At 31.5% G+C, this 565567-nt stretch overlaps 1 protein-coding gene and 1 long non-coding RNA gene across 6 annotated transcripts; both read left to right on the top strand.

Moving 5' to 3' along the window:
- Positions 1–81769: 81769 nt before the first annotated feature.
- Positions 81770–322427, top strand: LOC124354204 (collagen alpha-1(XVIII) chain-like). Of its 5 annotated transcripts, XM_046804490.1 has the most exons (25): positions 247960–248280; positions 283026–283094; positions 289370–289439; positions 289794–289837; positions 290201–290275; positions 291314–291463; positions 295154–295262; positions 299837–299925; positions 302045–302074; positions 302926–303090; positions 304079–304196; positions 304717–304797; positions 305439–305560; positions 306315–306563; positions 307031–307039; positions 307575–307679; positions 307790–307918; positions 308796–308886; positions 310831–310889; positions 311831–311923; positions 312826–312966; positions 314045–314059; positions 316395–316589; positions 318993–319108; positions 320175–322427. In XM_046804490.1, the coding sequence occupies exons 1-25, from the start codon at positions 248209–248211 to the stop codon at positions 320464–320466; spliced, it is 2688 nt and encodes an 895-aa protein (XP_046660446.1). In that variant the 5' UTR covers positions 247960–248208; the 3' UTR covers positions 320467–322427. The 5 variants fall into 5 exon arrangements, with proteins under 5 accessions (XP_046660442.1, XP_046660443.1, XP_046660445.1 ...); XM_046804486.1 differs by lacking the exons at positions 247960–248280; positions 283026–283094 and adding an exon at positions 81770–82312; XM_046804487.1 differs by lacking the exons at positions 247960–248280; positions 283026–283094; positions 307031–307039 and adding an exon at positions 81770–82312.
- A 176033-nt stretch (positions 322428–498460) lies between these two features.
- LOC124356282 lies at positions 498461–515570 on the top strand. The gene is made up of 2 exons (XR_006921841.1): positions 498461–498646; positions 515346–515570. It is a non-coding gene; the product is annotated as an uncharacterized LOC124356282 (long non-coding RNA).
- The last annotated feature ends 49997 nt before the right edge of the window (positions 515571–565567 follow it).

Raw genomic sequence — 565567 nt, 5'->3', positions numbered from 1 at the left:
CTCTATGAATAATGCTTCGTAACTGAGTTTAACTTCAATGTTTTATAAACCAGCTAAAAGAAAACTGAGTTGGAGAATGCAACCTATGAGCATACATAAGTGTAGTTTTAGAATATGACAAATGTATGAATATTTATTAAATCTAATCCAAAACCTGATAAGAATAAACCGGTACAGCAGAGATTTTAGGTATCGACAGAACGTACCGAAGGATGTAACGTACAGATAGACGGACTGACTGCCCTTTGAACTTATCGCTACAAAATCGATAGGGTTTTTTCTAGGACCAATAGAAAAAACCTATGAAACCAATTTTCAAGGACCTTGCTAACAAGAACACACAGGCGGCCAAAGAGATAAAAAACAGACTGCCCCCAGAATTTTCTATTTTTTAAACTATTTTTAATACTTTTACTAAACTTAATACGTTAAGTATTTATATAAGTTTAGTAAATTATCAATCAAAGTTTGAAAGACGCACAAGCGCATGATAACGTTACATATAATAAATTACCTATATGGTCGGAATATGAAGTGTATGGTTTATAAAGTGTGACGGTGCCTATTAAGACATACTACGGTGTGTCCACCCATTCAAAAATGTCACATAGCCTTTCGTATACCTTGGCTAATTTATATTAATTCATATCAGACATCCATCTTAAAGAGGCTTACCAAGAGCTTCTCTATTACCAGTTTATTCTTTATTTGTTACGAGAGCAGTTTCAATATTCTATTGATTTGTAATACAATTCAAGAGGGACACTGGATACTCAATTAAAATCCCAATGAATGACGGCTAAACATCCTACATTAAAGCCAGAGTTAAAGCAGTGCTTCTTTTTAAAACATTTTATTTTTGGATATTAATAATTCAAGTTTGGAGAAACTCTTTCATTAAATATTGCTACTGAATTCAGTTACGAGTAAAATACTGCAAATGTTGTAATTATATAACTGAGTTTTTATGTGAAAAGTTCGGAGTAGGTCAATGAATTTAGCGCAGATACAGGAAATTAATCGCAGCTGATCCAGTTTCATCCCCACTCGTAGGTAATATAATTATGTGAATGTTTTGGTCAAGTTACGGTCATATAGAAGTAGCAAGCAATATTTGTTATGGGAGTGGTGAAATTTTACATCTAGGAAATATAATGACGTAAATTAATTATGAATTCTATTCAAATTGAGCTATCGCAATGTGGTTTCCAAACTGGATTGGAGCTTCGACTGTTTGTCGAACGATTTCGACATAACGTGTTGACAGATTGCCTCTGTCATTGGCAAAATTGCTTCTCGTTCATAAGCTAACCAAAGTTCATATTCTAAGTTGTCTGTATTTCTTCTGTATGCCTCATTTCAGCCCGATTATGGCTAATGGTTTGTGAATTGCATTATTAATTATTCACAAATATGTACTCTTCAGAGAAACGATAACTTTGTCTGGAGATGATAAAGTTGTAACAATATAAAATCAAATAGAACACAGGATCGACTAAATTAATTGTATATTTCTTTTTTTTATTAAAATATTTGTTTTTCCCATTTGATAAGGTGCATTGAAAATATGGCATTACATTGAGTTATAATGTTTATTATACAGGGCGTAAATAAGTTCTGCATAGGTATATTTTCTGAACGATAACAGATAAAACAACAAGATTTGGCACATCTACACCTAAAAATCTACTTTTTGAAGGAACTATAAGTTTTCTGTAATATCATGGGGACGTCCCGCAAGGAGTCAGAAGGAAGTCTTAAATAGGAGCATAGGTCAATATTCACATCATTTTACAGGGCTTATCTAGCAGAGTTTAATGCCGCAAACCGCACTCAAAAAGATTGATGCAGTACAAAATGTTTTATTTAAAAAAAGATGTTTACTTACCAAATGTTTTCAGAGTAAATGTTCGAATGGTTCATCTCCGGTTATTTGACAGTTGGAAACACGCACATAAAAACTATTAACAGAATGTTGCAGGGCAACTTGAGGAATCGTCTGATATTCTTAAAGTATTCTTTGTCTCAGTTCATTTAAATTTTGAGGCTTTGTTTTGTAGACGTTGTCCTTAAGGTAACCCCGAACAAAATAGTCTAATGGAGACAGATCTGATGAACGCAGACCAGAGACTAATTTGTCTCAAAAATAGTCTAGATTGGCATATTTTATCTACTTGTATATTGAAATTGAATAATTGTTCAGACGTATACGAATAAGGAGCATTCCAAAGTTATAGGGTATCTTTGGTCATATGCATTTTTCGTAACCGTGTAAATATTATCACTTGAGAAGCGGGGAAAAAAGATTATTGTTTGTATCATAGATGTAAGTTTGATGACTGCTCGTACGGTATCTCGAAAACGAACTGATCCAATGACGTGAAGCTTGCATGAAGCTTGTTTTTATATAAGGAACACTTATTTTGATGTTGGTGTTTGATACTCCATGAAACTTTTCTGAGCATCAGCAAATACTTTTATATTGGTCTTATGAATGTTTATAATGGCAACGAGGAAAGTGTAGAAATATATTTTTAAACAAACTGAGTGAAATCATATGAGGTTTAAACTTGTGACATTTGTATTCATGTAGGCAATGAACATGTGAATGTACAGTATCATGTGATAAGATATCTCAAGAAAGGGTTCATCTGCATACTTTTCATTTTGGATGACATTTCATTTCAATATAGATACGAATGAGTTATGTGATAGTGCATGTCTTGGAATTGACCATGAAATTTGTCTGAGCGTTATTGAAGCCCTTCACCTAGCAGGATACTAAAATTTCTCTTCTACTTGCCGGAAAAAAAAACATGCAAAAGTTTCTTTAATGTATGAATGTCTACAAGAATTCTTAAGAAGGTTTTATTGTTGAAACTAAAGAAATAAGGTGGAAAGGATTATTGAATTTGTTGTATTATGAATAGAGATAGGTCAAGACAAGAAAACAAAATCTGCAAAGTACTTCTTATTACTTATAGAATTTTATGTAATGGAATTGAAAGAAATCTCTATACGTCTATACTGTTAGTGACATGTCTAAAAATTACATTAACAGAGAATGTTGTAGAAGTCGGTATGACACGTACACTAAGCTATTTTTTAAGTATTAAAATCCTTGTATCTGAGTCCTCCACTCATATATAGACGTTAATAACTTAATTATCAGGCTGTATAAAATGTGTATGTTGGGTTGCTTTAAATTTTTCTTTCCGCTGGAAATTCATAAATTAGTCTGCCGTCTTTTCACTTTACATAAATGATTATAACATTTTTGTTATTACCGTTTATCACACCTAATTAAAAGATTTGTTTTTTTATTTCCTAATATTTTGGTCCATTAATTATGTTAGTGTCACTGTTACTTCATCCACTGGGTGTACTTCCTTCAAGTAATACGCTATTCCTCTGTATAACGTCTTCCTCAACATGTTGCAGGCCAATTTCGTTCTGCCATTTTTCCTCATATTTTCTTAACAAATATCCCTTCAAGCGTTTAGCCCTACACACATGCATCCTTCAAGACATCACCTAGTGATTATGTTTTCTGTTATATATGTTTAGTGCTTGCATTGTATATCGTGTTAGTCGGTTCCCCCTCCCCCCACAAGTATTTAGCTTGTTTCAGTGGCTACCTCCAATTCAGCATTATTTTCACCAACTTCTTTTCCATTGTTCATCTTATATCTCCAATATAATCCCGTCTCGTATTTTCTTAACCTTATCTTCAATCCCAACTTGATGGTTATAAGATCAATAATCTTATAACGTTTTTTGAAGCCATAAATCTCTTTTCCCTCCAATTTAATCCAAACCATTTAAATTTTATTTGTAAACCGGCTTTCTCATTGCAGTTACCTAGGTGCTTTTCTTCCTCTCTTGAATTTTTATTTAATCCCTTATCCATTCTTTTAAATTTGCAACACCTTCCCACTCTGGTTTCGGTTTTGGTTTTTACATAGCCGCCTGCTCTTTACAGCTCGATATTTTCGATATCATGCAAGATCTATTCTTCTTGCCTGTCTGAAACACCTTCTAATCTAACTGTTATTCCGAATTATACTTTTTATTTGTCTCCGCTTCTAATTCGAATCCTCAATTTAAGAGCGAGTGTCATTCACCAAAAGTCTACATTACTAATCAAAACTCGTTCATCCGTACTCACTCGCATCTACCTTCACGTTTCCTTCGTACTTCTGTATTAGCCCTTCAAGTTTTTGATTGTCTTGTAAACTTGCAAACAGTTAAATTATTACTAACTATACTTTTCTGTAACACTGGCTTCTGTTAAAATAAATTTCACTTTAGAAACTTAAATAAGCCTTGGAGTTGTTCGAAAATTCCCTTAGGAATACTACTTAGGAATAATGTGTTAAGAGGATGAAGGTTGGACTCATTACTTATAGACGACTCATATATTAACGAAATTTAAACTCACTTCCAGGATTTCAAACTTTTTATTATTGTGCATATTGTACTTTTTACACATTGATATTTAATGAGACCTGGTCATATTTAATAAGTAAGTGAGAAAAAAGAGAGAGGATAGAAACCTGAGCATTGAAGGAATATTTATGGTCAGATGTCAATCTAGAGCAGAGGAGGTAATCTCGGGCATGCAGAGAATGCGCCGGTATTATTGAATAGCTGATTAGGAGTAACAGTTTCATAAAGGAGCTTCTTTGTGACAAGGTGACGTATGTACTCTGTGACAGACAGATATATTATCATATAGCTATATACATATCATAATAGAGCATATGATATACGGAGAGATCATGTATTCATGCAAAGAGATGAAATATCATACACATTGTGAAAGATGCACATATTATATAAAGTGTGAAATACATAAACATGATTTTTTCTAAAAATAGTGGCAATCATTAGTAAAAAGGGTCAGGAAGTGAAGAAACGTCGGGACCTGTCACAACTAAACACAACCCTGATCGAACAATGTTACCTTGAGCCCGTTAAATTTAATTTTGCTCAATGTTGTTTGTCAATCACCAAAAGATAAGGTACAAAACATGGAATAAAATATACATTATTTCTGAAATGTACGTTTATTCTTGAACGCACATAATATTTCCTACTATTATTCTAAATGACTAAGTATTCTAATTGTAGAATACTTAGTTATATAGAATATCTAATAGTTATTGAACTGTTAGATTTCCTAGTAATTTTAGTAGTGAAATTGTAGTAAAATAGAATAAAACTGTAATTTAAATTGATATTTTAGTAAGAATTCTACTCTAGTGATATAAAAACCCAACAACAAGAAATAATGAGTTTCTCACAGGATACAATCTAGACCTTTATTACTTAAATGCCAACGTCAAGGTTCCTCCAGGCTTTGAAACACTAGAGATAGCATTTTTGTGAAATAAGGCCAAACACTTTTATTAAATAAGTGCTACTAATTTTACTCGTTAGCCGATAAAATTCATATTTAAAATTGTCTTTCAAGTTTAATATTATCCCTTGTAGGGAAGTACAAGAAGTGTTAATAGTCGTATTCACATGTTTATGGTGTCCCGAGAATATTATTAAAACACTTTTATGACGATGTACGTTTTGAAAGTAAACTGTATAATGTTTTGTTTTTAAAAGAAGAGTCTAATCTCCCTTATTCTGTCCGTCCTCGTGGGCCACTGGCCTATGCGAGGACCTTATCAAACGGAATAAGAGGAAGAGTCGAAGCAATACAAGGTTGATGGTACTGATAAAAAGTATTACGGTGACATAAAAGATGTGAACTTACGCTGCCCCTAACTCTGATCCAAAGTCCGACGTCTTAGACCGTTCGGCAATCGGCACTCCCAGTTTATAATACAAATAAGAAACATAATATTATTTTCATAAATCTTATTGAGTTTGTGTTCATATTTTTTATAACACCGCAAATGTGGATGGCCTTTATTAAACCGTGAATATCGCATATTGTGAAATAGAAAACTAACATCCATTTCTCGTACTAACCAATCGTAGCCAAGAAAGATTGTAATGAAAGAAAATTTCTCTATTGCCTCATTCCGAGACAGGCAAGTACCCATGTAACAAGCAAACTACAAAAAATAAAATACTTAATTCCTTTATCATGTGTTAACATAGTACTTAGATTAATACATACATAGACATATACTCATTACAACTTATAACTTTCATTTTGACTTTAGAATGGTACTAGGGCCGATGCAGATTATTATGATATTATTAAGTTGATATCAGCGTGTAGAGTTGGTTTTATGATGCTATACAACAGATAGACGATAATAACTTACGAAGAAGATTTATGACCAATGCAGATCATATCGTTGAACTTTATGCAAATATATCTGTTTTGTAGACTACTGATGGTTGTAACAAGTCATGTACAATAGTATTTTAGGATTGGCCTGGAAAACCTAGAAACATTGTAGTACCGTGTAGAATACTTAAGTACATAAGCGTTATTATTTGTCAATTCAGTGACTATTTACATAAATGATGAAACACAACGTTTTTTTCCTCTCAAACATTTCAAAACGAATTTGTTTTAATAATATTTTGAGGGAATTAAAAGAATTGATGATTCCAGGCAATGTATCATATAAAAGCCAAACCCCTCTTGCTATAATCTTGGGAGAAGCTACAGTAAGTATTTGTGGTCGCACCTTTTCTAGTATACGTATAAGATGAATAAATTGATAATGAAAGATCTCAGGAATGATATGATGTTCTTTTTGTTTGAAGTTTGTTTTTCACGATGGAATGATTGTGAAGGTAACAGGATTTTCCGGACATTTGCCATCGTTCGGTGATGCAATACAATCAGTAATACTACTTTTAGAGATCTGCAATCTGATTTCTTCTTCAGGTAAAAGAGGTAACCTGATTAGACTGCATATCTCGAAATGTAGTGTTACTGATTTTTTGTATCACTGAACGACACCTTAAGAACGGATCAGATTGCTTATTTCGAAACGTAGTGTTACTGATTTTTTGTATCACTGAACGACACCTTAAGAAGAGATCAGATTGCTTATTTCTAAACGTAGTGTTACTGATTTTTTGTATCACTGAATGACACCTTAAGAACGGATCAGATTGCTTATTTCGAAACGTAGTGTTACTGATTTTTGTATCACTGAACGACACCTCAAGAAGAGATCAGATTGCTTATTTCGAAACGTAGTGTTACTGATTTTTTGTAACACTGATCGACACCTTAAGAAGAGATCAGATTGCTTATTTCGAAACGTAGTGTTACTGATTTTTTGTATCACTGAACGACACCTTAAGAAGAGATCAGATTGCAGATTTCGAAACGTAGTGTTACTGATTGTATTGTATGACTGAACGATGGCAAATGTCCGGAAATCCTATTTCTTTCATGATGTTCATTATTTTAGTAGAGCAACACGGAGTGTGGAAAATCGATGTAGGATGTGCCTGATGTAGTGAGGAGGGTATATAGAACATCTATTTGTAATTTAAACTACTTTAAATGCTGTGTGTTTATATTCACATTTGTATAATCGAGAATAAGTAAGTTATTTGTTGTACTCTTTTTTGTTTTTATATTGACACATGTCAGTGATGTTAAAATTTTAATTATTTCCATATGATAAATTGATTTATGTCTGAAAAGTGTTTGAAAGTTTTTAGCAAAAACAGTTTTTTAAGCGCAACTAATAATTAACTTTACCACATTCGTTTGTTGGTCATGTTATTACGTACAACTCTGGCCGTTCAATCTTTGCTGTATCTGTTAAGGTTTTCAAGATTTCTTCATTATGCATGAAATTTGGAACACTTGGTGTATATACATACACAGTTCTTAGAAGCCTACTTCTGTCATAATACAATTATTAGGGGTTATATAGCAGTATTTAAATTCATAATAAAAGTTAGAAAGTAACGTTGGTTTTTATATCTGTATTATAATACTGAGCAAGCACCGCATACTTAATATTTGCTAAAATATACAGTTAAAAGTATATTATTGACTAAAACTGTCAATTTGATTATCTTGACACATTTTTACTGTGAGTTCAACAGGTTTTGCAAAAAAGGTTGAAATGAAAATGGTTGACTATCAAGCATACTGTGTGCTTTCAGGACTATAAATGTAAACAAAGAGAAAATAGTGGTTAATAACTTAAACATTTACAACATATATATACAATAAAAGTAGCTTGAAATTACTTGAAAATACGAATGGCCACCACCTTGAATCCTTTTATTAGTTGAGACTAGCTAACGAACGTATTCACGGAATCTGTAACTACTTAGGTTGTTTTGAATCGGCTAGATATTACGGTGATTACAATGTTCATAATTATTTCCAGAGTATTACTGTAGAAATGTAGCTAAAAGTGATATACTCGGTTTGATACCTAAATACTCGAACGTTATATTTTATTTTGTCATCTAACTGAATAATTTACATCCTACATTTGTACGGTGAAATAATGTAAACTGGCAGAATTTGATAACATCTGTTAACTTGTTCGGCAAACACAACCATAAAGTGAAAGAGATTTTAGTATGTACCGTTAAAACACGCGATGTCATCTCGTAGAGTGTAGTAAGAATTACAGAGCTCATTCCTCCACGTTATGTGCAAGATGATGAGAAGTGGTGAGGTGGCTCAGCTACCCTCCGTTCTCCTGCTGAGAGGATTCATTCTCATTTTCGGTTATATTTATGTAAATGAAAAAGCAACGATACACGATGTGTTCCTTTAATACATAAACACAAGTGAATACTAAAACACATAGAATGTCTCCTTAATATTACTGAAATAACAGCTATCAAGCAAAATGAGCATATAGTTATTAAAAATTAATGTAACAGATACTTAATAGCTGTACATGTTTTAACCCAATAAAAAGATAATTTTAGCCTTTTATTTTTAGCCGCAAAACCGAAGTTACAATAATAGAACTTAAATGTATATAAATAGTAATATTAATGTATATAATTTGTGTATATATGTATGTACTTTATTTTGGATCTGGGTAATATGAGAGCCAGCTCATAAGAATGGATGGTGCTTAATATATTAATTATTTAAAGCAACTTGAGTGAAATCTAGCTATACATCGAAGCTATTTTAATGTTTTTGGGAAGGGTATAATATTGATTTTATACAGCCACTACTGATTTTTCATTGTAATAGATTGAATATATACCAAATAAGAGTATGTTTACTTGAACCTCGTCGGTATTATTAAAAAAAAACTTAGAATATTTAGAAAATGTAGATACACCTTTGTTAACAGTACTTGACTGTTTAAACAGTTAATATTACGAAAATAATATTTTTGTATAATATTAGAACAAATAAGAAGTACCATTTAATACATAAATAGGATTAGTTATTATTTTTTAGTTATTAATTGAAATTTAAGATAAGTTAAGGTATTCATATAATTAACGATTCATAATTCTAAATGCGTTTATGTTTTAATATTACTTTATGAGCACAAAACATATGAACATATATTAATTTAAGTAGAATGCTAAATAAGGCTGATGTGAATCTGAATTTAATATAAATAGTGATAAAAAAAATACTTGCAGGACTTAATATTACCATATTAAAAAAACATTATATTAATTAAGATCTCGAACACGTTATTTATTTTCCTATCAATAACACGAAAATTAACCCATTGCTAGTGATGAGCACGTGGGAACACATACATTTGATCTACAACGATAGCGTTATTGTTGATAAAGATTGCAACTAAATAAAATGGGAGCATAGAATTAATATCCGTTATTCTTTTAAGTATGCAACAATTTTCCACAATTGTGAACAAGGCCCAATTGGACGCTTCTTGTACATGTTATTTGTGCCTAATTTTAAAAATCTGTGGGGGAGGTTGTGAATTAAAACGTGGAGTTGGGAATTTGGTGGAAATGGAGCAGAGTAAAAAATGAACATCTATCTGCTCACACTTCACCACACGCCATATTTGAACGAAATTGAATATGCAATCTCTATCAATGAAATGAGCGTATAGCGTACGATGTCTGTCTACCTGTTTTGTTATTTCCTGATACTTGGAAATACGAGTACATATTTACAGAATAGTCATAAAATATATATTGTCCACAAACACACTTAAATTAAGACCTAGTAATCTTTTTGTCACATGTATATTTATCTACCAGTTACCCTCGGCTCTGCACACAATAACCTAATGAGTAACAGGTACGTTACAGGAATCTCCGTTATAAATGTCGTAATGATACACTTCAGAATAATTGAAAAAGTTTTAAAAACAATGTTTTGGGGTTCTGGAATCTTAGAGTGAAACAGATTTTATGAGTACCAATAAATACACAATTTCTATACAACATTCCATATTATTTGAATGACTAGCTCAAACAATTTCATTAATACTTGAAATATTTTACTGGAATAGTACTAAGTACTGTATATTGTAGTAATATTAGTCACTTGTGTTGTAATACAACTGAGTCCAATGATAAGTTTGCATCGGAATTAAATATGTTTATGATACCTATTATTTCAGTGTTAACTGTTAATAGGTTCAAAATCCAAACAAAATTACTATTGCCTCTAATTTGAGTTTTAGCGTGTCTTTCACACGTCATAGTAGAGTGTGCCTTGTTGTCATGATGGAACAAATATATACATTCTCTGTCTGAAAAGTTTGCTTCGGCCAAAAAGAGTTTACTTTTAAGCCCTTGTAATCTTCTTACTTTTTAAAGTATTGCCAGTGCCCTAGTAGCGTTTCATTACTGACCCGACCAAGAAAATATACACATACATTGGTTTGAAAAGAAAATTAAAATGTCTATTTCCTTTGAAAGGGAATTTACTTTTGGTCTAGAATATTTCCGGTGCCGTAGTAGCGTTTGCATTATTTTCTATAGTCATGAAAATATACATAGGTCTGAAAAGTTTTATTCCGTCAAATGCATCCACTTCCGGAATCACCGCGTAGTAGATCTTACCTTGTTGACCCGATTACCAAAATATATACTTATGTTGGTCTGAAAAGCCTATTTTGGTCCAAAAATGACTACTTGATTCCATTGTAATCTATTTTTGATCTAAATATATTTGTGGTGCTTATTGTTTACAGAGGGTATAATACATTTTTGTAAAATTGCAGCCTTCTGGGGCAGCGGGAATTTGAAAAACAGCATATAGTTCTTTTTGGAACAAGCTTATTTCAGATCCAATGAGAATTTGATTTGATTAGTAATATTTATTTTTATTATTAGAGCACATACACTTCTGAGTTAAATTTCAGAAAACTAAAATATTGCTTATCAACTAGTTTTAGTTGATTTTATGAAATTTCTTTTGATATACTATGTAACTTACGAGACACAAATGAAGTTTGAAAAACAAAAATATAGTTCTTCTAAGAGTTTCAACTCATTTTAACTCCTATAGATAGTTAATCTTCATAAAGATTTTCATTTGTCTCTTTATAAAGAGAGTGTGTAAATTTTACTTACGTATAATATGCGTGTATGTAAAAGTTCATCTTTCAAGGACATTTAGATTCTGATAAACGAAATATAGGAGTCTATGGTTGCAGCCTTAAGGTTGGGACACACATAACGCACCGTGCCCGACACGTCAGTCGGCCGTGTGCTGGCCGTCATACGGTGAAAGAATTGCAGCGCAGTTTTCAACCAGCAAGTCCACACATGTCCGCACGACACCAGACCGTCGTGGCCGCACCGTGCCCGCACCGTCACCGATATGTGGGAGTTTGAATTTGACGGGCACGGTGCGGTCTACGAGCGGTATCATATGTTGTTTACTGTTGCGTTTTCTTCTTTTTAAAACTATTTAAGTAGTCTACACGTTCTATTTTATTGAATTATTTAGTATAGCCTACTAACTCTACATCTTGTGTTCGCGTACAAAATCATATTTATTGATAAAAGTATTACATTTTCTTACCTTAGAGTAAACTAGTCATATTTTTCTTATTGTGCATATTTCTTATTACAACCAATAATTTGAAAACCATGTTGTACATTAGGTGATTTTAAACAACTAAATTCGAATTATGAAAAATCTATATACATTTTTCATTAATTAAAAAATAACAAGCATGTAATTATTTGCAAAAAATCTATTTTTCTTTGATGTATTGAAGTTACTTGATAAATTTATTCCGGTATTTTGTAAGGGTCATATTTAGAATGTTTCTATGACATTTTTTATTTTTTTATTCTTTTCACTTCAGTAAAGTAAAAATAAAAATATTGTATTTACAATAAGATTTTCAAGCAAGAAAACCCCATGTTAAAAAATAAATAATAATAAATAATTTATTTCCCGGTAATAACAAACTGAATATTACAAATAAATACTGTATTGTTGCCAGTGCTTAATAATAAATAATAGTATGACATAACGTATTTTCAATATCAGAAAAATAACAAATACAAAACAAATGTAACAAGGTTGTACAATTTTCTACTTACTTTATTTCTAATTTTATGTACTTAGAGTAATAAAATATAAAAAGTAGGTTACATCCTTTTAGGTTTTTCTTTTTTTAACTAATAATTAGGCCAATAGATTTAGAAAATAAGGGAAATTTAGGTACCCCATAAGACTGTGTTTGTGTTGGGAATACTATATACAAAAGGGTTAAAAAAATAAAAATAGCGGAAAACTAGCAAGAATGAAATGATAAAAATGAGTTATTGTAGCTCATGTAGTAAATAATGTAACTATTACGTTTCAAAGTTTAAATTTAGTATATCTATTGTGCTGTATTAAATAAAAAGGATTTATGCACGATTTACAATTAAAATATTAGGATTTAAAAATGTAACATTATACAATTATATTATAAATAATTATTTTATAATGCTCTAACGAGTTTATTTAAATATTATTATAACTTAGCAGACAAGACTAACCATACACTAATTTATTATCTTAAACATATACTCAATATCATTTTGTCCGATCAATCGTACTCTAATTTTTTTAGAAAATATATTTATGTTTCTACTATTTTTGATTAATTCTGGAAATAAATTATATGTCCTCGGAGCTATAAAAGAAAAAAATTTTGTAAAATGTGTTTTGTATGTTCTCCAGTATATATTTTACAAAATATTTACTATGTTTTACAAATTATTATAATAACGGACTTGCAACATGGCAAACTCTCTGGCATCACACTATAGCTCTTGGGTTTAGCCTAATACAAAAAAACCCAAATATACTGTTTATAGTGTATTTAACCGAAATTCACTCCAATGAAACACAATGAACAAGAATTTTAGGGATAAAAAATATAACAAAGATAATGATATTTACAAATTTTACATACTAGCTAATTGTACAAAGCTTTTCTGTAGCATTGCAATGTTTCATTCACCACAGCGATTAATAAAAAATAACAACAATACAATGAAATTAACAATTATCACAATCAATACTTAATCTTCCGAATATTTTTTAAGTGCCTGTCACTTCGAATTCAAAAGAAACATGCTCTAGTACAAACAGTGAGATTGTTTGCGTTCGGGACTGCATACGGACAAGTGTGGCCTCACGGTAAAACCGAGCCGAGCCCGCACCGACACTCGGCCGACTCACGTGTCGGGCACGGTGCGGTTATGTGTGTCCCAACCTTTATGTAGATACCTGTAAATCTTTGATGTTCATGAAAATGCTTTAGTTTTTCTATTTAAGTCATGAGGCATACTTGTGGCAAATTTCAACTTTATGATATGTCGGGAATTGTCAGAGCTGGTATTCACAGTTTCAAAAGTTTTGCTCTACTTTCACCCTTTAATGTGGAAATTATTTTAAAGGTTATGATTATGCCATATTTCAACTACTGTGACTTTGACTTATATAAAAAAAATATTGTATGCATATAAAAATATTGCATTGGACTTATTTAAATTTAAGACGGAGTGATCACGTTATTTCTTATTTTCAACAGCTATACATAATGAAGTTTTATAATTTTTAAGAATATCATATTCTAATTATTCTGCATGCAATAGTCACTACTTTATAACCTTCTTATCTCCGAAAGATTTTTTCATTTCCAACAAAAGAGTGAACGATCTACTCTTAGGGGGATTGTCTTCTATCCGATCCTATCCTTCGTTCCACTTTTATAAATGAGTTATATCTACTATTTAACGACTACGGGATGCACTTCCTGATGGTGTCAGTCTTGGTATGCGTTCTCTTTCAGGGTGTATGTTAAGTAAATGGGGCGGCGGATGTGATGTGGTCTGGATCAACGTTGGTATACTTCAGGCTACATTTGTGAATGATTTGACTTAATGCCGTTTCACTTTGTAATAAATAAGTATTTTTAAGATTATTTTTATTTAATATTATCCTTTCTTTGTTTCATTACACTGATTTTACGTTCAATATTATTTTGAAGTTGTTTTATCAATAGGCTATTCATGTTTATGGTATTTTTCAGTTACGTTTTTTGACGTGACAACGTCTTAAATTAGGTTGCGGCTCGGAGTCACTCATGAAAAAGTGTAACGCCCGGTGACGTTACGATGCCCGTCCAGTGGGTCCGCCGCACGGGATCCGCACGGGATAAAGCAGATAACTGTGGGTCCGCCGCACGGGATAAAGCAGATAACTATGTTTATTCGTGAAAATGTGGAATGCTTAGATTCGTCATTTACAACAACTACAACAATAAAGGTAAATAATTGTACACTGATATTTCATTATCGTAAACTATGATTGATTGATTAATTGTTAGATTGACACAAAAGTTGAGAAACTGAGTTTATAGGTTATGTAATACTATTGACAAATGTTGATAGTGTTAAGTAAATTATTAGTTTAAATCACTCGCAATCAATCGTAATTCAGTCGATTGAGAAGAAACAGCGCGTATTGCTAGTCAAACATTTAAAATAACAAATTATAACCTCTAACCTGTCATAACAGTGCGACCAAACAAACGAACTAAACCGACCAATCACCACGCGCGGAGTTAAATTTAACTGTGTTTAGCAAGAATTTCAAATTCCAATTTTAGTAAATGTTTTATTCAACTTTACCATTTACAATAACAAATTTTAATTAATTTCAAATTATGTACAATTTTTTAGTAAACAAAATATATTTCTATAGTTAAAATTTGTGCAATTCTTATTTTCATTCAATTCCTTGTTCCTATTGTGCAATTTAATAATATTCATATCAATAAATATTCTACCGAGAAAAAGACGTTGTCACGTAAAATCTTCGCCCGTAAAACCGACTTTACAGGCAACCATAATTTTTTAAATATTGTTTTTTCATTTCTTTAATATTACATGTAATATCTAATAAGTAAGTGTGTATTCTTGTAGGAAAGTGATTGATAACATGTAACGACAAAACATTATCGACTCAGATGAACAAAGAAAGCCATCCGTTCAATGGAATACTATATCTATACCTCTTATACCATCCCTTCATCGTGAGATATTTTGTAAATGCTATTTCACACATTTCATATTAAGAGAATTCCGAGACCGAGAAATTTACCTCTTGCTTTACATAAAACAATACATCGCTTTAACTACTGTTTATGACTTTTCAAGATTTACAGTATGTCAAGCAATAACGACCTCAGTACTTCTGGGCTGTAATAAACATTATTGGACTTTCTTGTTTATAAAAAATATATATATACAATAATTGTGATTTTTCTCATGTAATAAAATTCTGAACAAAATATGAAAATAACTTTACTTATTTATTGTTAAAAGAAATAAACTTGTTAATATGTATAAGGTACACTGTTAGTAGTAATTGGCAACCAGTTACTCTGTATACCGATGCAACTGAGTATCGAAGAAGCCTAACGGAAATATTATTTAGTTAATAACCCAGAAAAGTAACTTCATTTGTTACTATGTCACGTGATGTAATAATTTTTTTTAAATTTGTTTATTCTGCGATTTTGTTCTTATTATTTTACTCTCGCTATGATAGTTAACCCAATTTAAATTCATTAATTTATAATTTTCGTTTGATTTTCACCTTTATACCCCAAGGTTATAGAGTTCTTCCTTAGACCAAAGTAAACATATATACCAAGTTTCAAGTCTGTAGAACCTTACTATCAAGAGTTATCGCATGGGCAGACATAAAGACAGACGGTCAGACGAAAGCTCAATTTTGAGAATGCCAGTCGAGTCCTTAATTAGAGTCATGATGTCATCTAATTGTCATAATGATTTTCATTGCAACAATTGTGAGTTAATTAGCTTGTATATCCCTAACAAATGAATAAGATACCTTCCATGTAGGCAATATTCAAAATTACTTTGTATATTAAGACTTTGAGTAATTTAATCTGTTTCGAAATAAAAGCATTGTATATGTTTAGTAACCTTTTTATTTAATGATGGTTTTAACATTTGTACAATTTTATGTAATAAACGCATAAAATAAATTAGATAGTAGGTATCACAATGATAAAATGAATCATTGTTTAAATTATTACCTAAAAAGCATAAGCTTGAATTAAATACTAGAATTGTGAAATTATGTTATAAAATAATTAAATCAGACCTGGAGTCTTTTATTTTATACATATCTTTGTTTAGATATAGATCTTTGTTAATTTGCTTTACATCTTAACAAATATCTTATACAAATCTTAACAAAGACGTACGTATTTTGTTTTAACAATACGTCTTAAAAAATAATATCAACCAATGATATTGGCTTACAAAACACAAATGGAAAGAAACGTTATTACCAGCTGATGTAATTTCGAGATTGGTGGCCTCTGGCATTGGCACAGTGCTACCATTTGGTGATTGCTTTTACTTCGTGGTATATTGTTAATTTTGGGAGTATTACATGGTACTCTAACTCGTATTCTATATTTATATAGACTATGTCTGCCTCTTACTAATTACTTGTTCCATATAAAAGTGTCCACTATTTAGTAAGTGTAGAAGAAATCTGCAATGCAGCCTTTTGCTTCTCTAATTGTCCTAAGCAAACAATTTGTAAATATTTTCCGGTAAAGCATAAGTTAATAAAAGGAAATGTTGGATAAATTAATCCTAATGACAATTACCTATATTTTTGCAATAAAGCTTAAAATTAAAATATATGATACACAATATTTCACGTATTGATTAGGTTAGGTTAGGTTAGGTTAGGTTAGGCCAGACTAGAGTGGTCTTTAATTAAAAATCTATTCTTTTCTTAAATAATGATTAGAAATAAAAGGTCGATTGATGTGTTATAATCGAACTTATAGAATTAGGCTATATTGTATTACCGCCTTCTCCGAAGAAAATAATAAATGCGATTTATAATAATAAAAACAGACTAATATTATGAGTATTCTCAGTAAACATTACTGGTTTTTTTGAAACAGCTCATGTACTCGTATATATCAACACCATCCCAGAAATTTTGACAGAACACATATTTAGCTACCATAAAGTGTTATATGTAAGATTTTCATTAAAAAATAATGTTATGTACTGTTTTAACATTGAATTAAACTTAAAATGAAAAAAAGATTACGTTGTAAGAAACTTAACTAGACAGTATTAAACAAATAAAATATGAATTTGAAGTTGAATTCAAAGTATTAATATATTTGACACATATTCTCTATTTAAATGTAATTTTAGGTCGAAACCCCTTTGATATGTCACGATCATAGTATAGTATTCGACTTACCTCTTTAGGTGGTCCAATCGGTCTTTTATGGAATAATTTATTTTAATTCTGAAAGGCAAATTTGATTAAAGCCTTTTGAAATACCATTTCTGAAGATAATAAAATGGAAATATGTGTTTGATAATCGTACAAGGAGTGGTATGAGTTTGAAACAGAAATAGGGGACATATATGGATATGAACTTTTTACAGTAGGTACATAAAAGATAAATCGAGGGAGTGATATGTTTAAAAAAATATACTATAAGACATGTAATTTTATTAAATTCTACTTAAATAAAAATTATAATTTCTTAAACCATAAAATATCAGTTTTTATTACGGTTACACAATTGCTTAACTTTCTACATTAAATTAATGTAATTTCACTTGGAGAAATATACAAATCATAACTATTCTGTCTTCAGGGTTATACGTTCAAAAAATATATGTTTTAGGCCATAATTCGATTGTATCAATTTAAATAGTTTTCGGAACAATTCATGTAAGACTTATCAAAACCTACACTAATCTAATATAAATTAATACGCTAAGGCTTTTTTGCAAGGAAGTACTCCCTGGTTCTTTAACTGAGTAATGTTTAATGTGCCATTAAAAAAGCTCATTGAGATGGGTTGCTTTTTGTTCTTATCAAATTATTTTAACATTAGACTTCCGCCTGGTTATTGGCTTTTGGATCTCTAGCATTATAAAAATGGGGAAAAAAGTTTTAGCGTTCTATATTGTTTAAATCTGGATATATGGTAAATACACAATAACACTTTCATAATCTAAGAACAACTAAAAATAAATTAAAACGTCTGTAAATGTAGCTGCAAAATGAGTAATAATGAGTTTATACTTACGGAAAATAGAAAGTTTATATGTATAAAAGTGTTTGTGTTATATGGGAGGGGAACATTTTGAACACTTACTTTGATCACAGTTACTTAAAAATTGGTGTTTACTTGTAATACTTAATAATTTACATTGTTCAATTGTTTTAAAATTCAAATAGCTATAACTACTGAATGAATCCACCTTTTGAAGTCCGGTTTGCGGCATTGTACTCTGCTAAGTAATACCTTTAATTTGATACCAAACTTGACCTATGCTGCTATTTAAGAATTTTGTCTGACTCCTTGTGGACCGTCCCCCAAAGAGATTATCCGGTCGATAATTGGGCAGATGTATGCGTTACTATCACCAGTAAGCACGTGTGAACTTTGGTATTTTTTTATATTGTGGTTTAAAAATTAAAAAAGAGGTTCCAGCCTTAATTGACACCCTGTATAGTACCCACTTTATTGCAAAATCTAGATATAATAAACAATAATTTACAAATAAACATTGTATAAAACAAGCTTTTTAATTTTAAAGTATTTATAAAATGTACAAATCAAGAAGAAATAAGTGCCATGAACAAAAAGTGACATAATGATGCCATAATAAATAAAACAGTTTTTTTCTTTTTGAACATACATTTTTTACTCAAGTTCCTTTGAATTATAATGAGCACAAAATTAAAAAAACTTAAAATATACAGCAATTAAATTTACCCATTTTTCTAAACAATATTATATTAAGTTTCAAAATTAGAGTATTTGATAATTAATTTAGTTAATTTTAAATAAATTTTACATAAATTATAAAAAGAATAATAATGTAAGTTCCAATACCCTCGAAATTGATATCATTAACCATTACCTACCATGCAATTATCTGGAGCACAGTATTATTGGAATATGACTATGACGTGGGCCAATGAATCCAATAGTAATTTCATTGGGCGAACCGATTAGCAAACGATAAATTGGTGAAATGAGTTATTACTTTGCAGATTTACGTTTTTGTTTCTTTGACTTTTTGTATGCAATCCGTAAAATACCTACACCGATCTTTAAGCTCTTTAAAGCCATAGATTTTAGTACATTTATTTATTTCCACGCACTCATTGTCTAAAATGTATGTCAACGAAATAAAAATATACTTAAATTATAGATCGAAGAGAACAGAATTGGTATCCAGAAGAAATTGTTACTAATTTTCAATCACTGGAAATTAGCGATTATAGTCTTACTTGATACTGAATGATTTATATTAAGCATTCGGCAGAAAGTTCTAGTTGTTAAGGTTGTACACAGTAAAGACAAGGGATAACAATATTTTAATTAAACTTTTAATTTGACTTTTCGTGACAACAGACGTCACATTGGTTAAGGCATTTCTGAAAAAAAGTCTAATGCCGATAACAGTTTTATCTTTATAAAAAGATAAGTTTCAGTAAGCGAATGCTGCATTTTTATTACGCAAAGTAGTTAAAATATAGAATGATCCCTGCATTTCATATCCAGAGCTAACTCAAATTTAGTATGCAGTATTTTCAAATATTGTCATTATATTCTACTGAAAATTCTTCTTTGCTACTTGTGTATATTCTTCACCTTAACCTCCAAGGTCAAATTTCGGATAATCGTAGTAGTAACTAGTTTATGTATTGTACAGATGAATAGCTTTATCATCCATTGGGTGAGAGTGATTATTAAAGAACATTCTTTCGTGTTTAGAAAGCAGTTATGCTTAATGCAGTACCTCAAATTAAATGTTCTGAGTACTTTTACAAAAGATGTATATTTGGTGTAATCTCTATATTTAACCTCATGACAACATCAAGTTAAGTGTGGATCTGACACTCGAATATATTCAGCAAGCGTGCCACGATTGTGTTTTAAAATATTTAATATTCACTCACAAATGTGTTTACTCGTATTTTGTAAATTTATGTGGTGTCATCGTAATTTTAGTTGATGAACCGAAATGTAGGCATATACATGAAACGAAATATAAATTTATAATTTAAAAAATAACTACATTCTAAATATGAAAATGAATTGTATTCATTAAAGTTAATAACTTTATTTTTCAAAATAAATAGAGAAATAGAGCATTATATTTCTGGGAGCTTTCATTTCCCATTTTCTAACCGTATATACAAACTAGAAAAGGTGCGAACACAAAAACCAACTGTCCCGTCTGCCGCGATGAAAGAGGACTTTAATTTGGCGAAGACTAACTCCAATGATTTGAAATTGTTTGAAACTTGATAGTGTCTTTTGTCTATTTGTTACATTTTGAAACTTTCTAAAAATGTTTTAGTATTTAAAACCTAGAAATACATCTTTCCTGTTCTCTGCGACAGTTAATAGCATTGTTTTGATCCAAGTAAAGCTAAAATGAAAAATATATTTAAATTTTATGAAATTGGAGGCAAAGCTTAGTTAATTCCAAATATTAAATTTATATTGAACGTACGAGTATGATTAAGTGAGCTTTTATGTCTTTAAATTAATATGTTAGCTTCCTGGCATAGAGCGGAGACCAACATCTTTGATTACTCTAGTTACACAACATGTATAATCAAACTTAATACTAACACTCTGAATAAAGTAACACTTTATAAGAACTCTACTTACTACTTACACAATAAGTAAAAATCTTTTCCAGACTGGAAAAGACTTTTACTGCGATACGTTTGGATGCGATAAAAAGATTTTTATCGCATCCGAACATAGTTATAGCTTACAGGTTCGAAAAATAACCGTTTCTGTGTCACATTCCGAGATGTATCAAATAAATTTCCAATACTCGCACTAACTAGATCATGCCGTGCACATTTGTTTTAATATCAGTTAATTACTGCTGTATTGATTCATCAATGATTTCAACATATAAGAGAAATGGCAAATGATTTACAGATGTAATCTTACTCCAAATGGAAAAGATTCTATTAAAAATCTTCTTAATTCTGTGATGGAAGGTAGTAAAGAAAACTCTGTGGTAAGAAAAAGAACAGACAATTGTAGGAACGGAAGAGAAGGAGAACAGAGCGTGTGTTTGACACTAGTTATATTTCTACGTTGGTTTCAGTCTTCGTTAACCTCCTGGATATAGTAACCTGGCAAACACGTGACTTGCTGTTACAGTCTCTTGTATTTGTCATAACTTCAAACTTGAATACTTCAACTTCACTTACTTGAAGTGGGTTTCAAACTTGAAATTCCTAGTTTTATTGAAGTTAGTTGAAAATGGAAAACATTGTAGGAAGACCAAAAAGAGAGTTAATACAAGTTTACCATAAATGCGATCATGCTCTGATCATCCCATATATTACAGTAATTGCAATAAATAAATTAATAATAATAAAAAAGAAAGGAATCTGTACCGTTTACTTGAGACATAAAGATAGCACGTCAATTTAAGTTTAAATATTCAATCCTTTTTAAGAAACCAACCCACAGTTACTTCTTCTCATGTATTCATAACTTACATAATGCGATTGAAGTACACTAAACTATCTGTTTACTAAATTATTTATTCCGCGTTATTTCCGTTGCTGTTATGGTTATCCATAAGACCCGTGTAAAAATGGCAGGATAAAAAAATATTTACTAGAGAGAATATATACAATATATATATATATATATATATATATATATATATATATATATATATATCCAGTTCTCAGTTATATTTTAACTTTTAACTGTCTCCACAACGTTGGTTAAAAACTGATATACAAATGTTGTGTAATGAAGAAAGCGAGGGAATTAAATAAAAGGTTTTAAAACAAACTGTGATCTGCGGACTCTTCACCACACATATCCATTTGTAAACGAACTGGGTATGTAATCTATATTAATGGAAATGAGAGGACGAAATGTTCTCGTGTCTACTGGATTGAATACGGCTGCTTGGAAAACGTATTTGAACCCGAAACAAAAATTTACTGGTACATTCTGTATTCACACACTCATTCAACAGTACTGGACACATTTTGTGCCGCATATATAGTGACTGTGATATGAAATGTCTCTCGAGGTTTTTGTGATCTATTTATGTAAATCCGAATTACCAATTTATCTCAGTATGGCTATTCTTTGTTTGAAGTTTATTTTGGCGATGGAAATATTGTGAAGGAAACAGTATTTTCCGGACATTTGCCATTATTCAGTGAAACAATAAATCAGTAACACTCTAAAAACATGCACTTATTATCAAACTAAATACAACACTAATTATTAAAAGTTGACACACAACATAGTGGTTGTGATTCCTCACTTAGGCGTGTCACAACGCCCTGGTATGATTTGTTTATTTTAGCCTAGTTTGTAATTATGAGTTAGTTTAGTTATTTAACTGAAGAAGATATTGCATATCTAGAAACGTAGTGCTACTGGTTCATTGTTTCACTGAACGATGGGAAATGTCCGGAAAAAAATCCTGTTTCCTTCACAGTACGGCTATAATTTAATATTGTGTTTATATGGTACATCGTTAATAATAATCTACATTATTTCATCTCCAGTCACATTAGATTATTAATTGTAATTTATCATTATATACAGTATACTAGTAAATTTTTATTTTTATTTCATTTTCGAATTAATTCATATTATTGCATTTTTGAACAATTATCAATAATTATAGCCCTATATGATACTAATATGCGATCGCCTGAGCTTTATTTTTGGGTCCGTTTTGTAAACAGTGTATTTATTTTCTTGTGTAATTTTCTTCGTTTTCTATTTACTTGTTATATTTTAACGTATTAATACGTATGGTTGCACTGATTAGTTTTTATTTTTTAAATATATTTTTTTAATAACTTCAATCATTAGAATTGTAATACATAAGCGAATTTTACACAACGAAAATATTAAATATATTGTAAAAGTGAGGATAGCAAGTCCCTGCTAAATCTTGATCAATAAGTAAAGTTGAACCAGTGCGTACCGGTGTTTAGAGATACAGACTAAATATATGGGAGCAATAGAGTAACGGTTATACAAACACGGAATTGAGCATGAAGTGAGAATGATGTTACTACATATCACCACGAGATTGGATGTTATTGCTGTCTCCCTCGACGTCAAACATCGCGCTTAGTAAAATAAACTGACACGTAAATCATAGCTTCTAGTATTAAACGTGGATGTATAACTTCAAGGATTAATTTATTTGTTTAATAAAGACATCCAAAATAGAACACAATTCATATTTTACCCCTAAATTCTTTTTAATCCAATGATGAACAGGACATATTGCGCATAAAATTGTGCTAACGGCGAAGCTGAAGAAACAAAAGTGTACGATATAGGAAAATATATACACATATATATATATATATATATATATATATATATATATATATATATATATATATATAAAACTAAATTTCTTTGACCAAACATTTTATACATATACTAATATTTATTTTATTTTACTTTTAACCATATAAATTTAGTATTAAGTTTTACTCAGCTGATATTTGTTTCAAATTGTTGATTCACATCTGACGATGGCATCTTTGATGTTGAAAGGCCTCGTGTTCAAATATAAAAAGTGTACGAGTTTCAGCATTTAGGAAGTAGTTTTGAATATTGTATCAAAATGTTATATTTAATATGTGCGGTTTTGGTACTTTATACGTGTAGATTTGTTTCCATATAAAGTTTTGTGTAGTTACCTTACAGAAGATTGGTATGTTCGTATGCGACATCCTTAAATAGTTGTTGAGGTTTTTAAGCTTTAACTTTTGGTTTTTGATTTTAATTAACTAATTATTAACTATAAAACAATCCAAAAATGTTGGTTTTGCTCTAACGAAATTTCGAATTTGAAATAAACATTTTTAAACCCACTTGGCTGAACAAAGTTATTGCTACTGCATAAGCTTTAGCGAAGCTTATCACTCAGTATGATGCCTCGAGGATATATAGAGCTATAAAATTGCACTTTGATATATTTTCCTATCATTAAGTGTTCTAGCAAAATTATTTTTGTATATGTCTGTCTGTGCTTGGGACATCTCGCGAATGAAACAACTTATAGACTTTAAATGTTGCATCCTGTTTCAGCTAATCCTGTTACGTAACATGTATTCTAGTGTACTCCTACCTTGTTACAAATATATGTAACGAAATAAACCTTCTGCACTTTTAAAAACTTTAAGGAGATAAAATGATACTGTCCAGATCTGTTGATAGTAAAATACTTCTATCTTCTATTTTGGAAATGTAAAAAAATTATTAAATTCCTATTGAATTAAACCAAAAACAATAACGGTCGATTTACAAATTACTAGGTTCATTATTTATTAAATGTCGTGGTTCTCCTAAATAACAGTAGTTTCATAACCAATTACATATAAACAATTTAATTACAAACATTTAAAAAAAAACGTTTTTTAGTGTCTAGTTTGTAACGTAACTAAACCGTTCATATCCCAAATTTTCTTCTGGTTGATACTCTATACATACTCGATGGTCTTTAACTCCCGTTTAAAATTTGTTGTTGTTTATACAATGAATTTCAAATCCAAGTTGTCACAATAATTTGATAACTTTATATTTCACCTTCTTTCATTTATTTATTATTTTCTAATAAAATTCGAGTTTTATATTAAAATTTAAAAATAAGATACCTACATTTTAAGATTAATATTTTTCAACTTTTTAACTAATTTCTGTAGTTATGTGATTGTAAGAAACGTATGCTATTGTTGGTCTTAAGATATTTTGTTCACTAATGAAAATATAGAAATGTATATTATTTTAAATTAATAATAACAAGTGTATTCAGTAATAAAAGAACATAAACAATAAAATATTTTTGTTTATTCCTAGAAATATTTTTTCCTGGTACAGAGCTGGCTTCCCCTTATTTCAAGGAGACATGACTAGGATTAAACCCCAGAATTCTTCCTCACCGATGTTGACAGGAGGCGGCTCCTACCCCTACCTTACTCATCTTCTAAGCTTCTTGTCCTAAGAGAAAAAAAATTTTAAATTTATTGTCAAGTTTGAAAAATATTGAAACATGTGACCGTTCTTGTTTATTTTAAAAATAGATTTGGAAAACCTAGAAAATCACCGCAATTTTCCAATATGGTGGCCTTCTTTACTTTAAAAATGGAACTCCATTGGTACGGCAAATTTAGATTTAACATACAAATTTAAGAATTATTGTGTATTTCTTATTGTAAAGTTAGTAGTTTTAAATTTTGGAATAAGCCCTTTAAAGCGCTGTAAGGAGGTCTATTTTCTGTATATGTGATGGTTAAATCAAAATACAAACTAAAATAGGCATAGTCTGAAATGGTTAATTTTAATTATTCAATTAAATTAAATTTTAATATTTAATATTTTACTTTATTTTTTGCATATTTCATCTATTTTTAATTATCATTCACTTCCTTAAAAATTTAAATGTAATTTAAAGTACATTTTAACATTCTTGTCAAGGAGGGAACTTAGTTTATTAGTTTACAGTAAATTCAATGAAGGAGTTTTTTAATGTATATATATATATATATATATATATATATATATATATATATATATATATATCATGTGCATTATTTTTGGCCTTACATTAACACAAATTATACACCGAAAGAAGGACATGTGTTCCAATCACTTCAAAGATTCTCACGGTATTGGAAGTGCAAACAATTATAGTGAGCATGTATGATTGGTGTAGGTCATGGGTCAATGAATCCAATTGCAATTTCATTGGCTGTACCGATATGGCGAACGATAGATTGCGAAACCGAATTATCCCTCTGTAGAATCCAGTTATTTCTTCAACGTTTTAGTTAGTTATATGTCATTCCTACACCATCCATTTAACTATTTAGAGCCCTAGGTTTCAGTGGTTTGTTTTATTTGTAAATTTATGCTCTCAATTTTGAAAATAACTTATAGAATAATATAATTACAATTTATATGAAATTATAAAATATTTTTTAAACATATTATTATAACAATTTTTATGATTTATTTTTAAGAATAGGAACATGAAAGTCATATGAGACGAATGATGCATAGAACGAGTTAAATTCCCTGTTCAGGCTTAAACTTTTAATGTGTCGGATAGACTGATTATTTGAAGGCTAATTAAGAGATCATGAATTGGATTACTAAGTAATGTCAGTAAGGGATACAAAGCGCTTACTAATTAGTCTAGTTGTACCAGTCAATTAGCATGTCTCCAATTACATGTAGGCCGTAACCCGATTAATGTTTCTAGGAACTGAGAAATAATTGGTTTTACATAGGAGGAACACTATATTGTTTATGTTAGCTCTTAAGGAAACGATCGACCTTCAGAATCATTAAATATTGTTTGTTTACAAATGTGAAATTCGCCAAAGATTAAAATACTTATTTCTTTTTTTAAATTTTGTCTTACACTCTTAAAAATATTCTTAGATAGGTATACTATCTTAAGCTACTAATATAATGGAACTGAAAGATTACAAAAATGGTAATAATTTATATTATTATTTGTACTGGTTTCGTATGATTGTCGAATGGTATTTTAATGATTTTAATGTGTCAAGATAAATGCTATCAGCAAGACATGTATTATTATGTTTTCTCAAAACCTTTTGCCACCTTTAATTTAAAATGGCACCCGAGACAATTGTTTCTTTTTCATAGAAAATTTTCACTAGAACAGAATAATAAGTTACCTCCAAACCTCCAGACTGCAGACGACTCCATAGTACCATTTTTCAAAAACAGGGTTCGTCTAAGCTCGGAATGACACGTAATTTGTAAACAATGTAATAATACCGTTATAAATCTTTTCCGTTTCAAATCTTCCCTAGTCCCTAGTTCCTGAGTAACTAAGTTATACATTGAAATATATTTATGCATTCCACCACATACCGTTCTAAATATTTTCAGAAACGTAGGTTTAAGTTAGGTTTTTACTAATTTTAGCTTGGTGCTGTATTGTAGTTAATTACGGTAATTTTATTTTGTTTTGGCAAAAAACTATGTTTAAAATAAATATTGCTTTCATTTTAATATAACAAAAAATTCTATCTTTTATCTCAACGTCCATTATATTTTTCAAGTATCTGCAATTAGTAAAATATAATGCATGATTTATTGTTAAGAGGTAACTCGCATATTGCAATTTTGAGGATTTAAAAAACGTTAAAAGCGGTGAAGATGTTAAGAATTCGGTTATTTAGGTATTAAAATAAGAATTAGGATAACTACTTATTATAGGAAAAATATTCATACATCATTCTATGATTTAATTAACTATGGACTATTTTGTAGTTAAAGTATCTTCAAGAGAATTTTATTTCCACTTGATGTACAGCTTTCTTTTGAGGCATCCGGTAATGAATTTGCATTATTTAGGGATTTATAACGTAAGAAAAATTGAAACATTTTATATATAAAACGATTGAATTAGTTTAGTATAGTTTTAATTTATTGATTCATACAAGACTGTTTAAATAATTGCCTATAACTGTTAATTATAAACTTACACCTAAAATATAAATACAAAAATTAAATAAAACAGTTAAAAGCACTTATGATGATTAAAATGCATTATAAATGTAATATATCCATATTTGTAATAGCCACGAAACTTTAACTATAAACAACTAAATGACACTCTACCTTGCTTCGTGAATTGTTTACCGTGTATATGTTTTATTGAGTTTTGAATTTTATTATGTGTTGTTTTTACGTGATTTTAACTTAATTGGATTTAGCGTTTTAATACATCTGGGCATAGGATATGTAGTGACAACTCTACAAAAGGGAATTTCGGAACTGTTGACAGGGTAAAGTACCATATATTTGTATATTAATGTAATTGTCTAATCGGATAAGTGTTCACTAAAACATATTTTGAAAATATTAGAATATTAGTATTGTGCATTGAAGAAACGAAATAATCCTGTCAGCATTTCTACTCATTAAAGTGTTGAAATATCATCATATTTTGTAATGTGTAGTAATACACGTGTTATCTAAAGCTGTTAAAACATATTAGTTGCATTTTAAGTAACAGCATCCATTTATATTGGCTTCATTAGTGTGACACAAATTAGGTGGACCGTCAGTAATTCATTACTAGTTGATGCCATTTCGTTATTGGTGGCCTCCAGCACTGAGACGGGGCAGCCATTTGATGATTACTACTACTTTGTGGTCTGTTTCACTTTGGCGGTATTACCCACTCACTACTCGGAACTCGGACCTGTGTCTGTACAGACTGATTGGCACGAAATAATTACTGTTTCTTATAAAAGTACCAATTATACAGTGGTATTATTACGGGAAATCCAAAATAAAACGTTTTGTTTTCTACTTTTCCTATGATTTTTAAACGTTTTTCATGTTCAGTACACGTCAAGAAATAACTAAGAAATTAAAAAAAAATCTTACTGGCATGACTATTTAAATTTGTTACTTTCTACCAACCTTTAATATTTCGAGTATCTGAGAACTTCTACTTCTTGGTTTGTATTTGAGCTGTTATTTGACAATGAGTTTTACTCGATAAATTAGAATATATAATTATTACTCATATATTCCCCAGAATTATTTAAAACTAGTAGCATTACCATGCTTTAATATACCCTCGTTTAATTTCATGTAAAATGGAAAATGTGTTAAATGTAATTAAACATGAAACAGTCACACATATGATACTCAAGAAGAACATTCGTTTAAAATACAAGCTATTAAAATAAGAGTTTTAAGTAACACTCAAACAAATGAATAATATTCTTTTCACACATAATTATATGTGTGATATATTAATACTGTATTAGTGATCCGTTCAGATTTTACAATAGTATTTTGTTTTGATACAATGGTATTTAATTGGAAAATTAAATTACGTGTACAATAAATAAAATAGTTATTGTCTTATAGTGACAGTTTCTCAATAAATGTAATCGGTTTGCGGAAAATTCATTTAAGATCTATGATACTTTATAGTAATTAACTATTAATACTTAAACTTTAAAATGCATTGTACTCATCATTTAGACCACAATGTATGCCGTCATAAAATCGCGTCAACGAATCCGTTTACTTAATTTTTGACGTGACAACGTCTTAAATTAGGTTGCGGCTTGGAGTCACTCATGAAAAAGTGTAACGCCCGGTAACGTTACGATGCCCGTCCAGTGGGTCCGCCGCACGGGATCCGCACGGGATAAAGCAGATAACTGTGGGTCCGCCGCACGGGATAAAGCAGATAACTATGTTTATTCGTGAAAATGTGGAGTGCTTAGATTCGTCATTTACAACAACTACAACAATAAAGGTAAATAATTGTACACTGATATTTCATTATCGTAAACTATGATTGATTGATTAATTGTTAGATTGACACAAAAGTTGAGAAACTGAGTTTATAGGTTATGTCATACTATTGACAAATGTTGATAGTGTTAAGTAAATTATTAGTTTAAATCACTCTGCAATCAATCGTAATTCAGTCGATTGAGAAGAAACAGCGCGTATTGCTAGTCAAACATTTAAAATAACAAATTATAACCTCTAACCTGTCATAACAGTGCGACCAAACAAACGAACTAAACCGACCAATCACCACGCGCGGAGTTAGAATTTAACTGTGTTTAGCAAGAATTTCAAATTCCAATTTTAGAAAAAGTTTTATTCAACTTTACCATTTACAATAACAAATTTTAATTAATTTCAAATTATGTACAATGTTTTAGTAAACAAAATATATTTCTATAGTTAAAATTTGTGCAATTCTTATTTTCATTCAATTCCTTGTTCCTATTGTGCAATTTAATAATATTCATATCAATAAATATTCTACCGAGAAAAAGACGTTGTCACGTAAAATCTTCGCCCGTAAAACCGAATTTACAAGCAACCATAATTTTTTAATCCATTAAAATCTTTGATGCCCTCGTTTGACAATTGTTTTCTAACTAACTATATTATTACAACAAATCTAACCGGACCCAAAATATACGAGTGCGAGTTTTACTCATTATGGAAGATAAATTTTGAATCCTTTCGGTTAATGACTTATGGGATTGCAATGATCTATTTGTATGAACTTGAGCAAAGATGCTCAGAATTTAACTATATTATTACCCTTTGCGCTAACCTTTTTATTGCCTAATTGCTATACTTTTATGAAGGATCTTATTAGTAATAGTCAGCATCACAAAATGCGTTTAGATTGTCTTATTTTACAAAGTTAAGAAGTGTAATAGTACTTAATCGGTGTTTATTCCATTCAAATAAACTATTATTTTATTGCGTAAAATACGTAAGAATATTGAAATCGTCTATTTTAGTAGCATATTAGTAAATACAGAATATATTATCCTTATAATAAGCCATCATATTATATCTAGTATCAAATAAAGACATAAACAGCGTAAAATGTTAAAAATCTACTGTTAAGGATGAATTCATTTAAATTATTAAACGTTTTTAGAATTGTTTCTCTAAATCTTTGTTAGTCTAATATATATATATATATATACATATTGAATACATTATTGTGCCGTAAATTATTAAGATATGGTGGATAGGGAGACTCCAATCACTATCAACTAAGTTTTTGGAGAGTCATCATTAGTCAACTTATGTTAAGCTGAAAACAAATTTTAGTTTATCATCTGTTAGCTGAAGACGGCTCGCAAAAAAAAAATAAAATTGTTCCCTTTAACGAATCTATTTTAATGAATGCCGCTCTAAAGTAAAGGAGTAAAATCGTTTAGTTGTAATAATATAGAACATAGTATGTAACCCCTGTGCACAATAAACATAGTCTTATTTACCGGTTATACGTTGTTCTACCATAATAAACAGTAAAAGAAACGAAGTAATTGAAACTATTTAAAATGCTAACGGCCCTCTTAATAGGACCAGTTTCTTGCATTGAATTGGATTACTACTGTTATTGAAATTTATAAAATTATATTACCTGTTTTGAATTATTGAGTATATGTATTGCATATATATATATATATATATATATATATATATATATATATATATATATATATATAATATTTCCACAAACGACTCGTGAGATATAGTGAAAGTTTATTATATAAGGCTGTCTGATGAATTGAAATAGATGATTAATACGCACCCCTATAAATAACTCTTCCACTAATTTCAGTCATAAATAATAAATTTCGGACATCCACTAGGAATTATTGCATGCGATAGATTATTAGCCTAGGTTGAGGCCTTAAATCTGTTTAGGTTGTCATTTGTTTAGAACACACAATGATTTTACACCATATTTCCAAAATAAGAAAAAGTGCTGAAACGTGCTACGAATAACAGTTCTATCCTTAAGTTTGAATCGTTATTGTGCTTCACAAGGATGCGCGTCATCCTATACATAGCACGCACATATAAATCATCCTGTACATCACGAATGACAAAACAAGAACACGTCGTACCTGACTGTATCTTGCTAGATTGGGTTTTTACAAATATAGACTAGGGAATTAAATGTTTGAAATGGAAAATTACAAACAAATATTAAATATTTATTACATAAAAATTTAATTTCTTACTTTCATGTTTCGTAGAAATATTGTAAAATTCATATCCTCATACCCAGCCATTGAACGTAGCTTTACATAATATGAATGAAACAACTGAAAGATGTACTGTAGGCATATTAATGCATACAGTAGGCCTATATCTTATCGAGTGATCAAACCCCCCACGTCCCGAGCGTATCAGTAGCATCGAAGGTAAGATTTTGTTAAAAAAATCGATATAGTTATGACCTTCTTAAATTAAACCCTTTAATACTTTATTCGGTTGTGACAGAAAATATGATCACCATCCATTTAAAACTACTTAGGATCATCTTCCTATTACAAAAACTATTAGATAGCAAAACTCCACTAGACTGAGCCATAAAATCCCTCCTTAGGGGAGCAATCCTAATACAGTTCAAAGGCCTCTGAAATATATACATTTCTAAAGACAAGGAGAATATAGTGAAAATGGTTTGATCATTCAATATAAGGTATATTATATTTATTGTTTAAATTAATACTGTTAACAATCTTTCACTTTCAGTTTGTAATTTGGTAACACGAAAATAAGTAGTAAGGGAGACGAAATCTGTCTCTAACAGTTAATTGGTCTGGCTAAAGGTTTATTAACTTTCTTCACTTCACTGAAAACAAATTATAAAGTCACGAGTTTATTTTTAATTCCTTTTCATTTAGCTCATGATAAGCCTACAGTTACTCTATATTTTATCTATGTTTTTTGGAGGATCATTAATAAAATATTTAGCTTTTGGGTTTAATATAGGATAATATCAAAACATAAACTACTGAAGTATTTCTTAAAAAGTTTGGCATGATGTACTAAAGAGAGATTTAAAACAATTAAGGCATATTTGATACATAATTTTAATGTCACTACATCACTTCATATAATCTTAAATCACCTATCAAAAAATTAAAGATTGGGTGGAAATAAAAACTTTGGTTGTATGCAAAAACAAGTTTCTAGAAACCCCAATTATGAGATATATTTGAGAGTATCGTTTACGGAAGAATTTCTTTGCATCCCTATCAATTGTATGGCAATCAGGTCCGAAAAGTTTAGCATGCACTTCCTAGATTAAAAAAATAGAAGTATGCTTACTTTTACATCAGTGCCCATATTTAGTTGAAGTTCAGTTGTTTACTCAGTTTTGCCTAAAAAATATGCCTGATCTGAAATGTCTATTTTGGTCATAAAGTACCTTCAGTCATTGTGCACTATATCTGGAACAAACTATCTTCTGTGCTATACTAGCGTTTGCAAATTTGCCCCGATCAAGAGAGTATAAACATACGTTGGTCTGAACAGTATGTTTCTGTCAGAAAGTGACAGAAACTTCTACCCATTAGAATCTGCTTACGTTCTAAGTTATTTCGGTGCTGGAAGTCTGCTGAGAGCGTAAGACACATGTGTGTCAAATTTCACCTTTCTATAATACAAAAAAAAAAAAAAAAAAAAAAAAAAAACAAGTAAAACGCAGATCTTCTATAGGTTGTATCCCTTTTCAGCCATTTAAGGATTTGATCCTAAACAAGATCTTTTTATTGATAACAAAAGACACGTGTGTGTAAAATGTCATTCAGAAAGGACATCAAGAAGTTGAATAATAAAAATATAGCTAATTGGCTGCAACTTTATTTCAATCATGGGAATATTTTATATTTATGAAAGTGCTTTTGTAATGCACAATTTTGTAATGAGGTATGTGTATTTTTTCGTGATATATCAGGGACTTTAGAAATTAGTGATTTGTAAGTGTATAAGTGAGTGCTCTGCCTTTTATATAGAGGAATAATATCAGTAATATAAACAAACGCTTTGAATTTATTATACATTGTTGAACCATGTTTTTCTAAACACGTTAATTAGTGTGCATTCCCTTATTTCTTAACGGATTAATAGAAAAATAACAGTAGAAGTACGATAAGTGAATTTCAAGTTTTTTGTTATTTGTTTGAGGCCAATTATACTGTAAGTAAAGATTTTATGACCTTACATCTAGACGTCTTGTAATTGAATGGATAAAAACTAAACTTGGTTAAATGTTTTGACGATTCACAGAATAAAAACCTCTTTTATATAGCAACTATTGATTTTATATACAACATCATATTTCATACAGAATTTCCATGAAGGAAAATGTTGCTAGAGATATAGTTTGGCATCTTCCAAGTTAAGAAGGCAGAACTCAAGACTCAGAAACAATTTTTAAATGCATTGAACCAAAATTAATATGAACGTTCTTTGGAACAAGAACGTCAACGAACCCATGTTATTGAAACCATAATTGATTCCTTTGATGGTTTTTAGGAAAAATGAAAAACATTTTGAACACAATTTTGAAAACAGTGGATCTTATTTTAGGTTTAGGATGTAAAGACGCATTTCTGTTTAGGAACAATCATATTTCACACGTTATATTAGAGTTTACCTTGTCGCCACAATAAAAAAGATATACCTAGGTCTATTATATATAATATGGATCCTTCATACTACAACTATGTTAGTACTTTCACTAGGAATTCTAAGAACTTACTATTCCTCCACTCTGGCCTAAAATAGTTCAAGTGTTACTGATATTGTAGGAAGTACTGGGAGTGCCAATGGCCGAGCGGTCAAAGTCGTTGGACTTTGGGTCTGAGCTAGAGATAGAGCAGGTTCAAATTCTGCCTGTGACCGTTGCACTTTTTATTAGTGCAATCACCCTCATACTGTATCGACCCTCCCCTTCATTCTGTTTGATAAGATCCTTGCACAGGCCAGTGGCCCATGAGGACGGACAGAATAAGGCTTAAAAGGGGATCGGCCTCTCCTTAAAAAAAAGTATTCACTGTATAGCACGCTGCAAAGAAATGTTTCAATTTCACTCTTTTACTCTTCGAAACTGTTTCACTTTCTTAATTCAAGGTCTCAAACATTGTTTTTTTTTTTAACTTTAATTCTAATTACTCTGTAGTGTATCAGGAGATTGTATTATCAGCACTGTTGCCATTTGTAAAAATGTGCTATTACGGCACCGTTATTCCATAGGAAATTGCCTGCAAAGCCGCGTGTAACTGCTAGTCTCTACATATTCTCTAAAATACTGACAACATAACCGGGAGTAAACAGGTATGGAGGACGAGATTGTGTGTCTAGAATCACAAAGAACTACGTTCTGATGCAACGAAATCTTGCAAAATACAATTGCGTGTGATGAATATATATGGCCTCCAGCGTTCAACGCGGGTTATTTTGATATTGGACTACCTTCACAATATACAAGCAAGTCGATGCCTGAGTGTCAACTTCGAAGAAATATTACAGATTGGTGTCTCTCTTTTACAGAACATGAATTGAATTTACTAGTTCCCTACTTAAGCAATATGTTCTTATATTTAGTTGAAGTACTATTGTAATGTTAATACTAGCCAAAAGTATGGCATATAATCAAACCCCCGTATGCCATACAGTGGCGTTGTTGAATGTCACCTTCGTTAGTGGCAACATCTGTGTCCAGTTTACATACATCAGACTGTTGGTAGCTAGCTCTCAACTGCTCGTTAAAATATTGATTCTTTTGCTCTACATGTTATTAATGAGGATAACTATGTTGAACGTGCACGAACTTAACAAATTCAGACCCTGCTTAGGTTCCAGTGAAAGTGTGACTCGCTCCGCTGTCTTTAGTTTAAGTAGTCTGCACCTACAAAAAGTCGGAGTATTCCGAGCCTAATTATTTGCATTTTTATCCACTCTCACTTCTGAATATAACTATTTTAAACTAAAGTCTTATCTGAAGCCCGATATAGGGTTTTCTACAAATTGTGAATATTTAACTTAAGTTGTTTTTGGTTTAGAATTTTGTTTCATATTACATATTGCATAATATTACTGTCAGTTAAGTGAAAATTTTCAAGAATATAATAATTGTTTGAGTTTGTCTTTGACGATGGAAGGACTGTGAACGAAACAGGATTATCCGAACATTTGCCACCGTCTAGTGATACACAGAATCAGTAGCACTATTGCTTCGAGATCTGCAATCTGATATATTCTTGAGGTAAATAGTCACCCTAACACACAACTACAGTCTGGATTATAATAAACAAATCATATCAGCGCGTTTTGAGACGCGTAAGTCAGGAACCACAACAACAGTTTTGTGTGTCATGACAGATATCGAAAATTAATGTTAATAAACTTTTGTATCACTCAGATGAAAATATCTGGAAAAGCCTTGTTTACTTTACAATATAACAATAAAAGAGTTTTATTTTAATATGCTCTATATTAGGCTAAACTGTCATGGCCAACTGGAATATAATTTAAGCTTACTAAGGGTGTTTAGTGAATACAAACAAAACCTACAAGATTTATCCACACACTAAAAAATATATAATGTATATTTTGGCAAAATTTTAAACGTGCTCTAACAGTTATATTAGATATATGTTTCTAAATTAAGACATGCTGCAAGTTACCAACCCTAAGTGGTAAATAAAAATATCCTTTCCATTATTAAAATAATTACAAACCACCATTTGTAGATGATCGGTTCTGAAACGTGTTTATTAGTTAAAAAGTGTAAAATGTTGTGGAATATAAATGTATTTTAATAATTATTAATACTTAAATATTGAAATTTTAAAGAGAGAATGAACTAAAATTCAATAGGAATGGTGAAAAGAAATGTTGTGGCGAAGAGAAATGTTATCAATTACGAACAGCTTTAATTTTGCAGTTATAATCCTATTTAATAGTAAATAGGAAGGAATACAGATGAAACAATACAACTGTTTTAACTGCACAGAGATAGCCATAGATAGCAGCGCTTTAATTAAAAGTGTAGTGAGAGCGAAGTGGTTGAATTGGAAGTCACATCTGAAAAGAACTCATATGATGTTGTTATGAAGATAAGTGTTCCTTGAATTCCAGGAATCTTTTGGAATTAAAACTTTCACTGCAGCAGCTTTACTTACTAATTACACAATAAGTATATATTATCTTTTGCGGGCTGGATCTACCCTCTTATACGTATTTAACAGTATTGTCTATTCCGGTGTCAAACGTTGACATTGACGTGTAAAAAATCAAGTTGTGTTTAACAGTTTTAATAGTTACATTAATTAATTGTTGATATATTGATTACATTTGGATAGGAACTGAGCTTAATTTGCAGATTGAATCTTTCTGCAACAAATAAAAATAAAAGTTTTGAAATAAAGGTTCTATTATAAAACTTTGGTGTTTCTGTGGTTCACGGTAGTAAAGACAAACTCTGAGGTGAAAAGAAACAACTGTGACAAGTACAGAAAGGGAGGAAAATGAGATCATACCGTGTGTTTGACACAAGTTATACTTCCATATTTGTCTCAGCCTTTGTTAACCCTCCAGGATAGAGTAAACTGGCGCACAACATGTGGTATGCTGTTCGTACACTTTCTTGTTGTGTTTGTTCCAATTAAAACTTGTGTTCATCGCAATACGGCACGTGTTGTAACCTGCTTTATTTTATGTCTTCGAAAAAAAAAAACAATATTTTAGTTATAAACTGTACAAAATTATTGACACAGTTATTTTAGATTAACACAGGTACAATAACAATTCAAACAACAAGTATTGAATTAATTTGAAGTATTAGTCAGTTTGTATTCCGTGGAATCACGTAATTAACCTTTTTTTATAAATTTAAAAACTCAATGAAACATAATATCGGCAAGTAAGGTAAAACGAATTTGATTGAACTATTTCAAGGTTTTTAACAAATTTATGCTATTCATTGCATCGTAGGCTAGTGGGTAAAAAGTTCCTATGAATATAGCGAAATTTTAAGTGAAAACGTGATTTCTGAATGATCATTTTTTCATTATTTTTTCACATAGAGAGAGCTCCCACAGTTTCTGTTACACCATCGGATGCATCCTGTATTTCATATAATATCACAAATCACCTATAGTTCCATTAAAGTGATGTGTAAAAATTAAAGTTACCTTACATTGTACTAACTAAAAATAAACTAGATCATAAATTTCCAAAGAGAATATTAGTTTTTTTACCTATTTTCGCGCAAAACTGATACAGTTCTGATAAAACTGTTATAATTTTTCTGATTACTTGAAGAAACCACCAGGCCTTATGAAAAAATAATAAGATCGTATTAACTCGTCGACCGCGAGTTAACATCTTGCGATGTAACAGTTTCACTGCCTTCATTGTTAACCAACGTGTGAATATGTCAAAGAAAACTTTAAGCTAAAAACTAATTAATAATTAACATAAAGTATTTAATCGAGACATAATTCCAGTTTGAACTTAGAAGAAAGCTGAAAAAAGCGCTACCATGAAAATAATTGGGGAGCTACGGTACAAAATCACTTCAGAAGTGGTCTGTGTGAGAATAAAATTATTATTTACTAATAACAAAATTAGTCAATTTAATTTTATGCCTTCCATGACTATAAAAAAATAATTGTTTTGGTCTTATCAAAGTATTAAAATTTGGAAATTACAATCATCATTTCCCACTACTCACTAATAAATACATATTAAAAACAGTAACAAAAATACTATAATATAGTTAAAAAACTATTAGATATATCCTAATTGCTGATTATACTCTTATAAGATCCCAATAAAAGATATGAGATCTGTAAGGGTTTTTTTTATCTGTATCTAATCGATACTCTATATAATTAAGAAATATTAACGTATATACCTCATATTAACTTATGACATATACATATGGCATATGCATTACTTTAGTCTCACGAACAGAAGAAGAATATCTTCAATGGAAGGTATTGGATAAAATATATTATTCTTATATTCTAGCAAAATAATTTGAACTTTACTGAAAAAAACCCATAGTTTTAAAATTCTTATATCTGCAGTTTCATAATACAATAATTTGACATTTATAATGCAACCAGAAGCTCATTTATTACAATGCAGGAGGAGGGGACATAATAGACCGCACCGTTGCGCCTAGTGGACTAATAGGTCTGTGGAGTAATCGACCCGTTTCATTTAAAACTCAGTGTAATGTTTTATATCGGACCGTTGGGTCAAAGAGACAGTGGGCTAATCGAACTTCAATAGTTTATAAAACGAGCATTGGGCTGAAGAACAGTGGTGTAGTCGAACCTAAATATTAGAAGTTTTTTCGATAGAAATGTATTTTTTGGCCTAACCAGCTAAAGTTGTTTTACTTTTTCAAATAAACGCGATAAGTCCACGGATCGTTCCCCCTCTTAATTAAAACTAAAATGTTTGGATCGTTGGGCCAAAGACGCTTGGGGTGGAATGGTTGAATAATATCCGTTTATACAATTACTAAATGTGCGAAAGTAAACATTAATATAACGTAACAAGGTAATTTAAGGTGTTTAAAAGTTTCCAATTTCTGTTATGTCCATCAGAAGTGTTAAAATAAATTTCATATAAATTATAAATAGTAGCATAAAGTAGCTCCAATCTCTTTGGGAATTCCCTAGGTAGCAGTTACATGCCGTACAATTATCGTGAGCGCTGTATGATTGGTATATGTCACGGGCCAATGAATCCAATTGCGATTTCATTTGTCGTGCCAATACGGCTAACGATAAATTGCGGAAATGATGTATACCTCAGCAGAGTCCAGTTTTTGTTTCTTCAGTATTTGTAAGATAACTAATACCTTCCAAAGCCACCCGATAGCTCTTTAAGACCCATAGGTTTCAATAACTAACTGTTTTATTTATAAATGTCCTCCTAATAATCCTCCAATAAGATATTGAAAGTACCATTCATAAAGAATTTGAAGAATATTAATTGTTATTTTATAAATGAAAATATTGAGAGTAATACACAATGTACTATGTAACCTGTGTAATGAGTTATTAGCTCAGTGGGTTAAAATACCAAGGTATTGGTCCAATTATATCGGCCACGTAACAAAAATCAGTTATATAAGGCGTGATTCAATCGACATTAAGATAATAGTCTGGTAGGCGAGAGCCAATTAAACTTGTATACAAAACATCCTAGTTTTTCATTAAATCGATTAAGAGGATTAAATTCCCAAATTAAGAAAGAAATAGATCCCCAGTAATTTATTTATTTCAAGTTTCAGTTTAGTGAAAGAGGGTAAGGCAAAGGTTAACGTTATGAAATAATTCCCTAAAATAAAAAAAAATTACCCTTAAAGTATACAAACCTTCAATAATATGAATATTGTATATACAACCTTAAACGAATGATGTAAGAATACTGAAATATTGCATAATTGGAACGTTCAGTTTTTTTACACAATTTGGTACCGAAACTGTAAATAGTCACAAAAATGACAATTATAAGCTGATTATACAGGTGGCATTTTTTATTTTAGCTCCATAACAATAATATTAAACCTCAAAACGTGTTTGTGCTTCTAATTTCCATCTTGTAATATTTATTATACATTACATTTAATTTTACATCTCGTACATCTCTTTTCTTATTTTAAGGATACTTTATACGTGTACAAATGCTTTTACAATATTTATTGAGTTTTCAGTAAAAATATCAACCATTTTTATATTAATATTGTCATTGAATATTACATTGACATTCCACCCTATAAATTTATATTTTTGTTCTATAAATAAGAATGAAACATGAAAATGTAATACAGTTGTAATCAGTATCTTTAAAAATTAATTTATTATACTCTTTTTTCGTTGCAATCATGGTTACCTGTAATACCAATGTAAAGAAATTTGATAACGCTCAGCGAAATCACATTTAGTCACAAAAACAATATCAGTATGATTTTTGCATATATGGATATGTAGCTTTGTGCAAAATTCCGTCTATAAGTCAGTTAGTTCAATACATTGTGTGGAGAGATACGTACAGAAAATTATATTTTCCAACCTCTCGAGTGATAATGCTCAGCCAATACACTTCACAGATTATCCTTAAATCTCTTATTTGTTCTTCAGTATTATACTAAGAAATGTTTTATTTGGTTGTCCTAACAAATATTAATTTACTTATTGAATAAAAGAAAGATGTGATCTTTTCGAAGCTAAAAAACGCTAACTTTATTTTCTCCCTTTAGTTATTCGATGTATTAGGATGCCTCTCCTCTTAATTTCCAAAACTAAGGAAATGAAAGTTCAAGGCAAAAAGTGACATCACCCCATTATGAAAAAAGCGATCAGGTGCAGATTAGTTGATTTCCAGCAATATCACTTAGATAATTTCTGATATAACCTGAATGGGATTAAAAGTGACCAGCTTTACTTATATGGTTTGAGCCACCGAAACCGCATTTCTTAACGTTATGTTTTAGGTTATGAAGTAAAAGGAACAAAATAATAAATTTAGAAACCTTAAACTATATTAAAGCAATTTAGTCTCAAGCTTTTTATATTCTAAAAGAATTAAGATGACAGTCGTTTACACTGTAAGGATCAGAATAACATCTTAATAATTGAAGAGTCGCCATAGCAACAACTTATGAACTGATTGACTTTTAAATCTTTCAAAATGAATAAAGCACCTTCGTTACAGCTTTTCTCTCTACTTAAGATACATCTCTCTTGTGACTTCCTTTACTCTGTAATCAGGACTATGCAGAAATATGCAGAGGATTAAAACATTGAAGACTTAAATCTAGTCACATTTAAAATTATTTACATCGTTTAACACTCCTATACTGATTTATTTCTAGATTTTTATTGCTATAACCTGTACTCATAATCAAGTGGGCTTTATCGTTCACTAATAAAATGAAATATAAAATAAATTAGTTGCCAGCTATTATAATGATAAAAATACATCAATAATGTCATTGACTAAACGAGTATGGGTTTTCCCGAAACATGTTACAGTTTATAATATTGTTAAATACAAAAATGTAACAATTAAAATATCACAATTTTAAAATACCACAAAGATTATGATGGATATGTTTAGAGTACAATCAGTCACTGATATTGGCTTAAAGTAACACAATTGGCAAGAGTCGTCACTAATTCATTATTAGCTGATGCTATTTCGTTGTTGAGTTTCCAGAACTGGTACAGCACTGCCATTCAGTGATTGCTGTTACTTAATAGCCCGTGTCCTACTTTTAGGTGGTAATTATTATTATAAACCATATGTTTATGTGCGATGTATCTATACGAAGTGATTGATATTATTAAATTATATTTACCACATAAAGGTGTCCAATATCTTATGATTATGAGATATGTGTAATAAAGTATTCTGTCTCTGTTTCGTTTTGACGTATGACTTTTTAGTTTTTTTCTGAATCTGCATATTGCAAGAAAAAAACGTATGGAATATTTTATTTATTCTATAAGCAAATACGATCCTAGGGAACCAATGAGTTATACATAAATACGACTGTTGTGTTGTGCTGTGTTATGTTGTGTTGTTGTGTATTGTGTGTAAAAGGGGTGTTGTAAAAATTATGAAATTGGGATTTGGATAGTCAAAATAAAGGGTATGTAAAATGATTTTAATGTAATTGTGTTTTTACCATCAAATGGTTCGACCTACGGAACTGCTTCAGGTTAGTCTTGAACATCTCCTAGAATAATTTCCACTACACCAGACAAACAGGGTAAACTTCACACAATACGAAGGTGGGGTCGAACGAAGATGCCCTCCTGACATCACTCAACTCGACAAAAGACTCATACTGAACGGAGTTTTGCGGCACGAAAGTTGTAAGAAAACAAGAACCGCGGCAGAAGCGAGTAGGGCCAGAAACACAAACCTTTGTGAAGATATCTGATAGACTATTTCACCATTATAAATTAAAGTCTTTACACGAGAGAAAACTTCCAGATACATGCGAAGATACCGGTTGGCAGCAGAGCAAGCTAACGCTACAGTACCATCGAGAGGGTCCGGAACATTCAGTTCAAACATACCGTGATCTTCGACCAAGAGACCAGCCAAGAGATGAGCTATCCTGTGAAAAATAAAACTAACATACTGTTATCGTGTGATTTCTTAACAAATGTTACTCTTTTTGGTACAAATCATTAAAGACTTATCAAAACTGTAATAACTACAAATTATAGTTATAAAAAATACAGTATCGGTACTACATAAATTTAGTATGCAACACTCGCACTCTATTTGTTTGCCAGATATAAATATGCAGGGTGTCCCGTAACTCCCTGGACAAAGGTTATTGCTCAGGTGAAGACAGACATATTTCACCATACGGACACGGGTCTCCGGTGCTTAATTTCGCATCTGTCTGTCGGTATGTGTTTTTTTAATAAAAAATTAATACATTAAAAACTAGTTAGTTACATTCTGGATTCACACACTCATTCAACAGTACTGGACACATTTTGTGCCGCATGTATAGTGACTGTGATATGAAATGTCTCTCGAGGTTTTTGTTATCTATTTATGTGAATCCGAATTACCAATTTATCTCAGTATGGCTATTCTTTGTTTGAAGTTTATTTTGGCGATGGAAATATTGTGAAGGAAACAGGATTTTCCGGACATTTGCCATTGTTCAGTGAAACAATAAATCAGTAACACTAACTTCACTAACTCTAAAAACATGCACTTATTATCAAACTAAACACAACACTAATTATTAAAAGTTGACACACAACATAGTGGTTGTGATTCCTCACTTAGGCGTGTCACAACGCCCTGGTATGATTTGTTTATTTTAGCCTAGTTTGTAATTATGAGTTAGTTTAGTTATTTTTAACTGAAGAAGAGATTGCAGATCTCGAAACGTAGTGCTACTGATTCATTGTTTCACTGAACGATGGGAAATGTCCGGAAAAAAATCGTGTTTCCTTCACAGTACGGCTATAATTTAATATTGTGTTTATATGGTACATCGTTAATAATAATCTACATTATTTCATCTCCAGTCACATTAGATTATTAATTGTAATTTATTATTATATATACTAGTAAATTTTAATTTTTATTTAATTTTTGAATTAATTCATATTATTGCATTTTTGAACAATTATCAATAATTATAGCCCTATATGATACTAATATGCGATCGCCTGAGCTTTATTTTTGGGTCCGTTTTGTAAACAGTGTATTTATTTTCTTGTGTAATTTTCTTCGTTTTCTATTTACTTGTTATATTTTAACGTATTAATACGTATGGTTGCACTGATTAGTTTTTATTTTTTAAATATCTCATTGATTCTAAACTATTCAAATCTCGATTAAAACACCTCCTGGTGTCAAAGGCGTTTTACTCCGTTGAAGAGTTCATGTTGAGTTGCTGGGATTAAAATTATTGAAAACTATTGAAAACACGAATAAAAATAAACCCCCAGTTCTGTTATACAATTAAATAGAAATAACTGCAATGGAACTGTATATTATTATGAATGTACTTGACGCATGCATGCAATGTAATAATTGTTTGACGCAATAAAGGTTATTATTATTATTATTTTTTAAATATATTTTTTTAATAACTTCAATCATTAGAATTGTAATTCATAAGCGAATTTTACACAACGAAAATATTAAATATATTGTAAAAGTGAGGATAGCAAGTCCCTGCTAAATCTTGATCAATAAGTAAAGTTGAACCAGTGCGTACCGGTGTTTAGAGATACAGACTAAATATATGGGAGCAATAGAGTAACGGTTATACAAACACGGAATTGAGCATGAAGTGAGAATGATGTTACTACATATCACCACGAGATTGGATGTTATTGCTGTCTCCCTCGACGTCAAACATCGCGCTTAGTAAAATAAACTGACACGTAAATCATAGCTTCTAGTATTAAACGTGGATGTATAACTTCAAGGATTAATTTATTTGTTTAATAAAGACATCCAAAATAGAAACACAATTCATATTTTACCCCTAAATTCTTTTTAATCCAATGATGAACAGGACATATTGCGCATAAAATTGTGCTAACGGCGAAGCTGAGGAAACAAAAGTGTACGATATAGGAAAATATATACATATACATATATAAATATACATATATATATATATATATATATATATATATATATATATAACTAAATTTCTTTGACCAAACATTTTATACATATACTAATATTTATTTTATTTTACTTTTAACCATATAAATTTAGTATTAAGTTTTACTCAGCTGATATTTGTTTCAAATTGTTGATTCACATCTGACGATGGCATCTTTGATGTTGAAAGGCCTCGTGTTTAAATATAAAAAGTGTACGAGTTTCAGCATTTAGGAAGTAGTTTTGAATATTGTATCAAAATGTTATATTTAATATGTGCGGTTTTGGTACTTTATACGTGTAGATTTGTTTCCATATAAAGTTTTGTGTAGTTACCTTACAGAAGATTGGTATGTTCGTATGCGACATCCTTAAATAGTTGTTGAGGTTTTTAAGCTTTAACTTTTGGTTTTTGATTTTAATTAACTAATTATTAACTATAAAACAATCCAAAAATGTTGGTTTTGCTCTAACGAAATTTCGAATTTGAAATAAACATTTTTAAACCCACTTGGCTGAACAAAGTTATTGCTACTGCATAAGCTTTAGCGAAGCTTATCACTCAGTATGATGCCTCGAGGATATATAGAGCTATAAAATTGCACTTTGATATATTTTCCTACCATTAAGTGTTCTAGCAAAATTATTTTTGTATATGTCTGTCTGTGCTTGGGACATCTCGCGAATGAAACAACTTATAGACTTTAAATTTTGCATCCTGTTTCAGCGAATCCTGTTACGTAACATGTATTCTAGTGTACTCCTACCTTGTTACAAATATATGGAACGAAATAAACCTTCTGCACTTTAAAAAACTTTAAGGAGATAAAATGATACTGTCCAGATCTGTTGATAGTATTTTAATCTTCTATTTTGGAAATGTAAAAAAATTATTAAATTCCTATTGAATTAAACCAAAAACAATAACGTTCGATTTACAAATTACTAGGTTCATTATTTATTAAATGTCGTGGTTCTCCTAAATAACAGTAGTTTCATAACCAATTACATATAAACAATTTAATTACAAACATTAAAAAAAACGTTTTATAGTGTCTAGTTTGTAACGTAACTAAACCGTTCATATCCCAAATTTTCTTCTGGTTGATACTCTATACATACTCGATGGTCTTTAACTCCCGTTTAAAATTTGTTGTTGTTTATACAATGAATTTCAAATCCAAGTTGTCACAATAATTTGATAACTTTATATTTCACCTTCTTTCATTTATTTATTATTTTCTAATAAAATTCGAGTTTTATATTAAAATTTAAAAATAAGATACCTACATTTTAAGATTAATATTTTTCAACTTTTTAACTAATTTCTGTAGTTATGTGATTGTAAGAAACGTATGCTATTGTTGGTCTTAAGATATTTTGTTCACTAATGAAAATATAGAAATGTATATTATTTTAAATTAATAATAACAAGTGTATTCAGTAATAAAAGAACATAAACAATACAATATTTTTGTTTATTCCTAGAAATATTTTTTCCTGGTACAGAGCTGGCTTCCCCTTATTTCAAGGAGACATGACTAGGATTAAACCCCAGAATTCTTCCTCACCGATGTTGACAGGAGGCGGCTCCTACCCCTACCTTACTCATCTTCTAAGCTTCTTGTCCTAAGAGAAAAAACAATTTTAAATTTATTGTCAAGTTTGAAAAATATTGAAACATGTGACCGTTCTTGTTTATTTTAAAAATAGATTTGGAAAACCTAGAAAATCACCGCAATTTTCCAATATGGTGGCCTTCTCTACTTTAAAAATGGAACTCCATTGGTACGGCAAATTTAGATTTAACATACAAATTTAAGAATTATTGTGTATTTCTTATTGTAAAGTTAGTAGTTTTAAATTTTGGAATAAGCCCTTTAAAGCGCTGTAAGGAGGTCTATTTTCTGTATATGTGATGGTTAAATCAAAATACAAACTAAAATAGGCATAGTCTGAAATGGTTAATTTTAATTATTCAATTAAATTAAATTTTAATATTTAATATTTTACTTTATTTTTTGCATATTTCATCTATTTTTAATTATCATTCACTTCCTTAAAAATTTAAATGCAATTTAAAGTACATTTTAACATTCTTGTCAAGGAGGGAACTTAGTTTATTAGTTTACAGTAAATTCAATCAAGGAGTTTTTTAATGTATATATATATATATATATATATATATATATATATATATATATCATGTGCATTATTTTTTGCCCTTACATTAACACAAATTCTACACCGAAAGAAGGACAGGTGTTCCAATCACTTCAAAGATTCTCACGGTATTGGAGGTGCAAACAATTAAAGTGAGCATGTATGACTGGTGTAGGTTATGGGTCAATGAATCCAATTGTGATTTCATTGGCTGTACCGATATGGCGAACGATAGATTGCGAAACCGAATTATCCCTCTGTAGAATCCAGTTATTTCTTCAACGTTTTAGTTAGTTATATGTCATTGGAGGTGCAAACAATTATAGTGAGCATGTATGATTGGTGTAGGTCATGGGTCAATGAATCCAATTGTGATTTCATTGGCTGTACCGATATGGCGAACGATAGATTGCGAAACCGAATTATCCCTCTGTAGAATCCAGTTATTTCTTCAACGTTTTAGTTAGTCATATGTCATTCCTAAACCATCAATTTAACTATTTAGAGCCCTAGGTTTCAGTGGTTTGTTTTATTTGTTAATTTATGCTCTCAATTTTGAAAATAACCTATAGAATAATATAATTACAATTTATATGAAATTATAAAATATTTTTTAAACATATTATTATAACAATTTTTATGATTTATTTTTAAGAATAGGAACATGAAAGTCATATGAGACGAATGGTGCATAGAACGAGTTAAATTCCCTGTGCAGGATTAAACTTTTAATGTGTCGGATAGACTGATTATTTGAAGGCTAATTAATTAAGAGATCATGAATTGGATTACTAAGTAATGTCAGTAAGGGATACAAAGCGCTTACTAATTAGTCTAGTTGTACCAGTCAATTAGCATGTCTCCAATTACATGTAGGCCGTAACCGGATTAATGTTTCTAGGAACTGAGAAATAATTGGTTTTACATAGGAGGAAGACTATATTATTTATGTTAGCTCTTAAGAAAACGATCGACCTTCAGACTCAATAAATATTGTTTGTTTACAAATATGAAATTCGCCAAAGATTAAAATACTTATTTGTTGTTTTAAAATTTTGTCTTACACTCTTAAAAATATTCTTAGATAGGTATACTATCTTAAGCTACTAATATAACAGAACTGAGAGATTACACAAATAGTAATAATTTGTATTATTATATGTACTTTTTTCGTATGATTTTCGAATGGTATTTTAATGAGTTTAATGAGACAAGATAAATGCTATCAGCAAGACATGTATTATTACGTTTTCTCAAAACCTTTAGCCACCTTTAATTTAATGACTTTAATTTAAAATGCTGCCCGAGACAATAGTTTCTTTTTCATAGAAAATTTTCCCTAGAACAGAATAATAAGTTGTGTTCATATTCAATGCAAATATAAGATCACAAATTATACCTCCAAACCTCCCGACTGCACACGACTCCATAGTACCATTTTTCAAAAACAGGGTTCGTCTAAGCTCGGAATGACACGTAATTTGTAAACAATGTAATAATACCGTTATAAATCTTTTCCGTTTCAAATCTTCCAAGTCCCTAGTTCCTAAGTAACTAAGTTATATATTGAAATATATTTATGTATTCCACCACATATCGTTCTAAATATTTTCAGAAACGTAGGTTTAAGTTAGGTTTTCACTAATTTTAGCTTGGTGCTGTATTGTAGTTAAATATGGTAATTTTATTTTGTTTTGGCAAAAAACTATGTTTAAAATAAATATTGCTTTCAAATTGTAATATAACAAAACATTCTATCTTTTATCTCAACGTCCATTATATTTTTCAAGTATCTGCAATTAGTAAAATATAATGCATAATTTGTTGTTAAGAGGTAACTCGCATATTGCAATTTTGAGGATTCAAAAAAAGGTTAAAAGCGGTGAAGATGTTAAGAGTTCGGTTATTTAGGCATTAAAATAAGAATTAGGATAACTAATTATTATAGGAAAAATATTCATACATCATTCTATGATTTAATTAACTATGGACTATTTTGTAGTTAAAGTATCTTCAAGGGAATTTTATTTCCACTTGATGTACAGCTTTCTTTTGAGGCATCCGGTAATGAATTTGCATTATTTAGGGATTTATAACGTAAGAAAAATTGAAACATTTTATATATAAAACGATTGAATTAGTTTAGTATAGTTTTAATTTATTGATTCATACAAGATTGTTTAAATAATTGTCTATAACTGTTAATTATAAACTTACACCTAAAATATAAATACAAAAATTAAATAAAACAGTTAAAAGCACTTATGATGATTAAAATGCATTATAAATGTAATATATCCATATTTGTAATAGCCACGAAACTTTAACTATAGACAACTAATTGATACTCTACCTTGCTTCGTGAATTGTTTACCGTGTATATGTTTTATTGAGTTTTGTATTTTATTATGTGTTGTTTTTAGGTGATTTTAACTTAATTGGATTTCGCGTTTTTATACATCTGGGCATAGGATATGTAGTGACAACTCTACAAAAGGGAATTTCGGAACTGTTGACAGGGTAAAGTACCATATATTTGTATATTAATGTAATTGTCTAATCGGATAAGTATTCACTAAAACAAATATTGAAAATATTAGAATATTAGTATTGTGCATTGAAGAAACGAAATAATCCTGTCAGAATTTCTACTCATTAAAGTGTTGAAATATCATCATATTTTGTAATGTGTAGTAATATACGTGTTATCTAAAGCTGTTAAAACATATTAGTTGCATTTTAAGTAACAGCATCCATTTATATTGGCTTCATTAGTGTGACACAAATTAGGTGGACCGTCAGTAATTCATTACTAGTTGATGCCATTTCGTTATTGATGGCCTCCAGCACTGAGACGGGGCTGCCATTTGATGATTACTACTACTTTGTGGTCTGTTTCACTTTGGCGGTATTACTCACTCACTACTCGGAACTCGGACCTGTGTCTGTACAGACTGATTGGCACGAAATAATTACTGTTTCTTATAAAAGTACCAATTATACAGTGGTATTATTACGGGAAATCCGAAATAAAACGTTTTGTTTTCTACTTTTCCTATGATTTTTAAACGTTTTTCATGTTCAGTACACCTCAAGAAATAACTAAGAAATGTTTAAAAAATCTTACTGGCATGACTATTTAAATTTGTTACTTTCTACCAACCTTTAATATTTCGAGTATCTGAGAACTTCTACTTCTTGGTTTGTATTTGAGCTGTTATTTGACAATGAGTTTTACTCGATAAATTAGAATATATAATTATTACTCATATATTCCCCAGAATTATTTAAAACTAGTAGCATTACCATGCTTTAATATACTTACGTTTAATTTCATGTAAAATGGAAAATGTATTAAATATAATTAAACTTGAAACAGTCACACATATGATACTTAAGGAGAACATACGTTTAAAGTAGAAGCTATTAAAATAAGAATTTTAAGTAACACTCAAACAATTGAATAACATTTTTTCATACATATCACATATTATTGTATAAGTGATCCGCTGAGAGTTTACAATAGTATTTTGTTTTGCTTCAATGAATTTTTATTGGAAAAATAAATTGCGTGTATAATAAATAAAACAGTTATTGTTTTATGTTGACAGTTTCTCAATAAATGAAATCGGTTTGCGGAAAAATTAATTTAAAATCTATGATACTGTGTAATAATTAACTATTAATACTTAAACTTTAAAATGCATTGTACTCATCATTTAGGCCACAATGTATGCCGTCATAAAATCTCGTCAACGAATCCGTTAGCATAATTTTTAATCCATTACAATATTTGAAGCACTCGTTTGACAATTATGTTTTCTAACTAACTATATTATTACAACATATCTAACCGACCCAAAATATAAAAGTGCGAGTTTTACTCATTATGGAAGAAAAATTCTGAATCCTTTTGGTTAATGACCTGAGGGATTTCACACAATGCTCTGTTTATATGAACTCGAGCAAACATGCTCAGAATTGAACTATATTATTATCCTTCGCGCTAACCACTCTTAACCTTTTTATAGCCGAATTGTTATACTTTTATGCAGGATCTTATTAGTAGTAGTCAGCATAACAAAATGCGTTTAGATTGTCTTTTTGTACAACATTAAGTGTAATAATACCTAATCGGTGTTTATCCCATTCAAATAAACTATTATGTTATTGCATAAAATAGGTAAGAATATTGAAATCGTCAATTTTAATAGCCTATTAGGAAATACAGAATATATTATCTTGTAATAAGCGGTCATATTATATCTAGTATCAAATTAAGACATAAACAGCGTAAAATGTTAAAAATATACTGTTAAGGAAGAATTCATTTAAATTATTAAACGCTTTTAGAATTGTTTCTCTAAATCTTTGTTAGTCTTAGTTTATTCATTATTAGGTTCTGTAATGCTTGTGTGCCGTAAATTATTAAGATATGGTGGATAGAGAGACTCCAATCACTATCAAATAAGTCTTTGGAGAGTCATCATTAGTCAACTTATGTTAAACTGAGAACAAATTTTAGTTTATCATCTGTTGGCTGAAGACGGCTCGCAAAACAATTACATGAATTTTTCTATTTAACGAATATACTTTAAAGGATGCCGCTCTAAAGTAAAGGAATAAAAGCGTTTAGTTGTAATAATAATATAGAACATAATATATAATCCATGTGCACAATAAACATAGTCTTATTTACCAGTTATAAGTTGTTCTACCATAAGAAACAGTTAAGGAATCGAAGTAATTTAAAATATTTAAAATCCTAACGGTCCTCTTAATGGGACCAGTTTCTTGTATTTAATAGGATTACTACTGTTATTGAAATTTATAAAATTATATTACCTGTTTTGAATTGTTGCAGTATATGTGTTGCATGTATATAGACTATTTCCACATACGACTCGTGGGAAATAGTGAAAGTTTATTACATGGCTGTCTGATGAATTGGAATATATGATAAATATGCAACCCTGTGAATAACTCTTTCACTAACTTCACTCATAAATCTTAAATTTGGGATATACACTAGGAACTATTGCATGTAATAGATTAATTAGCCTAGGTGGAGGCCTTAATTCTGTTTGGATTTTGTAAGGGGTAATTGCAAAAAATAAGAAGATACATGGTTATCAAATCCTTAGATGAAGATCACTGGGTACTATAATTTTGTGCACTGTGAGTTTTATTATAAAGTTCAACCCTATAGGTTTGTCATTGGTCACAGTGCTATTACATCATATAAGTAAGTAAGTTCAGTTATTAGTAACTTGGGTGAGATAACGAGTGGTGTTCCACAGGGTTCGGTATTGCGTGCACTATTGTTTATAATCTATATAAATGATCTGTGCGGAGCTACATTTAAGGGTAACTTGACATCTTTTGCTGACGATACGGCATTGTCTTACAAAGGACTTGAGTGGAATACAGTAGAAATAGCAATGGAGGAAGATCTTAAAGCATTAAAGTGGTGGTTTTCAACTAATTGTATGGTCTTGAGTTCAGAAAAAAACCAAATTTATTACTTTTACCTTAAAAACAAAACCCAACTGTCTTCAAAAAAGTTAGATACATGTGTGCGTTCTGCCTTGAAAATAATTGTGTTTAAGAGATGAGTGCACATTTGTCAAATCCACAAATGAGATAAAATACTTGGGTGTTATATTAGAAAGTGATGTTTCTTGGAAAGCACACGTAACTAAATTAAACAACATAACAAGATATTTTTATTTTTTTAAGGAACTTATGTGATATAAATGTTTTGCGTATGTTATATTTTTCATTGGTTCAAAGTCGTTTGGAATATGGAATCGTGATTTGGGGTAGTACTTATAAGACTTACTTAGACATAATATACATACAGCAAAAACATATATTAAGATTGATGTGTCTTAAAAATAAATTTGAACATACAAGCCCGCTTTTTAAAACACTTAAAATTCTCGAACTTTATCATTTGTTTGCTTATAAGGTAATTTTACTCTAGGAGTGGTATCAATCCTCAACCAGCAAATAAGTATAGAACAAAAACTTAGAAACTGTAGCAATTTCATTGTTCCCAAACCAAACAATGCATACTTTACTAGAACTTACAACTTTATCGCGCCTCGCATGTTTAATAAATTACCAGACAATATAAAAAAATTCATCCACTAAATTCACTTTAAAAAAAAAATTAAATGATTATCTTGTAGAAGTAAATAGTGTTGATTTTTCATTTTAATATACAGCAGTAAACCTAATATAGTGACAAATGAGTAGTTTTTATGGTACAACTGACTACAGCCTGTATTTTCCCAAAATATTACAGAATAATAAATTCACAAATGATGTCGGTGATTAATAATTGTTTGTTATTAATTCTTTTTTACCGATTTTGTTTGTTTGTTGAAGTTGTTGCAAAGTTTAGGTATGGCAACAATTCAAGTAAAGTAGACCGTTTGTTTTTAAAGTTAGTATAATTTTTTTTCCTCTCTGGTAGCTGAGATTGTTTTTGTTAATTTTAAATTGTAGGAACCTCAAAACAGGCATTGCCTAAGAGGCCCTAGATTTCCTTTTATCCATATTTGTAAATTTTTAAATATAGTACGAGTATAATGTGTAGTTAAGTTTATAGGTAAGAACTCATTGTTTATATTAATTTTGTAAATAATTTACTGTTTTGTATAATAATGTACCATTGTATAAAAAAAGGAAATAAATCTATTCTATTCTATTCTATATTTCCTAAATAACACAAAGTGCTGAAACGTGCTAAGAGTAACAGTTTTATCCGTAAGTTTGAATCGTTATTGTGCTTCACAAGGATGCGCGTCATCCTGTAAATAGCACGCACATATAAATTTATAATTTAATGGAACATTACGAATAAACATGAAATATTTTATATTTATTTAAATAACATAAAATAAATATGTAATTTCGTACTTTCATATTTCGTTGAAATATTTTAAAATTCAAATCCTAATACCAGCTACTGATCGTAGCTTGACACAATATGAATGAAACTACTATTTAATTCGCCTACAGTAAGTCTTATGCTAGATAACAAAACTTCACTAGACTGAGCCGGAAAATCCCTCCTTAGGGCAGCAATCCTAATTCAGTTAAAAGGCCTCTGAAATATACGTTTCTAAAGACAAGGAGATTATAGTGAAAATGTATGTAATGTGTTCGATCATTTGATAAGATGTATAATATATTTACTATTTAAATTAATACTGTTAACAACCTTTCACTTTCAGTTTAGAATTTTGTAACACGAAAATAAGTAATAAGAGAGACGAAATCTGTCTCTAACAGTTAATTGGTCCGGCTAAAGGTTTATTAACTTTCTTCATCTCACTGAAAACAAATTATAAAGTCACCAGTTTATTTTTAATTCATTTTTATACAGCTCATGATAAGCCTACAGTTACTCTATATTTTATCTAAGTGTTTTGGAGGACCATTAATACAATACTTAGCTTTTGGGTTTAATATAGAACAATATCAAAACATAAACTACTGAAGTATTTCTTATTTCACTTTAAACTTTTGGCACGATGCACTAAAGGCAGCTTTAAAACATTTAAGGTTCTGTATTTGAGACATACTTTTACTGTTACTACATCATTTATTATAATATTAAATCAGCTATCAAAAATTAAAGATTGATTAGAAAAAACGGTTATATTTAAAACTGCAAAAGCAAGTTTCTAGAAACCCCAATTATGAGATATATTTGAGAGTATCTTTTGTGGAAGAGTTTCTCTGTATCCCCATCAATTCTAGGAATAAAGTCAGAAAAGTTTAGCATGCACATTTCACATAAAAAATAGATCTATGCTTACTTTTACCTCAGTGTACTTATTTACTCACGTCGTTTTTCAGGTTTAAATTACGGTATTAAAATTACCGTATTCTGTTTTTAAAACTGCCGAAATGGTTTTGAGATTATTTTATATATATATATATATATATTGCCATTTATACAATTTAATGTATATATATATATATATATATATATATATATATATATATCCAAAACATATGGAGATATAAGTTTAAAGTCATTTCTTATATAATTAGTTAATTATATTTGTTTTATTCCGGGTTGGATTTAGGACTCGGTATTCTAAAAACTCTTGGTAAAATTCCTTGGTTGACTGTGTTGAAACAATACTCATACAAAATGTGTTGCAGCGCATGCATTCATAAGTTATCAGAGCTGCTTTTGCGTGGTGTAATGTTTCTAACTCTCGTAATCCACACCTCTTGAGATACTTGAGGACACAAATGATATTTTCTTGCTAAACGTTTTTCCTCAAAATTGTCATTGGAATCATATGTGATTTCATAATATGGGTTCATTGACATTCTTATTAACTTCGCCTGGTAAAATAAGCCATTCTTTACTTTACTTTACTTTTTACTTTTTATTACTAAGGATGACTGAGTTTGTCCAACTTGTTCCAAAGAACATTCATACTAATTTTTGTTCAAGGTGTTGCATTTAAAAACTGTTTCTGAGTCTTGAGCTCTACCTTCTTAACTTGGAAGATGCCAAACTATACCTCTCGTAACATTTTCCTTCATGTAAATTCTATATGAAATATGATGATGAATATAACATCAATAGTTGCTATATAAAAGAGGTTTTGATTCTAGAAATGGTCGGAAACTTTAGAGAAGTTTGGTTTTTATCCATTGAATTACAAATGCGTCTAGATGTAAGGTCAGAAACTCTTTCCTTACAGTATAAATGGTCTCAAACAACCAACGAAAAATTGATATTCACTTATCATACTTCTACTGTAATTTTTAAAAATTATTAAACCGTTGTATAAGAAAAATAAGGAAATATTGAAGCACACTAATACATTTATTTAGAAAAGACATATAAATATATTCAGAGCATTTCTTTACATTACCGATATTATTCCCCTGTAAAAAGGCAAGGTTCTCACTCACTCACTTACAAATCACTAATTCGTAAAGTTACCAATACATCAGAAAAATACATATACAAATAAATAAAAAAATAAGTGCCTCATAATAAATAGAAAAAGCACTTTCATAAATATAACATATCCCTATGACTGAAATAAAGTTGCAACCCCTGGATTAACTATATTTTGTTTTTCTTCTTGATGTTCTAGTATGATTAAGTTTTACACACACGTGTCTCAAGCTATCAATCTTCTTTAGGATCAATCACTTAAATGGCTGAAATAGATCAACCTCTAGAAGGTCTAAATTTTGTTTTCCTCTATTTTTGGATTTTTACATGATCAAGAAAGGTGAAATTTGGGACTCGTCAAACTTCCACCACCGAAATAACTTAAAACGTAAGTAGATTCTAATAGGGAGAAGTAGTAACTTTTAGACAGAAACAGATTATTCAGACCAACGTACGTTTATACTTTCATGATCAAATTTGCAAACTAAGAAAAAAAAAAATATATATATATATATTTATACACATATCTTTCTATATTTTTCTTTATATAATTTACCCTATGAACATCGAAATATATATATATATATATATATATATATATATATATATATATATATATATATATATATTTATGAATACTTTATAGGTTTAGAATTTAAAGAAGCGTTTCTGGTTAGGAACACATATTTTACCTAGGTCTATTATACAGAGTTAATAAAAAGTCTGGAGACCCCCGACTAATATTGTAACGGCCACACGAGAAAACTAAACTCGCCACACATTTATGTTATATTATGAGGTACTTTTTGGGCATAATTACTGCTTCATTCACAAACCCAAAATGGGGGATTTTGGAAGCAGCTCAAAAATTTTAAATGTAAAGCCCCATCAAGTGACCTGTTATTTTCAAGCCCCTTATCAAAGAAAACAAACAACGCAAACTAGAGGTCTCTATCTTAACCCAGTAAAAAATTACCCAGATAAACCCAATTGAAAATTTTATAAGCCAGAATAAACTACTTACAACATAGGAATAAGTAACTTTTGGGGCAGCTAAAAACTGTCACTTTTAAGCACCACTCAGTTGATCTCTCATTTGTTAGGTATTAAAAGGCAAAACAATCTCAAAACGAAGTATGGGTTTAAATATAAACCTAGCAGTTTAGTTAGAGTTTAGTTTTTCTCGTGTGAGCCGTTACAATATTAGTCGGGGGTCTCCAGACTTTTTATTAACCCTGTATATAATATGGCTTCATCATATTACAACTATATTCTTTCACTAGGATTTTTACGAACTTACTATTCCTCCACTCTTGCCTAAAATAGATCAAGTGTTACTGATATTGTTGGAAGTATCCACTGTATGTAGCGTTGTAGAGAAATTTTTAACTCTTAAAAACAGTTTCATTTTCTGAATGCAAGCCGTCAAAACATTGTTTTTTATTTACTTTAATTCTAATACTTCTGAAGTGTATCAGGAGATTGTACTATCCGGAATATTTATTATTCCATTTTTTAAGTATGTGTCTATTACGGCACCGTTATTTCATGGAAAATCGCCTGCAAAGCCGTGTGTAACTGCTAGTCTCTACATATTCTCTAACATGCTGACAACATAACCGGGAGTAAACAGGTATGGAGGACGAGTTGGTGTGTCTAGAATTACAAAGAACTACGTTCTGATGCAACGAAATCTCGCAAAATACAATTGCGTGTGATGAATATATATGGCCTCCAGCGTCAATACGGGTTATTTTGATATTGGACTACCTTCACAATACACAAGCAAGTCGATGCCTGAGTGTCAATTTCGAAGAAATATTACAGATTGGTGTCTCTCTTTTACAGAACATGAATTGAATTTACTAGTTCCCTACTTAAGCAATATGTTCTTATATTTAGTTGAAGTACTATTGTAATGTTAATACTAGCCAAAAGTATGGCATACAATCAAACCCCAGTATGCCATACAGTGGCGTTGTTGAATGTCACCTTCGTTAGTGGCAACATCTGTGTCCAGTTTACATACATCAGACTGTTGGTAGCTAGCTCTCAACTGCTCGTTAAAATATTGATTCTTTTGCTCTACATGTTATTAATGAGGATAAATATGTTGAACGTGCACGAACTTAACAAATTCAGACCCTGCTTAGGTTCCAGTGAAAGTGTGACTCGCTCCGCTGTCTTTAGTTTAAGTAGTCTGCACCTACAAAAAGTCGGAGTATTCCGAGCCTAATTATTTGCATTTTATCCACTCTCACTTCTGAATATAACTATTTTAAACTAAAGTCTTATCTGAAGCCCGATATAGGGTTTTCTACAAATTGTGAATATTTAACTTAAGTTGTTTTTGGTTTAGAATTTTGTTTCATATGACATATTGTATAATATTACTGTCGGTTAAGTGAAAATTTTCAAGAATATAATAATTTTTTGAGTTTGTCTTTGACGATGGAAGGACTGTGAACGAAACAGGATTATCCGAACATTTGCCACCTTCTAGTGATACACAGAATCAGTAGCACTATGCTTCGAGATCTGCAATCTGATATATTCTAGAGATAAATAGTCATCCTAACACACAACTACAGTCTGGATTATAATAAACAAATCATACCAGCGCGTTGTGAGACGCGTAAGTCAGGAACCACAACAACAGTTTTGTGTGTCATGACAGATATCGAAAATTAATGTTAATAAACTTTTGTATCACTCAGATGAAAATATCTGGAAAAGCCTTGTTTACTTTACAATATAACAATAAAAGAGTTTTATTGCTATTTTTATATGCTCTATATTAGGCTAAACTGTCATGGCCAACTGGAATATAATTTAAGCTTACTAAGGGTGTTTAGTGAATACAAACAAAACCTACAAGATTTATCCACACACTAAAAAATATATAATGTATATTTTGGCAAAATTTTAAACGTGCTCTAACAGTTATATTAGATATATGTTTCTAAATTAAGACATGCTGCAAGTTACCAACCCTAAGTGGTAAATAAAAATATCCTTTCCATTATTAAAATAATTACAAACCACCATTTGTAGATGATCGGTTCTGAAATGTGTTTATTAGTTAAAAAGCGTAAAATATCGTGGAATATAAATGTATTTTAATAATTATTAATACTTAAATATTGAAATTTTAAAGAGAGAATGAAATAAATTCAATAGGAATGGAGAAAAGAAATGTTGTGGCCTTCATTTCTCTTCAGAAATGTTATCAATTACAAACAACTTTAATTTTGCAGTTATAATCCTGTTTAATAGTAAATAGGAAGGAATACAGATGAAAAAATACAACTGTTTTAACTGCACAGAGATAGCCATAGATAGCAGCGCTTTAATTACAAGTGTAGTGAGAGCGAAGTGGTTGAATTGGAAGTCACATCTGAAAAGAACTCATATGATGTTGTTATGAAGATAAGTGTTCCCTGAATTCCAGGAATCTTTTGGAATTAAAACTTTCACTGCAGCAGCTTTACTTAATAATTACACAATAAGTATATATTATCTTTTGCGGACTGGATCTACCCTCTTATACGTATTTAACAGTATTGTCTATTCCGGTGTCAAACGTTGACATTGACGTGTAAAAAATCAACTTGTGTTTAACAGTTTTAATAGTTACATTCATTAATTGTTGATATATTGATTACATTTGGATAGGAACTGAGCTTAATTTGCAGATTGAATCTTTCTGCAACAAATAAAAATAAAAGTTTTGAAATAAAGGTTCTATTATAAAACTTTGGTGTTTCTGTGGTTCACGGTAGTAAAGACAAACTCTGAGGTGAAAAGAAACAACTGTGACAAGTACAGAAAGGGAGGAAAATGAGATCAGACCGTGTGTTTGACACAAGTTATACTTCCATATTTGTCTCAGCCTTTGTTAACCCTCCAGGATAGAGTAAACTGGCGCACAACATGTGGTATGCTGTTCGTACACTTTCTTGTTGTGTTTGTTCCAATTAAAACTTGTGTTCATCGCAATACGGCACGTGTTGTAACCTGCTTTATTTTATTTCTTCGAAAAAAAAAAAAAATATTTTATTTATAAACTGTAAACAATTATTGACACAGTTATTTTAGATTAACACAGGTACAATAACAATTCAAACAACAAGTATTGAATTAATTTGAAGTATTATTCAGTTTGTATTCCGTGGAATCACGTAATTAACCTTTTTTTATAAATTTGAAAATTCAATGAAACATAATATCGGCAAGTAAGGTAAAACGAATTTGATTGAACTGTTTCAATTTTGTTTAACACATTTATGCTATTCATTGCATCGTAGGCTAGTGGGTAAAAAGTTCCTATGAATATAGCGAAATTTTAAGTGAAAACGTGATTTCTGAATGATCATTTTTTTCATTATTTTTTCACATAGAGAGAGCTCCCACAGTTTCTGTTACACCTTCGGATGCATCCTGTATTTCATATAATATCACAAATCACCTATAGTTCCATTAAAGTGATGTGTAAAAATGAAAGTTACCTTACATTGTACTAACTAAAAATAAACTAGATAATTTCCAAATAATTTTCCAATAAATTTCCAAAGAGAATATTAGTTTTTTTACCTATTTTCGCGCAAAACTGATACAGTTCTGATAAAACTGTTATAATTTTTCTGATTACTTGAAGAAACCACCAGGCCTTATGAAAAAATAATAAGATCGTATTAACTCGTCGACCGCGACTAACATCTTGCGATGTAACAGTTTCACTGCCTTCATTGTTAACCAACGTGTGAATATGTCAAAGAAAACTTTAAGCTAAAAACTAATTAATAATTAACATAAAGTATTTAATCGAGACATAATTCCAGTTTGAACTTAGAAGAAAGCGCTACCATGAAAATAATTGGGGAGTTACGGTACAAAATCACTTCAGTAGTGGTCTATGTGAGAATAAAGTTATTATTCACTAATAACAAAATTAGTCAATTTAATTTTATGCCTTCCATGACTATAAAAAATAATTGTTTTGGTCTTATCAAAGTATTAAAATTTGGAAATTACAATCATCATTTCCCACTAATCACTAATAAATACGTATTAAAAACAGTAACAAAAATACTATAATATAGTTAAAAAACTATTAGATATATCCTAATTGCTGATTATACTCTTATAAGATCCCAATAAAAGATATGAGATCTGTAATGTTTTTTTTTATCTGTATCAAATGGATACTCTATATAATTAAGAAATATTAACGTATATACCTTATATTAACTTATGACATATATATATATGGCATATGTATTACCTTAGTCTCACGAACAGAAGAAGAATATCTTCAATGGAAGGTATTAGATAAAATATATTATTGTTATATTCTAGCAAAATAATTTGATCTTTACTGAAAAAACCATAGTTTTAAAATTCTTATATCTGCAGTTTTATAATACAATAATTTTAAATTTATAATGCAACCAGAAGCTCATTTATTACAATGCAGGAGGAGGGGACATAATAGACCGCACCGTTGCGCCTAGTGGACTAATAGGTCTGTGGAGTAATCGACCCGTTTCATTTAAAACTCAGTGTAATGTTTTATATCGGACCGTTGGGTCAAAGAGACAGTGGGCTAATCGAACTTCAATAGTTTATAAAACGAGCCATTGGGCTGAAGAACAGTGGTGTACCTAAATATTAGAAGTTTTTTTGATAGAAATGTATTTTTTGGCCTAACCAGCCAAAGTTGTTTTACTTTTTCAAATAAACGCGATAAGTCCACGGATCGTTCCTCCTCTTAATTAAAACTAAAATGTTTGGATCGTTGGGCCAACGATGCTTGGGGTGGAATGGTTAAATAAGATCCGTTTATACAATTACTAAATGTGCGAAAGTAAACATTAATATAACGTAACAAGGTAATTTATGGTGTTTAAAAGTTTCAAATTTCTGTTATGTCCATCAGAAGTGTTAAAATAAATTTCATATAAATTATAAATAGTAGAATAAAGTAGCTCCAATCTCTTTGGGAATTCCCTAGGTATCAGTTACATGCCGTACAATTATCGTGAGCGCTGTATGATTGGTATATGTCACGGGCCAATGAATCCAATTGCGATTTCATTTGTCGTGCCAATATGGCTAACGATAAATTGCGGAAATGATGTTACCCAGCAGAGTCCAGTTTTTGTTTCTTCAGTATTTGTAAGATAACTAATACCTTCTAAAGCCACCCGATAGCTCTTTAAGACCCATAGGTTTCAATAACTTTGTTTTATTTATAAATGTCCTCCTAATAATCCTCCAATAAGATATTGAAAGTACCATTCATAAAGAATTTGAAGAATATTAATTGTTATTTTATAAATGAAAATATTGACATGAATACACAATGTACTATGTAACCGGTGTAATGCGTTATTAGCTCAGTGGGTTAAAATACCAAGGTATTGGTCCAATTATATCGGCCAAGTAACAAAGATCAGTTATATAAGGCGTGATTCAATCGACATTAAGATAATAGTCTGGTAGGCGAGAGCCAATTAAACTTGTATACAAAAACATCCTACTTTTTCATTAAATCGATAAGAGGATTAACTTCCCCAACTAAGAAAGAAATAGATCCCCAGTAATTTATTTATTTCAAGTTTCAGTTTAGTGAAAGAGGGTAAGGCAAAGGTTAACGTTATGAAATAATTCCCTAAAATAAAAAAATTACCCTTAAAGTATACAAACCTTCAATAATATGAATATTGTATATACAACCTTAAACAAATGATGTAAGAATACTGAAATATTGCATAATTGGAGCGTTCAGTTTTTGACGTGACAACGTCTTAAATTAGGTTGCGGCTCGGAGTCACTCATGAAAAAGTGTAACGCCCGGTAACGTTACGATGCCCGTCCAGTGGGTCCGCCGCACGGGATAAAGCAGATAACTATGTTTATTCGTGAAAATGTGGAGTGCTTAGATTCGTCATTTACAACAACTACAACAATAAAGTTAAATAATTGTACACTGATATTTCATTATCGTAAACTATGATTGATTGATTAATTGTTAGATTGACACAAAAGTTGAGAAACTGAGTTTATAGGTTATGTCATACTATTGACAAATGTTGATAGTGTTAAGTAAATTATTAGTTTAAATCACTCTGCAATCAATCGTAATTCAGTCGATTGAGAAGAAACAGCGCGTATTGCTAGTCAAACATTTAAAATAACAAATTATAACTTCTAACCTGTCATAACAGTGCGACCAAACAAACGAACTAAACCGACCAATCACCACGCGCGGAGTTAGAATTTAACTGTGTTTAGCAAGAATTTCAAATTCCAATTTTAGTAAATGTTTTATTCAACTTTACCATTTACAATAACAAATTTTAATTAATTTCAAATTATGTACAATGTTTTAGTAAACAAAATATATTTCTATAGTTAAAATTTGTGCAATTCTTATTTTCATTCAATTCCTTGTTCCTATTGTGCAATTTAATAATATTCATATCAACAAATATTCTACCGAGAAAAAGACGTTGTCACGTAAAATCTTCGCCCGTAAAACCGACTTTACAGGCAACCATAATTTTTTTTTACACAATTTGGTGCCGAAACTGTAAATAGTCACAAAAATGACAATTATAAGCTGATTATACAGGTGGCATTTTTTATTTTAGCTCCATAACAATAATATTAAACCTCAAAACGTGTTTGTGCTTCTAATTTCCATCTTGTAATATTTATTATACATTACATTTAATTTTACATCTCGTACATCTCTTTTCTTATTTTAAGGATACTTTATACGTGTACAAAAGCTTTTACAATATTTATTGAGTTTTCAGTAAAAATATCAACCATTTTTATATTAATATTGTCATTGAATATTACATTGACATTCCACCCTATAAATTTATATTCTTGTTCTATAAATAAGAATGAAACATGAAAATGTGATACAGTTGTAATCAGTATCTTTAAAAATTAATTTATTATACTCTTTTTTCGTTGCAATCATGGTTACCTGTAATACCAATGTAAAGAAATTTGATAACGCTCAGCGAAATCACATTTAGTCACAAAAACAATATCAGTATGATTTTTGCATATATGGAAATGTAGCTTTGTGCAAAATTCCGTCTATAAGTCAGTTAGTTCAATACATTGTGTGGAGAGATACGTACAGAAAATTATATTTTCCAGCCTCTCGAGTGATAATGCTCAGCCAATACACTTCACAGATTATCCTTAAATCTCTTATTTGTTCTTCAGTATTATACTAAGAAATGTTTTATTTGGTTGTCCTAACAAATATTAATTTACTTATTGAATAAAAGAAAGATGTGATCTTTTCGAAGCTAAAAAGCGCTAACTTTATTTTCTTCCCTTTAGTTATTCGATGTATTAGGATGCCTCTCCTCTTAATTTCCAAAACTCTAAGGAAATGAAAGTTCAAGGCAAAAAGTGACATCACCCCATTATGAAAAAAGCGATCAGGTGCAGATTAGTTGATTTCCAGCAATATCACTTAGATAATTTCTGATATAACCTGAATGGGATTAAAAGTGACCAGCTTTACTTATATGGTTTGAGCCACCGAAACCGCATTTCTTAACGTTATGTTTTAGGTTATTAAGTAAAAGTAACAAAATAATAAATTTAGAAACCTTAAGCTATATTAAAGCAATTTAGTCTCAAGCTTTTTATATTCTAAAAGAATTAAGATGCCAGTGTGTTTACACTGTAAGGATCAGAATAACATCTTAATAATTGAAGAGTCGCCATAGCAACAACTTATGAACTGATTGACTTTTAAATCTTTCAAAATGAATAAAGCACCTTCGTTACAGCTTTTCTCTCTACTTAAGATACATCTCTCTTGTGACTTCCTTTACTCTGTAATCAGGACTATGCAGAAATATGCAGAGGATTAAAACATTGAAGACTTAAATCTAGTCACATTTAAAATTAATTACATCGTTTAACACTCCTGTACTGATTTATTTCCAGATTTTTATTGCTATAACCTGTACTCATAATCAAGTGGGCTTTATCGTTCACTAATAAAATGAAATATAAAATAAATTAGTTGCCAGCTATTATAATGATAAAAATACATCAATAATGTCATTGACTAAACGAGTATGGGTTTTCCCGAAACATGTTACAGTTTATAATATTGTTAAATACAAAAATGTAACAATTAAAATATCACAATTTTAAAATACCACAAAGATTATGATGGATATGTTTAGAGTAGCCTACAATCAGTCACTGATATTGGCTTAAAGTAACACAATTGGCAAGAGTCGTCACTAATTCATTATTAGCTGATGCTATTTCGTTGTTGAGTTTCCAGAACTGGTACAGCACTGCCATTCAGTGATTGCTGTTACTTAATAGCCCGTGTCCTACTTTTAGGTGGTAATTATTATTATAAACCATATGTTTATGTGCGATGTATCTATACGAAGTGATTGATATTATTAAATTATATTTACCACATAAAGGTGTCCAATATCTTATGATTATGAGATATGTGTAATAAAGTATTCTGTCTCTGTTTCGTTTTGACGTATGACTTTTTAGTTTTTTTCTGAATCTGCATATTGCAAGAAAAAAACGTATGGAATATTTTATTTATTCTATAAGCAAATACGATCCTAGGGAACCAATGAGTTATACATAAATACGACTGTTGTGTTGTGCTGTGTTATGTTGTGTTGTTGTGTATTGTGTGTAAAAGGGGTGTTGTAAAAATTATGAAATTGGGATTTGGATAGTCAAAATAAAGGGTATGTAAAATGATTTTAATGTAATTGTGTTTTTACCATCAAATGGTTCGACCTACGGAACTGCTTCAGGTTAGTCTTGAACATCTCCTAGAATAATTTCCACCACACCAGACAAACAGGGTAAACTGCACACAATACGAAGGTGGGGTCGAACGAAGATGCCCTCCTGACATCACTCAACTCGACAAAAGACTCATACTGAACGGAGTTTTGCGGCACGAAAGTTGTAAGAAAACAAGAACCGCGGCAGAAGCGAGTAGGGCCAGAAACACAAACCTTTGTGAAGATATCTGATAGACTATTTCACCATTATAAATTAAAGTCTTTACACGAGAGAAAACTTCCAGATACATGCGAAGATACCGGTTGGCAGCAGAGCAAGCTAACACTACAGTACCATCGAGAGGGTCCGGAACATTCAGTTCAAACATACCGTGATCTTCGACCAAGAGACCAGCCAAGAGATGAGCTACCCTGTGAAAAATAAAACTAACACACTGTTACCGTGTGATTTCTTAACAAATGTTACTCTTTTTGGTACAAATCATTAAAGACTTATCAAAACTGTAATAACTACAAATTATAGTTATAAAAAATACAGTACCGGTACTACATAAATTTAGTATGCAACACTCGCACTCTATTTGTTTGCCAGATGTAAATATACAGGGTGTCCCATAACTCCCTGGACAAAGGTTATTGCTCAGGTGAATACAGACATATTTCACCATACGGACACGGGTCTCCGGTGCTTAATTTCGCATCTGTCTGTCGGTATGTGTTTTTTTAATAAAAAATTAATATATTAAAAACTAGTTAGTTAAAGTATACAAAATTAGGTTCAAATATTTATGATATCAAAGCCAGTTACTGAAAAATATATAATGAACCTATCCTTAGCATGTTTAAGATGGCGAAAACTTTAAACCTTGAATATCTTAGTACCTGCAATTTTTCTCAACTACAAGAATTGCAGTTTTTAGAGGATTTTGTCACAAAGCTAATGACAACAACATTATGTATATCGAACAATACATAACTGATTTAGAGAAGATTATCTGTGACAAGACGTGACCCACATTGAGGTTCTCAGTAAGCCAACAATACACACGGCAGCTCTAAATATGGGATATGCCTTATTACAGTAAATCTGCTCTAAATAAACTATTTATTATTCGATTTAAAATAATTTTTATTTCATTAGATTTGTAATAAAATCCTCTAAAAACTGTTATTTATGTAGTTCTTTTATTACCTAATAACATGTTATAATAATTTAAAAGGTGTATAAGATGTTTAGCCTCCTTAAGCAAATACTAATACATCATTCTACAGGGCCTCGTATGCTTTTAAATTGTCTATGTATATTTTGCTCTATAGCTGCAAAAGCTGAATCTATCTTGCCAAAATTTGATCTGTAATCTGACTTTGTCAGTTGCCTATTCCTTGACAATTGAAACAGATCGGACACACATAATAGATAATAACAATATCTCTTAATTCTAAACAACACCTGCTTTGATGTTATAATAGGGCTAACAATAAAAGTATACGTTTAGTCAAATATTGAAAAATTAGCACATCATTGTTTAGTAATTGCATATGTTTTATATACACGGTAACTTGTACGCATAGGAAAATGTCACAAAAACGTAGTTTTACATACTCTTAGTAAGGTTTACAACATTGTTGTTCTATTTACTAGTATTCTTTAAAGTTAAAAGCTATAGTTTATTTACAAAATACAAAACGTTTAGGACATTGAGTTTTAATTAATAGAATTAATTAACCGTAAGCAGCCACAGGTTTTATATTTCTTTATTAAATTTTTAATTCGGATTTTTTGGATGATTTCAATTGTTCATGAAAGTATATAATATAAAAAAACGACAATGGGTTTGCTGTATTGACTTATTTAATAAATATAAATATAATAAATTTACAGTTATTATAATATAATTATTATAATAAATTATATAAATATAAATATATTTAATAAATGTTGTAAACCTTTCTAAAAGAAAACCCGTTGAAAGAAATGCATATAAATGTATTTCAAACATTCTAAATAGTACAATTTGTTCTTCGTGAAAAACTTAGCAACGGTTAATAGTTTTTAACAATTTGAACACATTCCGCACTAAATGAATGGAAAATGGGATTAAAAGATATCGTAAGTTCTCTTAACAGTAGAAATAGTTCTATTAATGAAATACGGTGCCTTAATATAACCAAGGGATTAAGACAGGGGGTTACCTACTCTTAAGCTGATTTATTTATGAAACTAAAATAACGATAATGGATTGAGAAATGTTTTATTGTTTCTTGTAGGTGACAGTGAAATCATTTAGATGTTATATAAGTCACCTAGAATCATTCCTAACAGACTTGTGCCATGAGGTGGAGTGTTATCAGTAAATATAGCGCCTGCAATCACGGGTGTAACAAGCGAGGAAAGCGTTTCTGGTTGACACGTTTAATCGTCACGCATATGTAACGAGTTCTGTAAACACGTTAATACACATGTTGTGGCATACATTAAACCGTTGCATTGCAGTATGTGGGGAATGAGTATTTCCGTGAACAACAATCAAATGTGTGGTAAAACATAAAGGAACACTGTGTATTTCAGTCGCATTTTACTGTGTTAAGTTCGCTTTATACATGGAAAATAAGAAAGACTTATTTTAAATGTATATCAGATATGGTTTGTATAAAATCAAGCAATATTTTATATTTAAAATTTCATATACGTGCAGTGAAAGACTTATTTTCTTACATTAAACCACTTTCCCATGACCTACTTACCAGATGGTTTAAATCCCTACTTCATATATTCGAAAACATTCCTACTGGAATGATTTATAAGGTTATTTAGTTGGCGATGTTCTCTAAGGAAAATTGAATGCATTATTGGAAACTGGCGATATTTAATTTAACGTTTGCAATTGCTATGTGATTATCGATCTATGTGACCTCTAGGGGATATAATTGATAAGTTATAGTGTAGGTAATAAGAATGGCATATTTTTAATAGGTGAATACGTGGGTTTTTTAAATCACACAATTTTATATTTAATATACACACCGTAAAATACTGATAGTTTAAATAACTACTTCATATATTCTTACAAATCCCTACGAAAATTGTTCATAAGATTTACTAGCACATACCCGCGGCTTCACCTGCAATTTCTATGCAATACTCGTGCATTTGTTTGAATAGCTCCCATGATTTCAGTAACACTTGAACTAGTTTATATCAATTTAGAGGAATTAAAAAGTAGAAATTCATAGTGTTGAAAGCATCTGTGATTCAATATTATTATTGGTGATATTTTAAAAAGGGAATCAATCATATATCATGCATCTGGTACTCTATTTTCAGTGTTCATGATTAAGAGGTTAAGCAAAATTGTGAGTAATGCTAATATCAGGTTTTGCACTTCTAGTTCAAATTAATTATATTGCCGACGCAAAATTGAAATTTGCTATTCATAATAAAACGATATATCTATACATAATTTTGTAATGAATTTGGATTGAAAACATTACAATTTAAAAAATTTTATGGATATAGATGTTTTTATAAAACACAAAAAAATAAAATCAACATCAATAATACTTACACATTTTAATACTTACATTACAAGAATAATTGTCAATTATATATAAAGATGACACATGATACAGTAAAGTACATGTTCTTGCTTGTCATTCCATGTTCCATGTTCGCTGTATCATGCAGTGTAGGAGTTATATCAGTATTTATTTATCTAATCAAGTATCGTATAACTCATCAGTGAGAAATCGATGCGATGTCACTACGACGGTTTTCTGTCAGAAAAATGAATTTAGTGTCTCGTGTATTGCTTTGTGATTCCACTTGCTATAATCACGGACACACTGCGCTCGCACGTGTAGTCACGAAGCGAATACTTTGTTGAATCGAACTATTACACAGTCCACTTGTTTTTGTTCCCTAAAGTGCAGTAAATGTGCCGTCCCAAAATGTCTAAGGAAACAAAATTCAATACTACACATTAAGATTTAGTTTGTTGAAGTAAAATACAAAATAAATTAATTGGTTATAACCTTGTTGCCACGATGTTGAAATAAGAAGGGTTGTTATTTTTTTATGTATTTACTCTGTAAATATGAGTAAATTTAAAATAGTAGGTAAACTAGTTAACACATCTTCGTGGTATGATAATACAATGTTTACACTGAACAGTTGATTACGTTTAACAAGTTCTTTTATCTCTTTTTGACCGGTGGGAGTTTTAGTTCGGAGGGATTTTGAAACAATAATAGGTCTATATTCACTTTAGGGGCCCTTAAGAATTTCAGCACAATCGGTTGATTAATTCGTGCAGGAAAGCAAATCAAACAAAGGTACCTATTTTCGCATTTATAAATACTTTTTCAGATCTGTAACAATTTGTTGTTAATTATATTTTAACCTGCAAAGTGCTAATTTTTGCCTAAAAAATACTCTAAAACTCGAGAAATTAAAATCATTCCCTCAACGTAGGCATCAAACTATTATTGAGCTAAAATTTAAATGTAGATTTTTAGTGAGTTATAGTAATAGTAATGATTTGCTGAGACATTTAGTTTTGCAGATAAGTAAGCTATATACTTGTTTCATTTAGGTTCAATTTTAAATTATTTATATTTATAAATAGAGATTGGTGTAATGTAATCAAGAATCTTAAAATTCAAGATTTAGCTAAACAAAACGAAAGTATAAGTAATAAGAGAGGGCAGCTGTCTCAGTTAGCTAATTGGTCCGGATAAATGTTTTGTAACTTTCTTGATTTCGCTGGAAATTAATTACAAAGTCAAGAGTAAATTTAATTTCATATTGTATGACTGGAGAAAAACTCGAACCTAAGCAATTACTTTGTATAAAGAAATGTTTACTTTAAATTAGATTATATATTTTAATAATTAAATGTATTTTTCAAATTTAGTTAAACGTATTTTATAACATTTAAATCAAAATATCCAAATAAAAATGTTAATGGTTATTTTTCAAATTACTCGTATTATATTGTATTCTGATTGAAACAATTCAAGTTTTGCTCTTTACTGAATTTGGAAGCTTATAAGTTCTATAACACCATTATATCATATAAATAAAATATAAACATCCCTTCCGGCTTAGTCGAAATAAAACTAGATTTTGCATGTAAATATCATCTCAAAATATCAAATAGAAAATATTAATGATGATGAAAGTTGCATAAAATTATTTGAATATGTTATACAAAGCATATAAAATTGTCTAAATTTAAAGATTTTCCTACATTTAAACATTTGAAAATCAACACAGTCACTCAACTAGAAATGTTACCTGAATGTAATTAACAATCAATGAGATAAACCGTATCGTTAAAGACTGCATCAGGTTTATATATTATTGATCAAGTAGTATTTCGTTAGTAGAACCAAGCGTGCATCGCGTAAATGCCACCAGATACACACCATCTGGTTCAATGTTCAATGAGTTTAGAGGCAGTTTTTGTTACCAGCTGTATCCCACTCTTGGTAACTGGTTCTGAACTGATCACTGCAAAGTTACCGTTCTATGCGTACATGTTGGGAGGTAGGTGTCTTGAACGAGCATGGCTATAATTCAAATCTTAGGATTCAATGGAGGTAGAAACTACATTTGTGTTGAAGTGGTTAAGTTCTAAACCTTATTAAGTTCAAAATATTTCAACTGTAAAGTTCTTTGATAACTATTTTTCGTCTTTTTAAGTTTTGAAAAGCTACTCGCACTAAAGATGAGTTAAGGCTTCCCGAGCTTGCTATTAAGAATTCGTTCAAAAGAGTTTTGAAACTTTTATGCACCGTGAAGAAAAAAGATGTTTTGATGATGCACATGCACACGTTTCGGGTGGAAGCATACTCTCCAATTAAATACCCTGAATTTTATCGAATAAAAAACAGGAACTTAAAAACTAATTTCTCCTTTTCCACAGCAAAGTGCGTCATTGTTTTGTACGTATTTCTTGTCGGAAAGAAGTTATTTACATGTGGTCAAAAATACTTTAGACTTTTAGAGCTTAGGTTTCAGTAAAAGTACAGAACCCCTCTGTATTGAAAAAATAACTTCTGACTACCATTATGCTCAAAACATTTGATGTGTGATGTTCTTTGGTTCACTATTCTCCCTCTTATAAATTAAAAATATGCTCGCACTGAAAATAGACAAGGCTTTTCGAGTCTCAATTACGCCTATTTCTGTGTAATATGATCTTAATGAACTTAAACTCTTATTTATAGTACAATATAGGTTCTCCAGTTTTTGAACATTATGTACAATGACCTTAAAAAGAAACTGTTTTTGACATTCATGAGATTTTATTTGGAACATACTAAATGTAAATGTATTTAACAGTAAGGCCAAACAAATATATTTGTCTGAAAATACAAATATGAAAGAGTAGCATGATAGTTCAAGTACACCTGTATAAAGTGTTACACGTTAAACTGGATTATTTTTACAGTTTATCGGATGTGATTATTGAGTGCATAACAGATCAGGAAATTATATACTGAAAGTATAAACTTTGTTGAGACGTGCACCGTCTTTTTTTAAACTCTCTGCTCATTTAGTCTTTAAGTTTAGTGCAGTGTTCGAATACCCTAGACCATATTTCACAAGCTTTGCTAAGGTTGCATGTAAAATCCCAAGTTTTTTGCTGTATTCCCGAGATATCACTTTGAGGATTGTAGGGTTTGCCTAACACTTGGACAAATCCCATTGAGAAATATGGACTATCATCAAACACAATGTTATATATGTACTGACAAACTTAAATAACGGTGTATTGAAGGAACCGACATAACGTAAGGAACCTTAAATCGAACTAAGCAATCTCATTTATTACATGTGTTTCTATGTCACATGTTAAGATTTAAAATGTTTGCCAACTCTACTTTTTGTTTTGTCACCAGAAGTTCAACTGATAGAAAAAGTGTTAGCTAATGTCCAGTTACATGGCATGGAGGGACATAAAAGAAAGACACAAATGAAATATTTCCAGTTCCTCAGGTGGTAGGCTTTGGTGACGCTCAGAAAAAGATATATAATATATATATATTTTTAAAATTTTTGAACATTATGTACAATGACCTTAAACTGATGACCTTAAAATTCTTGAAATATTATTAGGAATATGCTAAATATGTATATTTATCAGTAAGGCGAAACGAATACATTTTTCTAAAAACACAAATATGAAAGAGTATATGATATTTCAAGTACACTTTTATACCCACAGTGTTAAACATGTCATTATTACAGTATTACATGTGTTATCTGGATTATCATTACAGTTTATCAGATTTTATAATTAAGTGCATATATATATATATATATATATATATATATATATGTGAGCGGAGTCTTATATATGTATATATATATATATATATATATATATATATATATATATATATACATATAAGACTCCGCTCACATATCCCACTGAATCAGTAGCGTCGAAGGTAAAATATAAAACATATGACCCTTTAGTGTAGACACTCAGATTGTTCAATAAAGGAGTACACACATGACATTCTAGTTGATCTGAGTTTGGAAAGTAAGAAATGAATAATGTTAAATGTTGCTGTACCTTAAAAATGTGTGTTTTTATTAAACACAGCTACTAAGAAAAACCAATATAATACATTCTAAAAACCTTCGCAAATTAACTGAAAATTGAAAATAATATGGTTTTAGAAAAATCCTTACCGTTCACTTGAAGTTATAACAAATAAAATTATTTTTATTTGATACATGAGGTTAATGTTGCATTACGATTAGTAATCCAGAACAAAGCGTGCAAAAATATATTTTTAAACGACTAAAATGTACCTGTATAAACATTTTATTAGTAAAATTGCATATATTTTGAACAAATATAATGCAAAGTAGCAAAGTTTGAATACTAAAAGCGTGGAACTGGTAAAACAAATTGAATTTATAGGCGCACTTGAAGTCATACACGTATGATGTTATGGAAATATTAGTCTGACAGCGAATATTGGTTTTAAAACCCTGCAACTAAAGCTTGTTACTTTTCATTTGTTTTGTTTTCAAACCAATCTTATTTTTTAATAGCTACTAGCTATATTTAAGAGAAAGTTTCCTTTTGTGTTTAATTTATGTAACATCCGAATGCTATTTTTTGCTCTTCCTGATTCGTAATTTTCTTAAACTTGATTCCCAGGCCTTATTTTCTCTCTCTCACTCTTTTCTAACTGCTTCCTTCCTTAATTCACCTAATTCCTTCCCTCCATTTTTCTTTCTCTCTCTCCTTCCCTACCATCCCTCTCTCACTCTCTCTCTCCTTTGCTCTATCTTTCTCTCTTTCTGCTGGATGCTATCTACTTAAAAGTTTTTGTTACTCTAAGTGAAATTTGGGTTAAATACTTCAATATATATTATGTGACATGATACACTGGAAACTGTATATACTACTTATTTTGTCATGGTATCTCTTTAAGTTGTTTATAATTATAGTTAGTTAGGATTTTTATATGCCTTGACAATTTTAATGCAACATCACAAGGGAATAAAGACAAACTTTGTGGTGAGAAAAAGGGACGAGACAAGTGTAGAAGAGGGGGAAATGAGATCAGACCGTGTGTTTGACAGAAGTTATACTTCAACATTTGTCTCAGTCTTTGTTAACCCTCCAGTGTAGAGGAACTAGCGCACAACATGGAACGTTGAAAAGTTTCTTTTTGTGTTTGTAATAACTACAGATTGTGTTGCGTACAAATTACAGTTTAACTTACATTTTGCTGAATACAACAAGTAGAGACCATTTTATTTTATATAGTATATTAGTATTGCGTATGAAATGTACCACAGTTGTGAAGAAATTATAAGGATATTTTATTAAAGAGGACAGTCATTCCCATGATGGTACCAATAGCTATTTTAACTTCGCAGGAGATTCTGTACATAAAAAAAAAAAAAAAAAAAAAAAAAAAACTGTTTAGCCTATAAGCTATAAAGTGGTACACTTGACAGCAATTATCATTATGAAAATTATATGGAAAATGTATATAAGATTATCGATGCAGATGATAAACCAGTTTAAATGGTAAAAGTCACTATCAAGCATATTTCTCCTACCTGACGCTTGCACAAAGTGACTTAGTGACTGTCTGCTTTTAATCTCGTTTTAATTACAATTAGTAACAGAAGGAATCTTTTTGCCGATTTTAATAATTATAGCTGTTAAAAAATTATTTCTTTCTGCAAATATTATGGCGTTCTGGAGAAGTGACCGGGTAGCGACACCTTTTCTTTTAACGTTAAAGAATTGTAAGAAAATTTAGTTTTTTCTTGTCAATAAATTTCATATATACATAAACCTATGAATCTATATTTATTATATATATATATATATATATATATATATATATATATATATATATATAAATATATTTATCCGAAATCAAACTTATTTTTAGGAAAAATTATATATATATATATATATATATCATGTTGTGTTTTACTCTTTAATATGCCGATATTTGTATTAAATATATCCACTTTACGTCAAAAAACTAATTAAAATACTGATGAAAAAGATTATGGGTGAAAATACCTAAGTGGACACACACAGAAATATGAATACACATGTGTTTTTAAAATATTACCAATCCACCAATAATGTTTACGAGTACTTTAATTCCCTTAAGGGAAATGTATCTATATTTTGCGGGTCCATGTGTTCACTCACTGTTTTAACTCTCGATATTCGTTTATAAAATCCGTGAATGTGTAGTCTAATATAGTGTGGTATAATGCTCTTGCTTCCTAATCTTTTTTATTTTGATTCCTACTGGTTCAATATAGGAGTTATATCAATAATTATATCTATTCAGTATCGTATCGCTTGTAAGTGAAAAAAGGACGCATTGTCCCCTCGAGGATTTCCTGTCATAAAATTTGTATTTAGTGTCTGGTGTGTCCCTCTGTGATTCCATTTGCTATGGTCACGCACTCATCGTGCTCCCTTGTTTCCTGAAATTGTAACAATGTTTGTTGAATCATGTTAGTGCCCGTATCCTCCTCTTTTGTTCCTTCAGCTATTGTACGAGTAACTATGCCGTCACACAATGTCAAAGTAAACGAATTTAGGAGACACTCCATGGACGCACTCACATTTTTTCTTTAAGTAAATGTCCAGACAAGTAAAGAAAAAAGTAATTGGTTTGAATTCGTAATACGCTTCCTTGTAAGGCAAGAGTATGCCTTCCACTTATCGCATAACAGGCTTCATTGAGGTGCATGCAAAATATCTACTCTATAGCTCATTTATTTCTCAAGGTTTTCCGTAGTTAGATATACATAAAATCATACAGAACAGAAATCTTTACATTCCCCCGGCAGACAAAAAGTTACTGTATCAGCATACTTCAGTTGTGCTCAGACAAGTTTCATGGTTGAATAAGAGCCATCATAGAACTTCTAGTCTTAGTAAAATTACAAAATTTCATGTGAAATTTAAAGTTTACTGATGAAACCTTCCTTGAGATTTGTTAAGTTTAAATTTTAAGTTCGGGCTTTTGGTTTCATATCAGTGTTTAAATAATAAAGGTCTACATACGAAGTTACTAAAAGATGATGTATGTGTTGGGGTAGTTAAGCTATAGGTGTTTATATTTTGTATGTTATTCTGTCATATGCTGGTACTCAGTTTGTTTAGCAGTTTATTTATTCTATTTTTTCGAGCTGCCATCATGGATACACATAAAACTAATATAGACTTTTTACTAACGCTCAAATTTATTCCAATAATTGAATTCCCGGTTCCTTTTAGGCAAGTCTATAGAAAATATCGTTTAGACAAACAGACAGACTTGATGGACAGAAATAAAATTTGCCCACCCCCTTATGTTTACTAACGCTCAGCCAATGCAAATTATTTGTCATTATTGTTTGTCATCACAATACGACAGCTGATATTAATTACTCGAATGCAAATACAAAATACTGAGACACTGCGAGACATTATGCGTTCTGAAACTTAACCAGCTGACTTGGTGTTGATTTTTAAAGTAAATAAATGTTCTTCCAATATAGTCGTGTTTCAGAATAATATACAAGAATGTATAGTTGTACTTGAACGAGTATCAAACTTAATTTAACTGAACAAAAATAATTGTATAAAGTATTCTCATTTATAATATTAATAGGATAGATTAATACACATTCATTAACATATAATTAAAACAGTTATAATACTGAAACTGTAGTAGTACTTTTCATGAATAGGGAAATATATAAAAATTAAAATTTTCTGGATAAAAATTCTGTCTTGGTTCGTAGACCTGGTAAAATGAAATTAATCAGTAATCTCTGAAAATAACTATTCCCTCATAGTTATATGAATGATATAAGGCCCAAACATGTGAGTGTCAACAATGCTGGCCCACACATTGAGTTTCCCCGGTATGCTAAACACATAATGCTGTTAAACAACTCTTTAAACAGTTATTGTAGTCGAAAGTACTTTAAACGTATTGCCTATGATTGTTTTATCTTATAATAATTGTTATTCTTATTTTCCACTGTATAAGTAACGGATGTTCAGCACGACTGTTTATTGATCGTTGCTTTCTTCTACACGCAATCATTTCTGATTGGATCATTCTTTAGAGATGCCATTTGTGGAATTTAACTCTACTTAATGAGATGTTTAAAATATGATATAACTCGGCCACTGCTTAAATTTAAGATTTGTGTGACACTCTCCATCGATTGTACCCCCAATCTAAGCATGTGATGTTATTGCATAAACAGTGGGTACAAATAGTTTATAACACATTATAAAGTTTATCTGCAATGGTTTTAAAAAAATATGAAGGCCTCTCCAGACTTTTAAAACACACTGTACTGTATATTCACTGTGAAGGTGTTATAGTAAAGTTTTGCTTGTAATGCCTCCGTGCTAGTACTTGCAAAAGCACTGCAGTTATAAACTTTTAGATTAAAGTACATATAAATTCTAATATAGGAAAATCATTAAGGATACAACAGGTATCCCTCAATATGCTATCGTGGTTTGGCCGTCTGTTTGACTACCTGTATGTCCGACCCAATGCCGCAGTGTAACGGGTACGGTGGTTATCACAAGATAACCGAATCAAACAACGTCGACCGTGGCTGCTTCTTGGATGGGTGACCGCTAAGCAAGCCTGTCCTTGTAAGCGGTCCACCTGCCCGGCCATTAGTGGTGGTTCTGAAGTCACCTCTAAGCCGTTGGTCCCCAGTTGAGTATTAGAGTGTGTATCTTAGCCCTAAATTCATCTGGTAAAATAAGTCGTTCTTTTACTTTTATGTTTTTGAGCTGTAACTCTTGGTATAAAATATCTTACAGACTTACAACTTGATAACTAATTAACTTAGCCTATATTCCAAGGACGAAGTCCATTTTTGTATGAAAAAGTCAAAGAGAAACCCGTTGATCTGTCTGCCCGTATTAAAAAAACTATCCTAAAAAAATTCTTAGTCTTAAAACTTGGTACAGATATTCATCTTGTTCCAAGGAAGAACTCTGCTGATTTAAGGTCAGAAGGTCAAAGGTTACGTTCTCGGGTCCTTTGAAACATCTTAGTGACAGTTCACTAATAGTACAATCATAACAGCATCTAGTTTACCGTTATTGTGTATTAACAATAATATTTAACTGAGGCTACAAGTGTACCGGATAAATACCACAGTTAGCTAGACGTGACTCGCTACTGGGTACTAAGCGGCAGTGTACCGGGAGGTAGAGTAAGGTAGCTTAGTGCGCGTGTGCGGGGGTGAGCGCGAGTGTTCGTGCGGGTGTGAGCGACGCCGCCTAGGAGCCCCAGTAGCGTCATGACGCCGGCTCCCGTGGTTACGATGCGTCGCTGACCGCGACCTGTCGGTCACGTTACTATGTAGTGCTCTCTCATGGATTACTCCAAGATTTACTTTGTTTTTACGTAGAATACACGTAATATGTTTTAAATAATACAAATACTTTTCACATTTTTGCATGTCAATTTGTTATTATAGTCGTTCACTGACAGCATTACAATGGATATGAGCAAAATAACATTTTAATATAGCAAGCATAATAATGATTGTTAATAGAATGATTGTACGATAATCACATGAATAAAATTAGAATAGTAAATTGTTAATACATTATTTAAAAATTCGTGTGTTTAAATAACTTTGAAAACCATATAACGTCACTATATTATTTCATATTACTATTTGTAATTATGTTAGGTTAGTTATTATCAGATTGCAGATCACGAAACGTAATGATTTTTGGTTTCATTGGACGATGGCAAAATGTCCGGAAAAATCCTGTGGAGCAAGTACTTTTTGCGATTCAATGTTTATTGAAATTAAATAAGGCTATTGCCATTTATAGAATTTAATATATATATACTTAAGATGAATTACACTTTAATAGTAAAATTGGTACTAAAACGTTTTAAAAGTAACTGTTAGAACTCTTCCTCTTTTAAACAAGAAATGTAGCATTGGGTAGTTTATGTATTATGGTGTCATTCTACATATTATGATATACTGTGATATTTGCTGAGTTATGACAAAAATTTGTAATTCAAACTTTAACAGGAAAACAAATGCATGCATTACACAAGTAAAGTTACCGAATGTTTAGAAGTGAAGGAACCGTTGACCTGTTGAGGCGACGCCGCGCGGCAGTCTCGTAGTAACGTTGCTCCTGCCACGGGTCAATGTCAAGTATGATTTGTTTATCCGCCAACCTGAATTGGATTTACATTTGGTTTACCATTTTCATGTTCAATTTCAGGCTCTCCCGCCACTAATATTGAGTGCTGCGATTCGTCGCGTTCAACGATTTCGAATCGAGCACTAAATTAAAGCTTTTGATTTAACTTTTAATTTTTATGTTTTAAATTAAATTTTTCTTATCTTATGCATGTTAAATATTTAAATTTATTAATAAAAACTCGTGCTAAAATAATAAAATACTAAAGCATATTACAATAGAAATTTATTATTTGTTTTTTATGCAAATATAATCAAATTTACAAAAATGAAAGTGTGATATAAGATGAAAAACTGTTTTCATACAATTATTTTCGTATATCTGTTGGGGTTTATGGATTATTGATAAATTTAACATTCATAAGGAAAATACTTATTTTATACTGTCAGTTGTATTTTTTTATTGGATTGAAAATTAATACGTTAAATGATAATATATTACAAAACATTTTACTACACAAAGTAGGGTACTACGCGTTGGAGAAAAAGGAAACATACATTATTGTAATATACCGTTCTGTTATCGGTATTGGTAGGTTACGTATTAATAATGGCTTTTTCCGGGTTGTTTTTCTATAATGTCGGTGTTTGTGACCTGGGAAATAATTGATTTACACTCATTTGTTTACTTTGTAATTTTTTAAATATTAAAAAAAATATTACAAAAAATTGGGTTCAGTTAAAAAATTAAGTGCTTTCATGATCCATACAAATTTACAAATATGAAACAAAAGTTGAAAATTATGTAAATTTGCCTCATCAAGTTTGGGATGGAGCTACAATATGTTACATCTGTCATATGCAGATGAGGAAACCAACTGTGTTGCTGCAATGACAAAACCGCCAATATACTGTGACCGATGCGTTGCCTCAAATATGACAACTGATTGTAGCTGTCCGTCTGTCTGTCATTTCATTCCTCCCCCCTCTCTTGCTCTCATTCTCTCTCTCTCTCTCTCTCTCTGACGTATGTCGGGGGTGACTTCATTCAACTTTGATATTGCTTACCAATCTCACTGTGCATGGAATATGAAGAAATGTCATTCTCAATCTTCCTCTACATACTCTAAAAGGACGCTGTCTTAAAAAAAAAAAGTTTGTGTAGGGAGATTTCATTTTATTACATTTCCTATTCTATTTTTTAAATATTTTTATGGAATACCCAATTTACATACACTATGTGAGAGCGCTTAAAAATATACAATAAAATTTCACATCTAAACAAATCTAAACAACTCATTTTATTTACAATACAAAGAATTTTTAACTTTCGAATAACAATTGCTTACTTTTATATCTTATGAATAAAAATGCGAACAATAATAATTGCACGCTCCTTAAAATAGTTTTGATTTATGATTTGTTACTGTTGAATAACAAATAATGATAGGTAGGTGATTGGTATGTGTATTTGGAGAGTTATGATGTAACACTTCAAAGAATTTGTTAATAAATAATTCTATGGGTATTTACTCATGTATATATATATATATATATATATATACATATAGGTACATGTATTTATAATACATTTATAAGTAAGTAACATAGCGCCCAAAACACAGTTAGCTATTCAATATACACTTTGTGCAAATTATAATTATATCATTATTATAATATGAATTTGTGCATTTATAATTCATATGATCGTGAAAAACAATTTTGACAAAACTTATATTTATTTGTACTTATTCCATTGCGACACAATCAATGAGTAAAATCAAATGTAATTTACAATTGGTTATTATTAACAGCTGAAATCGTACATTCGCTCCATCATGAAATATTAAATGGTACAATGGTTTGTTTAAGTTACAATTTTTTTATTAACAGGGTGTAATACGAGTAGTGATGAAAATAATACCAACACCGATGTCTTGTAATAATATGGTTATAATTTATAGTTAAGTTGAATTACAGTCGCTTTCCATACACTTTCTTAATAAAATATATGGTATTAGCTTTTTATAGCATATTCTAAACTCATAGTTTAGAGAATAATTTCTTATCATCTTTTACTTGGTGAAAAGAAGATAAACTAACGATAAAATTATAAAACGGAGATTATTAACACAGTTAACATGCCAGGATAGCTTATATTTTTGTGATTGTGTGCTGTGAATGCTGTCTAACGATAATGAAATATTTTTGTGAAAAGAAACTGATTATCTCACTGTGCGTAGGTTGGTGTCCAGGCCAATCTATTATTTTGTTTTTCATACTAATTGTGAATTTTACTTCAGCAGTACCTAGTATAAATACAGTTATAACAAAATTGTTCCCACCATAAAGTAAAAAACTGTGAAAGAAGATGTGTCTGCCCAGAACGAATGAGTGAGTGCGCGGGTGTAGTGTGATCATGGCGATAGTAATCAGTTCACGCTCGAAGGCGATTCTGGGGGTTGTGTTCGTGGGGGTGGGACTGCTACTCACCTTGATTGTAGGAAGTGCCGTGGGCTGGTTTGACGAGGAGTCTGGAGGGTCCGTCGGAGAGCTACCCTACATGCCCTACAGGGATTCGGCCATCCGGAACCGCATCGTCCATACTAAACAGGTATCCCAGAATAGTGTATAGTGTGTTTTTGCATGTTCACACCTGAGCACAATAGTTTATAATTCCCATAGTAAATTACTCGTCAGGCAAGTTTAATGACACTATATACAACTTACAAAAACATATACACTGATTTTGTACAAAAAATTTGTTTGTTTACATACTCAGACTCAACATGATCCATAAATGTAATAGAACCTCTTCGGTATTTTACGTTTCTAATTCTATGTACTAACTAATTAACAGTTAATTAAACATGACCATAACGGAATATAGTCCGTACAAAACACTTTTATGGTAAAGCTTTTACGAAATGTTCTTTTTCAGCAAATAAAATTAGCAAGTAAGGTAATAATATATTTCAATTTAAGCAATTTTACCATTATTTCTCACTGACTGTAAAATAGTCATTGCGCACTTAAGTTATCAATATTTAAGAAACTTGCTAACCTTTTTTTATTTTTAATACACTGATATAATTAAGTATCCAATGATCTAATGGAAGGTAACAAAAATCCATCGTAAAACATAATTAGAGTTTTTACGGTGTCCATTGCTATCAAGGAAACATTGCAGGATAAAATAAAATGTTCCGTCTTTTCATGATATCAAGAAAACAAGATCATCACATCTTGATATGTAATGAACAATTTGATATGATTAACTTTCAAAGTGGAGTCAAGCTTTTTACAGATTTGTTTAGTCTGTTTTTCTTGTTGTTGTCATGGTTACGATAGCCTTTTGCCTTTCTAGTGAAAACTGATATATGGCTAGTTGATGTATGGCCTCATGTCCCCAAATGCATTAGAGTTGTTCCTTCGACGATGAGTTACAGAAATACTAATTTTCAAATTCGTAGTATAGATAGAGTTGGGTTGGTAAGAGTTATCACACAGATGGATAGCAAACGACACGAAAAAAAAACTTGTGGGGTACATTGTTACGTAAAGCGATATAGTTACGTAATGAGCGGTAACAATATATAAACAACAGTATTAAAGATAAATTTCTATGGAAATGGCAATTACAGAAGTATATCGTTTAACATTGTTAAGTAATGTTTGTTGTTATTATTTCAAGGATAATCTTCTGTAACAATCGACATAATGAAATTATATGTTGTATTGTTATATAACAGGTGGCATTGTTATGACTAAGGACAGGTTTAAGTAATTAATTACTCTATGGATAATATTTCAGTGCCAGCGGAATTTTTATATTTTTAATTATTACATGTCTAAAATTATATTTTGTTTAATAAAATCCTAACAATGAAATGAGGTTTAATCCATTACAAAATTCATGAACAAATATTGAAATGGAATAAAACTTAATTTATGGACGTTGTTGTATTCATGATAAAACTTTGCCTTCTTAAATTCTTGGTATTATTTTAGCGGCATAATCATTTTAAAAAATGTTATCTGTTCTTTTTTATTTACGAAAACTACAAGTTTAAACATAATCCCATCAGAAATGCCAAGCCATACCATGAAGCAGCTATAATTACTGTACCCACAAGTTTATAATTAGTTCAAGTTTATAAACTGGCTGTGAATAGTCTTTTGTAACTTGTAGTTTTTATTTGTATTTCAGAGGACTAAATATGTAAGTTGAACGCTAAATATTTGAAAAGGAATAAAGGAATTAATAAATAAAATAGATAATGCATAATTAATCTAGTAAGCAAAAATAAAATGTGTTTTAGTATTGTTGAATTTATTTTAGGACCATAGGTCCTCTGTGTGGGCAAGAACTGCCATGTTCCGTTTTCTTTTTTTCGTTAGAAAGGGAAATGTGTAACTGAATGTGTAGGCTACTAAAAATTACATTAAATGGTAGTGAAGAAGTCTAATGTAGAGCTACTTATGATGATAAGTTTCACAAGAAATAGCCAATATGTATGATATTACAACATACAATAATTAAGTTACAAATAAGGGGAAACTCAAATATTAAAATTTTAACATCTTGCACACTTAATACATGTTTGATATAAAACTCAGATAATTATGAAGTAAAAGGGTATTCGTTAGGCCCAGTAATAACCGGTCGAGAGCCTTGGCCTCCTCATTATGCATATCTTTCAGCCTATACTCAATCTTCCTTTTAATAACGACGAGAGAAGTTGGTTCGTAAAGGTTTAAGTATCAGCGTTTCTTACATTTATTTCTTCATGAAGAGTTCAAAATTCAGTAAGTATTAAAACATGATATGTCAATATTAATTCATTTTTCAATCATTATGAGACTATATGGCATATCGTTCGAGTGTTTAACAATTGTTGAATACATTTTGTGACATTGATGTTTTAAATAAATATTTGATGAATTAAATCAATAATAATTTCCGAATAAGTGTCAGATTTTACGCCTACGTTTTATATAATGAAAGGATTATGCAGTGGTGTTAAAGTAGTCTTGCTCCAAAATTCCTGTTTTCTTACCCATTTGCAAAGTTCTATCCTATATCCAGTTCAAGTTTGAGATAGACAATTGCTCTATACATTTTAATCTGCAAATAGTTCTAATTAATAATGTAAATAAAGAAATAATTCCTAAAGAATAATGAATAAAGTGTAAGCTGTCACTCTTGCGAGGATATCGTTTGAGATTCATTCATCTGCACGATAAGTATAAAAGGATATTTCAAGATATTGAGTTATAGTGTGAGGCGTGGGATGAGAAGAATTGAAGCACGCCTTTTTTAGTCTACAAAGTGAAATTACCGATTAAATGAGTTGTCAGGCATCTAAACCTGCACCAGGAACCCCTTTGTAAGTAGTAGCTCTGAAGAAGCCTCTTTGTCAACGCATCTACAGTATTGTAGAGCCAATCTCCCTTTGAGTTTTTATACTGAACATTTCATAAATTGTAAAATGTTGAATGCTAAAATGTTTCATGTAAGCTTTAACACTAATCAAAGAAAAATAAATTAACAGAGAAATGTTGTGATAATATGCAAAAGTTGTTTGCGTGTGAAGATGTTTGGGTGTTTTATATTTAATCACACAACACCTAATGTTCGAATTTGGACAAAATCTGTACATTATTTAAATTTAGGAATCAATCGTAGGTGTATTTTTATTTGTAAATAACAATTACAATTACTTTTAAAAGTAATTTTAAAAAAATTCATAAAAGCAATAGTTTTACACCCGGTATAACCATACAAAAATAGTGTCACATAACTTTGTATTTGCATGAATAAATATCAGCTATTGTGTGATGTATATAGTAAAGATAAATATTGCTATCTAATGTTTATTATGGATGGCAAAAGTGACATATGCAAACCAATTTGGGTATTCTAGATTTTACTTAATAGCAAAATTGAAGACGTATTCATTTTAACTGTGCCACAATTGGTATCTTAAACAACAAATTTAAGATTAAAATGCCAGGATTCTTCTAATTTTTGTCGAATATTATAATATTAATTTAGAATTGAAAATGGTCTCCATTTTTCTATTCCTACTTTGTAACACTCAATATTGTCTTGAAGCTTCAATAGAAAAGCGAACGACGATACCGTTAAGGTATTATTAGTATCTGTTCAGAACCAGTAATAAAATATTAGTGTATATTAAATTTCGTGCAGTAAAGGTATTATAGGCATATATATAACTAAAAATTAAAGTAAAATGTGTATATAGACTATATTTATTGTCATTATAGATAGTTACTTATTGATTAAATGGTTAAAAATATTTTTATAGACTAAGTAACTCCTTTGTGGATGTACGATGAAGTTACACAATGGTGAAGGGTTTTAATCAGAACTTTACCGAAGCCAATTATTTTAACTTTCAAGAGAAAAACGCGGTTATATTTCCATAACAAGGTAAACAGTGAAGGCAAACTTTGAGAGTTACAACTCTAACATAACTACTCCTTACCAATTCGAGTAATTTTAAAACTTCAGATATTTTGTTCTAAACTAATTACTATGCCACAACAGTAAAGTTCAACCTCCATCTGAATATTATTTTTTATAGGATAGTGATAATAGTATTTATTATATACACGAGTATATTTGAGGTGTCATTTTATGGCACTTAATTATTAAACTTAAAAGATTAAAAAGATAACATTACAGTCATACTGTCATTAACTAATTATAGAAGGAGGGAACTAGCTAAGTGCAAATAAAAATATACCGCATGAGTTAGAAAATGTACTTTTCTTCTTACTGTAATCATTAACGGGCAGTTAGGCAGTGATGTCAGGTAATTATTAAACATTTATCGCCAGCTAAGTGTGTAATGTGTATCCTTGGTGAGAAGGAAGTTGCTGTCAGGAAGCGATCCACTGGGGTGACTACTTGTACTGCAGTAGAAAGAAATTAATAGTATCGCCTCACCAGAACTCTGCGTTCTCTTATTAATGCGAACGCAATTACACCTGTTCCCTCCCCAGTTGCCTGCACTGTTATAAAGAGTGGCTCTCACGGCCTTAATTTGTTTATTGATATATACTTTTACATCAGGTTATTAATTTTCTTAGCCATAAAATGTTTTTGTCTCTTAGCTTCAAACCTATCCATCCTTTTCAAACGAGAAAGAAAATTAACAACGATTAGTAAGGTATTGCTGCCATTTGTGTGGTAAACCAATGAGCCACTGAACCGATCCAATCTCACTTCAAGTACTTTAGTTATATCCTTCAAAACATCGTGAGTTACATGTACACTAGAAATTAAAATGTTGATCTTCCTCGTATTTTGGGTTTCAATATTTTCACTAATATTTATTTATTTAGCATCCAGCATCTTCGTTTCTACCACATACTCGAATGTTTTATCGGATTAAAAATTTTCCATTTCAAACTGAGCTTTCATTTTCTTTACCTGTTCGGCTACAACTTTAGCCTTTTCTACATCACTTCCAAATCAGACATTGTTCCCTTCTAATTACTTACGCATTCTAGACGGAAGGAAACTTTGGCTTCCATGGCTGGGTCAGACTAAATTTTCTCATACATCTTGTTGAACATTTCCTCATACGCAAAATTCGCACTTCCTTTCTTCTATTTCTAACGTTTTGTAGTGATGTATACGAGGCTTAAAAGTGGCAATACAGTCTGCACAGTTATATAAATCAGTGAATTTTGACATTATAGTTTCACGGTGAACACATTTCCTCGAATTTAACCTTATATTGTGAGCATTCATCAGCAAATTTAATCAAGCAAAGCTGAACAATTCGAAAACCGAAGCTGGACGGCACGGGTCCGAAGCTGCGATAAGTGGTCTTGCCGTGTCGGAAGAGAGAGAGCGACTGCTAGTACTGTCAATTAAACCAGTGTATCTCCATTATTGCTTTGGACCTTGCTATATTGCATTGCAAACTAAAACACTGTAATTGAACACTGTCTTGAAGCTAACTAGATAGCGCTGAAGGTTAAGCCAGTGTATTTCTAATACCATATTGAAGCTAGTAAGGTATAATTGTCGGCTTAACTAATATATTTGTAATACCTTCTTTGGGATTGTAAAATAGCATCGCCGGTTGTCAGTATGTTTCCAATATTTAACCATGAGGTTAGCTAGATAGCTTTGACGTGTAAGCCAATTAATGTATTTCCAATAACACCGTAATGGTAGCGAAACAGCACTGCCGACAACCATCTCCAGTGCCACCTTGAGTTTGATGCAACATTAAAATACAACAGCTACGCCAATGTATCTCCAATGCCATCCTGGGGCTAGCTAGATAGCGCTATAGTTTAAGCCAGTATATTCCAGTACCATTTTGGTGCTAACAATGTAACATTGAAGGCTTCCAAAACGGCCTTGAGGTCTGTTGGCCTAAAACTGTCAAGTAAACCAGTATATATTTAATACCGTCTTGAATTTAGAGAGTTAAAAAGGTCTAAGCTTTTGTATCAGAATTAAGAGATTAAATTAACCTTATACATTGGCTGGCCTTAAGGATTTTCTAGCTTTGATGTTGTAGTGAACTGTCATAATATATTATGGTAAAGTATATGTAACGTAGTCTTTCTGTGCTGTTTAAATGAAGCATGCATAAAAGAGGAAATGAAAGAGATGAAATGTCAAGTGCGCTCTAAGACGGATTCATATCTGCGGGTGACATTTCATTTCCTCATTCTTTTCTATTTCAACACGTGTTCTATAAAGAGTGTATTCTTATGTTCCATATACTTGTACGATTCAACGACTATTAAACCAAATTTAGGAGCTTGTTATGTAGGTGATTTTGTATTATTGGCGTTCGTTCATTTAATTGTGTGTATTGAATAAAGCTTGATTATAAACCAACATGAAGAAATAAGATGATAAGTTGATTAGTAATTTATAACCAATAATCCGATATTAAGTTGACTAGTAAATCTAGAACAGTGTCTGAACAACACGCGTTTGTTTTAGTAATCCATGTTTTAAACTAAAACACAAATATTCTCCTGAGATTAATATTGGATATTTATAACTCAGTTATGCACAGTCCTATATTCGAATTTATTTTAGAGCCTTTAAAAGTACATCTAGAGTGCCACAGTGTTTTATTGACACAACATATGAATATACAACTATTTGTTAGTCGCGGTTTCAGACTCAATTTTCAAAATGAAGTCCGTAACCTACTAAGTGAAAGTACTTATGTCGTAATATGATAGAGCTCTAGGATATTTTTCAAACATAAGTAGGCATATATCAGGGATATTTGAGTGTTATGATGATCAGAGGTTAAAATATGCGACTGACTTATATCTGGTTTTGTGCGTGTAGGAGAATTTCTGGTTAGAATAAATTACATTTCCGACGCCACAGCTGAGTTTGTCTCGTTGCCTCGACCAAGAAAACATACACACAAGTCTCAGTAACCTTCTTCGATCAAAAAGTTGACTTCTAGATTTTGTACCTTATTTAGGTCTAAAATATTTCCAGTGTTGTATTAGGGTTTGTTTTGTTGTTCCGATGAAGAAAAAAAAATACTTACATACGTAAGAATGAGGAGCCTACTACGGTAAAAATATCTACTTCCGGTATAAGTAGAAAGTTTTTATTAAGTTGTAACATTCGAAAATAATCATTTATAATGGGATTTGTTTTATATTTTTTTTATTTTTTTTATTTTTTTTTATATTTAGTCTTATTTTACTCGGACCGTAATCTGGAAAAGGATGGCGCGTTGTTTTTCCTTAAGTCACTGTAAAATGCAAAATATAAAAAATATCAAGGAAGTTAACCTGTTTCAGTATGTTGTGTGCAAAAATTCGCAGATTTTTTCATTAAAGTATATTTTATAATGGTGTGCAAATAATATTTCAAATGCTACAGATGTTTTAAATTCGTCACTGGTACAATGTTGAGTAAAGTCTAGATAGCATATTTGTCTTTGCTATTTATATTACAGTAGTGATGAAGCAATGTAATTCATAAAATGTCTAAAATATAAATTTAAACAAATATTTTAGCCTCTTTTACAAACTACGAGTGTCGGCTATTTAATTTGGTAAGTGCATAATGAATTCTACCCTCAGATTACTCCCGTTTACTATGTGATTTTTACTATGGTAAATACAATTTAAATTATACAATTTTAAATGTAAACCACAGTTTTATTTTTATGTGTTTAACAGTATAAATAAATTTTTAACATAAATTAATGGTAACAGCAGTGTAAAAATTAATTATAAAATAAGTAATGTAATTAACTTGTTTAATTTAAAATTCGAGGTACACGAAGGACAAAAAATTCTTCTTGCCGGCCCGTGTTTGACGTGAGCAAGTTTTTACACAGAGAGGACTGACAAAGTTGTGTTTGCGTTGGACAAGGATGTTAAAGTGGGTGATGCAAACAATGTTGTCAACCAGGCGGAGCTCAATCCAAACTCACATCCGGGAAAGTTGTTCCTTTGGAGGAAAATTCCAATTTTAAAGCATTATATTACAAAGAAATTTGTAAGGGATAAATCGCGAGTGAGTTAACTTGTATAACCTCTAGATAGAGTAATAAAAATATAATCTATAAATGTTACTATAGCACATATTTACCTGTTGTCAATTTTTGGAAATGCTTACAAATTTGTACATAAGGTGAACAGACTAATATTTATAGAAACAAACTAATGTTTAAAAAAGAATCACTAAACTATAGTTTTAACATTTAAAATTTTTATTTTTTCGTTCTAAATAGTAAATATATAATTAATTATTATAACAATTACAAAGGTATAGGAGAAATACTTCCTAGATTTTTAGTAATTGGCATGTTAAAAAATAAATTTGCACTAATAGTGCAACGGTATGATAAATATAAATCTGTCTACCGCAGATTTAGTAATATTAAACCATTTAGTACTATTCAAAAAATATTAAATTATTTTGAAATGGAGTAGTTTAGAACATGCGTAGAGTAATGACATTTAAAATGAAGACTTTTACTTTTACCATCTTAATATTACACAAAAGATACATAGTTGTTTGTAAATATTGGTTTTCTTGTTTGACTCATATAAAAAAAGGAGAAAATACGTGCTAAATTTACATAAGTATCTAGATAATTTTTGGCGTAAGATTGGCACAGCTTCAGGAAATCGACAAAACACAAGGTGTGTGTTGCTTCGTTTAGGATCGAACTGTCCATATGCGTATGTTTTATTACTTTTTTCATCACATATTACAATTAGTAAATACAAGCAACTTAGAATTTTGCATTCATGTTAAGCCAATCAAAGGGACATTAAAACATTTGGAAAAATTCAAGGTGATATTTAATTCTGAATCGCTAATTTTAATTAATTAATTTCCTCAAAAAATATTCATTATCACTATTCTGAAAAAGGTTTTAGTAGGATTAACTTTTGTGATATATTAGTTCTGGAAATTTTTAAATGGAACATTTTGAAATATAAAGAAGAATTAGTTAACGAAAATTGTTATTCCTTTAACTAGCTTAAATAAATTGGCAAGTTTAAACCTATTCACAGTAACAATTTTTGAGACTTAGTTATAAATTACAAAGACTAATAGCTCTAAATGAAATGGGAGCTATATCATTTAAATACAGGCATACTAAAAAAACAGTCGAAGGAATAATATTTAAAGTAAAATACAAAATTCAAATCATCTGTTCCCAAAAAAATACAAGATGGAGAAGATACAATGACTTTCTCTGCCGTCTCGGTATCGTTCCGGGATTGAATGGGTGCATTGAGTCGTCCCATCAAATCACTTCATGTCTGGTCTCCAGATATTGGAGAAGAACATTTTATCTGCCTTTGACAATCCGTATCAAGGATTCAGCGTCAAAAAAGACAAGCAATCCAGATAATATTTTATTTTGATCCTGATCTTCTAATTTATAATACCAGTGAAGGTTTTACGGTGGTGTGTTAAAAGGAAATAATATTTCGGTTATTCCATGAGTGAACGGGGTTTTCAGCATGTGCTGTACAGATGTTTTACGTATTTTAAAATGTGACTGTGATTTATTGTATATAACAAGAGTGCCTAGTCTTAATATTTCATACAAAATAGTCGTGAATATCTGTTTGTTGGTCCTTATCGTCTCCGATTTGTTGCCCAAAATGTTATCAAAACTATTAATTACTTTTATACACATCTTTGTAAAATTAGTTAAATTTAGCAGTTAGCTATCGTGTTAAAAAAAGAAAACGTTACAGGTAAAGGTTCTAGTTGTAGGTTTACTATGTCTATACAAGATTTGAATTAAAATATAATAAGCACCACCCTTTGATTTACTGGGTTTGTTTTGTGTTATACTCGTATTCAAACAACCTTTGTTATGATACATAACAATAATATTAATCACTATCAGTTACACATGGTTTTGCACGCGTTTGCCTGTTGAATATCAGGTACGTATTATTCATGACCTATTCGAATAGTCTAAAAAAAAAAAACTGTGAAAATAAGCGATGATCATTGGAAGACATTCAAATCTCCTGATCCATTTCAGAAGAGTTGGACTTTGGGTTTGGAGAGCAGTATTTTGGGGCCCTGTAGTAGTGGTTTTTACTATCTTCTTCCGATGGTTTAACTTATACCCGGTGCTCCAATAAAGTTTGCATATTTGCTCTAATTAAAGAATATATGGCAACGTTGGTCTGAAAGGTCACATCAGTCAGAAGACGTATACTTGTGGGCATTTTAATCTACTTATGGTCTAAGTGATTTTCGACGCCGTAGTAGCCTTGTCCCGATCAAGAAATTACATACTTACGTTGGTCTGAAAATGTAGATCTCCTCGTGGTTGCCCTTATTGATCCGCACGAATAGAGTTTACTTTATCTGTTCAGTTTAAGCCAGGTATATTTAAATTTCATTGTTCTAGATCATCGTGAAGTTTAAAAATAATAATATAATTTTTCTGTGATTTTCAACCTTATTTCAACCGTTATGTGTGGTCGGTTTTCATAAAAATACATTTATTTATCCATTTGTCATGAGGTACTTGTTAGTATTTCTAGGACAGCGATAAGTTGAACTATTATTTATAGATCTCTGGAACATATTACGATAAAAAAGCGTCGACTACCGAAAGATATTTCCAGTGTCAGAGTAGGGTTTGCCTTGGTGCCTCGATGACAGAAAATACAGAATATACAAAAAATACATTCATGGTAGTGAGAAACTTACTTTTGACCGTTTTAATTAATTTACGGTTCCACAGATGAGTATCTTATTTCTCTGATGCAAAAAATATATATATACTTATGTAGCGCTCGACAACTTACACCAATAAAAACGTCTACTTCTGATATAATATATTTATAGACCTATTATATATATATATATATATATATATATATATATATATATATATATATATATATATATATAGAGTTTTCATTTTTGTCCCGACCAAGAAAAATATACATGCATACGTAGAAGTAAAAAACCTATTACAGTATAAGAGACAGATCCTTTTCCAATTTCATGTAACATTAAAAAATAATCGTCCAAAAGATTTTACGTCTTGTTGTTTATGTACTGTAGTCGGGAAAGAATTACATAGACATGTTGAGACATGTTAGTGTTTATTTCTTTGTTATTCTTTAAGCTAGAAATTCTTTTGCTGAGGATATAAACAGTTGAATAGGAGGATTCAAATATATCCCACTGTTTAAATATTATTAAAGTATTTAACATGTTGCGTTCATTTTTATTGTTTTTGACGATAGAAATATTATTGAGAAGTAAAAAGGGTTTTTTCGGACATTTACCATCGTTTAGTAAAAAAAAAACTGGTGATTTCGTGTTGTTACTGGTTTTTTGTATCACTGAACGATGGGAATTGTCCGGAAAATATCCTGTTTCCTTCATCATTAATATTTCCATCAATATTTCCAGCACGGACTTGGAATGTGTTATTGATTATGATTACAGTGAAAGTGCTACGAAGACCAATCTAAGAACAAATATGATCAGTGGAATTGAGATGACGCTTGTCTCATAATGAGATTTAACCTATTTTCTCTGGTGTGTGTAGGAGTAGATCGCTTCCACTGAGTCAATTCACAACACGTAGGAAGGTGATTCTGGGTTGTTAGCATCATAATTCCTGCACGATTCTAACGTTGTCATAATTATTATATACGCCGTTAAAAAAATAAAATTTCCTTTATTTAATAAAAATAACGTAAAATTGTGCACTTTTGTCATAATATATTACACTCGAAAAGAAACACGGAAAATAGGGTCAATCTAGTTGGTACGTGGTGTTTACACCTCTGACGATAAAGAAAGTTTGCAATAGCTTCTCTTGTCTCGCACTGCTAGTAGCGCTGCCAGGACAGTTCATTTACTTTATTTCTTTTCGTGGAAATTGAAGTGCTCTTATATACTGGCCCAAGTCAGTACATTTGTTTAACACTCCAACTCAGAGCTGAATCTCTCGTGGTTATTGAAAGGTTAACGGGCTAAAATCATAAGCTAAAGGTAATTTCATCACCGTTTATCATAATATTTTATGAGATCTATTTTTATATCATTACAAGGTAGGAGCACGCCACAACACGCAACAGGCTTCGCTCAAGTCTATTATTTTATTCTTGGTTTGTCCTGTGGATAGACAGACATACATGTAGGCAATCAGAGAGAAGATAAGTTTTACTACCCCGGCAGGTAGAAGTGAAAATCTGCCAGTCCATACTGAGTGATGACTTTAGTCGAACCCCGAAAGAATAGACATGCACCTTCACCGCACTAATTCTTATCTTTTTTTGAATGGACGTTGCATTAAAAAATGAAAGTATACAAATGAAATATTTACCGAGATATCCTACAAAAAATTCTGATATGTAAAGACTCAGCCACATGCACATCATTAAACATGATGTAACCTATGCATGTTGTTTACGTTGGATATAAACTTCAAGTCTATATAGCTCAATTCGTTATTGATATAGCCAGCGGAAAACGGAAGGATAGACAGAAGAGGGGTTTATGGAAAAAACTAAAGGATGTTTTTAAGACATGATTTCAGTTCTTATAATAGTATTGAATCCACAGTCTGAATTGATAAAAGAGGCACTCCAAAAAGACACTTTTAACTTACGTTTTTGATAATGTGTCACGGTATGATAATGTGATTGGGTAGCGTAAATATTCATAAAAAATGTCTTTTGATTGAAATTGGATAAAGGTCCTTCAGACTAAATGTTTAATATTGAAAATTGTAATGTTGCCTTTATTAGACTCCCTTTGTAACTCCCAAACCTTGATTTTAGCTTTATACATTATCTACATCAACATAACACTTGATACAATTCTTCCAAAGAATATGGCTAGTTTTATTGATCCAGTGATAAATGATTGGTCAGTACTGTAATTGGTTACTGTTTGACATTTGCTATAAATTTAGGGACTGTTATAAAAATATACATTTTCCTGATCCGGAAATCAAGGCAAAATGACAAACTTATAATTATGCCAGATTACATTACTATGGCTATAAATATACACTTTTGGCATATACTTTTGTTTGCGGAACCAAGACAACTTAGTCATGCGGGTCTAATCGTTATTAAAATATAATACTTATATAGGGCCCTGTTTTTTCCACAGTTAGTGCATTTTTAGAGTTTCTTTAATCGGAAACCAATAAACATCTCTTAAGTTTGCATCAAAGGGTCTGTTGGCTTATGAGATTTTGGTTTGGGTTATCATTTTGAATTAAAATTTTACACAGAATTATAATATAAACCAATTCTTATCGTACTTAACTCGGATTGCATCAATAAAAATATAAATTTCATTCAATAGACATTTTTAATTTAGTAGACATGGGTCCACTGCATAGAGAAATTATTCGCTTTGAATTTTAATCTCTCTAAAACTCCTTTTGGTATTGCGATATCGTAGCAATACCAACCTATTGCAAAACTAACCTATGGTACCAAATTGGGAGTTTTTTAACAGTTGGCTAATTCAAATTTTCTGAAATGTGGTCTCTGGAGTCCTCCATACTGTTGCATTCACATTGAAAATTTGTAAAGTGTGTTGGAACATTTCACTTGTGCTTATTTCGTAGTCACAACGGGATCGACATGTCAACTCATTTTAATGCTAATAATAACATTCCTGTAATTTAGACGGCTGTATATAAGTGAACAATTGATGACACATTTACAGCTAAAAGTAACACTGCCATCTTAGTGGTTAACATTTTCTTATGGAGTTGCTATATTTCAGGTTTGATAAACTCTTCAAATATACCAAAGGGATACAAACATTTAGATGGTGGACGATTATCGTTCGACTGTACACTTTCATAACAGTCTTACATCTGATGTTGATTCTGAGTTGTTCGATTCATAACAGTTGCTAGCAGTCTAATATCGTCTGTCCTAGAAATTATGATCTGTTGTTGATAGGAATACCCACATTAAATGGTCAGTACATCTGAAGAAGATCAAGTACCGATATAACCAGTTATAAGAACTGGCTCTTTGTAATGACAGCTGTGACGGTAATAACAAAGTCTTCTACATCGTCTAGGACTTCTTGAAGCGGAATATGATCTCACAAAGTGAAGTTCTTAGTTAGTTTTGGAATAGCTCATGACAATAGAGAACTCGTATGAACTATATTTATTGTTAGCGCTAAACGACATAAATTCCAGGTATTTCGCCGAATTAATTGAAAGTATCGTTAATTATTACGTTACCATATATCTAATATCTTGATTTTACTATAAAACAAAATAGCTCGTCTTTGATGGAATCCAGAAACATAGCGTATCTAAGTACTTCCTGTGAGAAACACCTAAGAAGTTGATTTAGTCTCAAATCATGCACTGCTATTGTAATGATATATCATAAAAGTAGTTAAGGAAGCAGTAATGTTGTTGAAATTCAGTTTAATCCTGGCTTTTGGTCTTAGGATATAATCCTCTTCAGTATTACTACTAGGTTAATAAATAAGATAGAGAAAATCTTCGCCGAATTTGGGCCAGTTACGTCCAGTAATAGAAAGCCAGACCAATTAACAATTCAAAGCTTCCATTCCAGACCTCGCCAGCTATAATAGTATTTGATTGAAATCTGACCATTATCTTGTTATAGACCGCTCAAATGCAACGTTCCACTAACATCCCTTTAGCCTTGTTAGGCTCGTGTATTTGCCGAAAGTAATTTTCGTCCTGGGAAAGTAATTTCCATCACCTTGCACATTGGATCAAAACGGGCTGAATAGCAAATCTAAGATTAGTTTGCACAATAACCAAGTGCAGATTTTAGAAACAGATTTTTAAATATGATGTCATTTATTTTTACATATACAATAGCGGATTTGTATCATAGTTGTTAGGACACATTAATGCGTACAAGCAGTATGAAGTAGTCACAACTTACTTTTATTTGTTTTAGGTTTAATTTAATATATTACCATGGTTCTATATACACTTTATAGAACCATTTATTGTAGTGAGACCATTCAAGATAAAATATTGTAATTCTGTTCTGAAAGAGGTGAACTAATACAAGTTTTTCGTAAATATCTAGTGCAATAACAAACTACTTTTCTGTAATTTATTTTTTAGTAAATTGTTGTAGAAAACTTTTTTATACTAGTTAGATTTATATAATGAACTATATGTGTTTATTCAGGTTGATCATTTAGAAAGCAAAGTTTGTTGTGGCCTATGTGAAGGTAATTGGTTAAAAATTATGGCCAGCAGGATATCAACATATAAAAAACTTCCAACATTCGCTAAATTTCTATCTTGAAAGCTGAGAACGATTCATGGTACAAATTGAAATATTGATGCTTTATTTACTTAACCAACTTGAAAAAGGGTGATGTTATAAAGTTCAACCTGTTTCTCCGTTACTTTCTTCTTTATGTCCACCAATTTTTGCCGAACTCTTAACCCGATTTTGATTAAATCTTCACACGACAGAGGGCTACCGTGATGTGTGAAGACTGTATGACGTTTCCTAGTCTCCACCAGGAATCCAGAAAACGTTCCTATAGGAGTAATTTGAGACATGACATGGAGCAACGAGACTGAATAATATGTCGAATATTATTTTCTTCTATTTGAGGTGACTTTATACAGTCCGTTCTGGAGTGACAAGCTAGTATTATTTGTGGATATTTGAATTGTCCAATCATTATAAGTTACATCAAAGTCGCTGTGAAAAGCTTCCTAGTCTATTAGGTTTCAAAATAATGTTCCTCTAGATATCCTTTAAATTCAACGGGAAATATAGTAACGGGACGGAATGATGCTATATTTTACGTTTAATGATCATATTTTACTTTACAGATAATAGAGAACGTATAATTTTTCATGGTAAAGATACAAAAGATTTCATAATTGGAGGCAATATAAAATCCGTCCTGGAGTAACGGGAAAGAATTGAATGTGGAGATTAGGATTTTCCAAAACATTATAAGTTACCACAGAGTTGATGTGGAAAGTTTCCTAGTCTAGAGTATCAGAGAAACTACTGTAAAAGTCCTTTGCAACATGACATTGCGCAACGAGAGTGGATATGATGCCGAGAATATTTCATATTTCTTTGAACTGCTCTTGCGTACCTCACAGATCCTAGTATAGGGAATGCCAAGAAATATTTCTCTTTATATTAATGTTTTGAGTGATGAAAATTGAGGTGGCAATTGTGGGTGGGTCGGTGAGCTACTTGAGATGTTGTCTTGTGTGAGTTTGAAGCATTTTGAGGTCCAGAGTAGAGCAGCGAGAAATGATACAGTACATAGACTGTGATCTGTTGGATTAAAACTACAACCTTCAAACGTAGCTTTCGTTATTCATATCTACGTTCGCGAATTTTTCGAATGTTCTGAGCTTTTAAGTGCCAATCCAATATATATATATATATATATATATATATATATATATATATATATATATATATATATATATGTGTGTGTGTGTGTGTGTGTGTGTGTGTGTGTGTGTGTGTGTGTGTGTGTGTGTGTGTGTGTGTGTGTGTGTGTGTGTGTGTGTGTGTGTGTGTGTGTGTGTGTGTGTGTGTGTGTTGGGGTTAAGATAACATGGCACAACTGCAAGGAATAAGTTTAAGGTTAATAGCCTTGATTAAATAATGCCCCACTAAGAATTGACGCGTTCTACTACAAAATTAAACATACACCAAATGTCAGCTCCCAGCCCACGAACATCTTTATCTGTATTCCTCATTAAAGGATAGAGTACACAAAATTAGTCACTAAAACTTGAAATAAATAGATCTATGGAATAAAAATAAACTGACTTTAAAAGGTGTACTAAAATCAAAGAGTTAAAAAGTAAGAACATAATTTTAATTTTACTCTACCAAAAGATACTTAAATCCAATAATACACAATTTTTGAAGGAGCACCAAAGTTAAAAAAATAATTATGTGTTACAAACAGTTAGAATTTTAAGAAAGAACACGGTGACTTATTATGAGTTGAAAAGTGTATAGTTTTTTTAAAACATGCTACAGTGAATTAATTAAATTACTTCGCTGACAAGGCAGGTGAAATACTGTACTTAAAATTTTTGTTTCATACAGGATACAACCTCTTTTATAAACATAAACACATATTACAATGATATGTATTGTACATCCAATGGAAATAACTGCTAATGGAGTGTACCTATCAAACTTCAATATAAAAATCGTTATTTTTGTGATATAAAAGTTCTAAATATGAAAGATTTCATCCATAGCTTATGATTACATTACACATTATATACTTTCATAAGGGCCACACTAAGTGGAAAACTTTATAATTTGTGACTTTGCAAACTACAGTTAATTGGATGTGTTCTTTGAAATTAGGAACCACGTTTTTTAATTCGTAAAATTTCTTCTAACTAAATTTATATTTTACTGTTTGGTTCCTCGATTTCTTGTTAATTAGAAACATTTTATTATTTACCAATTAGTTGAGTCATATTTTCTTCTTTAAAATTATCTTTATTAGAATATGTTTGTGCAATAAAGTAGCCTATTACGAAACTGGTTATATGAAGTTTTATCAAAGTTGAGCCTGTAACTGATTGAATAAGAATAATAACAAGAAAGTAATATTGTGATGTAGATACTAAAAATACTTTATGAAAAGGAAAATCTGTAAATGATTTAATGGTCCTTAATAACATAACTACGTTATATTAAAACATATTTAAATATGCTTTCTAAAACACCATTTAGTGCATGTTAGAAATTAATAGTTTCAATGAATTAAAGTTGAAAAAACGATTTCACGCTCTAATTAAAAGTTGGCAATTCTCCTGGTAACTTGGCTTAGAATGTATGATCAGAAAGTCGATACGTGGCAACGGTTCCAGTAAACTGCATTCAATGGATTTAATTGAGAGAAGCAGAACGTTGCAAAATAAAAACACATTGGCCGGACGAATGAGGTTAGTTTTTCAACTCAGTTCGTATTTTGTTGAGAACTGCTGGTTTCTTGTTTTGCAACTAAATGTGTATATCTTCACCCACGATTGTGTAATAAAGTTAATGTTATAAAGTTACATTTTTATTTTAAGAATAATCATTTTTAAACCAACATTGAATGGTTATGTACAATTACTTACACATTCTAGAATTGGCAATTTAAAAAGTACAATTGTGCTTATTTTGTATAAAAATTTGGCCTTTATCTGGTCACAAGTTTACGAGATATGAATTTCTTACCTGGAGTTTGGTTGAACAGTACAAATACCTGGAACATTTTTCGTTGCTATGGACAAAACAAATAGAAATGATTTGCTTTACGTGTTCAAACGAAAAGATAAGCAACCCAAATTTTAATTTCCATTATTGCAGCTGTACTAGTTAGTTTTATGGTTATCGGTAAAACTTGGGTATCTGTACTTATTGATCCTAAAGTAATGGATTAGTCGCAATGGAGGAGTGGTATTAGTCGCAAATGTCCAAATAATGAGCTATAACGGGATGGTTGATAGGTTTAGTTTACTGTGGAGGGTAACTTTTAGGGTGGGAGAGCCTCCCTTAGTATTAAAGAAAAGCCTAAAACTCAGGGGATGTGGTTTTCCATGCCAGCTTTTTTCTAGAAGAGGCTGCAAAATAGCTAGCCTCGATTATGACCAAGGTGATAGGAGTGAGATAGTGCCCGTTAATCGTCCTCATTGGACCTCCTAACCCAACCTACCTATCCTGAATATCCTGTCACTCCGAAGTTAGTACAACGGTCTTTTTAGGACTTAGCTCATTTAAGAATGTTGTCACAGTCTTGTTTTAAATGAACAAAAATGTCTAGTGTAACGTTATATTTATTAAGTATGTTACTCGTTATATCATTAGAAGTCGATTTAAATAATGTATATTTCATTACTCTATTAACCATTGTATATTTAACCATTATTCGTTACTGTCTAGCTCCATTTGTATATAAACTACAAACGACCTATATTGGGCCCCACCTTTATTGTGACCATTCACAGTATTTTCATTGTACTATTCGTAGTTGATAGCCTATTACTTCATCAGTCTTCAATTTTACGAGTTACAATGTATTTGAAAATTTGTATAAACGTTTTCGATACACGAGACATAATTCAACTATTGAAAACCAGTCTATGTATAAAATAAGCATCGTCATGAGAAGCAACTTCGAAAGATCTGACAGACTGTGCAATAAGTTCAGACAAGATTGCACTCTAACAAAGTGCAAGCTTGTCTTTTACTCGTCCAATAATTTAAGACATGTCTATGAATGCTTTCCAACACTATACTTTAATAAACTTTGGAGCGCTAACGTTATCACTTTTTTATTGTTTAGCAGGGATGAACTTGTAGTTATAAATATAGGAATTGTTTTGTGGATTTCAGATTAATTTTGGGGAATGAATCTACAGAAATACAATATACATATAATGCCATAATATATTCGAAATTTAAAATGCAGTTACTAATAAGAAAAAAAAAACATTATGGTTGCCTGTAAAGTCGGTTTTACGGGCGAAGATTTTACGTGACAACGTCTTTTTCTCGGTAGAATATTTATTGATATGAATATTATTAAATTGCACAATAGGAACAAGGAATTGAATGAAAATAAGAATTGCACAAATTTTAACTATAGAAATATATTTTGTTTACTAAAACATTGTACATAATTTGAAATTAATTAAAATTTGTTATTGTAAATGGTAAAGTTGAATAAGACATTTACTAAAATTGGAATTTGAAATTCTTGCTAAACACAGTTAAATTCTAACTCCGCGCGTGGTGATTGGTCGGTTTAGTTCGTTTGTTTGGTCGCACTGTTATGACAGGTTAGAGGTTATAATTTGTTATTTTAAATGTTTGACTAGCAATACGCGCTGTTTCTTCTCAATCGACTGAATTACGATTGATTGCAGAGTGATTTAAACTAATAATTTACTTAACACTATCAACATTTGTCAATAGTATGACATAACCTATAAACTCAGTTTCTCAACTTTTGTGTCAATCTAACAATTAATCAATCAATCATAGTTTACGATAATGAAATATCAGTGTACAATTATTTACCTTTATTGTTGTAGTTGTTGTAAATGACGAATCTAAGCACTCCACATTTTCACGAATAAACATAGTTATCTGCTTTATCCCGTGCGGCGGACCCAATGGACGGGCATCGTAACGTTACCGGGAGTTACACTTTTTCATGAGTGACTCAGAGCCGCAACCTAATTTAAGACGTTGTCACGTCAAAATATTAAACAGTAGCAATATCTTCTTATAGTGTTTGGTGGATTAGTTTTTATTATGAAACAGTTCAGAGGGTTCAGTATATACATTTCGTCTAATTGAAATTACAATATTGTGATAAATCTGAATGCGTAAAACTTTTAAAAAGTAGAAGTGGAAAGATAAGGATTTTAAAATATCTGAGAAAAATTCAACACAAAAGTATACAAAATAAAAATATGTGTTAGTATACATATTACATAATCAAGAGATCATTTTAATAAAAATGTCTTAAAACTGTTTCAATTACTTTAATATACGAAGAGTAAAACAATACAAAATTATATTGAAAAAAAAAAAACATTATGGTTGCCTGTAAAGTCGGTTTTACGGGCGAAGATTTTACGTGACAACGTCTTTTTCTCGGTAGAATATTTATTGATATGAATATTATTAAATTGCACAATATGAACAAGGAATTGAATGAAAATAAGAATTGCACAAATTTTAACTATAGAAATATATTTTGTTTACTAAAACATTGTACATAATTTGAAATTAATTAAAATTTGTTATTGTAAATGGTAAAGTTGAATAAGACATTTACTAAAATTGGAATTTGAAATTCTTGCTAAACACAGTTAAATTCTAACTCCGCGCGTGGTGATTGGTCGGTTTAGTTCGTTTGTTTGGTCGCACTGTTATGACAGGTTAGAGGTTATAATTTGTTATTTTAAATGTTTGACTAGCAATACGCGCTGTTTCTTCTCAATCGACTGAATTACGATTGATTGCAGAGTGATTTAAACTAATAATTTACTTAACACTATCAACATTTGTCAATAGTATGACATAACCTATAAACTCAGTTTCTCAACTTTTGTGTCAATCTAACAATTAATCAATCAATCATAGTTTACGATAATGAAATATCAGTGTACAATTATTTACCTTTATTGTTGTAGTTGTTGTAAATGACGAATCTAAGCACTCCACATTTTCACGAATAAACATAGTTATCTGCTTTATCCCGTGCGGATCCCGTGCGGCGGACCCACTGGACGGGCATCGTAACGTTACCGGGCGTTACACTTTTTCATGAGTGACTCCGAGCCGCAACCTAATTTAAGACGTTGTCACGTCAAAATTGAATAATATTGAAAAAGTCTTGTTTTAATAACTAATAGTTTAAAATTTGTCCAATTTCTCCAAGAGTCTTCAATCATATTTTATCTGGATTATAAATTTAATTACAAGGAAAAATCACGTAAATCGATGGTTTTCTTGAAGAATATCTACAATGCTTTACCTTTTTGAAATATTGTTGAATACTATTGTATAAAGTTCGGAAACAATGAGGGATAATGACAGAGGGAATTACAAAGACATACAGATAAGACAAGTTTAACACAATAGGTGAAAGTTCCAATTGATCCTTGCACGTTTAATATTAATTTCTCTTCATACAGATCTATAGGAGAATTCTCTAGTTTTCACTCTTCTAACCTGACGAGTAGTAGGGCACTACTTCGTTAAGAGCTCAGTATTTCGAGACAGAAAGATTCAGTTGAGAGTGGCCATTAAGATAATACTAGTCTTTTCATAACAAACAGTACGAAGCAGCATACATTTATGTTTAATATTTTAAGAGTTTTATCTTTATAACTGGAAAGATATGATGGAGATGTAAAATCGGAGAGACATGAGAGAGCACCTATTTGACAACATGAACTAATGCAATTAGATTAGTACGAATTGCCAATTTCTGTAGCTAGTCACTCTAAAAAAATTGAAGGTGTTAAAACTTATATGTGGTATCACATTAATGACGATAAACACATACATGGTGATAGCAAATTCAGTTAAACTACAGCCTAATATAAAATATATTATGTTGAAAAAAAAAAAAAAAAAAAACTGTATGTTAGCGTCAAATGTTTGGCTAAAATTAGCCCACGTGTACGTCTCTTTGGAGTTGGCCAGAATAGCGACCAACCCTACCGAATAAACCTGCTTGTTTGTTAAATCATGTTCATCAATGGATCCTGACCATTTCACCTACCCCTCCCTACCCCACCGCCATGCTCGCTTCCTGGCCAGAAACGTATGAACTGACTCAATGTACGATCGACCAGTGAAGTATTTGTAGTGAAGTATTGACGCTCTCATAAAAAGCGTCCGTCTCGTGGGGGCTGCAACTTCAGTTGGCATCAATTGATACTTTGGAGTAATTTTGAAATTTTTGACTCTTATACCTTTTTGATTTTTTTGAATTTTCGACTATAATTATTTTGATTTTTATAATTTGTATATATTTTGATATGTTTTGCAACTTATAAAACATTTAAAACAATTGATTGTAATTTTCGAGGAATTTCAATTTTAATACATAACCTTTTTAAAGAAAAGATAAATACTCGTAGTAATGATAGTTTCTGATAAATATTTGCAAAGAGATTTAGAAATAAATTAGATAAATTTTAGTTAAATTTTATTACAAGAAAACATTTAAAATTTTAGAAGATAGCCACACTCTTATTTACATTTTTGTGCGTAAATAAATTTCATTTTAACATGAAGAATTGTAAAAACTTTGAACTATACTTTGAATTCTAAAAAGTCTGAACATAGAACGAATCCAGAATAAATGCAGTATATCGTAATTAAGAATACGGTGCAGAACATTGAAACGAAAGCTCTTTTCATTCTCTTAACTGCTATTTAATATCTCGAAGAAAACTAATAACTTTTATTTGTATTCATATATAGTGATATTTCCCTAGAATGTGTATGAGGAGGATTGACTTTATACAATTTCTTCACTAAATTTCTTATTATTAAACACTTAGCTGCTTGGAAGCCAAAGTGTTAACGTCTAGCGGGGGGGAAACTTGATTGCAGACAGGAAATAAAAATAATAGATCTATTTGTTATGCTAACGCTTCAATGCGAAAATGATTAGCTCAAAAACCTAGTTTGCAATTTGTCAAAATCATTCATTAGTTTTTGAGTTAAGTCAAAATATTTTATGTTTAAAAGAACTGAGTGCCGAGGTGTTGTGTCGTGAGCTGTTAGCAGTTGCGTGCTGCGTAAGGGAAATTGTGCTTTCAGCGTTAACAGCTGATATTTTATCATAGCAACAAAACAGCACAATAACCCTCAATCACTCTTATCACTTCCGTGGTTCCTTCCACTTGCTGATTTCTACAGCCACTTTCATAAATGGGAGTTTTTAGAATTTGGAACCTTTGGACACATTCAAATATCACCCGTTACCGTTCTTTTGTTGACACAGTACCTGTAACTTGTGTTAATATATCCTCATTGCAATGCAGCTGAACTACGAAACTTTTATTGTGTGGACTACAAAATGAATTAAAATTGTTTACTACTGTAAGTATCGTGTACTACAAAACTACAATTATAACTGAAACACGACCATCATTGCTACAGATGAACATAAAATGATCAAAGCGATTTAATCGGCGGGTCGTAGTGGTTGCTATTACAGTCAGATATTGCTCTATTGCTATTGGATTCCATAAAAAACTCCTGGCTTCCTTGTATAAATGAATGTAATATTACACTTTTACTAACTAAACTAACGCCATCTAAACAGATGGCTAATGTTGTGTCCGATACTCTAGTACTTAATTATGTGTTTCTTGTTTGATGCAATTTCTAATACGTTTGTGTCATATTCAATCGCAATTACTATATAAATACTCATATAAACGTACAAGTGTTATTAAATTATACATAAAACAATAAAAAAGACAATCATTTCTTAACTAACAGGAAAACATGTAAAATGAAATGTTAAAATAAACAAAGTTATTGTATCAATGAAAATGTATATCTTATATTTCTGTACTCGTAGGTAATAAGCCTATAAATAAATTTAAAAAGTAATATAATTAACCATTTTTATTTCTTAAATACAATGTTACCTATTGCTTCTTAAGCGTTTTTAGTTTCTAAAAATTATAACTAACGGAACAAATTTTAGTAAAAATACGTTATATTCCAAAATTAATGTGATCAAATCGTATTTTATATTATGTGTTTCTATTTTTATCATTATATAAAAGAAGATAATATGAGGCAGTAGTGCCTTTAAATGAGCCTTTAACACATTTATTGCAATCAACAAAGCTTATTTTGCACTTAAAACTATTATATGATCGTATTATATAAAATAAATATGAACGTTGCAATTTGATTTATGTCCCTAATTCGATTCCGAGAAATCACAAAAATAAATCTTAAACCCTTTGTATCTGACATGTAGAGACAGGTAAGGAAGCGCCAACAACCAAAATTCATAGGGGAGAATGCATATTACCTTCTAAAAAATAATTATTAGACTAATATTAAGTACTGATTTCAAACCCCTACTTATCAGATTCATAAGAGATTTATTTATCGAAGACTTACATTTTGGTAAAAGAAATATATTAAGTCTGAAAGAATTAAAGCCAAGAGAGAGCTCCATGTAAAGAAGAGAGAGAGAGAGAGAGAGAGAGAGAGAGAGAGAGAGAGAGAGAGAGAGAGAGAGAGAGAGAGAGAGAGAGAGAGAGAGAGAGAGAGAGAGAGGAGAGAGAGAGAGAGAGAGAGAGAGAGAGAGAGAGAGAGAGGAGAGAGAGAGAGAGAGAGAGAGAGAGAGAGAGAGAGAGAGAGAGAGAGAGAAAGTTCCAACGTCAAGTTAAACATTTACCAAATGTGTGCTATTGGTACCGGAAACGTAAATCGAGTAAACAAATTATGTTGTACGAATAAACGTTCTAATTCCTTTCGCGTCCTCAAATGTGTATCAATGACACTCACTACTGCCATCTTAGCAAAATGTCTAGTTTCAGTAAATCATTTTAAAACTAATTTAATATTTTTTCAAGGTGCGAAAAACTCATACTTTTAACTATAAGTTTGTTTAGATTTACGGTCAAATTTGCTGGTTCACATGGATAGGGTAATGGTTAATGATCTTCTGAGTAATGATTTTTACCAGTCATAAATGTTTACGAGTAGTACGAGTTATGATATATTTGATATGATTGAGTGATGATATAGTATATAATTGATAATATATATCAACTATATATTGATATTTTGGGGAGACATTTTCTGGACGTCAACCACTATGGTTATTTCAAAATTGGAACTTTAAATATGTGAATATTTCTAGAAGAATTACGATATATTGCAGAAAGTGGTCAGAACATGTGGTCAGAACAGTTTAAAGTTTTGGGGTCATCAACATTTTTTATGTCGGTGTTTACAAAAAACACTCAAAATCAAATAATTTTCTTAATTTAATAAATTTTCAAAAAAACCAATAATTACGGTTAATGATATTTGAAATTATATAGACGAAGTTGGATAGTAATACAATTTATTTTACATATTCGTGTGGAAACAGTAGTGTAGTGCAGTATTTTATCTTTTTAATAACGTGTACACCAATGTTATTCCTCGAAGCGTTTTTGTTTTCTTCAAAGCAAAGGAGTACATTTGAATGACATTTGACTCATATAAATGTACTGGTAGAGAACAAAGAGCATCAAAGCTCCTCGTGCCACGTAAAGGTTTCGTCACATGAATACGGCATCTTCTGAATATCAAATATGAAGTTCAATATCCGTCACTAGGAGTGCTACTCAATTGCGGATATTGCGAGTCTGTTTCTTCAAATAACCTTTTAAAATGAGCTCGTCCTTAATAATAAGTTCTCTTTTTTCTCACTTTGTTCTTGTACTGGTTTTGGATTCATGGCGTAATTAAGTATGTGATATTACGCCATGCAATATGTCAAAAAGCGTAGCGTAAACCAGGAACGCCACATATCTTTATTTATGTAATGTGGTAATATTATTAAAAAAATATTGTAGAATGCTACTTTAAATCGCCTGACAAAGTAATTATAAAATGGGAGGCTTTATATTTATATCTTGTCCGCTAAAGATGGCGGTTTTATATTTGTAAATTTATTTGTACATTTTAAGAAAGCCAGGACAGTACGAATTATTGGGATATTAAAAATAGCCTTTTAAATATAGCAGTACATCATGTATTGCTTAACAGGCCTCGTTAAACTTCCAAAAGTTGCATATATCTAGCTCATTTTATTCTCGAGATATCTGAAAGACAGATAAACATACAAACTGAAGAAAATAATTTTTCCAGCCTCCAGACAGACAGGAGACTCCTTTTACCAGAATGATAGCCTTCACATCCAGCCAAATCCCATAGATGGACTGCTCCATCATAAAACCTAATCTCAACTACTGTATATAGAAATTAAGGATCATACAAAATGTAAAATACGTAAGTAAAATCGTTCTTAGGATTTTCTGCTGATAGTTACGTTACGCATACGCTCAGCCAAATCCCATAGAATAAAAAATACTGTTTCAAACTCGATATTGTGTACTATGAAAAACTCTATAGCTTAATCCGTTTTTGATATATTAAGACAGAGAGACAGACAGAACATTTGAGTAGTCCCTGAGTAATAAGTTTTGCTAACGTTTAGCCAAATATAAGCACAATATTTAGGGTTGACGAATATTATTGTATAGTATTAATTAGTATACATTGAGATATATGTAGTCTACATTGAATACGGTCAAAGGTTTTACTTGAGAATCTTATAATCATGAAGCCACATCTTCAGTAATCCATGAGGAATAGAACATCAAAGCTGCCTGGACATTTGCTTTGTCAATATGTTACTCAATAGAGCTTACACTGAGACTGGTGAACAAACACAGTTCGGTTGCAGTTCTATGTAATTGAATAAGACTGGTGTTTTTGATTGCTTTGTTTCAAAACCATATATTATTTTTTCATTCGCAACATGTTATTTTAATATTTAAGAACTCAATTAGTTATAAATATTTCAATTAATTTGTTTAATTATTTCAGGTGAGTTCTTTCTCTACTCTTATCGCGGACTAGAGGTATGTTTTGTTATACAAGTACAACATTTTGCAAGTGATAAAACTCTGTCATATAATAGGCTTAATTTTAAAACCTGAATAAATGTGTTATTGAATCTGGAATTGAACATGGGTTACAGCCATAGCATAGTTATTAATTCAAAATAATCCTTCTCTAGATACAGTGTATGATTTGATAATCAATATGCAAATCATATAATTGGTACATTAAAGATGGGAAATACGTATTAAATGTGTTCTTGATTTAGGAACAAAATAAATTGTTAATATTTTGCAAAATACATTTTTATGCTGTTGAATAGATTTAATAGTTTTGTAAGAATTGTAACTGTTACTTCTATTACAAACACTAGTTTTTGAAAAACATCAAGAAAAAAAGTTTTAATTGTCGTTAATGAATGTATTTGGGAAAGTTTAATTAAAATAATGTAGGCTATGTTACGTTTTAATAGTATTATTTTAATAATACGAATATGAAAGCCGGTTAGGATTGAGATAGAGTATATTGTGAAACAACAATGGGTTTAATTACACAATTATGAGATAAACATTTGCATCATGCTACGGGTAACTTACATTAACTGTGTTGATAGACAATGTTTGACCGAGTGAACTTTTTATTATATAATGTAATGTTAACAGTATTGGAATAGGGAAAGAAAATAAGGTACATTTTAAGAGATAAATCTTAGTCCCTCTATGGATAATGCACCTTTGTACTCGAGATGGGTGTAAGCCTGACCTCAGCGTAGGAGGGGTTTGGTTGACGGTATTTACTGTAACTATTATGATTCTGTTGCTGGGTGAGTTCTAGTAAGAACGTTAGCTTTTTTCCATGAAACCGGACAGAGTTATGTCAAGTTTCCCTAGAATAGCGTTCCCGCGTACAACTGAATAATTTGCTGAGCGCACTAAATAAAGTACGCCTTTTGTTGCTGCATTGGAAAATTTTCTCTCCCCAAATAGCTTAGAATCAATTTTGAAAGCTTTACCTATTAGAGATGCTGAAAATTACTCATCTAAAATAATAGTTCTATTTATTTTTATTTTTGGATTTTACATTATTTTTTAAATATACTGTGTGTCTTTGCTGGTACAGTGTGTATTGATAATTTATTAACCAAATTTACTATACCTTTTTACCATTGTCCGTATGATTGTGCTGACGATAATGTTTGAGCTGTTTCATATTTATAAACAGCTCAAACATTATCATTTAGCATTATCGTTAGCATTAAAAGTTTAAAAAATATCGCTTTTGCAAAAGGAAGACTTCCATCGAATTTTGTAACTTAAACATAATTGAAGCTAAAATTTGTAAAGGACAACAGGTCCATTATAATTGAATGTTTATGCTTAAATGCTGAGATTTCTTTAAACATTTATTAACATGCACAGTACTAAAACGAAAATTAAACTTATTTACGTTATTTTCAAAACAAAACTTCTACCTTGTTTTGAAAATAGAAATGTTTTACTTTGAACACTATTCAACTGCAAGTAGCATTTACTTGTGTTCGCAAGTCAACTGGTACAATCACTGTTTCATAAACAAAGTATTGGAAAGTTCTAATTACTGTTCCGGTACCAACCTGCTTCGGAAGCTTCGTTTGCGGTATTCTGTCAGAGTTCTGAAAATCAATTAACTGACAATCTGTAACCGATATCCGATTATAATTATATAATTTGTATGATCAATCATAGACCCTTGAGCAAAGTATACGCATAATATTGTTTTACTAATAAGTTGTGCTCCCCCACTTTGTCAAAAGGCGCAAGAGTGTCCACTTGTATGTTTCCATATTCATCCTTCATAAGATTATTTTGTTACGTGCTGCGTGCTTCCTGATGGAAGAATGGGAATTTTTATGCACAGGTGGAATCAATTGAGCCCCAAATTATCAGTATCCAGATAACTAACGAAGGATATTTAGTTTAGGTATAGCTTTTAGGGAATAAAAATTAAACTTCTTCCTGAGTATTTCCATTTTAACAGAGGAAATATATAGAAAAAATATCTATAGTAGACGTGTTTTAAACAGGTTCGATGGCTTCATTAGGCATGCATAGTTATCAAGATTCTACTTATAGGAAGAAGCAGGAAGCCAGGAGTAACTCCATATTTCTGTAGTTTGTTCCTAAATGGTAACGTACGATCATAAGAAGTTAAATCTGGATGCAGTATGGTGAGCTCCCAACAATCGAATGGAATCAAATATCGATCAGAACGATTAAATGCTGTCAGACATGTTTACCTTGTAAAGTAACTGTAAGTACTACGCCGTTTCGTCTTAGTATATATAAAGTTGTATTATTTTCTATAATTTAAAGTGCGTATATTTGTTATATAAAATATAGCTTGGCTACAATGCAATCTTAACAATTTATAACATAATTCCGTTTGACATTATTGTTCCAATCAATTCAAACAAAAATAAATCATGTTTATAGTATTTGAGTAATGGCCGCTCGAGAAAAGGGGAATAGTTTTATTTGTCAATACCTATTACAAAATAACGTATTGAATTATAACGATAATTTAAACTGTTACCGTGATAACATGTTACCAGCCGATCCAATCTCGGCGTTAGTATCATGCTGTTACTGAATTGACGTTACTAAGTGCGAGTAAACTAAAACTAAATCTACATGTATATTAGCACTCAATTAATCTGAGCTTGAATGTAGGTACTATCTCGAGGGATGTTTTTATTTTTTCGCCATAAGTGCAGAGTGGCGCCTAGGGTGCCACCGAAGCTTGCAATAATATCCAGGGGCATTTCCGATCGGTACTTTCTCAACTTTAGATCGCGTCCCGGAATGTCCTTTGCAAGTTGGAAATTTGATGTCGAAGTTGGTTGGTTTTTCGCTTGTTACAATTTTAACTACCCATAACTTAGATAGCTTTTATTTATCATACAATTATTTCTTTTTAAAATATAAAAACAGCCGAAGTGTGCTGTAATTTCAAGTACCTATAACAAAATTTGATATAAGAAGTTATATTGAGAATTCGAATGTTAGATGTTTATTACAATGCGGTCTACAATTTGTTCACTGAAACGAAAACACATTTTGAGTACAAAAAGGTTAAGTGAAACAAACATTAAATTAGAAACATTTCCAAATGCACGTAATTTGCAACATATACGATAGGCAAATGTTTTAATTTACAGCTTGATCCTCTTTCTGGACAGTAACGAAAGCTCTGGCTTTAACAAGAAAAGGGTTTTATGATATGAGTGATAGACAGAACTACTGTGTATAGTCATTTTATTGCATAAAGTTAACTGGTACATAGAAAGAGTCTTTAGTGACACCAGTCGATCTAACTTTGTCGGATCTTGAGTTAATCATGTAACTCTTAGAAACATATTTTAGCAATGTGTTAAGAATAATGATCTTTAGTAATATGTTTATTTATTCCCAACAATCGGTAGTATTCGGATCCCTCATTGGTCTTGAGCGGCACTAGAGACACTGCCTTTCTCTTACATGTTACAGAAAAATCTCCCCTAATTGCCTTGCTATTTTACTACAGTTCTAAACAACGATTAGTCATTACCCAGTTTAGTAAAATATTGATTGAACAAAATTATTACATACACACTTTTTAAATGATGTATTTGAACGTTTTAGTAAACGTGTATTTAGAAAATCACCTGAAGGATATGACTTTTAATGGATTTGTATTTGCTTTTAACAATATTAGGTAAAATATAAAAATATATTAAAAACCTTTTTGTTCTGTTTTGCAACACAATATTAGATAAAAACAATATTAATTAATCGACAGGTCTTTCTTATAATGGTGTCGGTGTCTGTTTGTCCATCCTTGCGATGCCTCCAACCGCAATAAAATGGTTGTAAAGACTTGGAACATTGTTAAATAATTTTCTTCTAAGAATAACTTTAAAGGATACATTAGATTGGTTTTACAGTAATCTTGACAGCAATAAAAATTTCGAAGAATAAAAAAAATTCCGAACAATCTTTTTTTATTTTTATGACATTTTAATAACATACATATGAGATGAAATTACTTTGTTGGATAGGTTGGTAAGATTTTTTACATTCTCTCACACTTTGATATTCAGTTGTATTGTATAAAATTTACACCTCTTTAATTATTTATTATGTTTATAAATGAAACACAAGTATAAAAAGTAACGAAGTGGGAATATGTGGTTTTTCCGGCTTTAGCAAGGGGCTCACTCAATGATGGAGCTGACTGACACTGTTTGCCGTCAACAGTCAAGTGTATTTACTTTACCAGGCGACAGCTGATTCCGGAAAACTCCTGTTTCAAAACTAGTGGATGAAGTGTTTGCCTGCAGTAAATACGACCTTCTCTATATCACAAGACATCTACTGCAGAGGTGGTCTGTGCTACGTACTTAAATAGATTACTGAAACAAAGCAAACCTTTGACAGAATTATTGCTCTCAGTATAACAAAGTGCTACTAAAGCAGCTTATTAACCTCAACATTACTGACTTTGCTATCTTTAATGAAAGTTAACTGAGTTAATATGTATATTTGTATAACTTGTGGAGTGGGATTAGTTTGTTCGGTTACGAATTATAATATCACATAATCACTCAAATTGATCTAACTTGCTTTTCACTGAATGTAAAATTGTATATATATATATATATATATAAAATTTATTGAAATAAAATTAGGCTATGCCACTTATACACATTTAATGAATATATATATATATATGGCTAAAAATTACAATTAGTTACAGTTACAATTTCAAAGGTATCAAATTGTACATGTATGTATATACTCTTATATATATATATATATATGTACAATTTGAAACCTTTATTGGATGATTTTTGCTACTAAGGGTTTGAAATTGTAACTGTAACTAATTGTAATTTTTAGCCATATTTGCATATATAATGAAAGTCAAAAATATAAGGGGACACCTTTGTCTGTTTTTAGGATAGTCCCGGTTTATATTACCTTTGGAAGGCACCCGACAGTCTGTTATAAAGCTACCGTGAATAAATTCTTTGTAAAATGTCCAGCATCTTAATTTTCAAGAGATTCCTCTCGTTCCTTCATTTGTAAATATACTAAAGGAATGTCAAATATTTTCGTCAACAAATTCTTTAAATAATTTTTAAGTATTCACCCTTACATCTTTATTGGTAACAGTTTTTTTTCTCTGAGAGTTTACTCAAAATGTTGAACATTTAGTTTAACGATTACTCGTCAATTATTTTGCTACTACTAAAGTTCCCGAAATGACGTGACATCAATACAAGTGTATTTAGTATCAAAACACAATCTAAAAAGGCATTATCAATGTCTGAACTGTATTTTTTCAGGTTAGTGGTACATATTTGTTTCTTATTACCTTCCTTAAGAATAAGCCGGGAAATAACTAATATAATGGCTTGTGATAAATCTGTATCCAGTATCTTGTAACGAATAGTTGATTAAGGAACACAAACACGACTACTAGAGTTATTATATTTATAAGGTGGTGTATATATTAGTCAGTAATCATTACAGAAAATCTATTTCTCTGGTGGCCGTTACACTCTGGAAGACATTAAAATTTTAGAGCAGATGGTAGCTTATACCTTGACCGTTAGAATCTCGTGGGACCCTTAAAGACTGGTTCAACCAAGATTTTTGGAATCCCATTCATTAGATTTTTATTGATTATACTAGGTAAAAATTAGATCAATGATATGTTCACACGATGGTAAATACGCTTAAGGGCGAACGCTAGGCAGCTGCCGGCCGAGCATCTCAGGGTACGCTTTTAACACGAGGCTAAAGTTGCAACTGCGTTATAATTAGGAATGTATTTGAAATCCACAAATGTTTTATTTCTAAACATATATTTTATTGGCTCCACGTTCGTGAATGAAATACGCAAAAATAATCTCACAAGATATAACATTCGAAACTTGGAAACCCTATATAGTCTGACATATTTTAAATCTAAATATTTTAATAATATACATACTTGTTTATTAAAATCTGTTCATTCTTTACATAGTTCGCTATAATAACTATTGGATATGGAGCTCGTTACTTAAATTTGGATAAAAAATACTCAAAAGCTTTACTGTGTTATAATACAAGTTTCCTACAATGTGCAAGTGATTTTTAGTTTAAATCCATGCATACTTTCAGACATATTTGCATTGTATTTTTGACAGCTTAGTTTGGCCTTGTACACTCCAACTATAGCTTGTGTCTAACTCAATAACTATATTGAAACGTATAACCGAAATCAGCTAACAAAGACTCACTCCCTTGGACGTGATAACACTTAAATATATGAATGGTGTGATCTCTGTACACGTAAATAGTACTAGAAATAATTGAAATAGCAAACGAACATAATTAGTTTCATTAATATGAATAAGAACATATTAATTTTCACCTGAATTAAGAAAGGGAGCTAGGAGTTGAATAGAGAAGTGAAGAACGTAGCTCTAGTTTCTTTAATTAAAGTTATAATGATATGAACTTATTCTGTCTATATTAATATATGATAACACGCTGGTTCCATAAATTATTTTTTAGTTAGAAAAACTAAGTTTTCTGGGAAATAAAAACAAAAAATAGAATTTTGCACCAATATTATTTGATTGTCTTTTAAGAAACATCATAGGTTCACTTTATATTTAAATATATTAATATTTGTGCTTTTTATATAGGAGTTCATTAATGGACATTCACATAGTATTACTAATTATATTCTAAAATTGAATACTGAATTAACCTTAAATTAATAAAGCTTTTGATACAAAACCAAAATTGAACTCTTTCTTCGGTTGGAAGGTATGATAATTTACATTATTGTCCTAAGTTACTAAAATAATTTTCTACTATAAGCTAATAATAATAATAAATATTTTTCAGAAACAGTTAAAATCTATAGCCAATAAACAAAAATCCAGTGTCATTCAATCTTTTCAAATGCATTTATTTAAACGTTATAATTGGGGAGTCTGGGAGACCGATATCATCGGTTCTGCACTACTTTTTGTTATTTATATAGAGTATATAGTTTAAAAAAAAATTATGTTTTAGCTACATAAAAAATGTTTTATGTAGCTAAAAGATAGTATCAAACAATAGTGTAAAATAATTTGGGATCATATTGATCGAAAAGCATAACAAAAAAATTCTAAGCTTTTGTTATTTAGCATAGAATTTAAAGTTAAAACAAAATTAGTTTATTAAAGTTAATACAAATTTTTATGTAGCTAAAGAAGTCGATAGTGTCAAACAATAGTGTAGAATAATTAGAGATTTAACTATAACCGACAGTTTATACGACTATGCGCTTTTTTGCGAGGAAGTCCGGGTGCTCACGTGAACTGGCATGTGAAGATATGATAACGTCAAAGTTTGCTGATGGAGTATGCTTCACTCACTTTGATTTAGAGTACTTTTAGTTATATCAACATCCTATTGTAGATGAGGGGTATTCTATTTTTATGCTTGTAAATTATGTTGAAAATACCATCTTTACAGTTATTTATTTGGTATTAGCCATTTAAGTTAGATTGTATAATTTTACATTGTTTCGTTCTAAAAGAATCTTAGTATATATTCAATTTAAATAAAAAAAAAAATACTTTCAAATTGTTGATCAACAGTGTTTCTCTTTATTTTGTAAACCTTCGTTTACAAAATAAAATTCTAAAATTTTTCGATCCGTCTGACTACCACAGTAATCGTGACCTTAATACGTGATCGGTTGTTAAACATTTATTTGCAAACATCTTAAACATCCGTTACATATACCGTTATTTATTAAGCTTATAGTTATTTATTATGGATGTTTAAGAACATTGGACATGCACGTTTATACAAATAAATCACAAATTCAATATGAGGCCAACCAAACAGAATGGTTAGTAGCTATTTTCTGTACGCCTTTTCTCATAGTGGCTGCATGGGTTTTTAACAAAAATTAGCATAGGCATTCTAGGAAACAAGAGTAGTTTAATAAGAACAGATCTTGAGTGTCTGATGTGCCAATAAAAAAATGAATTGAGAAATGGTAACCAAGAATATTTTAATTAACGTGTTAAAATTTAGCTAGTTGTCAATGTAATTGGGATTTAATAACGTATATATAAAATTATTTATAAAAAACATTTAATTTCAAGATGAGAATACATTTATTTGGCACAAAAACAAATTACTTCAAAAAATAATAAAACTTAATTACCTAAAATATAAAACCTAAATTGTTCAGGGTAATCATGAAAAATCCAAATAAAATTTACAAATGATCTTTCTTTTGAAAAAGGCTAAAATAAAAACTGTATAATTCTAACTCAATATGTGTATTTAAGACATTGCGGATTTTACAGAATTCCTGCATGGGTTTGACTCCGATATAAAAGATAGTCTAATCGCCAGGCTAAGCCAAACAAACGGTGCATGAAGAGTTTTGAGTTTGTCAAGCCCGAGCGATATGGATACTACGGAGCTGCTCGATAATGAGTCAAACCCGGTGTTAGTGTAGTGGAAAGTGTTATTGTATTATTTCCATTTATTCATTACCGGCACAATCAATCGTGTTTATGTAATCGAGTATAAATTGTATCGGTGTATTGGTGTAGCTGCACCAAACAAAATTAGTCGAGCCAATTCCCTCCATCCCAACGACGTGAATACCTGTCCAGCCAGGATTTAACTATATAAGTTAACTAAATATTTATTTTTTTAATTATGCCATCTTTAATTTTACAAATACTAATACTACACATCATTTTCGGCGTTGCAGAGTTCCCATACTGCACAAAGTTGAACAAGAATACGTTTAATGTCAAGTTCGATCTGCAAGACACAGCCAGATCTACTAACAACATGAAATACGTACTACTTTAACTAATACATCTACAGATTTTATTCTCATTTTATTAATTATTATATATAATGATAACAATTCTAACACTGCAATTTACATAAGTTTATACTCTTTTACAACAGATTGTTTTCAAAATATTTTTACTGTTTTAAATATTTTTGTGGCTAGTCACTTGAAAAATTGTGTTATATAACTTTTAGGTGTCTCGTTTGGCAGTCAGTGATAGTACTTATTCTACAAAAATATTTCCTAACTGATTTGGTTTCAGATCTATAGTACTTGTATGTAGGCCTACTTTCTCTATAACCGTGAAATCATCCATATGGTATACTGTACGTTTCACTTAACTTAGAAAATATAGGATTCGGTATAATAATGAATACCTAAAAAGCCGATTAAGAATTGGATTTATACAGTGAATTTACTCACTTTCCTACTGAAATAGTGGTTTTTTCCATACAAGACAAATTTTATTAGAGCGGTGCTTAGCATGTTTCTGAATATATTTACCACAGTTTTATTGAGCCGTGTGCTCTTTTTAGATTACTTACAGTCCTTTTAAAATATTCAACCTCAGTATTAGTTGGTATCATTTCACTTGAAATTTCATTCAGCTTCCAAAAAGTTGACGAGGAATTATTACAGAAGTGGTTAAACGACAAAGCAAAAGCTGTAAATCCTGCGCTTTCATTATACTTTATGTTTAGAGATATTTGCACGTAATATAGGCCTTTGTCCCAATCAGTACCCAATCAGACAAATTTTGTAAACACTTCGTAATGCGATGTTTAAATTACGATTGTAACGCTTAACATGATCACAACAAGTTTTGTAAGTTAGTTGTATTCGCCATGTATTCTATATGATGTCCAATAAAGTTCTGACATCACAGCTTTTTGCAAACTCACAAAAATGCAAACACTTCTACGAAACTGAATATACCTTAGACCGGAATAAGAGTACATTGGTCGGAAAGTGACGCTTTTTGACCGAAGTGTGCTATGTAATCTATCTATGAATATATTTCCTTCATCAATGCAACAATGTAAGGTACCTGAAAAATACCTTAGACTGGAAGTAAATCAAATTTCCCGGAAATAGCCACTTTTGACTAAAGTAAGGCTTCTCAGAGGTAGTGTATAATAATAATAGTGTGGTAATAAGGTAAACTCTATTTTACCGTATGAAACATAATTGGTTAGAACTATTATAAATGCTTCTTAACTCGGTAAACCTGAAATAAGAGCGAGTGGTAAATCTGTTTAATTTTTCGAACCTCTTAACAATGAACACCACATTAATATGTACCTCTTAACAGTGAAAACTAAATTAATGTGTACCCTACAATTTTCTACTTCCTATTCAAAATTGCCATAAGTCTCAATTAAATAATAAGTGCTTTCACTACTAATTACTATGGAATTAGCATTCCTTAATTCTGGCCTAAAATAGTTCATGTGTTACTCATTTGTTTGGAACTATTCATTAAAATACTATGGAACTTTGCATGGAAATTTGTGTATTTGAGTTGTGCTCATAAGCATGCCTGAAGTCAGGGCTCCAAACCATTAGTCTTTAAATTTAAAGTCCAATTATTATGAAACGGGTTCGGAGATTGGAATATATCCAGTTATCTTAATTATTTTTGATGGTGTGTATTATGCCATTTAAAAAAATATGTTAGCGTACACAAACACAAACACGTGTCATGTTTATACACGTGTGTATACACTTTTTTACCATGATTTAATATTTATGACTGATGGTAATAACTGGTGTAGGTGCCTTAGAAACCTACTTGTTTAGAAACCTACCAGCCCTATGATAAACAACAAGATAATATAAAAATGTCTCGTTTTGTCAGCGAGAAGAGACACGTTGCAATATCGGAGAAGAACGTCAGAGGCAGACACAATACTGCCTGTGACAAGGGGTTTGTATATGAGCATTCATTCTTTTGTGTTACACCCCACGCCCCAACCTTGGACACATTTCTTAATTTTGTATTATGTAGATTTGTTTATCTCACGGAATACGTAATACATATTTTTACAACATGAACATACGTTAACTGTCATTATGCTATATTTAATTTAGCTAACGGTTCAGCGGCAAATGAGTTTAATATTGATGCAATCATTTGGCAATAGAGCAATTAATATGAATAAGTCCTTAGCCTATCTATAATTTAAATAGAGTTTAATTAGGTGTTCAGTGTATTATATTCTTGAACTTAAAATAGTTGAAAATTAGGCCACTCGGTCCTAAAAAGGGTAAACAATTTATCGGATATTTGCTGCTAAGGGTTTTATATAATATGCATCACCCGGTTTAATACCATTCTTATTGTGAATGCAATTTCTTCATTGCATCAACAAAACAAACGAGTAGCTTGTTCATGAATCGCCCAGCTCTAAGTAAATGTGATTAGTTAGCTCACATATCATAACAATATATATAAGTTTATATATATATATATATATATAGTATTTAACTTATTGGAATGATAAAAACAGAAAATAGCTTCTATATTTCGTGAGATTTTATACCCACATCTCCAAGAAGCATAAAATAAGAATATAAAAAGAACAAAAAAAAATAACCACAAAATATAAATACGCAACTCAAAATATACAAAGACCCAGCTGTCATAATCATAAGTGGCACATAAAAAAATTTTAAAAGTTACTTTTATCTTAAATCTATACAATTGGCTATTTAGATTGTAAAGTTAACTGATTGGCTTGTTAAAAACTTTTTATTTTTACCTATTTAAATTTTCTTCAGGACAAGGCAAGATCTTACTAATCCCTTTTAGATAAAAACAGTCTTAAATTTAGTCTTTTTTGTGCTCAGCAGCCAATGGTTTCTCCTTGTCTTTTTGTTGAAAAATATCAAATCTGCGCGCTGTTATTCTGTCTCTAAGGTGATTATTGTACACATAATTTGGTAATTATATTATATATTATATTTATTTGCTTTATATATATATAATTGTGTTTATATGTACATAATAATTTATATATATATATATAATATATATATATATATATATATATATATATTTATATTTATAATTACACATACCATTATATGTAATGGTAGCACATTCATCCGGCAAGTGAAAGATCCGGGTTCGAGTCCCGGCGGAGCAAGTACTTTTTGAGATTCAATGTTTATTGATATTAAATTAGGCTATTGCCACTTATACAAATTTAATGAATATAAACAAGTCATTTGAGAGGTATTTGGTTTTCCGATCATATGTTAGTTTTGTTATTTAAACACATATGTGAAAGAAACGGCCAAATACAAAATAATTGAATCGTAAAAAGTGAGGGTTCTGTGGTGTAATGGTAACACATTCACCCGGCAAGTGAGAGATCCGGGTTCGAGTCCCGGCGGTGCAAGTACTTTTTGTGATTATATATAATATAATATTATATAATATAATGAATGTATTATATATACATTCATTAAATTTGTATAAGTGGCAATAGCCTAATTTAATTTCAATAAACATTGAATCACAAAAAGTAATTGCTCCGCCGGGACTCGAACCCGGATCTCTCACTTGCCGGGTAAATGTCCTACCATTACACCACAGAGCCCTCACTTTTTACGATTCAATTATTACAATAAATTCAATTATACATATATAGGCTATATGTCAATCAAAGTGTTTTATTTAATAAAACAATTGTAGATTTTCTATAGTTTAGTAGTTTGGATTTTAATACTTTTGAGAATAGAATGTTTCCAAATATCATACTAATAATATTGAGTAATTAACCTTGTTCAAAAACGATCATTGGTCCAGTTGCGTGATAATAAAGTAAATATTCCTTCTGGCTTAGTTGGAAGAAATGGAGATTTCACATGTGAACATCAACTCTAAATTTATTATTCAAAGGCAAACTGAAGATGTTTGCACAAAAGTGAAAGAACAGTAATTATTAATGTTGGAATTTTACTATAATCATAACACTTTTAACCATTTAGAAAGCAATAAATTTGTAAATATACAAAAAAAATTATTTATAAGCATGTTATTTTTTTGTAAAAACGTGGACATGATTTAGTTACACTCAATCGGAAATTAAGTTCGAAACATAATCATATACTCGTATATCGGTTTAATTATATCATTCTGTAAATTTAAACGGTTAATGTTAAAAGTTATAAAAAAGTAAGAATAAATGTTGCTTGATATTGCAAATTTTATAAAAGTGTCACTTTTGATTAATACTATGAAATATCTAGATAGAAATGTATTAACCCTTTCCGGGCCAGGCGTCAATGTATTGCCGCCATAGATCGCGTCAGAAAAGTGCCAGGCGGCAATATATTGCCGCCTTGATATTCGTCGTTTTCTTAAATAAATACGACGTCAAATGATTAAAGTTTTATGTTTTTGTATTCCCTGGTATATTTGTAGATAATTAATATGAATATCATTTTTATTTTGGAGGTCTATGCATTTTTATTTCGTAATTGTCACGTGACATTATCAGCTGACTCCTCGATCTATTGTTGTTAATTCTTTATGATTTAGTGTAATCATACTACTGTATGCTGGATTCTTCTTCATTATTTTATTTTGTGGTTGTAAATATTAGTAGTGTTAGTAGTTACCTGCTTAGCTATTGTGTGTAGTAGTTACAATGACTGACAATTTGCGATCTCACGGGAGTGAAAAAGTGTAAATAAATTTCAAATAAAATTGTGTAAATATTTCTTGGCAAATAGTGTTTTTATCTTTATTGAAAACTGTTTATGGATCCTACAATCATCTGTTTACCGGTACATCCATAATGTGAATATTTATTTTAAGTTTCTTGCAGTGTAAGAGTCAGTTGCTTTATCATTTATAAAATGTTGTGAAGTACAATTATGCGTATTTATACAAAATGTGTCATAAATAATTTATTTATGAGAGAAATAACACAAAATTTTGTATGGTTGTTCCTTTCTAAATGTACAATATAATAACATAGCTTCCCACGGTAAAATTATTTTTCCTTTTTTAGTTATTTACAAAAAATAAAAAAAATAAATTTTTTTATGTAATCCATTAAAACATTATTTCTTTTTAATTTTAAATGACTTAAAACTACATCTATATAATTTTTTGTTGATAGTATATATCTATACGAGTAATTTGGTGCAACTTTTAGGTCATTCTCTAATTTTTATGAAAAGTTATAAATTTTAATCTAAGAGACTGCAAAATCGCCAATTTTAGCCTGGCACTTTGACAAGGGGATATGATATGATATGTGAAAAAAATTTGCAACATCTCATATTTGGTCCTGGCCCTGAAAGGGTTAAATTCAACTAACCACCATCTTGAAACGTTTAGTGGTTAAGGTTTTCTAACTAACTAAACCAAGCTATATGTAAATACTGTATATGTGCTACCTTTAGTATAATGAATAATATATTATATTTAACCATTCATTTTCAAAACTTTGAATGACCACATCTTTAAACCTTAATAAATATTGAAAAAAGTGAAGTAATAAAAGTTATTTATAATAAGCTATTATATTAAATGTATGTATCGATTTGCACACGTTAGAAATCAGTCAAGTTAACATTTTTCTTCAACTTCGAATGGCCACCAAGTTAAGACTGGCTAACGAACTCTTCCAACGTATATGCACTTACTGCCGGTGTACCAAGTTTAGACCAAATCTATAAGAACTACGATAGTTACCGTGATCACAATATTATTCCCGTAATGTTTATACGTCCTAAAACTTTGTACGCCCGCTATTGGGCAATCTTACGAGATATATATATAACAAACAAGTGATAAGAAACATTGTTGTAAATTATTTGACAAATCTAAAAACACCTTTATGTTTTGAGATATAAGTCAGAATAACTTGTAACTTGTAAAAGTCAGAATGTTTAGTCAGAACTATTCCTTTTCAAAACTTTTAACGACCGCCATCCTTAAACATTAAGAGACATCTACAAATTTGAAATGGTGAAAGTAGTTTATAATTACCGATCCTGTTTAAACTGTATCGTTTTAGGTCTATGCTGGGAATTATTTAACAAATTAAATATTTTTTACTCGAACGTAAATGGCCGCTATCTTGAAAATTTGTAGTGGTTAAGACTGGCTATCGAACTCATCTAATATATCAATTACTGGTATTCTACGAGTTTAGTCTGGATATAAAATAAGAAATGTATCGTGTGCAAAAGCTTGCGTTTGCATTTGAAATTATTTATTTATCTCATTTACATATATACAAATATTGTGTCAACATATAACAGGAGAAGGTTTCTACATGGAAAAGCCCGTGTGTGAGTGCCGCGTCCCTGTTCACTTGGGTTTGGAATAAAAATTTATTAACATACATTAAACGATTTAGAACAAAATAAAAGTTGCATGATTGGAAATAAACTAAAAATAGTAATAATAACATACGTTTGGATGCTCGTGAACAAATTAAAGTAGAGTCAAAAACAACTTATTTAGCAAATATAATATAGTGTGGAAGAAAAGAAAAATGGACGGAAATAGGGGGAAAGAGAGGGGTGAGAGAGGGGAGAGAGAGAGAGGGGGAGTGAGAAAGAGAGAGAGAGAGAGAGAGAGAGAGAGAGAACGATTTTTTATTAGGAAATCATTATCATGGTTAGAGCAAATGCAGACATCGACAGAAAATTTAGTTATGAAAGCGATTCAAATTTAGATATTTGCATATATGAGTCAATTTCATTTTATCAAGCATTATTTATAATATTGAGAATAGAGGTTATAGATTATGAGGCTATGTTTTGTCATTACTTGTTAACGTTATAGTACGTTCTGTCAGTCTCAACTACAGAGGAAAGAGAATAGTTTAACATTGTTACTTTACGAGTAAGGTTTAGAACGTTGATTAAAGAGCATTTCTTGTTCCAAACACACAGAGTAGGTAGTTCCCAGGTAAGCAGGTAGTTTGCTTTGCAGTGTGACCCAGTTTACAGCACATTACCATTACAGTAATGGAAAGGCTTATCTAGCTGACTGAGATGCTGACTCGGCCAAAGGTTTGCCAACCCCTCACACTTGGACGGGAACGTAAAGCTCATATGGATTTTGGACCTGTGTTTCTGCTTCGGGCTTGCAGCCTAATATGTTGGCTCTGCCAAGTATTACAAACTTCTCAAAATTACTCTTACATAGATATCAAATCTGTGATTCTATACTGGCTACACCCATTGATATGGTGGCAGGATATGGATTTCCAACCATTATAAGTTTCACTTACATAGAAATTAAATCTGTGAAACTGGCTTCGCTTATTAACTTATATCTCTCAGATTGATATGATGACAGCATTAGAATTGGTAACTTCTCATACTTATTGTATATGGATTTAAATCACTGTTTCTGCTCTGGCCTATTACTAATTAACCTATATCTCACCGAATAATATGTTGGCTCAGTATAAGGATTTCCCACCTCACATACCCCACACCCGACATAGCATTTAGAAGCATATTGACCTGTGCTCATAGTCAGGCTGGTTGTTTCTAGTTTTGATTTTCCAACGGAATTTTTTATTTCGTATAACGCTTCTCAACTCCTTCCTTATAAACTCGGCGTCACAGTGATTGTAAACCTGGGTTTGGGTCTCGATTTATTCCCTGTAACCAAATAATTAACTTGTCCATGGAACTTGCTATTTTATGTTTTATGAGAACCTCATAAAAAAGCATAAATAAATTCTGGAGTGGATAAGGCTCTCTTAGTATTACACTTTTTTGTCAACCTAAACCTCAGTAAGTTAAGGACCTTCCTTCCTTTGTTCAATTTGACTGGTTGAGGCTTACACAATGATCGATTTCCTTTCTTTTCAAGATGGCATAATTGAGATGGTGCAAACTATCCCTACACACGGTAGATGTAACGTGGTATGTCGGAAGAAGGTAGCTCAAACCCCCACCATTGCCTTCCTGAATATACTGATTCACCTAATTGTAATATTAACTATTATTATCGTAAATAGAATAGATACAGCTGCTTAAAATGTATACGAATACTTTTTGCCAGAACATTATTAAAACATACATGTAGCGTTATATTAATTTTATGACATAACAGCGTTGTTACTAAGTTTGTTACAATCTTGAAATTTTGCAGTTACTACTCTTACAATGAGTTTCGATTACTTGAAAAACCTTCTAGTTCTGTAGATGAGTAATAGTTTGAGCTTTACAGAAATAAGAATAAGTATAAAAATTCTATAACTATCCTAAATTTTGTGATAATTAATCTAGGAACTACTTCAAAACTCAAATCTGCAAGTTGTGCAATGTTTCAAAAAAATATTGTAGGATTTTAGTATTAAACAAAAAAGCACTGTTAAATCGTGTATAAATAAACCGTATATGAAAGAAAGAAGAATGAACATACTTGTATTATTGATGAATTAATGGTTGGCTAAGTGCAATACATTAACATCCAAATGGGAACGTGCTGGAGTAACAACAGCTAGTTGTTCATGTTGGAGCGTTGCTGTTGTTTGATGATTAATGCCGAATCGGACTCTGTGGTTCAAGTGTAGCCGATGTCTGCGGGGATGTACCATACCAATTGTGCATTCAGTAGGCATCATTTGTTAACATGTCGCTGATATTTCCCGAACGAACTTTGCTTACTATATCAAAGAATCGATACTTCGTAACCAACATCGAGATTACCTCTGTTCATCCGTCCAAACCAACAATTCATAGTTATTAGTAACTGGTTTGGTCTTGTTATATGATAGAATGACTGGTTTTCAGTTTCTTACCTTAATATTGTTTTCATTTATGTCATTTTACGCCTGAGATTGGTTTAGATACATTTATCAAATACTAGCAGTTACCTAATGCTTTGCACGCGATTTAATACAGAATAACACGTACGTCATTGGTATGTCATTTTTAAATGGCTTGATGACAACTCAAATTAAATTATGGCTACTGAAAGATATTGCAGTCTCCTTATGCATTTCAGAATAATTAGACGTTAAATTTAAAGTGCAATATTTTGTTGTCCTGAAGTCGAAGTGTGTAACAGTTTTCTATGTGTGCGATGAAATTCACACATTTTTCTGCAACATTTCACAGTAATTAGATGAATAACTCCAACGTTTTCAGTAAAATATGAAATATTTTAGTGCATAGCGAAGTAAAACTACGTCCCCGTAATAATCTACGTGAAAGCACTTATTATGTAATATTAGAGCCATATAATAGTTTTGACATTGAAATAAACACGTTTATGATAAGTTCTATATCGAGGTTCATTGTTAAAAGTTAAACAAAATTCCCATTGGCTCTTACGAGTATTTGAGGTTTAGATGTTAGTGTGAATAAGCATTTATGGTTCGAATAATTGTATTTCACAAATAAAAGTAGATATTGCTTTTTTATCACGATAAAAAATGTATGTAAAGTGGGTTTTAAAACCCTACTTAAATCAAAAATATAAAAAATTTGGAAATATGAATATTTTGAAACATAAATAGCCACGATCAAAAAATACATGCTTGATCTGAGAACCCTGGTTTGTTAAAAAGAATATACTTCAGCTCTTGTTATATTCTTCCGGTCTAAATTATTCTTGGCTCGCTAGTAGCATTTAGAAAAACATATACACGGTGTAAGAAAAAGGGTTGGCTGGCTATGCATTTTCAGATTCTATTTGTGATCCTAAGCTAAAAATGAAAAAAAAAACCGTTATTCCAATGAATAATTTATTAAGCAGCTATACGCCAGCTATTTTTATTGTATTAAAACAATTTTATCCTTGTTGTTTTGCTTATGATTGTTACAAGACTTGGTAAACGGGTCTATGCTAGAAGGTATTATATCAGAAAAAATATTTTAAAATAAGTTTGAATATTTTCAAAATGGTGGTCATTTTTGTGTCATGAAATGTCTAATAAAACACTTTTATTAATCAAAACTTTATAAGACAAGAAACAGTTTTTAAAAGCGTTACCTTTTGATGGATACCTTATTTGTAAAATCGGTTAAGAAACAACTATTTTATGAAAGGTTCCGTATAACAAATGCAAACTAAATGGCATTTAATTAGACAGTATTTTAACAGTTTTTATTCTAACCAGCTGTTACTTTAGTTAAAACGCAAAACAGAAACTGACTATTGAATCTTTAACATACAATAAATGTAAAAATAACCAAATTAACAAGTTTATAAGATCAGTTTGCAGTTAGTAGTGTTATGGAAAATAACTAATAGTTAATACTTAAATTCCACATAATCTATTACCTATCTAAGTTATTTGAGGTGCCATAGTTAAACCTTACCAAGCGATGTCATAGTATAGAACTAACAACCCTATTAAACACATGTTGCACTTGAGGCCAGAGTAAACTTTTACGCTGGCTCCGTTTCCTCGCACCAGGAAGGGTAAAAAACTCATGAGAAACTCAATATCGGGACTTCCTTTGGTATCGTGGCTCGTTATCTGAAACAAAGAGAATACCAAGGCTATGGTGGGAGGGGGAAGGAGTAAAGAGTAGACGCCTTCGGCCTCACATGTTGGTCCTGGATCTCAAAGCTATTAGAAGAAGTATTTTAGCACTTGAGGAGGAGGGCAGATTTTAATCCTCGATACCTAGTATCTTATTTTTTTGTAAAATATACCAAAGACATGATCAGAACAGTCTATCGTTCTTTCGTATAATGTACCTTCAAAAACAAACTTAAAAGTTTACTTTGTACACAAATGAGACAGATGGCTCAATGATGGTTTATATTTAATAAGTAAATTTTCTAAAAGCGGTTTTGCAATCAACCATCACGTTTTGGGACTTTATTGTAAATTCTCATTGTAACTAAGTTCCCCACATAATATTGGAGACTGTATGAAAATAAAACTAAAAGTACATATAATTTAAGTTGAAGTACACTTATTCAATGATAAATAGTCAATATTCAAGTAACTTAAGAAAAGGCAATATGAAAAATTAAAATCCTATCAATTGTACATTTCATATCTTGGCTTGAGCTGCCAGTATCTGGCGTGTCTACCGTAGACTGACCACATATAAATTTAGGTTCACAGTTGCTCTCATCGGTTTGTCTGTGCTTTAAAATAGAAAGTAAAGAATGGAATTTAATGATACCTGTTAAGCAATAAGGTACATACTAAATACATTGTATCAAAATCTTTGTAAAGTCGTGTCGAAAACAAAAAACTATCAATAGTACAGTGTACAATACAATAGAAAATAAGAAGGCAATGCAAACTGAAGTTAGGTGAAACACAAAGACTGAATATTGCCACAGGATATAATACCACAATGAACCAGTATCAGGCAAATGATGCCGGTATCGAATACTCTCCCATTACCATAAAATGTCGTGTCGAACGATCCCTGGTTTAGTGCAGGTGTCTGTTTTACATTTCAGACGTCATTTTCCTCACGCCAACTTTTACTTTATTTCGTTCTCTCTATCTAGGTTCTCCTTTTCATTACCTAAAACAAAATATGTTTTATTCATTCATTGTCCGAAACATTTTATGATTCATAACTATAATATAGAAGACGTCAAACTTAGTACATTTTAAGTCCCAACTGGATATTTTTTATTTGTCAACAAAACTATAGAAATGTATTTAGTTCCTCCTTAAGTGCAATACATTAAAAAATATACTGTTAAATAAGGTAAATACGTCCATTAAAGTTGTATTGATTTATTATAATTAACTTCAAAATCAAACTAAATTAACTTCAAATTAATTTACATCTTATAACCAAAATAAGCCCAAATTTATTTTAATAAAGTAATCATTCTTTGGCTTTGATATAGTTGTCAAGTTGTACATTTTAAATACATAATCCATTTATGAATATGTTTTTCATTGTAAAATGTTACTTCTATCAAATGGTGAAACATTTTATGACGTATTATTAGTGAAATGATGTATCATGTATTATTATGGAGGCCAATGGAATTTTTCAAACAGAAGTATGCATATAAAGACTTCGTATTTCAGGGTCCATGGTTAAGAGATTCAAAAAGAAAGGTCAATAAAGTGTCGCGTGACGTGACATGTACTAATGATTCGAATCAATAAAATTTCTCACGCCACAGTTGGATTTGCCTGGCCTGATGCTCCAATTAAGAAAATATATAAACTATGAAGGTTCGGACTTACTTTGGTGCGGGCCTTTAATTCTTTTCTAATGTATGTAAGGTTTTTTCTAGTAATATAGTTGAGTTTGCATTGAGGGAGGGAGAGAGAGAGAGAGAGAGAGAGAGAGAGACAGAGAGAGAGAGAGAGAGAGAGAGAGAGAGAGAGAGAGAGAGAGAGAGAGAGAGAGAGAGAGAGAGAGAGAGAGAGAGAGAGAGAGAGAGAGAGAGAGAGAGAGAGAGAGAGAGAGAGAGAGAGAGAGAGAGAGAGAGAGAGAGAGAGAGAGAGAGAGAGAGAGAGAGAGAGAGAGAGAGAGAGAGAGAGAGAGAGAGAGAGAGAGAGAGAGGAGAGAGAGAGAGAGAGAGAGAGAGAGAGAGAGAGAGAGAGAGAGAGAGAGAGAGAGAGAGAGAGAGAGAGAGAGAGAGAGAGAGAGAGAGAGAGAGAGAGAGAGAGAGAGAGAGAGAGAGAGAGAGAGAGAGAGAGAGAGAGAGAGAGAGAGAGAATCATGGTCAGATTGACACATATATATATATATATATATATATATATATAAGTCAATTTTATTTTAACAACCATTATATTTAGTCATATTGAGGATAGAGGTTATATATTATGAGGCAAAGTTTTTTCATTACTTGTTTACGTTATAGTATTCTGTCACTGTCAACTCCAGAGAAAAGAGAATAGTTTAACATTGTTACTTTACGAGTTAGGTTTTTAATGTTGATTAAAAAGCATTTCTTGTTCCAAACACACAGAGTAGGTAGTTCCCAGGTAAGCAGGTAGTTTGCTTTGCAGTGTGACCTAGTTTACAGCACATTATCAATAAAGTAATGGAAAGGCTTATCTAGCTGACTGAGATGCTGACTCGCCCAAAGGTTTGCCAACCCCTCAAACTTGGACGGGAACGTAAAGCTCATATGGATTTTGGACCTGTGTTTCTGCTTCGGGCTTGCAGCCTAATATGTTGGCTCTGCCAAGTATTACCAACTTCTCAAAATTACTCTTTCATAGATATCAAATCTGTGATTCTATACTGGCTACACCGATTGATATGGTGGCAGGATATGGATTTCCAACCATTATAAGTTACACTTATATAGAAATTAAATCTTTTAAACTGGAAAACATATAAATACTTACATACGACTAAATAGTTACAATTGTGAAATGTGTCTATTCCGGTCGTTTAAATTCACGTTGCGCAGTTGTTTGTGTTATTGTTCCAACCAAGAAAATAAACACATATGTGAGTCTCATATTAGAAAGCCACTAATTCCGACCTTCCATGCTTCTGGAGATGTAATTGATTGTTTTACCCTGATCAACTAACCATACACGTACACGAACATAAAAAGACTACTTTGGTCAAAAAGCATCTACTTCCGCAGTTTATCTACTGCTTTCCCGGTATAAAGGGAATAATATAAAATATTTGAAATTATTTATTCAAGGTGTTGCGTGATAGTAGTCTTTTATAGGTCTGTGTATTGGAAGTATGTTTCTGTCCATCCTCCTGTTTTTCTTTAAGGCACAGTGAAATTTACACACAATGTCAAGGAAGCGAGCCAGTTTCGAGTACCTTATGGGCAAAACTTTACTGCCTTGTTCATTAAGGTATGTTTTATAGCAGCACAAGTTTCAATAGTTTTTTCAATTAGTATTTTAATTCGTCACCTGTAGTGAAATGTCTGATAGTAGCCTTCTAATATGCATTACAAAATTCATCAAGGAATGTATATTTGATATTTCTTTAAACTTAAATGCAAGTAAATTTTGAAACTTTTTTGACGAACTTTCTGTTGAAAGTGTCTATTAACTGTGTAATTCCATTTAAGTTTGGGTTGTGTCTCGTAAATATTATAATTAACTTTTCTTTCAGAATTATAATATATTCTTTGAAACTTTTCCGATTTTTCTCAATTTAAAAACCTCCCAAGGACTTGAATATTACAAAAACTAATTAGCCGGCTTGGTCGAGCCATTCCTGAGAATAGCGCTTAGCAACAGATTCAGAGATTCAATTTTATTTATAATACTAGCTGTTTCCCGCGACTTCGCACGCTTTTGTAAGCTTTGCCCATGTATGAGCATTTTTGGTTCAAGTGATTTATATTTCCAACGTCGATGTAGAGTTTATCTTGTTGCCACGATCAAGAAAATCTGTTAAAAGTGTATGTTTATAACCATTGTACACGTACATGTACTTTATTATAAAGTGGTCTAACACTCAAGTTTTAAGTTCATTCAGAAATTTATTTCAAAGACAAATATACATAAGAAATGAACGCTTTCAAATAGTGTTTGGCTATTTAATATACTTAACTGATTCGTAATTGCAGTTTATAATGTGCAGGCGCTTTGGTTACTTTCATATTTAGCAGCGCCGCCGGATGGTGACTTACATCAATGGGCATAGCATATAAACCTTCTACGTGGAAAAATACATGTACATCTAAAGTTTCATAATGATCGGTTAAATAGTTTTATTCATATATATATATATAACATTTGTAAATAATGAACAGTTTTGCATCTTATCAATAAGTTAACCGTATTTATCAGCATAAACACATTTATGTAGAAATTTACTGTCTCATTTCAGATTTCAGCTTGATTCTACTAATCATGTAGAGCAGGAGTACCCAAGATCGTTGCTAAACCTCACAAAGTGGACGGTGGTTGTTCCATTGCAGTTAACTGCCAAGTTTATTCAGTTATAATCATGTAGCTTTTAGGTTGAAATACGATATAATAAACATATAAACATGTTTATGATTACATTTTACCAGATTGGAAACTAAATGCTTAATATATAATCAAACACTCCATAAAAATCTTTCATTTATTGGAGTGTTATTATATATTACATGTTTATGATTACATAAGAGTATTTTATACCCCTAAATGGGATTACACTTTCTCGCCATTATTGATTGATAAAATCCCACATTCAACCTGCGGATTGAAACCTTTCTGAGACTTAAAACTCTCTTCACGATGTAGGAAGAATACAAAATAAATATAAGAAAAATGTGAATAATAAGCAGTGAAGGAAATATAACGCACACTTCAGTGTTACTAGAAGGACACGTGTTAAGATTCAACCTGCAGCTGTTGAATAAATATGAGGTCGTAATCTTTGGTCGATTTTCTTTATACTTGGAACCTTCATGCTAGTTAAATTAAGTCTCACAGTAACAATAAATTTGTTAACATAAGAGGTTAATGAAATTGTATAGCAAACATTCTATAAAACTACAATATAGCTATCATACCATGTGAACGGAGAATAACCTTTAGGAAGCCTTTTCAGTTTTTTATAAACAAAAGTTATTTGGGATCGTAACTAAATCTATTGTTTTTCTAGTTGTTAGAAATTATAAATTTGACATGACTCTAATAATTATAAGGAATATAAACGGCGAACTAATTTATTGGAAACTGGAAATTACATCACAATTTGTACAATTAACTTTAATATTACAGGTTTATAAGGACTAATTTGTAACTGGGTTTTTATAATTTTATTATATTTTTTGCTGAAGATTAACGTCCTTGTGATATTTAGGAAAATTATATTTTTGTTTTTCCAACTTGAATTTCCTAAATGCTATAAAAAAACAACATCAATAACAATAGATGAAGCAAATATATTATTATCTTGTATTAGATACATATTATGTTTCTCTATAACTTCCCTCAGTTATTCGCAGAACCATGTAATATGTTTTTATCACCGACACTAAATGCTCAATTACGTCTCTGTTAAGGAATATATACTTTTGGAATTTGAAAACTTCAAATGTAAATTTTGAAAGCATAGGATTTATATATCTATGATCTAAGGAAGAAATCGTTTAAAGATACGTTTCCTATTTTTGGAAGGATGGATACCGGTTTGTAATTCGGAAAACAACACCTTGTAAAATCACTTATTAAACAAATTTTTCGAGAGATTTTATAAAACAACGACTTAAAATCAAGAATGAAGTTCGATTTAAGTTGACGGCACATGTTCGAGATAAAAAAGCTTAAACTTTTATATAAGAGGTTATAATTATGAACCTTCCTAAAACTGAATAACTGGTGGTAAGCCAACCAAAATTAACCATTTATTAAAGGCATCAGGCATTTAACTTGATTTTGAAGGCATTTGAGGAGCTACGCAGATTATTCCATATATTAGGTGTACTTCCTTTATTTTGGTGTTTGCTTGAGAACGTTTCGCTACATCGGAGAAAATTACCTTAAATTCCCAGAAATTCAAGAGACATAAGACTATAGAGTTTTAATTCTTTCTTCCTTGGTTATTTCCTCAATATTAAAGACAAGCCAAATATCGGCATACTTTGAAAATCATGTTTGAACGCGCAGGAACCATGTTAGTTGTAACAACAGGTCTAGAGGACCGACTTGTGTGTTATAAAACTTTCCTTAAAACATTCCTATTCATGGTACGTGAATCATACTCAGTAAAGGTGGATATGATTGTCACATAACAATCAGATATGTATTTTGAGTAACATAAGCCCTACCCTCAGATAACACAGGCCTTGGCTAAAGATCGCACTGCCTAAAAAATGAAAAACAAATACGTAAACAAAAAGAATATTTTCTGATCCAGTACAAGTAATAATACATAGTGATGAAAGTCAACAATTACAATCTAAAACTCTATACTCTCACCTTTAATCAGGGAAAAGGAATAAGTATTTTGAGAGTTGAAATGTCCACTTAATTAATGAGACACATTAATCATTCTATTGTTCCCCAAAACTATGAGAAAATTAAGCTTATCTCAGTCTGTGACAAGAATAGGAAAAACCTCAAAAGTCAGAAAATAAAATTTAGAGTAGGAGGAAACAGAAGTACATACAACTACCGGGCAAAATACACAACATCGATAAATGAATAATTGGAAACACATAGGTTTGCTCCCACTTGGTGTAAGGTACGGTACAGTAAATAAGTACTTTGAATGGAATAAATAAACATTGTACACATTTGGAAATACACGACTAACCTCATTTGAGATACGGAAATATAAAAGGGTGTTTCCATTTCAAACTGCTTGGGGGCAGAGAGGCGTCGTTCTTTGTAGCTGTTTTATAGAGAGCCCTTTGAAAGAGAATCGAATTTCCTTCTTTGCGGGTGATATGCATTTCCGCCTGTGTACATTTAAACAACGGGCGTGTCAGTCTTGCTTTATATGTTATATTTACGTATTGACATTTTATTTGACATGTGACTGATATAAAGAATCCATTCACCTGACTGTGAATATGTTTCAGATGATTTGTAATCCATTGTTATCGTAGTATTGTATTTACGTTTTACATATACATCTAATAAATGTAATATTTGAATATATTCCAAATTTTTCGTTTTACTTCTGCCTAGATCTTTAAGAAAAAACTATGGATTACAAAGTTATTTTTCAACGTAACTTAATACAATTATGTATATATATATAAATATATATATATAATATATATATATAATAAAAATAAATATATATATATATATACTTCAATAAGAATTCTTCAAATATATTAAACAGTTTCTATATTTCGGCTTAAGCCGTCTTCAGGAAATTACAAAAATATAAATAGGGCTATAAGAACAGAATAAACATAAAAAATCAACACAGAAAATGAAAATGAAGAATGTAAAATTATATATATATATATATATATATATATATATATATTGTGTGTGTTTTTGTGTATGTGTGTCAAAAGGAATTTGCCTCAAACGTCCGCTGTAGTGTATTTTTAAACAAATAATTGGTTTTTATCAGACATATGCATGATTTTTATTTATTAAACTGGCTAAATTATATACTATGTAATGGAAAAGATATACCTCATATATTTATTATTAAAACGAGTAAAATATTTCCACGCGTTATATAAGTCATTACTTTAATGTCATAAATGAAATCGAATACGTCGTGAGGTCATTATTATTCATGACATTTAAATTTAGTTTCAGTTAGGAATTTATTTCGTGCACTGGAAATATTAAAACCGGTTCAATTTTATAAGTTTAACTTATTAATTATAATTTATACAAAATACTACTAGGTTTGAGAGAATACATTACAGCACAGGGTACATTAAAAATTGTATGTTTTTATTCATAGAGTTATATTTGTATTTTATTTGATACCATCACTTTGCAACCGTATTAACCAATTTGATGATAAATATTGTTTTCACGGCAGAGTCAAACTAAGCAGCGAAATAACTGGCAGTGTATTATTTGTTATAATTGAGTGGACATAGTGAAAGAATTTACCTTTTAGGTAGCGATACATCTTTTATGTGTTAATGGGCAGTCAAGAAGAATTAGTATGTAAAACTATAGCAAAAAGCTAAATATTTTACGAGAAACTTTTTTAGATCCTCTTATCACAGGACCCTTATATTGTATATATTGCAAAAAAATTAGCTAAGATGTAATAAATGAGTGTATGCCCACACAGTACTCTTATATAAATATTGTTAATATGTAAAAAGAACATTTACGATAAAATACTTTGGAAATGTTAAATAAACAAAATATCTTCTAAAAAATCACTCAATTGCATATTTGGTTAACTAAATATGATTTATCAAAAACTCAAAATTGTATTTGATTGTTTATGTTTATGTTCTTATTTACTTTTTCTTCGTGTTAGGTTTTCTTAATACCTCCGATTGGAGGCCAAGTGTATTCCATCCCGAAGTAACTAAATAATTTTGCATGCAGAGATGCTGAGTTCTCTAAGGGATCGTGACTTACCCTCTGATACTGAGGAGCATATAGAATTTTGCAGTTTGCTACGAGACCAGTTATAAAGTACAGAGATATCGTTTGTTACAATTTCATCACATATCTGAAGGCATGTCCAAGTTTATCCTATCTGAATCAGCGGGATGAGGTTGAGAGTAAAGATAGGGGTTTCTTACAGTAATCGTCAAATAACTTAGATAAACTAGAGAACATTTTCCGTTTAAGTTCTGGTTTCATATCTCTGTATGGAGGCAAATATAAATCTTGTTGAGACAGTGATGTAAAATGGAGTGCAGATTTGGATTTTCTATAGGATTTCTCAAATTACTTCAGAAGTATTAAGAAAAATATGCCTTGTTTATGTTTGTTTAGTTGAACTCTACCGTGAATTTCACTTATTGTACTTTCTGTGGCATCAAAATAATTGTAATTTAATTTCTGCCCACTATCTTATGTTTTATAAAAAAATCAAATGAACTCAACCTTGTGTCCGGAATGAGTCCTTATAAATGTACTAGTAAAATATGATGGCATTGTTTAAAGTATACCTTTTTGTTACTTTCTGAGCTTTGAGAGATTTTTAATACTAAAATTATGAATATTACTAAGTATTAATAAAATGACTAAAATGATGATTCTAAAATTGTTACCATGGAGATGCTAGGAGATGTTATAGTCGAAATGAAGAGTAGACCTATATGAAAACGCATTTTCTAACATTAATCTACGAGGTTTTTAGATATTTGGAGAGATATTTTAAACAATCTGCTTACCTCTATTAATTAGAAGCTTTTTAAACTGAAAAGAAGAGAAATAACACATTTATAAATACTATAGTATTTTACCGTGCATACATGTTGTTCTCTAGATTGATTGTGTTCACAGCGTTCCCAGAAGAATAAGCGTACTTTTAATGAATAATAAGCCAGCCATACCGATTAATAAAATGCTTCTGTATGGATATTATAATTGGTTTAATTAAAGTAATAAATACCCCCAATCATAGCTAACAAAGAGATAACAATTTACTATTAACATAACATACAATAACATCACCCCCAGACTGCAATTATAGTTGCAAGCTCCTGTAATAATGTGGCTTGCTGAGTCATATGACTGTCACCTACGAGCTACATCTGCAATATCAGGATACCGTATGTGTTTAATTATCGTGGCAGTCACCTGCAGCACTATATCTTCCTAAGTCATATGACTGTCACCTACGAGCTACATCTGCAATATCAGGATACCGTATGTGTTTAATTATCGTGGTAGTCACCTGCAGCACTATATCTTCCTGAGTCATATGACTGTCACCTACGAGCTACATCTGCAATATCAGGATACCGTATGTGTTTAATTATCGTGGCAGTCACCTGCAGCACTATATCTTCCTAAGTCATATGACTGTCACCTACGAGCTACACCTGCAATATCAGGATACCGTATGTGTTTAATTATCGTGGCAGTCACCTGCAGCACTATATCTTCCTAAGTCATATGACTGTCACCTACGAGCTACACCTGCAATATCAGGATACCGTATGTGTTTAATTATCGCGGTAGTCTCCTGCAGCACTATATCTTCCTAAGTCATATGACTGTCACCTACGAGCTACATCTGCAATATCAGGATACCGTATGTGTTTAATTATCGTGGCAGTCACCTGCAGCACTATATCTTCCTAAGTCATATGACTGTCACCTACGAGCTACACCTGCAATATCAGGATACCGTATGTGTTTAATTATCGCGGTAGTCTCCTGCAGCACTATATCTTCCTAAGTCATATGACTGTCACCTACGAGCTACACCTGCAATATCAGGATACCGTATGTGTTTAATTATCGTGGCAGTCACCTGCAGCACTATATCTTCCTAAGTCATATGACTGTCACCTACGAGCTACATCTGCAATATCAGGATACCGTATGTGTTTAATTATCGTGGTAGTCACCTGCAGCACTATATCTTCCTAAGTCATATGACTGTCACCTACGAGCTACATCTGCAATATCAGGATACCGTACGTGTTTAACTATCGCGGTAGTCACCTGCGGCACTAATCTTCCTGAATCACTTGACTGTCACCTACACGCAAAAGATAAAGATTTTTAATAAACTAAATAAAAACTATTTACACAAGAATTTTAAATTTATAAGTTAAATAGTACAGCAAAATAGTGCAGCTAGATAGTAGGCCTTAAAATATGTTTTATCACTGTGTTTATATTTGTATTTGTAAACTAAATAGGGATAAATTCTGAAGGAAAGTAACTCTTTACTGTTGAAAGATTATGGAAATAGACAAATACATCGTTCTTGTAAAAAATGTACGAATATTATGTTTTATTAATCTATGTAATTTACAGGAAGCTCAGACGTTAGTTTAGTAGTTAATAAAGTGATCAAAAATATTATCTTCAGGTTGACTAAATTCTAGTAACAGTTTAAATTTATAAGAGTACAAATTCAAAAATAGTTTATACTGATAATGTGTTGATGTTCATAAACTAATGAGGATACAGCAAACCTCAGTTACACAACACAAGATGCTCGGGAGTCCTCCTCAGACTGATTAGAGGTCAAGTAGGGCGGGCTGCTCTAAGATAAACTGAAGTGGAAGCATTCGTTTGATCGAAAATAAACCATCGCTCAACAAATCTTTGTATGTGATAAAATATTCATCATCATACAAAAAATATACATTTAAGAGAACATTCTAAAACAAAAGATTAATCTTGTTACAAAAGTTCACACTTTATTTTCTAGTTTATGCAAAAAAGGTGTCTAATGTTCGTCGCTAACATTCAACATCACCATTTTAGCCAATAATAGCAAGATTCTTCATATTTTAGCTATGAAGATTGCTTATTTTAAGTCCTTAATTCGATGCATGGCTACGTAGTTTTCTTGCTACAGGTTAAAGATTAAAGTACAGTCATTCTAGGAAGTGTAAAGTAACACCAGATGGTAAATATCTGAATTATTTTTGGTGGCAGGATTTCACTACAGATCTTCTCTCGGGCTTTGTATTGGCACTAATTTTAATCATATTTATGATTAAGTTACGATTAATAATAATTATGATTAATGTATGATCATGATTAATTTATAATATATTTATAATTAAGATGTTGTAATCATATGTATTTATCAGATGAAATGTATGTTAACTAACTATTGATTCATAAGTGTAAAGATAGATGGATTAAGAAACACCTCTGCAAGATGTGTGAAAGACATAAATAATTCTACTGATTAGATCTAAATCTAGAGAGAGACGGAAGTAAAAGTTTTTCTTGTTAGATGGGACATTAATTATTATTAAATAATTTGATACATCCGAACGTAGATTAATTTTTGGTTAATTTGTGTTCAGTTAAAAAGGTCCTTTCATGAAATAAGTGACTAACATAAACAATAAGTGATAATAACCCACCTAAAATACGAATCCCAAACCCTCAATTAAAATCCTAAGTACGCTGTAGTTCTGTAAAAATATATATATTTAATTCAACCTATTGAGAATAATGTTAATACTTGCTAATATAAATGGAAAAAAGACAGACTCCAACATCAGATACTATGAAATTATTACCAATAAGCTTATCCCATTTTTTCAAACGATTTAAGATTAGAAAATAAACTTGGAAGATCGTTAGTGTCATCTGTCAGAACAGCTCTGCGAACGAACAATGAAAGCGCCATTAGCTACCGCTTTAGTTGGTTAGTTACCCGTGCATTTGTCAAGGACTCGTTTCATCTCAACAAGGCCCTGAACAATTTTTATGTAATAAATGTATAAGAAATTGTCCAGAAAGAACAAGATTAGATGCTTGTGTTTGAAAAACATTAACGTAATTTCATTGTTAGCACTAAGTTTCACTAAGTAATTAAATGGAATATTCTTAACTATTAAATATTTACTACCGACTAGTTTGTTTTTCCAGAAATAATGTATTTGTCACCTTTTTCGTATACTTTATACTCGTCGTATGATTATTAATGCAATTCAGAATCATAGTTTTGTGAACGTTAAAATAACTGACTAAGGTCAAATTTAATAAACCTTACAAATTAATGTATTTTTGCTAAACAAAATCACTAACAAAATAAGTATTGAGTACATCTGTACTCAATGTCTACATATATTCTGATAGCCATATGAAACCGTTATTAATCCCTCTAATAAAGCTTTATTGACTAAACTACATGGTTTTCATTAAAGTTTCTAAGCCAATAAAAGCATTAAATTTATTTATTTAACTAGGGTGATACATATTGGAAGGCAATCTTTTATTACGTAGTTAAGTTAGTGTTATTTTGAGATATTACAACTTAGTTTAATGCACAATTTCAATATTAGAAACAGCGAATGGTACGATTTTATTCTGTAGAAAAATGCTAAAGAAGTACAAATAACAACGGCATTCTTAGACAAAACAAAATATAAGTAAGATTCCCTTCATATATAGTGCTAGAATTGAACATTACTCTTGGTAGTGGAACATTAAACATCGTATTTTTAAATAAAGAACCACTACGAACAAAGAATTAATTTGGATTATAGCATGTAGATCTTTATAATTTATCATTATTTTAGATGGATATTAGAATTTTTCTGGTTAAGGTTTCACAGTGCCAAGGTCACCCGAAAAATATCTATTTCAATTTTTAATTGACAAGTTACCCATTTATAATCTTATCACATTATTCCATTAGCCTCTCACAAAAGTTGGCGGATATGTACATTAAATTTTATTCAGAACAAAACGAATTTTAAGTTGAATTACAAACGTATTTTATTTTAAGCTTTTGTAAATATTATACAATAATCCTATACATTAAAATCTATTACTAAATCACCAAGCGGTAATCTCGAGAAGGTCTAGATAAACGATTTTTTAATTGTGATTTTTCAAATACTCGTTGAAGTCCGAGAAAGGTTTTAACTTTTAAGTTAAGAGACAAATTTGAAAATCTTATCTCAAATTTTTTCTGGCCTAAAGAAAAAAAAGGGGTTTGGACACATGCATGCATTAACAAGCTTTTCTTTTCCAGAGTCCAGTCCAAAAACAAAAAGACTTTGAATAACGCAAAATTTATGCGGTATCTAAGCGCGGTGGAGGAATTGAGTTTTTACACTAGTATAATAGTATTATTATTTTGTAAACCTATACTTATGATATTTAAAGATTTACTTCATCTTATTTTAAATTCTATATCTGTCTAAATTAAATATCCAGACAAAAATTGTCGTTTTCTGTTCAAATACGTAGGGTGGCTCTACGTTACTTTATTGTTCAATTAACCACAAGAAGTATGAATAAGTTGTTTTTTGTGAAATAATGAATGTTCACATTCCCTATGCTTTTTCTACTATACATATAATAATAATGTAATTCATAATTATATCCACATTAGCACCTAGATATTGCTAAAGGAAAAATGTTTTTGAAATCCCAAAATGTTTCTGTTCCGACCCACTTTAAAATGCACTATCGATTGGATTTTTCCTTGTTTTAAGGTAGAATTTTGCAAAATTAACGGTCAATTTTAAGGGAATTACCGGTGCCTTAGTCGTATCGAAATGAACAAAGAGATAAAGATAATCCCAGTGCCCATAATCCACCAGCCTACAGGAAGACCTCTTCCACGAAGCATAAAACAGAACCATAATACTATATGTTTTATTAAAATATCACACTCAATGTCTTAGTTATCAAGGAATATCAATAAAAAAACATCAACACTCCCCTAGTCAACCCAGTGTGACGCGCTGGACGGTCATTTGTCAGAACCGCTGTGAACAATGAAAGCGCCATTAGCCGCTTGACTCTCGCCCCATTAGTGGGTTATTTACTGGTACATTTGTAGCGGTGACGTCATGTCATCGTCATCCTGGTCTGTGTGGTGGACTCATGTGATTACCATTACTAATGAATGTTGACCCATAGCTTGCTTATGGTATAAGTGAAAAATATAAAAAAAAGCTTGTGCACTAATATTGTAGTTAATCAATTGTTAAATTTGCAACAGTTTGATTCTTATAATAACCTATAAACCGAAAACTATTCTTGCTGAAATAGTTGAATTTTATGTACTCAAAGACACAGTTTATATAGTGTAATAAACACATATCGTTAATAAGAACCGGTTGGATACTTAATAATAAATAAGCAAGTCATTAACATAAACAGGAGTTATGATATAATCAAATTTGAAATTAGACGTTTTTGATAAAGATTACTTAATACGTAACAGTTTTTCACTACGGATTTCCGACAAATACTTGTCCAAGTATTTACAGTATGGGTAAAGAAATACTTATTTCTAAAACAATTTCCATATCGTATACATTAAAACAAGTTTTCTCCTCTTATATAAATAAACCTTATTTACGATCAGCCTTTTTTTATTAAATTATGTTTTGTTGTTTAATCTGATCACAGGTCTCAACAATCTTAGGATTTTACCTATACTTTGTATTAAACTTACAAACAACGTAGTGGTCAACAACTTCTTTGTAATAATTGTAAATGAGTTTAATAACATAGCACTTACATTAACGTTTACTGTTATTTTTAGTATGATTCGGGTAGTAAATGAGAGTGCCTGATCTCATTTCCACTGTTTCCTGCAACAAGTGAAACAAGACAAAGACCAGCAAGTAATTCTCTGAATGGACGTTCACAGAATGATAAGTCGAGGTAATGTAACAACAGGAAATGAAGATTCCTCTCTCTCACACAACAATGCGGCCCCTCATCAGCGTCAATCTTGCTCAATATGTTCTACTGTGCCTTTTATTAAACCTAGCTCATATGATTTTTAAATTTAAGATGTTTGAAATTTGTTAAATTTATGAAAACTAAGATTAAATTCAGTCTTTAATTATTAATTTAATGAATTCAGTAATATATTCACTAATATGTATTCAAAATTTATTTATTTGAAATTAACCTCTATAAAACTCCGTGTCTTATACTCGCTTACGTATCGTTAGTTTGAAGAATCTATTTATTAAAATAATAACAGGACTGTCGTTATTATTTATAAACACCACTAAAATAAGTATTAGGAACTGGTGTCTGTTCGTTGTTAATATTTAATTAATGTGTATGCGTTAAAAACATGAAACACTGTATACCAAATATGGTATGCATAAAGATTAAAAAACGTACCACAATACGTTTATGTAAACTTGAAAGGTAGACTTCACAACAAAAAAGTGTTTTAAAATTATTTTTTGGGGTTTTTAAAAAAGTACTGTGATGTAGTGAATACAGTGGATAAAATCTACCGAAATCTAGTGTTAAAAGTTTTGCTATATATACTAGCATTAACTATAATTTATGAAAATAAAGCTTTCTTCTCAAATTTGTCCTCAGTAATAACTTTTACATCAGTGAATTAGTGGTTTGTACTTTCCCAGACAGTTTTATAATAAAGTTGTATTTACTGGCTTCGTATAAAAATTAGAACATTAACCAGTAAGCCAACCAGCGATTCAAGCTAGGCCTCTATAGCTTCCAATTAAAAACAAAATAATTGACTGGGAAAACTATACAAATAGTAAGTATAAAACAAGTATAAGAATAATATTTACTTATATATACTTAAGTATAAGTATAAAACAAATCTCAGCCAACCACGTTCGGCCTTACTATGACATTGATATCCAAAACCGAAGACAGAATGCCTGCCCTTTTCCACCCCCCTGCCAACCATCGCCTTGTTCTCTTTACTCTTTACTCAGATGGCGTTCCTCGATTAGTGCCGATATTGATATCTGTCCAGTCTCCCACTTTCCCTTGTGCGTGTTACATGGATTGTGTACGTGTTGTCATATAGATTTTATAATATGACATTCCCTGTGTTTATTCTCACCAGTTTAGAATGTATGATGTACCAGGTAGGTATATACTTAGGTTTTAACCCACAGTATATATATATATATGTTTATCGCTTCATATTTTAGATTTTCATTTTTAACATTATCAAAACAAGATACCATCTAAACTTATACTTACAGGGTTACCTTATTTCATTCCTTGATATGTATTGTATTGTATAATTGAATCATTAGTTATACTATGGCATAATATAGTCATTTTGTTGTATTAGTGCTAAATATCGTGCATACAAGATTTATCGATTTAATAAAGAACGTTTATTGAAATGACTTAAGGCAACTATGTAAGTAAGCTATTATGTAAAATTGGAGATGTCCGTTGGAATAAAATAAAATTAACAGTCCAAATTGTTGAAACTATCCTTTCTATAGCCCGTATTTCCACTGTTTTATGTAAAAGTAATTTAATAAACCTTGCTAAATATTAACCTCCAATGAGTTTAATTTAAAATTAATTATTATATAACGAATATATACATTGGAGATGGAACATGTGGAAATAAAAGGAAAATGTGTATATAATGTTTAATAACTCCGAATCACTTTAATTATTTTTGTTAATTAATTCAAAACTTTTAACACATATATTTTTATACGGTTATTATACAAATAAATAAAAGTGATTTTTAGTGATAAATATAATGTTCAGTTATTACTAGTTATAATCAACAAAATAATCACCTACATCTGGATCGCCATCCTTTAATTTAATGACCGAAGCTATAGACATCTAATTGTCTTACCGTGATTGAAAACATAGAAACAAATGAGTTTTTCTTTGCAGAGAAACATAAATCCAATGTAGAATTATAATTACGTAAAACTACATTAAGTACCTTTACTAAACTTAAAGAATCTTTAGAGAATTTGGAGATCATTAGAGAAAGTGTATTTTATAAGTGTTTGTTTTTTCAAACAATTCTAATAAATAATATATCAACCATTAGAAAGTTTTCATTAATTCTTCATAATCTTCCATTTATTTCAAATTATAATCTACTATCACAGAAGATTTTGCAAATTCCAAAATAAAAATTGTACTACTGCACCACTGTGAATCAAGTTAGGAGTACACCACGCCATGTTTCGAGTAACTGGCTTCACTGAGATAGCTTGCAAAAGATTTTAAATTTAGAACTTATTTGACACTAAAGAAACATTGGGCCAGCCTACATGCACTGGATAGCTGTGGATAGCTTTTTGGTAAGAGGTGTCTTTTTCTAGATGAAATTACAATGTAAGGGATTATTTTCCCATAAAAGTTTGCTACGACTATTTAGCTGAAGAAGAGATCAGATTGCAGATCTCGAAACGTAGTGTTACTGATATTTTAGTTTCACTGAACGATGGCAAATGTCCGGAAAAATCCTGTTTCTGTCGTAGAGATGTTTTGTTCATGCCATTGTGATTCCATTAAATAGACCTTATCATAAACTGTCAGAAGATAGGGGTTGTAGTTAGAAAATTTAAAGTGAACCCCGTTTTCCACCCTTTGAAAACGGGAGGGGAAACATTTACATATATTACCTTCTGAAAGTCCAAAAAAGTGATTTTAATATGTATGATAAAGATTTTACATCGGTAAGCAAATCCGTTTCGAATATATCCAGGCGTATCAGGTCTTTGGGAATTTGCACTCTTAGATGTAAGGGGTTGTTTGCCCATAACTGTTGCTAGGATCGTCGTAGAGATGTTTTACTCATGTTATTGTGATTCTTTTGAATTTACCTTTCAAATGACATGTTAAAAGATAAGGGGTGCAATTTAAAAATTTATCCCCATTTTCTCCCCCTTTTAAAAGGGAGGGGATTTATTTTTAACTTTCAAAAAGTATCTTTAATAGACATGGTAAAGATTTTACATCGGTAACTCAATCCGTTTGGAATATATCCAGGACTTAATTTCCACCCTGTATATATAAAACTATTTATTGTGCTATTTTCTCGTTGCCATCAAGGTTACCCATAAGACCAATGGAAAAACAATCACTAACACTAAGCCAAAACACATACAGTGTCATGTAACATCATTACAACATTGTTACCTACATAAAAATGAAAACTCAACAAACTTTTACGGTATATAAGTCAGTTGATTTCCGAGATATCATGCGGACAGACATCCAAACAGAGAAACTACATTTTCAATCCCTCAATGTGTGATAGGAAACGCTAACGCTCAGAAAATGCCTTTGTTTTAGATTAAATTGTGTGAAAAGGTGACAATTTATCTCAAACATATTTATAAGTAAACCATCCAAACCTCTGTACTTCCAAAATGAATGTACTTACTGTCTAATAACGCGTGTAAGATTCTGACATAGCGAGCCACCTGACGAAGTGGAGCTTCCGTGTAAATCAACCACATGATGTAAGTTTTTATTGGGGTGATAAACAATTAAACTACTGTACTTAGAAAATAAATTTACTTACCGTTTAATAGAGCATGTAAGAATGTGACACAGAGAGACGCCTGACGAAATGGAGTTTCAGTGTTAAATCAACCGCAGCAGCCAGCATGATGTGTGTCACATGTGGTGGTGGAACTATATTATTCTCTTCTCTTGACACTAGGGTACATGTTGGTGTAGTATGAGTATAACATTACACTCGAGTCTGAACTACTTCATGACACAATATTACCTGTGGAATTCATGCAATCTCAAGGAACTAATTGAATTAGTTTTGTAACAAGTTAAGCTAATTAGTTAATAAAATACATCGAATCTACTGCAGTTGTCCAGAACCTAAAAATTCTATGAATTTATATATTTTTAACAACGTATTATAAAACAGCATTTCATGTATTTGGCTTAACGTAAAAGAAGTTCTCCCAAAAAATAGTAACAAATATATGTTTATTTTTAAGTAAAGCTGCTTAACAATACGAATATATATGCAGTATGCTGAAAATTATGTGACATGTACAATTAGTTAAGTATAAATTATAAATAAATATAATTTTTCAATACATATTTAATTACAAGATTTTTTTGCTCCTCCGGAACTCGAACCCGGTTCTCTCACTGGCCGGGCGAGCATGTAACCTCTCCATCACAGAGCTCTCACTTTTTACGATTAGACTACTGTGTATTTGACCGTTTCTTTCATATATGTGTTTAAATATCAAAACTAGCGTATGATCGAAAGACCAGGTACCTGTTAAGCCACTTTAAAAATTTATTAAATTTGTATAAGCGGCAATAGCCTGATTTAATTTTCAATCAAGATTGAATAAATAAAAAACTTGCTTGTCCGGGACTCGAATCCAGGTTACACATATACATACGCGCGCGCGCATGTACCACACACACGTACACGGTTTAATGTTTTTAAAGAAACTGCAAAAGCAAAAGTAACTTGTTTGTATTTTTAACTTTGTTTCGAAATGTAAGAATTATCAGTTTTAAATATACTTATTATTTCCGTCTATCATCTGAAATCAAAAAGGACGTTTTTAAATTACCAAAGTTCTCCCAAATATACGAGAACTATCCAGAAAGTAGATTATGTTTCACTCTCTAGCCGCTAGGGATGGGACTATCGTAACCATTTTGAAATTAGGACGTTTCACCGTTCAGTGGCTATCCAACCGTGACAGGTTACTGCCTCTCCTTGTTGTGTTAAAATAAAGTTTTAAAATGTATGTCACGATTAAAGTTGGTAATACGGTTTTTTTTTGGTTACGCGCAATAAAACAATTGAGATTATCGCTAACTCTGTGAAGTTTAAGGTAACGATAGGATTACTGAAGGTTGAGTGCGTCTGTGGTGCATTAGGTTTAAAAATGACTAAACTAATTTGCATAATGACGAATGAAGTGGACAGTCAACGCATCGTTACCAAATTATCTCTGAATTCGATGAGAATATTAAAGAAGGCGGCCGATTGAAAACTAACAGAACTCTCACTTAATGTTCCTCAAATTTCAAGGAGTTTGTCACGTGAAATAAATTGTTCCACTGAAGTTAGGGTACCATAATTATTGCAAGCTGGTTATCGAAAATCTTATTAGAAACCCTTATAAATCAGCTTATAGCTGATTCGTTCACCTTTTTGGACACTTAAGAAAAAGATGGCGACTTGCTCCTTGATCTAATCATCACAGAAGACAAGGCTTGGGTAAAACACATTGGAAACTTTGCTTGCGACGCAACTTTAAAGACGACGCGACGCAGCGAAAAGGTGTGACTACCTGGTTGAAGTCTCAGGTGGCAGAATTTTATAACGCTGGAATTTCAAAATTAATTCACCTCTTTAATAAGTACCCAAATCTGTATGGTACTAGAGATTGAAATATAATATTTTAGTGTCACTTTGAAATGAAATACAGTTGTTTTCTTTTTATTTGTTTATATAAGAACGTAATGTAATTTCTGGATAGTTATCATATACTAAGATTTATGGTTACTTAAAACAAAATATTTTACTCAGAAAATTAACGGTACATCTTAAAGCTTATTAATATAAACCTCGAGAGATTGATAGATACAATTGTAAAAACTGTATCATATAAAGGATATAATGAAAATGTAGTGTTTACGACAACAGGTCATACTAACTAATTTAAAATTATAAACTAAATTTTGAGAAATAAAAATTATATCTTTCAGTAAAAAAATCAAATATATATGGCAGTACTGATAAATCAATTTGCAGGTTTCAATGAGTTTGTTTACCTTAAAATTTTCATTTGTGACACAATGTGCTGACAGTTTTCTAACATTTACTCTTGTAATAAGTTTATATTAAGCCTCAATGAATTGGGACCAGATCAATGCCAGAAGAAACTCATTATCAATATGCTCTATACTCTGGCCACATTCCATAATAATTCGATTAAACACTTACCATTATCAACATTTTACTCTTCTAATATTTTGTGAAATACTATAGATTGGACAAAGAAATACAATAAATATAAATGTGTAGGATGTAGAACTTGTGGGTTAGCCTCCTAATGTAATTGACTGTAATAATGTAAAACTGCAATTGACCAGATAAGGTCACAGGGGTTTTAATGCTCAAATTAATCAAACAGTTGAAATAAAAAAAGGAAATTTTGCTTTTCGAATTTAGGTTTTTTCGAATTAAAAAAATCATGTAGTATATGCAGATAGTTTTTTATTTTCCGCTCAGTAGATCGAATATTCTTGTAATTATGTCCTAGCAAACATAAATGTTCTAGGTTGTGTTCTTAGAGCTTCTACACAAATTATAGAAGTGTCTAAATGTAAAAGAAGTGAAGCTACTACAAATTTCTGGAGGTGTATAGCCTTTACAGGGTCTAAAAAACTTTTTCTATGCCTCAGATACGTTTTAATCAACCGAATGAAACATATTACATCATGTCGAGAGTATGTTCGTTACACTCACAATTAAAGTTTCATATACAGCATTAGCAGTTAGTCTGCTGAGTCAACTTTTGCTACATTCAGATCACCTTAGTTACCAATGGTTAAACAAACATGAACTGAAAAACCAAAACAAATTATAATGGTCAAAGAAACGTCAGCCAATTCAATTCAGGCACACATGATGACTTAGACATCCATAACAAATGGTAGAAAGAAACAGTGAGGCCGAAGGCTCTCCGAGCCCCCTCCACAGAACTCTTGCCATTGTGTCTTTTGTCTGTGTAGGAGCTACAGCTACAGCCACGCCGCCTGTCGTTAGTCTTAATAATGGCGGGGGGCGTAATGGAATTCCTGTTAATCTTCAATTACCTGCTACGGTGTGCTCGTCATGTCTTGTAACAGTGTCACTGAAGTGCGTAGTCGTAGATTGTATGTTTCATCTGACTGTTGTTCAGGTGTTCACGTTTTAGGAATCATCAGTCAGAAAGTAATAATCTAAAGAGTACTTTGTACATATACTTTGTATATATACTAAAAATCCTATATTTTTTATAATAACTCCTAAAATGTTTATCCAATACAAACCGTCCCCCTTTAAAAGTTCAAAACGGAAACTCTTTCTAAAGCCGCTATTTTGTAATGAATAAAGATTATGAAGTATGATTCTCAGCGTTATGTTTTATAACACGACACGATTTAGGATTTCCATGACATTTCCACATGGCCGTTTCCCTAATGTAAGTGTCTGATGGTTATTGGATAGAAAAGTAGTTAAGATAACCTTATAATGATGTACAAAGATTATAGGTTTTATCTGTTTAGTTTAAAAGACATTAAGGTGCTTCTAGATATTTTACAAACTGGTGTATATATTAGGGACTAGACATATCCTAAATCAAAAATATATTGAAACGGCCGGAATTTGAAGATTTTTTTACCGGCGTATGTTTCCGAGACCTACATACAGTTTAAATATTTTCTTGATTGAGTCAACAAGCCAAATTCGTTTTTGATAACTGAAATTAACAATTATTTGCAAACTTTTTTAAATTGTATTTTAAAAGAGTAGAGCAGATAATTAATAAATATGAAACTTTTTATTATTATTCTATCCATTAACCTAAATAGAATAATAATGAAAGGAGATTGACAATTTAGTAAAACGTAATGGAATGGATGGTAAGTGGTACTAATAGACGTAGATTGTACAGATATAATTCGAACACGTGCGTTAAAATACATTTGACATTCTGGTAATTGTGTATATGCCTATAATGGGCACGAGATTACCACAATTAAATTCAAAATGTGATAATAAAAAAATTAATTTTTAAATCTATATTAGTTTTTTACAACTTTTTAATGTAATTAGAAAGATACTTACTCGTATTTATTATTGTGAGGTGTGTCTTGATGAAATTTGTTTAACCTACGTATAACACTTCATCCCTAATTAGCAATACTTCTGTACCTGAATTTAGTTTTAATGTTAAAGATTTTGTGCAAAATGTTTTCATTTATAATTATATAAAACTATATGGTAATTTAAATTGCCAATTAAATTATTTATTAAATTTATTGCACAAACTGTTGGCTGAACATTAGTGATTCTCTCTGTATGTCTGAACAAAAAATATCCCGAAAACTAACCTACATGCTCATTGAGCACATTGGTTTGGTCTTCGTTCTTAAATCATTCATAAGTTTCGTATTCCTTCAATGTGGCCAATTAATGTTTTATTTTGAATTAATGTATCACTTCCAGACCATTTTAAATTGTATTCAATTAATGAATATTATAAATGCAGTGTTTAGCGAAGGCGGATATTTGCTTACTTTTCACTATGTCAAACTATGCTCATTGTTTCGCTCTCTAAAAGATCTACGAGTTTGACCTTACAGTACATAGGAACACTGAAAATCTAAACATTACATTTTATATACACTTCATTTATAAAATTTATCCATGGTGCGGCTTATGTTTGATAAAATTAGAAATTGCGTTGTCTGATATTTTACGTAAATTCAATTCCACGTTTCTACATTTAGTGAATCACTCTACTCAATACGTGTGTGATTCTTTTCTATGTGGTTCTTAATTTAAAATTCAATTTTACCAGATTTTAAATTTTTTTCAAATTGTTTATACAGAAACGCGTAAGTGGTTTAAAACGACAAGGTATGTTTTGACCTGTAATTGTTGTATATTTGCAATCAAGGGCATCCAAACACAATTTAAACACATTATAGTGTAAATAATATTTAACAATGAATCATTCAATGCGAAATAACATATAACGACTCTTTTATACGAGTCAGGCAACTGCACGGGATGTCATTATTCAACTGAGGTTTTCGTGTTGAGAACCCGAGTCGTAAATCAAACACTCTTAGAGAGTCAGGAGACGGCTTAACACAGATATTCTTGTTTCTTCAAGCACCTGCTTCTAGATTACATATTAATAATATGGAGATTTGCCTTACGTTTTTGTTTATTTCTGCTACACGGATTTACAGTTTTATTTTGACATTTTATTGGCTGAGCTTTAATGAAGCCTATCACTCGTGGGGCTGGAAGACTGTTATTTCTTTCTGTCTGTTTATCTGTATAAACCGTCCACGATAAATTGAAAACAAAGTGACCTATTCACTTAAAATTGTGCACGAAGCTTCATTGAATATGAGGAACAATGAGTTTGATGATGGTGCATGGCACTATATGGGATTTGGCCGAGCGTTCGCGAATATTGTTATATTGGTCTTATGCGTAACCATGATGGCAATGAGAAAATAGCAGAATAAACAAATTTATAAACAAACTTTATATACCCATCATAAATTGAAACCTGCGACATGTTAACACAAGTGGCCTAAATATCTCAGCACACCTATAATTTTATACTGCCTTGTTGTGTAGACTTTAATTAAAACAATTAAACTTTATTTTTAAACAATGATATTAAACCCGAACTTATAAACAAAAATATGAATATATTATGTTGCATATGTTGAGAAAAATGTAATTTTCAGACTTAACATTTTGTATGAAACTATATTTCTACAATAATGAGTTCTATGGTGATTCATGTTTGATTTAATACCTTTTTTATAATTTTCCGTACATATATCTGTTCTCAGGATAACTCAAGACTGAAATGAATTATACATATGAAATTTTGCATATGCTACCTCAGCGTAGCCTATCACGACATGTTGTACCTTGAATAAAAATGAAACCTTCAACCATTGTACAAACATTGTATACATTATTTTTGGCTGAAACAGTATATATGGCATCACAAATATTTAACTACGTAATTATTTAACAAAAAGGATAAAAGTGTTTAAAAATTAGATATGTTATTTGTTTTATAAAGTTAAAATGTATTCACAATGTATTTAACCTTTGCTAAATACAGCGTTTTATCTGGCCAAATAGAATTGAGATTTAAATAATCAAAGACTGTACAAGCACGTTGACTGGAGATGGATCATGAAGATAATTGCGTAAAGTACGTTTCGATGCAGTGTGAACTAGAAGACTTTCTTTTGGTGTTATTTGTGACACTGGCTGCGTGAGAACTAACATAACACCTTACATTATATCTTAAGAGCGTCAATCAATAATAACAACACTTTTTTGCTTAAAATCTGCTTCAGAACTATGCTTAAAAATGCTACCAGGAAAAAATGTAAAAATAATGAAATTAATAAATAAAAATGCCTTTATTCCTTAAGCGTTTCTTAGTTGATAACTGGTTTCACGAATTACATACGCTAAATAAATGGTGTGCCTAATAACTATTTAACAACTAAGTAACTATATCCTACATAACAAACACAAAATATAAACAACATTTTTTAAATCTGTTAAAACTCTGATGTAAAATGTTTTAAAGGCATATCAATTGCAGGAACATTAATATAGTCTATTTAAACAAAACAGTTCTAAAACCAACCAAATAATTAAAGAACCTTCTTAATAAACAGTCCCCTTAGTGAGATCTGAGTTACTGGTGTTAGCTGTTGTATAGTACTATATGTTTTATTATATTTTTAAAATTGCTTACAACATAAATCTGTCAGGTGTCAGGACGACCGATGTCTTCTTCAAAAACTGGCAATAGCTCATAAGTGTTGTTTTAAAGATTGAGGTGGCAGATATTTATAGAGGTTATTTTCACTCAGGTTGGTCTCGTGTGATAATAAAATAACCCGAAGAGTCCACCAAAACAACGCTCACACTCAGACATTAAAAATATGACACAAAAGGTACTAGTACCGAATGTAGACGAAATAGTACCTTCTGTTTCATATGTAATTTTTATTGGACAAATCGAATCCCTTTAATAAACAAAGTTTCTCTTGAAATTAACATTTTCTTACAAAAACATACAGGTCTTAAGACTAGAAATAGGAATGTAACTAATTTGGAGGCGAGGAACCTTAAACGATATTAAAATATTTAGTTTTTATTTGGGTGAGTAATGTTCTCCAAAATGTAATACAAAATCTTCCTCTCCAGTTAACATAAAATGCTTATAGACTTAAGTACGTTAAGTGCAAAATTGATAAATAAGTAAGTGCGACAACAATTCTTTAATCATTGCTATTTGTGCCGTATTTCCAGTTTTTACAAGAAACATTAATAAATATCATATTGTGCAAACACTTACATTTTTTTAAATGAAAATATAGGGTAAGTCAATCTAACCATATGATCATAATCCGTCTATTTGTGCCGGAAATATGAATGAATCTGGTAAATTCCATAAGAGGTGTTGAAATGTACCACTTTTACAAACTTCCCATTTATCTCTTTGATGTTGAAGATAGGTGATAAAAGGGATATTATCAGACATCTTAAGAAATTAACTTTAAACTAAAAGGTAATATAATAAATAAGAAATCAAAATTCATTAATCGCAGATTAAAATTCACATTTGATTTTCAAAGTTAAATTCATTCTTTATAATATGGTCTGATCCGAGCATCTATTTATGATCAGACTTGAAATTAGATGTGGTCTTTCATATTAGGAACGGAGACTCATTAGCCATCGTTAATTAGTTTGAAATACCAATTTCAATATACCATTGTGAGCTCAGTTCAGTTCTCAGGTGTATTATATGAACTGGAATTAGTTCCATAACTAAATCACAAGACCAGTCGCTTTATTGGATTGTATACAATGGAATCCATATTGGAATTATATTGGATTCAGATGACTTAGTCGAATCGTAATTTAGATCGATTAAAATTGATTAAGTAGCTCTTTATAAACATTGCTTCCCTTCAGTAACAATATTTTTGGACTAGTACACTGTGGTTGTAGCTGGTAGTATGATAATTATATCTTTATAGTCAAACCTTTGCTGACCTAAAAATTATCACCCCAGCATTTGTAAAATTATATTCAAAATTTAAGAATTATACGTACGGTTATAGTAAACTTTGTAAATATAAGAATGTACTGATACTAATCTTTGGTGAGGATTAAACCAGCACCTTCGTATAGTAACAAATGTGTGCTAGATTTTTTCTCAAATTACAATATCAGACATTTCAGAAGAATTAGGAAGATTATATTGAAAGATTTAACGTTACGTATTTGATGTTGTTTGATTTGAGTTTACCGCTACCTCCGAATCAGACGTGGTAAGACTCTTAGGAGTCTGGTTATAATATATCTTTTAATATAGTGGTTTTCTCAACTCTTAAGTTATGCAAATGTATATATATATATTTAGATTTTCAAGAAACATTGAATCACAAAAAGTGCTTGCTTCACCGGGACTAGTAGTTTACTTGTGATTGTTTTATATATATAATATATATATATATATATATATATATATATATATATATATATATATATAATTTATATTTTTGTTTGTATTTATTTATAATTTCCCAATGTTAATGTTATAGAAAAATAAATTTTATGTTATCGTCTTTTGATTTGCCGTGCACATAATTTGTGATGGCATTTAGCACATATGTGTGCAAAATTCTTCAGAAATATCTTTCTCTTTTATTATCTTGCAAAGTTAATTTGAATTACAACGATACAGTACAACACTATTATGACATTTATGGAAAGAAATAATATATTTTTCCTTTATATTCTTTGCCATGTTACTTTGAGCCTTCCGTTCTCGTAAAAAGTGTTGTTTAGAATTAAACGATTCATGCTCTCAATCCATGATTACAGGATGTTTAACTCTATTACTGGTGATATGTTATTCCTTTTCTGTACTTGAAGGAGTAAGCTGGAGGCAAGAAACAAGAGCTGGTAGAGCAACAGAGTTGTCCTTGTATGTCCCTTCCCCATGAATGTTAATTGGCTCTTCGTGTTTTGTTAGGCAAGGGTTAGGGTTAGGTTAATGTTCCTCTCAGCTCTTTGGGTTAAAATATTTTAAAATCAACAGTCAACTTCAACATCAACCTTTGGCACATTGTCTACGTATTTACCGGACTAGTACAAATACCATCGATAATCGATCAATAGTGGCACAAATATAGAAGAAATGCTTAAAACATAATTTAGAACAATATTGTGAAACATAAAGCACATAAATTCGCATTATTTTATATAATGTTTTACTATCCATATTTTGGTAGCATAAAGTTCTCTGCAGTATTATATATAGTACAACAACATATTTATAAACAAATTGCATTGCATCTGAAACGTATACATTTATCGAAGCACTCCCTTTTTGTAAATACACAATTAATTGGTAGTTTCATTGTTCAAATATGATAATAGCTTTGACACCAATTTAACCACTACTGATAAACCCCCTTACTTAGGGTTGTTACATTCGGGAGCTTTGCCAATAATACAAAATAATTAGTTGCATGCTTATACGTTGATAAGTTATCAAAGAAGTGTTTGAGTATATTTCCACATGAATCGCTTCTAAATGGTAATTTTTGTATTACAGTTAACATTCAATTGTAGCTTGCCAAATAATTTCACTAAAATTTCTATATTCTTGGCTATGGTAAAAAAATCAGTCAGTTAATAAAAATAACTTTAAGGTATCTTCAATTAATAACAATGCTATTTAAAAATTGTTCCAAAGTTAAAGTTTAATTTAAATCAAATAAAATACTTAACTTCTCATCATTAATTTATTAACAAACCCAAATTATACTAGAATTGATCAAGATGTTTTTGCTAGGGGGTTACTGGAATGGTATGAGTAACTAATCATATTTTTCAAAATAATTAAGCTAGGCAATACAATGATTTGCACTTAGTCACTTAATGATAAAACACATATTAGGCTCACGCAATGCATCCATTAGCCCCGTCATAACGCACAACATAAACAGCAATAATCTCGGTTCAGGAGGTGAAATTTTAGTCACCAATGGAAGATGGAGAAATTAATAAATTAGATTTTTTACAAATTGCTATAAAAAATCACTTAAATTAATGTTTATAATTTGAAAACCCCTTTTTCACTTAAATTTAAATAACATTTTATTGCATTGTAATTTTTGCAATGTTATATACCAAGTTTATACCCAATATTAAATTATTGTAGCATTAAATAATGAAATAGTATTTTCATTATGTTGAGGTTCTATCAATACGGGTAAAAAGATACAAGTATTTAAGAAGTATTACATGAAACCGGATCAAAACTATATAGATCCAATAGCAGTTTAGATATTACATCATTTTACAATGTTCCATAAGGAAAGGTATGTACTACGTGCATTGTTATATACAAAAGCGCTTTATGTAAAATACCATCGCTAGCTTTCGCATATTTGCTCGAGCAATATGAAAGTTCTTGTTGAAAGCACTTCAAATGCACGCTCCGTTTGTTATTTTGAATCTACACTCACACGAACTCCTGTATTTGACGAAGTTGCTTTGACATTTCACTGAAGATAGTTTTGAACAAACGAAATACGATACTAATTGTTTACTTTCTACTTATTTTCATGAGTAGGTATCATGTGAAATTGGTTTTAGTTTGCTTCTGATTAAAATGTATAAAACACGCATAACTAATCTTAAACAAATTGTTACATATATTTAGAGTTTTTACATCAATATTAAGTTTTTCTGAATATTAAATACATTTTTAAAATACATCCAGTACTATTATTAGCTATTAATACATTTCAGTTCACCGATTGACGAATAAATGGTTAGACTTAAAGACTTAGTTATCCCACAACTAAATATACATTAATCTCACAAGGTAGTCCGTTATTTTGATTCACAATGAAGTATTATTTAAAATTAAATTATTTCTTGCAATTACATTGAATATTACGAGAATATCAAATATACACTTTAAAGATTAAAATAACCTCTCAAAACGTGCTACATCACCAAAGCAGCAAAGAGAAATAAAAATAATCCATCCAGAAATAGAAATAAATAATAAAAAAAAACCATCCACGTTCAAAAGAAAGTCGTTTCAAATTTAGTATTATCGGTATCATTTCATCTAAGGATGTTATATCACTTCCATTTATTATTCAAAAATTGTATTATATTTAATTTAAAAGCAACTTATTTTCTTGGATTTTTGATGAAACTCTTGTTTTGTTACGATTTCCTGTATATTATGTATTGAGGGTTACTAAAAGATATGGATACATAGTTGAAAATGCACTAATTCTTTTTTTACGAAATTCTGTGTAGAGGAAACCGAAAAATAAACATTACTATATACAGAAGCACTAATATTCGTTTTTAAAAGATACTTTTTAAAAAAGTACTATAATATTTCAACAAATGCTAGTCTTAAAAATAGTTTTTAAATTTTGAAACTGAAAAGAAACTTTAATATATTATAATTTTAATATATGATAAGGATAAATTAAAATAATTAGGGATTACCGTTGTCAGTATAAAAAATACACCTTGATTTGGATTAAACTTTGATGGTAGAAGTTATTGTCACAGAGAAAGAAGAGAGACATTGTTCACATCTGTGTCTAATGTTGCAAACTCTGGAGTTTCTGCCAACTTTAAGCCTTAGCAAAGTGACTTTGCAAAAAGTCGTGTCACATTTTTTCCTTGGCGAAATACTCCATTATAATTGTAATTCCCACTAAAACACTCTCATATTATATTAAAAATATCAATACCACTAAACATTTTAAAGCTTTGTTATTTAATTAAGTTTATTAGACGACTATGCGATTGTAGTTTAGTACACATTTTACCTTAAACTTCTACAAAACAATGTAGAATTATTTACGTATAGCTCTTATACATATTTATGAACATTGTAGGAATTAACATATCTAATTCGATGTTTATTATGGTATTGATGGTTAAAAAATTAAAAATGTATGTTTTATTGATAGTACTTTAATGGAAAATAGTTTTATCTATCTGTAGTACTACGTTTTTCAATAAACCCAAGACTTATTGAGGTATTAATACCATTGAGCATGACATTGTGTTATACATGCATTTGTAATTCCTTGTTCTACTTCCTTAAAGGAAAAGAGCTAAATGTCTGTTGCAACAACCCTTAATTCAATATTTTTATTATTTAGGTGAACATATACTTGAACAATTGTTATACTTTATACTAAAAGCAAGCCAAAATCTTGTTTGTATTAGAGTAAAATAAATTACTTTGAAATTCAATTTCGGGAAATTACAAAAATATTTTCTTGATCTTCAAATATGTGGTACGAGTAAATGTAGGTATATTTGTAAGTTTTAGCTTAAAACTAAACAAAAGTCAATTATTTCTTACTTAAATGTTTTTAAAATATCATATTACTATAATCTCGAGTATACTTATCATTCTCTACTTTAAAAACTTGTATAAAGTACTGTTGGTTTCAATTAAGGTTGTTGTTGTAACAAACCATAGTGGTTATTGTAATAATTAAATGAAACTCTCATTGTTATTTTTATCTCATTTAAATGTTCTAATAAACATACTAATACATGTGTTTTGCAGGTATTTATACAAGAATTGGTCGTATCGGACTCTACTGACCTAGCCGAGACTCAGTGCATCCCTTTAGATGTCAACTTTGATAAGGTAACATATCTTAATAAAATATATTTAATAAACATTGGTATAGTGAGCGTTCAGTGAGTCATAGACTTTATTACTTTTGAATATGTAAAATTAATTTTCAGTTGCTGGTGGATAAACCAGATATATATATATATATATATATATATATATATATATATATATATAAAATACGTTTTATACGACACAGGATCTAAAAATCACAATATATCTAACTATAACACATAAACTTAGTCGTAATCCCAGTAAATATTTACACGAATCAAAAAGTATTTGTATTCGATACCGCAGTATACGCTATTCTCATTTTGCACGAAAAAGAGAAACTCGGGAAGGGAAATGACGTTATCGCTTACGGAAATATATGTCGAAAAGCCCTGATAAGAGGAAAGCGAAGGAAAAGTAGATGTGTTTGACAGGCACAGATATTGGTTGCGGAGAATTTACTGCGGCCTCAAATGAACTTCTTTCTTACTTCACGAAAAGGTACAGATTCTATTTCAACCTTATTACCTGTTTCTGTTTCAACTTTCTCTGTTAAAATTGATTCTGTACCTGATTTATAAATTTTGCATTACTAATTATTCCAAAAGTATGTAAAACACGACCATGCTGATTATCACAGGCCAACGATGAAAAAACTTTTTTACTAAAAATACCTTATTCTAATGTTTTTTTAGGTCGCTGAATCCAAATATGATGCTTAAAAAGCTGTATCACCCACAATTTCTTCACATTTTGAAGTAACATTTTTTTAACTAAGCGATTTCTACAGATTTTAAATATAATCAAAAAAGTAGAAGTAATGGACTTAAATTGTGTTGGTAGCACTGCTGAAACACACTAAAAGATCAAAAAAGGTAGATTCCATTTGTGAACGTTAACAGCTGATGTTTGTTTACTTTCAATCTAACCTCACTTTCAACGGTTTTTGTACACGTGCTCAACACAATGTCTAACCGCGGTTGTAAAAACTCTGTTGACAGTTTTTGTTATATTTTGTGGTGAGTTTGTGATTAAAAAACACCAAAGAAACATTACGGACTTTGTGAAAAAGGTTTATATCGATCATACTTTTGGAACTTTACTTGGAGATCAGGATAAATATTGGGCGCCGCATAAGGTATGTTATGTATGTGTTGAAGATCTAAGAAAATGGTCAAAAAAGGAGAAAAAATCCTTCAAATTTGCTGTTCCTATGATATGGAGAGAGCCAAGAAATCATTCTGATGATTGTTACTTTTGCAGTGTTGATGTAACTGGTCACAACTCAAAAAATAAAGAAGGTAATAAGCTACCCTAACCTTATGTCTGCCATCCGACCAGTGAAACACGGTCAAGATTTGCCGGTCCCTGAACCTCCAGATGATTTGGATTCCATTCAAACTGAACCATCTTTTGATGTAGAATCTGAGTTAGATGAACAAGATGATGAAGAATTTCGATGTATTACAGAAAATGTAGAGCCTAAATTGTTTACTCAGATTGAACTTAATGACTTGGTTAGGGATCTAGGCTTAACTAAAGAAAAAAGCTGAATTGCTTGGCTCTAGACTAAAAGAAAAGAACTTGTTGGGTGCTGGAACCAGCATTTATGTGTATAGAAAGAGAGAGCAACAATTTTCAAAGTTTTTTGAACAAGATGGTGATTTGGTGTAACTGTACAGACATTCCAGGTCTGATGAATGAATTTGGTGTTGAGTACAAAAAGGAAGACTGGAGGCTGTTCATTGACTCATCCAAAAGAAGTTTAAAGGCTGTTTTATTACACAATGGAAACCAGTACGCATCTATACCTGTTGGTCATTCTGTACACATGAAAGAAAGCTATGGAAACCTAGAAATAGTGCTGAATAAAATAGGCTATTGTGATCATGGTTGGATGGATATGTGGTGATTTTAAAAGTAACATGTATGCTACTTGGTCAACAAGGTGGTTTTACCAAGTTTCCATGTTTCTTGATGTGAATGGGACAGTAGGGCTAGAGATCAACATTGGTGCAAAAAGAACTGGCCTGCTAGGGAATCTTTATAAAACCAGGTGAAAAGAACATTCTTCGCAAAAAACCTCGTAGATCCAAAAAAAGTGATCCTACCACCTCTTCACATAAAGATAGGCCTCATGAAACAGTTTGTCAAGGCTTTGCCTAAAGATGGGCCATGTTTTATGTATCTCTGCCTAAAGTTTCCACACCTTTCAGAAGCTAAACTGAAAGAAGGCGTCTTTGTCGGACCAGACATTAAAAAAATGATGTTTAGACCTTAACTTTGAATCGACACTGACCTCAAATGAGAAAGAAGCACAAGTACAAGTACAAGTCGCTGTGACTGGTGGGGGCTGGATCCCCCACTTCTCTCAAGGCCTCTGCCCGGTTTGGCTTTTGCCTTGTGTCAACAAGGGTCAAAGCCCTAGTAAGCTTTCGCTACCTGTCAGTGTTGTAGTGTAATGTGTAATGTAGTGTGTTGTTGTCTAGTCGTCCATTGGAAGACGGAGTTGGGGGACCTCCTGGTCACCTAGATGACGGATGTGTTCCCACGGCGAGGATTCTGCTTGCTGCTTCTTGAAGAGTCGAAGTAAGTCCCTTCCACGAAGCTTTCTGATCGTAGGGACGTTGGCCGATGCTCTGATCACGGTGTTTCTTACAAACCAGGGCGACCCAGTGGCCCGCCGGAGGCACCTACTCTGGACTGCGAGTAGTTTTCTCCGGGCGGACTTGCAGGTGAGGTGATACCAAGCTGGAGCCGCGTAGGTTATCACTGGTCTGGTCAGAGCCGTGTAGAGCAGGACCTTCGTCCCTGGCTGGCAGCTTCGTGGAGCGGAGCAGTGGGGCCGATGCTAGCAAAGCCCATTCCTTGCCAGTCCACAGATCCTCGTGACGTGGGGAGTGAAGGTCAGTTTTTGCTGTCCAGGAGTACCCCCAGGTACTTGACTGTCGTCTTCCAAGGAATGTTGTCCCCGTTGAGAGTCAGTTGTCGGCCGTCCGCTTTGCCTCCTTGACCTTGTGAAGTTGATCGCTTCACACTTGTCTACGTTGACCTTGATCCGCCATTTTTCACACCAGGGCTCCATAGATCCAGCTGCCGCTGCATGTAGACTCTGGCCATCCTCAGGTTTGCAGATGTGGCCGTGAAGAGTGCATCATCGGCGTAACAGCGACAGCTGCACTCTTGGAGCTACGGGGATGTCGTTTGTGTACCACAGGTACAGGATCGGGCCGAGCACTGACCCCTGTGGTACAACCGGAGGAGACTGGTCGAGTCCGTGGAGGTGGATCGGGCAACGCAGACGGAGAAGGTCCGGTGGTGAAGGTAGTTGCGGATTAGCCGGAACATCCTGCCAGGCAGCGGGGACTCTGTGAGTTTGTACAGTAGGCCCGTCGTCGTGCCACACCTTGTCGAAGGCCTTGCTCACGTCTATCAGGACCGAAGTTGAATGGTGTTTCCTCTCCACCGCTCCTGAGATGTAGTTTAGAACTCTGCGGAGTTGGAGGGTGGTCGAGTGTCCACTTCGGAAACCGAACTGTTCAGTCCTAATAGACGTGAAAAACCCCTCAGGGAACCTAGCCAGCATGATCCCTCTCGAAGATCTTGGAGAGTACAGGCAGCAGGGAGATGGGCCTGTGGTTCTCCGGGAAAAAGGGGGTCCTTGCCGGGCTTGGGAATCATGACTACCTTGGCATCCTTCCCAGGTGGTCGGGAAGTGGGCCAGGCGTATGCAGGAATTCATGATGCATGTGATAGTGACGATCACCCAAGCCGGCAAGTTCTTCAAAGCTTGGCGTTCCCAGGGAGTCTGGGCCAGGAGCCTTCTTTGGGCGGAGGCGACGGATGTTGTCGTGTACTTCTTGTGTAGTCACCAAGGGCAGCGGGTCATCCTCTTCAGGTTCGTAGTCCTCCAGGAAGTCTTCGATTCTTTCGCAGGCGACCTCGTCGTAGATGTCAGCGTGTGGGGAGAATTGGTCCTCCATGGTGTCGGCGAAGGCCTCAGCTCTGTCTCTTGGGGGAGTAAAACGATACCACGTTGGCCGTTGGAGAGGGCGGTTTACCTTCTTGTCCCCCTCGGAGGGCTTTGGAGACCTTCCAGATGCCGCCGACACCACGTCAGCTTGGTGTTCCACGAAGTTGTCCCACGCAGCTGCTCTGTGTTCCGCCAAGAGACGTGAGCATCTCCTGGCTTGGCGGTTGAAGACTTGCTTAGCGTGGGACACCGTGTCGTGTCAGCTGGTACTCCCTTCGCAGTCTACGACCGTAGGCGTATCTCCTCTCTCAGGTTCTCGGGAAGAGGTGGAGTGAGATTCTTCTGTGAGAGAGGGGACGAGGAAATTTCTACAGCCTCCTGGAGGGTGTTGGTCAGGTCCAGAACCTGTTGGTCTAGCTGGTCTGGCGATTCGGCCGGGGTTGGTGGGGCCGAGGTCTGTCGGCGAGGTGGTTTTGCATATTTGTGCCAGTTGACCTTGGTGGGGGCGCATCGGGAGGGTAGGCTGGCGCTCCGTCGTCCGGTAGGTCAAAGACAACTGGCACGTGGTCTGACGAGAGGTCAGACACAGCAAACACCTCGATATTTCCATCCAGTGACCCAGCTAGACCAATGTCAAGGATGTCCGGCGGGTGTCCTTGGTGTGGTAGTGTGTAGGCTCCTCAGGGGCCAGTACATGGACGTGGTGGCGGGTTTCCAGGAGACGCTTGAGGTCCCTGCCGGTGGAGTTTGTCTTCCGGCATCCCCAGTCCAGGTGTTTCGCATTGAGGTCCCCGGCGATGAGTGCAGGAAAAGCCGGGTCGCAGCAGGCAGTCGAGGCAGTGCGGTTGGAGCAACCTATTTGGCGGGTTGTAGACGGAAGCATCTATCTCTAGCTCCGTCCCATTGTAGCTGACGGCAACCCGGGTGATTTTTCAGTCCCCGGGGTAATAACTGCAGCCAGTAGGCGATGAGTCACCCCTCCGGTGGACTAAGACCGCCGTGCCTCCGCTGGGTCGGATGTCCTGCAGCTGTCTATCAGTGCGATACACCTGGAAATTTGGGATGGTGAAGGAGTCCGTCTGCCTGAAGTGGGTCTCCTGGAGGAGAGCGATGTCCACGTCCATGTCCTGGAGGAGCTGGCTGAATTCCAGCCTCTTGTCAGCAAGCCCGTTTGGCATTCCAGCTGACAACTCTCAGCTTACCCATGCATGGTGGCGGACAACATATCCATGAGGCGAGACATCATCGCCACCATGCTGGTCAGCTGGGAGAGGAACTGCGATATTCCTGCCTTGAGTTCCTCAGGAATACGGGCAGCAGGCTGAGAGGTCGGCATGTTGCTTTGTGTGGGCGGCTGGGCCTGTGGTTCTGCACTAGCAGCCATCTTTGGCAGTTCCAAGCGAGGTCTCGGCGTAGGCCTGGGTAGGGCTGATCTCCTCTCAGGTCTCACAGGGGCTGGTACAGCTTCAATCCTCGGGCTCTCTTCTCGCGGCTTAGAGATGGAGGTTTTCGCGGCAGGCCGAGCTCTCCGATTTTCCGGCTTCCGAGCAGGTCGGTGTCGGCGACGTCGAACCACCTCGAAGTCCTCGTCTTCTCGGCTGTCAGTGGAGGGCTCTGTGGTGTCCGTCAACAGGGGCAGCTGGGGCAGGGTCAGGAGCTTCCCGAGGTTTTGGAGGCTCGGCCCTGGAAGGTTCTGGCCTCCGAGTCTTCTTTGCCACGGCAGCATAGGAGAGCTGTCTCTCACTCTTAAAGCTTGAGCAACCCCTGTAGTTTGCCGCATGAGCCTCTCCACAGTTGCAGCATCTCGCCGGGGTCGTGGATTCTTCAGGCAGAGGCTTGAAGGGTGGCCATCACCACAGCGGACACACACCGAAGTTCTCGATGGCAGTGACTCGAGCCGTGTCCAAATCCTTGGCAGCGGTGGCATTGGACGGGTCCACTAGGCCTCGTGTATTTCCGGACCTCCAGTCTACAGTAAAAGAGTGATCTGACACTGTATACGTCAGTTGGAGGCCGGAGTCCGTCCTCCTCCGCGGAGTGTAATGAGCCACAGGCTGGTTTTGGTTTTCCTCGGCTTGTTTTCAGGAGTTTGGCCTCCACGATTCCGAGGTTTTCTCTCCATGCAAGGCTACCGTTACTTCCTCAGGCGACAGGGTGGATGGTAGCCCCTTGATGACCACCTTGAGGAGTGCGCTCAGTGGTCATAGCAAAAGTATGAAATTTTAGGTTTTGCTCTTGCAGATACCTCTGGAGTTTGTCGGAAGTGGGCCACGGTGCTAGTCTTCAGCCGCAGAGTCCGTGCGGTGCAGACTGCTTCCAGGTCGCCCCCAACCAGCTGTTTGATGGTAACAGCGTGGCTGGCCCATCCTTTGGGGACGTTCCATGATGAATGGGAGGAATGCGGGGGCCCCCGCTCAAACCTCCATGTCTTCTCCGGCAGCGGTGTCCGTCCGTCGATTCTTCGGCGGAAGAGACGGAGCTGGTGGGGCCGCTTGCCGCTTCCGCAGACCCTCGGCAGGACGGCCTGATGAGCCGGAATTGGCCCCAGGGGTAGCTGACACACCATGGTCTGGGCCACTGGGGTTGAGATCCCCGGTGTTGTAGAGTGGCCTTTAGAAAGGCCTTTTTGGGCCTCAGACCGGCGCAGGTTCCCCTGGCACTTAGTCGCTGCACCCTGGCAGCTTTTCCGGGGTAGTCCGGACTTCACCCGGGCCCTGACAAGTCCCGGGTGGAATATGTGTGCTGGCCTGAGCAGCAGTGCGGTGCTGGGATCCCGCGGCCCCGGTCGGCTGACCGGGGCGGGCTCACCTGGCACATCGCAAGACAGGACTCCGGTAAATACCGGACTTTCACCCGGGCCCTGATCTCCCGTCCCGGGTGGATTGGTGTTGCTGGGACGTCCAGCGGTGTGTTGTGGCCTTGTAAAAGGCCTTTTGGGCAGACAGCGCCGGGGCCCGCTTGGCAAGCCGCGCGGGACCCCAGTAGTGTCGCCAGCGGTTCCGGTAAACACCGGCTCCGCCATCTGAGACCGCCGAGGCAGATCCCTCTTCATCCATCTTCATCCGTGGTCGCTCTCACCAGGACATTAAACTGATGGAAAAACGCTATCAGGGCCGCTGGAACACTAACATGATGGGGGACTACTGTTGGTCACTTCACAGAGAATTTCAGCAGGCGACTCATCGTAGAAAAAGCTACACAAGAAGTTTCAAAGAAAAGAGGGAAAGAAAAATACAAACCAATCCCAGATGACTAATGGAACCTGTATTATACCACATGTATAACTCTTTCAAGTAACCTATTGTATTAATATATTCATAATTATGATGTAACATAGAGTTTCAATAATTTCACCATATACCGTTATTTATACTACATAAGAAAATACATAAAAATGTATACTACATAAAAACCCAAATTGCAGAAAAACTATGGGTGATACAAAAAAAAACTAAGGCCAGATTTGGATTCAGCACATAAAAATCTATAAAAATCAGCTATTAAAGTAAAAAAAGTTTTCACAAAAAAAATTTTCGTTGGCCTGTGTTATGTATTAAATATTCAAACTCGGGACCCTCAATTTGAGTACTCTCTTTTCGTAGAGTATGGTGAAAAATGTTAAGTGGATCTTCTGTGTGTTGATTTACGTGGTTTCCTTGGTATTTCTTTTTTTTAGCTTTAATAGATGTCTTCAATACAATTACCTCATCTTATCTGATTCACACTGTATTCAAATATCTTCCTGTAATGTAAATAATTGAAGAAAATTAAATAATTATTCTAACTGTGTCTCACTATGGTTTGCTCATTTTATTTATGGTTTGGCTCCAGAAGTCGATGTATACAATATAAATTTATATTTGAATTAAGACAAGCTTAAAAAAACTTTGTATAATTGTATGAATATAAGCAGAAAAGTTTCATGTTATAGTTTAGAGGAGAAAAAGTATCTACGACTCAACTTCTTAATTATCCTACCAGCGGGAAATCTTTTGTGATAACTTGTTCAATTAAGACTGAAATTATAGTATCTAGATTGGGGTGAACGATTTCATATTCATATTTGAAACTAAAACGTCCATATAATGTTTTAAAACCTATGTAATTCTTAGGTCTATATAATCTATGTAGTTATTAGAGTGAAATGTTTGTTATTAACCGTGCCACTCGTAGTCGTGGAGTGTTCCTTCAATATGTTTATATGTTTATGTACTAAATAACCCAAGGTTTTTTATTTAAATTTGGAAATATATTGAACCACATTTACTAAATAATGAAAGAAAAGCGCCTGTTTGAATTAACTTACCAATTTATGATCAGTAGCAATTATTGCATTGCAATATTTTTACAGGAGTAGTATTGTATCTAAGTAATAAGATCTATATTTGTTTTCAATAGGTAATCATAAGACCCCCTTTGATCATTACAATTAGCCAGAGATTAAAATGTTTAAGCGAAAATCTAACACATTAAAAGCTTTTTTTATTCTGAAGTTTTAATAAAATAAACTCTCGTGGATTGTCTTCTAATGGAATAATAACACCAACATAATTTTCTGTTCATATGAATTACATGTTCGTTATAATACTAGTAGTGGCATATTTCTCAATTTATCGCTTTAATCGATTATATAATTTTATGAAATGTGAACACGTATTCTTTGATAGTAATAATTTTACTGAAAATATGCTAAGGTGTGTAAAGTATAATCATATCACAGTAAATAAAATAATTATGTCAGGAAACAATACTGTATTGGATAAGGTTTCTTATGTCTGTTAAACCCCATCAAAGATGTAAGTGCAAAACGTATGTACATTTCATAGTATTTTAATCACATTAATAAGTATTTGAACTTTGCAAGCTAAGGTAATGGTTTTAGTAATATGTGTTTTATTTATATTGTTTTTAAATTATGTTTTGATTAGATCAATTGTGAACTATAACCGATTTCGTGACGATAAGTACCGGCATTAACATTTTCTTAATATTTCACAAGTAAAATTGTTTTATTAATCTATAACTAGGAGAAAAATTAACTCTGTATGAAGTTAATTACTAATAGACTTATAACATGCTTATTTGGAAAAAGTATAACAAGCTTACTACAAAGTTGAAATTATATACTTTCTAAATATATCGTTTATGATTTATATATTAACCATTATGTTAGCAAGAGAAAATTTCAAAGTATTTTACAACTGTAATTAGTTTACTAATAGAAACAGTACATGTTGTAAATGATAGCCTCTTTTAACAGTAAGAAAGCGAGGACCACTGATCTCGGCTGTAAATTTTCCAAAGCCGATACTTTTGTGTTTATCAAACGGTTTATCTAAATGGCCTAACTTTATACCTTCCGTTTTATAGAGTGTTCTGAAACTAACATCCTATTAGAGGAAATGACCTGTAACTTTTCTGGGACATGTTAACTCGCCAATAAAATAAAACTACAATGCTTTATTGCACATTCAATTACTTTATTTTGTAATAGTGTCCATTCTACGTCATGTGAATTTTAAATAATAGTACAATTTTCTATGAAGGTCGGTTCTAAAAAATTTGAAAACCTCTATTCATCCCCCTCCAAGGGAATCGAACCCATGACTTTAATGTTATAGACCGTAACACTATCCCTACAATTCTGTAGCCGGAAATGGCATCCGCTCAATGATGGCTAACAAGTCCACAAATAAAAAGTATGTAACTTTGACATATGACAATACTTTACCACAAAGTTAACAACATATTTGCAAAACATGGATACGCTATGGCTTATAAAATCAGTGACTTCAAAATCTCCGTTAAAACCGGACGAGAATAATTTTTACAGCATCGGGGTTTATAAAATACAGTATAGTGATTGTCCTAACTACTATATAGGACAAACGGATAGATAATTTAAAACCCGTTTTCAAGGATTACCTTAGAAATAATACTGCTACACAACTGTTAAATACGCTAAACATCTCAATGTGGACTCAACAAACGTAGTGTAAATAAAAACTTAGTAATTCACAAATGCGAGAAAATAAGTTTAATTACCACACTTGAAAATTAATTATGAGATATGCTAAGCAGTAAAAGGTGGCCTTGGTAAAATCTCAAGCCAATTCATTTTTTGACACGGTAATGCACCTGGAAATAATGGGTTGGTGAACAATATCCATCTCGACAAGTTTCTTCCCCCAGTAGTCGCAAACCGTCCGTCCAGCATGCGCGAACATGTGGCCACCGCGTCGTACCAATTCATGTTTTCTGAATGTTTTTAATATTTATTTAAGTGTTAATTGTGTCTTGTACTTTTTACTTTAATTTTGATATACAAAGAAACGCTAATGCTTGGATGGATACCTGATAATGTCAAAGTGTTGATAAAACACTTCGTAATGTCGCAAAATTAAGAAACGTTAGAAGGTAAATTTATAATCCATCAGTTATCGATGGATATCATTATGAAATTGGATAAATAAAAACCGACTGAAGACCGATTAACTAAAAGATAATTTGTCTTTGATGAATTGTTTGCCACCCCTCATAAATGCTATTTATGTCCTAAACTATTTGAACCCCATGTGACTACATATTGTGAATAATAGCTTTGCTCTGGGATCAGCAGCATCGCATCTGATGATTATTTCATAATCCCTGACTGTGGCATTAATAGTTGGGGTTATACTGCATGTGTATGTTAAAGTATTCTATACAGTAGGCAGTGTTTTTTTAGATTTTTTTGTTAAACTGAAACAAAAATAAATTCTATTGAGTTTGATATTTGTGTTCAATTTGTCCCTTTGCCCGTTTAATGGTTTTAAGGGTCGACATTAAAAACAAAAAAGTAGGGTTTATGTATAATATTTGATATATATATATATATATATAAAAAAATATAAATATTATAATATATAATGTTATACATAAACCATTATTTTTTATAATTGTTTTAATATCTAATACATACATACATACTTACGTATCACACACACACACACACACACACACACACACACACACACACACACACACACACACACACACACACACACACACACACACACACACACACACACACACACACACACACACACACACACACACACACACACACACACACACACACACACACACACACACACACACACACACACACACACACACACACACACACACACACATACACACATACACACACACACACACACACACACACACATTATATTTCTAGTGGTATAATAATATGGTTAATGCAGTTCTTGGAATCGTACATCGTTCAAAAGGCGTCTAATCTGGCTCTTGTAATCAATTCTGGGATATTTTAAGTGCCACAGTTTAGTTTCCCTTGTTTCGATGGAGAAAATATACATTAAATAAATTGGTTCGAAGAAGCCTATTAATGTCAAAAAGCATATAGTTCCGTTATAAGGAGACAATCCCTACTAAGACGATGAAACAGTTTTAAATACTCGTTTATTGGATTTTATATCATAGAAAACTGTATTTCAGAATTTAGTATGGGAAAATATGACTCGTTAAGGCATGTTAGTGTTCATTCATCTGTTTTTCCTTAAGCAACTGTAGAATTCCATATCACAATGCCGTAGAAGCTAACCAGTTTCGGCTAAAATATATACAGCTTGTTCGCAATCTGATCATGTTAAATTCTGGAGATGGTCTGTTTTTGTATGGTGTAAATTTGTATTATATAGCTCACTGTGTTCACTGCAACTCACATGTGTTCACTGCAACTCACATGTGTTCACTGCAACTCACATGTGTTCATTGCATACTGTAAGATTAAATGTAAACAGATGTTTAAGTGTCTCTTAAGAAACTCAGCTGAAAGTGTCAACAGCTGTTGGATATCAGTAAAATTTGGATTATGAAACATAAATATACTTAGAATTTAAATGTACTTTTCCAGAATTTTAAAATAATAATAGTATATACATATTATTATAGTATATATTGGTAACGTTGCATATTCTTCCCTTCATATATACCTTCCTTGGATTTTAAGAAATGTTTTACAAAAAGAATTTGCGTTACTACTAGTTATTTTCTACAGCTGTTTATGAAATTGTAATTAATTAGTATATTCTTTTTAGAATTACTAGTGTGTCATGTTATCCACTACTCGCAATTAGCTTTTATCAATGAGTTTCCTTCTATACCTATTTTTTTTGTACGTTCTGATACATAATCGTACAAAGAACTCTGTCGGCAATGAGTTAAAGCTGTACGATTAGGTTTTAATGGTTTTATAGCTTTAATGTGATATAAGACACGATCACGGCTTTTTATTACGAGCTAAATGATAAAGCCAAATTAATAAAAAATAATTATAGTCATTAGATCAATAGTTTTAGGAATTATTTAGAGTAATGATTTTGGACAGGCATCAACAGCAAAGGATGAGAAAATTCGTTTTATAGTTTGTGTATGACAATGTCTCAATCTAACCAACTATCTGGACTATGAGACTGGAGCCATACTGCACAGCATATAAACTGGGACGAACAGATCAAATATTGACCCGGTGCCTCTTTGTTACGATAATGTTAAAGTGAATGTAATATTACCACCATATTACACAGCTCATCAAGTGTAACAAGCTGTCAGAAGATTACCCTGGCCCAACTTGGTGTAAAGTAATATAAGGGTAAGGGCCACTGGAGGGCTTTGTAATCCGAGCACGACACAATTGTATCTACCATACAGCCCACGTGACTGAGACCATATTACACAGCTCATCAAGTGTAACAAGCTGTCAGAACTTTAACCCTAGGCCCAACTTGGTGTAAAGTAATATGAGGGTAAGGGCCACTGGAGGGCTTTGTAATCCGAGCACGACATAATTGTATCCTACCATACAGCCCATGTGACTGAGACCATATTACACAGCTCATCAAGTGTAACAAGTTGTCAGAACTTTACCCTAACCCAACTTGGTGTAAAGTAATATGAGGGTAAGATACACTGGAGTGCTTTGTAATCCGAGCACGACACAATTGTACCTACCATACAGTCCATGTGACTGAGACCATATTACACAGCTCATCAAGTGTAACAAGCTGTTAGAACATTACCCTGGCCCAACTTGGTGTAAAGTAATATGAGGGTAAGGGCTAATGGAGGGCTTTATAATCCGAGCACGACACAATTGTATCTACCATAAAGCCCATGTTACTGATACCATACTATACAGCTCATCAAGTGTAACAAGCTGTCAGAACATTACCCAGGCCCAAATTGGTGTAAAGTTAATATGAGGGTAAGGGCCACTGGAGGGCTTTGTAATCCGAGCACGACACAATTGTATCTACTATACAGCCCATATGACTGAGACCATATTACACAGCTCATCAAGTGTAACAAGCTGTCAGAACATTACCCTGGCCCAACTTGGTGTAAAGTAATATGAGGGTAAGATACACTGGAGTGCTTTGTAATCCGAGCACGACACAATTGTACCTACCATACAGCCCATGTGACTGAGACCATATTACACAGCTCATCAAGTGTAACAAGCTGTCAGAACATTACCCTGGCCCAACTTGGTGTAAAGTAATATGAGGGTAAGGGCCACTGGAGGGCTTTGTAATCCGAGCACGACACAATTGTATCTACCATAAAGCCCATGTGACTGAGACCATATTATACAGCTCATCAAGTGTAACAAGCTGTCAGAACATTACCCAGGCCCAAATTGGTGTAAAGTAATATGAGGGTAAGGGCCACTGGAGGGCTTTGTAATCCGAGCACGACACAATTGTATCTACCATAAAGCCCATGTGACTGAGACCATATTATACAGCTCATCAAGTGTAACAAGCTGTCAGAACTTTACCCAGGCCCAACTTGGTGTAAAGTAATATGAGGGTAAGATACACTGGAGTGCTTTGTAATCCGAGCACGACACAATTGTACCTACCATACAGCCCATGTGACTGAGACCATATTACACAGCTCATCAAGTGTAACAAGCTGTCAGAACATTACCCTGGCCCAACTTGGTGTAAAGTAATATGAGGGTAAGGGCTACTGGAGGGCTTTGTAATCCGAGCACGACACAATTGTATCTACCATAAAGCCCATGTGACTGATACCATATTATACAGCTCATCAAGTGTAACAAGCTGTCAGAACTTTACCCAGGCCCAAATTGGTGTAAAGTAATATGAGGGTAAGATACACTGGAGTGCTTTGTAATCCGAGCACGACATAATTGTACCTACCATACAGCCCATGTGACTGAGACCATATTACACAGCTCATCATGTGTAACAAGTTGTCAGAACTTTACCCTAACCCAACTTGGTGTAAAGTAATATGAGGGTAAGATACACTGGAGTGCTTTGTAATACGAGCACGACACAATTGCAGCCCATGTGACTGAGACCATATTACACAGCTCATCAAGTGTAACAAGTTGTCAGAACTTTACCCTAACCCAACTTGTTTTAAAGTAATATGAGGGTAAGGGCCACTGGAGGGCTTTGTAATCCGATCACGAGACAATTGTACTAAGCACACAACAATTGTACTAAGCACACAACCCCTGTGACTGAGACCATATTACACAGCTCATTAACTGTAACAAGCTGTCAAAGATTTGCCTGGCCACAACTTGGTTTACGTTAATTTTAAAGTGAAGGTTCTCTAAAGGGCCACGTCTGTAATCTGAGCAGTCCTCAACTCTGCTAATCACCCGGCTCATGTGATTGAGATCAGAGTACACAACTCCTAAACTGTTACAAGCTGTCAGAACTTTGCCAAGGACCCACTTGGTTTACGATAATGTGATGGTGAACGGCTACTGAAGGGCTCTGTAATCTAAGCAGGCCCCAACTCTGCCAACTACCCGGCCCATGTGACTGAGACCAGATTACACAACTCCCAAACTGTTTTGAACTGACCATCCTATTACGAAAGTTTTACTTCTGCAACTGACTCTGGTCAATGCCTAAACAGCTCATTTTCTCCATAAATACTCGATCATTAATTTATATTTGATCAAGTATGGTAATAAATATTATGTTAATTGTATTACCAATAAAATTATGTAAAAGGCTAAATATCTTGTAATACTATTATATTGTACTGAAACTTTACATGGCCATTATTAGGGTTCCTAATATGAATATAGGCGTATTATTATTTCAAAAATTCATTCCGACAACGCCCCACTGGTCTTTAAAGTAGCAAAAATTTCCTTCTTGGTTCAAAAGTTGTGAAATACTAATTGAGAAAGAACCTGTTAAACGTAATTAACTGTTCTCTGTAAAAATTATGATGATATTTTTCACCAATTATTAATTTTGTGACCAGCGAATAAAATAAGATCAATACTATTTCCCTCATAGAATATAACAAATTTACTTTTTTTAATAAAATTTATATTCAAGACGTTAATTCAGTATTGATAATATCCGTTACCAATATGAATGTCTTCCTAGACATTGTGTTCCTGGCTAAGCAACACGTAAGTTGTAGTAAAGCGTTATTTTTATAGTAAAAATATTTTAATTCAATAATGAAATGTAATGATAAAACGTTTTGTTATTTACAAATTGGTTGTAGCTTCATGATGGAGAAACAACGATTATGTTACCCCATTAACAACGATTAAGTTACACGATTATGATTTTATAACGTTAAATTTTTTTGTTATAGGTAATATTAATAATAGTTGGATCTAATTAGGACAATGAATTTGGGAAAACCTTTTAAAGCAGTAAATTAGGAAAATTGGTAATCTGAACTTATACTTAATAAAATTGTAAAAAGTAGTAAACTAATACGTTTTAAACAGAGTATACGATTTCCTTTAATTTGCAAACTAAAGTTAAACTCATACACCAATCTCAATGCCAAAGTTAATATGTGTATTAATTTTGTAGTTGTAAAGTTTTGCAGTCCCGTTCCTAAGGAGGAAAACATAATAAGGGAGTTGTTGGAAGAAGCCATTCAAGTGACAAATTACATAAGGTTATCTGAAGGGCTTTTCTGGATAAGAGAGTTATTGGAGTGTTAGCGTCTTCCAGCGTCTTGCCAAGAGAGGAGTGGCTGGTTATATGTCGTTATTATAGCCATCCCAGTGTCTCAAATTATTTCTTAAACGTTTCAATTATTGTATTGGCTGAGCGTTAACGAAGTGTATCACTCGGGGGTCAGTCTGTTCTGATAATGACTCGAAAACACTCTGACTTTTAGACTAGAAAATTTCCACGGTTTCATTTATAGGTAACCCAACACTGAGTTTTATTGTTGTGCATGTCACTCGCGATTCGGCTAGCTTTTAGTGAATATTTTGAGATTGGTCTTATGGGTAACCATGATGGTAGCGTGAAAATAACAGAATAATTACATTTGTAAACAAATTGCCTACAATAATATGCCATTTTATCATGTGACGTATAGTTTAACTACTCCAATACTCATAAAATTATCTTTTTGTGACGTTGTGTGAGACTTTTTTATAGATTAATAAAATATAGATTTAGAAGTCAATGTTATAAGTTGGGGATTAGATTTGATTTAAGAGCACTCTTGCGATAAAGGACCCATCCCTAGCTCATAAGAAATTCTATTTTTTAATCAATGCTATGAAACCTATCTTATATGGAAAAATGTGAATTTATTATTTTACAAGATATCCCGTCAAAGGTTTCATCTACGGATTTTAAATTAAGCACGAATTTACGTGAACTTTATTATCACTCAGTAATTTGACACAGTTTATGGATGGAAACTTCTCTTCTATTGATTGCTGGTCTGTCAGCAGAGGATATCTTAAGAATTACATGAGCTCTAAACATGAAGTTTTGCACGCAACTTCAGCCAAGCCTGTTACGCGAAAGTGGTATGTCGTATTTGTTCCTTGTTTGTATATTAATGAGAGTTTGCACTATGAAATTGTAATTAAATAATAATTCATTTTATATAATTTCTAAATGTGAATGAGTAATCAACAATCTTGTATTAATGTTTCCATTGGAATTACGTTAAATTGTTATAACCATACATGTGTAGCAGTGGAGAGTAACGCTAATACTTGAAATAAGAAAATTAATATTAATATCAAAACTAATATTTCATATTAATATGAGTCTAAGAGTTTATAGAAGTTGCCAGAAATATTATTATACAAGTCTCATTTAGAGTACAATATGAAGTCAAAATACTACATCACAGACTAAATTGTCTGTAGAGTATTATATACGTCATCGTTGTATCAAGAGGTTTGGGTTTATCAACACCCATTTTGTATCTTTACTGAAAACACCTAAAAATATATTTTAGGTACAGGAAAATCCTCGATGAACAATTGCACATAATTCTCGATACATGTCCACACTTACTGCAAACAGACCACTCACAATAATAATGATACGTAATAGTAACTGATAAAAAGGACTGTAAGGTTCTTGTAATACTACTTTTGTTCATTGCACCGAAATAATCAGTAGTGGAAAACATATTCGCAGAAGCCTAACTGATAGAATATTTGGACAGTAACGAACAAAAGCCGACAAAGCCGACTTTAATCCATAAAACACTACAAATTGTGGTGAAACAAAATACTAACGTTTTATCCTTCAGTTGAGAAATAATGTTTTATATGTATTCATTTTATATTGTAGTTATTTAATTAATGAATAATGTATTAGACGGCACAAAAAGTAATTACTTACTTAAAAAAATCACACATTAATTTGTATGTAAAATTGTGTCACTGTTGTAAAGCCACAAAATACATTAATTATGCAGAGCGCTTTGTTATTTGATCTCATTAAACGCCTTTTATACCCCCCTTTATCCCTTAACAATGACCTTAAGCTGCTAAGATAGCCTTAATCTTCTTAACACTGTTAACCACTTTGTTTACATACATGTAATCCGTTTTGCTGCGGCGCCTTCTGAAGGGTAAACAGGTTGTTATTTTATATTATACTTTATTTTTTAATTGAATATTTATAGTGCAATTATTCTAAACAGTTGTAATTAATTAACTGCCAAGTTAACTACATAAAATGTTGTCAAATTTAGAAATTTACTGACTGAGTAATCACTCAGAGAGGTTAACAAATTTCACTTATTTTCGTCATTCAATAGTTAAAAAAAAATTGAAATTTGGCATGAAGTCTCTTTAATGTATAGGAGACTTAAAGTTCAGTGATGGTGTAGATCATTCAATGAAATTTGGCTGAGACTAGTTTAAAACTAGAATTTCGCAGGATATCTTGAGAATAATATTCCGCTATAGGCTATATTTAACATTTCGATTTGTTACTGTTATGCTTGTCCTTCCTTAGAATTTATAGGATTTGGTGAATAGATTGTAATAGCCTGTCATATAAAAGGTTGGTAACGTTTCTGTTCCATGTGTCTGAAAGCATTATATCATGAGAGTTACATAAATTATGGTTTTAAACTTTGCGTCCTACTTCAGGGAAAGTTGTTTGACGTGGTATTCGTCCTACTTTGTTGACAGGAAATATAATGATGAATGTGGTTGGTCAGCCCTAAGCATCAATTTGGCATAGTTAAAAAAAAACAGCTTGTTACTCCGCTACAGTTTTTCAAAATGGTTTAGATCTTCTTGTCACAAACCATAACTTCTACTTTTTGTCAGTTTTTATAATTCCGTAAACTTTGCTTATATTTAAAATACTAATAGATTTTGGCTCTTTGACTGAACTTGCTACAGATTATTGTAACGCAATGACATTAAGCTCGATACAAATGAACGCCGAATAATGATTTAAATAAAGAGGAACTTGGTTGTTATTGGAAATACGTAATAAAGAGACAGTAACTTCAAAACTTGAAACTTAGAAACATTGATAATAGTTGGTACTAGCTAATATTTTTCTATTAAGAATATGGTTATGTTTGAAAGATAGCATTTTAATGTAACAGTAAAGTAACACGCAATTTTTAATAAGAGAATGAAATAGGAATTACGGAAATCTCTGTAATAAAATTAAAAATAAATACAATACGATTTCGTAGTGGCTCCCTTTCATAGTAGATTTTTACAAAATTAGGCGCCAAATACAATTTTCGTTTCTTGTATGTTTGTTTACTGATTTTTTCCCATATTAATCTGATTGGATGAGTTTAATAAATCTCAATAAAAAGATACACATCATGTGTGTCACTTATTCACTGATTTAATTAAACCCTTATGGGGTTTTGTACCAAATTTAACAATATATGAAAAAATAAATATTTTAAACATAATCCTTCCTATACCGCGTGTTTTATAATATAAATTTTTGTTTTGGGCTATACAATTTCGCCACTAAACCTACATAAATGTTCTGTTTGAAAGTATTTGATCCTTTACTTGCGAGGTATGATTTCGCTACAGCACGTGTCGTGTTTAAGGCTTTCTTGAGATATAAAATTTTAAGTTATAGCTTTTTTAATTTGTTACTATTACACATGTTATTTTTACAAGTTTTGTTTAGAGCAATGATATTATTTAATTATTAATTAATACCATAAAATTAAAAGATTTAGCGTATAAGCATACTTCCCAAGGTTATTCACACCTTTTATAATAATCGTAACATTCTAAATGGAATGTCAGTACCGGTTTTTAGAGTACACCACCGCGTACTCACACAGAGAGTACGCGAATGATTCAGCAATGTGTCATCTCTCCCCGAAGGCCGTGTATTATCTGCAACTGACAGTGTTCCCGCCGAATTCATACATTTTTACTCGTCGGAGAGACGTATGTCCTCTTCATATTAAAAACTGTTTCCATATTTCACTGGTATTCTTAATATTTGCTGCTCGATTTAACTCTGTTATATTGCTCTATATTGTGTTGCCAAAAATGAAATTTGTATTTTACATAATAAATATGGTAGAATGACGAGCGTGTAGGCTCCTAACATTATTGAAAAGGCACGTACTCGTTTTTAAATAACTATTTACCAGTTGTTTACTTATATGAACAAGTGTTCACCTAACTGTGTTCACGATCTTGTATCTAATTTTATAATATTAATAGATTTATTGTTACATATAAGTTTTTTATTTTGCTAGTTTAATTTTGAATTGTGAAGAGCACGACTGTGGTATGATAGACGTAGAATACGTAATATTACATTATTCTCTGTAGTTTTCATATAGCTTATCACTTAATGTGTTACTAAATTTGTTATTATTATAAAGCTACTTTAGTGCTGATATACATAGTGCCTTAGCTTGGCATCATATATTAATGTATTAGATTGTCTATATTTAAAACTATTCATCATTGAATACTATTTGGCACTTTTAATAAATTAAAATTAAGTTCAATTTATTTTTCGTTTAAATAGAAAACAAAACTAAATACTATAGTTAAATATATTTTAGTATGTACAGTGTAGTTAATTATATATATATTATATATATATATAATATATATATAATTTCAGTAAACATTGAATCACAAAAAGTACTTGCTCCGCTGGGACTCGAACCCGGATCTCTCACTTGCCGGGTGAATGTGCTACCATTACACCACAGAGCCCTTACTTTTTACGATTCAATTTATATTGTATTTGGCCGTATCTGTCACATATGTGTTTAAATAACCAAACTAACATACGATCGGAAGACCAAATACCTGTCAAATCACTTGTTTACACTTTTATTATTAAATTTGTGTAAGTGTCAATAGCCAAATTTAATTTCAATAAAAATTGAATCACAAAAAGTACTTGCCCCCCCGGGACTCGAACCCGGATCTCTCACTTCAAGATATGCATAGCTCAATTATTGGAAGGATGACTGTTGCTGGCTTATGGTAAAACGTTAACTTTAGTATCCCAAGGAACTTCTACTGATGAAATTAAGGTTATATTAACAAATCCTATATTAGCCCATTAATATTGTTTTATTGTTGCGCGTTATGTCTGGTTGTTACACATGGAAACTTACAGCGATTGGAGGATGGTGCCGTAAATAATCTGGAAAATCTTTTACGAAGTGTTCAAGAACTAAAAATATAAAATATTTACCCGGAAATACATAATTTTAGTTGTAAAGAAACATATTCGCTCAGGGAAATGTCTACCTTAGTCCTGAAACAACTCTGCATTGTGCATTGATGTACATTCTTTTATTGAAGCAGCTTCCCACTGACGTTCCGAGTACCAATATATCGATTCTGTAGTAGAGGAAGAAGACGCTGTTACTATCCTCTTAAGGTTTAAAAATATTAACTCACAAGGAATTTCACCTCACAAATCTGTTTTTGATAGTCTTAAAGTGTCTAATAATGTTACTATGGAACCCCATTTCTCCTAAAATGCGCAATGGAATAAGACTGCAAGTTTACACCAAAATATCATAAAGCAATCACTATATTCTCTGGTTTCTATCAAGTGACACAATATTCTCCGTGTTACCTTACTTCCTTCATATTATCAGTTTAAAGTTAAAAGATTATAGTTCTAAATACAACCCTGTTTTCAATGACAGTGAATTAAAGCTCATGCATGGGCTTTCATGACAATAACTGAAATGGATCTAAGTAGCCCATGTTTCCCCCATTGAATGGGACCTGCTCTCTAGTAAGCTTCTTAACAGTTTAGTGATTCTAAAACTCAGATTAGAACAAAAATGGTGCACGGGGAAATTTAAGCACTATAAATTTACAACTGACTGATTTATTATGTTTAATAGACAGTAATACTTGGCATACAACAAACTAAGCTACCCAAGTCTATGTTTTGATCGCGTAGCAAAGCAGGAATAATCATATACTAACACTATATTGTTTTTCTTGCCATTTCTTATAAGAAAATGCACTTATGCTCTACTATCTGGTTATTTATTAATTACTCAGAATCAAGTAAATTTCATAGTTAATAAGCATAATAAGAATCGTCTGCAATTTAAAGTTACTTTTAATAACATTATCTGTAATTCTAACGTTTGCTTTTTGAAAGGTAGGTTAAACTAAAATTGTATCAACTATGTCATAAAAAAATCGTTTCTAAATCGTTAAGCAATTCTTTATAAAATGTTTGCATTTAAGATAGTTTTAATTTAGTTGAAAAATTATTTTTGGAGTTGGGTATCTAAGTATTATTTTTTATTATGATATTGACCCCTTCGCATATTTAATCAAAGTGTTAGAACAGTAGGCTTTGTAATTTAGATTCTTTTTTTATTACATGAATAGTCCTAATTCAATTCAATATGAGTCAGGTGTATCCTTTCAGAGGGAAAGCAAACTGAGATTTACAAACAGAATGTATAACGCTCCCCATGGCTTTGTAAATGAGCCTGACAAGTTGCACACTAACCATACCTGGATGCAACGAGTACATTTTTGAACTATGTGCTTTTCAGGTTTGTCTGCAATTCAAGCCAATAGTTCGGTTATCTTTTGTACATCCCTACTAACTCTATCACAAACAAAATGTACGTGTACCGCAAAAGAGTGTATAAAAGTTTTGATGGTTTAATATTTTTTCAATTTCCATTAAACACTTTAAGACGCAATAGTACTGCTAATAATTAATCTTTTAATCAAATATTAAAATAATACATTCACTTTTGTACACTGATTATAATTATTAAAACCTATTATTTTACTTATATATTTTGTGGCATCAATCCAAAGACCTTAAAATCTAGATGCGCCTTTTAAAAATCTGAATACATCTGACTATATAGTTTAGTTTTTTTAATGGGCCACTATTATGATTTTGGTAAATATTAATCTGACAGTGAACTTTAAATTCTTTTCTTGTATTTGCAGACGTTTGAAAGTAATTTCCCCTAAATTCCACTATGGAAAATAATTTTTTTATAATATAACACCCTGTTTTTTAGTATAATTTTTACAAGGACAATAACTTTAAGACCTTTTTTAGTTTCTGCACTTTGATTTATTTTTAAATAAAAAATATATGAGAGCGCAAACTTTTAAGATTCCTTACTAATTTTAAAATTAAAGAAACTTAATAACTTTTTTATTGGCGTCAATTTTAATATTAAGAACCTGGTACGACACTGTTTTACCTGTTTTAACTAAATATCGTTCAAACGTTGTGTTACACTGTCGGCTGTTGTTGGCCCTTTATTTAAACGTAAAATTTTATCACTTGGTATAATAGAGAAGTTGGTATACTTTAGAGAAATGTGTGACGCTTAAATGTTAACGTAACGTATTGTTGGCACTATAAAAGCTAACATTTGTGAAGATATTTGAATGTTTGATACTCAATCACATAAAACATAGTAGACAGATTTGGGCGAGATTTGGCATGTAGATTACTTAGATAACATAATAAAATATAGGAATATTTTAATTCCGAAATATCACCTAAAAGTACTGTTGAAATTAAGCTGTCACGTAAAAAAGCTGCAACGCAGTGTTCCAGTCTTCCTTTTTAAATTGTACTTTTTTATGGAACTTATAAATATTATATGTTGCAGCAGATGATAAATGTTTTAATTATATTCATTTTTTAATAATTGTTACAATTGGTTGAGTTTGATTTGTGTTTAATTTTATTCAGCAATGTTCTGGTAATGTTAAGAGTAAACATGTTCAATCAAGAATAAATAATGTGTATTACAATACTGTCATAATAAAAGTATTGCTGTTAATGTAAGTTCTAAGTTTTTAATTAAAATATCTGTAACATAAAAACTAAAAAAACCTATAATTGAATTAATTCAACCTCAATACAAACTGATGCTAAAGCATACAACCGAAACAAGAGTTAACAAGAGTTTTGCGTCTGAAACATAAATAAACCCATAATTGTTCCTGCAAGCATAATACCTGAAATAAGAGTTACTCGCAATTTTGCTTAACCTTTCCTTATTGTAATCGTGATCACTAAAGCGATGTATATAATACATGCCTACTTCACTTTCAAAAATATCATGGAACTCCATCTTATTATATCATATTTTTCACCAAGAGAGCTACAGATTCCGAATAGAAATATCATCTTCTATTTTGTATCTATATACATATATATATATATATTTCCGGGTAAATATTTTATATTTTTATTTCTTGAGCACTTCGTAAAAGATTTTCCAGATTATTTACGGCACCATCCTCCAATCGCTGTAAGCTTCCATGTATAACAACCAGTCATAACGCGCAACAATAAAACAATATTAATGGGCTAATATAGGATTTGTTAATATAACCTTAATTTCATCAGTGGAAGTTCCTTGGGATACTAAAGTTAGCGTTTTATCATAAGCCAGCAACAGTCATCCTTCCAATAATTGAGCTATGCATATCTTGAAAGGTCCTGTTTAAACTTAGTATCCATAGTAGTACTCGTTTCTGATAATAACCTTACATTCTGTAGAACTGGACTGAGTGGGACTGTTTTGCCATGATGCAGATTAGAATGTCAGTAATGTTTAATTTAAGGAGTAACTTATACGACAAACGCGCAGTTTACCCCCATTTTACCAAGTGACTGCTATTCGAAACGATTGAAAGCAATAAGTTGGTTAAATGTTACAAAACATTTATTTAAAGAAATCGTGTAGTGTTTAAAGTTGAACCAAAATGATTTTTGGTTAAAGTATACTCTTACGTTATGCCCAAAAATATACCTCTACCATTAGGCAACAGGAATAAATTCCGATGAAAGACTTTAGTATGTTAAACACCACGCGTTTCTGGGGTTATCAAGTTTAAATATCTCCCATCAAAAAATACAAAAGCTATAATGCTACAGTTAAATAAATAAAAAATAGACTTTTAATACATTAAGGAAGGGTATTTTTTGTATTAGCTAATGATTTGATAACTCAGATTTCTTGTTAAAAGGCCTTAGAGGTATTGTGAAGAGGGGAACAGATCCTTCGTAAAATGAAGGAAGACAACATGCACAAACAACGACTTAATTTTTTATATTTAAATATTTACGAGGTGAAATATTCAAAAGTCCTTTCTTAGTACATAAACAATATTTTTGCCAGGTTGAACGGAGCAAACCTTTATAGTTTTTGAGAAAATATGATCAGTATTTCAATTTTAATTCGGTCAGAGTGTTCTACATTTCGATCCAACTTAAAATGAAGAACGCCAACTGGAATATCCTCCTTGTATCCAAAGAACAACAGGCTAAATACAAGATGATAATGAGAGTAAAAAAACGCAATGTAGAAAATGCAATCCAGCCTGCTCAAAAACTGAATAAATATTTGCGATCAGTAAAGAACACAATTCTAAGTTTGTAGTTATGCCTCGGTCTGTATGAACATACATAACGCTTAATACAAATACGGGTTTGTGTGCTTTTTGCAAACATTACATAGTATAGATTTGAAATTGTGTAAGAACCTCAGCGGAGCCTGTTACGTGGCGTGCTCCTACCTTGGTTTTAAATATACAAAAATGTAATAAACTGTATTAGATCATCCAACTATCTTTATTGTACATAATTGATGCTGAATGTTCTTAGCACTAAGTGTAATGCGTTTCTATTGTTGAAAGTTTAAGAAAATGTATTTAAGATGTACCAAAATTGAATCATATTTATAGTTATAGTTCACATTTTAAAGAACCGTTTTCAATTGGTAAAGAACATGTCAATTAAATGGATCTTAATGACAAAAATATTTTCCCCTATAAAAATATAAATATCGTGCAACTGCAAGGAGAAGAAGCAAGGGGAGAAACTAATTCATCAATCTTTCACTTTGCAGGAAAACTAATTACATTCTTCGCGTTTGAACGTGAAACTTTCATTTAACAAGAGTGTATGAATGTATGTGTGTACGAGTGAGCGTGCGCTCACGAGTGTATGTGTGTGTGTGGTGTTCGAGTGAGTGTGTATTGGGTGTATGTGAGTGCAAGTGATTGGGGACGTACGAGTTATTATGTGGGGGTGGGTGGTTGAGGGTGGGAGGGTTGCAGCTGCCATAATCTTCTCCTATGTAACCAAACAAATTTTTAGTATATTCTTTTTACATTATTAAAAACATAATCAATTAATAACTTTTGTGTTTGAATATTTATATAATTATTTTAGAGAAATTTTAATTATTTATACAGCAATTCTATTTATTTTCTGTTGTAACTAAGCTACAATAAAATCTTAAGTAACAGTGCGGTACATTACAAGAGACGCATTCCCAAAAAACAAGTTTTTACTTAGTTTGGGAATTAATTTCAAAGTTTTATTTTATAAAGTTTCACAGGAACCTAACAAGTTATTGAAGTACGTTTTATTTCACCTAAGGAAACGCTTATAAACTAGATGTAAATGCTTTTTGATGGAGGAAATAAGTACTTTTTGACTATGACTTAATATATGGAATTTAAAGTAATATTTTAATGTGTGAGAAAACATGTGCCGAATAACACGTTACTTATATTTTTGGAGTCTTTATGGTAACGTAATATTATCGAGATTCCAAAATATACGCATGGAGTAGCAACAAATCTGTTGGAAAATCGGAAACAATCACACAGTGAGCTGAGGCAGGCAAAATATCGGAAAACGGAGAGAAGTTAAGAACTCACGCATCAATGGATACATGCTCTGTAAATTTTTGTACATAAAAATGTAATGTGTAGAGATAAAATATTAACTTTTAAACTTCTTACAATTAAAAGTTGAGTATTGTATCTCATTTAATTTTAAGTTGGAGATTGCACAGCTACTGTACATATTAAATTAAATCTTGGTTATAAACTATTTGCAGTATGTTTGTCAGAGTAATAACTGAAAAAGAAGGTCTTAATAGTAAATTAATTGTTTGGTTATCGATCTATTTACAGAGAACAGAGATGATTCCCTAAAAATGAAAAAATACGGATATATATATATATATATATATATATATATATATATATAATTTCAATAATTTCAATAAACATTGAATCACAAAAAGTACTTGCTCCGCCGGGAGTCGAACCCGGATCTCTCACTTATATATATATATATATATATATATATATATATATATATATATATATATATATATATATACTGTATATACGGCCTTTTAAGAGAAGCAAATAAAAAAATTGAGTTATAGACGAGATATTTGAAACGTATGAGCGTATATTATAACAGATTTTGTACTAAGCTACACAACCATTTGGTAAGTGATAACAAATTTCAACTTGTGCGTATATTGTATATTTAAAAGATTAAAATTACTGAAAATCCAATACGGCAATAGAAATTTTAGTATATGAAACTAAATAAAAATTTTGACAAAATATTTAGGCCACTATAAAATGTGTTAAAAATTGAGCTAAGAATAAAAGTATTTACATTTCTATTGTTAAATGCCTATACACTCTCAATTCATATTAATTTATAAAAATAGTAATAGTACTAGTAATATAAAACATTTTATAAAATGGCAACGGGGTAGTGATCAACAAAGTAGGGAAAATGAAGTGGTTATGAAGGCAAACTTTGTAAGTCAAATAAAAAGACACATGCAATTAAATTGGTGTAAAATAAAATACTGAGAATATTCTTCATGAAACTGAACTAAATGTTTTGAAGCAGCCTTTGAATACTATACACCTTTTCTTGAAGAATAAGAAATCACTTCTGTGCTGTTTTATCAGATGAAGAATAAAAAACTCCTTTCATTTCTCTTTACTCTGAATTATTTTTTCAAAGGTTTTACTTATTTATACATTATGTAACACGTTTTATTTATTTGAGTTCTTTCAGTATACCGTTTTTAATTTCTGTACTCTTTGGTTACATGTGTTTTACTTATTGTAGGAAAGGTTAACACCATCAATGGATTTTATAAAAGTCAATCTTCTTATAAATAAAAATAAATGGCGAAATGTGTTGGTAAGCGCTAATCTTGATAACGGCTGGACCAATTCGGTTCATTCTTTTTGTAAAATGTGCATTGAAATCCGAGGAAGGTTTTTATGAAGAATTTTGGAATTAAAAAAAGTTTTTAGTTGTAGTTTTTACGTTTCATAATTCAAATTAAACTGGTACTAACAGCTGTTGACAGCTATAGTTCGACAAACTTTCTGAAATATCTGTTTACATTTAAATTTTATCAATAATAAGTAAACAGTGCTTTGATCGGTAGTGTAATGAAGATAGTAAATAAAACATCAATATATAAATTTTACTCCAGATTGCGCCAGTGACGTATTAAAATTATCTAATGCATTAAATACTGTCATAAAACTAACTTTAATGAGCAAAGTTATGAATGTTTTCACCTAAGTTACTTTAAACTGGTGGGTTTCCTTGACATTATGATATTACATTTTAACAATGGCTTATGGAAAAACAGAGAAATGAGTACTAACATGCCTCAACGATTCATTCTTTCCCTGGCTACAGTCCAAAAAACAAGTGTAACGGAAAACTTTAATAACGATTATTTTGGAACGTTGCATAACCTTAATAAGGATTTCCCCCTTATACCGAAAGTACATAAGAAGTAGGTAGGATCCCCCTAGGTCGTAATAGGCTTTACATTCCTACTTATGTGTGTATTTTCTTTATCAGGACAAGGCAAACTCAACTATTTCAACACGATTTTGACCGAAATAGATTACAGAGAACTAGATAATCGAACGTATATAGTATTTTTATCGAGGCAATATGGCAAGCTAAACTGTGACATTGTAGGTAAGTGAATTTAAACGGTCTTAAGTAGGCACTTTTAACCGAAGTAGGCATCTCGGTCCTACGTAAGTATATATATTTTTTCTTCATCAGAAAAAGGCAAACTCTACTATTGTACTGGAAATATCTTAGACCTGAAATGTATGACAAGGACTGGAAATATACGCTTTTTGACCGACGTAAGTTTCCGAAACATGTGTGATCCGAGATTTGAGTTTTCTTGAGCGGGATGACAAGGCAGATTCAGCTGTAACGTTATGTATATAATTAATTAGAACCAGAAATGCTCATACACGTGCCAAACATGATATAATAATTCAGTTAAACTCTGATACTGTTTACCATGAACTTAAATAATAGCTACCTCATGTATGCTTACTTATGTTTTAAAATTTGTATAGGACTCCCATCATATTACATCATAATTGCTTTTACTAACTAATATAAGGACTTCGGTTCTAAAGATTGCGTGCTAAGCCGCGGGTAACAGCTAGTAATTATTAAAAACGAACATTTTAAATTTCAATTATGTAAATAGAAACATCAACTGTAAAATATTAAATAAAAAATATTCTTAATTGTTTATTACAGCCTACTAGAAACGAGGTATCACGACTAACGCTTCTTAAATTTAAATATAAAAATAATGTTTCCACTGATTATTTTTTACGAATTCATAATTACCAAGGGAAACTTTTACGGTATCTCTCTTTGTATAAACCTTTCTGACTTCAAAGACCTTAATAAAAACAAATTTTCAAGATTAGTGCTTAGTAACTCATTTAGCATTTTATTTTTATTTATAAGATATTGAAAATATGTGTTTATTACATCTAAATTAAATTTTCATGGTGAGCATTAATTGAAATTTGTTGATTGAGTGCAGTGCTCCTATGGAAGTAAACTGATATGGTAATGTTACAATTATTCACATCTATGCAATCCAGAGTCTCAGATAACGGCGCTATTGTCATAACGTTGAATAACAGTGTTGAATGACCCTATTAGTACAACCCGAGAATATAGCTTAGAGATGAGTATTTTGTATAGTAGCTCATTATCATACAAAGTGTATGTAAGCTAATTGAAAAAAAAAATTGTCTGAATAGTTCCTATTTCAACTTAACACACAATGTAACTTTAAAAAAAGTTAACGTAGTTTGAGTTAGTTTTATTTTGCGGGTTTTGTAAAAAATATAAAACTTTTAAAGGGATTATTTGACGGTCCGTATCTTTGTGAGCTATTCGCCTCTGAAAGATTCTGATTTCTATAATTTTCCAGGCTTTACAACCTTCTGGTAGTTCCAACCATCTTCAGCGAGGTTATGTCTCTGAGTTATTGCAGTTCTGTTGTGGACTGAGTGATGAAATGTAATATCTAGAATACCTTAAATCAAATGTGTAAAGAAGCAAGATAGAACATTTAAACGTGTGTTTTCTGAAATATAAGCACAAATTATTCGTAAGCATTCATCATTTTTAATATTTCAAGGTGAGTTTAGAGCATAAACCTTGAAGATTGCAGCTCTTAATGAAATACAGTGATTATAATGGTTATTTGTTAGAGCACATAATAATTTTCTCGATTACTTCTTGCTTTAACTTTCGAATGTAAAAAAATACAATTTTTTGTTTTTACACTAAAAAGAACCTTTAAACATAGCATATGTTTTATTTTTGAAATACCTGCAGGATGTTTACTGTTCTTTTATAATGTAAATATTATGATATTAAAGTAGAAAAGTCATATGTGTATTTTTATTTTTAAAACTTCTCCTCTTTGATCTTTGATAGAAATCCAAGATTTCTTTCAAACGTTTCCCCTAAATGAAAAAAATCGTATTCTAACCTACAGTGTACTCCATAAAAATGTAATTATATTATTATAGTATAATGTCATAATGAAAGAAGGAAAAAGAAACAGGTGATTTATTTCAGCACAACCATAATGTACATCCATAATTTACCCATAATTATCAATTTGTTTGCTACATAATCGCATTATTATGTAGGAAAGAAAGTCATTCCAAGTGTATAGTTTAGTAATCATATTTAATTTATAGTGCATTGATGTTGTTCTCGGGACAACGGATATATTCACGTGAGAGTGTTTTCTATGTGTTATCTCCAGTAGCAGGCAGGATGTTGGAAGTCTAGGGCTGGCAAGCAGTTATCGTTGTAGGAGTCCAAAGTGACACGGAACTGGGCGTAACAGTTCCCCGTAAGCCACAGGCTGTTTTAAATGGCAGGTGGTTGTAAGTGGCGAGTAGCTGTTGTGGCAGATGCCAGGTGGTGGCAGGTGCCAGGTGGTTGCAAGTGGCTAAGAGCATTAGACAGAAAACGATTGAAGATGGCCATCATGGCGATCACATCGTTAGTCCCTTCCATAACATAACCTTAGCGTGAGAATGAAATGCTTACTATATGAATGCCAGGTTTCATCTTAAGTAGTTGATATGTTTATGTCCAAACAGTCCAACAGTACTATTGGAGATTGAAATAAATAAAATAGCTAAGATGTGCACGATTTTAAAAGAATCCAAAACTAGGTTCATAGAAATATATTCGTTGAGACAATAGGCGTAAGCCTCATATAATGAACATTAACCTAACCGTTAGTGCAGGTACAGGTGGTATTACAGTGTAGTATTTTCGGGATCAAGCACAGATGCAAAGGCAGGCTTAACGTATTCTGCTTGTTAATCCCACCATTCTGCAGGGCTTCTCTGGGTAAATTAGGAACTTTCTCTGGTTCGCTCTGCTTTCAACGCTGTCAACTTCTTTTCATAGTACAAATTATTCTATGAACGTTTTTTTGTTTTTTTGTCAGCAATACGTTTTTATGTAGGAATGTACATTTATAATCTCATAACGGTAAAAAATATAATGGTTTACCTATTAAAGCAGAAAAATAATATATCAGCATATATTTACGGAATTATAGGATATTTATACTGATATAAACCATTTAACGTCATAGATAGATACTATTTGCACAAATAGCTATAAATATATACATTGTATTATTAAATCTGACCTTACCTGTCTGTCCAAGACAATAAACATGTAAGTACGCCACACCACGTGACGCGTGCCTGATTTTGCTGAGGTAGCATTCAAAATAAGTCTACATGTGTTGTTATGCCACATATTAATATGTTATAGGATTGTACTCACTTTTTTATAGATTCATTTATTCTGTGATTTTTTATTGCCGTCATGGTTACCTATCATAACAAAGTCAAATGTTACTGATCCTCAGCCAAATCACGTGGAATGACGCGCACCGTGATCATCCTTGATGTTGTCAATATAAATTAATCTTCATAAATAATTTCAAATCTCTATGGCTATCTATCTCTGGCTATGAGAATTTTTTCATCTCTTCAACTGACCTGCACTCCTATTGATACCTTTTCTAGTTAAGGATTAATGATATATATATATATATATATATATATATATATATATATATATATATATATATATATATTCACAAGTAACAAATACTTACTGCACATTTAATACTATACGATTAGTTGATATAATGTATAATAATAATACTAATAATAATATAAAGCTTGTTCCATAAGAAAAGAAAGTTGGCCACCGTAATGGAATATGGCGCTAGGTTTTAAAAGTTTAATTTACATAATATATATAATTATGAAAATAAAGTAAGGCTTTCTATTTAAAGCTTAGTAAGAGATTTATATTTTACAATAACTCAACGAAAGTCCAATTAAAAAAGCCACCCTGTACATATATACATTTACCTATGTAACTTATACCAGGATTTATTTAATTATAATTGTTGGAAGTAGACGATGTTTGACTGATAGAGAATATTCAGTCCTCGTATGTATATATTTTCTTGATTGGATCGACAGAGTAATCGCTACAATTGCACCGGAAATATCTCAGGCCGGAAGTGGTCACTTTTTGACCAAAGTTGACTTTTCTGACCGAGATATGTATAAAGTTTATTGATTGAGGCAACAAAGCAAACTGTGGTACCAAAAATACCAAATCAAATAAAGATTATAAGGGTATGAAGTATAAACTTCGACCGACGCATTATTTCCAGAACTATTGATGTCTGAATTTTTTTGGTCGGTGCAAAATACAAACGGTTCTACAGCTCAGGAACTATCTTAGCCCAGAAGTTAATACTAACAAGCGGAAGTACCTTTTTGCCTAAGTATAATTTTCACACTGACATAGAATATTCACTTAGATTAGTACGATCTTAATATTCCTCCATTCTAGACTAACATAGTTCGTGTTAACTGAAATCGTTGGTAGAACCTATCTATATTATGAAATGTTTCAAAAACATTTCTATATTCCATTGGTATTTATAAAACTGTGTAACTATTCACTGTAAGGGCCCCAAAAAAAATGCTCATTAAAGTTAAAGGCCAACTATTCTTAAATAGATTAGAAGATAGCATTGTCTTTCAGATATCATTACTTAATTTCAAGAATGTTTATTATGCCGTTTGTGTATGATATTTCTAAGACTGGCGTGTAATTCAATTGAAAATTGCGTTCACAGCGTAACATAACATCTAATATTTCTTTAGTTTTATGTCGAACTACCTATCATGTCTCATACTTATATTTCATAGTAGATTAATTTCTCGTCATAAAATTCATATAATCAACTATCACAAATATTAAACTGAGCGTTATCTCTACTTTATAGTAATTATATATAACTATTGCACCTTCACAGCTATTACTTATTGTTTTGAAAGTTTTACACTTACATGTAAGGTTTAATGAAATAATTAATTTGCTTGTTACTTTAGGAATCATTATAAAATAAACTATCATATCTATGTCTATCACTTCGTATAAAGTATAATACAATATAAAAAGTTAAAACAGAGATAGAGTATTGATGTTTTGTGACTCAAGATCCTCCACGCAGCGGCCCTTCATAAACTCGTCAACAGTGTAAATGCCCTTTGAAGTGTCGTAGTCCAGATTTAAATTTTTCGAGGTCATTAATTTTTATGATTTATTCAGGGACCTTGACCCCCACTTTTGATGATGAGTTTTTAAAATCAGTCCTTCTGTGCTGTTTGGTGCAGGAGTTCTTGTCTGGTACTGGTCCCTGCTCTGAACCAAGTCTTCCTTGAACCGCTAGGACATGGTGACAATGAAAATAAATAGGCTAGGTTATTAATCAAAGCTCCGTGAAGCTATTTTTACTCAACATATGTAATCTATAATCTCGTCCTGGCGTAAAGCACAATGCCTATAAATCTTTGCTCTTGAATGTTAATTGGTCACGCAATTTACGCTTTTACTACAGGCTACATATACAACACATGGTTCTTTAAAGAGTTATTTTAGTATTTCGGAAGTTTTCGTTTACAAACGGATTTATGTACAAAATAATTACGGAACAAATTGGAAAGAAATGTGTTAAATATCAATGTAAGGAAATAAGCATAGAGTAGAGGAACGTAATATGATTTAATTCTAAAATCTTAAACTAATTTTAGAAGGATATAAATGGATAGCTTTGTGCCCTTAATACTAAGTCGATATTAATGAGTTTAACGAATAAAAATGTGTTGAAAAGGGATGATTTCTATAAAAAGTTTATATAAAACTACTATATAATTCGTACAAACAAAGTAGTAGTTTATTTATTATTTAAAAATGTTTGAGCCTTTTCTAAGTTAATTTGTTAAAACCTTGAAGAATTTTTAATAACTCCATGAATAACTTTTTCAATTATAATCTAATATCAATGAATAACTGTGTTGATATACCGTTTCATATCGTTTTTGAAAGAAAAAAGCTGGTTGTATATTATGATATGTATTGAGTGCTTGTTCTCTTGGATATGATATATTACATAATTGTTAAGTGTTAACCGATAAACAATACTTCTTCTTTAAGTAGTGTTTGCCTATAAGATACAAACTTTCTTTTATTTATGATAAAAAGCATGATGATTTTATAATGTGGCAAGTAGGTAATAGTACAACTTAAGACTGACATATATTTTTTGTGTCTAGAAATTTTGGACGGTAGCAGAAAGATTTTGCGAATTCATCTAATTCGGCTTCCTCTTATTATTCTCAGGTAGAATTTCTAACCTATCTGCCTTGATACACAAATAACTATAGAACAACACTGACAAAAATTATGGCCATTAAAACTGGCCTCAGAAATTCCTATCTTGAAAAATTTCACTTCACTTTAATTTTAATGAGGCCATAAATAAGCTCATACTAGTTTTCTTTCGAGTATAGTGGATTATTACTTTTAGTATAACATTTAAAACATAGGTTCCATTAAATTGTGCTGAACAACTAATTCAAAGTCCCCATTAGTTAAGAAATTTCTGCCAAAAGTATTGTATTACTATGTAAAATAAAAAAATAGGAAAATCAAATCACGTCGTTATTTCCTCCTACTTTGCATAATACGTAGTCTCCTTGGTAAACACAATTTAATACAAAATATTCAGCATAGAATCGAATCCAAGCAGTTTATAAATATTTCATTCCTCGTTTCCCTCAGTGTTCAGTAGTAACGCTTGAGGTATCCCCAGCGGAGGTTTGGATTTCACACTGGAATTTGGTTCTGCAGTATATTAATTTCTCACGGGATAACATATCTTCTTCAAACCTCATACTTATATTTACCGACCGCAATGTAAAGGCCGAACAAACATTTGCTTAATAATCGTTTCATTCAAGAGGTTTAACGTTTGTTATTGATTTGATGAAGTTTTTATACACGGTTTGTACTATGCTAGGAAGAGGAATATTTATACTTCAAATTAACAAATAATGTGTAACAATTAAATATAATTATAGCAGTAGAATACATCCTAATATTAGAAATATATATATATTTTTGAAAACTAATTTAAAAAATAGATTTTAAGTTGATAATAAAATATATATCACCTCTCACAATTAAACAACATATTAAAATTTATGCATATTGTGACATTGAGCTCATGATCTATCTTTGGTTATTACACTAATTGTAAGCTAAAAGTAAAAGTTATTTCGAGATATAATGGCAGCACATTATAGATAAATAAAATAAGCGTTGACACGGGTTGACAAACATTGTTAATATGTAATATCTAGCCAAGGTTATGTAATTTTATTACAATATATATAATAATACTAAGTTTCTGTTAACAGTTTCGCATTACAATTTTTTAATCACAATTAAGTTTTTGGAAATTGGCTCTAATTTTTATTTCGGCAAAGTTATTATGCATTTAGCAGCTTTTGGAGGTTTAATTTTAAAATTGAACGCCTGATTATAGAAATAATGCCCTTAGCTCTGACGTTCATATTACAACATACTAAGCACGTCAGAGCTAAGAACGTAAAGAGAAAAGATGCTGTTCGTATTCTATTTCCTAGTTCCTTTTTTGAGTGTTCGTATTCAATGATATACGTAAAATCCAAACCATACATTTTATTCTTTCACTTTGTCAAGTCAATTTGTTGTTCCCTCCAAGTGATACGACATAACCTTGTTCAGTTTATGTATACTAACCCATATTTATTGAACTTGTCTTGATTGTAGGTTTCTTTATTAGTGTCTTTCCACACTGTTAGAACAACTGGATTTCGTGAGACCCCACCCGTGAGTGGTTTATTACCACGTGACCTAACCTAGTCCGTACCACATTCTCGTTAATATTCAACTTGACTCTGCAGCAATAAAATTGCACGAGGGGACTTATCTATATCACCTTCTTATTCCTTGACGAACATGCTTCTACGAGACATACCTTATTTCAAAGGTTAAATTAGGATCCTCTTGAAGAGAGGTCATGATCTATCTTTGGTTAATACATGTCTTTTAAAACAATGATGTAAATTTTCGCTGAATTACACCCAACCAAAATGTGTTCGGATTAATTATACATATTATAGTTGATCCTAGGGTTCCGCCCCCTCGATTCAAAAGTTTCTAAATCATCCTCGGTTACGATTTATTATATGGAATTCATATAATATAGAATTCATATCATGTATTATTCAAGTACATTCAACTGTAGGGCATCTACAATGGCTATGCATAAAATTATTTAGACCTGGACGCTGTATTCTTGTCTCCAAAACAAGTTATGACCCACCTTCGGTTATTACTATTGCGTATAGAAAGTACATGTCAATTCTGGTTAAATTCATTTAAATTCGAGGCCTCTAGTGTAATTTTTTTATAATGGGTTCTAGCCCTACGGATCCAATCCACCCTCGTGTCTCAAAAACGTACCGAACCCCTATCCAATGTAAACATCACATAGAACACATATTCCAATTTTGATTAAAATCCATTCAACCACAATGCGACTTTAGTACTAGTGTAGAAAAATTTTGACCCTGGGGCTCTGCCCCTTAGCCCAAACAACAAATTAACCTTGCTATTAATTTTTATAACGCTCTTACCAAGTTTCTTGAAGATGTGTTAAGAATTGTGGACATAATATTGATTATGGAAAGATAGATCGATACATAGTTAAGGAATACTTACATTTAAACACTGCAATAAAAAAACCTGTTGTAGAAATAAAAAGTAAAAACCCTACAAAGGTACCTTCTGCAAAATACTCCCTCCCCTCATAAATCTAAAGCCTCCTTCAGTCTGTAGTTGGCTCTTTGTGGAAGTAATTGTTCCATCAGACAACTTATTGAAGTAATTGTGCTCAGATTCTGTGCCAGTGGATCTTGGATATTAATTTTGTAAGTTGTAGGTCAACATTGCGTTTCCTGCAGGTGCTTTGTCCGAATGAATAACTGCGATATAATATCAATTATAGGTCACGATAATAAACAAAACAGCAAGACATGTTAGTTAATAAGTTACTATGTGATTGTCCACTTAGATAAGACAACATATTGTGATCCTGTATAACCTTAACCGGATAATGTAATGAATATTGCCAGGGGATTATTTGGTATTCTGAGGGATCGCCGGCCAATTATTATCTTTTCTAAAATATACAGTGGCAATAATGGGAAAAGAGACCGTCTACAATTACAATTATCTGCATGAGTGATCTCAATTCAGAACCGAAATAATTCTAACAGAACTTGAATTAAAAGTGGATAATAGTAGGAAAGTATGTGATATTATCTCATTAATAATGGGATATTAATATTCTCCTGCGGATCTAAGAAATGTAGTCTGTATATTTACATTGCTTCATATATGTATATACACTATAAAAATGCATATAATACTCTTAAAAATGTGAAGTTACAATATTATTGAGTTATTATTTATTAATTACTGTAAAATTGCCATATGGCTTTTCTGTTAAGCCATAGCATGCAATACGATTTATTAAAATCTTTTTAACTAATAGGATTTGTTCATGCAGTGTGTGTTGTTACCTGTTAAGTGATAAACTAGCAAAACTTATTATGGAGTATGCTTAAAACGTTAGAAATAATTTTCGACAGAGTTGGCGAAATTGTTACGCATATATTAAAAAATGCACTAAAGAGTAAAACATTAAAGAAGTACAATCCAAAAAAAATTATATGAATATGTAAGTTTAATTTTGTTGTATCGAAACACATTAGGCACAATAGGCTTACGATAATGCCTATTGAAGGAGTTAAACTTATCACTCCCTTCAACCCCTCTAAAGATTTTAAGGACGCGGACCGTATAGTTTCAAAGATTACCATCAGCAACGAGGCATTGTATCATAGATCTACGTTCAAAATCTCGGCAAGATAATTGATGCGGCATAGCCGATTTGCCTCAGGAGTTTCGGACCCGAATTATCCCCCCCCTCCTTCCCATCTGGCAATAATGATCACATGGTTGAGTGACACCTTATTGTTCCAGCTGATCCCCCCTCCCACCCGGTACTGGAGCAAAATAATACCGTGGCCAGAACATAAAGATCTCTGTTCAGTTGGTGTCGGTCGTCGTTCTGGCTTGACCAGTATATGTGGACTCTTCCTTGATATTAGTGATCGTGTGCTTTATAAAATGCAGGAACAATTATGGCTTTACATTATGTTCTCTACTGTGCTTTTGACAATGCATCTGACATCGTGTGACTATATTATCTTAAAGGTTAGTGAAACTAATGTTTTATTGTTCTATGAATGGAAGATTGAATTTACTGAAATATTATACATTGAAATTATAAATCGTTTTGTTTTTAAGCTTAGTTTTTATTTTTATTCTAATGTTAAACATATATGTAACAATTTACTAAAATTTCTATCATGAAAAAGTTAATTTCAACACTGTAACGCGTAACCACAATAAAAATATAAAATCACTTATCATAAAAAATAGCTTTTTGATTTACAACACTCTTGAATCTCAGATAATGGTATTCACAAAGTTAGCACTACATTGGCAATTGTTACAAAACAGAATCTTATAACGGTCTTGATGATTACACAAACGGAAAGTTCATTGATTTTCAACGCGCATTAAACAGTGTGCGCAGTCATAATTATAGCATATCATGTTCAGGAAGTTTTAAGGAAGTCTTATTACATAAATTTACTATTGAGAATAAAATATTAAAGTTTGAATTAAAAAAATTAAATTTACTCTTCATAGGCTAAATGGTTTACTAGAGATTGAAGATTTAGGTGTTACTTTGTTATTGTTACTAATATTATTTTTGCTATAGTTAATTTATTCTTCTGAGCCCTCTTCAACTCGAACTTATTTGACCTGTTTATTTACATTTATATTCATGTAAATAAACTGAAGTAATGTAGGACACAAATTTTGCATACAAAAAAAAAAACAAACAATAAAAGTCAAAATAATTTACAAATTAATGTAAAATTTGTTTCTAAAATAACAATATTGAGACAGAATGTAATGGTGAAATAACTAGTTTTTTAGAGTACCCGTTAACTTTTCACGTTCGTTTCAGAGCGGTATATGTTACTGATATTTTCTTTTGGGCGTTACAAACAAGCCCATAGATAAATACGTTATCTCCAAACTAAAAACAGTATATAAGGAATTAGGCAATTTTGTTTTCAGACTTAAGAAAGAAAATAAAGAGAACAATTTTTATTTGAATGTACCTAAACTCCTACTTTGTACACTGGATATTTTTTGGTAACTAGAAAATCCTTTTCATTTTATGGTGGATGGTATGAAAAGATAAAATGTTTAGAACATTGCCCATCGTTATTTATTACAAAACTATAAAAAAAATGAATCTACCCCCTGCTATAGCTGTAAAATATTCTTAAGATTACTCACACAAAAATTCAACAGGGTGAGGCGAAAGTTAAAGTGGTTACACCCTATAAAGTTTGTTGCAAACAATCAAAACTGCGTTTGATATGGTATGTCTGTAAGTGGTTGCACTTTTTAGGAGCTCTTGTGACACCGAAGTCCATCTAGAAATTTACCATATTTTATTTGGGTAGACTTGTTCAAATGGAAGGGGTTATGTAGTACATCTTTTTGAATTGTCTCATACTCATAAATACACATTTAAAGTAGGTTTTAAGATATTTTTACTTGCATAGGAGTTATGACCTTTGTCTAACCGGCAGTTCTTACAGGGCATAACTCTTACAGAAGTGAATAGATCTTAAAAGAAAATTCATATTTGTGTTTGTGAGAGTAAGACAGTTGAATATGACTCCTTATATGAATAATCCTCCGCAAATTCAAAATGGTGATATCAAGAACACGGTGACACTCATAAGTCCACGTGCAGACAGCCCATACCAGTCGTCATTGTTATTATTTGTGCCATTAGACTTTTGTAGGGGTGTATATAGACTTAAGCTTCACACTGTGTGATTGTTCTCATATTACATATCATTGTCCCAAGAGACGTAAAGAATTTATTCGTATAAAATAGATCAATACTTATGTGGATAGGTTCCATAGAAAATTTCAACTGTATTTGAGAAATAATCCTTTATACTAACATTTTATAAATAACGAGTTTTGTAACGCGTTTGCAAGCGTATGTGCAAGAGTTTCTGTCCCATGTTTAGATTCTGAGCTTGGTGCCGTGTTTATACACCTGCCAGTCTATATTTGTTATCTCAATCTGTGGGCTTTCATATCGTATATCTCCGCTCAGGCGTCTCTTCCATTTGTTTGTACTGTGCTCACATCATTTCATGGATTATATATCGACCTAGAATTTGTCTCTGAAAATATTGATTTTGTTAGTATTTAACCATGTTTAATTATATTTGATTATTGTAAAACTGCCCTAGGTTAAAGCTCAAACAGAATATTATACAATGCTGTGTGCATGCTATGTGTACATTCGTCCACCAAAATCACATCCAAAATAAATATTTAAAAAGAGACTGTTATACTGGTACTTCATTCTGTCATAGTTAGTTTAAATTGAAATGCTGGACAGTGTTGTTCTGTTTTGTTTGTAATAAATTACTTGCCACAGTTTTTTTAAATATATGATATTTTAGTAGTCTGAGATCATACTTTAACGAACCGTGAAGAAATAGGATATCTTTTTACATTTCCATTTATTTAGTGATACAAGAATCAGTATCGCTATCTTTCAAAATCTGCACTCTAGAACCTTCCTCAGGCGGGTAAGTGGCCTAACACATAACTACACTTTAAATTAAATATAAATAGTCATATCAGGGCTTTGTGACACTCATAAGCCAGGCATCACAACAAATGAGGTGTCAGCTCCATGCACACTAATTGTGTGATGTGTCTGAAGAAGATAGCCTCGCTATCGAAAGGCCTCACACAAAATAAAAGTATTAAATATTGGTTTTATGTTTTAATGTAATTTAACAGTAACCAATATAAGATCCATCTACAGAATTCCATGCACACTGTTTCAAAGACATATGACAAACAGATCAGATTAAAGATCTATAAAACATAGTGTCTGGAAAAATCCTGTTTCTCGACATTCTGCAATCGGGATAACTGACGTACGGAAGTAATTTAGGCTTAATATTTCGTGTAATACCTATAATAGATTCGTAGATTTCCAAATCATGACGAGTCGGGTTTTCTTAATTAATACTGTGTGCATTTGTTACCCTTATTCTTACGAATCCATACAGCCTAATCAATTATTGAGATCTTTGTGTAAAAGAAGTTGCTTAAATGAAACACACTCGTTAAATTCATTTCAATACCATGGAATAAAAATTAAAATGAGGAGGTTCGAATGGAAGGATAGCTGAGGTACTGAACGTTATATGATTAGTTTATTCCCGTAAAATTTTGTAGGTTGACACTTATTAAAAAACAATCATTGTAGGATACCAAGTGAAACTTTGGGTTACTGTTTAGGTGTAGTTCCACATGTCTCTCCTTTTCATTAGAACAATATTAAATAAATTTTTAGCGATAAACTTTCCACCGTAAAACTTGAAAACAGAAACACATTTTACAAACGAGTGTAAGAACAGTGGGGTAAATACACACACTTCTACTGCAAAAAGTGACTTTGCAAATGTCATTGAAATAAACTGGGTCATTTCTTACATTTCTGCGTGCTTAATTTGTAAGATTTTGAAACCTAAACAACAGGAAAATGTTCAGTTTTCGTAACATTGTGTTCTATATTTTTTACCATATATTGATGTACCAATATCCAAAATATTCTTTTTTTCTTTCAAAAACTCTATTTTAGACCTAAGAGAATACTAATTATTCCATAAATTTAAAACTGTTTTACGGATGAGGTACTAAAACTTATTTAGTTTATATTTTGACAATTTACTGTCTCGCAATGCAAGTTTCTTTATAATATACCATGATATAATTTTGTAATCAAGTTACAAATTTTTAAGTTACAAGTAATAGCAATAACACTGTTATATGCTATTACTTCTATGCCAAACCACGAAGTAGTGGGAGGAGGGGAGGGGTATGAGTTGATTTATTAAATGTTAGCACCAGATGCAGGATATACATAAGGGATGTCGTCACCAAATGTTCAACCGTGCCCCTTCCCATCCCCTATCTATTGACAGTCCTTGTCAGCCGCTGTCGCTGTCTCTTGTCTACATTTATCAGGGTATACATGATACGGATACCAGGGTCTCAAAGCCTATAAGCCTTTTTATATAAGCAGTTTATAGTTCAGAATTCCCAAAATACAATGTAAATAAAATTTAATTGCACTTATTTAAGAGGATTTGACATTATGATTCAAATCCTGAAATTTAAAAGTATAAATAATTGGAACTCTTAAATAATTATGGATTACATGATTTTTTATAGTGATCTAAATTTTTACCTTTTCCTTTCCAATTTAGTTCTATAAATTAATATAAGCCAGGAGCAACAAACAACAGATAACTCTCAACAGTGACATGTTTGGCCCTCCTGGTATGTGTAAGCGTATCTTTAAAGTGGTCGTTCTGACTTATGCGTTGACGGATTTTGTTAGAAAAGTACCGTTGGAATAGTTATAGCATTTTTAACAGTTGGTATCGTGTTAAATATTTTATACGATACATTTTTAATTATATAAACCTTCACCATTTCATAAATATTAAATAAAATAACACTATTATGTTTTGAAATTTTCTTTGAATCAAATCTTTTAGTAATTTTCTTATACGTGGAACGTTTATTATTAAGTACAATTCCTAACTGTTGGTTATAGAATTCATACGGAACACACTGTATATACTGGTATTTTGTAATTTATATATATATATATATATATATATATATATACTTTTTTATATAAATCCTCGTAAGCAAGATAAGAGTATTATCCTTGGTACAACTGTTACAAACCATAAACGTATAAAGATGCCAATATTAGTCAATTTATTTGTGAAATAGCCGTTAATGAAATTACCGATTGAAAATTATTTTTTGTGGTAAAAAAATTCTTAAATATTGTGCTAATTATTTAATGCTTTTTATCCTTCATATTTAGAAATATCCTTGTCAGCTACCTAACATTTACAGCACTATCCGATCAATGTTCGTGTTTAATTAGTTATAACTTACGTTCATGCATGATAATTATAAGGTGTCAATAATTAAGGATAAACCTTTTATAACCAATACTTACAATATTCTTTGTTATGTACTGGCCTCATCGTCAATTTCTGGTAAGTGAGAGTAACTGCGGTAGACTAACTCTAGTCCCGGCCACATGTATAAGTTCCGCGCGGACTCTTTCTGTATTATATTTACGTTCCAAGTATTAATTTACATGAAAGTAATAGTTATTAAACCAAGGGCCTTTTGCAAATATTATAGTGCTAAGCAAATTGCCACATAATTACTTTGCTGTTCCTTTTTTTATTGGAAAGGTTAATGAAACTCACCCGCCAGTCACAAAATAGGTCGGCAATTTCCTATTTCTCCCAATTCATAACATCGTCTTTCACCGCTATAAAAAGGCGTATTTCCATTGCTATGTTATCTGTTCCATGCTTAATGGAAAACTAATAACCTCAGTATATTATTATCAGAACTATACATGAAGTCCTTTTGGCTTTAAGCCCGGCCGTTTAATAACTTATCTTCTGATAAATAGTAACCTCATAAATATTGATAAATAATTTAAAGATTTATCATGTAAAATACAATTGAGAAATTTGAAAATAATTAATTGTACATTTTTATTCATAGAACCAGCAAAAATATATTTGAGTGCACTATACTCATGCAAAAAGTAACCGTAGTTTTCATAGTTAATTAAATTTAAAATGGTAGAGCATTCTATAGCTGATTCAAAAATTATACACATTTCGAAATAAGATTAAAAAAACCATTTTACGCTCATTATTGGAAACGCTGAAAATATTATATTGTATGTAAATATGTGGCCTCATGGGATTTTCTATTTATATATTTAAATCTCTGGGCGTATTCTTTTAATACTGCTACTATGAAGTGTTTTGAATATAATTATCTTGGTATGAAATAGAAATTTGTTTATAGAAAATGTAAATAATATTTTTTAATTGTCATCAATTACTCTAAATTCTTTATACATGATTATTATTATTCCTTGCAAGTTTAACTGATAGGGTACTTGCATTTAATAAGTTAAAAATCTATACTACAAATGAAGTGAAGTCACAGAGTAATGTTTGTTTTACACATCATAACAAGTAGTCTCGCTCCTTCATTTCACTATATATCCTATAGAAACAATGTAGATTCACCCATTTTGCTCTATGTAGTCCCTGAAATTATCTAATAAAATATACAAAATATTTGAGTATTTCATAGTATTTCAAGGAACACTTATGAATTGATCTGACTTCAGTGTTCACAATTATAGCCAATGTTTTCAATTATGGCAGAGTCTATGGCCTTTAGTCACAACATAAGCTCTAAAGCCATTCCATTCTCATTTGTCGATAAGTAATCTCGAGGATAAAAATGTCGCACCTGGTGCCATCAACGCCATTGTGGACCAAAAATCAGCCCATTATTGGCAGAGGCTTCAGGATAAACTCACAGCCAATATTGCAGTCAACCTCATTTGCTTGCTTTCATTTTGTGTTCTATGTGAAAGTGCATGTTTAGCCTACATAATCCCCCTAGGGATATATCACAAACGCACTGTAGGATATTTTTTATGTCATTATGAGTAAGATATGTCCTAAATGTCATCTTAGGTAACATATTGTTATATACACTATTTTTATTTATCAGTTCATGGTTTGAATTTGGTTTTGTCGACGAAAGGATAGTGAAGGAAACAGGAATTTTCCGACATTTGCCATCGTTTAGTGAGCCAAAAAGCCAGTGACACTACGTTTCTAAATCTGCAATATGATTCCTTTCTCAGGTGAGCAATTAACCTAACTGTACTTAATAAAACAAAACACAACACTAATTATTAAAACAGAACAGTGCCAAGTGCGTAATTTAGAGTTAGTGAAGTAGACAAACAAAGTGGTGGTTGTGATTCTTGACATATGTACGTCACAACGCTCTGGTATGGTTTCTATATTTTAATCTAGACTGTAGTTAGTACGCTAGGTTATAGGATGTGTTTATGTTATTCACCTGAGGAAGAGATAAAATTGCAGATTTCAAAACGTAGTGTTATTGGCTTTTTGTATCACTGAGCCATGACAAATATCTGAAAAAATCCGGTTTGCTTCTCAATGTATGGTTTAGAAACATTTAACTACACTATTAATTAAGTGTCAACACGGGAAAGATGAAAGTACAAAGGATGAAGGTAATTAGTCCGATATTGCTTGCCATGATGTTGATAGCCTGCTAATAACTCACAATTTGATGAGAGAAACGACTGTATAAAGTCTCTTAGGAGTAATCTGCATAACAAGGAGAAGAATGGCTGTGCTCACGACTGGTTGGGGACCTATTCCTCCTGGTAAGTGTTCTGTCACTATTTTAAATTGTCCTCATTCGTTTTTTCTCACAATAAATTGCCACTTTGTTGCCAGTCTGCCTTTAAAATGAGTCATTAATTCGTATGCATCTATAGTGACCATAATAAACTTAATATAATGATAACCAAAGCTTAATAACGGTTTTATATGAATATATAGTATATACATTTATAGGCAATATATATATATATATATATATATATATATATATATATATGTATATATATATATATATATATATATATATATATGTATATATATATATATATATATATATATATATGTATATATATATATATATACAATTTATATTATATACTATAATATTTTATGCATTAAATATGTCTCGAGGAATAAATATAATTAATTATTCTTTTAATAATCTTTTAGAATATGTACTTGAGGGAAAAAAAGGGAAGCAGCATCATACATTTTATTATACTACTGCCGGTCATAATTTTTATAGAAAGTGTTGCGATGTATAATATAATATGTATCTGATTAAAGTTAGGACAATAATAATATATTGAATCGAACCTATTAAATCATTATCTCCATTGACAATGAAAAATGTGCTGTTGAAATAATATATTTTATGTTTTAGAATTTAAGGAGAGGTTTTGACGTAAGAGCGGGTGATGGCCGAAGAGCTGCAAATAGTATGATAAATGTAACGAGTTTGACTAATATCTCCACGGCGCCATATTGTAGCTACCGTGGGTGTGATACATGCCCGGAGTGATACATGATAATGTCTGCCGAAAACATGTTGTTCAGCTCAACTGCTGCTTCAGCAGATAATCACCCTATGTATCTAAACCATGTCACTGATATCTTTTGTATCGTATAAGTTCTGATTGTTAATCTATATCGTATTATATTTAAATATTCTTTAAGCTAAAAATAATTTAAAATTAATTTAATTATTTCTTTACATTTACTATTAACAAATTTAACATTAATGACATCTGCAGAATGTCAGCTTCAGATGAGACTTGGTATTGGTAAAATATTTCTATCCTAAAGTTTTTGGCAAATTATATCCAGCAAGTTTTGGTGTTTTACAATTCACTAAGCCAATTGTGGTTTTGTTTCTGTACCTGTGATATAGAATTATTTCAGCCTGCGATACGAATTTAGTTGCAACAAAAACTTCTGATCGGGACAATTGTTATTTCAAATGATTTTTATTATGGTGGAAATATATAAGTGCGTAGATTCATGTATATTTTGAGTACATATAAATTATATCAACTTTGCATTGAAAAGGTGCTATGTTAAAGTGTTTCAATATGTTAGTGTTAAGAAAGCTGGGACCATTAAACACATTTATTTCTAAATTACTTTTGACCATTATGGAAATAAAATAATTAAAAGGGTAGTAACTGTGTATCCAAAACTCTGTGAGAATAGAAAGATGTACTATTTTAAATACATGAGTTACAAATCATAATTAAATCATGGATATGTGTGATGTTTTTTTTACCAAACGGCTGAAGGTATTCTTATACAAAATAAATTTTAGGTTTTTCATTGTGAAATCGTCCTGTGTTACATACTAGGAGTTGATGTGAGACACACCATATTACTCCATATTATATAAACCCTTTAGGTACCGTGTCAATAATCTGAGACTTCCTGCGAGAGGCGTGCCGCACTGGGAGGGGTTCTAGGCGATCCTAATTGTGTTATTACCATCAACAATGAGTACTTAGTCCTACCATCCTTACGTTACTACCAGCTCGCGATTATGGAATCGTTATTGTTCTGACTGACGTAAACTGAAGCACGGTTACTGTTGGTTATATTACAGCGCAATATTATTACAAGATATACATTACATCAATTTCATATTATACAAGACTAGCAGTTACTGTGGATTTCCCGCAATGTCGTATTGCATAGCAGGTACGTCATTGGCATTCCTTTTTTTTATTGTATAATAATCACTCCCGAAAATAATTTATGGTTACTGGGAAATATTTGGACTGTCAAAGGGTTTTCCATGTCACATTTGTATGAATGTGGTCACGACCAATTATAAATAAATTTGTCGGTCTGAAAAGTAGCGACTTTTGTAAAATACCGAAATAACGTTTTTGTTGATTCTCCAATAAAAAATATATACGTCGCATGTAGGTCTGAAAAATGTGTATTTTCAGTCATTGCAATCTTCATCCGCTATAAACAATGTTTTGTGGTATTAAAAGGGTTTGAATTTTTGTCCGATCAAGAATATACATATATATTCTTAGGTAGTAAAAGACTTCTTTGGCTATTAACTATCTATTCCAGCTGGAATGTACCTGCAATCTAAGGTCTTTTCGACGACATTGACGCGTTCAAACTGTTACCCCTATCAAGGAAAAAAGTACATATTTGGGGAGTCTTTTTAGTCAAGAAGCATCTATCTCCATTATAATAATCTACTTCATGTTTAAGGTGTTTCTGTTGCCTTTTTAGCCTCTGCATTGCTACTCTGACCAAGAAAATCTGCACTTATAATAGGTCGAAAAAGTTAACTTTGGTCAAAATGTAACGACTTCGGATAATTGTAATTTAATTCCGTTCTAAGTATTTCCAATGTCAAATTAATACACACGTGTTTCAAAGTTCATCGTTCTAGGCCATTAGGAAATTGAAAAAGTTTCTAGTTGCAACCTCAGTTGCAATGCTTCAGTTTGTATACTTATGCGATGAGGAATAGGTGTGACAAATTTCAAAGTTTTGAGATATCGGGAAGTTTGAAAACTAATGTTAAGGGTGTGAGTGATTGCTTTGGATTTTACATTTGGAGATAACTTTTAGATACGAGATACTCTAAAATATCGTTCTCGAAATATCCTGCGGATAGTTACAATCCGCTACTCCTCAATCAAATCACCTACTGTAACGTACACTGCTTGTTGATATCTATATAAAAAGGTTACATGCTAAATTTAAATTCCATAACTTAGTTATTTTTGAGATAACTGCAGAAAGACGATATTAGTGGTGGAAAATACTAAATTGAAGTATATATTTCAATTTGTTTTCAAGATTGTTGTTTCCACATTAAGGTGAACAAAATCATGAAGATTATCCAATGTTATCCTCTTTTCAGGTTCTCTAAAGCTTTGCCAAATTCCATGAATAGACATGCTCAATCATCAAACTAGGAATTGCCGATACAGTAATGAAGATTTATACAGCATTTAAAATTTATATACCAATACCTTTTCGAGATATAATGCCAACAGGCTAACCGACAGAAGAGAACTGTTAGTCCCTCTGAGTTATAGGTTTAATTAGCGTTCAGTCAATACTATAACGTAATTATAATACTTTTTAATATAACAAAAGAACTGTCCACTGTTAAAATACAATTCAGTTCAATTTTGGTTGTAATCACTTCAGCTAAAATTTGTAATAGAAGGTAAAACTGAAAAAGATAAATGTTATTGCAAAAGAGTCCACAATAACTCATACACATTTCTCTATTTTGTTTTACGTCAAATAATATCTGAGAATATTCTGTACAAAATACATAAACGGCTCAACTTTCGTCACGGTCTAAGGTATCGAAGTGTACAATTATTAATTTATATAAAATACCCTAAATGTAAAGAACCGTTTTCTGATTTATTTACAAATCTTTCATATGATTCATCGTCAAACTAAATTAAAAATAATTGATAAAAATCCGGTTCAAAACAGAATGTAAGGGGAATTAATATCAACGTTTTTCTAATTATATAATTAGAAAAAGACAAATATATCTTTTAAAAACTATAGTATAATAATGAAAAGTTAAGATATTTGAATTTAATAAATTTGTTGTTTCTTTCGGTAGCCCAGATGATATTGTTGAAACGGTTTTTGAATATTGATAATTAATGTTTTTCTATACAATACTTCATGTATTATTCCATAAACCACTACATGATGCAATCTAACAAACATTGCATTTTATAGACGAAGGCTTTAAAAATGGCCTACTTTGCAACGGGCATGGCCGTCTATAAAGGTAAGTCCTTTAACGCCATAAAGGCTTTAGAGAGGCAGTTAACAGGCAGTTGCTGTCTGAGGAGGCTTAGTGGCAGTTAGAGTTCAAGTTGGCCCTCGACCAACTTCTGCTTTGGTTACCTCCAGCTGACTTGGTGTAATTTAAAACACAGGTAACGATTTTTAATTTTTAGTTAGCCGTAACAGACTGAAACACATGTTTTACCAATATTAATAATGCTCTTATATTTAAAAATTTAACTTTTATATGTACCAATATTAAAAATAAGAAACATTTTAGAGGAAGCAGTTTAAATAATAATAATAATTCCTTCATTTTCCATTACACGACTCAAGAGTGGAAATCAACAACCTAATAAACACACACACACACACACACACACACACACACACACACACACACACACACACACACACACACACACACACACACACACACACACACACACACACACACACACACACACACACACACACACACACACCACACACACACACACACACACACACACACACACACACACACACACACACACACACACACACACATATATATATATATATAATTATATACACAGATATTGTAAAACAGTTAGTATCTTGTATGTATGTAAAACAGCTGATGGCTATCAAAAGACAAAATGATTACTGCTCCCGGCTTATACAAGCCACCTTTAAACTGGCCGTGCTCGATTATGCATTGATGGATTTCGAAGGAACAAGTACGTTTATTAAATCGGTCAAATAGTTGGTTTCTAATAAATGTCTTTATAATTATACGTGTTTTCAATTTATTAATTTGAGTTAAAAAATTTTCAACAGAGGCCATTTATTGAATTTTGAAGAAAATTACCCAATTAGTTTTTAACACATTGTTCTTGTTTATTTAAACCTATGTGCCAAATCTTTGTTCCTTTACTCATAGAAAAAATATAAAATTACAGCTTGCGGGTAAACGTGTAATTTCTCGACCTTTTTCTTTATGATTTAGTTTGCTTAAAATCATGAGTACTTTCACCCACAGATTTACATATACATATGTACTCGTATATATATATATCTAATATACTATACAGCCGCATGTGAAACTGACTGACTGACTGACTCACTGATATATAGATACAAATTCTAACATACTTCTAGAAGTGCTGGGAACGTGAAATTTGGCACGCAGGTACCTTTCACAATATGACCCGGAGGAAAAGTCTGAAAACCGGACATTTTTACTTTTAAACCCCTCAAAAAAATTCCTCAAAAATCGCGCATTCTTTACCCCTGCAGGCATTTCTTGTAAGCCTGATAGCGGGTGAACCGTTGGAGCTAGCTTCGATCTGACGAAAAATCGCTAGTCAGGAATGAAGTGAACTACAAAAAAGGTCCAGTGAATTTTTGTCCTATCTCGTGTGGTTAAGCGATAAAACGCAGGAATGTTTGACATTCCAGAGATTTTTTTGCTTAAAATAAAGTTTCGAGCCTGATAGTGGCCGAACGGTAGGTCGTAGCTCAAATCTGATTGACCCATCAAATTAGCAAATTGCGCGATCTACAGAAAAGTTCCAGTGACTTTTTGCTCTACTTCCAGTGGTTCGGCCGAAAAACATGATTATGTGCAATTTTTTTGTAATTTTTACGTGAAACTTTTGTTTTCGGGCTCGATAGCGGCTAAACTGTTGGTCGTACCTCAAAAATAGACGAACGTTTGATTTAGGAAATAAGATTATCTACAAAAAAGGTTGGGTACCCTTTTACTCTATCTTCATTGGTTTGGCCGTAAAATGCGATCAAGTGAAATTATTTTGAAATTTTCGCCTAAAAATGTACCTTTCGGGCTCGATAGCGGCTAAACGGTTGGTCGTAGCTCGAAACAAACGTTCAATAGGATCTAGGAAATTGCGTGATCTACAAAAAAGGTTCAGTAACATTTTGCCCTATCCTCAACGGTTTGGCCGCATAACGCGTTTTAAGTATTGATTTTTTTAAGTTTTACGTGATATTTTTAAAGTTCCCAGTGCAGTATTTTGTCCTAACCTCTGTACTGCCTAAATTATAGGTCGTAGCTTAAATCTGATGGCATAATCGAAAGAGAAAATTAAATTTTCGACAAGAAAGGTCCAGTCACTTCTTCTCGTATCTCTAACGGTTTAGCCGCAAAATGCCCTTAAATTCAAAACTTTGGTTAAATTTGGATAATTTGATAAAATAGGTCTTATTTTAACTCCAAGTTCCCTAATCTAATGCTCGGACATAAACTCTCCCCGAATACCGCTAATTCAGTTAACGAATGAATATACTCCACATTAGAAATTGGCTGAACTTTAGCTAACCGTCAATAGTAGATAGGGATAAAGTGAATTTTTATTATGTTCACAGACACAACACCTTCTAAAATAAGCCCATGTGTCATTAACCCCAGGTAACATTAACTCCCCCCCCCCCCCCCAGAAAATTTCCTGGTATGAGCAGATAACGTCCAGGGTAAACTAAACCCCCTGATGTCTTAACCCCCGGTAACATTAACCTCCCCCCCATGGAATTTCCTGGCATGACCTCATGTCCGACTTTTACCAATCACCAAGTCCCTCTTGTCTCCGAACTTGGCAAACACCCAAAAGGGGGCCTGGGGGCGTAGCCCCCAGCGAGCCGAAGGCGAGTATATATATACATACATATGGACACACATACATACAAAAATAGTCAGACCGGAGTAAATTACAATAGCCATAAATATTACCTTTTTTACATATGTTCTTGACTGTGGAAACAAGGCAAACTCAACTTTGGCGTCGGAAATTCACTCGAACCATACTCGTGTTAATCCTACCAAATTCCTTTCGAGGCCACGGGCATCTGCTATTTCGATTACGAACGTCGAAATGAGGAGCATACGTAAGTATATTTTCACATGCCATTAATAAGTGAATTCAAGTTGTATTTTGGATCCCTGGATTTGCTTTGCTATTAGTGTTGCATTTTTACACTAATATTTACTTAACAATAATATTAATATAAGTTGTGTGTAGATAGCATTTTACGATGCTGAATTTTAAGATTTTTCATTACATACCCGTCGTTACTGAAACAGGAGTATATAAAAAATAGTAAAAAAATAGATAATTTGTTGAAAGAATTAAAAGCTTTGCTTTGTTAATACAAAAATCACATTTAGGGTTATTTACTTTATTTAAATTATGTACATAAATTCATTGATAAACTATTGTGACAGAGAAGAAGGTAAAGAGACATCATATATTTGACCTGCGGACGTCTGATATTGGAAATACATGATTGATGTTATTTGTTATGAACACACACGTTAGGGTACATTTCATCATTGTAGGATGGTCCATCACTTGTTCGTTATAGCGAAACAGTCTAATACATGCAGACTTATTACGAATCCAATAAATACACAGAGAAATGTAGCCTATATCATTACAGAGCAATCTGTAGTGGGAGGAGGGACAATAAAGGACACCATACATCTGGGCCGTGGTTGTATGGTATTGACAATACAGTATGTATGGCTTTTTTATTGATACTTACTTTGTGCTGTGATTCATCGTTGTAGTATGTACTTTTTATTGTTCTGCTTACCTTAAGAGATTTACTGATTGTCACTGACCTGAGAATAAAAATAAAAGTGTATATTTATACGGCACAAACTACCGGTGGGGAGAAGGGACAGTCAGTAAAGAGTACCACGCTCTGGGCAGGGGCTCTGTGGTATTGACAATAAAGGGTTGATAGGCTTTGTTATTGACATGTATTATTTGCTGGATAAACTGGATTGTTATAAACAAAATACGTCGTAATAAAACAGGAATAGATAACTTTGTACTTCATAACTTCATAATTTGAAAGATAAATAATTTTTTTTATTATTTTAGTGCTTTATTTAACAACAGCTTCTTTGCAAGGGTGAAGTGCAAGAGCTATCAAAAATAGTTGCGCTGAAGACAGCAGAGAGCTAACGTCTTCCACCTCAGTTAGTGTTCTGTCAACGCGTGCAAACTCTTAATGTCTGGTTAAGAATTTCCCTCGTACGTGGAACAGAAAACATTATATTTAGTTTCTCATTAATGAATTAGTTTAATTTATTTTCATACCAAAGTTTCTTCGACGCATCCCAATTAGTTGTTTTCATTATCAAGCGTACATTAACTTTTAGTGTGTTTTTGCATTGTGGAATTTCAAGTGTGTCTATAAACATAATTACTACTAATGGGAACAGAAATTATAGGAAAATGTATTATGTTACTTATTATTAAATATTAACTGTATTCCATTAAGATGAGTATAGAATACATGTTTGAATCATGTCCGAAAGTATTTTAATTAGAGTTACAACCCTGATGTAAGCCTAAATTATTTTATAGCCCGCTTATACATAACTTTAAACTCTTTAAATTAACTATCCTGTACTTGGTGAACATTGGTTTATCTTGTAGTAACATTGTTTAGGATATAAGCTTTCAATTATGGTTAAGAAGAATAAAGCTTAAATGAAACATTTTTTGCCAGTTATATTTTTACTATTTTTCAGTTGCAGCAGTAAAATTATACTTTTAATATTAGTTGCAATACTTTTAATGCTGTAAATTCTAGGATTTACAGTTAAGGATATTATACATATTCTAAAACAATACGGGTTTTAGAGATGTATCGAGTAAATAGCTATAAAAATCACATTAAATTGTCGATACCATGGTATGTAGGCCAAAATATGTAATATGCTATACTTATTAGTGAAAATCCCAATTTAATATTCGTAGGAAAAAATTACACAGATCTATTTACAGTTCTTGTCATGTCTGGAGAAATAATGGTTTCTTAGAAGGAAAGGATATTTCACCTACTGCTCCAGCAGAACAGGGCAATATTTCATTGTCAAACGGCACGAATCGCTTACATTAAACGCGCGTTGATACAGATATATAGTTTACAAAACAATTCAAGGTGTTATTTGATTTCCCTTTATTTTAATAATTGATTTAGGAGTTTTAAAAATGGTCGTGCAGCTATAGTCTACTATAGACCAATAAGTAACTCTTACAAGCGTTGTTATCCAGTATGTAGTAGACCAGTATAAGGTGATTACTATTTCATTATTTACAACAGCTGTGCAATGTAAAAGGCAATGTAGCGTGGCTGTATTGCCTTTACTACACAAATATAAGAATGTTTAAATATAGAGATGGTTTAGATGAGTTTCATACCAAGACTGTATTCTTAAGGCATTTAGAACCTTTATTGTGCGGAATAGTAAACATATACAGTTATACACAAGATTATTATAATCAGAAATTAAAAATATTTTTTCTCTGTAGTATCTGTGTGGCATTGTAGTAACTATGGAAATGTTTATTTAAATACGGTACGCAAAAAAGTATGTCTTCCATACAAAAATTTTCTTTCCATCTTATAAATCATCACCATTCACTTACATTCAGTGACTAGGTATTTTGTAATAAAGAAGGTAATTCTTTTACGTTATTTGTACATATTTTAAGGCGTGATTCTTTAAAGTTTGTAGTCCGCCAAATAAAATTACTCAAAAACAAAATTAATTATAAGAAACATAGTTCATTATATATTTGAATCACAACAGCCGTTGAAGATAGATACCTCATTGGAAATATCGGGCCGGAAATCACAGCGAGCGAATAGAACTAATCAGTTGCAGATGTGTCCTGGCTGCATTCATGCCCTCATATACATCTAGATCTGGTTACGCAATGTAGTACGCAGGTTTATGTGAAACCGTAATCCATCTGTGTCTTTAATACTGTATAAATCATGTTATAGCGAAATTCATATTTTCAACAAAGAACTGCTTGCAAATTATTTTCAAGAAACGTGTAAGTTCTTAATCGGAATAAAGATATCTTTGAAATAAAGATTAAGTAAAACGACACTACAGACGCAAATGGAGTTGCTAAACCTTTCAGTCGTCGATGAGTTTGCTTGAAAGAGAATATCCAAGGAATATATTATACAAATATATTATTAAAGAAGGCGACAAGGACAGAACTACAGTGTGAAAACGTTGCACCTTCCTGGTAGATTAATGTAGGTTTTACGTTCTACTCATATAAAATAATAAAAGTATTAATTTATGATAGTTATTACATTTGATTAAGTTTAAAATTAACAGATTATAGTTTTAAAATAACAGTTAAATACTGAACCTGTTAATAATAACAAGTTAAAACTTATTGGCGTCAGCGAACCACTCGGAAGTCTGGAAAAATTTCCCTATTTCGGAAGATCTGTATGCAGGATATTTTGGAATTCAAAACTGTCGCATAGACTTTTCCATCGAATGAAATTTGTTGAGCGTTAGCGAATGTTACATTGTTTTGGGCAACCATAACAGGACAAGTAAATTTTAATAAATAAATTTGTAACCAGACAGTTCAATCATATGACACTTTTACATAGTAGCGCGTGTGGTCTAATGAAATTAGCTGTGACTAATCAGCAATCCCTGGAACAATCATATAGGATCTGAGCTGTGACCTGTACTTCCTGTTCAGGATAACTATAAAGAAAGAAATTATGTACATATAAATTATAACCCACGGTATAACATGATCATCTAAGAATATGCAAATAAACCAACAGGTTCTATAGTTAATTGGATAGAGCTTACTGGGCCTGTAATAAACCATGTAATTTAAGTATTAAATTTTTTATCTGAGATAGTTAATAGTAGGCCTACTATTCCTTTTTTAAGTAGCATTCCTTAAATGTTGAACTAGGTTTCATAAAAATGGATAACCACAGTCTATCAAAAATAAGTGCAAAATATACAATAGGAGACCTCCTGAGTCAGAAAACGAAATAAAGATAAGCGCACATAGATTTAATCCTGTATGCGCCGGATGAAATTAGAAGAATAGGCTGGAAAAACAATATTTGAACAACTTTTAAAACGCAAATCAGTTTTACATAAAGTATCGTAAAAACTAAAGGAAAAATGGCACCCTGAACTTAAAAAAACGGTGATTAAAGTACATTTTATTGTTATGGGAAAGGCACAAAGTAGTACGGTAAGTAGTAGTAATGAGAAAGGCATAAAGTCCCTCAAATGTAAGTAGTAACGAACATAAACAAAATACGGAAAAAGGGCTAGTGGAGAAACTGTTCAACACCGCTTGTCTGGAAATCATCACATGAAATGAAATAAAGCTAATATAATACACCAAAGCGAGAATTTATTTTCAGACCTACACTTATTGGGAATTTATGCGTAATATTAGCTGGCCAATCGCTAATTAAACATTCTTTTAAGGTTAGACCACTTTGGTCACCAATATTAAACAAAGAATTAACTAAGAAGACTAACACTTTTAACAATGAAATAAAAACTTAAGACATAACATTTAGATACCTGCCATGACATTGAAGTCTAAGACAAAAACAGGGATGCAAGTTGCTAAACTTTACTCCTCTCCCTCCCGATTATCGCCTTACTGTTATCGTTTCAGTTTTCTACTTTTAATGGATTTATATTTAGTATATATGTTTATAATAATACAGTAAGTCTATGAATATAATTATAAACTGTATTCATGACAGTTATATTTGCAGAAGAATGTTCTAATTCTCGAATTTCATTATGAAACGTGTTGTTTCCTGATCACTACAGCTAGATCCGGCTCGTAGATGTCAGCAGATATACAGACAGATTGACGAACTGTAATGTAAGTTTTGTACACGTAGGCCTACATCTGATCCCCAATTTATAATAGAATGGTTATGGATATTGTTATCCATCTTCTTATTACTGAATATTCCTTCATTTATTGCGAGTGGCTTTAAAAAATAAAATAATTTAGTATTTTAATCTGTTTTATAAACATCCGACGAACTAAACAGAGAGCAATTGAACATAAACATATTTTTCCATGTATTAATTATTTTCTGTATCAAACCCTTGTATTATTAAAGCTATATTGCGCCTTATTGGTGATGCTAATTTTAAGGATATAACTTTTATAAAATGACTGGATCTCGATTATAATACCTTGTAGTAGCCCCTGCGAGAAATCCGAATGCTGCAGCGAGACGTCACAGTATCTCCGTAAGTCTACTGATTAGAAGGCGCTCAGAAAATGGAAAAATGATTATCAACCACGAAAATTAGGAAACTCTTGAAGAACTGAGCATGTCAGTTCTCCTATATATCGATAACTTTGTATTTAATTTTTCTAGCATCAACAATATCATCATTGTCTGGTTATATCAGTATGCAAGTAACCTAGAATTTATCCCGAAACCAATCAATAGAACGCTTTAATAATAAATAATTAATCGGCAATTCGTTTATATCTTATTCCCTTATTTTATAAAGTAAATGTTACCGTCAAAATACTAAGAGCATCTTAGTGCAGCTATAATCGCGTTCTGAAAAGGTTTTAGCCAACGTGTTAACAAAGATTCTCCAAACCAACGGTTTGTAGCTTCTGCCTGGCATATTAGGTGTATTTCTGGGTCAGCCTTTTTTCATGTAAGTCGATACCGCTTCCTTAACAGAAATGGAAGATGAGTAGCCTTAACTGAAACAATTTTACGCTAACTTCTGCAAAGTATTTTTAAAAATTACTTTCTCTTTCTTTTTACATTTGAGTATTATTGTAAAATTTACGTGCAACGTAATGTACTTGATCACATCAAAACGTAATCAATCACCTATGTAATGTGCGCATAGATGAATTTGAAATATTCCAAGAGCAAAACAAGATTTTAAGAAATATTACAATTTTAACAAAATATAATAACTTTAATTAGTCTGGCACACACTTTGTCTACCCGCGGATGAAACACGGTAAGGAACTGTGTGATAAATATTTATTATTAGGAATTTGAGTGAACCAACTTCCATGATGCTAAAACCTTCTCAGTCCCTACAACTGCACTCTAGTTTAGGCTTGATTATAATTATTTTGTTGGTATGCTTTTAGATTCAATTCTTCCTTCAGTATTTTTGCTCATAATACGCTTTAAATTATTCTTTTGAGTTTGATATCTTTAGAGAAGAGTCGTCCCATCAGTATACCGCTAAAGTCGCCCGTGTTGTAGTTAGACACAAATCGTAACTCAATCTTATACGTGATATAAAATACTAACAATTTGTGTTCTGTTAATCTGGTAATTTGCAAGCCGTAATACTTAAGCTTCCATGACAAAACATTTAGTAATAGACGTAATCAAAAGTTTCTTTATAAATCAAGTCTTTGGTGCAACCCTCAGCACCCTCCAATAGTAGGGGATTGAGACTATCCTAAAAGAATCAACTTCACTGCTGTGTATTTATGTCTTAAAACTGAACTGATCGATAGGTGACCATATTGATTTCGATAGAAGATCTTGCTACAAAATAGAAAGCAAAAGTAAAATACATTTTTATATCTTGCTTAAATCTTTGGATGCAAAATTGGTCAATAATTTTTAAGTGAGTGATAAAAAGTCTTCCCTAGAAACTGGGAGTATTTTTGTGTGCTTCAATGAATAGAAATTATATTAGACTTTAAAGTAATTTAACAAACAAATCAGACCAGGCATATTGGAAATATATTTTCAGCTGCTTCCTTGCTATGAAGTTGATGTTAATTGTTAAATAATCACATTGTTGCCCAACACGATTGATCATCTGTCACATTATTGGGGCCAGCTCTAAGGGCCTGATCTTAGTTCCAAATGTCTTCTTGCTAAGCTATTACTTTTCCCAACGACCTCAGCAGTAACATTTTATAATTTAAAAGTGAAAAGTTGTATGACCAGATTGAAACAACATAAATTGGAAAAAAAATATATATTTATTAACCAGAACAACGTAAATTACAATTCTTTGTTCAAAGTTTTTTTTATTGACGATGGGATGTTTGAAAGGATAAAACGATTCGGACGTTTGCCATTGATATATGTTACAAAAAGGTATAACACAACGTTTCGAGGATTGGAATCTAACAAATAGATAGCATAGACTCCAATCTTCTTCGTCAGGTGTGGGGGGTTTGTCGCGTTATACCTTTTTGTAACATATAACGATGGCAAGTGTCCATAAATTACTAAATGACAATTGTATACTATGTGGATTAGTCCCAAAAAAGACTTTGTCATGTGTATGTGTGGGGACGAGCTCAGTTATTACTTTTTAAACGTATTTGATTAATACGCGTATTTGATTCATTTAGCTTGATTAGCTAAATGAATGTGGTGTAGAAGTAAAACAAGTAAAGGCTAAGTTAAGAAGTGCAATAATTTTCCACTAAGATAATAGAAATTTAAGATTTGTGAAGCGAAGGAGGTTATGCTAGATAATAGTGTAAGATAAATATACAACAATTAAAAAAGGCAATTAAATACAACTATGCCTACGAAGTAAGAGGGTATGGTTTACGTGACTTATACGTACTTTTATAGCGTGTATGTATGCGTCTATAAATTAAGTGTTAGTCTGTGTGAGTGGGCGCCATTAATGTTAATCATGTTTATTGCGAGTGTATCAGTGCCTCTGTGGTACCCCCCCCCCCCACAAACCAACTACCCACTCAACTCTCTTATACACGGTAACACTGCTACTTGCTGTTGTGGTTGTACTGTTGCTTTGTTGTTTGTTGACAAGTAGTCAATTATTATAGAATAAATTATTATATTCCCACATTAACGTGAATACAATGGATACACTCAAATTAAGCACGTTGATGACTATGTTATCAAGCATCATTGGGATTGGCTATGAAATTCAGTGTTAATTTCTCCCGTTCTCCCAATTAAAATCTCCCAGCAATACGACATAGTAGTAACGTGCATATTTTCTATAAACAATACAACAGTTACGCAATATTTAGCAATATCTTCGAATATTGTTTAGTAGATTTAGTAGCCTGCCTTACGCTTCACCACCAAATTCTTGATTGAAGGAAGAAAATCATATCCAGTGTTATAGTTTAATAAACAACTTGAAAGGAATTAATGCATGATGATATATCCTAGAGTACAGTATAAAATAAACTGAAACCTTCTCTGTAACAGAATCTGGGAAATATTCCCTCTTTGAAGTGCTCATACAATGTTATATCTGGTATCGTCATCAAGTGAATATTATCCCACGTAAAGTCTTTATTGTCTGTGTATTCTTTAAGGCCGATATAAAGTCCTGCTATTAAACTCTTGTGGCGCTTTATTCCGCCGAAGCCAGCATTGTAACACATAAAACTCCGTTGAATGGTTAATGTTTTATGAAATAAAGCTGAAATTACATTTTTTTTATAAGAAAAAAAAACATTTATACAGTATACATCTCATATAAGCAGATATATGTATTATATCTCATATCATATTTATGTATAAATCTTGTGTATTGCTTTATCTACAGCTAAAACAGTTTACTTAAAAAAAATGACTTTAGATCAGGGAACTTTAAAAAAATAACTATTGACACATTGGTCCGGGTTTACCTAAATTTATTGGAATTTTTAACACGTTTCTTTTTCCACTTAGTATGATTTTTTTTGTTTCACTAAAAGAACTGTCGTTGCAGATTAACAATTTACGTAGTAGTACCTGTAGTATTCGCCACGTAGGCAATTTAAAATGTATTTATTAAACATTAATGGGAGAAATTATATGCGAAAATATTTTAAAATTTAGTTAGTGATGTCAAAGTATAGGTAAATTAAATTATGAAATTTCTCAAGAAAGGGTCTGCTGATTTATAGCTATATAATAATAAATTATTCATTCCTTACATTGAAAATCCTTGGTGTTTGACGAGAGGTATATCTCTTACCTATAGGGTGAAACATTATAAAATTTAAAATAAATAATATTTCACAGTACTTAATTTTACAAATTATGATTTTATTGTAGACTGTGATGAAATTTTAATGAAATATCTCTATTATTGAGAAAGTTATTGGGACAAAACGAAAATCCATAAAATCAAGAATAAGGAAAAAGCTCATAGAGATTTAATAGTGAGCATTTGACGCTTACACTGCTACTCTGCTGAATGTGACAGCAAAACTTACAGTCAAATGGTTTCTATGGTGAAGGAGGATTGTGGGACAACCTTCAAAATGGGATGTACAGTAGGTTACAAAAGCTAAATATTTTAGGTGACAGTAACAATTTATTCAACACTCACCAAAGGATCTGTGATCTGAGATGTTATTATGGTAATGCAATTTATGAAAACTAAATTGATCTTACCAGCATCAGAAAAAATATTTAGGTTTTGGAATTACATGAAAAGTACAGATAACTATTTGTATTACCATTACCCTTAGATGATGAATCGTGAGCACATACCAAAAAGATACCTTCATAGATTGTTCTCCCATTTATCAGTACAAACGTATTATTCCTACTATCATTATACATTTTATTGAGCCTGTTTTTCATGACCACGCCAGGCCTAAGAGCTTTTGTGACATTGCTGGAAGAAAAAACTGTTTTTGTTGTTAATTCTTATTAGACAGGCCTTGTTGTAACATAATTGTAATGGCCGCTTTACTTCATAATGCAGGAAGCAGAACTAAAACAAACGTTTTACAGCTTTTAAACGTTTCATAGTTCAAGTAAAAAAGTCGGAGTATGAAATAGAAACTACAATTTATTATTGGTGACTTTTTTTTAATGTTATGTAATCTATTAATAGTAGGATGTTTGAAAAAATGTACCTAAGATTTCTACGAATAGTAAAACGGATTATACTTCCCACAAACTGTACATAATGAGAACTAATGAACGTATTTACTTTCCATAATCTTATATTAGTGACAATCGGCTCTGGGAATGCTTTTAAATCGGTTTCTAGCTGTAATGAACAAGCTAGTATATTTAAAAAAATCAGGTAACATATAATGACATTATAAAAAGGATTACTAATTTATTTCTAGACAATTATATGATATTCGAAAAACAAGTTTATAAGAAAATTAAATTGGGTTATAATAGTATGTTTAAATGTGAATGTCTCAATAATTACTGCCCAGGTTGGGCTTACAAATTTATGATACGAGATGTGACTTCCCTGAACCTTTCTCAGTCAGCGGTGCCCACTGGCTGAAGCGTCAATATTTTTTAATTTTTTCTTATGTTCATAGGAAAGGAGAAATTAATACAACATTATCACTTATACATCTGTATACAGATAAGTTAGTTCATACAATTTTGAAATTGCATTCCATGCTAAAGTCGTTATTAGAATTATACCTTGTTAAAAGTTTCTATTATTTTCTGTCAAGAGTATATTTGAAAGAAATGTAATCTCGGGCGTACTGTATACGCCAGTGATATTAAACAATAAATAGTATAATTTTATTAACCGGGTTTTGAATTCGCTCAGCTTAAAGCCGCAGACAGAAGAAAGCGGGGTGATCTCGCAGAATAATTAGGCTTGTCTTCTTTTCAATTGTCAGAAGAACGGGAGGAGGAAAATATTGCCTATAAGAACTTTCTGAAATTCATCAGTCATATGATTTTATACACTCTAAAATCTCAACAAGAATCAATATAATTACTAAAAGTAAAACTATCAAAGGTAAATGTTATTTAAAATTGTTATATCATACAAAATAAGTTTTTAATTGAATTATATAAATATAGTTTTAAATGCCATTACTAACCAGGTAGACATAGCTTTAGTGTAACTGGAAATAGAAAAATTGCAAGAGAAATAAAATGTCCTAGAATCGACGTCTTAGAATCTTTAACAGAACTCACCTATTTTATCACCATTCCAGTATAAATCCTATCCCTGCAAATGTTTTGTGGTGGTTGAGAATTACATTTAAGCAATATTTTTAGTACACATAATAGTTATTAAAATAAAGCATAAAATTACAAACATCTCTTTGTCACCACTTAAGTTTATGGATAGACGTTTAGAATTTTGATATAAAGAGCTTGGAAACTTTTGAAACTCGCATGAAATTCGTGAATTTCTCTTTTATATTGCATGGGTATGGGAATAGATGTTTATAACTATCATATATGTATACTAAATATATACTAATATCTTATTTCATTAAACGCATACACACAAAACAAACTGTTTTGCGTATGTAAACCGTGAGAATTATGAAAAATTGGACATTTTAAAATACCTTTGAGGTTTAAGACGAATGAATTTTAATCACCACTTACTTTTAGTATGACCTTAAATTTTAATTAAGATTTTTCAGGAACATGAAAAATTAAAATATGTTTCATTATTCAATCTGTAAGTGCTAAATATACATTGTGTGATATGGCAGATGGTACATTGAAATATCTATAATAAAATATGTATAATAATGTATGGTAATAGTTGGGTAGGAAAGATTTTTTGTTTTCTGTTTCCTTTGATTTCACTCGAACACATTTTAAATCTTTCTTACACAGATCTGTAGAACCATGTAAACAGAAATGGCCCCCTCCACGTTGTTGTAGATGCTACTCGTATTTACAGTTGGTTGTCTCGCCTCCTGGCTCAGTCACGCATCCGACACTCCACGCAGTATACGCGATACCCTAACTGTATTCATCGTTAATTCAGCTCATTTTCCTTGTGTAACGTGAAAAATACTCCGTTAAAACTATAAATCTGATTATATATAGATTTAATTTTAATTGTTTTTGTTCTTGAATGCGAAATATAGCCTATTTCTGAAGCATCCAAATTTTTGTACATTACTAACTTTGACAGAATGGATTAAGTGTCAGCAATGAAGATTTTAATTGGCTTCGCAATTATCCAGTTTGTATCACTTCATCGTTTATCAGGTGATATATATTTTCAGGTAAGATAATCGCAAGTTAGTTAATGTTATTATAGAATTTTTCAGCATTATAAAGAATTTCCGCTAGGTTTCTATATAAGATCGCTTTTTATACAATATAAAACTTTTGTACTTTTTTATATTTTAATAATAGCCTACGTAATGGTTTAACATTACTAATAACATTAAAAAGCCAAAGTTTGTATATCTTACCTTTCCGCAACTATACTGTTCCTTGTTTAAGTGCTAGTAAATGTACCAAAGAAAGTATAGGTTTATAATATTTGTAGTTTTAGGAATACGTAATACTGGTATTTAATCTATATTCTGTAGTATTAATACTAGTGTTTCATAGATATGTTATATTATACTAGAAACACAAACTTACCCATGCTAGAATGTTAAAATAAAACTTAAAATTTAATAATGATGGAATAAAAACAGTTAGTAAAGTTATTATAAGAGAAATATACTCTTATATCATCGTTTACACTTAAGAACAGACTTATGTCACATAGGCTCAGCAGCTCTGACAGATCGACTAAATAAAGTTAAATGTCTGTCTTGATTTTCCTTACTGTCTCTTGAGCGTACAGATGAGAAACCAAACCCAATAAATCAGAGACAAAACGCTCATTTGCTCCAAAATCAATCGTGTACGTCAGTTGTCTCTAAATACCCTTCTGCGTCCGGCGGAAATGCAATAACTTGTTTCGTAACTAGTGCTTTAATTTCATTGTGCTCAATACGTGATGATATAATCAAATGCAAGAAATTAGAATAATGCATCTACTTGAATAAGTACTTTGTTACGAATGAAAATATGATATCATTAAACTTAAGTTTTCTTTGACAATATAAAATATCATTGGCTCTGCCAGATGACGACATTGTTGTTGGACTTAAACACTAACATATCAGTGTAATTTATGTTAAAAATCTTTGTTAACTATAAAAAAAAACATCTAATTTTACAGTCTTTATTCATTTCATAAATTTTAGGGTTAATATCTTGCACAGTACTTTTTATATTATAATCATACTGTGGTATTCTAGGTGTGTTACATTGATGGTTTGTGATTTGAGTAAATGTATTAATTATTCATAGTAATAACTAATATACAACATTAGTTAAACATATAAAACAATAAGATAGAAAGAATATCTAAGATACAATCACAAGCTAGAGAAAAAGTTAGAATTTGAAATATTAATATAATAATATCATAAGCACAAAATTTTAACAAAATTAACTTTAAAATCTTTCAAATTTGGTGTGAATTTTATAACACTAAATAGTAAATTATTTTTTAATATTTCAGTTACTAAAAATAAATTTGAATGAACTGAATTACTTCAAGATATACGAATAATAAAGTTTCTGTTTTATCAATTTAATAAATAAATTTGTACATTTATTACTGTATAAAGGTTTTAATGATCATATGAATGTTTTAATCATTTTAGAGTATATTTGATTTAAAAAGAGTTTCACCTTTTGGAACTCAAACAACATCGATTATTACTTGCAATTAAATCAGCATAACTGGTAACAAAAACCATGTTTAAAAAAGAACTACCAATCTTTCTATTTGTTTCCTTAGTTATAAGTGAAGGTACAATTTTTATATTCGTAATTATCACTCTATTTCTAATCAGAAGGTTTTTACTGCAATGTTATGTGGTAGAATTACTCTTAACAAAATTCAAATTGACCATCGTTTAATGTGCTTCAAAACGCTGTTAGTTAGGCTAAACAACAATATTATAAACGTCCCCATAAATATACACATGTAAAAATACAAAATAACCCTCCTAATAACTACTAGAATTATATTTATCAAATCAAAGTAAAATATTTTATAAGAAAAACATACAATTTAAACTTAGAAGTTTTCGTAAATTACAAGGAATTACATTCGTGAAAAGGACAGACAATGGATTTTAAGAATCTGTATATAAGATAAATTTAAATGTATTTTAAGGTTTCAGTATTCATAAAAATCATTTGTGGATCTTAATTTGTATATCTTAATTGGTAATGTATTTGGTAAAACAAATGTCAAGTGTTTTGTTACAACTGATACAACAATATAAATATCAATAAGAAAAAACTAGATATTTGTACTTAGATATTACTCATATTTTAAAATATTATTAAAATGTACGTTGATTTAATATACACTTAATATCATGATTGTTATAATTTGGAATCCACTTGAATTGTTATTTTATTGGTTGGCGTGTAAAGCTAGTGTATACATATTACCAGTCTGGGCATGATAACAAGTTACGGGCAAAGCCAGTATATATTGTCTGGTAGCCAGCTAATGAATGTAAGTCCGTATTCTGGACCGTTTTAGACAGAGATTTGCTGGAATCCCAAATGCGAGTTTATAAGCCGAGATAGGGTTGCTAGTGGAGGCGGTGTATTCCCAATGCTGTCATGAAACGGACGAGATAAGGCTGCCAGCGATGACGGTGTACCCTTAGAGACTTGCAAGAAGATAGAGAAAGGAAAACAAATTTTTATTTTAGCGTACTTGGACAAAAATTATACTTTGGAACTGGTTTTGTTTACATTAAAGAAATGTTTTTACAGTATCTAAGTTTTAAATCTGCTCATATAGTTTGATGTAATATTTAAGTATATACCAAATTTTTAATCATACTTTATTACTAAGAAAATTACATATAAAGGTACGTTCCAAGTACTTTTTCGTATTTTCAAAGGTTGGTAATTAATAAACTACATTGAAAAAACGTGTGTCTTATCATGTAAATAATGTTTCCTAAAACAATTGTAACTCAAAGTTACCAATGAGATTAAATAATTCGTTTTGAATTGCAATCAAGATGATTCCCTAATCAGTATGAAAGCGAAACTGAAAAAAGTTCTGATGAATCGTAAAACTGACAACTCAGATAACCAGTGATCAGATCGCAAGTTGAGTGAGAAACGATTCCTCCGACTTGTAACTTGTGCTGCTGGTACTTTGAAAACTTGAGACTTTGTAGAGAAGTTCGAAACTTGGTAAATGTCTCTGGTTAACTTTGAACGTCAACTCTCCTTCTTAATGAGTTTGGGCTACGTGGCAACTGTGACTTTTACTCAACAAAATATATTCCATACCGAGTGTGATTTTTTGTTTTATTACAGGAAAATAGTTGTGGATAACTATAATAACTTTTCTATATTTTTAAGAATTGTTTCACCTGATTTGTGATTAATTTTTTCGCATTTTTACTAACACAAATGAATTATTTAACTGTTTCATAGCAGAGGAGTGGGTGATGAGTTAATCTCAGGTAGAAAATATAACATCTCTCTCTCACGAATCAAGACCACTTTTTGTAACTACATGGCTATGTTGATTAAGTACATTCCACGATTCTATATTTAAATTATGTAAAATTACACACACACACACACACACACACACACACACACACACACACACACACACACACACACACACACACACACACACACACACACACACACACACAAATAGATGAGAGAAGGTACCAAATGACCTAAATAGACCTAATGCAAGGAGTGTAATTGATTTGTAGTTGTAATATGTGCAACTTTATAAACATTTACGTATAGCAAAGAAAAAAAATGTTTTTCCGTTGTTTAAAGTAGCTTATAACAGTGAGCTTTATTCAGAAATATTTTATTTGAGACATGTTCTGTTGTGTTCTACACTAAATATGTCCCGTGGATAGCATACAAATCTGTTTAAGAAAAAAATGACCTTTATTTAACATTTATGGAAGTAATCTTACGTTAAACACAAAAATGTGTTATTTCTTTGCACCAATTCTTGTGTTTTACGTAAGATATCTCTGAAAGTATTGCATTTACAGCTCTGGGACGAATTTTAATAAATTTTTCAGATATAAAAACATAAAAAACAATCGTATTTGTATCTTTGTAACTACCTTTACCATTTTTATACGGCCTGACTTCACCAAGGGTTCTGAAATCCGGGTGAAATCTTTCGCTAGGCGTAACTCGCTAACGAAGCGTTTCCGGGCATATGGTTATATGAACTTTTTTATTTGTTTTTAGCTATAGAATAAGCTCTCGAGAGATTGCCGTTTAGTTTTGAATCACCCTGTATAATACACGTATAGTAAACATTATTCAAGTTTACGGTACTGGGGGAAGATTCCAAAGCTAATTAGCTTAAACGAGATTTCGTAGTCTTATAATTAATGTAATCGTTGAAACTAACGTTAATGTTAAATCTGAAAAACTAACATTCTAGCTATGTTGCTTTTAGACTTCGCAACCTAAGTATGAAACCTCACAATGATCCTGGAATCTGGCTAGGGTTTTGGTTTTTCTCGTCTAATGACAACAGCGAAAACCCGATTGTAAACGTGCTGGTAGTATTTTTAAATTTGAGTCTGAGATTTCCTCGAAATATATAGATTCCACTTAATGAATACAGATTAATCAAAGGATTGGGTGAATATTTTCAGCAAAGAAAATGATCAGACACCCATATGAAGATTGCTGGTAAAACATTCGTGAATCATGCTGAGGGGTGGAATTTCCACGAATAAAAACAAAGACAAAGCCTGTAAAGCAGGGAGGAATGTGTAATGGGATCTCGGTTTCGTAATATAAGCCAAGTTCTTGAGATAAATATGGGTAATCAAGGTTTCGCTCTTGCTTAGTATATTGAGAGGTGGCACAAAATGTGGGTAGGACTTATGCGTATTATTGTAAGTGTGTCTTCTATAATTGGTACGATCATAATCTGTGGATATTATGTTTCATATACAGAGATTACGATATTTTATAATACGTGTTGAACGGACAAAGTGATTTATAAATTGTGAACAGGAATCTCCGACTATTTGAATTTTTATGAAAAACTAGTCTGTTTGTTACAATGACTGTTATAAACTTTTTGACGTGCATTTAATATGTATTAATATGCTACACAGACTTGCTAGAGTATTTGTATATTGAGCATATGATATATAACTATAAACTGCAGTTTTATGCGTAATATCCACTTGGTATTGGAATTCTGACGAAGATCAGACTAAAAACCTCGCCGAGCCAATAAAGGAAAGAAGGAAGGAAATTTCGAATAAGAAATGTTTTACGGTTCAACATGTTAGAAGGTATTGCAGTGAGAAACTGTAAAGGCCACCAGTGATTACTTCACTCATTCATTTAACATAACCGCAACCCAAAATACTCAACCTGGTACCATTGGAGGAATACTTGTACGATGAATCTGTGTTTGAAACGAATTACAAAAGTAAAAAAATATACTCTGAGTGCAAAATAAAAAAAATGTACTCTAGGTGTAATATTGTATAAGGAATGGTATTTATATATAAATTTATATGTCTCCCGCCCGCAACCTATCTTATATATATATATATATATATATATAATCTTATATTTATGTGTGTGTGTGTGTGTGTGTGTGTGTGGTGTGTGTGTGTGTGTGTGTGTGTGTGTGTGTGTGTCATGAAGAAACGGAGAAACCGTCAGGACTTGTTCTTACGGTTAAAATAACGAAAGAAGTTCATAATAATACACATAGGTCCAGAAACGCTTAGTTAGCGAGCTATACAGGCTGAAAGATTTCGCCCAGATTTCAGTGCCACCGTTAAAAGGGAGCCCAATTAAATTATTTTGGGCGTTACCCAGGACGTAAAATTTAATGTATACCATGCAAATTGAACTGAAAAATTGAATAAAAATGGTACCAGACCTCTAGCTGCAGTAATTTTTAAGATATCTGAAGAAATACGCAAAATTCGGTGTCCAAAAACAAGTTTCATTTAGGTTTCAAGTAGATTAATTTTGTTAAATGTGTAAAAGACACGTAAAATTCTTTAACAAAACCTGTAAAGAATTAATTTCTTAAGATAATGATGTACGAGTAAAATAAGCCAGTAAAAATTGTACGTAAACGTTAAGAAAATCAATTTTTAATTCAATAAATAACGTACGAAGAATAGACAAAATCGGTTACACTTTTTTACTTACATATATGATACATACAGTTAATAGTTATAGATAATATTTATACAGTTAATAGTTTTTTTTTAATGACGAGGTTTAGAGGAAAATTCTTTGTGTTTGGAACTGAAAGTCTTAATTATAGTCTTCGTAAGTTAAATAAAATTTGAATACTATAGTTTCTTTAGCACTTTTATATAACCATTATAATCTCTATTATCATCTCAAAGTATCCATTTGTAATACTCTAAGTAATAGATATTATACCTAATAACCGCACAGAATGTTTTCTAAAACATCATGTTTTATCTGCCAGATTCTTTTATGTGATTAAATAATACCAAGTGTACTTATAATATTTAAGAACTATAAAGAATGTTTACCGTGTTTGATATTTTTCGGACTTTACTTGACCATAACCACGTGTTGTTATACTTTTGCAATTATTTTGATTTAAAACAATATTTAGTTTAATTAATAACATTTTGCAGCAAATAAATGAAAAACAATGTTAATAATTTATGCTGTAGATTAAATAAGCACTTGTTTATCTTTTTGTGATAAACGCAACCAGCTAACAATATTAGTAGCATCGGCACACACCTGTGAGGTCTAACTTGTTATTATTGTCAATTAACTCTTTGTCATATATAACAAAATATAACAACAATCTGTAATGCTTTAAGGTGATCTTGCATTGTAGCAGATATCTATTCTTTAGTAATTTACTAACGATTATTTGAAAACGCATTATTTACGGCTTAAAAAATAGCTTACTGACATTAACTTCAAGTGACATGTGAGCTGCCCATTGTATATGGAGTGACTTTTTGACTATATTGTTTTTCTTGTGGATACTATAGAATGTTCTAAATCACCAGAAAAATTTCTTTAGTTTTCTCTCCGTTAACCTGAATCTAAGAACAGTATTCATCAAGTTCATAACATCAGTTTAAATTTCTTCCCATTTATTTCAGATAGTTCGCATACATCAAACGTATAAATAATATAACGAACTTTAGGTTAATAATAATAACAATATTTTTTATCCAGACAAATATAAATGATCCAATAAGCCATGTTTAGTTATAATAAAGTCTGTCTTCCACGTGCCTTTAGTCTAAATAAAATATGTGTGTATATTATTGTTGTAATAGATGTCACACGATAATACACGATGTACTATGATTAGTCGCAATAAAAATAGTAGAATAAGGAAAGAAAATGAGGGCTTTTGATTTCATATAACATCAAGCTTAATCCAGTAATTAGCTATTGTATATTCAGCACCTAACTAACTCAAAATATACAACTGGTAAAATAATTGTAAACCATTATTTGAGTGAGTTATTACACTGATTGTTTAAATGTTATCATAAAACAATAATTGCACCAACCCACTCCCATACAGTATTTGTAAATCCCCGAGACAGAAGTGATTCTCCCAGTATAAAGAAGTTACCGCTGTCTCAGGTGGCCATGTTGCGACACCGCGCTGGGACATTGTTGGATTCTTGACTCCACTAAGTGTGATAATTGGTTCACACTGTCGCTTTCAACACACTTGTTCTTCAAACAAACTTTCACTGATTTTAGTTTCATTACTATTTAACAATGATTAGTGTTTTTTTTGTCAAACGGATTCAACAAAATTCAAATAATATTAATTAAGTGAAATAATAATACTATTTAAATAAATGAAATAATACTATTTAATAATACTAATTAAACGCCATTATAATACTATTTTTATCTGCATGATAAATATTTAATTTTACTTATTACCTGTACAGCTCCATCGAATGTCATTTTACTTAATAATAAATCGTGTATTTTCACTTTTTTCAACAATTTTGTCCCATCTCACTGACATGCCTTTGTAATGGCACAAGGGGTTACTTTCCCACGGTCTACATAGATTATTTAAGATGTTGTTGATTATTATTATTTTATGTTTACGCATTTTTATGGTTAGGTGTAAGAGAGGACTTAATTAGGACCCATTACTTAGGACCTCGCCATGAATGTTTTTCTTTGTATTCAATAAAGACATTTTTCATTTCATTTTTCATTTTCATGTTCCTGATTATTTATGTTTTCTTGCATGTTGCTGGTTATATATTTTTATTTTTGGATATGGTTACTTGTCACATGTTTTTATCACTTTTTTGTTATTTATGTCTTATTATATACCACAAATTTAATACTGTTGCTCGTTTTTATATTTAAATATTTATTATTGTCTATATATTTGTTTACCTTTTCGTTGATTATTTGTTAAATAACTTATATTTCTTACTTGTTCGTTGTTTTGTTAGTTTTTTATTTTTAACACTGTTTTTTATTTATATGTAAATATTATTAGTGCTATTTATCGTTCATACTATTTTTAACTTATTTATTTGTACTACTGGTGTAATTCCGTTGGAAGAATAAATAAATAAAACCACTAGAACCCCCTGATTTTAGAATAGGCTACAAAGCAAGAGGGCAGCTGACTCGATTATAGAACATTTAAGTTCCATAGTACTTTCTTCAATAGTAGGATAGAGATGGACCTTATGATCCACGAAATTTGTTAAATAATTACACTACTTAAAACTCAATTAATTTTTCTAATAAACTGCTGTTTATATTACTTTAATTTTATTTATTTTAATATGAAAATAGTTAAAACGTGGTCGCTAACAGGACCTCGTGAAGCAAAATGAAATAAATTTGACATTTATTAATGCAAATATAGTTTTATAAACCACTCTTGGTTAGTAAAGTCTGTTATAGAAAACAAATTAAGTGACAAGTGCAAACGTGGGTACAGGCTTGTTTAATTGCTCAAAATCACAATACTATAATACTCTAGGTTTAGTGAATGGTTTGTCGAGTTAAATGAATTGCTGAAGTGGCTGCCCGTATCAAATACTGGAAATCAAATGGAATAAAGTTGATACTTAACTCACTGAAATTTGCGTACAGTTGGAGTTCAAGCAACATGTTGCTGTATGTAACTCGATGGTTGCATAGACTATAGGATAGGGGCAGTTGCTTTATACTGGGATGGATGTCTCAAACCTGATGTGTTGATTCACAGTTGGAAAGACTTGTTTATCACTGCCCGTAAGTTGTTACTAGAATACTGAGGATTAGTAAGCACTCACTCTGCTGAATGCTTATTATCCTGCAGACATGTCGAAGTATCAAGATAACTAGGAATAGAAAATTCAGGCGTGTAATTTCTACTTCTATTCATGGTCAATCACGTATTTGTCATATAGTAGTGACAGTGCTGAGGTGCTGATAGGTTTTGGCACACACCTTAATAACTAATGTTCCATGGAATATTTTTCATAACGAATATGAACGTTTGTTTCAACTGTAGAGGCAGCAAGTAATTGTGATGTAAAGTATCTGTCCTATTATTACATTTCTAACCTAATTACAATGCCCCTTTTCCCGCCATTTCTTTAAAATTAGTGATAGTGTAAATGTTAAACGCAACTTATATTACTAGATATGAACACGTGTTTGTTTGCTCTGTCAATGAAACATTTTCTTTTTTTAATAACAAAATACACGGTACAACGTAAACAGTTACAGATATTCAAAATGTCTTTTACTTTTTCCATATTAATATGAAATAATGCCATAGTAACATAGTATTTTCATAAATAAAGCAATTAATTTCCTACACAGAGAAATAGACTCAAATTTCATTCTATTGAATTTAAAATAATCATCTCTCCTTTGTGTGAAGTTAAAACAAGTTTGCTCATTGTTTGTAAAATTATGCTGCAAATAATGCACCCTCTTATTTGTTGTGATGTGAACCCTCTGCAAATAATGTAGCTAAATGTTAATTTTAATCCCTAAAACTTATATTGGGAATAGGCTAATATGGAATTTTTAAATTATGATTAATTTGGATTAATATTAGGTTTTAGCGTGGGTTTAATAATGTACGAAGGTAAAAATTCTCCACACCACGTGTCATGTAAAGATTTCACTGAGGTTGCATGCAAAATTTTAGAGGTAATTTTATTTTTGACATGTCTTTAGAATCAATCAGATAATCTGGTAGAACACCTGATACACTTTACAAGAAAATACATTTTATATCGCCTTGGCAGACAAAGAGACATTGTCTCAGCTTATTTATAGAGCTTTAATATCACTCAGGAAAATCCCATCGTAGGACCTGTACAGCATAAAACTCACTCTTGCCTATGTAGAGATGTATATGTTAAATAGAAAATTTAAACAATAAAAGTTTACGCAACAATTCACCGAGTTATGATGTTGTATTTGTTAGGTAGTTAGGGGATAGGCTACATATGTTATTATATCTCGAGTTAAAATCTTATATGTCTTTAATCAGGTTGTTCAAAAACTTCTTTATTCAGAATGTTCAATTTCCATCGTGCATACGCACAAGAAAAATTTAAAGATGTTCACTAAGAGTAGGAAAAATCTCATGTAGTGACATGGACCATAATTTAAATCGAAGTTGCTTGTTTAGAAATAATGCTTCATAAAAAATTTCAAGTCTACAGGAGAATTTGTTCTTGAGATACCCTGAGAGATATGGCAACAGGAAGAAGGGAAACTATTTTTGCCCGTCGAATGATATAATTCTTTAACGCTTTGTAAATTCTTGATACTATAACTGCAATATGCAGGGGAAAATTATAACACGGTTGAATGGTTACGTTTACAACGGTTAAATAACCAGAGATAGATTGAATCAACTTGTATGATAAAATTTCTAATTTTTAACCTTTTAAGGTATATGCATAATTTAAATCAATATTTAGAATATTGCGTAGCGTTTAGGTTGTTAAGTTTTACAATTAGATTTAATTGGATACTAATGGGTTTACACAGCTGATCCTTAATATGATCCATCCTAATATATGACATCCTTAATATGCGCCCAGGATCAAAGAACCAAGAGCTCACTTTTCTTGAGGGCAACAAGTAACCAATCCTTTGATTCTCTAAGCTTTTATACAGGGATATCGCAAATAGAGTAAATATTATAATGATGTAATGATGAATTTTATATTTAATGCGTGAAATAACCTGTGTAGAAGTATTAATAATCATCCCAAAAATTTTTCCCAATGTACAAGTTCTCATTGTGATTCACTAGTTTTTTCATGCAAATACAGATGAAATGTTTCATTCAGAGTATCATGTAATAAGAAAGTTTTAGAATGCAATGAAAATTGTTGCAAATTAGTGCGCAATAAGCTAATTAAAACGGAAACTATTTCAACTGCACAGGCTAATTAGACTTTAACTACATAGGCAAATATAAAAGTTTGTTAACAAGCCTATTTTATACATATGTGCAGAAATTAGCTTTTGTTTTATTTACTTGCTTTTATATTTGTTGTACCAAGATAACTTGAAACAGTACTTCTTGCATAGTAAATTATAATAACCGAATTATAAATATTTTTGTTTTCGTAATATAACATTGTTATCTTTTCAAAGGTGAATTAAAAACTTCTAATACTTATAATAAGTATAATTGATTATCTAAATCTTATACACTCTAAAAAAATACAAAACCAAAAAATAAATTAATGTTTCTTGCATTTTATTTATCGAAGTACATAATTTAATTATATATTTAACTTAAAATAATACAATAATGTGTTATTTTACACATTTACTCACACAATTGTATTAACATGTCAACAGTATACCTTTACATCAATTCAAAAGAAGTATATTATAATAATATTTAAATAAATGTTCCCCTAACTAACCATTGCATTCAAATCAGTGGACAGTTTCAAAGTAGAGTAGAAGGAAGTGAGTAAACAACTTTAACAGTGCTTTAATTCTCATATAGTTGCATCTATTATCTTAATAATATAAAAGTAATTTAAAAGTGATACATTTTTTAAAGTTAACTTTCAATACTCTATAAATTTTTCTCAACTATTAATATAGTTGAGAAAAATATATTATGCAGCATAATTGCTGCATAATATATGCAAACTACGAGTGTCAATTGTCGATGTCCTTTTTAAATGTTTAATAAAATAAAAACTGTAATTTAATTTGATTTGTCTGTGAATTGGGATAGTTGACTTGAACCACCGTAATAGAATCATCTATAAATTTAAAAAGGAAAGACAGGATTGAAGCCCGAAATGAATATAAAATTACAACTATTTAATTTATGATTCATTTAAATCTTCAAGGGGTAAATCCAATAAACAATACTTCGTACGTATAGAGTAAGGAACAATGGAATCCTCTTAGCAAAAATGCTTAGCACGTCTCCAACATGCATACATAAAGTTCCCGTTACTTTTATATCTAACTGTCAACAAAGCGAGTAAAACCACAACCAGATACGTTTATTGCCTCGTTCTCAAGAACCTTCCAGAAAAGCTCAGGTATATAAAACTATCTTTGTGTAGCGACCCGTTTTCTCTAAATTAAAGCCATTTACTTATCCACAATGCTAAAGAGTAAGATTAACATAAAATCTCAAAACAATGTTAGTCTGATTCAAAATCTGGCTGCAATAATTTTAAGCACATTGATCAATTTCAGTAAAGATGTATAGAATTTTCATCTTGAGCATTTACATTAGAGTTATATTTAATTAATGGTGATCCCATTATATAACATCATTAACAAATGTTAATGAACTCTTTGATAGAGAACGTGTCATGAATATTAAATTATTTTATTATCAAGTAAAATTTACTAGATTAAAGTAAACGTAATTTATTTAAATTATAAAAACTATAAAACGTTATAAACTAAGAAGACATGAAACATTTTATATTCTGTATTGTGAATTTAATGTAAACTTCTGTCGGATAAATAAGAATAATGTCTGTAGAGAGGTTTTTACGTCTACCTAACTGAATTATACGGAGTTTTTACTTATTAAGAGATGATGCCAAAGTCGATAGCTAATGGCTGTCAGTAATGTATAAGAAGGGCTGGGAGGGAAGTGCCCAACTCTATTACATCGTGTCGCTTGTTATTGACAAAAGAATTATCATCTCGAAAAAACCTATCGTCTTGAAATTTTCATTTTACCCTTTATATTTCATTTTAGTTTTAATGTAATAGAGTTCTATAATATACATACACAATTAAAATATTTTCTGTAGACATTGATGTTAGATTAATTTTTAAATAAAACATGGAAAACTCTTCACGTCCACGGAAATCTATTGACTCTTCATAATGTTTCTTCTCACTTTTACCTGAGGGATTATTTTTGAATTATATTGCCTTATTTAGAACCGTAAAAACATTAATACTCTCGATTTTGCTTTTAAAAATATAATTATTAAACTCGAATATAAAATGTACTTAAGCTGTCATTTTAATCTTCTGAGAAAATGTGCTTTTCTAATGCTTAAAGTGTAAAATAAGGGTTCTCAAAGCGAAGAGATTAATTTAAAAAACTAAGCTTAATTTTAAAATCAATATTAGGTCGAGTTGTAGAGAGGGCTTGATAGCCCTAACTCCGCCTCTTTAATGAAGGCATTTTGAATTTCGAAATCACTTTGATTACTAAAGTCAGCACAATAATTGAAGATATATTTTCATCACTATAATTTTTGTGAACTTATGTATTTTTATTAGAGTAGAATAAACATTATAACTTAATAAACATATAGTACTCAATTCTTTAGAACGATCATTATAATACAATTTATAGTATAAGCTCTTAAAGGTAGACTATATGTATATTCTATGTGTATTATGTCTGTATGTATATTATTGAGTAAAAGTTTATTTAGTTTGTTAAGTTATTACAAATATCCGGAAAATAAATACAGTCAAACGAATTTTGAGAGGTTTTCACTAACAAATTTGTATATATTGCTTTCTGGACCTGGAACATAGAATCCGATTGATGTATATCATAAATGTTTATAGCTCATACTGAAAAAACTTACTTAATTCTCAAACCATAAATGTCTGATATGATTTGTGTATGTTCACCAAGGCATCTAAATTGAAATACAGTTGCTTTATACTACATTTAAAAATATATTTTAAATGTCTTTTAAATTAATAAAAGAAAGTTTCAATAAAGAAAACAATTAATAGGTTAATAGTAAAGCTTAGTTTTTTAGTAGTTGTAATTGAATTAATATTTCTATTACATTAACAATACGATTAGTATACTATGTTATACTATACTATAACATTAAAACAGACAACGAGGCAATTACAGTAACACATTAAGTACAAACTTGAAATTACGCATTTCACCCCAGCGATGCTAGTTACGCGACTCGTGTATGACATACTCCTTACATTATAGTATTTTATCGATGTGTCAACTAAACTTGGTTCTTTTCATTGTGCTTTATATTTTTATTGTTAATTAATTATGAATCCTACCACGGCACAAATTGTTTGTTTATATCCTTATTTTTATGTTTGTGAACTGTTATATCCATTGACAAAAATGGAAGGGAATTTCTATCCGAAAGGCAAACAGAAAGTTAGATTGTTTCATATTCAAGAATGGTAATACTTTATTTATTTTAGTATTGAAAAGGCGCAGACACTCTGCTACAAATGATAGCGAGTTGTGGGAGAACCATTGCTGGAGTCACGAAAACCAACCCTCAATTTACTTAGGGTAGATGAGTTGGTTAGAAAGGACCTAAGCCGCTTGGTTACTTCAGATATCAAGGAGACACCTGAAGTTGCATTACCTATATGCAGTATTGAACAATCGACCCAATATTGTTAGACTTTGATGCCAAATGAACAATTATTGTTTTCTGTACTATGGTTAAAAAGTTCTTAATTAAACTGCATTTATGGTTTTAGTTCTCTTATATATTTATGGAACGTTCTACATGAAAATGATTAACAGCTTATTAGTATGTAGCTAACGTAGCAATTGTACACTGTAACCTATTGATGGAGCTTAGCCCCACATTGAATAGCATTTTAATGGATAAATATAGTGAATTAAAGCGAAATGCTTAAATTTTTAAAATTATAGTTTTTTAAATTATAATAGAATACATTTTAACGACTCATCAATATTAATCTTTATTTCGTTTTTTACAGGTGAGGTAGCAGCCATATGTCAGTAAGTATATACAGTACAAACGTATTAATTTTAACTATATTAAGACGTTCATTTCGGGAGTAGCTTATTAGTTATAAAATAAAAAATGCAATACATTTTATTTAAGTTATATTACATATTTAGTATTCATCACCTTTAATAAATTACAAGATACTCATTAGACAACATCTCTATATTATAATCGTAGGGAAAATATTCTGTGCTACTACAGTAGCTAAAGATAGCATATCTAAACATAGCATGTACATCACATTTAAAATACGATTAGTGTTCCGTAGCACTAATGTAGCACCTTACTAAACTAAATGTAAGTATAACACTGTATTGTAAAATAATAAAAGTTTAAGTTAAAACGGGGTGGTAAAATGTTTAATAAAAAGAAAAAAAAGTTTAACCGAAAGTTCAGAATCACTTTTTTTCTTGCACGTCTGTCTGTATGCATACTTTATATGTTTATTTTTCTCGTCAAGTCACTTAGACAAAACATCGAATTAGGTACACATGTAATTAGCTTATAAGTACAAAGAAATAAACTTTTCAATTTGATTATTTTGCCGAGTACGATTTAATAACCGTCGTAACCTTCACACAAAAGTTTTAGTAGTAACCAGATGAACAGAAGTAGTAAGCAACTGTAGTCATTATTTTGTGCAATTCATTGAATATAAGAAGAATGTACGTGAAAACCCAACTTTGAGTAGCAACTCTGTATTTCTGTAGTCTTTGCCCAGCATTTCATGTAAAACTAAAAACAAGAATAATTATTCTTTAAATTATAATTTAAAGGAAGGAAACAATAACTGTTAAACGTGTATGTACTTGGTTAAAAGTGAATGTACTCTACAATGAGTAAAATTCGTTGTTGGGAAATAAAACATAATACATGTATAAAACGTTTAATAGTGTTAAAGAAGTAAATTAAATGATTAGTTTGGTTTAATCGTATTAGTTTTGCAAATACATGGTAGCATTACGTTTTATACATAATGCTCAAAGTAGTACTGGTCAGAATAAATATAACTTTGAAAAGTCGTAGCATATTGGCTCAGCAAGTGCATTAACATTAAAACTGAAACATAAAAATATGTTTTTTTATATTTCAGATTATCCCACCAATAAATGCAGTAATTGGTCCCAGACATGTGTACTTTAAGAGGGTTACTTGGAATTTGAAAGCATGCTGGAGAACTGCCATTATAGACTGTATACAGGTAGAACGGGGTTGAGTGCAATTAGGAGCATCATAGCTTTGAAACTGAGTGTATGTTAGCTGGAATACTCTGAGTATTCAACTTGAGGATTGTAACGTTGGTGAAATGCCGTACTATTTAAATTAGTGTTGATATGACCATTTAAACTATGTTAGGAAAGGAATGCATCCCTGTATAGAAATATGTCACAAACTCACACATTTATACTTTGATGCGTTACACTTTATCTATAGAACTAGTTGTTATATGAAAAATACTTAATAAGATATATTTATCTTTTTTTTAGAATTCCATATTGTCTGTTTTTTGAAAATAAAAATTTTCGAATATTAAATTATTAGTTCGTTGTAGACTTAAAATCATTTGTGTTAGATTTTGAGGAATCCATTGCAGACAATCAACATTTGTATGGAAGAAACTCAATTAAAATTTGGTAATGTATGCTAATTGTTTTAATTAACTGTAAATAAACACTTCCCACAGTCTTTCCCCATGTTGTTCTTTATACACATTATAGTGGTAACAACAGTTTCACAATAATTAGTCAATCGCTATTCAATAGTAAATAGTACGTTTTATATAACAAATTGAAGTTAAATCACAGAAATAGGAATGTTAAAGATTTTTGAGCTGAGGCTGTTAAAGCAGCTTTGGTCGTTCCATCTCACATTGAGATACGCTTAACTTCACGGGATTTGGACTGGGCAACGACCGGGTTGGTATTTTAAGCTGTGCGGGCGGTGGTGAAGAGATTTCGTTGAGTGCCGTCCTTGGTTGATTGGCGAGCTAGGACCTGATATTTAGCAGTTCTGAGAAGCGACACACGATTATTGCCTAATTATTGCCTAAAGTTATTGCCCCTAAAATGTTAAGGTTAAGTTAGAATTTAGTGACCATAGGAAATTAGTGGAATACTGACCGTTGCTCTGTAACATACATGGCAATATATAAGATATTAGTTTCATAGGAAATATTAGTATTGTTGGTAGCGCAATTAAGAGGTAATTGTTGTGGAATTAGACGGTTGAATATTGGTCGTGAAATAAAGGTTCTGTCATGTTCACTTGTTAGATAAGGGTAGGACAGACCTTTTAAGCTCTTTAAAGAACTAGCTCTTTAAAGAAAGATCAATCACTGAATAATATAAAACATACCCTTGATGATAGTAAAGTGGTAGGGATAACCGGCGCTCATAATAAAAAAGTTAAAAGTTCCCGTTTAAAAATAGATTCGATAATATTGTTACCAACGGAATAGTTCTTGATTTGTCTTGACTATTTTTATATTTAATAAGCCCATCACAAATTTTTAAAACCTACATCTAAATTAAATGTTGGAACTACGATCTTTAGCTGAATATTAGTCAGTAAATAACTCAAATAGTAATAGTCTTTTACTTAGTACTAATAAATTAAATAGTGTTAATTTCTTATCAAATTTTTGTTTGCGATTCTGTTTAGATTTACACGGTTACGCTCTATAATAACAGTAGATATGTGTGTTTAGAATTAAATGATAAGGGTATACAACTTAAGTAAATAATAATCGCTTTAGATAAGCGACCATACGTAGTTACATATAGATTTTAATCGCATAACGAGTGAATTAAAACACTGGTCCTTTCGCAAAGGGCTTTGTCACACCATTAAATACCTCGAAATATGATCTGCTTTTTTCCTTAAATTCTTTGGTCTCTGATTGTGTATATGGAATCTAGAACCTTACAATTTATAGTTTTTCCTTCAGTACAATTTTTTACTGTGCAATGTGCTTTGCATGTATCTTGACTTGCTGTCGGAAACAGTTGATTAAATATTGAGTAAATAGTCTGCTCCAAGTTATGGTTGACATAGGTTTTTTTTCAACACCTTCAGTACAGTACTATTAATGCAATCATAATATTACGGCACTATTTCAATTTTAAATTATTGTATAACTTAAATCCAATACTGCTCTACATTAGGGCTGGTGTTCATTTTCGGATTCTATGTGTGGTTCTAAGCTAAAAATGCAGCTAAAAGATTGTTATCTTTTCCCCATTTCCGCTTAGTTTAGCAGCCATTTTGTTTTTTGTATTAAAACAATTTTATCTTTGTTGTTATCTTTTAGATTGTTAGAAAAACTTGGTAAACGCGTCCATGTCAGAAGGTACAAAACTTTAAAAAAATGTTTAAAATTACTTTCATATTTTATAAATGATGGTTATTTAGTTTTTATTTTATGAAATATCTAACAAACCATTGTATTTATCTAAAGTTGATAATAAGCAAAATATTTTTAATGAGTTTTCCTTTACAAGGATACCTTATTTGTAAAAATCGGTAGAAGAATAACTATTTTATGGTTGTTTTATGGCATTACACATCTAATAAATAGTTATTTTCAATTACATTACCAGTTGCAAACCGATCTTACAAACGTGTTAATTTGGTTACGTTTACATTTATTAGATGTTAAAGTTTTTATTTGCCAGTTTTGCGTTTTAATTTCAATAACAGTGGATTTACATAACAGCTGTTAAAATAATGTCGTAATTTACGAGCCTTGTAGTTTGCATGTGTAACACGCAAAATAATTCCATAAAATAATTCTTTCTTAACATATTGTTTATATAAGAGGTATATTTAGAAAGAAAATTATTTAAAAACTTACTTTCGTCTTATAAAACTGTCATAAAAACAGTGTTGTATCAGATATTTCGTATACAAATTTAGTTGGCCGCCATTTTTAAATATTAAAACTAACTTTAAAATATTTTTATGATAATACCTTCTGATATGAACCCTTTACCAAGTTTTTTATCAATCGTAAAAATACTACTACAAATACTAAACAAAATGGTAATAATACAGCTGCTAAACAAAACGTAAATTTGGAAAAAAATCAAAAAGTTTTGAGATGGTGGTTCTTTGCATTTGGGGCAAATTTGTTTTGGAATATTTCACATAGATAAATAAAAATTTACACTTTGCATAACATAGTCAAGTAATTTCAAGCAGCAACTGTTCCAACTTGGTCGATAATTTGTCCGGTTTCAATGTGGTTGCCGTTAAAAGTTATAGAATTACAGTATAACATTCTAACTGCTACAAGTGAATATGTTTCAAAAATAATTTGAATTAGTTTTACCTAAATTAAGTCCTAGTTTTGACAAATAAATGTAGGCCATAGGGTTGTAAAATTTTTTTTTCAAGGGAAGGTTTCAAAATTATGGCCTTTCTAAATTTTTTAGAGTGCTACAATTATATTAACAGCCAACATTGAGGGTTATAGTTCATCTGTTTCCAGAAAATAAAGCATCTAAACTAATAATGCATATTCATTTTGACAATTAATTAATTAGACATGATGGGTACATGTACAATCTACCTTTCACCCTATTGAGCAGAAAGAGATATTTTTATGTGCATACTAATTTCCGTTGCATGTATATTATTAAAGGTGTTCGAAGAAATTTGTAATTTAAAGGAAATATTATTCCTCCAATCCAGACTGTATCCTTTTGAAGTTGATTGCCTGCCATAAACATTTTGTTATATTTATAAGTAGCTAGTACTGAGATGAAATTATTAAATGAATTCAGACTGATTGTACCCTTTTCTTGGCTGAAAAAGGAGTTAAAATTTGCTAAACTAATATTTCTTTATCATTATAATTAATGTCAACTGAAAAGTCAAGTATTTTAACTTTAGTGTCCTTCTATACTTAGGATTTGTCCATAATGGCCTAAAATAGTTCAACTGTTCCTGAAATCGTTAAAGCTCTTGAATAAATTATCATGAAATAATGGAGTGAAACTGAAGACATTTCACACATGCTATAATAAATAGTTTAAACGCGAAAACTTAAAATGGATTAAGAGATTGGAATATCTTTCAGTGACTATCACTTGTCTCAGAATTGCTTGGAATGAAAAAAAAGAATATGCTCATAGTGTCCCTGATTTTCAAAATGAAATCGCGTGCAATGCAATGGACACATACTGTACATTAGTAATTAGTAGTACATATTATAATTATTGAATATTAGCCTTAGTTAGGCACATGTAAGTTTATCGTAAGAAATATATTGTATAGAAAACGAAAACCTATATCTTTTGTTTACTATGTTATAAAACCCATCCATTACAGTCAGTGATATTTTACTCTTTAGAATTCAATTCCGCGAATGAAAACCCAAAACTGCTAAAACATTTCTTTTCGACTATTTATTTCTCACGCATAACGTTCCAGAGCGTTATAAAAGCAATTTATTTCCCGTTATCAGAATGCCGAGTGGTGCGCAGCAGTGATATGACAAGATGATGATTGCAAAGTCGATATTTGTTGGCCATCAATAAAAGATAAGAGCTGGAAAGCGTGTCCAGCCACATATCATCGTGTCATCCCTTTTTTGACTTATCTGAGGAACATGCTACGGCTACATCTCTGAGAGTTTTAATTTTGGGTTAAAATAATTTATATCTTTTTACTAAGCGTAAAGTACTAAACATACATCTCGAAAAATTATTACATGGTTAAAAAATAATTGTTGAATAACTTTATATAACGTTTGAAAAAAATTTAAAACCATATTTATTAGAAATTTTAACAGAAATACTACGAAAATAGTATTTTCTGTGCTTATACTACATCAATGTGAACGTGTTTATAATACATTTTCTACTTTATATGGACGGACCGACAGATGAAGTGGCAGAATATCATAATCAGACGAGGTAGAATATCATAATGATTTTGAGATCCGAGAGAAAGGAGGTCAAAAATCTCTAAAGTACGCTTTAGCTTAATAATAACAACGAAACTAAAATTTTAAAACAGTTCCTTGCTTACAGTGTACAGTCTTTACCCTCCAATCAAAATGACGTCAAATATTCCTAAACGATTTGGTGAACCCAAGAGTATTAACTAGTTATCCAACATATAACGCAATCAAAGTGGAATATTTATTCAATGCAAATGTCCAGCTGTAATTGCAGCATCTAAAATCTGGCCCTGTTAGAGATTTGATTCCTGAAATCTGCAGTCCACGTCCGTCTGCATAGATTCAAAAAGGCGCTTACGAAGAAACACAAAATTAATTCTCTGCATCGTTTCGACATCATATCCATCTAGACTACAAAATACATTGTAATGTAGATGAAGCGGTTTTCACGTAGTCTAATTAAGGTTGTTTTCCCACCGTGGCGGCATTATGAGTGAAAGATTCGGTTGGTCCAGGTGATTTGAGATCGTATCTGAAACACCGTACTGCACTCTACTGTGTACCTGATAAAACAATGAGGATAACTAATATGGCCTCTTCCTTGCCGACATTTTTTGGATATCTTTAGATGGAATTGGACTCTAGATTTCGAGGTTTGAGTCTGTGACAGCGTCAGATTTACGACCCTGCCCACAATAGCTTCATTATGTTTGAAAATTTCGGTTGCACCACCATGCTTAGAGATCATGTCTAAAACACTCCACTGTGGACTCGATGAGTCAATGAAAATACCTTTTAACCCTTATTACACTATATTTTGTAGTCTAAGTATCTCCGATGTCGAAACTATGTAAAGAGTAAATTTTGACCTTCATCACAAAAGTTTTTAATATCTCCAGACAAACATGACTCCAGATTCCAGGAACTAAGTCTATTACAGCGTTAGATTTCAGACCCCTGGAACTAAACTCAACATTCAAATTCCCGGGTGTTAAAAACAATTGTTTTTTTTTTTGAAGGATTTGTGTCTGTTCCTAATTTATTCAATTTTAAAGTATCATTCAACATATTACTAAAAAAATATTTAAACCTTTCCACGAGCCAATAAAATAAAAACATTTAGATGCTAGTGTATAACCATAAGACCATATATAAATAGTCTCCGATAATATTTACTGAAACAATGTAGTTGCGATATGTAGCACAAACTACGATTGAATCAGTAAATATTTCAACTCCATCACCTTCATTTGGACTTGTTTTATACCTTATATATCAAAATTGAATGAAAATAACGTATCCCAGGTTTTGGGGCAACATCAAGGGCGAATGTTAAGTAGGTTTAGAAATGGCGAACATAGAACCTGGATTGGAAATCATTATAATTTTATACTTTGTTATGATATGGAAGTGGTATTTAATAACTTGAACATTATATAGAAGAAATAATTATAAACAGTGTATCGTTTTGAATACTCTTATAACAATATTTTGATAACTTTACGTAATATACTGCTTTCGAGTGAGAGAGATGTATAAGGAAGGAATATAGTTTTCAGGATTATAGTACATTATAGCCGTCTATTTTGAGGCGGCTGTGTGAATTTTGGCCTCCCCACCTCTTTCTACTAGATCCAGTTAGTTGCCTCCGTTCTCTACTCAGCCCAGCCTCTTCGCTCCTCAGTCGCGCGCTCGCTGCTATATGACTCGCACGGTACTAACGATGTCAGTGATGTCGCGTTACATCGAGGTTGCATGGCACTCTACAATAATAAGTCCGTAATATTAATGTATCTTAATGTTTTCAAAATTGTTTGTAATTGTAATTAAAATGCAATTTATTAAAATTTACAGTGCTTGTGATCCAGCTAACTTTTTGTCGAATATTTTTATAGTGATGTTTATTTATATAAAGAAAACAACATAAGGATGCTGCTCAAGGATATTCTGGTTGTTTATCTGACCATTTACTATTCTCCAGCGTCAACAGAACTTTATGAGGTACTGTATTAGAGCTTGTGAAACATGCTATACCACGTAATAAATATCTAATAAGAGAATGTCTTTATTGCAGACTGGAATAACAATATCCGGAATAGTTACTTGGACTAATCCTATTTTAATGAAACTTTACTCTCATTACAGCGAATGAAAAAGTTAAAATTACAATTATTCTGGATAATTCCGTAAATATAACACAGTTTTACGGTAACGTAATGCTATTTTTGTATTAGACATGTATAATTTGTCTATATATAACGTCACTGGATATTGGATCAACCCTTGACGGAACATCCACCAGATATCTTCAACCCCCTTCCTCTTCACCGCCGCCACTTTAGTGGAGGGTCATGATCAAAGGTACCGCTGTCGGCTGATTGTTACGAGCTGTTTTGAGCATTCCTTGCTCATGGTACAACAGGTATTCCGTGTGTCAGATATGTAGTGATCATTTAAGCAACAGTTTCTGCCCCGTCGGCTGTTTTTTTCTGTTCTACAGTATTCTTTGACGAACTATTCCCTGGATACAATACATATTTAAAATACGCTATTGGATTTCACGTCATGGTATAACCTTTATAGTAGTTTGAATTCCAGACATTTTACCTTATAATAAGATAATGATTTTATGATTTATTAATTAATAATGATTAATTATTTACTTTTATTTCCTAAAATGTATATAGTTTAATTTTTCTAGTTTCCTGTTTTTGAAAATTCTTTTATATCTACAATGGCTTCCATTTTATAAGCCACAGAACTTTATTTCATGACATTAGAGATAGCTAGTGTTAGATAGTAGAATTCGTAACTTATTGGGGATGAGACGTCCACTCCGATTATCATTGCTCATTTCGGATACTGGACGGACTCATATCGACTTTTATTAATGTTATGTTTTAATTTTCATTTAAGAGAATATTTACTTTATACACAGAAGATATGTTACCATTTAATACTATGTTCCCTCTTTAATAACTATTTCTTGTAAAAAAGTTGTTAAACGTTCAGCCTTAGATTTCTATTTGAAAAAATATTGTTTAGATTAAATTTATTAGTTTTTTAGCCTAATATGCTAAATCTGAAGCTAAATTATTTGTTAGCGGTATTTTAAATTTATCTATATTTGTATTGAAACTGTTTTCATAATTTACGAACGTGATAAAGTTATATTTTGGAATATCATATACAGCACTATATTTTTAATGATTTTGAAAAATGTTTCTGAAGTGGAGCAATAAAGTGCTATATTTAGTAGTTTTCTCTAAGAATAGGTACATTTTTAAAACCGCATGACTTATTAACCTTAAGTATTTACTGTTTATAGTTCCTACACCTATAAACCATCCCTTTAGTTTCAGTGAAATTATAAACGAATGTTATGTTAAGAATATTTCAAAATTTTGAATGAAATGTCCATGAATTACAAACTATTTAAAATAGTTACTACCTGAACTTTGCTACCAGTATTAAAAAAATACTAATCTGTAATTGGTAAACATTTAAGAAGTTCTTTAAACAATTTCTCTAAAAACAATGTACCTTTAATTGAAAAAAGTGCAGTACCCTGGGACATTTCAGGACCGTATACACGGCATTGTTGGTATCGTCATAAAACTTAAATGTTCTTCAAGAAACTACACACAATGGACCATTCCAAACCACTATACTTTTAAACATACAGAAGTTAGTTGTGCTATTAATTTCAACACTAAGAAATCCACAACAAAAAAGTAACTAAATAAGAAAGCTAAAGCTATTGCGAGTACAGCAATTTTGTCTGCATGTAGTTTTCAAACGATCATTTTATCAAACACGTTTTTATTTCTTTGTAGCTACACCACTTTTGTTTATAAGTTTAAGTAGATATATTCGTGTGACTTTTACAGCACTATTGTGCTATAAGTGGCTCAACGATTAGATTATGAACATAGAAAAAAGACTTTATACATATAGGCTCCATAAGGGTGAAATAATTTGCCTATGATCAGCCAATAAATATAGGAGATATAAACATATAAACGAGTTTTTTTCCAATCTCTCTTCTTTTAGATGTGTCCATTCTGCTTCAAAACTTTAATACATAAATTCTATGTTCAAAACTTCAGCCACATTTGTGAAAAATTTACTCTATAATTACAATATCACGTGTGTTTCTTGTACTACCTGTATATATTGTGGTTAATTAAGGTGATTCAAACATCCACCAGTATTCGAACGCTTATAAGTAAGTTATTAAGATAACATTCGACTATTCGCCTGAGACTAATTCTAAAATATTATATTCTAAGTATATTGTCTAATTAATTACGTGTAATGGAGTACAAACGATCCTTTTATCCAGTTACATATTATAAGAAAAGGTTACTTTATTTGGCTAGTTTAAATGTCATTAAAGTTATTATTATAGTTAAACATGATAATTGCACTAAACTATTTTTAACACAAATAATAGTCAATGAAGATAGTATAATTATTTTCATTGGATCGCGAATTCAGAAGTTTATCCCCAGTAGGATATCAACTGAATGAGGCTTAAAGTTCAGGGTAGGGAATAAAATAAAAGTACTTTTTTTAGAAAAGCTCTGTCAGGACCAAAAATGTCAGACAGAGACAAGTGGATTTCGACATTGAAATAGTTTACTCATGACAAAGCTCCTTCTATATTGAAGTGTAAATTCTAATTTGATATAACTTCTAATGCGTTTAAACAATACAATATAAGATATTATTTGTGAGCAGCGTAGTGTCTTGCATTTGTTCCTCTAATTATTGATATATCATCAGGCTCTTAGTTACATGTTCTCCTACACAAGTTCGTAAGTTCACAGTATTTTAGGAACTGATAAAGAATTCCGCTATAGGTCGTATCTTTGGGCCGTCCAATTTTTCTTTGTCACGATGCCAACGATCCTCTCTAATTAAAAATTTAAATGTGATTCTATATATATATATATATATATATATATATATATATATATATATATATATATGCCATTAAAAAAATCTAGTGGTTAATATAAAGTGTCAATAAAAGCCTTAAAGACATATTTAGTCTTAACGTCAACAGGCATGGAGAACAACTCAATCCTTACGTTATTTTAATTAAGACAATATGTATATACTGTCACACATAGATAGGTAGGTTAAGGAAATGCGTGTGACGGGGTGTTAACAAGGAAACAGACAGACGACCTGGCTTGTAACAAGGTAGTAATGGCGACTGGCCGGCGCTATAACTAACACCACGCGGTCTAATCATATGTCTGGCCCGGTAATTTGATAGCGCTGTTTATCTAGCCTAGCATCTCCTCCCTTCGTGGGAGGACGGGTGCTTATAGATGAGCCCTTTCAGTGGTAGCCCTATTTCCTATTTTTTGCTCCATTAATTTTCGGGAGTAGGAGTTCCGTATTCTGATTAAGGAAACCTTCTCATTCAAACAAACATATAAAAAACACAGTAATCATATAAACATAAATTATTATTAAAGCTTAGTTCTCAAATGTTTTGAGACTGTGAATAAATATTTTGGAAGTTATTAAGAAGTTAAAACTTGCTTTATAAATGTAGTTTTCCTTTACGTTTCTTTGTTTTTTATAAACAGATATTTCAGTATAGTAACCATACGAGGAATGTTGTCCATAAAACATTAAAGAATATTTAGGTAATTATCAGTATAAAACTTTGTACTTTAAACGGTGTAGCAACCTCGAACTTTGAAATTATTGATTTAGAGTTACGTCTATAAATAACAAAGGGGGTTTTATTTTCACGAAGCATAATCATAGCTAATTAGTTATTGTGTATAAACTGCATGTTTCAAAACCATGCGTTTTAAGCAATAACATTTATTTTAAGCAAACCACAATATTATAGCAAGTAGAATTTGCCATTACAGCGTTTTATAATATTTTTGTGAGTAACAGTAAAAACCATTATCTATCTCAAATTTGTAGGTTAAATTTCAATTATTGTTCTAATAATTAACTTGCAAAAGTACCTTCCCGTCAATATAACAAACATCTTTCAACAGTTGTAGATTGCAAGTATACATTTAAAACTGAAAACTTTATACAGTTATGTAGTAACCATACCAATTGAGTGAAAAACTGTTAGTATCTTTTTACTCTAATTTGCCTAATGGAACTAAGTAAAACTATTTTTAACTTTAAACATGTTCCAAGAGTCATTAGTTTGGTGTGAGCTGGTAGTTTTGAGAAATAAAAAAAATTGAAAATAGGTTATGTGATATTTAATATAGAAATCTAAGTGTATTGAAAAATACCTTCAGTTAAAGTATGTAACCGGATTATGTATTAAAAATATCATTGTTAATATTTTAAAAACTTAAGGGAACCTAGTACAATTGTTTTAAACCAAATTCTAAAATTAGCATACTGTTTTTTATATGATACACAGCTCATGCGTTAGTAGATGGAATACATGTTTTGTCTTAAGAAGATTGTTTATATGATGTACCATTGATTATATATTGCTGTTTAAAATACTTAAGCTTAACGGTTTTAAGTATTCTTAAAGCTTGATCAGCTATTAAATTTGTAAAATACATTAGAAGTGCTTCTACACATTCTCTGAAACCTCTCACTTAACTCACTGTTAAGTTTAAAATAGTAGGCATCTTCTTATTTATTATAATATAGGATATATGTGTATATATAATAAAAAAATATTTTTTACTTTTGCCACACCTTGTAAATATAGTATATAAGTAAATTAACTTTTATTTCCTCTAAAATGTTAAATTTAATGAAACCTTTACAATGGATTATCATTCATACCACACATTGTTACTAAGTCACCACCTCCACCATCCAAGTTTGACTCTTTTTGGATGCTATTTTGAGTGAAATCGTATGGGATTTGAGGAAAAGTATAAATAAAATATTTGACAGTTATTTGGTACTATCACTGTACGTAATGCGTGATTGTACTGATCCTCCAGTATTGTTTCACGTAATACCCGTACATTTTTCTAACAATTTTTGCTGTAAATTTTGGCGAAATAAATAACTTTATTATTAAAAATATATTTTTCATAATATTTTTGTAGTTTTTGAGTTAATTGTTTATTTTTAAATTCTACTTTACTATTTTGACATACCGTACTCAATCGAAATGTTATATAAAGCTTTATTTACGAGCTATACTAGTTTTTACCATAATAAAAGAAGTTGAGTGCCACTCTAAATGTGAGGAAGCAATAAATTGTATTGTTCAATATAAACTGACGTATGCAGGACTATCACCCACAAGCATGATAATGGAACAGAGATGAGACGTTGTAAAGAATAACACCTTAATCTTCTGAGGCCTGAGGTGGTTTTATATTCTCCGAGTTGTTTACGGATGTTATAAATACGTCTTGTGGATAGAGAAACCGCCCGCACCCAATCCGCCTCACACGATAGAGCCTCTGCTCGCAGGGGTGCCAACCTAGAGCCTACAAAGGAAATCCATTGGTTACCCTTTACCACCACCTTACTACGAGCATGTTTAATAATTTAAATATTTTGATATATATATATATATATATATATATATATATATATATATACTTTTAGTTATTGAACGAACTTATTTGTAGTATAAATAATTTTGCTCGTGGCTTATATATGTAGTGTGATATGATAATATCTAAAATTATCATATGGTTTTCGAAAGTACTTTCGTTAATTAAATACAAATGTATATTTCATGGAATTAATTTTAATTCATTAAATATAAATATTGGTTGGAGAGTGAACGATTAGCATTAGTTACTCCAAACCATTAGCTTTTGACGAAGACTTTTTAACTAGTTTATAACAGTTCAGACGGATAAGCTCACAGGTCGTGAAATGGAACACCTTAAATACTATACCCCCTTATATTATACCTTTATACCTCAACTTTAATATAGGGTACCATAATTTTAGAATCTTACTTTTAATTAAAAAAAATATAAATATAAACATTTACATAAAGTGGCCTTTTATCAAGATGTTAATGGATGAAAATGAACCATGACAATTATTATGATTTCAGTCTAAAATGGTGGAAAGAAATAAGTCAGTCTTGCCTTGTGTTAGTCTGCTAAAAAAAATTTATTTGAAACAATTTTCTGAGAAAATAATTGAATAATATACTTACTTAGTGGCTTAATTGAAAGCTGCAATTCAGGGTATTGAGAATGGAAGAAACATGTGCTAGTAGTGAAAAAAATCGCTTCATTATACTTTAATAATAAAATTTTAAAATGAAAACAAACTGAATTCGAAAACCTGTTACAAAACTGGGAACTAAAAAGTAACTATTTACACGTGAGAAAACAAAAGTTACTATAACCTGATAAATATAGAGTTTATAAGACGTCGCCCAATTTTAAGGAACACGTGCATTATTCAATAAATGTTTATTTTAAAGACCTACATTATATAGACATTTCCTGTTACAGTCCTAAATATGATACGTAATGTTTTATAAAGAGATATCCCTTCCGGCTCAGTTGGAAGAAAGGTAAACTTCACATGTAGCCGTCCCTAAATTAGTTTAGTTGTTTAATTTCAAACAAAGCACTAATTCGTGAAAATTTACAAAACAAAATTTCTTAACTAAATAAGTTAAAAATAAATAATAAAAATAAATAAAACAGTTTAAATAAATAAGTAAAAAGCTTGGAGTTTGTATAAATTACGTTACATGTTTTGAATTAAAACGATTTAATTAAATATTACTTATAACTTTAAACTGTCAAATCTTGTAACCTTAGTAAGGTGTTATCGAAAATAAGGTAAAAATAAATTTTGCTTGATATTGCTCGCCAATTTTTTATTTATGACATGGAATAACCAAGATAACATTTTTACTCGAGTACGAATGTACATAAAAGTTTTATACTCCATGAAGTTATGAATCGTGCGTATTGTTATTTAATATTCTTTGTAAACTAAGTAACTAAATGGATAATTAAATTTCGTAGATAAGAGTTAATAGTTAATACGTTCTAAGAAATAAATAGATTAAGTTTTCCTCTCTAAATAAACCATAAATGTTTTTATTAAAACTCCGTACATTAAAATAGAAAACGTAACTTTTGGATGAAAGTCGTTAAAAATAGGTTAGAATCTAAAGTTACTATTTAAAATGATATTTTAAAGTTTTCTTAACCTATCAAAATATTAATCACTCTGATCATCCGTTTCAATGTAAACTATGTAGGGAATCAAGAAAAAATTAACTTAAAAGTAAACAACTCCAAACCCGTCCTGCTATTTCGTTCTCGTATCTTTGTTGTACATGTTACATAAGTTGCTGTTTATGTTAATCGTGGTGATATCAATCCAAACAAACATAGCAACTGTAATAATGTTATTCCAAATTAAAATGTAACTTGGCTAAGAGGGCTTTTTACTCTATTAAAGATGAATTCATTGAGGCCTCTTTGTGTGCTATTTTTGTATATATTTGTATCGTATTTTTTTTATTTTTAAGCCATTAGACATATTTAATAGCTGCAAAGAAAACCTTATAATGTCCAACTATACAATAAAAGAACTTTCAGTTTGACTAGAAGTGTTGTATAATAATTTGGGGGATACTTTCTAAACTAAAGATCGAAACAAAACTTATTTTATTCAGTTATTATTGGTATCGAAACACTTGTAACCATCGTCTTCTTATTTTTGAAAGAATTCTTATCTACTAGTGTAACACTTTAGTGCGACCAGCCTATCAATCATTAATTTAATAAACATCAACATATATTGAAATCAAACAGACACAATCCTTCACGCAATCAACTTTCATTATTTGAAATAATACAAAACTCAACGAGTTTTAATAAAATTATCATTGGCAGAATGGTAGCAAAGCCTATCACTAGAGGGGCAAAAAAAATTTCTGATAATCTAGGCATATATATGAAATAATTTCTCGAGATATCTAACACAAAGGTAGGCTACGTGTCTACACTTCAGTCTGTTCACAAAATCTCTCTACAGCGACCAAAGACTCGAAATGTTGCAAGAAACCCTTATATATATATACATACATATATATATATATATATATATATATATATATATATATATATATATATATATATATATAAGTAATATTGAGTCAGGCGAAGGTGCATTTCACTCCATGAGATTTTCCTGAGCGCTAGCAAACATCTTTATATTGATCATATGGGTAACCATGATGGTAACTATACAATTGCAGAATAAATCGTATAAATCTAATTGTACACAAACTGAGTATTCTACAATTATATGATATTTTATCATTTAATATATAGCCTAATGGAATGCTAACTCCATATAAGATTTCTACATTATTATGGATGTAACTCCATATAAGCTTTTTACGTGACACGTGGTGTAGTGTACTCCTAACGTGCTATAAAATATATCTTGTAGTAATCGTAGGAATGTGGTTAAAAATATGTATAACTATTGAGATCAACCCATCCCTTCTGCTTAGTGCAGCTAGTAATTATTAATCCTTGATAGTTATTACTGTGGTAAAATGGATAGGCTGAGGTACCGAGTATATCGTTTATCGATCAATTACGAAAGTTAAAGCTTTAATTACGGAGCTGTGAGAGGCAATATCGGCAAGTTAAAGTAAGCGAGCCAACTTGTGCAACTGTTGATAACTTGTTATACTGGCCAAGAGCTGGGCAGTAATGAAACCAACCACTTCTCGGTTATTCAAACCTATTCATTAATATAACAATAGCTTTAGCCCATTCATACGTACACTCATAGTTTGTTTGAGTTAGTTCCATTGCTATTTTTGCAAGTTTTTGTATTGTGTGTTGAATTTACTATCGGAGTGACTGCATTTTTACCGAAGAATGAGAACAATAGTAAAATAGTTATACTAAATGTTATTTGCCTGAGTATTTAAATATTAATAAGTTAATAACAACGAGCAACTATTTAAATATAGAGGAAAGCATGGGTAAAGTTTCTAGGTCACGGAATCCAATTTACTTTTAATTCACTAAAGAGGGCACAACTCAAAATAGCCTTTCCTTTTGTAATATATAACGGGAAGAGAACGAAAAACAGTTTTGGTAATATCCGGATATATTATTTTCGTTAATTTCAAAGGTATTCAGTGTCCTATTTTTTAACTTTAAATATTAATAAGTTGTATAGTTATATTAAAAAATAGTAGAAGATAGCCTGTAGCTATTTAAATGAAGTACTCTGTTTTAAACGAATACAGAACAAATCTCCATTAAAATTAGTTCATCGCCTCCAAGCATAGATTATGACAAGCACGTTTTTTTTTTGTATTCACGGAGTATATTTTGTAAAACTTTTTGGATTAGGTTTTCATCCTGCCTTAAGAAACATATTGCTGTTCATTAACTACATACGAGTCACGTTAATTACAGTTCTCAACTACTTGAAACTATCTTAAGGTGCAATGATTTATGGATGGTCTAGGACGAGAGTGATTAATTCTAATCAGGAATCTTCTTTGTTTACTCACAGGAAATTTTTCTTTGTCAGGAAAAATTTGTTTACTCACACTCATGCTTGCAATATATTTTGGAAACCTTCTGATCTACATTACTTTAGCATATAGTGAATGTTCATTTTACGATAAGAAGAAGACCGTACTTGAAGTCAATGTTGATGCTATAAGAATTCTGTATGTAATCAATGATATAGAAGTAGAGTGAAATTTAATTCCAATAATTTGTATAAATATCGGCTCTTGCATTTCCTTTATTTTATTTTCACTCGTGTCCATGTTTTGAGACAAAGACTAAGATGTTTTATATTAAATATGAAATAGCGGCTTAGTAAGAGTAGAACAATGTGTAGTATGCTTCGCTGGGGTTGCATGTAATAATTCTAGTGTATATCACATACCATTAGACTACAGCTGATGTTACTATGCCCCTATTAAAAGCTAGTTATTAATTATTGTACACAGATTGTTTATAAATGTCTTTATTGTTAACGAATTTTTCATTCCTATCGTGGCTAACTATAAGACCAATGTGAAAATATTTGTTAACGTTCAGACAAATGCAATGGAGTGATATGCAACATCATCGATCTGGATGTTGCGTATATAGAAATGAAGGTTCATGCTAAATTTCAGGTCTATGAGTTAATTCGTACTATAGATATATTGTGGCCAGACATACAGGCACACAGACAGACATAAATAAATTTGTCCAGCTCTTCTTGTGTCACTATTGACAAATATGCCTTTACGATACTTCTTCAGTCAACCTTTGAAGCTACGGTTAGATGAAGTTTTCCACTTAACTTACAGCGTGTATGAAAATAAACAGGACAGGTTTTTAGGATACTCCTTTAAGTTTGATACGATAAATAACATTCTATAAAATAGGCATACTTTTATAAAAACTGTTTTTAATACATACAAATATACACTTTCTGCACAGTGTTATACAACATGAAAATAATAATAAAAAGTATTCTTATTCTAACATATCTAGCAGGGTTATCTATTATATTCTTGTGTTGTTCACAACATAAAAATGTTATACAAATATACACTTCCTGCACAGTGTTATATAACATGAAAAGAATAATAAAAAGTATTCTTATTCTAACATATCTAGCAGGGTTATCTATTATGTTCTTGTGTTGTTCACAATATGAAAATGTTATACAAATATACACTTCCTGCACAGTGTTATACAACATGAAAATAATAATAAAAAGTATTCTTATTCTAACATATCTAGCAGGGTTATCTATTATATTCTTGTGTTATTCACAACATGAAAATGTTATACAAATATACACTTTCTGCACAGTGTTATACAACATGAAAAGAATAATAAAAAGTATTCTTATTCTAACATATTTAGCAGGGTTATCTATTATATTCTTGTGTTGTTCACAACATGAAAATGTTATACAAATATACACTTCCTGCACAGTGTTATACATCATGAAAAGAATAATGAAAAGTATTCTTATTCTAACATATCTAGCAGGGTTATCTATTATATTCTTGTGTTGTTCACAACATGAAAATGTTAGTACATATATCAGATAAATATAAACAAACCTACCTACGCAGTATTCATAGACTTGGAAAAGATCTACGATACATTTCACTTGGTTTTCAATGTTTTGATGAATATGGGATTTATTACTATACACGTAAGTGCGCTCCTTAATATCTAAACGAATCCACAAAGCAAGGTGAAAACAGCCAATATTATTTAAAAAACCCTGAAGCTGTCATCCTCATATTTCAATCAAAATATGTATCCAGGAAGCACTTCAAAAATGTAGATAGAACTGTGTAGGAATATAACTGAAGATGAATGATAATTACTAAACAATGCTGATCGTTTTAGATGATCAAGTAATAATTGCAAGCTTTGAAGAAGATACAGGTGATATACTTAGAAAGCTCGGAGATGAAAGCGGGGAATGGAGGATGGGAATAAACATGTCTTATACAGAATGTATGAATGGAAACATGTTTTTAAAACAAATAAAAGGGAAATATAATTTGAAGTAAAAAACAATAGAACGTTGACACATTGCATTTGAATACAGAGTGCAACAAGATAGAAAAGTATACACATTTCTAAATAATTACTTAAGTCAAACTGAACTACTTTGAAGGCCAAATTGCCAATCTACGAAATAACTGAAGAACTTATCGTTACATATGGAGCAGAATGCTGGAAAATGACTTAGAAAGAAAAGAAGAAAGTTGAAACTGTTAAAGAGAACTACTAAGATCAGAACACAGAACTAACACCGAAATTAGATTTAGAACAGACAAAATGCAAAAACACAGAACAGAAAGAATTACAGCGTGTGGGAATGGGCCAGAAGAGCTTTTGGATATAATCCCATAAAAAAGAAAAAGAGCAATAAAGTCTTGGATGAGCGTTGCCAGGGAAACGATTAAAAACAGAGCAATAGAGGATGACACCTAGACATATAGAAAAAGATGGAGATCGTAATGCGAGAAATGGCAAAATTCACATACACGCACAAACACACACACACACACACACACACACACACACACACACACACACACACACACACACTTACACTCATTAAATTTGTATAAGTGGCAATAGCCTAATTTAATTTCAATAAATATTGAATCGCAAAAAGTGAGGGCTCTGTGGTGTAATGGTAGCACATTCACCCGGCAAGTGAGAGATCCGGGTTCGAGTCCCGGCGGAGCAAGTACTTTTTGCGATTCAATATTTATTGAAATTATATATATATATATATATATATATATATATATATATATATATATATATATATATATATATATACATGCATACATATTAATTTTTTATTTGGGTCTACTAAAATCACAAGTGTTATATAATTCTGTAATATTCTTATTAAACGGTATATACGTATAAATGAGCATAAAAACAAGCTGCAGATTGTGAACCGATTCTTACGTTGAGAATATTTATTATTAAATTCCAATTACTGATTATAACATGAAATGTAACGCTAAGTATTACCGTTTCAATCAAGTTCATGGAGAGGGAATACACTTTGAGTATTTGCACCGCATTTACCTACTGCCAAAACAACTAATTTACTTTACAAGGATTCCTTATGTGTGCAAAAAGTTTGTGGACAGAATGGATTCTGCTAATCTATGTCGCAGTCGCTTGATTTGAAGGCTCGCAAATCTCGACAACGGCGCGTCGCCGTACCTCCGTTATAATCTCTCTTTTGAGAACGTTATCACTAACTTCCTGTTATCAGTAAACGCTGACTCATTTCCGGACTCACCTTGTAGCACTATCCACAACTTTTATCTCCTTACTGAGTTATGCTCCTTACATTCTTAGACATTAAATACAATCGTCTTTTATTTTCGTATCTATCAAACTATCTAAACTGTAAGGACCTCCAAGTCTTAAAAATGTATTAGTAAAACCTAAATTACCAATGACAAACACTAATGAAAAACTAATAGATCAAACATCTGGGTTTGATCCATGTAACAAACCCAGATGTTTGGTTTGTAACATTTGATCAAATTCGTCAAAATTTACTACTAGCAAAACAAGCGAGGCATAACCTGTCATTGGCAACTTGTCTTGTGAATCTAAAAATTTGATTTACTAAATTCAATGTAAGGAATATCCAGCAATCAACCACAAATACCTTGGGGACAAGAATGACAGGACATCGATTCGATTATACGCACCAAGATTTAAAGAAAGCTGTCGTCACTCATGGTCTATATTACAGTGACATTCTATCAAACCTATTTGGCAAGTGTATCAAAATTCAAACCCAATTTACCTCAGAATAAGCTCACCAATTGGTCTTAAAGATCAAAATCCCACATGAACTCATTATAAGTTAACTTAGCCAAAAACGTTTTTACTAAAAAGAATTTGAAAGAAGTATTTACTATTTATTCGTTGTTTATTTAATTTTATTTGTATTATTCTCTTTTATATTTTATACATTTACACGCCTAAAAACAATTTTCCGAAGTATAGTGCTAATGTTTAAAAAATAATGTTATTTATACAGTTATTAATTAAAAATACTATAGATATAGGTACTATATCTGTATAGTTTGCCTATTATAATATAAAAATGGGGTTTCTATCATTGACATTAACTTTTATTACCAAAATAGTTCCTAAACAAAATATTTGCTCAAAAGCTCCAACATAATCAGAGTTAAACTATGTATGATATTTCAATAATACGTGAAAAGTTAAGGCTCCGGGAAATTCACACATTTTCCATTATTATATTTTAAAAAAATATACTTCTACGTTTTGAGTATTGAAATTTACCCTCTTGTTCAAGTATTAGAAATCTGTAATACATAAGGTTAAACATACACAAAAGCTTAAAACTAAAAAGTGTGGCAATGAACGTGCCAGACACCAAATTAAACGAACCAAGAAAACTACAAAATATATGTAGCATGGATCAGAGAAGATGAAAAGCTGATGGGGCTATGCCTAGAATTTATATACAAATTCCGCCGTCCACAAGATACACACAAATTCATACGTCAATGTGTGAGTGTATCTGTGTCTTTAGGACATCAAAGAAACTACCAAGGGCTCGTCTCAACTAAGATGAACTTGTCTAATAGCAAAGCGGTCAGATCTTAAACAATATTTAATTATATAGTTCAAATTTTCATTCCCCCATTAAAGCATCGGGCACTGGCGTTAAAATTATTCTGTAGGTTCCCTCTAAGAACTTGGTAGGTTCGTTCTGAACCAGGTTCAGCGATCTACCACAACTGCCTTCAATAGGCCTATGAGACTATTTACATAACATAACAATGGTAATGACATCTTAAGTTATATAGTGAAAACGTTTGGACGTACGATCTTTCGTATCTCGTATCTTATGGTTTTAATAGAATTTCGTACATGCTTGTGTGTAAGGGTATACACACACCTGCAGAATTCGGTACATACCAGGCAACAGTGAACTTCATTGAGAGAATAGGTTTTACAGCATAAATATGGCTTTAGTTTTCAACGTGTCCAAAATATGTTGAAACAGTCTTTGTCAATACACCCCTCGATAATATTTAGGCTATTAAATTAATTAGATAGTTACTCATGACGATTCAGAATCTTTTGTGAAGTATTTATTGTATGGGATGTTAGAGAAATTGACAAAGGATATTTTATTTGTAATCAAGCTCAATGCTTCCATAAACCTGCCAAATGATCGCGCCGAGGAGCTGGCTGGCATTAGCGAGATATTGGGAAATCGTTACTAGACTTGGCCGCCATCAATAAAGGATGGGAGTGAAGAGAAACATGTTTCGACAAATCGCATCACGTCACTCGAACTAACTCTTACTCTAACTTTTGATAGAAGACGAGCCTTTCACTTCAATTAATTTATTGATATCAGTCTTCAACATTTCGTTCCAATTCTTTACATTAATAAGTTATATTATTTCTAATTGTGTAGTATAACACGAATATAAGTATGTACAATTACATTAAATAATATTCGAACAATGTAGTTTTTCATCACCATTGGAACAATCTGACAGTAGCCTATATCTACAAATAAATTGAAATTGGGTGAAATTTAGTTTTTTTAGAACGATGTTTAAACAATTTTTCTATTTCATACACATAGAAAATGTATTAACTTTATGTTTATTAAACTATTAAAAATCACAATAATCTAACAACGAAAATTGTTTTTTATTATGAGTAAAACAGAACTATCGGTTTTCAATAGTGCGCATTTAAGCCTTGAACGACCGAAGTCCGATACTTATATAAGATAAATCGTTTTGTTAAAACCCATCAATACCGGGAAGACTAATAACGGGATTAGTTCATGTCAATCCCTTAATAGCTGCATTATAATTATATTTACCGCTTTAAAAGTTACAGATTATTACACCCAACACATTTTGTTTGCTTGATATATGGTTTTCAAAACAAAGTCCTTAATCGACCAATAAGCTAGCAGTACGCTGCACGAGTGAAGCATGTAACAGGCTTCACTGGGTTTGCATACAAATTTTCAGGTCTAAAGCTTATTTCATTCTCGTGTGGTTCTGTGGACGGATAAAAAGACGTACATCGCACAGAAAATACAGTTTTACAACCCCCAGGTCCAAGTTGTTAAAGTCTGCTAAGTGATGCTTTGTCAAATTCCAAACTTGGAGATATACCTTTTCGTATAACTTAATCTTGTCTATATAGAAATTTAGTTGCACGTACGTGTGATCTTTTTCGAGACATCTTGCCAAGTGACGCACTCACATTTTTGTTTATTTAATGAGGTTTTATAGCAACGTTTAAATAGTAAAAGTTCTGTTGAGTAAGTGAGAAAACTTTATCACAGTGCGCAGACGGTGCTCTGAAATACGAAATGCTCGTACAATATTTTAACCGACTTTCAACACTGACTTTCTACTGTATATTTATTATTTTGCACGAATAAAGCTATATAGTTAGCTACATGTGAAAACTCATGTCATTGTAAACAGTTTGTTTGGAATTGATTTATTCTCCTATTTTCTCGTTGTCACGACGATTATCTATAAGACCAATGTAAAAATATGCACCATATTATAAAACGATAACACATGTATCACCATAAAACTTAGTGTTGCCTATATATAAATGAAGCTTCACGCAACATTTCAATTCTACAGGTTAATTCATGTTCTAGATCTCATGTGGATAGACAGACAGAAACACGTACAGGGATTTTTTCAGCACCATGAGTTTGCTAACGTTCAGCTAATTAAATATTAATAATAAGTCAACCTAAAAGAGGACTGTAAAATGTTTGAAGCATTTTTAATACAGGGATCTGAATGCGAAGCCGCAAATAGCTACTAGTTTATCCTAACTCTTTTAACTGTAATTGAAATAATATATTTCAACAGTGTTTAGTTAAATGAAATTAATTGGAAAGAAACGATTTAAAACTCACAAAAGCTTTAAAGAGGCGCAGTTCCCTCTTCCAATTAGCGAACTCGTTATTCAACCGTATAAAATATTCATTCTCTATCTAGATATTGATATAGACTGAGAATGTATTATTATCTTTATAATATAATCTTTAAATGGATCTGAATAATCATAATAGAGACTTATACTTAATATAACAATAACAAATAAGAAATTTTATGAAAAAAGAACCACTAATAGTACTAATGTATTGTGTTTAATATTATTTTATTATAATAGTTTTTGATTAATTCTTATTCCATTATTTAAAGGTATTTATCGAAAGCTACAGCGTACCATCTTGTTTTGTACATGTTTCAATTATATATCATAAAATAAGTATGTTAACATAGAAAAAATATAAAGTTTATTTCCTGAAGAAGGAGGGAAAAAATAATTTTTTGGTTTATTCAGCTTCAGACATCATATTTTTTTATAAAAGTAAACGGAATTTACTTTATCAAATGAACATGAACTGTGAAAGAAAGTCTCTTATTGGTTTGATCGAATTATCGGCCTCTTCGACCAGGAGAAGTTTAATATTGTTTTAAAGAACAGCCTGTATTATTTTTAGTGCAAACCACGTACATAAATATTGATTATTTGTGCGTAAAATGTCTGACCAGATATATGAACATTTTTATTAGTCAATTAATCGTGGCGGCTATTTACAGTACTATATGTCGGATAGTCTTAGTTTTACAATTTATAAATCAATCAGATCGGTAAAAAATACAATAGTGTTAAAAAATTTTAATATTTAAAAAACAATTCCTCTTTCTTAAAAGTTTTGAATTACGGTGCACTGGATGGTGCAAAATTTAGTATTTTTATGTTGTGTAACTGAACTTTTAAAGTTTATACGTACTCACATAGCAGAAGATAAAAATATTAGTCTTCCTAATAATCTTTTCACCAAACTACAACTATCGAAACCTGTTAGAAAAAAAGTTACGATCAATGTAAATTATATTTTATTTTTAAAATTTGCACAACTGGTTAAACAAGGTAACAATACGTGTTCCAAAACAAGCTTACGCATACAATTTGTTTTAAATATCTTATGGGTAGTTATTAGAGGTGGGTCGTTGCAACTGCCTAAAAAGTAAAATAAAAGTAAAAGGTTCCAGAGGAACTGTTGTTACAATCGTGACCGTTGTAACTGCCTAAAAAGTAAAGTAAAAGTAAAAGGTTCCAGAGGAACTGTTGTTACAATCGTGACCGTTGCAACGTAGAGGTGCTAGATCAATGTAACTAAAACTATCTCTTCACGACGGCAAGTAGTAAAGGTTACTACGCGACCGTTGACACGGATGCCTAGAGTGCTGGTAATGGAACGATTGGAGCGATGCACCAACAGTGACGCTGTACATTGCAACGAGTCCAGAGATGCTATATTTATTATCACCACCTTTCATTCCCCCGCTCTCTCGAGTCCGATCCTCTATATCTGGTGTTTGACTTGCATTCACCATCAGGAGACCAAGCTTCAAGTTCTTTAGTTCTAACTTGCATTCAGGAGTTTTTAAATATGAAGCAATTAATTGTTTTGAGAGAGAGAGAGAGAGAGAGAGAGAGAGAGAAAGAGAGAGAGAGAGGAGAGAGAGAGAGAGAGAGAGAGAGAGAGAGAGAGAGAGAGAGAGAGAGAGAGAGAGAGAGAAGGAAGAAAGAGACAGAGAGGGGGAGAGTTTGAGAGAGAGGGAAAGAGTGCGAGAGAGAAGAGAGAGAGAGAGAGAGAGAGAGAGAGAGAGAGAGAGAGAGAGAGAGAGAGAGAGAGAAATGCAGATATTGCTAAGGAATGTCATACTCATTGCTCTTTATCTCAGTCTATCCACCACGAATTGTTTAAAAAGTATAACTAGTAAGCGTTGATGATACAGCTCCCTTTAGTATTTCCTTTTTTTGTATATTAGATTTTTTGTATCAGAATTACTACCTCATTTTTTTTCTCACAATTTGTTTAAATTGGAACAATCCCAATTTAAAGCTGCTGAAAGTATTATAGGTAAATACAAAAAAGTACGTTTTAAAAGTTTTGCTAGTGTTTTAATGTTCTGTTTTCGTACTGAAAATAATATCAAACCAAAAAGGTACACAAAAAATCCAAGGTTCCTAATTAAAAGTTTATTTTTCAACCAATTGCATTAGTAGGAAACATTTGTTAACGCTATAGCGACATTTATTCAATATATTACCTACTCTGACACACTTAATTTATAAATACTCAGGAAGAACGCATAATATAATATTATTTATGTATCCGAAAAAACAATACACGTGGGCCACTCGGAAACCAGTTCTGGCAAACAGCATGCACGCAACAGTGAGATCTCACTATCAGAATCTGACAGCGTTTCTCCATTAATTTCACGCTCTCATGTTGGCCTCACAACGCCCTGACATCAGAAGATTAGGCCGACGTCGTACAAGAGGTGGTCTTTAATCTTAAACCATTAGTGTTAGACAGGAACAAATTTTATATTTCAAATGTAATTGTATTCAAATATGGACTATTTTGGCCAAGGTACCTAATATGGATTTTTAGTCTTTAATGGCGATTGGTGTGCTTGTTCAAGTTTTCTGAAATGTATCGCATTTTAATTCTGATTTATTTGCCAAATAAGTTTTACATAATAAGTGATATTAAAGGAATCATTAGATTTATACCATGAGAGAAATCATGTAGCTTGTAATCGTATCTGTAATGGTTTTTTTCAGTGTTAGTATTTAGTAATTTGGGTTAGATTAATACAAGTTTAAGTATTGGAGGTTTTTAAAGAGGACTTTGGGAGTTGTTTTGAAAATATCATTGGTTAAACTAGAATTTTTATTGCATTAAATGCCATGTGAGGGATATTACAAGTTAACTAATTTTCAGTACAGTAATGAACGGATGAACGTTACCTTATTTACAACGAACGCGTTTTCGACATGCTGGTCGTGGTATCGGGTAACGACCAGCCGCCTGTGAGGTAGAGTAAGAAATGGTATATTAGATAAACTTAAGTTGTTTTAGTCTGTACAAAGTGAAAAAACTAATAATGATGTACTTCAAAAAATTACTTACTTAAAATTATTAAACATATATAAAGCATGATCTTCTACAGACCGACAACTCCTACAGGCCATTAATCGATAGAGGCCGGTTGCTCCCAGACAAAGAGTGCTTCTGGAGGCCCGTGACTGCCCGAGTCCTGAACCTTAGAGTGTATTTATTCTTGCTTGTTTATTTTAAATTTTATAAACTTTCACGAACCAGATAGTTCAATGTCCATATTGGCCATTATACTATTCTTATGAACTACTGAAATCTGCCTGCATCTTGTGATCGGCGAGCATTAAGGTTATGTTTTTCCTTGTTCAGAGTACAAAACGATGGATGACTTCAATAGGAAACGAGTTTTTCGGCATTTGTCATTATTATATGCAGTAAACACTAAAATTACTTTCAAAACCTAATATATGTACTCATTCTCAAGTATCTAAAACCAAGATTTAAGGTTACGAATATACAAATATTAATAATAAACAAAGCATGATGTGTATATTCCAATACATACTTAATAATACATATAAAATATCATATACATACCTGAGACCCAGCTCCTGAGCCAAGTGAAGGATGCAGAGAAAACCCAAAACAGACGCAATGGTGTAACACAGTGTTTTGATAAATGGTTAATTCTAACCAAACACAAACACATTAAAGTAGTGATAGAACTAAATAACAATTATTAATTCTGGAGTGTTTTTACGCGTTATAATATACAGCACTGTAAGTAGTTTATAGATTATTAGAGCTATTTACAGTTCGATGGATGGTTATGCGATTAGGAGAATTCTCGTGTTACCAACGTCTGCATGCGATTAGACTGAGCTTACGTCGTGGTTCTCCCACGTCATGTATAACCGTACAATCTGCGTCCTTGAACAATATGCACTGCAAACAGTATTTAAATCTAGATCTTAGGGTTACAATTTTCATATTATGCACAATAATATGATTAGAATAATGTGGTAGTTACGGAGAGATTTCTTGATAAATTTGGAATTTTGTTGGATAATCTTGACTAACCACCATTCCACGAGTTAAACATTTCGTTATTGCTGTTACTTTATTCACCTAATCTCTTTCACCATTCTATTATCTGCTAAGTATACTACATGTTGCTGCTGGCTTTATATAATAAAAGAATGGGACTCTGAACCTACTAGAGTAGTTATTGGCCTGAATATATTGTCTAATTGATTGATTATAACTGTCCTCAATTCTGAGCGACCAAGGTCGGATAGTCAATATGGACACAAGCCAGCTCTCCCAGTAGCCGGATTATGACATTACGATACCGAACTGTTATTGAATTACTCGTACTACCAATCAAACAAAGCGATATGATTGCTAAAGTTGTAGCAAACTACTATTTTTGTAAAATTGTCCTCGAAAAGCAATTTTGTACCTACTAGTATATATTCTAGCTCTGTTAAATTTGTAGGTAACATTCTACTCTTTCTATCCGATATACAGGGTATTCAGTAAACATTTTCCAATACTTTGGGGTTTGGTTTTACACATAAAAATGTGCAAAAATATTCGTATGAAGGTATGTCCTAAAACGTTTTGTTTTCTGTCTATCTCTCTGTGTGCGCTTTTATCAAAAATATATGTATTGAACCAGTTAATATAAAGTCATGAAAGTTGAGAAATGTATTAACCTTTAATAGACCCATTTGAAAATAAAATATTAACAAAGTCCTTGTACTCGTTTAAAGATGGTGGGGTGTAAAATTATTCCATCAAAATAACTCAAAACCGAATAAAGTTACATCTTGAACACCCTGTATTTACCAGACCACCATCACTAGTTTTATTAATGTACTGTCATGCTCAACCATCAAATTTAATCATATATGTTATAACTAATATATTTCTCAAATCTCATTATAATAAGTTTATACATTACCTTATTATTCAAGAAGAAAAATGATATAACTTCAGCATAATTTGAATTATGTAGCTCAAAATTAAAAATTCTTATATTTATCTCTAATTTTGGAAATCAGGATTCACGTGGAGCTGATCTTATTAAACATCAATTTAAATCTCATTAGGAGTAAAAAATATATATTTATACACGTTCATAATTATATGGCTCTTTATTGGTTAGTGTGTAATATAAGTTGTAAAAACACAAAACTAGCCATAAATTTAACATTAAAAATTATAAAATTAAATAATGTTCGTTACTAAAATGACATACACAGTCACAAAACTGAAAGTTTTTCTCAACGGAGATACGAAACTTTACGTAAAATTCTTTTACGCCTGTTTGTATTCAGTTTGAAAATCTGTTCATATTGATATACCATATCTTATTAATATCAAAAACTTGCAAGGATTATCTTTAAGCCTTACTTGTATACCAGAAAACATTTGTGTACCCAAAAATTCAAAATCGTTTTCAGTTTTACTATATGATGGTCACTAAACAAAATCAAACATGAAACTTTAAAAAACGATAACCGTAATATCACAAGTTTATAATCCGTACATTTTTTAAGTTATCATACATTATAATGTAAGTTATCATATACCAAAGTACAGATGGTGTATATTAATAAAAGAAAATCTTTGACTTTCAGGGCTTATATAATAATAATTTATAAAACCGTTCTAGTTAATTAGAATTCCCTATACCTCGCACGTATTTCTGACTGATATCATAATCTGCTTAAATTTTCTAATTTATTTTTTCAACATGTCCCTTACACTAATCTTATGTTTAGTGATAAACATCAATACCAATCTTAATAATTAACAACAGCAAGATAAGAACTGGATTAAATTTTAATTTATTGCTTAAATACTATTTAAATATGTTGTTCGTTTTTAACAGTTCAAGTTAGCAAAAATAAAGCTTCTTACGCTTATAGTTTGTGGTATTTGACCTCATGGTTGACACTGCCGAAATTTATCTAACGGATATCATCACACTTATACCAGAAATGGGTGTCAAAATCAGTAACGTAAAAAAGACGCGTTCAGTATTACTGTTTTATCGTATAAATTTGTATTATAATGTATAACAATCAGTATAATAAATGCAAATCACAAATAGATGCATAACTTTTGACTTTTGTTGTTACAACTCAATCTTGCTAACCTTATAAAAGGGAGACGTTTAGTTTATCCTTGTATAAACATCCAAATCGTATCATGTCGTCGGAGGAGATTCACATAAACAACCTCAGAGCATGAGGCTGGTAGGATGCTTTGAAGTGACCGAACTGTTTATCAGCTCTGCCACCAGCCGCTTGACAGGATCTGCAATAAATCTTTCGTCCTGTAAGCAGCTTCATGTCTTTGCTATCCAGAATTAACTGAGAAAGAAAACTATGTGTCCATCTTTTTGAAGTTTCAGGACATTCAAAATGTTTAACTGAATAAAATAACACAAACATTAGTGGATTAGTAAATATTGATTTTACGGCTTTACTTAGTGGTTAACCACGTTAAAATACGAAAATATTAATAATTTATTTCTGAGAATTAGTTTAAATTATAAACATTAATGACTATATATTTAATACAATTATATATAACTCTGTTATTTCAATTAATAACATGAGTTTGCTGTAATAAATTACTTATGGATATTTTTGCAACTATGTAGGCAAGTTGCCTCTATCCAGTTGTCCAAAGTTCATGTCTCGTGGCTTTTGCTGGGCGTCAGTCAGGACGTTACAGTGTGTGTTTGTGTGTGATTTTTATGTTAAACTAAAACTAAAAATTGCAATCGAATTTCGTGAACATTGTTCTACTCATCAAGTAAATTATACGATTGTCCTTCTACCATTGAATAAATCTCAAGAAATTGCAATATAAATTACAATTTATAAATTTTTATATATTCTTTAAAAATGCTTCAATGGCATATGTAGCGATTTATAAACTATGAATAGGCATGATATATGCAATGAGTATCATGTTAGGTCATAAGACATATTCGAACTCTAGGCAATCTATTATGATACGGCAAAGCTAAATATCTCTATTCCAGTTACAATATTAATATCATTCAACTCACTGAATGCAATTGATGGATATCGGGAGTAGTTTTATCTGAAAAGTAGTGAAACGTTCCTTGTATAACTAGTACTTACATTTAGAGTCCATTGATGTTGGTAACGACTAAATGCCATGTCAACAACTAGTTAATTAGTTAATGGCCTTGACATCGATAGTGTTGTATTTTCTTTAGAGTAAAAATAGATGATTTAGGAACTTTAATAATTACTTTAAAGTTTTTAATTTGCTCTGCATAATGTCTAAATAGCAAGCTAAAATAAGCAAATATTTATAACTAACATAGATTAATTCATTAATCAAACGATCAAAATACGAATACCCGGTCCATTGGAAGAACCGCTGATTTGTTTGTCGTATTTAAATATTTGATATTCTCAGATAGTAGAATACTTATTAGCTTATATCTTCGTAGTTGATAAAACATTTCTAGTGTATTGACCATGAAGTGCATGTGAATTAATCATATCGTAGGAATACTTAAAAGTTTACGTTCATATTCCTTTCGAATTGCATCTATTTTTTAAGTTTTTTAAATTAAGTTTTAGATAAGGAAATTGCGTTATTTATTGTATGGTATATTCAATTGTTTAATAGAAATGTATAGTTCTGAGTTCTCACTATCTATTAGAAGATTTCTTAATGGAAGACCACCATCCAAATTCATTCTTAGGAGAGTTTACTCTTCATTGTATGTAGATTTTTACAAAGAACTGAATTAATAATCGGTTATTCCTGTTGAATTTAAAGTTGTCAAGAAAGTTTAAAGGGTTGAAATAAATTAGAATCTAAAACTATATGTGAGTCTCCAGCTCAAAGCCAAATCGAATCGCAAAAAGTAAATTCAATATGACGACTATGTATGTTCCACACGACAAAATGGATTGGATAAACCAAAAGAAGAAAATTCTTTTAAGTAAAAATCTTAACAAAGAAGAAAAATCAGCAGTTTTTAATTTTCGTATTAATACCAAACCCACCATATGAAAAGAAAACTTAAAACTATATCAAAAATTTTACTACACAATGCTATTTAAATCCATGGAAATTATTATATATAAATCAAGTAATCACATAAGACTATTGTTAAATCAAGTGGCTGCTATGTTATAGATTGCCTTTACAAACATTAAGTAAATAATGTTCCAAAATTTATGTAGTATTGCTCGAACTTATTATATAAAATTTACTTTGTCAATTTAACCACTCTTGTATTAAAATCACATATTTCTTATTATTACTAAAATATAAAGAAATATACATTTTTTATTTATATTTGTAGAGTGCCTGACGAAGACAGCCTTGTTATCGAAATGATGTAGGAAATAAACAAGTTTTATGTTTAGTTTTGTTGTGATTTTTAAGTTGGAATTAAGTATTTAAAAGTGATAGTGAGTAAAATGTAAGTAACCAATTTAAACTCCATTTTAACTTTTAGTTCAGGTTTTAATTAAGATTGTGTTTAAATTAAAAGTTTCTGAAGCATTCCGTCTGCATACTTGGCCTTGAGGTACGAGTATTCTGTAGTACTTCTAGGTATCTATAGAAGTTTTTATAAAAAACATCCAGACCAAGAAAACCTAAGAAACTTCCAAACCAACATTAAGTTATTGAACGAGCTAAAGTTGTTAATTATACGATGTTCATCCAGCCATATTAAACAAATAATAAATAGCTGATAAATATGTTATGTTTGTTAATACAGTTTACACTAAATTAAACATTAAAACCTGAATCGAACCGACTGTAAGGTTGAGTGATAACTAAATGCAGTATATGTTTAAGACAATTTTAGGATATTATTGTCTACCAGCTAGGGTAATTTTGACCCGATCATATGAAACAAATTTTCTTTAAAGTATCTGTATTTAATAGCATAAAACTTTCTATTGCCACTGTGAATGCACCAAATAAAATAAGCTGTAGGGGTAGAGATTCCATTATAGCCATTAAGTGCTTAAATGTCTCCTGCTTCATTGTCTGTAATGGCCAAAGTTCCCAGTACGAGAGGTCTTTTGCGAAACTTAATCGGATGCATAGTCCTCATAGTATCTCGCAAATAATAATTGCTACTTGGATGACTGTAATATATCACTTAACTAGGTACCAAGTGAAAAATCATTAGGAATTGTAAAGGCTACGTAGCTACGAGTAAACAATGATAGAGACAAGGTAGAAGTACGCTGCAACACATGAAATGTATCAGGTTTTGTGGGGCTGCGTACAAAATTTGTTAGCTACGATTGCTACAAGTTAAAATTCCATTATTGTTGTACTCAGATTGTTTCCAACTTTGCATTCCGTGATTTTCTCGTTACCGTCAAAGTTACCCATAAAAAAATGTAAAAATGTTCGCTAAATTGATCCTAGTGACATGCAACGTCCTAGAATTTGGTATTGCCTACCATATCTAGAAATAAAGCTTCATGCAAGATTTAAATCATAATCGTAAGCCACACTTTTTGTAAGCCTCTTGTGGAATAAAAAAGGAATATGTAAATCTAAGTTAATCATAATATCTTTTTTATTTAATAAATAGATAAGGATCAATAATATAACAATAAATAACCAGTATAATATGTTTTAATAAAGATATAATATGTTGTAATTAAATATAGATTGCGTTGTAAGCATTCTATAAATTTAAAACATTTGCCTGCGTATTGTAGTTTTTATGATAGAAACAGTTAAGATTTATTTTGAATTTTTTATACACTTTGAACCAATAATTAGTATTTTAGTAAGTGTGATTTCCAAGCCATAAAAAAATTTAAAAATTTTTTCTTAGGAACGTATTTTCTCACAGTCATATTTATTACCTGAGCGTCAGTGAAGCACTTGAGAGGCTGAATATATTTAATTCTTCCTGTCAGTCTCTCCGCTCGATATCTTGAGAACGTACTAACCGACAGGCTAAAGCTTAAAGATGGTGCACCCTGTGGGATTGGGGTAAGCGTTAACGAATATTTTTACATTGGTAACCATAATGGCAAAGAGAAAGTCGTAGACTAACAAATTTAAAAAAGACAATACAGTTTTATAACATTTTAACGACAGTAATACTTAGTGGATTGGTGAGAAAGACTACGTTGCATTCTACTGGGTTCTTTCACACTGTGTGCAATCAGTTTAATTGTAGGCAAACAAGAGTTTCATAATGGCGCATGTCCCTCCATGAGAGTTGACTGAGATTGAGCTATATTTGGCTGATATATCGAGAATTGTTTGAGCTATAAACTTGTAACTTTGCCTTCCTATCAATATGCGTGCTGGAAGAATTTCTTTTATGTCTGTCTGTCTGTCTACCCGTGTGTCTGTTTTTGCTGGATATCTTAAGAAAGAATTTAGCTATGGATTTTAATTTAGCATCATTTCTTCCTAGACTATATAGATTATGATGAAGAGCATCTCCCTCTATAGTATTTAGCTGAGCATGGACGTAGTATACTTATCCACAGAACATCTCGAGAACGTTTTCCTCTGCAGAATTTTTCATGAAATTTTATTTCTACGTAGAGAGGAATGAATTTGATGGAAGTATATGTCTATCCTTGGGGTTTAAGTGAGTCATGGTAGTATATCACTCATTTTTCTACCCGTAAGGAGGATTGGAAAAAATATTTTCTGATCAACGTTGTCTGACATCTCGGAAATTAAATGAATACATTTTTATGCAACTTCAGTGAAGTCTACTGCATGACACGTGGTGTGGTGGACTCCGACGTTGTATTATTAGACGTTTAATTTTTGACAATTTCTTACATATAAACAACATTTTTCCAGCGCAAAGCGTGTTTGCTACGAAATTTCAAACACTTGCATTATTAATCATTCTTTATTTTATATTCTCGATGCATAAGATATAAAATGTGTCAATTACACTAGTCTTTCAGTCATACGTGGACAATTTTATTTTAACAATATAAAATAAATCATTTCAGAGTTATGTTGACGTCAGATGTGCAAACAGGTTTAAATTATAAAAAAGTAACCTTCTTTGTCTCAGACATAATTTTTCATAACGCGAACAAAATTGAAGCAATACAAAATATGGAACTAAAGCTTTAGTTATTCCTATGATATGATTAATGTTCATAAAGTTCATGGTCAATACAGTAGACAATATTGATTTCAGCTACAAAGATAAAAACTAATAAGTATAATACGATCTGAGATATCTCATATTTAAATGAAAACAACACAAATTATTGCCTCCTCTAATTATTTGCCTCTCTCAATTAATTTGAATTGTTTGATTAAGGAGTCGATCAATGTTAAATATCAATATTTACTTATTTTAATATTATTAGCTTGGTATCTAAATCATATCTTTTGCATGGGAAAAAAATTAAATGAATTATAAATGTAGCTAAATCATTAATTTAAAGTCAAAAGCAAATACAGCACCACATTGATGTCAAAGTCGGCAACCAATTAACTAGTTGACATGGTATTTAATCGTGACTTGATGTTACTTGATTAACACATTTAAATTATTTTGAACTATTTTAATTAAAAACAAAAAATGTGGCAGGACGGATAAATGTAAACTTTTCATTCGAGGCATTATTTTCTTTGAGTGGTGTTTATTCTAGCATTCGTTACACAAAAAGTAAGTATTTATGGAGTCATTAACATACATTAATTACAGAGCAAAAATCTGTGATATACTATAATTATAAAGCAGGTAGTTTTATAACATTGTTGTTATTATATTCTCCATATTTTTGCATTTAACTTGTTTTATTGTTATTTCATATTAATTAAAAACCCTAATTTGTTTTATTCTAATGTGTGTCACATATGTTGACTTTAGTTAAGTAGCCTACAAATATTTATTTAAGTGCATAAATAAAGGCAAAGATAAATACTGCATTATTTAAGTTTTATATACAGGCTTGACAATATTTAGTTTTATAAACATATATAATACTAAATTATTGTTTTTTATAACGGTCGTAAACAAACAAAACGTTATTGTCATTCTTCTCTTGAAATGTCCTACAGTATATTTAAGGGAATACTCCGTGTGGGATACTGCTAATGTCTATGTCAAACAGTTTCCTATATCAATTGATTGTTATTTCATTAGTGAATGGAGAATGGATAATGGACTTTTTATCAATAATACGAATATAATAATAGTTGTTTAATATTTATACCTATGCCAGATGTATATACTAGTAGATTTTAATGGTTATTAATAATACTATAATTAACATAAATCAGAGAATATCTTTAACATAAGTCCAAGATCGAGTATAATAAGTGATTATTAATGTTTGGAAGAGTAAAAGTATTAAAATAAACTGTAGAATCGTCATTATTGCATAAAAATATAAGTGGAAGTACTTAGCAATATTTTTTTCTCTATATATTATTATATATATATATATATATATATATATATATATATATATATATATATATAATTTTTTTTATTATAACGTGTGTATTTTGTTATAATAATATTTTTGTTACATTATTAAACAGCACAGTTATAAATTTACAACATAATATAGGCTAATGGTTAATACATTTTCAATATTTTTTTGTACATTAAAGAGTTGATATTAAACATTTTCTCTTTGAAATTATGAAACCGTTACTCACGGGCTTACACATTAAGTGTCAAAATCTCTAACAATAAAAAGTTACAATTGAAACAGACAAAAATAGGAGAATGTTTTGGTGATATTTAATCATTACCGTTACAGGTAAGTTTTAAAAGTTTTACTTAAATATAAATATCATCTTCAATGCTTTCATTGTAAATTGACACTTTTCATAAAGTTATTAAATTATTTGGCAAAGCGCTTTCCTTTTGTGTTTAACTTCGTCACTGTACATAATTAATACTTAAGTACTTCTGGAACATGAAATTAAATATTCCTCTTACTTTTTATTTTAATCCTCAACAATATTTTTCCGTATTTATTTATCAAAGGGGCTACGTAAAAGAGCTTTATTAAATTAATTATATACGAAATAAATTATGTGGATTTTGCCTGAAATACAGCCTGCCCTTTTCAGAATTTGAACGACCATAATGATGAAATATATAGTAGGCCTAACATTGAAAAAGGTGAAAGAATAAATGTTGTTTATAATAATTACCAACAAAAAAACAACGCCGATAAAAATATCTTTGCCTACAATCATCTTTGTTTCGTTCTTCTCTTCCTAGAACCCTGGGAGGAGTTCTTTCTCTTTGAATTAATAAAATCATACTGTATAAATTTGTATTTGATATTAGTTGTCAATTGCTATACAACGTCCATATTACGAGAACAGTTTGTGTGGACATGTAAACTACTAGCATTCCTTATTGTAACATGACTTATGATGCATGTCTCTGACAACAGGTTGGCTACGTGGTACATCAATATTATACAAAACACATTTTTATCCTGAGCGCAATGATGAAGCTTAAATAAAAAAACCAAATGCTCATTCACTTAACACATTAACTTTTAAATACACATATTGCTTAATGATTTGATAATTCGTCTGACATTTCCCTGACATTTGCTATTTATCCCAGCCGAGCTGTTGCTCTTTCAGGCACTTACGTCATAATTTACACCATTTGAAAGGTCCTTTTGACAAAATAGATGAACAATATTTTCTCTCTATTGAATTGTTTGTGGGCCGTTTTAATGCTCTACATTCAGTAATTAGTGATTTCTTAAATGAAACACAACAGTATGTTTGAAAAAAGGCTCTAAAAGTAATTTTATAAAAAACAAATCAATTTAAATGGTTGAAAGATTTAAGTGTATTTGTTAGCTGCAGAGAATATTAGGAAAAACTAATCCTTTAATGTATGTACCGTAATTAATATAGCGAAATTTAATAAGGTTGCATACTAGAAAGTTGGAAATTTTCCGCCAATACATCCTATCATTATAGCAACATAGTATATATCTCACAAGAAAATAAAAAGCATTCACTGTTAAAAAGGTGTGAAACATTGTCTCCAATCTCAGTAATTCGCAATAAAAGCAGGAAAAAGCACTCAAGGAACACTAAAAAACAGGACAACATCTGTAATATTTAATGCAGCGACTGTCTTGTTTTACCAGTGAAAATATTCTTTTGCTCATTTGCCATGACTGTTGTTATCCCTATCTTAGTTATGGATAGCCTATTTGGGTATTTGAGAGCACACAAACTCAGTTTGTTTGGCATTAGTAGAAAATGACTATAAGGGTTATTTTCGAATTAAATATTCATTGAGAAATGTCTTCTGATAAAATAGTATCTTTACGCCTCTTTATATTTATATCCTTAAATAGGTCTTACAATAAATCACAGTCTAATTACTAATTACTAATAAATACTCTTTAAGAAATAGAAATGAGTCTGGTCTTACCTTGACGTAAGACAACATACCTGTAGACAAATAGATTTTTCATTTGTGTCTCTCTCACATATTTAACTGTTGGTGCTTGAAAATTCTGTAAAACGAACCAGTACCGATAATAGTATTGGTTATTAAAGATACATGACGTTATTCTGAAGAAGGTTATTCCAAACCTGTCTCTACAAAACATTTAAAACACAAGAGTGGTGAATTATAAAACACTGCATACATTAATTTAATTGTCATTTTTTTATACCTAATCAAAGTTAAATGAAGTATATGTAGAAGGCCCATATTACCAAAACACATAGAGTTTAAGTGTTTAAAAATACAGAGTTAAGGTTCCTTGAATTATACTTATCCGACAACATTAACTCGTCATCCATGTGTTCAAATTAGTTATATTAAGGTGTTAAAATTAATTTTAAAAATCCAGTGCTAAAGAAATCATTCTATTCATGCTATCAAATATAATATAGCAATGGATGGAAATATTTATTTTATTGATGCATATAAAGAATTTTCACTCTACGACAACATAACCTAAATATACTGCTACTTAAATTTAAGTACTATCATTCAGAAACATTGATCAGCAGTGTCAGTTACAATTCCCAATTACAATCATTTATCACAGCACTGTTTGATATGCCATTAAAAAAATATACCTTGATGTCCCATCTGGAGTAGAGTAAGATAAGCGAACCTGGTTTTTTATATCGAAATTGGCAAACGATATTACTTAATCATAAACATCGATTAATCGATCGATATTGATTAATTATTTGGAACAATTAACTTAAATAATCTATATCAACAGCTGTAAACACTTTCAAATAATACACGTAGGTTTGATTATTAAAAATGGCAGTCAATTTTAGAAAACTACATGACATTGTATTGAAAGATAATAATACACGTTTTTCGTGGTTTTAACATTTTGAATCGTACCGAAAAACCCGTTATGTGAAATTTGTGGGAACTGTAAGATGAGCAAAAATATGGTCGTCTTCAGTTTACCTAATTTTGGCTATAATAATTTGTTTGATCACTGTAAATATTAAATTCATATTTTAATTTAAAGCCTATGATTGTCGTTGAGGACATAGATACTTTTATATCGATTGATAGTCTAGGATTTGAGATGCGAATATTGGGTATCGATGATTACATTCTTCGATATAAAAAACCGGGTCCGCTTATCGTACCTTACCCCCCATCTGTCCTGAGGGAAATTGCGTACGAAGCGAGAGTAAACTGCTAACATGTTTATAAAGAAATAGTTCTGTAGTAAAGGAATGGAAAAAGATATTGAGTAGTAAGGACTTAAAATACGAATAAAATTATAATAATATAAATTATAACATATAAATTGTGATAATATAAATCCAAATGAGTTAACAGTTTACAAGTTTTTAAATATATATTTTTACAGAATATTAATTTGTGTACATAGTTCACATCCTGACTGAATAACTATATAGTGTTAGAGAGTATTTGTTGTTAATAATTCTGTAAGCGAGCAAGTGTGAGCATGTGATGTGAAGAGCCATCCCTTGTTTCACACGCCAGCTCCAGGGTGAATGGGAGCTAATTATGTCGGCGGAGCTTATTACTTGAGGCGTTAAGGGAGTTATATTACAACTGAAACTGACGCTTGCCTGAACCCATTCAGCAGATTACAACTTGTCTGCTTTCACACCTACAGATCCTGTCTAGTTTAGGTGTCCTCCCAACATGTCCCTTTTTGTAAACGTGCCTCTGTGAATTTTTTCATCCATGAAATTCATGAGAGTGTGAATAATTTTCCAACCATTATTTGAGCCTACAGGGCACAAAAATTAGGTTGAAAACCTCGGCAGGCACATTAAACATGAATATAAAGTATCATTGTTTTTATAATTAACAAATTAATAAGCTTGGTGAATGAATGGACTCAACTAATTCTTTTTTATTCAGATCAATTTAAAATTTAAAATACCTTACATACATTACCTTAAATAGTTTCATGAATAAGGCTGTGTAATTATTAGGAAATAAATCAACAAACAAAATGCTATATATTTTAAATTAATAGGTACTCAAAAAATGTTGATAATACTGTTTATACTGTTTGTTTTGTCGACAAATGTGTGTTTTTTTTTTAATGTAATGTTGTAGAAAAATTCTTAAATTTGTTTGGTTTAAAACAGTACGATGTTCTATATTCTGACTATGTGGAATTAACGTAACACAAGTAACTTAATAGGAAGAATGTATTTTTTTCCACAGGAGGAAATGCGTTACGCACCTAGGGTCTCCGCTTTAGAGCTCCTCGTGTGTGGGACTCCCTTTTCTTCTCTTTCTCTACGATCCCTAGGTTTACCCACTAAAACCTCCTGCGCTCCATCTACTGCAACTGGGACCACCAAAAGGCATTACTTCAGTCCAAGGAAGAATGTTTAGACATTAATCTCTGTCATATCTACTTGGAAGAAGGGGAAGCCCCCTTTGAACCAACCTCTCCCGTTAGGCAGGCAGGAGGTGGAACGCCCTTATGTCTAGGCTAGTAAGAACCTTTGAGGCTTAGGCAGCCTCACCAAGTCCACAGTCATCTTTCGCAGTAGACTAGACCTATCAATCTACCCTTGCACCCCAAAATCTCGAAATTTGCGGTTAGTGGTGTGACGCTCCGTGACATCAATGAGGTTGACCAGTTTAAGTGACATATCGGTTTTTGTTGTTTCCTGTGTAAGTTCAACTGGAAGTTATAAACCAGCCAGTAGAAGTAGTACCATCCTGGGGGAAGGATTTAGAGTACAACGGAGGATGACAATTACAGTATTAACAGTTGTTGCAAGTCTGAACATAAGGGAGTACTTCCCATCCGGCCTGAATGGAAAAGGCTGTGATAGAGTTAGCCTTCCCTTATTCCAAGTTGACACGACTAAGACATAGAGTCTATTCTTCCTCTTAGAATCTCGGCAGAAGGTGGCCCTACCCTCAACTTTACTCATCCTGAATACTCTGGAATTCCAGAAAGAGCAAGACTTTAGGACTAAACAAAAATAAGGCTATCCCAGCTTCTTATTTTTAATAAAAAATGTCTTATTTAAAAAAAAAATTTAAACAACTAAAAAAAACTGGCAAAATCTTTAAAATGAAATATTCATAACCGTTGGGTGTAACAATGTATGGGGCTTTTTTTGCAAAAAGAACAAGATTAAATGGATGTAGATGAGTTATTATCTTGCGACATATCATACAGTTTATTCGGTTGATAATTTTCAAATTCTCATTGAATAAATGTTATGATGTAAGCGTTACAGCCCAAATATAAGTGAAAAAATATATAATGATATATATTTGATTTATGTAATCTTTTATTGTACTCTATCTAGACGTATAATGTTGTAATCTTTAAACTAATGAATCAATGTCACAATAACTAACCATAATACTTAAAGGTTTATGCTAGCAAATAGAGTCTAGAACAGTTTCTGCAAGTTAAGAATTGAAGTTAAGTATTTAAAAGAGTATTCTGATAGATTCTCCCATCCTACAAATGTTTAGTATGTATGGATGGCTCTTATGGCTGTGGTGTTGGTTCCCAAGCCGTATTTCCCAAGTTTGTGCTAGAAAGTGCCTATGAGCATTTAACAACATTCAGTAAAACCTTATTTAAATATTTATCACTATCCTTATTAAAAATATATCTTTTTATTACTTTATTTTCCATCTTTAGTATTATTTTCTGTATCAAAAGTTACAATTTGTTTTGTTTTGTTTTGAGTTGTTATTTTGTTTATTACCTTTAGTTTCCTTTGTACAGGGATTTGATGAAGGTTCTGGTGAGGAGGAGCCCCCTAGTGACTCACTTTTCCCGCTTGATGGTTCTGGTGTAAGTATTAAATTATCCGACGGGAATTATTATCAAATACATAATATACTTATGAGTACATACAGTAACATAAACTAAATAGAGTCAGTATATATTATTATTGTATATATATATATATATATATATATATATATATATATACAATAAACATAATTTAATTTGAATGTTTTATTTGTGAAATATTAGATTATAAGGGAACATGAAGGTCACCGTATCCTTTATAAGGACCGGTGGTTGAGAGCTGATGTTATATATAGATAAACAGAAGGTCCAAGAAACGGTATTATACCGTAGGTAAAAGACGAGTCTATATAATTCAATTTCATTATTTATAACTTTGATTTGAGTTGTTTTCATTGTTTATTTATATTTTAGTTTTATGGCACCACTAACTGAAAAAATTAAGTTATGGTATCTCCTCTGTGTAGATCACTCACCTTGAATTTTTTTTAATATTGTTACAACAAAAATATATAAATATTTTCCAAATTTGTTTGTAGAAGGAAAATTACTTCTTCAATCTTATTCAATAATAACTTCATTAATTTTCAAATTTACGGTTCTCTGAATACCTAAAGAAAGCTCTGTAAAAGTACCTGGAGGGGTACATTGAACATAAAGCATGAATTACAAAAATGTCACTCGGTGTTTTAGACACTGTTCCACTGTGTGTTGATTTTGTATCACGAATTGGGTTTTAGACGCAAAGAATATTTATTTCAGTTACAATCGTTACCTTTTAGGAATTTGTTTGAAGCTTCTACAAATTATAAAAGCGAACGGTTGCAATAGTTATTGAACTCACACTCCCATTAGATGTCTTGACTGAACACGTTTCAGTAACATCATTCAATTCCTGAGATAAATATTTCAAATTTAAAACATTTATCCTTCTATTTTTACGAAATGTTAATGTTAAAAAGAATTAGGACTACCCTTGACAGAAATGTGAACTGAACTGTCTCTTTTCGAGGACACCGTGTCTGATGGCACCTGGATATAAAAATAAATTATATGTAAAAATTGTAAATCAAGAACTTGGACTACAGATTAGTATGTGTTGTTTGTTTGATTATAATATATAATGCGTAGTCCTAAAAAATTCTCAGGAAAAAACTAACTTGAAGTAAACATATAATGAGTTGAAATATGGGATGTTTTCCCTATCCCTATCTGTACTTATCCTCTCGTCTTTTCACTGCATTACAAGAAACCCTAACAAGATGTAAACTTTATATTACGAGCTGAAATAATTTATATGAGTTCCTTTCCCCCCTAACTATGCTTGTTCTCTCGTCTTTTAACTGAATTACAACAAAATCTAACAAGAAGTAAACATATCATGAGTAGAAATATGGGATGTTTTCCCTATCTGTACTTATCCTCTCGTCTTTTCACTGCATTACAAGAAACCCTAACAAGACGTAAACTTTATATTATGAGGTGAAATAATTTATATGAGTTCCTTTCCCCTAACTGTGCTTGTCCTCTCGTCTTATAACTGAATTACAACAAAGTCTAACAAGAAGTAAACATATCATGAGTTGAAGTAATGTATATGGGATCTTTCCCCTATCTGTACTTATCCTCTCGTCTTTTCGTGCATTTCACCAGTCGAACAAGAAGTAAACATTATATTATGAGTTTAAATAATTTATATGACGTCTTTCCACTAAATGTACTTTTCTCTCGTCCTTTCACTGGATTACAACATAATATAACCAGAAGTAAACGTTAGATCATGAGCTGAAGTAATCCGTATTAGCTCTTTCCATTATTGTACCTGTCCATACGTCTTCTTGCAGAATTACACCAAAGTCTAACCAGAGGAAATGTGAGTTTAAACTCTGGAATAGTCATTTCCTATTTTTAGTTGTAATGAAAGGTGAGTTTGTAGTTGGCCAATAATGCTCCTAATGTAATCCTGTAATGTAATAGTGTAAGTCTAGAGAAAAATAAATCTTAATACACTAAGAATCCCCAAGTAAATATTTAAGAAATAAACCACTATACAAAATAAACTATAGAAAATACAAATTATTATCTCAAAATAAAGACAAATATAAAACCAGGTAAAATGTTATACGAAAAAGACTGTTGTCATTATGAACACATCGTATAACATTGTAAATAAGAAAATATATGTATATATATTATATACATATAAATATATTTCATACATATATATTATATATTTATATTACATATAAATAAACATATAATGTATACATATATTTTACAACATTCCAATGTAAAAATTCAAAAATCCAAACATTCCCATGTCAAGGTTCTAGAGAGTTGAAGTTTAGTACATAAGTTCCTATACGTCCGTCTGTCTATATGTCCCGTTTCGTTCTATTCTGTATGTTTCTTCACGCTACATTACACAAAACATGTCAAAGCAAAGAAAATTATATTACAAAATTGAGATTGGTCAATACATTAAACTACCGTTAACAATGGGAGTAATACATATTTATTACTATAGATTTTTTAATAGTTGTATTAAAAAGGGCCAGTGAACAAATTTAAATATCCTTATCAACAAAGCATCTTAAATATCGAAATTTTTTCTGGCCTCTTGTGTCTGACTGGTTGGCAGCGAATAAGTAGATGGATTTTTGTCGTGATGGATCAGCTTGTAACCCAGTAGGGACAAGATCACGTAAACAATGAACTATTCCTGGACCGGACTTATCAATATAAATAAGAAAGGTACCGGACTTCATGTATTTGTACTTTACCTTTAATTGTATTTTCCTTCTTTTTAACATATTAGAATGTTATTATTTTTGAAAAGTATAAAAATTTGTATTTTCTTATGTTTTAATCAAAAGCTACATATATCCACAATAGGTAATGATATTATGACTACAGTTAAACAATGTAATGTTATAATCAGCTGAGTAGCTAATTTCAACAGTTGTTTGTTGTGAATCACAAAAATTGCTGCCACATAACGTCAGTGGATATTGGTTAGTACTCGATTCAAGAAAGCATTATCTCCGATCTTTATTTATCAACCGATTGTCTTAAACTTGGTATCGTTTGATTTATAGTTAAATTATGTAATTAAAATGTAAGCCGTCAACTTATGTCTTTTCAAGATATTTACGCTAAAATATCTTAGGAATTTACCATTTCGAAAATAAATCTTTAAACAAATTTATATTTGTTCTGTAATTAGGCCTTTAACTATCAAGTCATATACAAAATTTAAACTTATCACAACAAGCCGTTCTAAAACTAAAAAAAAGTTACGTGAAAGATACAAAATGGCGGCTATTTGGTTAATTATTTAGTTCTGGAATATTTTAATATGATATATTGGTATGGCATCGGTTCAGGAATAATATCGTTAGTTTCATAATCAAAATATTGTTAGTGGGTTCTGGAATACCCTGTAAAATATTAATGCATAAATCTCAAACGTTGTTACCATAATATATATCATTACCTTACTTAGTTCAAATGGAATGACATGCTATTATTGAAGCTACTAGTAGCCCATATAATCGTCCGGCCAGAAATCCAGGACTTTAATAATGGTTTGATTAGTTGAGCATTAATTTCTATCATTGGAGGTTCTGGGAAAGTTTCATTTCTGTCCCTCTGTTGGATCTATCTATCGGCACGATATCCTGAAAACAAACTGATCGATATATTTGAACATTTTCACGAATATTCATTTTTATTTCGACAACATTAAGTTCTTTGATAATGCATGTCATTTGGCCTGTGCGTCAGCGAATTGAAAATTGGTCTTACGAGTAAACATTATGGCAACTAGAAAATAATAGAATAAATACATTTTTAAACAAACTAAGTACAATAATATGAGATTTTAGCATGCCATTCATTAACACATGTAGATTTACTACCCCATCATCGTTTGGTAACATGGTGCGTGAATTAGTATTTGAATAATGCTACGAAAAAAAACTTAAAAATCATTAATGTGAACGTATCGTGTAGCAAGATATATAGAAAACATTTTTATATATGGACCGTAAACTTAATTTCTACATAGGCAAATGTGAGTTGCGATCGTTCTTCATTCTAATAAATTAGAAGACTGACACAATTGCTCTTTTGTCTGCCTTGGAGTTTCTTTTTATAAGATAATCTGTCCGCCTATTTGTCCAAAGAGCATCTCGAGAATGAACTGATCTATAGACTTGTGATTTTTTATTCCACCTCCGAGAAGTAAGCTGGCACAAGGAGGGGCGTATTCCTACCTTGCACAAGTAGTACGAAAGAATAAGAAAAAAAATTAAATTGATCTGTTATTTGATATTTTCGCGAATTTATGTAACTGGTGGGAGTTAACTACAGGAAAATGATGTATAATCTTAATAGAACCACTGATTATCATCAATCGGTAGTACAATTTTTAATCCTTTGATGCAGCTACACAGGCAGTGACTTCTCACCAAGACAAGGGAAGGCCAACGTCACAGTTATCTCAGTGGTTTAGGAGAAGGATAATTCCCTTCAACATACGCACATGCACGCACACACGCATTCCTGTATTATCAATGTATTAATTCTGAAGTATTACTAATGTTAGTAATAAAATAAATACTCAATAATAGTAATAACGGTTTATGGGCACTTTTATTTGAATTGAACACTACATTAAAGGAACATGACAGATAATCTCATTTATTTTTTTAGAAAAGAGTTAGTTTTATACGCAAGATTTTACTTCAACACAAAAATCATACTCGGGCATATTATGATATGCCCAAGTATGATTTTTGATATAATGTTGATATAATGTTTATTATATGTTGTATTTTATAGTAACCTGTGGTACATAGATTTATTGTGCAGTATTTTAGTATATTTTGTATATTTTAGTATATTTGGTTTGGCCCACTTAACATCGAATGGGAAGTCCGCCAATGGACGTGTCAAATGGTTTAGTTAATCCAAAGTTTTATGATGGTATACTTTATCATAAACTGTAAATATATTTTCGCATTATCTAGATATTTCTTACCGTGTATTTTCTTAGAGTTTGTGATGGTTTACTTGTTACAAGTTTTCAGAGTATTCATTGACCTAAAACCATTGTAGCTGCAACTCTAGAAGTTATTATTACCTTCAAAGGACTGATATCCTTAACCATTAAATCTTTTACAAGCTGTAATCTATCATACATCAGAAACTTATGCTCCCTAAGCTTCAGAGAATTTTCAAATCAAATATCAAATATAGGCAAGTTACAAACCTCTAAAGTACGCTGAAATCTATCACATTTTCGGAATCGGCACTAAGGAAGAAAGCTCCCAGACTAGAATCACATAGGACCTGAAAATTTATGATTTTTATTTAGAAAAGTGGAGGAAATCAGAAAATGGTGTAAACGAAAAGCTTGTAGAAACAGGATACTTCAAGTAACGATGGGCTTTAAGATATGAGGAGCTCTCTCAGATTAGGCATAACTGTCTATAGGGGGTATGGCTATTGGGTATAGCTGGGTACAACCTCGAAGTTCGCAATGGTAGTGCCCTTCTAAAGGCTCTCTACCAGTCTGTCAAACAGTACAGATACACTGAGAGCCTGATAAAAATACCACATCTTGAAAGAGCAGTGAAGAATCTAGAGGTTCATGTACTTGTAAATGTAAAAAAACTGTTTAGGATAACAAATGAAAACAAATTTTTATTCTAGTTATTTTAATGCGAATTTTTACTTGTATTTCCACATTAGTTCAGTCGAATCATTGGTATCGTATATTAAAGGACTGATAGTGGAATACATGAAATATAAAGTCTTTAATTGAAAAATTTTAAAATTCATATGTACTGTTTAGTTTACTACGAAAACTAAGTTTCCACTTTTAATTTTGCGTTGCTTAATAAATTTTTTTAACTATATTGATTGGTGTTAAATATTTACACAAGTAACAAATGTATTACCAAAGGGAATCCAGAATTAAATTTTCTGACAAATTTCTAGATATTATACTACGACCTTTAATTCAAATCTCCTATTGTACCGGACTTCAAAGAAAGTATCTGTAATTTAATGTAATATAATTTAAAACGCTTTATAATACCGAATTATGGATGCCAAGCAATCATTCATCACATTTTGTTTTTGTTTTTTGGTATTATGAAAAAATAATAAGAATAATCATTATTGAACTTTAATGTAAAGATTACACCATTTACCTGTGATTTATTCATTGCCGTATCTTCAGAAAGCAAGCCGTATTTTATATATTATCTATTATCCAAACGTCATGTTCTTGCATGATGTTGCAGAGCGATGACGATCTCGGGTGGGAAGGCAGTGGAAGCCCAACTCCTCCACCATTACCACCCCCACCTCCTGGTAAGTTGTTGGTTAAGCTATTTGAAAACACATCAGAAATATATTTAAAACAAATTGAAATAGCACATCACTATACATTCTTTATTTATTTCACCAATTGTACTTTCAATATCTATCCAAGACATTTATAATGGAACGTCTAAAATGATTTTGCAAAATAAATATTTAGTGTGATAGGTTTTACTTGATATAGCAATGCAGTTTGGAAAACGGAAATAATTAATTACATTTACTTAGCTATAATTTTAGGTTATCTATAATGTGCATTTACACTATTATTGCTTATCAAACTATAACTGTGTCAAAACATAGTAAGCTACTCGTATTTAATATTATCAATATTTATTTGTTTAGGTTATAACGGATTGAAAGGAGAAAAGGGCGATAAAGGAGAACCTGTAAGTAATATTTCACTCAGCTTTCATTTTGTAAAAATAAAACAGTTTTGTCTTAAATTAAAGTGTTTCAATACATGACTGCTACTTAAATCTTTTTGTCATTATAATCCTAAAATCGATTGTTTATTACAATTAACACCATTTCTGTATTCATAACTAAAATTGTAATTACTAGCATAGCTCCTGAACTTGTTAGATTTAACTAGTCGTCTTTGTGTTGATTTGAATGAGAGTGTTATACAGAAGTTATGAATAATTTATGTACAGAGGAACAATTAAATTATTGAGAGCAAGCAAAATACGAAACGATGCTGATTTTAAAAGCCAATTGAAATGTGTAGTATATTATGTAACATTTTGCAGGGACCTCCAGGGGAATCGAAGGTTGGTCCACCAGGACCCCCCGGACTACCCTACTCTGGATCGGGAGACGATAACGTATGTATCAAAACATAAAGTATTTCATGTTTCCTTAAGTTTGCAAAAAAACGTGTGGAATCTACAATAAATATTTTCTTACCTATTAGACAAACCATATTTAAATATGTTTTGGTAGATTTTATGTTTCAATATACATACATATTAAATTGTATGTCAGAATGTAATATAAATATTGTAGAAAAATAAGAAACCACAACATGTTAGGTTTAGTTTTTGGTTCTAAACAGAGTGGCCAAAAAATTTCTAGAACGTAATAAGAATAGGAGGAATGTTTGAACACAAGGTGTGTCCATAAACCATTTTTGTTAGTTACGAAACTGTTTGCGTTAGCCTAAAACTCTGAATATTATATGAAATTGACGGATGAAAGAAACAATTTGATGGTATTTTTTACAAGCTTTAATCATGTTTTTATTGATAACACACGTACGCCATACCTTGGATAGTACTATTTACACAGGAGATGAATTATTCATTGAGATGGAGTGTGCTGAGATCCAAGCGATTGTTTTAGTTAGTTTTCAAGTCCACGGCTAGAGCTGCGGTACGTAACTTTAATTGTAATACTGTTAAAACATGTTAGTACGTTAGCCTCTCACTAAATAGATCCACTCCTAATGCTCACTTTTTCCATGCCTCAAGTTGTACCATTAGTTTGGGTATCTCTTGTGTAATTAATACAATCAAAGGACTCAAATTTTTAATATTTTAGTTTATACAACTTATACTTGATATACCTACATGCAAATAGTGCCGTATATACATACACTAAATTAATTGCAACATAGTATTATTACTTTAAAATATCTTTTGTTGTATTTTTTTAACAATTGCTTTCTTCAATTAGAAAATTCCGGTAATTAACACCTTTATAGGATAACCAACAATTGTTTGTATTTAATTATTTGTATTCTTACCTGTCCATTACATACATATATAAAACTTGACTATTTTTTTATCAACAGCTGCACTATTTTACAGCATATTAGTTCTCAAAACCGATGAAAATTTCCTTAATCTTCTGTTACTGTATAGTTGCTCCCTGTGGGTGGAGTACCCGGCCCTCCCGGTCCTCCTGGTGAGTGTTCCTGCAACATCACTGAATTGCTGAAGAGCTTTAATAACCCTGAGCCAGTTCAGGGACCTCCGGGAGTTGACGGGAAAATAGGGCCCACGGGAATGCCGGTAAGTTGTTCAGACTAAACAAGAAGCCTTGTTTCTATGTCTACATTAATAGAAGTCTTTAGTCTGTTCTTTATTCTAATTTTATCGCAAGAGATTACAAATCATGATTAGATTCTACACACGAAGCTATGGTGGGTAGCGTTAATTTAATTTAAATGTTTAGTTTAGCTCTATTTCACCTTCGGCTTTGTGCAGCGTCTAAGATCTGGCGTTGTGATAGACGTGATTCCTGGAATACACCTTCATCTGTTTTACACTTGATTTTTTAATATAGGTCTCTCTGATGTCAGAATATTGCAAGGAGCTTATTTTGAGCTTTTTCGAGTCGAAAGTTTTATCTCTTCTCCTGGACGGTTGATTTTATATTCCAGGAACGAAGTCTGTCCTGCTAATTTTAGACGTTGCACAAAATTAGAGTTGAAATGGAGCTGAACCCGAGATTTCAATACAAGGTTTGAAATCGTAATAATGTCATAGAGCATCTAAACTTAATCTAACTTAAATAATGTAAGTATTGGACTTTACACATGAATTGGTTTTATAAGTGGTATGACTATCTGACTCCACCTCTAGATAAATCCTTAAGCAATTACTTTAATACTACACCTTAACTTTCCTAGAACGTAGTGAATGCCAGAGAGTGAAAAGTTTCTCTTATTGACATGAAGTTTTAATTGGTGTTTTATGTTTTGACATCCCGTGTATATATCAGTGGATCTCACTTATAGAGAGTATTGTAGCGGGGTCACATTATACTTGTGACTATCGTTCCGCCTAGTTTTGTGCCGCTGCAGCACCATACTCTGAGTGTCTCTTAAACTAGAGACACCCTATCGTTCCGCCTAGTTTTGTGCCGCTGCAGCACCATACTCTGCTGAAACCCTAGTTTCGACACCCTATCGTTCCGCCTAGCACCATACTCTGCTGAAACCCTATTCTAACTAGTTTCATAACTACCCTTCTAGTCTCTTAAACTAGAGACACCTATCGTTCTAGAGCACCATACTCTGCTGAAACCTATTCTAACTAGTTTCATAACTACCCTTCTAGTCTCTTAAACTAGAGACACCCTATCGTTCCGCCTAGTTTTGTGCCGCTGCAGCACCATACTCTGCTGAAACCCTATTCTAACTAGAGTCTCTTAAACTAGAGACACCCTATCGTTCCGCCTACCGCTGCAGCACCATACTCTGCTGAAACCCTATTCTAACTAGTTTCATAACTACCCTTCTAGTCCCTTAAACTAGAGACACCCTATCGTTCTAGTTTTGTGCCGCTGCAGCACCATACTCTGCTGAAACCCTATTCTAACTAGTTTCATAACTACCCTTCTAGTCTCTTAAACTAGAGACACCCTATCGTTCCGCCTAGTTTTGTGCCGCTGCAGCACCATACTCTGCTGAAACCCTATTCTAACTAGTTTCATAACTACCCTTCTAGTCTCTTAAACTAGAGACACCCTATCGTTCCGCCTAGTTTTGTGCCGCTGCAGCACCATACTCTGCTGAAACCCTATTCTAACTAGTTTCATAACTACCCTTCTAGTCTCTTAAACTAGAGACACCCTATCGTTCCGCCTAGTTTTGTGCCGCTGCAGCACCATACTCTGCTGAAACCCTATTCTAACTAGTTTCATAACTACCCTTCTAGTCCCTTAAACTAGAGACACCCTATCGTTCCGCCTAGTTTTGTGCCGCTGCAGCACCATACTCTGCTGAAACCCTATTCTAACTAGTTTCATAACTACCCTTCTAGTCTCTTAAACTAGAGACACCCTATCGTTCCGCCTAATTTTGTGCCGCTGCAGCACCATACTCTGCTGAAACCCTATTCTAACTAGTTTCATAACTACCCTTCTAGTCTCTTAAACTAGAGACACCCTATCGTTCCGCCTAGTTTTTGTGCCGCTGCAGCACCATACTCTGCTGAAACCCTATTCTAACTAGTTTCATAACTACCCTTCTAGTCTCTTAAACTAGAGACACCCTATCGTTCCGCCTAGTTTTGTGCCGCTGCAGCACCATACTCTGCTGAAACCCTATTCTAACTAGTTTCATAACTACCCTTCTAGTCTCTTAAACTAGAGACACCCTATCGTTCCGCCTAGTTTTGTGCCGCTGCAGCACCATACTCTGCTGAAACCCTATTCTAACTAGTTTCATAACTACCCTTCTAGTTTCTTAAACTAGAGACACCCACATGTATTGTTGTCAGCAAGAAGATTCGTTTCACGTAAAGTAAAACTCTGATTGTAATTGAATACCAAGCATCTGCTGCAAATGATAGATTAGAAGTGTCTGCTTTTATTGCAGAATTCTTTTTAAAGCATTATTTAAATTATATAATGATTCTTTTACTATAAAACTTAATTGTGTACTACTAAAGTTCTATAAGCCCAAAATGCTAAACGTATCCATGAGATATATAGCACAAGATTATAGCATGTATAGCTAGCTATACATAAGAAAGTATTTTAAAAGGCCTTGAACTAAAAGAATTTTGGTTTCGAATTATACTTTTTTCTGTTTTTTATCTAAAAGTATGTACTATATAAAGTTTTTACTTTGGTTGATAGACATCCTTTGATGTACAGTTTTGATATTTTTCAAATAGTACAGTTTCTACTATTAACTGTAAGTAAAGTTTGATTACATTATGTCATTTAGTATTATTTAAATTTAACTACTTTCTTATTATTTAATTACTTCCTAATTCTGTTTAGTTGTGTTCAATTTGAAATAAATGAAATTTCTGTTAAATCCATAAATATTAGTGGCTGATTTACTAATAAAAATTACCCACTATATTGCATAAATATTATAAACGTTAGGAAATCTAGATCGATTATAAAAACTATCAATAATACCAAGCAACAAAACATTCAATATACTTTAAACTATATTTGATAAAGAATCAATTCAGCCCTGGACAAGACTTCATTTTTCATTTTTTTAAAGTCGATTCCGTTTTTAATTGATTTAAAGTCATGTGAGAATGGCAGAAGTTAAGACCTAATTTTGGAATAAACCTCTAACTTTAATGTTTTTTTAGAGAAAATAATTTTAGAACAAAACATCTTAATTAAAAGATTACAAATATTATTATAAAAGAACTCAATATTGGTTTTTGGTGGATAAGACGAGTTTTGGACTGTTCCACTCATATGATCACCAATTTCTCTTTCACCCTAACTATTTCATCACCTATAATGTGTGACTAAATCTAGTTTTCATCTCATTGTACTGTAACGAACTACTTTCCAATACAACTGAAATTCATCGTTTCACTCATAGCTAAGGCAGCCCTCTCCCAAGCAATTTTTCCCTTTGTAAACATCTGTTTCCCTGTGTTAACATATTGTTAGTTGTTTTGACAGTCCTTTGTTCCAACATGGATTATAAAGTAGTGTTACGTTTCCGTATGGTAGAATAAGTACTAGACTATGAAACATCAGGTGATCTTTTGTATAATATGGTATACTGTTTGCATCGTCATGAAAAGTATCGTTCAATACTCGTCTCCACAATTATTTTGGGGCTCAATCGCATTTTTCAAGTTCTAATTTATTTCGCCCCGCAGTTACTCTCGTAACTTAAAATGAAATATGCTGTTGCTCTATGAAATTTCGTCAAAGATGTTTTACATAGTTATTAAAAATATAACATTGTCAATAGTATGATGTTTCTCTAGGGTCTTCCGGGACCTGTAGGAGAGAGAGGACCTCCAGGACCCCAGGGGGACAAAGGTGAACGAGGGGACGTAGGAGCTCGTGGACCAGAAGGTGTACAAGGCCCTAAAGGTAAATAGAGTGGGAAATGTTTGGTTATCCTCTACTAGAATCTAAATGTTTTTAAAGTTGCTTTATAACCTTGCAATTAGTTTTTAACCTTCTAATAATAATAATAATATTATTATTTATTGCATAACATTTGTCAATAGTACGCAAAATCTCAAATAATTGTTGTCAGAAAATATTAAACATTTTGGAAGGAATTTATTTTGAACTCATAAAAAGTTAAAATTTTGCCTCGTCCTTTTATTTTTTACTCTTGTCAACAGACCCAAGATTTTGTTTTGTGCCAATTAGTTTTTCAGTGATTAATTTTCCCAGTGGCTTGCCGCGTACTCGTCAACCAAGTAATACGCTTGGTACACCAACAAACGTTTGAGACGCGCATTCCATTGTTGAGATTTTTAATAACCTCAGAATAAAACCGACTTGTGAGGGCAAGCGCTCAAAAGGGGTAGTTCTGTGTTGTTGAATCCTGGAAGTTATCCCTCCCTCTAGTCTCAAAACGGTGAGCAAGTCTTTCCAAGTCAACGTCAACTGTTTGTAAAGATGTTTGTGACCGCATCGATTGTTGATTTAGTTTAACCGTACTTCAAACCGATCCTACAGATTTTTATACTTTTCCAAAAATGCTTTCCAGAAATCTTGCTGATGATTAGTAGAATTGAAATGGGATTGTAATTGCCAACTTGGGAAGGATCGTCCTATTTTAAGACTGACGTTATTTTTTCAGTTTTAAAAGGTATTGGAAAAAGACTATATTACAAGGAAAGGTAGATGAAACGAGTGATGTGAGTCAAAGTATGTCCGGAGGCTTTGGCAGGACATTTGTTAGAATTGAGTCTGCACAATGCGAGTCATTTATACCTCCCTCACATTGTCCAAAGCCATAGATATCGACGGCTCTGTTAAGTTCATAATTTAGGTGCGATATTCTTTAATTGATGAATTAGGCAACGGAACAAACGAAACATAATTGATGAACGTATTATAAATTAATAATAGATCTTTAATTATTTTGTCTCCGGTTTTAAATTTTGGAAATTGGACCCTTTCATGGCTTGCATTCTAAATGTTTATGATGCTTATGAAAAAGTGCATGTTTCAATTAACACTTGGAAAATAATGTTGGAAGAATACAAACTATTTAACTCCGTATAAAAATCTATGTGTAAAAGAGAACAAACATTCATTATTTGTATTATTACATTATATTTAATGTGCCACTTAGCAATACTAAAATGAAGAGCCACCAACTTGTCGAGGTAGAGAGTTTGGAGTGTTCTCGACACAACTTCACAATTGATTGCTACGCTGGCGTTCTGTATGGTCTCTTTATAAACGATTTTCGTATCAGATTCAAAAATAGATTTAATCTCTTATTACAAACTTCAAATTCCGTGGCAGTAATACGTTTATTAAAGTTTATATAATGGGACATTTTACCATTACGGTTTAGCAAAATATAATGAATAGCTATGGATAGGTCAATAGTATTAAGTTTAATATTATGATATTCTAAGTGTCATACACTAACAGCCTTGATAATGATCGTCTTTTACAGCCAAATGCATTAAGCGGTTGTGTTTTAATACGTTTCTAATATGGATAATATTAAAGGTATTGCTAACGTTTAAATTTTTTAGTACTAAAATTATGTTACTTATTTAAAATCTACAACTTGTTATCTATGAGCTTTTGAGAAGTTATTGGATGAACGTTAGCGAAGCTTTACTAACCTATAGACTTAAAATGTTGCCTGAAGCTTCATCTACATACAGACAGTGAGTTTGATGATGGTTGTGAATCCGTAGGGTTTTGGTTGATATTAGTGTACATGTTACATTTGTATTAGATAATGGTAACGCGGAAAATTTGAGAATAAATCAATTAGTAAATAAAACTAAGTACGATTATCTGAAATTTTAACATATGTAACTGTAGGCGTTTGCATGCAGCCTCTGCGAAGCCTATTACGTGACACGTGGTTAGCCGTACTCCTACGTTGTGTGGATTCAGAAAAGACTTTTGTATTTAACGTTTTTTATAATCTAAATGTAGAACAGAAGAGCTCGTTTATTTTTTGAAGTTCTTAATCTTATCCCTCAATTATGTAGCTCTTCGTCAATTAATTCCATATTTCTTTTTCGATACGGAATTAATTTTATGTTTTACAACAGTATTTTGGAGATTGGATTGTATAACTTATTTCCCTAAATGCTATAAAGTTATTTTTGAGGATAAGGCGGGGTTAGTTACGAGGCTTTCTATAAATCATGGTTTAGTAAATTGATTTTGCCGGAGTTGGCTGAGCTGGAGTATAACCAATAAGTTTTATCTTATTATAGAATATACAGTTGTGTGTTTTGTGGCTTGTTAATTGAGATGTTTTCTGTACTCAGAGAGAATGAGAAGGCGGGAGTGAACAGTATAGAATAACATCACATTCCACAGCAAAGTACGAAGTGAAGCCGTCTCATGTTTACCTTACAGCTCACCCCAGTAACCACAACATACATGAGAGAGATGCTTTAATCTTCTATGCATCAAAATAGCTAATGCATTATTTGTAAGGTGAAGTTTTCGTAGCTGGAGTTTGTATCTTACCAAGCAATAAAGGGTTTATATCTGTTTACTTTATAATTTGGGTAGATCAAATTACCTAAAGTGGGCATGTACAGAATTATTTAAATATACGGGAAGTTTTGAAAACTGTGTTGTTAGTTATGGGCGAGTGGTAGAGGTGAATAATATATATTACATCTCTGTCAACGATACTTTGCCATTTAGTTATCAACTACGATTGGACAAGTACAAGTATCGTTAAACTTACAATGACAATGTGAAGGTTACAACTTAACTTTTCCTATTTTCAACAGTGTCAATTCAATTTGGGAATTTACGATCTTGTTCCATCAGCACATGCAATGAAAATATAGATTTATCATCGTAATAAAACTTGTTCGACAATAAAAACCTTCAGGCCATATGCGATATGCTTGTATACCAGACAATCTCCAAGCTGTTGGATGTGCTGTTATAAGAAGATAACATCAATCACTTAATGCCTGTACAGTTTCACAGTTCAAGTGTTTTAAAAATATTACTTCAAGACTTGTTTCCCATCATTACAAATGGTAGATCGTTCAGGACATGAATACCGATGGCAGCTCGCAAATAGTTTTGGCAACATTTTGAGAATTTAGAGAATCTAGAGAAATATTAGTGGTTTGCCAGGTCTCTTGATCTGTCAACTTATGGTTTATTTTTATGATAACCAGGTCAGCTCTATTCATTCACGAGAAGCCCTGCGCACTGACAGACAAAGTTATCCCGTTGATATAAATACACTATCATCGAACTCATTCTTATGTATGTATAAATGACGGTTCTAATTTAAGATCTATGTGTGGAAATCTCTTTAGGTATACTGTGAACAGCATTTTCATCGTTAAAAACGACTTTATCAACGTATAAATTAAGTTACATGCCAAATTTCAAGTCCATAGCTCAATTATTTCTTGAGATTCCCAGCTAATAACAGACATCCAGGAAAATAAATAAACATATAGAGATAAGAACAACTTACCCAGATTCCTTAATGATAAATGAGAAAAATATACAAACAGATTAGAGCACCAATGCATTTTGATGACCCTTCTTTATAGGCTTCGGTGACGCTTACCTGGATCACTTCGAGGGACATTCACCATCATCCAGAACTATATTGTTCATATACTAATTAAACAAACCGAAACTACAAAGTATTTCAGAAGCGACAATGTAACGAAAGTCTCATCGATCATTCCAACGAAGGAACATTATTACATCTATTACTGTGTTAATTGTTAAAACGTCAACGACTTTGCTTAGTTTTTTTACACATTTATTTATTCTACGATTTTCTAGTTATCAACAGGATTAAACCAATGGAAAAATATTCGTACCCAATTCCCCTGGCGTAACTTGAGCTATCATGCAACGATGTTGCGTATATAGGAATGAAGCTGCATGCACAGTTTCAAGTTTGATAGGTCAGATCGTTATCGAGGTATAGTATGGAGAGATAGAAGTGAAATTCTTCCAGCCTCTTTAGTCATAAACTTTGCTAACGCTCAGTAAGTAAGGTTGGCTGAGCTAATAAAAATGTTGTCATTTAAATTAGTGGTTCTGATTTACTTGAAGTGTAAAACGGATGAATAAATTAAACATACGTGTATAATGAAATGTACACAAGTTCATTTACATTTATTCAAATATTAACAAGTATTGAACAGAATATATTAAAATAAAAAAAAAAAATGTACCATACCCTTAACGGAAAATGGAGTAAGACGTTATTCAATAATTTTAAAACTGGTCAGGATTTTTATATTTGGTATTATGGTTAATTATTTTGTAAATACTGCAACTCTCATTAGTGTTATGCAAATGACAGTTACAATCAAACTACAACAAATTTCAGCTTTGGAACTAAGCCTTGTAATCCAATATTATACTAACCGGATCGGCATTTAATTAACTGTAGGAATATGCAATAGTACTTCCCTAAACATTATTAGATTCGTGATCATTTCCAACAGGTGAACCGGGCCTGACAGGAATACCAGGACCTGCAGGAAACCCAGGACCTCCGGGACCACCTGGACGCGCTGAATTTTCTAACATGGACGTAAGTATATAAGAATATCTTAATCATGAATTATACTGTCATTACATATATCAGAACGGTAGTGGTAGATGACATGTAATTTAAATTTTAAAAAATTGTAGGTGAAATTATTTAGTATCAAAAAGCAATACCCTATGTGGTAGTGGTTAATTATTAAATTAAATTGCGCTTCTTATAAAATTATTTTAATGAATTGACATAGTTTATTCTATAGAACAAAATGATAATCGGATGATGATACATGGAATTACTAAAAATTGTCTTACCATTTGATGAATTTAGTTTCAACATAAATGTTTAATAATTTTTCGTAGGACCATGTTATTTAATTAATTACTCATACATACGGGTTACCAAGGGTTTATCACAACGATAACACATGTGCGTATACCTATTGCCTTATGAAACTACCTAATCAAATATTATATATCTCAAATGAAACAACTAATTATTGTTGTGACTAGGTAACTGGGATAGGGTGTGGCATGATAATATCAAAATCACAAAATCTATGGATACGAAACACTATAAAAATAAATATTAAATATCTTTACTCCAGAGTTAGAACCCCTCCCTCTTTCCAGGAGAGAATATTCCAGTAGACTAATTTAGGATGATGGGTGCAACTAATTATTGTTGTGATTAGTTAACTGGGATGGGATGTGGCATGATAATATCAAAATCACAAAATCTATGGATACGAAACACTATAAAAATAAATATTAAATATCTTTACTCCCGAGTTAGAACCCCTCCCTCTTTCCAGGAGAGAATATTCCAGTAGACTAATTTAGGATGATGGGTGCAACTAATTATTGTTGTGATTAGTTAACTGGGATGGGATGTGGCATGATAATATCAAAATCACAAAATCTATGGATACGAAACACTATAAAAATAAATATTAAATATCTTTACTCCCGAGTTAGAACCCCTCCCTCTTTCCAGGAGAGAATATTCCAGTAGACTAATTTAGGATGATGGGTGCAACTAATTATTGTTGTGATTAGGTAACTGGGATAGGGTGTGGCATGATAATATCAAAATCACAAAATCTATGGATACGAAACACTATAAAAATAAATATTAAATATCTTTACTCCCGAGTTAGAACCCCTCCCTCTTTCCAGGAGAGAATATTCCAGTAGACTAATTTAGGATGATGGGTGCAACTAATTATTGTTGTGATTAGTTAACTGGGATGGGATGTGGCATGATAATATCAAAATCACAAAATCTATGGATACGAAACACTATAAAAATAAATATTAAATATCTTTACTCCCGAGTTAGAACCCCTCCCTCTTTCCAGGAGAGAATATTCCAGTAGACTAATTTAGGATGATGGGTGCAACTAATTATTGTTGTGATTAGTTAACTGGGATGGGATGTGGCATGATAATATCAAAATCACAAAATCTATGGATACGAAACACTATAAAAATAAATATAAAAATATCTTTACTCCCGAGTTAGAACCCCTCCCTCTTTCCAGGAGAGAATATTCCAGTAGACTAATTTAGGATGATGGGTGCAACTAATTATTGTTGTGATTAGGTAACTGGGATAGGGTGTGGCATGATAATATCAAAATCACAAAATCTATGGATACGAAACACTATAAAAATAAATATTAAATATCTTTACTCCCGAGTTAGAACCCCTCCCTCTTTCCAGGAGAGAATATTCCAGTAGACTAATTTAGAATGATGGGTGCAATTAATTATTGTTGTGATTAGTTAACTGGGATGGGATGTGGCATGATAATATCAAAATCACAAACTGAATGAATCCGAAAAATTTTAAAAATAAATATGGTTACACTTGACCACCCCAACAGTAGGGTGTTGTCCATCGACATCCTCCCAATGAGGCGTTTCAGTTTAAAACTATCGATAAGGGTTTGTACCGATAAATCGAATGCATCGTTCGCTGCAGTGAATGACGTGAGAGTTAACGCAAAGAGAGGACAAGATAAATTGTGAAGTAATCAGTAGAGCATCTCATTAGTGGATAGTCTAATACAAAGGAGATATGTTATTTATATTTAAGATTGTAGTAGTCTAATAAATTGTTTTATAATTTAAATGTTATTAATCCATATACAATTTTCATGCAGCCTAGCTGGAAACCCCGTTCAATGTTTAAGGTATACCTTTATGCATGTTATAGTTTAGTATAACAGATTGTTATATTTACTTTTCCTTGAAAATGCATTATTGCAAAACTGCAGTGCATGGAGAAAATACATTGTGCGTTCATTTTTCCAACAAAAACGTACTGATTAAAATAAAAAAGTAAAACATATAAGTAATAAATTCAGCCATATAACTGTTGTTGTCCTGAAACTCCTGAAGCATAAGTCTTTTAATGGAAATTAATATTGAGATCACTGAGACAAATTATAATTATTCCCTGTATATTACTGTAACTATGATTTAACGTAGCATAGTATCTCGGTGAACTGTAAATTTAATGAGATAACATTTTTTAAAGTAAAAATATTAAATCTCACCCAAGATAATACAGCACAAAGAAAACTCTTGTACATTCGATTCCAATACTGAAGAGCTTACTGTTGTTCCAACTTTTAATGAAGTTCAACGTTTCTAAGTGTTGGATAAATATAACACTTTTCTAACAAAGGGTCTTGCAAAGTGGTGAAAGAACTTAAATACTAACTTCCTGTAAATCATACTCTATTCGTGATGCTTCACAGTTTTCGTAGCACACCGTACAAGTTATTTTGTGTCAATTACATTAAGATATATAGTGTACGTTTGAGTGCACTTGTATGCATGTGAGTGCATAGTGATTTTACTACTTAACAATTCAATCGAGAAATAGTTTGTTACTGAAATTAATACCTAGAAAACTGGTTGGAGGAATGTACCACATCAGATTTTTAGTGGGTTGAGATACGCCTAGAACTTAGATTTTTAGACAATCTCATTTCATGTTTGTGGATTTAACCTTTTGGTAACTGATGTGTATAAACAGGAAGTGATCACCGGGTCCGCTCTAGACGCTGGGAGACCCGGAAATCCGGGTCCGAAAGGAGAGCGGGGATTTGATGGGCTACCGGGTAAAACAGGAGAGAGAGGACTTCCAGGAAACAAGGGTGAAAGAGGAGCAGCTGGAGCCAAGGGTAGCAAGGGGGACAAGGTAATTTTGTATAATTAATTGATTATTGTGACGCGAAATATAAACCTAATAATATTTATCAAAGATTGTTTTTATTTCCTTTCAGAAATATAGCAAACAACGTTATTATGGACGTTAGAAACAACCATAATAAACAATTATAATAAACCAATAGCCTTGTAAAGTTCAGTAATGGACTCGATTCTCTTTATGTTGGTTGTTGGTTGTTACGTGTCTTATTATCATTGGTGTGCTTACCGAATTATCACCAGTTTAACAAATAGTAAAGCATATATCTGTTTAGAAAAGAGCATGAAACACCATTTTCAAATTCACGCTTACATAATAACCGTAAATCTTGTATAAGATAAGAATTTGTATATTTTAAGTTTTTTTTCTCTTTTGCCTTTTTGTTGATGCTAAAACATCACAATATTCAATAAGGTTAGTGAGAGAATTGTTTTACCATTGTTTATTAATCAAGACCAAAGACTAAGTAGCACAACTTCGGATTTATGTTTTCTTAATTACTCCAACTTAAAAGAGATTATATCTATATAATACTTTCTAATTATAACAACAAATAATTAAAACCATTTCCCATTAACTTTTGTTGAAATTTAAAGTAAATCACTGGCAATACGTCTTACTGTAACGTAGAACCCAATTTCGATGTTCATATAAAAACCGTAAAAGATTATTAAGACAATAATAATATATTAAGTTGAAAAGCATCTTTTATTTATAGTCAAAATGTATGAAACTACATTCTGTTCATAGATTTCTAAGCAATTGTTTGAAATTAAACTGTTAAGTGTTATTAGTATGGTCCCTTTAGTGTTGCAATCTCAATAAGACAAATATAATCTATGAATGCTATTAAGAAAATAAATTATGTATTGTTTAAAACATGTAGTTATGTGAGTGTATTTTTGTAAGATAAATATTAATGATAAATACAATAAAATATTGGAGAAATGTTTGTAAATAAGGATTATATTGGTCACAGGGTCATCCAGGATCTCCTGGTACAAGGGGATTCAAGGGAGAGCCTGGAAAGAATGGTAAAGATGGATTACCTGGTATACCTGGAGAAAATGGTAGACCAGCTAACAAAGGCGAAAAAGGTGAGATTATAGTGAAAAAAGTAATATATACATATTATATATTTTTATCTCTATTATGAATTTAACTCAAGATATAAAGATTAAGTTTATGTATTATTACCATATTTGGTTATTTTTAATTATTTGTTCGTCATTAAATTTCTCCTTACAATAATTTAATAATAAATCTTAAATGAATATATATATATATATGAAAAACAATCAATATGTATAATATATAAAAACAATATATATATATATATATATATATATATATATATATATATATATATACATACATACATACATACATGAATAATTCAGTGAATAATCTATAATCCATTGATTAGACAATCTACTTGCTTACAAATTCAATTTAGTACACTCATCAACGTGTCCATGACGATAAATAGAAGCTCACGCAAGTTACAGGAAACGTGGTATAAAATAAACATATATCAAATTTATAAAAGTGCTATACATAGCTCTTTTTCTTGAGATGAGCCAGTTTGTGATTATTTGTGTTTTATTTGTGAAACAGGTGATGCAGGTGTACCTGGTCCTCCTGGTCCCCCAGGGGTTTTACAAAGAAATGACGTCGAAGCGTCTTCAAAGCCATCGGGTGAGCATTGTTATGAATTATTTTGAATATAAAATGTATATTTTAAAGTATTGTCTTTATTGCTATTTTTCTCATGGTAAGAGTTATAAGAAACTAAATTATTAGAACAATATAAGTAATAAAGTATAGTTATAGACATTTACAGCTTTGTTTTAAGGCAATTTTATTCATCTGATATTTAATTTTTTGTATTAGAGTGCTTTAACAAATAAAAATAAATTTATGAAATGTCCGGTTATGTTACATTTATATCTGAGTAGCTGTAACATATGTAGTATAAAAATTATGTAACTAGATAAATTAAGTTTTCTAAACCACAATATCATTAAAGGCAAATTATTATGATAACTTTTCGTACGGAAGGACAATGGAAAAAATAGCCATTTAACATTTCTTTCTTTCACTTAACTATTTACGCAAAGTAACCTGGAAACTGTAAAGTATCTTTTAGAAACTGTGTTGTTTGCTTGAGCCTTAAATAGAAATCTATTATCTAATTGGGTGCAAAATGTCCTAGTAGCAATTTTAATTCCAGCAAATTCAGGAAAATGTAAAAGCGTCAACTCAACACACCCATTCATCTTAAATATTTATATTCAGACATACTTGTTAGATAAAAAGGTCCTTGGTGAATTTGGCAGGGGCTGGAAGCAAAGGAGAGTCTGGCAGCAAGGGAAATAAAGGCGACAAAGGAGCGAAAGGCGACAAAGGAGACATGGGACCCAGTGGTTTGTCAGGAACTCCTGGCGTTCCTGGAGGCCAGGTCAGTAAAAGTTCCTTCAGGCAGAATTTGTTTTACACAGTATTGTATTACCTCTGTAGCTTTATTTTTCAACACTAAGTAAGCATATAGTTTCGTAGGCTATACACGGTCTTTAGTAATTTTTTTTTTTATTTACCGTAATTTGTAACCATTAATGACTTTTGCAGTTATGTACCCACTTAGATTCTACTGAATTCGGAAATTGTTGTGGATAAAAAATATTGTTGTATATCGCTACTAAAACTATTCATAAATTTGTAAATAACTAATAAGTTAATACCAGGTGGAATCTCTGAAACAAGATGGTACATGCAGTATTGTCCCTCAAAAAACTTCTGTGAAACACTTTCTAAAACACCCACATAATCGAATTCTAGTAAACTGATATCGTGGGAGTAGCAATGTAAACAGTAATTAATTATGATATGTAGAAAACTTTTAGTGCTTCTTGTCAAATCTCTTGTTTAGACATTCGTCTTTGAAAATAACAGGAAATACATCTAGATCTGTATCAAAATAAATGTTTACTATAAATACTGCATTTAAAAAAATTTATAACCTCTTATAACGTATTCAATGCATTTTTAGCACCCACTATTACTATTAAAATAACGAACACAAAATTGAAAGACGCTTCAAAATTTCATCACTACAAAGTAACTAACTACTTATAGTCTATCTAAAACACTTTAATGTGTTTCATGACGAGTACAAACTTTATTCATTGACTAGAAAGAGTATTTTATTATTGCAGGGTCCAGTTGGAGAAAAAGGAGAGGTTGGAGAGGAAGGCCGTGCCGGACCGATTGGACCGCCGGGGCTTAAGGGAGAGCAGGGTGAGAGAGGGCCGCCAGGACCCTCAACTGGCGGTTTAAACTCCTTAAAAGGGGATAAGGGAGATTCTGGAAAGCGAGGCCGTCGGGGTAGACCAGGCCCTCCAGGATTGATGGGACCTCCGGGTAAGCCAGGACCCAAAGGAGACATTGGCCTCCCAGGCTTTACGGTAAGTTATGTTATCATTTCTGTAAAAATAATCTCTCATTATAATGTAGGATATAGACGAATTAGATTTATTTAGTTTTCTTGGCATTCAATGGATAAAACTGGTATTGTCATTATTAGTTTTAAATTAAATACTTGGAATAATTTTTCTGTATACAGTTGTTTGTTTTATGCAAATTTGAACCACGTTCAATAAAACTCATATTAATCAAACAGATGGGTCAATATGGGATTGACGTTATACACACTGTAATTATACAGTTCAATACTTCATATAGTTTAAGTAAACTATATGTTCCTTCATTCATGTCTTTCGTTGAAATTGAAGATTAACACTCTTAGTTGCTTTGACAATTCTTTTTCTCTTTCAAAATACATCTGTTAGTGTATTTAAATTTAAATCTCTAAAAATAACGTTGAAAATTTTATGTAGTAATAATATCTATGTTTCTTTTTCATGCGTCGTAGACCTGCGAGGTATGTATTACTAAAAGACACGTTCGAATTGTTTGATATTTTTAAAGTGGGTTTGTGTGTTACGTTGCAAATATAACTTTGTTTTGCATGGAAAGTTTGTTTGATATTTTATAAATGTAGTAAAGATACGAAAACATAAAATTGTGCGATACTTTTCAATAAACTTATTTGTATTGACAAAAAGTGTGCTCTAGTAAAACTTTCCAACTAACTTCATGTTGTTTTACTATACTGTACACTTCATCAAGTTAAACGAAGCTACATCCTTATTTATTTAGTTTGTAATCACGGCAATGTATATAATTAAGATTTATTCCTTCAAACAATTTAAAAACCAATCAAGTGAGCCTACCGATAATTTGTTTCCTTTGTGCAGATGTGTGTATTAAGCATTTCATTGGGCACTATCTTTTTTTATTTATCATAGTATCTATGTAAAATACTACAAAGTTTTGTTGATTATATAAATGATGCATCGTTTCCAATATTAAAAAATAAACTTTCTTAGTTACTAATACCCTAATACATTTTCTAGGGTCTACCTGGACGGCCAGGAAGACCAGGAGAGCCTGCAGCTACTTGCAAAGGAGAGAAAGGGGAGCCTGGACAGGTTATTGATCCCTTCGGAAACGCGCTGACTGTAAGTGATATCAAAGAATTTTTAAATTAAAATAAAATTAAAATTCAAACATAGTTCGAAAAAATAATTTATAAACTTGTAAGCATATATTCCGAATTTGTCCATTGCAGCTAAAAGGAGAGAAAGGGGAACCTGGACGAGATGGTGCCCCAGGAACACCAGGTCCACCCGGTCTGTCCATGAGCCCTGGGTCCCAGTATGTCCCTGTTCCAGGGCCTCCTGGACCTCCAGGACCTCCGGTAAGTAACGCAAAACATCAGAGGGCCATGTTATGGAAAAGTATGCCTTAAAGTTGTATGGCTTAGTTACAAATAAAAAAAAATACTTTCATTTCTATGTTTTATGTTCTTATTATCCGAAAAACAACAACCATGAAACGCTATTCGCGGTACATATTAGTATAAACAGTAAAAGTTCTCAATCCCAGGAATGTCGGAAGGTGGTGGAAGGTGGCTCCAAATTTCTTTTTGTCTTTTCGCATACATCTCAGTAGGAGTTCATCAAACAAAAAAGTTACACGTATACAAAATTAAAGTAGATAATTTCATATATCTCATCCTCTGATGTAATCCTCGCACAACGTTTTATAGTTGATTTTCCATTTATTAACTTCCATTCGAGACATCTCATTTTGCCATGCGTTGAAAAAAGAACTTGTAATCACATTTCAATAATTATAGTTTACCTTTTATATCGTCTTTTGTACATAAAATTTTAGTCTACTACTAATAATAATACATCAGATGTATATATATTTGAACTTATCCATCAATTGTTATTCAATTTAGCCTTAGTAAGTGATACTGGTTTATAATATTTCTAATTCTACTATAATTGCATTCTACACAATTAAATAACATGGCGAACATGGGCGTAGGATAACATATATATTCTATACATTCATGTATATATATATATATATATATATATATATATATATATTATACATAATAATAAATTTACTTTCAATGATAGGGATTTATAATAATACTAACAAATACAGTGTTTACCATTGCCGTATATTCTCCACGTGGTTTTTAAATCATACAGTATGAGATTGTATACAAACTCAAGTGAAACAATATTATTAATGGTTTCTTTTTTAATCTCACATAGGGAGTGCCAGGTATTTCAGTTCAAGGAGAAAAGGGAGAGCCGGGACAGCCTGGGCACAGTTTTGACCACGGTGGTGCAGGAGCAAAACCAGGTAAGTTGAGTGAAACATGGTAAATTAGTAATTCTTTTCATCTTCATCATGCGTCTGCTGAAACTGTAATGCAAATTCTTTGAGGGTTAATAGAACCGGTGATTAAGGTGATGACACAAGTGTATATCAATCAATGATTAAGCTGACTGGGCTAAAATTGAACATTGCTGAACAGAAGGTTTTTACAGATTTATTGTTAGCCGGTTACAACAACAATGTTTTATTTATCGAGCTTCATTTAAAAGTTACAGGTACAGGACTCAATACTAAATATACAATTAGGACACATATACATATACAATTACAATATTTTAGTAAAATACGGAATAATAGCTAATTTGATGTTATATACTCAGAATAGCTTTAACTGTTACAAGAAGAATACTAGCTTAGAGGCTTTATTAAATAAAGTAATAAAGCAAATCCACTTGAATCAGTGTAGTGTGTAAATTATGTGTGTTCATAACTTAGTATTCATCCAAATTATTATATTAGTTATTGAATTATAGAGTAAAATGACAGAGTTACATCTGGACTCGGAGGACAATGGACGAAACAGAGAAATTGTGAATGTATTTTAGAAAAATAAATCCGGGCTCTGATAAAATTTCAAATATTATAGAGAGAGAAAGTAACCAAGGTTAGATGCGTGCTAGGTTTAATTCCAATACACCGACGTGGTTTTTTCCTCTTACACTCACGGCATAGCTCGGCTGACCGCCGCGCTGAGGACCCAAGATATCGACTCGGTGTCTTTGAATGGACGCGCAGTTGGCAACACTTCAACTAAACCACTGACATACGGGGAGTCACTTGTCTCGTACTAAAAGAAATTCCACCGCAAATACGACAAGTTTTACAACGCCTATCCTGCGATATAGGGGGTTTCGAAATACCCCACACCTTGATGAAAATTACCGCTCCCGGAACTTCAAGCGTAAGGAAAGTGAGAACATGTGAGAGTCTCAGAATCATTCTACTGGCCAGCCAGTTTACCCATAAGGCTTTGTAGATCAGCCTATGTCACGTGACAATAATATAAGCTAGTTTGACCCATGGGGTCATCACCGTATTCCACGGCAAAGTCCATTGTGTAACTCAACCCAGCCTATTGATAATTTTATATAAAGAAAACAAATGTCATATAAATTCTTCTAAGTAACACAATTGAATCTTGCTCTAATAAAATATAATTGTAAATACAGTTATGGCTTATGGAATATTACGAGTAGAATACTTTCACGTAAATTATTTAAGATACTTTATTTCAGTTTCAGTAACTTTTTATTTCTAAATCTTATTTTACATTTCTACGTCAACGACCTAATACTGGCACTTTTTCATTTATAAATGTTTTAAGAAAAACTGTTATTTTTGGCGCAAAATTAGTTTCCTATATTATATAATCTGAACTTTAAAAGAAATTTCACCAGTCCATAATTTACATGTTTGTATATTGTACATTTAACTTCTAACTTAATATATTGAGAATTAAAAAAAAATCAAGACATTAAATGCCACAAATAGTTGATAATATTGCGAATTCCTGAAGTGAAATGTTCTTATTTAAAAAATGTTATAGAAAAGTTCTCTGAGGATTATTTTCTCTTGCATTATGTAAGCTGAACTTTCCCACAAGGCAAACAAAGATATACGCTATTGCAATTTTATACAGCCATTCGATACTAAGATAAGCATTGGAACCTATGAAAGAATTTGATACTTATTTACAATGTTTAACAGAAATTACCAATGAAAAGTTTTTAAATTCGTAATAACGGGCGTCTTGGACCCTTCTTATTAAAATAAAAGTACTTTAAAATTTTAAACTGAATACTGTTTTCATAATACTGTATTCACTGCTAAAAATATTAGTTTATTCAAAATATATTTTTTTTATAACTTTTTTGTAGCGTACTGAACTGAATGAGACAAATGTTTCAGGATTGCCTGGCACGATAGCAGGGACTGTCACGTTCCGTAATTTCCACGAGATGGCACAGGTTTGAGCAGTATATTTATTCTCTTGCTAGGCTATATAGTTTTAGTATGATTAATGGAATGTTATCACAGTTACTCTACAATATTTTTAATGTAAATATAACAGCCTGCTCTTATTTTCCTCGGATAATTGGAATATCAGTGGTTTCGGTTTGATACCCTCTAAATATCTATAAATAGCCGTAACATAGATAAGATTAGATTAGCTAAATCAGTAATTGTCGTTTGGATAATACTGTTTGGTCGCGTGAAGAGCTACCAAAACTAAAAAGGAAGTCAAAATTGTTCCCGGCTCAACAACTAGACCAGGAGACAGTAATTGATTGCATTGGTAACACATTACGTTACAATAACAAATACTTCTTATCGTTTCCAAATGTTATCACTTAGAATTACTAATAAGACGTTTCAAGATACCAGTCTCATATTTTGTATGAGTTACTCCCCTGTCTCGGCTATAGATACTCCCCTGTCTCGGTTATAGTTACTCCCCTGTCTCGGCTATAGTTACTCCCCTGTCTCGGCTATAGTTACTCCCCTGTCTCGGCTATAGTTACTCCCCTGTCTCGGCTATAGTTACTCACCTGTCTCGGCTATAGTTACTCCCCTGTCTCGGCTATAGTTACTCCCCTGTCTCGGCTATAGTTAACATTAATAAGAAACAAAACATTATTCGGAATACAATTGTTCAGTACAAATTGTGACATTAAGATTTGGTTTGTGCCTTAAAACTCTTTGAAACAGCTTTTATTCATATAATATTTAATTGTTTTGAGAGTTTCAGATAGTATGGGCTGATTCGGTAATGATATGAATACATGTCATTTAAAGTAACTAATAATATTAAACCTATTCTGACATAATGCAATCTATAGATTAATAGTTTTTGTTCTGATGTGTGCAAAAATACAAGTTATGATATGTTTATCCTGTCCTCATATAGAAAGCTCAAGTGAGTCCTGTTGGCACTTTGGCATACATCCTGGAGGAAGAAGCTCTCCTAATCCGCGTGTCAGGAGGGTGGCAGTATGTTGCGGTAAGTATCAAGTAAATCATCCCTTATTAAGGTAATAGCAAACCACGTATTTGCCTCAATATTCTGCCACGTGGGTCTAAACCCGTCACCAATTTTAAGTATCTTTTTTGTATCCCAAGATAATCTTAATATTTTAAAGGAGGCAGTTGTCAATTTTTCATGTTAGAATTTGTTTACGTGATCTTCCTGCAACTGTACACAAACGAGAACAAAGTACAGCGTTTAAGTATGTGAGTGGAGTGAAGTTAAAGTGTTTCTCCAAATTTAATTAATTAAAACCATATCAGACCTCGGCAATATAACTAAGGTATACATTTTGTAACCGAGGTATTTTTTGAAGTGTATAAAAATATGTAATCCAGTAACACCTGAGTACTGTATTAAAACCAATGTCGATACAAAGTCTTAGATGGAAGAACTTGCAAAAACTGATCTAGTATAAAATTTAGCAATGAGAATTTAACTTTAGCACCAATGCTTGAGGAATTAACAAAGTTGTCCCCCTGGTTAACAAAATTATGTCACCTTTGATACTGTCAATCATGTATGTCCTACAAATTCATACCGTCTATTACGACACTGCTAATAACATGATTACTCCTGATTCATTCTTTTATCTACTCGCATTTATATTCCATGTTAAACTTTACCTCTAATTCCTACGTACGTATATTGGTTTCATATGTTTTTACATGTTTATTTTCAGTATTATATCAGTTAGTCACAGATCACTGTGAATTTCATACTCTCTCCATACATTAACATTACATTACATCATGAAACTTTCATGCTTGAGAAAAGGACAAGAATTATACCCTGAAATCAAATAAGGTTTCAGAAATATTTACGCTCACCTCGTGTTTTTTTATATCGTGTTCACATGGCATATTGCATGTTTGCAGATGGGCCAGTTAGTTCCTGTGGGTGCAGATATCCCACCACCAACACGACCACCACCAACAACAACAACGGAAAAACCTCGTCCTCCCTTTGAGTCGTCAAACCTTGTCAACAACGTTCCAACTCTTCTAGATGGTCCTGTGGTAAGTGTCCTTAATGCTTCTATTTGGTGTGGGTTTATTAAATATGTATTTTGCACGCATCAGCAACATCAGAAAAAGTTTCGTTTCCACAATGTATTTTAGAGGCGTGTTTTACATCTTAGAGGTAACATGATGGTTGCACAGAATTGTTTAATATGCAAAATTTGGGTCTATTTAGATTCACTTACTGTTCCAAATTTGTGACAATTCATGCTTAAGCTCCACAAGAGTACTTTTTATGCAGATAAGTGCGATATGATGCGACAGCTTCAAAGCAAGAACATTTCTGTATTTCTTAGAAACTAAACATTTGATTTTAAACTTCTTTAGAAGCTCAAGTAAATTAGATACTGAATGTATGAACAAATTCAGATTTGTCTTTTAAAATTACTTCAAATATTCTTAACAACAAAATTATAAACACGAAATAGCAAAATAACCTGCTACTAGGTTTCCCAATTTAATTTTTGAAAGTTAAATTAACTTGAACCATTTAATTTTAACATGAAATTGCCGAGGTTTTTATGAAAAGTGGTTATACATTTTTTAGATTTATAAAGTTTCGTCCTTAAAAAACACACACAGACACACGCACTTATATTTTGTGGAAAATGCTTCAAAAAAGTTCTAAAACTAATAATGTGTCCGTAATGTAGATTTCCAGACGTGAATATTGCTATCACCTAATGGTCATATTTTATTGACATTTGTTGTCAAGTATGAATTTTATGTACTGACAAGATGTTTGATAAGAGTGTAAAGATGTTCTGTGAGGGGTAAAATCTGTTCATTACGTTAAAAGTATCGATTTCGACAAATAATCGGTACAATATATTGTGATGATCTAGCTAGTAGAATAATTATTAAATAATATTATTACATTAATTTAAAGTTAGATGCTAGTTTGACAGAAGTACAACTGTACTAATAACACTGTAAGCTTAAGAGTAATAGCATTCCAGTGTTAATAGAAATCGCAAGTTTGAGAGTAATAGAATTCCATTGTTAACAATTCTGTAAATTTGAGACTGATACAATTCCAGTGTTAGTAATAAAGATGCTTTGTTTTCATGCTCAGGGACAATCTCGCATGGTAAGTAAAATATTGTTTAATTCTTTTATTTTTTACTTCTTATAGAACCAATATAAATAATATAAATGCTATTTGCATGCAGTCAACACAAATTATGTTACTTTTAGGAAAAGAATCAGGCTAACAGTGTTAAAAAGATTTAGCCGTATACGGTGTGATGTAATGTTTGACGAAGGTATAAAAATCTATCTTATTATTTAGTATAAATTATTTATACTAGAAAATTGTTGCTGTGCAGATGTTTGTGTAAATAATCACGTTGGTAATAAGAGCGGTTTAAAAATATCTTTAAGAATCAACGAAGTGTAGCTCTCAATTATTGGTGAAGACTTTACGTACACAGTCATTCTTATATAAGATAAGTATCCTCATCTATTGTAAATATAATCTACATATTCATCCCGAATAATCCTGTACAATGTTTTACTGGGATAGACTCGATGTGCCTGAGGCGGGAGACGCTTACATTGAGTTTGCTTATGGAAAGCAGATGACTACCACTAAGAAAATTGTTTACCGTGATTTATAAATAGTATCAATACACAACAGGTACACTGAATAATCACTTTAATATTTATTTAATCATGTGTTATGAAAAATAACATCTTTAAATTTGAGTAGATATAGTAAAATTAGACCTAAGTAAAACAGGATATTTGTTAGAATTTGTATCATCACTGTTTGTAATTAGGGTCTAATTTATCAAGACTTCTTTAGATGGTCTAAATATTTTAACATTATATAATACAGAGCCTTCGTATGCTAAATTTATTTTGTATTTGTCAGTTTATGTCATAAATGTGTTTTTTAACGTAACATCGGAGACCAAATACCTGTCAAACGAGTGTTAACATTCAATAAATTTGCATGAATTAACTTACAGGGTGAGAGATTTTTACTGCCATTCTCACCAGCTGGAGGCTATTGCAATGTATACAAATTTGACGAATGTTAACAGGTATTTAGTGTTACGATCATATGTTAGTTTGGTTATATTTAGAAACACATTTGTGACAGAAAGGTCAAAAACCAAATAATTGAATCATAAAACGTGAAGGTTCTGTGTATTGGTGGCAAGCTTGACCGGCAAGTGATCCATCTGGTTTGGAGTTAGGGCGTTGCCGAGTACTTTTTGTGGTTAAATTTAGATTTAAACTAAATTATGGTTTTGATATTCATACAAATTTAATGAACATCATAGAATGAAGTATATCTCGGTTTGATGAAGTGTTGATCACTTGTAAATACCAGGGAACTATAAGTATGTGTATGGAACCGAGAAGATATAGTTGTGTAATTTACTCTAAGGTAACTGTATACTTAAAAATACTGGGTAGCTATGTATATAGGAGACTTTTTCACCATATCATTGCATAGGCAGTGCTGATGGCCGAGCGGTCTAAGTCGTTGGACTTTGGGTCTGAGTTAGAGGTAGCGAAGGTTAAAATCCTGTCTATTACCTTTGTACTTTTTATCAGTACAATCAACCTTGTACTGTCTCGACTCTCCTCTTTATTCTGTTTGATACGATCCTCGCACAGTCAAGTGGCCCATGAGGACGGACAAAATAAGGCTTAAAAGGGGATCTGGCCTCTCCTTTTTTACATAGTAATAAAACAAATTGCTAAGGAAGGCAATTTCGAGATTTGGGAACACTGTAGTATGAGTCAGTGTTTACATATGTAGTGAGCAAGGCTGCACTCAAAGAGCTAGCAGGGATATATTTTTTAAGTATACAAATAACTGTAGTATTAATCTGTTTGTTCAATTGCGCATGGCTGCACTCAACGAGCTAGTAGGGGTATTTTTTGCGCATACAAATCACTGTAGTAATAATGTGTTTGTTCAGCTGCGCATGGCTGCGCTCAACGAGCTAGTAGGGGTATTTTTTCCGTATACAAATCACTGTAGTATTAATGTGTTTGTTCAGCTGCGCATGGCTGCACTCAACGAGATAGTAGGGGTATTTTTTCCGTATACAAATCACTGTAGTATTAATGTGTTTGTTCAGCTGCGCATGGCTGCGCTCAACGAGCTAGTAGGGGTATTTTTTCCGCATACAAATCACTGTAGTATTAATGTGTTTGTTCAGCTGCGCATGGCTGCACTCAACGAGCTAGTAGGGGTATTTTTTCCGTATACAAATCACTGTAGTATTAATGTGTTTGTTCAGCTGCGCATGGCTGCGCTCAACGAGCTAGTAGGGGTATTTTTTCCGCATACAAATAACTGTAGTATTAATGTGTTTGTTCAGCTGCGCATGGCTGCGCTCAACGAGCTAGTAGGGGTATTTTTTCCGCATACAAATAACTGTAGTATTAATGTGTTTGTTCAGCTGCGCATGGCTGCGCTCAACGAACCGTACTCGGGGGACATGGACGGCCAGCGAGGCGCTGACTTCTCGTGCTACCGTCAGGCAAGACGTGCCGGCCTCCGGGGAACTTACCGAGCATTCCTCTCTTCCCGTATTCAAAACCTGGACTCCATAGTACGCTACACGGACTGGGACCTTCCAGTCGTCAACATAAAGGTAAAAACTTGTTTTACAGTTCGGTATTACAAAAGGCTGGCTGATACTACACAATGCAAACTGCCTCTCGTCTCCTGTATTATCTTGTACAACGTCCAAACACAGCGAGTCATGTCTGTTCTATACACGTGTCTGTTCTATACACGTGTCTGTTCTATACACGTGTCTGTTCTATACACGTGTCTGTTCTATACACGTGTCTGTTCTATACACGTGTCTGTTCTATACACGTGTCTGTTCTATACACGTCTGTTCTATACACGTGTCTGTTCTATACACGTGTCTGTTCTATACACGTGTCTGTTATATACACGTGTTTGTTCTATACACATGTCTGTTCACACGTGTTCGTAACTAGTCTCATTTGAATCAAATTGTAACGTTTCAAATGATTCTATAAACTAAAAGTCGCATCATTTTATTAATATACTTGAAAGGTGTGTTTTGGTGATACATTTTATCATTTAATGTGAATGAATTAAAAATAAAGCGTAAAGAAAGTGAAATGTTCGTGTACATATGTAAAACAAGTAATATATTGTTGTGCAGTTCAACCGTAATCGAGTCATCCATAATCAAAGCATTCAACTGAATGGACCACAAAGTTTAAAGAAATAGATATGAAAGGGTTACACTTTCAGTAAAAGTAATTGCATTGGTAGCATCCTGGAATTCAAGATGCTAATGATGTAAAACGTATATAAATATCTTCAACCAAACCTTACTAACTTAAATAGATTTGGAGAAATTAGTACTTTTTACTGAATCATGAAATAATTTATAAATATTTTTTAAGGAAGTACTGTCGTTAAAAAAATATCTTTATGTCTATTAAAAGTTAATTTATTCTGTGTGAACAGTAAACACTTTTAATCAATATGGAAACAGAACTACCAAACGTCTCTAGGTTTTTATGTCCAAAAGGTAATGTCATATATTCTAATATTTAGCTGTTTAATAGAAATCACATTTCCCTAAAAATCTAATTTACTGTAGTATACGTAAAACATTATCTAGTAGATTATTAGAAATAAATAAATCATTGACATAAAGAATATTGTGAGATGTTCGGGACATAAAAGGAAATGAAAAAAGAATTTCCTTAACGTAAAAATCTCTGTCGTTATGGTGTTATTTAACCTTATAAATAACAATAATATTAGTTTTATGCAAAGATTAATTTGCTTCTTTAAGTAAATATCAAAATTTTTTAATTATGTATTACTTTTACCGTACAAAAATAAATTAATAACACCAATAATGTAGAGTTTAAATCCAAAAACGATCTTAAAGTGGGGTTTAAATATAATATATATAATCGCACAAAAGCCGTATACTCACATTCCGTTTGATATCATTTCGTGTATATTTGCAATAGATATTTTAACCATAACGCATTATATATATATATAAAATGTATATACTGTATATATATATATATATATATATATATATATATATATATATATATATATATATATATATATAGAAGCTTATTATTTGTGCGAAATGTAGCAAAGCATATAAGTAAAGGGGCTGGAAAAAGTCATTTCTGCCTGCCTCTCTGCACGATATATTGAGAATAAACATGAAACTTTGGTCTTGTGATTAACCAAAATACCAGCGAGAAAATCGAAACACAATTTGGCCTAACTATTCGCAAGATATTTCGGGAAAAATATCATGCGAAGTATGTCATTTTAAAATTTTCATGAAACTTTCTACAAGGACAAGAAATGATAATATGACATAGTTCTATGACCGTGTAAGTTCATCCATCAGACTGTGCTGAACATCATTGAAACTTAACTACCATTTAGTAGGCTAGTAAAACTTGTGGATGAAATAGGATGGATGAATTAATTTTGTGTTTAGTTATTTCTCTATCAGCAGGACATTTCAGGATACATAAATACTTAAAAAATTTGCTTGCAACCTCAACAAAGCCTGTTATGCAATGCGTGATACGGTGTACTTTTAATATGTTTTGTATAAACATTTAAAAACTTTAAATATAATTTGGAAATAAAGTAATTAAACTTATTGTAAATGTGAAATTTTATACAGAAGTTTAATTGTTTGTTTATTACATTCCATTGTATATTAATATCACAGAGTTAATTTACAGATTTACTGAATTAAATAATTTTGCTGCAACGTTATCCACATATATTTTTTACCTGTAAGATTTAAAATACAGAATAAAACCGTAGATGTGAAATAGGAAATAAACATTCTTATAGTATTAAATATAGAATATTACATTTCAACTTTTTATTAATTTGCTTTATTAAATAAGCTGCTTATTTCTTTCATTAAAAACGTGAGAAAATAAAAAAATATATTACAATTACAGATTCATGTTAAATCTGAGTTATGTATTTATTGTTTAAATTATTTCAGGGTGACGTTCTCTTCAACTCTTGGAAGAGTATTTTCACCGGAGATGGCGGATACTTTTCACAACCACCAAGACTATATTCATTTAGTGGTAAAAACATTCTGACAGACCCGACATGGTAAGTATACGTGTATTACAAAATTTAATTACTCTGTAAGCATTTTATAATAGAAACCGACACAAATTTCACTGCATTATATAAATACTCAATTGTATTGCTCAAATCGTATTTTAAAAACTTTTTCACAAGTGCGAGAATATCTAAATTCCACTTCCAAACGCAGTTACCTTCCCAAATCAGCAAATGGATTATTGGTTTTTCAGCTTGAAAACATAATAAATAAAAGTTAAAGAAATTACATTATTTTGACGTTATTGACTCCACATTAAAGCATTATCTTTATTACTATTATAATGAAAAATTAACTAAAACCAGATAAACTGATGATGGTTGAATACCGAAACACGTGTATGGCAATAAAAACATTTTAGTTGACTTTTCATTATACTAAATTATCTTTAATTTGTTTTAGCACATAGATCACATTGTACTATAAAATTCCTCTTAATATGGTGCAAGAAAACTTTCTAATAGGTAACATTAAAATGTCTACTAGAGTGTATTTACTAGAAAGTTCTATAATATTCTATCTGTTTAATTTTTACTAACCATCTCTCTTATTAGTATTTCTAGAAGCAGTTTAAAATTGATTTTAAAATTTGAATATCACAATAATAAGATTCTAATTAATTTAAACAAAGATAACTGTAAAGAAATAAATTGACAACTCCAATAATTTAAGCCTGATTAAAAGCCAACGCAATCATCAAGTTGGTTTGATTTTAAAAAATATAATAAAACATTCATATTGTCACATTCCGTGTCCCTTTCTTGTCTATGTGGATATGGATATTTTAATCAGAACGTATATATATATATATATATATATATATATATATATATATATATATATATATAAGAAAATCTTACTATATGTGCAATTGGCTAAATTTTAGCAATACCTATATCAGTAAAGGGGCTGGAACAAGCCATTTCTGTCTGTCTCACTGCACGATATATTGCTCATTTTTGTATAATTGTATGCGTTGGATGTAAACGCAAATTTAAAACAATGTTTATCAAGATCCGTTACGTATTCAAGTTTAACTCTCCCCTGTCGCAGGCCCAGGAAATACGTGTGGCACGGGTCTCTGACGTCAGGTGAGCGAGCGGTGGAACTGTACTGCGACGCCTGGGATTCAGACAGCCCTGACAAGTTGGGCCTAGCGTCCGCTCTCCTGCCCTCCCTCACGCTGTTGGGCCAAGAGCGATTCTCCTGCAACAACTCCTTCGTGGTACTCTGCATCGAGGTGACGAGCCGCTCAGGGAGACGGCGCCGAGGTGTCGACAGCCAGGAACTCACCGAACACGATTACCATAGACTGTTGGACGAGCTTATGATAGAGAACGACTGATAGCAGTAACTGGTGCAGGCGCGAGTGACAGATTGTCAATAGTTAGGTGGACTTGTATAATAACTTAATTTGGACTTAAATAAATTCTTTACTTTAGTGTTTTGGAATTAATGTGATTTAAAGACGAGCACCACCTGTGTTTACTCCAGGCTCTCGTCTATTTATTTCCTTTTAGGATTTTTTAAGAGTTTAGATTATTAGAACTCAGATTTGTAAGAACTTATTGAAGCGGTGGGTTTTGCAAACCCATTCACACTGTGGTTGTTATTACGATTTTTCGTTACAATGTATAGTAAATTCCAGTTTCATATGACATGGGTTTACTTAAAAACAGCTTTAAATTAGGAAAAGTTTTGAAGTAATTTTCTAACAACGTACGTATCTATATTATTTAATAAATAACGATAAGTTATCCCCTAACTACATATCCAAAAACATATCTTTTGATTGTTTTATTTTTATTTTATACTATTTAAACAACAATAATACAAAATATATGTTTACGTATTACGTCTGGATAAAATAATTTGGAACTGTCTGAAGTAAAACAAATTAAATTATAGTGTTTTATAATCAGTCGGAAGGTGGAATTAAATGAAAATGTCATTATATATAAACAGTTATCATTCTTATGATTTCCCATATCCGAATTTCTCAAATATGTCGATTATTTACGATTTCAGTAAATGTGTTTCAGTAAATGACTGCCAGAAAAATAACAAAAAAAACCAATATTAATGTAAAAATTGTATTTAATTTGCTACCTGCATTATATAAGTATATTATTTGTATACTATCACGAGCAGTACGTAATGCTGTAACAAAAGTAAACAAGTATTGACAAGAATGGGAAAATGACGAAATGTGACGTAACATAAATTGCGTAAACCGGTAGAAATGTATCTAAGTATGTTTTGCAGAATAATAGATGTAACAATAGTTTCTGTTATCCGAACGTTTTTGGTGTGGTAACTTAAACCATTGAGTTTATGGATGTAACCTTAATCATGATTTTACTAATATCCAATGAGTAACCCATGAGTGGCAATAGTATTAAGCACGTGACTGTTGGTCGTTTATCATATGTGATTCAAGGCAAAATATCAGAACAGTATCATATGATAACACGTTATTCCTACTTAAAAGCAATTAAATATTAAACTTTATTTACGTACATAGCAATGATTCTGACGATTTACTGCCGTAACCCAGCAGTATTCCGAATGTCAAGGGATTTAGTTAGTATTATTGCAAAATATGTATAACAATATTGGGAGCATGCAGAGATAAAACAATGCTTTTTAAACATCAAGGAATAAGGACGATGGATAATTATATCCTGTTTGAAGTTTGAAGAGTTGTTCTGAATTTATAAGTTTTGCATTAGAGAAACATCAATACCAATACTTTATATATTTGTTTTTATTTGATGTTTATTATTATTAGACATTGTTATATAACATATCTGTGTATATGACATAGATGTTTAATATGTTATTACTTTATTTATCATATGCTACTCTATTTTTATACTGTTTCATTTGGCCACTGCGAAAGAGTACGTCTCGGCCTATGTGTAAGTACCTATATAAATGTAAAGTTTAACAGAATAACGAATTTTAATATTTCGTCTTGGCTATTCTTCATTGTACTTGATTTTAATGTACAGTATTCGTTAATTGTAAAATTTTAGTGCCATAGGTGTTATAATGAATGAAATAATGTTGACCAGCTATATAGTTTATGTGGATCTATATAAATAATATGGGAACAATAAAAAGCATAACTTATGTTTTCATGTTTTGTAACCAAATACTTTTATTGTTCTCATAAAGTCAACATTGTTAAGTGTTACTTTACCAAATAGGGTTACTGTATTGTAAATATCAAACGTAGCTTTAATTTACCAATGATGTACTGTTTGTAAATGTTTTACTAATAAATTTAGTGTTTTGTAAATACATTGTTGTGGTTATGAAATCCTCATACCTTAGTGTAGTTGGTTATCGATTTGTTTTTCTTCATAATATGGAAGTCTTTATATTGTACGTAATATCAAACAAAGTACCTAGAAGAGAACAAAGATTTTGTATAGAAACGTATCTATAGAAACCTATTAGAACTGTTCAATAATACTATTGGAATTTATTTTTGTAACTGAATCACAGATGGTTCAAGATATTTAAGTGGAATTTTTTAAATGTTCTTTAATAACACCTCTCCGTTAAAATTGTAATCTTATTTTACTGGCTTAGGATAAGTGACTTAATAAAAAGTTAATTTAAGTCTGTATGTCTGTCTGTCCGCACGACATCCCGATAACGAACTGATCTATAGACTGGAAAATTGTGCATCAAGCTTCATTCATACAAATAACATTTAGTTTGATGTTGGTATATGTTACTCTTTAGATATTAGCGAAGTTTCGTGAACATTTGTACATCTTCTTGTGGGTAACCTAGATTAAAATGTAAAATGGAAATTTGTAAACATACTGAGTACAACCATAAACCTTTTTAACTTGTTGTAAAGTAACATGTTTAATGAAGTTATTGCCTAATGAAAGAAATAAAGATTTCACATGGATATGCAAACTCAGCCAAGCTTAATCCTTGTTACGTGGTAAAGCGTATTGCTGCTATCTCCTAAGAAACGTACTCAATGGTTCATAGCAAAAAATAGCATTAACCTTTAACATAAACCATTAGGATTAGGGATTTAGGGTGATCGGCCTCCTCTTTTTTTAAATGAAGGACAATTTCACATAAATATTTATTATTCTTCATAATCTTACAGTTTTAAGACACAGGATTTAATTAAATAACTATAGGTAGTTAATTTTTAAAAACGTTTGAAATTCATAGATGGTATGAAAAGTTTACCATACTTCTTTTGTAACTGGCAAAAGCTAAAAGCTTCCTATTAGTGTTTTGTTTAAAAAAACTGAAAATAATTTTATTCATTATGTCCTTGAATTTGGAACAATATGTGCTTAGTTTTTGAAAGTTTATACATTTTGAATATAAATTGTTATATTTAATTTTAATAACATCTTTTAAAACTTTTTGTTACATAAATTAAAGCACATTAACATTAGAAATAGGAAGGTAGATTGTGTTTAAAAATACAAAATTATACTTTCAGTATTATAAGGTGAAAATTGAGATTGTAAAAGTAATTTCAACGGGTTTGCCAACAAAAACATTTACTAGATAATGGTTGTGACTCATGTAATATGTTGTACAACATTGTATTTGTTTTCACGTGTTTCAGGCACAGGGTTGTTTGGGTCGAGAGGAATGTGATAAATAAACAAAATATACCAGCTAAAAATTAGACGTATCGAAAACAATGAACCCGTTAGCAGAGCATTCATTCTTTGGTTAAAGTTTGATATTGACGATGGAATGTTTGAAATGACAACAGGATTTCGGTCATTTCGTAACATACGACGATGGAAAATGTTCGAAATACTATTCTCCTTATGTTTTTATCTGAAATGGTGAAAACCTGCTGGTAAAGTACATATTTGTTCATAGAGAATATATTTGGTTCCTTTACGATCGAACTAAACATTGTTTTGCAAGTGACTATATGAAATGATCGATTTATAAGTGATTGCATTTTTAGGTTTCGGATTTTAGGGACTTAGGTTCAGAGAAAGATACTAAATGTCGTCAAATATTATCAAAATATTTAAAAACTGCAACTCCCTTTATAGGATGCCCAACGCCTGAAAGTGATCAATAATCTAAACAGGGAAGGCCGTTTGTGGTTCTGACTTTAAATGTTTCTAACACAAAAAAGAATACATTATTATGTAATGTTAGATTCGAGTGACAGTTATACAACTTTCATAGATTCAACAGACAAGTGGAAACTGAGTGTAAAATCATATTTTTTCTAAATTTATCTATAAAAATATCTGATGAATAACAATTGTGAAATGTTTAGCATAAAATACTATTTATAAGTATAATAAGGAATTTTAGTGTTTCTGTGAAACATTTATTGTTAAATTGCTTATAACAGTCGTGGCTGAACGTTTTTCTATTTTCTGATATAGGTCTACAAAAACAAACAACAGAGAAACGAACCATTATATTTTGAGCGACAAATGGTTCTTTACCGTCAATTCCTCACATTTTGCGTTTTTTACCTCGTAAAAAAGAAACTAGTAGTTGAACGGGTTGACAGTAATGCCTCCGGCACGCTCTACTATGGCTACGAACGAAAAATTCCTCAAGTAATGCCGTTTAGTAAAATATAAATTTCCAAGACGTTGATTAGTATTGCTTTATATATTTATACACCATAATATAACATTGCATTTGTATCTTTGCTGTAGACGTATAACGAAAAAGATCCAATCAGTTGCCAGTTTAAATAAAATGGGGAAAACTAATATTTCAACGATCTGTATCTTTTAAAATTTCTTTCATTTTATCAGGCATTCTGAGCTTTAAGAGGAATTATTATTTGTGTTAAACATTCAGACCTTTCTTTACCGTATGCAGTTACTTTTTTAACGGTATATCTATTTTCTGGTACTACCTACTGCACCAACTACATACAGGTATTTCTGCTATTACTTATTGATAGAAATAATTGATTTCAATGCACTCTATGGTTATTTTTCGGGTATATGGATATACCTAGCCTATATCCATATGAAATAAATGTAGTGTTAGTTAGAGAATACTATAACCTGTAACATTGATTTAATAGTACACATGTACTATGTCAAAAATAAGCTTAATCTAGTAGTAATATTTTAAGTTCTAACTACACTGTTTAGAAAAGGAGAGTATGCGGGGGAAGCAAATTGGTATCTTTCCCTCTATTCAAGCTACTATTCTCCAAATTAATATTCATATCAGTATAAATTCAAAGGAGAACAAATTATAAATGTTCTGGTGGGAATTAAATGTAATGCGCTGTCAAATGGCCGCTTCTCTAATTTCACCAGTCATCGTATCCTTTCACATTTTCACCACTTACTAAATTATCTCTGACTGAAATGCTAATCAGAGATTTGCATTTTAATTGGCGCCGATTCTGTTATAAACCTTAGCGTGGCTAATAAAACCAAAGCCAATAATATTTCTTTAAGTTACTTTTGCATTCATTCGATTTTATCATTATTGGCTGAGCGTTAGCGAAGCCTATGACTTGAGGGATTGAGAAAACATAATTTTTGGCTTTCTGTCTTCAGGATATATATTCAAATCGAACTGACCTAGAGACTTGAAATTTTGCATGAAGATTCATTTCTATATAACAAAAACTTGGTTCTATGGTGATGCATATAACTCCATGGGATTAGGATAAACGTTAGAGAATTTTGCTGTATCGATCTTATTGGCAACGGTGATGGCAATGATATTATAGCAAAATTAACAAATTTGATAGCAAACTCAGAGCGTCTATAAGACAATCAAGCATGTGATATATTAATACATGTAGCCTAACTATCCAAACACATACATCATCATCTCATGGTAACTTGTTGGATAGACTTTTATTATTTAAACATTGATGTGGAACATAATATAATGAACATAACTGTGAATTCATCAAGTTTGTAAGATATCTCGAAAAAGTGTTTTGTAGACGTAGAATTTGCAACAAAATTAATTTCAAAATAGAGAAGAATAAGTTCTATGATTTTGTATGTTCAACGGTAGTATTTGGCTGACCGTTGTTGAATCGTATCACTCAGAGGCTAATACAATTTCTCCTGCCTTGGGATTAAAAAATCCATGTTCCGCATATATCCTGTCGTTTTGTAAATAATGAATGAGCCGTAGACTATAAATTGTTCTTTGAAGCCAACTCTGTTACATGACACGTGGTGATGCGCACATCCATTAATATCTGACTGTCCGTTTGACCGCTCATCATCTCGAAAATCGAACTGACTTATGGACGTGAAATATGTTATGAAGCTTCATTAATATATTAGCATAGCTTAGTGCGATATTTTATTCATTATTTTGAGAAATGCCTGTGATAAAGTGTGCAGGTAGATGAGACTAAAAAATTCAAACGTTATTAAGATACCTTTATACCTTTATGGTTCTCTGGGAGAATGTACTAAAATGTAAAAAACAGAAAGTGTCGGAAAACTCATCTAAAAGTTTATGAATAAACTTACCTATAGCATAAGTACAATTCAGCTACCATTGACGTCCTCTGGAATGAAATTGTAATAATTCAAGCATTACTAGTCTTTGTGTACGGCTGCCATTTCCGGCTCGGTTGTCCGGTTGAGGTCGGTTGTGCAATGCCCCCCAAGGAAGTAGTAGATCACTGAATATTTGTTAAATTAGACTTTTATGTCCGGTAACTCTGAAACACTTTTTTTGCTGTATATTAAATGTTTCAAAATATTTTTACCGCCATTCGACTATTTTGACAACGCCTATATGTATATAAATGACTTGTATACAATAGACAGTGATTTTCTGTAGTCAGAGAAGATGAATTCCATCAGCCACAAGACCGAGGTTTAATAATCCAGTCACTTAGATTTAGCAACTAACATTAAATATTAATCATATGGTAAACAAGGCCAGACAGGGCTCTGTACATTATTAAACTGTTGGCAGGTGAGTGCAGTTGCCCAGAGCGCTTTGTCATTGTCAGAGAAGATTAATCCCATCAGCCAAGAGTCAGAGGTTTAATAACCCGTCTAGTTAGGTTACCCGTTGCTCTGTAACAGAAAAAAGTAAGAGTTATTATTACGCTTTTAAATTAAGTATGGTATCTTTAAACCCAGACTGTGTTATGTTCTATTCTGCTTTCAGAAAAATTAATGTATCTGTGTACATATATATTTTAAAAATGTTCCAATTTTTAAAATTTTGGTATCAATTTTGAGAAACTATTTTATTATTAACATAAGTACAACAAATGCATTGTTGCAGAACAGTGCATTAAGAAACTAAACAAATATATTGTAACTAATAAACCCCTTGTTTAAAAATGCCTAAGGGATCTCATAAATAAAGTGACGTGATCTGAAATAATGTCAATGTAGTTATCCCAGTCTAGAAAGCAGTAATATTGTTAGAAAGGTCTCTGTTTATTGCTTCGTTAGTGCTATAACTGGCATCGTTATTGGCCATCTAATCTTAAAACATTTGAGAACACTAGCCTGTGTGAGGGGCTAGCTTATAGTCAATTAGTTGGGAAACCAAATACATTTGTATATGAAACATCAAAACATCTGAAATTTAGACACACATACCACAAAGGAGTCCCATTTGGACATACATTTTAACACTCATTACGCATTCATTTATCCTCAAAGCTTTCCAATAAGTTCCGGAATCACTCTTGTTATTTTATAGTCTCCTAGTTATACGTCAGAAACATTACCTCAAGAGCAGTATCAGACAATAGCAAGCAATAAAAGTATAATGTTAATAAATTACCGATGAGGCATAACAGTAAAATCTTATAAAACTAGCAATAGCAAGACCTCGAAGAAGTCCACGTGGGTAGCAAAAGCTCAGGATTCTGGAGACGCTGCCGTTGTAAGCGGCTGTTGTTGGGTGGCTCAAATCTTCTTTGAAAGATTGTTTTGATCTGTTTTCTTGAGGTTTTACATGTGGAATGATGCTCAGGAGATATGGACAGTAAAGAATGCCTTTAACCAGCTTAAATAGTATAACAAGATCACAAAACTCGTATTTGGTTCAGAGGCTGAAGACTAAATTAAGCTGTCAGCAGCCGTGGGGGTGCCCAGGAAGGTGTAGCCAAGTATTGCACCCAGCATCCGAATACATCAGACTAGGATCCTGTTCAATGTTTTGAGATGTCCGAGTTGGTATGGCTAATATACAACAGAGCCTTATTCCTGGATGGGACGATCAAGAAATTTATAAAGGATAACAAGAGAATAAGGAGATTGAAAATCCCTAATATATTTCATGATGAATAATAGAATTTATATGCTCTTGGTGTGACATGGGTGATGATACGTGGATTGAGGCCAAGAGAAGAAGTCATAATCAGTTGAAGAACTTAAACATTGCCTACGCTTGCCATCGTTCATTGATACAAAAAAAGGTCTGCAATAGCATACCAACCAACTAGGAGTAGGTGAAGAAGTATTGAAGTTGATACACTACGCAGTGGTTGTGATTCATTACGTTCTGGTATGATTTTGTTTATTTTTAACTAGTTTATTTATATTATAGATTTTACTCATCATTGAACGATGGCAAATGTCCAGAAAAATACTGTTTCCTTCACACTCCTTCCATCGTAAAAAGAATTAAAAAAAAAAGAATAGCGTCTACGCTATTCAATCGAGAGCCACTTACTTGTCAGTTATGAAGTCTTCGTAGTTAAATTATAACTTAACATTTGGAGACATTAAGTTTCATAATTTTAGCGTTACACCAACTATTAATCTTTCCAGGGACTGCTGAAAACACTTTTGAGACAGAGATTTTTGGAATTTATGAAAGATTGTCATCAAAAAGCTAAGATTATACATTCCGATCACACTCCCAATATCATCGGTGAAGAAGCAGAAGAACAGTGGTCCTAATTGTGAGCATAGGGAGTATTCCGGATAGTACAAGATAAGGTAAAGGAGGTAGCACCATGAAACCTGACCACAAGCTCTGTGAAAGCTAAATAGCTCGTGAGCCACTCCAGCTACGAACCACAAATCCATATCCCTCGAGCATGGCAAGCATAATGCATTGGTTGAATTTCTCAAAAGCTTTGTCGTAGTAAAGATAGGTACAATACACTGAACAGAAGCTACGAAATGATGGACATTACATATTCCTGCAACTTAAGTAGATTATTCACTGTTGACCGACCATGCATGAATCCACGTTACACCTTGATAATTATAGAAATATAAAAAGTCTATAATCGTGCTTTCAAATACCTTAGCAATGATTAATTAATTCGTCTGTGATATCTGACATCAGTTTTATCATCCTGCTTGAGAATAGATACCACGAAGCTCTTCAACGAAGAGGGACTCAAAAATGATGGTTAGATTATCAAGTCCATCGCTGCAAGATATAAGCATTGTAAGGGGTAGTTCATCAGGACTGGCTCCGTTCTTGATAAGAAGTTCCTAGAGCTTATCCACACCTACAGCAGCACCCACTGTTATGGTACACTTTGAAAAACATAGTTCCAGCTGAAGGCAAAAGATTGTATTAAAACATTTGCATCATTAAAATCAGAGGAAAATAACCTTTAAATCCCAAAGTCTTGCAAAACTAATAGAAAATGGCTTCAACGTCATCATTGTTGTCTGTGATTGAGTATTCGCAGCCCTGAATTTGATGAAAAATACCTTAGTGCAAATTTCAACTAAATAGTATCTACGCTTATTATACATATCTTCGCGTTGTAAAGATTGATTTATTTATTGATGTTAAGATTACCAGCAGCGTTTTTTTTTTTTTATCTGAGCTTCAATTCATATCGTTAGGTCATATCTGTTCTTGGCGCCATAGGGAAAAAACTGTGGCCTGCGATATCTTTACAGAAGGCATACTTTATTCTATAAGAAATTAAATTATTACGTCCTGGTTTTTCCCAAAGGTGCCAGAGAGCACTAACTATGGGACCTAACGAGTACTAACCGTTGGTACCAACTTAAACTTTACAGATCTATGGAAAGCTGTGGGCGAGGTTACCATCCGTGAAGTTAGCTTCTCTTAACAGTTTTTTCACAATAGCACCAATATTGAACGAATAATGATGATGTTAGTTGAAGCACTAAGCGTTGTACCAATTTTAACCTTATATTTCTACTGGAAGTAGCGGGCGAGGATAACACGGTGAAGTTAGTTTCTCTCACAGTTTCTTTCCCAATGGCACTTAAACTAGATTATCTCTATCGATGGCAGTTGAAACGCTAATGAGAACAAAAGTAGCGCTTAACACTTTCCTTTTTTACAATATAAATGTTTTTTGTGGGGCTAACATAATCACGTTTACATGAGGAGTATTCCTACCACAATGACTAAAAATGTTTAATAAACCATACCGAGTCGCCATATATAGGTGCCAGTAGGATAATCAGGGTTCACCGTCTTTCTGAAATACAGCTGTCAACTATTTTAACCCAAAATAACTAAGTCACAATATGTAGCATCATAATCTAATGATGATACATTATAGTACAGAACCGTCCTGTCAACCGTGTTTGGTTGAAACTACATAGTAGGCTAAGGCATGTTTTATAGCTCACTACTTTGATGTAAACAATCGACTTACAAGTCTCACATAGCGTGACATTAATGCAAAATGTTATTAAGTACAACGTACACCTTTTATTACTTCATGCATGACCAAATGTTTAATATGCTACTGTATTCATTTACAACTGTATTTTCATTGCTGGAAACTGTCAAAATTACTTATTTTTGCGTATTTTCAACTGGTTAAAACAATATTAAATTTTCCATTACATGTAAGAAAGAAAATAAAAAAACGTAATTTTTTCAACCAATCAGGATGAAAATGGTGGATTTTTCAACCTGACCAGCGGTAGCTTTCATTCAACTTTGAACACTGCGATATACTTGTTTAACTCAGATTTCCCGTATAGCAACATAAAATAATCCCTATCTGGTACAAAGAATTCCATAAGTTTTAAATAACTCTTCAAAAATGCACCATTTGGAAAAACGGCTTAAATACTTCCTGAGATACGACTTAATTAAGGAATGTTAAGTAAAGTGATGATTGCTATATTAAGTTTCAAAATTTAACACTGAAATATTCGTTCCTGATTGTACTGGACAGTCACCAGACATGTTCTCTGTGGTGCATGAGCACTGAGCAGTCACTGCCTGGCAATTTGTCCCGCACGAGTACAGCGAGTGAGGGGGCTAATGACCGAAGAAATTCGTCATGCCATGTTGAGGCTAACGACTACTTCTCGGCGGAGAATACTTCACTAGAATAAATACATCTGGATGTATATGGTAATGTAATACACATTAAGTATTATTAACATATGCTATGTTTAGAACGTTTATAGACTTGAAAATAGTTTGAGATTCAAAAGCGATAGATAAAGTAAATGATAAAATTCAATTTTACTAAGTTTGCTAAATATGTCTTGTTACAAAAAAAATTATCACATTTTCCCAACAAGATTATTGTAATTATATTATAAAATATTTAAGAACAATTTTGCTATACAAAATGGGCTTAAATCAACAAAACTCAGTTTTTATTTCCAATTGTATGTGTATATATATATATATATATATATATATATATATATATATAATCCAATGTGAAAAATACATATATGTAAATAAATATATATTTATGTGAATATATATATATATATATATATATATATATATATATATATATATGTTCCTCTGTGAATAATTTCTTTTTGTAAATAGTAAAATAGAGCTATCCACCATGCAACGAACACACCTATTGAGATTGAGATTTTTACAGAGGAATGGCTTTCATTCAAGAAGGGTAAATTACCAAATGATTCATTATTTGATAGCACATAATTGGTTATGAATAATTTAAAGCAAAATTGTAAGTTAAATCGGTTAACAGCTTGTTACATAAACCTACCAGTAGATTTGGGTCTTTTCTAATATGTCCCCGCATTCTCTATTTTAATTTCTATAGCCACCAACTGTTTTTTTCCATTTATTATTACAGAGCGTGAGTCTTATCGGTATTAATAGAGGCAGTAAATGATTTGCGATGAGTTTTAAAATTGTACCGAGCGCCAAAAGGCCCTAGCTTGCCTATTCAAAACTCAGATCACACGATCCTTGCCCGCTGCGCAGCGCTTTGCGCTGCTTGCTCTTTTAGAAAAAAATTAACTCGAGCTTGCAAAGTCCAAGCCCAGATCAACTCACCACGCTTTATTGAACAAGAAAGAACATTACTACTTATGCACAGAAAACTCAGACAGAACTAACGCAGGTTTCATTACAGGCAAAAGATAAGCGTCGCGCGTTTATCACTGATATGATAAGACGAGTTTATACTAGAAGTAGTACCTGGACTACTGCCCTACGAACTAATTATTGTCAAAAACCTAGCTTAAACTAACCTCAATTACCTTTAGAAATTACATTTGTAGCTCTAGTAACGTAATCTTACTTATAGAAATTAAAATAGAGAATGCGGAGACATACTAGAAAAGACACGTAGATTTAGTTATTGTTGGAAAATTATCTTACACTGAAATACAACAATGACAATGAGTTATTTAATCACAATAAAAAACATGCTTTACAAGAAAACTTTCAATATCATGTTTAAAATCAGCAAGTTTTTTCCAAATGCATGAGAAAATCTAAGTTTACCAAATATTCTGTCACATAAGTTTTGTAGTCTAAACCTCACACAACACACCAGGCGGGCAGTTTACTTCTGGTCCGTTATCTCTCCTGTTATCTCTTAAAACCATTTATAAAATAGAGTGGCTCGGCGCCGCAGATAAAACAGACAGAAATAACCGTACTTTAATGCATGCACAGAAATAGAATCTGAGCCTGCACCACTATTAAAAGAGATGACTTAGTTTATATTCCTTTAGAGCTTATTTACTCTGGCATTACGGCTTTTCCATATTCATTATAATGGTTTCCAGAACTAGTAAATCGATAAGTAATACATACGATTATTTTTAAATAAGGCTATTATATTTCCACAAGTAAAGTTTCCTGCTGCAGTATCGTTTCCAAATCTACGTGAAAGTATCCATTCAATTCTCTTGCTTACATATTTTTACAATTACCATCATTATGGACATACTAATTGTATCACTATATGTAAAGGTAATTGTGATATTATAGATTTGAATTGTAAGTGGTAGTTAATTTAATTTTGAAATACGATTTTATATTGCATAATTTCTATTTATAATATTTATTGTTCTTCCAATTTTAAAGATACAGGAATTAACTAATTAAGTCAAGTAATGAAGGATTCAGACTTTTCAAAAGTAGTGCGGAATGAGGTTATATCAGTTTTAAACCATCAAGTGAAGTTTCATAGAAATCTCCAATGTGGTGACAAATGTGTGTGAGAAAATGAAATCAACACTGATTTGTGAAGGATACGTTTTGAAAGTAGCAGCATAGAAGATAGAATCACTCTTCTACAGCAGATGATATTGAATAATATTGAAAGAGACGCATATGGTAGCTCCAGTTACCATATTTACTGATAATAGGATAAAACACTGCATTAATGGTTGTACAAGAACTAATAGTGGGTAGTATTACACGTAGTGCTCAAAAGGATACATTTGTACATTTTCTTATTGAATCATAGCATACTGACCACGGTTAACTTTGTAGAATATGTAAAGGCTAGAATATGTTTTGTGTACTCAGCATTTTGAGGGAGTATCCTCCACTGCAAAGGCACCACAGATGAAAATAATTTTACTATCCCTACTTGATAAACGTGTGATAAACCTATAGTAATGGCAGAAAAAAAAATGGAATGCTATCTAAAGTGTTCAGGTTTTCCTTGTCCTACCAGATGATCAAAATTACATTTTCACTTACGTACATCTTTAAATATTCTAAAATATTTTACTGTTCCAAACAAACAAACCATAAATAGACAAATAAAAAATCATTTAAAATTTGTATGGGAAGTCTAATAGTAATGCTGAGTCTATTCGTATATTGTAAAGTATACACTTTTTCAATGTTAAATCTGATTTCTGATCTCTCTAATGCATCTAAAGTATGTATGTAATTTGTATAGTGAAAATTGACAAACCGATTAGATACACACAAGTCGAGTTGGAGTCTAACTCTTTATTCTTTTTTCTTATCACGCATCACCATAGTTAATGAGGTTTATCATTTAAAATATGCGAGTCGTACATGTACTTTGTTGGTAGAGTGAAACGAAGCCAATAAATCGAGTCAGGCGAAAACTTATCAGTGGATGTATGTGCGTATGTGTGCATATCATCTAGAGAACGGTTTGATATATAGCCGCGAAATTTGATTTCAAATCTGGTCTATTGAATAGTAAGTCACAGTCGGAATACAGATCAGTTGTAGATTGCAAAGCCATAAGTATACTTAACTAACCTATGTGAGTATTTCTTGACTTATTCAAGGAAAACGTAACAATGGCACTTATAATTCATTAGAACTATAGTAAAAAAATCTCTGGACTTTAATAAAAGTTTTAAAAATAACTTAAATCTTAAAATTTAAATAACTTTTAAAAGTTGCCAAGCAAAATCGTGGTACTAGAGTTACAGAGATCCTTCTGTAAAATTATAATTTGGAAAAACAATGAAGGAGCCAAAACAAAACAGTTTCATAAATAAACAGTAATATGAAATAGTTCTTGAAACAAAACTAAAAGTCACACACACACACACACACACACACACACACACACACACACACACACACACACACACACACACACTATTTAAAATACTGCGTCCTGCATTTCAAGAAATTTTAAATAGCACAAATTCTATTATTTTACATATATTGTTTTTCAATAAAGAATTTCAATATTAAAATGTTATAATTTTACCATTACTACCACCACCACTTCCCACTGCTTGGCAAGCACTGTTAAGCAGTTAAACTTCCTGAATTTAAGATTTTGCCAGAATACTTATTAGAATATTAAAGGGAAAGAAATACAGCTCTGTTTGAACAGATTAATGCTTTATTATATTTATACAATCCATCCAGGTTTACTTTAAATTTTCTGCAGTTCTTGAGCATTTTCGATTATGCTCAATTTATTAATATCAAACAACCATACAATGTCTGAAATGTGTTTGCCTCTCATTTTAAAGTCATAAAGTAATTATTGGCCTAGCAATTATAAGTATTAGTAGATAACGAACATAGAAAAAACTTGTTTGTTGCTGTGGAGTCCATTACGTAAGACAAACCTAATAACTTTATTTGCATCATACTGTACAAAAGGGTGAATTTAGGGCCATTGATACATACATTCATTAGCGCTCTATCTATCCTCCAAGACCTACCCCAACTAACCCATCGCTAACACCTTATCTAGCAAACCCCTTACAGTAAGGCTGCAAACCGGTTTTTGCTTGCAAACGACTTAATAAGGTAAGGAAGGAAGTTCCATGCTCGACAAGAAGTAACGATAAATGATTTATTGTAAGTTGAGGTTTAATGGCGAGGATTAAAAATCATTGATGAGGCCATTCTTGTTTCTCTTGCGCTTTTCCAGAAATCAAGTTGTCAGCCACATATGAAGGCTCTTCAGAGTTAAGAGTAGAATATACCAATTTCAAAATTTTTCATAATCTCATATCGGCTTAGAATAGAATTTTGAATATAAATATGCGTGATAAGATTTTCACGTCTTATATCAAATACAAAACGTAAGCAGTAATTTTGGCATCGCTGTAATTTTTTTAGCCAGATCTAGTCATATCATTGGTTACAGAGTTACAATATGAAGAATTAGGAAATATCATTGTTTTTACCAGTAAATATTTCACACGATCTGCATCCTGTTGAGTGAGTGTAATGAAGCAAATGCCCTCTTACAAGTGCTCACAAAAGCATCACGCCACCCAAGAGATGTTCATAGTTAGATCTAAATTGTTCAATCTGTCACAGCATGGAAGAGAAACTTTGTTTACAGTAATTTTGGTCACGTTATTAGGATCTATACAGTTTTGAAGATGTGCGTGAGAAAAGATAATCGATTGCGTTTTGTTTTTGTTAGGTTTCAGTCCATGTTTAGTAGTGCATTGCACAAATGTATGAATGGCAAAGTTTATAATGTAAATCCCGGACCCCACGTAAGCGTAAATTTGTAAATAGTTAGCGTACATATGATATATATTGAATGCAAGTACTTTAAAAAGGTCAATTACGTAAACTAAAAACAAAAGTGATCCCAGAACTGAACCCTGCGGAACTCCACAAGTGAGTATTCCATAGTCGATACTCTGTCAGCCACAATTACCATTGCCGCCGATTAGAGAGATGAGATTTGATTCATCGCATGGATTTACTAGCCTTGGAAAATCATAAAGTATCTAACTTTTCTAATAAAAAACCGAATATAATGCAATCAAATTCTTTAGAGAAATCATATAATGCCACAATACTGCATTGACTCCTATCCAACGCTACAATCAGTACCACTGAAAAACGCCGTTTCAGTGCTATGATTTTATCAAAATCCCGACTGAAACTTATTCAAAATGGTATGTACTTTAAGGATTATTAAAATGTGACAGTGCAGTATTCTTTCAAAGCCATTTGAAAAAGAGAGGAGAGAACGCTAATTGACCTGAAATCTCTTGTTTCAGTGGGATGAGAAATTTTGTTTTTTTTGGACGTATAAGGGCAGACTTCCTAAGTTCAGGGAAAACGCTAGTGGTTAAGGATTTGTTATATATAACAGTCACCATAGGAAGCACACCATAAGGAATATTTTTCTGCATCTTAATTGATATTATCCAGTTCCCATGGCAATCCTGTTTACCCAGAACAAAAGAACTAAACCATTTCAGCAACTGATTCCAGGTGGATAATGGAATCCCAAGAAGTATTTTCAACATCACAGGCAGCGTGATGTGCGGTATTCAGCGGTAATATGGTAAAATTTCACGACTCAAACATTTACCTAAATAAATTAGCCTCAACCGTTATATAAAATTTAGAATATGACTGTTAACTTGTCTAGTATTTCGGTTTGAAGTGTATAAATTTAAGAAATTATCGTACTAAAGATGCAAAACTATTATTTCTAAAGATCTCAAGGTAAAGTAAAGTAGTCTTATTTTACCAGGCAAAGTGGTGATTATTTTAGTATTTCACTGTAAAAAAAACATAAAACACAAATGTTAAACAAAACGGTTATAAAATGTATAAAACTGTACCTGTTTTATAACGACATACACATGTCGTTGCTTGTATGTCTGTAAGGACAGGCCTCATTCATAAAGTGTGACTTTTTAAAAAATCATGACGTAATAATTAAAATGTTGTCTTCAAGTTATAGAGTGTGTAAGATATGTTTTCATTATATTATTCTCTGGGATGAGGTTTGAGGTTTTGAACTTCCTCTATCCTTGTCAGTACACCGTTGAGATAATGAGGCATCAGCAGCAGTGTGGTCGTTAAGGAGATTTGGAAGTTCAGCCTCAGGCCTGAGCCATCTCAGTGGAGCTGTATAATGAGATGCTGCTGTCATTTAAAGAAAGAATTCTTGTGCAAAAGAATTGCTATTAAACAACATGATATTGTTAACGAGGTTCCGTATGCAAAACATAAAAAGATACAATTTTATACGTGTCTTTTTGTTTTTGCTTGGATCTTATGTGTTGTGTTTGTTTAGACATAATCTGTTATTCTAATGTGATAAATTAAATTTTAACCAATAACAAAAAGTTTTAATAAAATTTTCAAGACAAATTTATATGAAATAGGTACTTCAATTGGCAATATCAGGCATAATGTTGACTTTTTTCATTGTTCGGATGATATGATGTGAGGTTTGAAATATATAAAACAAATACCATCGTATGCCAGTTTGAATTTGCGCTAAAGAGAGTTCAACAACATTTCTGCACTTAAACGTAATGGTAATGACTTCATAACTTTGTTCTCATTTGCACAATTCTCCCATTGTAGTAAAGGTATAATATAACAAGGATTAAAAGATTATTTCAGCAATTTTTTTAAGTTTAGTAACTTATTTAAAAATATGTGGTACCTCTTTGTTTTTATACTATTATTAAAAAACAAAATTACTGATTAATTAGACATATACCCAAACGCGCAATTGGATACATACTGACACAAGTGTATTGTATTCTAAGTCATACCTCCAGACAATTAAAATAAATTAAAAATGTAAAGTTTTATCTTACAGGTATATAGATGAGACTTATATACCTAACAATCATGATATATTATAATAATCAAGTATATTATTTCTTGTTTTATTAAAATATATAACATAATATCTATAAATTCGTTTGTTTTCCTTCAAAATAGAGTTGTTACTCAATTAACTAAACAGAATTCACCTGAATTTCTGCATTTTTTAAATTAGAAAATACAACTGAAAGTTAAAACTTGTGCAATATTTTAATAAAACAAATATTGAAATTGAAATTGAAAACTTTTTATATTTGTTTTACATAAAATCGGTACACGCTCTTCCACACTCGCACTAATTCGAAACAATTTTAATATAAGTTGTTATGTACAGATAGTATCTTACAATAATTAATTCCGATTATTAAAACCACTTTCTAGAAACATCTACATAATGAACTCAAGGCACCAAATTTACTTCAATCAAAAGTGTACGTACCTATATATTATATTAAGTCATTTAGTCCATTTGGATAAACAATTTTAACGTCGACTTCAAGTCTTCTGACCTATCAGTCAATTCATTACTTTTATTGTAATTTAATTTTCACATATTAATAAATGTACGAAGGCTCCATATCTCAAAGTAAAAACTGGAAACGTAGTAGAAGACGATTTAATAAGAGCTTACTAGTCTATATTTTAAACTTTAACTGTATTATAAAAGACCATAACATATAAATAAATATCCTACGGAAATAGGAATCCACAAGTGACAAGAATTGCTATTGTACAGAAAAAAATGTTTGTTTACTGGTACTTATCTTTAGCAACTAAATTGATGTCGACTTGAAATCACCAAGGAAGATACTTTGAAAAAGAGGGAGTGGGTAGGTCTTATCCAGAAGAAAGAAAAAAGATACATGTGACAGTAGTTTTTAAACAATGTGCAGCCAACCGAATCAACCGTTCTGTACTTGATCTACTTCTTCAGAATAAATTAAAGAAATTAATCCAACTCATAATACACAATAGGAATAATTTTTCTTAAACTCCTCCTAATTGATGTAAAAAGGAGCCTAATGCCTTATGTCTTAAGGTTACAAAATAAATAAAACCGATGGACATATCTGAAACTTAAAATTTTTTATATTTTACGAAATACCATTCTATTTTTCCAGTTAATCGCAAGCTGCAAGATTCCTTAGAAAATGTTTCATTATTGATTATTAATCATATCAACTTGAATAGTAACAAAAAAACAAACCTCAATCGCTTCACTTACCACAGGCTTCCTCCTTCCAAGCTTCCTATTTTAAATTCTCCTTGTCACTTTGCCGCATCATAAGTTGCAATAAATTGTAAATAAATATCTTCCATTGAGGGTGTCCTGGACAATTGAAAAACTTTAAGCAGTCATTGTGCCACTTACATTCCTAACTACCATTCTTTTAGCAGTAGTCTTAAATGTTATTTCCACAAAGCTATTTTAATCCAAATGTTTCCTTTTAAGGTAAAATATTTCATAAATATACTATTTTAATTAATTAAACGAAATTAACTAAGAAAACTGTAGTAAAATCAAATTAAAGCCACACTTTACTGCATTGATGCAATTTAACCTAATAAAAACATTGAGTTGCAACTGTGGCACAATCATTGTAAAGTGGAGTATCCTGTTGAAGTGGAAGGGCTCAAGTGTTCTTGACACTATTTGCAACAGATTACAAAGCAAATGTTACACTTTGTCGGTGGCTACTTTAACGAAAATGATGGCTAAACATTACTAGCTACACAAATCTCCTTTCAGTCTACACACCATTTTGAGCGTACTTATCATATATTACGTTATATCTTATTTTGTAATTAAGAAATATAACTTAAAACAAACAAAATATTTTACCAATGTGGAGTTTAAGTAAATAGGTAGGATTAATTGTGTGTAAAACTTAATAGAAATATTGATTTTTTTCACAAAGTAAAATATGATCTCTTAAAATTAGAGTTAGGTTAGAGGGGCTTAGATGAAAAAAACCATCGTCTTAGGAGAGCTCGACAAAGGTTTGAAAAATTCCAATACTCTTTGTTCCAACTACACTTAATGTGTTTTGTATTGTTACATTGCGTAGAAAGGTATAAAACTATTAGTAATGTGTCACTGTATATGTGAACTACAAATTACCATTTTTTAGGCTTTCGTACAATGACTTAAACCAAAAGGACTTAATTCAGAATCCACAAGTGAGTTTTAAAGGAAAAATATTACCAAGATCTAGTGTATATTATTCAAGATGTCCATAGATTCACTTTCATAGATTGATCATTAATGGAAAATATATACAAAAAGGCTTGCCAGTACAGAGGGTATTATATAGGTAGTTCAAGGGTTAAGCCTCAGTCTAAACCAAATAAGCATGTGACACACACGAATCACAGTAAAACGAATTAACTTTATATTGCTGATTATTAGTTCAAAAACGTGGGTTGCGTTTAAACAAACGTAGATGATAATTTTACAAGATTTTCAAATAAAGTTATATTTCATTTTAATCTTAACTGAGTCTGGAGAATGGTGTTAAATTATTTAAGTGACTAGATAAACTAAGTGCCAAAATGAGTTTGGCACTTACTTAATTATCGTACTCAGTTGTGGATCGAGTATTCATCGAGATAAAATAAAGTTTATACAGTCATCGCCTATTTAAATGAAACAATAAAATATAATAACCTCATGGTTTGTTTAAAACCTAGTGAGGATTATGTAGCTTTTTATCCTTAACTGAGTATTAGTCAGTAAATGATTATAAAATAATATAAAAATCATACAAATAAATATTCTGAAATTCGAAAGAAAAGAGGAATAAAAAGTAACATAAACACATGTTTATGTGATAACATCGCTTAGCATAAAAGATTTTAAGTTTAAGTGCTAGAAGTACTGAAACAGAAATAAAAACGTAATTTATTTATAGAAGCAGTATTTTTCTTGCTACTTTTTCTTACTTCTTCTTTTTCAAACAGAAAAGTACTTACATTCACTTTTTGATGCTTCAGTTGTCTCCAGTAAAAGTTTCTTAATGTTTGATACGTTCATGCTCATGATTCAACAGGTACAATAAAAATTCGTAAAACTAAATCGATTACAATAATTAATTCCGATTATTAAAACCACTTTCTAGAAACTCTACATAATGAACTCAAGGCACCAAATTTACTTCAATCAAAAGTGTACGTACGTATATATTATATTTAAGTCATTTAGTCCATTTAGATAAACAATTTTAACGTCGACTTCAAGTCTTCTGACCTATCAGTCAATTCATTACTTTTATTGTAATTTAATTTTCACATATTAATAAATGTACGAAGGCTCACTGTAGTAACTGTAGTAAAATCAAATTAAAGACACAGTTACTACATTGATGCAATTTAACCTAATAAAAACATTGAGTTGCAAACTGTGGCTCAATCATTGTTTAAAGTGGAGTATCCTGTTGAAGTGGAAGGGCTCAAGTGTTCTTGACACTATTTGCAACAGATTACAAAGCAAATGTTACACTTTGTTGGTGGCTACTTCAACCGAAAAATGATGGCTAAACATTACTAGCTACACAAATCTCCTTTCAGTCTACACACCATTTTGAGCGTACTTATCATATATTACGTTATATCTTATTTTGTAATTAAGAAATATAACTTAAAACAAACAAAATATTTTACCAATGTGGAGTTTAAAGTAAATAGGTAGGATTAATTGTGTGTAAAACATAATAGAAATATTGATTTTTTTCACAAAGTAAAATATGATCTCTTAAATTAGAGTAGGTTAGAGGGGCTTAGATGAAAAAAACCATCGTCTTAGGAGAGCTCGACAAAGGTTTGAAAAATTCCAATACTCTTTGTTCCAACTACACTTAATGTGTTTTGTATTGTTACATTGCGTAGAAAGGTATAAAACTATTAGTAATGTGTCACTGTATATGTGAACTACAAATTACCATTTTTTAGGCTTTCGTACAATGACTTAAACCAAAAGGACTTAATTCAGAATCCACAAGGTGAGTTTTTAAAGGAAAAATTATTACCAAGATCTAGTGTAATATTATTCAAGATTGTCCATAGATATTCACTTTCATAGATTGATCATTAATGGAAAATATATACAAAAAGGCTTGCCAGTACAGAGGGTATTATATAGGTAGTTCAAGGGTTAAGCCTCAGTCTAAACCAAATAAGCATGTGACACACACGAATCACAGTAAAACGAATTAACTTTATATTGCTGATTATTAGTTCAAAAACGTGGGTTGCGTTTAAACAAACGTAGATGATAATTTTACAAGATTTTCAATAAAGTTATATTTCATTTTAATCTTAACTGAGTCTGGAGAAATGGTGTTAAATTATTTAAGTGACTAGATAAACTAAGTGCCAAAAATGAGTTTGGCACTTACTTAATTATCGTACTCAGTTGTGGATCGAGTATTCATCGAGATAAAATAAAGTTTATACAGTCATCGCCTATTTAAATGAAACAATAAAATATAATAACCTCATGGTTTGTTTAAAACCTAGTGAGGATTATGTAGCTTTTTATCCTTAACTGAGTATTAGTCAGTAAATGATTATAAAATAATATAAAAATCATACAACATAAATATTCTGAAATTCGAAAGAAAAGAGGAATAAAAAGTAACATAAACACACATGTTTATGTGATAACATCGCTTAGCATAAAAGATTTTAAGTTTAAGTGCTAGTAAGTACTGAAACAGAAATAAAAAACGTAATTTATTTATAGAAGCAGTATTTTTCTTGCTACTTTTTCTTACTTCTTCTTTTTCAACAGAAAAGTACTTACTTTCACTTTTTGATGCTTCAGTTGTCCGCTCCAGTTTTTAAAAGTTTCTTAATGTTTGATACGTTTCATGCTCATGATTCAACAGGTACAATAAAAATTCGTAAAACTAAATCGATTACAATAATTAATTCCGATTATTAAAACCACTTTCTAGAAACTCTACATAATGAACTCAAGGCACCAAATTTACTTCAATCAAAAGTGTACGTACGTATATATTATATTAAGTCATTTAGTCCATTTAGATAAACAATTTTAACGTCGACTTCAAGTCTTCTGACCTATCAGTCAATTCATTACTTTTATTGTAATTTAATTTTCACATATTAATAAATGTACGAAGGCTCACTGTAGTAACTGTAGTAAAAAATCAAATTAAAAGACACAGTTACTACATTGATGCAATTTAACCTAATAAAAAACATTGAGTTGCAAACTGTGGCTCAATCATTGTAAAGTGGAGTATCCTGTTGAAGTGGAAGGGCTCAAGTGTTCTTGACACTATTTGCAACAGATTACAAAGCAAATGTTTACACTTTGTTGGTGGCTAACTTCAACGAAAATGATGGCTAAAACATTACTAGCTACACAAATCTCCTTTCAGTCTACACACCATTTTGAGCGTACTTATCATATATTACGTTATATCTTATTTTTGTAATTAAGAAATATAACTTAAAACAAACAAAATATTTTACCAATGTGGAGTTTAAGTAAATAGGTAGGATTAATTGTGTGTAAAACTTAATAGAAAATATTGATTTTTTTCACAAAGTAAAATATGATCTCTTAAATTAGAGTTAGGTTAGAGGGGCTTAGATGAAAAAAAACCATCGTCTTAGGAGAGCTCGACAAAGGTTTGAAAAATTCCAATACTCTTTGTTCCAACTACACTTAATGTGTTTTGTATTGTTACATTGCGTAGAAAGGTATAAAACTATTAGTAATGTGTCACTGTATATGTGAACTACAAATTACCATTTTTTAGGCTTTCGTACAATGACTTAAACCCAAAAGGACTTAATTTTCAGAATCCACAAGTGAGTTTTAAAGGAAAAATATTACCAAATCTAGTGTATTATTATTCAAGATGTCCATAGATTCACTTTCATAGATTGATCATTAATGGAAAAATATATACAAAAAGGCTTTGCCAGTACAGAGGGTATTATATAGGTAGTTTCAAGGGTTAAGCCTCAGTCTAAACCAAATAAGCATGTGACACACACGAATCACAGTAAAACGAATTAACTTTATATTGCTGATTATTAGTTCAAAAACGTGGGTTGCGTTTAAACAAACGTAGATGATAATTTTACAAGATTTTTCAAATAAAGTTAATATTTCATTTTAATCTTAACTGAGTCTGGAGAATGTGTTAAATTATTTAAGTGACTAGATAAACTAAGTGCCAAAATGAGTTTGGCACTTACTTAATTATCGTACTCAGTTGTTGTGGATCGAGTATTCATCGAGATAAAATAAAGTTTATACAGTCATCGCCTATTTAAATGAAACAATAAAATATAATAACCTCATGGTTTGTTTAAAACCTAGTGAGGAATTATGTAGCTTTTTATCCTTAACTGAGTATTAGTCAGTAAATGATTATAAAAATAATATAAAAATCATACAAATAAATATTCTGAAATTCGAAAGAAAAGAGGAATAAAAAGTAACATAAACACATGTTTATGTGATAACATCGCTTAGCATAAAAGATTTTAAGTTTAAGTGCTAGAAGTACTGAAACAGAAATAAAAACGTAATTTATTTATAGAAGCAGTATTTTTCTTGCTACTTTTTCTTACTTCTTCTTTTTCAACAGAAAAGTACTTACTTTCACTTTTTGATGCTTCAGTTGTCTCCAGTAAAAGTTTCTTAATGTTTGATACGTTCATGCTCATGATTCAACAGGTACAATAAAAATTCGTAAAACTAAATCGCTGTTAAATTGATTACCTATAACGTTTTAGCAACGAAAGTGCAGATCTCTCGTAACAATAATACTGTTTTAATGACTTACTGTTAAACACATGGAGATACGTCACATGTTTACATAATACTGGGCCATAGCGTAAAAGTTAAATACGTTGGTTAAAAGGTTTTCGGCTGACTTCAAACTTCTACCAAACGTACCGAGTCTGACTTAAGACTTTGTACGGTCTTAAATATGAAAGGTATTTATTTTGTAATATAAGTATTTTATGCGTACAATCTTCAAACATGGTGCATATAGACATTTATTTGGAATTTTCTGATTGTAACCATTATTACTGAAACAGCTGATTTGTTCCATCCAAAAAGCATTTAACATGTCAATATCAGAAAACTTATGACTTTGTCATAACTTTGGTGATTTTATTTCACATAAATAATTCATATTTATTCGAAACATTTTTGCTTTTTGGTTTACACTTTTATCGATCGTCCACTATATCCCGAAAACACTACAACGCCAGTTTAGTATAAATTCACGTTAAGTGATTCTATCCATGTTCGCGTGTAACAGCAACACTCAAGCCTGGGGCTGCGTGCCTGCCAGTCTCCGAGCTCTAGAAGGTCAAACTGTTAACTACTTTTTATACCATGTTATTTTAACATTTCAAGACGCCTGAATAGGTGTTGTAATAATCTAAGCAACGTACTGCCATGGCACTGTCATGTAGTTTAATGTACTGTCATGGCAAATTTGTTACATTCGAGAAGATTTCTATTTTGCATCTTAAACTAATATTTTTATTATACATACATTTATATGAAACATACCTTATATAAATAATAACTTTTTTAAATACGGGTTTTAAAAATACATTACGACAAGACTTTACCTGCAAGTCTTTACGCAAAGCGCTGTTATCTCTAAAACATGTATTATATACCTGTCTATTCCATTTTTCTTCCGAATAGTAGAATATTTATTAATATTATTTTGACATTAGTTTATAATAAGATACCTACTAATAATCAGTTGAAGCACAATAAGGTACATGATTCACACTAGATAAAAAAAACAACTTCTCTATGGGTTATAAATCTGTATAAACTTGTTTTATCTCGATGAATACACAGGTCAGAACTGCGTAAAATAATGGCAGGTCATCAGCGCTATGGAAAATACTATGACACGTGGAGAACTTATTACTGGTATGCCACAACCAGTCCATTTCAACCAACGAAATCAATCAGTATTATAACATTTTTACTTAAATTGTATTGCAATGATAAGTTAAACTTCATCTAATCTTTTCATGTTAATAACGTGTTAGTGAAAATTGCATGACAGCCTTATATAGAGCGAAAGGTTTTTCGCAATTCCAATACTTTAACAACATCATTGGGGAAGTAGGATTCGAGAGATTCTGCAATAATACTTATAATAAGAGATTGGGATTTTGATCAAATCAATGCATACTAGGTGAAGCCGGAGTACTCGTATATCCTTTTATACAGAACGTATTACGAGATAGTCATAGAGACAGATGTCATATAGGGACTGTCAAACACTGTTGGTTTTTAAAACAATGTATTTCTAAAGAAAAAAATCAGTTTAACGGAGAACACTACAGTTGGGCCTAAAAGACATACCGAAAAGATGGACGGGCTTTCATTTGTGCTTTCAACCGAAAAATCCATACAATTCATCCTTATACTGTATCTATGCACCAAGGTTCTGGGACTGTTTCCCTTTTAGGAGTTATCGAACATTCATAGAGACAGACGGATGGACTACTTATGATCATTTGATCCCAGAATCATCAAAGTTTTCCGAAACCTCCCATTTACAAAATGGCAACTCTGTATGACCTTTCTGTCAAGAGTGATCATATAGACGAACAGACAGACCATTGAAATGCTGTACCGAAATCTATATACCAAGTTTCAAGTATCTAAGACCTTTCTACAGTAACAGCAGACAGACACACACAGCTCTTGAATCGCAACACTAGATTCAACAGGGTTTTCCGTGTCCAGAGGAACTTATAGGAACCTGTATTGTAACTAACTAGTAAATTAATAATATGTTTATATAACTCATTCAATAAAGACATAGTTTTATGAGTGAATATTGTACCTAATTGAACGCTTTTGTTAGTGAACATGACACCACAAACTTGTATGTATGTATTATATGAAATCTGTAATGACAGGTCCGCTAGTTATCAAGTCTTATCAGCTGACAGGCCATGGCTTAGCCTGGAAGCCTGTCGCGATGCAAAACACGATAGCCACTGATATATTGCCATCGATTACTTGTCTCTACAGAAAATGCTCCCCTACTCACAAATATTTACAGTGTTACTCTTTAACCTACCTTAATCGATCTGCTTAAATTTATACTAAGGAAATGGTGTTTCAAATTACTCAAATAATCCCCTTCTATTAACGCAACAAAATACATCATTAAGGATCATACAGAGTCTCCTAAAATCGTGTATTCGTCCGTCCGTCCAAGAAATAACTCTTTATAGAGAAAACACACAGACTTGAACAAAAAGCCATGGCCTGTCAGCTGATAAGACTTGATAACTAGCGGACCTGTCATTACAGATTTCATATAATACATACATACAAGTTTGTGGTGTCATGTTCACTAACAAAAGCGTTCAAGTAGGTAGAATATTCACTGATAAAACTATGTCTTTATTGAATGAGTTATATAAACATATTATTAATTTACTAGTAAGTTACTTATCTAGTATATAGTACATTAATGATTGCAACTAACATAACTCGTATATAAGAACAATGCCTCCAGCTAACGCAGTTGTTATGATGTATGAAAAATCTTATATTGATCATAAATTTAAATAGCAGTGTGCATTTAATTTTTTTATTATAAAAAATCCCTGTCATCAAATAGTACACAGACGTTTAGTTAACTTAAGAACATTAAAAACTTTCTGGTCAGATGTCAGTGCCCAATAATCTTTTTCTTAAATGATATCTAGCTATATTGTCTTATAAAATAAACAATCAAATTGGTAATCTTATGTATATTTGTTTGTATACCTGTATATTGTGTTATATGTATATTATTAATCTTTTCCAATTAATTAATTCATGGGAGGGCAGGTGGCCATCCGGATCGGTCACAGTGGGCGCCAGGCTCTGGACTTTGAGGCTGAGTTAGGAATGAGCTGGTTATAATACTATCCGGACCTGTTCACTTTTTATCTGTACAGCTAACCACGTACATAATGATTATGTTAATCGAAAGAGCAAGACCAAAAATAGATCACCAATATATTTTGCGTTTTCTATAACTTTAAGGTTTACATTAGAACTTTGAACAAAATTGGATTAGATACTCTTACGAATCATTCGGGACTGTGATAATGATTAATGCTTAAAATTAAATTAGGAATGTTAAAAACTCATGTGTTTATGTTTAAAGTTCTAAGAAGAGAATTAAACTTAAGTTATTTATATATCATATTGCTTTCTATAAATACAATAAAAACAATTCTTTCTATAAAAACAATTTTTTCTGCATATTATATTTATATTACATGTAATAAAAAAAATCATTGAACTTTTATGGAAAATGTTATGGCAATGCTTGTAGTCAAATATTTTCCGGTATCAATATTAATAATATCGAATAATAATTTTAATTATAACCACGAATACTATTATTCAGTAGTGATTATTTGGATTTATATAGTATTTGTCTCAGAAAAAACTTTAATATTTTAAAGTAACATTTCTGCTCTAAAAATAATATTCATCAACAAAGAATATTAGGTAACTTCAGAGAAAATAAATAAATTGCTTTGAAAGACTATAAACTTCGGGTTTAATAACGTAAAGATGGTGTTCAGTGCTGGAAATACCTGTACAGGTAAAAGACAGGTAAGATTGTCTAGAAATAAACCAATGTTTTTAATCAGTGGCACATTGCTACTTAGGAGAGATCTCATACATTTGCCTTACAGAGTGTTATTTTCTAATATCGTTTTAAGTTAAGGATTTCGTTATATTTTTGGTAAGTTTAAGTAGTGTTAAATTAATATTTAGCTTGTTTTTATCAGATATTATCAATGTTTCATTATGTTATCCGATACACAGCATTAAATATCGATGCTAATATTAAGAAATATAAGAACTGGTTCACATATAGTACTATGTCGTAGTTTATTTTTGGTTTTAAAATAAACATAAAGGTAATCGAGTTTAATCCTTGAACATTTAATTCTATTTAACATAAACCACAGCAGAAACAGCAAAAGTAACTATGCATCCGCTTTAAATATGTGAGTTGGTAGGAACGTTTTTATCTATATGGGTTGAAGCTTAACCAACTATTGAATATAATGATCAATATAGCTTATTTATCATTGATTGCCATATTTTTGAAAATTGGACGCTCCCTTCTTTTTTTCGGTTACTTTCTTTATTCATTATATAGAATGCCGCTCTAGATAATATAAGGCAATCCAGCAGGACTGATTATATTGTTTACATCTTTTTCGTAACAATATTCCGCTATGAAAAGTCTTTCCGTATCCAGACGTTTTGTCTGGCTGATTTGTTCACTTTCTCACAGATACTAAACATTTTTTTTCCCAAAAGTAGATTTAGTCAAAATTTCATAAAATGTTATAATTTGTTTCATTATTGTTATATTTTTGGTACTTACTGTTGTATTATGTATGCAGTCTTAGCTATATTAGTTAGTGATATGTAGTATTATTATAGTACCTATTACTATCATAGTCCTTTAGTGTTACATTATAGTCTCAATATTATTATAATAACGGGGTAGTACTAAGTTGTGCCCCTCACTAGTCTTAAACAATTTTTCAGTGTTTGAGCTAATTTAAATACAGTTTTAATATTGAAGACGAAATATTTCAAGACTTTAATGTTGTTATTAATATTTTGAAACAACGTAAACCACAAAAGTTGATGTTTTGTTTGTAATATATCGTATACAATTATATTTATAAAAATTTTTAAACAAGCTTTGACCTGTATTTCCTTCTATATTTTCCCTCGTGTTCTCTTATCATTAAACAGTAACAATTATGATTGTAATTGTCGATTAAGTATCAAAATTTAAAGGACTAAATACACTTCGGTAAATAAACACATTTAAAAACATTTTTATTTAAGAAAAGGAACCACTAAGAACGTAAATGTAAAATGATTGTAATTTACTAGAGTCCTGCTTTACATGAAGTAAAGTTGGAGTGTAAGAAAGTTCTTCTTGTTTACAATTTCTACATGGTTTCAAGTAAGACAAAAGCTGGTTTGCTGTTATACATTATCTTCTATTGTTTGAGTTCAGACGAAGAACATTCAACGCTCGCCTTCTAAGTTATATCGCACATAAAATGTCTCATAATATTTTAACACAATGCAACTTAAACAGCTGTAGTCTAGATTCATGACATATCTACTCGTTTATATAAAAGGCAAAGCTTCATTCACTCACTTATTATTTTTTCAACTTCTCGGTATAAAAAAGTTGAAGTTTGGCACGCGTATGCCTCAAGAATAAAAAGAAAAAACAAAAATTCATAAATATCAAACATCTTTAAGGTTTGAAGTGAGCGATTGAAACAAACTATATTTTGTTTCTCAACTTCTTGAAGTCCTACACAGATCAAATTAGAAACACAAGTGTCTTGTTCTTTTAAAAGAAAAATCAGAAACTTTTAATGAAGATCACCGATGCATAGGGGTTGAAATAGGAATGCAACCCTAAAAATAACCATACACATCCTGAAAATGAAAGGACTGCTGAATTAAACCTAAATCTGGGCTACACGAAGGCCAGTTTAAACATTCAGTTATCATAGTTGTTATGAACCGTTGAACCATATTTCAAGTATGTACCAAATCATGGGACGTAACAGGTATCGTACACGTTGGATGAAAAATTTCAAACCTATAGCTTACTTCCCTCTAGACATGTCCTTATGGCAGATATAAAAACAAAAAAATCTTAAAATAGAGAAATTGACACAAACATTGTGCATCCCAGAAATCATTCTTGTAAAAGTGAAGTTTCATGCAAGCACTAAAGTATACAAATGAAATCTTGTTCGGCATATCTTTCTACATGATACGTTAAAATATTTCCATTAAAGTGGGTTTCACATCAGTGTTAAAATAATAAAATTCTACAAATCAAGTCATTATAAAATGATGATGTATGTGTTGGGATAGTTTGGCTACATATAGTAATAGTTAACACGTATACTTAAGAAAGTATTGAGTTTGATTAAACATGTATTTATTTTTCTATTTAATCATTGTAATGATGGTCACTCATAAGCAAGCCCATTGTCAAAGTATTAACTAAATCTAATTCAAATCCCATTGAGTGACATGCACCATCATCAAACTCATCTAGAAATGAAGCTTCATGCACAATTTCAAATTTACAGTCAGTTCGTTTTCGATATATCGTGCGCCTAGATAGACAGACAGAAATGAAATATTTCCATTCCCCAGATGTCTAGGCTTCAATAAAGCTCTTCCTATGAATTCACAATCTCCATCTCATTCTCTGTACAGAATTTGAGGGCGTAGTATCTTGTTGATGTATCTTTGAGCTGTCAAACCTCCTGGATCCTGCTGCTGTGCACTTTTCTCACGCAAGAAAACTCCTAACTAAAACTTAAGTGACAACTATAACCTCCAAAAGAAAAGGTTGGATCACAAATCGGGCTAATCTCTTGTGCCTTATCTGCATGCCATATTTCAACCATTACCTGTGTATAGAGTGAGTATAGACTCATCTGTTCCATTGCCTAATTCTCCAATTTCGATGAACTCTAGATGATTGATTTCTGGTTATTTTATGTCTCATTGGCAACAATTGCACAACTACTTGTTATCTGGAATGCATGTCAGCTGCATTCAATCAGTTGTAAACAGTTTGTGCAGAACTTATGGTACCAGTAAAACGTTCCGTATTACTTTGTATTACGGATGCTGTAGTTTGACAATTTCTGAGTGAATGCTTGAAGCTTCTGCGATGACCTTTCCGGGTCTTCTAGTGTACTTCCCAGTTTCGTCGTACATTTGCTACAGACGTGAGATCACCGAGTGGCGACTTCAAATTTTTAAAGACCTTCTCACAATGACGGCACTCCAAGGCACATCTTTAGTATCATAAAGTCAGCGCCTAATGGCGGGGGGGGGAGGGAGTTCATCTTCACTAAGAAAACTGAAGGTGGCTGAAGAATACAAGCATTTAGCAGTTTCAAACCAAAACCTTTGACTATGACCGTTTATACAATGACAATACATTCCTTTCTGGTTAAAATATTTTCAAAACTAAAACAAGAAGTAATAAAAATAAACAATAGCAATTTGTATGTCATTTTACCCCCCTATTATTATGTAATAACAAAACCTTTTACCTCAACTACGTTAAAGAGTTTTGACAGAAAAAAGTGGTCCTTTAATGGGTTGGCCGCACAGCATGATGATGTAATATAATATGATGTATAATTTATATGATCTGTATGATAATTTAGAGTTGGAATAAGATATATTTATGGTCTATATTATCTCAATGTAAATAATGAAGGATTCAAATGTTAAACAAAATTGAAACTAGCTCATATTTTAGGTACCAGAAGACCCACTTTAACGTAAACAAACACTTTTTTGGTTACTGTGATTTTTTAATACTTTTTATTAATTTAGTGTTTTTTAATGAAGTCCACATAGTGTTCCATGTATGTGGAAAATTGAATACAAATATCTTACTTATAAAGGGTACGGAAAAACCATATCATGTTCGGGAAAATGTTTGAGACAGACTTACAGTCTTGTCTTACTTTTCAACAGGGCCCCTCAACAAAGAAAACAAATTGAAATGGAATCACTTAACAACACTTACTCGTCGGTAGATTGGGTACGGCGGCGCCATCTTCTGGGCACTACGGTCCTTAGACATAACAACGTGTGATTGTTTTTCTGAAGATTTATAAAATACTTTGTTTTCAAGTCTAAAGTCTTGAAATTTAAAAGATTGGAGACTAAGAACTATTGCGGCCTTTTAAAACTATAATGTTGAAATGCGTCTACTTCGAGTGTAGGCAGAGTTTGATTATCGACTTTATTTACTTTTTTCCACAATAGAAACCACGTTAAAAACTGTATAAAAATAAATTAAAATAAAAAAATACCTTATTTAACCAGACTTTACATAGACATCTTCATCTTGTTTTATATCCAAGATAGCTTAAGACTGTTTATATCACTCTAAACTTAACCATACCGTTATATACGTGTTATTATAATATTTACAATCCAATACGGTTTTTACGTTTTTGACATGGTACACAGGTACATAAAACATAATAACTTGGTAATAATGTAATGACTAACAGAAGCTTAAAGTCAATGAAAAGTAGTATGAGACTTTTTTTTGTTGTCTTTCGCTTTAATTGGTTAACTAGATAATGCGATATATCCTTGTACTGAGAAATTTAAAGAAATATTTGTGCTAAATTTAAGTAGTTTGGTCAAACTGGTTCTAGAGTCTAAGCACTGTGCATATTCACCCCTTTAGGCTTGCATTTAATTGCTTGATTTGCTGCTATTATGAATTCTTCACACATAAATGTGACAAAAGTATTATAAAAAGTTGAACTGTATTTTACATTTCATCACAGAGCAAACTTTACATAGCATTGCATGCTACATTTATCTTAGTAAAGCAAGTGACAACTGAGATTTTACGAGGAGTGTGACGGGGGGTGAGTCATCACCAAAAGGAGTCAGCAGTTTAGAGAGGACAAGCACTGACTGACTTGTAATGAGAAGGTCTTCATCCCAAGTTGTGTCAGGAGTTTCCTGTAGGTAATAAGCTTCCGTAACTGTTGTGGTATTTAAGGAAATTGGTTACACAAACAACAGGATAAAGTTTAATCAGTCATACTGTACCTTGAACAGCCGCGATTATTATTTTATGAAATGCTACACGTTATGTATAAGTGTTATAAATGATAATACCATATTTATTTGAGGTAGAAAGCCTTTGGAAATGTTAAACATATTAAATTAACAATGGGGCCGATTTTAATCATAAGTGGTATCACTACGTCAAGGCAATCACCCATCAGGAAAAGTCTTATGCTTCAAGATAGATTACGTGAGTAAATTTTAACGTTGACCAAAAATCATGCAACTTTTACAACCTATAATTATTAATTTGTTGAAAAAGAAACAGAATACAATACATAAAAAACTTAGTTACGTGACCCAATTCAAGTTATAATATTGTTAGTAATTCGAAGCAGATTTCCACTATCAACTACTAATCTACATTGACACGATCGAATGCAGGCAGATATTTTTCACTTTAGACATCATTTATGCCTATTTAAATCTAGAAATAAAAGAAGGTAGTGCTGTAATGCAAACATTAAGTACTCACAAAGGACACTGAAGGGTAAAAAGATTAATGTCGGAGTAAAAAACTGCACCATTTGTTTGGGAAATTTTTGTGGATTAGACCTTGCATAATATTCACAGGGTGAACAATTATTTTCTGAAGTTTTTGTGGAGGGATGTACAAAAGTTGCTTCAAATATCTGAAACTTTTCAAATATTAAAAAGATTGATAGAAAAAATATTACTTCTAAACAGGGGCAAGTTGCTGATCTTTAAAAATGAAAATTCAGAAAATGTCGCAGAACTGAACAAAGTTTAGGATTTTGTAACTATTACAACAGTACTTGACAACACTATTATACACCCTAAACAAGCTGCTGCGGAAATTTAGTTCATCCATTCTCTTTTGTCGTCCTTTGGTCAATGGATGCTGCTAGTAATTTACTGATTTTATTCATGTAGGAACTAAAAAGAACCTGACGATGTATATATGCTGGAAACAATGTGTTATTGTATGCAATTTGGGTATGTTACATTTCATGTTGTGCAACTGACTTATTCAATTTGAATTACAGTTAGAATATGGTACAGTAGAATACAATTACTTTTTTTGGTAATTTTAAGAGAAACAGTTTAGTTTTATCGGAACTAACAGGCAACAAAAAAGGAACTGCACATAAGCCGAAACACTAATTATGGTTTTTTACTATGGGTAAGCTACTTCTCACGCTGTTAAAATTGGCTTTCCCATATTAAGCTATAGCGTCATTAAATAACTAACGATCTTGCAGAAACTAACATGAAATAACAAGGAAAAGGCAATACTTATTCCGAGTATAATCTAGGTACATTTTATACTGCGAAGTTGTATTGTTAGTATCACTACATATTGAATTAAAACTGTAAATTTGTAATATTACTGATGTTATAATTCATTCACGAGAAGTTACAGGAACCAACAGTATACATACACTCAGAACCTAATTATAATGTTTAAATGTGGGTAACCTACATGTTATGATGTGAAATTAATCTTCTCACATTCAATCAGTGTTTTAAAATTAATAATGTTAATGAACTAATTAATTTTTCATCATAACAAATGGAAACTAATAATTAATGAGGAAAAGTGTGGTAAAGTTATATGTCGGTTATTGACTTCTACTGCGAACGATGACGCCCGTCCACAACTGTCGCCTGAAGACAAAGATTGTACTCCCGGCTCTAGAAACACCCCTGCTCACCCAATGTAATCACCAAATATTCGTTTAAATATCGTCTATTTGTGGGATGGTGTAAAATGGAATACCACGAATCCTTAACAGGATTCACAACCAGTACATACAGTATTTTCAATATCTCCAAATAATAACTAATAACTGATTTCGTAAGGGTTTACAAAAACATTAATTACACCTTTAATTACTACCTTAGAACTCTCAATTTTGGTATGTCGATTTTCAAGAGACAAACAGAAAATCTTGTATAAGATTTCTTTTTAATGTCATTGCTTTTGGAATAACGATGAAAAATTATTTCTGAAGTAATATATGTGTATATTCTAATGTGGTAGAAGTTTGAAGTGAGATGTTTAGCGTGTGAGAGAGGTCGCCGGGACTCAGCTCCATCAGGAATCTTCTCTAGAAAAATAAATTAAAATTTTGTTTGTGTTGGAAACATATAATGTATTTATTAATAATATATGTTTTCTCAAAAATTGTTTAACTTAATATGAATTAATCTATTTTGCAAAATTGCATAATGCTTACAAAATGGAATATTATACACTATTATCCAGTTATTTGTATAATTTAATTTAACTATCATTCTACTATCTGAACTCTGACTTTTGGCAATATATTTCAATAACAGATGAATATTAAGACGCCAATCACAAACAATTCAACTCCTTAACTAGCATAAAAATACCGCAAATTATGTATAGTAGCTTATGAAAAAATCAATCAAAACCTTCCACCGGTAATCAATGGATATTGTTGGAATGACTTCCGGTTGTATCCAATTAAACAAGGTATCACTTAACTAAGCAAATCGGATATACGTATATTTTTCATGATTAGGGTAACTAATAATATTTATAAGTCTTTGTAGCTAAACATTACGCTTAACCTGCCACGGAAGAAGTACTCATAGTTTTATAACGTTATATTTAACATTTTATTTCAAAAACTTCATTTTAAAATATACTTTAATATTCATCATGATTTAATATCATTTCCAAAACCAAGAAGATACTTTTAACAACTAATATTTATCACTTTCAAGTCCAAACCATGCTTATTGTCAGCAGAATCAAATTGAGGCTTAATTGTTAAGACTGAGTACGCACTGAAGCATGTATCATTGTATAGTAAACTCTGCAGCTTGTTACAAGTTCTCACCAACTCAGTTGGAAACGGCTGACTTGTAACTTAGTACTGTGACATCACCATTTGTCTTTCGCTTTTGACTCGTTTTATTACCAAAATAAATATTCAGCAACATAAAAAGACTAAATTAACACATATGTTAAGATTTTGGTATCTATACCGAAATTTAGAAGGATATATTGTTCGACTATCTCGACATAATGCAATGCTACTACAGTTAAGACAATTTGAATTAATTTCGGATAGTTTCTGGTGAGAAAAAGTTGTAATTTTAGAAAAAGCGGCTAAACTGTTTTTGAGCATTGATATTTTTTGGCTAACTAATAAGAAACGAAAAATGCTGTTTCAAATCTAAATTAAGGATATTAATGTGAGACATTGAGTTTCCTCTTTAATTGAAAAGACAACCTATTGGCAAAAATCATATTGATCAGAACAACAAATCATTGTCATTCAATCATATTTTAAGAAAGTTAAAAATTATTTTATTATTTCTACATCAGTCTACAGGCATTTAATGTCTTAAATGTACAAGAAATAATTTGTGTAAGAAATATGTGTTTTTATAGAAAATGTTACGTAATTCCAAATAGCATTTTATTAAAAACATATAAATGTACTAAGCTACATTTTATTTAATAAAAGCATTTTGATCGTCTATGTTTTTATACCCCATCAGTTATGATGTCGTGATTTATACTGATAAAAAGATATATCCTGATGTCCAGAGGGATAGTTTTTTTACATATTTTTTCATATAGGTAAGGTATTAGAAACATCACTGAAACATCGATCAAACTACTTTATCGATAAGAATTGTTTATTTTTACGACCTTCTATGAGGCTGCATCGTCTATAATTCAATATATAATAAATATTGGAGAAGAAAAAATTATTTAGAAACCACGGTTATGAGTGAAACGGGAGTGTAAAAGTATTTACTAAGTACTTTAACATATAGTTTTCAGAAATACCTTATTTCATAGTAAAATCTAGGAATTTTGCCGCACTGTTGAAGAGTTAACTGAATTTGCAATGAAGGTTTCAAGTGGCCTGTAGCGCTAAGCGAAGTAAATGTTATGTTACCTGTTTGTATGATTTTGTTAAATGCAACCTTTTATTAAACAACTGTATTGATCACGCGATTTTTTGGCGGAAAATCAATAATTAAACTAAAAATGTATGTAGTCTAAGGTCATTTCACATACATTGAGGAGATTTCCACTAAAAATATAACTAATAAATAATTTGCAAAAAATATATACTTACAGTTGGGTAATCATAGAGTTAGAATAATTGGTATCAGTGAAAATAATAAGTGTAATACCAACATTTTCAAACGATTTGAGCCAAATTTTATCTAATTAAATTGTGCCTTGTTATGGTTTTTTTTGTCAAACCCATTATATTAACTATTTAAACCTAATTATAACTGTTACTGGAATTGTATATTGAATTATGCAATACATTCCAAGTATTATCAAGTACATATATTATATATTTATGTATAAATAAATAAATTTAAACCAAAAACTCTTCATCTATGGCAATATTTTATCAATCTCGTTTAAGAACATGTTCAAGTGAGGGAGAGAAATAATTTAAATATTTAATTGTAAATTACAAGATGTAATGTTAACTATTACTATTAACTACGACTATTCTATTACTAATGAAGTCATAAAAAAGTTATTGACTATCGATGATTGAGTATAATAATATAAGTATCAACATGGTTTAATATGGACAAACAATAAATAGATCGTTAGTAAATCAATTACAGCAGCTAATCCTGATTACCAAGTGCCATTGTTCTGAAATGATTGGTAACGTTGCGCCTGCAACACTAGATGTAATACATAAGTAGATTAAGAATACACTGAATACCATATAAGAACAACCGCAGAATAGTGTTTAAGTAATGCTTAACATTACATTACATAAACTTCAGTATGCACACTTCTGTATATCAGTGTAACAGTAATACATAAGTAGATTAAGAATACACTGAATACCATATAAGAACAACCGCAGAATAGTGTTTAAGTAATGCTTAACATTACATTACATAAACTTCAGTATGCACACTTCTGTATATCAGTGTAACAGTAATACATAAGTAGATTAAGAATACACTGAATACCATATAAGAACAACCGCAGAATAGTGTTTAAGTAATGCTTAACATTACATTACATAAACTTCAGTATGCACACTTCTGTATATCAGTGTAACAGTAATACATAAGTAGATTAAGAATACACTGAATACCATATAAGAACAACCGCAGAATAGTGTTTAAGTAATGCTTAACATTACATTACATAAACTTCAGTATGCACACTTCTGTATATCAGTGTAACAGTAATACATAAGTAGATTAAGAATACACTGAATACCATATAAGAACAACCGCAGAATAGTGTTTAAGTAATGCTTAACATTACATTACATAAACTTCAGTATGCACACTTCTGTATATCAGTGTAACAGTAATACATAAGTAGATTAAGAATACACTGAATACCATATAAGAACAACCGCAGAATAGTGTTTAAGTAATGCTTAACATTACATTACATAAACTTCAGTATGCACACTTCTGTATATCAGTGTAACAGTAATACATAAGTAGATTAAGAATACACTGAATACCATATAAGAACAACCGCAGAATAGTGTTTAAGTAATGCTTAACATTACATTACATAAACTTCAGTATGCACACTTCTGTATATCAGTGTAACAGTAATACATAAGTAGATTAAGAATACACTGAATACCATATAAGAACAACCGCAGAATAGTGTTTAAGTAATGCTTAACATTACATTACATAAACTTCAGTATGCACACTTCTGTATATCAGTGTAACAGTAATACATAAGTAGATTAAGAATACACTGAATACCATATAAGAACAACCGCAGAATAGTGTTTAAGTAATGCTTAACATTACATTACATAAACTTCAGTATGCACACTTCTGTATATCAGTGTAACAGTAACCTCACTCATTTTTTATACCAGGTAAGACCAAAGGAATAAAAGTCTAAATTTATGGTACATTTAGTATAATCGCTTTAATTAATATCGACATTGAACCAATACTTTTTTTTTTACTTAATGCAGTGTTATAAAGGAAATGTCGATTAAGAATACACTGAATACCATATAAACAACGTATGCACACTTCTGTATATCAGAAATACATAAGTGTTAAGAATACACTGAATATATGCATTACATTACATTACATAAACTTCAGTATGCACACTTCTGTATATCAGTGTAACAGTAATACATAAGTAGATTAAGAATACACTGAATACCATATAAGAACAACCGCAGAATAGTGTTTAAGTAATGCTTAACATTACATTACATAAACTTCAGTATGCACACTTCTGTATATCAGTGTAACAGTAACCTCACTCATTTTTTATACCAGGTAAGACCACGGGAATAAAAGTCTAAATTTATGGTACATTTAGTATAATCGCTTTAATTAATATCGACATTGAACCAATATTTTTTTTTACTTAATGCAGTGTTATAAAGGAAATGTCGATTAAATTCTGAGCTAAAACAAACGTTTTGCATAAGTTTCAAGGTTAATCATAATAGCTATGTAAAAATCGTCAAATAAATAAACAGAACGCATTGATATTAGAAAGTTACAGTAAACCATGTAGCCTGACTATCAGAATGAAATAATCTATAAACCAGAAATTTGGGATGGAACCTTACCGAACGATGTAGTGCGATACTCCTTGTATATTTAAGGACTAACCAGATCTTATCATAACTAATTATTTAAATTATATCTCACCAACTTAGTATTTTAATGAAATTTATATTTGCTGTTAAATTGTATATAATATAGTAAATCTATATTTTATTAAATTTAAATTTATTTCATTTGATTTCTTACAGATACGTACTGATTTCTACGTTGTACTTATAATTGATTTTATGAAGATTATATTTTGTATTATAATTTCTCACAAATTACAATAAAACTAGTGTATAAAATGAAAATTAATTTTAAAATAGAGAAATTGTTATTTCAGACTCAATTTACAATTCATATCAATTTACGCTGAATTTGTAAAAAGTATACATTTATTTTGTTTTCCATACTTCATAAATTGCAATTCTAGCATATTTAAACTGTAATAATTAATTTCTATTATATCTTTTAATTGAATTATAGTAAACAAAGTAGGGTACAGACAACATTTATTCTTTTAGATAAATATTTTGCATGAAATAAAATGTTTGCTTTGTTGATTTGCATTAAAAATCAAACTTTGCAATACAAATTATAGATAGTACAGATCATCTTTCTTTCTTTTAAACGAAAAAATATATTTTAAGCTTGATAAAATACCTAGGAATAATTTTGTAAAACTGAAACGGAAAAATATAACTATTGACAACACTAAAATTACTGTGATTATTGTAAATTTAGTTTCAGAAGTACATGTGCAAATATTTAAACAAGTTTTCCGAATAAATTTAACCACTAAGTACTCCCTGAAAGAACGTCAGTCCAGTCAATAATAAAATGTACTGCACCATATGAAATAAAAATTGTGCATGTGAATCACAAAATCTCTGTATCAGAACCATAAGGTAATACATTTATACCTTACGTATATCCAGCTAGCCAATTGTATGTGAACATACACCGAATTGGGTCTTCCGGTCCATAGTGTCTTATTAAATAGACAAAATGGATAATATGCGTAATTTTATCCAAGCTAACCATGTTTAACCACGGGGAAGTGTTCACAGAAAACATGGAACATTTTAAATTGGAAGTGTTCTTTCTTCAAATCCACTCAAAAGGAAAATCTTGTCATGTGCAAACAACAACTGAATTCTCAAAAGGCTTTCTAGATAGATAACATTTTCCACGGTTGGTATAGTGCGTTTCCTTGCAAAATATTCAGCTGAACACGACTGTCTTCAATTATATCTTTAAAGCTTTCTAATATTAAAAGCCAATACTCATCAACTGAGAAAATTTCTGTTTGAAAATTAAATTAATGCGAACAATATAACAACTTCTGATGCAACTTTAAAATATTTTTTTGTATAACTGTACTTTACAACAAAAATCCAGTTTTAATAAAAAATTAAGTGAATACTTAAAATGTGACAAAATTTTATGAATTTTAACTCACAATCGGACGTTAAGCATTCTATTATTTATAAACCAAAAATAAATTTAAATATTTTGTTCCAAATAATATATTAATATGTACTGGTATTGCAGAAAAACTACAGAATGCGTGACATAAACAGGTCATTATGGATTACTGTATTCAGTACACACGGGAACTGCACGTGACTAGAATATACTTCACTAGTTTATTGTTTCAACGAAATGTGGGACTATTTGCTATTTATATATTGCTTCACTTCACGTACTTTACTATAAACGAATCATATTTAATTCCATTCTTAAATCTATAAAAAGTATGCAATTCAATTACACGTTGTATTTATTTCTGTTTTATTGTAATCCAACAAAAATAACTATAGGTTTTAAATAATTATTTTATTTTATTTTATTTTAGGAAACACTAGTTGAACTTCTCTGATCGTACAGGTAAAGCTATTCAATTATTATTCAAACTTAATAATAAATGTATCAGACTTATGCATTCTTCTTCTTCGTTATGAAGCGGCCTTAGAAAAGTTGCGCAGTTTATTGTTGTTCATTGTGTTGGTTACTTAAAGGAATAATTCTTTAAATACTTATTATATGCAGAGTTTTCATCCCCGCCCAGTGATTGAAACCACACCCGTGAAGACATACATCTGATCATGTAGAGAACATGCGATTTTACCCCAAATGGGAAGTTACAAAGTAGAAAGAGTTTACTTTCTGGTATTTACGATAAACCTTAGCTGACTCCGCCAGCTAGGACCCATTGATGAACTGCTAGGACAAGAGTGCCTCCTTGGTTACTTTTGCATAACACTTTCTCCCACTCATAAACTTCTCTTATATATATACGATATCTGTTCGAATTCATAATCCGAGGATGAACTTAATACATGAACTGGGCTCTCTTAGCCCTAGTGTCTCTAATTACTTTATTTTCTTTCTTCAGATCACTATGGTTGTGTAATAAATATCAGAGTACGTAAGCTACAAAACGGTAGCAATTGATAGTATGTATTATAAAATGTATATGAGATAGAATAGTGATAAATTTTTCCAAGGATGTACAGAAAAGCACCATAGCCGGTAACACAGCTACCGCTATCCTGCTCACGTCCTGAAGTAGTTAATGTGTATCATGTGTGCTACGTGAGGTCCAGAATATGGTGTGCGGGTACACTAGGTATGTGTCGGAGTGACGTAACAACAGCCTTCAGTACTCATATCACGTACAGAGAACGAGTACAGTGAAAGTATGCTACGTGTTTTCCGGTATGTTGTGTACGGGCACTCTAGAACTATAGCGTACTAACCTAACAACAGCCTTCAGTCCTCATCTCATGTTCAGAGAAAGAGTACAGTGAAAGTATGCTACGTGTTCTCCGGTATGTTGTGTACGGGCACTCTAGACCTATAGCGTACTAACCTAACAACAGCCTTCAGTACTCATCTCACGTACAGAGAAAGAGCACAGTGAAAGTATGCTACGTGTTTTCTGGTATTTTATCTACGGGCACTCTAAGCCTATAGCGTACTAACCTAACAATACAGTTCAGTACCCAGCTCACGTACAGATGGAGATATCTTTGTAACATGTGTGTTTCGTGATGTCCGGTATATTGTGTACAAGCACTCTAGGCCTATAGCGTACTAACCTAACAACAGCCTTCAGTACTCATCTCACGTACAGAGAAAGAGTACAGTGAAAGTAAGCTACGTGTTTTCTGGTATATTGTGTACGGGCACTCTAGGCCTATAGCGTACTAACCTAACAATACAGTTCAGTACTCAGCTCACGTAAAGATGGAGATATATCTTTGTAACATTTGTGTTACGTGATGTCCGATAATGTTGTATACGGGCACTCTAAGCCTATAGCGTACTAACCTAACAATAAAGTTCAGTACCCAGCTCACGTACAGATGGAGATATCATTGTAACATGTGTGTTACGTGACGTCCGGTAATGTTGTATACGGGCACTCTAAGCCTATAGCGTACTAACCTAACAATACAGTTCAGTACCCAGCTCACGTAAAGATGGAGATATATCTTTGTAACATGAGTGTTATGTGATGTCCGGTTAATTTGTATACGGGCAAACTAGGCATATGATGTACTGCACTAACAGCTTTCAGTACCCAGCCCACGTACAGAGGGAATGTACTGTGTAACATTTGTGTTACGCCAGGCTTTGTTTACCGACTACGGGTAAATTTGACATATGAAGTCAAGTCATAACTGCAGTTCACAAACACATCTTAGGTAGTTTTTTCAGACTTTAATCGAAGATATAATGTAATATAAAACAGGAGATATATCAAAACTCACTAAGTTTTTCACTAAGTATGAAGATTTTTAATTTAGGTAAGAAATAAATTGTAAGAAGGGACGTATATAAGGGTTGACATAATAATCTAGTGGGACAGGATGGAGGGTGGGGATTATGGGACTCAGGAAAATGAATTAATTTAATAATTTAAAATTAATTGTATGCTTAATGGAATGAACGTATACTAAACAACGCTAAGATGTGTTTGTGAACTGCAGTTATGACTTGACTTCATATGTCAAATTTACCCGTAGTCGGTAAACAAGGCCTGGCGTAACACTAATGTTACACAGTAAGTTCCCTCTGTACGTGGGCTGGGTACTGAAAGCTGTTAGTGCAGTACATCATATGCCTAGTTTGCCCGTATACAAATTAACCGGACATCACGTAACACACATGTTACAAAGATATATCTCCATCTTTACGTGAGCTGGGTACTGAACTGTATTGTTAGGTTAGTACGCTATAGGCTTAGAGTGCCCGTATACAACATTACCGGACATCACGTAACACAAATGTTACAAAGATATATCTCCATCTTTACGTGAGCTGAGTACTGAACTGTATTGTTAGGTTAGTACGCTATAGGCCTAGAGTGCTTGTACACAATATACCGGACATCACGAAACACACATGTTACAAAGATATCTCCATCTGTACGTGAGCTGGGTACTGAACTGTATTGTTAGGTTAGTACGCTATAGGCTTAGAGTGCCCGTAGATAAAATACCAGAAAACACGTAGCATACTTTCACTGTGCTCTTTCTCTGTACGTGAGATGAGTACTGAAGGCTGTTGTTAGGTTAGTACGCTATAGGTCTAGAGTGCCCGTACACAACATACCGGAGAACACGTAGCATACTTTCACTGTACTCTTTCTCTGAACATGAGATGAGGACTGAAGGCTGTTGTTAGGTTAGTACGCTATAGTTCTAGAGTGCCCGTACACAACATACCGGAAAACACACGTAGCATACTTTCACTGTACTCGTTCTCTGTACGTGAGATGAGTACTGAAGGCTGTTGTTAGGTTAGTACGCTATAGGCCTAGAGTGCTTGTACACAATATACCGGACATCACGAAACACACATGTTACAAAGATATCTCCATCTGTACGTGAGCTGGGTACTGAACTGTATTGTTAGGTTAGTACGCTATAGGCTTAGAGTGCCCGTAGATAAAATACCAGAAAACACGTAGCATACTTTCACTGTGCTCTTTCTCTGTACGTGAGATGAGTACTGAAGGCTGTTGTTAGGTTAGTACGCTATAGGTCTAGAGTGCCCGTACACAACATACCGGAGAACACGTAGCATACTTTCACTGTACTCTTTCTCTGAACATGAGATGAGGACTGAAGGCTGTTGTTAGGTTAGTACGCTATAGTTCTAGAGTGCCCGTACACAACATACCGGAAAACACGTAGCATACTTTCACTGTACTCGTTCTCTGTACGTGATATGAGTACTGAAGGCTGTTGTTACGTCACTCCGACACATACCTAGTGTACCCGCACACCATATTCTGGACCTCACGTAGCACACATGATACACATTAACTACTTCAGGACGTGAGCAGGATAGCGGTAGCTGTGTTACCGGCTATGGTGCTTTTCTGTACATCCTTGGAAAAATTTATCACTATTCTATCTCATATACATTTTATAATACATACTATCAATTGCTACCGTTTTGTAGCTTACGTACTCTGATATTTATTACACAACCATAGTGATCTGAAGAAAGAAAATAAAGTAATTAGAGACACTAGGGCTAAGAGAGCCCAGTTCATGTATTAAGTTCATCCTCGGATTATGAATTCGAACAGATATCGTATATATATAAGAGAAGTTTATGAGTGGGAGAAAGTGTTATGCAAAAGTAACCAAGGAGGCACTCTTGTCCTAGCAGTTCATCAATGGGTCCTAGCTGGCGGAGTCAGCTAAGGTTTATCGTAAATACCAGAAAGTAAACTCTTTCTACTTTGTAACTTCCCATTTGGGGTAAAATCGCATGTTCTCTACATGATCAGATGTATGTCTTCACGGGTGTGGTTTCAATCACTGGGCGGGGATGAAAACTCTGCATATAATAAGTATTTAAAGAATTATTCCTTTAAGTAACCAACACAATGAACAACAATAAACTGCGCAACTTTTCTAAGGCCGCTTCATAACGAAGAAGAAGAATGCATAAGTCTGATACATTTATTATTAAGTTTGAATAATAATTGAATAGCTTTACCTGTACGATCAGAGAAGTTCAACTAGTGTTTCCTAAAATAAAATAAAATAAAATAATTATTTAAAACCTATAGTTATTTTTGTTGGATTACAATAAAACAGAAATAAATACAACGTGTAATTGAATTGCATACTTTTTATAGATTTAAGAATGGAATTAAATATGATTCGTTTATAGTAAAGTACGTGAAGTGAAGCAATATATAAATAGCAAATAGTCCCACATTTCGTTGAAACAATAAACTAGTGAAGTATATTCTAGTCACGTGCAGTTCCCGTGTGTACTGAATACAGTAATCCATAATGACCTGTTTATGTCACGCATTCTGTAGTTTTTTCTGCAATACCAGTACATATTAATATATTATTTGGAACAAAATATTTAAATTTATTTTTGGTTTATAAATAATAGAATGCTTAACGTCCGATTGTGAGTTAAAATTCATAAAATTTTGTCACATGTTATGTATTCACTTAATTTGTTTTTAAAACTGGATTTTTGTTGTAAAGTACAGTTATACTTAAATAAAATATTTTAAAGTTGTGCCAAAGGCGTATGGTGAGAGGTATAATTAAACCCCATCTAATTGTATTTTCCGGAGTCCTGTTTTCAGTGGCATTATTCCGATTCATTGTAAAGTTGTTGTTTATAGCCTTTACCATATATATTGGTATGTGCGGATGAAACAAGGCAATTGCTGTATCTATATTTTCATAGTGTGAGTTTTTAATACTATTATTAGTAACAGGTTACATTTTGCGTACACAAAAAAACCTTACACCTTGTACCTTGTTTTTTTGGTTATTTTGGTGGTACATCTTTTAATTGTCAAAATATGGTGAATAATGACGCAGGAAATGTTCATATGTTAAAGGTTGTAGCCAAGTGATACGAGAATATTTTTACGCACTAAGAATTAGCATTTCTGTGAAGCGTAACTTTACACCAATTAATATTTTTGATATTATGAAAAATCTGTGGAATGAATCTCAACAAGAAAAATGTAAACTCAAGCTAATAGGTAGTTGGAATGTAAACAAAATTTGAAAAAACCCTCAGAAATTTCCTATTTTTATAGTCTTGCATGAATATTTTGTTATTTAGTTACAGGAGGTTGTACATTTTAAAATAGAACCCACATAGAAAATACACCCCTATAAATATTATATTGACTAAACTTAATATCGTAAAGGAATCATGTTGTTGACATGAAAATTAGGAAGGGAGTAAATGTAAATTTTATTTTTGTTTTCTAGAAATCGTTCTGGAATCTTTTCAAAGTTTTGTCTCTTTTGTCTTCGGCTGAAAATATGAGTTTAGTATTTTATGTTTTCGTTGAAAGATTTTCTTTTTCTTTCCAATGTTTCCAACACTTGTTGCTCCGTACCTATCCTCTTTTTCTGCTCATCAATCATTTATCTGTCTTATTCTATCCCAATCTTAAGATATTCTATTTTCGCCTAGAAAGAATCATCTGACAACCTTTAAATATTTATCAACTTGGTGACGAACAGAAAATAAATTTGGAATTTAGAAGTACATTTAAGCCAATTTCCCTACAAATTTTGGCCTTGATCCATATATCCTTAAAGAAATTTAAATATTGAGACTTTATCCAGCAGTTTTTTTCACCAGAGCTATAAGTAATTACAGATCATAATTTTATTACAAGAGTTTGCACAAACTTGTAAGGGACGGGTAACAAGTACAATACCGTAGTGTTCCTGTAACACTGCAAAGTTACAGTACCAACTTCTGATGCAAAAACCATGTCACGCTGATGGTACATGGCCTGCCTTTATACTACTTAACATGACAATATATTAAAAGCAAACCTTCACCTTGAGCCAAATATTATATACTATCTCAGGCCTCTGTCATAGTTAAATATGCATGATAAAACATTATCATATTACAGACGCTTGCGTATGTTTTGTTTTAAAGATGTTTTGTATTAAAGTGGTTTATATATCCGGGATTGAAATAAAATAGCAAGATACTTGGAATTTTAAGTGTGAGACGTTTTACGTTTGGAGTTGAGTTATGATTATATCTGATTTGATAACCATTGCTTGTAAAATGAGAATAAAGTGAAAAAACGTCCGTGCCGAAGGTTCTTGCAGTTTACTCTGTATCTAATCTATAGTTAAAACATGTTTAATCTCATATCTATGGCAGTAATTAAGGAAATTGTATTAGTTGCAACAATAGTTTACATGGAAATAAGTGAATATCCTGTAGTACTTATAGCAATATTTGTATTTTTTCATAATAGACTGTTTTCACAATATTGTTGTAACATGTTCCGTAAATACCCTAATTTTTAGATTATAATATTAAACATCCAGTAGTACGGTTACCATATTTTATCAAATATTTTTTATATTTATTAAAAATATCGGACACAGTTAACGAAATTTAAAAAGTTACTCTAATGTACTTTAGAATTTATCGGCTGTCTTAATGGTTTATGTTCGTGTCTAACTATATTTATTTTATACACAGCTGACCTTAAAAATGTATTTTCATGGCATCCAATTTACTCGTATGCAGACGATACTCAACTTTCAATAAAAGCCTTCCTTCAGGCCTCAATAAATCTGCAGAATGCTTCAATGAGCCATTTGTTCATGATACAAATTTGTTCGGATGACGGACATTGGCTTAGATTGAATTTGGATAAATATTCCGTCTTTAAATTCTGCTCTCCTTCTACTTAGGATATGCGCAGATAGTCTCTGTGTCGCTTGGAGAGAAAACTGCTTAGAGAATAGGAAATATGTAAAATTCTTAGGAGTTACAAATAAAACAGGTTTTCTTAAAAATTATAAAGATATATCTCAACGTGTACTAAGTAAATAAATTATTTTTAATAGACAGAATATTTTTTGTATCAGAACCTGCAAGTTATTAATTTCTTGGTATACTCAACAGTAAATTATGCTCTTCCTGAGTTTGGAAACGGTTAAAATATTATTCATTCACAGAGGAAAATTAGTGTCCAAGGATTTTCTTACAATCTAAGAATATTTTATATTACATATCTGTTTATAGCATGCAATGCTTCCTTGTATACTTTCAGTGGGGGATGTTTGTAGGTTCCAGACTGTGACATTGTTAACCTTACGTGAAACGAAAGCTGTCAACATGAGAGACATATGAGACAGTCTGCATCGTTAAAGCTGCAGGAACAAAGAAATCTGGCCCGTACTTTGGAACTTGGGAATATAATGCTCTACTACACACCAATAATACATTCACTTTTAAAATATAAAGACCTGTTTTAATCGCTATAGTCTGTTGTATTTTAAATATCATTTTACCTCATAGTTATAAACTATTATTTTAAGTAAATATCCTAATAATATTACTAAAGTGAAAGTGTCTATATTGTTATTTTGTTTTCACGCGTAAACTAATCAAGTGAATGTATAGTGATTGTAAATTTATAAGGGCATTCTTGCCGTTCCTGTGGTGAATATAGGTCTATTCTTATTTCGAAAATCCCTCCGGGCTACTGGTATTTAAAGTAGCAAAAAATCCCATCCTAGTCTCTAAAGTTGTGTAATGCGAATTGAGTGAGCCTGTCAAATGTAATCAACTGTTAATTTGAGCATGATTTATTATTTTAAATTTGATTATATATATATATATATATATATATATATATATATATATATATATATATATATATATATATATATAGTGAGAAAATTTTCTATCAAGTAACCATAATTTACCAAGCCTTTCTAGATTCCAGTAAGTAGGTAAGTAATAAACTACCTTTAAAAATATCCAAAAACATGAAAAGCTCAGACATTGACTCCGAAGACCCCATTTGAAGCAGTCGACAAGAACTATGTTAGATGAGATTTCGCTGGACTATTCTTTTGAACTAATGTACCGATTCCAGCTCTAAATGTTCTGCGATATTACAAAAAAATGTTACTTTAAATTTAAAGACTAATATATATACCATCTTAGTTCTCTTTTGACAGAAGTAGGCGTCTCTAATTTGTGATATATATTTTCTTGATCAGTAAACAAAACAAAATCAGCTATGTAATAAAGCATATTATGAACGAAGTAAATTACAATGGCCATAATTGTAAACTTTATGACGCACTTTCTTTATCGTGGCAATAAGGTAAACTCAACATGGGCATCGGAAATAACTCACGGGAACCAACGATGGTCATAAACGTGCAATGCTTACTAAATTGCGTTCAAGCAGCATTGATAATAAATAAAGATACGATAGTGTATAGTTCTTATTTATATTTCAATCTTTAACCTATTTTATTTCTATAAATAAATGTCTTTAAATTCCTAAACCTGGTTTTTATGACAAATACAAGGGTATAAGTCCCCCAATTGGACTTGTCGTTTTATAGATCTGCCTGATAAAAATATAGAAATACATACATTACTCATTTACTTATTAAATAGTTAATATTCTTTAATTAACATAAGTTAAGGTGAAGTAAAGCTTCAGCAAAAAGTTTAGTATTACGAAAATACAAAAGTTTTAAATGTTCATCAATTTTAGTTGTACTGTATAGAACTACGTGTAATTGAGATAAAAATGTATTTATTTATTTCATTTATTCACCTGACAGCACGTACGAAATTTGGCTTACCAATCATAATAAGGAAATTTTAATAATTTTATAAAATAAGTCAAGCAATGGAATATCCCGGATAGTAGTGAGAATACAGTAAAGTCTGTATCCTTTATTTACAGTTGCATGTAAGTATTTTTCAATCACTATTTTTTAATGATTACAAAAGACAATTAAAACGTAATCGCTGGAGCTTTTTCTATTATAGTCTTTACGTTATAACAATGCTCTCTAAATACTATTTAAAATATTAAAGTTAGAAAGAATTTAACTACGATAAAATAACCCTATTACTTCAATTATAAGCACAAGATAGCTGTGATTACCTCAACTGCTTGCAGTATATAGTCACTTAAACAAAAATAATATAAATAAAGTAATATTGTATAATTGATATAAGTCTATTTATAAATACGAATTAAGTATAAGAAAGTTTACAATACCCTTAACCTATAAAATGTTTACATTTAGAGAGAATTTTGGAACTTATCTAAAACAAGGAATTACATTACTGTTTCAGAGTCAATAAAACTTTATTGTGATGCTCTATTAGAAAAAGTGTTAGAACTGTAAGTATTTAAATCAAAGAAAGTGTCTTTTTCTTTCTTGGTCTCATACGTTTAGACTTAAATATAATATATATAAAAATGTGAAATAATTTAAAGATAAATTTTCAAAGCAGTTATATTTCATTATTAATATTATATTTGATATTGAAGCTCAAGACAGTAAAATTCACCATCAAATGACAGTTTTTGTAAGCAGAAATCATGGCTTCAATTTCACACAAAATTTTTAAAACAATCAGACCATGGAATATTATATATATATATATATATATATATATATATATATATATATATATATATATATAAAATTGACAGAAGGCAGAGGCCAATAATCCGTATCCTCTAGGCCAATCTTCAAAGATCCTGGGGGCTGATAATCTTCTAAATCAGCTCGAGATACCGAGATATCGGTGCCGACGCGCTCCTGGTCAGCGAACAGTATCGGGACAGGGACCGAAGCATTTAGATCCCAGACAGCCTTCTGCCTTCTGGGCCCGGAAGTCATGGTGCGGAGTTACGGACGTGGCCGAGGATTCGTCTAGATTAGGTGGAGTGATGTAACTTTCTTCAGTTGCTACCCCACTCCAAACGAGACCATCCAAGACTTCCGCGACAAGATTGGTCGTTTGGAGGAGAGAGTTTTCAGCACCACTGGGCACGTTGTCGTTGGCGGTGATTTCAACGCGAGGGCCGTCGAGTGGGGAATGCCCTCTATCAACTCCCGGGGGAAATGCATCTTGGATTTCATTGCCAGGGCCGGGCTCGTCGTCCTCAATCAGGGCGACACGCCTACTTTCCGGCGCCCCGGGCAGAGAGGCACGATCCCTGACGTAACCTCTGAGGCTGAGTCTCTTCTTTCGAGGATCTATGGCTGGAGGGTGGTGGAGGATTACACGGGTAGTGACCACCAGTATATTGTTTTTAATCTGTATGATATAAACCGTAGAGTTTCCGCATCTCGGGAAGGGCCACGCCGGTGGAACACCAATAAACTGGACGTGGTCAAATTCACCGAGGTCATCTCTCGGGGACCGCAGGCGAATCCTGGTGAGGCTGGCGCTGAGGCTTTAGTAACATCCACGATGGAACTTATTGTTTCTGCCTGCGACAGGTCTATGCCACGAAGGAAACTCCGCCGCGACAAGCAACCTGTCTACTGGTGGACTGAAGAGATTGCGGAACTCAGAAGAACATGCGTGCCGCCACTAGAGCGAGAATGCCTGCAGATAGAGTTGGTAAGTCGGATGTCTACAAAGCTGTGAGAAAGTCTCTCCGTCAAGCCATCAACAGGAGCAAGGCGAATAGCTGGAGGAAACTTCGGGACGACATCGATTCCGATCCTTGGGGTTTGGGTTACAAAGTTGTGACCCAGAAACTCGGTGCCCACTCTCCACCCTCCATCATGGAGGGCGCCACCATGGAGAGGATCGTCACTGCCCTGTTTCCTGTACATCCACAACGACTACTAGTTAACTTCGAACGGGTGGAGAACGTTCCGTTCTTTACCATTGAGGACTTGGAAACCTCCGTTCTTACCCTGAAGGGCAACAAGGCCCCCGGCCCGGACGGGATTCCCAGCGAGGCTCTGAAGAAGATTTTCACCATCAATCCAGGATTGTTGCTGAGAATGTACAATGCCTGCTTGGTTGAAGGTGTGTTTCCATCTAACTGGAAAACCGCCAGGCTAGTGCTTATTAGCAAGGGAAAGGGTGATCCTGAGCTGCCGTCGTACTACAGACCTCTCTGCATGCTGGACACGGCTGGAAAACTTTTTGAGAAGTTGATTCCTTTCCGCCTAATTTCTGCCGTGGTAGCTGTCGGGGACCTTTGCCCTCGTCAGTACGGCTTCAGAAAGGGACGATCAACAATCAACGCGATCACGGAAGTACAGAAAGCAATCGAGAGAGCCTAGAGCCACAACCATTTCTCCCGCCGAGTAGTGCTTCTTGTTACGCTTGATGTCAAGAATGCCTTCAACTCGGCAAAATGGGTCGATATGTTGGATGCGCTTCGTGACACGTTCCACATTCCAACGTATCTGTTGCGGCTCATTGAGGACTACCTCCGTTCTAGGCGTCTGATATACGACACTCGAGACGGAGCGCGGACGGTGGAAGTCACCTCTGGTGCCGCGCAGGGTTCAATACTCGGCCCGGATCTCTTGAATATCGCTTATGACAACCTCCTGAGATCCGAGATGCCAGAGGAAACCGTCTTAGTTAGGTACGCCGATGACGTTGTGGCTCTCATCGCCGCACGCGACGTTGAGCTGGCCCAGCTAAAGTTGAACCAGGTGATGCGCGTAGTGGGAAGGGAAGTGGTCCAGTCAACGCGTGCCGCCAAGAACCTCGGAGTCATAGTGGACAACAAGTTAAGCTGGAGAGACCAGATCTTCCGTACGGCGGACAAGGCCGCTAAGGTGGTCTCTTATCTTACTAAGCTGATGGCCAATGTCGGGGGTCCTCGGTCCAGCAGAAGACGGTTATTGATGTCCGTAGTCCAGTCCGTGCTCCTTTTCTGGGGCAGAGGTGTGGGCAGACGCTCTTACCAAGGGTTTCTATAGGTTGCGACGGGCTTGAGCCAAATTTAGGCCTAGCCTGAAGTAATGTGATAAACAATCCCAGGTTAGAATCCTAAAGAGTTGAGGAAGTTTTTTAGTGGGTAAACCCGCTTTTAGGGGAGTCCCACACTACAGGCTGGCCACCTGCGTGCGTAATTGCATTTTTCCTGCCTGTCCCTGAAAAGAAAAGGTAAATAAATAAACTACACAGTTGGATTCACTAATACTACCACTAATAGTTTTATCATTTTGAAATAATAATTTTATTTGGCTGGTTAAATGCCAGACTGTGCAAGATGTTATGTTTACACGAATTGCAATCTTCCTCTGTATATTGCAATTAAAAATGTAGGATTACAAGTACATTTTATGCTGCAAACAAATAATATGCCATTACATTGTTCCTTTTTTTTAACATATTCGAAACTGTTTAATAAGTTATATTTGTTGCATCAAATCGTGTAATATAAGATATAAACTGTTATTTTGTGATATTCTAAATCGTGTAGTCGTCTTGAATCTAATGATATTTTTCTTGTTGATGTTTTCCTGTAGAGGAATTTCCTGACAATTGGGGCTCCTAAGCAGGCCTGGTCAATCCGGACTGTACAAAATGCCACCTTTCTCAGGTAGTCCTGGGCGTGGCACTCGCAGCACTAAACCACTCCGAAAGGTAGGTTCGGATTATAAATGTAATATTTTAAATACAAATTCTAATAATACAATAAGCGGAAAACGATTCAACGATTTCAATAATTTAAATGTACAAGGCCATTTCATATTTTGCGTTAATTTAAAAAATAAATATTGGAATATTAAAAAATTTAATGAGTTCAATGACGTTTTAGGCACCCAGAAATTTCCCTTTTTTTCACGAACTCAACTGGGTGCTGAAGGAAATGTTGACGCAATTATCGAGGCGTCTAGTTCTCCAAACTGTTCAAAACTCAAACAAACTGATTTGAAAGTCAAATTTTAATCGAAACTGAGGGAAGTTCGCTACTCTTCCCCACAGGTTTAACAAATGGATTTCTCTTAATCTCCAGTGAATTTCAATTAATGGGTAACTTTGTAGTATCTACTTTCTAACTGAAATTAAACTTTATACTACTCTTACTACGAAAGGCCTGGTAAAATTTCATTGTTGCTTGTTGGCTGAGCGTTAGTACAGTCTATTAATCGAAGGACTGTAATCATAATTTCTGTGTCTTTTTTCTGTATGTCTGTTCATCCTCACTATATATCAAATAGGATCTGAACTATGGAAAATGCTGAGACTTGCATAGGACTGGCAAGTAAATAGTGGCAATCAGAGTAGTATATAGAGTTATCAAAGGAAAGCTATTCGTGGACTGTTAGTGATAAAATTACATTGCTATCTGTTTGAATATCTACACGATATCTGGGGAACGAAATAAGCTATATTTTTGAAATTATGAACGATTTATTTCTTTATAAGCAACATACAATTCGTTGATTTCGCATGTCAGTATATGGTATGTGGCCGAGCGTTTGTTAACATTTGGTATCACGGGTAACCATACTGGCAAAGAGAAAATCGTATAATAAATAAATTGATCATGCGCTATTTTAACATGTGACGTCAATTTTGCTATCATACGTAGCCAAAGACAATTTTATGCAGCCTCAGAAAACCTTGTTAAACCTCGTGTGGCGTGACGTATTCCTACCTTGTTTTAAGATTTCAATCTTTCAAGTACAATAACAACCGTTGATTGGCTGAGCTGTAGCTGAAGGGCTGGAAATCATAATTTTCTGTTTGTTGTTTCTGTGACTACCTATCTAGCTGTGCGCATGATATTTTTGAAACGAAATGAGCTGTAGACTTGAAATTTTGCTTGGATTTCCATTTCCATATGAAGTACACTGAATTCACTGTAGGTGCATAAAACTTCTTGGGATTTGGGTTTGCGTTATCGAATATTTTTACATTGGTATTATGAGTAATCATGACAGCAACTAGCATAGCTTAATAAATAAATTTGTAAACAAACTCAAAGAGATACAACAAGTGACATTACTAGATGTAGTCTTACTACCGAAATAAATAATGTTATTGTGTCTTGTTTGATAAGTGTGAAACACTGATGTGAAACCGAATTTAATGAACAAACATCTTGATGTTTCATTTGTAAAGACATGTTGACAAAGATATGGTATATACTCGTAGACTTTAAATGTTGCATGAAACTTATTTATACAAAAACTGTTCTATTACGCGTCATTTTTTTAAGTTATGTTTTGTGATCTTCTGTCCGTCAACATAGCAAATGAGAGCAAGATATTTATAGAACGAAATAAGATATAGATTTACACCCTCAGTGAAGCCTGTTATGACATGTAGTGTTGCGTACTTATACCTTGTAAGTGCAGAGAAATTGAGTGTTCTTGTGGAATAATTACTATTAGAATGAAGTTTATTATAACATATTGACGTCTTTACCGGAGTCGTAAACAGATTCGTTGTGCAGAAGGAAGCCGTAAGTGAAATTGATAGTGCGCCGGGTAGAATACAATACACTGATCCGGCAGTTAAGGGATTTTCCATTTACCTTAATCAAATCAAATACATCATAACATTGTTTATGGATAGAGCTTTAAATGAATTGTGTATTGCCATTTTACTTTATTTAGATGTAATTAACGATTAAGTCCTTTCTTATAAAATGTTGTCTTTGTAAGGCAATATATAATTTAATTGAAAGCAAAATGTATACAGATTTGTTTACCTTAAGTGTAATACTACTAATTGCTAATAAAAAATTGAAAAAATACAATTTCTGATTATAGTTTTATGATAAATGTTTATAACATTAAATTCCTGTACGAGAAGTTATAAATAAACTTGAACATTGCAATTGTATTTCGTATGTAATTTTTCATAGAATTGATTTTATAGTGATGAAATATACATACAAGATCTTTAATCAATCATTCAGTTCCGGTATTCTCTTCTCGTGTGTTATCTGTATAATTTAATTAAATATATCAGCCATGGTATGGCCTCCTATACATGAGAAAACACAATATTTTACATTTATTATTACAAAAACGCCCATGTATTACGAAAGCATCTCAAAATAGTTTTTATTTAGAAACATGTAAGCCCACTTCTTATACGTTATAGCAGACTTCAGTAAGTAGAAAGATCTAAGGCAATTATGCCAATTGTTGAAAAATACTTTTATAATACGTAATTTTTACGTACGTACGCGTATTTAAATTAATTAATTTTGTGACTCATTGTTACATGATTTTGTTTGTAACAAATATGTATAGTAAGATAATTCATAATGGTATAAGCACATAATGCAACATGACGTATCCATATATCCTGTTCAGGATTTGACCGATTTTATCATGAAGGTCAAATTTTAACAGTGAAAAACTAGGTATTATAGTTTCTATAAATATTTTAAAAGATAAAAAGTAACAGTTATAATATTGGTGATATCAATAATTATTGATTGTTCTCTTGCTTATATTTGAATGTATAATATTCTCACAAATGGACATTATTTCCCATTTATACTCAAATGACCAATAACCATTGAATTGCTTCCTCAGAAGCAGATTACACTACAGTTTTACTTATTGTTATGATAAGCTTTCACAATGCTTTTTATAACTCAATAATAATCTACTTTCAATGCACTTCTTTACCAACCTTGAAAATATCACAGATTTTTTAAAGAATGTAGACAATCCATAACCATAATATCCTTAGCCAAATTTTCAGTAAAACTTTTAAATATTAAATTCAAAATTTAATTATGTTTTCATAGAGTCTTTTGAATCTATTTTAAACGGGTCAACTGTCAAATATCATCAACCTCTGACTATATCACATTCTCACCCAGGACTTGTCACAGATGTAAGATGTGCAATATAGCCTAATCTTTCATTGTTATACTCTTAATAGAGCATTTATTTTTTAACTATAGATTATTAATCTGTAAAATAAGAACTAAGGATTTTTAAAAATAATTGTGACTTTACAACAGCTCTTTTATTTTACGCAATATCCAATTGAAATGAACCATTTATCAGAAAAAGGGAAATTAAGTGAAATAAACGTGTTCCTTGTTTTGCATTTGTTGCAATTAATTGCCAATTTATGACACACCTGGATGTTTCTCATTGATGTTCTAATTTCAAACCAAATTAAAAACGATAATGACTAAGATTGTTAATTTAAAACCTCCTTTTTCTATAAAAACTTGAAGATACCCAACAGAAAATTTGCATCTGCGGTGATAAGTTAAATATTGTCATGTAAATTACTTAACTCCAAATGGCGGATTGAATTTAGGCTAAAGCTGCACCCCATACATTTGAATTGTAAATGTGGTAGAAATGAAATTCTGTTGAATAATCCCCAGATGGGACAAGACCCTAGGCTTATGTTACAGAACCAACAGATTCTATGAGCACTGCTGGTTTGAGTTTGTATTTCTGACATCAATGTTGATGATACACCAATGAATTTTCACTGATACCGCAATGAAAAAAATATGTAAGATAGTGTATATGTTCGGCTTTGTAACTTACTCCGGTCTAAAGTATTGTTTGCCATAGTTGATTTTGCTTTGTTTCCCCATTAAAGAAAATACATTTACATGTACAGGTCTAAGAAGCCTTCTTCTGTCAAAAGACAACTAAGATGGGTCTTATAATTATCTTTCAGTTTATAGTAAAAGTCAAATAGTAGATTTATCTTTGATATAGGCATTACAGTATCGACCAAGTAGTACATTATTAATATTTGGTAAAATATACAGTCAACAATGTGGTAACAAGTATAATTTTATTAAGGTTGAAAAATAAGAAGTACTGTTACTATCAATCTTACTCTATATTTCCAAATGTTTACAAATTGAAAATACTGCTTAAATTAACTTAAAATATACTGTAGTTGTGCAGTCATAAAAATTTTTATGCAGAACAGTTATGCGGAATAAACTAAACCAGGCTCTTTCCAAATAGTATTTAAATGCTTGAATGCAATTTTAGAGACCAAAATGGGATTTTTGGCAATGTTTAGAGACCAATAGTGTGCAGCTCGGAATGATTGAAATAATAATTGGTCTATATAATAACCAGGGACCCAAATAATATCCATATCAAGTTACTGTAAAATAGTTCAAGTAATTTTTCGTCATTGTGACACAATGAACGCGTAAATTCATTACATTTTATAAGTGGCAATACTATACTTTTATTTCAATAAACATTGAATTGCAAAAGGTACTTTTTCCACCAAGATCTCTTAATTATGATGACACTTCTCAGTCCGCACTGCATCAACAGATATTCGAGTAGTTTGGCAAATAAATCCTTATGCATAATGTTGGGTAGTTTTATAACCACTAAAATCGAATGAAGGAGATTTAAATTAGTCGTTTTTGTAAAACTTGGAATAACATCCTCAACAAATTCTAAAAACTAACTAGACATTAAAATCATAATTATTTAAGAAGAAACACTCAATATTTGAGATTTAATAATCTACAAATTAATTTATCTAAATTTCCTTGCTAACAATTTATTAAATCTAATACAAGTTGTGTTGGGGAAAAATAATAGTGTACGTTATGTTGTTATTAGAGTTATTTAACACGTTGACTGCAACAAACGCTTTAAAGTGCAATGGTCTCGTCGCACCAGTTAAGATCATTCAGTATAGAGCCACAGTGAGAGCCACTTTTCATACATTAATTAAAATGTTTATAAACTGTGAATGTAGTAATTTTGTTGTGTAGTGAATTGTTGTGCAGTTGTTGTATTACACTTAAACAGCTGCTCGTATTCCACAGTCCAATAAAACGTGGTGGCCAATATTTTGCAGCGTATTAGTCTTTATGTTGAGAATAAATAAAATAATGTTATTGCTTCTGAAGCGCGAGATGCATTTACTATTGTACTATTGTATTTCAAAGTTATTTTGTATAATAAACACAATTTCGAGTAAAAACATTTATCGTAATTTGGTACTACAGACAGAAACATTCTAATAGTACATATCAGATATGTCTAAATATTAATACTATTATACAAAAACGTAATATTTATAAATAATAGTATTTAGTTGAATATTTCTTTGGTGGAATGGATAATATGAAACATGCATGTAGGTATAAAACTCAGCAGAGAATACAAGTAAAAATGATATTATCACTAGTGATAAATGGTGAAGAACTCACTGTTATGGCGTTTATTTTCGTTGTTGAGTCAATCGATACAGAACATATTATATATATATATATATATATATATATATATATATATATATATATATGATATATACCTAAAGCTTCAACGTAAAAAATAAAAAAATAAAATGAATCAAGATAAATCACCAGGTATAGATCGTATAAGAATAAAATATTTAAAATTAGCTGCAGATAAAATAGCTGATCCCATAGCAACTCTTATTAACTTTTAAATTTCTCGAGGGAACTTTAGAACTGCCTGAAAACATTTTTAATCCGTCCAATGTATAAGAGTTAACCCAATAAGGAATACAGTAATTACCGGCATATCGCTACACTTCCGGCCCTAGAGAATGTAATAGTAAAATAAATATTTTGAATAAACTGAATAAATAGTTATTACACAATAATTCATTAAGTGACAGGCAATTTGGTTTCAGAAAACAGCGTATACTGTCCAAGCGCTTGAGGAGCTAATTTATTAATCATTATATGGATAAAAGATGTCATAGTTTACGCTTATTTATAGATTTCTCTAAGGCACTTTACACAGTAGAATACAATGAGATAGGAGTATCTCTACACAAAATAGGAGTGAGAGATTAACCGTTATATTAGATGGTTTATAAGCTACCTTAAGAATAGGACCCCGTGGCTTATCACGCAACTTTCAAAATCGAAGAGCGTAGTTTTCTTACCAAAGCATTTATGATGTAATATGATGAAGCCCCAAAATATCTTTTACATTAAGTGTGTATGGTTAATACTAAATAGTTAATGTGATGTTTCTTGGTTCCTATTTTACAGATTTGTCCATGTGCAAGATCATGCATTGCTACAAATGTAAAGTTTAGCTCCATGTCACCTTCCACTTAGTGCAGGTCTGAAGTCTAACACTGTGACAGAGTTAACTCCTGGAATCTGGAAATAACACCCAACGTTATTTAGGATAGATCCAAATCATTCGGTACAAAGAAGCTCAAAACGAACTTTATTTATTATTTTGACATCAGAGTCACCTAGACTAAAAAGTTTTTTACCAAATGAAGGAGTTTTCTAATTGTCTCAATAGGTTAAAAATAGAGCTGAAAGTAACATTATAATGAAACTGCGTAAAAATTTAGATCTATGATTTTCAGTATTTTAACTGTATTTTTACTTTGAGAAATATCATCGGCAAGTAAACACACTACAAGAATTCACTAGAGCAACATTCAAGCAGTAAAGTTATAAGCACTCCCGAATGAAGGTACGCAGTTCTCTCGCATTGCGCTGGTAGTTTTCCACCTTTGTAAATGTCCTCCAAACATAACATCCATTTATTTCCATTTGTAAGAGCAAAATTCCCTGGAGAATTGCCAACAAAGTTGAATTTACAGTATTTAGTTCACAACTAAAATAATTCGTACAATAGCTGGGTCTTGTATGTTGTTGAAATAATATGAAACTGTTCTAAATATAAAACATATGATTTATGACATTATTTTACTAAACAAATAATTAATTATATTATTTGCATAGTTATATAATTTATAGTTATAATTATTCAAATATGTTTATAATTTAACCACGTATCAACTCGTATCATGGCAGTAAGGATTAAACATTGGTACGTTCAAGTTACTTCAGATAATTATGGACAAATTAATTTACTCCCTGATGACTCTATGTTCTAGATGAAAACGTTTCAATAAAGAAAATTTGTATGGATTTGGTGAAGTACATTTTATATCTAACATTTTAATTAATTGTGCAGACCAGTTGTACACTAAGCATTTCAACAATATCATAAAATGTAATACCGTATTATTTTGTATTACGAACTCTTCCTTAACAATACAAGCAATACACTAGTAGTCCATATTATATGAATGGAGTAAAACAATCGTAGTTTTAATTTCCCGGTACAATACAAACTATACAAGGCCAGTTGTAGCGTCTCTGTAAACTGTCGGTTTCTGCCAAACATCCTCCCCGGAAATGAAAGTTTGCGGAACAAGTCTGTTGAGACAAATACACCCCTTTGTATTCTTATTTTAGTTATAGTTATAAATTATATTATAACCTAAACTTAGATTTAAAATTATATATATATATATATATATATATATATATATATATATATATATATAATCATTTACAATACAAATCTCTAAAAGTTAAAAAAAATTTAAAATATTTATTACTTTAAGAAAGTATCTTAATCGATATTTTGTAATACAAACCACTAGGAATGAAATTTATTTTTTACTCTTTAATCAGCTCGGTACTACGTTGTAACTGTTACACATATACCTAAAAACGCATAGATCTCAATTATTTTATATAACGGACTCGTCGGTTGACCACGTCACCCGGTGCAAGTTGGGTCGTCACCCGTGAACGCCTCGCGGACTCGCCCCTCACCACCACGTGACCCAGGACTTTGGTCTCCCGCTGGTGCGTCATCTCTGGAGGCCGAGATCTGGTCAAGAGTCTGGTTAGTTGTCACCGCGGATCGGAGGAGTCGTTCGGCAGCTGACTTTATATTTTATATTACAACAATTAACTCTAATAAATAAGGGCTCCTTATGCAATACAAGTTTAAGAGGCTGTCTGTGAAATCCAATATCATAATTTCTCTAGGCCACTAAATGATTGAAATCATTGATGGCTCCAAATAAGGATACCACCAAGTTACACGCTAAGCGAGCTTACCAGTAAAAGTAGCTCGAAATTTAACTTTAGTATGCCTAGATTAATGTGTTTGGATCACTGTTATGTTTAATATTTCCGAATATTAAATTGGCCTATAGACTTATATCGATTTAATTTTGGAAACACAGCTTTGAAGAAAGGAGAGTCTAATTGTTATCCATATATTTGTTTTTTTTTCTCTAAAATAATTCTTAAGGATCAACATTTTATTAGTCGCACAATTCAATAATTTAAATTAAATAAAGCACATGAGAGGATTTCTCCAGCAAATAAGGGAATTTCTCCCTCCCATAAGAGCCCATGTTAGCGCCCAAGGGGCGCGAGGTCTACTATAGATTAACCAGTTTCTTAATGTATATTTTAGAATTTTAACTGTAATGCTAAATTTTTTTAAGGAAGAGCAATATAATTGGGTTCCAGAATTTTTATATAGAAAGCATTTAATTAGATGAGTGTTAGCGAACTATATTACGCCAGTGCATGGAAAAACATAATGTCTGTCTGCCTGTATGTCCGTGCGCTATGTCGAGACTAGTCTTCCTTATAGATTTGAAATTTTACATGAAGCTTCAGTTCTACATAGGCAAAGGTGAACTACGAGTATAATATGCCAGGGATTTACTGCATGTCTCTCCATGGAATTTTGCTAAGGGTAAGCGTAACATTTTACATTGGTGTTAAAGATAACCGTAATGGCAATGCAACCTCCGTAAAACCAGTAACGGAAAGGTTGTGTAGTGTAGTCCTAAACTGTATAGATTAAGATTAAAATACATATCCGTTATATACCTAAGTCAAAATGGCGCGTTTGAACTTCCCAAGATAAAACCTTGGTTTTAAAGCTTCTTTTATATGAATATAATTGACTTCGTCACTTGAAGGTTATGGAGGCTTGAGGAAATAAATTGTATATTTATAATTTTAGCATTTATTGCTTAAGAACTATAGTCTAGAGTTCTTAAGGCTTCCACCCTCACGAAGGATTCAACCACTGAAACCCCCTGTTATAGTATATGGTTCCATAAACTTAGAGATGCCTATGTTTGTAAACAGGATGTTGTGCTTCTGAGATCATCCGCCCTCTAGAAACAAATTTATTTCAAACTTTCTGTAAATCCACCTATTGTGTTCCGATAGGCAACTTCTTAACTATATCATTAGCCTGTTGAATATCAGTTAGTTAAGACTATCAGGTAAAATAATTATGTATTTTAGGGCATAGTCATATAATATTTTAGAGCATTGCCTAAATGAAATTTTGAAAAACCACTTGCTCAGCAAAGCCTTGTAAATGTAAAAAAAACGCTACCACTGGAATAATGTAACTTTTCAAAGATCACGTTCTGCAGGTGCTATTTATTATTTTTATGAACACGAAGAATTTTATTGTTTAGTTTACAGAAACCTGCAGCCTTTGCATGACAGTTTATAAATTGATTTACTCGGCCTCTAAATGTTGATCTGTGCCACGTTGAGTTCTAGCAGAATACACAGCGTGGACCAGACCACCTAGATCACTGATTGTAGCGGTATAAAGCGTGAAGCTAGAAAGTCTGCTTCAACTGTACCCCTCCCCTCATTTTGTGGCCACAGAATTCTATAAAATTATATTGGAACCTAAAAAAATCTGAAGAGGTGTTTTTGGAAAGTTGGTTTTCTTAACATTTAAATGTTAATTTGGGGTGTAGGGCACCTCATTTTATAGGTCTCTAGATCCAGATACTAAAAAATAGATTTTAAATTTATCTTGCTGTACACGTGCCAATAGCCCCTTTTTAATGTATATCCATGAGAATGTAAGTTAATGTGCCATAAATTCATTTTATTATGCTTTTAGCTGTTATATGGGCTTTACGTAGAACTTTGCAAATTATTTTTAATGTTAATCAGTCCTATTACATTTTTTTGTATAAATAAAATGCTTTACATAACTTAAAACTATTATTTTTGCCTACAGAACCAAAAACCGCATGCGATAACACCTAAGTATAGATAAAAAATGTGTTTTTTTTTACTTATAATTCGATGTAAGAAATACGGTTGAATTTAATAAGTTTAAGTTATAAAAATTTTATAATTTTCAAAATGTTAATAATTTTTAAATGTCGAATAGTTTTGGGAACTTAAATTTCTTAGTTATTTTTTTGGAAGTGTAGGTCCTCAAATTATTTTAAGTTACATCTGGGGTTTAATCTCGTTCAATAAAGTAATATAAAAGACTGTTTTAAGATTTTTAACACCATGTACATTTACAGCAAAATAAATTAAAAACATTGCTTTAAAATTTTTTTGTGTCAAGAGCACTCTAAAATGAGGTACCACTCGCCCCAACGTTAAAAATTTTCCAAAAACAAACGTTGTACGCCCTAGAAATACCCCTTACAGAATTTTTGTGGAGTTGAACATAATTGTATCCAATTCTTTGTCATCAACATGGGAGGGCAGGGGCCTTTGAGTTTCTATCTTCACTTGGTATACCATTACAATCAGTGGCCCAGGTAGTCTGGTTCCCCCTATATTTGTATTTAATTGCACAAGTCTTCTTGGGAATTTCAATCTATTTCCGATATGGGATGGGTTTACACCAATATAAAGGCTCTTTGGCATTGACAATTACCATATTCTATAAATCTGAAATACATAAACATCGTAGTGTAAATATTATTTTATTCCGCACTAGCATTCTGGATTTTTTTTTGTTTTGCGCCAGTAACAAATTTGTCCTCATTATTTAATGTTTTCAGACTTCCATATATAGCTATTAAGGTTATAAGCAAAACCGTGTATCGTTAAGTTACAAAATGATTTATCAATTTGAATTGTGATGTTATTTAAATTGATTATCAGTCAGTTTAAAAGCGGAAACTGTATGGTCTGTTTGAAGCCGGAGAAAGTTTATTTTTCTTTTCTGCAATGGGAGATATGGACTTTTAATGTAAAAAGTATTCTTATTCCAGAGAGAATATATCCATAACCCTTAATTGAGAGTTAATAATTTTTAAACATTTTAAGCTTTGTTTCATATTGTAAATTTATATAACGTTTTTTTCGAAATATTTTACATTAACCGTACAGTTCCTATTAGCATTATACACTGCATTTATTGATAACACAATTTTATTTTTACTAGAATGATTTATCTTCCAACACTAGTGAAACAAACAATTTTTAATATATGCAGAATACATATTAAGTGCAATCCTTCACGCAATATTATGCATTAATTCAAATGCAATTCTACTATATTATATATAATATACTAATATAATTCAATAAAGTTTGAACAGTATAAAACCAATATAATTCAATTTAACTTCTTAAACAGCATTCAAATGTCCTATATAAATGTATAGTACTACGTAAATAAATTAATTTATCCTTCCATCGGTACACAACGGACACTGTAATAGAACCCGAGGATTAAATATCAGTCAGCTTCGGGTGGAAATGTATTGTAATTTTCGACATTTTGGTCAAATTACTATACTACATTTACTATTTCCGCAAAAAATAACTATTCCATTAAGATTTATTTATAGCCTGAGGATTGTACGAATAATAATGAAGGGATCATAGCATCAAGTAACACTTGTAATTTAGGTTACATACATCGAAAATGCACTCGTTTTCTAAAAATTATATCATTTACCACAGTTTCAATATAAATAATTATATATTTCAGCCCTTGATAAATTCACGTTTTAACTTGATTCTATGTAAGCACCAAAATGTTGCATGTTACTCATTCCACATAAAAAAATACATACTTATATTATTTCCCTTCCAGCTCAGGTGACTCAAGCTATATTGTAATTAGATAACCAGATAAAACTATATTTCTCTTTCTAATATGAAAGTCATCCAATATTTATAATTTTTGTCACATTTTATCAGAGCTAGCAGGCTACAGTCTCAAAATATGCTTCAACTGTCACTATGTAACTACTCCTAATATTCTCGTGTTATTTTTTAAAATTTCATTTACAAAATGTCATTGATGACATTGATATTATATGAATATACAATAAAATTCAGCACGGTCTAGTATCCAGATCAAATACTTTTAACAGCTATTATATCTTATTATCTCTTTCCAGTCCAAACCATACTTAACGTCAGAAGAATTAAACTGAGGCTGAAGTGTTAAGACTAAGTACGAACTGAAGCATGCATTATTCTATTACTAAACTCTTAAGCTTGTTACAAAGTCGGACCAACTGAGTCAGAAACGGCTGACTTGTAACTTGGTTCCGTGACGTCATCATTTGTCTTTCACTTTTGACTGGCTGTTTTACTGTCTAACTCAATAGTCAGCAACATAGAAAGACCAAATTTACAACTATATTATGTTTATAAAAAAGTATTCAGTGAGTATCTTGACATGTATATGCTACTAGAAATACACACAATTTATTAGGTTAACTGGATTATAGTATTCAGTATTTTCGATTGATTATAGTCAAATTACATTTATAATATTTGGAAACTCGGCTAAAAGAGATTTTATAGTATTGGTATTGTTTGTTTTAGCTTATAACTTACAAAAAGTAAATATTAGCAATAAAAAATTTAATTAAGGCTATCAAAGTGAGAAATAAAGTTATTTTAATTAAAAAGAAAAATAGCTCAATTATATTTACGAGAACAACACATCATTAACATTCTGTTGTATTAAAAAAAGAATAAAATATTGTATTATTTCTATATAGGTCTGTAGGCATTTAATATCGTAAATTGATTTATTAAAATTAATACTTTTTTACTGTAAATATAAGAAAACATTTTAGAATTATGTTTCGATAGAATATTTTATAAAGTTATAAAGGAATTCCATTATTATTAATAAAGGAATTCTTTTATTATTAATAAAGCAATTTTGCTCAAGTGTTAACTCAATGGAAACTTTGCTTACTGTTAGTCATGAATTAATAATTCGTATAAAGAAAAATACACATCCTTATGTCCATTCCTTGTTCATTAGTTAGGTTGCAGAATTGTTAAAATACTGCTCTATAAATATATCTTCAGTAATAATTTTTATAAACTTTTTATGTATTTGGGAAAAGTATTTGTAAGATCGCTTAAACATCTATCTTACTTCTTTAATGTTATGTGGTGTTTATTAATATGACCGTCTATAACTTACTCGAGGCTTCATCGAATATAAATAAATAGAAATGAAAAATTGAGGAGAAATGAATGATTTGGAATTCACAGTTGTGACTGAAACGAGAGAGCAAATATATTTCTACCGCACTTTAACATATTAGTCTGCGGAAATAAGTTGTTTCACATTCAATTGTAACGAATGTTTTCACATAATTCGAGAGATTTGGAAATGGAATTTGGAATGGAAATGTCATTGTAAAAATTTCATGTGTATTTATGATGTTGACAAATGCAAACTTTTATCAATCAAATGTATATGAATCTTGATTTTTGGGGTATAAAATGTCTTTATTGAGATATTCTAATATAAAAAAGTAAAAAACGTATTAACCCATTGCTTAAACTAAAAGTCTGAGAAGCCTATTTTTGTCAAAATAACAACACCTTTAACTGTATATCATATATATCATATCAACTGTATATATTTAGAAAGATAGATAAGTTTATTCTACCTAATCACTGAAATCTCAAATGGCACTAAAAATATTTGTGCTCACTATAAATATAAACCAGTGTAAAATAATAATCAATGTTTACACAGAACAGTTGAATTAATTAGAGGTGCACTTTTAATTAATATTTTACAATTTAAGAGACCAATGTGGGATTTTGTTACTATTTTAAAGACCAGTGGGGCGTATCCTTGACGGATTTTCAAATAATAATATGTCTAAATTTATCTCAGCGATTCTAAGAATATCCATGTAAAATTTCAGTGCAATCGGTTTGAATAGTTTATGCGTGAAAGTAAATCAAATAAACATCATAACTTAGTACCTTCAAATAATGTTTGGTTATTTAATACACGTCGATGTCTCGTAATTGCATTTGATAAAGTGCAGGCGTTTTGAAAACTTAAATATTTTATCTTCTATATTTAATTTGTAACTGCTTAAATTTGTAAATCTAAAACATTTTTGGAATACTCACAAACATGTAATTAAAATTGGTCTAGCCGTTTAGGAAGAGTTTAGTGACATACAGGTACATAAGCATATAAGAAACATACATAACACACACACACACACACACACACACACACACACACACACACACACACACACACACACACACACACACACACACACACATATGTATATATAATAAGGTTGTGCATTATAATATATTTTTGACGACCCCATTTTAATAACCATTGTAAACTAATAATAATTGTTAACTGAACTAAATATGCAATTTATTTAAAATATGTACATCTCAATAAAAATTATTAAAGTTCATATAAACAAACACCCTTTATTCATGAAAAAATTTTGGATGAATTGCGTTTAAGAACATTTTAAAGCGTGGCATAGTGTATTATACCATTTGCAATTCCTCTGTATGTATTATACAATATATACACACATTATTCATTTAATTATTTATTATATCACTATCTGTGACTATTGCATATTTCATAACTCGTTATTTGAGCATATCTAAATTGTCATGATCCATATTCCACCATTAAAAGTAATGGAATTATAACAAACAAAGTAGGGTACCAGCAACGCTTACGCTATTCTATAAAATAGATTACGTGATCTATAGTTTTTGTTAATATGTTTTTAAAAAGACTTTTGCAATAAAATGCACAGATGATACAGATTATATCTTATTTCTTTATATCCAATCAAAAATAAATGTTTTAAATGTCTCAGAAATCTAAGAAATGATTTTGTATAACTAAAACTGAGCAAAAATAATATTATGTATTAAACCGAAATAACTGTGATGTAAATTGCGTATCAGAAGTACATATAGAAATATTTAAAACGTTTTATGAGGGATTTAAACCATTAGCTACTCCCCGAAAGAACGTTATTTCACTCAATTATTAAAAACACTGAAGCATATGAAATAACAATTGCGCTTAGAATCATACAATCTCTGTATCCGAATCATAAGGTAATACATTTATACGTTATATGCAGCTAGCCAATCGCATGTGAAGATACACCCACTTTGGTCTCTCGGTCCATAATGCCTTTAATGAAATAGAACAGGTGAATAATTGGGTAATGTTATCCAAGCTAAGCATGTTTACCCACGGGAAAATTGTCACAGAAAACATCGAACATTTTTAATCGGAAATGTTCCCTCTTCAAATCCACTCAAAAGTAAAAGCCTTTTCACGTGCAAACAACAACTGAATTCTCAAGAGGTTTTCTAGATGGATAACATTTACCACGGTTGGTATTATGCGTTCCCTTGCCAAATATTCAGATGAACTCAACTGTCTTTAATCCATTCTTGGAAAATTTATAATATTGAAAGCAAATACTCTTAAACTGGGACATTTCTGTTTTAACTAAGTTAATGCGCACAATATAACAACCTCTATTTGCAAAATGTATCATAAATATATAGTCTTCAAATATATAGTAAGCTGAATTTTATTTCCAATCTTCTCTGTGGGTAATCCAGCTGTATAGGTTTGAATTAAATCTTCTTATAGCACACCAATGCTTAATCTTATAAGATCAAGTATGCATTACACTTTTGTTACCGAGCATGCATTGTTGGCTCCGGGATTCTCAATTCCAAATAACCTTTCTTTAAGTTCCAAATTTGACAATATTAAGACATAAACATTTTACCCTACTTTGATTTAATTATCTGTATACAAATTTCAAAATATGTAGCTACCAAAACAATAAAATATCTTTTATTGTCAATAAAATTACAACCTGTATCATACAATAATATTTCCTATTTCACATAGCCAAAAAAAGTTTACAACAATGATAATATTTAACAATGAAATAATTTATGTTTACATCAGGACACACACACACACACACACACACACACACATACACATGCATACATACATATATATATATATATATATATATATATATATAGCTTTTTGTAAAGCTATACAAAAGTATATTGCTAAGTTAGTTCTGGTGAAATGGTGCGAGCAGACAGACAGACAGAAATAATGTTTTTTTTCAATCTCGCGAATGATTGGAGTGATTCTTCTATGCTCAGCCAATTCTATGTATATGTATATATATATATAATGGGAATTGGGTGAGCATTTTAAAGTAATTTTAATGGATCTTATGAATAACCTTGATGGGATTAACATTACGAGCTAAATATATATTTGCAAAGAAACTGAGTACGATCTTAAATGAGATTAATTTTTGCTACATTAACACAAGAAGCCTAACTAGTTATGTTCAGTTGTTATACAAAAGGGTTGTAACGTGTCTACACACACAAGAATGAGTTCTATGCAGGGCTTGTCCATCCACAAGATTTGATGACCATTACTAAAGGTAAGCAGGCTGGCCCAATTTATATTTTGACCATCAGGGGAATACTGAAATTTATTTAGTGTATTATAGTCTATCTCTGTAAACTTAATCCTAAACAAAAAGGAGCTGTAGACTATAAATTTTGCATTTGAAGACAGCGATAGCTTTTACGAAGTGCGTACTTCCTCCCTTGGCATTTATTATTTACTCTTGTATTTAGTTTTACTTTAGATTCCCTGTTCTGTTGGTACTCGACGATGTTGCCTTCGTATATCACCTTTTATCGTTTCTAAGTGTATTAGTGCGATAAAATAAATGGTCAATAAATTAATTAATTCAGTTCAAATTAGTTCAATTAAATTAATGGCGATTGTATATTAAGTCTTTCAGTCTTTTGGTTTGTTTACCTAATAACAGTAATAATCCGACCAATTATATCTGTGAGATAAATCCCGTTATAATATTGTTTGTATGTACCATATTTCGAAAGCGGATATTTAGTACACAATTAAATAACTGTATATCACATTGTCTTGCATATGGAAACAATATACAACTGTATAGACAGATAACATAAGCATTAAAACCAATTTTACAGTTCATACTCGAACACTAAACCTTGTTCATTTACAGAGGATCCTATGTTATCAGTGCCTGACCGAGTATATGTATATTACTTGTATCTAGATGAGATCTAATACTGCCCTTTGTATCCTTTCCTTCCCATAAAAGGCAAAGCCTATTTAATACTGTAAGCACTGTTCCGATTTTAACCGAAATTGAATACGAGAGATTAAAGCACTTATTATTTCACTGTAGTATCGCCTATAAAGTCCAATACGATAAATAATTAAAATATTACAACTAACATGGGGTAAACGGACTATGTATTAACAAAAATGAACTAAACGGGTTCTACCTTAATTTTTATAGTTGGCATAAAGAAACATGTGTTGAAGTCATATATCACAGGATGATTCTTACTGTTTTAATCAAAGATTTATTGTAGTAATAATATGCGTAAAATATCCCTTACTGATATGGATATTTATTGTTAGATTAATGCAATTAATTATTAAAATTAGTCTAAATGGGAATAACACAGGGGTTGCCATGATACGTCCTCACACAGTGGGAGAGGATGGCCGGTGGTAAATACAAAATTTGTAGAAAAGTTACTTCAGAGATTGTTTGCATTGAGAAATATTTCAGTTCAGAAGAAACTTACACCATGCAACGTCAAATTTGGTTCTGAACTGCATTTTAGTCATGGCTTCACATGTCAAATTTACCCGAATACAAAAAACTGGACGCCTCTAAGGAACACATGAAAATATTATCCACTATACCCTCCCTCTTTCCGTAAGCTGGATACTAAAAACTATTGTTAGGTAAAAGAAAATATGCCTAGTTTTCCCGTACATGTTATACAGGACCTCACGTAGCATATTTATTACAACATACTCTCCCTCTGTCCATGAACTTGGTATATAAAGCTGTTTTTAGGTCAGTATACCATATATCTAGTTTGCCAGTACACAATATACAAGACCCTACATGTACCACACATGTTATAATGTACTCTCCCTCTGTACGTGATCTGGGTTCTGAAATCTGTTGTTAGGTTAGTAATGGCTAGTGGCCTGTTCAAAATATACAAGACCTCATGTACCACACATGTTATAATGTACTCTCCCTCTGTATGTGATCTGGGTTCTGAAATCTGTTGTTAGGTTAGTAATGCCTAGTGGCCTGTTCACAATATACAAGACCTCATGTACCACACATGTTATAATGTACTCTCCCTCTGTACGCGATCTGGGTTCTGAAATCTGTTGTTAGGTTAGTAATGCCTAGTGGCCTGTTCACAATATACAAGACCTCATGTACCACACATGTTATAATGTACTCTCCCTCTGTACGCGATCTGGGTTCTGAAATCTGTTGTTAGGTTAGTAATGCCTAGTGGCCTGTTCACAATATACAAGACCTCATGTACCACACATGTTATAATGTACTCTCCCTCTGTATGTGATCTGGGTTCTGAAATCTGTTGTTAGGTTAGTAATACCTAGTGGCCTGTTCACAATATACAAGACCTCATGTACCACACATGTTATAATGTACTCTCCCTCTGTACGCGATCTGGGTTCTGAAATCTGTTGTTAGGTTAGTAATGGCTAGTGGCCTGTTCACAATATACAAGACCTCATGTACCACACATGTTATAATGTACTCTCCCTCTGTATGTGATCTGGGTTCTGAAATCTGTTGTTAGGTTAGTAATGCCTAGTGGCCTTTTCACAATATACAAGACCTCATGTACCACACATGTTATAATGTACTCTCCCTCTGTATGTGATCTGGGTTCTGAAATCTGTTGTTAGGTTAGTAATGCCTAGTGGCCTGTTCACAATATACAAGACCTCATGTACCACACATGTTATAATGTACTCTCCCTCTGTACGCGATCTGGGTTCTGAAATCTGTTGTTAGGTTAGTAATGCCTAGTGGCCTGTTCACAATATACAAGACCTCATGTACCACACATGTTATAATGTACTCTCCCTCTGTACGCGATCTGGGTTCTGAAATCTGTTGTTAGGTTAGTAATGCCTAGTGGCCTGTTCACAATATACAAGACCTCATGTACCACACATGTTATAATGTACTCTCCCTCTGTACGTGATCTGGGTTCTGAAATCTGTTGTTAGGTTAGTAATGCCTAGTGGCCTGTTCACAATATACAAGACCTCATGTACCACATATGTTATAATGTACTCTCCCTCTGTACGTGATCTGGGTTCTGAAATCTGTTGTTAGGTTAGTAATGCCTAGTGGCCTGTTCACAATATACAAGACCTCATGTACCACACATGTTATAAAGTACTCTCCCTCTGTACGTGATCTGGGTTCTGAAATCTGTTGTTAGGTTAGTAATGCCTAGTGGCCTGTACACAATATAAAAGACCTCATGTACCACACATGTTATATTTGTCTCTCCATTAGTACGTGATTAGGATACTGATAGCTGTGTTACTGATTATGGTGCTTTTCTGTAAATCCCTTGAAATTTCTATTAGGTACTGTTTTGCATTATATACGTATTATAATACATATCGTCAGTTCCTATCACTACGTAGATTACGTACTTAAACGGTTATACACAACCATAATAATTTGTATAGATAAAATAAACTAATTAGAGCCATTAGTGCGGAGAGAGCCCAGTTTCTAATATTGGGCTCATTCCAGGTTTTCGAACACAAAGTGATATATAATATCAAAGAGATTTTATGACTGAGGGAAAAAACTGTTATGCATAAGTAGTTGTGCATAAGTAACTTTTTTACTTTTTACCATCCTATTTTGATAAAATCAGAAGTTCTGTTTAATTTCATATGTGTGTTTTCTCGGATACGATTCCAATCATAAGTTATTTCATGAAACCTCTGCTCATAGTAGGTAATTAAAGAATAATTCATTTAGTAGCAAATGCAATGAGCAAGAAGTGACTACGGTACAGATACCGTTCGTCTATCATATTAGAGTTAAGTACAACTTTTATACTTTAGGATTTAGGAAAAAAAATCTAGTGAAGTTTGTAGTGAAGTGGTCTTTGACTCATAAGATAGAAAAAAGGTCACTCCATAAAGAAGAAGAAGAAGCTTATATAAGGCAGATACCTTTATTTTTAAGCATGAATAATAATTGAATTGATTTAATTTTACGCTTAGAAATTTTCAATTAGTACGCCATAAGATAAGGTGTAATTATAATTCCAAAAGCTATAGCTCTTCTAGTTAAATGAAAATAAAACGTGGAATTGAGTAAGCAATATATAAGTACCAAATAATTTCGTTGAAACAATAAACCAGTCGACTATATTCTAGTCACGTGCAATCCTCCTGTGTACTGGATACTGTAATCCACATGGTGCGATCCTCCTACGCATTGTGTAGTTTTTCTACAGTGACAGTATATTTTGAGATAATATTTGGAACAAATTTTGTCAATTTATTTCCTGTTTAATTTATTTAATACAGTCATTACTATCTGATTGTCCAAATCAAATCCATCAGAAATCCACCAAATCCTACATAGCCATATTTTATGTTTCCACTTTATTTGTAATTTAAAACTGAAAATTTTGTGGTAAAATACGTCATATTAAACACTATAATTTTAAATTACGCTAAAGGAGCGGAATATAAGAACTGTTATTAAACTACACGTAACTGTTATTTCCCGAGTCCTGGTTTTATACAGTAAGTATTATTATTCCGATCCACTGTAAAATCAATGTCACTAAGCTTTCCCAAAAATATAATGTATGTGCTTATAAACTAAATCGTTTGCTGTATCCATTTTCGAAAGAAAAGTTTTTTAACATTTGTAGTTTAAAATTCAATATTACTATTACTTTGCGTATTATTTTGGATGTACGTGTTTGATGTAAAAATATCATAAAATGTCATAAATATCGTGACACGTAATATTTATGTCGATCACAGGAAATGTTCATCTTTAAAGAGGTGTAGGCGAGTAATAATATAATATTTTTACGCGCTAAGAATTAGTATTTGAACTTTATACCAATGTATGTTTGAAATTATTGAATCTCTAGGAAATGGATCAAAATAAGCCAAATTTAAACTCAAGTTTGTAGGTAATACTACACAGTTTCAAAAAACCTCAAAGATTTCCCATTTCCTATAGAGTTCTTGCATAAAATTCCTGTTATTTAGAAAATGAATCGTGAACTAAAACCCTTTTTGAAAACTAATTTATTTCAGACACGTGTTTCGGTATAAAACCATCATCAGTGTGAACATTAACATGTAAAAAAATAATAAAAAACCTAAATATACACATGTGGACTATTTAAACAGACGTTAAATTTATATGACACAGTTGTAATTTTGTTAGTATTTTGTGTTTAATATTTTTCAAAGATAGGATTTGTCTTATTTTTAGATTGCCATTTAGTATGTTGTGAGGATCTTTGTATTTTTTATAACTAAATTTAGATAAATATGTAATTCTTCTTTAGTGTTTTTCTCCTTTCCTTCCGATAACCAAAATTTCAAAAGTTTTTTCAATATTTTTGTAGGTATGGCCAATTTCTAAAACATGTTTAGCGAAATTTTATTTTATTGTAGACATGTTATTTGTTTTCAAAGCTCTGTTATTTAATTACTAATTAATTAATAAATTAATAAGGAATCATTTTGTTGACATAAAAAATTAGGAAGAGAGTAAATGTAAGTATTTGTTTTCTAGAAATCGTCAGAAAATTAAATATTTGTCCAATGTCTTGTCTCTTTTCTATTCTCTAATTCTCAAGAGAACAGATAAATATTCTCCTGAAATGTTGAGTTCGGTGTTTTATGGTTTCTTCATCAAATTTATATTTCTTTCAGTGCATTCTACCAAGTGTTTATTCCTCTTTACCTATCCTGTTATTATATTATTTATTGTACCTCTGCTTGTCAATCCTTTGTTTATATCCTGCTATCACCAATCTAAAGTTATTTAATTTTTCATAAAAAGAAATATCTATTAAACATTAAATATTTATCACCTGTTTACCGAACAAAAAATATTGTTGGGATTTAGAAGTATATTTTATCCAATTGTTCCTTTAATATTTGCCCTTAATCCGTTAAAATTACATATTGAGACTTAATCCAGTAGTTTCTATATAAAATTTTACCAGAGCTATAATTAATTACAGAGAATAATTTCATTACAAGAGTTTGCACAAACTTGTAAGGGACGGTTAACAAGTACAATACCGTAGTGTTCTTGTAACACTGGAAAGTTACAGTACCAACTTCTGATGCAAAAACCGTGTCACGCTGATGGTACATGGCCTGCCTTTATACTACTTAACATGGCAATATATTAAAAGCAAACCTTCACCTCGTGCAAATTATAATATATATTATCTCAGGCCTTCATAATAAAACATTATCATATTACAGGCGCTGAAGTAAATTGAAGTTTAAAGATGTGTGTTTTATGAGACTTATTAAAGTTTGTATTAAAGTAACTCCTATATCGGAGATTGAAATATAAATAACAACTAGGGTTTAATCTCGATATTGAAACGTTTTATGGCTATTGGAGATGAATTTTGTTTATATCTCATTGGCTAACCATTATTCAGTGAAATGAGAATCAAGAGGTAAACGTCCGAACCGAAATTTAAGATTTTGGTTTCTTATTCCAGTTTGATTAACGAGGAAGTTCAACGACGAATCTATAATTTAGGATCTGAATGCACATCAAAACTGAGTTCCAGAAAAGTGTCTAATACTTTGTGTCTAACTCTTAATAAAAAAAGATTTTTTTCTAGTAATTTTTACTTATGCAATATAAATATTATATATAACAGATAATAATAATATAATGTATAATTCTTATATTTATGAAAATCAATAACCTATTTTATTTGTAAAATAAATACCTTTTAGGTTCCTAAATCTATTAGTTATGCCAAACATGATGGTATAAGTCTGATAATCGAACAAAAATACACACATTACTCCTTTAATTATTTAGTAATAAATATTTTAATTAACTTTATTTAAGTTAAAGTCAAACTTCAACAAAACATTTAATATTTCAAAGGGTATACGTGTTATGTGTGTTACATGTTAAGTGATATGTGTTACAATTTTAAATTATGCTGTAGTGATTTAAATATAATTGAAATAATAAATATATTTATTTCTTTGATTTAATTTATCTAACAACATGAATAATATTTCGCTTACTATCGTAGTAAGAAAACTTAAATAATTTTTATTAAGTATCGCCCTTTTAGTAGTCAGGCCATTTTCATTTCTTCACTGGTAAATAGTAAGAGTGCAATCAAGTCTGAGTACTTTTCTTTTAACAGAAATATGCAAGCATTTTCTCATTCTTATTGATGATTAAACAAATTACATTAATAAATAAAACTGAATAATGCTGACCCACCAAAAATTGGACGAGTTCACCTCTAATAATATAACCCTATTACTAAAATTGTAGGCACAAGAAAAGTGTAAATATTTGAGCCTCTTGCGGGACACGATTCTAAATCTAATATACTATAATTAAACTAATATAATATAATAAATACAGGTTTATTTATAATGATGAAACTATTAGAAATTTTAAAATGCCTTTGGCCCTACAAAATGTTTGTGTTTATAGAGCGAATTTGAGAAGTTAAACTAAAACAAGAAATTACATTTAGTCCTTTCGTGGAGCAATTCTGTTACGTCATTGACTGGAGCCTCTGGTACAAAACCAATTACACTGTACATTCAGATTTTGCAAACAGGTAGACGTAGTATAAGTGTTTGAACAGTAAGTATTTACGCCAAATGAACGATACCTTTTATTTTATATATATTTTGAATATATTACTATATATTTCGAATTTCTAAATTTAAATGTGTATGATTTTTATATAAAATAGCTAAATGTTTAAAGTCATTTTAACAAAAACTAAATTCACGATTAAGTGACAGTGTTTTAAGCAGATATATTTGTTTCAATCACACACAAAACTTCGACCAAAATTCAGACTATTCCAAATAATTGTTACAAACTTATCTTGTAACCAGGTTACAATATCAAAAATTACACAAGTTCTTTATAATATGTACTGTTATGATATTCTACATCGTGTAGTCCCCTTCAAAACAAGGATATTCCTTTATTGCGTGTTTCTCTCCAGAAGTCCTAACACTTTGGGTTCGTGGGTTTCCCGGATGTAGTTGGCAAACCTGGTCAATCCAGGCTGTCCAATATGCCACACTCGCAACATTTAAGCACACTGAAATATGCGGTCAGATTATAAGTGTAATTTTGTATATAGAAATCCTAGGAATGCAATATGTGGAACACGATTTAACGATTTCCGTAATATGTACACGTATAAGCCCATATGTACACGTGTAACTCATATTTTGCATTTATCAAATAAATAAATATGGAATAAATTATTAAATTTATGTCTTAAATCTCGCCTTAAACAGTCAGAAATATTCTCTTTCTTCTCCCGTACTCGCTTGGGTGCAGAAGAAAATATCACGCAATTATCGAGGTGTCTAGTTCTCCAAACTATATAAAACTCTAATAAACTGATTTGAAACGCAAATTTTAATTGGAACTGAGGAGAGGTTTAGCGAATAAACATCTCTTAACCTCCAGTGAATGTCATTTAATGAGTAACTTTGTAGTATTTACCTTTGTAACGGAAATTAAATTTTATACCACTTTTACTGCAAAAGATCTGGATTAACTTTCATCGCTCCTTTTGGCTGAGTGGTAGCAAAGTCATCACTCGAAGGACTGCAATAATTCAATTTCAGTGTCTGTATCCTGTATGTCTGTCTAATTAGACATAATGTATAAAATACGATATGGCCTAGGGAAATGTTGTGATTTGCATGGCAATGACAGGTAAATAGCGATGATAAAGTATAGTATATACAGTAAATAAATCTATTCGGAGATCGTCAGCGAAAACAAATATTGCTATCTGTCTACGTATCCACGCGATATCTTGAGAAAATAATAACCCATAGATTTAAAATTTTGGAATGAAAATATATTTATTTATGAGAACAAATAAGTTTGATGATGGTGTATGTAACTCCTTGGGATGTGGCTAAAGAAATAGAGAATATTTTACACTGGTCTTAATGTGAACTGAGATGGTAAGGATAAAAAAAGCATAATAAAGAAATATTCAAACAAAATCAGTAAACCTATAAGAGATTCAAACATTTACCGACATATAGATAATTTTGTTATACCCTGTTTGGTATCTTTATTTTTATACACTGATATAGAACCGAAGTTAATGAATGAAATTTTATAAATGTTACATTTAGGTATGCCGGGAAATATTTCTTAAGTACGCTTAAAGTTTGATATGAACTTAATTTCAAAAAGAAAGAGGTGTGTTAAATTATTTACGGATCGACCTATTTTTTATGATTCTCTGTTCGTCTATTTGTCAGCAGGACATCTAGAGAATAAAATAAACTATATATTTAAATATTTGCTCCAACCTAAGTTGAATGCAAAATTAAAGCCTGTTACGACGTGTTCTGTGGAGAACTTATATCTTGTGGTAAGCACAGAAAAGGTTTTAATTTCTAGTAGGATATTTCATATTATAACGAAGTTTATCATAACACGTTGATGCCTGTCCTGAAGCCTTAAACAATTACAATGAGGCTAGGAAAGCCAAAATTGAACTTAACCTAGAGAAGATTGGTCTTACAGTTAATGGGATGTTCATTTGCTTCTAACATAAACAAATACGTCATGACATCGTTTAATGGTGGAACTATACATGCGTAATGTATTGTAAATTTTTACTTCATTTAAATTTATTTAACGATATTGTTCTTCCTTATAAAATGTGGAATCGGGATATTACCAATTTTAGCTCGACGGTCACAATTTAAAACTGAGAAAGTCTGGCATGTCATTATAGTTTCTGGAAATATTTAAAAAGATTTAAATAGAAATGGGAATACTAAAATTGATAATAGTAATGGTTATTGTTTTCTATATTATATTTGGATGTGTAGTATTCTTACAAACGGATATTCTTTCTCACTAATACTCAACATACTAACAGCCATTTCCTTCTCAGAAGTAGTTTACTACGCAATTTTACTTATTTTGTATGCCAAGCCTTAACAGATTTTTAACTAAATAATAATCACGTCATACATGAAAAATAGACTTTTCTGAAATAAAGAATAGCGCTTCTTTAACGAAATTAAAGATTCTTTGTATGTAGATATTAATAACTTATAAATTACAAGTGGAAAGTCCAAAATCATTAAATGTATGGCCAAACTTCCACTAAAATCTTTTAATGGACATTGTTTTATTCCACATTCAAAATATGCTTTTCAAAGATTCTGTTAAACCAGTGTTTGAAATTATTTCAAATTTAAAATTAACACCCTGTATATTATTTGTGAGTCACTGAACTATACATCTTGGTCATTATAAGCGTTTAATATAAGGACGGAGGAGTCACCATTCCCTACAGATTTACTAACCAGAACGTTCTGAAAAACTCTCAACCTACTTCAAGGTTTAAGGTTTCTTCAGTTCTTTAACTGTACAGATACTTTATTTAAATGTTCTTATTGTATAATTAATTTTTATGTACAAACATACAATTAATTTATATTTGGTCTAACGTATACTTAGATCTAGCAGAATAAATATAGTCTTTAGTAACAAAATGTGTTATCAGCAGGATCGGAACTGCCACCCGCAAAACAGACGAGCTGGCCGGCACGTATCTAAGCGAGCTATAATACAGGTTAAGGATTAAGGTGGTAATATAGTACGTGCTTCTAAGCGATTTAGTGGGGTTGGTGATAAAGAAGAAATGGGTTTGTTCCCATTAAGTGTACTAGATTGGTTGGACCAGAGCAAGGTTATTTCCAGCATCAAACACGAAAAGTTTCCCAAACATAGTCAGGGTAACCTTACATACAAAAGGTTCATATATCAAATTTTACAATTTATTGAAAAATGTATTTATAAAATATTTTACACAGTATATTTATATTGTTAATATTTTAAATGTATCACGTAACTCACGTGAAAATTTCAGAATAAGTTTATTTCAAAGTAATATACTGTTCAATGTACATATTTTTAGATAGCACAACCATTTATTTATTTTATTTATCTAATATTTTAATTTGTTTTTATTTATAATCATTAAATCTACTCTAAATTAGTAATCTTGAATTAAAAATTCTTACTTCAGCCTTTTCTGCAACACTGTTAATCACATTGCAAGTAAATGTCTAGAACATTAAATTAAAAATTTTAGTATAGACTTTAAATGTACATTTTAACAAATAATATGTATGCAGTATTTGTTCAGTACTACAATTCAGATATGTAGAACAAATCAAGTATTCTTTTGACCTAAGAAGGCTACTGGGTATTATACTCGTAATATATTTTCTGGATCGGAGAAACAAGGAAAATAGACTATGAAATAAACCTAATTAGAGTAAATTATAATAGCCGTAAATATGCACTGTTTGACATATTTATTGATCGTGGCAACGAGACAAAGTCAACATTGGTGTCAGAAATACAATTCACCTGAACCAGAAGTGCTCATTTCATCAGTTTGCGTTGTAGAGTAAGTCTGGGTCTTATCCCATCTGGGGATTATTCAATGGCATTTCATTTCTACCAAATTTACAATTCAAATGTATGAGGTACAACCTTGTCCTCAATCCAAAGCGTCATGTGGTCCTAAACTATTTACATGACAATATTTGACTTAGTATAGCAGATTACAATTTACAGTCAGTAATCATTAGTAGTTTATTTTATTTTTATAGAAAAATATTTGAACTATAATTAACAGTCTTTTACTCACTATTAAATAAAGTATTGCTTATGATTTTACTTCATATTACAACATTAATGAGTAACATTGTGGTGTATAATAAATGTTCAATTCATTACATTAACTTTTAATGATTACTTTTCCTTTATGGAAAGCAAGAATATGTTTATTTACAATGAGTTTTCTTTTTCACGATCAATGGTTTTCTACTACCCGGGAGTGAACTAAAAGAGTGAAAAAAAAATCATCAGAAAAATCCTTTGTTCTAATTTTACACATTGAAAATCAATATTAAACAAAGATATACATATATTACAAATATAACAAGAAGGTTTTTTTACACGTATATTGCAGAGCTCACGTCTGTAAAAACAATTCGTGGGTAGAATGTGATGTAGATGGAGGTAGATGATATTTGACGGTATATGACTGGAAGGTTGGTTTCAATGATAATATTCCCAATGTCTTGTGTTTGAGTGACATTGGCTACTGCTAATGTCGAGTGTCTCCTTATTCATAGCCATCAATTATTATCCGTATTTTTCAGATCCTCAATGATAATAAGAAGTTCCGTTCATTAGTAAAATTTGAACTTCCTTGCAGTATACAATTACGGCGGGATATCATGTTGTACGATCCTGAACTGCACTGTGTAGTTGCAGGATTATTGCCCCTTTATCCCAGGTTGTCTGCACCTGCAGATATCCAAAATGTACGAATATTTTTATTGACAGCGTTTATGTTATTTTGAATATTCTTATAAAAATACAGTACCATATACTGTCCTAAAATGTTTACATTCCAAACATTTAAGTTTTAAATAACAATATAGTTTTACAATATTTTTGATTACGACAAAAATGTAATTTAACATACATTCTAAATATACAGCAATAATTTTGAAACCAATTAATACCTGGATATGGTGTTGGTGCTAAGATATTAACATTTTTATAACTTCTCAGTAAACAAAGTTAGTTATGCTAGAAATTTAATTAAGTCTCTATGACGAGACTTTTTATTGAGAGGGAATAGAATAAATTCCGAGCATCACCGAGTGCCCTTGTTTAATGAACTAAAAGCAGACGCAGCAAAAATGCATTAAACTAATGAACCACTCCAGGAAACTTTACAAAATGAATTGTTGAGTAAAAAGGATATCAAACGTTGAAGAACATATTTTACTCACTATAAATATGTCACTTAGATGTTTGCATTATTTAAGTACATATATTTGTAGTATTACAAGGCATTAGATTGATTTCGTTCCACTAACTAGATTTCATTGACTGTATGCTTAAAACTACACAAAATATCACATCCGCTTTTTAAAACGGGGGCCCCATAATTGATTATGTGAAAAATGTAACTGAGCGCAACTCAAGAATGCCTATAACGACCTAAAAATTCCTGAAACGTACAATTTGTTAGTCCAAGTGCATTTTCCAGATAAAATATACTTTTAAGAATGCTTAACGATAACATAAAATGCAGATAAACCCTTTTCCTTCATTTGTAAAATTGATGTAAGATAATGTGTAAGATCCTTGACGCTATTATTTGTATTTTGATTACTTATATCTTGAATTTGGTGAAATAAATATTGAACAAAATAAAATTATATATAGTTAGATATTTTAACAACTATTTTGTAAACTTCAATCGACTCATTTCTAGAAATCCCCATGATAAAAATATTATAATAATAATTTCGTAAAACTTTAGTTTATAGAGCTATCTTAAACAGATAATGTTCATCATTTTAAAAATATTTCTGATTCCAATGTCTTATAAATATTTTCTTAAAAAATTCCATAATTTTGTATTAGTTAAACTGTTTTATTTTTTTAGATCTTATGAAACTTGCATATGAAATAAGCATGTATAATTCTCTTTGTTAATTTTCACAACTTAGATTACACATGAAAAGATCATATTTATTAACGTAGGTAAACTCTGTAAATGAACACAATGACTAATTCATCTACTATATGAAATGGTAAGATTCAGTGGTACCAACAATTCTATTATGCCCTTATGCAATCACTTCCTTTATAAATTGCTTACCACGCACGAAAACCCCATCTGCACTAATGTCTGGGGCTGTTGTCTGGTGGCCAAAAAAGTAGGCAAAGATGGCGCTAGCTGTTCTGGCTGGCATCCAAAGTATGGCTTGCCTTCCTGTTACTGGAGATTTTCCCAAGTGCGACGGGCGCAGTTCAAGTGTGGCCTCAACCTAGCCCCTCCCCCCTGAAATTTCTCATTTGGCCTATGGCTAGTACGAGTGCCTAATGTCTTCAGCAGGCGGGACTTCGGTCGGCTTCGGGCTACAGCAGTGGGAACTGAAAAATTAGCACACTTATTCAGGGAAATCCCAGATCAGATAAAAAATATTTCTTTGACAAATCCTAGGGAGGATTTGGTCAGAGGGAAAGAAACCTATTCCACCAGGTGAACTTGAAAGGTTTACAGATGGCTATGAAACAAAAAGTGGGAAAAGGCGCGGGAATTGTGGGGGTGAGCCCATGTAAGGAGCTGGTGGGCCCTATGGGCCCTTATTCCACAGTATTTTAGAGAGAATACGCAGCCATTATGGAGTATACTTGTGAGAATTTTCACCTGCGGTATAGAAGTAAGACGATTAGCGTTTCGAGACTGTCTGGAATTGCTATCAAGTCGTTTCTTCTCTTGCCAGAATAAAAAATGTGACTGTTTGTTGGGTTCTTGGTCATAAGGGGATCCCTGGGAACGAAAGAGGTTATACCCTGTGGAACCTGGGCGCAGCGTCGAATATTATGGGACCTCAACCGTTCTATGGCATTTTAGGTAAGAATCATTTGGGGCTGTCTCGAAACGGGTTGGTGCTGAATATGAGAGAAAATGAAGGCTGCATCCGAGTCTGGGAATGAGCAGAATGGTTCTACAGTCACCTTCCCCTAGGGTGGCGTCTGAACTTCTCTCACTAATTAGATCGGCGCCCTCTCGGGTTATGGGTGTGATTACGGGACATGGTCACTTGAGGAACCATCTTAAAGAAGTCGGCATTCTTCGGGAGGATGCGCTCTGAAGAATTTGTGACGAACTAGTGGAACCTGCTGAACACCTGCTCTTTGATTATCCTACAATAACAAGTGAGCGGTATGCCATCTTTGTTAGTTTGGACAAGGGTGGTGAATTTCCCCAGGAGGACCTTATGGCAAATGGAATAAGTATTCAGTATGGTGTCACCTGAACTGGTCAGCTTTATTCCCGGAATGAAAATATTTCTGTCTATCCACGTATTAGACGTCAACTATTTAAAAACATCTGCCTTTATGAATTAAAAGTATAATTAAAGCAATGTTTTGCTAACTTCCTCCCAGACTTTAGAATTAAGCTTGCTTAATAGAAGCAAAAAGCACTTTAAAACTATGTAATTCTTTCTTTACGCGTGTATCTTTAAACTAAAGTCACATTGGGAAACTCCCACATCTCGTTGACAAGTGGGTATATTTAATTAATTTATAACAATGTAAAAAAATTAAATAAAATGAATGATTTTTGCACAAAAGGAACCTGAGGTAATAAACTATTTTAAATCATAGATTAAATAATTGAGTGAGATAAAGAGTTTGGTATTAAGAGGAGTAGAATTCTTACTTTAAACGAAAAATCATATTTGAAAACCTTCCAGTCAGTTATTTACTACCTATACATACAAACAAGCAAAACAATACGTATGTTATGAATGTTGCAAATGAAATATTTTATCCCCTTTAAACTACCTTATAAGTGGAGTAATTGTTTAAAGTCGTGATTTAGTTATAAATTCTTGGTTAAACTTCTTTACTTATAGACTATATAAAATTAGTTTTATTGTCATAATAATTTAATGTAATTTCCTCAAATGAAGCCTTGAAGGCCTAGTCTGTATTTTTAAAATTGAAGATGATTAATATTTTTATGTATCTGTTGTAAAACAAAAAAAATACATTCTATATAATCATATTAAATTTACATGCAAAACATTTTTGATGATTTAAAGTTGTTAAATGTTGCTACACTTTGAGCAATATCATCAGCAAGTAAACACTCCACAAGAATTCACTAGAGCAACATTCAAGCAGTAAAGTTATAAGCACTCCCGAATGAAGGTACGCAGTTCTTTCACATTGCGCTGGTAGTTTCCACCTGTGAAAATTTTCTCCAGACACAACATCCATTTGTTTGCATTCAAAATTGTAAAACTCCTTGGATATTTGCTGACAAGTTTGAATTTAAAGTATTTAGTTTGCAGCTTAGGTAAAGTGTATCGTAGCTGGGTAGTCATGAATAATTTAAGTATAAGCAACTGAACTGAAGCTAAAATACTTATCGGTTACATAATCTTACTAAAATAATCCACTAATCTGTATAACTATATTATTTAAAGTTATTTTTATTATTTATTCAACCATAAACCATCTATTTTTAAGGACCATCCATCCAGGCATTAAGGATTAAACGTTGCCACTTGCACGTTACTTCAGATAACTCAAGAAACAATAGTAACTCCTTGATGAATATGTTCCAAATGAAACATTGTAATCGGAAATAAAACACGATTTGGATTTATCAAGTAGGCTATATTTTATATGTACAATTTTATTTTATTATATATATATATATATATATATATATATATATATATATATATATATATATATTAGTTGCACAAAGAACATTTGAAACACATTGTACATTTTTTATTCCATATTGTTTTATATTACGCATTCTTTCTTATTATACAAGCAATACACTAGTAGTCTAAGATAAACAATCGAAGTTTTAATTTCCCGGTACAAAACAAACTTTACAAGTCCAGTTGTACCGTCTCAGTAAACTGTCGGTTTCTGCCACACATCCGCCCAGGAAATGAAAGTCTCACCGAACAAATCTGGTGAGACAAATAAACTCTATTTTATTCTTATTTGATTTGTAATTACCTTTGGACTCTCTATTTGTTATGAAAATAATACTACTGTTAATGAAAAAAGAAAAACGTTAAAGAAAATTGGTTGGTAAATAAGGGAGCTAATTATTTTTTTAAAATATGTGTGCTAAACAATATTAACAGTTATTATATAACACTGCTCTTAGCGAATTACAGTAATCAGTTGGTGTTATTTTACTTGCTCTGATCAGGTGTTTTAAACCTTAGATAGCTGTTGAAAATCTAACTCGAATGTACAGTGGCTAGGTTTAAAATTGTGTAATCAAACTGGCAATGAGAACAGTGAGTATTGATTTTAATTGAAATTGTTCACAAACAGAACATTGTTCTCTTAATTCAATATTACTTTGTGGTCTGATCTAATATAAAGAACTATTAGAAATTTGGATGTATTTTAACGCAATTCAATCTAAATAAACCTGATTTTGTTTTAGTTAGTACATCTGTAATAGTGAAACTTATTATTCGAGGGTCTGTATCAGTGTTTGTTATCTGTCTATCAGCATACTATCTCCAGGTCTAATTAGACGTATAAACTTGAAGTTATGCGTAAAGCTACTATTTCATAAAGTCGATTAAGCATGTCACTCCGCTCATAAGTTAATTTTTTACTGACATTGAGTAAATTAAATGAAATTTGACATATTACATAGTAACGCCAGTAGCCTAACTATGTACAATATATCGCAAGAACGATTTTACTTGAAGACTTTACATTATTCATGAAAATGCACTTTTAAACAAACAAGAACGAATATATAAACATTTTTATATATAGAAGATAATTATCTATATAAAAAACTAACATTTTAATAATAACACGTAAAAAGTCCAAATTTAAATAAAATTAAAAGTAATAGATGTTATACTTTATATTTTAACCACGAAAGGACTGCTTATCCACACGATTTATTTCAAAACTAAACCAAATGTACCTATAATTTTGCATAAAAAGTACCAACTATTACTTTGTAATTAACAACCCTAATAACTATCATCAACTCTTTAAGAGAAGATCGAAACTACTGACAATTTTACTTGAAAGAATGTATAACAAAATATAATAAATTACCTAACCTATAAAACACAAGCATTATTGCAGACTAGTCCCGTTATATCTAGTGTCAATAAAAAAATCAAATATAGCAAAGTCCAACTAGAGGTTATTGTATAATAAAAAGGTTTTTTACTATAGTTTTTAATTACACGATGAGAATCTCTAATATCTATTGGGGAAGTAATCTCCTGAGTTAAGAGGTGATTCATTATTCGAAGAAACAGAAGAAAACCACCACCCACATCCTTGTAAAGGTTGTTTCAGTGACACGTTCTGACATTGACTGTATTTATCGATCTCATAAGTTTCTCATCCATTAATTCTACAGGTACTTAGTAACTGGATGGACAATTACGGTTCCGATAAGAGCTCACCAAGCCAGACATCTCTTTTCGTCCCAATGGAGCATATTACTGGTTTATTTTTTTGAACCAACCAAACTCTCATCTGTGGATAGAAGATTATAAGCATCACCTAGAATTGTCGTAATTATATGTCTCTTGAGTGATGTACGGAAATTAGACAATGTCGAAATATTTTTCACAACAATTTTTAACCTTTACAACTTCAAATTCCGATGGATTTAAGTAAGTACTCTATTACAACAATAAACGCAAATAAATAAGAGCTCCTTATGCAATGACAGTTTAAAAGGTTAATTCTAAAATTCATAATTCCTCTCGGCTGCCCAGTGTACATAGAACTTATTAATGACTCTATGTGACATTATACCAGCAAAATACGTTTACCTTATCTCGTAAATGTAGCATTAATATGCCCATATTGGTTTGTTTAGATCACTGAAATGCTTAATAAATCCGAATATAAAAAAATGAGCGGTACCCTAATAATGGTTTATCTGTAGAAACACTTCAATTTTGAAATTTTGAGAATATGATTATAATATATATATTACTTATATATATATATATATATACTTATAAGTATACAAACCTAATATACTTATAATGTTTTCTTTCTAATATAACTGTCATCTAATATTTACATATTTAACTATTTAGCTCTACTACGTACTAATATTTAGCTAGTCTCAAAACATGTTTCATTTTGTATTCGATTTTAATTTGTAATTATGTAAATACCCTTGTATCATCGTACTACTTTGAAACAGTATTTAAAAACTTCATTGTTATGAAACCTTGGCATGATATAGTATAGTTTCCAATCCAGTTAAAACAATTTTAACATCTATTATTTTTATTATATCATTTCAATCCGAACCATACTTAACGTTAGCAGACTCAAACTGAGGATGAAGTGTTAAGACTGAGTATGAACTGAAACATTTATCTTTGTATTAGGAAACTCTGAAGCTTGTTACAAGTTCGAACCAACTCAGTTGGAAACGGCTGACTTGTAACTTGGTACCGTGACGTCATCATTTGTCTTTCACTTTTGATTGATTGTCTTACTATCAAACTAAAATTTGGCTACGTAAAAAATTTTAACACCCCCTGTATTATGTTTTTTATCTATAACGAAATTTATAAGGAAATAGTTTTAGATTATCTCGACATATATGCACTTGTACTAAAATACACCCAATTTATTCTTCCAGCTGGATTTCTCAGTATTTTAGATAGTTTCTGGTGAGACATAATTTCTAATGTTGGAGTATTTATTTATTAACAAATAAAAAAATTAGACCAAGTGGTATTTATCAGAACAACAAATCATTGATGCTTTGCCATATTTTGAATACAAATCTAAAACTGTAGGGGAGATTCGAAAGACAAATTTTGGTAATCCATAATAATTGAATAATTTTAATGCGCGTTTTATTTCTTCACGGTCTTTTAAGTTAAATTTTTTAACGGGAAAAATGATTTTATTAATATTACATAGACCTATAGGCATTCAATGTCGTAAATTGGGTATTTAAATAGTGTAAAAAGAAAAAAAGACGGCTTTAGGAAAGGGTATATTCTTTTGAGTATAAAACAAAACGTTTATATTTTTTGAATAATATTTTATTTAAAGCATTACAAAATAATATTTAAAAAAATATAAATCTTTATTTCTTAATTTTTCTTTCAGATACGAAAATAACTGCTCAAAATATTGCTGGGTAAATTATCTTCAGTGACAGTTAAAAAAATGTATTTATGGTCTGGACTTAAAGTAGCAGAAACACTGATCTAACCACTTAAATGCTATGTCTATTTATATTTACAACCGTCTATGAGGCAACATCGTGAATAAATAAACTGATGTGTAATAGTTATGTACGAAGAAAAAATTGGAAAACCAAGGTTGATTGAAAAAGTCTTGTTTAAACAATTTCTAGTGCCTTATAGCAGCAGGAAAAGTAAATGTAAAGGTAAATAATTGTATGAGAATGTAAGAAGTATTTAGATATGTTATTACAAAACTGCGTACAGTGATGAAATTATATTTAGGGTCTAAATTTTCTTTACTGAGTATTCTAATTTTAGAAAAACAAAAATGAATAAACCAATACTTAAACTAAAACTTTATGTAGTATGAGGGCAATTTTCATAACTTTGGAGGAGATTTTTACTAGTAAAATACCATTAATATATTTTACAACGTATTATATACTTTCAAGCAATTTTATCTATTAGGATCTTAGAAGAGAATACATACAGAACGTGCAGAATATTACAGGTACCACTGGTTTATATCATTGGTACGAGTGAACAAAATAAAACGATTTTAACAATTTGATCTAATATACTATATAAGGTACTTCTAGAAGTGCTAGAAATTTGGCACGCAGGTACCTTTTGCTGTATAACCAACAGGAAAAGTCTGAAAACCGGGAATTTTTAATTTTAAACCCCTCAAAATAATTTGCAAAAACAACGCGCATTCTTTACCCTTGCAGGCCTTTTTTGTAAGCCCAATAGTGGGCAAACCATTAGAGCTAGCTCGAATCTGACGAAAAATCGTTAGTCAGGAATGAAGTGAACTATAAAAAAGGTCTAGTGACCTTTTGCTCTATCTTCCATGGTTAAGCGACAAAACGCTCGAATATTTGACATTCCAGAGATTTTTTCGCTAAAAATAATGTTTTGAGCCCGATTGCGGCTGAACCGTTGATCGTAGCACAAATCTGATTGACCCACGAAATTAGAAAATTACACGATCTACACAAAAGGTCCAGTGAGTTTTTGCCCTATCTCCATTTGTTTGGCCGAAAAAACGTGATTATGTGCAATTATTTTGTAATTTTTACGTGAAAAGTTTGTTTTTGGGATCGATAACGACAAAACCATTGGTCGGAGGTCAAAATAAAACATAAGGTTAGATTTAGGAAATAAGGTGATCTACAAGAAAGGTTAAGTAACATTTTACTCTATCTCCTTCGGTTAGGCCGTAAAACGCGATTAAGTGAAAATGTTTGGAAATTTTCGCCTAAGAATTTACCTTTCGGGCTCGATAGGGGCTAAACGGTTGGTGGTAGTTCAAAACAAATTTTCAATGGGATTTAGAAAATTGCATGATCTACAAAAAAGGTCCAGCAACATATTGCCCTATCCCCAATGGTTTGGCCGCATTACGTGTTTTAAAGTATTGATTTCATAAGTTTTACGTGAGATATTGTTTTCTGGGCTCCATTGCAGACAAAACATTAGTTTAATGCCAGATTAAAAATTTGATTTTAATACAAAATAATACGATCTACAAAATCGATACAGTGACTTTTTACTCTATCTTCCATGGTTTAGCCGTAAAACGTGATTATGTTGAAAAGTTCAATTAAAAACTTACCTTCCGGGCTCGGTATTGGCCGAACCTTTGGCTCTAGCTTAAATGTAAAATCTTTTGTAACTAGCTATTGATGGGATCTACAAAAAAGGTCCGGCAGCTTTCTATCGTTAATCTTTCCGTAAGCCTGATAAATGCTCTAAATGGCAAATTCTGTCTTGTCGTCACTTTTAGGGGTTTTAAATTTTGCAACTATAATTAGTGCGATTCATGCTGGTTCCAGATTGACCTTGTATTACTACGTTAACGAGTGACTAAAACACCCCCCTCCACTTTGGAAGTTGGCTGAGCGTTAGTGAAGCTTCAATAGTAGGTAGGGACAGAGTGTTTTTTTATTTAATTTTATGAAATATAAGTTCATTGTCAAAACTCTAGCGTGGGATGATAATTTCCGAAGTAATTTAAACCCCCTGATCAACGTTTTATTTTGATAAAAATTACTGTACACATAACTTCGTAACCCAGACACACATTTCCAAGAAAAGTACCACGCGTTCTTATAACCCCCGATAACATTAACCCCTCCTCCTGGGAATATCCTGCTTGATGAACTCCTGATTAAATTAAACCCCCTGATCAACTTAATAATCTGATAAAGGTAGTTTTTAATTTATTTACACTATATCTGTTTACACAACAGCTGACCAGTGCAGACTTTTATCCCAAGCGTTGTACCTCCTAAACTACAGCTCGCAGCTCAGATCTGAGGTCAGAATCGAAAGAAAAAATTAAATTTCCGACAGGAAAGGTTCAGTCACTTTTTGTTGTATCTCTAACGGTTAAGCCGTAAAACGCTCCCAAATTCAAAAGTTTGGGTAAATCCGGAAAATTAAACTATGATATACAAACATAATCTCTGACTTTAGTTACCATCAAATTCTTCTTGTCTTCTAATTTCGCGAACACATAACTTAACTGTTCTACGATATCTATTGATTATTATTATACACCACACATCAATTGGCTGAGCTAACGCTAACGCATTTGGAGACCTCATGTCTGAATTTAACCAATCACCAAATCCCTCTTATCCCCGAATTTTAAGCATATACTTTGAGGGCCTGGGCGAGCCGAAGGCGAGACTGATAATATAAATAAGAATGTGTCTTGTTTTATTTCATTGAAATTCCATTCTTTCAATTACTTAAATCTTAATAATAGCCGTTATTTGAATTTAGTAGGCCATTTATTTAAAATATTTGTCTTATTAAAAATTAATAAATTTCTTATAATCAAAAACTCCTTATTTATAACAATATGGAGATATAACATATTTAAGAGCTCTTTCATGAGATTGTCACTGAAGAAAGAGTATAATAATGTAAAGTTTAAGAGGGATAAATATTGGAAAACAATATATAGTTAGTGAATGATCGACAACAGCTAATCCTGATTATCAAGTGCCATTGTTCTGCATTTATTGGAAACGTTGATCCATGCCGCACTTCATGTGACATGTAAGTGAAGTGAACTCATGCTGCAATTCGTATTGTTAGATGTGGAACAGTATTGTATGTAAGGTATTACATCACATAGCGACTACATGTAAAAATAACATGCTCACTTTTTAATTTCAGGTAAACGCATAATAATAACAGTGAAATATGTATTTTATTTAAAATAATGTATTTTATAATTAATAACAAATAAATAAATTTATAAGGAAATTATAAAGCAAAAGTAGGGTACCGATAACATTAATGGATTTGTATATCATATGTACGTTATCTTACATAAAATCTGTGCGATAAAATTATTAACATTTCTGTAGAAATATTTATCATAATTATTCAATGGTTCAATGGCCCTTAGGCGCAAATCAGTGCTAAATATACATTAAGTAATGTACGTAATTTTTCTATATAATTGGGTATTATTTTTTTTCTAAAGGGATAGAAGGCCTCTAATATGTAGTTTAAGTTTACCTTCCTTTATTTATTAAATTAGCAAATTAAATATTAAACATTTACAGAAAACTAAGTAAAAATATAGTTTAAATAAAATGAAACAAACGTACTAGTAGGTACGTAGATAAAATTACTGTGATCATTGTAAATTCAATATATGAAGTACGCGTGGATGTATTCAAATAAATTTTCCGAGAGATTTAATTCAATAAATACTCCCAGAAAAAAGCATAATTGCACTAACGATAAAAAGCATTTCCATATATGAAACATACATTGTGGTTCCTCCATATCAATGATGTGGATAGAATTGGGAAATTTAAAATCTCTGAGACACTTGTAACACTTATATACCTTGTATCCAGCCAGCTAATATTTTTTGTGTAGATTCACCGCCTTAGGGCTCTGCATCCCGTGCTATTGTAATTAAATACACCAAATGAATAATAAGGATAAAGTTATCCAAGCTAAACATGTTGTACCTACCGGAGAATAGTTTAAGAAAACACCGAGCACTTTAAACCGGAAATGTTTCCTCTTCAAATCCACTCAAAAGTAAAAGCTTTTTCACGTGTAAACAACAACTGAAATCTCCAGAGGTTTTCTAGATCGATAATATCTCTACAGTTGGTTTAGTGCATTCTCTTTCCAAATATTCAAATGAATACCATAGTCTTCAATCCTACCTTTGGGAAATTTTCTCATGTTGAAATTCATTAATCTTCTACACCAACACTATTGTGTAAAGAGAAATAATTTTCAAATCCGTAGAAGGTAACATATATTTTTCATTATGAATGTCTTGGAGTGTTTAGAAAACTTTCGTGGGTTACAATAAAAATGTATACTATTATATTACACCGCTGAAAGCTGTAACACACTTAAAATAATTACCAGTTTTCGTTTATGTATAAACATAAAATATTTACTCGCAAATGTATTTGAATGGTTGTCTCACACAATTATTAAGATTAACTTTATTATTAAACCTTCTTCATGGGATTTGGATGAGCATTAGGAACATATTTACATAGGTCTCATGAGTAAATTTCATGGGAACAATTAAATTTCTAAACAGTCTATTGGTCCACGTCTTAGAACTATCAAAACCATTTCTTACCTATTTATTAAGAAGAGGGCAGTGGGTCCACGGTCCCGGCCTGGGACCCACTGCCCGACCTAGGAGTTTCATTTGACGAGAGGTTGACAGGGGATCTTCGTACTCACTTTACAGCACTTGAGCGGATGTTCGATATCTATACTCTATATATGCTAAATATTGTTCAATAGACTACATAGAGAGACAGCTACAGAAAGAATTAAACAAAATATATATACATAAAACAAAGTCAGATTAATTGCACTATTTATAACTTAATAATAGCTGTAACGATTATAATTGTCTTTGCTTTATTGGATACCTTTTAGCTCCGACTAGCAGAACAACGATTAACGTACGGTATCGTAAAGGTGTACACAAAAAATTACGTAAATAGAAAAAGATTTTTATATTATAGAATATATTGAAAGAGCCTGTTAACTTTACTCAACTGTTCTGTGTAAACATTATTTTATGGCAGCAAAATCATATGTGTATTTAATTTAACGAGTATTTGAAATTTGTTTAAACTTAGTCTTGATAGCATAGAGTAAGCTTGATAATAACAACACTTCGTATTTCAACCTTTTCTGCAACCATTGTTGAGCACAAAGTAAAGAGAAATATTCAGATAAGAAAATTACAACTTTTGGTAAAAATCTACTTTTAACAGTACACTTTAGTAAATATTGAGTATGAGGTGCTTCGTGATTATTTTAATGAAGATAACAAAGAAAACTTTACTATATAACTTTTACAAACATTTTAAAACTGTTATAAAACGCATATTAGTTGACTTTTGACAGAAGTAGACTTCTCAAACCTTCGTATGTAAATATATATATATATATAAATATATACCTATATATATATATATATATATATATATATATATATATATATATATATGATATATATATATATATTTCCGATTTAAATATTTTGTATTTGGCCGTATCTGTCACATATGCGTTTAAATAAGCAAACTAACATATGATCGGAAGACCAAACACCTGTCAAACGACTTTTATTTATGTTAAATTGTATAAATGGCAATAGCCTTATTTTATTTCAATAAACATTGAATCACAAAAAGTACTTGCTCCGCCGGGAGTCGAACTCAGATCTCTCACTGAAACAAGGATATATATACGAAACAAGGCAATATCATATCAACTAAAGCACAAAACGTATTAAGCCTGCAATAAATTACAATGGCCATAACTATACACATAGTTCTTTGATCGTAGGAACAAGAAAATCTCAAAATTATTGGCGTCGGATACATAATTCACTCGAACCAGTAGTGCTCATAAGAAAGCCTACGAAATGGCTTATGAAACCGCGGGAAACTACTAGTTTTAACATGAATTCCAATCGTGTACCTTTCAATACCTTACAGCATTTTTGTTTCTTTTCTTAAAACTCCAAGTTTTAAAACGTTTAACTGTTAACGGCTCATTTGGGAGGGGGGGGGGTGATTCATAAAACTAGTAGGGTTTAAGAGTATATTTAAGAATTTGTAGCGCTGAAGCCGCTGGTAACTGCTCGTGACTAAACATATTATCTCTTGTCATTCCTGGATCACCATTTGAATTAACTTTATACTTTGTTGCAGCGGGATATAGCGATGAATAGCAATTGGAAGTTAGAATGAAACTAGAAAGTCTATTGTATCCGGTCTTCATCGAATTAAAGTTTGAGTGATATTTTCAACCTATCGTTAGCGGCATACGGTCACTATTTTATATGCTTGTATGTCTCTGTAGGCAGATAAGTTTCGTTTCTTTTTGTTAATAAGTCAAGAGCAACTATTTAAAGTAATAAAATATTTTATCTTCGTATAGATATCTATTTAACGGATTTTGATGCAACCATAAATGTGATAAATATTAGATGTAAACTATATGGTTCTTTTAATTATTAACAATGTTATCTAGGCTCATAATTAATTATAAAGAGTAATTTCAGTGCAAGAGTTACCATCAAGATTTAAGAGACGGGAAACAATTTTAAGACCATAGTATTCCTGTAACACTCCTAAATTACAGTACCAACTTCTGACGCAAAAACCATTTTACGCTGATGTTACAACATTCCCTGTCTTTATAGTACTTAACATTACAATTGTATTAAGGCAAACCGTCACCTTTTGCTAATTATAACATGTATTATCTCAGGCCTCTGTCATAGTCAAACTCTGTACTGATCAAACATCATATTACAGACGTTGTAGTTTATTTTAGTTTTGTTATGAGTTTAAAAAAAGTAATTTCTTTTGTATTGAAATTTTTACTGTGTCTAGAATTGAATTTGAAATAGATACAAATATTTCATATAAATATTTAAACTTCTGTAGTAACTGATTAAGTGTTTTTGAATAAATTTGATTTGATAAACATTGATAAAAGGTTAAGACCTGAACCAAACTTTAAGGTTTTGGTTCCTCTATTCCACTTTGGCCTACGTACCGTAAAATTCATCAATGCTTCTATAATATAGGATGCATACCAAAAGAGAATGCCATAAAATATTTTCCTTATAACAAAATCCTTTTGTTTAATTTTTACTTATGTCACAGATTTGAAAATGTTATTACTGGTAAAAATAGTTTTCCTAAGATAAAGTGAAATCTAATAATAATATTAAAAAGATTGACATAGTTTTCAGAATATTGTAAGAAGGACAGCGTGCGTGGTACTTACAACTTAAATAATAATGTTACACATATTATAGTGATACGATCTCCGAGTTGTTTTATTCTGTTCAAAAGAAAAAACTGTGGACTTCCTTATAACAAAATCCTTTTGTTTAATTTTTACTTATGTCACAGATTTGAAAATGTTATTACTGGTAACAATAGTTTTCCTAAGATAAAGTGAAATCTAATAATAATATTAAAAAGATTGACATAGTTTTCAGAATATTGTAAGAAGGACAGCGTGCGTGGTACTTACAACTTAAATAATAATGTTACACATATTATAGTGATACGATCTCCGAGTTGTTTTATTCTGTTCAAAAGAACAAACTGTGGACTTTAATAATAAAATATTACTCTAATATTCTTTTAAATGCTACAGATGTTTAAGGTTCATGTTTGTGCCAAATTATAATTATTTTTGACACCTAAGATCTTGAAAATGAATCATAACGTCATTCCATTTACTCGTGTGCAGACGATACTCAACTGCCTATGACGTACACTTCTTCAGACGTCAATAGATCTGTGAAATGTCCTATTGACGACTTGCTTAATATAAAAACTGGTCGGACGGACAGATTTGTCATATTTTGAATTCGGGTAAATGTTCTGTTTTACATTTTGGATCACCATTCAGGAGGTAATAAACAAAGATATATTAGAATTTATTTTCGATGTAGATGCTCTCTGATAATGGGTGGTTGTTTTAATTAATATATTTCCATACGCTATACGATTACGGCAGAAGATCATGCGGTGCAATCTTGAGATAGACTGTGAAGCTGAAGTAGTCTCGATTCTTGGCCACAAAATCACCGTTGTTTGCACTTGCGGATTCCCAAAGTGTACAAATATTTATGTTCATAGATTTTTTATTATTTGGAAACTATATAGTGATAAAAAAACGAACGCCTACACTATCATAAGATACAAATGGTACATTGCATTTTTATACTGTGATCGACTTTTCACAATATAATTTAAATTAAGACCACTAACTTAAACTAAAGTCCAATTTAGATTTTAAATTGCAATTTTGTACTAAAATAATATCTAGATATGGTGTGGGTGTTGAAATATTTAAATTGTTTTAACTTTTCAGCACCAAAGTTAGTTATGACAGAAATTTAATTAAATCAGTAAGATGAGACTTTTTTATTGAGAGAGTAGAACAAATATCAAGCGCCGCCAAGTGCCTTTGTTTAATGAACTAAAAGGAGACGCAGCAAATTGAAATAATTTAATGAACAACACCAGGAACTTTACAAAATGAATGGTTGGGTCAATAGGATATAAATTTCATGCAACATATTTTACTCGAAATGTTATGTATTTGTTGGCATTTGTTTAAATAAATATATTTATAGTATTATAAGGCATCAAATAGATTTTGTTCCAATAATTAGAATTCTAGTTCTACGCTTGAAAATACATAATATTTCACATCGTTTTTAAAACGGTGACCTCATAAAAGTTATGTAAAAAATTTAACCGGACGTAACTAAAGAATATCTATAACATCTAAAAGTCCTAGAAAGTAAACTTTTTTTGTTACAAGTGCTATATTTATCGGATAAAAAATACTTATAAGATCCTATACTAAACAGATCCTTCAAATTTTGTTAAAACTGTTTTCCTTAAATCGTAAAAACTATGTAAGAGACAATTTAGCCTTTTGTTTTAATTTGTTTTTTGACTGTTTAAATCTGAGATTTGTTACACAAAATATAGTGAATTAATAAACTATATGCAATATGTTATTTTAGCAACTACAAATTTAGTTAAAAATAGTTTACTACATCTTTTATTTTCTACAAAAACTTTCCATGATTTCGTATTAGTTAAACTGCTTAGTTTTGTTAGTTTTTATGAAAGTTCATTAAAATACACGTAGAGATTTGTTCTCGCCCATTTTCACAGTATTTATCATATATTTAGTATATTGCATTATACATAAAAAGACTACAAATATTAACATAGCGTAATAGGGCTCTGTAAATAATTATAAATCACTATGATTAATTACGTACTAGACGGAAAGGACGACACCCAGTGGTTACAGTAACAACAAACCTACGATGCCTTTATGTAGTCACATCCATGTGGTAAACGCATTACTAAACTACCATACATTCAACTCTATTAAAACTATTATCACATGTATCCAATATAGGTCTCATCAATACTGGTGCTCTTTCTCGGAATGCAAATATTTCTGACTATCAACCTAACAAATATCAAATTTATGAAAAGATCTGCCTTTTTAATAAAAATTATAATTACATCTTGTTAATTTTCATCCATACTTTTGAATTAAGCTTGCTTAATAGAAACAACAAGGACAATTCGTGTAGTTCTAAATGTTATGTTGATTTAGGTATAAATTTTGCTTAAACGTTCATTATTCATATAGTCCATGAAACTAATAATCTCACTATACTTATTATCACATTATTTTACTTAGATTCCACAAATGAAACCCTTAAGGCTTCATCCACATCTTTTAGAACTGAAGATGTGTAATATTTTAATGTGTCTATTGTAAAGCGATAAAATACGTTCCACACAATGCTATTACATTTACGTGGAAGTGATGATTTATAACTTACAGTTGCTAAACTGTGTTTATACCTTGGGCAATATTAATAGAAATTAAACACACTACAAGAATTCACTAGAGCAACATTCAAGCAGTAAAGTTATAAGCACTCCCGAATGAAGGTACGCAGTTCTCTCACATTGCGCTGGTAGTTTTCACCTGTGTAAACCTGTGTCCTCCAAACATAACATCCATTTGTTTCCATTCATAATAACAAAACTTCCTGGAGAGTTTCAAACAATGTTGAATTCACAACTAAGATACTACGTGTAGTAGCTGAGTCATCTTTCATAGTTTAAACGTATGAAACTGGTCTAACTATAAAACACTTTATCGAGTACACAATTTAAGTAAACATGTTAAGTAGTTCATATTTTTATTTCTTTTAATAATGTATATTGAATTATTTTAATTTATTATTTATAGTCACCAACTGCTATCTTGGCGATAAGGATAACTCACTGCTACATTGCTACTACCATTTATTTCCATTCGTAATAGTACAACTCCCTGGAGAGTTGAAACAAAGTTTGATTCACAGTATTTAGTTTGCAAACAAGATACTGCGTATAGTAGCTGAGTCGTCTTGGATAATTTCAGTATATGAAACTGATCTATACTTAAAACACTAATTGATTACATAAATTTATTTAATGAATTCAATGATGTGTATGTTAAACCATTTAAACGTATTTTATTGAAATACTTATGATTATTATATAGCTAAAAACTAGTATCTTTGAATTAAGGATTAAACATTGCTACTTGTACGCTACTTCAGATAAGTGAAGAAAAAGTAATACATTCCGTGGTGACTATGTTCCAAATTAAACTATAGTAATCTTAAATAAAAGAGATTTGGATTTATGGAGTACATTTTACATTTAAAATTTTAATTCATTGTATAGACTAGTTGTACACATAACATTTGAAAAAACATCGTAACATTTTAATTTAATATTGTTCTATATCACGCAGTCTTTCTTACTATACACGTAGTACAATAGTAGTTAATATCATACAAACGGAGTGAAACAATCGTAGCTATAATTTCCTGGCACAATACAAACTTTACCAGGGCAATTCTACAGTCCCTGTAAACTATCGGTTTCTGCCAAACATCCGCCCCGGAAATGAAAGTATCGCTGACAAATAAACCCTATTTTATTCTTATTTAGTTTGTAATTATCTTTCTTATAACTCTTCTTATATTTTATAGTGAAAATAATACTTCTCTTACTAAAAAAAGAAGACCTTTTACGAAAATTTGCTATTAATATATAGAAGAAAAGGTTTTTTGTAATCTGCGTGCTAAACGATATTAACCGTTATTACATCACACTGCTGTTAGTGAGCATCAAGAATCAGCTGTTGCTATTTTTACGTACTCTGATCAGTTTATTTAAACCCTACAAAATTGTTAAAATCTAGCTCTAACGTAAAGGGGCAAAATTTAAACTGTGGAATCAAAAAGGCAATGGAACCAGTGTATTCCCTTTTAATAAAACCTGTTTAGAAGCAGAAAATTGTTCTTTTAACTAAATATGTTTTTGCATTCTAATATAATATTAAAACATATTTTACATTTTTTAAATCTTAATGGAATCCCATATAAATAAGCTTGATATTCATTTAGTTAAAATTTTTAATAGGGAAACTTATTATTCGAGGCTGTACAAAAGCATTTTATCATCACGCTACATCTGGAACAAATAGCCGTATCAACTTGAATGTTTATGTATAGCTTCAATTTCATATATAAGACATTGTGTGTCATTCTGCTCATTAATACTACTCAAACTGAGTAAATATGATAAAATTTGAACATGTGACACAGTAACACGTGCAGCGTAAGTATATTCAGGATATCGTAAGAAAGATTTTACTTGGACTTTAAATTAATCATAAAACTTAATTTATAAATAGACAAGAAATAATGTTTACACTCATTTATATATTAAATAAAACAATTATCTTGATAAAAACCCCCAATATTTTGAATATAACACATAAAATGCCCTAAATTAAATAATATGAATTTAATATAATCAGAAGAAATATCTATTGAATTTTAGTTAACGACCTAAAACAACGATGATCAACGCGTTAAGAGAATATTGAGACCGCAGATATTTTTACATAAGAGAATGTATAACAACAATTTAATGAATGACCTAACCTATAAAAATATGAATTATTGCAGACGACATGACTCCAATTGACTCATTGTCAATTAAAAAAACACTAATGGCAATTCCAACTAGCGTTTATCACATAATCAAAACTTTTACACTATAGTTTTACATTACATGATGAAATATTTGTTGTAGAGGTAATCTTCTCATTTAAAAGATGATACGAATGAAGAAACGAAATAAAACCCCTACCCACATCTTCGGAAAGCTCACGCCCCTTCTTGAGTTACACGATCTGACATTAACTGTGTTGATGTTATCCATTACTTCTACAAGTAAAAACTAACTGTTTGGATAATCATGGTTAAGACAAGACTTTGCTTTATATTTATATTTTTTGCAAGATATTTATATTTTAGTCATGAATAGACTGCTTACTCACACGATTAATTTCAAAACTAAACTAACTGTACCTATAATTTTGCATAGTCACTAAAAGTACCAACTATTGCATTGTAGTTGACAACCCTAACAAACAACTAAACTAACAAACAACTTAAATAACTATCATCAACTCTTTAAGAGAAGATTGAAATTACTGAAATTCTCACATGAGAGAATGTATACAAAAATATTATGAATTATCTAACCTATAAAACAAAAGTATTACTGCCGGCTAGTATAGTTGCGGCTATTGTTAATTAAAAAACATTAACGGCAAATTCCGGTTATTAAATAATATCAAAGTTTTACACTATAGTTTTGAATTAAATATCTAATATTTTTTGTGGGAGTAATCGTCTCAGTTAAAAGGTGAGTTGAATAAATAAGCTGATAAAAACCAATAGCCACATCCTTGTAAAGCTTGTTTCAGTGACACGTTCTGACTTTGACTGTGTCCATCGATCTGTAAGTTTCTTATCCATTACTTCTACAGTGAATGGTTGGATAATCATGGTTCAGATAAGAGCTCAACAAGCCAAAACTAAAACCTTTTCGGCCTAATGAAGCAAACTACTGGTTTACTCCTTTGTTCAAACTAAATTCTCAGCTTTGGGATAGATTTAAGATCCTCAAGCATCCACCACCTGTAATTCTTGTAATTGTATATATTCTTAAATATATATATATATATATATATATATATATATATATATATATATATATATATATATATATATATATATATATATATAAGTAATGTCATACAGAAGTTAATCCGTATAAATACATTTTTCACAACAATCTTTTTCCTAAAAAATCACAAATTTCGATTTATTTAATTAATTAGAACAATAGATGCAAATACATAAGAGCTGCTCATGTAATTAAGCTAATTCTAAAATTCATAATTCCTCTCGACTAGCCAGTGTACATAGAATTCATTTATGACTCCATGCCCTTATACCAACAAAATACACGCTTTACCAGTAACCTTATCTCGTAAATATAACATTATTATACCCATAATGATTTGTTTAGATTACCTTTATGCTTAATAAATCCAAATATTAATAACGAGCAGCATCCTGACAATGGCTTACCTATGTAAACCGAATTTTAATAATTTAATTTAAATAATATATTAAAATGCAAAGTTCTTAAGAAAAATATGTAAGGGTAACCATTATTAAAGAAAAGCACCTACATTTGTGTGCAAAAGAGATTTTGTTTAATAATAAACATATTATTTGGCTCTTAACTGGAGTGTCAGAGAACTCTAATACCCTATATGATGGAAAAAATCATTTTGTCTGTCTGTCTGTCCGTGGCATATCCCAAAAAATACTGAAATATAGATCTGATATTTTTTTCTTCATGAGGCTTCGTTCTTATATACTATTTAACGGCGAAGTCGATAATGGTGCATGACACAGCATAAGATTTGGCTGAGACTAGTTCAATTTTTCAAAGTAGTTTTATGTGTAATCATAATGGTAACATAAAATCGCAACATTTAACTTTATATAAAATTGTAACATTTTATGTACTGGGTCATATAATATAACTACCCTAGAATGTACAAGACCTTCCCTTCGTAACTTTCGCAGTCATGTGTAGCCTAATAAAATGAACTAGATTTTAGTACAAACCTATATAACTATAGTAATTTTAGGTTATAATATTTTAAAGAGACACGTTGTTTGGCGTACTACTACAATGCTACAACTAAGATCAATGTAGACTTCGGTAATAGTTCATAATGGACGTGTGAAAACATCTGTAATAATCTAACTTTTCGAATATCACGTTTTATACTATACTACTTACTGATCTTTACTACCACTTATTATTTTATTTTATTTTATTGCTTGGTTCCCATAAACCTCCAGCCTTGAGGAAAACTACACGTCGATCCACTCGGATTCTAAATGTTGCCGATGTCTGCTTCTGCGAGTTCTAACAATAAATAAATATTATTCTACAAGTCTCCCTGGAAATTACACTGCATTCCCGATATAGCCACTAGAGAGGGTATTTTACTATGATAAACACCAACTTATAGACAGTGGAAAAACATATATATGTTGTGATGTTTTCTCTTTTATTCAGTTCCAGGATTCGGATGAGTTCGATATTCTTTGCCCCATTAACATATCTTTCCTTGTTATTATACAATTGAAGAGTTAAACAAAGACCTTGTAGAATATTCCCATCCAAGAAAGTAGCAGCCCTTACTTGATGAAAATCCATTTTCTAATCATTTACATTTTGGTTTGGTATTTGTAATGGGACTACCGAAAATACAGGTGGATGAAGAGGAGACCTGGAAGGATAGACTAAAGTGGAGGAGGCTGTGTACGACGACCCGTGAGAACGGAAACGTCTGACGATGATGATGATGATGATTTGTAATGGTTAGTTAAAAATTATTTAAAATTAATTCTACGTTTAACGCACTTACGCACTTGTACTGTATTTATAATTAATATTATTTTTTATCAGGAATAATTTATTGTCAATCACCTTATTATAATTATACAGGATACTAATGACATGCTAATTTACATGAAAATTTACAAACTAATTCAACTATTGTTTTATTACTTGATTCTTCTTTTTTAGCAATATATTTTAATAAAACTGAACAATAAAACGAAAACCAAACCTAAAATAACCTCTCAACTACCATCTAAATGTGGTATATAATAATGTATGGTAGCACGTGCTTAAAGTTCATCAAAATCTTTCCTCCGGTAATCAGCCGATGTATCTCAAACCGAGGAGTCAGTATTAGTGAGATATTGAGGGGATTTATTTTACTGTAAAAGATTTGGTTACTATAACACATTCACTCCTTCAGAAAAAATAGGATTCCAGTTGAGATTCGTTCAATCCTGAAGATCGTACGAATGATAATGAAGACCATAATAGAATTTGTTATTTTGATTTGAGAATAGTTACTAGTGTTATTAATTATACTACTTATTCTGATTCGGTAAAAATATTATTATCCTCTGAAAATTTACTTTTCAATTTAATTCGTTATAAGCAACTAAATGCTAAATGTAAATTTGTTCATGCCCAGTTAAAAGTACGTAGGCTTACATATTTTTTCCTTTCTAGATTGATCCTCAATACATCTTGTATTCACAAACGTAATAAAGTTATATTTTTTGTCTTCTAATGTAACTGATAAAAAATTTACATTTTTGAACACAATTTATCAGAGCTAGTGTAGTCTCTAAATATGCTTCAATTGTCATTTGTAGTTGTATACATTCTCCTAGTATCATCATGCTATTTTAAAAACATAATTTACAAAACTTCATTGTTATATTTATATAAAAACTTAGCACGATGTAGTATACTTTCCAATCCAGTTTAAGTACATTAAACAGCTATTCATTCTTACCATCTTACTTTAATCCAAACCAAACTTAACGTCAGCGGAATCAAACTGAGGCTAAAGCGTTAAGACTGTGTACTAACTGAAACATTTATCGTTGTATTAGGGAACTCTGAAGCTTGTTACAAGTTCGAACCAACTCAGTTGAAACAGCTGACTTGTAACTTGGTACTGTGACGTCATCATTTGTCTTTCACTTTTGATTATTTGTCTTACTATCAAACTAAATATTTAGCAATATAAAAACTCTAATTTACAACTATATTATGTTTTTGGTATTTACACTTTTTAGAAGGAAATAATTTTAGAATATGTTGACATATATGCACTGCTAATACAATATAAAAACTTATTATTTCAGTAGGATTCTCGGTATTTCAGATAGTTTATTGTGATACATATTTTTTAATGCTGGAGTCTATTTTTAATAACAATATAACAAATAACACAACATCCAGAACCACAGGGAAGTTTTAAAAGACAAATGTTGGTAATACATAATAATTCATTAATTTCAATGCTCCTTTTCATTCGTTCAATTATTGTTTGAATTGGTACAACTAATTGGGTATTTTGTTGGGTTATTGTTTTCATTTCGCCGCCACGACCATTTCAGTTACATTTCCTTTGCAAGGGAAAATAGAAAACAAGTATATTATTACTACGTAGGTCTATAGGAATACAAGATCATGAATTATTTTATTTAAATAATGCCAAAAAACTACTGTAGGAAAAGGTGTACTATTTTACTATATACATATAGAATGAAACGTACATATTTTCCGAATGATATTTAATTAACAACATGTAATTTTCCTAAGTAACATTTAATGAAATAAAGGCACTTAGCTCAAGCCTTTATTCAGTATAAATATGTCTTTCTACTAGTCATGAATGTATACATCATATTAAGAAAAATACATATGTTTACATCTTCATTTTTCATTATAGTTTAGAAACAGCCCAAAATATTGCTCGATCAAAATATCTTAAGTGAAAGTGTAAAAAATTTATTTTGGGTCCAGAGATAAAGTAGTAGAAACATCGATCTAATTACTTGAATGTTATGTCTTGTTTCTTATTACGACCGTCTATTAATCAGCATCGGGTATAAATAAATTTATATGTAAAAATTAGGTACGAAAGAACAATTTGAAAACCACGCTTGTGAGTGAAATAGTAAAATTACTTCCACTGAACTTAACATATTAACCAACATTCATATGTCTTTTTATATTATAAACTTGGATTTTGTCCTCATAGTTAAACTATTTTTGAAAGGTGTTGTTTAAAAAGTTTCTAGTGTCTTGTAGCAGTAAGAAAAATAAATGTAACAGTAATCATGTTATGAATATGTATGAAGGTTATCAAGTGATTTTCTGGGTCTCACATTTCTTTGCAGGTATTCTAATTTGAGAGAAAAAAACCGTAGAAAACAATACCTAAAATGTATGTAGTATAAGGAAAACTGTCTTAATTTTTGTGGAGACTTTCAGTAGTGAAATACAATTAATGTACATTTTACACTATATTATATACTTCCAAGCCACTCTACTTATTAAGATCTTAGAAGAGCATATATAAACAATTTGGAGCATCATACAATTAGTAGGTATAATCGGTAAGAACAAAATAGAGTAAAATAATTTTATCTGATAATTGAATAATATTGTGCCTTGTTTTAGTTTGTTAATATTACCATATCCTATTAACCATTTAAAACTATTAATACCTTTTATTTGAATTTGGTAGACTGTTCATTTTAAATATTCGTCTTATTAAAAAATAACAATTTTCATATAACCAAAAACTCTTCATTCATAATAATATCTAGATAAAATATATTTAAGAGCATTTTTAAGAGATTATTGTTGAACAAAAGGAGGGTTAAATATAGGCAAACAATAAAGAGATTGTTAGTAAATCAATGACAGCAGCTAATTCGAATTACAAAGTGCCATTGTTCTGGATTGATTGGAAACGTTGATCCATGATCGTGTGACACATAAGTGAAGTGGGTTTATACTGCAATTCGTATCTGTTATGTGTAGAACAGTATGTATGTAACATATGACATTACGTCATATAGTGGCTACATGTAAACATAGTCTTTCTCACTCTTTAATATCAGGTAAGCGCGCAGAAATATCAGTGAAAAATGTAAAACCGTATACACTTATTGTTGTTTTAACCTTTTTCTGTATACTCATGATTTACAAACTTCTGCCACCGATTTTGAAGTTTCAGTATTCCCTTGGTCATAGGAAGTTGGGGAGCGTATTGTAAGCCAATTGGGCACGTGCCCCTCGACTTCATCATTGCTCTCAAATACTTTTCTACCAAGTGATTCTTTCATAAGCGCGAATAAAACAGTGACAGGGGGACGTCAGGGCTATAAGGATGGTTCCCAAGGGTTTTCCAGCCCATTTCTTCCTGTGATTACCTTTTCAAAGCCTGGCGTTGTCGTGGAGAAGAGTGATATTTTGACACCTTTGATTATGACATCTTTGAGAGACTTCTCTTCTTTTGTTCTTTTTGCCGATCTTAACAACCGACAGTAGTAAACCGCATTCACTGTACGTTGATCACGCAAAAATCCACAAAAAATTCTCCTATAGTCAACAAAATCGTAGAAGGAACTTTCCCCGTAGAACTCGAACGAAACAATTATTGTAATCTTTAAGGATTGTCCTTGAGCGTCGATCATGGTTATCCCCTTAAATCCTCTTGCCCACGTAAACACACCATTCTGAGTCAATTAACTGTCTATGACCTGTTCCTGCAAACGAGTTAACATTTCAGGTGATTTAACGCCTTCATAGGTTAAAAACTTAGGGATAATCTGTTGCGCAACAGGGTATTCTTGCTCGGTCATGACCGAGCTTGAACACTAACCAGAACGGTCGCCCCACTTCTCATAAACCATAGATCTACTCTAAACAGCATTATCTAGTTAAGACCTGCATTCTCAGAACAATAGCAAAATTACCGTTTATAGCCTACTTGATTTACCCTCGTATTATTGCAGACTAGTCTCATATTCCCATTGTCGGATTACTGTATTCCTTGTCAGTTAAAACAAACTCTAGTAGCAAAAGACCAGCCAGCGTTAATTACATTATGCGAAAAATACGGTTGGAGTAACAATCTCAGGGAACAGGTATTTCGAATAGAAAACATGGAAGAAAATCGCCACCCACATTGGTGGAAAGCTTACACTCATGATTCAGTGACACGTTTTGACGTTGGCTGAGTTCATCGAACTCTTAAGTTATCTCATCTCTTCTACAGTACATGGATGGACAATCATGTCTCAAAAAGAGCTCCCCAAGCCAAAAACTAAACCTTTTCGACTCAAAGGAGTAAATTATTGATTTACTCATTTGAACCAACCTAACTCATCTGTCGCCCGGACTTGTAGAGGCGACGAATAATGTGATTACAACTAGAGGTACAATTAGGTGTATAATTTCATCAGCAGTGTATAACAACTCAGACATTGCCATGGCGTTAGTAGATATACAGTCAGATGTACAGAACCTCAGGTCTTGTACACATCTGTAACACGGCCCGGACTTGTAGAGGCGACGACTAATGTGATTACAACTAGAGGTACAATTAGGTGTATAATTTCATCAGCAGTGTATAACAACTCAGACATTGCCATGGCGTTAGTAGATGGTTCATGTGAAAAATTAAAACTATGTAAAATACTGTTTCTGTTAATATTCATTATCCCTATTCACCCACTCGACTTAAAAGAGTAACAAGACTGTATATATATTACTAAAATCATCTACCAATATTTATAGAGCGTTTTAGATATATAAAACTATTATTCCGTATGTAAAAAGTTCCATACATTACATTAGAGTATAGAATTCTGCCATATCGACTTTCAAATGTCTAATGTTAATCTCATAAGAGTATTATTTTTAGTTTAAAACAGCTGATGTGTTGAGTACGTGTTGCTAAGGCAATTATTCTCAATGCATTATGCTGTATAACTTTATATCAGCTGACAACCAACTTAATATAAAATAATTGCGTATAACATAGAACAATATATTAAAGAAAGCTTATGTCTTTCTTAAGATTTACACTCAGTTACTAATACTTTTTTACAGACTGTTAATGTCACACAACACTTTAAATTAACAGATATATAAACAGGCTGGTTCTATTACATAAGGAGTTATAAGGAGTTCTATTTACTAAACCAACCTACAAAAGTGCACAGTTACAATATTGGTAACCACCTAAACATATTTAAGACGTTTTCTTAATTCTTAAGCTTACTTAACCGGTGTCATAAGTACAGTCTTACGTGTCAGGTTCACTCTGCGTCACGACGTTACAAATAAAATAATAATGTTGACATATCTGTCGCTAAGATTTTTTATTGAAATAAGTAATTTATTTCATAGCTCTTCTAAAATTGTTTGAAACAAAAATAGTAATAAAGATTTTTAAAATGTAATGTAATACATGGGATGTATTAAAAATGGTGGTTTCTACTTCAACTTAGATGGAGTGTACCATTAAACATATTAAGTTATAAGAAAGGACGTAAAAAATGTTGTTGTACAGCTAAGATTATAATGCATTTATTTCTTTTTCTTCTGTCTCCGTACATTTAACTCAATAGTTATCAATTAACTTTCAGTGTCCTAAAGTTTTTATGGATACTAAAAGCCTAAATATTTTGTTAATTTCTTTTTATATCTATGGAAAATATGACTCTCCTTTACAAGTGAAGTTCGTTTAAAAAATAAATACAAACAACTGTAATCTTAGATACTGATATTCATATTTTCGGAGTTTTCTAGATAGAAATTAATATACCATTTTTATATGGTATATGTAAAGAACCGTGTTCAATAAACGTGGTAAACTGTATCTATATTGATATTTTTCTGCCACACGATATCTCGAGAATGAAATGACCAATAGGCTAGAATTTAATATGAATCCTGCATTTATATATAGGCGACATTGACTTCATTGATGGTGCATGTAACTCCACGGAATATGGCTAAGCGTTAGCAAACATTTTTACTCCAGTGTTATGGGTATTTACGATGGAAACTATAAAATCGCATAATAAATATATCTTTAAACAAACTGAGTCCTATTTAATATCACTTGTAAATGAATACAAAAATTTTGACCTTGTAGGCCAAAAGGCCTTGCAGTAATAACATTATTATTAGAACATTTTGTATTCATTTACCAGCGAATAAGTTAACTTTTTTATAATGCTCCAAGATTCTTCAAACTGAGTTTATTACTTTTACTTTTAATATGTGACATAATAATACTTGTAGCCTAACTATCCAAAGATATGTCAAAAAGATCTAAACTTCATATACTGTGATGGTGCATGCACATCTACTGCATTTGGACGAGTGTTATTAAGGCAAACCACTCATTAGGCTGGCAGAACTTCTCATTTATATAGCGTAGGAATCTAAAATATTCCTTTATGCATGGCTGTACTTTTTTATGCCCGTTTGCAGAACATCTCAAGAATGAATTGTTACAAACTTGAAATTTAGTGAAATTTACCTCAACAAAGCCTGTTGTGTGGTTAGTCTAAACACATTGTATATGTTACCATTATATCTGAAGCGCCTTGAGTTACACTAAATGCGAAAATTTGGCAACAACATTTGTAGTTACAACTACAAAGAATGTTATTATACATTATTAAATACCGAAAAGATGTTTTTAATTTGTAAAAAACCCATTCAGTTAAAATCTGGTTCAACTATCATAAATTATTAGGTTAATAAGAAGAGATATATTTGCTAACTTAAAGTTGATTCTCCATTTTAAGGGTATGTAAAAAATACAAACAGGGTAAAACTTTATATGGAACATCATTTAAAATCTGAAACCATGTAAGGGAGTTTCGTTAAACTAAAACTGAGTCAAAGGATTCTGATTTTACTAAAAGTGAAAGGAATGTTAAACCATTACCTTCGTTATTAAGAAAGGATGCTCTTTGATGCCTATACCTTGGGATTCGTTATTTTAATTGCCGTCCAGTTAATGGTCTTATTTGCATTGGGATGTAGAGACTATTTAGAATAAGTCTTTTAATTTCATTTTACATAATGCCCACTGTTATCACATACACATGGTTCTATTGTGAGACAGGTACTTTCCAGTTTAAAGGACATTTTTAGCAGTGAATTTCGTCTGAAATCCCTATATGTCATAAAACAAAGTTTCTTCATGCTATACTATAACTTTAATTCGTGATAGTATAAAAACTAGTTTATTATTTAGTTAAACGTGTAGTTTTATTTATAAGTAGCAATTAGCTGCGTTAGAGCTGGCTGCGTACAGATAGATTATTGTTTTATGATAAGTGATCGATCATGTGATTGGTCGAAGCAATAAAATATGCCCTCATGAACAGAAATACAATAGCGTTAAATCGACCGATAACGTCCCTTCCACTAACTTAGTTCTGAGTCTCTCTAGATTTTGTTACGTTCGTAAAGACACTTGTTTTGTGCCAAATACCTGATTATACTCTAACTGAGTTTATTTTATTAAAGAAGTGCGTGACTTCGTCCTCCTCGAATCTCGTTTAAATGTGGATTGTGGGTCTAATCTTATCACGCTTCCCTTCCCTACACGTCTAAATGGCTCGAAGTTTTGTGTATTGTGATTTTACTCTATTATTCACAAGCGTTCAGTCAGTGTGTCGAACCTGTATCAGTCTTGAGGGGGTGATTCTAACTCCTGTGACAAGCTTTTTCGGCGTGTATGATAGTCTTTTACTAGTCTTTTTAACCTCTCTCTATTTTCCAAAATTTCCTGTCCGAAAGTCCATAAGTCAGTTTATTCATTTGGCCCATTAATGACCGTATTAATCTTTGTACAATATCGTATTAGGCTCTAATTAATGGAAAGACTGTTACAAAGATTACAAAATAATTATATTTCACCACTTTGTGGGTAGAATGAGAGAAAGGTTAAAAATATGTTTGGTTTAGTGCTACCAAACTCACCGAATTTGTCTTCCTCGGCCACACAGCGTAGCGTAAAAGTTTGCTTCACCTCCTCACAAAAGAATCGTTACAGGGACATCACACTACCTTGGTACTTGATAATATCTTAGAGCTCGAACAGTAGTCACTTGGCAGCAAATGTAAGAGTCATTTAGCTATGTAGACGTCGGAAAGTAGAAAAAGAAACCCAAAACGGTTTACTTTAATTAAACGCGGGACGAAGGTAATAAATAAACACCTTGGAAATAGAAAGATTCTGTTAATAATTGTAAAAGGCGAGCGAGAATGCATGATGTGAGTGACGCAACACACAAGAGAAACTACTCAAGTAATTAAACATGATATTAGTAAGAAATGTGATACTGTATGGAATATTGCTTCAGACAATATCTATGATGGTAGTTATGTCTACTAGACGATTTTAATAAACTTATAACACACAATTATGGGAAAATTTATGAATGCTATTCAGATCAACACGGCAATGAAGCTAAATATTTAAAAAAATTTAAAGTTAACAAATTTCATAATTTTATATTATACTGAGCATAAATTCCCTCATGTGTTGTTGTGTATATTATATATTTCTAAATATAATGTTATTAATAAAATTATTTATAGCTATTTGTAATATATTACTTTTTTTAAACGCTTACATGTGCGCATGCTGCAACAAATTAAACAGTTTTTATTTCGCATGTATAAAGAGTGAAGTTAACTTAGCTTCCACTGATTAAAACCAAAGTCTGTAGAGTCCAATATCAATTTGCAGAGTTAAATAGAACGAATCAAAGTTTTATATTACCTTACTATTACATTTTAATACATGTTAACAATAAAATAAGACAAAACATTTATATCATATATTTCACCACTAATTTTCATATTGGCGTATATGAGTAAGGCATTTTAAACACATTTATAACACACAAACTAGGAATTCATCCACACTAAGGAGACCTCAACGTTACGGGCTGTTATTTGATATTTTGCCATTCCTATCATACCTGTTTTGAAGAGTAAATTAATTCATTTACTGGCTCAACGTTGGTGAATCTTATCACTGGAGGATCTGGACAGATTTTAATTGTCTGTCTATGTATTTGTATGTCTGCAATATATATTAAACGAACGGCCATATGGAATTTTGCAGAAAGTTTCATTTATCGATATGCAAAACCCAGTTGCATAATAGTGCATTAATTGTGCGCCTCACTCCATTATATTTGGCTGAACGTTAGCGATGTTTTACATTGGTCTTATTGGTAACCATGACGTATGCGAGAAAATAAGAGGATAAATAAATGTGTAAATAATCAAATAACATTAACACGAGAGTTTAACACTTGATTTATTACCATGTAGCCTGCCTAACCCAATATATACAACATAATATTTTTGTGATTTCGTGTAATTATTTAAACACCAGTTTATATGACAAAGTGATCAGATATTAGAATTTTATATGGTACAATCAGCAGTTACACAACAATAATAAATCTTCGTGAGGTATGGCGTTCAATAAAACCATTTCTACTCTGTTATTATTTGTTGCAGAGACATAAATATGATATCCAATTCATCGAAAAGTATTATTCATTTCACAAGCATTATAGAAGCTTCATAAACTCTCCCATTTTAGGTAAATTTAAAAATACTTTTGCGTGAAATCGTGATATGACATTCTTAAGAAACAATTATTCAACACAGGTCTCTATTAGAGTAAACATGTTGCAAAGTGTTTACGTTTATTCACATGGAATACATAGTTTTTAAAAATAAAGGTCACAAATGGACATACATAGAGCAAACCAAGGTGATAGAACAAACTGTTCTTACTTATTTTGCCTTGTTATTGTGAATCTTGACATGGTAATCTAACGACACCCTTTATAGGACAAGCCGATATGGCGTATAGGCTACAGTGATTATATTCTTGATAGTCGCAATACTCTACAGGCAGATGTGAAATAATTTAAAAAAAGTCAATAACAAGTTGCTTGATATCTATTGAAATATTTTATTTTATATGTAGACATAATTTTTATATAACTTCACTTCATCATAGATACAAATGAATCATCTTAGAGATGAATTTAGCCTGTTAAACCGAGGAAGTTGGCTGAGTATTATTGAAGTATATTACTCAGCCAGTTGACGCAATTTCTTTTTTGCTTGCTTCAAGTTTATTTTTTATATAATTATCCTTCTGTCTATGAGAAATCTCTAAAAAGAAATTAACTATTGACTTGAAATGTAAAATGCAAGATTAAAAAAGTCTGTTTCGCGACACGTTGTTTTGTGTACTTCTGCCTTATTAATATTAAATTCAGGGATTATAACGCTCTATTTCTACTATAACTAACTTAATTAGTCCAACTGGTTTAATCCAAAACTAGTATAACAGTTGTTCTTGTACGACAAAACTAGAACAATCTATAACAATTATACAAGTTTACTAGCCAAATCCATTTATTAAAAAATACAAGATGATAATCATTTACCAGCTGTTTGAAGTAGATATATGGTTTGAACGGTTTACCGAATTATATAATTTAAATTACACAACCAAACGATAACGTTGCAAATTATGCCAACTTGTAATAATCAATACAATTTAATTAATATTAGCACCAATTTCATACTAAGAACAATATTTTTATATTATTTTCTTATCCAATGGCAAATCAATTCAATTCATTGCATTTTGGTTGGAATTCTCTCGTCCTTTCTATATAATTACAGTACCTATATTATGGTGTTACTTATTATACCGAAAATAATAATATATTTATACACTGTAAATATAAGGGATTGGAGACGATGAGAGCGTGGTAAAACGACATGCACTTATTCTAATAAAAAACGTTATCATATGTGTACTAATAACAATAATAATAAAATTAACAATGCAATTTTTAATATAAATATAAGACTATAAAGGTGTAACATGAAACAGTGTTAATACTTTTTACAATAGACCAGGAATTAAGAGCCATTTGCATTGTAAGAGCACACTACTTAGTTTTTCTTGAAATGGTCAGAATGATTTTTCCTAAGAACGGTTAGCTGTAAGCCTTACTAATTTTAGAGGAGGTTAGCGCACTGTAGGTCTAATCGTGGGGTGATCGGAATGTGTTGACTGACCTCTCGCTCTTCTGCTGGTCGGTCCGTCTGACGAGTTTGCGTTGGAGCACATGCGCGAGTGATCGTTCATGCCGCAACCAACGAACTATACTACTGAAACGCGCACTGCCCATAAGCCACATGTTGTGTTTTCCGGTCGCACACAGCTGTGCGTTACGGGTGTATTCATGGACTTGCAGGCACTTAAAGTGGGAAAAAACCTCACCGAGTTGTGCGGCGATCAACGGGACGATACGGCATCACGCCTTTTTCGTGCCGAAACACAAATCATTGTTGTTATTTGCGTTGTTGGCAACTCTTCCTGTCTATTACGTCAAGACGTCTGATCTGAGCATCTCAACTAGTTTGTTTTCTTTTTATTTGTCAATGTAAGTAAAGTTTGTTATTTCGTGACATGGTGAAGAGTTACTCTGCGTACAACTGTACGTCCAGATGGACTAAAGGCAGCCACGTTTCTTTTCACGTGTAAGTTCTTACTATATTAACCATGTCAATATTTAATAAAATTGCAAACTTTCAAAATAGTTATTTTACCAATATTATTTTCTGTATTGCCAAATTATTAAACAGGTTACCCAAATAATTAAAAGTACGTTTAAAACATGCTTACCACTCAATTATTTCATTCGCATTGATTCAAGATATCAATGTTGGTCGTTTTAGCATTTATAAATGCATAAACTTATAAATCATAGCTAAAAACAATACCTACTGGCCTACTCTACTTTATAATATTATTGGATCTTTCTGATTTTTAGCTACCTGTATTTTATTATTTGTTTGTTTTTAGCTTTCCATTGGATTATGACAATTTACTAAAAAAAGAGGATTTCTGCGACAAAGTGAAAACATTTTTTAAGCCAACAAAACATACTGTTTTATGCAGCAAAACATTTTACCGAACATGATTACCATTTAATTTTGCCTGACACACCAAGAAAATGTCTAAAAAATGAAGCAGTTCCAAACATTTTTTATTTTCCATCTCATATGCAACAGCCATTGGAGAAACGAAGGAGAATTATTGTCAGAAAGAAGGCATCCATTGAGCTACCTAATGATGATAAGTGTGATTTGGATTTGTCTTTGGATGATGAAATTGATAGTGCCATGTAGATCATGGAAAATTATGATAGTTCTATTTTTAAGGATGAAATTTTATCCTGTATTTGTGGCGTTATTGTAAGACGTATTGAAAAATGTATTAAATGTAACGATTGTAGTTCTGTACTCCATGCCAAATGATTCTGATCTTGGAACACATTTTATTTTTAACTCAACTTCAAATCAACTTTTTATTGATTTTAAATCTAAGGGTAAATTAAAGCGATGATGTATTGAAAATTGTAAAAATACTGCGACCACTTCTAAATTGAAATTGACAGTTTTGTAACCAGTTTACTGGTAGTGTTTTCAAGGGGCATTTAACTAATGACGAATTCACGAATTATTTTTAATTAAAACTTTGACTAAACTATTTGTATAATAATATCTCATCACATCGCAAAATAGAAATCTTTCGACATAAAAAAAAATCCAACTTAGGAATAAGACACGAAAATTTGTAAAAAACAATTTTATGTTCTAACACGTAGATTTAAGTATGTCATGTTTGTACATTTAACGTAGTTCACTTTGAAATAAAATACTGTCAATAAAAAAGTTGTTTTTTCACCTGAGAAATATTTTAATGTTACAGACATCTTCGTTTCCGACTTTATAAGTAAAATCTCAGTTATTTTGATATTGTACAAAAATCTGTTTTTTTAACTAAAAATAAAAAATCCACGGTAAAAAGGAGTTATTAAAATTTTTGTAATAATAAATCAATTGTGGTATCTAAAAATATTATTAAGTTTAGAAGGCGTTTTTAAAGTGATGTTATATCATTACTATAATGACTGCCATATGGGCGGAGTGAGTTTCTTGTCCATTTCCAGCGCCTGCAGACTCGGAACGCAGCCCAAGATTTTGGCTCGGATTCTCCGGCCCAGAGCGCGTTCCATTTGTATAATTCGTTGGCCGCAACCTTTCAAGCGTCGAACATGTCTTGGCACGATAGCTGAGGCGAACTTGTTTTATCTGGATCCCGTTACTCATTGTTGACGGGAAAACCAATCCCACAATAAAGCTTGAATGACGACAAAAAAAAAAAAAAAAAAATACACTGTACTTTAGTACGTCACAAATCTAAAAGGCTAGAGACACACATATTCCTAATTCCATAGATTGTTTAACCATAAATACTGAGTACACAGTAACATAATTTAAACGCACAAAGATCCACATTTTATACTAAAACTATTATATACTGTAATAAATAACTTTAATTTTATATAAATTGGATTCCTCTTTAAACAAATTTGGAAACCTCAAGCTTAAAAGAATCCAAATGCTGTAGTATTTTTACTTTAAAACGCCAGCAATGGAGAACAGCCATTATATATAACTAATAGTATTACTAGTTTTATTTCTACGGTTACAACTAAATAATTAAATACGCAAGTGCAAAGCCCTATTATTCTGATATACATTCCAAATATATCTATGTTGAAAGTTTTCTTGCTGGTCTTATTTTAATGGAAAAGTACACACAAAATACACAATATATATATATATATATATATATATATATATATATATAATTTGTATAACTTGTCAGATGACCTTTGTATAATCCTATATATTTTGCTTTGGTGCAATTTTACCCGTTTTCAAACAGGACACAGATCCATTGCTATTCAAATATTAGATTTAAAATGTAAACTTCATTACAAATTAGGAACAATATATGTCTACACATACAGATGAAACTATAAGCATAGACCGCAGTATATACACTCTCAGCAATACAATAATCTTCTGGAAGTCACCTTTTGTAATTGTTTTATTCGAGGAAAACAATACCTGGTATCATACTTGTTATCTGAGCGTTACCGAAGGTAATCACTTCAGAGGTTAGAGAATGTTTATTTATGTATGTCTGTATGTCTATCTATCCTCTAGATATCTCAAGACAAATGATCTATATATTTAAATTTTTTCAGAATCCTTCGATTTTATGTAGGTAACGACGAGTTCAATTTTGCTAATAAACCTAACTTAATGGGCAAGATTATGTATCCTTTCTGTAGCAATATATCTAAAGTTAGAATTCGTCTGTAAACTTAAAATTTTGCCTGAACCTTTCTACATAGACAATGTGTTTTTGATGGTGTATGTTAAATAAAGGAATTTCTGTACGTTATTTTGTCTGTTTATCTTTCCGCAGGACATATCGAATTTGAAATGAGATTTAGATTTTGATATTTTGAAAATGTTACATGATACGGGGTTTATAGTACTGTTGTATTTAACACCTTCGGTGCAGTTTTATACTGAGTGGCTTTAACTAGTTCAATACAACAGCACGTGCACTATGGTGTATGCCGCAATAAACCTGTTAATTACGGTAATATTCGGGGAACCGACAGCCAATTAGTATTGTATAAGTACACAACTTGGTTTCCTTGAAATCAATGATGGTTAGTCAGTCTGTATGTGGTCAGCTGACTGTGACGTAACTTTATTACGTATTTAACGGTTCGTGTTTAGGAAGTAAAGTTAGGAAAATATACTATATAAAGAGATGTATTGTTTCATTGCGCTGAGATCTTAGCCTCACTTCTTCCGAATTGTTCATGAGATACGGACATAAAGAATACTTATTCGTATTGGTAATTTATTACTTTATTCACTACACTTAAAATAATTAACCTTTCGTTCATATTCTGTATCGTTATTACTATGTTGTGCCACACGAAATTAACGTAAAACGTATTATTCTTGGTATTATTTTACTTTACTTACTATCTAACTAAACCTATGTTCGTGCAATACAGACCTAACCTTTAAATTGTGTGCTAGTGGTTCTTTTACTTTAGACACTATCTTACTTAACCTATGTTCGTGCAATACGGACCTAACCTTTAAATTGGGTATTATTTGTTCTTTACTTTACTTACTATCTTAATTAACCTATGTTCTTGCAATAAGGACCTTACATTTAAATTGTGTACTAGTGGTATTACTTTCCTTACTATATTACTTAATCTATGTTCGTGCAATACGGACCTAACATTTAAATTTGGTATTATTGGTTCTTCACTTTACTTACTATCTTACTTAATCTATGTTCGTGCAATACGGACCTAACCTTTAAATTTGATATTAGTGATTTTTTACTTTATTTACTATCTTGCTTAACCTATGTTCGTGCAGTACGGACCTAACCTTTTAATTGGGTATTATTTGTTCTTTACTTTACTTACGATATTACTTAATCTATGTTCGTGCAATACGGACCTAACCTTTAAATTTGATATTAGTGGTTTTTTACTTTATTTACTATCTTGCTTAACCTATGTTCGTGCAGTACGGACCTAACCTTTTAATTGGGTATTATTTGTTCTTTACTTTACTTACGATATTACTTAATCTATGTTCGTGCAATACGGACCTAACCTTTAAATTTGATATTAGTGGTATTTTACTTTATTTACTATCTTGCTTAACCTATGTTCGTGCAGTACGGACTTAACCTTTTAATTGGGTATTATTTGTTCTTTACTTTAATTACGATATTACTTAATCTATGTTCATGCAATACGGACCTCTCCTTTAAATTTGATATTAGTGGTTTTTTACTTTATTTACTATCTTGCTTAACCTATGTTCGTGCAGTACGGACCTAACATATAGATTATTGCTCTAGGTATATTATTACTTCTCTTACACTCTTACTTAATCTTTGTTCATACGATACTGACCAAACATTATATATTATTCTTAGTGCTGATATTACTTTTGTTTATACTATTTTACATAACATATAGTGTGTTGCGGTTAAGATATCTTTGATTTAGACAGAGATTTAGGTAGTTAAGCTTTTGTGTAAAATAATTTTCGTTAATTTATGATAGTAAATATCTTAAACATCGGCACCATTTTATTTCAAATTCTCCATTTCTGCAAGGTCAGTTGTGTAATGATGATTTAATAAATGCTTGAACTTTGCCACCACCTTATGTGATAGCAATATATCTGAACCCAACTGACATACATAATCCATAAGAATAAAATTTATGAAAAAACATCTAGGGTATGCGATACGTGTCATTCTTAACAGTAACAGGTTGTGTTGAGAAAATACACGTCACAGATTATTAGTAGTAGATATTTCATATTAAGTGGTAGTTCTTTTCAGCTAGCTCGTATTTAATTTCCCCACCGTTTTAGAAGCAAAACAAATGTTTTACTCTTAGAATCTCACCTTCGAGTCTAGTGCTTCCTAAAGTCAATTAAGAGATCGTTTCCGTGTTTACAGTTGTGTTACATTCATTTATTAGAAATACTAATATAGACTGTAACTAGACGCATCAAACTTTAATTTGGGTGAAAAAATATCATATACTGACAATATACTAGTTTTACCACGTTTACAGTTTAGTGACAATGGAATTTTCTGAAATTCCTTGCAGTATGTTGAAAAGATTCCCTGGAAAGAAAAATAGCAAAGTTACGCATCAACACTTTAGTTTTTAATTTTATATTAATAAATATATTATAAATTATTTTGAAATTTAATACTTAAAAGGTTTAAGTTCAGTTAATTATTTATTATCTAAAAACAAATTTATAAGCAGGTTTATACTATTATTTAAAATTATACTATAATATAAATTATAAGTATTAGATGTTAAAGATCTAATACTTATAATTTATATTCCGGGGATAAAATTATAAGCTACAACAGTAAGTTTATCATCACTGGATGATCGTGTTATCTCTGTAAAACCACCCGCAAACAAGCCGTTAACGCAAACAAAGCAGTCCTGCATACACACCCTCTCTGATGTGCTTGTTCAGACAATCTTTACCTGTCCCATCTACATGTTGGATTTTATTGGCATCCTATACCCAATATTTCCGATATCGTTTCGCGTCATACATACGATATAGGGGTAAGGTTTGTGTATAAATAAAAGCGTTGATTTTGTTTGTATACAGTACTTTTATTAATGCAACTGTTAAAAATATATTCAGGGATAATTTTTGTCATAACTACTTTTTTATTAACTCGTTATAAAAAAGCATCTCACGAAAACAAAAATCCCAAAACCTTAAAAATATAAATTATTATTTTTAGTTAATATATTTTAGGGAATATTGGTGGGGTTTTCTATGTATAGTTTGTGGCGTTAAAAGAATGTATTGTGAAATATATACTATAATTAAGTGTTTAATATGTGTTTCAAGTCAAACTCTTCCTTAATATAAAAACTATAAATTTTTATATAGCATTGTTCTAGAAAACTCATAGTTCAACATAGTTGAATGTGCAAGACCTCTGGGTAAAAATGTGCAATTCAAATCGAGTTGTCTGTTCGATTTCTAAGCAATGAACTGCCATTAACACAAATCCTACTGTGGATAAAATTTTAATCCAAAATATGCGCTCCAAAAGTTTTATCGTAATAAAGAAATTAAAATTAAACAATTTTTAATTAATTTCATATTATATCGTACAAGATTATTGTTTGACTTTTAATTTAATTTTAGAAATAAATTGTATAAGAATTACAACTGGTTTTTGGGTTAGTGAATGTTTGTTGGCAAATCATATGTTTTATGGGTTTATCACAATTGAATGGGTTTTATGTACTATTTGGGGGGAAATGTCAAACCTATTTTATATACTATACTGACTTTCCCTTGAATACATTGAACGAGACCTTTAGTTTTTTATAATGCATGAAAATAAATAGAAATTATTTTTGTATTTTAATATATATGTATATATATATATATATATATATATATATATATATATATATATGTATATATATATATTATTTATTTAAAATGGTTATTTTGTATTATTTTTACGTGTTATTAATAATATACCATTTATATGTTAATTTAAATATATTATTATATAAATATATCAACAATTTTATATGTATATCAAAAAGCAGGAAACGCTTACGTCTGAGGATAGACCCCTGAGGGACTCCATTCCTTAGGTATATTTTTTTTGGACAATTTATTTGATATTTAGACAACTTGGAATCTGTGAAGTAGGAGCAAGCTAAGCCATATATGAACATAATCTCGAATACCGTGTGACTCAAGTTTGTCGAGCAGTGTACCGCGGTAAACGCAGCCGAATGCTTTGACAGATCTAAGAGGAAACTATTTGTGGTTTTTATATTCAATCCCTCTATAATCCTATCGAATGCGTCTTTTGCCGATTTGCCCTTATACGGGTAGAAATGAATTTATTTTAGGAAGTGTTGAGGTGAACGATGTTTTATTGCCTTATATCTCTGCTTTATGCCTTACTTTTTGCTTAATTTTGGGCACCCTTTTGAGTTGTACTCTAATAATGACCACTTCTTATCCATAGAAGTCCGAGAAATGTGTATTCACTACTGATACTGCAACACATGTCTGGTTAGTGATCATATTGTCGCTAGCCGATTCGTTGTAGCCGTTACTCTCGTCGGAGTTCTGACTAGCAACTCCAGGTCAAATGACCTTAGTAAATTGAATAATCAAATTGTGGAATGGTGAGGGTTCTACAGTGCGTTTTTATCGAAATCCTCAACCACTGAAAACGTACAACGTTGATAAATAACAGTTCGAGTATAGAAACATAATTCTTGATTGCCACTTGGCCATCGTTCATTGTAAATTCCCATGACAACCAATTTAAATTACTGCGTTTTGAATTTCGATCTCTACTGCTTCAGAAGCTTTTTCTGTTGAGTTTTGGTTTGAAAGGAGGCAGACAAGAAATTTTGTTTCAGAAAAATGCTAGGCGCTTCTTTACAGTGGGTAATTGTAATTTGCAATTTTGAACAGTGCGATGTTCTCCGTGTAGGATCAGTTTTCGGATCAATTATTAAAACTGAACTACAGTATACCAGTAAAAATAAGTCTGAATTCATCGGCCAACTAAATATAATTGATCTGAGGCTAATAGTAAATGGCGATCGTCACGACAGAAACAAGATGGAGGAAAAAGAAGGACGCGGAGCAGACCTTTTTTATTATTCATTCATGCTAGATGAACTTCTTCAACCATAGTTTTACTCTGCATTTGTTTATTACAACATTATAATCTGTTTAACACTTTAGGTTTTATTTTTAGTTTATTTTTCAGAGTTGGTTATCATGCGGCCTAAGTTCAATTAACGTCTGTATGTCTAATCGGTTGGTTTGCCATTGTAATGTATTCTATTCGATTAATTTATATTTTTAAACAATGCGATGTAATAAATTAGCTTCATCCCAACTCAAATGATGGTCCTCGGACGAACAATAATGTGAGCTTCTAGTCTTTACTGTTAGCTCCTTTCTCGTGTTTATTTTGTGTTGTATTATTCTTAAGTTTAATGGATGTTTTGTCTAGTCTGTGTATCCCTATTGCAAATACATTTACACTGTAAACACAGTTTTTGGAATGCTATGTGTAATTTGTTTGGTTTTGTTTGTACGAGACTTTGTCTTTATAGTGTTGTCAAACGAAACTTTATTATAATATCATGATACGAGAAATGTTTAAAATCAAAATTGTGTTTAGTGCAAAAAATTCTTTTAAAGTACTCATATCGCTTCAGACGCAATAATATTATTGAAACTGTTCTCAACACAAACACTAGTACTACAGACTATTAGCTACCACGTTTTATTGGTCTGTGGAATACTAACAGCTGTTCTAAATATAATGCAAGAACTGCGCTATTGAATTCTGAAACAAAATTATTACATACATCTAATTTTGTCACATATTTAACCCTCGACTTGCAGTAGTTTTTTTCCCACAAATAGCAAGACATTTTTGAGTTTTATACACTTTTTTTAAACATGTTGTAAAGAAGGCATATTTGCTATAAACCTCTATTTGCAGTATACTATTGCTTTCTGTAAAATATAGAGTTAGAAATGGTATAAAATATTATGCATAAGCCATAACAATATAAACAAATATATATATATATATATATATATATATATATATATATATATATATATATATTATTTTAAGAGGTGGAACAGCCCCTAGTAATGTGTAAAGTATTATAATTATTAAAATGTGAGATAGACAATATATTTTTCTTTTTATCCAGCCTAGTGATAGGCTTCGATAAAGCTCAGCCAATGATTAAAGTGAAACACGTGATATTGAGTTACGTGATTCAAATAATTTAAATAATCTGTGTAGAAATATTTGATTAATACTGTATTCGTTTAATCTCACTTAATGTGAGAACTAAAACCAATTTTAAGAATTTTCCGCTGTTAAATTTCACTGTAAACCCTTGCTAAATTGTACGACAAACTTTTCATAGTAGGTAATAGAAATAACCTTTCCCTGATCTAACGCACCAGTACACTTAATGGGAAGAAGGGTTTCCTTATCTCCTATCTTACTGAATTGGTGAGAAGCAAGTACTATATCTTCAATATAGTACTGCTCTATCTGGATATATATATATATATATATATATATATATAATTTCAATAAACATTGAATCACAAAAAGTACTTGCTCCGCCGGGAGTCGAACCCGGATCTCTCACTTGCCGGGTGAATGTGCTACCATTACACCACAGAGCGCTTACTTTTTCCGATTCAATTATTTTGTATTTGGCCGTATCTGTCACATATGCGTTTTAAATAAGCAAACTAACATATGATCGGAAGACCAAACACCTGTCAAACGACTTTTATTTACGTTAAATTGTATAAAGGCAATAGCCTTATTTAATTTCAATAAACATTGAATCACAAAAAGTACTTGCTCCGCCGGGAGTCGAACCCGGATCTCCACTTGCCGGGTGAATGTGCTACCATTACACCACAGAGCGCTTACTTTTTCCGATTCAATTATTTTGTATTTGGCCGTATCTGTCACATATGCGTTTTAAATAAGCAAACTAACATATGATCGGAAGACCATATATATATATATATATATATATATATATATATATATATATATATATATATATCCTCTATCTTCAACCTGACTCATAGCTCAGTTAGGTACGTAACGTCCAGATCGTGTCTTGCGGTCGGAGTCAGTTCCGATCTCTCTGAGAGGTCTCATACAATTAATAGTTGAATACTATATATTTATTAAAAAGAATCTAAGAAGACGTTTTATATTTATCATCTACATAAAGAGCATTTCAATAAAGAATCTTTTGTGTTTTTTTATATCAAACTAAAATGACCGTAGTGATAAAGTGAGCCAGTGGATAAAAAAAACAGTGTGTGTAGTGTTAAATAACTGATCAGAAGTGTTTTAAACTTGAAGTTGGTTGAAGTTTTTCAGGTCATTTTCGTAAGTGATTACATAAGGAATGAGGCCTCCTGCATAGAAACCAGGATTTAAAGTGGTTAAGCAACAATATATATGTCTAAAAAGGTGGGTTTAGATGATAATATTTCCAATGACTTATGTTTAAGTGGCAATGGCTTGCTTCTGCTGATGTTGAGTGTCTCTCAATTTACAACCATTGACAATTATCCGTACTTTTTTATTTAGATGCTCTATGATAATAAGTGGTTCTTGATTATTAGTTAATATTAATTCCGCACAGAATACGAAAACGGCAGAATATCATGCAGTACAATCTTAAATGGTACTGTGAACTACAGGACCTGCAGATCCCAAAAGTACAGGTATATGTTTATCTTTAATCTCAGTCATTTTGTTATTTTAAAAATATAGTGATAAAAAAAAACATATTCTCGTACAATTTCAACACTTCAAACACTGAATTGCTATATAACGATCCAATAGTTTAAAAAGTATTATTTACATTATTAGTAAAAATGCCAATTATAATACAGTCAAGATGTACTGCATTATAAACCAAATTTAATTTTGAACAAAATCAACAACAAAGTTAGTTTTAACAGTAATTTAATTAAGTCAATATGATGAGACATTTTTATGGAAAGATTAGAATAAATTCCAAGCACCACCTAGTGATTCTATTTAATGAACAGAATAATTGTTGGGTCATATTCAAACATATTTTTTCACAATGTAATTTATATTATATTTAAAATTGTTCTATCCAGTATAGACGTACAACGGTATTTTTGATTAAACTAATACCTGGATAAGTGTACTAAAATATTTAAAAAATTTAAAATTCTCAGCAACAAAGTTATGACAGAAATTTAATTAATTCAGTATTATGAGACCTTTTATTGAGAGAGTAGAATAAATACTAAGCACCGCCAAGTGCCTTTGCTTAATGAACTAAAAGCAGATGCAACAAAAGTGCATTAAGCTAATTGAACAACTTCAGGAACTTGAACAAAATGAACTGTTGGGTCGCAGGTTATTGAATGTCATGCAACATAATTTACTCGCTACAAATATGTCATGTATTTATTGGCATAAGATTAAATACACATATTTATAGTATTATAAAGAATCGAATGGATTTAGCTCAACTAATTAGAATTCATTTACTGCATGCTTAAAAATAAAATATACTGCATTCCTAATATCTCACCTCTGATTTTAAAATGGTAGCCTCCTCATAAAGGTTATGTGAAAAATGAAACTGGGCAAAATCCTAGAAACTAAAATTTTTTGATTCCAAGAGAATTTTTTATCTGATAATATATAATTTCTCTAGTGCTTACCAATCACATAAAATACCGATAAAATGCTTTTCCTTCAATATTAACAATGATGTAAGAAACAATTTTATCTTTTTGCATTTAATTTTGTTTTTCGATTACTTATATCTGGTATTCGGTACACAAAGTATTGTGCATTATTAAAGTATTCGTTATATAACAACTATTTAATAAATGTCAGTTTCTACTAAACACTAATTTCTTGACAAATCCCACAGTATTAGTAAAGAAACTGTGATAATGACATAGTACAATTTTAGTTTGTAGAGCGACGTTAATGAGAGTGTGTTCACAATTTTAGAAACATTTCTTTTTTAATATCATGTAAATTTTTTCTACAAAGCTTTGTCTTGTATGAAACTTCCATGATTTTGTATTAGTTTAACTATTTATTTTTCTTAAAACTGTATGAATACTTATTGAAGTACGCATGCAGAATTTTCCTTGCTCATTTTTACAAACTAGGTACTCATCAAAACACTACAGATTATTATGATTAATTACATTCTAGATGGAAAGGGCGATTTCCAGTGGTGAATGTACCAACAAACCTATGATGCCATAATACAGTCACTTCCGTGTGTTGAGTAAATTTCCTACCTTACATTTAGACCCTCTCAAAAATAGAATATATATCGAGTAACGGTGTCACTAATAGTGGTGGTTTTCACTCTCTGATCAGAAATATTTCCATCAACCTAATACATATACACTATTTGAAAAAATCAGCGTTTCTGACTTCAAAGTATAATGAAAATAACTTTTTCCTCCAGACTTAAGAATATATTGTCTTAACAAAACAAAAATCAAGAAGCACTTGGCTATCACATAATTATTTGTTTGTTTGTGTACCTTTAAACAAAACTCACATTGTGCAACTCCCACACAACGCGCCAATGATCCAGTTAAACAGTTTATTGACATGGGATTATCAAATTTCTATTACCAACATAAAAGGAATTTTAGTAAGAAAGATGCCTTGTCCGAAAACAAAAACTTACTTTCTTGAAATATTTCCACACTTAAATGATAGGTTCTTGTTAACTATACAATTTTTTACTACCCGTTTATTATTACCATTATTTACCCTAAAATCTGTCAATAATGAGATTAAAATCCATCGCAATAAACAGTTAGTGCATTAAAGTTGATATAATTAGATAGCATTGTAGATATAGATTGGAATATTATACATACACCTGTAGTGGGGGATTTTGAAGTTGAACAACACTAACTAGTTTCGTGTAATGATGTGGACTTAACAGTGATGTTAATGTTAATATAAAATGTGAGTTTATTATTATAATGTTTTTAATTAAAACTATCTTAATTTTGTGTAGAAGTTGTCGAAAGCCCAAACTCCTTTTTTATCTGTTAAATAATTAAATTTGTAATAATATACGTACAAATGAAATAAAGTTAGAAACTCACTACAATGGGTTTACCAATGCTCTAAACTGATAAGTAAGATTTTAAGAGTCAATACATCTTGCTTAAACTTTCATTGTTTATAGTCCTTTATATATTTTAAAATCAGATAAAAAGGTAGTACTATACATGTATCCTTAGTATTCCACTTTATTTTCCTCAAGTCATGTCTCTCTGGCGTACTTTGTGTTTTTGTAACCGAAGATGTGTAACGTTTTAATGCATGTGTTGTAAAGTACGATATTACATTTTATTTATGATGAAAATGATGGTGTATGGTTTAAAGTTCTTAAACTGTTTCTAGACTTTGAAGAATATCATCAGCGAGTAAACACTCCACAACAATTCACTAAAGAAACACTCAAGTAGTAAAGTTGTAAGCACTCCCAAATGAAGGTACGCAGTTCTCTCACATTGCGCTGGTAGTTTTCACCTGTGTAAATGTCCACCAAACTTAATATACATTTATTTCCATTCGTAACAGTAAAAATCCCTGTAGAATTAACGACAAATCTGAATTCAGAGTAGTTAGTTCACAACTAAGATACTGCCTATAGTAGCAGGGCTGTCTTGTATAGTTTATATATATATATATATATATATATATATATATATATATATATATATATATGTGTACTCTTCTAAGTAGTTTAAAGTTTAAACAAAACAGAAAATCCAGGGTTTATGTTGTTTTAATTTTCGTATTCTCAGAACCCTTCATCAGAAACACCCTGAATTAATAAAACATAAAAACAGAATCCAAACAAAGAATAAAATCAAATTTTACCATATGGATTTAATCAAGCAAATTTTATAAGTCGGATTGTAATTTATTCCATATGATAATTGTAGACATATTATTATTACCAATTGTTTAAATGTTTAATAAGAAAATGTAATTTACTATTATTTTATGCTACATATCCTTCCATTATTACTAAAAGTAATACACTAGTGGTCAATACTGTATGATATAAATAAAATAATCTGCGTTTTAATTTCCCGGTACAACACAAACTTTACAAGGCCAGTCTTTGTAAACTGTTGGTTTCTGCCACACATCCGCCCCGGAAATGAAAGTCTCGCCGAACAAATCTTGGGAGACAAATAAAATCTGTTATTCTTATTTTAGTTTGTAATTACCTTTCACCTTTTAAAATATATTTAAAATGTCACTACTCTTACTGAAGGACGGTTTAAGTTTAATATTGACTGATATACAAAGTTATGTCAATTAACTATTACTAGTAAAAAACATATCACAGTTAATTTCATCTACATTTGAAGCAGATTTTATTGTTTCCAATACACACCTTTAAAACTACAAACATTAAAACACTTTCATTTCTTAGAATCTTAGTTGATATTTCTTTAAAACATACCAACAATATCAAAAGTAGCTGTTACTATGTAAACAGCTCCGCCATATCGTATAATTTTACAAGTATGCCTAAAATTACATAAATCTCAATAACTTTTTGCTTTAAACCTCTTTAAATAAGCATTTGTTCAATACCATAGTTATATTTAAAAGTTAAAATTTAAAATTTATTTTGTATCACAAGTTGAACAAATGAACTCATAATCATTTACGTTTTTTCTGTAATGAAACATGAGATTTAGAAGATAACTGTATACATATCTTTAATAAACCGTTTGTCTTATACAAATTTTAAAATCTTTAATTTTGCTTTAAATTTGTATGGGCTTTTTATTTTTACACTCAATGATAAGATAGGAACATTTACTCATAGATTATGAATAACATTTATTTAATTGTTTAAGGGCTGTTTTTGATAACTGAAGTTGGATGGATAAGCTCTACTGATAATATAATTAATGGAAACACAAGTTTATAAGAAATTCAACATTTTAATAAGAAAGTCAAAAAAACTTTAAAACATTAAAAAAACTACCCAAACCATTTTGGTTCTTGTTTAATTTGAGAGTGTCGAGTAATAAGTTAAAATTTAGTATTTGTAGCTTGACAACTCCAAAATGCAATTATTTTAGAAAATACATAGTTTTACAAGCTTTATTTTTAAAACTTTGTAAAACGCCATTATAAACACCTTAAACGTAAATATGTTGAGAGTCATATTGAAAAATATTTAAGGTTATTGTGTTTCATATATACAACAATAAATCTAAAGATACCAGGTTTAAGAAAATTTTGAATATAAATATTGATTCGGCTAATTTGTTGTACGCTGAGTACTAAACAATATAACCTGTTATAATGTTACAGCACTGTTAGTGAACAACAAGAATGAGCTGCTGTTACTTTAGCTGGATATCTCCGAGGACATTATGCAAGGAACAAGCCATTTTGTATAGGTTATATTGTACAAATTGTTCTCTTTTATTAATTTCAAATTCTGTGCTGTTGACAGTTTTGTTTTTCTGAGCGTGGGAGAAGTCATTTGGGAGCTCGTGGGTAGGCTGAAAAACTATAACATTCATTCAGTACTAGGTTTAAGAAAACTTTGAATATAAATATTGATTCGGTTAATAATTTGTTTTACGCTGAGTACCAATATTACCTGTTATAATGTTACAGCACTGTTAGTGAACTACAAGAATCAGCGTCTGTTAAATGTAGCTGGTCTGATAAAATGACATTACACTGTTGGATTTGTATAATATGCTTAACATATGAATGACTGACATATATTTTGGTTTAAAACATAATAAAATTTAATAAACACTAATGTAAAAAAGTAATATATTTATTTACTCGAAACTCCAAATAAATTTAATATAACATTTTATATTAGAACAGCGTATAACTTTGGTGAAATTCTAGAGGCTGATCCAATTATTGAAGAAAAAATATGAATTGGGGAATTTTCAGATAAATCTACTGTTTTGTGGTATATGTAATGTGAAATATAACTGGAAATGGAAACAGTGTATATCGCTTGTAATTGGAACGGTTTGAAGCAGAAATCGTTATTATAATTAAAAATTACTTTTTAATCTATTCAAATATAAACACTTATTTTAGATTTCTTAGCAAAACTATGTAAACACGGATATATTTTAAATATTAAACTTTTTATGACAGTAGCGAAACTAATTAGTTGAGGGGCTGAAGAAATGTGTTATTTTGTTTTTCAATATATCTTTTTCCTACAGCTTCTTATAGAAGATTCAACTTCCTATAGGTGACATTGTGTTCAATGATGGTGCACGTCATTCCATGCAATTTGACAGGGAGTTAGCGAGCATCTTTACATTGTTCATGTGAGTAACCATAAGGACAACGAGAAACTGTCGGAGTAAATAGATTTGTTCTAAAACTGAGTACAGCTTTATTAAATTTAACATGTGATAAAGCAACGTATGTAACGTAACTGTTAGCAGAAAATCTCGAGACAGATTATATTCGAACGCTTTAAATTTTCTATATAAACATCAAAGAGCCCTTAAACATATTTATATATTGAAAGAAAACATATACCGCAATATTTAAAATTAAACAGTAAACATGTAATGAATTACCTAACCTAACTAAAACTATTATTCCAGACTATTTTCATTCTCCTATTATACGATTACTTTATGCCTTGTAAATTAAAAATATTATGGTGGCAAATCCCATCTAGCATTAATTTACTTTTCCGATATTTATTAAACCTAGAAGTTTGTATTACATAATACATATATACATAACAATTTGAAATCTCGATATTTATATAGATAAATGGTGGGACTAATAATCTCAGGTAACAGGTAATTCAAAAAAATAAACGAAGAAAATTCCTACATACACTAATGGAAAGCTTTACACAGTTGATTCAGTAACACGTTTTGACGTTGGCTGTGTTCATCGATCTGTTAAGTTTTCCCATCTCTTCTACAGTACATGGATGAACAATCACGTCTCAGATAAGACCTCCCAAGCCAAAGCTGAACTCTTTTCGACCAAATGGAGCAAATTACTGGTTTTCTTCTTTGAATCAACCTAACTCTCATCTGTGGGATGGATGGAAGATCCTCAAGCATCACCTGTAATTTTTATGATTTATTTTCCCATGAGCGATTTAGATAAAATAGTGCAGATATAAATATACATATATATGGCAAGAGATTTTACCTCAAAGATGCAAAATTAAGATAGATTTGTTAATTTTTCTATTGTAACAATAGAGTTTAATAAATAAGCGCTCCTTATGCAATTAAATTTATAAGAAGCTGACTCTTCAATACAAAATCATATTTCCTCTAGTCTTCTCTGTGTAACTCAAAATTATTGAAAACTCCATGCCCTTGTATCACCAAACTCTACGATAAGCGAGAGATTAACAGTAAAACTGACTCGTTGATATAGCTTGAATATGCCTAGATTGATTTGTTTGAATCACTTTTATGCATAATATTCCGAATATTAAAGTGACTTATAACCTGATATTAGTTTAATGTTGGAAACATTGAAGTACGGAGAAACTGATTATTATCTATATATTTGCTTATTTTTCTCAAGAATAATTTTTAATAAAGTAATAAATTATTCTATTTCTTAAGAAATGTATTTAATAGTAACCTCTGTTTAAAGAAAATAAACTGAATTGTTATAAAACAATTTTCATTTTAGACAAAACATTTAACTACCTGCTCGCTAGCGAACTATATATCACGTCAGGGAATAGAAAGTTTTCATTTCTGTTTGCCTTCATGTCAGTGCACTATCTCGAGAACGAACTTACCCATATAGTTGAAGTTATGCTCGAAGAATCATTCATGCTCGTATATAAACAATGGTTCACTCTATGTTGGTGCATGTCTCTGCATAGAATTTTGCTGAGCGTAAGCGTAAGATTCTATGAGAAACCTTAATAGCAATGTGAAAATCGCAGACTAAATAGATTTTAAAACAAACATTTAAATAAATATTACATTTTAAAATGTTACGTAGTAAGTCTTGTAACACAACAACCCCAACACTTACAACATCTTCATTTGCTGACGTGTCGCCTCATATAGCTTAATGAAATAAGCTATAGATTTGAAATGTTGCTTACAACCTCAGCGAAGACTGTTACGCGACACGAGGTGTTGCGTACTCCTGCCTTGTTTTATATAATACTAAGATGAAGTTTATTATTGTTATTAGAAATGTTATAAATAGGTTGAAAAACTAATTTGTTACGTCGCTTCATTAATTCCGAGCTTTCCCATCCTGAAACTCTCGGAAATATTGCCTTTAGAGTGCCATCTGAAAAATATCAAATTAACTATTTCCTTGAACGTTCAACTAACTCAATGCACAATCTCCACAATAATATTGTCCCACAGTTACAATCACAAACACAATCAACCTTCTTTTTCTACCTATCGATTGTTAAGTTTATTCACATCTTTTCAAACGTAATTTAACTTATCGACAAGGATAACGTAATATTATACCCCGGGAGGAAGGATCGCGTTTATGCTACTACGGAAAATGTCCTGGCCGAGACCCCAATATACACTTGTTTCCTAATAAACATTAACAGAGAAGTAATTTTATATCTAATTATAAAGTCTGTTTCAGAAACGTTTTATCAGAAGCAACATTGTTTATAATTTAATGTACCTATTTATTTCTATGAAAACTGTTTTAAAATTACATTATAAACTTTTTCATGAAAATATTACACAATAAAACTGTGAAACACAATGAAAAAATAGTCAAAATAAACGCAAAAAATAAATATCTCATTAAAATTTGTGTTGTACAAACAATAGAATAGTATGGTGTAATGAACAATTAATTGATATTATTGTTTTCTTACATTAAGACCCTTAATTAATTGAAAATATAGTTATATGCTAATTTAGAAAGGTTTTAAACAGCTAGATAATTACAAATCAAAATAAAAAAAAATAGATTTATATAAATTTTAAACAAATAATTCATTTCATGTTATGCCATATTGTATGTTCTAAGATTCATTATAATATGGAGTAATAAATCAGGAAGATTTTTATTATAAGTGGAATTTCAGTCAGATGTACAGTACCTCAGGTCTTGTAAACATCATTCTGTAACACGGCCCGGCTTGTAGAGGCGACGAGTAATGTAATTAAAAATACAGGTACAATCACGTGATAATTCCATCAGCAGTGTAAAACAACTTAGACATTGCCATGACGTTAGTAGATGATTTATGTGTGAAATTAAAATCTTATGAAATACTCATTTTTCATTTTAGTAGACTGTACTATATTATTAACATAATTTATTGTTATTTATAAAGCAATTTGAGATGCATAAAACGAGTACTTCATACACATATGGAATATCGCTCTTTTACCATTTGTGAATTAATTATCAATACATCTGACTATAGTTCTTTGCCAAATTGGCATCCAAATTTCCAATATTAATCCCATAACAGTACTTTATTTTATATTAAAACAGCTGATATGTTCAATACATGTGTGTTTGTTATAGAATTATGCATTACCCAACTTAATATGAGCTGATTATTTATCATACTAATCAACATAAAATAACCTGATAGCTTACTTACACACTAGCCATCCTTAAAACAGCTTATATCTTTGTTATGGTATACACTCGTTTATTAATAATTTTATACACACGAATTGTGCCATAAAAACTCCTGAATTAAATAGGTATGAAAACCACGCTGGTTTGGAACTTGATAAGAGATTTTATTCACGACATAACTTACAAACGAACACAGTTACATATTGGAAACTGCCCAAATATATTTAAGACATTGTCTTAATTCCTAGTCTTAATTGACCGGTGTCATCTTTTATTGTCCCAGGTCCACTCAGTTTCAAATAATTAAAAAAATATATGTTGAAATAATTTCAATAAGTTTTTTTTACTGAATTAACGGTTTATTTCATAACTGTTCTAATATATTTCTAAACTAAGGTAGAAATAAAGTGTGGTTACAATTTGTATGATGTAATTTCTTTAGCATCCTGAAATTGGTGGTTTTTATCTCTGACAGAGGGCACCATTAAACAAATACAGTTATTAGAAATAATGTCTGCAAAAATGTATGTCCTACAGCCACGATTCTAATGTAATGTGTTCTTTGTCTTGTATACCCACAAATTTAACTCAATAGTTTTTTGGATGTTAAAAGCTTAAATATTTTGTTACTTTCTTTTTAATTCTATGAAAAGTATAAATTTCTTTTGCCAATATATATATTGTTTAAACAAAGAAACATAAACAACTACTATTAGGAAATTTTTAAAATGTGTATAACTAATAAGTTAGGTTGTTAATGAAATGTTTGAAATCGTTTCTTTGAAAACTTTAATTTTTTCTACATAAGGTACATTATCTCAAGAACAATGCAAGATATTTCAGTTATGTTTTTAAATATATTGCTGCTAACACTAATACCTTTAATATGAGCATAGTAAATTCCTCTGGGCTTGTTCAATTAAATTCCATTTAGTTGTACAATGAGTTATTATAAATAATAATTAAAGCAATAAATAATAATAAATAACAAAATAAATATTTAAAATTAAATTAATCACAAATAAATATTTGTTAAACACTTTTAAAGTTATATGCTAATATAAACAAGTTAATTATAAGTAACAAATGAAAACACTAATTATGTAATTATATTTTTTATTTACTGAGAAAATGTACCTCAAATCATTACAGTAACTTGTTACACATAAGGGACCCCTGATTCCCCTTAAATGTTGATATGATTTCGATAATACTTTAAGGTCCATATTGATGTGGAATTTACTCCGCTCTATAAAATGGGTCATTTAATGGATTTTATAATGATCTAAATGGGTTAATATTTGACGTCCTGGGGTTTGGCTGAGAGTTAGCAAACATTTTCACACCAGTGCTTGTTGAGCATTAGCGATTATTTCAAATGTTATTTTAAATTATTATAACACCATTGCTATGGGTAACTAAAATGGCAATGAGACAATCGCAAAATAAATAAAACGGAAACATACTGAGTACATTTGATTTTACTTTTAATATGTGCCATAATAACACGTGTAGCCCAACTATCCGTAAGATATCTTGAAAAGATCTAAACTTATTACCTGTCATAGTGTATCTATCTGCTGCATTTGGATGAGTGCCGTTGAAGCATATCAATCATTATGCTGGTTATCAACTTCTATTTTGAAACTTTCCTTTCTGTTTGATTATTTTTACGGCTGTTCGCAGGATATATCAATTATAAATTAAGTTCAAACGAGAAAATTTATATATAACCTTAGCAAAGCTTTTTGTGGTTATACTCTACACACCTTGTTTATTGTATTCTGATGTCTGAGGTACATTGAGGTACATTTTAATAGATTAAAAACTTTTCAAGGATTCTCCATTTTATTACATGTACCCAACAAATATCCTTTTAATATATTTCTGCAAAAACCCCAGTTAGTAACATTTGGTTTATCACTTACAAACTAATATCTATTAAATTAGTAGGAAGAGGTATAGTAGGCATCTTAAAAATTGATTTCTACATCTTAAGCGCATATAAACAAATAAAAACAGGATAAAAATTTATCTGAAACATCAGTTAAAGTCTGTCGTAAAGTAAGGGGGTTTCGTTAAACAAAACTGTGTCAAAGGATTCGGATTTAACCAAAAGTCAAAAGAAAGTTAAATCATTACCTTCGTTAATAAGAAACAGTGTTCTTTGATGCCTATACCTTGGGATTCGTTATTTCAATTGCCGTTCAGATGATGTTCTTATTTGCATTAGGAAGTTGAGACTTAGAAATCAAGTATCTCAATTTAATGTCGCATAATGCTCACCATTATTGTACTCGTATAGATGTCGTCGTAATTTTTTAAATGTATTTTGCAGTCATCTATAGGTTTTTAGAGAACATTTTTCAGCAGATGAAATTCATCTGAAATTACTATACATGCATTACACGATAGTTCGTTCATGCTATGCTGCCTAATATGTACTAAATCACTTTGCTATAATATAAAATATAATTTACACACTAAAATTAATTGTATTAATTTATTCAATTTTATATATAACTCAAATTAGAATGGTAGGCTCTGTGGTGTAATGGTAGCACATTCACCCGGCAAGTGAGAGATCCGGGTTCTAGTCCCGGCGGAGCAAGTACTTTTTGCGATTCAATGTTTATTGAAATAAATTAAATTCGGCTATTGCCATTTATACAAATTTAATGAATGTAAATAGAAGTCATTTGACAGGTATTTGGTCTTCCGATTATATGTTAGTTTAGTTATTTAAATACATATGTGAAAGAAACGGCCAAATACAAATTAATTGAATCGTAAAAAGTGAGGGCTCTGTGGTGTAATGGTAGCACATTCACCCGGCAAGTGAGAGATCCGGGAGAGATGAGAGATGAGAGATTCCAATGTTTATTGAAATAAATCAAATAATATTATTAATATAATTAATCATAACTATTATAAAAAAATAGATTACTACTTTTAGAAACACTTATCTGTAGACCTGCTGCAACAAATTATAAAGTTTTCATTTCGAAAGTATAACAAGTTAAAGTAACTTAGCTTCCACATATAAAAAACAAAGTCTGTAGAGTCCAATATCAATTTTCAGAGTTAAATAGAACGAATGAATCTTTTACATGTACTTACTATCAAGTATTAATACATGTTGACAGTAAAATAAGACAAAACATGCATATCCTACTAGTATACTTCACATAGGCGTATACGAGTAAGGCATTTTAAACACATTTATAACACACTAACTATTAGTTATATCTGCACCATAGACTGTTAAGGGTTCATTTCATATATTTCCCTTCCTATCATACATGTTTTGATGTTATGAACAGTAAATTAATTAATTTACTGGCTCAGAGTTTGTAAAGCTTATTACTGGAGGAGCTGGAAAGATTTAATTTGCCTGACTATATATTCATATGTCTGCAAGATTAACTTTTGCATCAATCTTCTCTTTATAGGAAACTGTGTTTTATAATGTGCATGTCACTCCATTATATTTAGCTGACCGTTAGCGATTACTTTTGCATTGGTAATCATGAAGGCTACGTGAACTAACAGAATAAATACATTGTTAAATAATCTTATTATAATTACTCAAAACTTAATATGTGACATACTTAACGTGTAGCCTGTCTACCCTAATGCATACTAAATCATCTTTTGGTGCTTTAGTGTAGTTATTATACAATATTCTACATAATAGCAGTGATCGGTGAATTTATTTTTTTAATACAACAATGAGCAGTCAAATAATAATAAATTGATTTGTGTGTTACAGCGTTCAGTGAAATCAATATTACTTTGTTATTATTTGTTGTATCGAAATAAATTTGATAATGAATCGGTTATCAAAACGTACCTTATATTTTACCATTATTATAAATGTTTCATAAAATCTCCCATTTTTAAGTTACAGATTTATTATTTTGTATCGCTGCCATTTAAAATTGTGATATGACATTTTTCAGACTTTTTTGAGACTGGCTAGAGTCATTTTGCTAATTTTATAAGTTTATTGGAATAAAATAAATATTTGTTAAAAAAATCACAAATGGGAAACAAACGGCATAGCAAGCATGACACACTGATAATAATAAATTATTTGGACCTGACAAATCAAAAGGTTAACCTTGACAGAGTATTTTATTGATACCCTTTGTAGGAAATGTAATTAACGTGTATTTAATGATCATAGTCATGATATTTACACTACTCTATAGACAGATGTGAATTAATGAACAAAACCGTGAATATCATGTGGCTTTATTTCTTGTGAAAGATTTAATCCGTAAACATATTTTTTATAAAAAATCACTTTATAATAAGTAATAATGAATTCTATGATGGTGCATATTCAACCATGGAATTTGGCTGAGTATTATTAAAGCCTATCACTCAGTCGGCTGACACAACTTGTCTTTTATCTGCGGAGGAAGGGTGTAAAGTTTCTTGTTTATATGATTTTTCACCTGTCTCTAGGACATCTCGAGTATGAAATGAATCATACAGTATATTTAAAATGTACCATGCAAGATTAGTAAAGTCTGCTACGCGACATATGTTGTGGTTTACTCCTGTCTTGTTAATATTAAAGACAGGTAATATCACACTGTATTGTGACTACAGTAACCAACTTAATTAGTAACTGGGTTAATCCAGATCTAGTGTTGAGTTGGTTCTAGTGTAATAACACTAGAACAATTCAAAATAATAATACAAGTTTGCTAGCCAAAACCATTAATTAAACAATACAAGGTGCAGTCATTTGCAAGATGTTTGGAATATAGATATTGTTTACCAAGCAACATATTTGTAACTTCCTGTCCAGTCAGCTATGTTTTATATGAAGTCGGAGTGTGATATTGTTTTTTATTTAAGATCATTAGCAATTTAGTTTTAAGAATAATATTTACGTATTTTGTTATTAATACAATGGCTAATTCAATTGTACTCAATAGATTAGGTCGGAATCCTGACGTTCATTCTTTATAATTACATGTACCGGTAGTTATTATGCAATAAATTAATAAATATTTGTAAATATGTGAGATTAAAGTAATAACGTGCAGTAAAATGACATATGTTTATTCTAATAATCAAAAACATTATCATATTAGCATATGTGTAATAATAATCATGTCATCAATATTAATAGTGCAATTAATAATATAAATGTAAGATTATATAGACAGATAATATGCAATCAGATTAACGTGCAGCAGGGTTAATAAGTTATTACTAAAGGACAGGAGCCAAGTGCCAATTGGATTGTAAGACCGCATAACCTGATTTTATTAATTTATTTAAGGAATTTTCCATAGTAATGAAATTTCTTGTCCCAAAATTTCTAATTATGAAAAATGTTGGCGTGGGAAATTATCACACGTGTTTCTTTATATGAACCGATAAATCCCTTTTTAGACCACATTTTCTTACTTTGACATCCTTAAAACGAAAGTCGTAAACAGGAATGGAAGGAAGGTAAAAAGTAAAATTACTAAAAGCTAATAGAAAAACGAGTTTTTATGAATTATTTTATAAATACCACGAGGAAAGTATAACATATATGGTATTTTTGAAATTGGTAAAAAATCAATTTTTTTAATAAGTAAAGGATGGGGTGAAGTAAAAAGTGTACTCGAACCCTACACCCTTTTCTTCCTGATCTTGAAAATGTTTAATTACAATAACTAAGAACAAGTGGAACTTTCATGCAGAACTTACGTAAAACACTAATAATTATGTGTTAAAATTCTATTTTGGTTGTGTTTTTAATTCTTGGTTTAGGTTCTGTTTCTATGTTTTATTAGTCCAGTGTGTTTCTGATGAAGGGTTCTGAGAACTCTAAAATTAAAACATGTATACTAAAAAAGAGTTTAAACTGTTTGATATGCTTGACCAAAATGAGTTGTTTGAGCGCAGCGAGTAAACGACGCCACCAATAATTAACTTGACTACATTAATTTGTTGGACTTGTTATAGCAAGACAATTTTCTATTTAATCTTTAATGTATCACCTACAGTTTTTTAAGATCCCTTAAGTGTGCATAAAATTTGCAATACATTGTATACACATAGAGGTTTTTGTTTATAGTCGCGTCTGTACGTAGACCTGAATGTATAGGTAATAGTTCTTCCTGATTCCCAATGTATTATACACTTTAATACCATATTTGTTATAGCAATAGATATGTTGCTTTAAAGCCGTATATGTACTGATCCCACAAACCAATTAAGAAAAAGAATAGAATTTAAAAAAATATTGGTTTAACAAATGTCATCTGACAGTTTATACAAATAACACATTAAATTCAATTGTAAATTCTATGTGTACTTCTCCATGACAGTAACAAGAGTAATTCAGATTAAATATTTGGTATTTGGCAAATTTGTATTTTGTATATTGCATATTTTATTATTTAGTTATTACAAAACTAGTCGTTGTATTTGTTTGAGATGATTTAAAGTGACATTTGTTATTGCCTGCTTGACTAAATTAATTTGTATTATAAAATATATTTTTTACCACTTGAGGTTTGGACAGATTTGCTATAACTCAGTACTTTGGGCTATACAATCAATTTTGTGTAATTGTAAGTCTGTGTTTCCTCATTCTCTTAAATTATCAGCAGTGGATATTTCTTATTCAACAGTAGTTCTTTAAACCAAAATCATGTTTAATTTTCCTACCCTGCTAGCCTAGTACCTCCAAACTACAATTAGGAGAAAGGGGTTTTCGTGTTTGAAGTTGTATTACATACAATTAATCGTATTGGTGAGTTTCATTTAAATTATTAGGCTACAAATGTTGTTGGAGTGAAATAAATTTTTATATTTTTACAATATACTAGTTTTATAACTCGCATAGTTAGGTGACAACGTATTTTTCAGACACTCCTTAAAATGTGTTGAACGAGTTCCTCCTTATATAAGACATTATATGTAATTACTAATCAATACTTTGGTTTTCAAACATTTTAATCAATAAATATAGTAATAATTATATTTAAATTTGGATAATTTACTTTCAACTATTGATTTTTACTTTAATATTAATTAACTAGCATATCTGTGTAGTATTATTTAAAATTGCCCTTAGATAACAAATTCTTGTGGTATGTGCATTAAAAGATATTTGAATTAAAAAAATACATTTTGTTGTATTCTTTACTCTGAGTAACAAAGGGTACGCTGCAGCAGTACGCTTATCACCACTGCATTATCGCGTTATAGGGTCTCCTGTAAAATCATAAGCAAACAAGCCATGAACACAAACAAAGCAGTCCTGCATACACACCCTCTCTGGTGTGCTTGTTTAGCCAATCTTTACCTGCCCCATCTACATGTTCGATTTTATTGGCAACCAATACCCAATATTTCCGATACAGTTTCACGTCCTACACACGAATATAGAGGGAAGGTTCGTGTATAAATAAATGTATCGATTCTGTTTACATAAAGTACTTTTATCTCCACAAGCGTAAAATATTTATACTTGCATTATTTTTGTTCAAAATACATCGTTATAAACATGAAAATTACTAAAACAAACATTTCAAGACCTAAATATAAATGTTTATCCAGTTGTGTAGCTACCTTGGATGGCACCTAGTGTGGAAGTTGGTGGTGTCACCCCATCGAAAGTAAAAAACAATAAATTTTTTATGATAAAGATCATGGATTGAATATATTTTTGTCTATTTATTATCTATCACTATAGAATAATACACGTCTAACAATTCACGCCAACCAAACACAACACACTTCACGAAACAAATAAGAAACGTTGCAACTGAAACGTCAAAGGGCACAAGTATGGGACGGGAAATTCCCCACGACAGCGCCAGTCTCTTTTTCGGAAATCCCCGAATTATAAAAGGTGATTTTTTTTATTGGAGCGGTTTTTAAAACTAAATAAAAAAAAAGAAAAACAACCTGCATTGACATAAAAATGCATTTATTTGAACTACAGTGTCATGACATTACCGTTTAAAAATGATTTCTGGCATATGGGCTCCATTTCGTTCGCGTAGAAAGCCCAATCGAGAAGTCCAATTTTCGAATACTCTTTCCAGCAGCTGTGGTTGAATTCCGCCAGTAACTCGACGAATGTTAGCTTCCAAGTCATTTAAAGTTTGTGGCTTGTCAGCGTATACTTGAGACTTAACATATCCCCACAGAAAGTAGTCTGTTGGCGTGATATCACACGACCGTGTGGGGCCAGTTGACACTACCTCTAAATGAGATGATACGTTCACCAAATGTTTCTGCCAAGAGGCCAATTGTGTCGTTTGCCGTGTGGCACGTCGCGCCGTCTTGTTGGAACCAGGCATTTTCTAAATCCACTTCAAGTTCGTTTAGCTGAGGAAAGAAAAAGTCCCGTAACATTGCCCGATAGCGTTGACCATTTACCGTAACAGTCTGGCCAGCATTGTCTTTAAAAAAATAAGGGCCAATAACACCACCTGCCCAAATGGCGCACCAAACGGTAAGTTTTTGTGGATGAAGGGGCATACCAACAAATTCTTTTGGGTTTTCATCACTGCAAATCCGACAATTCTGTTTGTTGACAAAGCCGCATAACCAGAAATGAGCCTCATCACTGAAAAAAATCTTGCCTGCGAAAGCTGGGTCACGTGTTATCTTATGTTGAGCCCATTCAACGAAATCAAGACGCTTGCGATAGTCTAATCAGTTCTTGCACCAACTGAATCTTGTATAGATATAGGCGTAGATCCTTCCGTAAAATATTCCATAGAGTTGAGTAGTAGATCGCTAATTGCTGCGCACGATGACGAATCGACCCACTTGGATCCTCTTCAACACTATGAGCAACAGCATCAACAGCCTCTTCGGTCCTTACTGTGCGGCGTCTCTGCCGATGCTTGTCAACAAGAGTGTGGGTATTGCGAAAACGATTAACCAAAGCTCGAATACCTGACTCTGATGGACGATTATGAGGTCCGTAAATCGGGCGAAGAGCTCGGTAAGTTGCCTGAACTGAACTGCGGTTTTCAAAATAAATTTGCACTATTCGCAAACGCTCTTCTTTTGTAAGTCTGTTCATGGTTACTATACAATAATACGCACTAGACAATACAAATATCGAAATGACATAAGATAATAAACAAAGATCACCTGTTTTATCAAATTTAATTGTTGTGTTTAATAGTGGTGCCAACTTAAAAACCACACCAATAAAAAAATCACCCTTTACATAGAGCTGAGCTACTGCTAGTGGGGGAATCCCCGAAAAAGAAATTTTGGTGCTATTTTTGTTGTTGTTATTTTGTTTGTTTGTACATTGTTCTTAAAGTTGAGAGACCGGGTGGGTGTCACCCCAAAAAAGTTGACACCCAGTGCTGTCCGCCCCCGCCGACCCCTTTGCTACGCCACTGCGTTTATATATAGGTGCTATATTATATGGAATAGTTTTGGAACCCTTAATGAATGTATAGTTGAAAGTATTTTTGGTAAAGCATATAAATAAAGAGTTTGAAGTGTGTTTGAGGTAGAATTCTTCTTTAATGTAAAAAACATTAAATTGTAAATAGCATTTTTGAAAAAGAAACTGAGTCGGACTTAGGAAAACGATGTCTCCATGTAGGACTTCTAGGCCTGGAATTATCATTGTAACAATCTGGATACAATGGATACAATACCATACTTACATGAATTTCTGCTGCATGTCATACAATTTAGGAATATCGTTCACACTTGGATAGAGTTTAAACCCAAAAACCATTTTAAAAATGTTGTTTTAATAAAAAATGAATGAAAATATCTTAATGTTTATATCAGATTATATCGTACAAGATTATTGCTTGGATTCTAATTAAAGCTTCGAGGCAAATTATATAAAGAATTACAATTGATTTTAGGCCAATAAATGTTTTATAAGCTAATGAAACATAAATTAATTTTATGTAATTTTGTAGGGAGAAAGAATAAAACCAAAATATGTACATACAATATATTTAGGAATATACCTGTATTCAAGCGAGACATGGAAAAATAATACAATTATTGAAATTTAAATAGCAAAATGTTGTATTAACAAATAAAATAAAACAAATTATAAAATATTTTAACTATCATTGATTTAATTTAATAATATAAATTTTGAAGGGGTTTAATATTGTTAAACAATAAGGAATTTTTTAGTAAACCAACGGCAGTAGCATATCCTGATTACCCAATGCTATTGTTCTGCATTGATTGGTAACACTGCGTCATGTAACACTTGGTTTGATACCAAAGTGAGGTGAGTTTATGCTGCAATCCCTATCGGAGCAAACCACTAAATAGTGTTTACGTAATCCATGACATTACATCATATATAGCTAAATGTAACAATAACGTTACTCACCCTTAATTAATATACTTTATGTGTACTGAAATAACAGTCCAAATTTTTGTGGTAATTTAATAACATAAACCATTTCAATTCAGTAATTTTTTTTAGCTATTTTAAAGGTTGGTTTTAAAAGATTTTGGTGTTAGCGAAATATATTACTCAAAGGCCAGGAATAGTTAATTTATGCGCATCTTTCTGTCACGAAATCGTGAAAACGAATTGACTCATTAACTTAACACTTTTTACGTAGATTCATGTATATAAAAGAAACGTCGTCTCATTGAAGGTAAACACTACACTGTCTAATTTGTTTGGGCTTTTGTGAATAATTTACATTAGTCTCATGAGTAACCATAACGGCAAGGAGAAAACCTCGTAAAAAATATTTGTAAAAAAGACTATAAAGGCATATTTCATTCATTCATCTTTCATTAAATCTTATTGAAATCTGTAACGCAACATTTAAAGTAAGGTTCTCCTTCCTTGTCAAATTATACTAATATGGGAGTACAACAAGTAGTTTAGATTTGTAAATAGCACATATTTGCAGTTTAATTAAGTGTTTATTGTTAGTCGCTATCACGTTTTGAAAGAAAGATTTATATCAGCCTAATTTGAGTTAAATAAGGGTGGATATCCCGTGTAATATTGTTACTGCGATCTAAGGTAATTGGTTCTTAGGAATAACCATTAATAATACCAGTGGACATGGTCCTATTCGCACCGACAATTTGCTACAATGGTCTCTGAAACATTTTTTTTGTGTAGTGGAACTTATACAGCAAGTTTCCACATATGTGATATATATTTTAATAACTTCCCGAAACAACATGGACTGTATGGAACAACGGTAACTTATAGAACAGTATTATAAAACTGTTCCTTATTCCGATAGAAACATATACTTTATTTGAAATAATTACTATTGTAACAGTTCTAATGAATCTTCTGAAAGCAATTATTAATACAGTTGTGCCTTGTTATAAACAATTATGGAGTATGAGAGAAAAAGCGAACACACGAAAGCTTTTTCAGCTCTCTCTGAGGGGTTTCCAGAGGTCAAACTTACTCCAACCTTGTTTCCCTCACTTACATCTAATCCAAATATTAATCCTTTTTCTTGCAATGTACTTGCTATTAATCCCCAGTGCAATACAATATTTAATTTCATAAATATTTATACAAAAATTGTTTTCACTCATCTATTTAAGCTGTCCAGAAAAGGTGTTACTTAGATTTGTAGAAAATCATTTCTGGCAATCACTTTTATGCTTGAAAGTTGTGATATTTTAAAGTTTTATGGCTGTTTACAAGATATTATATTTTAGATAAGTAAAAAAATGTATTAGTATTAAACCCACGATACGTAGTAAAATATACCCTCTATATTTAGTTAATTCATAACAAAAATATAACAAAATCAAATCAAGAGTTGAAACTCTGTAACGTATTTAACGTCCAGGTTTCTCTGCCAGTATCACTTAGTCAATGGTATACACACAAGCAATCAAGAGTAATTTACTTTGCCTTTCAATGATTGATTCCGGGAATTCCTGTTTATTAACTTGTTGACGTGTTTGTCCGTAAACTTCTCCTGCCCCAAGATATCTAATGTAGAGTTGCCTTTTCCCATAGTTAAACCTACTGATGAAAGGAACAAGAGCCCGGACTAAGTGATTGCTCTGAGTGAATTAAAGTACACATAGGGTGATTTTTAAGCCTTTGATTTACTGTTCATTTTGTACTTAATTTACTGATGGCAGTTTATGAAATGGACTTTGTTTGTCATGCAACGAAACATGACTTACAATCGCATTATACTGATCTAAAAAAAGGAAAATATTTACAATAGGAGAGTACGAGATTGAAGTTATTGTAGTATTCAAAACCAGATTTCACTAAAATACTATTTTAAATTAAAATATGGTTTATTTGCAATTTTTGTAAAAACTTAAATGTAACAGACGTTAATCTGTGGTACGAGAACTTTTGTTCAATTACGTGTTTTAATTTATGTAAAAGGTTGCAAAGGATTTCCATCAGAGTAAGCAGTTATGCTTCAGAGAAAACTAGATCTCTAAGTTAGATGTATTGCAGGCAATTAATGGATAATACTCAAATATGAAGTCATGTTCATTCAAAATTGATTGACCTGAATTGAAGTGCCAAGAAGAGAATCTTCTTAAAACTTTTCTACACTTAAATATATTACAGATTTTAGTTAGATATAACCATGTCACCATCTTTATTTCATTACCATTATTTACCTTAAAACCTGAAAGTACTGAGATTATGAACACTCGCATTCTACATGTAGTGCATTCAACTGTAATATATAACTATATAATTATATAAATAATACAATATAAATAGTTAGATAACATATAGAATATTAAAGAGACAACTACAGTGGGGAGTCGAAAGTTGTAGAACACTTTTTCGTTTCGTGTAATAACAATGACTCAAAAGCGATTTAAATTTTAATATAAAATTAGGAAGTTATATTTTACGTAATTAATAAAAATTAGAATTGAAATAATGTTTGGTACTTATTAAAACTAGTTGACATTTATTGAAATTGATAAGATTTTTCAGTAAATCTTCCTAAAAATTTCTATATTTATATTCTTTAAACGTTCAAAATTAGATGAAAAAGCGCGTTTTATGTATATATTTATTTATTATTCATTTTTATTTTTAAAAGTAAAGCCTTCCTGGCTTACTCTTTGTTTTTGAAACCGAAGATGTGTAATTTATTTATGTACGAGTTGTAAAGTGCAAAAATACGATCATTTATTATATATTATGTTTTTAATGCTTATGACTATATACGATTTACAGTTTTTAACTGTATTTGTACTTTGAGCAATACCATCAGCAAGTACCTTACAAGAATTCACTAGAGCAACATTCAAAGAAAGCATTAAAGCTATAAGCACTCCCGAATGAAGGTACGCAGTTCTCTCGCATTGCGCTGGTAGTTTCCACCTGTGAAAATTACCTCCAAACTTAACATACATATATTTCCACTTGTAATAACAAAACTCCCTGAAGAGTTGCCAACAATGTTGAATTCACAACTAAGATACAGCGTGTAGTAGCTGAGTCATCTGTTATAGTTTAAATACAGGGTGAGGCAGACCACCCGTACAGTACGTATAGCGGCCAAAACCAAACGAGGTAGATTATTCGTAACAACGTAAACCCCCCTATTTCCACCCCAAAGAATTTGGAGAAATTATTTTGAAATCTCTAAAACTCCCCAAAAGGGTAGTTTTTAGGGGGTAGGGGTGTTTTTTGGAAAATTTTCAAATGTAAAGGTATGTGAGTTATACCTCATTGTAAAGGTATTTCTTCACTGATTATTTTGATGCAAAAAGTTTGAACCTATCTTGAGGCTTATGTACAGGGTACACCAAAACGTTAAAAAATCAGTGGTTTGTGGGTAAATTTATTGAAACTACCTGCACAAATGTAGAGAGAGACGATATATTTATAAAAATTTAATGATGAGACGGCTTATCGAAAAATATCATCAAATGCCACCCTACCCCAAAATTTACACATTTTAAAAATACATAGAATTTTTAAATACTTAACAGCCCCAATCTAAAAAAACTCAAATAGCAACCTAGGTGTTGTGTTGTACATCATTTGAAAGGTCTTTAAAAAATAAAAATTTCCTACATTTAAAGTTTGTCTATCTCCAATGGTTTTCAAAACTGTAGTACAAAAATAGATTTTTTAATAATTTTACTAAGTTAGTTTGAATTTTAATATCAAAACCCAATGAAAAAAATGGAAAAAAAGTTGGACTTTTAGTTTAATTTGTTTTTAAATAATGTAATAAAAAACAGGATTTCTATCAGTGTAACATGTTTCAATAGCAATCTAACCGTGGTGTTCATGTTTTTAATAATCCCAAATACACGAGTAGCCCCTGGAAGAATTTTGGAAACCAATTCCTTAGTCTCTTATCTAATCTCTGTTATTATCGTCTCGCTATTCAGTTTTTCTTGTGACCACGTGGTATGAGGTAGATATTAGTATAATTTTTTTTAAAGTACTGTTTAAAACTTACAGTAGTGTAAGTTTTTTGTTTTGCTCTAACATGCCATTCTCAAATGAGGAGGGATTCCAGATGCTTATGGTATTAGGGGGATGTTTCCAAAATTACTCAGCTGCCGCTCTTCTTTATGCCCAACGTTACCCAGACCGCGAACATCACTCCAGGAACGTTTTTCAAAGGACTTGCTAGTCGAGTTCGTGAAACAGGTCATGTTCAGCCTGACCACAACAAAGGAAAGGAACTCGCTAGACCGTGAGAAGTGATAGGGCACCCGAAGTTTTGGCAGCCTTTGAACTGAATCCGCATGATTCTACACGAAGAGTAGTTCTTGATTTCTGGGTATGAGTCAAATATCTGTTTTAAGAATTGTTCACGATCATAAAATGCACCCATATAGGATGTCATTACATCAAGAACTCCATGGAGATGAACTACCTTCATAGAATGAACTTTTGTTTGTGGGCTCGAGAAAAACTACAACAAAATCAAAACTTACCGTACTACTCACCGTAACATGCTGTGGTGTGACGAGGCTACGTTTAGGAGTAATCGAAAAGTGAACCGTCACAATATGAGATACTAGGTGTTTTGAAAACCCACACTGGATGCAAGAAGTGGACAACCAAAGGTAATGGACCCTAAATACCTGGTGCGGTATTATCGGTGACAAAATTGTAGGGCCATTCTTCTTTGACGATCGCCTAGATCGAGTAGTTTATATTAACTTTCTAATCGAAATCCCTGAGAAAGTCTTACAACGTATGTGGTTTATGCACGATGGGGCACCAGCACACTACGCCGAAGATTCTCGATTAATTCTAAATGAGCAATACCCTGACAGATGGATTGGAAGAGGCGGCCCTGTGAACTACCCAGCGAGATCTCCTGATTTAACGTGTATGGACTTTTTACTTGTGGGGTAGACTAAAAGAACTAGTGTATAAATCAAGACCAACAACTAGAGAGGACATGATGCAGTGGATAAGGGAGGCTATAAACACCATCAGTAGAGATAATGAGAGCTGTAGATAGCTTCACCTCAAGGATAGAACTCTGTCTGGAAAACAATGGGTTGCAGTTTTGAGCACCGGTTTTAACTCTTCATGAGGTCAGTTTACTAGGTTTATTGTTAGTTTTAGTTTGATAATTGATAACTGTCATATTGATAATTTACCCATGATGCTGCTTGTAACATGGTAGATTTTGTTTTCAAAAACCAGTTTGAAGTGATTATCTTTTTTAATAATGACAGGATATTCCTTCCTTCCATGGCACTCACATCAATGATTAAATAACAAGAGGTTTTCTCCTATACATTTTGAGTAATTTAAGTGTAAAAATTTTTATAATTCAAAATGTACTAATTTAATAACTGGGTAATTTTCCTGTTTCATGAGATACCTCAGCACTTATCGTAAGACATTGTAGTTTACGGTGTTCCAATACCTTTTTAAATTTTAAAAGACTTTTTAAAAATTGGGTAAGTATTTTTTTTTCAATCATAAACATAAGAGACCAGTTTTACTGTTGGAACTTTTTTTTTACTTGCACATTGCACTAAATTTTATAATAAATACATTGAGTAAAAATTATTAAAAAATCTTATTTTTTGTACAACAGTTTTTGAAACCATTGGAGATAGAGACAAACTTTAAAAACGTAGAAAATGTTTATTCTGCCTCACCCTGTATATAAATCAAGTCTAAATATAAAACGCTTTATTGAGTACATCATTTACATAACCAGGTTCAATAGTTTGCATAGTTATATGTTTTAATGATGTATGTTGAATTATGTTAATTGATTATTCAGCCGTCATCTGTTATCTTCGCAATAAGTTTAACTTACTGCTACATTGCTACTTGCACGTTATTTCAGGTAACTCAATAAAAATTAGTATACTGCCTTGTGACTTAATGTACTAAAATATCACGTTGCTATCTGTCATATGACTTTATAGTTAATGAAGCACATTTTATACATCGGATTATAATTCATTACATATACTAACCTGTACACATATAATTTTAACAATGTGATAAAAAGTGTGATTGCATATTGTTGTATACAACATATTCTTTAACTATTAATAAAAGCAATGCTCTAGTAGTCAATATAATATGAAAAGAGTAATACAACTGTAGTTATTATTCCATGGTACAATACAAACTTTACCAGTAAGTTCTACCGTCTTTGTAAACCTGTCGGTTCCTGACAAACAGCCGCCCCGGAAATGAAAGTCTCACTTAATAAATGTTATGAGACAAATACATTATTTTATTCTTATATTAGTTTGTAATTACCTATAACATTTACTATTATATTTAAAATGCCACTACTCTTACTGACAAACGATTTGAGTTTAACTGACTTGATGTACAAAATGATATGTTAATTTACGATTACTACTAAAAAACTGCAGAATATAAGAACTGTAATATTATCTAAATTTGAAACGGTTATTATTATTTAAAATACAGACTTTTAAGTTACAAAGAGTGAAACGCTTTAATTGTGTATTATATTAGTTGTTTTTCCTTAAAACAAACCAATAATGTCAAAAGTAATAGTTAGTTTGTAAACAGCACTGTCGTACCTTGTAATTTTACAAATATGCCTAAAAAAAGCAATAAGTTCTTGCTTTAAAATACTGTAAATCAGCATTTCTACAATACCATTGGTATGTAAAGTTTGAAGTTGAAAGTTCTTTTGTATCCTGTTGTTGCAGTGGCTTTTTACGAATAATAACCTATCACACAAGTAAAAACACACAGTGTAGGGCTACTCTAAAATAAACGCTATGTCTGTAAGATATGTTTTGAAACTTTTGTTTCTATATTTTTTATATGGAATTATGCACGAGCTTCATTTGCTTTAGGCAATATTAAGTTTTGTAAAGGTACATGTCACTCCATTACATTTGACTGAGCTTTAGCGGTTATTTTTACATAAATCTTATTGATAACAACGACGGCTTCGAGAAAATAGCAGAATAAATAAATACATTCTTAAATAAACTGATTACAACTACAGGAGATTTAACATGTAGACTGTATACACATCATATTTTGGTGATTACGTGTGTTAAGTTAAGCACTGTTTCATATGACAACAGTGATCAGGTCATTTAACTTTTCAATACTTAAGTAATAATACTTTTTCAAATGAATTAGACGTATTTTTTAAAACCGTTACCCATATTCGGAAGAGTTTCATAAAAATAATAAACATAAATGCATCTTTTTTTCTAACATCCTTTAATGCAGAAGGTGACAGAACAATAAATGGCCATGGCATTTATAGTTTTATCGTTGGCGGACAAGTATATCATAACATTAATCACGAATCACGATTTACCATAAACAATACCGAGCAAAGCTCAATTTCCTGATATTAGATATTAACAATGTAATTAATAAGTGTAAGGCTATAGATACAGATAACTATTAAATTATGTTAACAAGTAACAGATGTAATAAGTTATTGCTATAATTCAGAAACCAAGAACCGATTCCGTTATGAGAGCACAAAACACGTTTTTTCTTGAAAACGACAGACGAATATGCATTAAAAAAGAAGTCTATTGTCAGCTGCAATAATTTTAGAGGAGCTTGGCATGGGAAAGTATCGGAAGTGTTTTAGAAATGAAAAGATTATTTTCCTCACATCACATATGTTCTTATATCATATTATCTTATCCTAACATACTGAAAACCAATGGTTAGATACTTAAACACAAGTTAAATCAGTGTCAACAAGCTATATACTTACACACTAACCGTAATTGATTTCAAGGAAACAAAGTTGTGTACTTGTACAATGCTAATTGGCTCTCGGTTCCTAGAATATTACTGTAATTAAAACGTTAATTGCAGTAGATGCCAGAGAGCACGTGCTATTGTATTGGACTAGTTGAGATCACTCAATACAGAATTGCGTGGAAGGTGCGACGTATAAAACACCACAACCCGGGTCGCGTAACAGGCTTCTCTACTGTTGCATGCAAAATCTCAAATCTAAAGCTCAATTTCTTTTTATACTCGAGGTGCCCTGCCGGAAGATAATAAATAAATTCCAGGGTTTCACATAATAAACCATTATAAAATTATTAATGTCTGTGTATAAATGAAGTTTCAGGCAAAATGTTAAGTGAAAAGATGAATTATTTCTTACATTGCTACACAATGCATTCACATTTTGTTAGTTAAGTTTGGTTTCTTAGCAGGATTCAAGTGGTAAAAGTTCTGACATACAGGGGATAATAAAATGGAAGCGGGCGCTGAAATCAAATCTTGATCAAACGCGATCCTTCCACTTTGTTATTTTTTTCTTTTCACTTTATAAATAAAAATGTTACGTGTAAAAATATGATATACTTTTACTCAGTTTATTCACACGTTTCATGTTTCTAGTATTTTCTTGTTGCTGTCATGATCACCCATAAGACCTGTGTAAGACATATTCATTGACATTAAACCTAATCACATAGAGTGACATTTACATCATTAACAATATTGCTACCCTTATAAAAATGAAGCTACACAAAAAGTCTTAGGTCTATAAGTCTGTTCGTTTTCGACATATTGTGCGGGTATACAAACATAAATGAGGGTTTTCCATCCCCTCAAGTGAGAAACTTCGCTAACGCTCAGCCAACATATATTATAGCTAGTCACTTATTGTACAGTAGTTTACATCCAATAACATAACTTCAGCTTTCACTTATAGATACGCCTGTAGGTATATCTGCACACAAACACACACACACACACACACACACACACACACACACACACACACACACACACACACACACACACACACACACACACACACACACACACACACACACACACACACACACACACACACACACACACACACACACACACACACACACACACACACATATATACACACACACACACAGAGAGAGACTCTTCCAAGTTTGTATTCTATAATACACTTCAACACCAATATTTGTTACAGCATGGATATATTTTCTGTACAAAATCGGTGTACACTGTCATCCAATAAACCAATTAAGAAAAAGAATAAAACAAAAATATGAGGTTGCACAAAGGTCATCTGGCAAGTTATATAAATATTTTTACTAAATACAATTGTGCATTTTGTGTGTACTTCTCCATAAAAATAATACCAGCAAGTAACTGTGCACATAGAGGTACTTGGAATATATATTAAAATAATGGGATTTGGCGCTTACGTATCTAGTTTTTATTTTTTACAGCAGAAATAAAAATTGTAAATGTGTTGCTTTTAATAATTCAACACACATGGAGTCATAAGATGTTTTATTACAATACATAACAAAATAGTAATTTTGGTATAAACGTGGTACAAAAATAGCACCAATAGATCTTTGTGCATTTATATTGTGTTATATGTACAATGTCATATGTAATATTGAGGGCTATACAATTTAAGTTCATGTATGTTCTCTGTCTCTTAGATTATTACTTGTTGATATATATATATATATATATATGTTGTGTGTTGTTATTAGATATTTCTTATAAAATAGTAGTTCTTTTGAGCTAGGTAGTATTAAACTTTTTCCTAAAAAATATTTTTTTATTAAATGTTTTTTTTAGGAAAAAACATTTACTCTTGGAGTTTCTCCTTTGAGCTTAGTGCTTACAAACTGTAATTGAGATAAACGGGTTTTCGTGTTTGCAGTTGTATTAAATTTATTTATCGTAAATATTCATCGAAACGGTAATTTGACCCATGAGTCATTAGTTTAAGTGAAACAATGTTTATATAACTTCAATATACTAGTTTTACAACTTTTTGGGTTTGTTGACAATGTAATTTTCAGACATTCCTTACAATATGTTCATATTATTTGCTGTAATGGAAAAACAAAACTTCTTGTAATCACTTTTTAATATTTTCTATTTATAAATTTAGTATAAATGGTTTTTCAATGTAGGGGAGAGCGGGGCAAGTTAATACGTGGGCAAGTTGATACAGATGTGACTGTGAGCTAACGCGCATGCGCAGCGGGCGGACATGAGTCAGTAGAGGCTGTTGTTTTGTTTACCGAGACGCAGTGCCACACGGCGTCCAGCTGTCAACAGAGTACTCTACGTGTTTTTATTGTTGAAATTGTGTTTTCATGAGTAGAAAGTAATTGTTGGTTTAGTGTGTTTGAGTTGGCGTACCAGCAAGAGGATAATATTCAGGAAGTTCACTGTTAGCACAGTTAAACACCTGTTTTCTTGGTAAGAATTCCATGATAGTTTCATAATTTCTGGACTTTATATTTTAGAGACTTAAGTTAGACTTAAGAGACAATTGTTCAATGGGGCAAGTTGATACGCGTAGCTGGGGCAAATTGATACAGTGTATCAACGTACCCCAATATTGTAAAATATTAGAGTTTTGTCTTTTCTTACAGAAACATGGTGCGAAATTATACCAGGAAGACAGATCGAGGGGAAAGTCCCGGATGAGAGCTTTGAAAAAGCCTATGAAGCTGTCAAGACCAAAACCATGTCTTAGCGGGAAGCAGCTGTAGCCTTTTGAGATCGACAAAATGACATTGTTTAGATTTATAAGAAAAAAAGATAAATCACAAGGTCAAACCGTTACAATGGGGTATGCCAAACCAAGACAAATTTTTTCCAGACCAATTAGAATCTCAACTCGAAGAGTATATCTACTACTTCAAAAATCTACTACGGACTTACACCACAAAACATCAAAGTTTTAGCTTACGAACTTGCTATGGCTAATAGGAATATCATTACATTACCTGATTCATGGATTAACCATAAAATGGCTACAAAGGACTGGTTTAGCTTATTTATGAAAAGACACCCAAGACTATCAATCAAGGAGCCTGAGGCTACGAGCCTTAGTCGCGCTACCAGTTTTAATAAAGTCAATGTTGATCTATTTTTTGACAATTTGAAGAGTACTTTAGATAAATACAAAATTGAACCTAAGGATATTTTGGAATATTGACGAGACCGTGTGCAAACAGTTCAGAGGCCAAACAAAATCGTAGCTCAGAAAGGAGTACGCCAAGTAGGGAAAGCTACGTCAGCAGAAAGGGGGCAGACTGTCACTATGGTATTGGCTGTCAGTGCCATCGGCAACTCAGTTCCTCCAATGTTCGTATTCCCAAGAGTATTCTTCAAGGATCACTTCATCATTAACGGGCCACCAGGATGTATTGGGAACTTCCTACCCATCCGGATGGATCACATCTGAATCGTTTTTGACGTTCATTAAACATTTTCACGGCCACGTAAGATCTAGCAAGGGCAATCCCTGCTTGTTGGTTTTGGATAACCATGAATCACACTTATATATTGAAGTGATCAACTTCTGCAAAGAAAATGGTATCGTCATGTTGTCTTTTTCCCCCCACACTTCCCACCGCCTGCAACCGCTTGACAGGTCAGTTTATTATGGGCCTTTTCAAAAGATTTTTACTTCGCTTCAGTCGACGACTGGATGGTCAACAATGCAGGGAAAACTGTAACAATCTACGACATTCCTGGCATAGTAAAGATGGCACTCCCTAGAGCAATAAATCCTACAAATATTATATCTGGATTTCAAGCAACAGGAATCGCGCCATACAACAGAGAAGTGTTTACTGAGGATGACTTCTTGTCCAGCGCAGTCATGGATAGAGAGATGACTTCACAAGACAGCACTGTCAAGACTTCTCAAGCTGGGACAAGCAACGCTGATGTCTATACTCCAAAGTGAACCGAACTGAGACTACAAACTGCAGTTATATCTACAAATAAGTATGTTTCTGTAGGCGTATTCACTGTAAGCCCTCCAAGAATCCGCCCCTACCCTAAAGCTGGAGAGCGAAAAAATATCAAAAAAGGGAGGAAATCTTTAAAATCCGCAATCCTTACTAGCACACCAGTTAAGGAGAGGCTGGAAGTGGAAGCCAAAAAAAAGGAAGCTAAAATGGTAGCCAAGTCAGAAAACGCCAAAAAAAGACTTGTTAAAATGATAGGGAGTCAGACTAAGGAGAAGAACAAGGTGAAGAAACAGAAATGCGTCCCAAAGAATAAAATGAAGGTTGAATCAGATTCGGAGGAAGAGAACGACGCCCCTGTGTCTCATATGTTTGGAGCCATTCTCCGAATCCAAAACCAGGTCAGGACTGGATACAGTGCATTTCTTGCAAAAAATGGGCCCATATAGAATGTGGGAAAGAACTGTAAAATGTACACTTGTATTCACTGTACATCTGACTTTGTAATCAGTGATTTTGAGTAGGTTATGAACACAATCTCATAAACTGTGGTGTTTAAAATAGTTTTTAATAATATGTCTTACGTTACCTTTGTACTATATTCTGCTTAATACATTTTTTCGATTGTCTATTAAGTGATTATTTTCTACCTTAATGTCTATTAGCTTATTATTTATACACTTGTATCAACTTGCCTCTCGCTAGTATCAACTTGCTCCATGTGGGGAACATTGATACATACTTTACAGCATTAAACAAAATATTTTTAATTTTGGGAGATATATATAGTTAATTAAAGCGTCAATACCATAGAAAAGTGCACAACTAATTGAAAGTATAATATCAGTATTTTTCCAATTACAAAATAAATTCAAACAAAAAAATGTAAAAATTAAAAATCTGAAGTTTGTCTTAACATGCCCCCGCTCTCCCCCTAATATTTGAATAGTTGACGTTCAATTAATAATTTTTTTATCTTGTTCAAATAATGTATCATCATAGTTTTATACTATTATTTAATTGAATTTAAGTGAACTACTTTTATGTATATGCATTATGTATTTGAAGAATTCATCTAATTTTAATTTCTGTTCCAAGTAAACAGAGTTACTACATAAATCAGTACGTTTATCATCAGTGCATGATCGTGTTATAGGGACCGCTGTAAAACCACCCGCAAACAAGCCGTCAACGCAAACAAAGCAGTTCTGCATACACACCCTCTCTGATGTGCTTGTTCAGCCAATCTTTACCTGTCCCATCTACATGTTGGATTTTATTGGTATCCAATACTCAATTTTCCGATATCGTTTCGCGTCATACATGCGATATTAGGGGAAAGGTTTTTGTTTAAATAAAATGATTGATTTTGTTTGTATTCAGTACTTTTATGTGCACATATTTTAAAAATGAATACAGGTATTAATTTTGTCCAAACTAGTTTTTTCAATAACTCGTTATAAAAACCTACCTTACGAAAACAAGAATCCTAAGTACTTAAAAATATATTCTTAATTTCATATTAGATTATGCAAGATTCTAGATTGACTTCTTATCAAACCTAAGAGAGAAATAGTATAAGAACTATAACTACCGGTTTTTGGACTAATGAATGCTTGAATGCTAATCGAATAGTTTATGGGTTAATTACAAATGAATGGATTTGATGTACTATTTTATGATGAAAGGACACAATTAATTCATAAAGTATATTGGTTTTCCCATAGTAAAAGTGAGATCTTTCAGTTCTTTTCTAGGATACACAGAAAGTCATTGCTATTACTGTATTAATAATGAAAAAACTCATTACATTGCTAGGACTGAAATAAATCGTGAATACGATTTTAAGATAAGAATCGCGTTTTCCAATTTCGTACTTTTTTAAATGTCTATATCGATATTATTGAACTACTCGTTAAATATTATTTATATTTGATTGTGATTTCTACATCTCAACGAACCAGATTAATGGAAGTTATAATGAAAGTCTGTCAAACAGTTAGCGTCACAGCACACAAATACTAAAGAGATTAGTATTAGTTTCATATCTAATGGGCTACTTAGAAATCCCTGTTTGTGGGTGTGTACCGTGACAGAAAAGCAACTTTTAGAATTTAAATTCATCTAATCCCTGCATCAGATTTGTTTTGAGTTTACGAAGCTCCACAGCCCGCCCCACCATTTGACCCGGCCTACATTTAGGTTCTGTATGTTTGTTGATTTACTATCTGTAGTGTAATAGTGAATAGTTTTTGTACATTATTCAGTACTATATTTACACAGCATAAACACCAATCTGTTCATTACGCCATGTAAAGAACACGCTAAATAATAAATTTTTGCTATTTAGGGTAAGATAAGTTACTCGTAAATGAAGTACGTAAACTCACTATTAACGCAATAATCGTCCAAATGGATCACATGTATTTTCATTGTGTACATAGCCTATTTTAGTAATGTTATTTTCTATTTTAAATCAGCCTATTTCGGTTCTTTCCTTATTTTAGCACTGAATCAAACAAAATGCATCTTCAGCAGAACCCAAAACAACCCCCTGTTCAAAAGTTACTATACATTTATATAATGCAGCTTGTGGAAGGAATAGCTGGCCCCAAAGAAAGACAAAAAAGTTGAAACTTGGCAAAAATAGTACTATAAATATCTCGGCCAAGTTTGTTGGTCAGCCTGGTATGCCATTTTGTTTCAAATAAGACAATCGCTCAAACGGTTATCATTAGTATTAGTCATATAATTTAATACTAAGTTATTTATTGATTGATACAAAACTGTTCCGGATATATTCTATAAAATTAAAAAAAAAAAACATGTAATTAACAATGATCTTGTTCCTCAAACAGTTTTAAATATATTGATTATATCAACATGTCATTAACATTTTTCTGTCACCAAAAACCGGCGCGCGGCGGTAGGAATGTTGAAAAAGCTCTTAGTAGAAAACTAGATCCTGTAAATATCTTAAATAAGTTTTTTGTCAAGTTTGATACGCTATTTCGTGTTATTATTGTGGATATCTTGAAAAAAAAACAGTTTAAAAAAATACAGAACAGTTTTTGAAATATTGAGTATATTTAAATCTTACTAAGTTTTGTTTATATTTGTCACAAAATCTAGCTATTTTTACCAACTGAGACAGAAGGACGATTCCATTATTAATTATTCCACATTATGAGTGTGAATTTGAATGTTTTTAAATAACAGCATTAAAAACTTAAACACTTTTACGAATGCGATTTTAAACCCCAACCATTAAAATGATTGTGTTATTGATCTGGTGATTAAAATAATGCCATAATATAAATATTTGGAAATCTTTTCTTACAAATTTCAATCCAAATCATTACGATTTATCATACTACATAAATTAATTTTTTTCATGACTACGTTTACTGAACATCCATTCAAGGTTACTGGATGAATTAGTTTATTTGATTAAAAAGTTGATTACCGGAGTTTTTAATAATTTTTAGAGTTTTAGGATACTAGACCCATTTCACAAAACCTCTCAATATATTTTGAAAAAGACCGTAAGTCCATAATGTTAGTAAAAATATGAAGAAAATGTTCTGCACAGACTGTACCTTTATTATACATTGTATACAATTTTGTCTCAACTGTTGAGACAAAATTGCGTTAAAAATATAAATATATATTTAAGCTTTGTCAATTATTAGACAGATTTAAAACTAGTATTGTATCATCAAAGGCGTATTGATATAAATATTTAAATGTTTATTTTACTGATTAATAGCATAAACATTAAACCATCATTCATTGTTGACACTATCATAGAGGCTGTTTGTGTTGTTACAACCTACTGTTGTTCCAAAGCAGCACTGGAAATAATTGTTTGGATTTTCATACAATACCGGATTATTCTTCAAAGAAATAGTAACAATTTTTTTATAATAGCTGTGTAATCCTCTTGCGTTCATAAACATTCAAGCAAATTCTTTGTGTAAACTTTGTGTGAAACTTGTCCCTAAATTTTACTTTACATTACCATAATTTCTTGTATAATCGTAAACAAACTCTTATTATGTATTTCTTTAGGGGAGTTATCTTTAAGAACAGTTACTAAAATATGTATATTGCGTATTCAGCTATTAAGATATTACTATTAATAAAACTTTAAAACACCGTTTTGAACACCTTAACAGTATTGGGCAAGAGTGAAACTAAAACCTTTATTTTATAACGAAATATATAATGTAACAATCAGATATATTCACGATTTATAGTGAATATTTGGAAAGATTAGGCCACTGGAAATGCGGTTAATTATGATGTTAAAACTGAAGTATATCTTAAAAGTTAGCACTTAAACGAGTAGACTAATTACGTTCATTGGACAACCTTTTGTAAGTAAAAACTCTGTAAGAGGCCACTTTTTCGTAGTTTGCGGCTACAGATAATTATATAGGAGTACTTTTTATTTTAGTTTATAAAATAATTTAGTCGATAAAATAAAATAATTTATGTCTATTATAATTAACTTGGGATGCTAGTTAGACTATAGGATACTTGTTAAAGTTTGTAGTTACCTCAATGAATTGCTCGACTTGTTACATGTATTAGTTCATTATTCGATCACATATATTTTAGAGGTAAAACTTTAACTGGGTGTGCAATACTTAGTACAGTATCACTCGAGGCACTTATAAATCTTTATTTCTGTCTATTTCTGCATGGAAAGTCAACTGACTTATAGACTTGAAATAACGCGTGAAGATTCATTTTTAAATACTGATAATAACAAAGTGAGATATGCTTAAAAAGAAAAGAAAAATACAAACAATTGTTGTCTCTTATAATATTTTTATAAAAGCAATGGATTGTTAGGCATTTTATAAAACAGTTGAATAGCCGTTATTGTAAAAATATTAAAACTAATTAAAACATATTTTTCAGATATAATTCCTTCTAACATCACCTGTTCACTAATTTTGTAACAATCGTAAAGATAACAATAAAGTTAAAGTTGTTTCAATAAAAAAACAAAATGGCCTGTACCTGCTAAAAAAGTGAAAATTCTAAAAAAATATTAATGTTTAGCAAAGAATCATACATAGAATTTGAAAGTCCACAGCCAACCCAACCGCTTTGTTACACCATGTATATAGTTTTTGTTATTGGGGATGTATTAAATGCCAATTATTGATAACCAGCTTGGCCAGGAAAAAAAGCCTGTCCCAAAATTGCGTCAAATTATGATAATAATTGTTAGTAATTTTAATACAAAAAAAATATTACAGTTTTACAAGTCTGCACTACACACACTTTACCACGTGAACGCGTAACAGGTTTCGCCGAGGCTGCAAATTCCAAAGCTGTAGCTCGTTTTATTCGGCTTCATTTGTTACAATGTTAAATTTTCAAATATAATTTTACTGTCTTTATTACAAATGTATTTCTTCTCATTTCTATTATGAATACCCATAACACCATTTTTACAATTTTTGCAAATGCTCATCCAAATAATTACACTCATTGTTGTATGTATAGAAGAGGAAGTACCAAGCAAAATTTAATTGCTTTCTTATACTGTATTATTAAAAACTCTGATATAAAACATGCTGTCAGGGAGCTCAAATCTCCAACATTGAAAAAATAATATGAAAAGTTGTACAAAAAATAAAATTACCCTCCACCCAAAGAGTTATTTTTAAAGTTAAATATATGTTGATAAAAGGTTTATACATAGAATTTGTTAGATTAATCATAGTTTCTATATTGACAAGAATATGTTTTATGATGGGCACCTAAACTATGGAATTTGGTTGAATGTAAAATGTATGTCTTTCTATCTGCCCACAGGGCGTCCAGAGAATTAAATGAGTTTTATATTATTAATTTAGCATGCTGCAAGCTCAGTGAAGCCTAGTACACTGCGTATCGTGTACTGCTACATTGTCATAAAGTTCTGGATTTTACTTACGATCCGGGTAGTCCGCAAAGTAGGCATAAATTTGCTTTTAGGGTATGAAACTAATTTGAACTATTTAATAAATCGAGAAACATTGAAAAGTTCATGACTGAGTATGGGCATACACATAAACTCTAACGTAACATAGATTTGACTACAAATTTCCTCGAAACCCGTTACATGTACAGTGCACGGATTTTAACAGCAATTTAGGTATATTGTTAAGTAAGGTACAGCAGGAAGTTAAGATGTTTCATTCCATTCTAAGTGTAATACAAGCGCGTAAACGATATTTTGATCGTAGTAGGTGTCTTAGTCCAATGTATGTATGTAATATATGCATGTAATTCTACTCATTGTAGTAAATATACTCGCCTTCGGCTCGCTGGGGGCTACGCCCCCAGGCCCCCAAAGCAAGTGCCTTAAATTCGGGGATAAAATTGGTTTAGTGATAGGTAAAATTCGGACATGATGTCATGCCAGGAAAATTCCAAGGGGGGGGGTTAACGTTACCAGGGGATAAGATTCAGGGGGTCATTTGGTCATACCAGGAACTTTCCAAAGGGGGGCGGGTTAAGAGATTTGGTGATAGGTAAAATTCAGACATGAAGTCATACCAGGAAATTCCCAGGGGGGTTAACGTTAGCGGGGGATAAGACATCAGGGGGTTATCTGGTGGTCATACCAGGAACTTCCCGGGTGGGGGGTGGGGGGTTAAGAGATTTGGTGATTGGTAAAATTCGGACATGAGGTCATACCAGGAAATTCCCAGGGGGGGGCGGGTTAAAGTTACCTGTGGTTAATACATCAGGGGGTTTAATTTACTCAGTTGGTTATCTTTTAATACCAGGAAATTGCGGGGGGGAGGGTTAATATTACCGGGGGTTAACGACACACCCCAGGCTCCCTTTCGGGTGTTGGCCAAATTCAGGGATAAGCGGAATTCGGAATTAAATTGGACCTAGTTTATTGAATTTTTCAGTTTTTAATCAAAGTTTTGACTTTAATGGCATTTCACGGGTTAACCGTTAGAGATACGAGAAAAAAGTGACTGGACCTTTCTTGTCGGAAATTTAATTTTGTCTTTCGATTGTGCCGTCAGATTTGATCTACGACCTATGGTTTAGTCGGTACAACGCTTGGCATAAAAGTCTGCACTGGTCAGCTATGGTGTAAACAGATTTAGTGTAAATAAATTAATAACTACCTTTATCAGATTATTAAGTTAAACAGGGGGTTTAATTTAATCAGGAGTTCATCAACCAGGAAATTCCGGGAGAGGGATTAATGTTCTCGGGAATTATAAAGAACGCGTGGTACTTTTCTTGGAAATGTGTGTCTGGGCCACGAGGATATGTGTACAGTATTTTTGATCAAAATAAAACGTTGATCAGGGGGTTTAAATTACTTCGGAAAATCATAATTCCATACCTGATTGTTGATAAGGAATCACTATTTCATTAAATTAATTAAAAAGCACTCTGTCCCTATCTACTTTTGAAGCTTCACTAACGCTCAGCCCAACTTCCGATGTGGAGGGGAGGGATATAGTCACTCGTCGTTACCGTAGTAATACAGGGTCAATCTGGAACAGCATGAATCACACTAATTATAGTTGCAAAATTTAAAACACCTAAAAATTGACGACAAAGAATTAGCCATTTATAGCATTTATGAGGCTTACGGAAAGATAAACGACAGAAAGCTGCTGAACCTTTTCTTTAGATCCTATGAATAGCTAATTATTAAAACATTATATATTTAAGCTAGGGCCAACGGTTCGCCCAATATCGAGCCCGAAGGGTAAGTTCTTAAGTGAAATTTTTAACATAATCACGTTTTAAACGGCTACACCATGGAAGATAGAGTAAAACGTCACTGGACCTTTTTTGTAAACCGCATTATTTAGTATTAAAATAAAATTTTGAATTTGGCCTAAAACAAAGGTTCTGTCTGCAACCTAGCCCAGAAAACAAAATCTCGCGGAAAACTTAAAAAATCAATATTTTAAAACACGTGTTACGGCCAAACCATTGGGTATAGGGCAAAATGTCACTGGACCTTTTTTGTAGACCGCGCTGTTTTCTAAATTCTAGTGAAAATTTGTTTTGAGCAACGACCAACCGTTTTAGCCGCTATTGAGCCCGAAAGATAAATTTTTAGGCGAAAATTTCAAAATATTTTAACTTAGTCGCATTTTGCGGCCAAACTAATGGATATAGAGTAAAACATTACTGAAGGTTATTTGTAGATCACTTCATTTCCTATATCTATCTTTTGATTTTATTTTGCCCCTCCGACCAATGGTTTCGCCGTTATCGACCTCAAAAACAAACTTTTTCACGTAAATATTACAAAAAAATTGTACATAATCACGTTTCTCGGCCAAACCAATGGAGATAGAGCAAAAAGTCACTTGACCTTTTCTGTAGATCGCGCGATTTGCTAATTTGATGGGTCAATCAGATTTGAGCTACGACCAACGGTTCGGCCGCTATCAGGCTCGAAACATTATTTTTACCGAAAAAATCTCTGGAATGTCAAATATTCGAGCGTTTTTGTCGCTTAAACCATGGAAGATACAGCAAAAAATGACTGGACCTTTTTTGTAGTTCACTTTCATTCCTGACCATGAATTTTTTCGTCAGATCCGAGCTAGCTTCAACGGTTCGCCCGCTATCGGGCTTACAAAAAAAGCCTGCAAGGGTAAAAAATGCGTGTTTTTTTGGGAATTTTTTTGAGGGGCTTAAAACTAAAAATTCCCGGTTTTCAGACTTTTCCTGTTGGTTACACGGCAAAAGGTACCTGCGTGCCAAATTTCAAGTTTCTAGCACTTCTAGAAGTCCGGACATTAAGTAAATGACAAGGGATTTAAAAATTGACCTTTTTCATAGATTTTTTTCCGGATTCGTTAAAAACTTTTGACTTTGAGGGCATTTTGCGGTTAAACCGTTAGAGATACGACAAAAAGTGACTGGACCTTTCTTGTTGGAAATTTTAATTTTGTCTAGATCTGATCTACGACCTATGGTTTAGCCAGAAATTGAGCTCGGGAGGAGAAAAGTCTGCACGGGTCAGCTATCTTGAATTGTTTAGTATAAACATAATAAAAAACCGACCTCAAGGCAGTATTTTAAGTCGAACAGGGGGTTTAATATCACCAGGAGACTATCTAGTCAAGGCGAGAAATTCCCTGGGTGGGTGATTAATGTTAAGGAGGTTAAGACAAGAGGGGGTTTAATTTCGTCAGGATATTGTCTGGTCATATGAACAAATTCCCAGGGGGGGTTAAACGTTACCGGGGGATAAGTCTCCAGGGGGTTATCTGGTCATACCAGGATCTTCCCAGGGGGGGGGGGTTTAAGAGATTTGGTGACTGGTTAAAATTCGGACATGAGGTCATGGCAGGAAATTCCCTGAGGGGGTTTAATGTTACAGGGGGGTTAACACATCAGGGGGTTGAATGTACAGGAGGTTATCAGGTCATACCAGGAAATCCCCGGGGGGGGTTTAATATTACCGGGGGTTAATGACACACTTGGGCCTTTTTTAGAGGGTATTGTGTCTGTGAACATAATAAATATTCCTCTGTCCCTATCTACTATTGACGCTTAGCTAACGCTCAGCCAACTCCCGAAGTCACTGAACCTTTTCTGTAGATCACGTGATTTCCTAAATCCCGTTTAAAATTTGTTTTGAGTTACGACCAACCGTTTAGCCGCTATCAAGCCCGGAATGTAAATTTTTAGGCGAAAATGTCCAATATTTCACTTAATCGCGTTTTGCGGTCAAACTAAGGGAAATATAGTAAAAAGTCACTGGACCTTTTTTGTAGGTCATCTTATTTCCTAAATAAAACGTTAGTCTTATTTTGACCTCCGACCAATGGTTTCGCCGCTATCGACCCCAAAAAACAAAAGTTTCGCGTAAAAGTTACAACAAAATTGTACATAATCACGTTTTTCGGCCAAACCAATCGGAGATAGAGCAAAAAGTCACTTGACCTTTTCTGTAGATCGCACAATTTGCTAATTTGATGGGTCAATCAGATTTGAGCTACGACCAACGGTTCGGCCGCTATCGGGCATTTGAAACTTTATTTTTATCGAAAAAATCTCTGGAATTTCAAAATGTTCGAGCGTTTTGTCGCTTAACCATGGAAGATAGAGCAAAAAGTCATTAGACCTTTTTTGTAGTTCACTTCATTCCTGACCATGAATTTTTCCGTCAGATCCGAGCTAGCTCCAACGGTTCGCCCGCTATCGGGCTTACAAAAAATGCCTGCAGGGGTGAAGAATGCGCGATTTTTTGGGAATTTTTTTGAGGGGTTGAAAATGAAAAAAATTCTCACTTTTCGGGATTTTCCTGGTGGTTACACGTGGAAAGCTATCTGTGTACTAAATTTCAAGTCTCTAACTCATCTGGAAGTAGGTTAGAATTAGTATACGTGAGTGAGTGAGGTGAGTCAGTCAGTCAGTCAGTTACACATGCGGTTGTATATATTAGATTAGTAAACATCAAGTATACTCAAGTGAATAGTTTATACTTATTTTGCTGCTTCCTGTTACTTTATATTTTGTTTTAGTATGAAACTAGTACAAACAATTTATTATCTGTTAACCTATTTAAATAGTATATTATTCTACAAGTTTCATTCAGTTTGCAGTAGTCTCTCTTGTATTTTATGAATAGGTAATTTTTAAGGATGTTAAACTTCCACTGTAATATACAACTAACGAAAAGGTAGTAAGGTTTCTGCTCATCAGTCACGCGTGTGTGTGTTTACTCTTGGCAGAAATTGAAAGAATTTATATAACAGGATTTTTCCTATATAAAGAATTTTTCAATTCAATTGAATTCAACCCATAAATGTGTACCTGATATACGACTACTCCCGTGTCACAAATATCATAGGATTGCATCGTACCACATCATAATTTATTTTATAATTATGATGTAGTACGATGCAATTCTATGAAAGTTTTTATGCAGAAGTAGTCATATACCAGGTAATTATTTATCGGTTGAATTCAGTTTCAAACAAATGTTTAACGTTTCTGAAAATGGATTTAAAATAGTCAAAGTGTTACTGAAATAGCTGGAGGTATTCTATAAAATTTTTGGAATACAGATAAATGCGATTTAGTACTTAGTTGGTTTTTTTAAATAAATTTGCTTCTCTCTCCGAATTCAGGACCTCAAAATATTGCTCTCCAATACTAGATCCATAGGTTAGAATATTTTACATTCTCCAGTGTATAGGTCTCCAGAAAAGAATATGTATAGTTTTGTGCGCCATTTTAAATGTATATGCTTATGAAGTTTTATTCTGCATTTTATTTGATTAAAAATTAAAGAAAAGCTTATTGCAAATTACGTTCTACCACTAATTGTTGAACATTGATTCTCAACAAAATATTTTTAAACTCTGTAAAACTTTCAATCAAATCTGTGGGGTTGGACATTATTTAGTTCTTTCAATGTTTGTACTCTCAACCAAATTAAACAAATCATTCACATTATTAACATTCCAAAGAAAATACTGCATTGATATCACTCACTCCCAAGAATACAAGATGGAGAAGATACAATGACTTTCTCTGCCGTCTCGGTATCGTTCCGGGATAGAATGGGTGCATTGAGTCGTCCCATCAAATCACTTCATGTCTGGTCTCCAGATATTGGAGAAGAACATTTCATCTGCCTTTTACATGCTGTATCAAGGATTCAGCGTCACAGTGATGAGCACCAGTTCTGATGATATTCTTTATTTCCAAATAAATCCATTTGTACCTAACATTTCTACAACCACAATACTCTGAAATTTAAACAAAACAATACTCCTATTAAAATACTTGTCATTATATACTGCATAGTAGATATACATTTACTGCTTTTTTTGAATGAATAAAGTGTTTTTTAATGTTGAATGGAAAATATTTTTCCTTGTAATCATAAAACAATCCTTCAGACCGAGCGTTAGCGAAACCTATCATCACTCGAGACACTGAAAAATTGTATTTATGTCCGTATATACGTGGCATATTGGCATAACTAACTTACCTATACATTTGACATGTTGCACGAACATTCAATTCAATATACTGTAGTCAACACGGATGGAAATACCTTGAAGATGTTTATACTTGTCCATGAGATTTGGCTTGAAGTTAGTGTCCAATTTACGTTGATATCACAGGTAACAATAATGACAATGAGAAAATCTAACAATAAATACATTTGAAAATAAAGAGAGTATAGTCGTATGAAATTTATATGTGAAATTGTAACATATGTAGCTACGGACTTGAAATTCTGAATTAAAACCTTTGTGGCGCCTGTGACGAAAGAGATGGTGTGGCGGTCTCCTTCCTTATCAAAGTGTACAACAAGTAGTTTATATTAGAAGAAACCAATATTTGCAACTTACTTATAGTTTTCAGCATTAGTGGCTTATAGTTTTTGAAAGATAAGTTATAAATTTGGGTTAAAAAAGGGTGTACTCTTATATCCCGTATAATATTGCTACTACGATCTAAGCCCAATTGGTCCTTAAAAAGAACATTTAATAATGTCAGTCGTCAAGGCCCTCTGCGCACCTACAGTTTGTAATAATGATTTATGAAAACGTTTTTGTTGTAAAGTAAGTTTATGTAATCTTTAGGATTAGTAAAATTTATATATATAATATATATATAATATATATATATATATATATAAATTATATATAATAATATATATTATAAATTATAATATTTATTATATGTATATTATTATATTTTATATTATTATATTTATATATTATAATTTATATATATAATTTCATAGTTTTTACTGAGCAACGGTAACTTATAGAACAGTGTTACTATACATTTCCTTCTCACAATAAGAAAATATATCTCACTTAAAATATTAACTATCAAATTAATAAGTTATTAGGAAATATACAAAACAATTAACAGTTCGAACGATTCTTCTGAAAGTACTCTTTAATGCAGTTGTGCCTTGTTATATAGCAACTATGAGTATGAGAGAAAAGTGAACCCATGTGTGAGGAGTTTTCAGAGTTGGAACTTGACTCAAACCTTGTTTCTCTCACTTATATCCCATCCAAAACTAAATACATTTTCTTGTTTTATTCTTTCTCTTAACTCTTAGGATAGTAATATATTTAAATTCATTCTGTTTTTATATAAAATCGTTTTCTCTCATTTACTTTCACTGTACATATTAAGTGCTACATTCTATATGTTTCGCTTCTTTTGTAACAATAAAATTGTATTTATTGATAAATTTGTGATTTAGTATAATATGCGGGTATAAAATTAAAAAACATACGTCATACAAAACACGATACATAATACAAGGTAGAGAAATTAATTTAGTCAAAGTCAAAGTCAAAGTCAAAGTGTTTATTTGTCAATTAACAATTAACATTGCATGACAATGGTCAATAATTTACAATAATAATAAAAACAAAAGATAAAATAACTAAACATCTTATTTGTACATTAGATAATCTCTTACAGAGTAAAACTCTCCATCAATCAAAAAACACTTAAGTCTTTTTCTAAATTTGCTAACAACAGTTTCTGCTTTTATTTCCATTGGGAGACTATTAAATAATTTGATTGCTGAAAAATATAACTGGTTTTCAAAAAATGAGGTACGGTGTTTTGGTACAGGTATACAGATGGAGTTTCTTAAGTTGTAATGAGTAGGAGAATCAGAGGTAAAAATGTGCATATTTTTCTTAAAGAAGGTTAAGGTTTCGAGTATGTATAGGCTTGGGAATGTAAGAATTTTGTTTGATCGGAAAAAACCCCTGCATGATTGACTTCTTGCCAGCCCTAATACAATCCTTAGAGATTTCTTCTGCAAACGAAAGATGTATAGGGTCTTTGTGTTTTCAGAGCCCCATATTGGAAGTCCATAAGCAAGATGTGGGTAAATGCACCCATAATAGCCAGCCAGAAGAATTTCAGTACTAGAAAAACTGGAGAGTCTACGTAATAAAAATATGCCGCTGCATAATTTCCCACACACCTTGTCCATGTGAAGGTGAAAGTTCAGGCTTGAGTCCAAAATCACACCCAAGAAGTTTGTAAATTGTGACGAGTTAATAACGGAATCGCCTAAAATAATGGATGAACTTCCACTATCACCATTCATGGGTGCTCTAATATTAAAATCCAGGAATGTCGTCTTTGCAGTGTTCACAGTAAGGTCATTTTCTTCCATCCATTGAAGAAGACAGCTGCCTTGTACAAAAATATCATATTCCAGGTTTTCCCTATTTTTATGTGACATATTGAAAGACGTGTCGTCAGCAAATAAGCACAGATTTCCTCCGCCCACACTAGATGAGATGTCATTAACAAATAATAGGAATAAGACTGGGCCAAGGACAGAGCCTTGGGGTACCCCTGACTTCACTGTTTTCACAGAGGATACTCGATGACTCAAGCAACCAGAGTGGTCAACAAAGGGAATTTCAACTACCTGGCTACGCCCCATCAAATATGAAGACACCCAGTCAAATGCGGTACCCCTAATTCCAAGGTTTTGTAGTTTGCATAACAAGAGCCCATGATTGACAACATCGAACGCTTTTCGGAGATCCAAGAAAACACCAAACGAATGCTGACGTTCATCCAAGGCAATAGAAACATGATTGATGAAGTCAAAAACGGCATCAAGTGTCGAGAAGCCACGTCTGAAGCCAAATTGCTTTTCAAAAATGACATTATTATGCGATAAAAACGACAGTAAACGAACAAGATACAGCTTTTCCAAGACTTTTGAAAACGTTGATAGGATAGATATGGGCCTATAGTTTTCGATGTCATATGGGCTTCCCTTTTTCAGTAGTGGTTTAACTATTGCTTGCTTTAGAATACATGGAAATACACCACTTTCGAAGGTAGCATTCGCAATGTGGGCCAAAGGCCAAGCCAGCTGCTCAGCAACATCCTTCAGAAGGCTAGAAGACATCCCATCAGCCCCTGAGGTGTGGCCGGGCTTTAAGGATTTTACTACTGCGATTACTTCCCGAACATCTGTTGGCCACAGGAAAAGTGAAGGTACAACTGTCCGCATCGCATGACACACTCGTTGTGGGTCGTCAACATTCCAAGAACCGCCTCCAAGACGTTCGCCCATCTGGGTGAAGAAAGAATTAAACTGACATGAGATAACAGTCGGATCGACCACTAAGGAACCACTTTCATTCTTAATGGAGTAACAGGTAAAATCCTTAGACTTTTTAAACTATAACATGTATATGTAATTCATTCATAACAAGCATTTAATTAAAATAAATCAAGAGTTCAAACTTCGAAAAGTTTAATTAATGATTCACCTGACTGCAAATATATACGTATCAACAATCAAGTGCAATTTAATTTGCTATTCTGCAGTACATTCTGGGAATTGTTGTTTCATAACTAGAGTTTGAGGTGTTTGTCCGTAGTAAATACGACGTTCTCCTACCTCAAAACATCTAATCTAGAGTTGCTTTGTCCCACAGTTAAGCATTTTGATTAAATAAACAAAAGCCTGGACAGAAGTGATTGCTCTGAGTGTAATAAGGTTCTACAAGTGCTGTTCTCCAAACTTTGAACTACTGTTTATTCTGTACCTTATTGTTTGTAGTTTATGAAATGGAGTAGAGTTAGTTTATTCTCCTATGAAACATGACGTTCGATTAAATTGAACTGATCTACAAAACAAAGAATGTAGTTATAACGGGAGGTTACGAGATGGAAAAACTATTGTACAATACAAAGTTTGATTGAAAAAAAAGAGAACATTTAATTAATTATTAATTATTTGTAATTCAACTAGAAATGGAAAAAGAACAGCCTTTAAACTGTAGACAGAAAATATCAATTGTACTGCTTGTTTACATTTCTGTAAAATATTGCACCGGATGTCCACCAGAACTACAAACAATATGAAAAAAGATCAACATTTCCCATTTATAACCCTTTTCGAAGCCCTCCCATTTCATCGTCTACCAAAATAAGTCGGCTCATGACGATTTCGTTCCTAATGGATGTCATAGATTCTCTATCGAGTTTAAAAGGAACTAGTGTACTTTTACAATGAAAATTAGCTCACGGCTTTCCGATTATAATAACAAAGCACAACAGTCTTTTGTGTATACAACATGCTATATTGATAACATTAAGACTGTCAAAATAGTCTATTCAACCATCTCATTTACATTAGTCTACAATACACAGAACAAAAGTAAAGCAAAGCGTATTGTATAGTTTTGTAATTCTGATCACAAACATAACCTACGTCAACACCCACAGTTTCCTATCGAAGCAAGTCATTTGACCTGTAACGTGACGCAGTTTCCGTACATTATCATCTCAGTAATAAGAAAGCTTATCAGGTTGACCGAGATGCTGACTCGACCACAGGTTTGCCAACCGCATCAGATTCCACGACAGATAATCAAGGATGTTAGCCCTGTGATTCTGCTTGGGCTTATTTCTAAGCCCTAAATGACTGACTGTTACATTTTCTCAGTGTAAAGATTTCCAAACACATAAAACACATTAATTACTATTATTCGTTTTTCTACTAACGCGTGCTCACTATCTTGGTGAGATTGAATTCGGTATTTCCGGAATTTCTGCAAAGATCATTTATAAATTATTATAATTTCATCGGTACCACATTTATGAATTAGTATTTTATAAATTATCATGAAAATGAAAATACCTTGACTTAGAACAAGTTAACAATATGTATGAGTACAAATGTGCTCATCCACTTCAGACTAAAACTAATTAAGCTAAACTAAGTTATCAGGAAATTATCAGACACTTCAGACTCTGCCCGATCACAGAGTACTTCTCAGTATTCTGAAGAATGTCACTAAGGTATTATTGTTATTTCCTAGAAACTCCGACAACAATAAGCCAAAAAATAAACCCGTGTTTATGTCCACACTTCTTGGTAACACTTTTCTCACACCAGTTGATATGTTAACTCAGTATAATGAATGGCAACTACTCAAACTCTTCTAACGTCAACTTTTACATGGATTATGGATCTTTGTTATATACAGTCTTATTCGTAAGATATAAATCTTCGACTGTTGTTTTAATCATCTAACCATTGACACTCTCAAATTTGTTTAACCTATGTGGATCGTGGGCCTGACCTTATTGCTAAAACGTTTCTTGCCGACTGAAGTATTGACTCAGTATAAAGGATGCCAACTACGAAAACTCATCTGACTATAACTTGTACATGGAGGTTGAAGCTGTTATCTGCTTTGTCTTGTGGCTAAGCTTTATCTCGCCGACTGATGTATTGACTCAGCATATTGACTGTATAACTTACTTACTGTAAGACTATTCCAACCATGCATGTTCAATTTCTTTTGCAGATGGACTGCAATTTTAAGTAAAGTATTTAATCTCTATGAACTTTCTGTCAACATTTATCGCACAAACGCCACAGTTAAGCAGCTTTATGGGCTAACTGGCCAAAAATCTTATTTATACAATATACTTATTTTGAAATACAATATAATTAACATTTGAGGCAGAACTCTGTGTTATTTAGTACAATTTAATAATTATAATTAGTTAATTTATTACAAATAAAAAATATGCCATAGTAGTAATTTCTGTGTATTTGAAAAATAAACTTGTTTTAAGTATATGAAATTATATATGAAACATTTGGTATGTGGTTAAACATTTTGTTGAGAATCTCCTCGACGTTTCAAAGTGTTTTTTTTCTCTATTATAGTTGTTACAAGTGTTCCTTGTAAAGGTTAGAACAAACTATGTAAAGTCCATTACAGAATCGGGTATACTACATGTCAAAGTTTAAGAGGAATGATGGTAAAAAACATTTAATACAAATAAAAAAAATATGTTATGTATTTTTAAGTTTGATTAGGCCTACTTATAAAAATATATTTATAAATGTTTACCTTTCTAATAAAACATGTGTTCATATATTATTCATAATAAATTTATCATATAATATTCGTAACTATTAGTACTTACATAAGTCTTCAACATACGTTGTTGTAATTTGAAAAATCCTGTAATATTTACTTACGATAATACATTATTTTGATATAGCGTCTTCAGTGAGGGAGATATGGAACTATTATCTATGAATCCTGAACTCTGAACGGTTGACTGAGGCCCCTGTTGGAATCTATGTAGAAGCCCAACCAGGAATTGTTTTAAAATATATTTTATTATTATAACTATTTCATTACAAATATAAAACAACAAAATATTATATATTGATCTCTTATAAAAGTATAAATATTTATTTGATGAGTTTTTGACGAATATACTTTTGAATAGAATTGAACAAGAATAGTACATTTATTTGTGGAGGAATCAATGGTTGGCTAAGTGCAATACATTAACAGACACATTAACAGGAACGTGTCTGCGTGACGCAACAACAGCTGTCGATGCCGGGAGCGATGCTGTTGTTTGGTGATGAATGATCCAACGCATTCTAATGTTTAAATGCAATCAATATCTGTAGGAAGGTACTATACCAGTTTATGACGACACTCCTGACCATTTTGTATACTCTATTAGTATAAAAATTTATATTTTTGTGAATATGAATCGTAAATCTATATATTCATCGTGATTTAAGAGCTTAGTGGAAAAAGTGCATTAAGTTGTAATTTTTAACAAATATTAAGTATTAAGTGCATATTCAGCACTTTTATGCAGATATCTAAGACATGGTTACTGTTTAACTTTAATTATAACTTTGAAGGCTTTGATTATAATATAATTAGGCTTTTTAGATGTGCTTATGTATGTACCGTCTTGCTCCAGGTTACAAAGCAAACTCAAGTGTGGCACAAAAAGATCTCAGATTGGAAGTAAAAGAGAGTGGATGAACATCGCCTGGGTTATACTGGTGTTTTTAATTATTTTTACACATTTTATTGATCTTGGTAACTATGTAAAACTCTTAAATATCATCCGAAATATAATTTGCTATAACCACTATTGTTTAGAATATCATTTAAAAAGGATAAGCCCATGGTTTTACCTTTTTTCAACACGAAATTCTTTACCAAGATGCGGTTATATATACTGCTACACCCTACACAGATGTTAATAATGTGGTAGAGCTGTTTGCAATCGGTTGATGTTTGCTCTAACTCCTTAGATAGTGGTATCAAATGGGGGATATATATGACGTGATTTAGATGCAATGGAGATACGGAGTGATCATCGAAGTGTCAGTTGGGATCCGTTATAATAATATAAAGATCTGGTAGATTATAGCTTGTTGTATACATAATGTTAGTTTTAGAAAAACGCTATCACAAAGCAGTAATGGAATAAAATATATCAACGTGCAAACCAAAGTGTTATGATTTTCAAATATGCAAACTGAATAAAAGGTAAGTTGTATGATATAAATATAATTTATTACTTGGGTTAGACAACTTATGTGTCTTGATTCTTTATACCCAGCACTAAGAATATATTTTGGAATTAGGGGTCAGTGCTTATTTTTATAGTATTTTATAGTATTTAGCAAATTAAAATAATTACAAATTTAAAATATGGATGGTTCTGATACTGTTTGCTAAGTCGGTAATGGTACGAATAATTATCATTAAAGGAGATTTTATGTACATTATAAATGGGTATTCTTAAATCTAGGTTACACGTTCAGCTATTAATACATTGGGAATAATAAATCTATAATTAACCCTATAAAATAGTTAAAAATGAGCAGTTTAGCATATATCTTCTATTATGATCACGCATTTTTAATAAGTGTTTCGAGTAAATGTTAATGTGATACTGTATGTTTTAATGTAACTTAGAGCAGTGTTTAGTTTACTTGCCGTAACAAAAAGAATTCAAATAATAAATTGTGTTGGAAAGAGAGCTGAAGTGAATTTAGTTGCAATTTTTTGCAACATAATTTTGGTGATGGTAGATTTATTGATAAAATTCTCCTTTGAATATTGAGAAATATTATGTTATGTGAAATTGATCCCCTGATGTACCGTATGAAAGATAATATTTCGTGAAATACGAAATTTCAACAACAAATAATATTAAATGTCGTAAGAACAACTTAGACCTACTCAAATGAAAGATCACAATAAAACCTGCAGTTATGGCATTGTCTGATGAGTATAGTATAGTAGTAGAGTATGAGTATGAGTATGAGTATAGTATGAGTAACGGTATTTTGTCAAACTACCAGTGTGGCTGTTACTTAGGTAAGCTACTGTTCAGCCATGCTGTTCGCAGTTGGTTTGGAGGTAAACTATAACCCGACTATAGTAAACTGACATTGAATTTTACACCATAAGAACATTTTTAAACTTAAAACTTATTTTTCAGAGCTTAATTAAATTGTAAACCTATGTCAGATGTTTGTTTCAAATTTTATAGTATTACGCAAATAAATGTTTTTTAGTTTTCTTGTAAATTGTCTTCTTTTGAATATTTAAACAATAAATTATAAGCACGCATGAGCTATTTTCCTGGCTAACTAATAGATAAAAAAGCGTATAGATACGCATTATTCACTTTCATTGAAACTAAACATATCTGTAGATTCTGCAACTGGAAATAAGTGCGTGAAAGTGTTTGATGTTAGCTTTGTTCTTATGGGACTAAAATCAAGATGGCTGCCAGTAAATTTGGCTCCTAAGACAAAAAGACCTTAACTTTAAGCAGTTATAAATAAATAATAGTGTTTTATTCGTCACATTAAAAACGGGTATTAAACCATTAAAGATGTTTAATGAAGTAAAATAATGGGAATAAAACCTGAAATGTTTAATTTGTTTGCATTATTCTAAAACATATCGTTAAAATACATCAAATCTACGTTACAAATATTTATATTAAATGTTATTGATACAAATATTAATGAATGGCCTCAAATATTGATAGTAAATGATTGGCCGTCACGTTCCATGATTTTAACTCTTTGTTTACTTTCAATGTTTGTTTAACGAAATGAGTTACAAGTAATCTGTTTATTGCCCATGGAGTATGTGGATAATTTTAAAGGTGTTTGAAAACAGTACCTGAGCAAGCTTAGTTGGTTATCATTAAATATACAGTAAATGGCTAAGTCACAATAGTATATAGCTATAAAGTATCATATCAAATATAGATTTAATATTACGTGCTAAATTTTCATCATAATTGGCTGAGCTTTCGCAAAGCTGAAAAAAAAGTTTCTGATTGTTCGCATTATGTATAAAAAAAAATAACTGAGTTGTAAACTTGAAATTGTGCATGAAGCTTTATTTTTATACATGGAACATTGATGGAAATCACATATTTTCCGTGCAAATGATTTTAAAGCGTATTGACATGAGATAAGGAAGAGAACTTTTGTTGATGAGCAGTAAACTATTTTTATTTCTATGACTCTTATCTTATTAAAAGATTATCGTTAAAATAGTAATCTTCAAACGTTTGTTTTTGTTTAAAATCAATAGTGAGTTTGGTTCAGTCTGCTGTTAAAATTCATGTGTGGGAATAGATTATTAAAATATTCTTAGAAATGTGTAATTTTGTGTTTACCATCTTTATTTCAATAGAACTAAACTTTATTAGGCTACTATTTAATAGATAATAGCTTCCTTACCACGCTTCTATATTTAAAAATCTATTAATCAGGAGATGTCCCTTGGTTGTTTTACTTCACATTTGGTTGACGAGGATACGCATATATGTTATACCTCAACAATAATAATAGACTATATGGAACCTATCTGACAGTGACAATCTACATTATTTGTAACAGTTTTACAAGGAATACGAGACCGTATTTTAATTAGCATTATGTAAATTTATAATATATGCCACCAGCTGCGAATTCGAATGAATTAATTTATTCTGGATTTAAATGAGCAAAATATGAATATGTAAACGTTAGATCCTAGAAAATGGCTGGTAAATTGTGGGAAGTATATTTATTGAAGGAACGGAAACGAGGAACCGACCACTTACATGATCAGAGAACTGTTTGCTATCAGCCGTTGACACCCACCGCTTTAGTTGCTCGTTAGGAGTGAAATTTTTCACATAAAAACCAAATGTGAAATTGACTTGTGTAGTAATAAAAGTATATTACAAAAACAAATACTTAATTGTAAGTTAAAAACGGATGATCATATATTTGAAAAGTTAAGTAGTTGAAATATTAATAAAATAGTCTAAGTAATAGGAACAACTACTGCATAGAAATTTTCAAGATGTCTATATAAGTTTATTAAAATGTGTTAAGTAATAATAATATATTTCTAAATTGGTGCATACCACTATTTACATACTGCATTTAATTGTAACTTTAATTATCATCCTAAAGTTTTCATTTATTAAAAAAACTTAAAAACATGCACTAAATGTTTGAATAAATATATCAAATGAAACCTATATTAAATTTAATATCTCCGTTACCAAAACAATTACATCATTTCAAATATGCCAGCTCCTCAACAGTTTGCCTCACTGTCCGCGATATCAGTAACACAATTGAAAGCTCCCTGTGTTCAATATTTATCTGAACTTACTTTAAGGCCGTGTTTCCCTGTGTTCCTGTGTTCGTCACGTGTGCTGCTCACACTGTAATATCAATTTGTCTCCGACTTTACGATGTATAGTCTCATATTATGTTTAGAGCTGTCCATAATAAATCACTCTCCTTAAGTATTGTACAACATATATTGTTCCTGCCACGATACGTTTTGCATGTATAATAGCAGTATATTAAATGTAGAAAAATGGGAGGAATTGAGCCTTCTACAACTCATAATGATGATAGAAAAACAAGTTTTGCATTCGTACTGATTATTTTTTTATATTAAAAACATCTGAATAGATTGTAATACAAACTCTGTATCTTTGAGATTCGTGCTGTAGACACAACACCTGAGGATGTTTTTAACATATGAAATCCACGTGAAAGTGACAAATAAGGACTCTATCAATATGCACTCCCATGATCGATGTTTCATTAATATCATTATATTTACTGCCCCATTTAATGTGACAGGCTGCACTCTTTCCTGGAGTGATCATTTTCATGACAGTGCAAGCATAGACAGTACAGTTTTGAGCAATTTAACCTCGAGAGGAAAATTTTAAAACTACTAAATTTTCAACATCACAAGTAATGAATAATAAAAAAAAATGCTTAATCGCCTCAAAAGCGTTTACCAACTCAATCAATATGGAGACACACAGACTACAATATATAGTATAATCTAGGTGAAAAGGTAATAGCAGTGTCTCATCAGGTGAACAATTGAGTCACAGTGCCTTTGATGGCAAAAATATGTAGAGTTCATTTTGAGCTTTCTCATTGCTGACTTTTTTATATCTTCAGGCAAACATTACTCCAGTTTTCAGGAGTTAAGCCTATGACAGCGTCATATTTCAAACGTTTATATATAAAACACTGCTCTAAGAGGAAGGTGAACTATAGATAAGCTCAGCATTAACATTTATTAAACCCTTCCCACTATAATTACGTTGTTTGTACTTATTACTTATTAAAGACTTGAGTTTGTTTATAATTTTTACCGAATTCCTTCATTAAGTAATGAAAACCCGCTTTATTTGAAATAAAAACAGTTTCTAAAATTTATTGAGTGTTAAAAGGGACATAGGGCAATATGATCTAATAATATTTTCTATTTTTGTACTACTTACTGAATATAACAAATTTAATTATTGGTTTATACATATTTTTAACAGTATAATTTTACCAAATCCTTATAAACATAAAATGAACAATTTTTGTTGTTGTTTCTTAAACTCAACACATTGAAAAATTACAAAGATCCTTTTTACCAATCATACTTTGATACTCATATAAGATATGAGTGTTTTCTTGCGCTTATAATATCTTACTTTAAACACAGGGACCTCTTTCTTTACCTTGAAACACATTTCATATTTTTTCCTTTAATAATGCAGTGTTTATTAATTTGTTTTCAAATGCAAGTGAATTAGATTTGTGTCTATTTGGGTGTACAAGACGAAGCAGGAAACAGATGTTACAATAAATTTACTATTTATACATTCAATTATTGCATCCTTAAAACTAAGTATTATAACATTTAGTTTGTGGCTTTGAAAGACCTGTGATAGCCGCATTGTCCTCCAAAGATTATAGAATTTGGATTTGTCTCAGTTTTGATGTAATTTTCCTAATGGCTGCATCCAACTAAAATATTAATTAAAGTAAATAATAGTTGCTTAAAACTAGTATTGGAGTTTATAAACCCTAGATCAGTACATTTCTTCAATTATGAGAGAGTTTTGAAAAATTTTTTATAATTATGACCAACTTTAGCTCGTTATATTTGAAAAACACAAATTTTAGTAATCAAATTTCATTTATAAATGGAGGTTGACGTTTATTCATCCTAAAAGAAAGAATGAAGGAATAATATGAACCAAAACTATTGAAATGTGTACTCATGCATATTTTATTCTTTAAAATTGAAATTTACAGTACAACACATGTTATTATTTATTTGATTTCGAAACGACATATAGTTGTTTACAAAAAACAGTCCGTTTACAATTTATACTAAAGAAAATTCTTCTTGTTTTATAAAAGAATACATCCTCCATTCAAGAAAGTAAAATATGACTGTATCCACGAGAAAAATATAACGAGACTACTAAACCAGCCCTTAACGAAAGTGAAGATGCAGCTTGAGTGTCAACGTGACTCTAACGACTAGTCGGCTTTGAACACACCGACGAGATACGCCAGCGAGATAATACTCAACACGTAGGTTTAATTTGTGATTCTTTCCGCTTACTTCGATACAAATAAAACTTATGATGCACGGTTTGTTACAACAATGGTAATGTTTATGCTAAATTGACATTTTATGACTTATATTCTGATGAATAAAAATCTACATTTTCTATGTTATTGGAAAATTCCATATCAATCGTCCTGTATTTCGTTTTGTCCCAGTGAAATATCCATTTAAAATTACTTTTGAAAAGTATTAAATCTTATATCACGACACAAACAGTACCAAATAAACATCGAATTAACCATTCAAGAAATAGACATTTTATTAAAATAATTAATTACACGTGCGGTTGAATTTATATTTCAAGTACAAAAATATATTATAAGTAACTCTACTATTACTTACTAACATTATTCTTTATACAATACTTTAATTCGTATACAAAACAACTGAGCGTTAACTCTTTAACATTTTTGAGCCTGGGACAAATTTGAGGATGAAAAAACGCAGAGCAAATAAGAATTTAACTATAAAATATCCAAAGCCTCTTTACCGAATAAAATGTAATAATTTTCTTAGTTATAATAGCACTATACCGTGGCTATTTTATTTCCTATTTCATATCACATATATCATAACCTTTTAGTTTTTAAATGGCCTATTAAATACATCTTATAATAAGTGATAGCAATGGTAGGTATTCCAGGCTCTGATTAACTTGGGAATAGTAAAGTCGAACTGTAAGTTAAAAGATCATATGATTTGGGGTCGGAAAAGTTGGAGAATGGAATAGTTTACTTAAGCATCTGTGAAATGCACTAATCTCTCTGCAGTATGCAAAACATTTATTAATAATATTTGAATTAATTTCTCAACCAATTTCTGTAACACTTGAAATATTTTAAGCCCAAATAGAGAAATGCTATAAAGTAATCTTGGTGAAAGCACTTATGATATATTAAGGTCTACAACAATGTTTAATAGGATGTATACATGTTTATACTATTTATTACTTCAGTTTTGTTTGGATGTTTTAAAGAGGTCCAAAGGTTAAAAAAATACCACTGGATTATATTTCAAGTTTTTTGAGTGTAGAAATATTTCTGTTTCAAATCGGTTATATTCACGTGACATAGTAGAGTTTTTCTTGTTGCTACTACTAAAGAATGTGTACATATTTGATCTGGGAAGTCTACTTCAATCAAAAAGCTTTTCAATTTCTGTCCTTTCAGTCTCGTCTGGTCTGAGGTATTTTCGGTGCTTATAATTAAGTATATACATACAGTGCGAAAGGTTAATTCGGTAAAAGTTCAACTGTTTCAGGTATAAGTTATTTTTCGTACCTTAGTATATATCACTGTTTGCATTGATTAGAAGACATATACTGCATAAGTCTCAAATCGTTCTTTGGTCTAAAAGTGTCAACTTCCAATCATAGCAATCTACTTCCTTTCTGTAGAATCTACTTCCGGACTAAGATACTTCAAGTGGCGTAGTAGTGTTGACCTATTATCCCGATCAAGGGATTATAGTTAACAATTGGTGAAAAGCGACAACTTCCGATCATTGAAAGTTACTTCCGGTCTAATATATTTCTGGCGCGGTAATAGTACTTGCCATTGGAATTTATTTCAGCACTAAATTATTTCAGGTACTTTACTGGCGTTTACTTTATTGACCCGAAGAATAAATTACATACATAAGTTGTACTGAAAGGTAAAGAGTTATTACTTTTGTCACAAATTATTACTTACTTCCAATATTTATTTACTTTCGGTTTAAGGTATCCATCTATTGAAGGCATAATATTCGTTTATGTCAACTTTAACTTTTTGAGAAGTTGAAACCTAAATATAACACTTTTAGGGTTATTTTCAACTATTTACATATAAATTTAGTATTTTACCTTCTTCACTTTAATATTTCACGATTACATTGAGATTTAAAATTGATTTTCTGTTTTGTCCTAGTGTCCTCGAAACCAGAAATTATATGAATATAGGATTATAAAGAACTACCGGCCGAAGACCATTACTATATACTTTAAAAGAAAAGGATTACCTACTCTGAAATGTAAAGGCAAAGCCAATCCACCGATGGTTGTAAACTGAGACGGTTAAAGTCACGATAAAAATCACACGCGGTGTTGTTTCCAGGAACATTCGCGAACTCAGGGCGTTAACTGCACACCAACAGACGGGTTATTATGTTGCCAATATAATCACTGCTATAGAAGACTTTGTGAAAATCATATTGTAATATTTTCAATTTATTTAGAAGGATTAGAAGAATTTCAAAGTAAGGTATTGCTTTACCTATTCATGAAGAAATAATTTAAAATGCAACACAATATTTTTTTGTCAAATGACCACAAGAACATGAAAAATGATAAAGAATAAGTTTAATATTGTTTTATAAACTCTACGAGTGACTGACAATATACATACATACTACAACTAGTAAATTTGTTCTCTATGAGGTAAATTGTCAATATTACTCCTTTATATTTAATTGTACTAAAAGTATACAGCCCCTAAAATGGTATTCAATACAGTACGTTGTAAATTGTACTATTATGTTTTATGTATGCATTGTTTTTGTAATTCACTTGCAGATCTGCAACAATAAGTATCATATTTTGTCATGTGAAAAAGAAAGGATATCCCCAAAAAAACTTGTAGTTTAGGTATGTTTGTTCTAATGCGTGTTCTTCAATGTTGTGGAAATACTTTTTGATACATATTGTTATTTAGAAAAAATGGAACATGAAGATGTAGCGCTTAGTAGTAAATATCCTTAAATATATAATACTAAGAACTATATATGCTAACTTAATGGAAACAAATTTGAAAATCCCCATAGTTAAAAACATAATGCTCGTACATAAACATTTCAGCAAATTTTTTAAACTTGTCAGTAATAACCCGAATTAGAATTTATATTCCAAAACATAATGCTCGTACATATGTTCATTTTACTCTAGGAGTGGTATCAATCCTCAACCAGCAAATAAGTATAGAACAAAACTTAGAAACTGTAGCAATTTCATTGTTCCCAAACCAAACAATGCATACTTTACTAGAACTTACAACTTTATCGCGCCTCGCATGTTTAATAAATTACCAGACAATATAAAAAATTCATCCACTAAATTCACTTAAAAAAAAAATTAAATGATTATCTTGCAGAAGTAAATAGTGTTGATTTTCTTTTTAATATACAGCAGTAAACCTAATATAGTGACAAATGAGTAGTTTTTATGGTACAACTGACTACAGCCTGTATTTTCCCAAAATATTACAAAATAATAAATTCACAATGATGTCGGTGATTAATATTTATTTTTTATTAATTCTTTTTTACCGATTTTGTTTGTTTGTTGAAGTTTTTGCAAAGTTTAGGTATGGCAACAATTCAAGTAAAGTTGACCGTTTGTTTTTAATGTTAGTATAATTTTTTTTTTCCTCTCTTTTAGCTGAGATTTTTGTTTGTTTGTTAATTGTAGGAACCTCAAAACAGGCATTGCCTAAGAAGCCCTAGATTTCCTTTTATCCATATTTGTAAATTTTGAAATATAGTACGAGTATAATGTGTAGTTAAGTTTATAGGTAAAAACTCATTGGTTATATTAATTTTGTAAATAATTTACTGTTTTGTATAATACTGTACCATTGTATAAAAAAAAGGAAATAAATCTATTCTTATTCTTATTCTTAAAACATAAACATTTCAGCAAATTTTTTTAAACTTGTCAGTAATAATCCGAATTAGAATTTATATTCAAAAGACTTTGACCTATTTATAAAAAGACACACTTAACATCGTAAAAGCATAAAACCTACAATACGTTGAAATTCATGTAATATACTTTTTAAGTTGGGTGTAATTTAAATGAACACCAGAAAGTGTATGACGTTTGGAGGTATTTTTTAATTTTTTTAAAATTATGTGAAGGTTATAAAAACTAATTTAAAACATTGAACAAGTATAGTTTTATAGTAGAAGAGGTACACAGTTATCTATGGTAGTTTTTAATAATTTGACTTAAAAATTAAAGTACGTGATGCGATTGTATCCTACAGGTGATAGAACTAAACATCTAATATAAGAAATTCCCTGAATGAACGTTCACAGAATGATAAATTGAGTTAATGTAATAAACATGAAGTAAAAATTCATGTTACTCGCCCTACAAGGTAATCAATACAAAGGCCTACAAGCAATTCCTCGAATGGACGCTCACAGTTGAGGTAATGTAGCAACATGAAATGAAGATTCACGTTTTTCACGCTACACAGGCACTCACCAACATCAGTCTTGCATGGTACATTCTAAAATCTATTTTAATACACATTTATCATTCGTTTTAATATAGCATTACTTCATCTTAGTAGCTTATTAAGTATAACAAGAGCTGTAATAAATATATGACTAATTTCTAGTAGGATTGAATTTTGAGTGTAATTGTATTTCAATTATCTCTTATTTATATTATTTGACATGAATGTTGAGATATTTTGTACTACAAACCGTAAAATATACTCAAAATGTGTTTTATTTTTACTTACATATTTTCATCTCTACCAACTAAGGCATTTACTCACTATCTGGTTCAAATAAAACATAATATCAAAACTCGATACACAATAATTAACAAAAAATGATGGTACAAAAAACTCGAAAGCTATACTAGACAATAATAAAGTTTGTAAATAAATTTATTTGAATAAATAGTATTTAAACCATTTATATAATATCAGAGCAACAACCAATTCTTAACATTTCGAGTAGATTACATTTTGTGTTCCTCGATAAATTACAAAAATATAGATATCCAATAAATGTTTTCTTCTGTATTAGATGCCTTCAAGCCAAAAGCTTATTGGCTCTATTGGACAAAAATTAAAATATGGATGTTTGAATTATATTCGTTCATATTCTTATTTCAGTTCTTTTTATTTTTGTATTGAAAATGCTATATTATTTTCGTTACCTTATTATGAGAAGCTGAAAATCCTCTCATGGCACTAATTTGTAAAACAATATTAGCGTTTCATTAAAGAGTGACATGATATTCAAAATGGGTAAGGTTGGAAGGAGGGGCCGTCTCCTGTCGAGATTCCTTGTACTTTTGCTCTTCCTTCCAGAGTTGCAGGATATTAAGGATGGGTAAGTTTAGAAGTAGTGGTCACCTCCTACCTTAGATTCTTCATGATGTACACTTTCGCCCGGTAAGTAAGAGATCTCGCTTGAATAAAACTTATTAAAACGTGAAAGGAGAACGAGAAATTAAATGATAAGCCAGATATAGGTAAGCTACAATAAAAATCATACGCGGTGCTGTTTTCAGTAACAATGGCTAACACAGGGCGTAAACTTCACACCAAAAGACAGTTATACGTGTAAACCTTTTTCTGTCAACCCTACCAGATTGGAATAGCTTGTCATTTTATATTTAATTTAAAATTCTTAAAAATATATTTATATTTCATGATTGCTGTTGTAAAATTCTTTCAATATTTGTAGTTCTTACCATTATAAAAAAGATTCACTTTGTTGTACTTGACAAGGTAAAGAGTAAACACAAGTATTAGATAGATATAACATTTAATGTTCTAATAAGAATTTAGGTATTTAGTACTCATAAACTGAGGAAGACAAGTTTTAATTAAGTGTATTATTCTATGTTTACGTGTACATTTGGTCCGGGAGTAGTTGTCTTGTATCGGATGTAAAATATGATAGAGCGAGGAAAACTGAGAGACAGAGTCTCCGTGTTACATCAACTGTAACAGCCAACAAGATGTGTGTCACATGTTGTGGTGAAACTATATTACTAACTACTCTTAACACATATTATACTAGGATGCATATGAGTTTAATATTTTTATGAAAATAACTATATATATATATATATATACAAATTTATTACTAGTAATAAATTAACTCTAAAAAGTATTTATTTTATTTTGAACGAATAGTAACCATATTCATTCATTTGATTTTATTTTATTATTTGGTTTCAATAATATGACATATGAAAACAGTTTGGTCCGTTTTTTAAATACTACGAATTACTGGAACCAAATATATTTAATATATAAATGATGATCGTCGTTGATTTGATTCTTATTTGATTTGTCAGCTAGATTGGGATAGTCATAGGTTTCTTACACAAAGGGCTGATTGATCATTCTGGCCTTTTCGGATTGTCTGGACATTTTTAATAAAGTTAAATAAATAATGATAAATGATAAAAAAGATCTGAAAGAAGTATTTTCTCAAATTAAATTAGAAATTAACAATTCACTGTTAAAATGTTATCTTTAGTTTTCAAGTTCATAAATTCTGCAAAGTTCTGACTATAGTAAAACAGTTTTAAATGTTCTAGTCCATAAATTTTTAAATTCTTCACTGCAGAGGTATATAATAATAGGATAATATCTCTAGGATAATAATAATAATAGAAGGATAATATCTCTCTATGAAACATGTAGTCTAATAAATTATCAAAAATTTATTGTTCAATATATCAATTAAAGCGAAGAAAATAGTCTCAGGATGGTGCCCAACAGTTAGTTTTAAAACCAACCCTTCCTAATGAGAAGTTTGTGATATGGCATTTTAACATTGGCTTTAAGGAAAAAAGGGAAATGTAAAATAACGTACCTCATCGATTCATTACTTCTAAACTAAATTCCAAATAGCAATAAGACATCACACACAAACTTATAAATGATTATTTTGAAATTTTGCAAAAACTTAATAAGGACTTTCCCTTAGACAGTAATAGGCTTTTCAGTCCTACGTATGCATGTATATTTTTTCGTCGATACAACAAGGCCAACTCTATGAGAATATAAGAATAATAAGAATATGAGAATATAAATGTATGACAAGGGTAAGTAAACGCATTGAATAGATCGTTCAAGAATTGCCTGGGAATTTTTGCTTGGGAAAGAAATGTGTTAACCATATTTTCGATAATAATTTTAAAATACTTCTACGTATGTTTATATACCCTCCAGTTTCTTACAATATTTTTACTCAGAATATACCCAAGCAATATGTATAAAATGAGTGGGAAGTTGGTTGTTGACTGTTGGAGTTAAAATATTCTATTCAAAAGAGCCGAGTGGAACATTGACCTCTCCCTTGCCTAACAAAACACGAAGGGCTAATTAACATTCATGGGTATGGGATAGACAAGCACAACTTTGTTGCTCTAGCAGCTCTTGTTACTTGTCGCTACATTGTTGAGCTCTAACAGAATAGAGAAAAAATAAAAATATATTAACTTTATTAACCTGAACTAGTTTTATTATCAATACTCAAAGAACTTGAACTTGAAGTTTTCAACATTAAAGTAATTTTGTGTGTTATCGTACACTAAATTCAATGTATTATGTTTACACATGATATTCTATTTCGTATATTACAGAGAAAATATGATAATTTATTGCATAAAAGTATAGTGGGTCGAACTCTCCTCGGTATGGCTTTAAAGAAGATCCATTAAATTTCATTAATAAGAAAGACCATAAGAAGTTAATGGCCCATTACAGTTTATAGAAGTTCTCGGAAGCCGTTTTGAGGAGCTTGGCGACCGGTATGTGGTTTGAGCAAAGACACAATAGGAGGGTAATTCTTTTCTTAATGTACATGGCCACTTAAAGAATAATTTGGCAAGGACAGAGTTCTCTCTAATGAGGAATCCTTATGTCATATTTGCAGCTAGGAAAACCGCTGAAATTTCAATCTCTGGAAGATGCCAAAAGAACAGACTAGGAATTCACCATTCTTTAGGTGTAGGAAAACGTACTTAGGACTGAAAGAAACGATCTTGCTGGGTTAGTGCAATGAATTGCAAGGCTCGCGTGGCTCAGCCTGAGAGTTATCTAAATATTCATTCATCTAAAAGCTTTATAATTTGTCATACATTTTTATATTATAATCCGGAAAAATCTCAAACCTCAAGGGATTTTATCGTTGGAAATATTAAAAATTATACGTTTTCAATAAATGAAACAGCTTTTTGATGTGTATTAATTTTATGTTTAAAATACGATGTCTTCCGTTACGTCATGAATAGTAATAAGGGCGTGAAAGAGCATGCGGTTTAACATTGGTCTTATAGGAGAATCCACAAGGACCTTTCTACAGTCGGCTTTTCATGAAAAATATATCAAATAACATTGGAAGTAAAAATTTACGTCCTTATTATTAGCATTTTAATTCAATTGTTATGTTAATAGAATTATACTTACAGTAGTATCATTAATAAGAATTATTTTCCTAAATGAAGGGCATAAAATAAAAGTATTAGAACTTATTAATCTATTGATATGAAGTAGAACGAAATGAACTAAAAAAAAAAAACACAAATAAACTTAGATCAATTAAATGATTTAGTGTTGATGTTGTTCTTAGAAACCTTTCTTTAAACAGTTTCCTATCTCACCCTTCGCAAGGTAACTGAAATACCAGATTTACTGAAAACTTTTAACTTTCACAGTTTCTGTTTGAAATTTTATTAGAATTATTTATAAGTTTTAGTAAAACCTTATTCACTAATACATTTTTAAACAAGTTTCTAAATGCAAGTGAACGCTCATTGTACTTTATGCTGATTAATTTATATTCACATTTAATGCTGTCTCATAGTGATTTTGGAACCTATCCATGATGAGAGTAATCAAAGTCAAAAGACAGGGGAAAACTCCATTCTAAAAGGTAGAAGATTGTAATTTATTTGCATAGGCTCCATCAATCTTGTAGTTAAATCACGTTTATTACTTTGAGTCAGAAAACACGAATCGTTACGTACCCCGACTGTAATGCTCGAAGATGATGAGATTGTGCTCTTAATATATAATTGGAAATAGGCAGAGAGTACGTTCCTCAATATTCATAAACCTTAAACTAGCCTATAAACGCTCAAATAAATAACGATAAACTTGACGCCCCTCTGGGTTGAAGTCTTGTGTGCACGCAGAATATAATCCCAGCTATTAAACACACAAAGTCATTAGGGACTGTAGGAAACCACACAATCAACAGACAGTCCAGGAGCCAAATGATACGAATTACGTCCTCTCGAGCTCATTTTACCGACTGTTAGTGAGTAAATTAGAACGCTATACTCAAGCTTTAAAGAGCTCAACTGATACGACAAGAATGCTTTTGCCAAAAGCGTATGCTATTATATTTCTAGTTTTGATAAGTCAACTTATAACTACTAAAGGTTTGTAATATTGGATATTGATTGTATTTCTTGTTTAAGTAATGTGTTTCTAAAATTACACTTGTTTTTATTTTAGTGTCGCTATAATTGTTTATTATTTTTACTTTGAATTGTAAGAAGTGTTATGTCTAAGTCAACAAACTAGGCAATACTTTACATATATTGGCAAAAAGAAATTTTATAATTCTTGTAACTTTTACTGATGAAAAAAGTGCTTTACATATTTATTTTACAGTACAATGTTATATTTACAAGTATTCTTGGAGAATTATGGGAAAAAATAATAAAATTATATAGGCTGTAAGTTAACAACAGATTAATAGTTTTAATTATAACCAAACAGCATTTTATAATCCAGTTTAGCTGAGTTGTATTACAGGAATTATCGCACACTTTTATGCTATATAAGAATATAAACGCTAGCTCTTGCATATTTGCTCAATAATATGCAACCCAAGCCCTTCAAATGATCCCTCCGTTGATTTTAAATGTACATTCATACGAACTACTGTGTTTGTTAAAGCTATCTGAGACTTGAGGGAAGATACTTATGAGCAAATAATCAACGATGTAACTGGTATTTTACCTTCCATTTCTTTTTCGTATTAATTTTCCACATTAAATAATTTCAATTTTCAATTTAAATGTATAAAATAAATATTGTGGTTTCAAATTAATTAAAAACGGATAAGTATAGGGGAAATCAAATGTTATATCAATATAAACATTTTCCATCATGAAGATCAGACTTATTGTAAATTTTAGGTACACGTAATTAAAACTGAAATAAATGTACAAAATAATTACTAGGATAGCCTTTGTTTGAGTTCTGTTTTACATGAGATCTAAGGCCTTATAATTATTCTAAATACTAAATAATTATTATTTCAGTGCATTTATTAATGAAGAATGTCCGTCATTACTTGATTTAAATCAATAATAATGTATATACTTTATATTATATCCATAGCCAAGTCTATATATATATATATATATATATATATTTTTTTTTTTAAAGATATCTGTTTCAGTAGTCGAGCGAAGAGAAATGAAAAACTGTGAATTGTCTCCACAAAATAAACAAGGATGCTATTGTGATTGATGTAATTAAGGCTTGTATATCAATCACTTCATTGTAACAAATAGTATAGAAAAGCTACGTATCAGTGTTGGTCCAATGTTTAAGTTGAAAAACGTAGATTTAAAGGATTTTGAACAAAATACTGTTGTTTTATCTTCTAAAATACTTGTTTACTTTGGATTCCAAATTAATATATCCAGTGAAAGATAGAATATCGGCAGAGAGTAACTAGTAACTGTTTTAGGGTTCTCATACCTTTCTCCGCTATGTGAAATCCTTACTATATAATATGATAATACATAAAAAAAGTGTAATGATTTTATTGAATATTAAAAGGACTCATATTTATAGTGAAAAAATGTAAAACCCAAATAGTTATTAGATAATATGACTACAAACTTCAGCTACATCAATGTATTAGTGAACTAAAAGTTTATTTTGAGCTTCAATCTAACATAACTACATACTAACATTGTCGAATAAAATACAAATTGATTTGGAGTAAAGATTGGGTGACAGACTTTATCGTTACCATTGTTCACATCTGTGTCTAACGCTGCAAACTCAGAAGTTTACAGAAGTAACTTTATGAATAGTTTTGTGTTTCTTGGCACAACACTGCGCTGTGAGTTTATTTTATATTAATATTACATAAATATCTGTTAGTTTAACATAGCTTTAAAAGATATAATGTTTATTTACGTGTATTACATAGTCGCTATATGTAGCTTTGGCAAAACGGTTAATTTCTAACTAAATTGGAATGGTACTTAAAAATAAAATTATAAATTGGAAAAAGAAAAGAAGGGTCTTTATGATTATAAGTAAAATCGTATATTCGGGTTTTGAACATTTTGTATACTTCCTGCGGTAATCACCAACGTTCGGACCGCGGAGGGAGAGAGAGTTAAACTGGACGGGGATGACTTTATATCAAAGATACAGATATTACCTTTTTTGGAAACGAATTAAAGTAAAAAGTACAAGAGCAAATAATTATCTTATTTCACCAGGCGAAGTTATATCCAGTGGCCTTCTTTGACACTTCATCTGGGGACCAACAGCTTAAAGTGACTTCCGAGGCAACAATGCGGACTGCTGTACTTGCAAGGACAGGATCAGAAGCGGTCACTTATTCTAGCAGCAGCCACGCCTAACATTGCTTGACTTGGTGATCTTGCAACAATCGTGTAACCCACTACACCTAAGTTATTGCGGGAATTATATGGTGTAATCTATTCCTGTTTAGGGTTCTTGTCCTCTTCCATTTTGAGTCATGCCGTTAGTAATTAAACAATCTTCTTCAAACTTGTTTTACTCGTGGAAAGGAGGGTGATTGTGAAAGAAAAATATTCCATTGTAGGCTAATAATTTGTCTACAGAAAAATTTTAAGACAGGAGGTGTTACGTTTGAACAATTCATATCATGTAAACAAGAAAATGTTCAATATCATTCATTTCTTGTAAGATATGCAAAATGTGAATCTTACATTTATATAAATGATAAAGAATATAAAATAAATATAGTTAAATTATGTCATCAATAATAATATCCTTTTACAATCACTGATTTAGTTTATTTTTTGGGTATTAAGTTCATTACTATATACCTGCGATTATAGTTACTTTAACTAAAATCTAACAGAGTACTCCATGTTTATTAAATCCTGGGTCGGAAATAATATCAATAATACTTTTAACTTGTCCTAAGCCTTGTATAAGAGATTATACAAATTTGAATTTGAATGCCATTTCATTTTATTATTATTCGATGTAGAACACTAAGTAACATATACAATTTTAATAATTGTTTAAACGTTTCTTAACTTAAGATTAAAATTTTTTAAACATTAAAAAAGATAAGGATTTAATTTATAATCCAGAAATAATGATTTTCGCAAGTTTTTCTTCTTAGCAAAAGTTGTAATTTGAATAATATTTCATTACAAATAAAAAACTGATATATAAAGCAAACGTAAGTTGCAACATCTAAAATTATTTATGCATTAAGAAAAAATAATATTAAAATGAAACAAATGATCCACTGTTATAATGGAGATGAACACTTATAGATCAGCGGATAATTATAATGATAGTAATCTATTATAGTTACACAGTCGCTGTGTTGGCTGACAAAACAAAGCATATCGGAAGCCTATACAGAGGCGTTATTCCAATATCTATCCCAAGGCAGTTAGTGTATCGGATTTACGATTGACTAATGCCTCTCTGGTGTATTATGAGGTTAGCAACCAATACGATTCGATCGTTTACACGCTGCATCATCTTTTCCATTGATCCCTATACACATTAAATTGTCACTTTAGATTATATTTATTTTTCCTGACCTTCCTCCCAATTTTTTAGTTTGTAACCAATTAAGAGGTTTAAAATTTTATTGAACTGTAGCTTGAGATTCAGTGGTAAACTTTACTGAGGCTTACATTAAGCAAATAATCGCACTGCAAGACTAAAACTTCATTGGAAAATGCGCAACACTATTACACAAGTATAAAAGATGTTCTTGCCAGTCTAGACATATGGGTGTGCCACCCCCTGCCTGCTATGATTGTATTAAATAAATGATCGTTTTCTCTGAAATAATGATGGAATTTATAAGTCTGTCACAATTATTTACACATAAGACTTACACACTAATAAAGTTTCATTATTTTCTGTAAAGAAGGTAGAAATACGCCATATTAAATGTCGTGTAATAGGATTCGTTGAGGTGCAGTACAAAATTTAAAGTCTATAGTTTACTTCATTGTTGACAAATAGAACCAGACGCGATCAAACAAAAAAAAATGTTTAAATTCCTGTTAAATGAAATATAAACTGTGGAATTTTACTGCATGATAAGCTTTATGTTGAGAGTATTCTCAGCAAAGCAAAATTCCATGGTTGAATATGTAACATCATTGAACTCATAATTGTCTATATACAAATATAGTTTAGTAAAATTTAACGCCTAAACATAATTTTATAAAGTATCTTGCTACAAGATACATTAAAATTTCTTTAAATAAACTGCATTTCGTATCCGTGTTTAAATAATAAAAGTCTATACGAAATGTTTAAATAAAATTATATTCTATTTGTTAGAATAGGTAGACTGCATGAGATAATATATCATCTCTTAAGAGTGCAATGAGCTTTTTTAACAAGTTTATTCATTATTTTATTTTCAAGTTTACATTATGGTTACTGATAACACCAATGTAGAAAGTTTTTTTATCATGAACACTTCTAGAACCGTGTAGTAAAACTTGAAGTTTTAAAAAATAAAAGTAAATTTTTATATAAACCTGTTACCAATGTAGGCTATAAATATTTCTCTCCATAAGATGTTTAACATAGTTTCCTATAAATAAAATGCCGCTTCAAGAGTAATATATTTTCCTTGTTATTTATATTATTACACTTTTTATGGTTGAATTTTTTCTGGTAAATATACAATACATATACTAAAATATGGAAAATAAAGTTTTTGAAAGATATAAAAGTCCTTCTTTTATATGACGACTTTGATGTCGGAGACGCAATTCATTTGAACCAGAAATTTTGCAACATGCACAAAACCTGATACAAGAGCCAATTGAAAATTCGCCTCTGAACCTCTTGCTCATGAACTCTGAACAACGTGTAATTAAAAACGTTTGAAAGATATCATATCGTACCCTGATACCACATCATATGAGATTTCACTAAGAAGGGTACAGACTTCAATTTTGAAAATTGCCTGCAAAGTTACGAGTAACTGGCGGATTCCAATAAAAATACTTCATACACACGGCTCGAGTAACTTTAATCATACAATCCGCGTTTATAAACTGATCGTTGTAATAAAAGAATTCCTTAAAAGCATTAAAATATATAAAAAATATAGCATAGCGTAGTATATAAATATCGGGGTCATATACTGTTTCATCTTTCTAGTCGTACACGCTAGTGCTAATTTACTTTGGCACTAGAATAGTTGTGAGAATGATCAGTAATGTATAATCACTCCTCGAAATCCGAGTATTATTTGCAAGTGACACTGTGCCGGCAGAATTCATAAAGTTGTACTCGTCGGGGTAACAAATGTCGTTTCCATATAAACATTTGTTTCAATATTTGACAGCTATTATTAATATTTTCTTCCTGAGTCGAGTCCTTTTTTGTCCTATTTTTGCTCGAAATAAAATAACTTCAATAGTTTTTGCTTATGTATAAATGATGATGACAAATAAGTAACAAGTCCACCTTTAGTATTTTTACGTCATATACAGAATATCAGTCATTCTTTTTCATTTAACTATTTACTGTACTGGAATGGTTATTATGCATTGAATAAATATATAAATTATGTATCTCTAGTTGTAATAACAATATTAGTTGTTACAACGTAACAAAATGTACGGGACTGGAGAAAAGGGGTTTTCATTCATTGTTAATAGTTCATTTATTTCCATTCTATTTTCAGAACTTTCTCTTCCATGAAATATTTCACATACGAGTATATTATATGAATGTATAATACAAAATATATATTTATATCTCACACTCTATCATCAAAATGGCAGATCTTTGACTATGTGTTATTAGATTAAAATTAATTTACTAATCTTTAAAACATACTCTAAGATCTAGGCGTATTATATAGAGATATCAAATACAAGCTTATTAATGAAGCTTATCATAGGCACACAACCTCAGTATAAAAGGAATTTCAGGTTTGGCTGACATTATATTTGGGTTAAAAGTACTTAATCTTTGTTCATACCCTCTATTTGTAATTCCAATGTTAATGTTCAGTGATATATAGGCCTACCTCTAATTAAAACATTAGAATAACCTGAGTCAAGGAAATTTGACAAGTGCAAATGCTAAGCGTAAATGAACAAAACATATTCAAGTTGACATTGAAGAACGGGAATGTTAAATAATTTAAAATACGCCGGCACGGATTCAGACTCGGAGAGGGGTACTGCTGATTGCAGAGTCAGTTACGAAGAATATACTGTACACTAGAGAAAAGTCCTGGGATCAGCTACAGAACTCAACCACTGCAAATACCCATATTATCTCTCACAAAAGAGTTTAAGTATATATTAGGATATATTGAAGAATTTAGCAGGTGATTGTCCGTTTGCTAATAGTTGTGCAAGATCAGTGCCTGATGTATTCCTATAGTTACAGTTTGTAAAAAGGTTTAAAATAATTTTATTTTCCAGGGAAAATACGTAATTGAGTCTAATGTAAAAATAGTGTTACTCCATGCAAGGAAAGCGTTAAAAATATATGTTTTACTCAATCTAACAATTAATCTAAAGTGTTAGGTACTATACCACAAAATGAATGTCTACACCACAGAAACCTTCGAGCCAAGACGTGTTTCTCTCAATTTATTGAATGGTGTGTTTAGTTAATTGATTAGTTTGTCTCTGGCCTTCAATTATCAGCCTATACTTTAGATATGATTAGAGGTCCCTCTTTACGTCTTATGGTACATTGACCGGGTTATATTATGTATCAATCTACGACCCATTTGGAATTATTAAATTTGTGACTTGAAACAAAAATGGTGATGTTATATGTTGCATAGGCTAAATAAGTGTAATTCATTAATCCTTATTTACTATAATTACGATAATTAGATAATTAAATACATGTTTTATAAAGAAATGGATTTTGAATCTATCGTCAATCATAATGCTATCACATGTTTATATATCAACCCGTGGAAATGAAACATGTAAAAGTTTGTGTGATTTGAAATAAAAATATAGTAATGATAGACACAGTGGCCCTTAATTAAATGTCCTGTAAGCTTATAAAGCGATTTGAAATACATTGTGCATGACAGGAGTGTGGATAAAAATATACAACATATTGCAGCCCAAAGAATTATGTTTATGTTTAAGTTTTGTCACTCTCGGATAGTTCTTTATATTGAATAAAATATTGATTCCATTTTTCGTGAAGAATAAACAATAAAACATTAATTAGATTAGGTTGCACTGAAATCAGTTTAAAGTAGCTGTAACTTTCATACCTTATTCACAGAGTTCAGGGTTGTTTCTTAGATGGAGTCAGATGCAAAATATGAAAGGAAATACAGCTTAAAGAACGATGAAGGCTAACTTACTCTAAACATGTCTGTTATCGTAGCACTTGAAGGGCAAAATCTTCAATGGATAAATATTATGCTCGAACAAATGCCACCGCCACACGGCTTGACCAATCTGACTGAGACTCGTAGTCAAGGAACCAAGAACCAATTTCATTGTTTACGCACAAATCTAATTATTCTTGATATCTATAGGGAAATTTCCTCTAAGAAAGAATCCCCTATCAGTTTTGATGAAGTTCAAACTGGATAGTATCTAAAGGGTTCAAATATAAAATGATTATTTACTCAACTTCAATGTATGGATTTTCAATTTACATTAGGTAATCTTGTAATGATATATATATATATATATATATATATATATATATATATATGTATATATATATACATATAGATTGATGACTTAAGAATGTTCACAAAACACTTCCCCTACCAGAAAATAGTGAAACTTATACAATCAATCTTTTTAAACTAAATATTTCCTTAATACTTTTCATAAAAAAGTAATATTTTATACTAAAAAATTTGTAAAATCGTACATTACAAAGGTCATTTACATATATTAAAACAATTGAACTTAAACACTAAACTTTGGTTTACCACAATATATTCAACCCACATGATTCATAACTCAATCAATATCCACACATTGTTATCTTTTATTTAAAGTAAGTTAAAAAAATGCTTGAGCTAGTCTCTTAAAACAATGAATATATGTTGTGACAAGTCGGCCTTGTAAACTTATATTACTTCGGCGTCCTTATATATTTTGAAATATCCTTTTTGCAAAACTTAGATTAACACAGATATAAAGAACATCTAATACTGTTGGTTAAACATGTATAATCGTAAGAAAATAATGCCGTCTGAACCAGGTAATGTTTTACTAATTCCCACAAATTCATAACTTTTTGTACATCTTCCGGTAGAACAGGAGCAACAAAAACTGAAAATTTGTGACGATTATTAGGAACTATAGTATATGGTATTAAAAAACCTTAGTAACATATTTATAATTTCTTACTAGGTTCTTAACAACGGATACAAATTGTAAAGGAGATTGTACAACGGAGGAGGGGGTGTACAGTCACTGTACTGAATAAGCACCCTCCGAACCGCACCGCTAGAGCCCGAAGGTGTGCCTATTCCAAGGGGTGCTAATGCAGCGTCCCAATCAGTTTTATCCGAGATTATACTAGTCTTGCCTCGCAATCAACCAGATTTTCTTGTATTATTCAAACAAAGACGTGATCAATGAATGATTTACTTAAGTCAATATCTCTCATTGTTCATGATTTACAGATTCAATGCCCTGAATCGGCATTTCACTTTGTATTATCAATGTCGTTTTTATCGTGCGTAAGAAGTGCATTTAAATGTTTACTGGTTAATTTATTTTTAGTTGATACTTTTATTCATTACATGGTAATCATTGAACTATATAAAGAATTTAATAGGTAACTGATTTAATCGTAGATAAAGAAACACAGTATTAGTTATACATTGTCTGTAGACTGTCTATAATTCTAAGCACAGTGGACAGAGAGAAATCCGTCGAACGTTGCTTATTAGAGCGCTCACTGTGAAATAACGCAATTCAATGTTTGTGTACGTTACTGTCTATACGTCTATATGACTATCGTGGTGTAATTGTCTGCAGTGATACCCTCCTCCCTTGATATGCCGTGGTAAATCTTGGTTTGGGTACATAGTTAATTGTAATCTGTTACGGATGAACATAGAATGTGTCTATGAACTAAATCCCAAAAATAAATTTAGCAGTTGAGTATTGCAAGTTTTTACATAGTTAAAAAGTACATTATGGCTAGAGGATAATAAAAAGGTACTATTTTACAGCTAAACTATAATAAAAGTTTTATACCATTGGAAGTGAATAAATAACTGATACACAGATTACATATGTTGATTAAAAATAAGAGGTTGGAACCAACCTCTTATTAAAAAAAGATGGATATATTCATAAAAAATAACAATTAACAGTAGTACCTTAAGAATATTTACGGGTTTTCTATGATAAAATAAATATCTTATCAGAAAATCGTATAATAGTTAATTACGGTTTTTACCGCCAGTTTAAATTTAGGATTATATGAATATAAAATATAAAAACAACCGATAATAAAAATTCTAATCATGACATTAAAGGCTACTGTTTATATCCAATAAACGGGATCAAGTACAGAAGGGCTTTATTGTTTTAAATTTTGATTTTACCTGTATTTGTAATTTTGTTTGCTATATTAATTTTCCATAGTATAAAGTAATACTCTTGGTAGTTCATTTATTTGTACAGTTTATTATTTCACTGTTTTATATAATCTTAAAAACGTTTTAAAAGTTTGAAACCATTTGAAATTCGTTATATTTTACTGTGACGAAGTCCATAACTTATTATTGTTCCTAAACCGAGGAATTCATTAAGCCAGAATATTAATTAGCTACTAATATAATCAATACAACTTATAAAACACAACAACGTCATAAAATAAATGGGAACGTGTGAACTGTCAATATAATTTTATCAGTTTATTGTAGAGAAATAGAATTTGAATTAAAATTCAGTAACCCGTGAAAATGAAACTGATTTACAAATTAAAATACTAAGTTTGTGATGTTATCCTAATAGTAATGTATCTAAGTCAAACCCCTTGTATATTTGAAGTAATTTAGGTTTATAAGAATAATTTGTTCATGTAATTTGAACTCGTATAAAAAATATTCTTAAAATCATAACATAATAGTGTGTAAAATAAATTTTAAGTGAACACAGCTTGATATTTGTCACATTTCTGATACAAATAACTAATGTGTAGATTTTACATGACGTATACTGAAATCCATCTTATAAAATGTGTAGGTTTTAAAATATTTATACAAAGAATGAACAGATGTTGTCCAATTACGTTTTAAATATGCTGTAAGGTAAATCATAATCTTTCATTAATCTATAACATTTTGTTTAATAATACTGTATAAAGGATTAAACATTTTAATAAAAGAAACTCCATCATATTCCTACTGTTTATTTTCCAAAGACTTTTGGACTGGAAGGGTTCCAGAACAAAAATGTTAAAACTATAACACATCGGAGAGCAACATTTCACTGAATAATATTTTATCATTTTCATCTACTTTTGTGAGCGATTCTTCTACCAGAGTTAAAAATATGTTTCGCCTGAAGCTGTCCTGATAGGACGTCTGAATAACAAAACTCTAACAAATAACTTTGTTGGAAGCCATTTCTTTGTTAGGTTTGGAAAATACGTGGTTCCTTATGATACTTTACAACTCTACTCCTTCCAGTTAAACTCTCCTGTACTGTAAATGAGCATTAAATATTTCGAAAATATGCAGTATCATAAAATACATTCAGTAATAAAAAGCATTCAGTATTTTTTTAAAGCAAAAAGTATTACTTAACAATATAGCGTGTGTATTCCAACGTTTGTATTAAAATTTATGTTATTATCGAAAAAACATTCTGCCTCTCAGAGAATGGTAATTTCTGGTTTAACGGAGACAAACAACTCAGTGCACGCTACGTGTAGGTTAGGCTAATTTAATTTAAATGTTCTAGAATGTGTTTGTTCTTCACTTTAAGATAGTTCTCAATATCAGAGAAGTTTTATCTCAATGGCGGGCCAAGGCACGCGGTGAGGTCAATTATACGGTGCAACATTGCGCATACTCTCTCTCAAACATTCGTGATTAGACCCTTACTGGATAACTGTATCATCTTACTGGTGTGTAACTCTAGGAATGGTTTTCTCTCGTTGGCATTGTCCAATGAGGTACTGAGGAAAAACCATCCCACGAGATATTACAGAATAGTAAAGAATTAAAAGTCTAAAAGGTCTTATCATGAATAATTTATAGAGGTAGCTAAATACAAGATAGAATGAAATAAAAGAGCGATTATTAACAAGCCACATGAGAAGGTTGTCACCGCGCGCGCTACCGGCCTTGACCGGCTCGGTCACTATCCCAGTTTCCATATTATAGTAAAGAACAAACACATTCTGTGACATTTACAGTAAATTCGCCTAGCCATAACAGCTGCCACAGCGAGCTTTAATAGTTGTCTTTCGTTTAACGAGAAAGTGCTCAGATAACTTGCACGTAAATCATTTTTTAGGTAGGTCGTATTTGTAACTTGTAGTTCCACAATGACATGGGTTGTCTATTAATTAAATAATCCTGGTGGTTAATATCCACCTGATCTTTATAACATATCCTGATGAAATAATATCTTATCTTTGCTTAAATGTATTTCTAATTATAAAAAAATGACTATTTTAAATTATGTAGTTTCTTTCATATTCAGCCAGCTTAACTCATCGAAGAAAGAAATTTACTGAAACTATAGCTAAGTTTAAAAATAATTGTAATACATTCAAAATAAAGCATTCTAGAGGTACTCTATTTTTAACAGAGTTCAGAGTAAAAGATTAATAACCAATTTCTGCTTAAAGTTCAAAAGTACTGTATATTTAGGTTTGTAATGAGTTTGATGGGGACATAACAAAAGAAACTAGTAGCTTAATTGTTGGGGGAAGAAGGAGTTAACCATATAATTCGTTAATAAACTCATTGAGCCCAGTTAGTGTTAGTGCAGGACTTGTCAATCTGGTGTAAAAAGTCAGGGTCAGCATTATGCAGTGTGTTTAGAAATATCACAGCTCGTTTTCTATTCCTCTAAAACAGGAAACCTCACTCATATAGGATTTAATTAAGACTTCTTATTAGTGTGATTAAAATATTTCTACATTTAAGTGTAAAGGGTAATTCACAAACCGTGGACTTCTCATTTGAAGTTTGCTTCTGAAATTTTCTTGCATTCACTAGAACAGCCCCAACATTCTTAAAAGTGACCCTCTCGAGGCGCTCACGGAAGGTGGACTTTCTGAACCTGTTTCTCGGTCCTAGAGTCCACATGGCAGCTAATAGACTTAGTATTGAAAGTTATAAATGAATTGAGCGTCTCACACTTTGCCTTTAAGAAACTCAAATAATGTTCTATCGAGTTTTTCAAATTTCTTTTTTAATCCTAACTTAAACTAAAGAGTAATGTAACCATTTTTTCATCACGACAAGGTTATATCCAGGTTAAATATGCGGTGACAACTTTTAGTCCGTGGTACACGAAGTGCAAAAGATAGATAGTGGAGTGATTCATTAAAGATTTTAGTGCTTACTTCCCTGAAGTATATAAAATTAAATGCTGAAGGTTTTCTCTTGAAAATGTTAGTAAACAACAAAATGAATATGGGAATATAAGACGTTATTAGATATGTAATAGACGAAATATATTTTGTTGTAATGTCATATAATTGGTTTAATATTTTTTATTCTTTTTTTGAAGTCGTTGGTAAATATTGATAGATGTGAAGTTTATATGGTCATATCCTAATACAATCATAATAATAACAGATTTATTTAACCTTTATTTAAGGAGAGCAAAATAATATCAATTACCTTAGTAATCGGCATAAGGGAAAACTATTATTCAATTCGAACGTTTTTTACTGGTAGTAAAACACGGCGGTGCGGTAGTTTTCAAACTAACTTTTCCTATGAAAACGTTCGGTGAAGCGAGCGCTGTAAACTTCTCTCCGGTTTCCAATATATCGCCTGCCTCAGCTCACTCTGTAATTGTTTCCGATTTTACACCAGATTTGTTACTATTCCATGCGTGTATTTTTGAATCCTGGTATTGGTATTTAGTTTCTGATAAAATGCTAAAAATATATTGCGTGTTATTTTAAATTTTAGTATACAGAATAAACATGGAATCTATGTAATAAAATAAATCAATCATAATAAATAATATGGGTGTAGTAATAATTTCAAACACATACCTTTTGTTTACGCATTTTGCATTTGGATAATAATACTTCATAATCATAATAAACATTTGTTTAAATATCAACTCCGGATCATCCCATTCATTGATTTTTATTAAGTATTTTATTTCGATCAAGTTAACATTTTCGCCGCCAATCTATGAACCGCCATATTATAATTATATCAATTCCTGTTGTGTTGTGAGTTTTTTTGTTAAAGTTTTTCACAAAATATGATGTATTTAAAAATTTGTTTACATCTTTATTAGTTTTTTTATATACATGACTTCAACCAATTGAATATAAAATAGAGAATGTGCGGCAAATTATGCAATTACAACGACTGATGATCCAGTGTCACTGATATTCTCATAGCATTGAATAACAGTATTGAATAACGCTATTAATGCAACTGGAGATAGAGCAATTGTAAGTTTAATATGCTGCCTAACGATTACACAGAGCGTTTACAAGCTTTTTTGGGATAATTTTTGGCATATGTTCGCAACGTCAACTTAAGCACACTTTAGGTACAAAGGTCGTAGCTTCACCTAATCATAAAGTTATTAAAGTTGTTGTTGTTGTCTTTGTTTTTTACACTATTAATAGTACATTACTTTTAAAGGGATAAAGGTTCCTTAATATAAATATTGCCAAATTTCAAATAAATAGCGTAATTATAGCCGGTTACAAGTTGTAATATAAGACTATAAGTTACACGTTTTTTTACATACAAACTATTTTGTAAGGAAGTTGCATCAAAGTGACAGAGTAATAAAACCTAAAATGTTGTTTTCTAGCTTTTTGTTGATAAACAGCCAGGAAACTGTTTAAAATACATTTCCAGATTAATAATGTAAGTGTTAATTACAGAGATAATCCTAATATACTCGTTAAACCTGCTATTATTATTGCCAATGGCGCAGCGTAGTGGGTACGGCGGTTATCGCAAGATAACCAGATCAAGCAACGCCGAGCGTGCCTGCTGCTTGGACAGGTGACCGCTGAGCGATCCTGTCCTTGCAAGCGGCCCGCCTGCCCGGCCATTGGTGGTGGTTCGGAAGTCACCTTTAAGCCGTTGGTCCCCAGGTTAAGTGTTAGAGAGGGCTTCTTAGCCCTAACTTCGCCTGGTAAAATAAGACATTCTTTACTTTTTTACTTTTATTATTTATACATGAAACTTTTCTTTTTTATACTGCATTAAAATTAATAGAATTCTTCAATATTTGGTAGAACATTACTAAAATAAATAAAAGTCCTTGGTGAAAGTAGATTAATATGTTTGATTATGTAAAGATATTATACTGTGCAAGAAAAATTACTATTGAAAAATAATATGGTGTGAGATTTGTCAAAGCTACTTCATTCCTTATTAAATTATTTAGCCTAATAGGTTTAAAGAGACTACTTTTGTTGATTTATTAAAACAACATTACATTGTTTGTTGAACAGTTGTGAAAGCATGTGTACAAGCTTTGTTTATTCGTTTGGAACACAAGCGGTTCTTAAAACAACTGTGGCAGTATTGACCCATTGTTGTTGTTTGTATCCTATTTGAATAACATCTGTCCATGTTTGGCCATTCGGAATCATTTAAAACTCGATTTAAATACCAAACCTAATATAAATGAGTTATTTATAAACAAAATTAAATATGATGTTAAATTGCCGGCAGATTATTCAATATGTTTAATACAATAAATATAATAACACTAGAAACTGTTAAAAAGATCAAATACCGCAACTCTAAATACGTAAACATTGTAATCAAGATAAAGAATGAAAAAAATACAAATATATTGTTTCATAATTTATATTATTAATATAATAATAATAATAACATTATTAAATTAATAAAGTCAATTAATCACAGGCAATGAGAGCTGTTCAAACATTTTACCACTTTCAGGCAGCAATCAAATATTATATTTTTAGTAAAGCCCTAAAGTACACTATTATATATTGCTTAGCTAATTATTTAAAGGATATACCTAAAATTTACTCGTGGTCTTTTACTTTAAAACCTGTAGAGGATAAATACTTATAATGAAAAGAATATCACTTTCCAAATCGACCATTGCGTTCTAACATGAGCTATTGCATGGTATTTGATTTGTAGAAGTATGGATTTAATTACTATTCATGGTTTAAAGACAATAACATCCACGACATAACCATAAATACAGCCATTTCTTTGCCATAATTTTATACGAATTTCATATTATAGAAGAAACACTTAAAGAATGTCAATAAATAAAACCTTATACGTTATATGATGAATTTTAAAAGTAAGAGAGTGTGGACAATTATACGAACAAAAACTTTGTTTTGTGAAATCAACTGCACATGGAAAAACATGATTAGAACGAGCTCATAGTTATAGAAATATTTCAAACTTTTCATGCATACAAGTAAGGGCAAATGTAATGACATTAATATAGAAAGTTATTGATTAATTAGCTCCTCTTCTGTATATTTAATCCTTTTCATCATAACTCTTACAAGATGCGTGAAGAATCTATGAGGAATTCTGAGAATTCTGAAATGAATACCCTCTTACATTACATTACATTTGTACTGTACAAATGATTTGTTATTATGTTCGTAACATTCTTGCAGATGCGTATTGTGTAGCAAGGTTAGACGGCGTGGCCTTAAGGTAAGCCAAAATTAAAGTAAGAGATTAAGAGCCATACTGATTTATAAAACAGGAAAGAATATAAGTTTATTTTTGGCGATGGAAGGATTTTGAAGAAAACAGGAATTTCTTCCGGACATTCGCCATCGTTCAGTGATTTTTTGTTTCACTAAACGATGGCAAATGTCGGAAAAATCCTGTTTCCTTCAAAGAATATAAATCAAAATATAAGCTTGACGCGAGAAATTTGACTATATTGTCGTATAGTAATGCAAAACACTCCAAATATATGATTATTCAAGAATATGTATAAAATAATTTGTTTATGGATACTCCCTGAACATTTGTTACATACAAATGACCCAAGCACGTAAGTTAAAGTATTGGAGCATTGGTGGATTTAAAGTCAGGTTATATTAGACAGGAAAGAATTATAACATAAATATTTATTCTTATTACTTATGTTACTTGTTCTTATTATTAGTTATTTGTCAATAGATTACTTCATAGAAGCATCGGTCTACCATGAACCTATTCCTTAAAAATGATAATGTATTAGTTATGTCAATGTGGAATAGTATAACTGATGACTCGGTGTACGGGAGGGGCACTTACATGGTCTGTTGTCATCGAGTGTCAGGAGGAGAATTTTCAAAAAGAATAGACTGTTATGTCGCCGAGGTCCCATCCATATAAATTTGTCCTACACAGTTTCTATGAGCTATTTAGATTTAGATAATTATGAAGAGAGCTATATAATTCCTTGAGAGGTAATGTACTAAGTAGGATCACCAGGATTGGTTCGTTGATGAATTGGTTCATGGTGTAAATTTTAACGTTAAAACGCTACCCGCTACATTAATAAAAATTTTAGTTCTTTAATATTCCTGTGATAGAAAGTTTTTTATTAGATTTTTTTATATTACTAAATGTACGAATAACTAGAAAATATTTATTAATTTTTATTAATTGACTTTGTTATTTTTCATTGAATACACTATAAATTTAAAAATATTAAAAACAGTACTCGTATCTTCAGTATACAATCAAAGGAAACTACAGGTGTTAGTCAGTTGAGGGTGACATAATTGTAAGAGACAGCAATTATGTGACACTCAGATTTAGTTAGTTGGTAACCCCGGCTGGCTGACGGCTATAAGAAAAAAGTTGTGTATAAGTGCAGGAGACATTACGTGGCAGTTGAGCGTGACATTGTTGTAAGTGACTGCAACCACGTGACATTATACAGGAGGGTACAGGCGGCTCCTACTGGCTGACTTTGCTTTCGTACAGAAAACACAATCTGAACTGTAGAGATAAAAACCAATGCCGTGGTTCCTACTCTTTCTTCTTCACTCCAAGCTTGCCACTTCTGTATTTGTAATTGTAAAGTTTATTATAATAAAACTTATTCAGGAATAGGCAACCACCTAAATCTTGAAACTTTTGTATTTACCTGCTTCGTTAGTATTTTAGATCACTGAAAGTTTTACCTATGCTTCCACTGTTAAACAGATTCCTGTGATAGCTTTGCACAATTAGTGTTATATTGTTAAAATGGAACAATTTGTACGAAACCTCTATTAGCTAATGTGGTGTGAGAATGAATTTGCTTTATTCGTTTTGGATTATGAAATTCAGGAATTAAGGATTGAGGTTTACTTAAATCACAGGATTATTTTATAAGAATATTTACAGCAGTACTATATATTAGTAGAAAAATTTTTACTGGTTGTTACATCTCTTATAAAAAATTCTACATTTACTGGTTGATGGAGCAATACCCTTTTCTGGTTCAAAGCACAGATACACTCCCCCTATGTAATTTAAGTAATGGTTACGATGGTTGATTTAAAACAACAAAGCATGTAACAAGGTACGCCTCATCACGGGATACGTAACAGGCTATGCTGAGGTGCTCACACACAATTACAAATATACAGCTCACTTTATTTATGATACGCCTTACTGGCGGAAAATCATATAAAGCCGTTTGTACATCCCGCCACCAGACGAAAGGGAAATTATGTAAGCCTATTGATGCTTCAATGACGGTCAAGTTAAAACTATATGGATACTAGCGAAAGTTTCAGCCTACAATGATGAAATGTAGCCTAAATTGCCTTTCAATAACAAAGCCATCAATCCTGTATTGTCAGAGCCAGACGCCCGCGGCTCAGATATATGATGCTGCTTTACTGTCTACCCTCCCACATAGTTTACCACTGGACACGTGTACACAAATTCACGATATTTGGATATTCTCTTAAAACTAATAATATCAACATAATATTTAGTTGTACTATGAAAAACATGTATGGATATGATTTTACTAGTTAACAGAAGTTATAAGGCCCAAGCCTAATCTTTTTCCTTTTGTATTTTCCTACAGTATTTTGCATTTGAAGCTTGTAGAAATGCTTATTTTAATAAACAATTTTACCCGCAACAGAGAATAAAAATTCGCAAGTATCATCTTTAAACTTCCCATAATGCAACACAAGTAACAAAACCGGTGAGTCAAATTCTCTAATTGGTCACCATATAAAATTATACTTACGGGTGTTTTATTCGACGCCGACAATACTCTCATACCTTGCAATATATGACCCTGTTGAAATTTTAACTAATTTTTGTAGTAATATTTTGAGCAAAATCTATCACGCGATGAATGAGACGATCCTATTTCGGTCTGTCTCTTTATCTGACTGTCCGCTCAATATCTCAAAAACTAACTTATAGCTTAAAATGTTTCAGAAAACTTCATATCTGTGTGCGCAACATCGAGTTTTACAAACATTATGATGCTTGTCGCTCTACGTTGAACTTTATCAGTCATATTTTATTTATCATCTTTTATAGAAATTCATAAGGTTAACGAGAAAATCACAGAATAAATAAATGTGTAAACAAATTGAGTACAATAATATGACGTTGTTATAAGTGATATAGCAGCAAACGTGGCCTAATAAAATAAACTATGGATTTACGTAGTTAAATTAACCTAGTTTCATTAATGTATTTCAATCTTCTTTATATACTGACGCATTATAATTAATTATATTTACATAAATCAAATTAAATTACAAAACTAAAAATGTAGGTGACTAAAATTTATTTTTCTTTATTATAAAAAGGACCTTTTACTATCATAGGGATATATTGAAAGTAGTGTTTTGAGTTTTATTTCACTAAATTAAGTTAAGTTTGTTAAGTCATGTTTATAAATGCTTAAACTTTTTAGTTTTAAAATTACGTAATTATGAAAAATCCTTCAGATTACACGTCTGAGTACCTTTTATCTTTTTCGCTGTAATAGACTTACATACCTGCGAATAAAAATGCGTAATGTACCAAAATATATGTTTAAAGTTTAGGTTAAATCTTAGGTAGGAACAGGTTTAGGTTTTGGTTTGTGACAAAACTGTACTTTAAAAATTGTACATTTTTTCGTTTGCAGACTTTTAGGCAATCTTTCAAATTTTGTAGGATTTCTTTAATTTTATTTTGATTGAATACTGTAATATATTGAATAAAGTTCCAGAACTTCTCGGTCATCATACCGATATTATCAGATTATGGTCGTGCATTATGTTTGGCTGAAACTAGTTCAGAATCCAAAAAATCACCCACTATAAATATATAGCTATATATCGTAAATGTTACAACCATTTACTTTGTTCATGAATTTATGTACTCATACTAATTATTACTAAACTACTTTCTCTCATAAATCTCACGCACGAACAGATGCAGCAAAAGAGTATTCAGATAAATATGTCGGATGATTTAACTCTCATTGCCTGAAAAAGTCATAGGAAGAGTTTTAAAATAATATCGCGCCTCACCTGTTACAAAGGTAATATAAAGAAACTGTGCTATAAACACAACCAGAAATTTCTGGAAGGTAAGAGGAAACTACAGAGTTCAGCAAGTTCGTGTTGCAGTAGAGAGAATAAGATACTGACCAAATACAAAGTGAGTTCGTTATACTAATGGTGATAAAATAGGAAAATGCATTGAAAAAAGATCGGAATAGAAACAAACACACATAAAGTTAATCTGCTTTACATCAGGTTTAGAGATAGTACGTGCTTTCATTCACAGAATCAAACTCGAAGGTATTCATTATTACTTGTAATTAAGACTGATTTGTAAAGGCTCAATTTGCAATTATATTTTTCAATGTTCGGCAAATGCAAATTTTACTGACGTGTTTTATTGTAGTGTTACAAAACTATTTGTGTTAATTTACAATCAATGCTATTTTTAACCCCTTGCTAGATTGAGAGGTCCGCCTAACAAACAGTTTTTCTAATGAAAGTTTTTTCATTAAATGATAAATCCTTCCGATACTTCACAAGTGCCTCACTGACTAAAAGACACATTCTCCTACTCCAAACACGATACGATTCATCCATATTCGTTTCTGTGTGTGGTTAGGGGGATTCCCATCCTGCAAGCTTTGTTATTTGCCATCTCAACACGGAACTGACCGCGTTAGTGCAGTTGTTAGACGGCATTTACGCATGTGACCAATCCCGTAAGAGTTTTGAGTAGTGCAAGCGTGTTAGTGTCAATACAAATTTTAGTTCAATATCTTTATTTGAGTGTGTGTGTGTTTGTAACAAACATTATCATTAATTTTATTTGGTTTATTATTATTATTATAATTTTAATTACAAATAATTCGAATAGCATTATTCCTCAATGAATTGAAGAGGTTGTAGAAGGTTGTTCTTCATTTATGGTGGTGACAATGAGTCTGATGCCCCTTCAGAGCATTTGGCACATTATAGGAACACTGAACAGTCTGGAGAAAGTAATGAAGATTTTTTCTCCAATCTTGCAACCCAAATAACATGTAAGGCTTTTTTAAGGTCTAAATGGCATAAAAATGCGAAAATCATGCACTTGGTGCCATAATTGTGCAACAAAAGAAAGATAATAACTAATTACTTTGTATTTGTTATCGTATTATTTGTATATTTGCAAATATCTGATATTTAACTTATAATTTTTAATAAGCAATGTTTCCTTGGTAAAGAAAGTAACTTTATTTATTGCCTATTGTACTTTAATAATGAACAATGTAATATATATGTAATATAATGAACATAACAAATATATTTATAAATTAAATTGCATTATTTTAAAACTACTTTATAAGATAATGTTATTATTTATTTACACTAAAATAAAAATAAACTTATAAAAAAACAGATACAGTACTTGTAATAAGTGTAAAATAGCACTTAGAAGGATAAAAACAAAGGCATCATATAAAAATACAATTGTAGATAGCAGCTATACAGGGGACCTGCTATGTACGTATGTGGTACCTCTGACGGGTTAAAGAGTGTTTAGGTTTTTCCTAAAGAGGATGAAAATCATTCAGTCAACCTTAACCATTCTTATCTTAGATTGTCTGGAGCCGAATAGGTTTTCGCAAACATTAATAACTGATGGTAAAAATGTATCATCAATAAAAAAACCACTAAATTCCTAAACTAAAACTATGACAGGTTATATCAAATAACGAAAATGCAACGCCCATATTGGCAGAACGATATACATATTAAAGTTCTGTGATATAAATGTTTATGTAATGTCTGCCTGACAGATAAAAGGCTAAAATGGGTGGACAGAATTATATCCATCTCCATATACACATATTTTATTCTAGTTCCTCAATAGCTATATTTAATCTGTTAAGAAAATTTATTGGTAGACTAAGCACTAGTTTTTGTTTAAAATGTAATATATTTTCCCTCATAATTATTTAGCGTACTTAAAACCCTAAAAATACATTTTTATGTTTAATACAACTTCCGGCAGAACCTTTCTTTTGAGTGTTAGGAAGAGTCCACGTTGTGGATAAATGTGCTGTTCTGGTAATAAAACAATTAAAAACTTCCTCTTTGATCTTGTATTTATATTTTGTATGTTCATCTAAAAGTTAGGGGATCCTTTCATTAATTAAGAGTTGTTAAAATTATTTGTTGTTGGTTGTTTTTTAAAATATTTTCTTTTTAACAAGGTTTATTATAAATTAATAGGGTATAATAACCTTTTTCTTTGGTTCTCCAACTAAATTTGAATACAGAAGAAAAGTCCTCTTTATATTTTCTTCCAAAAATAAATAGTGCAGCTTCGACGTTTAATGGCGACAAGAAACATTACCAAATTACCTGCGACTGGATTGAACGTTCAACCTTCCACTTTTACTGAAAGAACTCAAGTAAAACCCCATTAAACACCAACAAACGTTTCAGTTGAGCTTTACAAGCCAGAGGCCTTTGAGGCCTTTCAAAGGATTCGGGGAAGCTATTGACCATCATTACACCTATACTTTAAAAAAGATATCTGGGGGAAGGTTTTGTGTTAATCCGTCTTGTTATTTCCATCTATGATTCTGTTTGAGAGATTGCCACTTTCTGAATTTTAATCATAGGCCTAATATGTAAAATAGGGAGCAGAATTGGATCGATTAAACGGGGGAAGGGTAACTTTAAAGTCGTGTAATTTTAAATACATTTAGTTTCTTTGTTGATTTTTTAGATAAATATTTAAGTTGGACTTTGATTTAAGACTTTTGTAAGTAAATGATATCAACATTTCAAATGTTTGCCATACTGTTTTAATGGTGTGAAGTACTCATTTTTATTGGACAATAGACAATTAACAAAATCAATGCAATTTCATAGAAGGAAAAAACTCCCCATTATCTTTAGGGATTTATAATAAATTGGTCATCTCAGAATGTTGGTGATTAATTTGGCAATAACTGTTTATGATGTGTCAGTAACTTTAGTGTAGTGCCCATCAACCAGGCCAAGGGATAATGCGATGCAACGGTCTTTAAACACTTTTCTTACGGTCTCTCCAGCCCAAAAGTATTCTTTAAATCTTTAAATTTGTTAATTTCATACATTTTGGTACGTTTACATCCATTAAAATTTTAAAATGCTCAAATAGTTTCTCGTTGTATTATACTATTATTTATTATTTTTATGATATCAGTGGCCATTTAGTTTATTTTGTTTAAAGCTTAATTTAAAGGAAATATAGTAAACTGTATTTGTGGTAGTATTTATCTTTTATCAACAAAAGGAAATAGGAAATTGGAACATAGTACTACATCTAAACTATGCCTAACTCACTTTCAACATATCTACTCATGAATAAAGAGACGATTGGACTTCCTTGCATTTGGTTATTTGGCTTTTGAAAGGTTAAGAGAATGATAAACTTTCGTATGGTAATATTTTTAAATACAGCATTTTTATGATGAATAAGTATAAATTTAACTTTTGATTTAAAATTTAACTTTTGGGTTAAATTTGTACTTACTCATTATAAAAATGCTTCATAAGAATTTAGATTTTAGTGAAACCTTCACGTAATTTGTTAGGGGAAGATTCCCTAAAATCTAAATTATCACACGCCATGGTCACACAGCCATGAAAAAAAATATAATATTTGTGCTTTTGAGTTTTTATATTTGAATTACTATATATTTTCTGCAGTTAAATCGTCTAGGCCTAATCGATAATCTGAGGACGATCTGTTAAACGTGATGTCTGTTAAAAATGAAGTTTCTTAAAACTGACAACTGAGATAACCAATAATCTGATCCCAAGTTGAGTGAGATCGATTCCTCCGACTTGAAACTTGTGCCGCTGGTATTTTGAAAACTTGAAAATTCTTAGAAAATTTATAAATATCTCTGGGAAAATATCAAATCTTCTTCTAATGGCTTTGGTTGTGGCAACTCTTTTACAAATTTGATTTGACGCCAAGTAAATTTTACCTTTAAATTTTTATTTGATAATTTTTACATCTATTTATACATCCTCCGTTACATGAGTCATGGATATAACATTTTCTGTATGGATTGTTGAAAAAAAGCCTCCTTGGTGAAAGACCTCTCTATGTCTTTACATAAATATTTGGTGCTGGATAGTAATAAAAGGTACTAGTCTGACGTGGAAAAGCCATAAAGTAACCATGTTAAGTTTATTTTTAGTTTACTATCATACAACATGAAAATGTCATAAAGTTTATATGTTATAAAGTTAACGTAATTAGCTGGACGTTACGCGTAGTTAGCGTCAGCTGGAAATTTCACTGAATGTCTTTTTTTGTGAGTTTTGTGAGCTCCACAATGATCGTACTAACATTTGAATAAGACCAAATTACTTTGAGAATACGTAGTGAGGGTTGCAGGACATTTCAAAAATACACGAATCCTATCGTTTACCGAGTAAAAGGCCTTGATTTTAAAATTTTTAGGAGAATTTTTTGAAGAGAGTCCTTCCTAAGACCAATGGAATTTTAATTGAGGATATAAAACGTTTTTAAAGAAAAACGGTCGAAACAACTAACAAATATTTATCGACCTCCCCAATGAGGCTTAGCTATTATTTATTACTTGCCGACGACTTACACCTAATCTACTGTGATGTTCATAAAATTAGTTTCAATGGAGTCTCAAACCTACCTAAACTTTATATGTGATTATATAATTTCTTTCACCAAGTAAAATGTTATTGTGAGATCTAAAATATGATTTAGACATTTTTAATGAACCTCGTGTTACTAGAACCCAAATAAAATTAAACTTCTGTATTTTTTCAAAAATTCGTATGGCTCTAAGACCTATCCCACATAGTTCATGCCTGATCATGCATGATAATTCATATACATGCATATATTCTGTAATTTATTTTGTTATGTATTACTGTCACCAGTTTTCATGTTTTTTTTGTTTTAATACATCATCTTAAAAACAATTTATTATTAATTAATAATGTTTTGCTGCAAATGGTCTTTACCAGTATTACCATGTAATTGTAATTTGTGTGATAGTTATGTTCTTGTTTACACCAATATGATGAAACAAAATCTTATTATGTTCTGTAATTTTTATTACGAATATTTATATAACAGTGTATTACTTAACATCATCATATAATTTACAATATAGCAGTTAATTTTTTAATGAAACATAGTAATCCACAAATTCCTATAACGATATACCAAAGTGACATATCCTCTTTCATTAAAAAATAACGTTCTTCTTCTTCCTCGGTATTGTAGTAAAAGTAATTGACTGCTGTTAACTTTACGGGAATAAATTAATATAATTAAATTTACATTAAAAGGATTCTATCTAGTATTAAGATAGCAGTATCAAATCAACCCATCAACCGTCAACTCTAATGTGTCAATGCCTAGTAAGTAAATGATGGCAGTCAGTAATATGGCAGATACCACAATATTCCATTAATCATTACTTATAGTTTATATTAATATTAATCGCAATATAGGCATTATACTGTATTTCAGTGGAGTATTGACATTAGAAAGAACAGAACTTTGCCCAATTGACCTTTAAATATGAAGCATTATTTTATTATAAGAACCATTGTCAATACTTCCTTAATTTTTTAAATTTAAGTAATAGAAAACAGAGTATATTCCAGAGAATACCGTAGTCCATTTGTTCTTTCTTACCTTGTTACGAAGCCCATAAGAATATAAGGAATCGATTTATTCTTGAACCCATTTATCTTATAGAATGTGAGATTGATATGTGGTTTTATTAATTTCAACGATTTAAATTATGTGTTAAATCAATTGTATTAAATTTACAAATATCTGCATATATATTACAGTTCAGTCTAAGAAATCATCGGCAAAATTTAGGTTTTACGGTGGAGCAACCGAATTTTTAACACATAACGTAGCTATGATAGGAAGGTTTAATTCAATTGGATGTTGAGTTTAGCTCCAGTTCACCTTCCTTTTATTGCAGTGTCGGGTATCTGACATTGTCTCAGACCTGACTCCTGGAACCAGGAGTCATGTTCATCTGAAGAGATCCAAAGCAAGAAGCTCAAAATGAAACCCTTACATCGTTTTTACACCAGAGACACTTATAAATGAAAAGTTAAAATGTTTAAATTAAAGAGCTAATTTCAAAACGTTACTAACAACAGTGGGGTGAGGCTAACACACATCACTATTCCCTGGGAACAGATGACTTACTTTACTATTCCATGACAATTGGCCATGGTCTTTTGAGTAAACAGGCGATCGTGGTCTCTGATAATATTCTTAAATAATCTATTAAAAGTAAAGTAACCATAACTTCACAGTATCTAACATACTGGATTTATACCAAAGAATGAATCATATAAGAGTAGACGTAACCTTAAAATTGTATATACTTCTTTTGTGTTGTTTTTCTACAATATTCAAGCATGTTCTATCAAAATATCGGATATTTTATTATATTATATTAATCTATAATGCCCGGTTAGGATCTAAATTCATCTTAGTTGAGAGAAATTAAAATTTGATCATTATTATGTTATCTATATTTAGTGAATGATTACATTTTGCTTATTCTTGTGGTTTAAATTGAGTTTGCTAATATACAGAATTTCAAAATTTCAGAATAGATTATTGTGAAGTGAGCGATTTAATAAAGATATAGTATTCATTTCAGTTAAGCTGTAAAATACTGATAAATACGAAACATAGAAACCTGTAAATAATGAATTAGATAAATAATCCATTATACATTTTCAACATTGGGATTTGTCAGCCAAAAGTATGCACATTAATTGCAGGCGTAATGTTAAATAATTAAATTGTTATCAGAAAAAGAGTGGATAAAATACTGAACAATTTTACACAGCTTATCCCGGTCTTTGTGAACAACCTTTTTGTACTAACGTCGTTCATCGCGAGATCAAAGGCTGGGAAGCATTCCACTTTTGTTAAGGTGTAACAATTACCTAATCTACTGTATGTATAAGGCTATTACTCTCACAATTACTGACGTAGCAGGTTTAAATATTACAGCGTTACATTACTCAAACAGATTTCCAGTATATTAGGATTGTAATTTCCGATTTAATATAGAAATACATCGAAAAAGTCACACGTTATAAATTAACATAGTTTAAATATATAGCGTTTGTACGTTATTAATACTAAAAGATATTACAATAAACAAACACTATGAATGCCACATTCCACATTTATAAAATGCAAGATTCAAGATGATTGTTTCTTAGTAAAAATGTATGCACTCGAAGGAAAAATTATCATTACTTCTGGACATTAACTCCAGCAGAGGGAAGATTGAGAAGGGTGTTTAACTAATGTAATACTACTATGGTATACTTATACTAGATCAGTTATGTAATATCTTACTGAGCTAATTTTGATTAAATTCCTTTAAGTTAATTAGATTAGTTTCTTTTATTTATTTAATTTTCTCCTCAGAATCAAAATTATTTAATGATATTTACCATAGTTATACATAATAAAGTAAACAATTATGTTTATATATAAACGAAAATATCGATTTGTACTTTGGCTCTACTCTACGCATTAATAAAATATTTCACTGTCCAGCCTCTGGAAGTTTGTGGCATACGACAATCCAGTCCCGTGCTGCAAGTGACAAGTGAAGGCGGCTTCGGTGACTGGCATAATTCCACTGTTCAGAGAGAGAAAAGTTGTCTACATACACTTTCTCTTTCCACATCTGTCTTTGTTTACTATCCTTAAAATTGAAACTACTTCAATCTAATTGTAAAGCTCAAACCACGCCTAGATGCAGTTAGACACACACTAAACGTTAATTACTTGTACACAGACTTCATTTCTCTGAGAGTCTGTTTTTAGTTTTGAACTATTTATGGGAAATCGTAATCAATTGCAATTGGTCTCAAGTTAATCCTCCAACCGAGTAAAGTTTAAGTAACCTGTAATAAGCTCTAGTTAAAGGGATAATGTAGCACTTTACCGGATTTAAAAAAATAGGCATCAAGTGTGCAGTGATAAAGAAACATGATTTTTCCGGACACTCACCATCGTTCAGTAATACAAGAAATCAATACGTTTTAAGACCTTCCACATGATATTTTCATTTCATGGATAACTAACAAAAGCATAATAAATTACAATCTAGGTTAAAGTAAACAAATAAAATCAGACAGATGTGGCACGCTTAAATAAGGAATCACAACAAAGATGTTGTGTAAACTGTGCCATGCGCACTATCTCTAAAATATGTTCTTAATAAAATAAAACATTAATTATTAAAACCATACTATTAAAAAATACATGTCACTGTAGGTCTGTACTAATCTATCGACAACTAAATTTAAATTTCTCAGTCCTCAGTGGTTATAGTGTGATTAATATTAGTTTATCGTATGACTACAAAAGTTTTTAAGGATTAGTAAAAACTGTACTATATTTACTTATAAGTTTATTTAAAATCATTCATTACTTTATTCAATTTTTAATACAATAATATTAATTTCTCTTTACTTGTTTTAAAATTTTTGAATATGTTTCGTCGCACATTGTGTTATTTTGAAAATAAAACAACGAATATTTAATACATCGATCCATACTATCAAATTCAGCTAACCATTATGGTCTTAACATATTGAAATAACGACATCATTGGATAGAATTTCCTCATCGTGGTGTCCCAAATAGATTCTCTCAATCAATTACGAAAGTTGCAGCTCATATTGCGGTGCTAAAAGGCAATACTTGGAGTTAAAGTAGCAAGCCTACCTCTGCTTACTACTTGATTTTAAATAAACTTGAGTTGAGCATTGAAATTGATTACTCGTAGTTATTCCTACTCATATATCTAATCACACTCTCTTAGATAATATGTGAGCTACTTATTTTCATATATAAATTCATATTGTGTGTTTTAGATAAATTGATGAATTTCCTGAGGGGTGCTGTCTGTGTTTTCTGTACTTAGGAACTTTAAATACCAGGAAGTTCAAATCCAAGGAAACGTGTTGTTTGTTTGTTTATGAAACCATTAAGGTGCACATGACATTCATCTGTAAACCATACATTACTCAGAAACTCAGGTTATGGTTCAGGTGATAGCATATTGCTAACATTTAAGCACAGTACTGAACACTGGCTAGTTTGTTTCTACAGGTTAAAGGTTGTCCAGTTTGTATCCTGTAGAGAAAACCACTAATGTTTTTTTTAATTTTTCGCATTGACGTATTGCTAATATTCAGTTTCAGAGAAGCTCGCATTAGGCTTCTTTCCGGTTACTGTAACAATTGCTGTAACAGTCTTCCGTGATTTATATTTGTACAGACAGTAGTTGGGTGGCATAAAAAGCCCTTTCGCTGTGTCAAAACACTACTTGTTCTTCGACATTTTTCAACAAAACTAAGAATCACAGCATTACTAGGAGGGTTTTGTGGAAATTTTCCTGAAAACGTAATGCAGTGTATGACAAGCTTGGCCCACCCGCACGTCCAATTCCACATGAGCGAAAATAAGCTCTACGATAAAAACGTTCTCTACCGTTGTTAACACCATGTTAGCAAAATCTAACCTCAAATAAGAAAGAAGTAATGAACACAAAACTGTGGCAACAATCGACAATTGAATCAACTGATCAAGAAGGCAACTACAGCTGATTCAGTTTCAGTAATGTTGATTATGGCTAATACTGTATAAAATTGCTAAACAATAATATATGAAAGTATTTGAAATAATATGATTTCTTGGTAAGATTAGTTACAAAACACAAAGCATTTGAGATACTTTACAGTAAACTTTTACATCTCTTCTTTTGGATTGAATCTACAAATCTTAATCATTCAGTATACACCTTAGTTTCTAACAATTTATTGAAATTATTCAAGTGTATTCTTTGAATGAGACACAAATACCACAGCTATAAATTTATGTGTGTTTTTGAGTTGACTTATTTTACCTCGTCGTTGTAATTATGGCTCAAACACAATTGCGTTGGAAACAGAAATACATTTTCCCTCGTTTCAACAGTGGCTTAAAAAGGGCTTGGCAAAGCTTTACCACACATATACGGTTACTGTTCATTATTGTGTGTAGCGTATAAAATATATTACATGTTTCGTAATGCATGGTCATATGTGTATAGTTTATATGACAGATAAAGGTTCCTGAATTGATTAATATAACTTTAAACTCTTTGGTACACATGTTATATAACAAAAAATATACATCAATTAGTTTTTTATATAACCAACCATAGTTATTCATAAAGTAGATAGTCAAATTTATGATTGTAAACTGTAGACAATTAATTAATATTTTATTACATGTAACTAACATCTGTGAATCATGTAATTTATAACTACTAAATAATTTTGAAAAAATACATGTTTATTATAAAATTGCTGTTTATTGGTAACATATAAATGTAAGGAAAGCTTTCTCTTTGTTGTATTGATGTTGTTATTGGCTAATTTTTAGAGGCTAGATAGTGTGGATAAATATCTGTCTATATGTCATATATCTATGTGTGTGTCTGTGCACACAATATCTCGCAAATTAAACTACCTACACACTTAAAAGTTTGCGTGAGGGTACGTTTGTATATAAGCAGCATTGAGTTCGATAATGGTGCATTTAACTCCATGTGTTAATGCCAAATCTCAGCGCTAACAAATATTTTTAAATTGGTCTTAAGGGTAATCATAATAACAAGGAGAAAATGGGAGGATAAAGAAATTTTAGAGCAAACTAAGTATAATGCACTTGCGTTATAGTAATCTAGTACCTTAATACCCTAGTTCACTAGAATTTTTATTATTTAAAACTGCTATGAAACATAACTAAATGGGCAAAATGGAAATGTATCTTATGGCAAGATACATTGAAGAAAGATTTCAGTCGCAAACTTAAAATTTTTGATAACACTTCATTTATACGTGGACAAGCATTTTTTTCCTTTGCTGTTGCATGTGTCACCATGGAATTTGGCTGAGAGTAATGTTTTGTCAATTCCTTTTCTATGCGGCCCATCTGCCGCAGGACATCGTAAGAATGGAGTGAGTTACTTATTTGAATCTCAACGAAGCCTGTTACGCAACAAGTATGTGTGCGTAATAAACTCCTACTTTATTGTTAATAATACTTTAGATTATGTGGCTAATTTAGTTGTAGTAGTAAAAATGCTGGTATGTTGTGACGTAAAACTCTCCATTCTCCTCTATTGTAGAATACAGGTTTTCGCGACAATTGACCCATAACTAGGCCCCTTTGTTAGAGTCAGCCAACGACGTGTCTAGTGAGTGTCTGCAGTCTATTAGCTGGGTGGGAACCGAGACCAATCCAGATAGACGAACATGTTTGATTCTGTTTCGTTTTTGTAAGTGGAGCATACTCATCTAACCTACCTCGCTGTAGCTAGCTACCCCCGCCCAGTACTCGCTCCTCGCACAAGCTGATATGTTGACTCAGCGTACGAAGACCTGTGAAGCATCTGGATATTTAGTAACTAACACGTGCGCCATTCATTTGCGCTCATTTAATTTTGGTCAACGTGTAACGTAAATAAATGATTTGAGGATACTTTTAATTTTTTAGACCCCGTATTTTATCGTACAACTTTTGAAGTCATTGTTTATTCTTTGAGTATTATGTTATAGTTTTAACATATTTTAATACTTTTTTCAATCTTTTAAAATAAAGTTAAGCATTAGTTACAGTTTATGATAAACATTTGTAAAGAAGCTTAAGAAGTACTTTATGAAGAATTTTTAGTTGCCTTTTATCACGAGAAGAAATTGTAATTTTTGTAAATAGCCAGATTCTTTATTTAGTTTTATTGTGAGTATTCATAACCAGATGATTTTTTGTTATACAATCTTTATATTTTTAACTTTTCTGAACATAGAATCAATAAAAGATTTTGAAGTGATTTAATAATATTTACAATTTTAACCACTGGAATTGAATAAAATAACTCTTTATTCAAATTAAAATTACTGTGTCGTTATTAATTAAGAATACGATACAATGTGATGCTATTAGCTCTCACTATAGCTGTTAAAGTTACTCGTGATTAGCAATAAATATATTTGATTGCAAGCATGAACTTTCCTTTTTTAGTGCATTTCAAAGTACATAAGTTTATATTAATGTTTTATTTCAAGTTTTATTTGTAGGCATATAATTAGTTTCAAAGAAAAATGATCAAAGATTAGGAACTGAGAGAGGAATTATTGTACAATGGCAATTGTGTTCATTCCTGGTACCAACAATAACCTATGAACTTTATTGGTTAAGTCGTCCAGTTATCTTAAAATTTTATTGTACTTGGTGTATTTCATGTCCGTATGTGATTAAATGTATGTGGTATATATGAAATGGGTGTATTATTACTTATACAGTATTTTTTCTTATTTCAAAACTGTAACTGAACTGTAACTGGTACTACGTCACAAATAACTGATTTGAACAAGTATAAATAGCCTAGCAATGTTGAAGAATTTCGGTATCGTGATTAAATGTCCATATAGATAACTAAATATATCCCTAATTATAAGTTTTTATATTAGCATAATGTTTTAATAAATTTAAAAAGTTTAGTTTGGGAACAAAATTGATGGAGCTGTCAAACAGCCAGTTCTCCAATCTACCACCAATCGCAGGCTTTCATATATTTGTCACTTAGCCTACTGAATTATACCTGACAAAAATGTTAATCAGAGATTAACATTATTATTTATTCCATTATATACTCTATCCACAATTTCTATTAGATGAAAACTTTCTTTCTTTTAAGAATCTATTAATAGAGTTATGTATGGAAACAAATTATAAATTGTAATTTGACCAGGATGTGGAAAACACTGGTTCACAATGTTTTTATTTTATCCAAATTTCACGTATTGCATTGGTTTACGGTTTATATTACCCCACATAGTACTGGATCCCTCAATTGACTTTTTCCACCTTAAAAGGTTTACGTCCAAAAGAATACCATAAGGGTGGGACCAAACTAAATAGATAAGTTTAGATTTTTACAGATAACAGGAAATTACGGGTAAATGTAGAGTAAGCAGAAATACTACGAGGTTGATTCTATATATATATATATATATATATATATATATATATATATATATATATATGTATGTATATATTCAATGAAACGGTAATATACATTACATTTCAGGCCTATGAGCCGAAAATTCTTCATTTGTTAGTTACAACAGAATAATAAATGTACTATTATTAACATACAGTACGTGTCATTAAAAGACAACCAATATACTGTGTGGTTCACTAAATAATTTTATAAAAATGTGGTGCGTCACATGTCTAAACATGGTACATCAAACAGAAAAATACTGAATCTCACAAGCTTAGGCTAGCGACTAGTGCGAGTTCCATTTTGAATGGAGGATAATTCTGTGTTTCCGACGATTTGAATAACGCCGCTTTCAAATTAACGTCGAAATCCGTTTACATTCAGTAAGAGGCTTTAATATTTGTGCAAAAGCGGTGCGTTATTTACAAGTCAAATCATCGCATGTTGACTTTTTCTGTTGTTATCAACATTTCTAGAATTATAAGGCAGTATTTAGCGTATTACATTTGGTCCGTGTTTTGTCACATTTTAATATAAAATTATAAGAATATAATTATATAAATATATATGTACATCACGTTCATCTGTAAAAATTATAATATTTGTAAGACAGTAAATCATCCTATCACTAAAGCTAGATTTTAACTTAAACTATTTAGAGGTTATTTATAAACGTATATCAGTAATTTTTAAATTCTTTTTTCTTTTTTTTAGAATGTGATAGTAAGAACAATCAGCAATATTAAATTATTAATCGCCATGCTATTAGTCCTAAAGGAAAGGGCCAACTAATCCTAAGCCTTCTGGAAAACATTTTTCCAATTCTCCCAATAAGGAATATTGTGGCTATTCAAATTTTAGCACTCCGTTATAAATAACAAGGTAATAGTACGTTAAACCACGTGACCGCGAAAGAGGCTTCGTTGAGTTTTAGACTAAACTAAAGACGGAAAGAATGTTTTAAATCAACTGGAAAACCAAAAAAGATAAATTTCCTGTACTTATTCGATAACAGGTTTCAAAAATGCTCATCTAAATTCCATAGCTGGACCACTATCATAGAATTCTTTCATGTATATGTGGAAATAATGGTTAATTCAACATTTTAAGTCTACAGACGAAATATTTTACGAGATATATTGCCACAAGTAAATTTAAACTTTTGATCAAATTCAGTTTCATATGAGTTGTTTAAATAATAAAATGTTACACATCAAGTCACCATAAAATAATAGTGTATGTGTTTGGAAAGGTAGGGTATATGTTGTTATATGTCACATGTTAAAATATATTATTTATTAAACAAGGTTATTTACAAATTTATTTCATTTCTCGTTGCTCTAATTGTTACCCATATGGCTAATGTAAACATGTTGGCTAACGCTCAGGCAAGACTCTGCTAGATTAAGCTTCAGGCACAATTTCAAGGCTATATGATAGTTTTTGAGATATTGTTACACACTGACACACAGAAATGAAAATCTTTTAGCCCCTCGAGTCTAACATTCAACCAGTCCGCATACTTCAATATTTTTACTGGGAGTTGAACATTGTATATAAATCTCATTCTGTAAGACAGTTTTAGTAAAAACTATATTAGATTTACAATACATTATATGTTTTATTAAAAAGTTAGTAAAAGATCCCTGTAGGGACCTGATTATGTAGTGACCGGAAGTTCCTATATTGAAGTTTTATAATTTTAGTCAGTGAATCAATATCCTCATATAGAAAATAATTAAAAGTAACCAGTATTAAAGTAAAACGTAAAATGAAAACCAGTACTGGATATTAAATTCCAATAAAGCCTAGCGGTTTAAATGGAATCTGCAGGCAAAGATTATTGCTAACTAACAATAAACATGTACAAATGTGTTTTTTGTATTTTATTTGTATACACATGGTACATTCTATTATGAAATACCTTTTGTATAGTATTAAATCTGCTATAACAGAGCTAGATCAGTACCTAAATACCTGAAAAGGATACCCGACTAAGTACCAAAATCAAATAGATATACCGATAGAATTGACAGAATCATGTTCCTGTAAGTAGGTCTTATAAATAATCAAGACACTCAAAATCTGGTTGATTATGTCTATTTGGTCGATTACAAACCACAGTGTTTGTTAATATTTTTTTATAAATATAAATTTCAACAATTTAAATGAAGAAGGAACGGAACATAACAAAGTAAATTTTTATAAATTTTATTTTATTTTTAAAAACTCGGCTTCCATTTATAGGCACATACTTAGACAATTTGATTTTGAACAAAAGGAACAAAATGTTAAAAAACCTAACGTCTTTTATTACGCATCATTGAGAAGATAGTTTAATACATAAGCAGACAATTAACAGTTTTTGGAATCTCTAACTCACAGGAACATTGCAAAAATATGTGGAATACACCAAAATATACATACTATTGTTGAAAAACATATTCTTCAAACTTAATCTGTTCAATATTCTGTGTTCCCTCATTTTTAGCAGAACATGAGGGAACACAATTACAGAACACAATTCTGTATACCTTTTCAATAGTCAGGCTTTTTTAAATTTTACTGTAGATCTAATATCATATGAAATATGTACAGTCTGGTTTGTACGTACCTCAGGAGAAAGAGCCATACTGACAATATTGTCTTGTTATTCACGCAATGGCTGCAGGAGAGTGGCTTTTTCTTTCTACTGTCATGTTTCAAACATCTCCATTATTTATAAGGAAGACATGACTCGATTCCGTTCCACACTTTTGTCACCTCACGATGTATTATGAATTTGTTATCATTTCTTTATGGTTAAAATGTGTTATTCCAGTACTTAATACACCCAAGCTCTAAAAGAGCTACTGTCGTTTACTATTATCGTTCATTTACCGTTTATTATACATGTGTGTGTGTGTGTGTGTGTGTGTGTGTGTGTGTGTGTGTGTGTATGTGTGTGTGTACCCGTATTTAGTATCCCTTAATCATTGAGACACTATTAGCTGTGACTGATTACAAGGAATCATTGATAAAATTTGTCTAAAACAGTTAAATTGTAAAACTTAAGTTTGTTTTCCTCTATATAAATCTTGGTTGTAAATAGGTCATAACACTGAACCCTCTGTATCGATCCAACCCTGAGCAGGAATAAGAGAATAAAATACGAAGCTTGTTGTATTAAATTATAAATGTATAAAACTTTAAATAATGTTTTATAAATTAGATGGTATATGAGGGTCATTTAAGTATTTTATTTATGATATTTAGCGTATAAAGTACTTTCAGACCATGGGAGTCCTTTATTTAGATCATGAGGTATCAGCAGCTGTGTGGTCGTTAAGGAGATTTTGGAGGTTCAGCCTCAGGCCTGAGTCATCTCGGTGGAGGAGTGTAATGACAAGCCGCTGCCATTAGAGAAAACACTTCTTATTCACAAGAATTTGTATAATATGGTTACATTAGTGAACATTGTTACGGAAGATTTATAAACCGTTTAACTAATGTATACTTGCCTCTTTGATTTCAATCTGATACTATCTAAGTATATGCATATTAAAAAATATATAATAATTTACTGTTTAATTTACTAAAATCAAATACTTATATTTCAATATTTTATAATAATAGTTATGTTATGAAATACAAGGAACAATGTTTGAGAAATATTTTTTCCGTTTGGGGGTGAGTTTTAGGTAAACTCAATTAAAAGTTAATCCACTCCCAATGTCCACTACTAAACGTAATTTGGGTTTGTGTTACATTCTTTAGATGTTTATATACAAGAGAACAATTTATATTGCTTGAAAGATTTATATAAAGTCTTGCAGCGATTTTATTCAGAATTTATTGCTTTTTAGGTGGCTCCAGCTATTATGCATGTAGTTGCAAAAGTTATTGTAGTACATCTTATTATCAAAGTACAGTCTATTATTATTGTTTTTCATTTAAAGTTCGTGTTTCTTTCTCATAGTACTGCTTGTCATTAAGATATTCATATACGGAGGAAATGTTATTCATACTGCAAGCACAGCACGGTGGTGATTGTGATATTCTTACTTTCAGTACTGACAGCTGAGGCAATAGAAGAATACTCTAGACTTATCGAAATTACAAAAGATAATCAAGTCAAATTTATTTTTTCTATAATATTATAACTATACCAATTTTAACATTGCTTGAATTTCATAAACGTATAGAAATCTAGTCAATATCTTATAAATATTTGTAATCAAACAAGTCTTGTATCATCAAAGAATAAAAACTGACAATTTAGTACAACAATGTAAAATAATGTAATATTAATATAAGTTTTGTTAAATTATAAATATAGTTTAAAATACAGAAATTTACAAATACAAAACGTTCAATTTTTAAAAATATTGTGTTTACACGCATGTAGGGTTGAATATATGAATTCAATGTTTAGACATAAAGTTACTATGTTATAATTTAGTACAAAAAAACATTATTTGTCTCCTTATTAAAACGTATTTGGGGTTTTTGGAGGCTTCTTTTCGTTTTACATTGAGTCTTACTGCATATCATTTTAAATTGGTATTAAACATGGCTGGTATTTTACACTTTGAAATTTAAATAATTTTGTTGTTGTTAACGTCTACAAGCAAACCTTTAATACAGCCATGCTTTTGACTGTAGGCAAAGTTTTGTCCAATGCCTTAGTTTCAAACTACTATTATTATTTAAAAAATAATAACAACAAATTATGTAATTTTAGCTCTGAAGGTATAAAAATAATGAGATTAGGTTTCACAGTTTGTGTAGCTAAGCCAACATTAGTAACGGTATTACTTATCTGCAGGGTATTATGCTTATCGGAATATTGATACTTTTACTATCCCATACACCCGAAACTATCTACCAATAAATTATAGTTAATTAACTTGAAAGGAATCTGTCCTTTTCGTGTTTGTTGCAAAAATACTTCGCGGTCATATCACTGAGTAGTCCCTAGAAGGTCAAATTTACTAGACATTGTGTTACCATGTTTCATCACTTAGAGCAGAAGCTGGTAAAGCTGTAGTGACAATATATTCAGTATGGGTAATATTGGGGTTAGGAGCTACCTTTTGTCGAGATTCCAAAAGGGAAATGGCGGGCTCTATATCTCAGTCATATAAGCTTTGAAAAAGGCGAGACCAGCACTCATCCAGCCTCTCCAGTAAAGCGGGTAGAAGACAGCATTGCCTCTTTCGCAGGCTAACAACAACTTTCTATAATAACGGAGCTACTACACCCACTCCAACACTCCAACAGTTATCCTTCGCAGTAAATTAGACCCACAGGCCGACTTTTCATACCCCGATATTCACATTTTTGGTTGGTGATGTGCCGCTCCTGGACATCCAAAGGGTTGCCCAGGGTTCCTGAATGAGTAAGAGTTTGGAGTTTCCAAAATGCTTTTACAGTAACTATATACAATATTGGACATTCCTACCTTTGTATTACCTTTCAGGTACTTGTAAAACTGCATCTTTAAAATTAAGTTCCAAATTACATTTACATTGTAGTATAGTTGTATGCCTATCCTACGTTTGTGTATTATAGGAATAAATACTCGCTGTCTTAGAGCGATGCAAATTGAAATAACAGTAGTTTGTCTATTTTTTACTATAGATGGTATCAGTAAATACACATTCATATATAGTTTATTCTGGATTTTTATATAACATAGGCATCACTTTTCATACTATGTAACCTTGTTATTTCATTATATTTATGCAATTCGCTTCAAGTTTTGCTACTAAGAGTAGCTGTAAGGGATTATACAGTAACATAACTCAACAAACCAATTATTCAGTGACTTCAATTCCAAGAAAAGAGAGAGTACAGTGAGCCTGTAACCATAGCAAATGGAATTAAATGCAATGCTCTAGGCTCAATTTGTAATTGTTTATGACCGAACTTTCTCGAGAAAAACAGTACGTCCTTTTCCACTGATAGGAGATACGATACAGACTAGTTACTGCTAACTAATATTCAATTGCTAAGGAATATATAATAGCATTGCAAAAACATTTTAAGAGATCAATTGTATGTATTAAAACATGCCATCTGTTACATCAATTAAGTACTTTGCACTAAAAAAATGACAGATAACAATAATAACTAACCTTATACGTTTTAGAGAAAGTAGCTATTTCCAGTAAAGACATAATATCGAGGGCGATATATTAGCGGCTAACGTGTCTTTATCTCTTTATCTCGACAGGCTGCCAGAGTAAAGCATGACTTGTCATCTGATAAGACTTGATAACTACCGGCCATTAGTTGTGTGGCTGTCATTGCAGATTAAATGATTTACAACTTGATATCTTTGCGGTAACTAAAATTATTCAGTACTGACTGATTTCGAAACTCTATTGTGCCGTATAATAATCCATTTTTTCTCTTTACTGTAACTTATATTACAAGAAAAAGTCAGCTCTCCTTTAACCGAAAACGCACAATGTATTATTGGAAAAAGGATATAAGTCAGTAAAATGCAATGCAATATATATATATATATATATATATATATATATATATATATATATATATATATATATATTACACCTTAATACAGTAGTCCGTTTGTTGAAATATATGTGTGTGTGCGTGTGTGCGTGTGCGTGCGTGTGTGTGTGTGTGTGTGTGTGTGTGTGTGTGTGTGTGTGTGTGTGTGTGTGTGTGTGTGTGTGTGTGTGTGTACCCGTATTTAGTATCCCTTCATCATTGAGACACTCTCAGCTCTGGCTTATTACAGGGAATCATTGATAAGATTTGTCTAAAACAGTTCAATAGTAAATACTTTCGTTTATTTTCCTCTTGCTAGTAAGTAGACCATAAAACTGAACCCTCTGCATTGATCCAAATCTTAACAGCAATAACAGAATAAAATTTTAAGATTGTTATAATAAATTATTGATTTTAAAAACTTTAAATAATATTTTGTGAATTAGATAGTATATGATATTCAAATAAGTATATTTATGATGTATAGCGTATAAAGTAGTTTCAGACCATGGCAGTCCTTCATTGAGATAATGAGTTATCAGCAGCTGTGTGGTTGATAAGGAGATTTGAAGGTTCAGCCTTAGGCCTGAGCCATCTCGGTGGAGGAGTGTAATGAGAAGCCGCTGTCATTAGAGAAAACACTTCTTATCCACAACAACTTATATAATACGGTTACATTAGTGGAAATGTTTACGGAAGATTAATAAACAGTTTAACTAATGTATACTTGCCTCTTTAATTTAACTCTGACTCTATCTAAGTATATGAATATTAAAAAATATATAATACTTTACTGCTTAATTTATATTAATCAAATACTTATTTTCAATATTTTATAATGTTATGTAATGTTACGAAATACAAAGAACGATGGTTGAGAAATATTTTTTCCAATCAAAAACTCATCGACTTTGTATTGTCTTTTTAGTTTCTGATCTTCTGTTCTGTTATTCATATAAATGGTTATAAAAAGTAATGGTATAAAACATTAATAAATCACCAATGTTTGTAAGAATCATCAATTTAAAAAACATAACAAACTACTATTTGTTTCTATCATGGATTGTTATAATGTTTAAATTAATTTATCTTAATATCCTTTATAAGTATTGTTAGACATATAGTAGTTGAATTCTACTATTGAAGGATAGGTTTGTTCAATAACAAAACAGTATATAAACCATTTTTATCAATTTCATGTTTCTTTCAAAACAAAGGGGACACATCTTAGGTAATTATATACTTTAAACTGTGTTGATTCACAACGATGTTACATAACTTAAACGGAAAGAAGCTTCTTCGTTAAATATTTGACAGAGAGAAGACCAATCATAAATCTCTACAAGCTCTGTCAACACAGCATAGTGCCAGTAATATGAGCATTTCACCAGCGACCAGTGAAAACCTCACCTTACATTGTTTGTTTTTGGTCTCTTTGTAGCATAAATCTCTATAAGCTCTGTCGACACAGCATAGTGCCGGTAATATGAGCATTTCACCACCGAGAGGTGAAATCCTTCATATTACATTGTTCGTTTTTGGTCTAATTCTAGCATAAATCTCTATAAGCTCTGTCGACACAACATAGTGCCGGTAATATGAGCATTTCACCACAGAACAGTGAAAACCTTCACCTTACATTGTTCGTTTTTGGTCTGATTCAAACATAAATCTCTATAAGCTCTGTCGAACAACGTAGTGCCGGTAATATGAGCATTTCACCACAGAGTAGTGAAAACCTTCACCTTACATTGTTCGTTTTTGGTCTGGTTCTAACAAAAATCTCTATAAGCTCTGTCGAACAACGTAGTGCCGGTAATGTGAGCATTTCACCACAGAACAGTGAAAACCTTCACCTTACATTGTTCGTTTTTGGTCTGATTCAAACATAAATCTCTATAAGCTCTGTCGAACAACGTAGTGCCGGTAATATGAGCATTTCACCACCGAGCAGTGAAAAACCTTCACCTTACATTGTTCGTTTTTGGTCTGATTCTAACATAAATCTCTATAAGCTCTGTCGCACACAGTGTAATGCCGGTAATATGAGCATTTCACCACCGAGCAGTGAAAACCTTCACCTTACATTGTTCGTTTTTGGTCTGATTCTAACATAAATCTCTATAAGCTCTGTCGAACAACGTAGTGCCGGTAATATGAGCATTTCACAACCGAGCAGTGAAAACCTTCACCTTACATTGTTCGTTTTTGGTCTGGTTCTAACAAAAATCTCTATAAGCTCTGTCGCACAAATAATGTCGGTAATATGAGCATTTCACCACAGAGCAGTGAAAACCTTCACCTTACATTGTTCGTTTTTGGTCTGATTCTAACATAAATCTCTATAAGCTCTGTCGAACAACGTAGTGCCGGTAATGTGAGCATTTCACCACCGAGCAGTGAAAACCTTCATTTTACATTGTTCGTTTTTGGTCTGATTCTAACATAAATCTCTATAAGCTCTGTCGACACAACATAGTTCCGGTAATATGAGCATTTCACAATAGAGCAGTGAAAACTTTCACTTTAAATTGTTGGTTTTTATTCTGATTATAACATCAATCTCTATAAGCTCTGTCGACACAACGTAAGGGTTCTGCTATATAAGTTCGCCTTCTAGGATTAAGCTTGAGACTATGACTCATAAAACACTTTGATATAAGGTTAAGGTCGATTTTAATGTCCGAAATGGCAAAACTCATTAAATCAGGTTCATGTGACATATATACTTTTTCGCAAATCGTTAGCATATGCATGAGGAGTGCTGCTTATGAAAAACTCTAACAGAATGGAAGTTTAAGAAGAATACAACTAGGATCTCTGATTTTTTTAAAGAGGAGGTGATCGAATTTTGGGCAAATAAATAATTCTTTTAATTCAGGAGGAAAAGGGCATAGAGCAGCGTTCCCGTCTGGTAATTTTTGGTTACTTCCTATCGGGTAATTTGAGTCTCCGGTGCAATAGTCTTTAAGTAAAGTTTTTATTTTTAGAATACATATATACATGTATATGATAATTGAACCATAATAGGTCGCAATTTGGTATTTTCATATATGTAAAACATTTTCTATGAACAATCGTAAAAAACACTATAAAGGCTCTTACAAATAACGTGTATTAAATTATATTTGTATAAAACTTCATCCTGTAATATAAATCTTTACTATAGGTATGGCACAACCGTTAAGAAAAAAATCTTGGCTAATACAGATATCAAATTATTACAATCGTCTACAATAAACGACTAAAATAGCAATCGTATGGTAATACTCCTTAGATAACATCATCCATAGGTAAATCGTCTGTGATAAACATAAATTTAAATTTAATAACAGCCCGAATTGGGCTATTAATGGACCATACCGATAATTATTAAAACTTTGTTGAAAGGTTGTATGCTTTAAATTATATTTCACTTGATCTAAGAACTAACACTTCATCTCATATTTTTGTTACAAAAGGGCATAGGGTAGTCTGTCAGTCAGTGCGATAACTATTTGGTTACTCTCTGTCGGGTGATTAGAAACTTACCTACTGGCTACCACCCACACCTGGAAAGTTAGCCATTAGGTGGTGCGCTGACCAGTACAAATATGCTGATTCAGTTAGGACTGAAGTCATCCATCGAAGGGTTGATTGTAAAGCCTTTACACAGACGTAGGTGGCACCTTCGAATGGTCGCACAGTGCACTCGGTTCGGCTGGGTATACTTCAATACATTGGAGATGGGAGGAGAGAATTATTGGATCGTCCGTCATAATCAGGACTGTTTTTGTCAATTTGGTCAAAATCAGCCTATTGAAATCACCCTGTTATTAGAACTTACCACTTACATTTAACTGAATATTACTGCAGAGTCTAAAACTGTCCCATTAAAAAAAACTTATAGGGGTTTGTATTTGAAAATGTTTAGTTGCCCCCCTTTAGAAAAGGGGGGCAAAATTTTCAACAACTTGTAAAATTAAAAAAATATGTTATAATAGGTAGGGTCAAGGTTTCACATACATATCTCGGGCCGTTTAAATTATATCCAGGTGTGCCGGTACATAAAACTCACTCTGTATATATATCTATATATATATATATATATATATATATATATATATATATATATATATTTTAGGAATGATAAGTGTCCCAAAAAGTCCTAACAAGTTGAAACTTTGTGTTGCTAAAACTATACGCAGGAAAATAAATAACCCCAACCCACGGGAGTGTGAGGATTTTACGTTATCCTCGTGGGAGGTATTTCTCTCATGCTTTCCTGCCTTACGTAGCCGCAAGGATCTATTTGTTCTAGTTTGTTTTATAAATGTCTCCGTTGAATTTTATTTTGCTTGGTAACATTTTATGTGGAAAGATGTTGATCAATAATTTTATGAATATTCCACAATTTAAAACTTGTCGTAGTTTTTAGCTGGTTTATTATAACTAAATAAAATTATGAAATATATGAATCAATAACATCTTTAAAAACTATTTTAACATGTATTGTGAACATTGTAATTAACCAAGAGTATTCCATTGTGTGTGTAGGTATTGTCAATAAACTTCGTTTTAGTAAGTTTACAACCGTGTAGAGCTAAATGCTAATGAACTATTTTGATTATTAACTTCTTATTATAAAAAATACCATAAGTCTCTATTGGATCAAATAAAACACTGTATTTGTTTATTAGAAATAAAAAGATCATTATTTACTATTAGGTTCTTCTCGTTCTTATAGAACTTTTTAGTTAAACTTATTAGAAAACCTTTGTGATTTGTATTTACTTTATGTATTCAACGACTTTATCTTTTCTCTCTATCACCAACTGGAAGCTCGGTAATTTACAAAGAATTCTCAGGTCATCCCCATATATCTATTTTCCTGGCAATGTTGTAAAGGAAGTAAGACAAAACTTTGTTAATAGTCCTTTTAACCCGACGAGAGGTAATTCTCGCGAGCTAGGCGGCCTATATACTACTGTTTAACGTGTTTTGAGTATAATTTTGCCCTTAAAACCTGATACAAAAAATAAAAATCTAAAATAAAAACGCAAAGAAAATGCGATGCATTTAAAAACTTAATTTAATGAAAGAAAAACATTTGATTAGATAACGACCAAGAACAAAACCGAAATATAACGATGTAATTAACTAATCGATAACATAAGAAGTATGAAAGGAATGGGAGTTGTTCAGTAACCTCTAAATCTAAATATACCTAAATACTACTCCATGGTTGAAACTGGGATAATAATAAAACTCAACTCAGTTTGTAATATTTGCCCAAAGTAGTGGATTTGCGTGATGGAAGTACAAAATTAAATTGCGTGATATTAGGTACTCAGATTAAATTTTTAAACTCATCTTTTAAACAATTTTACGTCCTTAGGATATGAACATCCTCTCTACAAAATTGTATTTATCTGTAAGGTGAAGAGTTATGCATTTTCTAAAAAACACAGATCTTTTAGTGATATAATAATCTATTGTCACATCTGCAAAGATCTCACTGAAGTGTTTGTGTGTATATACAAAAACACTATATTTATAGCAATATAATACAATATAATTGTGTGTGATTTCGTTACTGGTAACAAAGAAAAGTCTCGTTCTAGTTATTTCAGCCGCATTTACGCCTCTAGTTATGGCTGATGCTCCAATTAAATGAAGAATGTGAAGCTCCTCTAATTAAATTCCACAAATATTATGCACTAAAATAAAACCCGACTAATTCGTTTGGTACAAACCAGTTTTTCTTTGCAATTAACTATCGGTAAATAATATCGTACATATTTAATTATCATATATAAGAATAAACAAACCACAAATCAAATTGCAAGTTGAAACATCATTTATACTGTGAAATTACTCTAAATATAATTAAATTTGTATATTAACCAAGTGTTTTTCATGTGCGGATAGTTTTATAAATATACCAAATATATTTATTTAGTCTACTATTTTTTATTTAGTTTTTAGTATCGTCCTATATTTCCAAATATAGAAATTTCTACATATTAAATCTAAATCATTCTAATGTGGAACAAGATTATTACTTTCACACTACTTATGGGTGCCACAAGTCTGATAAGTAATTATTAAGTAAGCAGTTCTTTTCATTCGTTACAGAACTAGTAATTGTAGTTCCTATATTTACCTATTTTCACGTAAATGGAAATATTTGTTTACTCTATTAATCGTATATTTAACTTACAAGATTAGTTTTTACTGTATCTTATCATATCAGAATACGAAACCTGACTTATGGTTACATTTATAGTTTATGTTATCATGGCATACAATTAGTGTTTGTGTCTATAATATCGGCTATTAAGGTGATAATTTTGTTAGCCACGAGTACTTCAGTATATCATCATTATGAAGGTATAGGATTAAAATGTCCCCACACCCTAATCCACAAGTAAGAGATAATGTTATTGAAATGGTTATTGTGAGTGAGAACACATTAACAATAATTGGGAGTACTCTTTTATTGATCAATTAGGTTAGAAAGGATTCGTAGTTGAAATAAAATATTTTGGAAAAACAGATGCAAAGTTTTTAAAGCTAAATATACTATGTCATGATCATTTTATAAAACCCTCTTCATAAATCTATAAAATATTAAATTTTATTCAATATTAAGGCTACTAAAATCAATGCAAAATAATACAGGTGATGCAATTTCTAACACTCAATTAAACCCTAGATTTCCCGGAACATCGTGGGCGCGAATTCTTAACACGCCACTGCTTTTAACGTGATTGAAAATGTAGGTGTTTTCTATGTCTGCGCAATAAAAAACTGCGAACGCAATATTTTATCGTAGATACACGTGTTAAAACATAGTGCTTGTAATAAATATCATTGAAAAGGAATTTAAAGTAATCGTCTTCTCTATATTTGTAAAAACTAATCAATAATGAATAGTGAAAGCACTTTAATCCAGAATATGTCCAAGGTGCATAAAATAGCGTCGTTTTCAAAACAATCTATTTAAAGTATATATTTCTTTCCGGCAATTTATACTTGAAACCGACTTTCTGTGGATTTTTTATTTACTTTCCAATCATCAGGGAATTTATTTCTACGGGATATTTGCAATCTGAGACGAACGAACATAAAGTATATTTTACCACATTAAACATTGATTACTTAACTATTCTTGAAAACTGTTGATGTGATTTCAACATTACACACAAGTTATTTAAATAAATTTTGGGCCAGGATTACGAGGAATAGTGGTGATTTACTAAGTTAGGGTACATTTTATAAATGATTATTAAACATGGCCACTATTAGCATTTGATTAGATTAACTGCGTTTTTTATCCTACCAGAAATGTTCTTTGTCTTCTCGTGAACTCACTCGGCTCTAGTAGAAAATGTTGGTGCAGTTATCGAGGCGTGTACACCTCAAAACTTTGTTTCAAAACTCAAATAAACTGATTTGAAAGTCAAATTTTAATAGAAACTGAGGGAAGTTGGCAACTCTGTCGTACTATGTTTTGGCGAATGAACCTCTCTTAATCCCGAGTGAATGTCAAGTAATGAGAAACTGTGTAGTATTTTATTTGTAACTAAAACCCAATTTTATTATTATAAATCAAAAAGATGTAGTTTAATTTTAACTGTTATTCTGTTGACATTCCAAACTAATTATGAAAATGTCTTACACAGTGTTTTAAGTAACCAATTTTAAATGAGATGTTGAACTTAAACATGAGTTTAATATTCGAATAGTTGAATAGTTTGATTTTTACAATAGTATTATAACCTAATACCCTTCTACCAACTTAATGATTCTTAAAATAAACTTACTAAACCTGCATATTTTTTATTCTTTAAGATGTTTAATAATATATTTTCAATAATTAGCTTAGGGCCAATAAACCATTAGATTTTATCGCATATTTTAGTTTATATGGTAATTGTTATTCGGAAGATGTATTTATTAATTGTAATATATCAATTACAACTAAAATTTACATATTTAAAAAGCTTTATATATATATATATATATATATATATATATATACCTCTGCACCAATAGAAATGCTTAGTTAGAAGAAAGGTAGGGGTATGCCACAATACGTAAAGAACAACATGCTTACCTGACATTGCAAAACTGCAAGTTCATAGTTCATTTCATTCTTAAGATGTCCTACAAATAGACAGACAGATGCAATTATCCTAGTATATATATATATATATATATATATATATATATATATATATATATATATATATATATATATACTTAATGTGGCATACCCCTACCTTTCTTATAACTAAGCATTTCTATTGGTGCAGAGGTATGCATACATTTAAACCTACAGATATTACATCTGATATGATATTGTATTCAAATGAAATCTAAGTTTTATTTATTATTTATCATTAAAAAAACCATTATTATCACGTTGGCAGACCTGGTCTGCAGAAGATTGACGGGTGTTTTAAAGCTCTGTTATTTTTATTCAAATTACATAATTATTTGCATGTTACATAGTTTTTAATATGTCGGAAGGCTTAATTGTGCTTCGGTAGAACATTTTGCATGCTGTGGTTTGACGGACAATTGTTAAGTAGCTGAATGTGGTTGTCGTGGCTAACCAAACTCAAGGACACGTGCAGCAGCGGGACTACACGACCGTGAGCAGTTCGAGTCTCGACGCGGCCACCGTGCGCCGCTGCCAACACAGCCAATCGCTGCCCGCCGCCGAAATATCCCTGCTCTGTCACTAATCACTGTCACGAGCGGTCCTGGCCTACCTACCCGCTGCGAGTGTTGCTGATTGCGCCTTCAATTCCCTCACCACTACATTGCTGCTCACCTGTACTGCGGTTTGCTGTTCTTCAAACGCCGGCTGAGAAGTTCTGTGACTGTTGCTGTTCCATCAGTTTGGACTTGAAACTGTCTGTCCACAAAAATTGGAGTGCCTTTTATGTTTCTTGTTCTAAGTTTTATTGTTGCATGTTTGTTTTTATCTTTGTAAATTATTATTTTACCAATTAAGCATGTATTATTATTTCTTAACTTACTAAATTTCATTTGCCATTTATTCTTGTACCATATTCTTTAAAATGGTTGATTACTCGTGGCATTTCAAATGTCGCAATGCCTGTAATAGAAGAAATATTTACAGATTACAAACAATCTTAACGATGATACCGAGTTCCTTGTCACGAGCCTGTATACGAATTTAAAAAAGTTTAGAAGCGAATCATCCTCACATTACTTTATCTGATCTTGTGCTAAATATATCCAACTTACTTAAGCGATTGGATGAATCACTGAGTACTACATCACATTCTGAAGTTGTAATTAAGGAACTTCAAGTAATATTTTAAACTCTTGAGTCCAGACTTGAAAAAGAAAAACAACGGAGGCGATCTGACTTAAATGAATCATTTAATGAGCTAGACGTTATCCGAGAAGAAAAAGGACCGTATTTTAAGAGAAAATAGCACCTTGTCTTCCAGCTTAACTAATAATGCTAAAACCAAGTTAGAGAATCTGACACATGGGACTGCTTGTCATTGAAAATCTTTGGTCACTGACAGGAATAGTGTTCTTGATAAGCTAAAATCAGATCTAATTGCTTCCAATCTGCAAAACTCAGAGCTGACAGGTATTGTGACGGAGCTGAGATCTTTCTATTGCTGAGTTAGAACAAAAATCCTGGCTGAATAGTAGATGGATTTGATGACTCAAATTCTTGATTCCTACTTTCTGTCTTTTGAGCAAAACAACAAGGACAGCTTATCTAAAGTTGTTTTTTGGGTCCAACACTGACTCAACTAATAAAGCATGGCAGCTCTGCTGATGTGATATGCCCACCTAAAGGAGTTAAATTTCTTTAATTCGGATTATGCATTTCTATGCATTAGTGACAATCCTCTAGTTTTCAAGTCGGATACTGGTTCGCATTGGACCCTGTTGTTTGTCGACATTACTGGCCAGAAGCTGTATCACTTGGACTCACTCCACGGCAGTAACATGCCTGCCGCAAAACTAGTAACAGGCAATCTTGGGTTCAGTGAGAGTAACTTGTGTGAGTTGAACTGCTGTCAACAAAATAACTCTTTTGAGTGTGGCTTGAGTGTACTAGTAAACACAAAGTTCATTAATGATGGTTTCTGCAAAAAAAACTACGACAGGTGGCATTCGTTTCCATGAGTGGTACAAGCTGTTTTACGGAGAACACAAGTAATCTGTCAATCGGAGAAACAACTGAACCGGTTGTGATCGAGTCTAACATTAAGGAAATTCCTCAAGACATTGATGATAGCGATAAATGGTCAATTGTAAAACACAATCGGACAAGGAAGGCAAAAAATAAACTTAACAGGGTGTCAGCCGTCCCATCGTTGAGACAAAGAACAAATACGGGAGAACTAGCGTCGTTTGAGTCGGAGGATGTCCATAACACTGGGCGTGTGAAAAGTGTCTCTGGAGTGTGGAGGACGAGCCAGCAAGAGGATGCCATGACTCAATGTATTAAGTCTAAGAGGTGTAAGAAGTCAGGGAATGTGGAGAGCGACGTGAAACGGATGTCTGTCATTAGGGAATCTAATAGTAGCAAACGACAACGGTGGTCGTAATTGTAAGTCAAGTAAGGACCCTGAACTCACGGACAGCCACCTTAGCCTAAGAAAAAATGTAAATAGTTTAAATAGTAATAGAGATTCTACATAAAAAGAGTAGTCCCAATGTTGTAAATAATAATAATATGTATACGTCTACTTTGAAAAGTTGCCTGGTTATTGGGGATTCGTTACTAAGATTTTCAAGTAAACAATGTGTATATAGGGGAGCTACTGTTGATGTAAATCCTGGTGCAAAAATTTTTAAAACATAAAGAGAAAACTTAAAGATTATGTTCAAGTCCAGCCACCGGTTATTTATATTCATGTCGGCACAAATGATGTGGCTATGGGTTATAATGGTGGGGCTGGATATGATGGTGGTTGTGGCAAGAAAGAGGTTTTGCACAGGATGGCTGAGCTGTTGTATACTTGTAAGACTGAATTTCCTAATGCTAAGATAATTTTAAATAGCATCTTAAGGCGTCGGGATATCAATGACATAGCTCTAGATTATCTTAACGAGCAGTTGTTTTTGATGTGTAACAACTTTAATGTTGAATTTATTGATCTGTACAATTGTATTCGTAGGCACCACCTTGCTATAGACGGAAGGCACCTAAATAGGAGTGGCAACTTTGAATTGGGCCACATTATGCTCTCCACACGTTACTAAAATCTACTTCTAAACGCTCACTTTCCGATTCGGGTGGCTCCCATCCTCTCTAGCAATGCCCTGCAGCCCTTCCCCTGTCGCTCCTAATCCTTTTGTGGCCTTCCTGTGGGCCCACTACTGCGTTTCCCCCCGTGATCCTTCACCAGAGATTTCCCGTGAGCCCTCTCCTGTGCGTTCTATAGCTTCTTCGGGAAACGGGTCGTACGGGGTGATGAAGGCGATCACCTAGACACTCTTAGGCTTGTAACATCAAAAATGTCCAGGGTATTATGCCTAAACTGGCCCAATTGAGGTTATGGTGGATCTTGCTCTCGCCTCAAATCCTATGTTTCTCAGAACACTTTCTGAGAGAATCAGAGATGAAGTATTTTTGTTTTTGTCTGGGTTTAGGGTCGTGTCCAGTTATTGTCGGTCCGTTAAGGGGCGAGGTGGCGTGGTGCATCTTGGTTCACGGAGGGTCTGAGGCATTGTCATGCTGTTGACGTTTCGAGATTTTGCAAGGAGGGTTCTTGTGAGCTGGCCAGTGTTTCAGTGGATTTAAGCGGTTCTCAATATTTAGTTATCTCTGTTTACAGACCTCCACATTCAGATTTCAGTAACATTGAATTGTTCTTTAATTCTTTAACTGATTGTCTTAGTTCTATTTTGAAATCTGGCGTAAGGGTTCTTATTGCTGGTGATTTTTAATATTGACATGTGTTTCTGATAATGAAACTGCCAGACAACTGTCTCATTCTCATTACTTCTTTTTGGGCTTAGAGATACAGTAAAATCGTATACCAGGGAGTTTAATGGGTCTACGTCACTAATTGACAACATCTTTACGAACATCAATCCAAGTGAGCTGGTCACTCAAGTTGTCATAACGGCAGTATCGGACCACCATGCTTCAGGTTGGTGATCTCAAGGTTAATGTGTCTCCTATGATAAATACTCCTAAGTTCAAACTCAAACGTCAAATTTCAGATAACAGCATCCATGTTTTAAGACACTTGTTGGCAAATGAAATGTGGGCTAATGTTCTTAGTGCACAAGATGTGAACTCCAAGTTCTCACTTTTCCTATCTACTTTTTCATATTATTTTAAATTTAATTGCTCCTATAAAGAAGGTAAAATACCAGAAAACCAAATCTTTTACGAAGGTGGTTTTCAATAAAGATTTGCTTCAGCTCCAAGAGGAAGGTGATCACTATGTATTCTCTGACGAAACACCTTGGTTCTGGACATCCCTTGCGAAAATCTTACCGTGATCTTAAGAAACAGTTTCGGACTAGAGTTCGCTCTGCTAAAGGCTGGGTTGGTTTATAAAACACATCACAAAGGCCAAGAACAAAAACAGGGCCGTTTGGAACATCCATTAAGGACATTCAGCCCAACAAAAAGTCTAAGGATTTTACCTGTCTACTCCATTAAGAATGAAAGTGGTTCCTTAGTGGTCGATCCGACTGTTATCTCATGTCAGTTTAATTCTTTCTTCACCCAGATGGGCGAACGTCTTGGAGGCGGTTCTTGGAATGTTGACGACCCACATCGAGTGTGTCATGCGATGCGGACGGTTGTACCTTCACTTTTCCTGTGGCCAACAGATGTTCGGGAAGTAATCGCAGTAATAAAATCCTTAAAGCCCGGCCACCACCTCAGGGGCTGATGGGATGTCTTTCTAGCCTTCTGAAGGATGTTGCTTGAGCAGCTGGCTTGGCCTTTGGCCCACATTGCGAATGCTACCTTCGAAAGTGGTGTATTTCCATGTATTCTTAAAGCAAGCAATAGTTAAACCACTAACAGAAAAAGGGAAGCCCATATGACATCGAAACTACTATAGGCCCATATCTATCCTATCAACGTTTTCAAAAGTCTTGGAAAAGCTGTATCTTGTTCGTTTACTGTCGTTTTCTATCGCATAATAATGTCATTTTTG

Source organism: Homalodisca vitripennis, chromosome 2 (assembly GCF_021130785.1).
Source record: "Homalodisca vitripennis isolate AUS2020 chromosome 2, UT_GWSS_2.1, whole genome shotgun sequence".
Lineage (NCBI taxonomy): Eukaryota > Metazoa > Arthropoda > Insecta > Hemiptera > Cicadellidae > Homalodisca > Homalodisca vitripennis.
The sequence above is the reverse complement of the archived record's forward strand: the minus strand, read 5'-3'. Positions and strand labels throughout refer to the sequence as shown.

What these genes read in the sequence shown, in the direction of transcription:
- LOC124354204 (XM_046804486.1), top strand. Translation starts at nt 82,118, where the DNA reads ATGGCGATAGTAATCAGTTCACGCTCGAAGGCGATTCTGGGGGTTGTG. An exon ending in AGGGTAGCAAGGGGGACAAG is followed by an intron (nt 303,091 to 304,078) that starts GTAATTTTGTAT and finishes TATTGGTCACAG; the next exon opens with GGTCATCCAGGATCTCCTGG. An exon ending in ATTTCCACGAGATGGCACAG is followed by an intron (nt 310,890 to 311,830) that starts GTTTGAGCAGTA and finishes GTCCTCATATAG; the next exon opens with AAAGCTCAAGTGAGTCCTGT.